General features: G+C 36.8%; 1 protein-coding gene, 1 long non-coding RNA gene and 2 pseudogenes across 12 annotated transcripts; 1 reads left to right on the forward strand and 3 right to left on the reverse strand.

Moving 5' to 3' along the window:
* Window positions 1-6523: 6523 nt before the first annotated feature.
* STXBP5L (syntaxin binding protein 5L) lies at window positions 6524-421812 on the reverse strand. Of its 11 annotated transcripts, none has more exons than XM_073231573.1 (30): window positions 421581-421812; window positions 420364-420550; window positions 332031-332128; window positions 305011-305092; window positions 301533-301633; window positions 263252-263386; window positions 258751-258814; window positions 231259-231342; window positions 226233-226356; window positions 195902-195980; window positions 174612-174766; window positions 169620-169692; window positions 166534-166681; window positions 165583-165650; window positions 142623-142663; window positions 138867-139084; window positions 136990-137162; window positions 133998-134123; window positions 107856-108007; window positions 105810-105941; window positions 89603-89668; window positions 83187-83279; window positions 76109-76159; window positions 53729-53899; window positions 51553-51792; window positions 25374-25734; window positions 20812-20977; window positions 18346-18457; window positions 15370-15590; window positions 6524-9619 (listed from the first exon to the last, which is right to left on the reverse strand). In XM_073231573.1, the coding sequence occupies exons 2-30, from the start codon at window positions 420541-420543 to the stop codon at window positions 9605-9607; spliced, it is 3729 nt and encodes a 1242-aa protein (XP_073087674.1). In that variant the 5' UTR covers window positions 420544-420550; window positions 421581-421812; the 3' UTR covers window positions 6524-9604. The 11 variants fall into 11 exon arrangements, with proteins under 11 accessions (XP_073087674.1, XP_036869069.2, XP_073087671.1 ...); XM_037013174.2 differs by lacking the exon at window positions 6524-9619 and adding an exon at window positions 10589-14802 and having other exon boundaries at window positions 105810-105881; XM_073231570.1 differs by lacking the exon at window positions 6524-9619 and adding an exon at window positions 10589-14802.
* LOC108407188 (actin-related protein 2/3 complex subunit 1A pseudogene) lies at window positions 71625-72655 on the reverse strand (annotated as a pseudogene).
* Window positions 421813-422182: 370 nt separating the features above from the next.
* LOC108391563 (non-selective voltage-gated ion channel VDAC3-like) lies at window positions 422183-426829 on the forward strand (annotated as a pseudogene).
* A 28709-nt stretch (window positions 426830-455538) lies between these two features.
* LOC140848158 (uncharacterized) lies at window positions 455539-517555 on the reverse strand. The gene is made up of 3 exons (XR_012128710.1): window positions 517395-517555; window positions 500815-500937; window positions 455539-456121 (listed from the first exon to the last, which is right to left on the reverse strand). It is a non-coding gene; the product is annotated as an uncharacterized lncRNA (long non-coding RNA).
* Window positions 517556-572507: the final 54952 nt, after the last annotated feature.

Here is a 572507-nt window from a genome sequence, read left to right on the forward strand (position 1 = left end):
TATTGTGTTGTTCAGTGCCTCTGTGTCCTTACGTATTTTTTATCTGGTGGATCTGTCCTTTGGGGTGAGTGGTGCATTGAAGTCTCCAGAATGAGTGCATTGCATTCTCTTTCTCCATTAATTCTGTTAGTATTTGTTTCACATATGTTGGTGCTCTTGCCTTGGGTGCATATATATTCATAATGGTTATATCCTCCTTTTGTGCGCACGCGCAACTAACCCTTTTATTATTATGTAATGTTCTTCTTTATCTCTTGTTTCTTTGTTTTGAAGTCTATTTTGTCTGGTACTAGTACTGCAACACCTGCTTTTTTTCTTCTTGTTGTTTGCGTGAAATATCTTTTTCCATCCCTTGACTTTTATTCTGTGCATGTCTCTCGGTTTGAGGTGAGTCTCTTGTAAGTAACATATAGATGGATCTTGCTTTTTTATCCATTCTATTACTCTGTGTGTTTTGATTGGTGCATTCAGTCCATTTACATTTAGGGTGATTATTGAAATATATGTACTTATTGCCATTGCAGGCTTTAGATTCATGGTTAGCAATGGTTCAAGGTTAGTTTCTTTAGTATCTTACTGTCTAACTTAACTCGCTTATTGAGCTGTTATAGACACTGTCTGATGATTCTTTATTTCTCTCCCTTCTTATTCCTCCTCCTCCTTTCTTTATAAGAAAGGATGTTTTATTCTGTGCTCTTTTGTGTTTCCTTTGACTGCTTTTGTGGGTAGTTGATTTTATTTTTTGCCTTTAGTTAGTATTTGGTTGGTCTGCTTTCTTTGCTGTGACTTTATTTTCTCTGGTGACTTTATTTTCTATTTAGTCTTAGGAGTGCCCCCATCTAGAGTAGTCCCTCTAAAATTCTCTGTAGAGGTGGTTTGTGGGAGGCAAATTCCCTCAACTTTTGCTTTTCTGGGAATTGTTTAATCCCTCCTTCATATTTAAATGATAATCATGCTGGATACAGTATTCTTGGTTCAAGTCCCTTCTGTTTCATTGCATTGAATATATCATGCCATTCTCTTCTGGCCTGTAAGGTTTCTGTTGAGAAGTCTAATGATAGCCTAATGGGTTTCCCTTTGTAGGTGACCTTTTTTCTCTCTCTGGCTGCCTTTAAAACTCTGTCCTTGTCCTTGATCTTTGCCATTTTAATTATGATGTGTCTTGGTGTTGTCCTCCTTGGGTCCCTTCTGTTGGGAGTTCTGTGTACTTCCGTGGTCTGAGTGACTATTTCCTCACCCAGTTTGGGGAAGTTTTCAGCAATTATTTCTTCAAATACACTTTCTATCCCTTTTTCTCTCTCTTCTTCTTCTGGTACCCCTATAAGGTGGATATTGTTCCTTTTAGATTGGTCACATAGTTCTCTTAATATTGTTTCATTTCTGGAGATCCTTTATCTCTTTCTGCATCAGCCTCTATGCATTCCTGTTCTCTGGTTTCTATTTCATCAATGGCCTCTTGCATCTCATCCATTCTGCTTTGAAATATTTCCAGAGAGTGTTTTATTTCTGTAGTCTCCCTCCCTACTTTGTCCATTAGCTCTTGCATTTTTATCTGCAACTCTATCAGCATTTTTATGACCTTTATTTTGAATTCTTTTTCGGGGAGATTGGTTAGGTCTATCTCTCCAAGCTCCTTCTCAGAGGTTGACTCTGTGATTTTGGTCTGTATCAAATTCTTCTGCCTTTACATGGCGATAGAGGTAGTTGTGAGGAGCTGGCACATGTGTCAGCTGGAAGAACATCCCTTCTTGCTAGTTTGTGGCTTTCCTCTCCTGGGAGGATTGCAATCCCTAGCAGCTTGTGATGGGCAGCTGTGCGCAGACGGGGTGTCTGATTTTTGCCCGGCTGCTGTGGAAGAAGCTCTTCCTGGTTGCTGTGGGCATGGCCTCTGCCACTATGGTGGAGCCACACCAGAGGGGTAATGCGCAGGAAGCTGTTTATTGCTATAAGGGGCCTCAGAGCTGCACTGCTGCCAGGGGTTAGGGTGCCCAGAGTTCCCCGGTATTCCCAGCTGCTGGGCTGAGTGTCCCGGGATGCTTCAGTCCAGCTGTGGGGTCTCTGTCCCTTTAAGACTTTCAAAAAGCACTCGCTTTTCTTTGTTCCAGGGGCGCCGGCTGTGGGGATCCACTCACAGGTTTTACTGTTTTGTTTTCCTAGTATCCAGCACCCCACGCATGCACTGTGTCTGTGCTCCTGGTGTGGATGGCTAGGGTTGGGTGTTCAGCAGTCCTGGGCTCCCTCTCCCTCTCTGCTCCGACTTCTCTCCTCCTGCAGGGACCTGGGGTGAGGGGTCCCGCCGGGCCGTGAGTTGGATCTTACCCCTTTCGTGAGGTTCTGGGTTCTCGCAGGTGTAGATGTAGCCTGGCTGTTGTCCTGTGTCTTCTGGTCTCTCTTTAGGGAGAGTTATATTTGTTGTATTTTCAAAAATATATATGGTTTTGGGAGGAGATTTCTGCTGCTCTACTCACGCCACCATCTTGGCTTCTCCTCTCCAGAGGCCTTCTTTACTCTTTCTTTTTCTTTCTTTTTTTTATTTTTGCTCCTCTGACTGGATAATTTAAAATATCCTATCTACCAGGTCATTCATTCATTCTTTGCATGGTTTAGTCTGCTGTTGAAGATCTCTATTAAATTCTTCAATTCAGTCACTGTATTTTTCAGCTCTACAATTTCTGGTTTTTTGATGGTTTATATTTCTGACTGAACTTCTAGTTTTGTTCATGCATTGTTTTCATAGTTTTCTTTTGTTGTCTGTGTGTTCTTGTAGTTGACTAAATTTCTCCTAGAGGATTTCTGAATTCTTTGTCTGATCTCCATTGCTTTAAGGTCAGTAATTGGAGCTTTGTTAATTTCCTTTGGTGGTCATGCCAGATTTTTTGTGATCATTGATTCTATACATTGGTCTCTGTGCATTTGAGTAAATGAATTCTTTTTCCAGACTTTACGGGTTTACTTTGGCAGAGACAGATATCCACCAGCTCAGTGTTCTGGATATGTCAGCTGGTAACATCCTTGGGCCAGTGAGACTTGCCATCAGGGTCTGTTTCTGGGCAAGGCCACTGCCCATACTTTGAGGTCGAAGTGGGGGGGTTGCTGCTGGTTGAGAATAGTTGGGCAGGACTTTTGGTTTGGTTTCATGGCTGCCTGGGTTCTCTGGTCAGGCTTCCTAGACAGTCGGAACTGGGTACTGTACTCAACAGTAGGCATGGCTGTGAATTAGCTTCCCTATTGTGACAGGGCAGCAGAATTGGCCCCAAGGCCTACTCGTTGTTTGGGGACCCGGATCAGGCTAAACTTCACACTAAATTGCCTTTCCAGATGGGCCACCAGTTTTTTCTGTGCAAATAGGGAAAGCCTCAGGCTGTACTCTTGTCAGTGCCACTGTAAGTAGGCTGTCGGATGGGCTGTATAATACATGGCTTGCTGTGTGCTCTGGTTGGGTCTCCTGGTCTGAAGACTGGTGGGAAGGTGAAGGCTATAAAGTAGTGGGTGGATCAGTAGTTATTTCCTTGCCCTGGATGGACAGGGACATTACAGGTTCCAAGACTGGTAAGTCTCTTGTTTGGGAATCAAATCAGACAGAACTGCATGCTAAGTTCCCTGGACAGACTGGGCCATTGGTCAGGTTCATCACTCAATTGCTGCTGTAAACAGCTCTATGGGGTGGGATTCTGAGATTCCCAGGAGCTCTGGTTTTATGATTAGCAGGGTTGGGAGCTGTATTCAGCAGTTCGTATGAATTAGCTTCCCTGCCCAGGTCCCAGGGATCACAAAGCAGGCCCCACAGCTGACAAGACTCTTGTTTGGGGAGCTAATCAAGCCAACCTGTGCACCAAACTCTCTGGTTAGATGGGTCACTGGTTTGTCTCTGCAGATGGGCAGAGCTGGGGGCCAGGGTCTCTGTTGTAGTGTCGCCGGGCCATTTCCTAGGTCCTCAGACCAGACTTCCTGGTTGAGTGGGGTCAGAAGTTACCCTGAGCAGTCAGTGAGGCTATGAATTAGCTCTCTGCCCAGGTGGAGTGACAGAACCAGCTGCAAGATTGGCAGTGTTCTTTGGGGTCTTGACTCAAACAGAACTGTCCCCAATTCCCTGCAGAACAGTGCCACTGGCTTTATTCTGAGGATGAACAGGTCTGCCTTCTGACTCTCCACTTGCGCATTGCTGGGCTATGCAGCTTTGAGGCATTCTGGGCAGGCTTTCTGCTGGTCAGGGCCAGGAGCTGCACTGAGCAATGGCTTGGGCTCTGATTCAGTTCCCCTGACCAGGGGGAAAGTGGTGGTGGGAGGCAGACTTGACTCCAAGTCTAGAAACGCTCTTCATTTGAGGCCCAACTCAGGCAGACCGGCACCCTGCTGCACTCCCTGGAGACTGCACAGTGTTTGGGTTCTGCAGATCAGTGAAGCTGCTGGTTGGGGCTATTTGGGTGCTGTAGGTCGGACCTCGGTCTGCAAGATCTGAGGGCTGGTTGTTGCAGGGCCCCGCTCGGTTCTCCATCACAGTTTGATTCCCAGTGGTCAGCTCTGCAGATTTCTGTGATGTGAGGCAAGACTGGAGTGGGACTCTCAAGAAGGGGCCCACAGTGCTGGGGGAGCTGAGTGTCCACCATGGGCTCTCTTTTCCCACTGGAGGAGCCGCAGGCTCAGGGAGGCCTCTCAGTGCTGTGCTGCGCCAGCCTGCGGGGGAGGCAGTGGGGTCAGTGTGTGGGGGCTTCTCGCCCTTACCTCGTGCTCTGTGGTGCCGGGGGTGCTTCAGTCTCACCCTCATTTTCTATGATTCTCTCAGTGGTGTCTTGTCCATGAATAGCTGTTCGTTCTTCTTGTAAGGGGGTGTGAAATTCGAACGGCCTGCTTTGCTATCTTAGTGACATCACTCCTCAATTTGTGTAGTTTTTAGCCAGTAAGTTTATAGAAATTTGGTATAGCAGTATTAGGAAATTCATATACATATCATGATGAGTTACCAATCATATCACTTCCTTCAAACTTTATCCATGATTGGTCACTGTCCATGTGTCATTCACGTTGTACATAGACAGGAAAGTGTGTAGCAGTGTTGGCTCATCTCCCAGTGTTAAATCCATGTTACATTTTACAAAAGTGGGTATTCAAAAGAGGAAATTGGATAATTAGGATGCAAGTGCATCAGGGAAATGAAAAATAACACTAGAAGTGAGATTCAAATTGAACATAGTTATAGAAGGAATAAGTGACTGTAAAAATAATGACACTGATGCCATTTGAGATACTCTAGATGTGCAACATGAAAAATTTAGGTGAAAAGAAAGCCTGGTGTTTCAAAAATAAGGGTGTAATGATATGTTATCCATTTGTAAAACTATTAGGTTAGATCCCTAGCCCCAAACTCCAGATGGATTAAAAGCTTGAATATAAAACTAGAGATATAAGAAAAGAGAGAAAAGAAGAGATATAAGATAATGTTTATTGTTTTATAGCTATAACAGCTTTTAAAACAAAGTTCAAAAGTCATAAAGCTAAGAGATTCTAAAATTTGACTGCATTAAAAGAAAAATTCCTCCGTATGAAAATGTGATCACATCAAGACACTGACAGTCTAGTTTTGGGGTCAGGGCATGATAAAGAACCCCAAAGGGATCCATAGTGTAGGTGAGGCTAAGTTAGCAAGTGAGAACCACAGGGTCCTTCCCCAAAAGAGAGCAAGCCACAAATTCACTAACTGCCCTTAAGCACAAATCAGTGAAAGGTGCTCAAGTGTCTAGAACAGACCAGCCACTATTACAGAGGGAATCATAGATGACACAGAGGCAAAGGACCAGTACCCCTCCTCTCTTGCCATGAGGTCATATAAGCCTTCTTCTTAATCCAGAAGCCAATCTTTCAAAAAGAAAGAGGGAGAGAGAATATCTGAATGGCCCTTAGGAAGACTCAAAATAAGGAAAAATCAGTTATAGAAAATAAATAAGCTATATTAATTCCCAGAGTTATAATAAAAAAATCAATGACAGACAAGTAACGTATAATAAAGGGACCGACTCCATCTTCCGGTGTTTGCTGACAAGTGTTCAGCCTCACTGTCTCTCTCCCTTTTCCCCATCTGGGTGAGCTGAGAAGAAAGCAGGAGGCTCCCTTCTTTCCCAAGCAAGCTCCTTCCTGTGAACCCACACCCCACCCCCTAAGCCCAGGAAGAGCCCCAAGCCGGTCTCTTTTTCTTGTTGTCTCAAGCCATTTTTGGACCAGTTTGGGAGCCACCCTGCTCTCTCCTGAAAATCTCTTTTGTAATAACCCTTTTTCATATCCTCTTAGGGTATGTGTGGTGTTAGCAGCCCCAACATCTAAACCAAATTTGGACAGAACTATTCAGAGAAAATAGTGAAAAATTATGAGCAGACAAGTCGCAGAAGAGTGAATAAGAGTGTCTATCTTAAAAAGTGTTCAGTTTCACTGAACAGAAAAATTCTAATAAAAACAGTAAGATGCCATTTTCACCTTTCACATTGTGAAAAAATAATATTACTGAAAATAGGCAAAGATGTAGGAAAAAAGTAATTCTTATATATTGGTGGAGAATGGTTTAATTGGCAATATCTATTTACATGGTTTAAACAAGCATGCCCTTTGACTCCATTCCATGGTATTTTCCCTACAGAAGCCCTTACAATACACAAAATACATGTGCAACAATGTTTACTGCAGTCTTGACAATAATATTAAGGGACTGGAAAATATCTACATGTTTCCTAGTAAAGGAATATAAATTATGCTTTATTGACACCATGGAATCATAAGTTAAAAGAATGAATGGTTTTTATAAGTACTGACATGGGAAGGTAGCAGACATAATAGGTACATGAACAAGCAAGTTGTAGCACAGAAAATTGTTTGGAAGGCAACACAATACACCCATAACTAGTATAGATAAATGTAGAAGATAACCAAGAGAAATTTTCACTTTTCTTGTCTAAATTTATTATTTGGTGTGATTATAAATATGCATTCATGTAGTATTTGTGTAATGAAAAGACATTTTTAAGAAGAATTCTAAATAACGGTTGGATTCCTATTCCAAACCAGTTCAGGAAACTAACCCATAAATCAGCTGTCTTGACAAGTAGATGGTAGAAAATGTCATTGAAATCCAAGTAATTTAACAAAATTTAAAATATATTTTTTATAATTTAATTTTGAAATATCTTCAAGCCCAAATAAAAGTTTCGAGAATAGTACAAAGAATCCCACTACCACACATAAGTTTTGTAAATTGCTCCAATTATGTCTTTTTTAGCAAAAAAATTCCACCTGAGACAAACAAGTTGCACCCAGTTGTCATGTCTCTCTAGTCTCCTTAAATCTGCAACACCCACCTTTCCTGGACTCTCATGACCTTGAACATCTTGAGTACAGGGCAGTTGTCTTACAGAATGTCTCTCAATCTGGTCGTACCCACTATTCCTCATAATTAGACCGGGTCATGCATGTTCGGCAGAACAGCCACAGAGTTCTCATTCCATGCTGGCGGGCGGCACGGTGTTGATTTGTTCCCTTACTGGTGATGGTGACTGTGATCACTTAAAATAATGTCTGCCAGGTTTCTTTAGCATAAAATTATATTTATTTTTTTTATGATTAATGAGTAATTTTTTGTGAAGGTACTTTGAGACTATGTAAATATTTTATTCCTCCATTGCACTTTAGTCACTAGTTTGAGCACCTACAGGTCTGTTGCCCATGTTATTACTATAACCAGTGATTGACAAATAGCAATTTAAAAATCCCATCCACATTTATTGGTTGACATTCTATTGTAAGTAAGAGGTTTCTCTTCTTCTAGTCTTTTCATCAGTGTGGACTTGGGAGTACCAATCTTATTCAATTACTATCATTACCTCTGATACTCAAATTATCCTTGATTTGACCTGTGTGGACCCTTCATGCTGGTTTCTGTGTCCCTCTGACACATCCCATCATTCTTTGAATACTTTATTTTCTGGCACAAAAACACATTCCAGCCTCGAACTCAGCTAGTTCTTCAAGGAGCCCCACTTGCTTTTCATGGAGAATAGTGTTTGGAAATCAAAATCCAAGCACTAGGTGTGCTTATTGCTCCTAGGCTATTGCTCCCAGTCCTTTCAGTGTTTGGAATTAGGAGATATATACAAATATATATATATACACACACTTTACAGTGTGTGTGTGTGTTATAACTCACACTGATGGTTCCAATTCTAATCCAAACTACTGGGTCTATTCTTACTTTCCCTTTTATTTGTACTACTCTTTTCCATCGTAAGAAACCTGGTTCCTGTGTCCTCAGTATATTCACTTGATGGCCCAGTCCTCAGTCTCCTGACCCACTGGGCTGCCTTCCTCCCTGCCCCAGTGCCTGCCTCGCGCAGGCCACCATTACCCCTGAGGGCTGGCCCGGCACCTCTCTCCAACTCTGCCCTCCTGTGGGCTGCCCTTCTTGCCCTGCTCCAGGGTGGGCCTTGCATGGGGCTGCCATCAGCTTGCTCAGGTTGGTTGGCTTTTAGACTGAATGGATGGATAAAAAGGAAAGGAAGAGGGAAGGGAGGAAGGAGGGCAGGAAGGAAAGAAGTCAAATCGTATTTTCAATACTGAATGCAGATATGTGAAGCCTGAGGATTCTAATTCGAGAAGAGTGAGGATGTAAATTGATTCTTTTGAGAAAGTTAGAAGGGAAGACTGAGCATTTGGATTTTGAAGAGTCTGTCTTTATATTTGTACTTTCAATCGAAAAACACCTTTTAGCCTATAGTTGGTTGGTTTTTACATTTTTATATGGAATAACAACTAGGCGGGAAGTTGTGGTTGGACATTTTTCCTGAGGTAATCAGAGAGCATTTGGAAGAATAAGATTACTTGACTAAGGTCACATTGTAGGGAAACATGAAGAAAGTGCCTGAAGAGGAATTAACTATGCAGACGAAAGCCAGGGGAGCAGGAGCAGCTCTCCGGGGGACTTTGGAGGCATTGGGTCAGTGAGTGTTCATTGTAACCACTGGGTGGCGGTATAAGCCCATAAATAAGGTGTGGCTGGTGAGCCGTTAAGTACAGCTTACTTGCTCTGTTTCTTCTTGCTGCCCTTTACCAAACTTAATTTTATTTCTTCACCAAAGATGAAATCAGTTAACATCCTCAAAAACTGTAAAACCTTCCAATAAGAAGTTACACATTTCCCTAATTTGATGGAAATTTTGAATGGCTGTTTCTATCCTTTTGGTTTAATAAACTCTAGTAAAATCCATGAGTTTGGGGAAACTTGTGTTTAGTTTTTTTTTTCTTCTTTAGTTCAGATAAACATGCTGTACATTGTTCCCCCACCTGCCTCCCTGCCTTTTAAAAACAGTTAAACTCTGCAAAACCGTGGGTTACAGTGTTACAACATGCAGGTCTTACCTCTGTCCAGATTTAATCTTAGCAAAACTCAGTAGTTGCATCATAACATAAGAGAGCATCTATGTACAAACATATACAATTTTATTGATATCTCTACAGACTACAAGAATTTTAAGTATTGTCACAATTGCTGAGTGCAACAGAAAAATAGTAATTTGTCATTTTCTGAAAAGATGCAAAAATTCTGAAGATGAAAGATACATCAATGATGTCATCTGTTTCTTTCCTAGAATAAAACATCACATAATTAAGTACTAAAAATTATCAGTTATTAGAGATTTTGATCCTGTGTACACTTGTCCATAACCACCATCTAGTTTATTTTCTGGCTTTGCATTTGAGAAGGGTGGGCCATTACCAGAGGGGAGCAGTATGAGAGGAGAGAACTCTTGAGTTATCTCACCGAGTGTTACTGCCTTGGCTAGGCAGACTTTTGGGAAGGTGAAAGCACTCTTTTAGGCACTGGAGGCCTGCTAGTAAGTTACAGACATTCTTCTCCTTTTAGGCACATGTCCAAGTAACTAAGAAATCCAAGTGGCCCTGTTCAAAAAGGAATAGTTGTTCTCACTTCTTGTTGCGATCAACTCCAATAAAATACACCTATAGCAAAACAGGTACATGGTACCCTTGTCTCCTCCAAAGAATGAACAATAAATTTGGATCCGATTTAGTGAATGATTGTTTTGAGAATTTATATTATCCAACTATTAAGAATTAGTTTTCTGCTTAGCTTTACATGCTGTTGAATTTCTTATATTTCTGGTGTCTTGTGATAGCACATGAATAAGACAATCAAAACCTAGATGTTTGAATTGGGATAACGGCCAAGTCACATGGGAGAAAAATCACGAAAGAATTGTTAAGAGTTAATGAGGCACTGGCTGGTCAAAAATTTGCACAGAAAAGTTGTTTTAAGTTGCACAGAATAATTATTAATCCAGCCAACACTGTAGCTGCTACAGCTTGCCTTTCCTGACGCTTTAGAAGTGGGACTGGACACCCACCAAGGCAGACGAACCTGTCTTCCAGGGGTTATCAACCTTGGCTGGACATTGGAACTACCTTGGGGGCTTTCCAAAATACTGACGTTAGGTTCCCACTCTGAGAGATGTTGAAATGATAGGGAATTTTAAAAGTTCCTTAGGTTCTTCTTGTGCAGTCTACATTATTAAATAAATGGAGGCAATCACCTGTGTCTCTGGTTGCTCATCAAAGCCTCTCGTACTTCACGCTGGCTCACATGTCTCTCCTCCCCCAACCTTCTGCACCAAATTACCACTTCTTCCTTTCTCAAGCCAGACCTTACCTAATTTGTATTACATCCTTTGTGGGAGTGGGAGGGGTGGAGGGGCAGGGGGAGGTTTGCTGCAAATGTATGCAGTGAGCTTGATACACAACAAACATGCTCCCTAGAATGGTGCAATCCAAATACATGACTGATTGGCAAGTATTTCTGGCAGGCAGGGCAGTGTGTTTGTGAAATAATACCCAGGCGGAAATTGGTTGGTGCTTCGGAAGACAGGTGAAGAGGCTGTGAAGGCTACCACCTTTTCTCCTGAGACAAAGAACAGGGCCCGACAGGAATGTCCGACTCCTTTTGGTACTGCCTCTCTGAACGGAAGTGGTCAAGTTACAATGTGTTCTCACAGGGATATAGTCTCAACACACATATAATTCTCCTGGGTTGCCCCCAATGATCCTAAACCAAGGAAAAGATCTGTAGCTTACTTTTCTAGACCTGCTTCATTTTCCCTATTGCCAAAAATTTTATAACCAAGAATCTCAAAAAGCTAACTCTTAATCTTTTTCAACCAACTTGAGGCATAATTGTTTTTTTCTTTCTCAAAGCCATGGTGATTCCTTATGCAGATTATAGACAGATGGTATCTCTAAAATTGGACACATAGGTCACATAAAAAGGGACTCCAACAGTAAATTTTTTCCTTTATAATTCCTTAAGATCTTTGAGGAATAGAGAGCTGGATTCTCATTTATTAACTTGAGAATCTCTCAAAGATTATATAAAAGATTCGAAGAATTGTCTTTATGACTAAATTATTGGAAAATACTTTATTCAGTTCTGTCACTGTCCTTCCACAGTTAGGCAGCAACCCTGATGACGGGGGTACTGAGTCTTACTGACCCAGGGTATTAAATAAATGCTAAACATCCTCTCCAGACTCCAAGGTTAGTGGATCATTTCATTGTAGTGAAAGAAGGGCTTATCTCTTGAGTGGGTCATAGGGAGATAAGGGCAACTCAGAGAGGCTAGTTTGCAAGCCTTACCTTCTGGTGCCACCTTAGCAGATACAATGTAATTGTGATGACAACTAAGGCCCAGTCATTTTCTCTATCATTGTCCAAGGTAGTAGGAGTATTTTTCTTATGTTCCAAGATAAAGGCAAAGATTTAGATAGTGGAGAAGAGAGATGTAAAGAATGACATTGATCAACAGTACTTCTTTTCCAAAGACAGTGGTGGTGGTGGTGATGGTGTGTGTATCTACACGTGCTAAGGTCAGTACAACAGAACAGAAATGTTCAAAGAGAAAAATTACACCCACATTAGATTCTTGTTATTGCTCTCTGAATTATAAAAATAATTTTGATACAGTAAAACCCCATTAATTTGTGTTCCACTAATCAGGAGTTTGTGGGATGACGTTACCTTTACAGTAAGAAAGGTTTTATAAAAATATTGAAAGACAATTTAGAATACTTAAAGGAACCCATTCTTTTCAAGCATTTCAGAAGCACCTGTTTACTTCCAATTGATATGCTAATTATAAACTTGATCTTTTCATTACAGCCAGAATTTTAATCTCAACGAAATGCTATCTTGTCCTTTCGGTTTTTTTCTTGGTATGCTTTAAAATATTCTGTAATTGTTGTTTTTCACTGGTTCATATAAGCTTACTCCAAAATAGTATTTTATTGCATGTGAACCACACATGTAATTTTGGGTATGATTTGTTTTAAGACACTGTGTACTTATGATATTTAATTTTATACAAGGCATTTATTACTTATTCACACTTAACCTGCCTTTAAGTGATGTATAACAGTGGCTCTCAACTGGGAGCACTTTGGCAACATCTAGAGACATTTCTGATACTCATACCTGGGGGTTGCTACCTGGCATCTGGTGGACAGAGGCCCGGGATGTCGCTAAACATCCCACGTGCACAGGATGGTCCCCATAACAAAGAATGTTCTGTTAATAGTGCCACTGTTAAGAAACCCTGGTAGAGAACAAATTAACTCTGACTTCAGAGATATTCATTGAATTTAATACCATTTTGGACTGAATTTCATCATTCCTAAAATAAACTACTATTTTGCTCTTTTAGGTTTTTTTTTAAATGTTGAAATGATAAGGTATCTGTTCAGAAAATCAGAAAACTGGGTCCTTGAAACTGATGGTACAAATAGTCTTCTGCAGTTTGTTATGAAGTTTTCTAAATTCTGGACTCAAATTTCCTTAATATTTTTGCTATATAATTTTATGTCTCATGTTTGCATTTCCAAGTCAGGTTCTGTTACCCCAACGCTGTTCACAGGAATCTGTACAGATTCATGGAAAGGCTATTCTGAGAAATCAGGAGAATTCAAGGACTCTGAGAAATGCTATCCTGGTATGCATTTTCTGACTCTTTCCATCATCTTTGCTTTTCTTAGAATTACTGAGAACATTTAAAGGAAGTGTCACTTCAAACAAATAAAAGTTAAATACAAAAAAATCCACAAACACTCCAATATTATTTTTGACTAAGTAATCTGGACTTTAGGAAAATAGTGAATTCTTAAGAAACACAAATATAAATATAGTAAGGCCTTGATTAATCAAAATACAATAAGCCAAATCTATTATTCTTTTGAAGACATTCTCTTTAAAGGAACAATGTATTACAGCATGGGTTCCGTATTCATTTCTTATGACTTTAGACTTCCAGAATCATGTTAAATAAGAGTGCATTATCTTTGTTTTACTTTGCCTTTAATAGTGCTCTGTTGAGTTATGATAGATAACTTTTATCATGTCAAAGATATTCTTTATTCCATTTAAAAGTTTTAGTAAGGAATAGGTGTTTGGTATCTATTAACATAATCCTATGGCTTATATTACCTAGTCTAATGAGTGGCAAAATTACTGATTTTGTATCACTAAACTCTCTCTATTTCTGCTGTCCATAATCGTGGCAAGCCAAGATAGCAAATACCACTAAATTTTATAAAGATTTTAGTAATAAGTATTGAACCAAAAAGTATTTTCTAATGAAAGCCCTTGTTAATCAGAAATGAAATAAATCAGAATCCCTTTCCCAAAACATTAACTGAGGTTTTACTGAATCATACTAAAGAGAATGACCAGTTTGGTCTGTGAGTGTCAGGCTGCAAGAGCACCTTTGGATTGAAGACCCCCCTGGGTTTAAACAGTAATATACTGTGTGATTGGCAGACAAGGACACAAATGGAGCATTAAAAATATGTCGCTCTAGAGACTGAAACCAGAGTGTGTGAAGTCAGTTCTCAAAGCTAACTGCACTGTCCCTATATAACTTCTCAGACCCATCATCAACTCCCCTGCAGAGTACAAGTCAGGCTGAAGGGATGCTTTGGGATCACCTAACTCTGCATGGTTTGTGACTAAAAATAGCAACTTGTTCTGAAGGTAAAAGAAATGGAAATGATTGTGTTAGGAATAATTTACTATACTGGCTATACTTGATTATGACTGAGAACTGTGAATGATGTATTATATAGAGAGAAGAACATTAGACTCTTGCCACAAGAATTCAATGATGTCCTAGAATAATGTGAACAAAACTCTGGTTTTCTATTCTTTTTCAGTTGGGTATGGCAAATGTAGTTGAAATGCACTGATATCTTCAAATGCAGATTTTTAAAAATTGTAAGGTGTGGCCCATTTACAAAAATAGTTAACCATAAATTTTTTTTCTTCTGTCACAACATGCTTTTTTTCTTTTCCTCTTAAGATGTTAATTTATCATGCAAAGATTTTTTTCATTAAGTGCATTAATCTGTTTGTTTGTACAGAATTTTTTTCAAATAAGAAGGACTCCCTGTAGTTCCTAAATGTAAATCCTTTGTAAACGACATGCCAAGATGATAGCTCTATTCCATATGGCAAAGACAAATTCAGCTATATCTTGGGATTTTAGCCAGGGTTCCAGTCTTTGGGTTGTACAGTGTCTCTCAAAAATCTCCCTTATGATAACTTCCGATGGACTGTAATGAAACATTTTGTAGAAGAAACTGTCTTCTAGCAGTTGAATAGTGACTCTGGGAATAAATTTGGTTTCCCTGAATAATGATTTCTCAAAGCAGTCACAGCTTCTTTAGGTGTTTAGAATTGGTACCATTTCTTGTCCTTGTATTTCAACATTAGCTGCAAAGAAAATATAATCACTATGAGATGTTAAAAAAATCTTTAAAAGTGCTAATCAAAGGAAGCTCACATTGAGCTAATCATGCATATCTAAATCTTGAAACTTATAAAATTCCCTTTATTTTGTGAAATTAAGTGCATATGAAAAAAAAAGCAAAAAAAACCCAATTAGTTAAGTTGTAAAGACTCAGCTTTTGGTAATGAATTGTAATGACTGACACTAAAAGGGATGTGTGGATCCCAGCTTCTACTGCCCCCTTACTTCTGGGGTATCACATAATCTACCTGAGCATCTTTTGCAGCTGATGCACAATATTGACCCAATGTATAAGAACCAATGAATAATTTTCCTTCAATTATTTCCTAAGGTAAAGAAATATCAACATATTGTAGTATTTTAAAAAACCCCTTTTCTCCCAAATACTGGGGGAATTACAACACTTGAGATCGGGGTTTCTTGACTGTCAGTTACTTACAGTAGCATCTCTGTTGAACCTTCTTATGCAGGACTCAAAAGTTTGAAATGATTACAGTATGGAAATGTTGGTATTATCTGAGACAGTTTACCTCGTGCGCATGTTTGGAAAACGCTTCGGCACTCGTCATCATGCCTGCGGTTTTCTCTTCCAGCTCTCCGAGCCTCTGGCCCCTCTCGTCCAGAGCCATCCGCGCGCGGGTCAGCTCTCCCATCACCCCTCCAGCAGCGCCTTTCATCCCTTCTATACCACCCGGTCCAGGAATGTGCTGCGCAAGGCTGCGGGATGCTTTTCCTGCTGAAGCTTCCCCAACTGGGGGTTCAAGACATTGCAGTTCAAAACATATTGTCAATAATTCAAATAATTATAGTCAAGTTTATCACCCATGTACTTAGGTTAAATTCTACTATCATAATTCTCATTCAGACACAGACATATTTGATCCTGCCACAAGTAGGTGTTTGGAGATGTTAGCACTTACCCAAGAAAGATAACTGAAAGAGACTATGAGAGGCATTCTTACTACATGCCTGTGGGTGTGCATGTGGGGGAAGTTTAACGGCATAATTGCATTTGACGTTGCTGAATTTGGGATGCCCCCGATAGATGTGACATCATATTTAACCCATATTAATGTCTGCCCCAATTTCAGACCTGATGATTTGTTTAAATTTCTGCCCAAGTCTTCATTCCAACCTTCTCTGTTCATCTTGCTATCAGCCTGTACAGGCCTCAATTGTTTTAAATCTCTCTTGCTCTGTGTATGTAATTCCTAGAGAATAGGATATATGCATGATGGACATTAATATACATATGTTGAAATTTTGTTACTTTATAAAAGACTAAAAATTTCCTCATCTCTTACAAGCTCAGTTTCATTTAATTTTAATGAAGTAAATATTTTAAAATTGGAAAACAGCTATCTTGATAGAAATTTAGTGAGCATTTCCAAGGATGTAACATTAGGAATGAAATTTAGATCTATTTTTTTTTTAATGAGAGCCTTATTGAGATATAGTTCACATACCATGAAGTTCACCCTTTTAAGTTGTACAATTCAGTGGATTTTAGTATATTCACAGAGTTGTGCAACAATCTAATTTTAGGACATTTTCATTATCCCAAAAAGAAGCTCTCCCCATAGCAGCCACTACCCTTCCCTCCTTGCCTCAGTGTCGGGCTTCTCCTCATCTACTTTCTGTCTCTACAGATTTGTCTGTTCTGGACATTTCATATAAATGGAACCTCACATTATGTGGCCTTTTATGTCTTCCTTCTTTACCTCAGCATATTTTCAGCGTTCATTCATGTTGTAGCACATATCAAACCTCATTTTTTTTCTTAGTAGAATCATCCAGTTTATTTTTATTTGTAGTCTGTCCTTTCAGGTTCATCACACTTTCAATATGCCTTTTGAATACTAACACTCAGAGCCTTTAAGTCACCACGTGTATTTTCTATCCATGGAAGAATGCTTAGAGAATCTTTCAGCTAAAGAAACTGTGTGCAGCTTAATTATTTTAGAATATCTTAAGAGCCATTTCTGTGTGAACACTTCCTATCTATCAAGCCCAGAACTAAATTGGGGAAGAGGCAAATGAGGTTTGACAGTCAAGTGAAAAATTATAGCACTTTCCCCTCCTGCACTGGGGAAAGGTGCGCTGTGTTGGGGGGAGGGAATGGGGAATTCTTTCTGTTGCAGATGCTTCTTTGTGTTATCAAGTTCCTTTGTTTTTTTTAATACACTGGGAAGTTCTTTGAATCTAAAGAAATTTTTCTGCCTCTCTTCCTTTACTGTATTTCTCTGGTTATATAAAAAATTTAAATTTAGAGGAATTTTGGAGAACATAATTTTTACGTTTCCATGGATCAAATAATAAATAAAGTAGGCTCTTCAAATTTACCTTCCTCTTCCTGTTTTGAAGCTAAGATGGAATTTTTGGAGAAGTCCACTCTTCATGCCTCTGACCTAGTCCTATCCAATCCATCTCCCACACTGCTCCAGAGTTTTCTATTGTTCTTATAGAATTGAATAGTGATTATGTGATGGTGCTGATGGTGGTGGTGGTGGTGGTGGTGGTGTGTGTGTGTGTGTGTGTGTATGTGTATGTGTGTTTGTGTGTGTGTGTAGGGGTAACTGTTGTGAAGGTGTGGTATGAGAATTTCTATGCTCTTATTACCCTTCTTTCCCTCGCCTTTGCTTCCCATTGTATTATTATTTGCTTTTTTATTAAAGTGTCCTTGATATGCAATCTTATGTTGGTTTCAAATATACAACACAGTGGTTGGTTCAACAGTTACCCATATTATTAAATCCTCACCCTCACTAGTGGTTACTATCAACATAGTAAAATGTTACAGAATCATTGCCTATATTCTCCATGCTGTACTGCCACCCCATGACCAGCTTACATTGTGACTGTGAATTATTGTGTCCCTTTATCCCCTTCACCCTCCTTGACCCCCACCCCAACCCTTAAACTTCATTTCTTTTCATGGGTTAATAATACTCTGTTGTATGGGACACTTAGATCTTTTGCATAGTTGAAAGTTCAGGGAAAAGGAGTTTTGATTTGCACGGCCAATGGATCTTCATTTCCCTCTAAAATGTTCCCTAGTATCTTTCTACTGCTTTTGGATTCATAAGAGTCTCACTGGGTAATTTTTAAAGTAATTTATTCTGTAGCATTGATAAATCTTGATTTATGAATAAAGATTCTTGTTTCCCAGCAGTGATGGAAGGCAGGCAGATTCAGAAAGACTTTTTTTCCAGAGTTTAGTAACTGAATGTCTTCGCCCTGACTTGCAGGTTATAATCTACCTGCAAATGATATATTTATTAGATTACTCATTATTTTATGAATTCCATGTACTATTTTTGTCAAACTATTTCCTATTATAAAGTGATCAATTTTATTCATGTTTGGTATAGCAATACTTTTCATGGTATAGAAGCAAAAAAACAACATAGTCTACAATTTGATATTATATACTACATTAAGTCACACACAGAGAGAAACAGGTTTTCTATTTTGTGATATAGTTTTATAATCAGGAGTTTACTCACAGAGCTCTTCTCTGTCAAACGTTTGTCCACTTCCACCAAACAGGCCCTTGAGAAAGCCTCTGTTTTGAGCCTCTGGTGTCTCTATGGGAGTAAACAAATCTCCGAGCATGTCCTATATCAAATTAAAAGAAAAAAGCAGTAGAGCAACTATAAATGAATAGGTCAAAAGATGTAACACACTGTAGTGTGTTAGAGCACATCGTGAAAAAAAGCCTGCTTTCCATGTATTTTCCTGCTGATTTTTGCTTTGCTCCCAGTTCTATCTCTGGCATTTCTTTCTGCACCTCCTTTTCCTTCCCTTTTCCAGTAACTGACATCCTAAAGTTTTCATTTTTCTGCCCTCTTCTCCTTTCTGTAATTAGAAAGCATGGAAAGCTAATATACTCACCTTAGGATTAATTTTCACCTGATCGGGGACTGCCAGTCTAGACTTCCGATGTTTTTTCCACTAACATAGACTCTTTCCTGAACCAACATGGACTGCCATACAATATAGGAAGCTTTTAGCAGTAGGCAGAGGAAGACTGGATTTATTTTCATATCAAGTACAAAATTATAAAATGGCTCAAGATAATTTAAATGGGTCAAAATAGCTCTGCATGGTAAGGTGCCATTGTTCACAGTAGTCGACATGCTTTAAATTGACTGGAGAAATATCTTCCTAGAAATACAGATGCTCAGGCTTTATTCCAGGCATACTAAAGCAGAATCTACATAGATGTGCTCTTGTTATATGTATTTTAAAGTTGTTCTCCAGGTCCTTCTAAAGCAGACCCAAAATTTGAGAACCACTGATAGGGAGGAAGCCAAAATTCAAGAGATCTGTGACCTGATATCAGTTTGTGAACTTGCAGCATGACTTTATCCTCATTGTCACCCCTCACTGCTGCTCTCCAGGCCTGTGTGCTTCCTCCTGAATTCCTTCTCTTTGGAAATGGCAGCACCATCTACTTGGTTCTCAAGCCAGAAACCCAGAAATAATCATTAATTCCTTCCTTTCCCTCACTGAGTATCTAATAACCTTCCTTCCAATGGATTACCCATTATAGCTGTTGAATCTGCTAACATTTCTCCACCGTCACTGGAGCTGCCTCGCTTAAAGCCATTGTCATTTTTGGCCTTAACTATTTAGAAAAAGCTTCCTAATTGTTCTCCCTACTTTCAGTCTTAATTCCTCAAAACCAGTTGCCATACTGCAGCCAGAATATTAGTTTTAATAAACAAACTTACTAAACCTTTCTAACAACCTTTACTATTGCTGGGATAAATGCTAGATTCCTTAAGGAGCTTGCAAGGTGCTCCAAAATCTACTCATCACTAACTCTCCAGCACCATCCCTCCACTCTTCTCACTTCCTAACTCTGTACTTGGTTCGCAGTTTCCTGAACCCCTGGGCTTTCCCAGGCCACTACTCTGTCGAGAGTATCATTACTTTTCCCAACCCCAGCCATTCACTCCAGTGTATAATACGGACTCTCCCCTTACAAGCCTTTTCTAACTAACCCCCTCCCTTCTGTTTCATCAACCCAAGTACCCTCTTCCATGTCCCCCAGCACTGCTGGCATGTACTTTGCAGAGTATTCTGCTTGTCTGTTTATGCCTCCACACCAGCAGGTAGGGTCTTGTATCTTTTTTTTTCATTGTATTCCTAGATAGCACCAGGCATATAGTATAAAATAAATACTTGCTAAATAACAATAATATTTTACAAGCTTACTATGTTCTGCACATTGCAGTCGGTGTTTTATATGAATTCTTATTTAATTCTCATAATGATGCTCCAAGGTAAAGCATACAGGTAGATTAAGTGGGAAAATTACAACTTAAATATTTTAGACTTTATACTCTTAGCCTCTATATTACAAAGAACAGGTTTTAATTTTCTAATTTATAAAATGAGGGTGTTGAACCAATTACTGATTAAGATCTCTTTTAAAATTTTGTGACCACTTTTACGTAACTAAGGTTAGATAGACATTTATATTTATTCTGCTTTGAGGCTCTACTGCTATGATCAAATACAAATGCCCAATTATAACCCACAGGATATGTATTTATTTTGTATGGCTCTTAAAATTAATTTTTCTTCAAAAAAAATCCATGAACTCCCTGAACCAAATGCAAAATTTTGTGTGTACGTACATATTTCCCAACCTTGGGGGGAGAGTTTATAATCTTTCAGAGGATTCTCCATAGGCAAAATAACAAACAACAAAATAAACAAAAAATTAACCATTAGTATTTAATGATCTTCACATTCTCCCCCTCTTTCTTATTTTTTCTGTGTTACCTAGAACCATAGTAGGTCTTGGTAGGATCACAATGATGAATATATACTTAAAGCACATTCTAGGGAAGGAGTATTTATTGTCTGGCCCAGTAATGGTTCAGTTTTTAGACAACTTTCTCATTCTTTCTCTTTTTACAACCATGTCCAACATTTTTTCATAAATCTGCCAGACCTACCTGTAGATTATCACACATCTCTTGGCTGTATGTTAATCGCTGAATTTCAGTAGGAGAGACGAGGTATAATGCTTGTCCTTCATTGGTAAAACAAAATGTCCTTGCTATCCTCATGTCTGTCAGTGGCAAATAATTAACATCCAACACTGGGCGTAGACTAGGTAAGCTGAATGGAAAAAAGCAAATCCACATTTCATATTCAAGTTGTTAAAAGCTTTTAATTTCTCTATAAAATTTACTGATCCTTTCATAAAAACAGTAATTTTTATACCACTACTTTGTGTTTTTTAATCATCTTGAAATCTCAGTGTTAATAAACTAGACTTTCACATAGAATATATACACAAAAAATCATGGACACAGTTCCTTCCCTTACACAATATAGATACTTAGCAGATACCCTTGAAGGGTGGTTTAAATGCAGTGGCCAGCCATTTCAGGATCCTTTTTGCAGCATTTCACAGTTTCCTACGATATGGTAATAGTCTGTGTTATGGCAGAAACACCACAGCTAGGAAGTGGTTGACTGCATACCTGAATGTTTGTCTCTTTTTAAGGCAGAACCCCTGAGTCCGAGGAGGTTATGCACTGATGGAGAGGTGAAGCAGGCCCAGTTCACTGTGCCTGGGAATGGAATGGATTTGACCCCCATTCTCTTATTCCCTTTATACAGAGGAAATGAAAATTACCTGTGACTTAGGGCACCTGCACCAAGGCATGATTAATAAATAAATACAGCCAGAGCTGTGAGGGAATGAGAATGAGTTATAAATAGTAGATCAGAATTTGCACAGCCAAATGAATACAATGCATCTCAAGTGTCTTACTGAATGGCTGGTATGCTTATCCTAATGTGGCCAGTGATTTTGCTTAAATATTCATAATGTCCCTCCGGGTATTGTCATTAAAGCTAGTATTATAAACTACTGAAGAAAACCAACCTTATTGTTTTTAAATCATACTTCTAATGCCAAAAGTGGAAAAATAAATTTATAACTAAATTTCAAGCTTTGAAATCATTCTACTGATTCTAGTGTGCACAATGATTTTAAATTATCATAAAACCAGCACCTTGAAAAAAATATTGATTTTTTTAATCAAAGGAGTTTGTGACTATAATTTAATCCCTAGAATTTTACTACATAAAATGGAACCTAAAATCTGTGCTATTGGAATAAGCCTTTCAAGAAGTCCTAGCACTGTGCTGTCCAGTGTGGTAGCCACCACCACATGTGGCTACAGAGCAGCTGGCATGTGGCTTATCTGAATTGAGATGTTCTTTAACTGTAAATTATATACTGGATTTCTAAGATTTAGTATATAAAATATAAAAAACATGTTATGGCATTTCAACTAATTAATCTTCTTAGGACATGAATCCAAAACAGGTAGACTTCCACAACAGATTCAGTTGAATTAATGGATAGTGTAAGGGAAGAGGTTCAATAGATTCTGATGAGCTACATAGTCTAGGTAGCTTAATACAAGTAAGCCAATAAACTAAAATAAAAGATGTAATTACTTTAGGTAACAAATGGAAAAGAATAAGTCAGTTGCTAATGGCTAGGAAACAAGTGCTACTAAAGCTGGAAAAAAAAAGTAGATTTTCTTCTGTGCAGGGATACTTTTATCAGGAAATAATGTCAGCTAACTAAAGATGGTTCTCACTAAAAATGGGTTTCACAGCCCAGTTTGAGAACTCTTATATAGATAATAAGCCTCTTATAGCTCTACTATTTTCTAGGTTACATTACCACATAAGCAATCATTAGCTACCATCAGAAAACTAGGGTTTGAGTTTTGACTTGGTATAATTAATTTCTGATAGGGTCTGGAAAGATCTGGCAAAGTACTTAGTATGGGAAAATGATCAACTTCAGGAGCATGCCAATAGTAGTATTCAGTTCCTCAAGCAAGCCACATATTATTTCCTAGTCATACCTTATATATTACTAAGATTATGTCAAAATCATTCCTATTTGATATCCTCAGGATCACATGAATGTCCACTAGGACATAATATTAAAGTAGGCATTATCATGTAAGGAGCTTTTACAAAGTGCAGATGAAGACAGATATCACAGCTCTCCAGTTGCTATGACTCCTGTTGCTCTTTTTGTTTTGTTTCGTTTTCTTTCTTTCTTGTTTTCCCTGTTGCTTTTTAAACTCTTTTCATTTCTCAAGAAATCTTCCTCTTCATAAATGTAGATGGTAGAACATATTCATTTAAATAGAAATTAATTTTCAGATATACACAACACCATTTGAGAAAACAAAACATAAAAATTTTTCAAAAGCAAGGCAAGCAATCATCATGAAGCTAAAATCTCAATTGTGACATATGTTTGTCTTTTAAAAGAAAAATTTTGAGCGACTAAATATAGTCTTAGGGATTGACTAGGTATTAAGCCTCATATCAGACTGGGAGACCAATATTTGACCTAATTCTAATTTGACCAAAGACCAAAATCTTTGACTTATCTGTTATATCTGACTCCCTCTTGATCATTGTCTTAGTGGTCTTCTAACCTTTGTTTTGATACTTTCCTATTCTTTTTTATTTCATGAAGTTATACTACTCTTGTCCTTTTCCTATCTCTAATAGTTTCTTCTCAATCTTCTTGGCTGGATTTTCTTGTCTGTTCCAATATGTAAACACAGAGTACCCCCAAGTTTTTGTCCCCAAATCATTCCTCCTCTCGTTTTATCCTATCCTCTTTATTCACTGAAATGACTTTTACTAATGCATTTACATAGACAACTTACAGAGCTTGATCTTCCACCTGTATTTTTCTAAGTTTTCAGACCTTAAATTACTTGCTAAACATCTGTAAGATGGCCTATAAGCACCTCAAATCCCTCAAAATTTTCCATTCTCAAACTTACTAGCCTTTCCAAATTCTCTTTTCGTATCTGCTAATGACATCACTGTCACCCAAATTCATAAAACTTTTTCCTAATTTTTAAGTTCTAATCCTGAGATTTAATGACCTCCATTACCTTTCACAACCAGTTTTTTTATTGTCAGCAAAGTTTCCCTCAGTTATCTCTCATATCTGTTTCCATCTTTCCTTCTATGTAGCTACCACTCCAAAAGCCTATCCCAAGCTGTCCAAGTGTATTTCCTAGTGAATAGCTAGAGCAGGTTAATTATCTGGTTTAAAAGCCCCATTTCCTATTAATTGATGTCAAACTCATTAGCCTGCCACAAAGGTTCTCAACAATTTGCCGTAACTTATTTCTCCAGTTTACTTTCCTCCCAACAACTCCTTTTTTATAACATATTTTTTCAACTATCTTATGACTTTGAACCCTGAGGACCTAGTTTGTGACCAGAAGATTCAATCCTGTATTTCATCTGTTGGAATACACATGTTCTTTGTGTTATAATTACTTACGTATCTGTGTATCTTCTAATTTTGACAGTAAGCTTCTCAAGGTTTTAGATTAGTTTTTAATAATTTTTATATCCTTTATAGGCCTAGTATAATACTTAACTGTCTTGGTGACTTTTGGAACTAGGTGAGGTATTAAAATGAATGACAGTGACTGCTACATATAATGTTTATTAAGTGCTGAATTCATAAAATTATTAGGTAATAATTTTGTGTCTCAGGAATTTTATTTCAGTTACAAATAATATAAAGAACTCTCTCAGCTGATACCTTATTATTAAGGTGGTCAAAGGGTACACACAAGATGAATAAATTCTGGGGATCTAATGTACAGCATGGTGACTATAGTTAACTATATCGTGTACTTGAAAGTTGCTAAGACAGTAGATCTTAAAAGTTTGCACCACACACACACACACACACACACACACGAGTGGCAACTATGTGAGGTGATAGATATGTAACATTATTGTGGTAGTCATTTTATAATAACAACATATACATATATCAAAATAATCATGTTGTACACCTTAAACTTACAATGTTGTATGTCAGTTATATCTCAGGAAAGCTGGAAAAAAATTAGGTGATGTCTTTCAGTATACTGTTCAGTGCTGGTGTCACTTTTCCTTAGACTCACAACCTCAGGCAAATTTAAACTTTTAATTAACATATGTAAAATGGAGGATGCAAATAATTCTTTTTTTCCTATGTCCTAGAGAAGCATAAGGATCACATTAAATTCCATATATAAAATTCTTGTGTGGCTATGAAACACCATGAAACTAACAGCTCATTTATTTTCTTTGTAGCTTATTCACCTTTCTATTTCCAGTGCCCGGCATAGCACCTGGGACATAACATATACTCCATAAATGTTTGTTGAATGTGTGAATGACTAGAAAATCACTCTTTCCTTACATCCCTTGGTGTTGATTAAAAAATATATTTCATTCTCAATGCAAAGCATTTTTAGCAAAAAAAAGCCTGCAAAAACAAAAAACCTAAACTGTCCTTAAATTGTTGAACAATAAACCATTCACAAACATAATGAAACAATGATCTAAGGTTGCTTCGTGAAAACATCTTGCATATTACACATACACTTTTTAGAATTGTACCTTGTTGGCACTGTTGTGATTGCCAGATAATAAAGAAGGCAAGTACCTCATCATCATGATATGCCCATTGGCACAAAAGCATGCCAAGCAGGCACTGTTACACATGACTACCACATCTGCTTGCAGTATAAAAGACGTCTCCGTGATGTTATGAACATAAAGGCAAGTCTGCGAAGGCAGCGAGAAGACTTTGGCTTGTTTTTCTGAGCAGACTATTGTATACTGATGATCTCCTATTTCTTGAGATGGAGAGGGGCAGTTCATGACCAGTTTCCTTCTCCAAGATTTTTCATTTTCATCTATGTTGTTTGGATCTCTCCAAATTTCGTATGGTGGTTGCATTAATCTGCCAGTTCGGTCCATACAGGAGAATGTTAGCACAGCTCCTTTCAATGAGAGGAATGTACCTGTAAAAACAAGTTCATATCACTGGTACATGAAATTCTAAAACAACTGTTATTCGTCTATGGGCAATAAGTGTTTTTTACATTATAATTTATATCTATACTGACATAACATTCAAGTAATATACATAAATCATCAATTGCAATAACTTGGAATCAGAGTATTAGGTCCAAATGGACCCTAAGATGCCAACCTGTCAAGTCCTCTCATTATAGTAATGAGAACAGAGGCCCAGAAAGGTGATGAGATGTGGGCAAAATCATGTGACATTTTAGTATTTCAACCTGGACTAGAACTCAGGTTAATTCCTAACCCAGTATTATTCCACTACACTATACAGTCCCCTTTACAAATCCTTTTTTAGAAATTTTAGAAAATTTAGAAAATTTATAATTTTTATTTATTGAAATAATTTCAATGAAAAAAAATCATGCCATCTGATTCCATTTACTTATTTCATAGGCTCATTTGCTAGGAAATTCCATTTTTCTTCTGAAATTGAACACTCAGAATAACTTTAATGAAATTTCAACATCTAGTGAGGCAGGCTTATGCATCTTTATACAGAAAAGATATTTACTCACCTGAATTCTCCAAGGTTGAATATCCATGCCAGATTAGTACCTATGGGTGATTTTTACCAATCCATGAAGAAGGATACCATAAACTTTAGGGGGGTCACTTGTGATGGAGTGACCTTTGCACATTTCCAGACTCCCCTAAGCAGTACACTGACAGCCCTTTCTTTCCTTTATCCTTGGACATCACATACGTAGAGTAAGAGGATTAACCCATGCTGATAGGTGTACATGTGACAGAGACTTGAAAAGGGAAGGGTGATATATAAAAATACATTCCATTTAGAAAGTACTTTATAATTTAAAGCACTTAATCAAATTCAAAATGACATGTTTAGATGATTTAACATCCCAGTTGTATTTTAAATCTATTTTAAAACTAAGAAGAGTAAATGACCTCAAGAATAACTGAAGAGGTTAGAAGGGCAGGATTTGGGTGCTTCAGCATGAAGGTCAAGGAATAAAAGAACAGTAATCCCAACATTGCATGAAGAAAAAATAATGTCAAATGCTATGATGAATAATTTAATTAGAGTTCATAAATGAATTCATTCATTAAATTCATTGATCCTTCTATGAGACTACATTTCCATAACTACCTGCAATGGGAAAACCTTTCTGAGTATAAATATCTTAGCACTCTCAATTTAGAGATAGCCCAAAGTAGGTTAAAAAGATAGGAAATCTACATTTACTTACACCTGATGCTTATAAATTGTCAGCATCAAAATGAGTTTCCTCAATAAGCTATCCTTCCCAAGAGAGCTGCTTTATTTTTTAATTTCTGGTAAAAAAAATGCTTTGATTATATTTTTTTCATTAGGTTTACACAGGGTTTAAATTTTCCCTGCAGTGTATTATTAATCTTTATAAATCTCTCTAATCTTCCTTAACTGAAAAAAAAAAAGTCCAGGAGGAGCCAAGATGGCGGTGTGAGTAGAGCAGTGGAAATCTCCTCCCAAAACCATATATATTTTTGAAAATACAACAAATACAAATATTCCTAAAAGAGAGACCAGAAGTTACAGGACAACAGCCAGGCTACATCTACACCTGCGAGAACCCAGGGCCTTGCGAAGAGGGTAAGATACAAGCCGCGGCCTGGCGGGACCTGAGTGCCCCTCACTGCAGCTCCTGGTGGGAGGAGAGGAGTTGGTGTGGGGAGGGAGAGGGAGCCCAGGACTGCTAAATACCCAGACCTAGCCATCCACACCAGAGCACAGATACACAGTGTGTGGTGTGCTGGATACTAGGGAAGTGGGACAGTAAAACCTGTGAGTGGGTCCCCACAGCAGGCACCCCTGGGACAAAGAAAAGCAAGCACTTTTCAAAAGACTTAAAGGGATAGGGGCCTCACAGCTGGATGGAAGCGTCCTGGTGCACTCAGCCCAGCAGTTGGGAATCCTGGGGAACTCTGGGTGCCCTAACCCCCTGAGCGACAGGGCAGCTTGGAGGCCCCTCAAGGTGATAAACAGCCTCCCACCCATTCCTCCTCTGGCACAGCTCCACCCTAGCAGAGCAGCAGCCTGAGGCCAGCCACAACCACAGCAGCTGCATGGAGCTTACTCCACAGTGGCCAGGCAAAAATCAGAGACCCTGTCTGTGCACAGCTGCCCAGTAAAAGCCACAAGGGGTTGCAGTTCTCCCAGGAAAGGAAGGCCACCAACTAGCAGAAAGGGATGTTTTCCCAGCTGACACACATTCCAACTCCCCACAACAAACCTCTATCGCAATGAAAAGGCAGAAGAATTTGATACAGACAAAAATCACACAGATATCCTCCCCTGAGAGGGAACCTGGGGAGACAGACCTAATCAATCTTCCTGAAAAAGAATTCAAAATAAAGGTCATAACCATACTGATGGAGCTGCAGAGAAAAATGCAGGAGCTAACAGACAAAGTAGGGAGGGAGACTACAGAAATAAAACAGTCTCTGGAAGGAGAGTGGATGAGATGTAAGAGGCCATTAATATAATAAAAACCAGAGAACAGGAATGCATAGAAGCTGACGTGGAGAGAGATAAAAGGATCTCCAGAAATGAAACAATATTAAGAGAACTGTGTGACCAATCTAAAGGGAACAATATCCACATTATAGGGGTACCAGAAGAAGAAGAGAGAGAAAAAAGGATAGAAAGTGTCTTTGAAGAAATAATTGCTGAAAACTTCCTCAAACTGGGAGAGGAAACAGTTGCTCAGACTACAGAAGCACACAGAACTCCCAACAGAAGGGACCCAAGGAGGACAACACCAAGACACATAATAATTAAAATGGCAAAGATCAAGGACAAGGACAGAGTTTTAAAGGCAGCCAGAGAGAGGAAAAAGGTCACCTACAAAGGGAAACCCATTAGGCTATCATTAGACTTCTCAACAGAAACCTTACAGGCCAGAAGAGAATGGCATGATATATTCAATGCAATGAAACAGAGGGACTTGAACCAAGGATACTGTATACAGCACGATTATCATTTAAATATGAAGGAGGGATTAAACAATTCCCAGACAACTGAAATTTGAGGGAATGTGCCTCCCACAAACCACCTCTACACGGTATTTTAGAGGAACTGCTCTAAATGGGACCAATCTTAAGACTAAACAGATGTCACCAGAGAAAATAAACTCACAGCAAAGAAATCAGACCAACCAAATACTAACTAAAGACAAAAAATAAAATCAACTACTCACAAAAGCAGTCAAAGGAAATACAAAAGAGCACAGAATAAAATACCCAACATATAAAGAATGGAGGAGGAGGAAAAAGAAGGGACAGAAATAAAGAAACATCAGGCAGTGTTTATAATAACTCAATAAGTGAGTTAAGTTAGACAGTAAGATAGTAAAGAAGCTAACCTTGAATCTTTGGTAACCACGAATCTAAAGCCTGCAATGGCAATAAGTGCATACCTATTGATAATCACCCTAAATGTAAATGGACTGAATGCACCAATCAAAAGACACAGAGTAATAGAATGGATAAAAAAGCAAGACACATCTTTATGCTGCTTACAAGAGACTCACTTCAAACCCAAGGACATGCACAGACTTAAAGTCAAGGGATGGAAAAAGATATTCCATGCAAACAACAGGGAGAAAAAAGCATGTTGCAATACTAGTAACAGGCAAAATAGACTTCAAAATAAAGAAAGTCACAAAAGATAAAGAAGGACATTACATAATGATAAAGGGGTCACACCAACAGGAGGATATAACCATTATAAATATATATGCACCCAATACAGGAGAACCAGCATATGTGAAGCAAATACTAACAGAATTAAAGGAGGAAATAGAATGCAATGCATTCACTCTGGGAGACTTCAACACACCACTCACTCCAAAGGACAGATCCACCAGACAGAAAATAAGTAAGAACACAGAGGCACTGAACAACACACTAGAACAGATGGACCTAATAGACATCTATAGAACTCTACATACAAAAGCAACAGGATACACATTCTTCTCAAGTGCACATGGAACATTCTCAAGAATAGACCACATACTAGGCCACAAAAAGAGCCTCAGTAAATTCCAAAAGATTGAAATCCTAACAACCAACTTTTCAGACCACAAAGGTATAAAACTAGAAATAAACTGTACAAAGAAAACAAAAAGGCTCACAAACACATGGAGGCTTAACAACACGCTCCTAAATAATCAATGGATCAATGACCAAATTAAAAGAGAGATCAAGCAATATATGAAAACAAATGACAGCAACAACACAAAGCCCCAACTTCTGTGGGATGCAGCGAAAGCAGTCTTAAGAGGAAAGTATATAGCAACCCAGGCATACTTAAAGAAGGAAGAACAATCCCAAATGAATAGTCTAAAGTCAAAATTATTGAAATTGGAAAAAGAAGAACAAATGAGGCCTAAAGTCAGCAGAAGGAGGGACATAATAAAGATCAGAGAAGAAATAAATAAAATTGAGAAGAATAAAACAATAGCAGAAATCAATGAAACCAAGAGCTGGTTCGTCAAGAAAATAAATAAAATAGATAAGCCTCTAGCCAGACTTATTAAGAGAAAAAGAGAATCAACACACATCAACAGAATCAGAAATGAGAAAGGAAAAATCACAATGGATCCCACAGAAATACAAATCTTTATTAGAGAATACTATGAAAACCTATATGCTAACCAACTGGAAAACCTAGAAGAAATGGACAACTTCCTAGAAAAATACAACCTTCCAAGACTGACCCAGAAAGAAACAGAAAATCTAAACACACCAATTACCAGCAACGAAATTGAAGTGGTAATCAAAAAACTACCCAAGAACAAAACCCCCGGGCCAGATGGATTTACCTCGGAATTTTATCAGACATACAGAGAAGACATAATACCAATTCTCTTTAAAGTTTTCCAAAAATAGAAGAGGAGGGAATATTCCCAAACTCATTCTATGAAGCCAACATCACCCTAATACCAAAACCAGGCAAAGATTCCACTAAAAAAGAAAATTACAGACCAATATCCCTAATGAACATACATGCAAATATACTGAACAAAATATTAGCAAACTGAATTCAAAAATACATCAAAAGGACCATACCATGACCAAGTGGGATTCATCTAAGGGATGCAAGGATAGTACAACATTCGAAAATCCATCAACATCATCCACCACATCAACAAAAAGAAGGACAAAAACCACATGACCAAGTGGGATACATCTAAGGGATGCAAGGATGGTACAACATTTGAAAATCCATCAACATCATCCACCACATCAACAAAAAGAAGGACAAAAACCACATGATCATCTCCATAGATGCTGAAACAGCATTCGACAAAAGTCAACATCCATTCATGATAAAAACTCTCAACAAAATGGGTATAGAGGGCAAGTACCTCAACATAATAAAGGCCATATATCATAAAGTACAGCCAACATCATACTGAACAGAGAGAAGCTGAAAGCTTTTCCTCTGAGATCGGGAGCAAGACAGGGATGCCCACTCTCCCCACTGTTATTCAACATAGTACTGGAGGTCCTAGCCACAGCAATTAGAAAAAACAAAGAAATATAAGGAATCCAGATTGGTAAAGAAGAAGTTAAACTGTCACTATTTGCAGATGACATGATATTGTACATAAAAAACCCTAAAGACTCCACTCCCAAACTGCTAGAACTAATATCGGAATTCAGCAAAGTTGCAGGATACAAAATTAATACACAGAAATCTGAGGCTTTCCTATACAGTAACAATGAACTAATAGAAAGAGAAATCAGGAAAACAATTCCATTCACCATTGTATCAAAAAGGATAAAATACCTAGGATAAACCTAACCAAGGAAGTGAAAGACCTATGCCCTGAAAACTACAGGGCACTCTGAAGTGAAATTGAAGAGGACACTAACAAATGGAAACTCATCCCATGCTCTTGGCTAGGAAGAATTAATATAGTCAAAATGGTCATCCTACCCAAAGCAATCCACAGATTCAATGCAATCCTTATCAAATTACCAACAGCATTCTTCAATGAACTGGAACAAATAGTTCAAAAATTCATATGGAAACCACAAAGACCCCGAATAGCCAAAGCAATCCTGACAAGGAAGAATAAATTGGGGGGGATCTCACTCCCCAACTTCAAGCTCTACTACAAAGCCACAGTAATCAAGACAATTTGGTATTGTCAGAAGAAGAGAGCCACAGACCAGTGGAACAGAATAGAGAGTCCAGACATTAACCCAAACATATATGGCCAATTAATATACGATAAAGGAGCCATGGACATACAATGGGGAAATGACAGTCTCTTCAACAGATGGTGCTGGCAAAATTGGACAGCTACATGTAAGGAATGAAACTGGACCATTGTCTAACCCCATACACAAAAGTAAATTCAAAATGCATCAAAGACCTGAATGTAAGTCATGAAATCATAAAACTCTTAGTAAAAAACATAGGCAAAAATCTCTTGGACATAAACACGAGTGACTTCTTCATGAGCATATCTCCTGGGCAAGGGAAACAAAAGCAAAAATGAATAAGTGGGACTATATCAAGCTGAAAAGCTTCTGTACAGCAAAGGACACCATCAATAGAACAAAAAGGCATCCTACAGTATGGGAGAATATATGCATAAGTGACATATCTGATAAAGGGTTGACATCCAAAATATATAAAGAACTCATGCACCTCAACAAACAAAAAGCAAATAATCCAATTAAAAAATGGGCAGAGGAGCTGAATAGACAGTTCTCCAAAGAAGAAATTCAGATGGCCAACAGACACATGAAAAGATGCTCCACATCGCTTGTCATCAGAGGAATGCAAATTAAAACCACAATGAGATATTATCTCACACCAGTAAGGATGGCTACTATCCAAAAGACAAACAACAACAAATGTTGGCGAGGTTGTGGAGAAAGGGGAACCCCCCTACACTGTTGGTGGGAATGTAAATTAGTTCAACCATTGTGGAAAGCAGTATGGAGGTTCCTCAAGATGCTCAAAATAGAAATACCATTTGACCCAGGAATTCCACTTCTAGGAATTTACCTGAAGAATGCAGCACTCCAGTTTGAAAAAGATAGATGCACCCCTATGTTTATCGCAGCACTATTTACAATAGCCAAGAAATTGAAGCAACCTAAGTGTCCCTCAGTAGACGAATGGATAAAGAAGATGTGGTACATATACACAATGGCATATTATTCAGCCATAAGAAGAAAACAACTCCTACCATTTGCAACAACATGGATGGAGCTAGAGGGTAAAATACGCTCAGTGAAGTAAGCCAGGTGGAGAAAGACAAGTACCAAATGATTTCACTCACATGTGCAGTATAAGAACAAAGAAAAACTGAAGGAACAAAACAGCAGCAGAATCACAAAACCTAAGAATGGACTAACAGTTATGAAAGGGAAAGGGACTGGGGAGGATGGGTGGGAAGGGAGGATTAACGATGGGGAAAAAGTAAGGGACATTATGATTAGCATGTATAATGTGGGGGAGGGTCATGGGTAAGGCTGTGCAACACAGAGAAGACAAGTAGTGACTCTACAGCATCTTACTATGCTGATGGACAGTGACTGTAATGGGGTAAGTGGGGGTGACTTGGTGAAGGGGTGAGTCTAGTAAACATAATGTTCTTCATGTAACTGTAGATTAATGATACCAAAAAGAAAAGTCCAAATTATAAGCTGCTACTATTTCAGTAATACACTTCATTAAAAAGTAACCTTAAACTTAAGGGCTTCTGTGATAAGACCTTAAACAATTCAATCTACAGTAAATTCACCACACAATTAATTAGGACTTTCCTCTTAAAGGAGATCTTACTGGCAAGACATGTATCTTACTCCAGCTTTCCAGATTGCCAGCCCTCCCCCTACAACTTTCATTCATTCAACCATTAAACATTTACTCAGGGCTTACTATGTGTACTAGGCTCTGCCTTAGGCACAGGGAACATAATACTGAATAAAACAGACAAAAATCCCTACTCCATAGAATTTATTTTCTGTGATAGAGATAAATAATAGAAGATATTAGATAGTAATAAGTACTAAGGAAAATAATACAGCAGAAAAGGGGATAGAAACTCTTGAAAAAGGGTATGATTAAATTTTAAGTAGAGCAGAAGGTGTTATGGACTAATGTGCCTCTTCCCTCCCCCAAATTCATATGTGGACATATTTGGAGACAGGGTCTCTCCAGAAATAAGATTAAATGAGGTCATAAGGGTAGGGCCCCGGTCTGACAGAATTAGTGTCCTTAGAAGAAGAGACACGAGAGGACTCTCTGTGGGGACACATAAGAAAGGCCACCTGAGCACACAATGAGAAGGCAGTGGTCTGTAACTCAAGGAAAGAGCTCTCACCAGATCCCTACACTGCTGTCATGCTGATTTGGGACTTCCCATCTCCAGAAGTGTAAGAAAATTAATTTCTGTTGTTTAAGGCACCCAGTCTGAGGTATTTTGTTATGGCAACCTAAGCAGAATAATTAATATAGAAATGAAGACTTCTATACATTACCGTGTGGGAATTAGGGCTCAGGAAACCAGCACAAATGCTGATATTCTAACTACTGTGATTATCCTTCATCTCTGCATCAGGAATCTCATGTCTTTTATCAGCATCCATGAAATTGGGAACCTAACTTAATTAGCTTGCAAATAAAGTAAAATCTCAAACTCTTTAGAGATCTTGACTTTCTAGAGCGATGAAGGGCAGACTCAGAAGAGATGAGATCAGTGATATAATATGGAGCCAGGAAGTAATAGGTCCTTATAGAACACAATAAAGACTTAGATTTTTATTTGGTATGAAATGGGAAGATTTTGAGAATAGAGTGATATGATCTAATTTTCATTAAATAGGATTACTCTTTCTGCTGGACATACCCTAAAAGGAGTCAAAGTGAGAAAAAGGGAGAACATTTAAGAAGTTAGTATAATAATCCAGGTGAGAAAGGGATAGAGGCTTGCTTGGATCAGGGGTAATAGTAGAGGTGGTAATAAATGCTAAGAATCTGAGGTATAAAGCTCAAGCCAATGGAATTTGCTAATAAATTTGATTTAGAGTGGAAAGAAACATGGCAGCCAAGGGTGATTTCAATGTTTTTGAACTGAGAAATTGGAAGGATAGAATTGCAAATTATTAGATGGGAGAAACATTGTGGGAAAAAGGAAAGGAATATCAAGAACTCAGTTTTGGACATATTAAGTTTGAGATGCTCATTAGACATCCAAATGGATATCAAATAAACTGGACATCTATGTCAGGATTTGGAAATAGGTCCAGACTATTAAAAATAAACACATGATCCATCACATTATAAATGGCATTTAAAGTCATGAGTTCTGGCTAATTTCATCTAGGGCTTGGATATAAATAGAAAACAGAAGAGCTTCAAGGAGCTGTTTTAAGTCCAGTGAAATGAGGATGCACCAGTAAAGAGGACTGAGAAAGAATGGCTAGAAAGGTAGGAAGAAAACTAGGTAAATATAGGTTTCTGGAATCTAAGTGAAGTGTTTTAAGATAGGGACTATGGTAAACCGTGTAATGTGTTGTTCATGTGTCAAATTAGATGTGGCCTGTGAGGACTGGCCACTGGATTTAGCAATGAGGTGGTAACCTGTAAGTTTTTATTCATTACTGTGGAAGAAACCTTGTAGAATATACTTGAGAGAGAGGGAGAATTGGAAATAGTGAATATAACACAAAGATTTCAAAAAATTTTGTAAAACAAAAAGAAGTAAAATGAGTCATTATAGGAGAGTAGATTCAAGAGAGGGTTTTTCTTTAAATGGGAGAAATAACAGCATGTTTGCATGCTGGTTAGTAGGAAGAGAAATATTTATCATAATTATACAACTATATATAATAATATAATTACATAAAGGAAACAAAAAATTTCTGGATTGACTTTCTTGAGTAGGTGAAAGGGAAGGGGTACAATCTAGTGTACAAGTGGAGAAGTTCACCTAGTTAGGAGCTTACACAGTTTAGTTAAGATAAAAGGGGAGAATACAGAGACTGTGGAGTTACAGGCAGATGGGTTGGTAGATGTGGTGGCAGCTGTTGAAGATTTTACCTGATTTTTTAGATTTCCTCTGAATGAGGACACATGGTCATTAGCTAAGATTGAGGACAGTGGCAGAGGTAATGGAGGTTTGAAGGGTGGAGAAAATATGCAAATGTTCAAGAGAGTAGAAGAGAGGACTAAGGAAAGAAATGTATGATTACTTGGCAGCACAGGAGCCTACTTGAGGTTACTGGTGATATTTTTCCAAATGAGACTGTTTAGTGTGGTTATTTTTCTATAGTCATTTTCAGCTACACAGCCACATTCAGCTACTACACAATCAGCATCACCTAGAAGCTGTTAAAATGCAAATCCTCAGACTCCACCCCAGACCAACAGAATTAGAAAATACAGGGGATAAAATTAAATTTAACCAGGATTGCAATGAAGCTGAATATGCATTGTGATTCATAATAAATGCTTATTTAGTATTTATCCCCATTTCTGGCACAGAGCTCCTTGGAATTTCCTCTGAATTTCCTAAGTGCGAAGAGCCACACAGGTGTCTTTTGTTGTATTAATAAAGTGACTTTTGGACCTCACTTAAGGATGGGGGCTGGTTTCCAGGGGAACCAACCTTGTGACTAGAGGACTGGCACTTTTAGCTCCACCCATTCGCTTCCAGGGAGGGGAAATGGGATGGAGATTCAATCACTACTGGCCAATGATTTAATCAATCACATCTATGTTATGAAAGCCTCCATAAAAACTCACGGCAGGGTTTCAGAGAGCTTCCCAGATGGTAAACAAGTGGAGGTATGGATGGAGTGACATTCCTGGAGAGGGCATGAAAGCTCCACATCTCTTCCCATGTACCTTCTCTATGAATCTCTTCAAGCTGGATGTTCATCTATATCCTTTTATAATAAACTGGTAAACAGTAAGTAACCAGTTTTCCAGAGTTCTGTGGACTGCCCTATCAAGTTAATTGAAACAGATGAGGGGGTTGTGGGAATCTCAGATTTATAACTAATGGGTCAGAAGCACAGCTGACAACCTAGACTTGTGAATGGCATCTGAAGTGGGCAGGGGACAGTCTTGTGGAACTGAGCCCAACCTGTGGGATCTGACACTGTTTCCAGGTAGTGTCAGAATTGAGTTAAAATTGAGGAACAACCAGCTGGTGTTACAGAGAATTGCTTGTTCTGGGGAAAAAATCTCTGGTGTCAGAAGTGTTTTGAGTGTGGTAGTGTGAAAGTAAAGGAGATGCACAGAAGAAAGAAGGACTGGGTTTTTGGCTATACAGAAGGGAAGAACTGTAGGTTTTTTCATCCCAGCATGTAAAGTTACAATCAGCATCAACAAGGAGCTTGTTCAAATGCAAATCCTCAGACTATCTCAGATCTACTTAACTGGAAACTCTGGGAATGAGACCTAATAATCTGTGTTGTAACAAACCCTCTCTGTGATTCTAATACAGACTAAAGTGGTAACTACTAGAATGGATAATCTCTAGCTACTTTCCTATGTAAAATCCATGTATCATTGATTAGAATTTGTTAAGACAACCAAGAAAATTAGTGTGGTAAGATTGCTTAAAGAGAAAGGGGTTTTCTTTGTGGAGAGATTTTTGATTATGGATTAAAATTTATAGTAGGTCTATTCAGACTTTCTATTTTTGTTATGATTTAGTGTTGGTAGGTTGTATGTTTTTAGGAATATGTCCATTTTTTCTAGGTTATCCAGTTTGTTGGTGTTAGAAAAAGCATAAAACCTAAATGTGATTTATTCCCACCAGGATGTTTAAACATTTCAACAGTAAGGTATTAACAAAGGGCCACATGGTGGAAAATATGCCAGGAAGTTGCACAGCCTGAGAGTGGGGGAATGGCAGAGAATTGATAAGGACCTGGCTATACCTATTTGAGAAGAGAAGTTTTAAACCTACCAATAAAATTAAGACAAATGTAAGAGAAAGCCTAATATGGATATAACTTGCTTAGGTAACCTCCAGGAAAGAATGTGAACCCTGTAGTACTCAGCCAATTAGAAACCAGGGGAGGGACTTGCATGCTAGGGAATAAATTACTTTCTCCAACTGCCCCAGGTGTGTCTGCTCATCATACACCCAATCTTGCAAGATAGTCATTAAAGCCTTGCTCTGCTGTTCTCTTTGTTTCGTGTCCATTTATTGAGTTTGGACCAGTGAGTGTGTTTCTCACAGTTGGCATATAATTTTTCATAGTAGTCTCATCTTTTTTATACCTGTGATATCAGTTGTAATGTCTCACTTCTGATTTTCTCATTTCTGACTCCTCTTTTCTTCTTAGCCTAGCTAAAGTTTGTTAACTTGGTTATCTTTTCAAAATTCTTAGTTTCACTGAAAAGCAGGCTAAGGACTTGCATACACATATCTCCAAAGAAACATACAGATGACCAACAAGGTTTGTAAGAAGATGTTCAGCATCACTAATCATCAGGGAAATGCAAATCAAACTATAATGAGATGTCATCTTCACCTGATAAGATAGCTATTATCAAAAAGGCAAAGGACAAGAAGTGTTTGTGAGGATGTAAAAAAAAGTAACCCTTGTACACTCTTGGTAGGAATGCAAAAATAGTGCAGCCCCTATGGAAAACAGTATGGAGGTTCCGCAAAAAATTAGAACTAGAACTACCATATAATCCAGTGATCTTACTTCTGAGTATATACCCAAAAGAACTGAATTCAGGATCTTTCTTTTTTTTTTTATTTTAATTTTGGTATCATTAATCTACAATTACATGAAGGACATTATTTTTACTAGGCTCCCCCCTTCACCAAGTCCCTCCACAAACCCCTTCAGTCACTGTCCATCAGCGTAGTAAGATGCTATAAAATCACTACTTGTCTTCTCTGTGCTGCACAGCCCTCCCCGTGTCCTGCACACTATACATGCTAATAGTAATTCCCCCTTTCTTTTGCCCCACCCTTATCTCTCCCTTCCCACCCATACACCCCAGGTTCCTTTCCCATTGGTAACTGTTAGTCCATTTTTGGGTTCTGTGATTCTGCTGCTGTTTTGTTCCTTCAGTTTTCCTTTGTTCATATACTCCACATATGAGTGAAATCATTTGGTGCTTGTCTTTCTCCGCCTGGCTTATTTCACTGAGCATAATACCCTATAGCTCCGTCCATGTTGTTGCAAAGGTAGGATCTGTTTTTTTCTTATGGCTGAGTAATATTCCATTGTGTATATGTACCACATCTTCTTTATCCATTCATCTACTGATGGACACTTAGGTTGCTTCCATATCTTGGCTATTGTAAATAGTGCAGCAATAAACATAGGGGTGCATCTGTCTTTTTCAAACTGGAGTGTGCTGCATTCTTAGGGTAAATTCCTAGAAGTGGAATTCCTGGGTCAAATGATATTTCTATTTTGAGCATTTTGAGGAATCTCCATACTGCTTTCCACAATGGTTGAACTAATTTACATTCCCACCAGCAGTGTAGGGGGGTTCCCCTTTCTCCACAACCTTGCCAACATTTGTTGTTGTTTGTCTTTTGGATAGTAGCCATCCTTACTGGTGTGAGATGATATCTCATTGTGGTTTTAATTTGCATTCCTCTGATGACAAGCGATGTGGAGCATCTTTTCATGTGTCTGTTGGCCATCTGAATTTCTTCTTTGGAGAACTGTCTATTCAGCTCCTCTGCCCATTTTTTAATTGGGTCATTTGCTTTTTGTTTGTTGAGGTGTGTGAGCTCTTTATATATTTTGGATGTCAACCCTTTATCGAATCTGTCATTTACGAATATATTCTCCGAAACTGTAGGATATCTTTTTGTTCTATTGATGGTGTCCTTTGCTGTACAGAAGCTTTTCAGCTTGATATAGTCCCATTTGTTCATTTTTGCATTTGTATCCCTTGCATGGGGAGATATGGTCAAGAAGAGGTCACTCATGTTTATGTCTAAGAGATTTTTGCCTATGTTTTTTTCTAAGAGTTTTATGGTTTCATGACTTACATTCAAGTCTTTGATCCATTTGTGTATGGGGTTAGACAGTGATCCAGTTTCATTCTCTTACATGTAGCTGTCCAGTTTTGCCAGCACCATCTGTTGAAGAGACTGTCATTCCCCATTGTATGTCCATGGCCCCTTTATCGAATATTAGTTGACCATATATGTTTGGGTTAATGTTTGGAGTCTCTATTCTGTTCCAGTGGTCTGTGGCTCTGTTCTTGTGCCAGTACCAAATTGTCTTGATTACTGTGGCTTTGTAGTAGAGCTTGAAGTTGGGGAGTGAGATCCCCCCCCCCCACTTTATTCTTTCTTCTCAGGATTGCTTTAGCTATTCGGGATCTTTGGTGTTTCCATATGAATTTTTGAACTATTTGTTCCAGTTCATTGAAGAATGCTGTTGGTAGTTTGATAGGGATTGCATCGAATCTGTATATTGCTTTGGGCAGGATGGCCATTTTGACTATATTAATTCTTCCTAGCCAGGAGCATGGGATGAGTTTCTATTTGTTAGTGACCTCTTTAATTTCTCTTAAGAGTGTCTTATAGTTTTTAGGGTATAGGTCTTTCACTTCCTTGGTTAGGTTTATTCCTAGGTATTTTATTCTTTTTCATGCTATTGCGAATGGAATTGTCTTCCTAATTTCTCTTTCTATTAGTTTATTGTTAATGTATAGGAAAGCCACAGATTTCTGTGTGTTAACTTTGTATCCTGCAACTCTGCTGAATTCCGGTATTAGCTCTAGCAGTTTTGGAGTGGAGTCTTTAGGGTTTTTTATGTACAATATCATGTCATCTGCAAATAGTGACAGTTTAACTTCTTCTTTACCAATCTGGATTCCTTGTATTTCTTTGTTTTGTCTGATTGCCATGGCTAGGACCTCCAGTACTATGTTAAATAACAGTGGGGAGAGTGGGCATCCCTATCTTGCTCCCGATCTCAGAGGAAAAGCTTTCAGCCTCTCGCTGTTCAGTATGATGTTGGCTGTGGGTTTATCTTATATGGCCTTTATTATGTTGAGGTACTTGCCCTCTATACCCATTTTGTTGAGGGTTTTTATCATGAATGGATGTTGAATTTTATCGAATGCTTTTTCAGCATCTATGGAGATGATCATGTGGTTTTTGTCTTTCTTTTTGTTGATGTGGTGGATGATGTTGATGGACTTTTGAATGTTGTACTATCCTTGCATCCCTGGGATGAATCCCACTTGGTCATGGTGTATGATCCTTTTGATGTATTTTTGAATTTGGTTTGCTAATATTTTGTCAAGTATTTTTGCATCTACGTTCATTAGGGATATTGCTCTGTAGTTTTCTTTTTTGGTGGGGTCTTTGCCTGGTTTTGGTATTAGGGTGATGTTGTCTTCATAGAATGAGTTTGGAAGTATTCCCTCCTCTTCTATTTTTTTGAAAACTTTAAGGAGAATGGGTATTATGTCTTCTCTTTATGTCTGATAAGATTCCGAGGTAAATCCATCTGGCCCGGGGGTTTTGTTCTTGGGTAGTTTTTTGATTACCACTTCAGTTTCGTTGCTGGTAATTGGTCTGTTTAGATTTTCTGTTTCTTTCTGGGTCAGTCTTGGAAGGTTGTATTTTTCTAGGAAGTTGTCCATTTCTCCTAGGTTTCCCAGCTTGTTAGCATATAGGTTTTCATAGTACTCTCTAATAATTCTTTGTATTTCTGTGGGGTCCGTCATGATTTTTCCTTTCTCGTTTCTTATTCTGTTGATTTGTGTTGACTCTCTTTTCCTCTTAATAAGTCTGGCTAGAGGCTTATCTATTTTATTTATTTTCTTGACGAACCAGCTCTTGGTTTCATTGATTTCTGCTATTGTTTTATTCTTCTCAATTTTATTTATTTCTTCTCTGATCTTTATTATGTCCCTCCTTCTGCTGACTTTAGGCCTCATTTGTTCTTCTTTTTCCAATTTCAATAATTTTGACTTTAGACTATTCATTTGGGATTGTTCTTCCTTCTTTAAGTATGCCTGGGTTGCTATATACTTTCCTCTTAAGACTGCTTTCGCTGCATCCCACAGAAGTTGGGGCTTTGTGTTGTTGCTGTCATTTGTTTTCGTATATTGCTTGATCTCTCTTTTAATTTGGTCATTGATCCATTGATTATTTAGGAGCATGTTGTTAAGCCTCCATGTGTTTGTGAGCCTTTTTGTTTTCTTTGTACAGTTTATTTCTAGTTTTATACCTTTGTGGTCTGAAAAGTTGGTTGTTAGGATTTCAATCTTTTGGAATTTACTGAGGCTCTTTTTGTGGCCTAGTATGTGGTCTATTCTTGAGAATGTTCCATGTGCACTTGAGAAGAATGTGTATCCTGTTGCTTTTGGGTGTAGAGTTCTATAGATGTCTATTAGGTCCATCTGTTCTAGTGTGTTGTTCAGTGCCTCTGTGTTCTTACTTATTTTCTGTCTGGTGGATCTGTCCTTTGGAGTGAGTGGTGTGTTGAAGTCTCCCAGAGTGAATGCATTGCATTCTATTTCCTCCTTTAATTCTGTTAGTATTTGCTTCACATATGCTGGTTCTCCTGTATTGGGTGCATATATATTTATAATGGTTATATCCTCCTGTTGGTGTGACCCCTTTATCATTATGTAATGTCCTTCTTTATCTTTTGTGACTTTATTTTGAAGTCTATTTTGCCTGTTACTAGTATTGCAACATGCTTTTTTCTCCCTGTTGTTTGCATGGAATATCTTTTTCCATCCCTTGACTTTAAGTCTGTGCATGTCTTTGGGTTTGAAGTGAGTCTCTTGTAAGCAGCATATGGATGGGTCTTGCTTTTTTATCCATTCTATTACTCTGTGTCTTTTAATTGGTGCATTCTGTCAATTTACATTTAGGGTGATTATTGAAAGGTATGTACTTATTGCTATTGCAAGCTTTAAGTTTGTGGTTACCAAAAGTTCAAGGTTAGCTTCTTTACTATCTTACTGTCTAACTTAACTCGCTTATTGAGCTATTATAAACATGGTCTGATGATTCTGTATTTCTCTCCCTTCTTATTCCTCCTCCTCCCTTCTTCATATGTTGGGTGTTTTGTTCTGTGCTCTTTTTAGGAACGCTCCCATCTAGAGCAGTCCCTGTAAGATACCCTGTAGAGGTGCTTTGTGGGATGCAAATTCCCTCAACTTTTGCTTGTCTGGGAATTGTTTGATCCCTCCTTCATATTTAAATGATAATCGTGCTAGAGACAGTAATCTTGGTTCCAGGCCCTTCTGTTTCATTGCATTAAGTATATCATGCCATTCTCTTCTGGCCTGTAGGGTTTCTTTTGAGAAGTCTGATGATAGCCTAATGGGTTTTCCTTTGTAGGTGACCTTTTTTTTTCTCTCTGGCTGCCTTTAATACTTTGTCCTTATCTTTGATCTTTGCTATTTTAATTATTATGTGTCTTGCTGTTGCTCTCCTTGGATCCCTTGTCATGGGAGTTCTGTGTAGCTCTGTGGTCTGAGAGGCCATTTTCTCCCCTAGTTTGGGGAAGTTTTAAGCAATTATTTCTTCAAAGACACTTTCTATCCCTTTTTCTCTCTCTTCTTCTTCTGGTACCCCTATAATACGAATATTGTTCTGTTTCGATTGGTCACTCAGCTCTCTTAGAATTCTTTCATTCCTGGAGATCCTTTAATCTCTCTCTGCATCAGCTTCTCTGTGTTCCTGTTCTCTGTTTTCTAGTCCATTAATGGTCTCTTGCATCTCGTCCATTCTGTTTTGAAGTCCTTCCAGAGCTTGTTTTATTTCTCTATTCTCCCTCCTTAGTTCTTGCATATTTCTCTGCAAGTCCATCAGCATGGTTATGACTTTTGTTTTGAATTCTTTTTCAGGAAAACTGGTTAAATCTATCAAATCTATCTCCCCAGGTTCCTTCTCAGGGAAGGATGTAGAAGATGTTGAAGCTGTCTGGGTTAGTCTTGTCTGGATCAAATTTTTTTGCCTTCTCATGTTGATAGGTGCAATGGTGAGCTATTAACTTTCTGTCAGCTGGGAGGGCCAAGGCTTTCCACTTGCTCCTGGTATTTCTTTACTGTGACAACTGCGACACCTAGTGGCTCGTGTTGGGCAATTGCGTGTAGACTGGGTCTCTGTATCTTGCCCGGCCGGTATTGAGGAAGCTCCCTTGCTGTGGGCGTGGCTAGCCTCAGGCTGCTGCTCTGCTATGGCGGGGCCCGGAGGGGTAATGGACGGGGGGGCTCTTTGACTGTTTACCTCTGTGAGGGGTCTCAGAGCTGTTGCACAGGGGGTTAGTGTGTCCGGAGTTCCCTGGAATTTGCAGCTGCTGGACTGTGACTCAGGATGCTTCCTTCCATCTGTGGCATCCCTCTCCCTTTAAGACTTTCAAAAAGCACTTGCTTTTCTTTGTCACAGGGGCACCAGCTTCGGGACCTGCTCAAAGATCTTGCTGCCTTGTTTCCCTAGTTTCCAGCACCCCATGCATGCACTGTGTCTGTGCTCTGGTGCGGATGGCTGGGGCTGTGTGTTTAGCAGTCCTGGGCTCCCTCTCCCTCCCCGCTCAGACTCCTCCTCCCGCCAGGAGCTGGGGTGAGGGGCACTTGGGTCCCGCCAGGCTGCGGCTTGTATCTTACCCCTTTCACCAGGCACTGGGTTCTCGCAGGTGTGGATGTAGTCTGGCTGTTGTCCTGTGTTTTCTGGTCTCTCTTTTAGGATTAGTTGTATTTGTTGTATTTTCAAAAATATATATATTTTTGGGAGGAGATTCCCACTGTCCTACTCATGCTGCCATCTTGGCTCTGCCTCCCCTGAATTCAGGATCTTAAAGAGACATTAGCACTCTGATGTACATTCACAATAAGCAAGATGTAGAAACAACTTAAATGTCCACCAACAGATGAATGGATTTTTTAAAATGTGGTTTATCCAATGGAATATTATTTGGCCTTAAAAAAGAAGGAAATGTTGTAATATATGACAATATGGATGAACCTTGAGGACATGGTACTAAGAGAAATAAGCCAGACACAGAAGGACAAATACTGCAGGATTCTACTTATATGAGATACCTGAAATAATCAAGTTCATGGAAGCAAAATATAGAATGGTGGTTGCCAGGGGCTTAGGGTAGGAGGAAAAGGGAAGCTGCTGATCAATAGGTATAAAATGTAAATTATGCAAGGTGAGATCTGTTGTAGGACATTGTGCCTATAGATAACAAGAATATATACTTAAGAAGCTGTTAAAAGGATAGATCTCATGTTACATATGCTTACCACTTTAAAATAAAAAATACAAGTGGAATTGACACTTACTAATAATATGTGGTTTATGTTTTTCATGTTATTTCACGTAATTCTCCTAACAACCACTTAGAGGAGGTCATCTTGGATGTTTTCTTATGATACTGAAGCTCACAAAAGTTAAATGACTGTCCCAAGTCACCAAAGTAGAAATTGGCAGAGTGGTAATCTAAACCCAGGGCTTTCTGAATCTAATATATTTTTTGTTTTAAATCTGTACTTGGGCTAATGAGTACTTGTGGAAAATTGTTCTTGCTCTTTGTCAAGGTTTCAAAAGATAGCACCTATTTTGGTATGTTAACAGTTGACAGTCCCTCAAAAAATAAGATTAGATTGCTGAGTAGATCTTTTTTCCTTTTTTTTCTGACCACATTTATGGAGAAAATACAAGCATATTTTCTGAATGACTAAAAGTTTAGAAGAAATAATTTAAGATATGTACCAGACTATGCTTTTGAAAATTCAGCCTTAATCAAGTCATAATGTCTAATCTCCTATTTGTTTGAAAAGAAATTTCCTTCATTCATAGTTCCATAGTTCAAGATTATCTCTTATATTTCAAGCTCTTCCTATGTGAAAAAGGTTTTGTTTTGTTTTTGATTTTATTAAATCTGAAAAAAAATATAAAATCACAAATACATCAAAGCTATATTCACAAGGATGGATATATATAATTGACAGTCTTTAACTTACTATACTATCTGCAGAACTATATATCTAGATCATTGGATTTGCACAAAGAAAGAATACATTTTTTCATTTTTCCATATAAGGGATACTATTCTGGCAAAAGTTTGAATTCATGCCAATAGCACATGATGAAAAGGTATGTGAGGTTTCATTCATATTTAATAATACCTGGAGAGAATTTTATTTTGCTTTTTTAATTCAATAGATTAAAGCTATCTAAAAATCTTAATAGCTTTCTATATGTGTTAGTCTATCTCTTAAGGGTTTAGACAGATCCGATACTCAACAGTTTCAGGTTGACGGTGTATATACTTCGGAGAAAATATAATTTCTAAACACACAATAAGACTAGTAATAACAATTGTAAACACCTAACAGCACTACTACCTATAAATGGGGAGTGTGTATGTTTATTTTTCTGTATTAGGCCATTATTATACATGTTCAGTCAAATATAACCATTATGTTTGATTGAACTATATTCTTATAGGTTTATTCTTATTGCAGTTTGTAAAAGATATAATGCATGAATTTCATAATATGTTTGAAATATATGTACCTTATATTGAATGGCCCTAACTAAATACTTTAATGAAATTTCTCATCAAGGTTTAGACTTAAAATTAAAAACTATGTTCTCATTTTAAGTAAATGATCTCCAGACAAAGCCTGTTAACTAGTTTCATATTATATCTGTGAGACAGCATATTAACCCATTTGCTTAATTTACTAGTTCTTCATTAGGGAGCTGGACTTTAAAGGAACTGACTACTGGCAAATAAGTCTGACATAAGCAATAGCTGGGGAAAGTCTGGGGTAGAGGTTCAGTCTAGGAGACATTTCTGTCATCAGACAAAGGACAACATAAGAATACTGGAAGAAAAGGAATGGAAAGGACAGGGGAGAAGATCATCTTTGGTATACTTTTGTATAGGTTTAATGTTGAATACATACATGTGAAACTAAATTTACATACTATATAATCTGAATTAGTAAATTAAAATCGTAATTTTAGTATACAAAGGGAGAAAATTTATAGAGAAAATACGAGGTAAACCTATTTACATGAATATTTATTTTACACTTTAAGTTTTTCTTTATCAGCCTTTCTTTAAGGCATCATGCATACCACCTCTACCTCCAACTCCTAAAACCACAAGCCCCAAGTCTAGACAGACTTGGGCTGATGAGTCCTTGTGAGCATTTGTACTTGCTCTTTGTCAAGGGTTAGAAAGATAGCACCTATGTTGGTATGTTAACAGTTGATAGTATTAATAATATTTAATGGGATTTAGTGATAACTTTTCCAATTCCTTACTTCCCAAGGTTTCATTAGTATAACCAGCTTGGATGATGTTTCTAATGTTGACTTTGGCTAGATTTATTAATTTGTATTTTCCCTCTTCCTATCTTACACCCAAACACTTAAGATGTATCAGACACTGTGCTGGAGGCAGAGCCAGATTTTTTGTGAAGCTAATGAAGCTTAAACTTCAGGATCCTTTACTAGCATTGGCTTCAAGGTCCAGGAAGGGACCATGAAAATGTGTTTATGTGTTTTTGCGTTTTTACTAGATTTGTGAAACTAAAATATTTTAACCACAATCAGTTAAAATTTCTTTTACTTTCCACTCTAACTTGCCTTCCGTTAGGTGACACTGTAGTAGATGGGCATTTCAGGAATCTGGACAAGGGGGAATTGAGATTGGGTGCATTTAGTTTGGGTTTAGTGAGATATATTTATGTGGTTCATGGTCACTACCAAATCCAGGTTATTGCTAGTCTTCCAGGTATAAGAATGGCTCTCAGGAAAACTACTACTACCTGATACAACTCAGCATAATTTTGATATGAAAGTGCAGAGCTGGAGATTATATTGCAAAGGCATATTATGTCAACCTTAGAAATATAAAGTAGAATAAGTAAGACTTGAAATCTGAACTGTATGGAGCCAAAAGCTAGTCCATAAATTCTTCCAAATCCTATAGCTCTTGCAAGAAACTAGACACAGGGTTCTGAAATTTTGACAAACAAACACAAAGGTTCATATGTCATTTACCAATGATAGATGATTGACAGGTAACAAAGAGAAATGGGAAGTGAGGAAATAAGACTGGCTGGACCAGGGAGCTGGTGCTAGGAATTAGCAAGAAATAAGATTACAGAGGCAGAATAGGGCTGAGCTTATAGAGATCATTGATTTCTAAGATATAGAGCTTGAAATTGCTTGTATGGGTAAGTGAAAGATATCAGAGAATATGGTGCATGGAAATTAGGTGATTAAAACAATACTGGAGTAAGTCCAGTACAGAGGTATTAAGTAAAAGGATCAGAAAAGAAGAAACTGAAGTGATGGAAGTCATTTAGGTAGTGTCATGGCACCATTAATAGAAATGGGAAGAGTGGCATGAAGAACCAGTTTGGGAGAAAAGAGAATGAGTTTGGAGACACTATAACCATGAGTTTAAATATTGAGTTTGATCATGAGGCATCAAATTAACTTTTTTTACAAAGCAACGTTAGGTATTTTATGTGGCAGAATTGATAATTACAGAATAATTTGTAGCTGGCAGCACAAAGTATTAAGTAGAAATGAAATATAATCTAAAATGAATCTCAAAAAATAGAAGGGTAGGAAACTTAGAGGTTAGGATATGTTCATACATAGATTGTGGTCACATGGTTTCATAGGTGTATACTTATCTCCAAACTCATCAAGGTGTATATATTAAATATGTACAGCTTTTATATGCCAACCATAACTCAGTCAAATGGTTTAAAAAAATGAGTCTAACAAATTTCTCACAGAATAATGTTGGAAAGTAAAATTCCTAGGGGCAGAAGTATGGAGGAAGAGAGGGGACCATGGAGGGGGAAACTTTGCTAATGGTAAAACTTCTGTTAACTTTCTTCTGATTTTGATTTTTTACAATTATGAAATTTAAGAGCCAGCACTTGAGAGGAAATAAGAAACATATTGCATCACAGTTTTTGTCCTGGAAAAAAAAATCTACTGATGTAGGACATCTTTTCCAACTCATTAACATGGTTTACAAGGCCCCCTCATCTTCTCCTGTCTGCTTCTCCAACCTCATCTAGCACCACCCTGTCCCTAGGATTTAGCTGTGTCAGGATTGTTTAACCTCTAGGTTTTTACTCATGCTGTTTAGAGTAAAATGTCAGCATCGTGCATGTCCCTCTCCCAAACCTGTCCAACTCCCACTTCTGGCATCTGCTTTGTTAGGGAGATTCTCTGCCAAATCTCCCTCCCATGCTGCAGCAATACTCTTTATTTCCCTTATTGTAATTTTCTGTTTACTTTTGTTCTTTAATACAAACATGTGGGAACAAAGACCACCGTATGTCCTGATGGCCATTTTATCCCCAGTGACTGATTCAATAGTAGTATGGGCTTGGGAGCATGTCACCCACTTCAGCACTGACAACAGAAGAGGGAAACCCCTCCAATTCCAAATCTTAAGGGGCCCCCATAATGTAGAGCAGTGCCAATAGGGTAGGGATGAGTGGAGCAGGGATGTGATGGAGAGTAGGTATTGGAAAGAAGGTGAGAAGTGGGAATCAAGAAGTGAGCTGTGTAGGAGGAAGGGCTAAGTTTTCTATTTTAAATTTGAATGGGCTTTTTGTCACCTCTATCTTTTCTTATGAAATTGCACCTTCCTTTTTTTCTTTTTATTGTCATAAATTACGGTTTCTAATTAGTCTTTCTCTCTTTCTATGGCTAATTATAAATCAGATCTGGACCCAGCCTCATAGTTTTCTCCTTTGTAGTTAACATCTTCCCCCTGCCACCCCAATTAACGGACTTTATTTTTAGAGCAGTTTTAGGTTTACAGAAAATTGAGCAGATAGTACAGTGTTCCCACATGCCTTCTTTGTCCTTTCCTCTCTTATTAACATTTGTGTGGTGCATTTGTTATAATTGCTATTGATTTTATTATTAACTAAAGTCTTGAAAGCATGGGAGAATACTGACAGAGAAACTTGGAGAAGATAGCTTCCTGTTATCTCTTTGAATAGATAAGGAAAAAATTTGCAAATATTTGCAAACCAGATGCCAAAATATTAAGTTAAATCTAAACTTGTTTTATATTTTGCCATCATTTTTAGTGTACATCTCTTTCTTAAGAATGGTAAAGAACTTTTCCATAATACTGAGAGATCTGTTAAATTAATTTCAGAGACTGTTTATTTCTATGCATGTGACATAGAAAACCACATTTGTTAGAATATCTATTAGAAAAGTGTCTTTCACTTATGGTTGTGAACTTGTTTTCATAGGAGTTTGACATTAGCTTTAACCTTGTGAGGAATGCCAGGTACGTATTAGGTGTCCAATATGTATAACAATTTACTGAGTTAAATAATGGATTGAATTAATACTTAATAATTCACTCTGACCTCACTAATCTGACTATAACTAACTCAACCAGCCTAAGAGAATTGTGCATCTTTCCTTAAAATTAGGAAAGCTATAAAAATATTTTCTCATTGTGAAATATGTTTACAATAAAAATAAAGTGATCCTAACGTTAACTTAAAAAATGCAGTGCATTTTGTGGGCTTGTGCCCCTCCTTCATATTTTGAATCCCTTAAACCCCAGTCAGTATCTCAGAAGGTGACTCAGTCTGAAATAAAGCCTTTAAAGAGGTGATTAAAGTGAGGCTGTAAGGGTGGGCCCTAATGGCAACTGACTAGTGTCTTTCTAATAAGAGGAGATGAGGATGCACAAGGAGACATGGGGGTACATGCACACAGGGGGACGGCCATTTGAGAACATGGCGAGAGGGCCATCTATAGGCGAAGGAGAGAGGCCTCAGAAGATATCAGACTGACCAATACCTTAGTCTTAGACTTTTAGCCTCCAGAAGTGAGAGAAAATAAATTTCTGTTGTTTAAGTCATGCACATACAAAACAAATACATTTATCTGAATTCACTACAGCAAGAGGAAAGCTGACCATTCCACCTATAGTAAGAAACAATCCATCTACATGAATTTAGCATACCAGTTAATAAAGAAAACACAACTCTATTTAACCTACCATATCATATATACGTATTCTTTTAAAACAATAATGTTTATCCTATATATTTAATGAAATTTTTTTTACTTAAAAACTACCTGAAAAACATTTCTTATTACTTATAGGAAAGAGATAGAAGTTATTGATAAGAACAAGTTTTAAAATATTCAAAGGAATAACTCCTCTCTTTCAGAAGAAAAAAAAGATAATTCAAGTAGAAGAGAATATAACATGCTTTAACAACAATACTCATAACTTGTGTCAAATTCTCTAGGCACTAGGATAAAAAGAAAAGAAATTGTGTGACTGCCTTTGAAACAAGATGGGAAGAGTATCACTTTAGAAAGCTACCTTAAATCAGACAGCTTCTAGCTTAATCTGAGTTCATCAAGGATGATGTAATAACATGGAACTTTGGCATGGAACTTTGGAGAAGTGCTTCAATTCATTAAATTTAAATTTTTATTTTTTGCATTAGGGTTTTCTTCAGTGCTTTTCAGAAACTTCCTTCCCAAGGCACTGTTTAGCTTGGCAGTTCCACAGTTTACCACCATAGAAATAATTTTACTATTTTTCTCTAAGAAATGGTAAGTTGTAATATGAAAAATATTGGGTCAGTATAAGATTATGAAATTGTCAGCAGTTCCTGTATTTGCTACGGATAAAAACAAATTAATATTCTTAAAATAAATCATATCTAAATTTGAAAAAGTAGCAATGAAAGAATAAATATAACTTCTTACCACTGGGCAACACCATGACTGGCTCTGTAAATCTTTGTTCATTTGCTGAAGGTAGGTTCAGGGAGATGATTAACACCATTCCCAGACTAGTTCCAACAAACAAACAAGGGGAGATAGTAGGGTCATTTTTCCGAGCAAAGGACTCCATGAAGTATAGTGCTGTAATTGCTTCTTTTGAATCTTTGTCAATACTGGAGATGCTGGAACTTCTAGAACGATTACAGGAATTTTCTCGGCTTTCTATGGAAATTTGAAAAACAAAAATTGTTAGTATATTTCTGCAACAGGTAAAATCAGACTTAGTATATAAAAAACAAAATTATGGGGGTGAGGTAGAATTTGATTCTTTTATAATTAGTCAAAATTCTCTAATCTGGAAAAAAATATTTCAAGAGTCAAGGGTACAAGAATTTCTGGTACTATTTTAATTATGTTTCTCTCATTTGTTGGAAGTATTCCTAATGATTTCTTGGCAATTCTCACTTACAATATTGTGGCTACTTACTTGAAGGGGTCACAAATGTTTTACGGTAAATACATTTCCCTAATACAATTTTTGGTTTGCTATATGTGGAGTAAATTACAGTTGTAAAAATTGAACCATTTACCAAGGCCGAAGAGAAATGTTATCTCCCTGACCTTGTTTCAGAAGCTGTCAACACTGAATCCAAATTCAGTTCTAACTTTGCAAGGGCCAAATCAAAAGCTGTAGACAATGCCATCCTATTGACAGTGATAATTTTTATGAGAGGGTTTCAGCCCACCTAAAGGAAACAGGATGGTTTCATGTTCTTCTCATCAACATTTACACATGTGCACACCCCAACAAACATAAACTTACCACCTCAGTTAAATAATATTATGAATGTTGTTTTGTTCTAATAATTGCTCCAGAGTACAAGTTTCTCATATTTTTCTCTACGTCTTTCACTCTCCTTTCCCTCTTGATAGGTACACGATAAGTACAAGTGTGACTCATTTTTATAAAAAGGGACTAAATATAAGTTCCTTAGACTATTCTTTTTCTAGAAAACAAAATACAATATTCCTAATTTCCCCTGTTTTATCCCTAAGCAAGTTTGTAAAAATGTTCATAATAGAATTTGGAGATGAGAGGGAGCTTGGATATAACTTACATACTTTACAGATTTGGAGACAGAGATATAGAGTTAAATAATTTTCCCAGAATCCAGCATAAGTTAGAGGCAGAAATGTCTAAAACTCAAAATTCCCAACTCTCAATCCAGTGATTAAGTGCTACTTCTTTTATAATCTTTAGATACTGCTTCTATTGTAATGTTCCTAGCTCATTGTTTCCAAAATTTTTCCATTCAGGGTTCATCAACATTCAAGGTAACTATCCACAGACACCCATGAGAGGCATATCATTATCTGGATGTCTATGGACCAGATTTAGTATGATGTAATATTAAAGTAACAAGTAAAAATTTTAAAATTTAAAAATTTTTGAAGAATACTATCAAATTTTTTTGAGGGGTGGTAGTTGGGGAATACTTTATAGTATAGACTTACCATAGGAAACCTTCCTAAGATTATTTTTTCCTATTTCTGTTCCCAAAATTCTTTATCAGAAAGAGCAGCAAAATGACAAGAGTCCCTCTCCCCCCACCCTCTAAAAATTTCTGTACTTCTCACTCTTTACTTCCTGCCCAGATGCTCATTCCATAAATAAGCAAATAATTCTCCTTTTTTTTCACAAAAAGATGAAAATGAAGATTACAAACTTAATAATTTAATATCTTGCCTTCTTCTTGGTCACATTCCCTTGACAGTTGAGGAAATTAAGATTGTAAGACACTAAATATGTACAAATAGAGACACTAAGAGGCTTACCATTGAGATGAAAAGAAATCTTGATTATTACTGGGAGTGTAGAGAACAGATTAAGGCATAGGTCTCCCCTTGCATAGTGGAGGTGGGAGCCTACCAACAAGCAGAGACATTCAGTTTTTAGAGATGAAGAAGGATGTGTAGTGAGAAAAGGATTTGGAGTCATGGCCACAGCCCAGTCAGGCTCTTAGTTACTTGCTGCCTAGAATTCACTAGTTTTTTAAATATCTTTTACATGTGTCCTCCATCCCTTGCTCTCCAGCTGTCATTATCATGGTATATCAGATGTTAATTGTATCCACAAAAATGTGTATGTTTAGTCTACCTTCTGTTGTAACTGGTAAAGAAATCTCCATGCAAGCAGCTGACTGTGCTTTTCGAAATGGTGGTCTTCCAGGACCCCAGCGATTTACTTTTGAAACATCAGCACTAGAAAGACGTTTTCCAGAACTGCAACTCTGAGAAGTTGGACTTGTGCAGTGTCCATTTATGTGATCTGTACAAAGAGGAAGAAGGTAGCATAAATATCATAATTAAATCTTAATATAAAGGTGTCTAAGTGTATACATTAAAAAATGAAGAATGAGAATTCCTTTTTTTAAAACCATAGATTGCTAAATCCTTGCTATTTTAAGCCTTAGTCCAAATTTCAGTAGTTAGCTGAAAAATTTAGTATTACATAAATTCATTTTTAAAATTTGAGTAGTTAACATAATTAAAAGTTTTTATCTCCATTACGTGTTCTACCATTTAATGGCAATACAAAATAGATTATAGTATCAGACTTTCTGTTGCATACTTTAAATATATACCTACTTATACAAGTTTGGAAGTATTTTAGGTGCTTGGAGTTTAAAATACAGAATGGAAGCATTTTACTGTGCAGTTGAGAATGGTACTTAGGAATATTGAGGCAGACTGCCTGGGCTCAAATTCCCAATTCTATCACTTACTAGTTGAGTTGTACAAATTACTGACATCTTCGTTCTTTAATTTCCTTTTTTTTTTGTCAATTGGGGATATTATCTACCTCATGGAGTTTTTGTGAACTTATACCAGAACACTTCCTGGTATAAGGTAAACTCTGAACAAAAATGATCATTTTTTCAGACTATTAAAACTGTTCATGTCTAAGACAAATAACACTACTTAGAGCTTCTGAATTTAAATTTGTTTTGATGTAACTTAGAAACTTAGAAATAATTGCACTAAAAATGTCTTATTTTTCTTAATGCTAACAAATAACATTTCAAACATCATCTCATAGTTCTTCAATATTCACAGTGCATTTTAAAATGTGCTTCTTTGGTCATTCAAAGGACAACAGAGTTAAATGGAGAAGAATAATGCCCATTGTCCATGTTGGACATGGGTAACTGGCACTCAGTGTCTACTCCATTATAGCCTTTTTGTATTGTAGAGCTGAGAACTTAAAATTATCTGTTTCCTGTATTCCACTATAGCTAGAGCAAGGATAAGAATTAGGTTTCACCATTTGAATGCATTAGTGTGTTTAAAAAAAAAAGTCAACATTTATTGAATACTTAAATGCTAAGCATGTCATATACATTACTCTTTTAATCTTTACAACAGCCCTGCAAGGTAGGTGCTTTATTATCCTGATTTTGCAGATAAGGAAACTGAAGCTCAGAAAAAAACATTCAGAAAATTGTCTAATATTACGTAGGCAGTGTTCATGAATGCAAGATTCTAATCCATATTTTCTCATTTAGTGTCTGTGTGCTTAAAAACTGGGCTAAAGGGCCAGCTAAAATATTTGAGAAGGGATAACAATTTTGCACACGTGTTTAGTAGAGTCTAGGGGAGGCTTTTGTAGTGCACCCTGTAATCCAAGTCTTCTGGAGCCAGTCATCTTATTTATTAACATAAATCTCAGAAATCAGATTTCCCAGAGGAAATACATAAATATTCCATGATGAGTTAGTCATGGGGAAGTTAAAGTCAAGAGCTCTGACCCACCATCACTATCGAATCTAGTTTTATAAATAGGACAAACACTGATGGTAACAGCTGGCACTAAGAAGGACTTAGAGTGAATTAGAAAATAGCAACTACTTTGGGGGTACAAATTACAAAGTAAGCCCCTCTGGGTACATCAGTTAGAAGTCCCTTCTGCAGACACTTTGTCTTGTTCTAGAGTTCACTGCTTGTCCTAGAGGAATGTGGTATGGATTGCAGCCCTCTTCAACCCCTTTAGTAACTCGGTATAAGAGTATATGGTAGAGCCTTGTGACCAGTGTATGTTAACTTAGCCAAGACTCTGGACTTGCTAAGCCAAAGCCCCTGCCTAGCTATTACCATCTTTCGGTGGCTGTTTCTTGTGAATATTGTTTCATTTCAGCTCATAACAGGGTGGTATCAATTATTATTCAACATGCTAGTCATTTTTTCCCTCCGTACCTACAGTAGGGCAAAATTTCCTCAGCTTCTCATGTTTGACTCACATATGGGCAGCCTAGAGTTTTTGGCTATATCATTCTGTTCTCAGTATGGTCAATTAACTTGAAGTTCTTATTTTTATGGTGAAAATATTTTAAATGTATGGAAATGAATTTGCTTTTTTAAAAACTTTCTTTTTATCATGATAATATTCAAGATAGATATTAATACAAAACATTAGAAAGAACTTTAGTCATAGCCCAAACACAGCCATTCTGGAAATTTATGATAAATAACACTAAATACACAAGAAAAAAACTTGATAAAATTGTTCACTATAGTTTTAATTTCTACAGGTAAAAATTGGAAACAAAGTATACAATTGAGCATAAAGTTTTTAGGTAAATTGTAGTATATATTACATAATAGAGTATTATAACCTTTAAAAATATTTCTGAAATGCCTGTAGAAACTTATAAAATGTATCTGATATGTTTTGTTAGCTCTGTTGCATAAAAACTCCAAAATGTTAATGAAGTAAAATAACAGTTATTATGCTCACAGGTTCTGGTTCTGTGTCAGAACTCAGGCTAAGGCAAGGTGGGGGTATTAATCCATGGTGTCTGGGGCATTAGTTGGGAATGCTTGAATGGCTAGGGGCTTAGAATTCTTTGGAGGCTTCTTTACTCACATGCTTGGGGTAGCAAAGGCTGAGCTTGGTTGAGACTGTCTTTGGTGGCTTTCTCAGGGGCCTTGGGCTTTCTCATAGCATGGTGACCTTTTTTTTCACACGTAGTGGCTCAGGGCTTCAAAAACCTGGCAAGTGATTTTGAAAATAGGATGGAAGCCATATTTCTACTGCTTCGGTATTATTGCTATGGAGACTGTTTTATTTTGAAAGCAATATTCCAATATCCAGTTACAAGCTTTTTGTATATCATGAGGGTAGGTGTCATAGCAGATTACTGATCCTGGTCTTGTAAACAAGTATGCTTTTGGTTCAACAACTGATTGGCAGTAGTCTTCTGATTCTCTAACAGTAGAAAAGTGTTGGTCCCCTGGTACGGCCTTATTTTGGAAGTTGTACCTATAGCTCAAACTTAGAGTTTAGTTCTCTAATCTTCCAATGATTTCATACGAACCTGGTTTCCTGTATTAAATCACTTTCTGTATAACATAACTACAATAGTTTGTTTCCTACAATTGTTCCCTGATTGGGTGCTTTAGCCCAGCTGTACTACTCTATGCCATGTAAAGAAAATTCAATATTCTAAAAAATTCAACCCTAAAACAATAAGCAGATTAAAGCAAAAAAGAAATTATTATTCATTATTTTACAGAAAGATTCCAAAATTTAACAAAAGTTACAAGTTCTTGTAAATTAGCTGATTCTCTGTACATTTAAATCATATTTGATTTAGCATATTTATTACATAAAGTAAGGTACAGCAGTAATTTACTGAAGATGACTTGAATCCAGTTGAAATTATTTTTAACATAGTCCTTGCCTAAGCATTCTAGAATGCAGATGTAATTAATTTAATATGTGGTAAACTAGTTAAACTTTATAAAGCACCATAGAATTCCTAAGGAAATGAAAATTAGTAGTATTATGCCTATGCCACAGAGAGTGCTTCTATGGTGAAATAAATGTAGAATATAATACTTGTTCTAATACTAGTTCATACTATATATAATACTAGTTCATAATACTAGTCAAACATTACATTTTAAAAACAATAAAAGTAAGTGAAATAAAAAGACTGCATTTAACCATATAAAATACAGGAAATATCAAATGGTTAAAATGTTTGAAAACCAGTATTACATTACCCTTGCTTACTTCTATAGTTAAGAGGGTAACTCTTTATCTCCCTTCCTTTGTAATCATTGGTTATGCAACCCTGGTAGAAGTTGGTTTGCTGATTGACTTGGTTGTTTGCTTGATTGTTTAGAAAAACAATTTATTAAAAGTTATCAGGCAGGTTCTCCCTGTGAGGTATTACTCTGAAGTTTTGCAACCAAAAACAATGCCCAACCACACCAGAGTTAAGGTTCTGTCAGAACCATTCTGACAGAATGATACCATGCTGTCGCTGGCTCAGCATTGCTGGTGCTGTGGCATAGATGTTAGGAACCGTGGTACTGCTGACCTGGTACAGCAGAAATCTCTACCATCATACTCACCAAAACTGAGGTTTATGTAACTTTTATTTTTATTTCCATGTTTTTGAATGTCAAACAAGGAGTAAGCTATATCATTTTTCTGTACATTTTGCCAATAATTCTGCAGTTTTTAAGCTCTTATTTTTATGGCATTCTTCTGAAAAATTTTAAGTTTTAAGACCTAGAGAGACTGAATTAGACTTCCTAGTGAAGTCAGATTAATTTTTATTCCCAGTTTTGATTTGATTCTTCTATAGAAAAATTTTCATGACTATGATTTTGTAGTCAAAGCTAAAATAACTGAATGAATACAGGTTTATATGCTCTGAGTTTGATGTTTATTTTCTAAAATCCAAAGTTTCTAAGAGCTACTTCCTCTTTATTTCTTAATAATTTCCTCAATTTGCTTTTTTCAAGTTTAATTTGTAATGCATACATTTAAGTGGAAGTTTAAAAATTATTTTACAGTCTTTGGGAAAATACTGTTACTGAAAACATTTTCATTCCTTAGCCTTTATCACTAATGAATAGAATTCTAAATTGCAATAACAATAATTATTTTTAAAATTTCAGCTTCATTGAGGTATAACTGACATTGTAAGATATTTAAAATGTTCATCATGGTGATGTGGCATACACATACATTGGGAAAGGATTCCCACCATCTAGTTAATTAATATACCTATCATAACACATATTTATTAATATTTTTGGTGAGAACATTTAAGTTCTACTCTTAGCAAATTTCAGTTATACTTAGTTATACTTATGTTTTACATTAGATTCTCAGAACTTATTCATCTTATAGCTGAAAGTTGGTACTTTTATAAATTTCTCCACGTTTGCCCTAGCTCCTGATAATCTCTTCTCTTTGTTTTTATGAGTATGATTTTTTTTTAGAGTCAACATATAAGTGCTACCACCCAGTATTTGTCTTTTGATGTCTGGCTTATTTCATTTTCCATAATGCCCTCAAGCTCCATCCATGTGGTTACAAATGGCAGGATTTCCACCTTTCTTCTTTCCAGTCAAATAATATTCCATATATATATCACATCTTCTTTATCCATTCATTCATCAATGGATACTTAAATTATTGCAACATCTTGGCTGAAATGAACATGTGAGTGCAGATTTCCCTTCAATATTGTTTTCATTTCCTTTGAATACATACCCAGAAGTGGGATTCCTGGATCATACAGTAGTTTATTTTTAATTTTTTGAGGAACCCCCATTTTGTTTTCCATAGTAGCTGCACCAATTTACATTCCTACCAACAAAGCACAAGGGTTACCTTTCCCTTTTCTCTACAACTTCACCAATGCTTGTTATTTCTTTTGGATGAACATGTATGAGGCGATATTACATTGTGGTTTTGATTGGCATTTCTTTGATGATTAGCAATGCTGAACACCTTTTCATGTATCTCTTGGCCGTTTGTATGTCTTCTTTGGAAACATATTCAGTTCTTATGTTCTTTAATCAGATTGGTTTTTTGCTATTGAGTTCTATGACTGTTTTATATTTCTTGGATGTTAACCTCATCTGATAATATGATTTGCAAATATTTTTTCCCATTCTGTAGGCTGCCTTAACATTTCGTTAATGGTTTCCTTTACTGTACAGAAGGCTTTTAGTTTGATGTAGTCCCATATCGTATTTTCCTTATTTATGCATATTTTTTCTATTGTTGCCTTTGTTTTTGGTGTCAAATCCAAAAAATTATTGCTAAGACCAATGTCAAGGAGCAATGCTCCATGTTTTCCACTAGAAATATGGTTTCAGATCTTAAACGTTCAAGTGTTTAATCCATTTTGAGTTGATTTTTGTGTATGGCATAAAATAGTGGTTCAGTATCATTTTTCCACATATGGCTGTCCAGTTTTCCCAGCATCATTTATTGAAGATACTGTAGTTCCCCTATTATATATTTTTGGCTCCTTTGCTGCAAATTTATTGACCAGATACACATGGGTTTATTTGTAGACTCTCTATTATGTTCCTTGATCTGTGTGTCTGTTTTTGTGTATAGTTTGAAATCAGAAAGTGTGATGCCTCTAGCTTTGTTCTTTTTTCTCAAGATTTTTTTGGCTATTTGAGGGCTTTTGTGGTTCCATACAAACTTTAGGATTATTTTTTCTATTTCTGTGAAAAATGGCAGTGGAATTTGGATAGGGATTGCATTGAATGCATAGATTGATTTCAGTAGGGTAATATGGGTATTTTTAACAGTATTAATTCTTCCAATCCATGAATATGGAATATCTTTCCATTTATACGTGTCTCTCATTAATGACTTATAGCTTTTAGTGTACAAATCTTTCCCCTACTTGGTTAAATTTATACCCAGCTATATTACTCTTTTGATGAAATGTTACATGTGATTATTTCCTTAATTTCTCTTATAATGTTATTAGTGTATAGAAATCCAACTGATTTTTGTATATTGATTTTTTATCATGCAACTTTGCTGAATTTGTTTAGTTTAACAGTTTTCTGATGTAGTCTTTAGGGTTTCTACATATAATACCATGCCATCTGCAAATACAGTTTTACTTCTTCTGATTTGGATACTTTTTCTTTTTCTTGCCTAATTTCTCTGGCTAGGACTTCTAGTACTATGTTGAATAAAAGTGGTGACTATAGGCATTCTTGTCTTGTCTTGTCCCTGATCTTGGAGGAAAAACTTTCAGTTTTTTACCACTGAGTATGACGTCAAGCTTTGGGCTTTTCATATATGGTCTTTATTAATACTGAGGCACATTCCCTCAATACCCACTTTGTTGTGAGTTTTTATCATTAAAAAAATAGATATTGAATTTTGTCAAATGCTTTTTTCTGCATCTCAAGATTCTTATTCTTCATTTTGTTAGTGGGATTATCACAGTGATTGATTTTCAGATGTTGAACCATCCTTTCATTCCTGGAATAAATATTACTTGATCATATAATCCTTAATGTATCGTTGACTTGGTTTGCTAATATTTTGTTGAACATTTTTGCATCTATGTTCATCAGAAATATTGGCCTGCAATTTTCTTTTGTTGTAGTTTCCTTGTCTGGTTTTGGTGTCAGTGTAATCCTGGCTTTGAAAAATGAATTTGGAAGTGTTTCTTCCTCTTCTATTTTTTGGAAGAGTTTGAGAAGAATCAGTATTAATTCTTTAAAAGTTTGGTAGAATTTATCAGTGAAGCCATCTGGTTCTAGGGTTTGCTTTGTTGGGAGATTTTTGATTACTGATTCAGTGTCCTCACTACTAATTGGTCTGTTCGGATTTTTTATTTCTTTGGATTCAGTCTTGGTAGGTTGTATTTTTCTAAGAATTTATCCACTTCTAGGTTATCAATATTTTGGCATATAACTATTCACAGTGGGCTCACGATCCTTTGTATTTCTGTGATATTAGCTGTAACATATCCTCTTTCAATTCTGAGTCCTCTTTTTTCTTGGTGAATCTGGCTAAAATTTTGTCTATTTTATCTTTTTAAAAAACCAGCTCTTATTTTCATTGATTTTTCTTTTTTTGTACTGTCTTTGTGGTCTCTTTCATTTACTTTTGCTCTGATCTTTGTTTCCTTCCTTCTACTAATCTTGGGCTTCATCTATCCTTTTTCTAGTTCCTTGAATGTAAAGTTAGATTGTTTGAGATCTTGTTTTTTAATATAGGCATTTATAGCTAAGAAATTCCCTCTTAGAACTACTTTTGCTGCATCCCATACGTTTTAGTGTGTTTTATTTACATTTTGCCTCAAGAGATCTTTAAATTTCTCTTTTAACTTCTTCTCTGACCCACTGGTTGTTCAGCAGCATGTTGTTTAATCTCCACGTATTTGTGAGTTTTCCATTTTTCATCTTGTAATTTATTTCTAGTTGCACATTGTTGTGGTCTGAAAAGGGGCATGATATTACTTCAGTCTTCTTAAATTTATTAAGGCTTGTTTTGTGTCCTAACATACAATCAATCCTGGAGAATGTTCCATGTGTACTTGAAATTATGTATTATGTTGCTTTTAGATGGAATGTTCTGTAAATGTCTACTTGTCCATCTGGTCAAATGTGTTGTCTAAGTCCAATGTTTCCTTATTGATTTTCTATCTGGATAATCTATCCATTGATGAAAGTGGGGTATCAAAGCCCCATAGTATTTGTATTGCCGTTTCTCCCTCTAGGTCTGTTAATATTTACTTTGTATATTTAGGTGCTCCTGTGTTGGGTGTGTAAATATTTACAAACATTATATCCTCCTGTTGGATTGACCCCTTTAACATTACATAATGGCCTTCTCTGTTTCTTTTGACAATTTTGACTTAAAATCTACTTTATCTAAGTGTAACTATCCCTGCTTTCTTTGTTCACAGTTTGCATGGAGTATTTTTTCCCATCCCTTCACTTTCAGTCTGATGTGTACCTAAACTGAAATCAGTCTGTTGTAGGCAGCATATAGTTGTGTCTTTTTAAAAAAATCAATTTAACCACTCTTTGTCTTCTGATTGGAGAATTTACTCAGTTTACATTTAAAGTAAATGTTGATAGGTATGACCTTATAGTCTTTTTAAGAATTTTCTGACTGTTTTGTAATTTTTTTTCCTTATTTTCTTGCTGTCTTTATTTTTTATTTTATGCTTAAATTTCTTTCTCTTTTATGTGTCTATTATAGCCATTTGCTTTGTGTTACCAGGCTTATCTAAAACTTCTATTTATTTAAGTTGCTTAAAATTTGCATTTTTTGATCATATAATATTGTATTCGTTTTAGATATACAAATATATTTGTAATAGTCTGTTTATAAGAACTTAAGTTCAAATGCTTTCTAAGGCCTACATTTTTACCCTTCCTTCCACAGCTTATGTTACAATTTACATGTTTTTATCTTGTGTAACTACCTTTTTTGTCTTTTAGCCATCATACTAGATTTATGTGATTTACCCACCTGCATTACACTAGATCATTCTGAATTTTACTGCATATTTACTTTTTCAAGTGAGATTTATGCTGTCCTATGTTTTCCTGTTACTAGTTATCACTTTTGTTTCAAATTAAAGAAGCTCCTTTAACAATTTTTATAAGGTCAGTATAGTAATGAACTCCTTCAGCATTTGCTTGTCTGGAAAACTATCTCTATTTCAATTCTAAAGGACAAATTTGCTGATAAAGTATTTATGGTTGAAAGTTTTTTTCTTTCAGCACTTTGAATATATCATGTTGCTGCTCTGTTCTGTTCTCGAATTTTCTGACAATTCTGCTGATAGTCATATGGGGATGCTTTTGTTCATAGAAGTTGGTTTCCTCATTGTTTTTAAGAGTCTTCTTGTTTTTAACTTTTCACAATTATGTGTCTTGGTATGGGTCTCTTTGGTTTTGTCTTATTTTGAACTTAGTAGGCTACTGGATCTGGATGTTTATTTCCTTCCCCAGGAAGTTGTCTAGCATTATTTCTTTTAGTTAAACTTTCTTCTCTTTTTCCCTCTCTTTTCCTTCTGGCATCCCTGTACTGTGAATATTGATTAACCTGTTATAGTCCCATGAGTCCCTTAAGTTTTCTTCACTCTTTTTCAATCTTTTTTTCTTTTTGCTTCTTTGATTGGATTAAATCCACTGTCCTGAGTTTACTGATCTTTTCTTCCACTTCGTCTAGTCTGTGGTCAAATCCCTCTATTAAAATTTTGAGCAGTTATTGTATCTTTCAGGTCTGTGACTTCTGTTTGGTATTTTGCTTTCTCTCTCATTGTTAAAATTCTCATTTTGTTCATACATTGTTCTCCTGAACTAGGTGGACATCCATTACCATTTTCAATATTGAGATATAATAACTGTATGGATAAAAGTCTTCTCACCCCATATGAACAAATATACCTTAACCTTGAAAAAAACTTTTATTGTTTGAAATACCTGTTGTATTTTACAGTGAGACAGTTCTTCAAAATATGATCTTCCTGTAAAACACTTGCAAATCAATAATAACTTTTTCTGAATATTTTGGGTCTGAACCTTCCTTTCACCATAAACTGTACTTACAGTATATCCTTTCTAAATCATATATGTGAAAATTTATAATAAATAATTTGAAACTATTCCTTTGGAGTGGAAAATCTCCTAATATATTGAATTAAAATTATTTGGTTAAGAAGATTAAGACTGAGTATTATATATATTATGACTATTGGTTATATTATGCAATGTTATGCAGTGTTTTTTTGGTGTGGTAGTTTATACCTCCAGTTTACTTTTTCTTTTTCAAATAAAAAATTTTGGCTTAATTCCTTCAGTCTAATCTCCCTATCGACAAAGAATGGTAACATTTTCTTTGAGTATCTCTCCAGAATTAGTCTAATCATTTTTTAAAAATAGAAGTGGAAATATATTTCACAGTATTTTATGCCTTCATTTTTTTTTCATCTCACACTGTATCTTGGAGACTATTTTTATATAGATCTACCTAATTGTTTTTAGTATATAATAATTATTTATATAGGGAGAAAGTTTCCACTTTAGGGCTATACAACAATTGACTTACTTTTTCCCTACTAATGGAAATTTGGCTTTCAGTCTTTTACTATTTCAAAACAAGTCTTATTGACAGTAGTTGTACTTCTTTGCACAATGTGTGATTATGTCTGTAAGGTGAATTCTCAGAACTGAAACTGGGCAAAAGAATATACATTTTAGATTTTTATTATAAAATGTTTCTCAAAAGTTTTAAATTTACATTCCCAGCAACAATATATAAGAACTTCAATACCCCTACATCTTTACCAATATTTTGCTTTATACAATTCTCTATTTATTTTTCTAATAGGAAAAAATTGTTTTAATATTAATTTCTTTAATAATAAGTGCTGGATGTCTTTATTTATCTTAAAGACTCAGATTTTTCTGTTAACTACCAGTACTTATCCTTTGTAAACTTTTATAGTGCACTGTTCTTTTTCTTGATTTTATGCATGAGTACTTTGCACATTATAGAAATTAGTCTTGCCTGTCAAATTTATTGCAAAACATCATTTGTCTTGTTTCCTCTATTGATTATTTTTGTGTAATCAAATTCATTAACCATTTGTTTTTTTCTTAATGGGTTGTAAGTTTTGTGCTACCTCTAGTAAAGCCTTCTTTGCTCCAATATTAGAAAAATATTTTCCCATGTTTTCTTCTAGTACCTTTATAGTTTCTCTTCATACATTTATATTTTTATCATCTAGGATTTATTTTGTTTTGAGATTATTTTTCAGATGCCTATTAATGGTTCTAATACCAATTATTGAATGATCTAACTTTACCCCATTCATTTTAAAGGCTACTTCTTTACAATTACAAAATTTCTGTATGCATTTGTGTCTATTTCTATATTTTCTATTTTGTTCCAGTGATTGAACTTTTCATACATCAATACCAAAAATGGTATAATTATTATTATAGATGTTTTAAACTATAATATTGTACTGTATTTTAGTATCTTTAGGGCTAGATCTCATAACTTTGTTTTTCAGAATTTTCTTGGCTATTCTTATGTTTACTTTTTCAGATGAATTTTTGAATCATCTTATTTATTCCTCTGAAAAATCTCTATTTTCAGTGGAATTATTTATTTTTAAAATATCAAATGTACATCAATTTCAAATCTTATATCCATGTTGTAGTATATGTCAGAATTTCAGAATTTCCTTCCTTTATAGGGCTGAAAAAATTCCAGTGCATGCATATACCACATTCTGCTTATCCATTCATCTATTGTTGGACACTTTGGTTGCTTCCACATTTTAGTTATTGTCAATAATGCTCCTATGAACGTTTGTGTATGAATATCTCTTTGAGACTATGCTTATTAGTACCTTTGTGTATATACCCATAAGTGGGCATGCTGGATCATATGATAATTCTATTTTTAATTTTTTGAGGATCCACTGTAATACTTCCCATAGCAGCTGTACCATTGCCCCTTCCCACCAACAATGCACAAGAGTTCCAATTTCTCGACATCCTTGACAACACTTATTATTATTATTTTTGATGCTATCCATCACCTATTTGGTATGAAGTGGTATCTCAATGTGGTTTTGAATTGCAGTTCCCTAATGATTAGTGATGTTGAATATCTTGTCACTTGCTTATTTGTTATTTGTATATCTTCTTTGGTGACACGTCTATGTAAATCTTCTGCCCATGTTTGAATCAAGCTGCTTGTTATGGAACTTTAGGAGTTCCCTGTATATTCTGGATTGTAGACCCTTATCAGACTTGATTTGCAAATATTTTCTTTTGTAGGCTGTCTTTTCACTTTCTTAATAACATCATTTGATGTGCAAAAGTTTTCATTTTGATGAAGTCCAATCTACCATTTTGTTGTTGTTTGCGTTTTAGTGTCATTATATAACAAATTATATAACCCACTGCCAAATTCAAGATCATGAAGTTTTTCCCATTTTCTTCTAAGAGTTTTCTAGTTTTAGCTCTTAAGGTATTGATCAATTTTTTGTATGTGGCTTGAGGTAATCGTCTGTTTCCTTACTTTTGCACATGGCTTTCCAGTTGTCTCAGTACCTTTTGTTGAAGAGACTATTTTGTTCCCCATTGAATGGTCCTGGTAACTTGTTGGAAATCAATAAATAATAGATGGGGTGGGGGGACTCTCAATCCGATTCCATTAGTCTATAGGTCTATCTTTTTGCCAGTACCACACTGTTTTGATTCTATAGTTATGTAGGAAGTTTTGAAATTGGAAAGTGAGAGTCTTCCTATGTTTTTCATCAATATAGTTATGACTAGTCTTGCTTTAGCATTTCTACATGAAATTTAGGATAAGTTTTTCCATTTTGCAAAAAGGGCTACTGGTATTTTGGTATATTGAATCTGTTAGATTGTTTTGGGTAGTATTGATATTTAAACAATTTAAGCCTTCCAATCTACGAACAGGTGATGTCTTCATTTGTTTCGATATTTAATTTATTTCAGCAGTGTTTTGTGGTTTTCAATGTAGAAGTCTTATACCTCCTTGGTTAAATTTATTTCTAGGTATTTTATTCTTTTGGAGAATTGTAAATGGAATTAAAAAATATTTTTTTCAAAAATTTCATTGCTGTCATATAAATACAACTGATTTTTGTGTATTTATCTGTACCCTGAAATTTTGATGAATTCATTAAATCTAGTTGTTTTGTGTATTTTTTTTTTTATAGGTAAGGTCATGCCATTTGTTAATAGTGATAGTTTACTTTTTCTTTTCCAATTTGGATGCCTTTTCTTTATCTTGTCTACTTTTTTGGCTAGAACTTCCAGTACAATATAGAATAGAAGGGGTGAAAATGGGCATCCATATCTTATTCTTCATTTTAAGAAAGTTTGCAGTCTTTCATCATTGAGGAGGATGTTGTCTGTGGGTTTTTCAGGAATGCCCTTTACCAGTTTGAGAAAATTCCCTTCCATTCTTAGTGTTATGAATGTTTTTATCATGAAAGAGTATTCAACTTTGTCAAATCCTTTCTCTTCATTGAGATAATAATGAGTAATTTTTCCCCTTCATTCTATTAGTGTGGTTTTTACATTTTTAATTCTGTTGAACTCCCCCTGCATTTCTGGGATAAATCCCACTTGGTCATGGTATTAATCCTTTTAATATGCTGTTGGTTTCTATTTTTAGTATTTTTGAGAATTTTTACATATATATATATATATTATGTATTTTTTATTTTGGTATCACTAATCTACAATTACATGAGGAACATTATGTTTACTAGACTCCCCCCACATACCCCATTACAGTCATTGTCTTACATGTATATGTTTAAGGGATGTTAGATTCTAATTTTATTTTCTTGTGGTGGTCTTTATCTTGCTTTGACATCAGGGTAATGCTGTTTCATAGAATGAGTTAGAAAGTGTTCCTCCTATTCTGTTTTTTGGATGGACTGATGTTCATTCTTTTTAAAATGTATGGTAGAGTTTATCAGTGAAGCTATCTCATCCTAGACTTCTGTCAGAAGATTTTAAGTATTGATTCAATTACTTTCAGTCTTGTTATAACTATGTTCAGATTTTCTCTTCTGAAGTCAGTTCTGGTAATTCATGTATTCTGAGGCATTTGCATATTTCATCTAGGTTTTCTAATGTTGGCATTCAATTGTTCATAGTATTCTGCTATAATCCTCTTCTATAAGGTTTATAGCAATGTCCCCACTTTCTGATTTTAATTATTTGCATTTTATTTTTCTTAGTCTTGGTGTTTGCCAATTTGTTTACCTTTTCAAAGAGCCAACTTTTGATTTTGTTGATTATTGTTTTTCTATTCTCTTTTTTATCTTCTATCTAATCTTTATTATTTCCTTCTGCTAGCTTTGGGCTTAATTTGGCCTTTTTTAGTCTGTTAAGGTATAGACTTAGGTTATTGATTTGAGATCTTTTTTCTTTTTAATGTGTGCATTTAGTTATAAATTTCCCCTTAGCTGTATCTTTCTGGTTAAGAGTCTGCTGTTTAATTTCAAAATTTTGTGCATCTTCCAGTTTTACTTCTGATTTCTAGTTTCATTCCATTGTGGTTAGACACAAAAATATGTGTAATTTTAACCTTTTCAAATTTATTGAGACTTGTGGCCTAAAATATGTTCTATCTTGTAGGATGTTTCATGCGGACTTGAGAAGAATATATATTCTACAACTGTGTGGTGTATTCTATGTCTGTTAAGGCTAATTGGCATGTAGTGTTATTCAAGTCCTCTACTTCTTTTTTGATCTCCTGCCTAGATTTTCTTTATTAAAATCAGGTTATTGAATTTTCCCACTATTATTGTAGAACTGTCTAATTCTTTCTTCAATTCTGTCAATATTTGCTTCATATATTTTGGGCTATGTTATGAGGTGCATATTTGTTACCAACTGTTACAGATTTTCACCAAACTGACCCTTTTATCAATGTCTAATGTCCTTGTCTTGTAACGGTTTTGACATAAAAGTTTACTTTCTCTGATATTAATATTGCTGCACAAGCTCTTTTGGTTGCTATTTGCATGGAATATCTTTTTTTCCATCCTTTTAATTTTAACCTATTTGTGACTTTTCATTTAAAATATCTCTTATAGACAACACATATTTGTATCATGTATTCTAAAAATATATTCTGCCAGTATCTTTTAATTGGTGAGTTTAATCCATTACATTTAAGTGACTACTGATAAGGAAGCATTTACTTCTATCATTTTCTATTTATTTTTGAAAAGTATCTTTTGTTATTCTTAAATCGATCCAATACTGACTTTTTGTTTTGATTTATGCTTTCCTAGTGTATCCTTTTCGTCTCTCTACATTTCCTTTTCTATATATTTTTTAGGTATTTTCTTACTGGTTACCTTGGTGATTATAATTAACATCCTACATGTATAACAACATTATGAATTAATACTAACAGCTTCAATTGCATACAAAACTTATACATTCCATCACCTCCTTATGTTGTCATTTTAATAGCTTTATACATTGCATGCCCATTAAGAAATATTTATAATTTTATACTATGTTTCTCAAATCATGTAGGAAACAAAAAGAATTATAAAACAAAAAATATAATACTGTGTTTATGTTTACCTATATAGTCACTTTTACTGGTGTTCTTTATATGGCTTCAAGTTATTGTCTAGTGTCCTTTGATTTCAGCCTGCAGTACTCCCTTTAGTATTTCTTTTAGGGAAGGCAATGAGTTCTATTTGCTTTTGTTTATTTGGGAATGTCTTAATTTTTCTTTCATTTTTGAAGGGAAGTTTTGCCAGATATAGAATTCTTTGTTGACAGTTTTTTTACCCCCAGCACTTTTAGTATGTCATCCCACTGTCTTCTGGCATCTATGCTTTCTGATGTGGATTGGCTATTAATCTCATTGAGGATCCCTTATATGTGAAGAGTCACTTCTCTCTGCTTTGAAGATCCTCTTTTTGTCTTTGTAAAGTTTGATTGTAATGTGTCCAGTGTGGGTCTCTGAGTTTATTATATTGGGAATTTGATGAATTTCTTGGATTATAGATTCATGTCTCTCCTCAAGTTTGGAAAGTTTTCAGCAACATTTCTTCAAATATTCTTTCTTTTTTCTGGTACTCCCATAATATTATGGTACACTTGATGGTGTCTCACAAGTTTCTTAGCGTCTATTCATTTTCCTTTGGCTCCTGAGTCAATAATTTAAATTGTATGATCTTCAAGTTGGTCAATTTCTTCTGCTGGTTCAAGTCTGATGTTTAATGTCTCATTTTTTCATTTTAGCTACTTAATTTTTAACTCCAGGAATTCTACTTAATTCCTTTTTATAATTTCTATTTCTTTATTGATGGTTTGTATTTGTTTTTCATTGTTACCCATGATTCTTAATTGGTTTTTTCATTTGTGGCTGTTTTAGCTTCAAAATTTATTTTTAAAAAAATCAAAGTTTTTTGTACTTTTTTTGAGGATCCTAAAAAGTATTATTTTAGAAGTCCTTGTTATTGTTTTAATGAAATTAATTTCATTTGGAAGGAATTGTAGTAAATTTTTTCTTATCTTCCTTAGTATTAGATTTCTTTATGTAGTCTGGAGTTTTTTCTCTGGCTCTTCTTCTTTGTTCTCTACTTTGGATAAATAATTTTGTAGTTGTGCTTCACTAGTTTCTAGGTTCCTAGTCTATAATATAATATCCATATTACTGGCAATATGAAAAAAATGTAGCTACTGATCTAGTAAGTCAGAAAGCAGGCCCAAGAATTCCTTGAGCATTTAAAATCTTCCAATTATGGTGAGGTGGTTTTGTTTTCTATTTTTTGTTATTAATATCTTATGTTATTAATTTGCGATTAAAGAATCTTGGTAGTATTTCACTTCTAAGTATTGAGGTTTTCTTTGTGGCTTTAGTATGGGTTCAAATTTTGTTAAACTTTCTATGGGTACTTGAAAATAACATTTTCAAGACATGAAGTTCAAAATATATGAAATAAATCTTTCATGTAAATTGTTTCTTTACTCCTCTGTGGTCCTTCTTGTTTTTAGTTTTGAGTTGTCATTAAATTATGTTAAAATCTGTCATTATTATTGCACTTCTGTTTACTTCTTACTGTTTCTTTTATTTCTTATAGTTTTTGATACATAAAAGTAAAATCCTACATTATTTGGCACACTTCATAAATAAATACAAGTGCTTTTCTAATTTAATGTATTATTCTTGAATTCAGCTATGATGTTAACACAATTTCTGGTTTTCTTTTATAGTAGTTATCTAATATGTCTGACTACTAACCTTTGAATTACTTTTGCTTGATGTTTCTCTTGTTGGATTTTGTTTTGTGATATATGCTGAAAGCCTTTTTCTTTGGTAAGCTATTCAATTTTTATATCTGACATGAGACATTTCATCTTAGCTCTGTCACTTGTCAAAAACACATTATTTTTACTTAATTTTCTAGGAAATAATTTACATACCACCCACATGCCCCCTTAAGTTAATGTGACAGTTTTCCATAATGAACTACTTAAAGAGAAGCTTTGGTCTGCAGCAGGAAAAAACTAAAAATTTTAAAAGACTACTGCTTTAAAAATTCAACACTTTCACTAATTATATTCAAACAAAACATACATATCATGCAAATGACAGTACTGCAGTCAGTTGTAGTTTGTCATACTAGATCACAGAGGTTTACTCAGCTTTATAATATTTAAAAGCCCTGGACAGAAGATTCTAAGGTCTTGAAATCCCAAATTGATATGGCTCCATTGATTCCCACAGGGTAAAATTTATGATAGTCTTGTTTGTCTACCTCATAAATGGGTACTTGAGTAATGCTATTCTAGTGCAGCATTGCCAAGATTCTGTCTTGTGGTCTGCAATTGTGACTTTCTTCTTCATTCTGTGGAGTGTTTCATGGCTAACATGTAATAATGGTTGCTGTTTTGGAACATCTAGTTTGTAGACTAAGGTCAAGCAGCATTGTCATCTTAGTTAAAGAGCACTGGGAAGCAGACATGGCCAGCAGCTACAATACGGTTTTTCTGAGACAAATGATACAATCAGGAGTGGCAGGAACTTTGTTTTCAGAATGAAACTTGAACACCGTTTGAAGCATCGGCAATGGATATGGTGCTGTCGTGTCTGACCCAGGCTGCATAGCTCTGGCCGAGAAGTTGACCCTGGGACCCAGCCACCTGTGCCACCAAACTCTGACATCAGCTAAGTACAATGCATCTTGCTCCTTCATGGTATACTCTTTGGCTTTTCATCTACTTCTTTAATGTATGCTTAAGTATTCTGCATTTGAAGTCATATGACCCTGATGCCAGGAGAGCATTGATGGAAGGCCAATCCAAACTGAGGACCATTGAATGAGCTGGCTTTTTAGTGTGTTTGCTTACCCACTTGTCATTTTCATACTTAAGTAACAAACAAATGAATTGTGCTTCATTATTCCCAGCAAATTTGTTCTCTAGTGGGAACCCCTTCACAAAAGTGAGAGGCTACATGATTAATTCTCAAGAGCAACAGGGTTAGCCTCCAGACACCATCTTTCTGACTTCTGCAAAGGACAATGTGGTCAAGTTTGAGAGCCCAGTAAATACCTGGGTGTGTCCATTGTACTCCCAAAGTTTATGAGGTTTCACCTAGGAGCTCCCATTCTTCTTTGTGGTTATTCATGATCTTTGTGGTTATTGTGGCTAAGGGCAATTTGAGTATGATCCCTGTTCTAGACATGACAAATGATTGTCTCTAGTAAAACTTGTTCAAGGGACAATGATTTTTGATTTTCAAAAGCTAGAAGGCTGGGATCAGGGCAGTCCTGACAGGCTCAGAGCAGAGAACTTGAAATCTCTGGTCTGCTGAAATGAACAGACTCTGTTCCATCCTGCCACTTCTATAATAGGTTGTATCTTCTTATATGTTTTCTAGAGCTACTTTCACTATATGGTCTGTATTTTATTGTTTTTTTATATGTATTGTATTTTGCCTCTTTTTTGATGTTTTGGGGTATTTTAACTTTTCTAGTGGTTACCTTGAAGATCTATTCTTAATTCTCTATTTTTGAATTGTTATCTATGCATAATACCAAATTAATTTCCCCTTATGAAAGTTAGATTAGTAGAACTTCTCTTCCTGTGTCTTTGCTCTCAATTCACCACCAATCTAGTTACAGTATTATCAACTCTTGTTGGCAACTTGAACTACCTCTCTAACCTAAATCTCTCAATTTTAAAATTACACTATTCTTTATTGTCATGGATTTTAAGTTTACATTCTGTTTTATAATCATATTTGCCTCTGTTGTTTAACTTCTACAGTTGAATAAATTAATCACTTCTTGTCCACTGTCCATGCCTTTCCAAGCATCATTTCATTGGCTGGAGATCATCCTGTAGATTTTTTAAAGGGCTCATGGGGGCCTATGTTTCATTTATAGTATCCTATGATACTTATATAATAATATATTCATAACAGTATGTGCCAGTCCCTGGATTATATACAGTATGTCTTGAATTCTATAAAATTAATTCATTTTTAGGTTTGTAATTCAAAATGTTATTAGAAAAACATATTCTTTGTTAAAAATGACAAACAATACAGTTTTATGCTAAATGTAAAAATGTTAGGTGTAAAGCAATTTCCTATGAATCTGGCATTTACTTTATGAAATGCTAACTACTTAAGGGTTCTAACTGCATAAATGTCCAACATATGAGGTTTTCTCTATGATTACTATTATTTAACTCTTACTGTTATACTGCTGCTCCAGTAAAGGATTATTGTAATCGAGTTACATTAGTATACAAAGCTTTCTAATTTGTCATTTTTCTTTTGTCTTCAATGAATAGCTCATACACATAGTCATTAATACCTTTATATAGGTGATCCCCCCTACACTCCAACCTCACATTTCTAATTGCACACTGAATGGTTAACATGGATGTCACTGTAGCAACTCAAACTCATTCTTTTCTCTCTAACCAGCTATTCTGAACACTATAAATTCATCCTTGATTCCTATTTCCTGTGCTGTATCAGCTCCACTCCCGCCAGTGTTCTAATCCTATCAGTTGTAATGTCTCCCATGGTGACTCCTTTTCATTTTCTTTGCTGTTATCCTACTTTAGGCCCTCACTTGGTCTCCTGCAATAGATTCTTAAACATTTTCCTCCTTTACTATTGGATTATACACTACCAGAAAATAATCTTCCTAAAGCATGTTACAAGCAACCCAGGGTATATTTTACACCAAGGTTTTATATTAGAAAACTTTATAGACATTTATCCAATTTCAGAAGCCTTATGACTTTTTCTCTGAAAATTTGTGGGAAACAACTTTTAAAAATGAAATTACATTTACAACATACTTAGACAAAGGATTTAGTGAAATTTTATTGTGAATGCTTTTAAGTGCAAAACATACTTTAAGTGAAGTGACAAGCACTTGATTATTTTCTTTCACATATATCTGAGTTTTCATAATTCATCTTTGCTTAAAGTGTGCATGAAAATAGAATGAAGCAATTGGGAGGAAGATAAACAGATACTCTGATGTATACTTCATTTAAATTTGTTTAAATTGTTTATTAATGTATTTATTTAAAAAATTCCACCTGCCTGACCTCTAGATTAGAATTATAATAAAAGCTTTCTTTGCTACTTCTAATAAATATAGAAGTGGGCTTGGATTTTTTTTATTTTTCCTTTTTGACATTCAAAGAAATTATATGAGAAACTCTGTGAATAAATATCAGTGTACAATTTTCTACAGAAAAGTGTTATTCTTTAAATAGGCTTCATTTGACATTTCACAGTACATGGTACACAAAATGATAGGTAGTTGTAACACTATAAGCTTTATAATGACGTACACTTAATTTAAATTAAATTTTGCTACTAGCTGTATGACATTTGACAAATCTGAATTTTTCAAAGTGTCAATTAATTTTTTTGTAAAATGGTAACAATATCACCTACCTTATCTCAGATAATATGTACAAAGCATACAGCATAGTATCTGACATATACTAGAAGGTCAATAAATAGAAATATAAAGTTTATTTTTCCTTTGTCAACTACACTGGTAAAATACTGTACTAATTAACTTTATAACAACTTCTTTAATATTGAACTAATAACAGCTAATGTTAGTGCTTTCACTATAAAAACACAAATTTATATAAGATTATGAATTTCACATAAGATTATATTAGATTTTAAGTGTGATTAAATATTTGTTATTTTTTTAGATACAAGGAGATGAGGTATGTGAATATGCCTCTTAAATTTGGGTACCATGATCTGGACCTAACTTCAAATATTTACCATTTATTAACAATATAACCTCAGTTTCTGCTTGGGATAGTAGGGTTGTGAGTTGGGGGCTCTGGGGCAGATTGGGAATAGTGACAACCTCAAAGAGTTGCTAAGAAAATCAAATAAAATAATGTATGGGAAACAGCTTTGTAGTCTCAATAATGCAAAGATTAATTATAGCACTTTTGTTACTTAACCATGATTTTAGTAGGATTTAATGGTGTAGCCTTAAATCAGAATAAAGGAGATGAAAATAAGAGTAATTCAGTTAAATTAAAGAACATGCTGAAACAAGCAGATAAAAGTTGTGAAAGAAAAATTTATGAAGGCCTATTTAATAAAGCCTATTTATTTCAGTTAGAATTATGAATAAACCTGTGACCACCACAAAAGATAAACTAAAAGTGAATCAAATTTTCTATAACTTCTCTAAAATAAAAGAATAGCCAGAGCTCCATTCTTTTATGTATCAGGCTTTTTAAAAAGTGGTATTAATTATAAATTATACTAATATACAAAATAGAGAAAATAATTTCAGAAAAACAATGTTCACTGATGTAATTAAAGCTGTGAAGGTTCCACCTGTGTGACTATTCAATGTTTAAAAACATTTTCATGATAAAAAGAAAACAAAACATTATATACCTTGCGATGTAATGATCTATAAAACATAATTTTGTAAAATGATTGTTAACAAATAAAATGTTGAATGCTGCCAACAGAACTGTATGGTGATTTTTAAGGAAGCCTTTTTTTGAAAGCCATCAAACACTTGTCTAGGAAACTTGTGTTATTCATGGACTGTTGGTAAAAATGTTCAGCCAAATGAATGTAAGAAAATTTAAAATTGTTGGCTTTTGCCTACCGTACCAAGATCAGCTTTAAGATCTGTTGGCAGACTTAACTTTCTTGATCCTTTAACTGAAACAACAGAAAAAGGAAAAAGGTAGTTGTTAATTATATAAAATTAAAGAGGAGTGTGGGGGAATAGTATGTCTCACAGTATAATTATTAAAATCCTGATGATCATTACATTTAGTGAGCATATATGGAAGCAGATATATTCAATATTACTTCATTGTCATTTAGTAATAAATATTTAATATGTAAACAGAAACATGAGAAAACCAACTGTTCTTACAGTAAATAAAGTTTATCTTTGCATGTTTTTTTTCACATGCAGTATGAGTGATTTATTTAATTCTGAAAGAAACAAAAATCAATTTCAGATAAATGTAATAGATAAAGGATTATTGTAACAAATGTATAAACTTAGATCATAAATAACAATGATAAGAGTAAAAACTGATGTACTCTCAACATTTTTTTGAAATAGAAAATTCTATTATAGAGGTGTATGGTGTAGTCAAGGAAACTATCAAACCTATGACAGATAAAATGACTTCAGCACTGAATACTACAATGTTAAAATTCAGTAAATAAGAAACTCTTAAATATAAAATATTTGAAAGTGAATTTAAATATCATAAACCAAACAATCAGAAAAATCTTTGTAAATCAAGAAAACTTCTACAGCTTATTGAAAAACTTTCCTCATTATTTATCTGTTAATACAAATTTTACACTGGGCATCTCATAAAATATTTAACTGGACTCCATGTTACAGAAAGATATATATTAGGGGAAATCACATTAGCAATCTTTCCTCTCTATTAAGACCTTATTAAAGGCTCAAAATGATACTACCAATGAATTTATAACTCTAATGAGTGATTTATTTTACAACTAGGAAAGTTATTTTAAAACAAAGATGAAGGATAATAAAGTACACAGAATATTTATTTTAAAATCAGAAAACATGGTTCACAAATTTCCAAATTGTTACCACCTAGTTATATGAGTGAAAAAATTTCCTTCATCAATTTTCAGCTTCTTCATATCTTCATATCAATCTTAATATCTTTCAAATAACATTCTTTATCCTTAATGTTTCAAGTGGAATATGACTGGGATACATTTTATGAAACTTAAATATAATATAAACCTAAATATATTTTTGTGTGTTATGAAATAGTACTTTTTATTTTTTCTCCAACCATTTAAAAACTAAAAACCCATTCTTAAGTCACAAGTCATACCAAAAGAGGTTGCAGGCTGTATTTAGCCTGTGGGCTGCATGTAGTTTGCTGTCTATAATATGTCCTGCTAAATTACTTAAAAAAGGAAACCTGAGTATTATCATTCTAATAGACGTAATAGCAGGCACTTATCTCTATGAAAAAATACATTATGAAATAATTCTATTAGGATCAAGGGGAAATCAATATATCAAATTATAGTAATTTGAGTTTAGAATTAGCATAAACAAAAGGGTATATCAAAATTTGGCAAACTAAATACATGTGATATTTATGCTTCAGAAGAGATTGCAATTAAAGTATATTTTATAAATTGATTCATAATCCATATGGGCTGAGGGAAAGGGGTGTTTGCTATTTGGAACAATCTTTCATTTAATTTTTAAATAGGAACTAGTTCTTTATAATGTAAAAATCTGTTTCACAATTTCTTTTTAATCGCTTCTGTTCTTAAATAGGGTATTTCAACATATACATGTAGTATTAATTACTTCAAAAATGGATTCAAAGATGCTTCAAAAAGAGGGCAAACAGTCCCTGCCTATTGGTCAATAAGCCTGGATGCGTATGGCAGGACACTGACCACAGTGTCAGATGTCCTCCTATTCCCTGCTATTCTTTCTGATGGAAAACTCACACCCTCTATTCTAGTATCTAACTTACTCTGGCTCTCAAGTCTCCACTTTTTGGGATTTCCCCTCCACTTTACCATCTGCCTTTTGGTTTCCTGTAGACTACTTTGTACCTAAAAACCGGGGGACCCCCTCACAGACCTCATCTTCAATTGTGTAAATGGTGGAGAGAAAGGGACTGATTAGATGCAGGATTAATTAGGTAACTAACAGTTATATTAATCACAGACCCTCTGTTAGTTATGCACAGAATGATCCTCTTACCTTGTCCGACTTGTAAATTCCTACTCATGCTTCAAGACAGCTCAAAAATCATCTGTTTCTGAAGGCAGCCTCAAACTTAAGGTTTATCTGGTGCCATTATCTTAATTTTCACAGCACCTTGTGCACACCTCCTTTATAACACTTAACAAATATTACTGTATTGGTTTTTTTTTGCTCTACTGCCCAGTAACATCCTGAAACTTTGAGTTCTCCAAAGATAGAGGCTGTATTCCCAATACCTAATAAAGTATTTGTATAGAGTAGGTGTGCAGTAAGTGCTTGCTGAAAGTATGTTGAAAAAAGCAGTAAGGTCAGAAGGTAAGGGTGAAGGATTACTCTGAAGAGGGCTAACCACACTGAGAAAGTATGTTCAAGTGTTAGAGGAATATCTTATACATCAATTTAGAAGGAATTTGGGTTGGAAGGTGAGAAAGGCAAGAGAGAATAAGAGGCATATAGTCTTGGAAATGTACAGAATGAAAACAGTATGTATTAATCTTTGCAAAGTGCTTCTGAGAATGCAGCTCTCTAAATTTCTAAATTTTTGCTGTTATCTAAGCTAAAGCACATATTCCTCTATCATTACATATCGTTAGCCAAAGAAAAATGGGAAAGAGAAACTTCTCACTACACACTGGCTTACTACAGTACACAGAAAAGAGAGACACAGAATCCTGGGCAGTAGAGTAAAAAAAACAATACAGTAAAATTTGTTAAGTGTTATAAAGGAGGTGTGCACAAGGTGCTGTGAAAAATAAGATAATGGCACCAGATAAACCTTAAGTTTGAGGCTGCCTTCAGAAAACGGTGATTTTTGAGCTGTCTTGAAGCATGAGTAGGAATTTACAAGTCGGACAAGGGAAGGACAAAAGAATCTTACAGGTCATCTAGTTCAATGTCCTACTCACTGCAAGTATTTATCCTACAACATTCTTGACATCCTACCTGTTTGAAAAACATGCAATTTGGGGTTGCTATAATTGCTACAAAATTTCCTTCTATTTTAGCTCAAACCATTTACTAATTTGTCCCAGTTCTAATTTTTGGTGTGAGAAAGAGTAGTTGGATTTTGCTGTCACATGCTAGATCTTAAAGCATCGGAAAAGACTTAGAAGCCACCTCTGGTACACTCACTGTGTCAGCAGGGATTTGTATTTTAAGAAGTGTTGCAAGTGATACTGACGCTGAGAGCTTGGTGGATTACATGTTGAGAAATAATGTTTTTGCATTTATGAACATTAACCAACCTACTTTCACCCTTCCACAAAAAGTAATTTCCTTAGATGCAGTTTATATTTTCCACATGAGACCCCATACTGTCCTTAGTTGTTAAATTATGTATAGAGATAGATATGTAGATATTACTTTGCTGAGGTTTTAAAGGCAATTATCATTAGTTATATATATCTTCATCATACTTTTTTGGTTCCTTTTTTAGAGTAATTAAAAAAATTATTTTCATCAGATCTTTGATCTTTCATTTTCTAATGAGAAATCGAAGGTGGTAATTACAAGGAGAGTAACACCCATATTAGAAGTGGTAGATGCCCTTTTTCTCCCTCTGTAAAGCTTCACAGACTTTGCTTTTCTCCAAGGGAGGTTTCCTTGAAGTAAAGCCCAGTGGCAAAGAACACAAGTGAGCTGGATTCAAATCATGACTCACTCATTTGCCAGTTGAGGGAACCTGGGATGGTAGTTACTTAATCTCAGGAGGATTGTTTCCCTTCATCTGCAAAATGGGGATAATAGTCCCTACTTCATAGTGATATTGTCAGCAATAATTAAGGGAATATATGTAAAGTATTTAGCATGGTGTGGTATATTAATAAGCATTCAATGTTAGCTACTATTTCATATTTAAACTTGGTAAGAAAAGATTGTCATTCTGTCGTAGTCTATGTCAAAAATGACTTATCTGGGCAACATGTCCTACTTAAAATCTAGTGCCTTAGGATTACAGCACACTTGATAAAGCCTCCAATTGTATATGGTACTAGTATTTGTTCTGCATTAATACTACCTAAGAGTCCACTGTCTTTTCAAGAGTGATATGACACACTTGATTCATAATGGGTATATTCTCTATAAAAGAATATTTAAGTCATGTTGTGCATCCTTACATAGAAGAGTATCTTTAATCCATTCCACCTTGACAAACTGCCTGTATTGGCTCGTGGACAGTAACACAGCAAATAAGTACCATAAGTATGGGGCAGGGAATATTGCTGTAGCAAATGTTAGACTTATAACAGTTTGATTTCTTATAATCCTAGTCTTATTAGATTTGGGGAAAATGGTCATGAAATTCATCTTGTTAATTTAAAATGTTGTGGCACACATTTTTAAAAATAAGAACAAAGGAAATAAAAATTATAACAGTATACAAAGAAGGTGAATTTTATTTATTCTATGTAAATTATATCTTAATAAATCTAAGTTAAAAAAAAACAAAATTCATAGTAAAGAATCCCCACAGATAGGATTAATCACTTACCTAATCACATCTATCACCTTCTGACTTACCTAGAATTGCTAGGGATGATGGCATAAGAGACCAAAGATGATGCAAATGAGTGAAAGGACTTGTTGATGGTAAAATACATATTAATATTTATCTATAAATTCAGACCTAAAGGTTGGGTAACCAAGCCCTATAATAGCACCATATTATGAACTTTTCAAGACTATTCATCTCCACTCTTTAATGCCTCCCAAATTCAGTTACAGTAATGAGGCAAGGTAGTCTGGTGGCTTACCATAGTTTATGCCAGAATGAGATCATATGCTCAGCCTTAAATATGTTTGTTCATAATTGCTTTTATAATAACCAGTACTATATATTACTGAGAATCTATATTCAGAATGCTAGCACATAGTTAAGGTTAAACTTGACTAGAGTTATAATGGTGGAAAGTGACAGTAAGATCAAATTTCTCTGACTTCATAGCTATGTTGTCCTTCCCACTAAGCAACACAGTCTTCCTAATACCACCTGTGTGGCCTAGATATCTTCTATAAAATAAATAAATCTAACACTAAATTAAAGTAAGCTGTTCAGATTTAAATGTTTGTAAAGCTTATTTATCTATTGATTAATTAGTAGATGGGTTGGAAGATAGTAATGAGTTTTTCTTGATCTTCCCTAATCCATAAAGTAAGATAAATAGGAAAAAACACATGGTATGTATATAGTTAAAAGACCACACACACACATTTTGGAGTGACCATGCCATGGGAGAGCCCTGAAGGGCCTGTATTCCTCTAATTTTGTTGCTATTCCCCACCCCATCCCCCTTCTTTTTCAGAATTGTCTATGATATAGTTAGGCAAAGGTGTATCTTTATTAGAATTTGCCCCAGCATAAAAATGTTTAATGTCATGACTCTTCTTTTTTTGCTATCTTAAAATGTATATCTACCTAGATGATGTTAATGAATCAGTGACTTCTTATTTGGTGTCACATGAACAAGTGTTAAATGAGTATGAAACTTGATTTCTGTTCTTATCTTGAATTATATACTCCCAGAGAGAAGTAGGTTCTCTGTTTTAAAACACTTTTTTTTTTTAATGCACATAATAGGCGGCCAAATAATTTGGGGTCAGAGGAACTTGAAGTCTAAAGATTTGGGTTGGTTCAGACTTTTACTAGCAGGGTAACCTTGGGCAAGTTACAGAATTACTTTCTTAGTTGTAATTTCTCCATACATATAAAATGAGAACAATACCAATTTTACAGGGTACTATGGGATTAAGTAAGACAACACACATGATAAATACTTTGTTTGCTTTAAAATACTATATCAATGTTGATTACAATTTTCAGCAAACAAGCTTAATAAATTCAAAATGTTGACTTTATGAAAAATAAAAAATTTTTTAAAACCAGTTTTTCCTGGAAATTAAATGGTGAACTACATTTTTGATGTTTCATGCAAAGTATATTTCTTAAGTTCTTAAAAATTTTTGTTTTTGTTAAAACATTGTCTCCTCATAACTAAGCATTTTCTCACTTTCTCAGGCTTGGGTGTCATATAATTTTAACTGTGATTATTTTTTGTAATTCTTATATTTCTTTTTCTCATTTTAATGAAAATCAAGGGGAAAACATAGACTTTACAACCACATGTAACTCAGTTGGAATCTAGGTCTACTTACTTATATACTATGAAGCTTCAGTTTTCTCCGAAAAAGGCATATCACAGGGGTGTTGTATTACATAAAAAAAGAAACTGCTGTCTGGAAAATTGTGAGTTACAGTTATCTTTAGGTTTCTTAGTTACTGACTTTATTTGGGGCCTAGAACATTGGTAATTCATGCTTCTTAAAGTTGCCAATATGGTCAAACCATTTGGTAATGAATGCCTAATTTAAGAAACTGTACAACTGGGGTTTGATTCTGATTTGGTTCCTATGAGCAGCATCAAATATTCAGTGACTGCATAAAATTTAGATTATAGGTCCTTTCTTTCTACTTATTATTTTTGAGACAGAGCATATCCCTTTGAGGTAATTCTTTGGTTGAAGTTTCCATGATCATCATAGTTGTGTGTCTGATTATAGAAAATATTAAATCATATTATAAATAAGTATGGAGGTTTCTTACAAAACCATCCTGCTTTTTGGCTCTTAAGTTTTTCCTAAATTCTCTGTTGCACCTACATATTATAGGCCTGATGAAATTATTCAGGCTTAGAGTGGAAAGACAACACTATCAAAATGATATGAGAAATTTCAAAGTCTTTCATAAAAGCCTTAGGAATTCTTGCTTTCTATCTCATCAAGTCAGTGTCCATGGTTTTAACCATTAGTCCAGGGAAATTTGTCTTCATTCACCATGAGAGTTCTGTGTTTTTAGCATAACAAATAAGAGTACAGCTTTTGAGACAAATTGTGAAGTTTAGAAAATTGTAGATATGAAAAACTTGTTTGTTCATAAAAGATTTTCACTTTCACCTGGCAAGTGATGTACTTGATTCCTCTGTCTCACAGCTGGTATTTCATTCCTATAAAAGGCTGGTGCTGCCTCAGGAGTTCTGGTAGCAAGTCCTAAAGGAAGGGAATAAAAAGCTATTGGCATAGAATTTCTTAGCCCAAGTGAACCAAGAATTTTCATCTTTGAGGTGAACTTCATAACTACTTGGAAGGGTCTCTATTTTGTGCCTTTGAGTATTTTGGTACTGCCCTAACAGAGGACAGTTTGGAGGGAAGAAGCTTTCTTTGTTGAGGGATGCAATGGAGTTCTAGGCATGTAAATTGCACAGAAGGAGCATTCTAACTAGGGTTTAAAATCTAGTTTTCATCCAGGTTTGAGAACAAAACTGGTTACTTCTTTGTATTTTGTAATGTTTGTCTCTATGATATTTTAATAAATATATCTTTACTAAGATACATAAATAAATATATTTTAACAAAGATATTTCTGTCACCCTAGCCTTCACTTGAAATGCTAGTATAATAAGTTCATTTTGTATTGTGCACTGTGAGAATCATGATGGATGGCTGTATGGGTAGCTAGCAATATTCCAACCTGATGCTAGCCTAGAAAAAGATGTTCATCTGAGCAAATGGTTTTGAAAGGCACAACTTTAAGGAGGAAAAATCAGAAGAATGTATACCTTGTGGGTAGACCTAACCCTATAGTTGAAAGCTTAGTGTTTGTCCAAAGAAGAGGGGGATTATTCCTTTAGGGGAGCAGAATTCTGTGTCAGGTAAGTGGAGGTAGGGCTGAATGTTGGCTCCTGTCCACCCTTGGGAGGTATGTTTATACAGTACACAAATTGCAAAATCTTACCTGTTGAGCAGAATAGGGTTACACAGCTTCAAGAAAAAACAACTAACAACTTGTGAAATTATGTTAATGTTGGTTTCTGCAGATAGACTATCAGTTCCATTTTGCAAGGAGTGTGTTTATTATGTTCAGTGGATAACATAATATCTGTCTAACTGTAGATACTGAAAATTATTTGTTGAATAGTTGGGTGAATGAATAAATAATATGGCATGATTGTATCATCCTAGAAGAAGAGAACATTAGCATTCTGGTTGCTTCACTGGAATTCTTTCAGCTTTCAATCCCTACTGTGATCCCCCTCATTATCCTCAAAGAAATATTTAATAGTCTGCAACTTCACTCTGTTTTACTTGTAGTGTATTGGGCTAAAAGGGATGTTGAGGTCCATATAGAAAAACAGAGTCATAAAATGACTATTTGTCTTTGGCTTCCTTAATTCCTGACTTTTCTTACTCAGACATTTGCGTCAGTGGTTGAGTCTGTTTTTAGCAGTCTGTAAAGATGTGAGGTTTAAAGTCCTAAAATAGATACTGCAAGGGAAAGCAACCACTGAAAAAAGAATACTAAAAACAGTTTTAGAGTCATAGTTATCAAGTGGTCCAGAGAGCAGAAGCATTAGCATTACAAGGGACCTTGCTAGAAATGAAAAATCTTAGACCCAAATCTAGACTTATAGAATCTGCAGCCCTCAGCAATCTGGGTTTTAATAAACTTTTCACACAATTCTGATACAGGTTTAAGTTTGAGAACCATTGCACTAAGATAAAAAAAAGAAATAAGGCAAAAATAGTGTTGGCTCTTAAATGCAATATAACATAAGAAAGGGGAGACATACCCAGCCACAAATATAATAACTGCCATTATTAACCAGACCTATATGACCTGTTTCTGAGAATGTAAATCAGGGAGACATTGGAGGCATAGCTCCTTTTCTAAATTTGTCAAGAGTTAGAATGTATTACAAATATTTTAGTTTCCCTTAATTACATATGTTGATTCTGTCATTCATAAGTTATCTAACATTTTAATTGTTTATATTTTCATTCTTTCCTACCTCTAGAGATAATAAGCTTCATGAGTTTTGTAAACTACTGTTAAAGTCTTAGAGATGCTTTTTTTTATACTTACATTTTAGTTTTATGATGTTGGGCTAAAAAGTCTATATTTACCCTATCTATACCTTTTCTGATAATCTAAGTTGGGTGCAGCAATTCCTACAATAGCAAGAGATTGCAGAATGTAGTTTATGTACATGTGTTGCTATAGTATTCTGGAAATAGCACTGGACACATTCTCTTTTGTGGGCTTAAAAAGACCCTTAGTACAACACAAATACCTATTTTTATTTTTCATGGCAAATGAATGGAATAAGGAAGTATTGATTATTACCAATATTCTTAAGATAAAATAAATTCTATTGGCACTCTTCCCAGAGGGTTAATTTCATATACTTTAACAAATATAGTATCTAATGATTACGAAGCTTTTAAAAGAAAAAAATCCCTCATTCCTCAATTATGATTATTTATGATTCGAAGTTGTCATTAAAAAAAGAGTGGGACATGCCCAGTAAAAACCTATCTCAAATAAGACACTGAAATGATAAATGAATCTTGTCACAGTCAATCATTTCTGTTCTAAGGAACATAATACAATACTAGCCAAAATCTTCCTGTTTTGAAGCAAGCTACTTGGTTGCATGCAAAGTCTTCTGAGTCTGCCTTGCAAAAAAAAAAAATGGTGGTGGTGTTTCCAGAAATGCTCTTATATCAGTAAAAAATAGATACATCATAGGCAGAGAGCTAAAAGCAACACGTCTACAAAAAAATATACAGCAACTGTCATAATTATGAAATATTGAAAGGCATTCAAGAGATTGGGAACAAGGAAAAGGTATCTGCTCATACCATATCTATTTAACATTGTATTGAAGGTGCTAGCTAATTTCTTTAGAAATAAGAAATAGAACTGTCACTTTAATGGGGGCATAATTGGATACATAGATAATCCAAAACAATTTACAAATTATTGGAATTAAACTTATCAAGTTTTCTGGATACAAGGCCAATATACAAAAATTACTTGTATTTTTATATTCTAGCCACAAACAATAAGAAAAAGAAATTGAAAAATTACAATATAAAAATATATCAGATACAAAGGAATAAATCTAATGAACAATGTGCAAGACCTCTAAAAAGAAAACTGAAAATATTACTGAAAGTAAAGAAGACACACAGAAATGGAGGTAGCAAATGGAAAATTCAATATTGTTGAATATGTTAGGTCTGTCCAACTGATCTAAGGATCCAATAAAATTGCAGTCACTATGCAAGCATATTTGTGTGCAAACTGAAAAATTATCTAAAAATTATATAGAAACACAAAAGACCTAGAATGGCTATATAAATTCTTGGAAAAGAACCACAAGAACAAAATTGTAGAACCTACATAACAGCAATACAATAAAGTTACATCAATTAAAAGAGTGTGGAATTGGATAAATGATAAACATACCAATGAAATAGAATATAAAGTTTAGAAACACAGGCACACATGGTTAAAGTACACTAATTTGTGGCAGAAGTACCACTTTAGTGGGGGAAATGATAGTTTTCCCATAAATGGTGCATATCAAATAGATACTTAAATGGAAGGAATGAACCTTGACTATTACTTCACATTATACACGGAAATATATTTGAAAGGGACCTTGAACTTAAGTTAGAAAAGTAAAACAATAAGACTTCTAGAAAACAGTATAGGTAAATAGCTTCTAGATGTTGGGGTGGACAAAGATTAAAAAAACCCCACTACCAATAAAAGAAAATATTGATACATTGAATTACATTAGCATTAAAACTTTTTGTTTATCAAAAGATCACCCTAAAGAGAGTGAAGCCACAGAAAGGGAAAAGATATTTTGAAATATACATCCAACAAAAGACTTCTATGTATGTACATACGTATGTATATATACACACAGAATTACTACATACCAAAAGGAAAGGTAACACACTAACAATGAGTAAAAGACTTGAACATCTTATAAAAGAGGATATTAAAATAGTCAATAAACATCAAAGTCTCATCAAAATCATTAAACATCAGAGTAATGCAATTTGATTTAATTCCACAATGAGATAGCACTATGTACATCCCAGAATGACTAAAACTGAAAAAAAAGTCAAACATTTGCAGTATGTAGAACAAATAGAATTTTCATACATTGTTGGTGGAAATAAACAATGTATAAAATTGTATAAATTATGTATAAAATTTAGGAAATTTGGTAATATTTCTGAAACTGAACATCTGCATACCCTATAAGCTAAAATTTGTACTCCCAGATACATGTACAACAGAAATGAGTTTATATTTCATTAAAAATTATACAAGATTGGTCATAATGACTTCTAATAGCTCCAAACTGAAAAATCAACTAAATGTTGAGCAATAATAAACTGTGTAAATAGAGATATATTCATATAATGGAATATTACAAAGCAATGAAACTCATTCAGCAACATAGATGAATATCACATATATAATGTTGAGCAAAATAAGCAAGAAACAAAAGAAAACAAAAAAAAATACTGCATGATTCCATTCATATGAGAGTCCAAAATCCACAAAACTAATCTGTGGTGATAGAAGTCTAAACAGTAGGTACCTTTTTGGAGGTTAGTGCATAAAGGGCATGAGGGAGGAACATTCTTCATCTTGAGCTGGGTGTTTACATGGTATATTGATTTGTAAAAGTAGTCTTGCTGAACTCTTAAGATTTATGCACTTTGAGGTTTATATATTACACCTCAGTTTTAAAGAGCTTACCCCAAAGAGGTTAAAGCCAAGGAACACAAAAAAATTCCACATTAAAAAAAGCAAGAGTTATAGTATTAATAAAAAAGATGGAATTCAGGTGAAGAACACAATATGAAATGAACAATGGTGATTAATGGTAAAGAATGCATTTTTTTGTGGATATAATTTTCAATATCTATATATGCTATTCTTTAAAAAAACAGATACAAGGAGAAATAGAAACACATTATTAGTATATTTTAATTCTCCGTCCTTGACAAGTCAAATAAGCAAAATATAAGGACACAAAAAACAACATAATTAATAAGGTAACACATAGATACCTATTGTTACAAATTTAGATTAACTAACTCGAGTCAAAGAAATATAAACAAATTGTTCTATATAGAAAATACTGTTAATGCATTCAGAGTTTATCAAAGGTATGATACATTAAATGCAGAGTTCAAAGGGAAATTTAGCTATATTATATAAATATGTAAGAAATACTAAATATAAATGAATTAAACATCTACCATGAAAAGTTGAGAAGTAAGTAATACAAATGAAAGCAGAGGTGGGAACAAATAAGGATTAGTTTAATTAGAAATTAGTAAGTTAAAAAAACAGTAAAACCTTTCTTTGGGTTTAAATAAATAATAAAATAGATTGTCAGCTAGCTTACTTAGAGAAAGATAAAATCTCAAACTTTGTATATATAACATTGCAAGGTGTTAGAAAATTTCCATAATGAAAATACTTTTCTTGAAGAGAAAGTACAAGTATACAAAATAAGTAATTAAAAAGGGTGAATGTTTTGACAGGGAAATTCTACCAAAACTTTAAAATGTAGAAATCGCAACATTTAAATTATTAGAAATCTCCTTAAAAGAAAAGATAAATGTCTGATTACAAAAAAACTGCTCTAAGGCAAGAGATACCACAAGCAAAGTTAAAAGTTAAACTGAGAAAAATATTTGAATCTGTCACAGAGGGATAATATTATGAAGAGGTAATACAAATTGATATGAAAAGGACAAACAGTCCTATAGAAAATGAGGCAATTATATGAATAGATGATTTACAGAAAAAAAATTTAAAGAGATCTTAAACATATGAAAATGTTTTCAAACTAGTGGTTACCAAAGGGGAGGGGTCAGAGAGGGCAGGTGGGGATGGAGGGAGAAGGGGATTGTGGGATATCATGATTGGTGCACATGGTGTCTGTGGGGTTATAGGAAAGACAGTATAGCTCAGAGAAGACAAATAGGGACTCTGACATCATACCACACTAATGGACAGTGACTGCAATGGGGCATAGGGGGGACTTGATAATAAGGGTGAATGCAATAACCACATTGTTTTTCTTGTGAAACTGTTATAAGACTGTACTAATACCTTAATTTAAAAAAGACAAAAAAAATCTCATTTATTGTAGTAACAAACATGTACACCACTAAAATAAAATCAGAGGTATATTTATACAAGGAAATTATAAAAATTTCTAAGAAGGTAACAAGCAAATAAAAAGTAAGTTAGAAAAAAAAGAAAATGTATTCAAAATCACTTATGTGAGAGGTAAATTGAAACTACATTGAAATATCCTTTTTACATAATAGACTCCCTCCACCAAAATTTGATAACCAGTTTTTGAATGTTATGTCTGGAAGGGGAGAAAATTGTTGCAAATAATTTCACATTATAAGAATGAAAATAAAGCAATAGATTACTGCAGTGAATTACCAGAAGTCTGAAAAATACCACTCATGGTTACCTGAAGTGGGAGACTTGCAACGTTCAAGTTCCAGGGGAGCTGGACTGTCATTTAGCTCAGTTAAACCTGAAAATGAAATGGCAAAAAAAAAAAAATGTGGTAAATTTTGCTCTTAGTAGATAATTTTTATTTCTTAATTCCTATTAAGTGTAAAAAGGTTTCTTTCCCTGTAAAAACCACTTTCCTGTGCTCATGTTATGACAATTATTCTGAAAGTTTAACAAGTGATACAGAAAAAAATGAGCAATAACTAAATACAAAGGATAATTGATAAATACCAAAGATAATTGAACGTGATGGTGGAAAACCCCTTTCATTTTTTTCACATGAAGCAGTCACTTTAATACATGACCTTGTTTCATCTGAGAATAGATCATTAATTATTCATTTGAATTGATTAATATAAATTAGAAGGGGTTCTTACAACCTAATTAAATCTTCCAAGATTTCTCAAGAGAAATGGTTATTGGCTTTTCAAAGGTCTTTAAGGAGATACTTTAAATTTTAAGTATTATACTTATCTATAAAAATTCAATATTGTGTAGTACATACTAAGTGATTTATTCAGTGGTATCAAATTCCCTCTTATAATAAATGCTATATTTTCTCTTATCTCTAATATTTCTTATTTTTCATTCTGTCACTTTTCTGACAAATACAAAGATGGGCACAGTAGATTAATAAACATTTTGTAATTCTCACTATCTGCCAGTCTGCATTTCTATGACATTCATAAAATATCCTTATGATATTCTTATCCTTGCATATTTTTTGTGAATCATTCATTGTTTCTACTTTAATGTAAATTCTCATACCCAGAAGTACTTTAGAGCTACTGTCAAGTACCAAAATTATCTTTGTTCATATTCCTTCCCACCACCCCCTTCCTTATGTAATTTGTACCAGTAAACTTAGGTGTTCAAATAATCAGAGTTTTAGGAAAGGTCTGTTGTAATACCCTAGCCCAAACTTTATATAGATAAGAAACTGTAAGTTCAAAGAATTTAAATTATTTTTTAAAGTTACAGAACTAAATGCCAAAGTTTGAATAGATTCTTTATATATTTTGTTTTTTTGTGTGTGTGGTTTCAAATTTCCATCTGGGGTTACTTTCTGTCACTCTGGAGAACTTCCTTTAGTAATTTCTTACAAGGTGGCTCTAAAAGTAATGAATTCTCTGTTATTGTTTATCTGAAAATATCTTTATTTCATCTTTGTTTTTTTGAAAGATAGCTTTGCTGGATGTAAGATTCTTGGTTGAGAGTTTTTTCTTTTGATCTCTTTGACTATGTCATCCTACTGCCTTCTGGCCTCCACTGTTTCTGATGAGCTGCTAATCCTATCAGAGTTCCCTTGCATATGTATGACAAGTCATTTTTCTCATACTGCTTTTCTCATTGTCTTTCAGCATTTTTACTATGATGTGTCTGGGTGTGGATATCTGCATTTATCCTATTGGAGTTACCTAAACTTCTTGGATGTGTACATTTTTTCATCAAATTTTAGAAAGTTTCAGTCATTACCTCTGAATATTTTTCTACTTTTTTCTGTTTCTTTCCTGTTTCTACAACTTCCATTATGGGCACGTTGGTGCATTTAAGATATCTCTCACTTCTCTAAGGGCTTGCTGAGTTTTAATTTTTTCTCTCTATTCTTCAGAATACAAACTTTATCAACCTACCTTCACATTTGCTAATTCTTATTTCTGCCAGTTGAAATTGACTGTTGTCTAGAATCTAGTAAATTTTTTTCACTTACTGTACTTTTCAACACCAGAATTTTCATTTGATTTTTTTTCTTGATCCCCTTCACCCATTTCATTCTGTTCCTTCACCTCTGCCTCTGGTAACCACCATCTGTGTATCTATGGGCTCATGTATTATTTATTTTTAGATTCCACATATAAATGATATCATATGGTATTTGTCTTTTTCAGACTTTTTCCTCAAGGTCTATCCATGTTGTTGCCAATGCCAAGATTTCATTCTTTTTTAATGGCTGAATAACATTCCTGTGTGTCTGTGTGTGAATCATATTTTCTTTATCCATTCATACATCGATGGACACTTACACTGTTTCCATCTCTTGGCTACTATAAATAATGCTTCAATAAACATGGGGGTGCTTATCTTTTTGAGCCACTCTTTTTGTTTTCTTTGAATACTTACCTAGAAGTGGGATCATTAGACCATAGGGTAATTCTATTTTTAATTTTTAAAAGAATTTCTATACTCTTTTCCATAGAGGCTGCACCAATTTTCATTTTCACCAAAAGTACACATGTGTTCCCTTTTCTCCACATCCTAACACTTGTATTTTTCATAAGAGCCATTCTAACAGGTATGAAGTGATATCTTCTTGTAGTTTTTATTTGTATTTCCCTAATGATTAGTGATGTTGAGCACCTTTTTATGCACTTGTTATCTGAATGTCCTCTTTGAAAAATGTCTGTTCAGATCCTCTGCCCTTGCACTTCCCTTGAACAATAAAAATTCTCATATTTAATTGGATTGGTTGGGTTTTTGCTATTGAGTTGTATGAGTTGTTCATATTTGTATAAGTTATATGAGTCTATTGAATTGTATGAGACTCATATTTTGGATACGCTTATCAGGTATATGATTTGCGCATATTTTCTCCCATTCAGTAGAATGTCTTTTCATTTTGCTGATGGCTTCCTTTGCTGTGTAGATGCTTTTTAGCCTGATATAGTCCTACTTGTTTCATTTTGCCTTTGCTGCCTTTGCCTTTATTGCCAAATCAAAAAATCATTGCCAAGACCCATGCCAAGGAGTTTGATGCCTATTTTTTCTTTTAGGATTTTTATGGTTTCAAGTGTTATATTCAACTCTTTAACCCATTTTGAGTTAATTATTGTGTATGTTGTAAGATATTCACGTTTGGTTTTAGTAACTTCGATCTCTTGGTTGATACTATATTTTCAATGAGACATTATCTTCATAGTTTTCCTTACTTCTTTCAGTATGATGTCTTTTAGTTCTTTAAATACATTTTTAATGGCTGCTATGAAGTCTTTGTTAAATCCAACATTGAGGCCCCTCTTTTTTCTATTCCTTGGGATTTTTTGCATTAGATTAGTGGTATTCCTTCCATAAATGTTTGATATAATTAATCAGTGAAGCCATCAAGGTCTGCAGATTTCTTTTGTGTGGGTAATTTTGATTTCAAAAAATTTTTTTAAGACTATTTATACTTTCCAGTGTGTTTGGTGTCAGTTTCTGTAATTTTTTCTTTAAATAAGTCTCTTAATTTCAGATATAGTATCAAGTTATAGGGATATAATTGTTTATTGTCTTACTTTGTTATGTTTAACATCTGTAGAATCCAAGCGATGCTCCCTTTTTCATTTCTGGTATTATTTATGTTTTTTCTTTCTTGATCAGTCTTCTAGGGTTTTAGGTATCTTAGTATTCTTTTTGAAGAATTACCTTGTGTTTTTGTTTATCTACTCTATTGTTTATCCTCTATTTTATTGATTTCCAATATTTATTTCCTTCCTTCTGTTTACTTTCAGTAGCATTGTTCTTTAATATTTAATATAGTTTAGATTATTGATTTGAGATTCCTTTTTACTTTTCTAATATAAGAACCTAATGTTCTAAATTTTCCTTTAAATACTGCTTTAACATCTCACAAATTTTGATGTTTTGTGTTTATACTTTCACTCAATTCAAAAATATTAAAAAATTTCCTTTGTGATTTCATTTTTAAGCCATAACTTTTTAAAGCTAAAAGTATTTCCAAATATTTGGGGACTTTAAGACATATATATTATTGATTTCTAACTTAATCTCTTTTGTGATAAGAGAATGTACTCTGATTTCAATCCATTATAACTTGTTCCATGACTCAGTCTGTATTTATGAATTTTCCATGTCTATTTAAAAAGTGCATATTTTCATTTGTATGGTGTGGGTGCTTGTTTATATCAGGCTAATTTGGTTAAGGGAATTGCTTAAGTTTTTTAAACCCTTACCAATTTTTGTCTATTCTGTCAGTTACTGAGGAGAAATGGTAAGTCCCCAGCTATGATTGAAGATTTGTCTATTTCCTTCTTTAGTTTTAACAATTTGCTTTATTTATTTTGAATATTTCTTATTAGGTGCATTCAAGTATAGGATTTTTATATCTTCCTGATAAAGTGATTCTTTTATAATTTGAATTGTCTCTCTATCTCCATGTCTTGAAGTCTCATAATATAGCTACCTCAGCTTCTTGGGTTAGTGTTTTGATGGAATTCTTTTTCCCTTCTTTTACTTTCAATTTATTTGTATGTTTTTATAAGTAAAGTACATTTCTTATAAACAGCATATAGTTGGGTCTTTTTTTTATCATGTCTCATAATCTCTACTATTATTTGGGATGAGGGATGAGGGATGTGTGTTCCATTTACTTTTTTTTTTTTTGAATTATAGAAGCCTTTTATTTATTTATTTATTTATTTTGAGAGGGCATCTCTCATATTTATTGATCAAATGGTTGTTAACAACAATAAAATTCTGTATAGGGGACTCAAAGCACAATCATTAATCAACCCCAAGCCTAATTCTCAACAGTCTCCAATCTTCTAAAGCATAACGAACAAGTTCTTACATGGTGAACAAGTTCTTACATAGTGAATACGTTCTTACATGGTGAACAGTGCAAGGGCAGTCATATCACAGAAACTTTCAGTTTTGATCATGCATCATGGACTATAAACAATCAAGTCAGATATGATTATTCATTTGATTTTTATAATACAACCATTGATTGAGTTTGGTTATGTCTATCATCTTTCTATTTGCTTTTAGTTGGCCCCTTTGTTCTTTTTTCCACTGTTCTTCTTTTCTGCCTTTTGAAAGAATCAAATATATTTCAGTATTCCATATTATCTTCCCTTTGGATATTTAACTACACTTGTTTAATTTTTTAGTGGTTGCTGCAGGGATTATACTGTGTATCTATAATTCATCACAATCTACCCTTTATTACTGCATCTTTTATGACAACAGAAACTTACAAAAGTATAATTCAGTTTACTTCCCTCCCATTCTTTATTACTATTGTCACATATTTTTCTTCTACATGTTATAAATTCCAGAGCACATTGTTGATTTTTAATTTAAAGACTAAATTAATACTTAAAGATTTCAAGAAAAAGTATTTATATTTACCCACATATTTATTATTCCCAGTATTCTTCATTCTTACTGTGTAACTAAATACCAATCTAATATTGTTTTTCTTCAGCCTTAAGAACTTTTACTATTTCTTGTAGTGTGGGTCTGCTGATGAAAAATTTATTTACCTTCATTTTAAGATATTTTTACTAGGTATAGAATTCAGGATTTATTATTATTTTTCTCTAGCACTTAAAATATGTCATTCTGTTGTCTCCAATTATTTTTAATGAGAAACTACTCATTCTATAATTGTGTGTGTATATTTATTCCTTTTAAGATATTCTCTTTGATGCTGGTTTTAGTAGTTTTGCTATTATGTTTTACATATGATTTCTTTGTAAGAAATTATTTTTCTAGTTTAGGGTTTTTAGAGTTTCAATTCCTCTCCTGAAATTCTCCAACATATTCACCCATTCTAATCCATCTTTTACTGTCAGTTCTTACAATAATTGTTTAGAAGTTCTTGTCTGCTAATTGCAGTTTGGGTCATTCATGAATCTGCTTATCCCCACCCCAAACACACACACACAATGTTCTGCTTCTTTGCATGTTTTCTAATTTTGGATAGTATGTTATGTATAAAAGTATATATACATATAGCTCCTTTTCTAAAATTTCCTTTGTCAGGTAGCTCAAGTGAAGTGCTGATCATTCAGGTTCTACAAAGTATTGACTTAGCTGGGGCTGGCCAATAGTTTTAATTAAATTGTTTCCCTTTGAAATTGGACAAAAAAATATCCTTGTTTCTCAGTCCAACACTCGAACTTTCACATTCCCTTCACTTAGGGGTTTATTCCTGATATTCTCAGTATTTGTACAGGGAGAGGGCTTCGGATAGTTTAATTCACCATGGATCAAATTCTATAGTAACTCCAGAATGTAAGCACCTTGAGACTGTATGAATTCTCTCTGCTTCCCAGTTCCACTTGCACTGCTACTTTCTCAGAAAAATTCTGGGATTAGTGAGGGTTAGATGGCAGGGAACTGCCAGACTGAGTAATTTATTTTTGTCTTTTGTGTTATTTCAGATTCCCATTCAGTAGGCTGGTTCAGGTGGTCATTAAACTGCACTGGACTTTCATATTCTTTGCAGTGTATCTATCTATGGATGGCCCATTCCTTCCCCACCTATGCCCAGGTCAGTTAATTACCCCAGGTATGGAAGTGGCTGCAGTTTTTTGCTCATCTATGAATGGCTCTTATCTCCATGACATTCAGTTAATCAAGCCTTCTCTGAATTCACCACTCCCAAAAGCCCCATACAAAAGTATAATTTTAATTTTGTCATTGTTATCATGATGGAAATTAATTATTGTTGTCATTATTGTCATTACCATGGGGATGAAGGACTTTTCATGTGTTTCAACATCCTATCTCAAAATGGAAAGTTCCTTCTTCACATATATTTTGTATCTTGGAAATGCTGTGAAAGCTGGATTGAAAACATGGAGAACCAAAGAAATGGAGGCCAGTTAAAATTGTTCAATCCATTACTGACACTAGTAGGTATCTATTAAATACTAAGGGTGCATGCCAAATATTGTGCTTTTTCTAGTAATATATTGAGCACTAAATAGTGATATTTCCCCAAGACTATATGGAGAAAGTTATGTCTGATATATGAACAAAGTAAGGCAAATTGACTGTTAAACCTGGAAAATGTCTAATATTCATAGAAAATATATAATAAATCCTGGTTGAGAAGAGATACAGAAATTTTATGGTATATGAACAATTGAATATTAGAAGACAGTACCCCCTTGGGTACAATGAACTATATCAACTTCTATTTTAAAATTTCTAGAAATATATACCTATAACATATCTTAGTTGATCATATAATTCAGATAGTAATTGAAGTAGCAACTGAATGTAAAATAAAGTATCACTATTCTTTAGGAGACTAATACCCAGTACATAAATGTCTTCATACATACAAGCACTTATACTTTTGGTGATTTTCTTGCCAAATTTCCATTTACTTTATCAAATACTCTGGTATGAATGTTTTCTAATTGGATTGACATTTTGACCAGGAAATTTTTTGTTGTTGGGTTGGTATATTGTAGTTTGTTTAGCAGTATCTCTGGCTTCCCAGTGGATGCCAGTAGAGCATCCGTCCCCACAACTGTCATAACCAAAAATATCTCCAGACATTGCCAAATGTCTTCTGAGGGACAAAATCATCCCTGGTTGAGAACCACTGCTTTATGTTATATTAGCCTGTTTTATTTGTTTGACTCACATTTTAGATTACTGTTTAGATTTCTAAACTCTAGAAAACATACATATATTAATATCTCCCATATTTTTTATTTCTTTGTATACTTTTCTAAACATGAAAAAGGGAATCTTATATTTTACCTGCTAATTACAGTTTGAAACAATTGCATTCAACATAAAGTTTTGGAGCAAGAAAATTTATGCTATAAAATGGGTATTGAAAAGAAAGGAAACCTATTAAGATATAGAACTGAAAATCAGATATAAAAACTACTTGTTTAATTTCTCAACCAGATCATATATTTTACAATTTATCCCTTTTATTCTGTAGCTTTCTCATTTTCTTTTATGTATGTATTACAATAGAGAAAGCCTCCTATAAAATAACAGTCTTTGTACATATTCTCTGATTCCCATCCCCTTTCACCTTAAGGATTTTGCTCCTTTATCCCCTCTGTCCCTTATCACCAAACTCTCTTTCTCTAGGGATCATTCCATATTCACATTAACTTTAAAATATGCTCTTTACCTAAAATGAAAGAAACTTCCTCCTAATACTTTATTCCAATACAGATACTGACCTATATTTCTGTGCTGCTTCATAAACAAACATCTTGAAAGTGTTATCTAATTGTGCTATTTCCTCACCTGTCACTCTTCAGTCTAATATAATTCTAGACTCTATCTGAAAAATTTCCAGTACTACTTTTTAAAGGGTCAGTAATAAACTTCACAGGGTAAGTAAGATGTACTAGTCACTTTTCTGAGTGTATTCTTATTCTATCTGTAGCATTTAACATGGCTGACCACTTCTTGAAATACTCCCCCATACTTTGACTTCTGCAACATTCTCATTTTTTTCTCTTCTCTTTGGCAAGTTATTTTTGCCAAATACTCCTCTTCCTTTGAAATTTAAATGTTAAAATTTTTAGCCACAATCCTTCTCTTTCCTCCTTCTGCTCCCCCTCACCTAAGTAAATTTATTTCCATACCATTATGTACTGTCTGTATGCCACGTAATCAAATTATAGCCTTGATATTCAGATTTGTTTATCTGTCTATTTGACATCATCATGAGGATAAATGGCAGCATACCAATAATTTAACATGTCTAAAACTGAAATTTTTATTGCCTGCTACTATGCCCTGCCCCAAACCTAGCTTCTTCATCTTTGTAAATAATACCATGACACAATCAGTACCTCAAGCTCAAATTTGGCATAACCTTTGATTCTCTGATCTCTTATTATGAATTAGTAGCTCTGTAAATGCTAATGATCTTTGGACAAATCCTCTTCTCTCCATCAATGTTGCTATCACCGTAATCAAAGCCACTTCATTTCCGGAGTGCAAAACTGGCCGCCTAACTGGTATACTGGCTTTCTATCTATTTTGTCCCCATCACATTTTCTTTATTCAGCAGTGTCAATATTTTTAAGACATATAAAGCTTATAATTCTCCTGCTTGAAATAAAAATGAATTTCTTATAATTGCTTCAGAAGCTTGTATGATCTTGTCCTTGCTAATCTAGACATCAAAATTGTAATACATTTTCCCTCTCAACCACAACATGCCCAGCTTCCTTGAACTTCTTTCTATTTCTAAGATAGTTGAGTCCTTTACCACCTTAGAACCTTCTTAAAAGATGTTTACTCTGCCTGGAATACACTGCTCCCTGCCCTTCAGAAGCCGGGTTTTTTTTTAAATAGCTTTATTGAGGTTTGACTGACATATTTATAAAGTATATAAATTGATAAATTTTGACATACATATACACCTGTGAAACCATCTCCACAGTCAAGATAACAAATTTACCCATCATGACCAAGTCTTTCTTTGTGTTTTTTTGAAACCTTCCCTTCCAGCCTTCCCCATAAGTGCCCTTTCCCATCCCAGGCAACCAATGATCTGCTTTTTGTCATTATGCATTAATTTTCATTTCCTAGATTTTTATATAAATGGAATCATTTAGTATGTACTCTTTTTTGTCTGGTTTCTTTTATTCAGTATACTTATTTTGAGATTCATTCATGTTGTGCCATTTATTAATAGCACATTTCTTTTTATTGCTCAGTAGTAAGCCATTGAATGGATATACCACTTTGTTTATCCATTTACCTATTGATGGCAGCTTTAGTTGTTTCAGTTTTTGACTATGAAAATGTTTCAGTGTTTGACTGCTACAAATGTTTTGTATGGTATATGCTTTCATTTGACTAGGGTAAATAACTAGGTGTAAAACAGCTAGATCATAGTATAAGTGTATGCTTAAATCTTTAAGAACCTGCCAAATGGTTGTATCATTGTATACATTCCCACTAGTAGTGGGGCAAAGTTCTGTTTCTTCCACATTCTTGTCAATATTTGGTATGATCAGTATTTCAGTCATGCTAATATATCTGTAATGATATCTCATTATAGTTTTAATTTTATTTCCTTAATGATGAATGTTGTTATCTTTTCATATGCTTATTTATTATCAGTATATATTCTTTTGTGAACTATCTATTCAAAACTTTTGCCCATATTTTTATTATGTTTGCTCTCTTATTATTGAGTTCTGAGAATTTAAAAAATATATTGTAGATACAGGTTCCCTATAAGATATGTACTTTGCAAGTGTTTTCTCCTAGTCTGTGGCTGACCTTTCATTCTCATAACTGTCTTTTGAAGGGCAAAAAATTTTACTTTTGAAGAAGTCCAATTTATCCACATGTTTTTTTATTGAGAATATTATTGGTATACTACCTAAAAACTGCCTAACCCAAGGTCACAAAAATCTTTTTTCCTAGATTTATGGTTTTATTTTAAGGCTTATGATCCACTGTAAGTTAGTTTTTAAAAATTTGGCACAAAGTATAAATCACAATTTTTTTATGCAAGGATATACAATATTTTTAAGAAACATTTATAGAAAGGACTATTATTTCTCTGCTTAACTGCCTTTGTCAAAAATCAGTAGACTGTATATGTGTGGGTGTATTTCTGAAGTCTCTTGAGTTCCATTAGTCTATTTGTCTTTGTACTAATAACAAACTGTCTCCATAACAGTCTTTTATAGTCTTGAAGTCAGATAGTGTTGGTTCCCAACACTGTTCTTTTTTTTGTTGTTGTTCTTTTTAAAAGTTGTTTTGGCTACTCTAAATCTTTCACATTTCTGTATGGACTTTAGAATCACTTTATCAATTTCTATTAAAAGTCTGCTGGATTTCTATTGGGATTGTGTCAAATTACAGATCAATTGGGAGACAACTGATATTTTAGTAATATCGAGTTTTTTGAAACATGAACATTCTAATTCTTCATTTTGTAAGGTATTTTTTAACTTCTCTAAGCAATATTTTCTAGTTTTCAATATGTGGTCTTTAACATCTGTCATCCAGTTTATGGCTAAGTGTTTCATATTTTTGCCATTATATATAGTATTTCTAAATTTCAATTTCATGTTGTTTTGTTGTTAGTAGATAGAAAAAAATTGATTTTTGTATATTGGTCTCATATCCTGCTTTTTGCTAAACTCACTAATTCTAGTACCATTTTGCAGATTTCATTAGATTTTCTTCACAGATGATCATGTTGTCTATGAAAAAAGGCAGTTTAACTTCTTTTCCAATCTTGATAACTTCTTTTTCTTTTCCTTACTACACTGGCTAGAATTTCCAGTGCAATGGTAAGCAGAAATGGATGTGAAGTATAAATTTCCTCTAGTCTGGCTGATAGGAATAGGCACTATTTCCTTTAGTCCTCTCAGCTGGTTCTTTACCTATTTCTGGTTACTTTTGTCATATGTATGTGTTGATTGGTACTTTGAGTAGGAAACTATAGATTTCTGGTATCCTTTGTGAACTGTAGCTGCTTTGGTTTCCCTGCTTTCTCAACTCAGAGAGCCAACTAGTTTCCTCCTGGATTTCCCCTCCTCTCTTTGCTGCAATCTAGAAACTTCCCTATGGTAGTAAATAAGTGTGGTTGTAAGGTTCACCTCTGTTGTTTCTCATCTGTCAGAGATTACTGTTTTTCACTGCCTAGCGTCCTGTGTCTTAAAAACCATTATTTCATGTATTATGCCTGTTTTTTTTGTTTGTTTCATGCATGTTAAATCTGGTTCCTGTTATTCTAACATGATCAGGAGTTTAAGTCTAAGGCTTTGTCTATTCCTTCTTTTCTGGCAAAGCTACACTTATATATTTCATCCTCAGATAGGTCCTTCCCTGATAACACTTTGAAAACTAGGTACACCTTTTCTGCCTTATCTCATTTTTCTCTTTCATAGCATTGCTACCTTTTTCAATTATAATAGTATATTTATGAATTTCTTTATGTTTTCTATTTAAATTGAGAAATGAGATAATTATTTTACTCATCACTTTATATCTAGTGCCTAGAAAAATATTTGACAAAAAGGATGCTTAATAAATATTCTTTGAATGAACTTTTCCATTTATTGTTTACCATAATTTTTGCTGGTTTTTGTTCCTTGAGGTATTCCGTCTTTTCCTATTCTTTCTTTGTTTCACTTCTCTTCCATTCTTGACTTTCTCCATTCATTTTTTAATATTTATTTCTCTCTCTTTTCTAGGTCTCTCTTATTCTTATCTTCCCTTTGTTTCCCCATTTTTCTGTTTCTGATTTGTGTTTATAGGCTCTGTTATCATTCCCCACACTGAAAAACCATGCAGTGAAAGAGGGAAAATATCTATAGATAGGCTTGTGGCTTCCCAAAGGATCCCCCATTGCATAACTAGAAATTGAATGCACAAATTTTTGACAATGCTCTATCTGAAGCCTACTTTTCAAACCTTCTTTGCTTGAAATCCAGAAATCACATCCATTTCTGCTTACCATTGCACTGGAAATTCTAGCCAGTGTAGTCAGGAAAGAAAAAGAAGTTATCAAGATTGGAAGTTAAACTGCTTGAAATAGTATACTATCAGTTTTTAACCAGCGAAATTTCTCTCATTATCACAAGGAGAAAGAGAACTAGGTGATGAGGAAGAGAACTGTATGCTAGCCCTAAGTCTTCCATATACTGGTTATGATTCTGGAAAAGGTACTTAACCTTTCTGTGGCTAGATTTCATCTTGTAATAATAATGTCTATTACTTATAGAAGTGTATTTACAAACAGTAATTCAGAAAAGTTATACAAGTCTCTAAGGGAAGTAGGGATGATGATTTTTACTTTAAAGATGAGAAAAAAGAAATTCAGAGCAGTTAAATTACTTGCTTTTTACTGCCAATATAATGAGTAGTTAATAAGTAGAAAAGGCAGAACTTGATATAAACCTTCTGACACTTATCTGCTGCTCTTTCCAAAGCATTTCACTGCTTCCACAAATCATAACATGTAAAATACAAAGGTTTCCTTTGAATTATGTTTTATTATTCTAAGATGTGAAAGATTTGCAGATGGAATGAAGATTTAGTGAAGGGAACTCCTTGGGACCTAATCTGTGTTACAAGGTGACCAGTGAAGGAACCCAGGAAAAGACTGGAATCGAGCTCTTTCTCTGGAAGGAACAGTATAAAGTTCAAATTAGAATGTGATGTCATTTAGTGAGAAAAATAATAAAAATAAAATACAGATTTCAGAGAGCAGCTTGTTCAGTCTCCCTAATTGTGAAAACTAATTTTAAATTGTTCCATTTTGAATACATTATCTCATTGATCATGGGTAAAAACTGAAAAAAAAAAGTAGTTTCTGATTATAGTTAATAGAATTGGTTTCTGATGCACTGAAAACTTTAAGAGACACTTAGAGACACTAACTAATATAGTGGAAAGCATATCAAGCACTTCATATATCACATCAGATAGGCCTAAATTTGGTTCTCACTAATTCTTTGTGACTTTGAGAAACTAATTCAATCTCTATCAACCTCAATTTTCTCATCTGTAGAGGAACCCACTAATAAACATCTATCTACCTCAAAGGGTTTTGACTATTAAATAATACAACATTGAGCCAAATTACTGAGTACAGTCCCTGAATAGAATAGAATACTCAATGAAGTGAGTTAATTTTCCTCAAATAGGGACAATAGAGATATGCTTTTCTAAAAACTAGCAAACAATTCATGAATAGTCCATACAATCTCTATTATAACAAAATGAAACTGTAGAAATGTAACCAGGTTATATGATCCAATAGTTAAAACAAAATTTTCATAAAAATTTTAAAAGCAAATTTCAGGATATACCTTCAAGTCATTAAAGAATCAGTCCCTTATCAAAATATATAATGTTAATTATCAAGAGACTTTGAGAGATCTGATTTCAAGTCCTAGGGCTTGTGTGAGCCCCAATGGAGCTGACATGTGGAGACATGGAGGATGGTCTTCTAAGGAATTGATATTACCTCTGTCTTGATACTTTAGATCTTTCTTAGAAGAAACTGTGGTTTCTTTTGCAAAATTCCAGTGAACTCAGTAACTACAGAAGCTATTTCTGCTCTCATTTGTCAGATTTGAAAAGTCCCCTGCCTGTTGATGTGAATGAAAAGCACCTGCTGTCATGTGAGTAAAAAGAGACTGATTCTTTAATGACTTGAAGGCATATTCTGGAATTTGCTTTGAAAAATTTTATGAAAATTTTGTTTTAAGTTTAACTAAGAGATCATATAACCTGGTTACATCCCGCTACCATCATCATTTACTTACTGAGCTCATGCTTGTGCTGGGTGTAGAGGTTATAAAGAATTCTAGGCATGGTCTTCAGGCTCTTGTCACACATTTGGAAAGGTAGAAGATATGCATAAAAATAAGTAAACATCCAAAGAAACCTAGGCTAAGTACTAACTAAATGATCTAGATGCTACCATATACAAGCCTGTACATTGTAAGCACTTAAAAAACAAGGGAAATGTCACAACAGGGCTCTAATGGCAGCAGGGAAGGCAACTATATAGGGAGTGAAATTTTAGCAGGGCATTTTCAGAAAGGGGATGATATGAGCAAATTATAACGGTAGTAAGATACATACACTTGGCTTAGGGCAAGTGTTTTTACAAATAGAAAATTCATTTGAAGATGTAGATAGGAATTATATTTGAGTATCCTGAATGACAGGGTTGACATGTTTGCTTTTTTATTCTGAATGCAATAAAATATTAATGAAAAAGTCAGAGGGAAATGAGCATGTCTCAGCTTCTTGAACCTTTATATTATGGTTGATACTATACAAGTCTGATTAAGGGCCTGCTTTTCCTTCTTATCCTCAGTATCCAATTTATCTTCTTAATATAAAAGTAGTACATGTTTATTATGGAGTATCATAAAATACATTAAAACTAAAAGAAAAAAAATTTTAAATCCACACTATCATGTTCCAGAAACTTTTATAGGTGGATGCATTCACAAACACACAAAATGTAGGGGAATTTCACCTTGAGAAGGCTAAACTGGGATTAAGAAGTCTGAGCATGTGTGTTAAACCAGAGACTATTTACAGTAAAGATTTTGGCTGAAATCCTTTATGTGGCAGGGAATGGGTGTGAAAGAACAGTATAGGGCAGAGGTCAGCAAATCTTTTATGTAAAAAACAAGGTAGGAAATCTTTCAGTTCTCATGGGCTATATGGTTTCTACTGCATCTACTCAGCTCTGCCATTGTAATGTGGAAGCAGCCACAAACAATATGTAAATACATGAGTGTTGCTGTGTTCCAATAAAACTATTCATGGGAACCGAAATTTCATATAATTTTCAGGTGTCTAGAAATATTACCTAATAGGTTTCTGTTTCAGGAGCAACAGAAGCCAACACAGATTCAGTGTTCTACTGAAAGGTACCAGGAGCAGAGGCAATAGGGAGCACCAAAGGAGGGGTGCTCTTTTGAGTAGAAAGATAGAGAATACTTATGAGCAAAAATAACTCCCAGAAAAATATTAAGGATTTCACAGGTTTTTATAAGTGATATGATTCCATTAGTATCTACAAGCTGGTGAAGTTAGGTCGAAAGAAATCCAAGATGAATGTCTCTCTGTGTGTGTGTGTGTGTGTGTGTGTGTGTATATGTATATTTTATACAAATATGAGTCCATCTTGTATGCATTAAGCAACCTTTTTTAACACAGTTAACATATGTAAACATCTTTTCACATCAATAAATATTCACTTGTAACTCCAATCATACCCTCACTTTCCTACTCTTTCTGCACCAGTTTTTAGAATTGTTAACTTTAACATCTTCAGATTTGCATTTGCTACCATGGTAGATATTAATATTATTGACTCTTTTACTTGTGGCCTAATCACCCAACTTCACAATGTTTGGTACCTAAAATCACTATGGTAATGTGTGTTTATATATTCTGTTTTAAAAAACATAAGAAATTAGGAATACTTAGCTACCTCTAAGAAATCTAATTATTTAGAAAAAGTAAATATCGTGACTCCGGTTACATTAACTTTATAATATGGCTAAAGGTACAAAACTACCAAAGTAAGAAAGCATTCAATTATTATTGATAGTGGTATATCAGGTATATTATTTACAAGGACACCATTGCTCTTCCTTCTTAAAACAAATGACAGTGACTCTTGGACTAACAGGATGTGGTCTATGGTTTGAATAAACACTGAAACAATGAATATGAGTAAATGGGTATATGACAACTATTTGAAATATTTGTATAATTTTTATTAAAATGATAAGGTTGCACTTCCATAACAAAACAAAAATTTGCATGCATGCTGAATGTGTTTTAAAAAACACATTACTGAGCACAGATGTGTTTAAACAGGATTTAATTCCAGCATTATAACTTAAAAAAGCTATTTGCCTAACCTTTGTAGAACTTACTCTGATAGGAAGTACGGATCCGTTTCGTTAAATCAGGATAAAAGTTAGACAGGCCACGCATGCAAAAGTTGTCTTTGGAACATGCCAGAACACCAGCATCAGCAGCAGGCAGAGGAAGGAGAGAAAAATAGTCTAAAGTGAAAGGAAGTGATATCATACCAGAATCTAGAACAGCCAAGATGAAGAAATAGCAGCAAGTTTAGGTAATCAAATTAGAGAGGAGATACTAAAAAAAAATCAATTACAAAGTAAGAGGTGATAGATGAATGATGAGAATGCTGTAGTAATTTTATTTAATCAAGTATCTTTTAAAATAGATGGCATATTTATCTAATATGCTTTTTACATAGCAGACTTTTTTGTCTTGTAAATAATACATACAAGTTACCTCATAAATATCAAAATGATTGTCTTTAATCTTCAGTATTTAAAAGAAAGCTTAGGGATTTTAGTCTTTAGTACTTTATTTTTATAACATAAGTATTCATTGTAGTCATTTTATATACTAAATATAAATGGAATTAACAATTTTATCACAGTTTTTCCTGATATAAAGTGATCAAAACTCTAAACTCTATTCATAAGTGTTGAGGCTCAACAAGTTTAAATGAAATTAAATAAAAGTTGTATTACATTTGTCAGACTATATAGTTTGTTACCCCACTGTGTATATCTAGCAAGTAACTTAGATGCTGTCATGGGATCCACAAATTTTCTGATTGAATTGATGCTTTCAGCATAAAAACAATCTCTTTTATTCCATAACATCTTGCTATTCTAGAGTCTATGAACTTTCAAAAATCAACCTTTTCTTTACCAATTATGAGGGACTCTTATGGTCCATGCATGTACAATTTCTCTTATTCTGCCTCCCTTTCAAAAGCCAGCAGTGGTAGAGGTATAACCTATAGAATTTGAAATTTTCAGCACTCCTGAAATATTGCTAAAGTTGAGATCCCTAACAAAAAAAATAAACTTGAGGTTCTGAAGGAAAACTCTTGTGCTCCTGAGAAGGATTTAAACTAGCAATTTGGGAAGGTCTGAGATTTACAAAAGAAAGACTAAGAAAGAGGAAAAATTTTAGTATATCAAGTAGTTTTTCATTAGTCCATTCTTTTATGACATTCAGATGTTAAATTTGGCACACCCACTATTTAGAAAATAACACTTGCCGTCTTGTACTTTATATTTTAAAATATTGTTTACATGGGTATATTTAGTAAAGGTTTCAGTATTGATTTTTTTTTAGAAAGTAGAAACTTTCAAATTACTGTCTGAAAAAACACATAATACTACAGATGTATTGCAAAACTTTGGCTTACCTAATTTTTCTTACCAATTTACCTATGTCAGTAGAGAGAAAATACACAAAATTTTGGCAATGTTTACAAAGTCAACTATTTTGATATATATTGAAATTTCACTAAAACTTAGGATAATTTGGCATATCAAATTTTGCCACTGTATAGAAAGTATTTCTGCTTACATCCCAATTAACCTATCATATTTATATTTATAGCAAAATAAATCAATTTGTTGCTCCTGTTAAGAAAAATGTCATATTTTGTATAACTTAAAAATGTGAATTAATAATTTTTACTGTCGTTGTAAAAAAAAACCTCTAAAAAAAGTCAGCATCCAACAAGGAAAGGTGACAGCTAAAATATGGAGTTAATTTAAAAACTTAAAAGTAGTGAATGACCTAAAATTATATTTTTAAAGGAGCCAGATATATTAGAATAAAATTATCCTATTTAACACAACCTTTGTAAGGACTTTTGTTTGATTTTCATAGCATTTTTTTTAACAGCTTCTTTTTTTTTTCTTAGGACTTTAAGAAACTTGAGATGCTTCCTAACTTTAATAGCAAATTGAAGTTTAAACACCTCTTTTACCCTTTCAAATAGTCTCACCATGGTTCTGCCAATTTTATTTAAGTGGTATTATAAATATGTTAACTTTATTATATTGCCAAGCATTTGAATAGCATCACAGAAGAAAAACATGAACTAATCAAGTTCATAACCATCTTGTTTTATCTCCTACCTGCAATGAACTGCTTGTTTTTTCGAGGAGACCGTGGTTGTCGTTGGTATAGGTCACTTGATCTATACAGGTCAATGGTCCCCATGCTTAACAGTACTGTCTTCTGTATAAAATCCACCACAGCCAACCCATTGCAGTTCCCAAATGCAACTCTGAGAGAAAAAAAATATGCAACTAGAATGTATCACAGCAATTATTATTTTTATATTTGATTTAAAAACAAGATTACTGGAAAGTAATGCCTTAGAGTTGGAGAGGCTAGGCAGTGATTAGTGTAAAGCGAGGACGGATATTGTGCCTTTACATAGAATAGGTCGACTGAATAATAGCCTGACCAATGCAAAAAACAGGAATAACTTGCAATCCCATTTTAACATCTAAGTAGTGACTATCCAATCTGCCTTTTAACTTGTTCATGTTTTCACAGAAGAACCATATAAAATCTTTTTGCTGTCCAATGGGGAAATAGGTTGAAATATTACACTTTAATAGCTACAGATGCTTAGGCATATGTAATTAGATGCCTTTTTCAAATAAAATTGTAACCATTAGGCTCAAAATTAGTTCTCTTGTTAAACAGAGTATATATTTAACATACAGTTGTACATAAAAATTTATATATCTAAATTTTTGACACCGCAATAAAAACAAATTCAATTTACAAAAATCTAAAAATTTTCACTCCTTTGTTCTTTATTTTGTTCCATTTATTAAAAGACAAAGACCATTTGATTAATTTCTTAATTAAATCTCCTAAGAAATTAAAACAGCTTTCCTAAGCAAGCATTTGGGCACTTTAGCCATTAGGCATACTAACTCTCTTTTTTCTCCTTTTACAACATGCCCTCTAGGCTGAACAATCGTAAATCTGTGCTTTTCGCTTCCCACACTAAATATACACTAGTTGTATGAATGCTGTTTTGCTGATTTTATATGAGTTTCATGTTGTTTTATTATTAGATTAAATCTGGTTGACAAATTATCTTCTTTTCTCAATCTATTTCTTTCCATTCTAGCACACAGCCTTCCTCACAAGTTAAAAGAAAAGTTGTATCATACTAGATGTTTTGCTATTTCACATAAATTTCTACATCTTCTGGTGAGAAAGGCACTGGAAACTTGAAAAAGTATTGTTATAAAAGTCAGAAGATCCTATCTGTATCATTTATAGATTATGTGACTTTGAGAAAAATCAAATGAATTTTTGCTGGGCCATAGTTTCTTTATAATGATAATTATAGTATTAGATTTATCTAGTTCACAGGCCTTTTATAAGCATCAGATCAGAAATTTATTATTAGAGTACTGTGAAAATTTTCTACATAAAAGTAGAATTAATCTTAACAAGTAATAAAATAATAAGTGAACTATTATACATATTACATATTTTAGCAAGTTAGTATCTCTAAACTTTTAATGCTAAAATATAGTTAATTATTTATACTTACAGATATAGAGTTCCCAAATGCAATACTGACAGGAAAAAAATAGGCAACTAATATATATGATACACCAAAATAATTATTTTTATCTGTGAATTAAAAATAAAAACTGAAAAGTTATACCTTAGATTAGGGAGGTCAGGAAGTGATTGCTGAAAAGTTAGTAAGGATACTGGATTTCATCTACCTTAAATAACTAGGAAACTGGACAAAATATATTAAACAGTTTTTATATATTGATCAACTGGCAATATAGGGTGAGATTAGAGAAGGATAATAATCAACATAAACTTTAGGTATTCTAGTTAAAAATAAGTGTTTTTGCTTAGTGAATGGGAAGATTTCCCAAGCTAGAGCACAGGAAATAAACTCAGAGATCAGTTGTCTCATTGAATTGAGGAGACAGAGATGAGAGTCTGATGCTCAAAAGCAGTTAGAAATCTGAGGCAAAATGCTAAAGAGATGAGAGCTACACAGAAAGTGCACAGAGATTTACAGAATGGTCCTCCTGAGATTTTGGCTAGGTACTGATCTGTGCATCCATGTGAGGAAAGAACCACTAAATGATAAAGCAGAACAATTCCCAAAGCCCATACAAGACTGAGAACATGTTACTGCTAGTCATACTGTTGAGATTTCCTTATTCATGGAAAAGCAGATATAGGTATCACTTCAGTAATGTGGACAAATTAGTCATAAAGGCTTTTCTGGACTCACCCTTAAAAGACTTAAAAACAATAATTTTAAGTAATATAGCTGCCTTCCAGAAAAATATCCAACACTATTGAAAGAATTCAACAAAATACCACCATAAATGTAAAGTCTACAATTTTCATTATATAAATGGGAGCAGGCATATAAAGAATCAGAAAAAACAAAACCAATAACCAGAGGAAAAAGATAAAAGAAATATGCCAAGAAATGAAACATGAGGAAATTAGCAGTCAAGGATGTTAAAAATGACTTAAAAATGTATCCCAGGTATTTAAGATTAAGGAAAACATGAATGTGATAAAGTGAGAAATGGAAGGTATAATAAAAATGCAAATAAAATTTCTAGAGACAAAAAAATATCTGAAATGAAAAATCACCTGAATATTAGACATTCAAGAAGAGAAATATAGTGAACTTGAATAAATAACAATAGAAAATTTTCAAAATCAAACCAGAGAGAAAAAACAAAACAAAACAAAACAAAACAATAAAGATCACTACCCCCGGTCAAAATTGAACAATCTAGAATAAATGTAATTGGAATTTCTAAAGGAAGGTCAGCAGGAATCATAATTGAAGAAATGAGAGCCAAAATAGCCAAATGATAGCCAAATTTGATGATAATAATAAACCTAGATATCCAAGAAATTAAAAGGATCCTAAGCAAAATACACCAAAGAAAAAATACAGTCATAATCACATTCCTGAAAATTAATGATAGAAATTGTTAAAAGCAGCCAGAGAAGAAAGATGTATTTCCTACATAGAACAAAGATAAGAATGATGAAATCTACTTATATCAGAAACTACACAAACCAAAAGACATTGGAATAACATCTTTAAAGTAACAAATGAAAATAATCTGTCCAAGTAAAATTCTACTACCCAGAATATATATCTTTCAAATAGTGTAATACAGATTTTTACATATGAATAAAATGTGAGGGAATTCATCACTAGGAGATGTATACTACAAGAAATAAGTCCTTCAATGTGGTACGCATACATAATGGAATATTATTCAGTTATAAGAGGAAAACAAATCCTACCATTTACAACAACATGGATGGAGCTAGACGGTATTATGCTCAGTGAAATAAGCCAGATGGAGAAAGACAAGTATCAAATGATTTCACTCATCTGTGGAGTATAAGAACAAAGAAAAACTGAAGGAACAAAGTAGCAGCCAACTCACAGAACCCAAGAATGGACTAACAGTTACCAAAGGGAAAGGGACTGGGGAGGATTGGTGGGAAGGGAGGGATAAGGGTGGGGAAAAAGAAAGGCGGCCTTATGATTAGCATGTATAATGTGGGGGGAGGGGCAAAGGGAGGGCTGTACAACACAGAGAAGACAAGTAGTGATTCTACAGCATCTTACTACGCTGATGGACAGTGACTGAAGGGGTTTGTGGAGGGACTTGGTGAAGGGGGGAGCCTAGTAAACATGTTCTTCATGTAATTGTAGATTAATGATAACAAAATGAATTAAAAAATAGTTCATTTCTGCCTTATAAACATATATTTACCATATGACCCAGTTATTCCACTCTTATTTACCTGAGAAAATGCAAAACTAATGTTACACAAAGAATTGTATCTGAATGTTAATAGCAGATTTACAGTCCAGAACTGGTAACAGCCCAAACTTCCATCAAATGGTGAACGGATAAACAGTTTTGAGTATTTACCTAATGGAATATTGTGAAAGAATGTAAAGGAACAAGCCAGAGAGATACATAACATGCATAAATCACAAAAGCATTATTCTAAGTAAAAGAAAACACACAATTTATGCTTCTATTCATATGAAATTGTAGAAATGCAAAATTACAGTGATAGTAAGCAAATCAGTGGTTCTGAGGGACCAAGGAATGAAGGGTGATAACTGAATATACAAAGGAACTTTGTGAGGTAATGGATGCTTTTAATGTCATTAGATTGTTTGCATATACAAATATGTCATGTTCATTTGTCAAAACTCATATTGCATACTTAAAATTGGTGAATTTTATTTAATATACATTATACCGCAATAAAGTATTTTTAATATTAATAGATATTTAGTTTAAAATACTACCAAAAAGAACCAGGAATCTAAAGCCTGCAATGGCAATAAGTACATACCTATTGTATGTATTTCTGTTGTATGTGGGGTTTGCTGCAGGCATACTGGTGGGTAGAGTTAGAACTTGGCCCTGCTGACTGAGATGCCCATTTGTAACTGCTACAGGTGCACTGATATGCATACTGGATGTCAGTGTGGTTGGTGGAAGGGCCCATTTGTGGCTTCTCTGGGTATTCTGGTACACAGGTCTAGCCCCAGTTTGGCTGGCTTCAAAGCTGGCTGTGACTATTTCAGGTACACTTGTGAGCAGGGCTGCCCCCTTCTTCCATGGCAGGAGCCCCTTTTTTGGGGAGGTTTCCCATTCAGGTTGAGGCTACCTGCCAGGTGGGGTGGTATGGGAGCCAGTTTTGTGGGATGCCATTCCTAGTTGAGACTACCTACTGGGTGTGGTGTTGCAGGAAGCAACTTGGAATGGTGCCTGCCATATGGAAAGGTTGAGCAGGATGGGTCCACAGGGAAATGCTGGGGTTGGGTGAGTGGTGTTAGCAAGGTACATGGAGATGATCAGTAATGGTACTAATCAGTGAGGGGCCTGCAAGGCAGAAAGAGTATGAAAAATGGTGTTCACCAAGTACTTCTTTTTTCAGAGAAAGTTCTTACAGATCCCTGTCCCTCTGGTACACACCCTAAAGTTCATCAATAAACCTCCTTCACATATGGTCTGGGCACTTTCAAGCTGCTGCCTCTGTACTGGGTCTTGGAGCAAGTGAGTTTGTACGTGGGTCCTTTAAGAGAGGAATCTTGGTTTCCTACAGCTCTCCTGCTCTCCTGGAGGTAAGCCCCACTGATTTTTCAAAGCCATATGTTAGGGGTTCATCTTTCCAGTATGCCTGTTGTGGGTCTTTAACCTCTTACTCCTCAGGGTATATTTCTACCTTTGTGATATTCCTCCCATTTTGGGTGATGGTACCAGTGGTAGAGTTTCTGACCAGTACTGTATTCCTGCTCCTCATACCCATCTTAATGTGGCTTTTTCTTTACATCTTCAGCTGTGGAAGAGGTCTTCTGCTACTCTTTATGTTCTCAGAGAAAGTTGTTTCTTATGCAGTTATAGTTTTGGTGTGTCCATGGGAGGACATGAGCTCAGAATCTTCCTACTCCACCATCATGATCTCTTGTACTCATATATAAATTATTTGTTAGATAAAACTAATCTATTATTGGTTTACTTTGTATTCAAGCAAATAAAATGGCAATAACTAACTATTTTTTAGTTATTATTTGACAGGATGTAATAAAGCACTGTTCTTCCTAGCCCTGAGATACTACACTATTTTGGTTGTTTCTTTACTTCCTAGATAAATAATCAATTTATTAAAAATTTCTCAAATTATTCTATTCTGAATATGTCCTGCATATCCTGCTCTGAGCCTAAAAAGATACATTTCATACATATTAATACAGTTAATATTATCAACATTTTATCATTTTACAGATAAGGAAATAGAGCACAGGAAGTTTAAGTAATTTTTCAAATACTAAACAGATAGAAAGAAGCAGAATTAAGATTTGAATACCAAAGAATTGCACTGTAGTGCCTGTGATCTTTAATTCTACACCAGATTGTCTCAGTAATCAAAAACATAACTGCCACTAAGCCTAACCATCAAAGCCCAATGCTGCTTTATTTTCTGGAAATTATGGCAGGAAAAAGAGCTGGTAATAAAAGAAGAGGTGACTCAACATAATTCCTTTTGTTTTTGGAATAAAAATAAAATATTCACATTATATTATATCATTAGATTCCTTTAAGACTTTTCTCACCCTCTTTTTTTCCATGCATTTTCTTCTTTCAGTTACCTTGTTACATTCTCTTAATTTATATATTTACTCTTCAAAATGATTTTCATACTGAGGAAAAGATGGTGGCATGAATAGGGTGGTGGAAATCTCCTCCCAAAACAATATATATTTTGAAAATACAACGAATACAACTATTCCTAAAAGAGTGACCAGAAGATACAGTACACCAGTCAGGCTACATCTGTGAGAACCCAACATTTCATGGAAAAGGGTAAGATACAAAGCCATGACCCGGTGGGACCTGAGTACACCTCAAACCCTGCTCACCAGTGGAAGGAAAAGAATCAGAGTGGGTAGGGAGTGGAAGCATGTTGGCAGCCGCGCCCATAAGATGGCGCTGGCCGGAAGGCCCAACACTGCCTAGTTTCAAAACACCTCACCCACTAAACCACATGCTAATTGCGCCTTGGCATAAGGACCAATGAGAATCACCAAGCTGTCATGCTAATAAGGCATGTGAAGCTACACCAACCAGATCAGAGCATGGGAGCTATATAAGCAGGCCTCTCCTTCCTCTCGGGGTCCGGCCCGACAGTCTATGTCACAAAAGAGCTGAAGAATAAAGCTTTCTGCAGAAGAATCCTGCTATTGTTGTGTGCTGTTCTTGCCGGCGAGAACGGGGCGCGCGACAAGTGGTGCCGAAACCCGGGAACCAGAACATCACCGGCACAGGGAGGACCCTTCAGACATCTGGAGAGGATTAAGAACTGCAGGTCAGAAGAAAGTCCGGAGAGGTAAGTTCCAAGAGGCCCCTGCTTTTTCGGGTGGTGGCTAATGGTTCTCTGTAGATAAAGAGGCACCATGGGGAATGCACCGTCATTAGTCACGGCACTGCAGACAGCTCTCAAGGAGCGAAACTTGAAGGTCTCCAGCAAGGTCTTAGGATCTTTTGTTAAGGAGATAGATCGTGTGGCCCCCTGGTTCATTTGTTCAGGGTCCCTCTCAATCCCGAGCTGGGACAAACTGGGGAAAGATCTTGATAGGGAGGAGGAGGAAGGTAGCCTGAGGGGAGGCACCAGGCCCCTCTGGAAACTGATTAGAGCTTGTCTGCAAGATGAGAGATGTGAAAAGGTAATAAAAGAAGGTCAGAGAGCATTGACAGATATCCAAGAGAGCATGTCAGAAAGGGAACGGGAAACAGAGAGCGCGCGCGGCCGAAAAGCCACAAAAACGAAAGTAAAGAGACCTCAGAGTGAGGGAGAAAGCCCGCCTAGGGCAAAAGCGAAAGAGCCCCGAGAAGCGAGTGACGATCGCCTCGGAGAAAATAGTAAATACCCCTGGAAAGAGCTGAGGGACCTCCAACTCTCCAATAGGGAATCTGAGGAGGAATTAACGTCCGCAGAGGAAGGGGAAGAAAATAAAACCGCAGAGTTTAGAAGAAAGGGAACCAGCATAGTCGAAAAGCGGCCCAAGGAAAAAGCGAAAGCAAGGTGTCCCCCGACACCTATGGCCCCGCCGCCTTACGGGAGTGGCGCACTTTCGTTCTGTCACCCAGATACTCTCCAGGCAATCAGACAAATGTTTCCTGTCTTTGAAGATGATGGCGTACGTTCCCATCAACCCTTGAGTCATAAACAAGTTAAGGACCTGGCGGAGTCTGTCCGAGCTTACGGGGTTAGTGCCAATTACACCATAGCACAAGTAGAGAGATTAACCGAAACAGCCATGACACCCGCAGACTGGCAATATGTAACGAAAGCGTGCCTAGCCAGTATGGGACAATATATAGAATGGAAGGCATTGTGGCATGACATCAGTATGTCCCAAGCACGCGCAAATGCAGCCGAGGGACCTCCCGTGGCTCATTGGACTTACGATATGTTGACAGGCCAGGGGCAGTGGGCGGCGAATCAGACAGCTTTCCCTGCGCAGCTTTACGCGCAAATAAACACATGCGCCGCTAAGGCGTGGAAAGCTCTTACAAATAAAGGATAAGTATCAGGGAATTTAACAAAGATCATCCAGGGGCCGACTGAACCATTTTCTGACTTTGTTGCTCGTATGATGGAGGCCGCAGGCAGGATATTTGGGGATCAGGAACAGGCCATGCCCCTAGTAGAACAGTTGGTGTTTGAGCAATGCACCAAGGAATGTAGGCAGGCTATTACGCCGTGGAAACAGAAGGGGTTGAGTGCCTGGCTGAAAGCCTGTCGAGAGATAGGAGGGCCGCTTACAAACGCGGGCCTGGCCGCAGCCATATTACAGAGCCACAAACAAGCCAGGAGCACTAATAAAAATATCAAATGCTTTCAATGCGGGAAATTAGGACATATAAAGAGAGAGTGTAGGAGCCCAGCTGCAGAACAAACAACCCAGAAGACCCCCGGATTGTGCCCTAAGTGTAAGAAAGGCAGGCATTGGGCCAATGAGTGCCGGTCTATTAAAGACATAGATGGGAAACCCTTAGAGTTGCCAAAAAACGCCCAGAGGGGCCCCCGTCACCAGGGCCCGCAAATATATGGGGCAGCCAGCACGCAAGTGTCCTTCGGGAGCAACCAGGCCCCCCGAGGAGAGCCACTCCGGGTTCCGCAGGATTGGACATCCGTGCCACCACCAGAATAGTGTTAACTCCACAGATGGGGGTCCAGCCCATCCCCTCAGACTTTAAGGGACCCCTACCACCCAACACTGTTGGGTTACTTCTGGGGCGCTCCTCTACCGCATTGAAAGGCCTGGTAGTTCATCCCGGAGTCATAGATCAAGATTATGAAGGACAGGTGAAAATCATGTGTTCAGCCCCCAGAGGAATCTATCCCATATCCCCGGGAGACCGTATTGCCCAACTGTTAGTATTACCTAGTTTGCATGCTCTATACCCCGCTGCTGGTGGGGAGAGAGGGGAGAAGGGCTTTGGTTCATCCAATTGGAACTCAGCATTTATAGTATTGGATTTAGCAGACAGACCAAAATTAACCCTTCAAATAGAGGGAAAGAGCTTTGAGGGAATCCTAGACACTGGAGCAGATAAAAGTATTATCTCTGCAACCTGGTGGCCCTCCAAGTGGCCTGTGACCCAATCCTCACATTCATTACAAGGTTTAGGATATGAGTCAAGCCCTTCAATTAGTGCCAAACCATTGAAATGGCGAGCCCCTGAAGGACAAGAGGGTACAGTCACCCCTTATGTACTCCCTCTACCGGTCAATTTATGGGGGAGGGATGTCATGAGAGACTTAGGCCTCAAACTCATTAATGAATACTCCACCCCCGCCCAAGGCATGATGATGGACATGGGATACATCCCTGGCAAGGGGCTGGGGAAACACCAACAGGGACACATAGAGCCCATCCTGCCCAAAGTAAAGAATGACCGTCACGGCCTGGGTTTTTCATAGGGGCCATTGAAGATGCCATGCCCATACCTTGGCTCACAGAGGAGGCCGTATGGGTTCCTCAGTGGCCCCTATCCTCTGAAAAATTAGAAGCAGCTCATTGCTTAGTGCAAGAGCAGCTCCAAGTGGGACACCTAGAACCCTCTGTGTCCCCATGGAACACACCCATATTTGTAATCAGGAAAAAGTCAGGATCATGGAGGTTGCTTCATGATCTGAGAGCAGTAAATGCTCAAATGAGAATGCTTGGACCCGTACAACGGGGACTGCCACTCCTCTCTGCCTTACCCAAAGAATGGAAAGTGCTCATAATAGATATTAAAGATTGTTTCTTTTCTATACCTCTAAGCTCCAAGGACAGGGAAAGATTTGCTTTTACTTTGCCAGCTATTAACCATGAACAACCCGATGCCAGATTTCAGTGGAAGGTCCTCCCTCAAGGAATGGCAAATAGCCCCACCATATGTCAACTGTATGTTCAGTGAGCGCTAGACCCAATTCGTAAGACCTATCCCACACTAAAGATCATCCATTACATGGATGACATCCTTCTTTGCTCCCCACAACCAGCAGAAATAGAAGAAGCATATATAGATCTCACTAGATCCCTAGAAAATTGGAGACTGAATATAGCAAGCGAGAAGGTCCAAAAATCTAGTGTTAGCAAATTCCTAGGAGCAACCATTTACACAGATGTAATTTGCCCCCAAAAGCTTGAGATAAGACATAATCAATTGCGAAATTTGAATGACTTCCAAAAACTCCTAGGGGATATTAATTGGTTGCGCCCATACTTAAAGATACCCACCACTGAATTGACTCCACTATTTAAAACCCTAGAAGGAGACCCACAACTAACGTCACCGCGCTCCCTCACACCTGAGGCATTACAAGCCATTCGCAAAGTAGAACAGGCTTTGATGACAGCACAATTAAATAGAGTGCAATCGAATGAATCCTTTGAGTTGTGTGTGCTTCCCACCCCGGAGCTGCCAACAGCAGTCTTATGGCAGCACGGCCCACTGATCTGGATCCATCCCCAAGCCTCTCAGGCTAGGACAATAGAGTACTATCCAGCAGCCGTGGCCAAACTTGCTTTGAGAGGAGTAAAAACCTCCATGACACATTTCGGAGAGGCTCCAGCTAAAATTATAACCCCTTACAGCGTAGAACAGATACAAGTATTATGTGCTATGAACGATGATTGGGCCATACTTGCTTACAGTTTCTCAGGAACCTTTGATAATCATTTCCCTAAACATCCCCTCATCAACTTCGCCAAAAATCATCTCCTAGTATTTCCTCGGGTCACTAGCCTAACCCCGCTGCCTCATGGAAAAACAGTTTACACGGACGGGTCTAAGACAGGCACAGGTGCCTATGTCCATGATGGCAAAGTTGTGACAAAAGGCTACACGCCTGACACTCCACAAATAGTGGAATGTCGCATAGTCTTAGAGGTCCTACAAATCTTTCCTGAACCTTTAAATATTGTGTCTGACTCCTGTTATGTAGTTAATGCAGTCAAATCTCTAGAAGTGGCCGGGCTAATTAAAGCGTCCAGCCCAGTAGCCACCTTATTCAAACAGATGCAATCAGCACTACTTCATAGGCAATCTCCTTTGTATATAACTCATATCAGAGCACATTCAGGCCTTCCCGGGCCTATGACCCAAGGCAACCACCTAGCAGACCTCGCAACCAGAAATATAGCTTTTCCCCTGCTAGACCCTATCACCGCAGCTTCAAAATTCCATGCACAATTTCATGTCACTGCCGAAACACTGCGCAAGCGGTTTAGCATAACCAGGGCCGAAGCTAGGAACATTGTCCTTAGCTGCCAACACTGCTGCAGCTTCCTTCCCACACCTCATGTTGGGATTAACCCCAGAGGTATTAGGCCTTTACAAGTTTGGCAAATGGATGTGACGCATATTTCGTCTTTTGGGAAACTGAAATATGTACATGTATCCGTGGATACTTGTTCAGGAGTCACCTTTGCCTCCCCATTGTCAGGAGAGAAAGCTTCCCATGTCATCCAGCACTGCCTTGAAGCTTGGAGCGCTTGGGGGTTACCACAGATTCTGAAAACAGACAATGGCCCAGCCTATACCTCTACAAAATTTGCTCAATTTTGTCATCACATGGGGATAAAACATATCACTGGCCTTCCCTACAACCCACAGGGTCAAGGGATTGTGGAACGCGCGAACCGCACGCTCAAATCCTATTTACTTAAACAAAAAGGGGGAATTGAAGATATACCCCCCACACCAAAAACTGCCATAGCCCTAGCACTTTTCACTATAAATTTTTTGAATCTGGATGCTCAGGGCCATACAGCAGCGGATCGCCATAATCAGTGGCCAAAAGACCCACAAGAACTAGTAAAATGGAAGGATGTGTTATCTAACCAATGGAAGGGCCCGGATCCAATCATAATCAGATCCAGGGGAGCTGTATGTGTTTTCCCCCAGGGTGAAGAAAACCCCTTCTGGATCCCGGAGCGCCTAACGAGGAAAGTCCTCAGCAAAGGAGATGACTTCCCTGTACCTCCTGACCCTGCTCCTGACACTGGAGGCCCCGACTCAGGGAGTATTGAGATGGGGAATCCTGTCTGCCTTTCCTAAACCTATGCCTGTCCGCTTCAATGCGGCTGTTTTTCCGCGCTTTTTCACTACCAATTCTAGTATGAATCTGCCCTATTTAGCTAAAGACACCCTAGTAGCCCCCCTGGGAGAAAACCGATCTTTCACGACCAATGGATCTATATGTTTCACTGTCCCACTAAACACGACTGAGGAGACCGGCAGGAAGAATACGTGCATCACATTAAGAAGAAAAACATACGGGTGGTTCTTCACAGATACCCGTAGAGTTCTCTGGATCAATGGCACTTTCCCTCAAAAACGTAATAGTACATACGGCCCGCCTCCCCAGCCCAGGTATGCCCCTCATTGTGTAGGTGAATACGAGGGAGAAAAGTGGCCCTGGACCGACTGTCAATCTGCTGTAACAGCGTGGGCCACAGAGAGACAGGAGTTCACCATTTCCCCAGATATGGAGGGACGGCCAGCCCGGGAAAGCTGGTGGGAGAGCGAAATACTCACAGGCCCGTTCCACCAGCAACCAAACAGGAATCCGTTCCATAAGTGGATGCTGTGCGGAATCAATGGCTCATGCACTGATATCTCCCCTTTTTCTGCCCTCCTGGGCGGGGAAGTAGGAGCTTCCAACTATTCCTACTGTGGCAATATTAGCCACCCAGTTACCCCTGCACCCAACAGTGAGGGGTCGTCGCCGGCTCCCCAGGTGACGTGGGAATGCGGGCTGTCATTCCAAAATTATGGCAAAGGCGAAGTGAACCTCACCCAAACACATCAGTCCCCATTTCCACCCTCTCCTGTATGCGTCTACCCCCCATTTCTGTTTATCTTATCCAACAGCAGCTTTGACTCCTGCTCTAATGAAACCTGCTTTCTGTCCCAGTGTTGGGATGCGCGTGACTTTACAAATGCTTTAGTTGTCCGCATCCCCCGTTGGGTCCCTGTTCCCGTAGACGCCCCTAACACCATGACTCTGTTTCGAGAAAGGCGCGATTTCGGCGTTACGGCCGCCTTAGTGCTCCTGATCTCCGCGACCACGGTCGCAGCCACCGCCGCTGGTATAGCTTTAGATACCTCCATCAAATCGGCCACAGAGCTCAATAACCTTGCGGCCTCAGTAGCTTCTGCCCTGGACCAACAGTCCACACTTGATGGCAAACTGAAAGGAGGGATAATAATCCTCAATCAACGCATAGATCTCATGGAGGAACAAATAGAGGTGCTCTGGCAAATGGCCCAATTGGGATGTGAGCGGAAATATCGCGCCCTCTGCATTACTAGCATTCAATATGATAATTTTACACAGGCAGCTAATCTGTCACGAGATCTGTCCCAATATCTTTCAGGAAATTGGTCCAAAGCCTTCGATGAGACACTAGAAGAGCTGCGGCGAGAAATAATCCACATCAACTCCACCTGTCTAGATATCTCCGTAGCGGAAGGACTCTCTTCGTGGTTCCTCAGAGCTCTCTCCCATGTCAAGGAGTGGGCGGGCATGGCTGGGATGGGCGTGTTCATGCTTGGAGGTCTCATGCTCCTGCTCTGGTTGTTATGCAGACTCCGCAATCAACATAAGAAGGACAAGGTGATCCTTGCTCAAGCCCTAATGGCAGTGGACGATGGCGCCTCTCCCCAAGTGTGGCTCAATATGCTTAAGAAGGAAGCTCGGCTTTAGCTTGAGGTAGCTCTTGCACCCTGAGCCCATGTGGCACTGCACCAGGCCCGAGTACCTCATTGCTTAATCACAGCTTTCTTTAAGAAGCTCATGGTGCAAGAGGGTTGAGAAAAAGGGTCCAAACCCTTTGTACCAAGCGGTCCCAACGCCAGCCAGAGGATGCGAGGCAAAGCACTGCAAGAGGTCTTGGACCCCTCTGAGAGGCATGCCTGACTGCATAGGGGTAGATGCCCAGAACCCCTCTCCAAAAAGGGGGCATCAAGAAGTATGATGGAGGTCAGGCCTCTGTCTCCGCCTCTGCTGGCAAGTTCCGCTTTAAGCTTCTATAAAACAAAAAAGGGGGAGATGTTGGCAGCCGCGCCCATAAGATGGCGCTGGCCGGAAGGCCCAACACTGCCTAGTTTCAAAACACCTCACCCACTAAACCACATGCTAATTGCGCCTTGGCATAAGGACCAATGAGAATCACCAAGCTGTCATGCTAATAAGGCATGTGAAGCTACACCAACCAGATCAGAGCATGGGAGCTATATAAGCAGGCCTCTCCTTCCTCTCGGGGTCTGGCCCGACAGTCTATGTCACAAAAGAGCTGAAGAATAAAGCTTTCTGCAGAAGAATCCTGCTATTGTTGTGTGCTGTTCTTGCCGGCGAGAACGGGGCGCGCGACAGAAGCACAGTACTGCTAAATAACCAGCCCTAGTAATCTGCCCCAGGAGCACAGACACACATTACATGGTGCTCTGGATATTAGAGGAGTGGAAAAGCAAAATCCAAGATTAAGACTGTGAACAGGTTCCCACAGCTGGCTGCCCTGGGAAAAAAGAAAGCCAGGCACTTTAAAAGTCTTAAAGGGAAAAGGGTTTAAGAGGTGGACAGAATTGTCCTGGCACACTCAGCCGAGTAGGCTGGGAATTTTAAGGAACTTTAGGCACCCTAACCCCTTGGTTGGCAACGTGGCTCTGAGGCCCATCATTGCGATAGGCACCTGCCATTCTTCCCAACTGGCCCCACCAGCAGTGCAAACAAACCATCTGACCCACCATAGATGCAGAATGGTCTGGGAGAAGTCCCGCCTACAGCAACCACACAGCTTAACACACAGGCTTCTCCATGGGCAGGGGTAACTGGCCCAGACCCAGAGGCTGCTCCCTGTGTGTGGTTGACCAGCACAGACAGTGGAGATGGGCACAGAGTCTAGAAGGCACGAAGGGGATCTATTCTCATGGCAGAATATGCGCTGCTCACCTGGGACCCGTGCCAGTGCCTTAGGACATCCTGAGGGCTGCCCTGCCCATGGCAGCATAGGGGATAAAACCAGAGGCTGCTCTCTGTGTGTGGTTGACTGGCAGACAGAGGAGATGAGTGCACAGTCTGGAAGGCACAAAGGGGCTCTGTGCTCATGGCAGAACATGCAAGTGCTTGCCTGCAATCCCTGACAGCACCCTAGGCCATCCCAAAGGCCACCCAGCCCACGGCAGCCTAGGTATTAACCAAGAGGCTGCTCCCTGTGTGTGGTTAACTTGCACAGACAGCAGAGATAGGCAAGGTGACTGGCAAGCAGGAAGAGAATTTGTTCTCCCAGCTGACATAGATGCCACTCACTGGTGACCACTACCATCGCCATGAAAAGGAAGAAGAACCTTGTTCAGACCAAAATCCCTCAAACACCAGAAATAGGGCTTGGTGAGACTGAAATCACCAATCTTCCTGAAAAAGAATTCAAAATAAAAGTCATGAACATGATGATGGAGCTGCAGAGATATTCAAGAGCTAAGGGATGAATTCAGGAGGGAAATAACAGAAATGAAACAAACAATGGAAGGATTTATGAGCAGACTGGATGAGATACTGTTAATGGAATACAAATCACAGAACAGGAATACAGAGAAGCTGAGGCAGAGAGAGAGAAAAGGATCTTTAGGAATGAAAGAATATTAAGAGAACTGTGTGACCAAGGCAAATGGAACAATATTCACATTATAGGGGTACTGGAAGAAGAAGAGAAAGAAAAAGGGACATAAAGTGTCTTTGAAGAAATAATTGCTGAAAACTTCCCCAATCTGGGGAAGGAAATAGTCTCTCAGACCATGGAAGTCCACAGACCTCCCAACACAAGAGACCCAAGGAGGACCACACCAAGACATATAATAATTAAAATGACAAAGATCAAAGACAAGGATAAAGTATAAAAAGCAGCCAGAGAGAGAAAAAATATCACCTACAAAGGAAAACCTATCAGGCTATCATCAGACATCAGAGCAGAAACCTTACAGGGAATGGCATGATTTGTTCAAAGCATTGAAACAGAAGGGCCTCAAACCAAGAATACTGTATCCAGCAAGATTATCATTTAAATTTGAAGGAGTTATTAAACAATTTCCAGATAAGCAAAAGTTGAGGGAATTTACCTCCCACAAAAAATCTCTACAATGTATTTTAAAGGAACTACTCTAGATGGAAGTATGCCTAAGGCTAAATAGCTGTTACCAGAGTAAATAAAACCACAGCAAAGAAAGTAGACCAGCCAAATACTAACTAAATGCAAAATAAAATCAGCTATCCACAAAATCAGTCAAGGGAAACACAATGACTACAGAATAAAACACCTAACATATAAAAAGTGGACAAGGAAGACAAAGAAAGGAGAGAAATAAAGAATCATCAGACTGTGTTTATTAAAGTGTAATAAGTGACTTAAATTAGATGGTTAGACAGTAAGGAAGCTATCCTTGAACCTTTGGTAACCACGAATCCATAGCCTGCAATGGCAATAAGCACATATCTATCGATATTCACCCTAAAGGTAAATGGACTGTATGCACCAATCAAAAGACACAGAGTAATAGAATGGATAAAAAAGCGAGACCCATCTATAGGCTGCTTACAGGAGACTCACCTCAAACCAAAAGACAGACTAAAAGTGAAAGGATGGAATATTTCATGCAAACAATAGGGAGAAAAAAGCCAGTGTGGCGGTCCTTGTATCACACAAAATAGACTTCAAAACAAAGAAAGTCTCAAGAGACAAAGAAGGACATTATATAATGATAAAGGGGTCAGTCCAACAAGAGGATATAACCATTATGAATATCTATGTACCCAATACAGGACCACTACATATGTGAAACAAATACTAACAGAAATAAAGGAGGAAATAGAATGCAATGCATTCATGTTAGACTTCAACACACCACTCACTCCAAAAGACAGATCAACCAGACAGAAAATAAGTAAGGACACAGAGGCACTGAACAACACATTAGAACAGATGGACCTGACAGACATCTACAGAACTCTCCACCCAAAAGCAGCAGGATACACATTCTTCTCAAGTGCACATGGAACATTTTCCAGAGTAGACCACACACACTAGGCCACAAAAAGAACATAAGTAAATTAAAAGATTGAAATTCTACCAACCAACTTCTCAGATCACAAAGGTATAAAACTAGAAATACATTGTACAAAGAAAACAAAAAGACTCACAAACACATGGAGGCTTAACAACATGCTCCTAAATTATCAATGGATGAATGACCAAATTAAAACAGAGATCAAGCAATATATGGAGACAAATGACAACAAAAGCACAATGCCTCAACTTCTGTGGGAGGCAGCAAAGGCAGTTCTAAGAGGAAAGTAAGTATATAGCAATCCAGGCCTACTTAAAGAAGGAAGAACAATCACAAATGAATAATCTAAATTCACAATTATTGAAACTGGAAAAAGCAGAACAAATGAGGCTGAAAGTCAGCAGAAGGAGGGACATAATAAAGAAGAGAGGTGAAACAAATAAAATTGGGAAGAAGAAAACAATAAAAAAAATTAATGAAACCAAGAGCTGGTTCTTGGAGAAAATAAACAAAACAGATAAACTCATAGCCTGACTTACTAAGAAAAAAAGAATCTACACACAATAACAAAATCAGAAATGAGAAAGGAAAAATCATTATGGACACCACAGAATACATGACTTATTAGAGAATACTATGAAAATCTATATGCTAACAAACAGGATAAACTAGAAGAAATGGACAAATTTCTAGAAAAATACAACCTTTCAAGACTGATCCAGGAAGAAACAGAAAATCTAAACAGACCAATAACCAGCAATGAAATTGAATCTGTAATAAAAAAAACTACCCAAGAACAAAACTTCCAGAGGAGATGGCTACACTGCTGAATTTTATCAGACATTTAGAGAAGACATAGTCCCCATTCTCCTTGAAGTTTTCCAAAAAGTAGAAGAGGAAGTAATACTTCCAAACTCATCCTATGAAGCCAGCATCATTCTAATACCAAAACCAGGCAAAGACATCACAAAAAAGAAAATTACAATCTAATATCGTTGATGAACATAGATGCAAAAATACTCAAAAAAATATTAGCAAACTGAATTCAAAAATACATCAAGAGGATCATACACCATGATCAAGTGGGATTCATCTCAGGGATGCAAGGATGGTACAACATTAGAAAATCCATCAACATCATCCACCACATCAACAAAAAGAAAGACAAAAACCACATAATCATCTCCATAGACACTGAAAAAGCATTCAACAAAATTCAACATCCATTCATGATAAAAACTCTCAACAAAATGGGCATAGAAGGCAAGTACTTCAACATAATAAAGGCCATATACAACAAACCCACAGCCAACATCATACATAATAGCGAAAAGCGGAAAGCTTTTCCCCTAAGATAAGGAACAAGACAGGGATGTCCACTCTCCCCACTGTTATTCAACATAGCTCTGGAGGTTCTAGCCATGGCAATCAGACAACACAAAGAAATAAAAGGGCATCCAGATTGGTAAGGAAGAAGCCAAACTGTCAATGTTTGCAGATGACATGATACTGTACATAAAAATCCCTAAAGAATCCACTCTAAAACTATTAGAACTAATATCTGAATTCAGCAGTTGTAGGATACAAAATTAATACAGAGAAATCTGTTGCATTCCTGTACACTAACGATGAACTAGCAGGAAGAGAAATCATGAAAACAATACCATTCACAATTGCATTAAAAACAATAAAATACCTAGGAATAAACGTAACCATGGAAGTGAAAGACCTATACTCTGAAAACTACAAGACACTCTTAAGAGAAATTAAAGAGGACACTAATAAATGGAAATTCATCCCATGTTCTTGGGTAGGAAGAATTGTTAGTCAAAACAGCCATCCTGCCTAAAGCAATCTACAGATTCAATGCAATTCCTATCAAAATACCAACAGCATTCTTCAATGAACTAGACCAAATAATTCTAAAATACATATGGAACCACAAAAGACACTGAATAGCCAAAGCAATCCTGAGAAGGAAAAATAAAACAGGAGGATCTTGTTTCCCAACTTCAAACTCTACTACAAAGCCACAGTAATGAAGACAATTTAGTACTGGCACCAGAACAGACCCACAGACCAGTGGAACAGAAAAGAGAGTCCAGATATTAATCTAAGCATATATGGTCAATTAATCTATGATAAAGGAGCCATAGATATACAATGGGGGAAATGACAGCCTCTTCAACAGCTGGTGTTGCCAAAACTGGACAGCTACCTGTAAGAGAATGAAACTGGATCATTGTCTAATGCCATACACGAAAATAAATTTGAAATGGATCAAAGACCTGAATTTAAGTCATGAAACTATAAAACTCTTAGAAGAAATCATAGGCAACACTCTCTACAAACACAAACAACTTCATGGACATATCTCCATGGTCTAGGGAAACAAAAGCAAAAATGAACAAGTGGGACTATATCAAACTAAAAAGCTTCTGTACAGCAAAGTACACCATCAGTAGAACAAAAAGGAATATATAGTATGGGAGAATATATTCATAAAAGACATATCTGATAAGTGGTTCACAACCAAAATATACAAAGAGCTCACATACCTCAACAAACAAAAAACAAATAATCCAATTAAAAAATGGGCAGAGGATCTGAACAGACACTTCTCCAAAGAAGAAATTCAGATGGCTAACAGGCACATGAAAAGATGCTCCACATCACTAATCATCAGACAAATGTAAATTAAAACCACAATGAGAATATCACCTCATACCAGTAAGGATCACCACCATCCAAAAGAAAAACAACAACAAATGTTGGTGAGGATGTGGAGAAAAGGGAACTCTCCTACACAGCACATCAGAATGTAAATTAGTTCCACCATTGTGGAAAGCAGCACGGAGGTTCCTTAAAAAACTCAAAATAGAAATACCATTTGACCCAGGAATTCCACTCCTAGGAATTTACCCTAAGAATGCATGAGCCCCGTTTGAAAAAGACATCTGCACCTCTATGTTTATCACAGCACTATTTACAACAGCCAAGAAATGGAAACAACTTAAGTGTCCATCAGTAGATGAATGGATAAAAAAGATGTTGTACATATACACAATGGAATATTATTCAGCCATAAGAAGAAAACAAATTCTACCATTTGCAACAACATGGATGGAGCTAGAGGGTCTTATGCTCAGTGAAATAAGCCAGCCAGAGAAAGACAAGTATCAAATGATTTCACTCATATGTGGAGTATAAGAACAAAGAAAAAACTGAAGGAACAAAACAGCAGCCGACTCACAGAACCCAAGAATGGACTAACAGTTACCAAAGGGAAAGGGACTAGGGAGGATGGATGGGAAGGGAGGGATAAGGGGAATAAGGGGAATTACAATTAGCACACACAATGTGTGTTGGGGGGGTGGTATGGCAAAGGCTGTATAGTACAGAGAAGACAAGTAGTGACTCTATAGCATCTTACTATGCTGATGGGCAGTGACTGTAATGGGGTATGTGGTGGGAACTTGATAGTGGGGGGAATCTAGTAACCACAGTGTTGTTCATCTAATTGTATGTTAATGATACCAAAATAAAAAAAATTAAAAAAATTTTTTCACCGAGTTGATATACAATATTATGTTCATTTTAGGTGTACAACACAATGATTTGACAATATAAATTATGAAATACTAAAAAAAAATAAACAACTTTCAAGTCACAGTATAGTACATACCTCCATCATTATATACCTTGACTAGAACATAAACTAAACAAGGGTACGAATTTTTCACCCTGAGTTCTAGGGAGTGATTATTTTAAAAGATCAAAGGTTTTCTAGCCAGTTTTGGTATCTGATGTGTCTCAACAACTCACACCCCAAATTCCCAGTTTTTGGAGGCACAGTGCTAATTTTTTTCTTGTTTATTTTTTTAAGTGTTAAAAATTTTAAAAATACATTTACTTTTAAAAATTCAAATAAATATAAAAAAGAAGACCCCTTTAATCAACCCACTGTATGTCAACCGTTTTCAGAGATCACTGCCATTAACAGTTTTGTTTATACCCTTCTTGCCCTCTTTCTACATTTTAACAAGCATGTATTTGTTCCATAACTTTCTTGTTTTCAAAATATGTCTAAGAGATATTCCCTTGTTTTCTTTTAACTATTGCATTGTATTCTATGGACATTTATATAGGTTCCAAATATTTTTCTATTACATATAGAAAATATTACAAGGAACATCCTTTCTATAAACTTTGTGCATAATGAGTCTCTAGAAGTTGTCAAAATTTCACTAAGATTAGAATTTCAGGGTCAAAATATATGCTTAGTTTTATTTTGTAAGATATATGTACATGAGAGAATCCATTTCATCATACTCTTGTTAACAGAAAAAAGTTATGAAATTGCCTATAGAATGTGCAGAAATTGCTATTCTGTTATTTTGTTTTTATTTTTCCTTGTTACTAGTGAAATTAAGAAGCTTTAAGCATGTCAGAATTAAGTTAACTTACCATTTGTATTTCTTCTGTGAATTGCCTGTTAATATTCATTGCTTATTTTCATTGGGTTATTTTTTTTATCAATTTCTAGAAACTTAAAAAATGTATTCTGGATGTTTATACATATTACAGATAAATGTGCATAGTGCAAATAATATCCTAACTTTTGACTTTTTAAACTTTATAATATACTTTGGTAATTGTTCAGTATAAATTCATAAGAAGCTATGAATGACTTCACAATATTTGCATGTAATCTGATTTCACTCAAATATTGAGTATATTTATGGGATAAATATCTGGAACTAAAATCACTCAGTTATTTGAAAAAGTTTATATTTTTTATTCAAGTATAATATACATAAATAAAAGTTCACATAATTGTATGCTTCAGTGAATTATCACAAAGTGAACTACTTCACATAACTACCATTACATCAATAAATAGTATATTACCAGCTGCTGTCTTATGTTCCACCCTATTATTACTCCCCCCTCCTACACCAAAATCTGACTACCTGTACCAAAAATCAGTTTTGCTTGTTCTTAATAGATGTTTGGCTTCATATATAATGTTGCATATAACTATTCACTGATTCTCACTGATGTAGAATTCAATTAATATGCTACAATTTATTGTCTACTCTGATGGAAATTTGATAGTTTTGGACCATTACAAATACAATACTGCCATTGCATATAATGCTCCTTTTGGCATACACGTGCTTGCATTCATTGGGTATGTATCTAGAAATGTATCTTTCTAGATATCTATGTATCTAGAAATGAAACTTTTCGGTTGCAGGGTTTGCATACATACACACATATGCTGAAATGGAGCTAACAAATTTATAAAGTAGATTCACCAATTTGCCCTCTTAGCAGCAGAGTATGGGAGTTCCTGCTACCCAGTATATTTGCAAACATTACCAACATTACTAATGGGGCTGGGTACCTTTCATAAGTATATGAAAATATGTCATTTAGATATCTTTTGTGACATGTTCAAATTTCTTCCATACTTTCTTTGCTTGATTTGTTGGTATTATTGATGATACATGAGATTCTTTATACTCTAGCTATGAGCCCATTGTCAGATACAATTAGTCCAAATATCTCTTTTCTGTCCTCACATTTCACTCTCTTAATGGTTCCTTTTCCCCCCAAGAAGGTCTTAATGTTTTCCTTTATAGTTAATAGTTTTTGAGTCCTTTGAAGTAATATTTCCTTAATGTGGTTGTTATGAAGATATTTCCTATAATGTCTTCTAAAATCTGTGTGTAGTGGGATAGAAGAGTCAAATTTCATTTTTGCTATATAATAATTCTATTGATTTTGTAGTATTTATTTGTATTATCTGTAGTAAAACCTGTCATTTCCCTCACTGTTCTGCTATATATGCCTGGATCTATTTCTTGGCTCTTTATTGTATTCATTGGTCTTTTTATCTATCTTGTGTCAGTAAATCACTGTCATGATTAATATAGCTTTATTTAATAGGACTTGTTTTCCAGTAGAGCAAGTCTTCTGTTTTTTCTTCAATACTGTCTTAGGTAATTGTGGTACTTTGCATTTCACTATAAATTTTAAAACCAGCTTTAAACAGCAAGAAAATCTGTTGAAATTTATATTAGTATTGTGGCAAATCTATAGATCAATTTGTGAAAAACTGACATCCTTATTATTGAATTTTCCATTCCATGATTTGGGTTCCTTAATTTATCTTAAATTTTATAGCTTTCTGTGTAGAGATCTTGAACACCTTTTATTAGATATATTCCTAGATATTTTATTTTAATTTTATTGTAAGTGGAATCTTTAATTTTACACAATTTTAGTTAACTATTTTTAAAGTATATAGAAATATATTTGTACATTGACTTCATATCAACAATCTTGTTAAAAACACAATTTCTAATTTTATTAATTTATCTGCTAAGCATTTAAATGTTCTACATACAAAATCATCATTTTTTTTTCTTTATAACTTTATTTTCCTTTGTTTATTGCCCTGGCTAGGTCCTCTAGTACAGTATGAACAGAAGTGATGACAGGAGCCATCTTTGTCTTGTTTTCATCTCAGAGGTAAAGCTTTCAATGTTTTACTGTAAAGTATGAATGATATCTGCTGCCATGTATGATATTAAGGAAATTTTCTTCTTGTTTTAGTTTTTTCTTTTAAAATCATGAATAGATTTTGAATTTTATCAAATTTTCTGCTTTTGCATCTCTGGGCTTACTCATATGGTTTTCTACTTTATTCTGTTAATGTGATGAATTATACTGATTCATTTCAAATTTTAAACAAACCTTGCATTCCTGTTGTAAACCAAATTTGGTTATGATACGTAATTTTTTAAATTGCTATATTGTTTATACTTTGGATGGGATTTTTGCACTTATGTTCATGCATGATATGGACTTAACAATTTTCACTTTTTATAATGGCTTTTTGAAGTTTTTGTATCAAGTTATGTTGGCCCATAATGAGATGAATATGATCTTTTATTTCATAATTCTCAGAAAGGTTTTGTGTAACACTGGTATTATATAGTTCTTAAAAGCTTGGTGGAATTTATACAGATAGTCACTTGAGCTGGGGTTTTCTGGGAGTTGAAGCTATCTGTGAGGCAGATGTTCAAGCTGTATTTCCCATACAAGATTCTTCAGAGGCTCTATGGTAACCATCACCCTCACAGTTACTTTACAGGGGAAATATGCTGAATTATTATAACAACCTTCAGCTTCTGAATTGGTGCTATATCTTCATATCCTCTTAAATTTAACATCCTTACCTTTATAGGTCAGTCTCTTGAGTAGGAAACCCTGAAAATGGTTTGAGTTCACCTTCTTGAATGGTAACTACTTGGACTAGAGAACAAGCATAGACTCTTGCCATATAAAATACTGAGATTATTGGCTGTCCCACATTCCCCTCCTCTCCTCCCTTCACCTATAGGCTGTTCCTGCCTGTTTTTCTATAAGGAATTATTCAGTCAAGGAGCTAATTCCCATAATCTATATTTTCATACATCCTCTACCCCTATAAAGCTCTAGGAATACAAGATAAGATTTCTTTTTTCAGATAGTTCTCCCTTTAAAATGGCTTCAAGTAGTTCTCTTGGAGCTTAACCAGACTTAGCTTAGAGGCAGACTGGGATATATAGAAATAAAGCCAAATATATTTTTTAAATGTATTATTTGATAAAAGATTATTCCAAATTTAGAGGGAAAAGATGAAATATTCAGGAAATAGTATTGGCATAACTCTTAATCATCATGAAAGAAATATAGTTTTCTCATTATTTCATACCTTGTATCTAAACAAATTTCAGATAGATTGGAGATTTAAAAATATTACAGAAACTGAATTTACTAGAATACTTTTTTATTATCTTGAAGTGAGGAAGGCTTTTATAAGTATGACATAAAATCCACAGCCATAAAAGAAAAACATAGACAAATTTTTAAAAATATATGCACAGAAAAAACCATCCCAAACAACATCATAAAGCAAACAAAAGCAGGGAAACTATCTGAAAATTACAACAGTTTTCACAAATCTATAAGAGGATGATTGACTGACAACTCTGCAGAAAAATGTGCAAAGAATCAACAAAAATGTCACAGAAAAGAGATTCAATTTCACTTAAGATATGAGAAAATGCCACTGATATTCTAATAACATGCTTCCTCTTAGAATGACAGGGATTAAAAGTCTGGTTATATACCAGTGTTAAAAAGGTTGTGAGCAATCAGGCATTCTCCAATATTGCTGGTGGGAGCATAATTTGGCATAATTTTTATGGAGGACTACAATTTAGGAATAAGGATTAATTAGAATTAAATAAGCTTTTAAAGGAGTACAGTCCAACTTTCAAAAATAGGAAGTCTGATTGGATCATATTCTGAGTCTTCTACTGCCTCTTAGTCTGTCACAGGAAATGTAATACTTTTTTGAGGATATTAACATCATTTAGAACCTCAAATTATCTCTACAATGCTCATAAATATGATGGTACATAATGTTCAATTTAAAGAATACTGAAATGAAAAATAAAAGCAGACCTAGGTTACGTGAAGATGATATACTGTAACCAAACACCATGACAAATCATAAACTGGATACCATATATGGAGTTATCACCTGAATACTTAAAGTAACTATATTAAAGATGTTTATGGAAGTACAAGATTGATAATTTAGGAAAATAACAGGATGCTTTAAGAAGAACCAAATGGAAGGTCTAGAAATGAAAAATAAACTGAAATTGAACTCCATGGGTGGATCTACCATCAGATTAGACACAGTTGAGAAAGAATTTGTGAACTCTAAAAGACAAGTTTGAAGAAAGTATCAAAAATGAAGCACGGGAGGAAGACGATAGATAATGTATAAATAAAATCTCCTAACAACAATTAAAACTGGGAATACTATGCTAAGTTTGACATCAAGAAAGAACAAATAACCAGTATATATTTAAACTTTATTTTTCTTATATCATTTTAAATCTAACAAAAATCTACGTAAAGGTTTCTTTCCATTTTTAGGACTTAAGTATTTTGAAAGAAACACCTAAATATATCAAACATTCGAAAAAAAGTATAAATTAGAAAGAACATTTAGGTACTTACATTCCATATGCTGAGCTCACAGCAAGACTGGTAATCTGTTGGGGAGGTTCACCATCCACCCACACCAACTGAATAACAAGTTCTGCTTGATACCCTGGAGGCATTCGTATTGGTCGTGTCTTAACACTAGAAAAAAAAAAGGAAAAGTTCTCCTATTATATACAGTTTAAACAAGTAGGTTCAGGCTTTTCTTCAGAATTTACATAGACTCTTCTTCCAGGAATATGTAACACTAGGCAGTTAAAGGTAGCTGGCAGGTAGACAGAATCTTCTAGCTTTCTCAGTACACACCAAGAAATTTGAGATTGCTTAGTTTTTCTTTAAGTAGCATTTAAGTTAGCCAGGCCCAAAACTTCAGCTGGTCTTCCTCACATCCTTAATTTTCTTTTGAGGATCATTTTTAAAATTATTTTTATTATTATCTTACATAATATTTGTTATATATATATATATGTTAAAATGCATAACAATAAAAAGAATGACCATTAATCTACCACCCAGTTTAATAGTTAAATATATCCCAAACCTGAATTCCTGCTCATTTCCTCTAAATTTGTTTCACTTGCAGCCTTCTCTATTATCCTTCCAATTATTCAGTTAAAAAACTTTAAAGTTATTCTTGACTAATATCCTTCTCCTACTTCACATTCGGTCAATTATCAAATGCTGCTGGTACTGCCTTCAACATATCCAGAATCTGACCACTTTTCACTTCTGTATTGCTACCATCCTAGTTACAGTTGACACAGGTTATTCTTTTAAATCTGAATTTCAAATAAACAATAAATAGGAGGGCTTTTTTGCTATAACTATGTACCATGCAATATTTGGGATATATTGATACTAAAAACTGTTCATTATCTGAAATTCAAATTTAAATGGGTATCCTGTATTTTTATTTGCTGAATCTGCCAGCCCTTAACATTATCTCTATTTAGGCGCAATAGCCTCCTTAGTGATCTCCTTGCTTCGACCCTTCTCTTCCATCCCCAAATCCTATTTTCAACATAGTCACCAAAGTAATCAATTTAAAATTTAAGTCTGAGTATATCACTTCTCTGTTCAAAACCTAATGACTCCACATGTAATTAGGAATAAAATCTAGGTTTCTTACAATAGCCTGTAATTGGTCCTTATTGCCTATCTGACTTCATCTACTACTATCCTCCCCAATGCCACCCACCTTGCTACCTTTGCTGCAGCTCACTAACTTCCTTATGTGCCAGGTACTTTAAGACCTTTGCTCTAGCAGTTCATTTTGCCTGGAATATTCTTTCACCAGGTGTTTTTCAGCTAACTCTCTCATGTACTTTTTGTTCAAATCTCATCCTCTTAATGGGACCTATGATGAGCACCCACTTTACACCCTAGGAAGCACAAAAGGAAAAAAAAAATTTGAATGATTGTCAGATTACCAAAAATGAAGAGTTGGTTGGTTGAAATACTTATCAGCTAGTATATATGGGAACCTAAATCCAGCAAATGAAAGTAATTTAGGGATGGATGGCAACATATAATTTAGCAAAGCATGGAATGCAATTCAGGAATCACTTGTAATATAATGTAATTCACAGAAAAATATACTTAGATCACTTAGTCTTTAGAGTTTATACACATAGTATAGGATTATACTGGTTTTTCCTTTTGATTCTGTTGATTATCCTTAACATTGTCTCTATTACTTTTCAAGTCAACTTAAGTGCTTCAACATTTTATATTGCTTAATCTCCACTACCAGATTTTTTAGATTTCATTTGTTGATTTTTCTCTCATATCCCTATCTTTTACATTTTAAAATTTTATAGAAAAATATTTAGGTCCCAGAATATTAAGGTCTGAAAATATTTTATAGAAAAACATATGGAGGATCCAGACTTTAATGATGGATCTTCTTAGTTAATAGACAAATCAATCTATAATGCTTTCTTGAGCTCTTTTGAACTTTTTGTTCTCTTTCTGGTTTTCATTTTAATAGAAGTCTATTAAATGAAGCAAAGGGATAATATGGGGAAGTTAAATATGTAAAATTATAACATTATGAAAGTTTTCATTTGCTAAAATTTTGTGATGATGTTTACTCTTTGTAGATTTCCCTCCCAGTATTCCCTGCTTATATTTCCTCTTTTTCACAAGAAAATTTTCTGGGAGAAAATTAATGATTATAAAAGTACAGCAACTGCTGATTGTATGGTAAACTGATTTTGCTCCTGAAATCTTATCTTTAAAATAAGTGTCTTCACTAGAAATGAAGAAACTTTTTGTCTAAAGTTCATTAAGTAGCAGATTCAGATATTTTCATATGAAGCTCAGAGGAATTCCTTGCATAGGCTTGATTCTCCAACCAGCTAATACTAGAAACATTTGATCTATGTAGAAACAGTAAGTAGTAATTTAAGGAAGCTTCATTCTTGTATACCCTATTATAAAAAACTAATTAAAAAGATAAATTTTACTATGAGCTTAAATTTAAATTTTGATTGTGATACTAAACTTTGTTTAGATATACCAAGAAAACATAGCTTATTACCAAACAGCATCAGTTGAAAAGAAAGAAATATTATGCATTATCCTGACAATGATGAGAGAAACCCTTTCTTTGTAAAACAGTCTCCTTGTAGTAGAAAGTAAATTTGGTTTTTTTTTTTTTATTCTAAGAAGGTTTAAGATAGTCCCCAAACATACTTTTTTCAGTTGGGAAATACCAAGGAAGTAGTTAAGTTGCTGCCCTGCCAAACTTTTTCCCATTCTACCATAGCCACGTTTTCTTTAGGGTCCTTCTGGGAAAGAAATATATTAATTAGTAATGAAGGATGACAATGATGTGCCCTTTCATCAAAGAAAAGACATGCCCTTTCATGAATATTCAAAGGGTATTCCTCACTGTAGATCATTTCACAACTTAATAATGGAGAAGAATGATTTTATTTGATGCAATATCAAAATTATGTAATTAATATGTAAAAATATTTTAAAATGTAGTAGCAATACCTACTTAAGACATGGAATACTGTCCTTTGTTATTCCTTCACTAGCCACAGTGTTAGTGCTCCCAGAAAGACTCCTTGAAGAAGGAAGCTGAGATGAGACATCTGGAAATGGAGGACTTGTTTCTGGTTCTGGAGTAATAATGTCTTCAACATCATACTGAAGTCGTACCTCTAATGACTTAAAAAAAAAGTCAAGTTTTAGTTGAAGTAATAATAATAATCACATTTAAAATACCTAGTAATTTTGGAGTAATTACACATTATTTTCTCAGATTAGTAAATTCAATTTCAATTTTAAGTAAAGTTGAGATACCCCAAACTTAAATAGTGAATAATATGGAATATTCACTGGTACACAAAAAGCATAAAATATTTTTTAATTCCTCAGAATTGTAATAAAAATCCTATCAGTGGAGATAAAGTTTGTATTTAATATTCCATAAGATAAAGGTATAAATTATAATTTCATACGCAATAAAAGGAGAAACTGGTCATGGTTATTCCAATGAAAGAAATTAAACTGAATGTGGATAGTTTGTGTGTTACACAGCACACAGCATACAAATCTTTATTTGTATAGGCTTTTTAGTTTAAAAAACCTTGATTCAATTATGAATTTGAAAATGTAACAATTTTCCAAAATAAATTTCATATTTTTATTTCATTAGCTTTGCTCTTATTTAATTTCATTAGCTTGGTTAGAATTGCTTAGTGAAAAAGTATATAATTTATGTTGGAATAAAAAGGTGATCCAAAAGCCCTGTTTAAAATTAAGTACTTTACAACTGCATTCAATGCTTAATTAAAATTGATTTTAAAACAAACATTTGCTTTAAAATGTACAAGTATTTTTGATGTTGCAAACTTACAAAAAATGTAATGGTTGATGAATATATAAATATTACAAAGTGACTCTCATAACTATCTTAAAACTACAAAAACCTCATGACAATAATGTTTACCAGTTATGGAGTGCTTACTCACCTAGACACTATATTAATGATGTTATAGAATCATCATAAGAACTCTATGAAATTGGTATTATTATTGTAGTTTGATTTTCTATTTTTCATTTTATTTACACAGGAAATTCTATGAGTGATGACATTGAGTCTTATGCAGTCTCTAATACTGACTAATGGAGCCTTGCAATTTCCTCAGTCACATAGGAATTCACTGGTAAAGCCAGAATAAAAACCTAGGCTTATCTGATTACAAAGCCTGGGATTTTAACTAAGATACTTTAAAAGGGCACTACTTAATTTTAGCTGTTGAAGTAAAATGAGTTATATATAAGTCTTTAGGAGATAGTCTTTATTTTCTGATAAAGTGGTTAAATGGACTGTGTAGAGAAGGCAGATTACAGGTGCCTTAATTTATATTTAATTTATCCTATGAGAGCATCTGTATTTCATTAGTTTAAAAATTAAGATTAGGTAAAGCAGATCCATAATTATTTCCATCATATAAAAAATGTTGCTATATAGAAAATCATAACAAATAATCTTACTATAGTTGATGAAGCATTTATGGTAATTGACAAGAAAAGACAAACTTAAATATTTAATGAAGATATACAATAAAACCTTCATTAATTTGACATTGATAAAACAGTCAATAACTGTATAAAATCTATAGACATAATCCATCCTATTTAATAATATTAAATTTTTATAGAGAACTGATTTTGTCATTTAAGCCAAACTAATTTTTAGTATGTTATACTAAGTAACAAGAAAAATGAAAAATTCTATGAACTGGACTGCTGGCCATATACTGCACCTTTGATGTCTTAAAACCATACTAAGCACTAGTATAAGTCTATTATAATTTATTTATTTTAATAACTCTACATGTGAAAGTTAAATTTTAAGTGACTTACCACTATTTCTGTTGTAATTTCATGCCTGCTGAATTTATAAATTATGACATATGCAGAGACTCCTGATACACAGAATATTCTGCTCTCTGGACACCAGTAAATCATCTGAATGGCATATGGATCTTCCTCTACAATTTCACATGTTTGTTTTCCTTCTCCTACTTTCTGTTTTTCAAACACTTTTGAAGTTTTAAGCTTGTACAGCATCTGCAGAGTTACTATAGGATATTGAAGCATAGTTATCTTCTAATTTGAACTTAATTCTTAGATGTTGTTGAAGCTTTTTCAATATATTTATTAAACCACAAAAGAAAAACCTAAGTAGACAAATTACATTTTAACTAATAAGCATTTAATGTCTTGCTATCATACCAGCAGTTTAGCTGGATGGAGTCTACATGGAAAAACATAAACATTTACTGAACATATACCATACTAAAGAATATGTAGGCCCTTTGTATGCATTGCTTAAGTGAGTCTCAGAAAAATCCCATATTTTTATCCTCATTTACTGATGAAAACCCTAGGCTCAAAAACTTTACAATGGAAATACTGAAACTAATTCTCTCCTAAGGGAGACCCCTCAAAAACACAAGCTTCCTCTTTGATTGCTAGATGAGATGTTGATGCTATTCTTACAAAGTTTTCTTCTCTCAGCAAATTTCTAGACACTTCCTCAGGTGAGAAACATTTGTAATTTATCGGCTGGTAATATTGAGAGTCCAATTATGTATAATTATTTTAGAATCTTTTCTGAGCAGCTCTATGTTAGGAAAAGGGCAGTTATAATTGTTTTTAAATTTCAAGTTTGTGAATTGTTTTCAGGAATATTTACTTGAGGGAATACTTTATCCATCTAGACCCTGATAATAACTCCCCTATTAAAAAGCTCTGATTCTACAAATGTAGAATGTAGAAAATGTAAAAATGTAGGAAAGATTCTACAAACTTTACTTGGGGAAAGTTCTAAAAATCTGGGAGTTCCTGCCAAAACACAGAATCTGAACCTAATCAAGAGAAATATCAGTTAAATACAAATTGAAGGACATTCTACAAAATAACTTGCCTGAGTTCCTCAAAGATGCCAATTTCATGAAATAAAGACTCAGGAATGATTCCATGTTAAAGAAAACTCAAATGATATAATTAAATGAGATAAATGATTAATGGGAAATTTGGCAAACCTGAGTAAGATCTGGAGGTTAGGTAATAGTATTGTATCACTATCAATCTTCTGATATTGATAACTATAATTTGATTATGTAAAAGAATGCCTTGTTTGTAGGAAATACACACGAGTATTTTACGGGCATGTAACGTTAGAGGAGCATTATGACTGCAATTTACTTTCAAATGGTTACAAAAAGTTATATGCATGTACATATTTATGTATAGATATATGTGTGTGTGTAAATACATAGAAGGGAGAGAGAAAGAATAAGGAGAGGGAGGAGTAAAAAAGATTCTTTTAGAAAGAATCTTTTCTGTGTGGCTCTATGTGAGGAAAGGGTCAGTTATAATTATAAAAAACTTTCCTTAAAAAAAGGACGGAGGGAGGGATGGAACGAATGTAGTATATGTTGATGTTTGGAAAATCTAGCTAAAGGCTTTGCAATACTTCATAGCACTTTTTTTTTTTTGCAATTTTTCTGTAAACCTGAAATTATGTTGAACTAATATAATTCTTTAAATGGGCAAGGCATTGTATTAGACATTATAGGCTTGTCAGGTCTGATGAGGTATTATTTCCATGATTATTTTATGTGACTAAGCAATGGTAAAATGATACTTGTGGCCACAGTTAAGGCCCCTACTTAGCTGATTTTGAGTTAATCAACATAGATTATCCTTAATGGGCCTGACATCATCAGATGAGCAGGCTAAAAGAGGGACTGAGGCCCTCCCTGAAGTTAGAGAAACATTTCCTTGCTGGCCTTGAAGAGAAAAGTCACTATGAGTTCAGAAGCTGTGAGAAAATGAATTTTGCCAAAAACCACATGAGCCTGGAAGAGAACTCAGACTCAGATGAAACTGCAGGCCTAGCCAACACATTGGCTGCAGTCTCAGAAGAACCTAAGCAAAGAAAACATCTCAGCTGTATCCAGATTCCTGGGACACAGAAATTCTGAGGTAATATATGGTATTTTTTAAAGCTATTAAATTGTTTATTAGTGATTAAAAACTAATACACATAATACATAAACTCAATCATTCAAATTCAGTATAACCTCACTTCCTGTACTGGACAGCATTCCATAAAATTGGCAAACCGATATTTCTTCAATGACATCTGTTAAATTGGAGCTGTGACCTTACAATCAATAATAGTAAAAATATTAAACATGCTGCAAACCTGTGCATATATTCTGAATGTGATAAAATATATTAATTTAAAAATTTCTTAGAATATTATCATACATGCTTATGGGTGTCATGTGCTTTAATCATTAGAGTGTTAAGTGTCCTCTCATGTTTTGGAAGCTAAGGAGTGACTTTGAGGTGGTAAGAAATAAGCAATGACATCACTATACAATTAATTGTGCTCCTGGAAAAACTCAAGATTTACATGAAAAGATTAACCAGAAGAAAATCTGTTGTCCTTTGAATTTCCCAAAGCAATTACTTCTTATTGTGAGGTAAGAAAGCAGGCTCAGAATTCATGGCTTGAAATCTTTAATCATTTTCCCTTGCTGATGGTTTGCTCCATTGCTGAAGGACTCTAGCTTGCAGGGTAAGAGTATCAATATTCAACCTTCTTTCCTCTGCTTTTCTGTTTATTAGTCCTCCTCAGAAGCCCTTTACTTCTACAGCTTCAAATATCACCTTTATATTTCTTCTTCTTAGTTTCCATTCTTGACTGTTCTCCCTACCTGCTAGACATTTTTACTTGGAATTTCCTGGTGTTACTATAGAATCCAAATCTCTACAACTCTCTCATACTCCTTATTTGCAAAAGTTACCTACATCTTGTTGGTTACTTATCCTCTGAAACCAGAGTCATTGCTGTTATTCTTCTTCTCATATTGCTGAGTAAAAAAATCTTAACTATTTTCCAAAAAACCCCATTAAATGTTATCCCATCAAAATATCCTTCCTGGATCTATCTGATTCAACTATATCCCCCATAGCTCTGATGACAAATGGAATTTGGGTTGTACTACATTTAAAGTTCTTACATTGTTTACCTTATAGTTTCCTTTAGCTATTATAGTGACTATAAGTTCTTTGAAGGTATGTATAGACATAATCGTCTTAAATTTATTTTTGCATGCCCTTCAATATTGAGCAGAGTACCTTATTTATTCCTTAAATTATATAGTTCTCAAGAATTTAAAAATAAAATCTGTATTTATCAAATAATTTCTTTTGACTCACACAGGGCTTGGTAGACAAGTAGGGAAAAAAGTGAATAGTGAGATAAAAGCACTTTTCTGAGACCACAGAGCTAGGAGGTGAAGGAAATTCCTTGAGTAGAGCTAATCTGACAAAGTTTGGTACTTATTCAATGTACTGTACCTTTTGCAAATATAATGGGATACTGACAAAGAATTATTTCAGGCCCGTTTATATTACAGAAGAAAAGTAGAGAGAGTAGTACTTTAAACTGATCTAATATAGGAAATGGACTTTTGTAACACATCCACATATGTAAGTTAAAAATATATCTGAAATGTTAACTGTCCAAAAAAAAGTGGTGAATGGCTCTGTGTATTAGCTAAGTGTTTTCTGTTATTGAAGGAGAAATTTTAAACTTACTTGCAGAAGCATCCCAAAACTTTATTGATCCATCAGCATGACTAGATGAGAAATAAATTAGCATTATAAAAGTACAATAATAATAATTATGCTAAATGTATAAAAACTTGAGTTATTAAAATGTGATCAACCATTCCATTGAAAACTAATGTATGTTAAGCCATTTCTAAGCTCAAACCCATAGTTTATTTTTAAACAATACACTAAAATCTAAATTTAAAAAGGAACAAAAGCAACATCCAAAGACAAGAAACAATAAATGCTGGTGAGGATGTGGAGAAAGGGGAAACCTCCTACACTGTATGTAAATTAGTTCAACCATTGTGGAAAGCAATATAGAGGTTCCTCCAAAAGCTAAAAGTAGAAATGCCATTTGACCCAGTAATTCCACTCCTAGGAATTTGCCCAAAGAAAACAAGATCCCAGATTCAAAAAGACATATGCGCCCCTATGTTTATCGCAGGACTATTTACAATAGCCAAGATATGGAAGCAACCTAAATGTCCATCAATAGATGAATGGATAAAGAAGAGGTGGTACAGATACACAGTGGAATATTATTAAGAAGAAAACAAACCCTACTATTTGCAACAACATGAATGGAGGTAGAGGGTATTATGCTCAATGAAATAAGCCAGGTAGAGAAAGACAGTACTAAATAATTTCACTCATTGTGTAATATAACAACAAAGAAAAACTGAAGGAACAAAACAGCAGCAGGCTCACAGAATACAAGAAGGGACTAGCAGTTACCAAAGGGAAGAGGTTTGGGAGGGTGGGTGGGGATGGAGGGAGAAGGGGATTAAGGGGCATTATGATTAGCACACATAATATAGGGGGGACACAGGGAAGGAAGTATAGCACAGAGAAGGTAAGTAGCGACTCTATATAGCATCTTACTATGCTGATGGATAGTGACTGTAATGGGGTATGTGGTGGGGACTTGATAATAGGGGGAATGTAGTAACCACAATGTTGCTCATATGAAACCTGAGCATAAGATTGTATATCAATGATACCTTAATAAAAAAATTTAAAAAAATTAAAAGGAACAAAAATTACTTAGAATTTACTGTAGGAAGTCTTTATGTAAATAGAGAGTAATGAAGACTGCTCTGTGGAAAATTGATATATTTTTATACAAAAGTCTTTACACTCAACAAAAAAGATACATGACTTGATTTTGATTACATTAAAGTAATTTGACATAATTATCATACTGAAATTAAAGTTAAGCTTTACAGTACAAGAAGTGAATCCTTAAACCTATCTAGAGTTATGTCATTATTTGGTAATACCATGTCAACTCCATAAGAACTCTATAGGAATATTTCCCAACACATTTTATGAGGTCAGTTTTATCCTGACACAAAAGCCAGGAAAAAAACTTTACAAGATAATTACAAACCATTATCCCTCAAACATAGGTGTAAAAATTGCCAACAAAATGTTAGCAAATCAAATCAAATAACATATTGAAAGGACAATACATCATGACTAAGTGGAGTTTATGCCAGGAATATAAGGCCAGTAAAACATTTAAAAAGTCAGTCACTATAATGTAATTCATCATATTGACAGAAGAAAAACTGTATGATCATCTCAATAACTGAAGAAAAAATCATTTGACAAAAACCCACCATCTACTCGTGAAAAAAAATCTTAAACTAGAAACAGAGGAAACTTCAACCTGATAAATGACATCTGGGAAGAACCTACAGATGTTGTCTACCATACATAATGGGGAAAGAGATTTCCCCCTGATACCACGAAGAGAGCAAAAAATGTTCACTTTCTCTCCATTCTTTTTTTTTAATTAAGTATCATTGACACACAATCTTATGAAGGTTTCACATGAACAACATTGTAGTTTCAACATTCACCACATTATCAAGTCCTCATCACCCCCCCCATTGCAGTCACTGTCGATGAGCAAAGTAAAATGCTATAGAGTCATTACTTGTCTTCTCTGTGCTGTACTGCCTTCTCCATGACTTACCTATATTGACTGCAAATTATAGTGCCCCTTAATCTCCTTCTTCTTCCATACCCATCCTCTCCATCCCCTCGCCTTTGGTAACCACTAGTAACTTCTCAGAGTCTGTGAGTCTGCTGCTGTTTTGTTCTTTCTGTTTTGCTTTGTTTTTAACTCCACAAATGAGTGAACTCATTTGGACTTGTCTTTCTCTGCCTGGCTATTTTACTGAGCATAATACCCTCTAGCTCCATTCATGTTGTTGCAAATGGTAAGATTCCTTTCTTTTCATGGCTGAATAATATTCCATTATGCATCTGTACCACCTCTTCTTTATCCATTGATCTATGGATGGACACTTTGATTGCTTCCATATCTTGGCTATTGTAAATAGTGCAGCAATAAACATAGGGGTGCAAGTGTCTTTTCAAATCAGGGATCTTGTTTTCTTTGGGTAAGTTCCTAGAAGTGGAATTACTGGGTCAAACGGTATTTCTATTTTTAGCTTTTTGAGGAACCTCCATATTGCTTTCCACAATGGTTGAACTAATTTACATTCCCACCAACAGAGTAGGAGGGTTCTCCTTTCTCTGCATCCTCGCCAGCATTTGTTGTTAACTTGTCTTTTGAATAGTGGCCATCCATTCTACCTGGCGTGAGGTGATATCTCATTGTGTTTTTCATTTGCATTTCCCTGATGATTAGTAATATGGAGCATATTTTCACGTGCCTGTTGGCCATATGAATTTCTTCTTTGGAGAAGTGTCTTGCTCAGATCCTTCACCCATTTTTTAATTGGGTTATTTGTTTTTAGGTGTTGAAGCATGTGAACTCTTTTATGTATTTTGGATGCTAACCCCTTACTGGGTAAGTTGTTTACAAATATATTCTACCATACTGTAGGATGACAATTTTTTCTGCTGATGGTGTCCTTTCCTGTATGGAAGCTTTTTAGTTAGCTGTAGTCCCACTTGTTCATTTTTTATTTTGTTTCCCTTGCCTGAGGAGATGTGCTATGGAAGAAGTTGCTCATATTTATATTCAAGAGATTTTTGCCTATGTTTTTTTCCGTGAGTTTTATGGTTTCATGACTTATATTCAGGCCTTTGATCTATTTCAAGTTTACTTTTGTGTATGGAATTAGACAATAATCCAGTTTCATTCTCTTACATGAAGCTGTCCAATTTTCCCAGTAACAGTGCTGAAGAGGCTATCTTTTCCCCATTGTATATCCATGGCTCCTTTATCATATATTAATTGGCCATATATGTGTGGGTTTATATCTGGGCTCTCTATTGTGTTCCATTGGACTATGGGTCTGTTTTTGTGACAGTACCAAATTGTTCTGATTACTGTGGCTTTGTAGTAGAGCTTGAAGTTAGGGAGTCTAATACCCCCAGCTTTGTTCTTCCTTTTCAGGGTTCCTTTGGCTTCTCAGGGTCTTTTGTGGTTCCATATGGATTTTAGTACTATTTGTTCAGTTCACTGAAGAATGCTGTTGGTATTTTGATAGGGATTGCATTGAATCTGTAGAGTGCTTTAGTCAGGGTGGTCATTTTGGCAATATTAATTCTTCCTATCCATGAGCATGGGATGTACTTCCATTTATTGGCGTCTTCTTTAATATCTCTCATGAGTGTCTTGTAGTTTTGAGAGTATAGGTTTTTTACCTCCTTGGTTAGGTTTATTCCTAGGTATTTTATTCTTTTTGATGCAACTGTACATGGAATTGTTTTTCTGATTTCTCTTTCTGATTTGTTTTTAGTATATAGGAATGCAACAGATTTCTGTGTTTTAGTTTTCTATCCTGCAACTTTGCTGAATTCAGTTATTAGTTCTAATAGATTTTTGGTGGTGCATTTAGGGTTTTCAATGTATAATATCATGTCATCTACAAACAGTGATAATTTAACTTCTTCCTTAGTAGTTTGGATGTCTGTTATTTCTTTGTGTTGTCTGCTTGCCATGGCTAGGACCTTCATTACTAAGTTGAATAAAAGTGGTGAGAGAGAGCATCCTTGTCTTTTTCCCAATCTTAGAGGAAAAGCTTTCAGCTTTTTGCTGTTAAGTATGATGTTGGCTGTGGGTTTGTCATGTATGGTCTTTATTATGTTGATGTATGTACCCTCTATACCCACTTTATTAAGAGTTTTTATCATGAATGGATGTTGAATTTTGTCAAATGCTTTTTTAGCATCTACTGAGATGATCATGTAATTTTTGTCCTTTTTGTTGATATGGTGTATGATGTTGACTGATTTTTGAATATTGTCACTCTCTCCATTCTTATTCAACATTAAATTGGAAGACAACTACTGTAACAGGGAAGAAAATGAAAAGGAATAAGGATTGAAAAGGAAGAAATAAATTTCTATTTGTGGATCACATTATTTGTTATATATGTAATCCCAAATAATCTACAAAAAGAAACCTAGAACCTATATATGAGTTTAACACAACTGTAAGATACAGTCAATATACAAAAATCAATTGTATTTCTCTGTAATAGCAATTAACATTTGGAAACTGAAATTATAAAACATTACCATTTATAATAGCAACAAAAACATCAAAGTCTTATATATCAACAATTTGTGCAAGATTATGCTGAAAACTACAAGATACTAAGTGAAATCAGAGAAGTAGATAATGGACAGATATAGTATATTCTTAAATTGTAAGACTTACTTGATGTCACTTCTCCTCAAATGATGTGTAGATTCAATGTCATCTCAATTGAAATATGCCAAAATGTTTTTTTGTAGAAACCAATATATTTATTCTAAAATTTATATGGAAAGGTAAAGGAACTAGAATACCCAAAGCAATTTTGAAAAATAAAAAAAAGTTTGAGGACCCAAATTATCTATCTTTAAATCTCATTCTAAAGAGACTGTGAAGTTACTGTATTGGTGAAGAAAAATAGACATATATATCAATAGAATATAGAGAGCCCCTAAATAGACATATATATAGTCACTTCATTTTTTCTTGAGGGTGGCAGTCACTGATTGAATGGTTTTATTTTGTTAACAGAGTTATGATACTCTTACCATAAAATTCACCCATTATAAATGTAGTTTAATAATCCTTAGTAAATTATATAGTTGTCCCACTGACAGCATAATCCAGTTTTAGAACATATAGAACACTCCAGAAAGTTATATAACACCAGTATGCAACCCTCTATCCCATCCCCAGTAGCCATCTCTCTGCCTATCTCAATTTCTTTTTTCTTCAAATTTTCATGTAAGTGTAACCCACACAGTATTTACTCTTTTGTGTCTATTTCTTTCATTTTGCATATTTTTGAAGATATGCAATATTTGGTCTGCAAAGAATATATAATATAGAGTTAATATATAGAATAGAAGTATATTGACATCCTGTGAACAATTCAACCAAAGAACATTAGTAACTTGTATCTACATATGTGTCCTTCTTCTTTTGTTAGCTGAGGTATAACTAACATACATTATATTAATTTCAGGTGTGCAACATGATGATTTGATATTTGCATATCTTGTGAAAAGATCACAATAAGTCTAGTTAACAGAGTTTATTCTTGCAACTTTAAAGATCTACTCTTTGTAATCTTCAAATGTGAAATATAGTATTATTCACTGTATTTACTATGCTGTACATTACATCCCCATGACTTACTTTAAAATTGGAAGTTTGTACTCTTTTACTCCCTTCACATATTTCTCCCACTTCCCACCCCTGTCTCTGGCAAACACCAATCTGTTCTATGTATCTATGAGCTCGGTTTTTTTGTTTTTTTGTTTCAAATTCCACATATACGTGAGATCATATGGTGTTTGCTTATTTCACTTAAAATAATGCCCTCTATGTCCACAGATTTTATTCTATTATATGGCTTAATAATATTCCATTGTATGTATGTACATGTGTGTGTATTGTGCTTTTGATTCCATCTCCCTACCTCCTTTGTTCCTAGAAGCAACCACTATCCTGAATATTTATTTATTTTATTCTCACATTATATATATATATATGTATAAACTATATATTATTTACTTTTGCTTCTTTTTAAAGCCTTATAATAATTATAACATGTATATAAATTTAAGGAACTTTGTTTTTAATATCATATTTATCAAATTCATATTGCTTATAGTTGTATTTCATTCTTCACTGACACACATATAATAGTCTGCTATGTGATTATACTACAATATGTGTTGGGCAATTGGGTTGTGTCTTTGTCTTTTCTCTTTCCTTTCCTTTTTATTACAGATAATACAGGTACAAAGTATCTTGTACATATCTTTTGTTCTTCATAAATGAGTGGAATTGGTGCATCTTACGGTATGAAATTCTTCAAATTTACAAGATAATGCCAAACTGTTACAAATTTACAATTTTACACCCCCATTTGCAGTATGAAAGAATTATAATTGATCCATATCCTTTTTAACACTTAATTACTGACAAGCTTCTAAATTTCCTGTTAATGTGTTAAATGTGAAATGGTATCATATTATGGTGCTAATTTGCATTTCCCTAATTAATGAGGTGAAGCCATGCAAGTTTTCTGTGAAAGGTCTGTTCAGGTCTTTTTCAATTGGATTTGTTGCCTTCTTCTTATTGAAATTATTTATATATTGTGCATACAGAATTTTGGTGGTTATATATGTTACAAATATCTTCTCCCAATTTATTTTATTAAATTTTTTAAAAAGGTATCTGTCCAACTACAATTTTTGTTTTGTCAATTTTTCTTTATATTTCTGTCGATTTTTGCTTTACATATTTTGAAGCCATATTACTGAGTACATACAAATTGAAAATTGTATCTTCCTTGTAAACTGGAAATATTCATTGTAATGAAGTGATCTACTTTATCTCTGGGAATATTTTGGCCATAAAGTGTTATTTTAATTTTTTCTGAAATCTTTATTTCTTCATATGACTTTAAATTGTTGTCTAGTATCCTTTCATTGAAACTGCAGGATTCCCTTTAGTATTTCCTGCAGGGCATGTCTAGTGGCAATAAAATCTGTCAGCTTTTGTTTCTCTACTGGATATATGATTCTTGGTTGACAGTTTTCTTCTTTTATCACTTTGAATTTATCTGCCCATTGCCTTCTGGCTTCCAATGTTGCTGATGAGAAATCTGCTATTATTGAGGATTCCTGGTATGTGATGAATCACTTCTCTAGCTGCTTTCAAGATTCTGTTTTACTTGCCTTTTGACAGTTTATTTGATTCTCAGTGTGGATATCTTTGAGTTCAGCATACCTGGGACTTTGTTGAGCTTTTCGGAGGCTTATAATCACATCTTTTCAAACTCAGGAAGTTCTTAGCCATTATTTCTTCAAGCAATCTCTCAACCCCTTTCTCTCTCTTTTTCCTCTATAACTTCGACAACACATATGTAGATTTGTTTATGGTATCCACAAGTCCCTCAAGCTGTTTACTATCTACTTCAGTCTTTTTTCTTTCTGTTCCTTGGATTCAATAATTTCCATTTTCCTATCATCAAGTGCACTGGCTCTTTCTTCTGATGGCTCATTTCTGCCTTTAGATTGCTCTAGTGAATTATTCACTCTAATTATTGTACACTTCAGTTCTAGAGTTTATTTTTTGGTTTACTTTTAGGTTTTCTATATGCTTATTGATATTTCCATTTTGTTCATATATCTTTTTATTGACCTCCTACATATCTTCTTTTAGTTTTTGAGCATCTTTCAGACTTTTTCTTAAGCCTTTGTTTAGTAGACCTGTTATTATAGTTGTTCAAGGATATATTTTGTTGGTTTATCTTTTTCCTTCAGGTCATACTTCCATTTTTCTTTGTATGCCTTGGTTTACCTGATCTTACTTTGGCTTCACCAAATATCTTTTTGTTAGTATTTTTTATAATCCATTTATCATGAATCTTTCTGACCCATATTATTGGAAAGGCATTATTAAACAGCATAGAGTTGAATTACTTTCAATACAAAATTCCAAATTTAATTTCAGTGGGAGCATTTCAATCCAAATATATTTAATGTAATTATTGATATATTGTTTCTATTATCGTATTTGGTTTTTCCCTCTCAATGTGAGTCCTTTTCTATTTGTTCTCACTTATTTTGAGCCTTTTCTTATAGTGGCAAATTTTACAGGACATAAAATTAACCCTTTTAAATAGTATCAAAGTCTACAACTAGTGGAATTTGTTACATTCGCGATGTTTTGCCTTAATGAAGTTCCAGAATAGTTCACTCCACAAGGAAACTCAATATACATTCCACATCATTCCCCCTGTTCTACTCTACCTTTATCACTAACCCACTTACTCTAAGGATTTTCTGGTTCTGAGATTTCATATAAGTGGAATCATTCAATATGTAGACTTTTATGTTTAACTTTTTTCTTTTACATAGTGTGTTTTCAAAGTTCTTTCATGTTACATAATGTATCAATGCCCCAAATTGTCTTTATGACACAACAGCATTCATTGTGTGGTTATATATTCTGTTTATCAATCAGTTGATGGACATTTGGATTGCTTCCACCCTTTGGCCACTGTGAATAGTTCGGCTGTGAACATTCATGTACAATGTTTTGTTTAAACACCTACTTGCAATTATTTTGGGTATATACCTAAAAATGGAAGTGCTGGGTCACATGGTAATTCTGTTTAGTTTTTTGAGGAACTTCCAAATCAGTTTCTACATCAGCCGAACCATTTCACATTCCTACCCACAATGTATATAGTTCCAATTTCTTCATATCTTTGTAAACACTTATTTTCCTTAACATTTTTCTTAGACATCTTGATTGGTATGAAATAGTACATATCATTGTGGTTTTGATTTTCATTTCCCCAGTGACTAATAATGTTGAACTTCTTTGGATATCTTTTTTTTTGAAAAAGTATATACAAGTCCTTTCCCCACTTAAAAAAAAGTTCTTGTTGTTGAGCTAAGAGTTCTTTATACATTCTGAATACTACACCTTATCAAATATATGACATGAAAAATTTTAAAGGATTATCTTTTCACCTGATGATAGAAGACTACCTTACCAAGTTTTTGTTGTTGTTATGCTTTTGTTGTAAAATCTAAGAAATCATTGCCACAATCAAGGTCATGAGAGATTACCCCTTTGTTTTCTTGAGTTTTATAGTTTTAGCTGTCAATTTAAGTCTTTAATCATATCTGAGTTAATTTTTGTATATGGTATGAGTTAGGAGGTCCAACTTTATTCTTTCTGCATGTGGATATCCAGTTTTCCCAGCACCATTTATTGATGAGATTATTTATCCCATTAAATAGTCACGGAACCTTGTAAAAAATCAATTAACTATAGATGTATGGTTTTATTTCTGGATTCCAAATTCTATTCCATTAAATTATATCTAATCTCATGTCAGTATCACTGTGCTTTGATTATTGGAGCTGTGTAGGAAGTTTTATAACTGAGAAGTGTCAGTCCTTCAACTTTGTTCTTTTTCAAGATTAATTTGACTATTTGGGTTTACTTGCAATTTCATATGAATTTTAGTATAACGTTTTCAATTTCTGCAAAAAGTCTTTTGGGATTTTGACAATGAATCTGTATACCACTGGGGATACTGCTATCTTATCAATATTAAGTCTTCCAATTCATGAACATGGATGTCTTTCCATTTATTTGTGTCTTTAATCTTTCAGCAATGTTTTGTACTTTCTAGTGTAGAAGCCTTTCATCTCCTTGGTTAAATTCATTTCTAAGTATTTTTTTGATACTATTATAAATGGAATTTCTTTCTTAATTTCCTTTGTGGATTGTTCACTGTAAGTATATAGGAACACACTAATATGTGTATGTATATATATATATATACACACATATGTGTATAAATATATATTTATATATATTCACTTACATATGTATAAAATCTATATAATACATAGATATAACCCTATCTATTTATCTGCAAATAGAAGTAATTTTACCCCTTCCTTTCCATCATGGATGCTATTTTTCTTTCCTCTCTCCTCTGGCTAGAATTTCCAGTATGTACAATGTGAAATAGAAGTAGCAAAAGTGAGACTCCTTGTCTTGTGCCTGATCTCAGAGGAAAAGCTTTCAGTCTTTTACCACTGTACATGATGTTAGCTGTGGGCTTTGCAAAAATGTTGTTTACCAGATTAAGGAAGTTTCATTCTACCTCTAGTTTTCTGAGTGTTGCTGGTGTGGTTTTAAATCATAAAAGGGGTATTTAATTTTGTTAAATGCTCTTTCTGTATGAGATGACCATGTTTTTTCTATTCATTCTATTGTGTGGGTATAACATTGATTTTTTTTTCAAGGTAGGAGAGCCAGGGCAGAGGCTTTTATTTAGAAATAAAGTGAGAGGACAGAGCTCATGGCTCATGCCAGAAGGGGACAAGAGAGCCCTACATTGATTTTTGTATGTTGAAACACTCATTTGTATTCCTAGGAAAATCCCACTTGAACATGAATTAAAAGCCTTTTAATACACCGCTGGATTCAGTTTGCTAGTAATTTGTGAGTATACTTGCACATAGACTTGTAAGTGATATTGTTGCATAGTTTTCTTTTGTTTTTCATGTCTTTGTCTGGCTTTCACATTAGGTAATAATGGCCCCATAGATGGATTAGGATGTGTTCCCTTCTATTTGTTGGAAAAGTTTGAGAAGCATTTGGTGTTAATTCTTTAAATGATTGGTAGAATTTATAATGAAGCTATCTGGTCCTGGTTTTTGATGGGCCATTTTGATTACTGATTCAATTTCTTGTTTTAAATTTGTTTAGATTATTTGTTTCTTCTGGAGTCAGTTTTAATAGTTCATGTATTTCTCAGAATTTACCAATTTCATCCAGATTATTTACATTTTTGGCATACAACTGTTCATAGCATTCTCATAATCTTTTTTTTTTTGGTAAGGTCAATAGCATTACATTCACTTTTAATTCTGATCGTACTAATTTTAGTCTTCTCTCATTTTTCCTGAGTCACTCTGGCTAAAGATTTTTCAATTCTATTGATCTTTGTGAAGAACTAATTTTTTATTTTCATTGAGTTTATTATTTCTCTATCTTCCGCTTATTTCTGTTGGATTTTTGTTTCTTACATCAGCTAGCTATAGTTTTTTTCCAGTTCCTTAAGGAGTTAAGGTGTTAATAATATATTATTGGGAACTTTCTTCTTCCTGTAATGTAGGCAGTTACAGCTATAATTTTCCTCTGAGCACTCTTTTTTTACTACATCTCATTACTTTTATTTTCCTTTTTATTCATTTCAAGGTGTTTTCTAATTTCCCTCATGATTTCTTTGGTCCATTGTTTTTTTAATAGTGTGTTGATTAATTTCCAATTATTTGAGATTGTTCTGGTTTTCTTTGTTATTAATTACTAGTTCCACTACACTTTGGTTGAGGGAGAAACTTTGCATTGCTTCAATATTTTTACATTTGTTTGTTTTGTTGCTTATCCTAGAGAATGTTACATGTGCATTTTCAGAAATATGTATGGTCTGCTGTTAGTGGGATGCATGGTCTATATATGTCTGTTAGGTCTAGTTGCTCAATTCCTTGCTTATACAGTGATCTTCTGTCTAGTTATATCCATTTTTGAAAGAGGAGTACTGAAGTCTCCAATTATTAGTATAAAACTATTTCATAACTCAGGTCTGCCAATTTTTGTTTAATATATTTTGGGGTTCTATTGTTATGTGTGTGTATGTGTTTAATTCTTATATATTCTTGATAAGTTGACCCTTTTATCAATATATAATTCATTCTTTGTCTCTTGTAACAATTTTAGACTTAAAGTTTATTTTGTCTAAAATTACTGTAGCCACTCCACCTCTCTTTAATTTACTATTTACAAGAATATATCTTTACCTCATCCTTTCATTTTCAACATATTTGTGTCTCTGTATCTAAAGTGTGGCTCCTATAGAAAGCACATAGTCAGATCATGTATTTTTATCCATTCTTCCAATTTATGCCCATTAATTGGAGAGTGTAATCCATTTAATCTAAGTACTGAAAAGGAAGAATGCTATTTTGCTATATGTCATGTCTTTTTTGTTGCTCAGTTCCTCCATTACTGCCTAATTTTGTGCTTAATTATATATACCATTTTGCTTCTTGTCTTGTTTCCTCTTCTGTACATATTTTAGTTATTTAATTAGTGGTAACTTGGTCATTAAAATTAGCCTCTTAAATTTATAACAATCTAGTTTTGGATTAATACTGAAACTCTGTTTATATAACTTAACCCCATTTATGTTGTTACTGTAGCAAATTATTTCTTTATACACTGTGCCCTTCATATATATTTATAATGACTTTTCATGCATTTTTTAAATCATAAGGAAAAAAAAGAGTTACAAGCCAAAAATAAAATAATATTGTCTTTTATATTTGCCTATGTACTTACCTTTACTGGTGTTCTTTATTTCTTCTAATACGGCTTTAAGTTATCAAATCTAGTCATTATAGCCTGAAGAACTATCGTCAGCATTTCTTATAAGCCAGGTCTACAAACAATGATTTTTTCCACTTTTGTTTATCTGAAAATGTTTTAACTTCTCTGTCAGTTTTGAAGAATAGTTTTGCTGGACATAGACTTCTTGGTTAACAGGTTTTATTTCATCATTTTAAATATGTCCTCTGCCTTTGTTCTCATGTTTTTGATGAGATAGTGACCATTAATCCCTTGTACTTAACAAGTTGCTTCTGTCTCACTGTCTTCAAGATCCTCTCTCTGGATCTGCTCTTTGCCTTTCAGCAGTTTGATCATAATGTGTTTCAGTGTGGATCTTTGAGTTTATCCTACTCAGATTTCACTAAAATTCTTAGAACTATAGGTAAATGTTTTTCATCAAATTGGGGGATTTTTCAGGAATTATGACCTCAAACATTTTCTTCTCTTTATCTCCTCTCCTATACATCCATATATTTATTTTGTTATACACGTAATAGTGATGGTATCAAACAGGTCTCTAAGGCTCTGTTAATTGTTTTTCTTTTTGCTCCTCACATACAATAATCTCTACTGACCTATCTTCAAATTCACTTCTTCTCCCTGCTCAAATTTAACATTGAATCCCTCTCGAGTTTTCCATATCTGTTATTGCACAATCAGCTCCAGATTTTCTATGTGTTTCTTTTTTATCATTTATCTTTATTAATTCTATTTGGTGAGACACTCACTCTCCTGATTACCTTTGGTTCTTTGCCCATGGTTTCTTAGCTTGGAGCATATTTAAGATAGTTGATTTAGTCTTTGTATAGTAACTACAATGTCTTGGCTTCCTCAGGGATAGCTTCAATTTTCTTTTCTTATCTCTCTGAATTGGCCCTAATTTCTTTTTTGTATACTTCGTATTTTTGTTCTTCTTGTGAAAACTGCACTTTTGACTATTATGATAAGGGAAATGTGAAAATTTGATTCTTTTCTTTCCCAGGTTTTTATGTTGATGCCCATATAGTAAGTTTTCCCTTGGCAACTTTGCTAAACTATTATTTTTAAGGTTGTATTCTTTGTTATATGTGGTTCCTGACACCTCTGCTCTATTAGCTTACTGGTCAGATAGTGATTTGACAGTGATGTCCTTATGCCTGTGGCCAAACAACGATTATGATGATGATGACAACCACCATCACCAATACCACACCTCTCCTGGACTTTGCAAGTTGACTTTCTGTTAGGGAACTGCTTCAGTCCATAGCCAGGTTATTCTCAACTTTGCCTTAGTCTTCACTCTGTGTTTTCATGCTGCCTAAAGTTCATTCCAAGGGGGAAGACTCAGGGCTTTTTAGGTATTCTCTAGCATGTGTCCAGCCCTGTTATGCATGTGGAGTTCTGGATTCCCCACATAGGTGAAAAGCTTTAAAAAGCCTTTATTCAATCTCCTTTTATAGCCTATTCCTTCCAAGAATACATGCTATCTATTGTTTTCCCCTACTGTTATTCCTTGTCCCATGGAAGCTTCAGCTAGAACATCTGTCTTTAAAAACTCAAAAAAAATGCCTCCCAGGAACTACTTCAGCTCTGGGAAAACTCTGAGTCAGGCAAAACAGAGGCAAGACCTTAAACTAATCCTTCAGGGAGCCACCAAACAGGTCAAAATGCAGGTCAAATACAATCACAAATCTTTGAGAATAAGGTCCATATATGTTATTCTCTCTGGCACCAGCAAGCAGTATAAAGAATGTAAGCTGCTATATTCATAGCCACCACTGAGGCAGGCAGAGGTAAATGGGTAAGTTAAAATACCACATGCTCTTACCAAAATTTGGCAATGCTTTTCCTTTTTTAATATTGGGATATAATTGCCATTTAACATTAGTTCCAGGATAGCATAATGATTTGATATTTGATATATTGTGAAATGACCACCACAATAAGTCCAGTTAACATCATCATCATACATAGTTACATACTTTTCTCTTATGAGAACTTTTAAGATCTATTATTTTAGCAACTTTCAAATATACAATGCAGTATTACTTATAGTTACCATGGCGTACATTGTATCCTTATGACTGATTTATTTTATAGCAACTTCTTTCTTCATCAAGCATTCTCTTGGTTGTTACACTTTTCCATTAGATTCTAAGCTCTTTTTTATTCTCTGAAGCCCCAAGGCATCCAGGTTCCACCAGTACTCTAACTCAGGTAAGACAGAGATTAGTCTTTTGGAAGTAGCCTGAAAAGAAGGAGCATTGGGTATACATTCTACTCCTTTATTTCATTTCATAAGAGAAGAAGCAAGTAGGGTTTTCCTCCTGAACACAAGCTATGCCAATGTGGGGAAATGGCTGACACAGCTGAAATGAAATGGCTGTTTTTACCCACTTCAATGTGGCTGTTCTTGGTTTTGAGCTTGCCTGCAGTACTAGCGCTTCCTAAGTAGCTTCTGAAGTTTCTTTTGTTTTTTATTTTGGTATCATTAATCTACAATTACATAAGGAACATTATGTTTACTAGGCTCCCCCTTCACCAAGTACCCCCTACAAACCCCATTACAGTCACTGTCTAACAGCGCAGTAAGATGCTGTAGAGTCACTACTTGTCTTCTCTGTGTTGCACAGCACTCCCCGTGCCTCCCCAACATTATACATGCTAAACGTAATGCCCCCTTTCATCCCCCCCCCACAGCCCCCTTATCCCTCCCTTCCCACTCATCCTCCCCATTCCCTTTCCTTTTGGTAACTGTTAGTGCATTCATGGGTTCTGTGATTCTGCTGCTGTTTTGTTCCTTCAGTTTTTTCTTTGTTTTTGTACTCCACATATGAGAGAAATCATTTGGTACTTGTCTTTCTCTGCCTGGCTTATTTCACTGAGCATAATACCCTCTAGCTCCATCCATGTTGTTGCAAATGGTAGGATTTGTTTTCTTCTTATGGCTGAATAATATTCCATTGTGTATATGTACCACATCTTCTTTATCCATTCATCTACTGATGGACACTTAGGTTGCTTCCATTTCTTGGCTATTGTAAATAGTGCTGCAATAAACAGAGGGGTGCATCTGTCTTTTTCAAACTGGGCTGCTGTATTCTTAGGATAAATTCCTAGAAGTGGAATTCCTGGGTCAAATGGTATTTATATTTTGAGCTTTTTGAGGAACCTCCATACTGGTTTCCACAATGGTTGAACTAATTTACATTCCCACCAACAGTGTAGGAGGGTTCCCCTTTCTCCACAACCTCACCAACATTTCTTGTTGTTTGTCTTTTGGATGGTGGTGATCCTTACTGGTGTGAGGTGATATCTCACTGTGGTTTTAATTTGCATTTCTCTGATGACTAATGGTGTGGAGCATCTTTTCATGTGTCTGTTGGCCATCTGAATTTCTTCATTGGAGAATTATCTGTTCAACTCCTCTTCCCATTTTTTAATTGGATTATTTGCTTTTTCTTTGTTGAGGTGTGTGAGCTCTTTATATATTTCAGATGTCAACCCTTTATTGGATCTGTCATTTACGAATATATTCTCCCATACAGTAGGATACCTTTTTGTTCTATTGATGGTATCCTTTGCTGTACAGAAGCTTTTTAGCTTGATATAGTCCCATTTGTTCATTTTTGCTTTTGCTTGCCTTGCCTGGGGAGACATGTTCATGAAGAAGTTGATGATGTTTATGTCCAAGAGATTTTTGCCTATGTTTTTTTCTAAGAGTTTTATGGTTTTATGACTTACATTCAGGTCTTTGATCTATTTTGTGTTTGGGGTTAGACAATGGGTTTAGACAGTGGTCCAGTTTCATTCTCTTTCATGTAGCTGTCCAGTTTTGCCAGCACCAACTGTTGAAGAGACAGTCATTTCCCATTGTATGTTCATGGCTCCTTTTTCGTATATTAATTGACCATATATGTTGGGTTAATGTCTGGAGTCTCTATTCTGTTCCACTGGTCTGTGGCTCTGTTCTGGTGCCAGTACCTAATTGTCTTGATTACTGTGACTTTGTAGTAGAGCTTGAAGTTGGGGAGTGAGAACCTCCCCCCCGACTTTATGCTTCTTTCTCAGGATTGCTTTCACTATTCGGGGTCTTTGGTGGTTCCATAAACTATTTTTCCAGTTCGTTGAAGAATGCTGTTGGTAGTTTGATAGGGATTGCATCAAATCTGTATATTGCTTTGAGCACGATGGCCATTTTGATGATATTAATTCTTCCTAGCCAAGAGCATGGCATGGGATGAGTTTCCATTTGTTAGTGTCCTCTTTAATTTCTCTTAAGAGTGTTTTGTAGTTTTCAGGGTACAAGTCTTTCACTTCCTTGGTTAGGTTTATTCCTAGGTATTTTATTCTTTTTGATGCTATTGTGAATGGAATTGTTTTCCTGATTTCTCTTTCTATTAGTTTATTGTTAGTGTATAGGAAAGCCACAGATTTCTGTGTGTTAATTTTGTATTCTGCAACTTTGCTGTATTCCAACATCAGTTCTAGTAGTTTTGGAGTGGAGTCTTTAGGGTTTTTTATGTACAATATCATGTCATCTGCAAATAGTGACAGTTTGACTTCTTCTTTACCCATCTGGATTCCTTGTAGTTCTTTGTTTTGTCTAATAGCCGTGTCTAGGAGTTTCTGAAGTTTTTATAAAGGTTTTTTGGAACATAAATTGCTGGATCACTGTCTCTTTAGGATAATGAGGTCTGGGGGGCTACCTATTCTGACATCTTGCTAATATCACATTCCGCTGATAATTTTACAGAATATTTTCCCATCTTTTTCTCTTGACCTGACTAGTTATCGTTGAAGTTAATATATCATATATAGCATAAACAGTTGACCTTTAAACAACACAAGTTTGAACTGCATGAGTCCATTTACATGCAAGTATTTTTTACTGTGAACTATGCATTTTATTTATTTTGTTCCTGTATGTGACCATTATTTAATTTATTTATTTTTATTATGGTGTCATTAATATACAATCACATGAGCAACAATTGTGATTACTAGATTCTTCCCATTATCAACTCCCCACCACATACCCCATTACAGTCACTGTGCATCTGCATAGTAAGATGCTATAGAGTCACTACTTGTCTTCTCTGTGCTATACTGCCCTCACCGTGCACACCCCTACTTAGTGTGCTAATTGTAATGTCCCTTAATCCCCTTATCCCTCCCTTCCCCCCAACAATCCCCAGCCCCTTTCCCTTTCATAACTGTTAGTCCATTCTTGAGTTCTGTGAGTCTGGTGTTGTTTTGTTCTTTCAGTTTTTGCTTTGTTGTTATACTCCACAGATGAGTGAAATCATTTGGTACTTGTCTTTCTCCACCTGGCTCATTTCACCGAGCATAATATCCTCTAGCTCCATCCATGTTGTTGCAAATGGTAGGATTTGTTTTCTTCTTATGGCTGAATAATATTCCATTGTGTATATGTACCACATCTTCTTTATCCATTCATCTACTGATGGACACTTAGGTTGCTTCCATTTCTTGGCTATTGTAAATAGTGCTGCGATAAACATAGGGGTGCATATGTCTTTTTGAATCTGGGATCCTGCATTCTCAGGGTAAATTCCTAGGAATGGAATTCCTGGGTCACATGGTGTTTCTATTTTTAGTTTTTTGAGGAGCCTCCATATTGCTTCCCAGAATGGTTGAACTAATTTACATTCCAATGTGCAGTGTAGGAGGGTTCCCCTTTTTCCACATCCTCGCCAGCATATGCTGTTGTTTGTCTTTTGGATGTTGGCCATCCTGACTGGTGTGAGGTGATATCTCATTGTGGTTTTAATTTGCATTAATCTGATGATTAGTGATGTGGAGCACTTTCATGTGCCTGTTGGCCACCTGAATGTCTTCTTCGGAGAAGTGTCTGTTCATATATTCTGCCTATTTTTGAATCTGATTATTTGCTTTTTGTTGGCTAAGGCTCATGAGCTCTTTACATATTTTGGATGTGAACCCTTTATCAGATATGTCATTTATGAATATATTCTCCTATACTGTAGGATGCCTTTTGTTCTACTTATGGTGTCCTTTCCTGTACAGAAGCTTTTTAGCTTCATGGAGTCCCATTTTTTTACTTTTGCTATTGTTTCTCTTGCCCGGAGAGATATGCTCATGAAAACCTTGATCATATTCATATTCAAGAGAGTTTTGTCCATGTTTTCTTCTAAGAGTTTAATGATTTCATGACTTACATTCAGGTCTTTGATCCATTTTGACTTTACTTTTGTGTATGGAGTTAGACAGTAATTCACTTTCATTCTCTTGCATGTAGTTGCCCAGTTTTACCAACACCAGCTATTAAAGGGGCTGTCATTTTCCCATTGTATATACATGGCTTCTTTATCATATATTAATTGACCATGTGTGCTTGGGTTAATGTCTGGACTCTGTATTCTGTTCAACTGGTCTATGGGTCTGTTATTGTGCCAGTACCGAAATGTCTTGATTACTGTGGCTTTGTAGTAGAGTTTGAAGTTGGGAAGCGTAACCCCTGCTGCTTTGTTTTTTCTTCTCAGGATTGCTTTGGCTATTCGGGATCCTTTGTGGTTCCATATAAATTTTAGAAGCATTTGTCTCAGTTTGTTGAAGAATGCTGTAGGTATTTTGCTGAGGATTGCATTGAATCTGTAGATTGCTTAAGGCAGGGTGGCCATTTTAACAATATTCTTCCTACCCAACAACATGGGATGAATTTCCATTTATTACTGTCCTCTTTAATTTCTCTGAAGAGTGTCTTTTAGTGTTCAGGGTATATCTTTCACTTCTTTGGTTAGGTTTATTCCTAGGTATTTTATTCTTTTTGATGCAATTGTGAATGGAATTGTTTTCCTGATTGTTCTTTCTGCTAGTTCATTGTTAGTCTATAGGAATGCAACAGATTTATGTGTATTAATTTTGTATCTTGCAACTTTGCTGAATTCAGATATTAGTTGTAGTAGTTTTGGAGTAGACTCTTAGGGTTTTTTTATGTACAGTATCATGTCACCTGCAAACAGTGACTTCTTCCTTACCAAACGGGATTCCTTTTATTTCTTTGTGTTATCTGATTGCACTGGCTAGGACCTTCAGTACTATGTTGAATATAGACAGGGAGAGTGGGCATCCTTGTCTTGTTCCCAGTCTTCTCACTGTTAGGTATGATGTTGACTGTGGATTTGTCATATATGGCCTTTATTATATTGAGGTACTTGCCCTCTATACCCATTTTGTTGAGAGTTTTATCATGAATGGATGTTGAATTTTGTCAAATGCTTTTTCAGCATCTATGGAGATGATTATGTGGTTTTTGTGGGTTTTTTTTTGATATAGTGAATGATGTTGATGGATTTTCGAATGTTGTACCATCCTTGCATTCCTGGGATGAATCCCACTCAATCATGATGCATGATCCTTGATGTTTTTTGAATTTTGTTTGGTAATATTTTTTTGAGTACTTTTTTTTTTTGAGGGCATCTCATATTTATTGATCAAATGGTTGTTAACAACAATAAAATTCTGTATAGGGGGGTCAATGCTCAATGCACAATCATTAATCCATCTCAAGCCTAATTCTCATCAGTCTCCAATCTTCTGAAGCATAACGAACAAGTTCTTACATGGTGAACGAATTCTTACATAGTGAATAAGTTCTTACATGGTGAACAGTTTTGTTGAGTACTTTTACATCTATGTTCATCGGCGATATTGGTCTGTAATTTTCTTTTTTGCTGGGCTGACTGTGTCAGGGCAATTTTTGTCCACCTGTTAAACTCTTGTCCCTTTAAGACTTTTAAAGCACCTACTTTTCTTTTGTCACAGGGCAGCCAGCTGTGAGAAGCCATTCATAGTCTTGTCTCAGACTTTCCTTTTCAGCTCCTCTAATATCCAGAGCACCATGCAATGTGTATCTGTGCTCCTCGAGCAGATTACTAGGGCTAGTTATTTAGCAGTCCTGTGCTTCCACTCCCTCCCCACTCTGATTTTTTTCCTCCCATTGGTGACCTCAGTTTGGGGGACTGCTCAGGTCCTTCTGGATCATGGCTTTTAACTTTACCCTTTTCTGTGAGAAGTTGACTTCTCACAGATGTAGACTGGCTGTTGTACTGTTACTTCTGGTCACTCTTTTAGGAATAGTTGTATTTGGTGTATTTTCAAAGTATATGTGGTTTTGGGAGGAGATTTCTGCCACAGTTCTTATGCTGCCATATTTTCCTCTGCCTGTGCATTTTATTTTACATAAATTATACCTCAATAAAGTCAACTAAGAAAATCCTACCAGGATGAGTGCAAATGTTTTTTAATGAATATATTTGAAAAATTTTTGGAGATGTGTGACAATTTGAAAACATTTCCTTTTTTCTAGCTTACTTTATTGTAAGGATATAGTAGTATATAATATATAATACAAGGGCCAACTCTAGTTGAGTCTTCTTTTTTAATCCACTCTGTCAATCTAGTCATTTGAATTGGTGTATTTAGATCATTTACATTTAATGTAGTCATTGATATGTTAGGACTTAAGTCTCATTTTCTTCCTTTTCTTTTTTTCCCATTTTTTTGTCATTTTTTTACTCCTGCTTTATTATGGATTATTTGAATACATTCATTTTGATGTGTTGATATTTTGGAATATTTCCTGTAAAGTTTTTTTTAATGGTTGCTTTAGGTATTATTTTGTCTATTCATAATTTGTCAGTCTGTTGATGTCAACATACTAACACTTCAAGCTAAGTATAAAAACCTTACCTCACTTTACATCACTTTATCCTCTCCCATTTATGTGTCTTAAATATTTCTTCTAAACATATGTAGAACAATATTAGACAATTATAGTTCTTCAACCACCAAACATTATTTTAAAAATTCAAGAGAGGCAAAGCCTATTGTATATACCCATGTTTCTGTTTACTGTGTTCTTCCTTCCTTCCAGATAATCCAAGTTTGTTTTTATCATTTGCTTTCAGTTTAGAAAACTTCCCATAGCCATTCTTTTAGAGTAGGTGTGATGTCAAATTCTCCTAGTTTCCCTCATCTGAAATGTTGATTTCCACCTCATTACTGGAAGTTGTTTTTGCTGAGTATAGGAATCTGGGTTAGCGGTTTTTTTACTTTAGCAGTTGTAAAAGATTAAAGTTTCCTTCTGGCTTACATGGTTTCTGAAGAGAAATCTGCCATCATTCAACATTTTTTACACTATCAAGTCAGGTGTCATCTTTCTTTTGCTGATTTCATGATTTTCTTCTTGGTGTTTAGTGTTCAGAAGTTAAACTATGATGTGTCTTCTGGATTCTTTTGGTTCACCCAGCTTCTGGATTCTATAGTTCATGTCTTTTGCCAAATCTAGGAACTGTTCAGCCATTATTTCCTTAAGTACTTTTTCAGCCCTGTTCTTTCTTCTCTCCTTCCTCACTGCACTTCCGCTGATACAAAAGGGGGCGGGTGTGTGGCTCCTCATTTCTGATGGGCAAGTGAGAATTCTGGCTTCCCTACATGATCTCTGACATCATAGGTAACAAGTTTCATTACCACACAGCATGGTTACAAGTCCAAGCTCCCTACTCACCCTTTGCTTAGTGTCAGAGACTGACACTCACCTAAATTGGCAAGTTAAGGCATGTTATACAGCCTATACAGCCCAATGAGGATGAAAGCCTAGGCTCTCCACTCAGCCTTTCTATTGTGGGTGGGGCAGTTTTTTTCTGTAGAGGTTACCTAGAGTAGAGACATTATTTTCTGAAAATTTTCTGTCCTGATAGCCTGCTCCTCTCTTCATCTTTTGGCTAGAGAGAACTAGCTTTTGTTGGCTAGTTTTTCTCTGTGCCCATTGGTAGTTCTAAATTGCCAGTTTCTTTAGATCCAACTTTAGGATATATGAGGCAAAATGAAAACCCAGGAAACTTAGTATGACCTCTTTCCATCTTTTCCAGTCATCTTAATTTTAACATATAGTATTCATATTTTTCATATGTACTTAGTGGGAAGTATATCTATTCCATATCTCATAAGCAGAACCCATCTTTTAATCTCATCTTTATCTGTTGCTATGTCTCTTTTTTCAGTCCTAATATTAGAACATGAAGTAGGTTGCTATAGGAAATCATGATAATTTTGGTGCTGTAAGTTTTGAAGTACACTTTAAGTAACCATCTGATGGTAATGTAATTCCTGGATTTCGCAGGAATCAAGAGACATTGGTAAGGGACTTTCTAAGCCTAATAATCTATGATTTTCATAGGAATTGTTCCTTGACTAATCATTCTTCCTTTGACTTCTTTTTTGCTCTTAATTTTTCTTCTAATTTTTCTTCCTTTGACTTCCTTTTGCTCTTATAATCTGCACTTAATTATTTTCGTTTTTAGTGTATGTTTTCAATGGTTTGACTCTATCTTCCATCAAAGTTACAATCTTTGGATAGAAGCCATGTCTTACATTTTTGCTTTTACTTAAATTCTAAGTCTGCTTCTACTTAAACTCTAAGCACAATTATAGGAAAGTGTAAAAATTTATTGAAGTTCTTTGTTGATGAATTGATAAACTCACAAATCACATCCCACTTACCCAGTAATAATAATTTCTGGATATGTTTGTGTTCCAAGGTTCCAAGCTCCTCCATTGATTGGCCACTCCTAAACAGATTGTTCAGGAAGAATTTATAAGTTTCTTTAAAAATTTGAATGACTTTGAAAATTCAGAAATTTAAAAAATATATTAAAAAATAGTAGCAAAAGGTTCACTTTAAATAAAAAGCTGTAAAGTAATAGATGAACTGTAGAACTATCTTAATTATTTCATTGAACAAACAATTCCAAATGCATAATGCCATCTCTTTTAAAAATACGGATTTTAACAAATATTACCAATCATATAAAAAAAGAAGTATTTTTAATCATACAAAAGCAGTGCAGCTACATTTGCCATATAGTCTACCATGTAACAGATTGTTATGTAAATTGTGTTCCCTGGACTTGTCCATCCCAAAAGCCCTGTGTAAATAATAGAAATCATAACAGGGGTCTATTAAAATTCTAAGTATTTTAATTCTGTAGTTAAATATTTTATTTCATTTTATTATACTTAATAAATGACTTGATAATTGTCTTATTAATATATGCTAGTTCAAATATAAATATATAAATACATAGGATAGATAATTATGTTAGTATGTATTTATAATACAGTTGGCTCTTGAACAACTATAGGTCCACTTATATGCAGATTTTTTCAGCAGGCTCCCAGTCAACAATAACTATTATAGTTAAGCTTTGGGAGAGTCAAGTTATATGTGGGTTTTTGCCTGCATGGAGGGGTCAGTGCCCCTAACCACTGTGTTGTTCAAGGGTCAATTGATTATATTCCTGTGGGCTTAAAGCTGTGCAGCATTTAGGAACTTTGAATTTCAGAAGTTAGGTCTTTTATAGACACCAGCTATGATGTCAAAAGAATTTGAGTCACATTATATGATCATGTGATATGAATATAACAAAACTTATTTTTAATTGTTACTTTTACCTTATTACTGTATCCTTGCTTTTTTTGCTTGACTCCTACAGAGTACAGTACTAGAATCAAATCTGGTGGGCAATCAGCAAAGTATGCTGTACACGTAACTGGAGATTCATGAATGTCCATGGGATATGGATTTTCAAAGATTGGAAAACTAATAGATAAAGACAAGATATTAGTGTCATTTTGCAATAATAAATGAAATAACTTATAAAACAAGCCCTAAAATCTTCTAAATAACTGTACATTTGACTTAACTGTTGTTTTTTAAGCATCACAATTCAACGATCATGTGAAAAAGAATACTCTTTCAAAAATATCTATAAAGTGTAATATGAATTATTGGTAGAATTTTACTTGAACAAATACATTTTCTTTCCTGTAATTCCAAAATTCCACAGTGACATAACTTTGCTAGTAGGGATAGAATGAATTGTGTTAAAATAAATATATATCAATTAGGTATTTTATGTAAAATTTTATCTTAATATTTATATAATATACTTACAAGTACAGTAAATTTGACATGTTTTTCCAAGGGACATAATATATAGGCATGTGGGGTTTTTTTTGCAGGGGTATTGAAAGATGTGTGTGCTGTGCATGATTGTACATAAAATGTTTAAGATAATTTCCTATGTAAACACAGTAGGAATGCAGACTTACAGATTAAGTAAATTTCATATCCTCAAGCTTGCTATAATTCTAAAAATGGGTAGCAGTACCAAATAAAGAATTCTTACAGACATCATATATTGTGCACTTCTTATATACCAGATGTTCTAAGCACTGTAGTAGAGGGAATTGACTACTGTTCTATGCTGCATCTTCTAGGACTGTGTGATCATATTATTTCTGATACACTTTGTTTTTGTGGTGGGGGAAGGAGGCTATTACAAATAATTTTCTTCCAACATTACTAGGAACTCTCCACAGAGTACAGTGTGTGTGTGTGTGTTGGCAGGGTTTCTCTTCCCTCCAAATGCCACAGACGGTATCCCAAATAAAATAGTAGTATATGCAAAATCAGGTGGAAAGTAGTAAGTTGTGTTTACTAAATGGCAAGTAGGTTAAACTGAATAGATCAGATGTTCCCTGTTTCAGAGTAGAAATCATCAACACTTCTGAGATTGAAGAATTAGAAGTAAAATAAATGCATCACCTTAAAGACCAGATCTACAACTTGGAATTTAATAATAGCAAGAAATTACAATGGTAGACTCCTGACAAAATGAACAATATTCATGAAAATTTTGGAGGAAAGCTATTTTAGTATGTTGGCAAAGGGCAGGGAAAATATAATTATAAAATTCATAATAACTAAACACGTACTAAAAGAATTTAGACATAGAAGTATAAACTGGCTTCTGTGGAAACATAAAACAAAGATATAAAATCCAAGAAACAAAGAATAGAAAATTTTGTAATACTAAGGCTTGGTTTAATGTACAGAATCAAATGGATAAGAAGAAAGGAAGCAAAAAAACAATTTGAAAAGAGAACAAAGCTGTAATTTTAACATTACGCATGTCTTAAAAAGTAACTATTTGGAGGGAAAGAGAGTAGACAATGAAATAGGAATGTCACATAGATTTTAAAACATGGTGCTGAAGATGGTAAAATGTTTGTTAGATAAAAGCTTACAAACAAAAAATTTACTTACTCATATAAGGTCATGAAAAACATAAAAATAAATGTGTAAGAATGGTAACTTTCATGTGTATTTACCACACATAAAAAAGGTTTAAAATGTAAGAATAAATGTATATACTGAATAGAGTGAGTGGTGAACCTTGGAGAATGTTAGACACAATTAGACAAGGTACAGAGAATCAACAAATATGGAATAGAAGAGTTAAGTAGCAATGAGATCAGAACAACTTTCAATAAAACCATTCTCATATATATAGAACTAATATGCTAGAATGCATATTATGTTGTAATATAGAAAACTTAGAGGAAGATGCAGAAATCCATACATGTACACAAAATTTAATCAAGTTTAATATTATTAACAGAACAACTAGGCAGAGTTCAGTTATGATGATTTATGGCCCAAATCCTGTATCCCTCTCAAAATATTGAAATATTATATGCCATTAAATTAGCTTTATATAAAGAAGAATTTTTGTTCTTACATTTATAAACTACATGGAAAGTAGAAATTGGACTATAATTCATTCAACAAAAATTTATGGAGAATCTATTCCATGTGGAGACTCCTCCTTCATGATGCCTACAGTCTAGCAGGGAAACAATAAATGGAAAACCTCATCTCTGTAAAATCTATGAAAAGGAGAAACATGGGAGGTAAGAGATTCCTTAATAGGCTATTTGACCAAATTATACAGATAGTGAAATACTTTTTTTAATGAGGAAATGATATCTGAGTTGAGAATCTTATAGATGTTAGTAAGGAGAAAAAAGAAAGGAAGATCAGTGGGTCTAGAGCATAGAATGAGGGAAAATCAGTTTCATGCCTACCATTTACAGTGAAAATGTGTAATAGAAAGACAGTCTTCTTTAATTTCAAGTCTACTTTTATTGTCCATGTAAAGGAGTTGAGAGCACTATTCTAACAGCAATATTTTATATTTTTTTCCTTTTCCCACAACATAATGAAAAAGAAAGTGAAAGAAGGCCTCCCTCTTCTCTGTCCTTGAGATCTTGCTCTTCTGTATTGTCTGCCCACAGTAATGGAATAATACTTTTATTATGTGTTATTTTCCTTTATTCAAAAAAATAGCAGATGGCCAAATAGTACACTGTACAAGTTCTCAAAACAATTGCTTTTGCTTAGGGAAACAGCATAAATGTTATCCATCTTGTGTGTCCTGAGTCTCCAAATACATTTTTCCAAAGATGTTTCCTTTAAAATGTTCTAAAATTTCCTCAGTGTGCCATAGATACTTCTGGTTTAGTTTTCATTATTGAGCAAGTTACATTTCTATAATTCTAGCAAAACAATATTCCACACAAAGAATATTTTCCATCTAAAGAATACTAAAACCAGTTATTTATAATGTCCTCCTGTATTTTAATTGTAATGAATAGAATTTTTAAAAGTATTAATTTGTGTATGGATAACTTACTTGTTTTGTGTCAGATCAACTACAATAAGATCTTTCTCCAGAAGTACTGCAACAGCATAGGGTTCTTGAAATTCTACAAGAAAGAAATAAAAAAATGGAAAAGTTTTCATATTTCATAATTTATAAAATCACCAAACTTGCATTTCCTTTATCTCCCTACAAATGTTACTTAAATGATTTGAGAAGACCAAAGTATGAGCCAAAGTAAGAAGTAACAAAAAGCACTTTAAAAAAACTATTTTTCAACCTTAGTGTTTAATACCATTGCTGGGAACAAGGAAAAATATGTGAAATTACATAATATAGAGTTAAATATATCTCACTAATCATGAGGTGGTGATAGTAGATTATTTGAAGAGAGTGAGTATATCACCTCCATCTCATAAACATTTATCTTATTATTTCATATCCTTCCATTTTGATCTTATTTCATGCCTACAAAGAGATTTACTAAGGAAATAATAGTTCTGCCTCTCTGGGCTATGATAGATATTCACCTTTGTACTAGAACAACACTTCTCATACTAAAAATTTACGTTCAATTCAATGTGATTCAACATGTAAGTAAAGATTGCCTTCTATGGTACTTAAGAGAATATACTTCAAAAAGCAGAAAGTCCAAGAATAATCTAGGATTTTCAAGTTCTTAAAGTTTAACCCTCCCTTCTGTCCTCTCTCCTCCTTCAATATGTTCCAGATACTGTTCCAAGAACGAAGGATATATGGAGAATAAGACTGACAAGGTCCTTGTTCTGATGGAGTTTACATCCTAGGGATGTATATAAAACAAATGACAAATCTAGGGATGTATATGAGCAAATAAATAATAATAATTCAGAAAGTAATGTGAACTATGAAAAAATATCAAGGATAATGATATAAGAAATAGCTTGTGGTTGGTGGGGGAGCATTAATTTAGTTACAGCAGTCAGGGAAGACATTGTTTTCCATCTATAATAAAGGACTAATAAAGGAAAGCCACACTTAAAGTGTTATTCTTAATGTAAGGTAAAAGTGTTTATGAGAACATTTTATATACATGATATTTTATTCTCAGTAGCTATTACTATTACTGTTTTTCTATTTATGAATAACTAGCTATTACTATTACTAAGGTATTACTGTTTTTCCATTTCATAGAGAAAACTGAGGTACAAAGAGGTTACAAGACTGGCATGAGATTACAAAGCTACTAACTGATAGAATTTTTAACAGAAATTTTGTTCAGTATTCAAGTCTCAGATAGGAAACTGGAAAAGATGGCCTTCACAGTCCTTCCAGTCCTCAGAAGCTATAGAACCTATTCACATTTATGTTTATAAGTCACATGCTATGAGAGAAAAATTAGGAACAAAAAAAAACAGAAGGAGCATGCCTTTGTTTGGGTGCATATCTATGTGACAATGTGCAGTCCTCACACCGTTTGCTCCTTAAACTGTTCTCAAAACAGAGATTTCCCCCTACTTCTCCCTATCGCCTAGAGCTGCTTTAAGTTTTTCAACATGGTTTTACTACTTCTGGGTTTGGGGTGTTTTTTTGTTTATTTGTTTGTTTGTTTGTTTGTTTTGCTTTGCTTTTCAAAAAAGTTTGAAGAACATTGGGACTCTACATTTGTTGAGAAGAATTGCTTTAAAAAAATAGTTGAGACATTGGCATGAATGAGCAAAATTAATAAATTATCATTTTAGGTAGTGACATCTGCTTTAGGTTATTGTTTCTTTTCAAATAAAAAAACTGGTAGCAAAAGTTTCATCTTTGTAGAAGTACTTAGTGTACTGTGGTAATTACTAAAAAAAGATTTTCTTAGGAGTTCATTTTAGATTCAACTCTGTGTCTATTATTTATTAAAAGTTTGACTTTGGTAAAATCAGTTAATTTCTTTAACCTTGGATTTCTTTACCCACTTACATGGCAAAATAAATAACTACCTTAGACTGTTACGAAGGTTAGATGTATATGAAGATGTTTAATGCAAAACCTGGCACATAGTAGGTATTCAACAGATGCCAATTGTATTACTTTGACATACAAGTACAATCTAAAAAATGCAACCTTTATTAGATTGACTGGTTTATTTTTGAGCAGGCAGTCTTTTAACCCTAGCCCCCAACACGATGAAAAGTTCTATCATAATTACTACTTCTGTGAACAGAAATGGCTTATTTACGATATTTGTAGAGAACCAAATACAGTCAAGTCTAGATGTGACACTGATAAACTTTAAGTATAGTTGGTCAGTTACTCTGGGCAATGCCCCCTAAGATAAGAGGCATTTGTGTTCTTTGGCAAACAAATTAAATAGTCAGATGTCATTAGCAATATTAAAAATTTTTAATAAATTAATTTTGTTTAACATATGCATAATATCACTATGTAGCTGTAAAGAAAATTGAAGTTCCATATTTACTAATACAGAATTGTAATTGAAATATTTTAAGTGAAAAAAGTATGATACAGAACAGCACGCAGATTATGCTGTCATTTGTACAAAAAAAGAATATACATACATGAATATGTGCCATATGTATAGACTTTCTGGAAGAATACATAAGAAACTTAGTAGTTGCCTCTCAAAGGGCAGTGAGAGAGTTTGCATTGTATACTGTTGTGTATTGTAGGGTTTATTTCTGGCATTTTCATGCATTATTGTTTAATTAGAAACAGTTAATACATTTGTATTTTACTGATAAACTATTTATCTTAGTCCCTGAGAGATAAAAAGTTCCATTCTCATTACCACTTCTCTGAAAAGTGAAGACTTATTACGTGTTTTGGAAGTGATTAGACTTGGTCACAGTATACTTATAATTTAACATTATTAGAAATTGTCCTAAAATCTCTACCAATGTGCAGAAATTTGTATGCAAACACATATATTTCCATTTCTATTACTAGCATGCACATTTTCTTTCTCTGTGGTCTTTACAGGCTTCTTTCTCTAATGTGCTAAGTTCAGCTTTGGTACTCTGTTTTTTCATCCTTTGTTCCTTTTTCATTCATTCTCATAGCTCCAAAGAACATCAATATTATGATGATTCATAAATAAATATTAAAGACCTTTTCCTTCTTTTTCTGCCAAATAACTCTACTGGCTCATAATGAGACTTACTTTTCCTCTCTCTCCAAGAATTGTTATTGCTGCATATGAAACCACTAATTTTAAAATTTGTTATCTTTGACTCATCTACAACATCATTCCTTAATTCAATTGTTGACCAAATTCAGTGGGTTTTCCTCTTTCCATTCCTACAGGCAGTACTCTGTTTCAGATCTTGACCATTTTAATGTACATAATCACAAAAGCTTCCCATCTACAACGTGGAATTTTATTAGATTTCAGTGTCCCCTCAAAGCCATGCACTCTTATTGGACAAACCTTACTAAAAACATTGCTTTCTTTCATCTTGGTATTTCCTCAAAATTCCTTTGTAGCTCTCTATTTCCAAATACCTATAGAAGACTTGCAATTTTTCTCTAAATTGATTTCACTCTAGCAAACCTCTCAAGTTCAAAACCTTTTAGTCAATATCCTTTTCAAAGCACAAGTCATTCTTCAAGGCCTATTTAATCCTACTTTTTCCATGAAGTTTTGCATGAATAGTTTAGTCATCACCTATCTGACTAGCCTATAAATTAGAACATTATTTAAATTCTGACCCATATAACTCATACTTAATTAAGCTGTATTTGTAAGCTTAAGTCATAATTATTTCCTTCATCTGACCAGATTTTGTGTGCTTTGACATCAGAGATCAATTTCATATTTCCTCTGTATTCTCAACGAGTCCTTATTGTACTGAGGCCATAAAAGCATACAATAAATATTTTTTAATTAACACAGACAATTTGTCCATAGCAACCTTGGAAATAAAATGCGACATTGATTGTTATTTCATATCAATTTATCCCATCATTTAAATATGAAACTAAAGACTTTAAAGCAATTAATACATTTGTAATAAAACACAATTCATGTATCTTCATAGTTTACAAAGTTTGTTCACTTTGGCCTTCCAATAATGTAGAGTCAATATTATTATTGACTTTTTAATATTATTGACTCCATATAACTCTGATGTGGAGTCATGGTTATTACTCTCTTTCTACAAATGATAATTCAAACTCATAAATGTAAAGTGATATACTGAAGGTCACATAGCTAATAAATGTCAGAGCTAAATCATAAACTCAAATATGTGTCTCCAAGTCCAGTGTTCTTTCCCACATATGTTCCCTCTTGAAACTGTAGTAACATATATACATACTATGTTGTTAAAATCATACACTCATATTTCACTTTTTGTTTTACCCTTCTCAATTTTTAATTTCATTATTAAAATATTTCATCATTATTAGATTCAATTATACAGTTTGCATATAAGTTTAGACCAGTTTTTATGTTTATAGAAGTCAGTTTTTTTATTTAGTGATGAAAAAAATAAGCATGTTTCCTCCCAAAGGCCCTTCTGATTATTTTTCTCAAAACTGAAATAAATCACTAACCACACATCAGCAATCCTAGAGTAATCTGAGGTGTGGCAGTTGCATCTGAAGCAAAGCCAGATGTGAAACATGCACTGCCAACAAAGTTACAGATCACTGATATCAGGTAGGTTCTTTAACTTTGATTGTTTTTGGAATGGATGGGTGGAGCTGGTCTAGGAGAGGCTATCAGCAGATCTCAGTTTCCCCAAGTGATTTCATCCTGGACCCCTATTGGACCCTCCCAGCTCAGCTTCCACCATCCTATCAAAGTTTAAAGCACTTACATGAAATTAGAACCTGAAACTCCAGCACTGTTGCACTACATCTGTCTTACTTCCAGTTTGTCAAGTAGGTACAGTTGCAGAACCTGTTCCAAAACCGGTAGCTCATACTGTTGCACAACAGTAGATGTTAGCTGTCAAAACTAATAATATTTAAGCTTAATTTTGTTAGGAACTTAATTCAAAAATGATTTTTCAACATTAATAATTTCACTTAAGTACTTACCATTTGGATAGGGTGTTTCACATAAAGTGAGAAATTCAACAATAGGATGATCCATTTCAAGCACTGTAATTGCTTTTCCATGCATGATGGTTAAACTAGGTCTTCTACAAGCTTTGTCATAGGACAGTCCACCAGAAAATACTATGAATGGTTCACTACATAGGAAAAAAAATGAATGAGCCTGAGAGTCCTTTAAGATAACACAATGTCATAGGACTGAGCCAATAAAAAGCATATTTGGTGGAGATTATATACAGTGTAATTTGACAGGAAGCAAAAGTCTGTCCTGGCCCAAAATATCTCACCTAATAATTTACTATTTTACTATTTCCATTTTTCTGGATGTACATTCTCATCATTAAAATTACTAATGAATCAGTCTAAAGGTGTCGCAGTAGGGGGAAAGGTCATGAGGTCAAAGGGAGATCACTCAAAGGATATCTTCACATATATTACTTGGTTACCAAACTGTAAATCACTGCCATTAGACTATTAGGCTATATTATTTTTACCATATGAACCAGTTGGCATGTGTAGGCCAAACTCCCTAAGAGATAAAAGAGGCAAATTTCAATATGAAGTGAAATGTAACAGTAGCAGGCCTACAATGGTAGAATGTAACAGGAAAATTCTATATAATGGAGTTTCTGCTGAAAAAGTGTGATTATAAAAAGCTGGAGAAAACTAATATGTAAGGGAAAATAAATGTGATCTCAATTTTACCTTGAGACTGCCAGTTTTATTTAGCTTATAAAGTTAACTTCACACATTTTTTTCACGTCTCATTAGTTGCAAGACACAATCAGTTTGTATGTATAGTATCAAACATTACCAGTGGAACATTTGCTAATCTTATGGTGGTCATCAAGGAACAACAAAAAAGTTTTATAAAAGTTTCCAATTTTAACTTACATACCTCAACACCCAAAAAGCAAATAACCCTATTAAAAAATGGGTGGAGGATCTGAACAGACACTTCTCCAAAGAAGAAATTCAGATGGCCAACAGGCTCATGAAAAGATGCTCCACATCAATAATTATCACAGAAATGCAAATTAAAACCACAATGAGATACAACCTCACACCAGTTAGGATGGCCAATATAGAAAAGACTAGGAACAACAAATGCTGGTGAGGATGCAGAGAAAGGGGAACCCTCCTACACTGCAGGTAGGAATGTAAAATAGTTCAACCATTGTGGAAAGTAGTATGGAGGTTTCTCAAAAAACTAAAAATAGAAATACCATTTGACCCAGGAGTTCCACTCCTAGGAATTTACCCTAAGAATGTGGCAGCCCAGTTTGAAAAAGACATATGAACCCCTATGTTTATTGCAGCACTATTTACAATAGCCAAGAAATGGAAGGAACTTAAGTGTCCATCAGTAGATGAATGGATAAAGAAGATGTGGTACATATACACAATGGAATATTATTTAGCCATAAGAAGAAAACAACAACTACCATTTGCAACAACATGGATGGAGCTAGAGGGTATTACGCTCAGTAAAATAAGCCAGTCAGAGAAAGACAAGTACCAGATGATTTCACTCCTCTGTGGAGCATAAGAACAAAGCAAAAACTGAAGGAACAAAATAGCAGCAGACTCACAGAACCCAAGAATGAACTAACAGTTGCCAAAGAGAAAAGGACTGGGGAGGGTGAGTGAGAAGGGAGGTAGAAGGGGAATAAGGGGCATTACGATTAGCACACATAACATAGAGGCATTGCATGGGGAAGGCAGTATAGCACAGAGAAGACAAGTAGTGACTCTATAGCATCTTACTGCACTGATGGACAGTGACTGTAATGGGGTATGTGGTGGGGACTTGATAATGGGGGGAATCTAGTAACCACAGTATTGCTCATGTGATTGTATATTAATGATACCAAAATAAAAGAAAAAAGTTTCCATTAAAATCTGCATATAAAATGTCTACGCTAATTACTTATTGTTTTGTCTTAATATTTTAACATAAATAGTTGAGTTGAAAGCTAACGAATGAAACATGCTGTAGTTTATTTTTCTTGTGTCCTGCATCAGTTGACGTGAGTTATTCTTACCCCAGTAATTAGATCCAGTAATTGGATGTAGTAAATAACTAACCCACTAATGGTAATATTAAGAAGCAAATTTATTTTTTCTGTAAAATATATTAATATATATAAAATTATTAAGAAGATTTCTCCAGATTTAAAAATCACTTCTAATGAAATGAGAGTATGGGTTTTTGCATGTTTGCTGACTTGTGTTGCCACAAAAGTCATGCCTTGGAGAAGATAGTATAATTTCATACATGTTAAGCTTAACTATATGTTCCAAGTACTATTAAAGGCAACATATACTTTTTTTTCCATGTAAAAATAGATGAATTTACTCTCATCTTCTAGTACTAATCCAAACATAGAATAAGAAGAAATTTACTTTCTTGTAAGCAAATTGAAAACATCTCCCTCCTAATATTGGGAGGAAGCAAAACCTTTCCTGCTTTTATTATGACTCTGTATCAGAAAACATTGGATCTGAAGTTAATTGTTGACATAGATGGACTTCTCTGCACACTACTGAATGACTGAATAAGAAGTTGTTTATGCAGAAAAATGTTCAGGGAACCACTCATAGATAATTGCATTAGACAGTTAATTACCACATTAAATCCCCATAAGTATTGTCCTAATTTTATTAATAAAGTTAAATAACAACTAAGCAGACAAACCCAAAAGAAAACTGAAATATCAGACTTCAAAGCCTATTCTCCTAAACAGTGGTCTATACTGCCTGTAGTATATGAGAAGTCTGAGATTAACACAGGTTAAATAATCTGTTCAGGGTCAAGGAGATAGGATATAGCAGACTCCAAAGTCCATGCTTTTTTATTTCTAGTCTAATGTTTCCTAAACTGTGGGACACAACTTAATAGGTGTTCTACAAAAATACAGGTTTAAAAAGAAATTTGTAAGTTGACAAATACTTGAAAGCCATATCTCCTTTTTGAAATTTTATAATTCATGACCTATACTAAAGATTCTGAGAATCTTTACAGTAAAGAAAACAATTTAATATAACCCAGAATTTCTCAAGTTTATTTGATTACAGATTCTTTTTTTTCTAGGAATGCAGTCAGTAAGATACCACAGTTATATAGTTACCGTAATTTGGTAAATGCTATACTACACTAAACTGCCTCTTTTAGTACTAAATACATTGTATCTTGTGATACTTATCAGATGGATTATTATAAAATAAATAAGTTATTGACAATGTCTTCATACATAAAACAATAATATAGAAATTGTTGATAACAACTTGGGTAAATCTCAAAGGCATTATGTTGAGTGAAAGAACATATGCTCAAAGGTTACATTAATATATAACTGCATTTATATGACTTTTCAAAGTGGCAAAACTACAGTGATGGAGAACAGATCAATGGTTGCCAGGGGTTAGGAGTGAGAAAAAGTATGATTATAAAGGATGGAATGAGAGAACTGGGGGGGGTGGTTTGGAAATGTTCTGTATTCTCAATGTGCTGGTGATTTCAGGAATTGATACATGTGTTAAAATTTGTAGAACTGTACATAAAAAAAGTGTTTTACTGTATAATTTGTAAGACAGATATAATCAAAAAGCATTCATTTTTTTCTCAATGGAGGCAACACAATTAAATAATAAACTATGTAACATAATATAATACATATTAAAATCACATTTCTTGAGTATTAATGATGTTCCAGGTATTGTGTAAAAAACTTGACATGCATTATTGTATTTAATCCTTGTGATATCCCTATGGGAGTACTATTATTATTCTCACCTAACAGATGGTATAGAGAGGTTTGAAGAATCTAACTACACATGAAGTCTACCAGCAGGTGGCCATGATAGGAATTAATGTACTTGCAGAAAATTGCAACAGAGAAACTGATAGTGCTAGTGGTAGCACATAGAGAGACCATTATTCCTTTTTTTGAAGAAGATAAAATTATTAAGCCTACAGGTCATTGTGATGAGAGTTCCAGTAAGCAAACTGGTGATGCGGAACCAATGATTCCTTAACAGAAAGGTTGTTCATCCCTATAAATGTAAAACAAGTATATGGACGGCTGGTCTCAGATAAAATTAAGCAGAAAACATACTCCTTACATTTGCTACCTGTGTACTCCTTTTAGAGGCCCTATTGTTTCAGAATATATGGTAGAGCTCTTCTTAAAGTTCCTATTCCTGCTACAGTAATTCTAATTGTTAACTTCACAGTTTCTACTGTGTAAATGATGGAGCAAAATATCACTATTTACCTCTACTTCCAGACTATGGCTCATTTTGCTGGACTAATACCTTTTCAGCACTCTTAACTTCAGTACTTCTCTGATTTTTAGTCTCCTTGTATTCTGAGCTGTGGAACCACTGCATGCAGATGTGACATTTTAAATATAGCAATAATCACAAATACAGACAGAAGTTACTAAAATGCACAGGAAGAGGGATGATAATAATTATGATCAATAATACATATAATTATTTCATATCAAAAATCAAAAGAATTCTATACAAGTTGGATTACCAATTACTAGAACAAATAATTAATTTAGGATTGGTTGAGTGATTTTAACAATAAGAAATATAGCTCTTATTACCACAATAACCTTTTATTAAAAAATCTGTGTGCCACTCATCAAATTACTACATTACAAACTTTATGTATGATTTCATTTAATCCTCATGAACATCACAGAGAGGTATTGTTGAGTGAAATCATTTGATACTTGCCTTTTTCCACCTGGCTTATTTTACTGAGTATAATACCCTCCAGCTCCATCCATGTTGTTGCAAATGGTTGAATTTGTTTTCTTCTTATGCTGAATAAGAATAATATTCCATTGTGTATATGTACCACATCTTCATTATCCATTCGTCTACTGATGGACAGTTAGGTTGCTTGCATATCTTGGCTATTGTAAATAGCGCTGCAATAAACATAGGGGTGTATATGTCTTTTGGAATAAAGGATGTTGTTTTCTTCCTGGGTCAAACACTATTTCTATTCTTAGTTTTTTTGAGGGACCTCCATACTGCTTCCCACAATGGTTGAACTAATTTACATTCCCACCAACAATGTAGGAGGGTTCTCCTTTCTCCACATCATACCTAGCATTTGTTCTTTCTTGTCTTTTGGATGTTGGCCATCCTAACTGGGATGAGGGTTTATCTCATTGTGGTTCTAATTTTTATTTCCCTGATAATTAGCAATGTGGAGCATCTTTTCATGTGCCTGTTGGCCATCCAAATTTCTTCTTTGGAGAAGTATCTGTTCAGATCATCTGCCCATTTCTTAATTGGGTTATTTGTTTTTTGGGTGTTGAGGCATGTGAGCTCTTTATGTATTTTGGATGTTAACCCTTTATCAGATATGTTGTTTACAAGTATATTCTTCCATACTGTAGGATGCCTTTCTGTTCTACGGATGGTGTCCTTTGTTGTACAGAAGGTTTTTAGTTTGATGTAGTCCCATTGGTTCATTTTTGCTTTTGTATCCCTTGCCCAATGAGATGTGTTCAGGAAAAAGTTGCTCATCTTTATGTTCAGGAGATTTTTGCCTATGTTTTCCTCAGAGTTTTATGGTTTCATGACTTACATTCAGGTCTTGATTCATTTTGAGGTCTTTGGTCCATACTTTTGTGTATGGAGTTAGATAATAATCTAGTTTCATTCTTTTACATGTAGCTGTCCAGTTTTGCCAACACCAGTTGTTGAAAAGGCTGTCATTTCCCCATTGAATATCCATGGCTCCTTTATCATATATTAATTGGCCATATATGTGTGGGTTTACATCTGGGCTCCCTATTCTGTTCCATCAATATATGGGTCTGTTCTTATGCCAGTACCAAATTGTCTTGTTTACGGTGGCTTTGTAGTAGAGCTTGAAGTCAGGGAACAAAATGCCCCCAGCTTTATTATTCCTTCTCAGGACAGCTTTGGCCATTCAGTGTCTTTTGTGGTTCCATATGAAATTTTGAACTATTTGTTCCAGATAGTTGAAGAATGATGTTGCTTTTTTAATAGAGATTGCATTGAATCTGTAGATTGTTTTAGGCAGGATGGCCATTTTGACAAAATTAATTCTTCCTATCTATGAGCACAGGATGTATTTCCATTTATTCATCTCTTCTTTAATTTCTCTTATGAGTGACTTGTAGTTTTCAGGGTATAGGTGTTTCACTTCCTTGGTTAATTCTTTTCCTAGGTATTTTATTCTTTTTTATTCAATTGTGAATGGAATTGTTTTCTTGATTTCTCTTTCTGCTACTTCATCAGTAGTATATAGGAATGCAACAGATTTCTATGCATGAATTTTGTATCCTGCAACTTTGCTGAATTCACATATTAGTTCTAGTAGTTTTGACATGGATTCTTTAGGGTTTTTAATGTACAATATCATGTCATCTACAAACAGTGACAGTTTAACTTGTTCCTTCCCTATCTGGATACCTTTTATTTCTTTGTGTTGTCTGATTGCTGTGGCCAAGACTTCCAGTACTATGTTGAATAAAAGTGGGGAGAATGGGCATTCTTGTCTTGTTCCCAGTCTTAGGGGAAAAGCTTTCAGCTTTTCACTGTTAAGTATGATGTTGGCTATGCGTTTTTCATAAATGGCCTTTACATGTTGAGGTACTTGCCCTCTATGCCCATTTGGTTGAGAGTTTTTATCATGAATGGATGTTCAATTCTGTGAAATGCCTTTTCAGCATTTAGTGAGATGATCATGTGACTTTTGTCATTCTTTGTTGATGTGGTGTATGATGTTAAACAATTTTCAAATATTGTACCATCTTTGCATCCCTGGAATAAATCCCATTTCATCATGATGAATGATTTTTTGATATATTCTTTAATATGGTTTGCTAATATTTTGTTGAGGATTTTCGCTTCTATGTTCATCAGGGATATTGTTCTATAATTTTTTTTGAGGTGTCTTTTTGTGATTTTGATATTAGAGTGATGCTGTTCTCATAGAATGAGATTAGAAATATTCCCTCCTCTTCTACTTTTTGGAAAACTTTAAGGAGGGATCGGTATTAGGTCTTCTCTAAATGTTTGATAAAATTCAGCAGTGAAGCTATCTGGTCCAGGGAATTTTTTCTTAGGTGATTTTCCAATTAATGATTCAGATCCATTGCTGGAAATTGGTCTGTTCAGATTTTCTGTTTCTTCCTGGGTCCATCTTGGAAGGTCACATTTTTCTAGAAAGTTGTCCATTCCTTCTAGATTATCCAATTTGTTAGCATATAATTTTTCATAGTATTCTCTAGTATTTCTTTGTATTTCTATGGTGTCTGTAGTGATTTTTCCTTTCTCATATCTGATTCTGTTTATGAGTGTAGACTCTTTTTTTTCTTGATAAATCTGGCTAGAAAGTATATCTATTTTTTTATTTTCTCAAAGAACTAGCTCCTGGTTTGATGATTCTTTCTATTGTTTCATTCTTCTCAATTTTACTTATTTTTTCTCTGATCTTTATTATGTCCCTCCTCTAACGACTTTTTGGCCTCATTTGTTCTTTTCCTAGTTTCATTAATTGTGAGTTTAAATTGTTCACTTGGGATTATTCTTTTTTCTTGAGGTAAGTGTGTATTGTAATATACTTCTCTTTTACAATGGCATTTGCTGCACCCCACAGATTTTGGAGTGTTGAGTTGATGTTTTCATTTCTTTCTGTATATTGCATCATCTATGTTTTTATTTGGCTATTGATCCACTGATTATTTAGGACCATGTTCTAAAGTCTCTGTGTGTTTTGGGGCTTTTTTTTTGTAAAATTCCTTTTTTCTTTTTTTTAAAATTCATTTTGTTATCATTAATCTACAATTACATGAAAAACATGTTTACTAGACTGTCCCCTTCACGAAGTTCCTCCCACAAACCCCATTACAGTCACTGTCCATCAGCGTAGTAAGATGCTGTAGAATCACTACTTGTGTTCTCTGTGTTGCACATCCCTCCCTATGCCCCCCCACATTATACATGCTAATCGTAAGGCCCCCTGTCATTTTACCCACCTTTATCCTTCCCATCCCACACATCCTCCCCAGTCCCTTTCCCTTTGGTAACTGTTAGTCCATTCTTGGGTTCTGTGTCTGCTGCTGTTTTGTTCCTTCAGTTTTTCTTTGTTCTTATACTCCACATATGAGTGAAATCATTTGGTACTTGTCTTTCTCCACCTGGCTTATTTCACTAAGCATAATACCCTGTAGCTCCATCCATGTTGTTGCAAATAGTAGGATTTGTTTTCTTCTTATGGCTGAATAATATTTCATTGTGTGTATGTACCACATATTTTTTATCCATTCATCTACTGAGGGACACTTAGGTTGCTTCCATTTCTTGACTATTGTAAATAGTGCTGCAATAAACATAGGGATGTATCCGTCTTTTTCAAAATGGGCTGCTGCATTCTTAGGGTAAATTCCTAGAAATGGAATTCCTGGGTCAAATGGTATTTATATTTTGAGCTTTCTGAGGAACCTCCATAGTGGTTTCCACAATGGTTGAACTAATTTACATTCCCACCAGCAGTGTAGGAGGTTTCCCCTTTCTCCACAACCTCGCCAACATTTGTTGTTTTTTGTCTTTTGGATGGTGGCGATCCTTACTGGTGTGAGGTGATATCTCACTGTGGTTTTAATTTGCATTTCTCTGATGACTAGCGATGTGGAGCATCTTTTCGTGTCTCTGTTGTCCATCTGAATTTCTCCTTTGGAGAACTGTCTATTCAGCTCCTCTGCCCATTTTTTAATTGGATTATTTGCTTTTTGTTTGTTGAGGTATATGAGCTCTTATATATTTCAGATGTCAACCCTTTATCAGATCTGTCATTTATGAATATATTCTCCCATACTGTAGGGCACCTTTTTGTTCTATTGATGGAGTCCTTTGCTGTACAGAAGATTTTCAGCTTCATATAGTCCCACTTGTTCATTTTGGCTTTTGTTTGCCTTGCCTGGGGAGATATTTTCATGAAGAAGCTGCTCATGTTTATGTCAAAGAGATTTTTGTCTATGTTTTTTTCTAAGAGTTTAATGGTTTTATGACTTACATGCAGGTCTTTGATCCATTTCGAATTTACTTTAGTGTATGGGGTTAGACAATGGTCCAGTTTCATTCTCTTACATGTAGCTATCCAGTTTTGCCAGCACCAACTGTTGAAGAGACAGTCATTTTCCCATTGTATATCCATGGCTCCTTTGTTGCATATAAATTGACCATATATGTTTGGGTTAATGTCTGGAGTCTCTATTCTGTTCTACTGGTCTGTGGGTATGTTCTGGTGCCAGTACCAAATTGTCTTGACTACTGTGGCTTTGTAGTAGAGCTTGAAGTTGGGGAGCGAGATTCTCCCTACTTTATTCTTCCTTCTCAGGATTGCTTTGGCTATTTGGGGTCTTTGTCGGTTCCATATGAATTTTTGAACGATTCATTGAAGAATGCTGTTGGTAATTTGATAGGGATTGCATCAAATCTGTATATTGCTTTGGGCAGGACGGCCATTTTGAGCATATTAATTCTTTCTAGCCAAGAGCATGGGATGAGTTTCCATTTGTTAGTGTCCTCTTTAATTTCTCTTAAGAGTGTCTTATAGTTTTCAGGGTATAGATTGTTCACTTCCTTGGTTAGGTTTATTCTTAGGTATTTTATTCTTTTTGATGCTATTGTGAATGGAATTGTTTTCCTGATTTCTCTTTCTATTAGTTCATTGTTAGTGTATAGGGAAGCCACAGATTTCTGTGTGTTAATTTTGTATCCTGCAACTTTGCTGAATTCCAATATTAGTTCTAGTAGTTTTGGAGTGGAGTTTTTAGGGTTTTTTATGTACAATATCATGTCATCTGCAAATAGTGACAGTTTGACTTCTTCTTTTCCAATCTGGATGCCTTGTATTTCTTTGTTTTGTCTAATTGTCATGGCTAGGACCTCTAGTACTATGCTGAATAACAGTGGGGAGAGTGGGCATCCCTGTCTTGTTCCCGATCTCAGAGGAAAAGCTTTCAGCTTCTCACTGTTCAGTATGATGTTGGCTGTGAGTTTATCATATATGGCCTTTATTATGTTGAGGTATTTGCCCTCTATACCCATTTTGTTGAGAGTTTTTATCATGAATGGATGTTGAATTTTGTCAAATCCTTTTTCAGAATCTACGGAGATAATCATGTGGTTTTTGTCCTTCTTTTTGATGATGTGGTAGATGATGTTGATGGATTTTCAAATGTTGTACCATCCTTGCATCCCTGAGATGAATCCTACTTGATCATGGTGTATGATCTTCTTGATGTATTTTTGAATTCAGTTTGCTAACATTTTGTTGAGTATTTCTGCATCTATGTTCATCAGGGCTATTGGTCTGTAATTTTCTTTTTTTTTGTGGGGTCTTTGCCTGGTTTTGGTATTAGAGTGATGCTGGTTTCATAGAATGAGTTTGGAAGTCTTCCCTCCTCTTCTATTTTTTGCAAAACTTTAAGGAGAATAGGTATTAATTTTTCTCTGTATGTCTGATAAAAATTCAGTGGCGAATCCATCTGGCCCGGGTGCTTTGTTCTTGGGTAGTTTTTTGATTATCAATTCAATTTCTTTGCTGGTAATTGGTCTGTTTAGATTTTGTGTTTCTTCCTTGGTCAGTTTTGGAAGTTGTATTTTCTAGTAAGTTATCCATTTCTTCTAGGGTTTCCAGCTTGTTAGCATATAGATTTTCACAGTATTCTCTAATAACTTTTTGTATTTCTATAGGGTCTGTCGAGAGTTTTCCTTTCTCATTTCTGATTCTGTTGATGTGTGCAGATTCTCTTTTTCTCTTAATAAGTCTGGCTAAGGGTTTATCTATTTTGTTTATTTTCTCAAACAACCAGCTCTTGGTTTTATTGATTGTTTCCATTGTTTTTTTTATGAGAATCAAATTGTGTTTAATATATGAAAAGAGGAAGAAAGGTCCCTTACAGAAGAAAAAGCTCATGTAGGGGCCTGAGGTGACACACACACAGCCTGGGGAGCTGGGGACAGAGGTGTAAGATGAGGCTGGCAAGCTGTGCAAGGGCTGGACTGCAAAGGACCTTCTAGGCTATTCAGTCATTTGGCCTTTATCCTAAGATCAATGGGAAACCACGGAAGAGTTTAAACCAGAGCAGAGAATGGTAGAAGCAGATTTTCACTGTGACTAAAAGGAAAGCCCTCAGGCTACAGTGTGGACAATGAGAAGAAAGACGTCAGGAAAGATTTGCAAAGACCAGTTTGAAGGACTGGAAAGCAGCTGAGTTGTGGATTCAGTAGCTGATGAGGACAATGAGCTGAAGATCCCTCGGATAGTGGCAGTGGAAGTGGCGAGATGACTTCAAGAGCTTGTTAGTAGGTGAAACTGACAAGCCTTGATGACAGGTTGGGTACATGGGGAGAGGCAAAAGGGTGTCCTGAGTCTTTCTCAGTGAGGTCCTGCAACAGGTACTTGGAAGCTCTCAAGACCATGAGAAAAGTCTTCAAACAATGTCACTCTACTGCTCTGAATGCTAGCCATATGAGGGCTGGTATTTCACTTTCTCTTTTTCTACCAATGTATTTCAAATATCCAAAAGAGCACCTGCCTCACAGCAGGTGCTCAAAAAATAAAACTTGCAGAATCTCAGCTATTTATGTTCCTTTCTGTTTCCATACATATCTCTGCAGCTGAAGGGACTTCCTTGGGTGTACTTACAATCTGAAGACACTTTCTGCAAAATAGCCTGTCTCAAAATGTGCGTGAATGCCTCTGGCTGCTCCGTGGAAATGCCTCATTGTCTCAGATTGGAGGAGGCATATAGACCTCCTCTGAGTACTTCTCAGGGTAGCCACCTGGCCCACAATAACCCCCATCCTCCAGGGCATATTATCTATCCTGAGCCATTGCTGACTCCTGAGGGGCAAACAGCAGGCTCAGATGGGCTCAATACAATTCCCTCTTCCAGGAATTTGAAATTTGGGAAAGAGACATAAAAACTGACAATGGCTGGAACTGAGTCCCTTTAGTAGCAGTTTGCACAGAAGACTTTTGAAGTCATTTGCAAGTGCCCAAAGCAGGTGGTTCAAGCCGTCTTTCAATTATAAGCTATGACATTGGTTTCCAATAAGTTGTTTCTGGCTTATGCTAGCAAAATTTTGTTTTGTTTCTCCCTGAAATCAGGATGGAAAAATTTTAGACACAACACATGGTAAGTGAGGAGTGTCTGAAAGGAAGCCCTTGTCACTCTCTTCTTCCTGTTGCTTGCAATCAACTAGCCTTTTGACTTCAGATATCTTGCTGGGGTTTTGCTCTCTGCCTGTTTATTCCCCAGTATCTGTGGGGTTGTATAGGGACTGTCTTGCTAGGATTGCACATGCTGTGAGCAGTTTCCAGAGCGCTTCTGTAGACTGACTTTGGGAGCCACCGTGCTCAGGCTATGGTTTGTCGGTTCATGCAGAGGGAATGCGTCTGTATTGTCCAAATGCCAGGTGGCAAGATTGGCCCTGAACCCAAAGCCCTAACAATAGAGTGATGATTTGATGCTTTGCTCAAGTCCTGTTTGCCTCTTTTTGCATTTAATTCCCATAAACTCATTGACACGAGTCGCATCGCCTCCCCCAGAGACCACCCGTCACGTGAGAGCCTTGGTACCAGATGTAGACAAGGAGGCTGGAATGAGCTCCAAGGGCTGACACCCATCAATGCGTGTGGGGATTATTTTAGGAGGAGACACAAGCCAGATATTTATCAGCTAATAATTGCTGGGGCTGGTAGCCCCCCCACATCAGGAGAGCCATCATCTCAGACATGCAGCTCTGATGGCTGCTCGTCCTGGCTCTGACCCCAGGGCAGACAGAAGCCAGCACCCCAGCCAGCGGCCAGGGAGCTCCTGCAGGGGAGTTCTGGTGTGGCCAGCCTGTGAAGGGGTCAGATGCATGAAACAACACCCCATACTTGTGGGGTGGAAGAGGAAGGGAGGGAATGGGAAAAAGACACCATCTTGGACAAGTCGGCTTAGGGTGGAAGACCACAGAGTCCCCCAAGCCATTTATAGATGCATCAAGCCAAAAAAGTTCTTGATAGACTGGGGAAGGTGGTGAAACTGGGCCCTAGGATGCGCTGCCTGAGAAAGGGGCCGGTCCCCACGATTACGTTCTTTCCTGTCCCTTCCTAGAGTGGTCCAAATTGTAGGAGAAAGAAAGTCTTGCTCCATGGAACAAGCAGGATAGTGGACCGAGGGTGAGGCTGAATGGAGGCAGAATCCAGTCTGTGGACAGTAGGTGTTGGGAGAGCTTTACCTTCCCTACCCCTTCCCCTGTCATCCATTCGTCCAACCAGACCCTCACCATCCCCTTCTCCACACTGAAGACCCCTAGTTTTCACCTTCATCAGTGAATAGCTGGTGACTTGAGCTGGCTGGCAAGTCCACTAATGCCAGGAATTCCACCATCCCTTGCTCAACAAGGGAGCTGGAGGCAGGAAGCAAAGGGATCCACATGCTCGGGCAGCCCTCCCTGCACCACCTGGAAATGCTGGCACCCCCCCGAAGGGCTGCCTATCCAACAGCCAAGAAAATCTCAAAAGCTGTGGCTTCAGGCTACAAACAAGGCAGGAGATCTGGCTCTTCTCCCTCTGTCACCCTGCTGAAATGCCCACCCGTGGCCTTGGACCCACCCAAGCCAAGTGGTGACCCTGACTTTCCCCTAGAGCCCTTCCCCTTCCCATGGCCCCTCCGCCCAGCAGGAGGGACCCACTGACCAGGAGCTCTTTCCATTGTTTTTTTCTTCTGAATTTTTAAAATTTCTTCTCTGATCTTTATTATGTCCCTCCTTCTGCTGGCTTTAGGCCTCACTTGTTCTTCTTTTTCCATTTCGATAATTGTGACATTAGACTATTCATTTGGGATTGTTCTTCCTTCTTTAAATATGCCTGGATTGCTATATACTTCCCTCTTAAGACTGTTTTTGCTGCATCCCACAGAAGTTGGGCCTTTGTATTGTTGTTGTCATTTGTTTCCATATATTGATTGATCTCTATTTTAATTTGGTTGTTGATCCATTGATTATTTAGGAGCATATTTTTAAGCCTCCATGTGTTTGTGGGCCTTTTTTCTTTCTTTGTACAATTTAGTTCTAGTTTTAAACCTTTGCAGTCTGAAAAGCTGGTTGGTAGAATTTCAATATTTTTTAATCTACTGAGGCTCTTTTTGTAGCCTAGTATTTGGTCTATTCTGGAGAATGTTCCATGTGCACTTGAGAAGAATGTGTATCCTGTTGCTTTTGGATGTAGGGTTCTATAGATGTCTATTAGGTCCAGCTGTTCTAGTGTGTTGTTCAGTGCCTCTGTGCCTTTACTTATTTTCTGTCTTGTGGATCTGTCCTTTGGAGTGAATGGTGTGTTGAATTCTCCTAAAATGAATGCATTGCATCTTATTTTGTCCTATAATTCTGTTAGTATTTGTTTCACATATGCTGGTGCTCCTGTGTTGGGTGCATATATATTTATAATGGTTATATCCTCTTGTTGGACTGAGCCCTTCATCATTATGTAATATCCTTCTTTATCTCTTGTTACTTTCTTTGTTTTCAAGTCTATTTTGTCTGATAGTAGTACTGCAACACCTGCTTTTTTCTTCCTGTTGTTTGCATGAAATATCTTTTTACATCCCTTGACTTTTAGTCTGTGCATGTCTTTGGGTTTGAGGTGAGTCTCTCGTAAGCAGCATATAGACGGATCTTGTTTTTTTATTCATTCACTGACTCTATGTCTTTTGATTGGTGCATTCAGTCCATTTCCATTTAGGGTAAAAGGTATGTACTTATTGTCATTGCGGCTTTAGATTCGTGATTACCAAAGGTTCAAGGTTAATTTCCTTACTATCTAAGGGTCTAACTTAACTCACTTAGTATGCTGTTACAATCTAAAGGTTCTTTTCTGTTTCTCCTCCTTTTTCTTCCTCCTCCATTCTTTATATATTAGGTATCAGATTATGTACTTTTTGTCTATGCCTTGATTGCCTTTGGTGATAGTTAATTTAATTTTGCATTTGCTTCATAATTAGCTATTCTAATTTCTTTACTGTGGTTTTATTACCTCTGGTGACAGCTATTCAACCTTAGGAATACTTGCATCTATAGCAGTCCCTCCAAAATAGATTGTAGAGATGGTTTGTGGGAGTTAAATTCTCTCAGCTTTTGCTTATCTGGAAATTGTTTAATCCCTCCTTCAAATTTAAATGATAATCCTGCTGGATAAAGTAATCTTGTTTACAGGCACTTCTGCTTCATGGCATTAAATACATCATGCCACTTCCTTCTGGCCTGTAAGGTTTCTGCTGAGAAGTCTGATGTTAGCCTGATGGGCTTTCCTCTGTATGTGATCTTATTTCTGTCTCTGGCTGCTTTTAACAGACTGTCCTTATCCTTGAACTTTTCCATTTTAATTATTATGTGTCTTGGTGTTGTCTTCCTTGGGTCCCTTGTGTTATGAGATCTGTGGATTTCCATGGCCTGAGAGACTATCTCCTTCCCCAGATTGGGGAAGTTTTCAGCAACTACCTCTTTAAAGACACTTTCTATCCCTTTCTCTCTCTCTTCTTCTTCTGGTATCCCTATAATGCGAATATTGTTCCGTTTGGATTGGTAACACAGTTCTTTCAATATTCTTTCATTCTTAGAGATCCTTTTCTCTCTCTGTGCCTCAGTTCTTTATATTCCTCTTTTCTAGTTTCTATTTCATTTATCATCTCCACCGTATCAAACCTGCTTTTAATACCCTTGATCATGCTCTTCAGTGATTGGATCTCTGACCTGAATTCATTCCTGAGTTCTTGGATGTCTTTCCATACCTCCATTAGCATGTTGATGATTTTTATTTTGATCTCCCTTTCAGGAAGAGTCACGAGGTCCATATCATTTAAATCTTTCTCTGGAGTTGAATTAAAATTTTACCCTGGACCAGGTTTCTTTGGCATTTCATATTTGTATATGGCGCCCTCTAGTGTCCAGAAGCTCTATTCTGGAGCTGCTCAGCCCCTGAAGCAATGTTGGGGGTTGCAGGGGAGCAGTATTGGTGCCTCGGGGGAGGAAAGAGCTGTTTCCTGCTTACCAGCTGCTGTGCCTGCCTCCACTGCTTGAACCAGTGGGCCGAGCACACAGATATAAGCTTTTGTCCCAGAGCAGCCGAATATGGATCCCTGCTTTCCACAAGCAGATGGAATCCCAGTCTCCCCAGGAACTCTGCCTGTCCCGGCTTTCCAACCCCGTAATCAGAAGAGTATGATGAAAGCACCATGAAATGTAGGTTTGTGCTCCCAGCGCAGATCTCCGGAGTTAGGTATTCAACAGTCCCAAGCCTTCCACTCCCTCCCTGCTCAGTTTCTCTTCCTCCCACCAGTGAGCTGAGATGGGGTGGGGGAAGGGCTCTGGTCCTGCCAAGCCACAGCTCTGGTATGTTACCCCATTTGGTGAGGTCTGCTCTTTTCTCCAGGTGTATGCAGTCTGCCGCCATCCTCTTTCCTGTTGCTCTCTCAGGATTAGTTGCGCCAACTTATTTTCTAATTGTATTCAGTTTTAGGAGGAAGCCTCTGTCTCTCCTCTCATGCTGCCATCTTTAATCCCACTTGTGTATGTTTTTAAAAAGCCTCTCAGGTGAGTCTATTGGATAGCCAGAGTTGACAAACCCTAGGCTTCTGTGGTTTCCCAGTACCTGCCAGTCCCTTCCTGGCCTTGGCCCAGTTTGTTTTCTGTTCTGGCTTAGCAGGCTTTGTCTTCTCTCCCTAGTGGGTGAGCTCTCTTTGTATAATTTATATCTTTTTTCATACCTTTATCACAGAGAAGCTGGTTGGTACAATTTCAATCTTTCTGGATTTACTGAAGCTGCTTTTTGTGTTCTAGTATGTGATCTATTCTGGAAAATGTTCCATGTGCACTTGAGAAGAATTGTGTATCCTGTTGCTTTTGGGTGGAGTGTTCTGTAGTTGTATGTTAGGTCCATCTTTTCAAGTGTGTTGTTCAGTGCTTCTGTCTCCTTACTTATTTTCTGTCTGGTTGATCTGTCCTTTGGAGTGAATGGTGTGTTAAATTCTCCTAAAATGAATGCATTGCATTGTATTTTCATCTTTACTTCTGGTAGTATTTGTTGCACATATTTGGGTGCTCGTATGTTGGATGCATAGATATTTATAATGGTTATATTCTCTTATTGGACTGACCCCTTGATCATTATGTAATGTCCTTCTTTGTCTCTTGTTACTTTCTTTGTTTTGAGGTCTATTTTGCCTGATATGAGTACTGCAACTCCTTTTTTCTCCCTATTATTTGCATGAAATATCTTTTTCCATACCTTAACTTTAAGTCTGTGTATGTCTTTGTGTTTGAAGTGAGTGTCTTGTAGGCAGCATATAGATGCATCATTTTTTTAACCATTCTGTAACTCTTTGTCTTTTGACTGGTACATTCAGTCCATTTACATTTAGAGCAATTATCAATAGGTATGTACTTATTGCCTTTGAAGGCTTTAGATTCATGGTTAACAAAGGTTCAAGGATAATTTCTTTGCTACCTAAGAGTCTACCTTAACTCACTTATTAAGCTAATTCAAACACAATCTAAAGGTTTTTTTTCTCCCCTCTTTTTCTTCTTCCTCCACTCTCTATATATTAGGTGTCATACTCTGTATTCTTTGTGTATGCCTTGACTGATTTTGTGGGTAGTTGATTTAGTTTTGCATTTCCATAGTAATTATTTGGTGTATTTCTTTTACTGTGGTTTTATTTTCTTTACTGACAGCTATTTAGCCTTAGGAGCACTTCCATCTAGAGCAGTCCATTTAAAATACACTGTAGAGACGGTTTGTGGGAGGTAAATTCCCTCAACTTTTGCTTATCTGGAAATTGTTTAATTCTCATCAAATTTAAGTGATAATCTTGCTGGGTAGAGTATTCTTGTTTCAAGGCCCATCTGTTTCATTGCATTATATGTATCATGCCACTCCCTTCTGGCCTGCAAGGTTTCTAATGGGAAGTCTGATGATAGCCTGATGGGTTTTCCTTTGTGTGTGTTCTTTTTTCTCTCTGGCTGCTTTTAATACTCTCTCCTTGTCCTTGATCTTTGACATTTAATTATTATATATCTCAGTGTTATCTTCATAGGGTGATTTGCGTTTTGAGATGTATTGACTTTCATGGCCTGAGAGATTATTTCCTTCCACAGATTTGGGAAGATTTCATCAATTATTTCCTCAAAGAGACTTTTCATCCCTTTTTTTCTCTCTTCTTCTTATGGCACCCCTATAATGTGAATATTGTTACATTTGGATTGATAGCATAGTTCTCTTATTATTCTCATTCTTAGAAATCCTTTTTTCTCTGTGCATTTGCTTCTTTGTAGTCCTGTTCTCTAATTTGTATTTCATTTACTGTCTCCTCTACCTCATCTAATTTGCCTTTTAATCCCTCCATTGTACGTTTCATTTCAGTTACTGTATTTTTCACTTTCTATCTCTTTATTGAAGTCCTCCCTAAGATCTTGAATATATTTATGTAGCTCTGTGAGCATGTTTATGATTTTTATTTGAAATCTTTATTGAGGAGATTGTTGATTTCAGTTTCACTTAGCCTTCTTTAGGATGTTTGAGGGATTTTGATTTGTGTCAGGTTCCTTTGCTTTTTAAAATTTATAATGATTGCTATGGAATAATAACTTTGTGTAGGCAGCATCCTCTAGTGCCCAGAAGCTCTACTCTCTGAAGCTGGAGCAATGGTGGAGGTTTCAGGGGAATGGTACTTGTGCCTGCCAGGGGGTATAAGATCTTTCCTGCTTCCTGGCTGCAGTACCTGCCTTCATTGCCAGGGCCAGTGGGCCGAGCTTGCAGGGAGGAACCTCTGCATTATGCCCTTGTAGCTTCCATAGGTGTCACCACCCTCAAGGTGGCCTGGTGTGCTGGTGAGGGCAGCAGGTTTGCAAACTGGTGCTGGCTGTGAGGAAGGAGTGGCAGGCTGCATATCACAGTGGAGGGCCTCAGTGCTGTGTTGCCAGCCAGGGGGATGGAGCATCTGAAGCTCTTGAAATTTCCCAACCTGCTGGGCTGAGTGTGCTGGGATGGTTTTGTCCACCTGTCCTTTCTCCTAAGTAGCAAGCTCTGTGTAATCCTTGTCCCTTTAGCACCCCACTCACTGTTGGGAACTCTTTCAAAGTGATCCCTTTCTTTTGTCCTGGATCAACCAGTTGTGGATACCTGTTCTCCACATGCATCTGGAATCTCAGGCTCTCCAAGTAATCCACCTGTCTTTGTTTTCCAACCCCACTAATCTCCAGAGCACCATGTAATGTGCATTCATGCTCCCAGAGCACAGGGGTCAGTGTTTAGCAGTCTTGGCTTGTACTCTGTTTCTCTTCCTCTCACCTGTGAGCTGTGGTGGCAGGAGGGCCTGGGTCCTTCCAGATTGAGGCTTTGCTATTTTACACTTTCCTTGAGGTTTTGTCTTTTCCCCAGATGTAGGCCATCTACTGCAGTCTTCTTTCTCATCACTCTTTCAGGATTAGTTGTATTTGCTGTATTTTCATGTTATTTGTTTTTTAGGGAGGAGGAAGGGAATTCTTTGGAAAGAATTTCACTGATCCCTTTCTTCACTGTTTTCCTCCCCATTTCCTCTAGTCTGTGTTATGCATCCTTCTGTTGTGCTCTCATATGATATTTCTACAAAAGTTGTAAGGAAACCACTAGTACATGGCCTTACTTCTGCTAAGAGACCATAACATATTCAAAATCAGGCTGTATTCTTTTTTCATTTTGGTATACCAAGGTGTACAGTGTCCAGTATGTAGTAATAACAAATATTGTATTAATTGAATTAAACTGAATATTGTTGAGCACCTCATAGAAATACATTTTTTAAAAGCCTCTGAAGAAATAAAAAAGATGTCATAAAGTCTACAGATCATGTACTTTTATCATAGAAAAACCTCTCATCCTTCCAGGAATCTACTACAAATTCACAAATTTGGGTTTCAAATTTCTTAGTCTAAAGAAAACAGAAGATTGGATAATAGTGGATAAGCACAGTAGAAATGGTAAAAAGTACTGGTAGCCCAAAACTGAAGGAGCAAGAAAATCTTGTAAAAACAAATATGGAAGTGAAAGAAAATAAACTTCTACAGGCTGCTAGGAATAGTTGCACCTCAATAGTCCCTGAAGTGCTACACTGTATTACAACTCATGCAAATAATATTGAACCTGAAAACTCAAGCAAAGTTTAAATTCTAAATACAGTTTTAAAAAAGAAAAGAATATATATAAAATGTTTCCACTCATAATAATTAAATTATTAATTCAATTTTTAAATTATTTAGGTTATAACAGTACAAAACTGTGGTTATTTTTACTAGTTATGCTCTATCTAGTTTGTATGCATATAAACTACCATATATGTGTTTATGTAAAACATATATACAAATATGTATCACATATGTGATAATTTATATATATAAAAACTGGTTAAAACTGACCATAATTTTATACTATTAAACATTTAAAAGTGCAGGCATGAGCGAACATTAAATGTACCTATGATGCCAGGAAAACATTCTGGTGTGAGTATTTAAGTAATATAAAGTAGAATTATCTAATTTGAAGTAAAAATTAAGATTTAGGTAATATTCATAATTATGTAATTCTGGATGAGAAAATCCCCACCAGTAATTATTGGTAAGTAAAAAGAACATTGTTGATGTAAAGGATTTGGCTGCCATATACACAACACAAATTTTCATTAAATCCTATTTTTGTTTAGTTTTCTGTATTTTAAAATTTAGTATTTTATTACACCAATATACATAAGCATTTATCTCTCCAATGAACTGTAATATTTACAACTTCAGAATGTAAGGACCCTAAAGTACAGAGACCTGGTGTATTAATTCTTTCATCTATAACAGTAATAGGCAGCTTTTGCTTAACAATGCTGAATTATTGCTACTTGTTTAATAAGTTAATAACTTTAATAAATTAATAAGTTCTACATTATTAAATTTAATGTATTAATACCCATCTGAATATTCACAGAATTTCCAAAAATTAAGTTTCTGTTTGTAATATTCATAATAACATGGATATGCCTATAAATAATAAGAAATCTACATTATCAATGGAGAGGATTCAACCAGTTAATATAGTTATAATTATTTAAAACTTTAAACAACACATAAACATTAAGGTTATCTGCTGTGTCTGTTTCTTACATATTTTTCCATAATATCCAAATAAAAACGCATACCTGTTTCTACAGGTCTTGTATTCTACTTTAAGAATTGGTTTACAAGATTCAGATTTTCTTCCTTCCCTTTGACTTTTTCCTAGAGAAAAAAAAGTATTTTATTAAATGTAATTTGAATTCTACTCACCCAAGACTAAAGGAATATTTTAAAAAATGTAATTAGGACCATAAGTCGGGGAAAGAAGGGAAAGGGGAAACCTTCTTCCATGTACACACCAAGGAAGCAACTATAGCAAATACAACTAACCCTGAAAATGACCTGAAGACTGCAGAACCATCTACACCTGGTGAAGAAGAGAAGACCCACACAGAGAAGGGTAAAGTGGCATACCCCCTATGGATGGATTGATTGGGATCTATGCCATTCTTCCATTGCAGCCCACAAGGGAGAGGGAGAAGACAGATCAGAAAGGGGATAAACAAGCAGGAATCCTGCACACCTGACCCTGGAGATCTGCTCTCGGAACACTAATCCACATTGCACTGGGTTTTGGTGACAGGCAGGGCAGGACAAAGGAGAGCAGGAGCACTCTAGGAGGCTGAGATGGTGGAGAGGTATGCTCTAGTTGGCCCACTGGGACCCAACAAAGAGGTGGCAGTTTGAAAAATTTACCAGCAAATAGAAGTGTGCCTGAGGGCCAGGGATCAGAGGGAGCTCTCCCTGGCAGAGAAAGGGCATGTACACGATGCTTCCCAAAGCCAACCCTCAGCTCAGATGGTTAGTGCTTGAAGGAGGCAGCCCCAAACACACCAACCCTATCACAGGCAGCTCAGCCCCACAGCATGTTTCCCAGTATACCCACCTACCAGCCCAGCAAAGTAAGCCCAGGAGAGGTCATATTTTGTTGCCTGAAGATGGAGGGAGACTTTGATGCCAGGCAGGCAGAGGGAGGATTTCCCAGCATCACTCTAATACCCAAATCAGACAGAAGCACTATAAAAAAAGGAAACCATAGACCAACATTCCTGATGGAACACAAATGCAAAAATCCTCAACAAAATATTAGCAAAGTGAATTAAATAATACATCAAAATGATCATCCATCATGACCAAGTGGGTCTGATTCCAGTGATGCAAACATAGTACAATATTTGTAAATCATTCAGTGTGATTCACCACATTAACAAAAGAAAGGATAAAAATCCTATGATCATCTCCATAGATGCTGAAAAAGCATTGAGCAAAATTCAACATCCATTCATGATAAAAACTCTAAAAAAATGTGTATAGAGGGAAGGTACCTCAACATAACAAAGATCGTATATGACAAACCTACAGCTAATATAATACTCAAAGGCAAAAAGCTTAAAGTTTTTATTCCAAAGTCAGGAACAAGACAAGGATGTCTTACCACTTTTATTCAATATAGTACTGGAGGTCCTAGCCATGGCAATAAGACAACACAAAGATAAAAGGCATCAAAATTCATAAGAAAGAAGTAAGCTCATTATTTGCAGATGACATGATATTATATATAGAAAACCCTAAAGATTCCACCAAAAAGCCATTACAACTAATAACTGGATTCTTCAAAGTTGCAAGCTACAAAATCAATATATGGCAATCTGTTCCATTCCTATATATATACTAACAATGAACTAGTAAAAAGAGAAATCAGGAAAACAATTTCATTTACAATTGCATCCAAAAGAAAAAAAATACCTAGGAATAAACCAACCAAGGAGGTGAAAGACCTATACTCTGAAAGCTAAGGCACTGAAATGAGAAATTAAGAAGATACAAATAAATGGAAATAGATCCATAGATAAGAATTCATATGGTCATAGATATGAATTCATATGGTCAAAATGGCCATCCTGCCTAAAACAATCTACAGATTCAATGCAATCCTATTAAAAAACCAACAGCTATCTTCAACAAACTAGAACACACAATTCAAAAATTCATCTGGAACAACAGAAGACCCTGAATACCAAAGCAATCCTGACAAGGAAGAATAAAGCTGGGGGATTATGCTCCCTGACTTCAAGATCTACAGAAAGCCACAGTAATCAAGAAAATTTGTTACTGGCATAAAAACAGACCCATATATTGATGGAACAGAATAGAGAGCCCAGATATAAACCCACACATATATGGCCAATTAATATACAATAAAGGATCCATGGGTATACAATAAGGAAGTGACAACCTCTTCAACAACTGTTGTTGGCAAAACTGGACAGCTACATGCTAGAGAATGAAACTGGATTATTGTCTAATTCCATATACAAAAGTAAACTACAAATGGATCAAAGACCTGAATGTAACTCATGAAACCATAAAACTCTTTGAAGAAAACATAGGCAAAAAATCTCTTGAATATAAACATGAGCAACTTTTTCCTGAACACATCTCCATGGGCAAGGGATACAAAAGCAAAAATGAACAAATGGGACAACATCAAACTAAAAACCTTCTGTACAGCAAAGGACACCATCAGTAGAACAGAGCCATCCTACAGTATGGGAGAATATATTTGTAAACAACATATCTGATAAGGGGTTAACATCCAAAATACATAAAGAGCACACATGCCTCAACACCTAAAAAGCAAATGGGCAGAGGATCCGGACACTTCTCCAAAGAAGAAATTTGGATGACCAACAGGCACATGAAAAGATGCTCTACATTGCTAATTATCAGGGAAATGCAAATTAGAACCACAATGAGATATCCCCTCACACCAGTTAGGACGGCTAACATCCAAACGATAAGCAATAACAAATGTTGGGAATGATGTGGAGAAAGAGGAACCCTTCTACACTGTTGGTGGGAATGTAAATTAGTTCAACCATTGTGGAAAGCAGTATGGTGGTTCCTCAAGAAACTAAAAATAGAAATACCATTTGACCCAGGAATTCCACTCTTAGAAACTTACCCTAAGAAAGGAAATAAGATCACAGATTCAAAAAGACATATGTACTCCTACTTATCACAGCAGTATTTACAATAGCCTAAGAGCAACCTAAGAGTCCATCAGCAGATGAATGGATAAAGAAGATAATGGTACATACACACAATGGAATACTATTCAGCCATAGGAAGAAAACAAATCCTGCCATTTGCAACAACATGGATGGAGCTAGAGGGTATTATGCTCAGTGAAATAAGCCAACAGTAAAAAGACAAGTACCAAATGATTTCACTCATTTGTGGAGTATAAAAAAGCAAAACTGAAGGAACAAAACAGCAGCAGACTCACAGACTCCAAGAAGGTACTAGTGGTTATCAAAGGGAAGAGGTAAGCAAGGGTGGGTGGGGAGGGAGGGAGAATGGGACTAAGGGCCATTATAATTATTACACATAATGTAGGTGGGTCATGGGGAAGGCAGAACAGCACAGGGAAGACAAGTAATGACTCTATAGCATCTTAATATGCTGGTGAACCATGAATGCAATGGAGTGTGTGTGGAGGGGGATTTGATAATATGGGTGAATGTAGTAAGCACAATGTTGCTCATGTGAAACTTCATAGGACTGTATATCAGTGATATAATAATTTAAAAAAAGAATCTGTGATGCATATAAATAATGCAATATTCACCATAAAAAGTAAATAAATCTTGCTCCTTGAGATAATATGAATGCACTTAGAGGGTTTTATCCTAAGTGAAATGAGTCATTGAAAGATAAATACCATATGTGGAATCTTACAAAAAAATGAACAAATAAAACAGGAATAGGCATATAAACACCTGAAAGTTATGGCTGGTTATCTTGGGTTTTGGAGGTAAAATACATGAAGGATAAAGAGGTACAAACCTCAAACGATAAAACAATTTAGTCACAGGGATGAAAGTATACCATAGGGAATATAGTTCATTATTTGTAATATCTTTGTATGGTGACAGATGGTAACTGCACTTATGGTAAGCATTTCAATGTATGTATTTGATGAATCACTAAGTTATTCATCTGAAACCAATATAATATTGTATATAAACTGTATTTCAATAGAAAGAAATAAAAAAAGAAAAAGTTGAATGGTGATTAACAGGAGCTTGTGACTAGAGAGAATAGGGAGGTAGTCTTAATGAATATGGGGTTTCAGTGCGGGAAACTGAAAGTTTGGATATGGTTTCACAACAGTATGAGTGTACTTAATGCTACTGAACTGTACACTTAAATGCTGTAAGTGGTAAATTTTTGGTTATGTATATTTTTCCACAGTGAGAAAAAAATATCCCAAACTGAGATAATTTGATGATGAAACACAAATAATGGCTTATCTTCAGAGAGAGAGAAAGAGTAAGTCAGTTCTGTGTATACTGGTATGGAACAATGAATATTTAAAAGAGAAGAGTAAAGGCAGGAAAATGTAGATAACATGCTACCATTAGATAAATTATAGAATGTGCACATGCCTCTAGAAGAGCCAAGATGGAGGCATGATAGGAATAGGGCAGTGGAGTAGGGCAGTGGAAATCTCCTCAAAAAAACCATATATACTTTTGAAAATACAATGAATACAAATACAACTATTCCTAAAAGAGAGACAAGTGGATACACTACACCAGCCAGGCTACATCTACATCTGTGAGAACTCGGCATCTAATGAAGGGGATAAGATACAAGCTATGGCCTGGTAGGACCCAAGTGTTCCCCCCACCCCAGCTTCCCAGTGGGAGGAAAGGAGTTGGAGTGGCCCAGGACTGCTAAATAACCAACTCTAGTAATCCGCACCGGGGGTACAAACACACACTGAATGGGGTGCTGGATATTAGAGAAATGGAAAAGTAAAATCTACGACTGGGTCCCTGCAGCTGGCTCCCCTGGGTCAAAGGAAAAGCAAGTGCTTTTTGAAATTCTTAAAGGGACAGAGGCCTCACAGCTGGATGGAAGCATCCTGGCACACTCAACCCAGCAGGCTGGGAATACTGAAGACCATTGGGCGCCCCAGCCCCCTGGTGGCAATGCACCCCTGAAGGCCCTCACAGTGATAGGCAGCCTGCCAATTGTTCTCCAGGCCAGCGTGGCCCTGACACAGTGGCTAAGAAGCTGGAGAGCGGCCGCGCATGCCTGCGGTGGCTGAACACCCAGAGAGTGGCAGCGCATGCCTGCAGTGGCAGAGCAGCCAGAGAGAGGACATGCCTGCTCAGAAAGGAAGAGCAGTAGGAATGCGGCCGCACCCACCAGAGCCTGCCAGGACCTCCTCCCAATGTGCAGCTGCCCAGCCCAGACCCAGAGGCCACTGACGGCATGCAGCTGCCTGGCACAGGCAGAGGATATTGGGGCATGGTACAAAGGGGCGCCATTCTCCCAGGAAGGCTCTGGGTTATCCTGATGGTGACCTCGCCCACAGCAGCTCAGGGGATAATCCAGAGGCTGCTCCAGGTGTATGGGTAACTAACACAGGCAGCAGAGAAGAGCAAGGTGACCAACAAGCAGGAAAGGACTTCATTCTCCCAGCTGACACATGCGCTACCTGCCTACAGCTAACTCTATCACCATGAAAAGGCAGAAGAATTTGGTCCAGTCCAGAATTACTCACAAACCTCCAAGAGACAAACAGGGGAGATAGATTTAACCAATCTTCCTGAAAAGGAATTCAAAATAAAGGTTGTAACAATGCTGATGGACCTGCAGAGAAATATGCAAGAGTTAAAGGATCAAGTTGGGAGGGACAATACAGAAATAAAACAATCTCTGGAAGGACTTAAGGACACACTGGATAAGGTGTAAGAGGCTGGCAATGGAATAGAAATCAGAGAACAGGAACACAGAGAAGCTGAAGCAGAGAGAGATAAAAGGATTTCCAGAAATGAAAGAATATTAAGAGAACTGTGTGACCAATCCAAACAGAACAATATTTGTATTATACAAGTACCAGAAGAAGAAGAGAGAGAAAAAGGGACAGAAAGTGTCTTTGAAGAAATAATTGCTGAAAACTACCCCAAAATGGGGGAGGAAATAGTCTCAGACCATGGAGGCCCACAGAACTCCCAACATAAGGGAGCCAAAGAGGACAACACCAAGACATATAATAATTAAAATGGCAAAGATCAAAGACAGGATAGAATATTAGAGGCAGCCAGAGAGAGAAAAAAGTTCACCTACAAAGGAAAACCCATCAGGTGATCATCAGACTTCTCAACAGAAACCTTACAGGTGAGAAGAGAATGGCATGATATATTTAATGCTATGAAACAGAAGGGTCTTGAAGCAAGAATACTGTATACAGCACAATTATCATTCAAATATGAAGGAGGGATTAAACAATTCCCAGACAAGCAAAAGTTGAGGGAATTTGCCTCCCACAAACCACCTCTACAGGATATTTTAAAGGGACTGCACTAGATGGATGCCTAAGACTAAATAGAAGTCAACAGAGAAAATAAAATCACACCAAAGAAAGCAGACCAACCAAATACTAACTAAAGGCATAAAATAAAATCAACTACTCAGAAAAGCTGTCAAAGGAAACACAAAAGAACAGAATAAAACACCCAACATATAAAGAATGGAGGAGGAGGAATAAGAAAGGAGACAAATAAAGAATTATCAGACTGTGTTTATAATAGCTTAATAAGATAAATAAGTTAGATGATTAGATATTAAAGAAGCTACCCATTGAGCTTTGGTAACCACAAATCTAAAGCCTGCAATGGCAATAAGTACATATCTTTCAATAATCACCCTAAATGTAAATGGAATGAATGCACAAATCAAAAGACACAGAGTAATAGAATGGATAAAAAAGCAAGACCCATCTATATATTGCTTACAAGAGACTCACTTCAAACCCAAATACATGTACAGACTAAAAGTCAAGGGATGGAAAAAGATATTTCATACAAACAATGGGGAGAAAAAAGCAGGTGTTGCAGTATTACTATAGGACAAAATAGACTTCAAAACAAATAAAGTAACAAGAGATAAGTAAGGATATTGCATAATGATAAAGGGGTCTGTCCAACAAGAGGATATAACCATTATAAATATATATGCACCCAATACAGGAGCACCAACATATGTGAATTAAAGGAGGAAATAGAATGCAATGCATTCATTTTGGGAGACTTCAACACACAACTCACTCCAAAGGACAGATCCACCAGACAGAAAATAAGTAAGGACACAGATGCACTGAACAAAACACTAGAATGGATGGACCTAATAGACATCTACAGAACTCTACACCCAAAAGCAGCAGGATACACATTCTTCTCAAGTGCACATGAAACATTCTCCAGAATAGACCACATACTAGGCCACAAAAAGAGCCTCAGTAAATTCAAACAGATTGAAATTCTACCAACCAACTTCTCAGACCACAAAGGCATAAAGCTAGAAATAAACTGTACAAAGAAAACAAAAAGGCTCACAAACACATGGAGGCTTAACAACATGCTCCTAAATAATCAATGGATCAATGACCAAATTAAAATAGAGATCAAGCAATATATAGAGACAAAAGAAAACAACAGCACAAATTTCCAACTTCTGTTGCACGCAGTGAAGGCAGTTCTAAGAGGAAAGTTTATAGCAATCCAGGCCTTTTTAAAGAAGGAAGAACAATCCCAAATGAATAGTCAAAAGTCACAGTTATTGAAACTGGAAAAAGAAGAACAAATGAGGGCCATAATAGGAGGGACATAATAAAGATCAGAGAAGAAATAAATAAAATTGAGAATACAACAATGTAAACAATCAATGAAACCAAGAGCTGGTTGTTTGTGAAAATAAACAAAATAGATAAACCCTTAGCCAGACTTATGAAGAGAAAAAGAGAATCTGTACACATCAACAGAATCAGAAATGAGAAAGGAAAAATCACGACACACTCCACAGGAATACAAAAAATCATTAGAGAATACTATGAAAATCTATATGCTAACAAGCTGAAAAACCTAGAGGAAATGGACAACTTACTAGAAAAATACAACTTCCAATGCTGACCAAGGAAGAAACACAAAATCTAAACAGATCAATTACCAGCAAAGAAATTGAATTGGTTTTCAAAAAACTACCCAAGAACAAAACACCCAGGCCAGATGGATTCACCACTGAATTTTATCAGACATACAGAGAAGAATTAATACCTATTTTCCTTAAATTTTTGAAAACATAGAAGAGGAGGGAATACTTCCAAACTCATCACTCCAATATCAAAACCAGGCAAAGAGCCTACAAAAAAAAGAAAATTACAGACCAATAGCCCTGATGAATATAGATGTGGAAATACTCAACAAAATATTAGCAAACTGCATTCAAAAATACAAGAAGATCATACACCATGACCAAGTAGGATTCATCTCAGGGATGCAAGGATGGTACAACATTTGAAAATCCATCAACATCATCCAACACATCATCAAAAAGAAGGACAAAAACCACATAATCATCTACACAGATGCTGAAAAAGCATTCGACAAAATTCAGCATCCATGAATCATAAAAACTTCAACAAAATAGGCATAGAGGGCAAGAACCTCAACATAATAAAGGCCATATATGACAAACTCACAGCCAACATCATACTTAACAGCGAGAAGCTGAAAGTTTTTCCTCTAAGATCGGGTAAAAGACATGGATGCCCACTCTCTCCACTGTTGTTCAACATGGTACTGGAGGTACTGTCAACGGCAATCAGACAAAACAAAGAAATACAAGGCATCCAGATTCGTAAAGAAGAAGTCAAACTGTCACTATTTGCAGATGACATGATATTGTACAGAAAAAGCCCTAAAAACTCTACTCCAAAACTAATAGAACTAATAACGGAATTCAGCAAAGTAGCGGGATACAAAATTAATTCACAGAAATCTGTTGCTTTCATATACACTAACAATGAACTAATAGAAAGAGAAATCAGGAAAACAATTCCATTCACAAATGAATCAAAAACAATAAAATACCTAGGAATAAACCTAACCAAGGAAGTGAAAGGCCTATACCCTGAAAACTACAAGACACTCTTAAGGCAAATTAAGGAGGACACTAACAAATGGAAACTCATCCCATTCTCTTGGCTAGGAAGAATTAATATTGTCAAAATGGCCATCCTGCCTAAAGCAATCTGCAGATTCAATGCATGCCTATCAAAATACCAACAGCATTCTTCAATGAACTGGAACATAATAATTCTAAAATTCATATGGAACCAAAAAAACCTGAATAGACAAAGCAATCCTGAGAAGGAAGAATAAACCAGGGCAGAATCTCACTTCCCAACTTCAAGCTCTACTACAGAGCCACAGTAATCAAGACAATTTGGTACTGGCACAAGAACAGACCCATAGACCAGTGGAACAGAAGAGAGAGTCCAGATATTGACCCAAACATATATCCTCAATTAATATATGATAAAGGAGCCATGGACATACAATGGGGAAACAAAAGCCTCTTCAAAAGCTGGTTTTGGCAAAACTGGACAGCTACATGTAAGAGAATGAAACTGGATCACTGTCTAACACTATACACAAAATGTAAACTTGAAATGCATCAAAGATCAGAATATAAGTCATGAACCCATGAAACTCTTAGAAGAAAACATAGGCAAAAATCTCTTGGACATAAACATGAGCAACTTCTTCATGAACACATCTCCCTGGGCAAGGGAAACAAAAGCAAAAATGAACAAGTGGAACTACATCCAACTGAAAAGCTGATGTAAAGGAAAGGTCACCACCAATAGAACTAAAATGCATCCTACAGTATGGGAGAATATATTCATAAATGACAGATCCGAAAAACAGTTGACATCCAAAATATATAAAGAGCTCACGTACCTCAATAAACAAAAAGCAAATAATCCAATTAAAAAATGGTCAGAGGATCTGAACAGACAGTTCTCCAAAGGAGAAATTTAGATGGCCAACAGACACATGAAAAGATGCTCCACATCACTAGTCATCAGAAATGCAAATTAAAACCTCAATGAGATATCACCTCACACCAGTAAGGATCACCACCATCCAAAAGACAAAGAACAACAAATGTTGGCAAGGATGTGGAGAAAGGGAAACCCTCCTACACTGCTGGTGGGAATGTAAATTAGTTCAACCATTGTGGAAAGCAGTAATGAGGTTCCTCAAAAAATTCAGAATAGAAATACCATTTAACTCAAGAATTCCACTCCTAGGAACTTACCATAAGAATGCAGCATCCCGGAGGTGTTAGGGGGTGGAGCCAAGATGGCAGCATGAGTAGGACAGTGGGAATCTCCTCCCTAAAACATATATATATTTGAAAATACAACAAATACAACTATCCCTAAAAGACACACCAGAAGATACAGGACAACAGCCAGACCACATCCACACCTGTGAGAACCCAGCACCTGGCAAAGGGGGTAAGATACAAGCCCCGGCCAGGTGGGACCCGAGTGCACCTCACTCCAGCTCCCCGCAGGAGGAGAGGAGTCAGAGCCAGGAGGGAGAGGGAGCCCAGGACTGCTAAATAGCCAGCCCTAGCCATCTGCACCCAGGCGTGGGGTGCTGGATACCAGGGAAACAGGACAGTAATAACTGTGAGAGGGTCCCCGCAGTCGGCACCCCTGGGACAAAGAAAAGCAAGAGCTTTTTGAATGTCTTAAAGGGACAGGGACCCCACAGCAGAACGGAAGCATCCAGGGACACTTAGTCCAGCAGCTGGGGATCCTGGGGAACTCCGGGCACACCAACCCCCTGGGCAGCAGCTCTGAGACCCCTCATGGTGATAAACAGCCTCTCCGTGCCATCTGTTCCCACTCCAGCGTCTCGACATAGCAGAGCAGAAGGCTGAGGCTGGCCACGCCCACAGCAAGGGAGCTTCCTCCATAGAGGCTGGGCAAGAAACAGACCCAGTCTACGTGCAATTGTGCAACACAAGTGGCTAGGAGTCACTGTTGTCCCAGTAAAGAAAGGCCAGGAGCAAGTGGAAAAGGTCTTGGCTCTTCCAGCTGACAGATGAGTCAATAGCATACCACTGCATCTATCAACATGAAAAGGCAAAAAAATTTGATTCAGACCAGGCTAACCCAGACAGCTTTGACATCCTCTCCTGAGAAGGAATCTGGGGAGGGAGATTTAACTGATCTTCCTGAAAAAGAATTCAAAACAAAAGTCTTGCAGAGAAATACACAAGAACTAAGGAGGAAGAATACAGAAATAAAACAATCTCTGGAAAGACTTCAAAGCAGAATGGACGAGATGCTAGAGACCATTAATGGACTAGAAAACAGAGAACAGGAATGCAGAGAAGCTAATGCAGAGAGAGATAAAAGGATCTCCAGGAATGAAACAATATTAAGAGAACTCTGTGACCAATCCAAAAGGAACAATATTCATATCATAGGAGTACCAGAAGAAGAAGAAGAGAGAAAAAGGGATAGAAAGTATCTTTGAAGAAATAATTGCTGAAAACTTCCCCAAACTGAGGGACGAAATAGGCTCTCAGACCATGGAGGCCCACAGAACATCCAACACAAGGGACTCAAGTAGGACAACACCAAGACATGTAATAATTAAAATGGCAAAGATCAAGGACAAGGACAGAGTATTAAAGGCAGCCAGAGAGAAAAAAAAGGTCACCTACAAAGGAAAACCCATCAGGCTATCATCAGACTTCTCAACAGAAACCTTACAGGCCAGAAGAGAATGGCATGATATATTTAATGCACTGAAACAGAAGGGCCTTGAACCAAAAATACTATATCCAGCACGATTATCATTCAAATATGAGGGAGAGGTTAAACAATTCCCAGACAAGCAAAAGTTGAGGGAATTTACCTCCCACAAAGCACGTCTTCAGGGTATCTCAGAGGGACTGCTCTAGATGGGAACACACCTAAAAAGAGCACAGAACAAAACACCCAACATATGAAGAAGGGAGGAGGAGGAATAAGAAGGGAGAGAAATAAAGAATCATCAGACAGTGTTTATAACAGCACAATAAGCGAGTTAAGTGAGACAGTAAGATAGTAAAGAAGCTAACCTTGAACCTTTGGTAACCACAAACTTAAAGCCTGGAATGGCAATAAGTACATACCTTTCAATAATTACCCTATATGTAAATGGACTGAATGCACCAATCAAAAGACACAGAGTAATAGAATGGATAAAAAAGCAAGACCCATCTATATGCTGCTTACAAGAGACTCACCTCAAACCCAAAGACATGCACAGATTAAAAGTCAAGGGATGGAAAAAGATATTTCATGCAAACAATACGGAGAAAAAAGCAGGTGCTGCAATACTAGTATCAGATGAAATACACTTGAAAACAAAGAAAGTAACAAGAGATAAAGAAGGACATTACATAATGATAAAGGGCTCAGTGCAACAAGAGGATATAACCACTATAAATATGTATGAACCCAACACAGGAGCACCAACATATGTGAAACAAATACTAACAGAATTAAAGGAGGAAATAGAATGCAATGCATTCATTTTGGGAGACTTCAACACACCACTCACTCCAAAGGACAGATCCACCAGTCAGAAAACTAGTAAGGACACAGAGGCACTGAACAACACGCTAGAACAGATGGACCTAATAGACATCTATAGAACCCTACATCCAAAAGCAACAGGATACACATTCTTCTCAAGTGCACATGGAACATTCTCCAGAATAGACCACATACTAGGCCACAAAAAGAGCCTCAGTAAATTCCAACAAAAGATTGAAATCCTACCAACCAACTTTTCAGACCACAAAGGTACAAAACTAGAAATAAATTGTACAAAGAAAGTAAAAATGCTCACAAACACATGGAGGCTTAAAAACATGCTCCTAAATAATCAATGAATCAATGACCAAATTAAAATGGATATCCAGCTATATACGGAAATAAATGACAACAACAATACAAAGTCCCAACTACTGTGGGACACAACAAAAGCAGTCTTAAGAGGAAAGTATATAGCAATCCAGGCATATTTAAAGAAGGAAGAACAATCCCAAATGAATAGTCTAAAGTCACAATTATCGAAATTGGAAAAAGGAGAACAAATGAGGCCTAAGGTTAGCAGGAGGAGGGACATAATAAAGGTTAGAGAAGTAATAAATAATATTGAGAAGAATAAAACAATAGAAAAAATCAATGAAACCATGAGTTGGTTCTTTGAGAGAATAAACAAAATAAATAAGCCTCTAGCCAGACTTATTAAGAGAAAAGGAGAATGAACACACATTAACAGAATCAGAAATGAGAAAGGAAAAATCACTATGAACCCCAAGAAATACAAAGAATTATTAGACACTACTATGAAAACCTATATGCTAACAAGCTGGAAAACCTAGGAGAAATGGACAACTTCCTAGAAAAATACAACCTTCCAAGATTGACCCAGAAAGAAACAGAAAATCTAAACAGACCAATTACCAGCAATGAAATTGAAGCGGTAATCAAAAACTACCCAAGAACAAAACCCCCGGGCCAGATGGATTTACCTCGGAATTTTATCAGACATACAGAGAAGACATAATACCCATTCTCTTTAAAGTTTTCAAAAAAATAGAAGAGGAGGGAATACTTCCAAACTCATTCTATGAAGCCAACATCACCCTAATACCAAAACCAGGCAAAGACCCCACCAAAAAAGAAAACTACAGACCAATATCCCTGATGAATGTAGATGCAAAAATACTAAAAAAATATTAGCAAACAGAATTCAAAAATACACCATGACCAAGTGGGATTCACCCCAGGGATGCAAGGATGGTACAACATTCGAAAATCCATCAACATCACCCACCAAATAAACAAAAAGAAGGACCAAAACCACATGATCATCTCCAAAGATGCTGAAAAAGCATTTGACAAAATTCAACATCCACTCATGATAAAAACTCTCAACAAAATGGGCATAGAGGGAAAGTACCTCAACATAATAAAGGCCATATATGATAAACCCACAGCCAACATTATACTCAGCAGCGAGAAGCTGAAAGCTTTCCTCTGAGATTGGGAACAAGACAGGGATGCCCACTCTCCCCACTGTTATTCAACATAGTACTGGAGGTCCTAGCCCTGGCAATTAGACAAAAAACAAAGAAATGCAAGGAATCCAGATTACTAAGAAGAAGTTAAATTGTCACTATTTGCAGATGACATGATATTGCACATAAAAAACCCTAAAGACTCCACTCCAAAATTACTAGAACTAATACCAGAATTCAGAAAAATAGCAGGATACAAAATTAACCCACAGAAATTTGTGGCTTTCCTATACACTAACAATGAACTAATACAAAGTGAAATCAGGAAAACAATTCCATTCACAATAGCATCAAATAGAATAAAATACCTAGGAGTAAACCTAACCAAGGAAGTGAAAGACCTATACCCTGAAAACTGTAAGACACTCTTAAGAGAAATTAAAGAGGTCACTAACAAATGGAAACTCATCCCATGCTCCTGGCTAGGAAGAATTAATATTGTCAAAATGGCCATCCTGCCCAAAACAATATACAAATTTGATGCAACCTCTATCAAATTACCAACGGCATTCTTCAATGAACTGGAACAAATAGTTCAAAAATTCATATGGAAACACCAAAGACCCCGAATAGCGAAAGCTCTACTACAAAGCCACAGTAATCAAGACAATTTGGTACTGGCACAAGAACAAAGCCACAGACCAATGGAACAGAATAGAGACTCCAAACATTAACCCAAACATATATGGTCAACTAATATTCAGTAAAGGAGCCATGGACATACAATGGGGAAATGACAGTCTCTTCAACAGACGGTGCTGGCAAAACTGGACAGCTACATGTAAGAGAATGAAACTGGATCTAACCCCATACACAAATGGATCAAAGACTTGAATGTAAGTCATGAAACCATAAAACTCTTAGAAAAAAACATAGGCAAAATTCTCTTAGACATAAACATGAGTGACCTCTTCTTGAACATATCTCCCCAGGCAAGGGAAACAAACGCAAAAGTGAACAAATGGGACTATATCAAGCCGAAAAGCTTCTGTACAGCAAAGGACACTATGAATAGAACAAAAAGGTATCCTACAGTATGGGAGAACATATTCATAAATGACAGATCCGATAAAGGGTTGACATCCAAAATATATAAAGAGGTCACGCACCTCAACAAACAAAAAGCAAATAATCCAATTAAAAAATGGGCAGAGGAGCTGAATAGACAGTTCTCTAAAGAAGAAATTCAGATGGCCAACAGACACATGAAAAGATGCTCCACATCGCTTCTCATCAGAGAAATGCAAATTAAAACCACAAGATATCACCTCACACCAGTAAGGATGGCTACTATCCAAAAGACAAATAACAACAAATGTTGGTGAGGTTGTGGAGAAAGGGGAACCCTCCTACACTGCTGGTAGGGATGTAAATTAGTTCAACCATTGTGGAAAGCAGTATGGAGGTTCCTCAAAATGCTCAAAATAGAAATACCATTTGAACTAGGAATTCCACTTCTAGGAATTTACACGAAGAACGCAGCACTCAAGTTTGAAAAAGACAGATGCACCCCTATGTTTATTGCAGCTCTATTTACAATAGCCAAGATATGGAAGCAACCTAAGTGTCCATCAGTAGATGAATGGATAAAGAAGATGTGGTACATATACACAATGGAATATTACTCAGCCATAAGAAACAAACAGATCCTACCATTTGCAACAACATGGACGGAGCTAGAGGGTATTATGCTCAGTGAAATAAGCCAGGTGGAGAAAGACAAGTACCAAATGATTTCACTCATATGTGGAGTATAAGAACAAAGGAAAACTGAAGGAACAAAACAGCAGCAGAATCACAGAACCCAAAAATGGACTAATAGTTACCAAAGGGAAAGGGACTGGAGTGTCTGGGTGGGAAGGGAGAGATAAGGGTGGGGCAAAAGAAAGGGGGCATTACTATTAGTATGTATAGTGTGCAGGGCATGGGGAGGGCTGTGCAGCACAGAGAAGTAGTGATTTTACAGCATCTTACTACGCTGATGGACAGTGACTGAAGGGGTTTGTGGTGGGACTTGGTGAAGGGGGGAGCATAGTAAACATAATGTCTTTCATGTAATTGTAGATTAATGATACCAAAATTAAAAAATTCACTGCTTAATGGGAGTTAATAACAGAAAAAAAATGGATGCAGCATCCCAGTTTGAAAAAGATATATGCACCGCTGTTTATCGCAGCACTATTTACAATAGCAAAGAAATGGAAGCAACCTGTGTCCATCAGTAGATGAATGGATAAAGAAGATGTGGTACATATACATAATGGAATATCATTCAGCCATAAGAAGTAAACAAAGCCTATCATTTATAACAACGTGGATGGAGGTAGAGGGTATTATGCTCAGTGAAATAAGCCAGCCAGAGAAAGACAAGTATCAAATGATTTCACTCATCTGTGGAGTATAAGAACAAAGAGAAACCTGAAGGAGCAAAACAGCAGTAGATTCACAGGACCCAAGAATGGATTAACAGTTACCAAAAGGAAACAGACTGGGGAGAATGGGTGGGAAGGGAGGTAGCAGGAGGGGGATAAAAAGAAAGGGGGCATTATAATTAGCATGTATAATGTGGGGTGGGGTCACAGGGAGGGCTGTACAACACAGAGAAGAGAAGTGGAGATTCTATAACATCTTACTTCACTGATGGACAGTTACTATCACAGGATATGTGGGGGAAACTTGGTGTTGGGGGTGGTCTAGTAAACATAATGTTCCTCATGTCTTTGTAGATTAATGATACCAAAAAAATTGATTGATGAAAAAAATAGGATGTATAAAGGTAATTATAATTTTCAACTCTTTCTAAACTTTTAAATATATCATTTCTTTTTCAAGTCAAATTACATTGAATAGTAATTTTCACCAAAATGTTAAATAACCATCACAATTGTTGACACTTCTGTCCTGCTTCTGAACAACAATGTCACTATTAAGCATTTGATGGGATTTTATTTAAGATCATGTATGTAGATGTGTGTGTGTGTGCGTGCACATGCATGTGTCTGTTTTCAGCTGAGGGCATTGTATTGAAGAATATATATTTGAAACCATTACAATTTACTGTTAAAGAAAATCAGTGTCTGTAGCATTAATGAAAATCAGCTTAAAAATGTCAATGTCATTAGAGTGTTCATCTCAAATGAAATAGGTATTACACTAACCTTATTGGCTGTGGCCACCCTGCCTTTTGTCCCACCATTGTTCAATAAAGGGAAGAAAAGGAAAATTCTCATTATGAATAAAAAGATGAAATCTCAGCAGAGAATAGATATAAAAAAGTACCAAATGGAAAAAAGTTACTGAAATAAAAGATAACTTATGGGCTCAATAGCTTTATGAAGTTTACAGAGGAAAAGGTTAGTTAAACTGATGATACATCAATAGGAATTACTGAACTTGGGATTCAGTGTAAAAATGATTAACAGAAAAAAAAAGAGGCTCAGAGACATCAGAATACCAAAAATTCTACCAGACAGGTAACTAGAGTCCCAGAAAGAGAGAATATAGAGAGACAATGGAACAGAAAAACATATTTAAAGGAAAAAAAGGCTGATGTTTTCACAAATGTTGTGCAAAATATAAATCTCTAAACTTAAGAAGCTTAATAACTCAGTAGAACCCTAAACTGAATAAACTTGAAGAAAACAATCTTAGACATATCATAGTTAAATCACTGAAAATAAAAGATACAAAATAAATTTGAAAGCAACCAGAGAAAAATTACACATTATATAAAGAGGAACAAAGCTTCAAAAAGCAGAAGGCAGTGGAAAAATATTTTAATGTGTTCAGTACCTTAAAAACAACACACACACACAGAGTCAACACAGAGATCTACATTCCGTACAGATTTCATTTTATAATGAATAAAAAAAGGAATTTTCAGATAAATAAAAGCTAAGTGATTTCATTTCCCATCCAAGGAACTGCTAAATTATGTTCTTGTATCTTTGGGAACAAATTAGAGACATCAAAAATCATAAATAAGAGAAAAGAGAAAATACAAAAGTATGTTTTCCTTCAAATTTAAAAAAATAGTTAAGATCTCTTAAAGCAAAAATTATAACAAGTTATTTAAACATAATATATAACTATTTCATAAAATGCAGTGAAGATAAATACATAGATGCAGTTGTAAAATTTCCATATTTTATGTGATGTGTTACACTGTTAACTCTAATAGACTATGAAAAGTTAAGGAAGTATATTGTAATCCCTAGAGCAACTGATTTAAAAATTATGTGAAAAATGCCTACATAAAAATGAAAATGGAATTCTAAAAAGAGTTTCAAGTAATGCAAGAAGCAAAAAGAGGACAGAAAAGGAAAGACAAAATATAGGACTAACAGAAAACATAAACTGGTATACCTAAATCCATCTCATAAGTATTACATTTAGTAATAATGGACTAAATAGTCCAACTCTATGACATAAAACTGAACAAAAAAGCAAGACTCAATTATATGAGACATAATGGAAGGCTAATAATAATGTATCAAAATACATGAAACAAAAAGAGGATACAATTAAAGTGAAAAATAGACAATTCTATATTCATTAGGAGATTTTAATACACTCTCAGAAATTGATAGCACTAATCAAATATCAGTAAAATCATTGATCTTATTAACACTATCAACCACCTTGTTATATTCAATATTTAAAATATATAAAGCAGAAATGAACAGAAGTACAAGGAAAAATCCATCATAATGGAGATTTTTAACTTAACATCTCTCAGAATCAAAAAATATAAAACAGTAAAAATCAGGGGAGGAGGCTGAGAAAAAGATGCCAGAGTTGGAAGGCAAGGCAGAAACCTCCTCCCCAAAACACATAAAACATGAAAATACAGCAAATACAACTAAACCTGAAAAAGACCTGAAGACTGCAGAACAGACTACCTATATATGGGGAAGAAGAGAAAACCTCACAGAAAAGGGTAAAGTTGCAAAGCTGATGGAGTGGGATCTCCCCCTACCCCAGTCCAGATGTGGGAGAAAGATGAATGGAGCAGGGAGGGGATAAGTGCCCAGAACTGAGGAAGACCTGGTTCTGGAGATCTGCTCCAGGAGCACAATCCCACATACATGGTGTTCTGGTGATTAGTAAGGCTGGACAACAAAGACAAGCAGAACACTTGGGGAGGCTGAGATTTCAGCCTCTTGTGGAGAACAGGTATGCACCATTCCCCTGAGACAAAAGCAAAATGGGAGTTTGAAAGACTTCCCAGTGTGGGAGGGGTACTTGAGGGGTGAGTGTTGGATGGAGCTCTTTTATCAGGAGGAAAGGCAGGTGGATGATACCTCTCCAGCCAGCTCTTGGCCCCAGATAAGGAACTCTTAGGAGCCCCAGACACTCCATCCCCCTTGGTAGCAATGGCTGCCCCAAGACTCCTCCCTGCACACTGCAGCCTGTTGACAGCCGGCAGACAACCCACTTGGCCCAGCTGTAGTGTCAGACTTTGCTGCAGGGTAGGCAGAGAGGGACCCTCCCAGCTTTATAAGCTCCATTTCAGCCCAACCCCAGAGGTGCCTGCAGGAGCCAGTGCCAAGCCATCCCTTCCTCCCTGTGGGTGCCAGGTCCTGCGTGAAAGTCCTAGACAGTACAACACATAGGCCCACCCATGCCATCAACCCTGCAGCCCCCAACATTGCTTCAGGCTAGATAAAGGACATCCCTGTCCACAGCAACTCCAGCAGACTTCTGTGATGATCACAAATGTGTGCCCAAAGCAAATTGCCTTCCTAGAATTAGACCACTACAAGCCAGATAGAAAGGCAGTGCTGTGCACTTTACACCAATAGCTTGGACTCTTGCACTGTAAAGTAAAGAGTCCTGGGCTTCTGGGCACTAAAGGGCATCTACATCATGAAGCTATTATTTCATAGGAAGAAACATAAACCCTGAAGAAGTGTGGAGGCAGAGGAGTATGTTCTAAACAAAACTACAAGATAAAATACCAGAAAGAGGACTGAATGAAACAAATCACTAATGTTCTTGATAAAGATTTCAAAGTAAAAGTCATAAAAATTCTCACAGATCTATAGAAAAATATTCAAGATCCCAGGGAGGACTTCAGAAAAAATACAGAAGACTTTCAAATAAGCCACTCAGAGCTGAAGAATACAGTATTTTGTATGAAACATGCAATGGAGGGATTTAATAGCAGATTATCACAGGTTGAAGAAGCTATAAATGATATGGAATTTAGGGATCAGGAAAGATATGACAGCAGAAGCAGAGAGAAAAGAGGATCTCTAGGAATGAAAGAATAATAAAAGAGCTGAGTGACCAATCCAAATGGAACAATACTTGTATAATAGGGGTACCAGAAGGAGAAGAAGGAGACAAAGGGATAGAAAATCTCTTTGAGGAAATAATTGTTGAAAACTTCCCCAATATGGGGAAGGAAATAGGCACTAAGGTCATGAAAGCTCAGAGAGCCCCTAACAAAAGGAACCCCCAGACAACTGTACTCTAGACATATAATAATTAAAATTGCAAAGATCAAGGATAAGGGGAGAGTATTGAAAGCAGCTAGAGAGAGAAAAAAGATTATATATAAAGGAATTTCTCTCAGGCTATCAGCAGACTTCTCAGCACAAACCTTATAGGCCAGAAGGATGTATTGTAGTATGATTTATTTAATGTAATGACACAGAAGGACCTCCAACCAAGAATCCTCTAAGTGGCAAGAGTATCATTTAAATTTGAAGGAGGGATTAAACAATTTTCAGATACACAAAAGTTGAAAGATTTCACCACAACTAAGCCAGCCCACAGGATATGTTAAAGGAACTGCTATAGATGACAATGTTCCTAAGGCTAAACAGCTATCACCAGTGAAAATAAACCCACAGTAAAGGTAATAGAACAAGTAATTACCAAACAAGTATGAAATTAAATTAAAACAAAAGAAGAAAAATCAACTATACACAATATCAGTCAAGGTATTCACAAAAAGTGCAGATTATGACATCTAATACATAAAGTGTGACGGAGTAAGAAGAAGAAGAAAAAAGTACCTTTAGATTGTGTTTCAAATAGATGCACACAAAAAGAAAGATGCAGAAAGGAAAGAAGGGAGGGAGGGAGGAAGGAAGGAAAATCCAATCACAACACTAAAGAATTACAAGAGAAGAGTATAAGAGAGGAAAAAAGGAACAGAGAGTAGATATAAAAACAACCAGAATATAATAAAATTGCAATAACTATATATCAATCAATAATCATCTTAAATGTAAATGTACTGAATGCACCAATCAAAAGACATAGAGTGGCAGAATAAATTTTAAAAAGACCCATTTATATGCTATAAATATACAGGAGATTCTTTTCAGACCTAAGACATACACAGATTTAAAGTGAAGGAATAGAAAAAGATATTTCATGCAAACAAATAATAGGGAGAAAAAAGCAGGAATAGCAGGATTTGTATCAGAGAAAATAGATTTCAAAACAAAGAAAGTAAAAAGAGACAAAGAAAGAAATTACATTAATGATAAAGGGGTCAATCCGACAAGAGAATATTACCATTATAAATATCTATGTACCCAATACAGGCATACATACATACGTAAAATGAATATACTGCAATGCATTCATTTAAGGAGATTTTAACACACAACTCACATCAATAGACAAGAAGTCCTGAGGAAACTTTTGGGAGTGAAGGATATGTTCACTATCTTTACTGAAGTGATGATTTCACAAATGTATATGCATATCAAAATTTATCAAACTATATTTTATATATGCTCTAAAATACATCAATTATATCTCAATAAAACTGTTAAAATATATTTTTTGAAATGGAGCAATGAAAAAAATTAGCAAATATTTAAACAGTACACAGTAAAAAACACAATTTAAAGTTGTCCCTCTGTGTAAGAGCTCAGAAATGCACATTCTGCTCAGGCACACTTGAAATTTTATGCAATTAGTTATGAATTTCTGACCATAAGCAAATCTCAGTGAACTTGATAGATCTACTATCATGCCACATTCTCTGACTATAACTAGAAATCTGTAATACAAAACTTAGAAATTGCAAAACACATGTCTAAATAATTCACAGGTCAAAGGAGAAGTATAATAGGAATTAGAAAATACCTTAGCTGAATATTAATGAAAATTACATATTATTAACAAAATTAACTTTAAAATTTAAGGGATATAGTGAAAGTGTTACTTAGAGAAAATTTTTATTTTAGGAAATCAAAATAGCTGAAACAAAAGGGTACAAAATGAACCTGAAGAATGTAGATAGATATGACAATTGTTTAACTATGTTATGGTGAGGCAGCAGGAATTTAGTCTGATCTATATACTATAAGAGACACAGGTGGAGCAAAAAAAGATGGCAGCATGAGAAGTGAGGCAGAAATCTCCTCCCCAAACCACATATAATATGAAAACACAGCAAATACAAATATTCATAAAAGATGACAAGAAATAAGATTGCACCAGCAAGTCTACATCTGGGAAAAGAGAGCAGAAAATCTACCTCATGGAAAAGGGTCAAGTAACAAAGCTACAACCTGGAATCCCCCCACCCCTGCTTACCAGCTGGAGGAAGAGAAACAGAGTGGGGAGGGAGTAGAAGTCCAGGACCGCTAAATACCCAGGGTTAGAAATCTACTCTGGGAGCACAAACCCACATTGCATGGTGCTCTGGAGATCAGAGGGGTTAAAAAGCAAAGTCATAGACAGATTACAGCTACTTGTAGAGAAAATGTTTTCACAATTGGCTGCTCTGGGATAAAAGAAAGGTGGGCACTTTGAAAGACTTCCTAACAGTGAGAGGGCTGCTAATCGGTCAAGGGTTGCACACAGCTTGCTCCTCAGGAGAAGGAACAGGTGGATAAAATCGTCCTGATACACTCAGCCTGGCAGGTTGGGAACTTTCAGAAGCTTCACGCGCTCCATCCCCCTGGCTGGCAAAGCAGCCCCAAGGCCCCCCACTGCGATAAGCAGCCTGCCACTCCCTCCTCCCTTCCAGCACCTACAGGCAAACTTGCAGTTCATGCCATTGTGCCAAGCCAGCTGTAGGACAGGCCCACCTACAGCAAGTACAGCAGCTTAAAGCAGAGGCTGCTCCTTGCACACAGCTAACTGGCCCTGACAGGGAAGGCAGGCATTGTGGCTGGGAAGCAGGAAAGGGCACTGTCCTCCTGGTAGGCAGCAGCTCTGTTTGCCTGTGGAACCTGCCATCATTCCATGTCAGCAGGAGGGTAGCTCCACCTACAGCAGCTTGGGGCCTTAACGCAGAGGCTGCTCCCTGAGTGTGGCTCAATGGACCTGATCGTGGAGGCTGGCTCTATTGCCAGAAAGCAGGAAAGAGCTCGCTCTTTAGGGTAGGCACAGGCACTGCATGCCAGTGACCACTACAATCACTCCAGATGCTGGGCAGCTCAGAAGAGCAGAGCTTCTGGGCACTAGAGGGTGCCACCTACACAAACCTAATATTTTTCATTAGCCAACAGGATTATGAAAAGGCAGAAGAACCTTGATCAATCCAAAATCCCTCAAACACCAGAAATAGGGCTCAGTGAAATTTAAATAACCAATCTTCCTGAAAAAGAATTCAAAATGAAACTCATAAGCATGCTAATGGAGCTACAGAAAATATGCAAGAGGTAAGGGATGAATTCAGGAGGGAGATAGACACCTTGAAAAATACAGTTGCTGAAATGAAACATTCAATGGAGGAATTTAAAAGTAGATTAGATGAGGTAGAGAAGATGGTAAATGGAATAGAAATTAGAGAACAGGAATACAAAGAAGCCTAGGCAGAGAAAGAAAACAGGATCTCTAGGAATGAAAGAATATTAAGAGAACTGTGTGACCAATTCAAAAGGAACAATACCCGCATTACAGGGGTACCAGAAGAAGAAGAAGAGAGAAAAAGAGATAGAAAGTGTCTTTGAAGAAATAATTGCTGAAAATTTCCCCCATCTGGGGAAGGAAATAGTCTCTCAGGCCATGGAAGTCCACATATCTCGGAACACAAGGGATCCAAGGAAGAAAACACTGAGACATATAATAATTAAAATGGCAAAGATCACGGGCAAGGACAGAATATTAAAAGCAGCCAGAAAGAGGAATAAGATCACATACAAAGGAAAACCCAACAGGCTATCATCAGACTTCTCAGCAGAAATCTTACAGGTCAGAAGGGAGTGGCATGATATATTTAATGTAATGAAGCAGAAGGGCATCCAACAATACCAAGAATACTCCACTCAGCAAGATTATCATTTAAATTTGAAGGGATTAAACAATTTATAGATAAGCAAAAGTTGAGGGAATTTACCTCCCACAAACCATTTCTACAGTGTATTTTAAAGGGATTGCTCAAGATGGAAGCACTCCTAAGTCTAAATAGCTGTCACCAGAGAAAATAAAGTCACAGTAAAGAAGTAGACCAATACTGACCAAATGCAAAATTAAAACAGCTAACCACAAAGCCAGTCAAGGGATACACATAGAGTATAGAATATAACACCTAACATATAAAGAGAGGAGGAGGAAGAAAAAGAAGGGAGAAAAAGTAGAATCTTCAGATTGAATTTATAATAGCATTATAAGGAGTTAAGTTAGATTGTTAGATAGTAAAGAAGCTTCCCCTGAACCTTTGGTAACCATGAATCCAAAGCCTGCAATGGCAATAAGTATGTATCTATCAATAATTACCCTAAATTTAAATTGACTGAATACACCAATCAAAAGACATAGAGTTACAGAATGGATAAGGAAGACCCATCTATATATGCTGCCTACAAGAAACTCACTTCAAATCCGAAGACATACACAGACTAAAAGTGAAGGGATGGAAAAAGATATTTCATGCAAATAATAGGGAGAAAAAAGCAGGAATTGCAATATTTGTATCGGATAAAATAGACTTCAAAACAAAGAAAGTAACAAGAGACAAAGAAGGACATTACATAGTGATGAAGGGGTCAGTCCAACAAGAGGATATTATCATTATAAATATCTATGCATTGAACATAGGAGCACCCAAATATGTGCAACAAATACTACCAGAATTAAAGGGGAAAAAAGAAGGCAATGCATTCATTTTAAGAGAATTCAACACACCACTCACTCCAAAGGACGTATCAACAAGACGGAAAATAAGTAAGGAGACAGAGGCACTGAACCACACATTAGAACAGGATCTAACAGACATCTACAGAACACTCCATCCAAAAGCAACAGGATACACATGCTCCTCAAGTGCACATGGAACATTTTCCAGAATACGTCACATACTAGGCCACAAAAAGAGTCTCAGTAAATTCAAAAAGATTGAAATTGTACCAGCCAGCTTCTCAGATTGCAAAGGTATGAAACTACAAATAAATTGTGCAAAGAAAACAAAAAGCCCACAAACACGTAGAGGCTTAAAGACATGCTCCTAAATAATCAATAGATCAATGACCAAATTAAAAAAGAAATGAGCCTACACATGGAGACAAATGAAAATTATAGCACAATACCCCAACTTTTGTGGGATGCAGCGAAGCCACTTCTAGGAGGAAAGTATATAGCAATTCAGGCCTATTTAAAGAAGGAAGTACAATCCCAAGTGAACAGTGCAAATTCACAATTAATGAAACTGGGAAAAGAAGAACAAATGAGGTCCAAAATCATTTGAAGGAGAGACATAAAATAGATCAGAGAAGAAATAAATAAAATTGAGAAGAATAAAACAATAGAAAGAATTAATGACACCAAGAGCTAGTTCTTTCAGAAAATAAAGAAAACAGATAAACCCCAAGCCAGACTTACCAAGAAAAAGAATTTACACACATAAACAGAATCATAAATAAGAAAGGAAAAATCACTATGGACACAAAAGAAATACAAAGAAATATTAGAGAATACTATGAAAAATTATATGCTAACAAACTAAATAACCTAGAAGAAATGGACAACTTTCTAGAAAAATACAACCTTCCAAGGCTGGCCCAGGAAGAAGCAGAAAATCTGAACAAAGCAATTAACAGCAATGAAATTGAATCAGTAATCAGAAAAATACCCAAGAGCAAAACCCCCAGGCCAAATGGCTACACCGCTGAAATTTATCAGACATTTAGAGTAGACATAATACCCATTATCATTAAAGCTTTCCAAAGAGTATAAGAGGAGAGAATACTTCCAAACTCATTCTATGAAGCCAACATTACTCTAATACCCAAACTAGGAAAAGACACCATAAAAAAGAAAATTACAGATCAATATCCTTGATGAACATAGATGCAAAAATCTGCAGCAAAATATTAGGAAACTGAATTCAAAAATACATCAAAAAGATCATCCATCATGATCAAGTGGGATTTATTCTGGGGATGCAAGGATGGTAGAACATTTGAAATCCATCAACAACAAGAAGGACAAAAACCACATGATCATCTCCATAGATGCTAAAAAAGCATTCAACAAAATTCAACACCCATTCATGATAAAAACTTTCAACTCAATGGGTATAGAGGAAAAGTACCTCAACATAACAAGGGCCATATACGACACACAGTCAACATCATACTTAACAGTGAAAAACTGAAAGCTTTTCTTCTAAGACTGGGAACAAGACAAGGATGTCCCTTCTCTTCATTTTTATTCTACATAGTACTGGAGCTCCTAGCCATGGCAATCAGACAACACAAAGAAAGAAAAGGCAGCCAGATAGGCAAGGAACAAGTTAAACTGTCACTCTTTGCAGATGACATGATATTATACATTAAATATCCTAAAGAATTCACTCCAAAACTACTAGAAGTAGTACTTATTTCAGCAAGTTGCATGATACAAAATTAATACACAGAAATCTGTTGCATTCCTACATACTAATGATGAACTAGCAGAAGAGAAATCAGGAAAAACAATTCCATTCACATTGCATCAAAAAGAATAAAATACCTAGGAATAAACCTAGCAAAGTGAAAGAACTATACCATTAAAACTACAAGACACTCGAGAGAAATCAAAGACACCAATAAATGGAAATACATCCCATGCTTATGGGTAGGAAGAATTAATATTGTCAAAATGGCCATCCTGACCAAAGTAATCTACAGATTCAATGCAATACCTATTAAAATATCAACAGCATTCTTCAGTGAACTAGAATAGTTCTAAAATTCATATGGAACAACAAAAGACAAAGCAATCCTTAGAAGGAAGAATAAAGCTGTGGGGAGTGCGCTCCCCAACTTCAGGCTCTACTACAAAGTCACAGTAATCAAGACTTCTTCGTACTGGCACAAGAACAGAGCCATAGATCAATGGAATAGAATATGGAGTCCAGATATAAACCTACACATACATGGCCAATTAATACATGATAAAGGAGCTATGGACATACAATGGAGAAAGGACAGCCTCTTCAACAACTGGTGTTGGCAAAACTGGACAGCTATATGTAAGAGAATGAAAATGGATTATTAATTCCATATACAAAAGTAAACTTGAAATGGATCAAAGACCTGAATGTAAGTCATGAAACCATAAAACTTTTAGAAGAAAACATAGGCAAAAATCTCTTGAATATAAACATGAGCAAATTTTTCATCAACATACCTTCTCAGGCAAGGGAAACAAAAGCAAAAATGAACAAATGGGACTACATCAAAATAAAAAGCTTCTATACAGCAAAGGATATCATCAGTAGAACAAAAAGGCATCCTACAGTATGGGAGAATATATTCATAAATGACATATCCAATAAGAGGTTAACATCCAAAATACATAACGAGCTCACATGCCTCAACACCCAAACAGCAAATAACCCGATTAAAAAATGGGCAGAGGATATTAACAGACAATTCTCCAAAGAATTTCAGATGGCCAACAGGCACATGAAAAGCTACTCCACATCACTAATTATTCAGAGAAATAGAAATTAGAACCACAGTGAAATATAACCTTACACCAGTTAGGATGGCGAACATCCAAAAGAGAAACAACAACAAATGCTGACAAAGATGTGGAGAAAGGGGAATCCTCCTACACTGTTGGTGAGAATGTAAATTAGTTCAATCATTGTGGAAAGCAATACGGAGGTTCCTCAAAAAACTCAAAATAGAAATACCATTTGACCCAGGAATTCCACTACCAGAAATTCATGCAAAGCAAGCAAGATCACAGATTCAAAAAGACATATGCACCCCTATGTTTATCACAGCACTATTTATAATAGCCAAGATATGGAAGCAACCTAAGTGTCCATCAGTAGATAAATGGATAAAGAAGGTGAAGTACACATACACAATGTAATATTATTCAGCATAAGAAGAAAACAAATCCTACCATTTGCAACAACATTGATGGAGCTAGAGGGTATTATGCTCAGTGAAATAAGCCAGATGGAGAAAGACAAGTACCAAATGATTTCACTCATATGTGGAGTATAAGAACAAAAGAAAACTGAAGGAACAAAACAGCAGCAGAAGCACAGAACCCAAGAATGGACTAACAATTACCAAAGGGAAAGGGACTGGGGAGGACGGGTGGGAAGGGAGGGATAAGGGCGAGAAAAAAGAAAGGGGGCATTACGATTAACATGTATAGTGTGGAGGGGGCACGGGGAGGGCTGTGCAACACAGAGAAGACAAGTAGTGATTTTACAGCATCATACTATGTTGATGGACAGTGACGGTGAATGGGTATGTGGGGGGGACTTGGTGAAGGGGGGAGCCTAGTGAACATAATGTCCTTCATGTAATTGTAGATTAATGATACCAAAATAAAACTAATAAAAAAAAAGAGAAAACAAATCCTACCATTTGCAACAACATTGATGGAGCTGTAAGATATTATGCTCAGGGAAATAAGCCAGGCTGAGAAAGAGAAGTACCAAATGATTTCACTCATCTGTGGAGTACAACAACAAAGCAAAAATTAAAGGAACAAAACAGCAGCAGACTCACAGAACCCAAGAATAGACTAACAGTTACCAATGGGAAAGGGACTGCGGAGGGTGGGTGGGAATGGTGGGATAAGGGGATTAAGGGATATTAAGATTAGCACACATAATTTAGGTGGGGCATGGGGAAGGCAGTATAGCACAGAGAAGACAAGTAGTGACTCTATAGCATCTTACTATGCTGATGGGATAGTGACTGTAATGGGGTATGTGGTGGGGACCTGATAACAGGAATGTAGTAACCACAATGTTGCTCATGTGAAACCTGAGCATAAGATTGTAAATCAGTGATACCTTAATAAAAAAAAAAGAGAGAGAGAGAGACACAGATACCGAGGTTTCCAACAGCCTATGAAAAGAATTTCACCACTTCCAACAGGAAAACAGAATTACAGTAAACAATGAAAATTGATAAAATAAATATGAATATGGCAAATATAATGAAGTATCAAATATCCAATCAAGCAAAGGATCTGAAGGAAGTAAACAGAAAACTTATGAAGAAATATATTACACACTTGCAAATAAAAGGTATAGGCTTCTACAATGGCAATCCTTAAAGCATCTCAGAGTATCTAAATGTAAAATAATCTCTAGGTAAAACTGCTAGGTTAAATTTTGAAATAATTTAATCATTTGCAGATGCAGCATGCAACTGTGGTACCAAAAAATGGCAGATCAACAGATGGAATAATTCCATCTGATGATTTATGGGTCCCCCATTAAAAAAAATACCACTTTTTTCTAAATATGACACTATGATAAATGCTCAGAAACTATAAAATAGAATATGTTTGATTAACTGATAGTTTTTGACCTGTATTCTTATGAACAACTAAGTGAGCTAAATGTGGAACTAAGATCATCACCAATATGGTCATCTGAATGAAAGATATTCAAACATTTGAACTTTTTATGCTGTCCAGTTAGGTAGACAAGTCCAATGTAAACCCTAAGTATCTTCTTTTGATTAGGAAGATAAGATAAATACAGGCTATGATAAAAACCACAGTACTCATAATTTAGTAGATCAAACAGCAGAAATAGAAATAAATGGGAGATTCTAGAAAGCAGACTGTAAAGCAATATGGAAATTAGGTCTGAAAGTCAGATCTATATAGTGCCATTCTCTCACTTGGTCCTCAGTCCTTAAAACGGGCCAAATTCCTATATTACCTTCTGTGCTTTAGATACAGAAACCATCCATTATTGAATTTTTGGTTGGGAAGGTCTCTATGTAAGTATCACTTATAAAGTAGGAAAGATAGATAGGAAGAAGGAAAAGTACAGAAAGCTTGGGGCATACTGTGCGGATCTGAAGATGTTATAAATAGGTATTTAGAATCAGAAGTTATGTTCTAGTACTTTTTTCTACCAAATGCCAAACACACTGATACCATTTCTCCTATTTCAAGTCAAGGCAGCATATCTCCAGAGCTTATTTCTTTTGAGAGCATACATCCTACCATGTGGAATTGTGGTCTGGAAAGGGCGACTTGGACTTTTCAGGTTCCATAAAGTCAAGCTACCATCTGAATGGCTGCACATGAATTGTTTGCCTTCATGATGCCAGTCAATTGAGTGAATAGCCTAATGAGACAACAGTTAAAAACAAGTAGAGGGGGGAAAAAGTCAATATGTCATATTTTATTTATTCCAAAAGAAAAACATTCTGACATAAAGTTATTATGGCAATAACAGTTAAGAAATGTATAATTTTTCTGACCCAGATTATTCTATCTTTGGCTTCAATTCTGTATAAAATTATAAAAAGCTACAGAAACTCATCTCTGGAGAATAAGAAAAGTTAAGTAAATTTGTAATATCATTAGATCCAAGAACTTTTTGTTGTGAATTATATGTCCTCCCTGCATCCTATAATGCTTCTTTGAAAAGGAATTCATATAGAAGTAAAAGCAAGCTTATAAGAAGATAATTTCTGATAAGGGAGAGGCCTAATTCCACTTAAAGTAGACAATTTAAAAAATAATTTACATAAGTGCTACCATCTGAGGGCTCACCTTGTGCCAGACCCCATGGTAAACACTTTTTTACATTATTTCATTTAATCCTATAAAACAAGTAGTATTTTTCCAAATTACACATGGTGAAATGGGCCTAAGAAAATGGAAATTCTTGCTCATGTCATAACTCAAAGCCAAGATCTAAGTACAAAACCCATATTCTCAATCACTGTACCATACTGCCTCTAAATTATACTATTTAAATTGACTTAAAGCAGGTGAAGTTTAAAATATTTTTTATATTTACAGGTTCACTCTGTAGATGTGAATTAAAGAAAAGAAAAACACAATTATTCCATTTTCCTGAATTGTTTTATTCCCATAGTAGCACAGTGTCTTACATAAAATAGGTACTCATTAAAATATCTATTGAATGACTAAGTAATGTCATCACATAGTTTCAGTCTTGGTATTCTTTCTAAGTTAATAAAGTATATCCATATATATACAACTTGGGTAATGTGCTAAGCAAAATGAGAGAAGCTCTAGTAGACATAAAAGCGGAATAGATGTATGTAACGTGATTCTTTCCTTAAAGGGATTTAAAAATCTACAAGATAGAGAATACTAATATAAATAAGTATAAGTAATACTTGTCATTTGGAACTTGTAACATTAAATTATATATGTGTGTGTATTTTAACCTGTTATATATATACTGAATTAAGATGTTTAGAATTTCCAAACAATAAGTATTATTATAGTTACAGATAATTGATGACTAGGGTAATCATTAGGCATATCAAAAAAAAAACATAATATGATCTGTACCTCAAGATAAATAAGATTTGCTTAAGTGAAAAAGATAAATGAAAAACCCTGGACTTATGTTTTCTCTCACCCTGGTCTTCATTACTAGGCAGGGAAGACTTCTTTTTGCCATGGTTCAGTAGAGGCATGAAGAGGGAAAAAACACTCTGTCTTCTCTGCTTATTTCTTCTCATTTTTGTATGTAGGTGGCTCAAGGGAAATGTCACTTTTTGCCTCTTCTACATGTTAACTTGGATGAGCCTCAGTCAACTTAAAGTTCTCTCAGACTGCTTGGCTGCAAATAATGGGGGCAGAGAAGGCATCCCCAGCTCTAACCCTTCTTCCTATCCCACTGATTTTTCTACCTGGTGGAGAAGATAGATGTAAAAATAACAGGTACAACACGAAACCAAAGTGAATAATGTAAGAGAAGTACATTTGTTGTACAAAAGAGTAGACATACAAAATGAACTTCTTATTAGAGAAGAGGATGTCAAATATTGCATTATTGAGGAGCTGGCATTTGAACTGACAATGGATAAGTATTTCATTTTCATTTATTGATTATAGCCTTCTCCTTTCTTTAAAAAGAACCTTAAGGGTTTATTGAGAAACCAAATATAATACAACTAATTCAAAAAGAATTTTGAAAGATAAAAAACACAATATGGAAGATAAAACACTAGCCAGTTTGGTCAACTCAGTGGCTGTGATTTACTTTGAAAACTGAAAACAAAAAAGAAAAAGGAAACCCAAAAAGCTGGATTACAGTCTGAAAAAGGGAAAAATAGCAGCTACTCAAGGAATTAAAACGTTATCCTCACGTGAAACTCTGAGGAATTTCTCTGTGAGAGATTACTTAAGAAATATTGATGTAATTAAACAAAAATTCACAGTTAATGTGGAAGTAGACTTCATTTATTTATTTCTAAAAAATGACCTTGGATTTATAAAACAAAACTGCCAAATGATCAATGGCTATTCATCAAGAAGCCAGTTAGTTCAAATAGCTTTACAGTGACTAAAAAATTAATTGGACTTTGATATACAGAAGAGGAAAGAAGGGAATTCATGATAAGGAATTAGAGCAAAGGCTTGGAGGTAGGAAATAAATGGTATGTTTAGGAGATAGTGAGTAGTATGTCCGACATGTGAGGAATGTACAGAAGAATGCAGTACATTAAACTAAAGGAAAAAGCACCATGGCCTTAAATCTCATGTCAAGGAATAAAGAATTTGTACTGTTGACCATTAAGAGCCATTCAAAGGTTCTGAGAGAATTACATGATCTTACTGTGTCTTAAATGATTATCTTATTAGTGAAAGTTCTACTGAAAGGTAAGATATCAGAGTAAATCTGATTAGTTAAAAGGCCATTATAGTCTTCCAGGAAAAAGATAACAACCTAAACTAGCACACTGAATGTGGGAATGAAAAAAGAAGAAATAAATGAGAAATAATATCAAAACAAAATCAAGACTACAAAATCAAGAAATAATATGAAAACAAAATCAAGATATATGAAAAAGAAGAAAGGGCCAAATATGACTTTGATAATTCTAAACTGAAATAACTTATTAAAACTTAAAAACTGAAAAAGAGAACATAGAAAGAAATTTAGGTCTTTAAATATAAATTCAGTGCCAATGGGATATTTATATGGAATTATCTAACAGAGTGTTAGATATTTTGATCTCGAGTTTAGGAGAAAGGTAATAAGGGCTAGAGATATATAGATTTTAAATTTATTAGCATAAAGGTAGTATTTGAAATAATGAGAGATATGAACATAAATGTAAATTGAAAGAGAAACATAGAATCTTCAGTATAATTTTAAGGAAAGAATCAAAGATGGAAAGGGAGGGGTGAAAAATGAGCTAGAAAGATACAGATAAGGGAAGAAACCATTTTAAGAAAGAGGCTGATGTAAAGGTATAGCTTTAGTGAGGAACTTAAAAGACTACAAAGGAGGTCACCATCTATTTGAGGAGATAATTGTTGGTTTATGAGAAATCTCTTCAGATAAGTATTATGAATTATTTCTAAATATGAGAAGTAAAGTGCTGAAGAAAAATTTTAAAGTTTGGCAGTAAAATTAGTATATAGCTATTGCTATTAAAATGATAGGACATATAATCATGCATTAAAGTAAACATGATTTATATTTACAGAGATGTGCATATATATATGTTTCATATAAATCAATAGTTAAAGTGATTTCTAGGAACGAAGTACATATAGTACTCTACTGACTTACTTAAATATTATAATCCTTATTGAAACATTTCATTGCAAAATTAGTTTTTCTTACGTTTTAAGGTTAGAAACCTTCCTCCCACACTTTTTAAGGCCACAGGAAAACTAGCCAATTCTGCATTTTCCTCTGGGTATTCCTTTTTAGCTGGTCTACTCTAGTTCCAACTGGCAAAATACCCAGATGGTATTTGGACTCTTATCTAACTGTTGATCTCCAAAAAGGAAGCAGTCTCCATCCTCATCTTTATATTTTGTGTATTTAACAAAAGGAATATCATAGCTTAACTCCCTAGGGTCTTCTTTCCTTATGATTCAAGATGCCCTGGAAGTTGATCATGAACCGGATAATTGAATAACATCACTACCAGAGTATTTTTCACCAATTATGACCAAATTACCTAGCTGTTATATTATTTACTTCTGAACTCTGTCACTATGTCAACTATCTTGTATATAACATAAAATCTTAGTTCGACAGAACCACTAACGTACAACTTGAGGTAGGGGAATGGAAGTATGGGATAGCTGAAGGGTTAAGTTTGTAAGCACTAAAATTTTTAAATTTAACTGTTATGAGGGGATCATAGGGAGCACACAAAGGAGTATTCTAAAAGAAATGTGTGTGTGTGTGTATTTTAAAATTTCTTTTTCAATTTACCTCATATTGTCTTAAATTCTATGGTACTCTTCCCATATAAGCGTGAATGAAACCAGACAGCAATTTTTGACCTATATTTTCTTCCTACCTCTCTCTACCCTACCATTTAAAAACCTTAATTGAGAGCATAGATGATCACCTTTATTTCCACAGCTATAAGAGGTAATCCTCTTTCTTACCTTTCCCCAGCCTCTCTTCACATTAACTTCCTCTGAGTGGGAAAATAATAAATGGACTATAATCAATCTTAGGACAACCAAAATATCAGTTCTGAGACTATTCCTGATAAACTGAAGTTTATTGCTTTCTCTAAATGAAAACCTAATCAAGTTCCAACTATGTGCAATAAAACATACTTCAAGATTTTATTGATTCTTAGTATTAGAATTATAAAAATCTCTTCAAGAAGGCAAGTTTAGAAGATAAGGCCTTTCAAACTGACCATTTAAACTTTCTGCACAGAAAATAATTTTCTAAGGAAGGTACAGTGTCTCTTTAGAGATCTTAAGAACAATGAGGCAAGACATATCCATGGAACCTAAAGGAAGAAAAAGGATAGATAACAGGTACTAACATGTAAAATGATGCCAAAAAGGCCCCAAATAGTCAGTCAAGGCAGAATTTCCACTCAGAAGAGCACCCCAGAATTGGAACATGTGCAAATACCAACAGGTAGTGTGAGGCATTGGGTCAGAACTGGGCAGTTTTCTGATGATAAAAAATTGGTAATTTTCCAAATTTAAAAGGAAAAACCAGGCATATAGTCACAAAACTCTTTCAAATATTTCAGTTGAAAACACTTACCTCATCATAATAAACTCTCAGTTCTGCTCTTTTACATTTCAAGTCCCAGAATACTACAGTTCCATTTTCATAACCTATTAGTAGCTGGAAAAAAGAACAATCATTTTTGTAATTCTAACATTAACCTGCTTTAAATAAAGTTTAATGTTGATACAATAAAGTCATACTATAATATACAACTTTGTTCAGAGTAACAGTTTTTCCAGAATCTGAACATAGGTTTCCTACTTTTAAAAAACTTGGCAAATAAACTCCACCCCAATATAAACACTTACAAATGAAATCTGCCCTATTCCAAAGAGAAATTGAGGAAACGTGTAAACTTATATGACACAATAAATAAGAAAATTGAAACCAAAGAAAAATGGGATAAGAAATGAAGATGATATAAAGAACGAAATGGTATAAGTTTAATAACCATGTATATGCCATTCAGTTCTATGCACTTGAAAAGTGTGACCATAAATTTGGCTTCAAATTTCTTTTCTTTTTTTTTTCTTTTGGTATCATTAATCTACAAGTACATGAGCAACATTATGGTTACTAGACCTCCCTCATCATCAATTCCCTACCACATACCCCACTACAGCCACTGTCCATCAGTGTAGTAAGATGCTACAGATTCACTACTTGTATTCTCTGTGTTGTACAGCCCTCCTCGTACCCCCACACACATTATGTCTGCTCTTTGTAATGCCCCTTTCCTCCCCTTGTCCCCCACTTTGCACCCACCCTCCCCAGTCCCTTTCCCTTTGGTAACTGTTAGTTCATTTTTCGGTTCTGTGAGTCTGCTGCTGTTTTATTCCTTCAGTTTTTTTCTTTGTTCTTATACTTCACATATGAGTGAAATCATTTGATACTTGTCTTTTTCCGCCTGACTTATTTCATTGAGCATAATACCCTCTAGCTCCATCCATGTTGTGACAAATGGTAGGATTTGTTTTCTTCTTATGGCTGAATAATACTCCATTGTGTATATGTACCACATCTTCTTTATCCATTCATCTACTGATGGACACTTAGGTTGCTTCCATTTCTTGGCTACTGAAAATAATGCTGCAATAAACATAGGGGTACACATGTCTTTTTCAAACTGGGCTGCTGCATTCTTAGGGTAAATTCCTAGAAGTGGAATTCCTGGGTCAAATGGTATTTCTATTTTGAGTTTTTTGAGGAAGCTCCATATTGCTTTCCACAATGGTTGAACTAATTTACATTCCCACCAGCAGTGTAGGAGGGTTCCCCTTTCTCTGCATACTCGCCAAAATGTGTTGTTATTTGTCTTTTAGATGTTGGCCATGTAACTGATATAAGGTAATATCTTATTGTGGTTTTAATTTGCATTTCTGTGATGACTAGCAGTGTGGAGCATCTTTTCATGTGTCTGTTGGCCATCTGAATTTCTTTGGAGAAGTGTCTGTTCAGATCCTCTGCCAATTTTTTAATTGGATTATTGATTTTTGTTTGTTGAGGTGCGTGAGCTCTTCATATATTTTGGATGTCAATCCTTTATCGGATATGTCGTTTATGAATATATTCTCCAATACCATAGGATGTCTTTCTGTTCTATTGATGATGTTCTTTGCTGTACAGAAGCTTTTCAGCTTGAAATAGACCCACCTGTTTATTTTTGCTTTTGTTTCCCTTGCCCGGGGAGATATGTTCATGAAGAAGCCGATCATGTTTATGTCCATGAGATTTTTGACTATGTTTTCTTCTAAGAGTTTCATGGGTTCATGACTTACATTCAGGTCTTTGATCCATTTTGAATTTACTTTTGTGTTTGGGGTTAGACAATGATCCAGTTTCATTCTCTTACATGTAGCTGTCCAGTTTTGCCAACACCAGTTGTTGAAGAAGCTGTCATTTCCCCATTGTATATCCATGGCTCCTTTATCGTATATTAGGTTGTCCATATATGTTTGGGTTAATATCTGGACTCTCTATTCTGTTCCACTGGTCTGTGGGTCTGTTCTTGTGCCAGTACCAAATTGTCTTGATTACTGTGGCTTTGTAGTAGAGCTTGAAGTTGGGAAGCAAGATACTGCCTGCTTTATTCTTCCTTCTCAGGATTGCTGTATCTATTCGGGGTCTTATGTGGTTCCATATGAATTGTAGACCTATTTGTTCCAGTTTTTTTGAGGAATGATTTTGGTATTTTGATAGAAATTGCATTGAATCTGCAGATTGCTTTAGGCAGGATGGCCATTTTGACAATATTAATTCTTCCTAGCCAAGAGCATGGGTTAAATTTCCATTTGTTAGTGTCTTCCTTAATTTCTCTCAGGAGTGTCTTATAGTTTTCAGGGTATAGGTCTTTCATTTCCTTGGTTAGGTTTATTCCTAGGTATTTTATTCTTTTTGATACAATTGTGAACGGAACTGTTTTCTTGATTTCTCTTTCTGTTAGCTCATCGTTAGTGCATAGGACAGTAACAGATTTCTGTGTATTACTTTTGTATCCTGGAACTTTGCCGAATTCAGATATTAGTTCTAGTAGTTTTGGAGTGGAGTCTTTAGGGTTTTTTATGTACAATATCATGTCATCTGCAAATAGTGACAGTTTGATTTCTTCTTTACCTATCTGGATGCTTTGTATTTATTTGTTTGTCTGATTGCTGTGGCTAGGACCTCCAGTACTATGTTGAATAACAGTGGGGAGAGTGGGCATCCCTGTCTTGTTCCCAATCTTAGGTGAAAAGCTTTCAGCTTCTCGCTGTTAAGTATGATGTTGTCTGTGGGTTTGTCATATATAGCCTTTGTTATGTTGAGGTACTTGCCCTCTATACCCATTTTGTTAAGAGTTTTTATCATGAATGGATGTTGAATTTTGTTGAATGCTCTTTCAGCATCTATGGTGATGATCATGTGGTTTTTGTCCTTCTTTTTGTTGATGTGGTGGATGATGTTGATGGATTTTTGAATGTTGTACCATCCTTGCATCCCTGGGATTAATCCCACTTGATCATGGCATATGATCCTCTTGATGTATTTTTGAAGTCGGTTTGCTAATATTTTGTTGAGTATTTTTGCATCTATGTTCATCAGGGCTATTGGTCTGTAATTTTCTTTTTTGGTGGGGTCTTTGCCTGGTTTTGGTATTAGGCTTCACATTTCTTTATATCAAATCCTATTTTTGTCTGATTATATCAGCCTTGGTGATTTATGAACCCTTAGAAGCTCACAAAGTTATTCTAGACATTCACATCATTAAAAATAGTTGATATTTGTTTATAAATCAGTAAATAAGACAAGTAAAATTTATGTTCTTCATTTTAAAACAAATATGTGAGAACAGAATGATTATTAGATCATGTTCAAGATTCATTCATTCAGCTAAAAATTGCTAGCCATGCTGATAGTTTTACTACAATATGATTCTGAGTTATTATTTTTAGTTACATTTTGTTAAATTTAGTCTATCATTGGCTTAAAAAACAAGGATAAAAATAGGCCAATGTTCAAATAATAATTAATAATAACACTAATAATAATAATAATTTCCCATGAATTTGCCTCACAATGATTTTCTTGAAATCCTTAAGTAGTATTCCTCTGATGAAAATTCTTATATAGCACATAAAGATGTTTCAATAATTCCAAAAAACCAATGGCCAAAAAACATAAAATATAGTAGTGGTTATAAGTTATTCTTATATAACATTCTGATATCTAATCATTTACCTCAGCATTTCCTAACAGAACACAAAAAAATAACAAAAATAAACCACCTAGTAGTTTTAACAGGAAATTTTAAAATTTCAAAATCTAGATCATGAAAGCAATGTATACTTATTTTTGAAGCGATAACATATATTTAAATGTTTATCCTGAACCACACACAATGAATTTTAAAATGGATTATACAAAATAATTGAGCTTCTTAAGTGGGCATATGTAGAGATTGGTGGGATGAAGAGGCTGCAGAAGGGCTGAATTGGCTGAGAAGCAGTGTCTCTGAGCAGAAGTGAGTGGATGGGGTCTAGGCCTTCCTCCAGAACAGAGGGTAGTAATGCAGAAGGTGGGTGATTTGGGGATTTCTGCTTGTGTCCCCATCTTGGGAGCAGTGTCTGGAAGCTCTGAAAGGCACTCAATGCAATGTTGTAGTTAAGAGTAATGCTGTGGTTAAGTGTGCAGGCCCTGGAGTAGGCAACTTGGGTTCCTATTCTGGCAGCCTAGCTTAAGAGTCATGTGGTCTTGGGCAAGTTGCTTAACCACTAGGTATCTTAATTTCCTCATCTGTCTAGTGAGGGTTAATAATAGACCTTAACTGCACAGCATCATTATAAGAATTAAAGAAATACATATATGTATTAAAGCAGAGCCTCAGACACACACACACACACACACACACACACACACACACACACACACACACAAATTGAGCTTCTTTATATACAAAATTGAAATAAAGTAAATGGCATGACTTGCTAAATCTAAAAGGTCAAAATTAAGTGTAACCTGTAAAGAATATTTATTAAAAGTTATACAAAGTCATATATACTTTACTAGGATGCGTTTTAATTTCAACCTTTTTTACATGCCAGAGAAAGTGATGAACCATTAAATGAATTCCTACCTATAGAATGTATGAGAAAAAATTTCTATAGAGTGTATGGAAAGGAGTTTTCAAGTTTTTAAATCTAAAAAGTTTGGAAAAAGTTTCTGACTTCAAAAAATGAATAATATAACCTTTCAAAATTTAAGCCCCAAGTTGTAATGAAATAACATTTTAGAATGTTATATTTTTTCATAAAACATCTGATAGTTCTTTTGTTTATAAAATTACTAGCAATAACCTCAGTAAATCACAAAATACAAACCTCAAAATGCCATAAATTATGGAGCTAACAAGATTATAATATAGTAAGAATGAAAAGATATTAGAATCACTTAGAGAAACGAGAAAGAGAAAACCAACTCCTGACATCTAGGAGACATCAGTCAAGGCCACTCTGTAACCATGATGAGACAAAAAAAAGTTCACTCTGCAATCACTTGTGACTATACCAAAACATGAACACTGTTTAAGCCACAAACATATTTTATATATATATTATATGTGTAATTTTATATAGTTACATATCTTTAAATAATTATATGTGTACTTAAAATTTTTTAAATATATTTCTCACAACAGAATGTAAGTACCATAAAGGCAAAAAAAGTAGGGTGACTTCGCTACTGTATCATGAAGACCTGAAACAGTATCTGAAGAAAACAAGTATCTTATAAATACATTAAATTAATTATTAAATATCAAAGACTCAAAAGCACAGATACTATGCTCCCTAAAATCTGTGGAATAAAATCATAGATACTATGCTCCCTAAAAACCATAAAATAAAATTAGAAGTCATTGACAGAAATATTTTGGAAACTAAAAAATATACTTCTAAGTCATTATCATCAAAGAAGACCATAATTTCTGTTCCTTGTATACACTGTTGTTATTTTTACCTTAAGTATAGAGGCTAAATATGGGAGAAATGTAGAGACAAATAAAAGCTTTGGGTAATGTTTTCTTCCAGGAAGGATGTTTCATTTTTTGTCATGCAATTAGACTAAGGCACATCAACTTCACCAGAAAAAGGATTCAGATAATGTTAAAAAGGGTGTAGGTCATTTAAAGGCTGGTATATTTCCAGTTCAACCTTATTTGTAGGGTGTATCCCTTTGGGGCCATACTGAAAGCTTGGAGTCATTACCAGACAGGTTCATTTTGGGCTTGCCCTGAAGTCCTTTTTTTATCTCTATTACCCTCTTACCCCATGAAACTGAAGAAAACTTTGCTTAGCTTCTCAGCTAATAACTTTGTTTAGTTACTCAATAATAGCCATTCTTTTAAAATAGGTAAGTACCCAGAGAAGAAATGCAGTGCAAAATATTTGGTGGGTCACTCCCCTGGGTTTCTTTCTCTGGGACCTAGGGTCTACAAATCTTCACTGACTTGGTAACTCTCTGGTGCCTTCAGATTTTCAAAAATATTTTGCTTAGATTTTGTACTTTTCCCAGTGTAAGGGCTTAGGGCTTATCTGCAATAAGGTAGTCTGACATTATCAAAAGTGGGAATACTGCGGATGTTAAACTTTATTCAAAGACATTTTCAGCATCAATAGAGATGATTGTAAATTTTTTTTGTAGATCTGCTAACAACATAAAGTATATTGATGGATTTTCTCATAGTATCTATCCCTGCATTCCAGGAATAAAATACAACTTGTCAGTGTTGTTTCTGAATATGCTGTTGGAATCTACTGATATTTTATTTAAGACTTTTCCATTGATACTGATAATGTTCACTATATCCATCCATGTTTTTCTTTTTGTGCAACCTTTATCAAGATTAGTTGTCGCTCAAATAAAAGCAATTAATATATTTTCCTTTTTTAAAACTAAACTCAGACAGGGATTGGTAAACTTATTTTGCAAAGGGCCAGACAGTGGATACTTCAAGCTTTTAGACAACACAGTCTGCCCAACAACAACAAAAACCCTTATTTAAATTAACAGAAGGCAGGGAGCCAGGATGGCGGCGTGAGTAGAGCAGTGGAACTCTCCTCCCAAAACCAAATAGAATTATGAAAATATAATAAAGACAACTCTTCCTAAAATAGAGACCAGAGGACATAGGACAACATCCAGACCACATCCACACCTGCGAGAACCCAGCACCTCACGAAGGAGGTAAGATACGAGCCCCGGCCCGGCGGGACCCGAGCAACCCTCCGCCCGGCTCCGGGCGGGTGGAAAGAAAATGGAGCGGTTTTTTTTTCTTTTTTGGCTAATGCTTTATGGAAGCCTTAAAGGGACAGGGACCCTAATACCAGGGAAACAGGGCAGTAAGACCGGTGAGCAGGCACCTGAGACCGGCGCCTGAGGACAAAGAATATCGCGCATTTTTCCCTTTTTTTTTTTGCAACTGCTTTTTGGAAGCCTTAAAGGGATAGGGACCCCAATACTAGGGAAACAGGGCAGCAAGACCGCTGAGCAGGTGCCTGAGACCAACGCCTGAGGACAAAGAAAATCGCGTGTTTTTCCCTTTTATTTTGGTGAGTGATTTTTGGAAGCCTTAAAGGGACAGGGACCCCAATACTAGGGAAACAGGGCAGCAAGACCGGTGAGCAGGTGCCTGAGACTGGCGCCTGAGAACAAAGAAAATCGCGCGTTTTTCCCTTTTTTTTTTTGGCAAGTGCTTTTTGGAAGCCTAAAAGGGACAGGGACCCCAATACTAGGGTAACAGGGCAGCAAGACTAGTGAGCGGGTGCCTGAGACTGGCGCCTGAGGACAAAGAATATCATGCGTTTTTCCCTTTTTTTTTTGGCGAATGCTTTTTGGAAGCCTTAAAGGGACAGGGACCCCAATACTAGGGAAACAGGGCAGCAAGACCGGTGAGCAGGTGCCAGAGACCGGTGCCTGAGGACAAAGAAAATCACGCATTTTTCCCCTTTTTTTTGGCGAGTGCTTTTTGGAAGCCTTAAGGGGACAGGGACCCCAATACTAGGGAAACAGGGAAGCAAGACCTGTGAGCAGGTGCCTGAGACCAGTGCCTGAGGACAAACAATATCGCGCATTTCTCCTTTTTCTTATTTTTCTTTTTTTGGCGGTGTTTTTTGGAAGCCTTAAAGGGACAGCTACCCCAATAACAGGGAAACAAGGCAGCAAGACCGGTGAGCAGGTGCCTGAGATTGGCGCCTGAGGACAAAGAAAATTGCGCGTATTTTCCTTTTTTTTTTTTTGGAAGTCTTAAAGGGGCAAGACAAGACACTTAGCCCAGAGGCAGGGAATCTGGGGATCTCTGGGCACTCTAACCCCCTGGGCAACAGGGAGCACAGAGGCCCATTACGGAGATAAATAGCCTCCCGGCCGCTCCCCCTCCAATGGGGCTCCACCATTTTGGAGGAGCAGCCCCAGCCAGGCCATGCCCACGGCAACAGCGGAGATAAACTCCATAGCAACCGGGCAGGTAGCAGAAGCCCTGTCTGTGCACAGCTGCCAAGCATAAGACACTAGAGGTTGCTATTCTCCCAGGAGAGGAAGGCCACAAACCAACAAGAAGGAAAGCTCTTCCAGCTGTCACTCGTACCAGCTCTGCAAACTATCCCTATCACCATGAAAAGGCAAAACTACAGGCAGACAAAGATCACAGAGACAATACCTGAGAAGGAGACAGACCTAACCAGTCCCCCTGAAAAAGAATTCAAAATAAAAATTATGAACATGCTGACAGAGATGCAGAGAAAAATGCAAGAGCAATGGGAGGAGATGCAGAGAAAAATGCAAGAGCAATGGGATGAAGTCCGGAGGGAGATCACAGATGTCAGGAAGGAGATCACAGAAGTGAAACAATCCCTGGAAGGATTTATAAGCAGAACGGATAAGAGGCAAGAGGCCATTGAAGGAATAGAAACCAGAGAACAGGAACGTATAGAAGCTGACATAGAGAGAGATAAAAGAATCTCCAGGAACGAAACAACACAAACAATTATGTGACCAATCCAAAAGGAATAATATTCGTATTATAGGGGTGCCAGAAGAAGAAGAAAGAGGAAAAGGGATGCAAAGTCTCTTTGAATAAATAATTGCTGAAAAGTTCCCCAAACTGGGGGAGGAAATAATCGAACAGACCATGGAAATTCACAGAACCCCCAACAGAAAAGATCCAAGGAGGACAACACCAAGACACATAATAATTAAAATGGTAAGGATCAAGGACAAGGAAAGAGTTTTAAAGGCAGCTAGAGAGAAAAAGGTCACCTATAAAGGAAAACCCATCAGGCTAACATCAGACTTCTCAACAGAAACCCTACAGGCCAGAAGAGAATGGCATAATATATTTAATGCAATGAAACAGAAGGGCCTTGAAGCAAGGACACTGTATCCAGCACGACTATCATTTAAATATGATGGCGGGATTAAACAATTCCCAGACATGCAAAAGCTGAGGGAATTTGCTTCCCACAAACCACCTCTACAGGGCATCTTACAGGGACTGCTCTAGATGGGAGCACTCCTAAAAAGAGCACAGAAAAAAACATACAACATATGAAGAATGGAGGAGGAGGAATAAGAAGGGAGAGAAGAAAAGAATCTCCACACAGTGTATATAACAGCTCAATAAGAGAGCTAAGTTAGGCAGTAAGACATTAAAGAAGCTAACCTTGAACCTTTGGTAACCACGAATCTAAAGCCTGCAATGGCAATAAGTACATATCTCTCAATAGTCACCCTAAATGTAAATGGAATTAATGCACCAATCAAAAGACACAGAGTAATAGAATGGATAAAAAAGCAAGACCCATCAATATGCTGCTTACAAGAAACTCACCTCAAACCTGAAGACAAGGACAGACTAAAAGTTAAAGGATGGAAAAACATATTTCAGGCAAACAACAGTGAGAAGAAAGCAGGGGTTGCAGTACTAATATCAGACAAAATAGACTTCAAAATAAAGAAACTAACAAGAGAGAAAGAAGGACATTACATAATGATAAAGGGCTCAGTCCAACAAGAGGATATAACCATTCTAAATATATATGCACCCAACACAGGAGCACCAGCATTTGTGAAACAAATACTAACAGAATTAAAGGAGGAATTAGAATGCAATGCATTCATTTTCGGAGACTTCAACACATCACTCATCCCAAAGGATAGATCCACCAGGCAAAAAATAAGTAAGAACACACAGGCATTGAACAACACACTAAAACAGATGGACCTAATAGACATCTATAGAACTCTACATCCAAAAGCAACAGGATATACATTCTTCTCAAGTGCACATGGAACATTCTCCAGAATAGACCACATACTAGCTCACAAATAGAGCCTCAGTAAATTCCAAAATATTGAAATTCTACCAACCAATTTTTCAGACCACAAAGGTATAAAACTAAAAATAAATTCTACAAAGAAAACAAAAAGGCTCACAAACACATGGAGGCTTAACAACATGCTTCTAAATAATCAATGGATCAATGAACATATCAAAATAGAGATCAAGGAATATATAGAAACAAATGACAACAACAACACAAAGCCCCAACTTCTGTGGGATGCAGCGAAAGCAGTCTTAAGAGGAAAGTATATAGCGATCCAGGCACACTTGAAGAAGGAAGAACAATCCCAAATGAATAGTCTGACATCACAACTATCAAAACTGGAAAAAGAACAAATGAGGCCTAAAGTCAGCAGAAGGAGGGACATAAAAAAGATCAGAGAAGAAATAAAAATTGAGAAGAATAAAACAATAGAAAAAATCAACAAAACCAAGCGCTGGTTCTTTGAGAAAATAAACGAAATAGATAAGCCTCTAGCCAAACTTATTAAGAGAAAAAGAGAAGCAACACAAATCAACAGAATCAGAAATGAGACAGGAATAATCACGACAGACCCCACAGAAATACAAAGAATTATTAAAGACTACTATGAAAACCTATATGCCAACAAGCTGGAAAATCCAGAAGAAATGGACAACTTCCTAGAAAAATACAACCTCCCAAGACTGACTAAGGAAGAAACACAAAAGTTAAACAAACCAATTATGAGCAAAGAAATTGAAATGGTAATCAAAAAACTATCCAAGAACAAACCCCGGGGCTGGACGGATTTACCTCAGAATTTTATCAGACACACAGAGAAGACATAATACCCATTCTCCTTAAAGTGTTCCAAAAAAACAGAAGAGGAGGGAATACTCCCAAACTCATTCTATGAAGCCAACATCACCCTAATACCAAAACCAGGCAAAGACCCCACCAAAAAAGAAAATTACAGACCAATATCCCTGATGAATGTAGATGCAAAAATACTCAATAAAATATTAGCAAACAGAATTCAAGAGTATATCAAAAGGATCATACACCATGACCAAGTGGGATTCATTCCAGGGATGCAAGGAGGGTACAACATTCGAAAATCCATCAACATCATCCACCACATCAACAAAAAGAAAGACAAAAACCACATGATCATCTCCATAGATGCTGAAAAAGCATTTGACAAAATTCAACATCCATTCATGATAAAAACTCTCAGCAAAATGGGAATAGAGGGCAAGTACCTCAACATAATAAAGGCCATATATGATAAACCCACAGCCAGCATTATACTGAACAGCGAGAAGCTGAAAGCATTTCCTCAGAGATCGGGAACCAGACAGGCATGCCCACTCTCCCCACTGTTATTTAACATAGTACTGGAGGTCCTAGCCACGGCAATCAGACAAAACAAAGAAATATAAGGAATCCAGATTGGTAAAGAAGAAGTTAAACTGTCACTATTTGCAGATGATATAATACTGTACATAAAAAACCCTAAAGACTCCACTCCAAAACTACTAGAACTGATATCGGAATACAGCAAAGTTGCAGGATACAAAATTAACACACAGAAATCTGTAGCTTTCCTATACACTAACAATGAATCAATAGAAAGATAAATCAGGAAAACAATTCCATTCACCATTGCATCAAAAAGAATAAAATACCTAGGAATAAAACTAACCAAAGAAGTGAAAGACTTATACTCTGAAAACTACAAGTCACTCCTAAGAGAAATTAAAGGGGACACTAACAAATGGAAACTCAACCCCTGCTCATGGCTAGGAAGAATTAATATCGTCAAAATGGCCATCCTGCCTAAAGCAATATATAGATTTGATGCAATCCCTATCAAATTCCCAGCAACATTCTTCAATGAATTGGAACAAATAATTCAAAAATTCATATGGAAACACCAAAGACCCTGAATAGCCAAAGCAATCCTGAGAAAGAAGAATAAAGTAGGGGGGATCTCACTCCCCATCTTCAAGCTCTACTACAAAGCCATAGTAATCAAGACAATTCGGTACTGGCACAAGAACAGAGCCACAGACCAGTGGAACAGATTAGAGACTCCAGAAATCAATACAAACATATATGGTCAATTAATATTTGATAAAGGAGCCATGGACATACAATGGCAAAATGACAGTCTCTTCAACAGATGGTGCTGGCAAAACTGGACAGCTACATGTAGGAGAATGAAACTGCACCATTGTCTAACCCAATATACAAAGGTAAACTCAAAATGGATCAAAGACCTGAATTTAAGTCATGAAACCATTAAACTCTTGGAAAAAAACATAGGCAAAAACCTCTTAGACATAAACTTGAGTGACCTCTTCTTGAACATATATCCCCGGGCAAGGAAAACAACAGCAAAAATGAGCAAGTGGGACTACATTAAGCTGAAAAGCTTCTGTACAGCAAAAGACACCATCAATAGAACAAAAAGGAACCCTACAGTATGGGAGAATATATTTGAAAATGACAGATCCGATAAAGGCTTGACGTCCAGAATATATAACGAGCTCACACGCCTCAACATACAAAAAACAAATAACCCAATTAAAAAATGGGCAGAGGAACTGAACAGACAGTTCTCTAAAAAAGAAATACAGATGGCCAACAGACACATGAAAAGATGCTCCACATCGCTAATTATCAGAGAAATGCAAATTAAAGCTACAATGAGGTATCACCTCACATCAGTAAGGATAGCTGCCATCCAAAAGACAAACAACAACAAATGTTGGCGAGGCTGTGGAGAAAGGGGAACCCTCCTACACTGCTGGTGGGAATGTAAATTAGTTCAACCATTGTGGAAAGCAGTATGGAGGTTCATCAAAATGCTCAAAACAGACTTACCATTTGACCCAGGAATTCCACTCCTAGGAATTTACCCTAAGAACGCAGCAATCAAGTTTGAGAAAGACAGATGCACCCCTATGTTTATTGCAGCACTATTTACAATAGCCAAGAATTGGAAGCAACCTAAATGTCCATCGGTAGATGAGTGGATAAAGAAGATGTGGTACATATACACAATGGAATACTACTCAGCCATAAGAAGAGGAAAAATCCTACCATTTGCAGCAACATGGATGGAGCTGGAGAGTATTATGCTCAGTGAAATAAGCCACGTGGAGAAAGAAAAATACCAAATGATTTCACTCATCTGAGGAGTACAGGAACAAAGGAAAAACTGAAGGAACAAAACAGCAGCAGAATTACAGAACCCAAAAATGGACTAACAGGTACCAAAGGGAAAGGAACTGGGGAGGATGGGTGGGCAGGGGGAGATAAGTGGGGGAAGAAGAAGGGGGGTATTAAGATTAGCATGCATGGGGGGGAGGAAGAAAGGGGAGGGAGGGCTCTACAACACAGAAAGGACAAGTAGTGATTCTACATTTTGCTATGTGGATGGACAGTGACCGTAATGTGGTTTTTAGGGGGGACCTGATATAGGGGAGAGCATAGTAAACATAGTATTCTTCATGTAAGTGTAGATTAAAGATTTAAAAAAAGAAAGAAAGAAAGAAAAAAGGGATTACTCCTTGATAGGATAAAACAATTGGTAAATCAAAGATTCACGCATGCTTTAAATATTCTTAATGTTGATCACTTAAAGGGCATCAGATGATCAGCTATGGAGGTACTCTTTTCTGATATTATTCCTTTCTCTTAATAAATAAATAAATAAATAAATTTTTAAAAAAAGCAGTTCCTGTGTGCTGACATCCAATGAGTTCTACACAGTGGTATAGAGGGCATGTTAAAGTGTGGGCAAAGGGTCTGTTTGTTTCTATGCAGAAGATCAAGGCCTAGCTTGGCTACCCAGAAAATGAACTAAGATACGGTATGAGGAGGAGCTTCCGGCATCAGCACTCTCTGGAGGACTCATGCCGGGGGATGATCATCAAAAAGCCTCCACAGGGATCCGGGCGATGCTGCGGTTGTGGCTGCGTCCATCCCACCATTTCCTGGACTTGCCATTGGAATGAGGAGGGAGATGTCTAGGCTGGCATGTGCATACAGTGAGACAACGAATTTGACCAGATCTGTACTGTTGGAACTCAATCAGGAGTTGGGAGGGGTGCAAGTTGTAGCGCTCCAAAATCCTACGACTATAGACTATCTACGGTTAAAAGAACATATGGGATGTGAACAGATCCCAGAAACGGGTTGATTTAATTTGTCTGATTTCTCTCAGACTGTTTAAGTACAGTTGGACAATATCCAGCATATCATAGACTAATTTTCACAAATGCCTAGGGTGCCTAAATGGTTTTCTTGGCCTCACTGGAGATGGCTGGTAATTATAGATTTGCTTTGTTTATGTCACCGTATTCCTATTATGTTTATATGTGTGTGCAAGTTAGTTAGTAGTTTAAAACCTATGCATACTTAAGGTACTCTACAAGAAGATATGTCAAAGAAATAATCAATCCTCCCATGTTTTCTTCCATATGTTAACTCTATAGCTTTTCTTCTTCCTTCCTACTTACAACCCTTAAATAGAATTCGTGCCTCATATCAAATTTACCGAGTATCATAACTCCTCCAGGTGGTAAAGATACCTCAAGACAAGTGCTGGGCATAGAAGCCACAGGGCATAAATCTGCAAAGAAGTAAAAACCTAACCTTTTCAAACAATATGGCTTCTCTCTCACTTACCAACTTTACATTTCCCTGTATGGCCCCGGAAGATGACTGGTTAGCCAGAGACGGGTGAGATTCCTCAAGGGAGGAACAACCTAAGACAGGCGCAGTTGCAGGGGGGCCATCAGGTGAGAAATTGGGGAACAACAGTGGTGAAGCTTAGAACCTCACCCCCACCCTGTGTTGAGAGAAAGCTTCTGCATCCATGGATGTTTTATTGCCCTTGTCTAGCTCGGATTAGCACATAGTCTACAGGCACACACCTAATCATCTACAATTGCTCTCTTACAACACTAAACTATGTTTTCTACCTTTATCTTGCATCTACCTACCACTTCAGCAGTTTATTAAAAAATAAAAATAATAATAATAACAAAGGGAGAAATGTGGGATCCACATATAAATCAAGTATAAAAATCAAACGAATATTCATATTTGACCTGATTGTTTATAGTTCATAATGCGTGATCAGAACCGAAAGTTTCTGTGATGAATGCCCTTGTACTGTTCACCATGTAAGAACTTATTCACTATGTAAGAATTCGTTCACTATGTAAGAACTTGTTCGTTATGCTTCAGAAGATTGGAGACTGACGAAAACTAGGCTTGAGATGGATTAATGATTGTGCATTGAGCATTGACCCCCCTATACAGAATTTTATTGTTGTGAACAACCATTTGATCAATAAATATGAGAGATGCCCTCTCCAATAAAAAAAAAAATTAACAGAAGGCAAGCCAGAATTGTCCCACTAGGTATAGTGGTAGTCCCTGCTATAGAATACGTTATGCAGCACTGGGATTACATAGTATTTAAAAATTTAGTAAAATTTCCTATAAAATCTGGTATTGGGTCTGGTACTTTTATAAGGGAATAATTAAACAACTTTCTCATTTTCTTAAACTTTCTGCTTCTATTGGCAAATTTATTTCTCTAGGATATTACCCATTTTACCTAAGATTTTATATTAATCTGCTTACGGTTGTGTGAAATAATTTGGGTATTTTTTAATTCCTTACCTTTAATATGCCTCCCCTTGTTTTGTGTCATTTTGTTTTGTGTCCCTATTTTTCTTGATTAGGTCAGATAGTCATTTCCCTTACCCATTTGTATCACTCAATAAATATGATAACATTAAATTTATGCTGGACAGCTCAGGTTACATAGTCCCATGGGTAGGTGTTCAGTCTCTACAAGGGCCCATTAGCACGCCAAGAGTGGCTGTGAAAATGCAGTGTAGCACAGTGTTGTGACTCTCTTACTGGGCTTTCTAATAGAACATTATTATTTACCATATACATTAAACACCATCAGATCTATTAGGTTATAGGCACCAAGTGGTAGGGTAACTTGTAAAGCAGCTTGGGCTTAGTAAAGAGCACCCAACCTTTTTTCCTCTAGACTCCACTCAAAACTGGCAAACCTTTGGATAGCCTTAAAAAAATGATTTGGAACAGTGATTTCAAGGGCACTATATGTTATTATCCAAATCCAAAAAGGTGCATCAAGTGATATGACGCTGTCTTAGTAAGGAGAAATACAAAACTTATGTTTTTCCTTAGAGGAGATGCCCCTGCACGCCCCAGACCATTAGACCCTCAAAATCATTACATATAAATCAAGGTCCTAGATCTTTGTAAGACTTTTTTCCTACCCTCTGACACATGATTCTTATAAGCTATATAAGTACTTGTCATTTCTGCTCATCAGTTCTGATTATTATTATATACAGTAAAGAAAGTGAACTAGAATCCTTTCTAAAGATTATCAAGACAGTAAAGTTTCCTGAGGGATATATTACAACAGAGAGCAGGAAAAATAACATATTCTTGGGGAGAGATTGTGAAGTTATACTGCTTTCCCTTTCTATAAAAGCAAGCTGCTTTTGATCCCCTCTACTGCTGGATATTGAGATAGAGTTCACTGAATCAATCATTGTTTATCAAGGACATAGGCTATGCTGATCTGCACCTGTAAGGCAGCTATGATTGGAGCTATCACTTGGTTAATTTTACAGTCTACTAACACCAAACATGATCCATCTTGTTTTTTTTGCAGAACCCAGATACTGGAATTCAACAAAGGTGTATCAGTGACCACTACCATTGCATCATTCAAGTCTAATTATGCTAACCTCTGCATAGAAAGGGTCTTACTTTTGTTTACAATCTTGGCAGGGAGAGACAGTCTCAGGAGTTTCCATTTGTTCCCTCCAACTGTCGTGGCTCTAATTCCAATGTCAAGAAACCAATACAAGAATTAAGCCAGCTTCTAAGCATTATATGTACAAACTATACAATAACTTGGGGAGTCTGCATACCCATTGGACCTACTATGAGACACACTTGAATCAAAACTTCATTTATCACCTGGTTAGCTAGTTCCATATACCATGACTCTAACTGGAGGACCACAATTGCTTTTTGGATCTCTTGGTGTCAGTGTCTACTCTGAACATATAGCTAACTACTGAAAAGGTAAGCAGTTTTGGTTTTGGATTTTTGGCCTAAAAAAGATCCTGCAAATGATCACAGTTGCTTCTATAATTATGACATGTACTTATTATGGAGACATTTCAGAGTCCTTTCTCAGGGTCCCTAGATCTGTGAGCTGCCATACTAGGAAATCTGTTGAGGTACTGTTATTTTTATTTTGGTGGTCAATGTCAAGAGATGATTTTTTCTGACTATGCAAATCAACATCTCCATCAGCTACACACCTAATTTTGCCCCTAGCAACAACATGATATATTAGCTACTATCATAGATACCTGTGTTGCCATCCAGTTGCTGTTTGTTATGATAATTATGTTCATATTGCTAGATGGTTAAATATTGACTCCTGGCCTCTAACAATACATATTTAATTCCCATAGATATATGGAGGCTGGTTCTCTGCCACCATCTTCTATTGTAAACAAAAGCCAAAAAGGACCATCCCTACCAAACTTCTCAAATATGCTGATACATCTTTCCAGAACATTTCTTGCTAGGTGCAGATAGTGCTCTTAGGAGCCTCCTAGAGAATACAGTCATGAAGTGAGTTGCCAGAACAAATACAAAATATCCATTTTAACATTATTATCTTCCATCTTCTGAACTTGTCATCAATACTACACCAAAAGTCTCTAGCATATCTACTTTATTTAACATATACCTCTGAAGAGTCAAGGCTTCAAGGAGCCATCCCAGCCAGTAATCAGGATCAGAGTCAGGTATCCTTAAAGCACTAAATCTCAAATCATGATTGGATGACCCCATGTAAATAAATTCTCCTCTATGTAGCTCACGAAGTTCAAACTCTTAAAAATACTCTTACAAACTTGGCGACTGATAGTATTAGCCAGGTCCTGTATTCCTTTGGGAGATATTCTAATTTTATATTTATGTGGTCTGTTTCTTCTTAGAGGAAGACTTTATGCTTCCATATTAGGCTGTGCTGAAACCTGAGACCTGATTCTGGTTATTGGCCCAGAGGTAATGATATTGAAGGTTGGTTTTGTGGGGATAAACATCAACAGGCAAGAAGACTACCTCAGGTAGGACCATTACACATTCTCCTACAAAGGGGAAACTGTTATCTGGAAATGGTGAAAGAAGTACTTCTGCTGCCCCAAGGTTTCAAAGAAATTAGAGGGGGTAGAGTTTACAATATTCTCAGGCTTATCTACATAAATTTCCACATCCCAGGTATAGTGGTTGAATAATGTCCCCCAAATTCATGTCCACACAGAAGCTCAGAATGTGTCATCTGGTCTTGGAAGATATGATTAAGAATTTGGGGAGAAAATTATGCTAGATTTAGGGTGGGCCCTAAAACCAATGAGTGGTGTCCTTATAAAAGAAGAAGACAGACACAGAGTGTGGATAAAGTGAAGGTTCCTATGGCCAGGATCCTCACCTGAAACTGAACTACTTGATGATGTAACTGGTCTGCTGCTGGCTACTGCTTCCACACCTGGAGGCAATAAGCTATTATTTACTGAGTCACTATATAAAGAGCTCTTCCCAGTGCTCTAGGTGGAGGCAGAGATGGAGGAGGATTACAGACCTGCAGACTGTTGGATGCAGACATAATTCTAGTGCTCAACCTATTGCAGGGAGAACAAGTCAGGTAATAAACCCTTTCACCCCAAGAATGTTCCATTGTCATTCCCTGGCCTCATTGAATCCATAGTGAACTTGCCTGGGACTGAAACCCACTGGAAAGACACAGAGACACAGAGAAGGCAGCCATGTGAATACAAAAAACGATTGGAGTTATGCTGCCACAAATCAAGGAACATCAGGAGCCATCAGAAGCTAGAATACCGAAGGAAGGTGTGGATAAAGTGAATGTTCCTATGGCCAGGATTCTCACTTGGCCTTGGTCAGCTAGCTCACTACACTCATGTGGGCAATACATAATTACTGACTCTATGAAAAGAACTCCACTTGGTGTTCTGGGTGACAGGATGGCAAGACTGTTACACAGCTGCAGGGAAGCAGAGGCTGGAGTGGTGGCAGCACCGAGGACAGAGACTGAGACGGCTGTGGGGATAGAGAGGCCCAGAGGGAGAGACCGGCTTGCTGCATGCAGACTTGCTCTGAGTGGATGGGATTCTAGTAATTGACCTGCAACTGTGGAAATAAATTTAGATATAAATACTTTCACCCCAAGAACATTCCACTGTTATTTTTCAGTCTCATTAAATCCATAGTTAACTTGCACGGGGCTGAAACCCATTGGCCAGACAATTGGCAATAGTCAGCAGGATTCACTGTTGACCAAGGAAAATAACGGGCTGCCCTCATGGGAGTAATGTTTCAGCAGGCTGAGCCCATGGATGGGGAGACATTCGAGTGTCCCCCCAGTGGACATGGGGTCCAATGTGGCTTGCCTCCTAGAGGACTGGGCTCCACCCCAAGACTGTGAATGGGTGGAGGCAACACCTGAGGCAGTAAAGTTGGCCCTCAACAAAATAGGGAATTTCTCAGAGAAACAGAGTGCCCGTGAGGCCACAGGAATGGTGGGGAGTTTTCTTCTCACAATATTGAGAAAGACCATAAGAAACAAAGATGCTGCCCTGCAGGCAGCATGAGAATGTGAGCTGTGAGGTGCCGTTGAGGAGGTAAAAAATTTGTTGGTAACTGAAATGGCGTCACTACGAGGTGCTGTGGAAATGGTAAAGGATGTCATGGTAGCCCAAGTGGAAGCAGCACAAGAAGCAGCAGCACGAGAGTGCAGGTGGCCAGGTGCCATGGGCAGATGAAGAATGTACTGGAGCCATTAGCCTCAGAAATGGAGGAGCAGAGGTTTGAAAAACAGGTGGGGGTGGAAACCCTGCCAGTGCTGGAGGCATCAGCCTCTCCTTGGCTGAAAGCCCACCTGGTCGAAAGCTGGTGGAAATCTCAGGTTTGAGAGTATTATAATTTGTTGTAATTTTTATTATTTGTATATTGCATTGTATGTTATTATGGAATTTGGTTATACTGTTCCAGCTTCCTTGCACAGGGACCATTGCAGAGGAGTGAGGGCACATAACTGAGAGGCAAGAATCCTGGAGGGATGGAGTGTGTATAAAGTGAAGGTTCCTATAGCCAGGATTCTAACCTGGCCCTGGTCAGTTAGCTCACTACACACATGTGAGCAATACATTGTTATTGACTTTATATAAAGAGCTCTGCCCAGTGCTCTGGGTGACATGGTGGCATGGATGCAAGGCTACAGGAGAGCAGAGGTGAGAATGGAATGGTGGCAGCACTGAGGACAGAAACTGAGATAGCTGAGTGGGTAGACAGGCCAGGAGGCAGAGCCTGGCTTGCTGCAGACTCTCTCTGAGTGGATGGGATTGTAGTAATTGACCTGCCACCATGGGAATAAAGTTAGGTATAACCCTTTCACCCCAAGGATGTTCCATTGTCGTTCCTTGGTCTCACTGAATCCATAGTGAACTTGCCCAGTCTGAGTGGACAGGATTCTAGTGATTGACCTGCAACTGTGGAAATAAAGTTAGGTATAAATACTTTCACCCCAAGAACATTCCACTGTCATTTTTCAGTCTCATTAAATCCATAGTTAACTTGCTAGGGGCTGAAACCCATTGGCAAGACAGATGAATTCTGGGGGATTTGAAAAGAAGCATAGCTGTGGACTGACAATGTAAAAGTCAGTGTGGCAAGACAATGTAAAGTCTGTTTAGTAAATATTTTAGACTTTGCAGGTGTCAGTTCTTGTGCTACAGCAGGATATAAAGGCCTGCACAGCTTTGTAGTAAGAAAGCAGCCACAGATAATATGTATCTTGCCAATAGGTTTCAGCCCCAGACAAGTTCACTATTGATTCAATGAGACCAAGGAACAATAATGGAACATCCTTGGGGTTGAAAGGGTTATACCTAACTTTATTCCCATGGTGGCAGGTCAATTACTACAATCCCTTCTACTCAGAGAGAGTCTGTAGCAAGCCAGGCTCTGCCTCTAGGCCTCTCTACCAACGCAGCTGTCTCAGTCTCTGTCCTCGGTGTTGCCACCACTCTAGTCTCATCTCTGCTCTCCTGCAGCCTTGCATCTGTGCCACCGTGATACCCAGAGCACTGGGTGGAGCTCTTTAAGAGTCAATAACAACATTCCCCACATGTGTGTAGTGAGCTAGCCAATGAGGGCCAGGTGAAAATCCTGGTCATAGGAACCTTCACTTTACATACATTCCATCCCTCCAGGATTCTCACCTCTCAATCTATGTGCCCTCAATCCTCTGCAATGGTCCCCGTGTGAGGAAGCTGGAATAACCCTCAAGCTTGAGGAGATCCATTGCCACCAAGTGGTCATCCTAGCTGTACTCAAATCAGTTCTACTCAAATGCATTAACTAAAAGAACCATAGGTAGGCCTTACAATACTCACCTTCTCCAGCCTCTCCAGCAGAAAGTCTTGCAGACAAACAGGCCAATATTGTTGCTTTGTCTCTGGCTTCTGCTTCATCCTCAGTGGACGTGACTGCTGCTCTGGTTTCAGTTGTTGTCATAGCTCCAGTAAGATTCTATTTGACTTTGCATCCAGTTTCTTTCTGTCTGCTCCTGCCTTTATCAAATCAACCCACATTTAGGTCCTCGTGACCTTCATGGGGCCCTTTAAATTCTTCCTTTGAGAAGCAGACTGTATTTCCTTTCATGCTTTCATTGCTTGAGTCTGAGGACATAAGCAGAGCATGGAGTGCTCCACGACTTGGGGAGGGGGCTGCACCTCTCTTGGAAGAACCTGCAGTTGCTGAGTCTTTATTTTCCTTCCAGCTTTCTACCACCCTTCAACCAGGTGGGGTTTGAACCGAGGAGTGGCTGATGCCTCCCAGCACCGGCAGGGCATCTACCTCCAACCTGTTTGTCAAACCTCCACTCCTCCATTTCTGGGGCTGAGGGCCCCACTATATCCTTTACCTGCCCCATGGCACCTGGCAGCCTGCACCCTCATGCTGCTGTTCTTGTGCCGCTACTTCTCCTGCCTCTGCTCCTTCTCATGCTTCCTCTCAGGCTACCACAACATCCTTTACCATTTCCACAGCACCTCATAGTGACGCCATTTCAGTCACCAACAAATTTTTTACCTCCTCAACAGCACTGTACAGCTCACATTCTCGTGCTGCCTCTTCTTGTGCTTCCTGCAGGAGGACATCTTTCTCCCTAATGACTTTTCTCAATATTGTGAGAAGAAAATTCCTCACCATTCCTGTGGTCTCATGGACACTCTGTTTCTCTGAGAAATTCCCTATTTTGCTGAGGGCCAACTTTACTGCCTCAGGTGTTGCCTCCACCCCTTCGCAGTCTTGGGGTGGAGCCCAGTCCTCTAGGAGGCAAGCCACATTGGACCCCATGTCCACTGGGGGGACACAGTCTGCTGAAACATTACTCCCATGAGGGCAGCCTGTTCTTTTCCTTGGTCAACAGTGAATCCTGCTGACTATCATCAATTGTCTTGCCAGTCGGTTTCAGCCCTGGACTAGTTCACTATGGATTCAAAGAAAGACAATGGGATGCTCTTGGGGTGAAAGGGTTATATCCAACGGTGGCAGGTCAATCACTAGAATCCCATCCACTCAGAGCAAGTCTGCATGCAGCAAGCCGGGCTCTGCCTCTGGGTCTCTACCCACGCAGCTGTCTCAGTCTCTGTCCTTGGTGCTGCCATCACTCCAGTCTCTGCTCTCCTGCAGCCTTGTAGCCTTGCCATCATGTCACCCAGAGCACTGGGCGGAGCTCTTTATATAGAGTCAGTAACAACATATTGCCCACACATGTGTAGTGAGCTAGCTGACAAGGGCCAGGTGAGAATCCTGACAGTAGAAACTTTTACTTTATCCACAAACATTAATGGATAAGCATGTTTCATGGCTCATTTTACAAAAACAGGCAGTATGCCAGATTTGTCTCATGGGCTGTAGTTTCCAATCCCTGATATAGACGAATTCTGGTAACTATTGTATTAGTTTTGTAGAAAACAGCAAGACTTAAGTGGTAATGTTTCATTGAGAAGTTCAATCTCATGGTTGCAATAATAAAGGAAAGTGAAGTAAAGCAAAGAAGTAAAATTCATTATCACACAAACCTCTATTCCATGTGGAGAAGCAGAAGAGACAATCACTTAGCAGGTGTATGTGCTTGGCCTTGCAGGATGTTGCTAACTATTTGGAAAAACCATGATTCAGAGTAGTCCAACCATGAGGAGAAAGGGAGGGAGAATTTATTTCTTGTGTCTTGTCTAATGTTGGCCAAGGTTTTCCCCATGAGAACTTAACACTCCCTCACTTCAGAGTTGTGTCATTTGACCCCATTAGCAGCAGTTAAGGGAGCCAAATTTCATGCCTCATAGTATGGTACATTATCTGAAGCCAGAATTAAAGGAACAATCCGGAGACTCAGCATAGCCAGTAAACCTAAAGTAGTAGTACTGCATGAAGGGTGACTGACCATGCCAAAACTGAGGTGAAGCAAGCAGCCAAGAGTCTGGAAGACAAGCAAGGCTGAGGAAATCTGAGGAGATGCAGACAATTCTATGACCAATATAGGCATCTCTCAGTTCAAGATCACCTTCTTCTATATGATAGACTTATGTGCAGTTCCTTTAGTAAATGGTATCTTAGGGAGAGAGTGGTCTATTTTCCAATTTCATGATACTATCTTGTTCCAGCAGGAAATGTAACAGTAATTTGTTCATTTTTTTCACTTCACCAGCAAGCCTCCATAGAAGCTTTCCCCTTCCAAGTTGTATTTATGCCAGAAATGCAAAAATTTTTTTAATTAGAAAAGCTACTAACATATTTCAAAAAATTAACAAATTAAGGAATAATCATCTTGCAATGCAAGTACCTGACAATTAGCTTTTTTGGTTATAAAGTCAGTACCTGACACTAAGTTTTTGATAGCTGGGACATCTTTTTCAAAGACATCCACCTCAAATAAATACATTGTCAGCTATGATATCCATTTCAAATAAATACATTATCAGCCTGCCCCACTGTCTTGCCTGAGGGTTTCAGCCCTGGGCAAGTACACTATGGACTTGGTGAGATCAAGAAATGACAACAGAATGTTCTTGGGGTAAATACCCAGCTTTATTCTTATGACCATAGGACCATTTCCCCATGAGAAGTTAACACTCCCTCACTTCTGAGTTGTGTCATTTGACCCCATTAGCAGCAGTTAAGGAAGCCAAATCTCATGCCTTATAGTATGGCACACAAGAAATAAATTCTCCCTCCCTTTCTCCTCATGGTTGGACTACTCTGAATCATGGTTTTTCCAAATAGTTAGCAACATCCTGCAAGGCCAAGCACATACACCTGCTAAGTGATTGTCTCTTCTGCTTCTCCACATGGAATAGAGGTTTGTGTGATAATGAATTTTACTTCTTTGCTTTACTTCACTTTCCTTTATTATTGCAACCATGAGATTGCAAACACTAGAATCATGTCTGTATCCAGAAGTCTGCAGGTCCGTAATCCACCTCCATCTCTGCCTCTGCCCAGAGCACTGGGCAGAGCTCTTTATATAGTGACTCAGTCAATAACAGCTCATTGCTGATGAGTGTGGGAGCATACATCATCAAGCCGTTTAGGGTCAGATGAAGATCCTGACTATAAGAACTTCCATTCTTTCATTCTCCCCACACCCACCCATGAAGTTCCTTTTGTTTTAGAAAACTCTGGTTAACTTAGGTAATTGATCTCCTGCTTTTTCCTTTCCACACTTTAATTAACACTCTTATGTTTTAAATTCACCAATAAAGAGTAAACCTGAGAAACCTCAGGCACTCCACCCTCAAATCCAATAAAAGCAAAACCCCAGGTCAATTCTCTCTCTCATTCTCTCTTTACCCATGCCCTTACTGTGTGGCCCTGGGTATGCCATGTACCCTCTAGGAGTTGTGACTGATAAATCTTGTCTTTCAAAGCTCTCTAATGGTTGTTGCTGAGGTACATCCTGCAATCATAAGAACCCCAAGGGCCATACACCTACAACAATGATCCAAAAGGGGAAATGTCTGTGGGGGCTCATCTCAGGCCAAGCTAAGTGCCCCTAGGCATTTCTAGATGACAGCATCTCTGTCAACAGTCTGAGATGGGGAAAAACACATCTCGATTCATATAGAAAAGCATTCAATAAAATTCAACACCATTCATGATTTAAAACACTAGGAATACTGGAAATAGATTGAAACTTTTTAACTTCAGAAATGCAATCAACCAACACCTATAGCAAATATTTAACATGGATCTTGGAGGCATTTCCTTTGCAGTTGGGAAATAAAAGAAAGTTCCCATTAAAGCCATTTGTATTCAACACCGCACTGGGTTCCTATCCCACAAAACAAATGTACATGTAAAAGCTATAAATATTAAAAGGGAGGAAACAAAATTTTTCTAGAGTTACTATGCTTTATACATAGAATATATATAGATAACCTAAGGAGAGCAATTAAAAACAAAACATTCAGTGAAACAATGAATACAAAATAATAAAAACCAATATTTAATACACTAACAATCCACTATGAGATACTTTTAAGAAAGTTAATTCACAAGAAAAATAAAATCTACAAGATATACAGAATTAAGCTAACAAAAGATACATAAGAATTTTATGGAAAAAGTTATAAAGCTATATAGAAAAACATAGAAGAGAGCCAAAGCAAATATATCATGTTTTCATATGGGAAAACCCATATCTTAATGATGTAAATTCTCTGTAATCAATATGTCCAAATTACAAACAAAATCCTAAAAAAGGTTTATATAGAGCTTGATAAGCTGATCCTAAAATTTATGTAGTAAAATCAATGGTCAAAAAAAGCTAGATTGGGGGAAGAGGGGAGGACATACCAGATATTAAAATATTTTGTGAAGTTATTATTTAAATTTTTATTATTATTTAATAATAATAATTATTTAATTTATTTATTTAACATTATTTAATGATTTAATATTTTAATATTTAATAAAATAATAATTTATTATTATTTAATTTTTATTATTTTGCCAATTTGATTGGGAAAAAATGGTATAGTGTACTTCCCTAGTGATTACTGGTGAAGCTGTTTCCTCCTCACTGCCAGACCCTGCTCTCTAGATTAAGAGGCAACCACACCTTCAACTCTTACAAACATCTTTTCTAGTAGACTTACTTTCATATATCTAACTATGTTTATATTGCCATTTATTGATTAGATATTATCTATTGATTTCATATTATGAAAGATGGGGATTTAGTACCAGTTCATGATTTGCCTGCTATGTACATAGCAAATATTGTCTCCCACTTTGTTGCCTCTTACCATGATTGTCTTGTTACACTATATTCCTTAAAGTTTTCAGTTTTTATGTTTTTCCTAAGGATGTTCCTACTCCACAGTAACAACCTGTTTCTTGCAGCTGCTTCTGAGTTGTGATTTTTAACATTTATGTATTTTCTCCATATGGAATTCATTTCTGTGAATGGTATGAAATAGAGGTCTTACTATTTTTTCAAAATGGATGTTGTCATCCAACACCATTTTTCCAATAGTTTTTCATGTCCTAAAACATCTTTTTAAAATATACAAAATTCCCCCAAATGCATGAACCAATTCTGTAACATCCATTTAGAGCTACTGGTCTTCAGTATCCCCCTGTAACAATAACACAATGTATTTCTTTCTAAAAAATGTTTTAATTATTTTCTTTTTCTTATGAATTTTAGAATCAGTTTATAAAGTCTTTAAAAATAAGTAAATTCTGATGATACCACATTGCTATTACAGTGTTTATGGATCAATTTGAAGAAGTACAATGATCTTTCTACTACCATCAGATAGACTTGTCTTTCAAGTTCAATATTTATTAGACTAATTCAGTTTCAATCATTTAAAAATAAATAAATAATCAAATGTGTACTAAATAATTTTTTCAAGTGTTTTCTAAGGTACTTGGCAAAAACTGTATACTTGAAGAGACAATATTTATAATAAAAGTGATGCTTTAGACCTTTTCATTTATCAGCCTTGTTTGCTCATCATCAAAGGAAAATTATAATAATCAAGATGAATAAGGATTATTTCTGTAATCTGAGAATATTTTCTCTATTATTATCTATTTATAAAATCAAGATTGACCAACTTACAATTATTTAATATGTCATTTATCATTACCAAAACTGAATAGCAGAGACCAATGTTAATGCTATTGATAAGTGTATTGTTAAGTTCAAGTATAGAATATTTTTAAATTAAAGTTGTTTCACAAGTTACATGCCTTCCTCAAAATTCTAGAATTAAATATCAACTTTAGCTCTAGGTGTAACTAAAGATTTAATTTGGGATCATTATTAGTATGAATAATTCACTCATTTATTTGCTCATTCATTCATTCAACGTATTTTAATTTTAGATTACATTTAATGCTATGAATTGTGATAGATGTTAGCTTTAAAATAATAGTAAGAAACCCTTTCATTCAAGAATGAGGAAAATAAATGCAAGAATAATGGTATTGTAATACTCACTTTCCCTTCATCTCTTGGGCTATCACTTAAGTGTACAACTGGACCTGGATGAGTCTTTGTGGATCTGTTAAATCAATTCGAAACAATAATTAAAAAATAAATATTAAAATACCTTACCATTAAAACTGAAACAAAGAAATTAAGATTATACTGAATACACTCCCAATATTCTGGGGTCTACCTTTGATTCATTTGAGTTTTGGGTTTTTTTAAAGATTACTTTTCTTTCTTACTAACGCTATTAAAGTAGGTATGCTTTTTGTTTTAAATCAGATTTAAGAATACAGATCCACATAACAGTGGGATCCTTAATTATCTTATATTTTTGCTGCCATATCTTTGTTTCTGAAAATTTGAACATAAACTTTTACTTACATAGACAAAAGAAAACTCATACATCCAAAAGGCTGACACTGTAAACCTGTTTCAACCAAATTGCAAAGTATACAACTGATTTAAAATTTTCTTTGACATGAAATCTCTGATTTTGCTCCTAAAGAAGTGTACAATGGCTCCTTTGATTTACAGATAATAGCCAGCTTACAGAAAACTGACAAACTGGAGTAACCTAGTTTGCTTGTGATGTCTCATTTATCTGGTTGTCTAGAGTAATCAATTAACAGATAATTATGAGTCTAAGAGCATATTGTTAAAGGGACCTGTGCTCTGCCAATCTAACTTTGTTTATTCTACTCTGATATCTGGCATGTGTCTTTTACATTGCCTACTTAAATATATATTATTGAATATGACTTTATCACAAATATGATATAACCTGAAATGACCATAGATTTATTGTTACTCATTTTTTCACAGCCTTTCTTCAATGCTCTAATTGTGCCAGATTAATCCTATTATGATATTGACATAGCTATAATTTATTTTGTAAACACTCATGAAAACCATCAAAGATTCTGCACAAAACAATAAAGATTATTTAAATTTTAAAAACTCTTTGGAATCAGAGAAAAAATGATGAACTAACTCCAGGTTTCCCAGATACAGACTCCCTAGTGTGACTCAGAGGAATAAATATTTATTTATCACATATTTTGTTAGTGTTTTTATCCTAAATTTTCTCATCTAAAATTTGAAGATAGTAGTACTGACCCTACTGAGTAATTGTGAGCATTAGAATATACACATAGCACCTAATATAATGCCAAAATATAGTAAGTACTTAAAGTACATATTGTGATTGTTGTAAACCATTGGAATAACTGGAAATCAGAGTTACTATTTGCATTCTGGAATGATATGCAGAAAGTAAAGAAACTAAACAGGGCGTCATGAAAAGTTTACAGAGCCTTTTGCAGTTCTTCCATTTTTATGTGTAATATATTACTTACACATAAATGCAATGCTTTTTTAATAGTATAAATGCCTCTGATATGGGACAATGTCCTTCAGTTATCCTTTGTGGATTAATAATATCCAACAAACCACAAATCCCTGTCTCTTAGGTTTAACCTAGTTCCTGGCCTTAGAAAAAGTCCAAACTTCTCAAATTGGCTTAAAAGGCTTTTCATATTATATACACTGATTATTTCCTCAGCTTTATCTCTTGCCATCCTCTTCCCCAGCTATTCCAACCAACTAAACTCTTTAACATTTCTGTGCATGGAACAGAAACTCTCACACTGCATCCTTTAAACCTTCTTTTCCCTCCTCCTGGACCACCTTCACACCATCCCCAATTCCTTACTCGTCTAACTGAAACTCATCCTTCAGATCTCAGTATAGATGTAAATTCTTTCACAGATACTCTCTGAGACACCATGTCTATATTAGGCGTTCCTCTTACGGAATTGTCACATTTTCTTTCTAGTATATTACATAATTACCTTTTTAGTTAATCTTATTTTCTTAGACTGAAAGCCCAGAGAGGACAGCAGCTATGTCTTCTCAGTTCACAGGTGTTTCCAGTATCTAGCACATCATAATACTCAATTAAGATGTGGATGATTGTTAAATACATGCCTTATGATTTAATTCTGAATTTCATGTTCAAATTATAAGCAGATGTAGAAAAAACAGGTTACATTTTTTTAAAAGCTAAGGTTGCACTGTAGAAACAGCTATTTCTGTGCTCTAACTTGGAATATATTTTCCCATAAAAAATTTTTAAATGTCAGTTTAGTTCTATTCTGACTATTTTATGAGGTGTTCTACAAACATCACTGTTTCTATGGAAAATGTGTTCAATTAATATATACACCTGGGAACACAAATGATTAATAATTATGGAAATTGTCTATAATTACAAATGGGAGACAACTAAAAAGTGAAGCTGAAATATCACAAACATTGAATGAAAAGTATTTCAAGTAAGGACTTAAAATAGAAATAATCTCACATATCTCTTGAAAACAATTCTTCATTTGTCATACTTAGAAAATGTATTGTTAAAATTTGTATCTAAAAATCTATTAATGAAATGACTATTTTTAATTAAATGAATATCTTATTGTTGCATACACTTGACACATTAACAGGAAGTAACCTGCATTTTGTAATGTATCTCAAAAAGCACAGGGCAATTAAAAGACAGCTTTTGGACAGTGGAAGTTGGCATTTAAAATGATATCTACCATGGAAAACACTTCTGGAAATCTAGTCTAAGTAAACCAAGAAACAGAAGGTGATGTTGTATACTAATAATTCCTTAAGGATATTTCAAGGACATTTTCAGAGGCATGTACAACTCTATAAAAGATCAGATTTGTATAAATCATAGATTCTATTCTGATGTGGAATCACATGTGTAAGACCATACTATGAAAAATACAAGTTCCTTATTTTCTTTCATTTCTTCTAAGTTTAACCTACTTTATAATTTTTAACTCTTCTTTAGTCTGAAATCATAGACTATATAAATACACATAGGTCATACTAGTTCAGGTATTATTTATTAATTTGAACTATGAAAAGGATTTGTTAAGTAAATGAATATGGAAAGAACAGTACAAGAGTGGTGAAATATTTTATTTGTTTAGACAATAAACTCCTCTTAATTACTCTAGCAGCATTCAACTGAACAGAAATGATGTATCTATTACTATTTATACTACTAATAAATTTGTACAAAAGCTCTATAATTCCATCTCTCAAGTTTACTTGTGTTTTTAATAAATATCCTAGAACAATATTCTGAAAAGAAGCATTAAGTTCAGCCCAGATTATATAAAGGGGAAAATCTTTTCTAAATAGCTAAAACAGTAAATAACTTTTTTGGAGAGCATAGGTTGTCCAAAGGATAAATGTTTCTAAAAATACACAGACAGAATGTTAAAATATATACCAATAATAGAAATGATTATACCAATATTTATAAATAAAGCTCTAAGTCAGTATGAGTGTGAAACTATTTATCATACTAATTCTTCAATAATGTCGTTAGTCATTTAGTAGCCACTTTGTGGAAAGCACCAAAAGACGCCAACTATAAAGAAAAGGAAAAGAGCACTGAACAAAGATTCTGTCCTGGAGCAGTTCTTAGCCTAATGAGGGAGAAGAATTATGATTAATAAAAGACCCATTGAGACATAATACAAAAGGACTATTGTAACAAGAATATAACTAGCAACAGCTTTTCCTATCAAGCAATATACATGGACATTGAAATGCTGGTAATAGGGAAGAGTAAGTTTATTATAAGACCTGAGTCAAGCTTCATGAAAATAAGCTGTTTTACTCAGAGTTTTAGAGAAGAAAATTATGTAACTTGGAATATGTATATGAGAGAAAAAATGAGCCAGCCTTCAGTCAAATATATCTTCTTATTAAAGACCTAATAGGTACACAGCATAAATACTTAGTACAGAAAAATTGTTGTTTTGGTTAACACATTGACCAGGATAATTGTTTTTGTATGTGATACAAAAAGATGGTTTGAAATTCCATGAAGTTTCACATTTGGGGAATTTCACATTTTACATATGCAGAAACTTATATATCAGTGCCAAAGTCGAAGTGGTAATAACCACCAACCACATACCCAAATAGTTACATACATCACAACATGAAAGATATTGATAAATTGATTCTCCTTGGAACCCAGAATAATATGGTAATGAGGCAAATGAAAAAGCTACCAGTATTAAAAAGTATGTGAACTGACCATGATTATTTTTACATAAAACTAAATATGGTCATAATCCACTTGCTCTTCCTACTAGAAGTGGCTACGCTACAGTTGGCTATAAAGAAATGAGAACTTCATGCAGAACTTTTTGAATGAGCCTTACAATTTACCATTAAATTTTACATACATAACCTTTAATTATTTAGAGTATTTGGAAAGGCTAAAATCAGAATATGTTAAACCTATAATGTCTGTTTTTAAAAAGCCTTCATGGTTTTAAATTATTTCAGTTGAACTTTTCACTCAAGTTAATCATAAATAGCTATATATGCTTCTGATAATTCTTCAGCTTGATATATTTTATAAACCAATTGAAATACTTAAGCCAAATAAAATGATATTCAAGGTCACACTTACAGTTCAATTGCCTTGTTCCACATGATAACATATCCAGAAAGAATGAAAGATTCAATATTTACAATATGTGTATTTCCTCTTTCTGTTCCAACATAGAGCCATTTACTCTGGAAAGGTAGATGACAGTAAGTAATTCTGAAAGAAAGAAAATTACAATTAAAATATCTAATTTTGTGTCTAGTCAGCATTCTATTTTCCTTATACTTATTATGTAGTGATAGCTATAAAACAATAAAATTTACTATATACTCAGGTAGTGTTTAGTTATTAGTAAAGGTTATAGGAAAAACAACAATAGTATATTATGAAAATAATAACCACTGTTAAATAAGTGTTGAACATGGGCATTAATATTTATTTCTAATTCTCTAAACAGCACTACAAGACAGATATATATATCTCTGTTTTAAAAAGAGGAAATTGAGGCCAGAATTTTTATTTTTTACTTGTCTAAGACTGAGCATTAATAAGTAGCAAAACTGGGATTCAAATCCATTCCTGTTTGGTTGCAAAATTACCATCTTTCTATATTGTTTGCCTTTCTTTGTAATATTTACTTCAAATAGAAATTAGGTACATATGAAACATAAATTTCAGAGTTTGCATCTATGTCTATATTAGATAATAATTTATTTACTTTTTATTCAGATATTTGGCGTCTAAGCAGTAAAAAAAAACAAAAGGTCAGAGGTCCACTGCACTACCTCAATTTTTTGTTCTGCCTTTAATTTTATAATGGGCTTTCTAACCAACTCTGAGGACTTGTTCTATACCCAGAGCAACCATGAGTTTTGTACAGGAAATCTGGGAATTTACCAGAGTCTTCTATCACAACATATCACTCTTTCTAGTTTGGTCTTTCAATGTTCTTTAATCACTCTTAAAAAGACAACAGTAATAAATTCACAGTCATCCCTTACAAGAACTATTTCCTAGAATTTATTTAGAAAAGGAGCTGCTAAATTTTTAGAAGAGCAGGACAGAATTCTGATGCCAGGCAGATAGATTATTATGGGGGAAAAAGAAGGAATATGAATGGTAAATTCCCAACAAAATTCCATCTTGTACCTCTTTATATAAGAATGAGCATCCAGTCTGTTAAATGTATATATCTATTTATTCAATAGTGTGATTTATTGAACAATATGAATAAACTTCATCTGTTAAAAGTACTCTGCTGAAAGCACCTTACACAGTACATCCAAATAATTAAGAAACCCTGCTATTACATATGCACTTACCAGTTAATTGACAATCTAATTAAAGTGTAACACATAATATTGGCCAGTTCTGATTAAAACTCAAAGTATGGATTTGCTATGGACAAGATATATTAAATAATGTTCCATAGGAAATAATTCGATGGTCATGTTTCTAGGCAATGAAGAATCAATTTTAAAGTCAATTTAAGTAGAAAGAGGAAATTCATTTTATAGACTTGAATTACAGGGAGAGTAAAAAAAACACTAGTTCCATATAAGTAGACACACACATGGGAGTTTGGGTAGAAAAAGAACAAACTTCAATATTACATAAGGAGGGGCATGATTACACTTGTGCTGTGTATAATAATAAGGGACTAATCAATACTCTTATAGAACTTATTTCATTTAATAGTTACACTTTCATTTGCAATTTATTTCTACCACCATCACCTGCAAGATGAAAGATTTTCCATAATTTTGAACCTTGGAAAAATAATTTTGTTTCTATACCCTAAGAATATTCATGATCATTCTTCTATAGGAAACCGGCTAAGACTTTGTTAGTCTTCCATCCATTCATTAATTTATTCAAACTTCACTGAATAATTCTTTAGAAATGCACTGCCCCTGTTTATAACACTCTTACTCTTTTCCCTTCAAAAAGCATACCATCTAATAAAAGAGATAAGAAAAGTAGACGAAAAAAGAAAAGATTTGTTCATTGCTTGCTATACAGAGTTCAAAAGAGGGAGGTATTAACTCCAGTAAGGGAGGGAAATCAAGGAAAGTTAAAGAGGAAACGTTGCCACTTGTGACAACATGGATGGAACTAGTGGTTATTTTGCAAGTGAAATAAGCCACGCAAAGACAAATACCGTATAGTCTCTTTTATATGTGGAATCTAAAAACAAAGCAAAACAAAACAGCAGTAGACTCACAGACACTGAGAAGTGACTGGTGGTTACTTACCATGGAGGAGGGGTTGGAGTGGGTGGGTAAAATAAATGGAGGGAATAAAGAAGCACAAAATCTCAATCATAATATAGATTGGGGATGAAAGTATAACATTGAGATTATAGTCAATAATTCTGAAACATCTTTCTATGTTGACAGATAGTAACTACACTAGTTGGGGTGAGCAGTTAACAATGTAGATAACTGTCAAATCACTGTATATACTTAAAACCAATATAATACACTGTATCAACTATACTTTAATTAAAAAAATTTTTAAATACAAATTAGATATAAATAAAGCTACAACTAGAATTCAAATTAATGGAATTAATTTATGTGACTTTTTTTACTGAAATAAAATAACCTCACAATATGGATATGGTTCTAACAAATTCTTTTGAATATGGTTTGTCTCTACTTATTCTGTGCTTCTTTTTCACCACTTGCCTCTATGTGAACAGCTTTGAAGTCTGTTCCATAGTACATCATCACATAATTTCATAGTCATTTGTCATGAATACGAAATATACATGCATAGTCCACTTCTATTATTTTATCAACCCAAATTAAAATTATACTACATGGTGCCAAAACAACCAAAAATGCAAATTTAATTCACAAATTGGACCTGTGTGGCAGTATTTTTGCACAAAATGACTTACTCAAATCATTGAGAATCTTTCAATTTGTCTGATTATAAAAATAAAAATATTACAATCAGAAATTACTGTAGAAAATTCACAACCTGAAGACTACATCCACAGATCTTAGTTTGAGAAATACTATCAATACACAAGCTAAAAGTATGTTTTTAAGAAGTAAATAGTTTAAAATTACAGAAATTATGCTGTATGAAATAGAGTGGGAGATTTCAACTTGAAACTTTTTGTCTCCTAAGCTCTAACATAGTTCAACTTTAACCTATTCTTAAAATCTGGATTCCAGGTGAAACCTCTATTACCAGGCATAATGACTCTGTCTTCATTCCTTTCTACAATATTTGTGATTATGCTTCACAACCAGGTTACATTCAGAATCAGGTGTATATGATACTGCATATTAAAAATACAAATGCCAGAGATGATGACTCAGTAGTTCTGAAGTAATACCTAGCAATACTGTTTTAAAATTATTTCTGGATGGTTTTGATGCAGAAACAGTTAAGATCCACCAAATTATAGCAATGATTTTTAATATTTGGTATAAATAAACATGTCTTTAAAATACATATTCCCACATTCCAGTTACAAAAACTGTGACTGCATGGACCTGGATGGATACATGACTGATATTTTCACAAGTATTCTTGCTTTCAAAATGAAGTAGACCAGCAGCATAGGTGTCACCTGGAAGCCTAATAGAAATTCAGAATCTCAGGCCCTACCCCAGAATCAGAAACTGCATTTTATGAAGAACCTTGAAGTTACTAACATACACATTAAAGTTTAGGAGCACTTCTCTAGGTGAGTCTGATATAGATAATCTATGCCCTACATTTTAAGAAACATCACTTTGTAGATGAACAACTGCTGCATACTTACCCTTCAATAATATAGGATAAGTACCTATATTATTTAGTAGTAGGAATAAAGCCTTGTGGCTATGTATCCCTCCAAAACAATTAATGATTATAATAATGATTACAATAAGAACTACAATAGCCAGGAAAAGGAACAGTGAGCTTCCAAAACAAAATGAGTGAAGACAAAACAGTTCCTACAACTCCTGATGCATGATCAATAACAAAATGAGTAAAGACAAAACAGTTCCTACAACTCGTGACTGCCCTCACATGGTTTTGTTGACTTAAGATTCCCTTAGCATCTTAAATCAAAGACTGATATTTGGGAGTTTTAGTGGAAAAACTCAAATCAGATAAAAGAAAAAGTGAAGAATTTAAATTTCCTAAAGTAAAACAACCAGATAATTTTGGACAACCTCTGCCTAGCTAGAACTTTCATAAAAGAGACAAAATTAAACAGGTGAGTAAAAACTTAGTAGAATTTCCATGATCTTAATGGGCTATTCATCAACTAATCAGAGAGTAAAAAACTCACTACATTTTGTTGTCTGTAATTATTTTGAAAACTATCAGACATAAGTCAAATTTAAAAAATAAGTCCCATTGGGAGTAACATGATGATTTCAACAAATAAAATTCTCAGAAGCCTATTCTCATTATCCTAAAGCAAAAGAAATAATATTTTCCACTTTCATTTAAATCCATGGAATAACTCAAATTTCTGATTCAAAGAACTAAGTTAGTGGAGGTCATATGGGGAGCAGGAAGGAGGCACTGTTCTCTCAGTCAGGATGATAAAAGTAGAGGTATAATAGGGAGCCATAATCTCATCACACTCGGCAGTAACAAAGTGACTCTCCCTATCTCAGGTGTTAGTGAAGGCCAGCTGGGAAACCTGAACTACTACTCCCACCTATTTTTTTTTTGATGAAATTTTTTTAGTTTTAAACAATCAAGATTTAAGTGCCTTAAATTATGAACATTATTTGTGCACTGATAAATAGCTGAAGTACAAATTAATAAGTTATGCTGATAATTAGGTTGCCTCCGTTTCTTCATCTCCAAAATTGATACATTAATTCCAACTTCACAGGGATACTATAATAATGTGTGCATGGCATTTAGCATGATGCCTGGCTGTGGGATTGATGGGATTAATACATAAATCCAGTAATATAGAAATCAAATGTATAAATGCATATGACCTGATTCTTTCTCCTACAACTCCTGATGCATGATCAATAACAAAATGAGTAAAGACAAAACAGTTCCTACAACTCGTGACTGCCCTCACGTGGTTTCGGTGTCCTTGAGAAGCATCACCCTAGGGCTGGACTCAAAGTCAGATAATGATTGTGTGTTGATCATGTGTTGAACCCCCTACTCAAAATTATCTGGATGTTTGGGTTCGTTTGCTCAATAAATATGAGGAGTGCCTTTTCAGCATTACTCTTGCGCTGTTACGCCTTGAATCCCCTGGCTGGCTCTTTCAGATTTTCGATGTCTCATCGCATCTCCTCGCTTATCTGCAGAACAGAGGCAGGGAGGGGACCGACACCTGGCACATTATCAGCTCTCTGTGAATGGTAGCTACGCTTTCCAGAAGACAGATGATATAGTTGTTGATTCTTTTTCTTTTTTTGGTATCATTAATATACAATCACATGGTCAACATTGTGGTTACTAGATTCCTCCCATTACCAAGTCCCCACCACATACCCCATTACAGTCACTGTCCATCAGCATAGTAAGGTGATATAGAGTCATTATTTGTCTTCTATGTGCTATACTGCCCTCACTGTGCCCACCCCTACATTAAGTGTGCTAATCTTAATGTCCCTTAATCCCCTTATCCCACCCTTCACCCCACCCTCCCCAGTCCCTTTCCCTTTGGTAACTGTTAGTCCATTCTTGGGTTCTGTGAGTCTGCTGCTGTTTTGTTCCTTCAGTTTTTTTCTTTGTTCTTATACTCCACAGATGAGTGAAATCATTTGATACTTGTCTTTCTCAGCCTGGCTTATTTCACTGAGCATAATACCCTCTAGCTCCATCTATGTTGCTGCAAATGGTAGGATTTGTTTTCTTTTTATGGCTGAATAATACTCCATTGTGTATATGTACCACATTTTTCTTATCCATTCATCCACTGATGGACACTTAGGTTGCTTCCATTTCTTGGCTATTGTAAATAGTGCTGTGATAAACATAGGGGTGCATATGTCTTTTTGAATCTGGGATCCTGCATTCTTAGGGTAAATTCCTAGGAGTAGGTCAAATGGTATTTCTATTTTTAGTATTTTGAGGAACCTCCACACTGCTTTTCACAATGGTTGAACTAGTTTACATTTCCACCAGCAGTGTAGGAGGGTTCCCCTTTCTTGACATCCTCACCAGCATTTGTTGTTCTTAGTCTTTTTGATGTTGGCCATCCTAACTGGTGTGAGGTGATATCTCATTGTGGTTTTAATTTGCATTTCCCCAATAATTAGTGATGTGGTGCATCTTTTCATGTGCCTGTTGGGCATATGAATTTCTTCTTTGGAGAATTGTCTGTTCATTAGGTCCACCCATTTTTTTAATCGGGTTATTTGCTTCGGTGTCAAGGTGTGTAAGTTCTTTATATATTTTGGATGTTAACCTCTTTTCAGATATGTCATTTCCAAATCTATTCTCCCATACTATAGGATGCCCTTTGTTCTGTTGATGGTGTTCTTTGTTGTACAGAAGCTTTTAAGCTTCATGTAGTACTACTTGCTCATTTTTGCTTTTGTTTCCCTTGTCCAAGTAGATGTGTTCAGAAAAAAGTTACTCATGTTTATATTCAAGAGATTTTACCCTATGTTATCTTCTAAGAGTATTATGGTTTCATGACTACATTCAGGTGTTTCATCCATTTTGAGTTTACTTTTGTGTGTGGGGTTAGACAATAATCCAGTTTCATTATCTAACATGCAGCTGTCCAGTTGGCCAACAACAGTTGTTGAAAAGACTGTCATCTCCCCATTGTATGTTCATGGATTCTTCATCATATATTAATTGACCATATAAGGTTCAGTTTATATCTGGGCTCTCTAGTTTGTTCCATTGGTCTATGGGTCTGTTTTTGTGCCAGTACCAAATTGTCTTGATTACTGTGACTTTGTAGTAGAGCTTGAAGTTGGGGAGCATAATACTGCAGCTCTATTCTGCCTTCTCATGATTGCTTTGGGTATTTGAGGTCTTTTGTGGTTCCATATGAATTTTAGAACTATTTGCTCTAGTTCATTGAAGAATGCTGTTGGTATTTTAATAGGGACTGCATTGAATCTGTAGATTGCATTAGGCAGGATGGCCATTTTGACAATATTAAATCTTATTATCCATGAGTACAGGATTTATTTCCATTGGTATCCTCTTTGATTTCTCTCATGACTGTCTTTTAGTTTTCAGGGTATAGGTCTTTCACTTCCTTGATTAGATTTATTACTAGGTATTTTGGGTTTTTTTATGCAATTGTGAGTAGAATTGTTTTCCTGATTTCTCTTTCTGCTGGTTCACCATTTGCGTATAAGAATGCAACAGATTTTCTGTGTATTAATTTTTTATCCTGCAACTTTGAATTCAGTATTAGATCAAGTTGTTTTGGAGTGGATTATTTAGTTTTTATATACAATATCATGTCACCTGTAAACAGGGACAGTTTAACTTCCACTTTACCAATCCAGATGCCTTTTATTTCCTTTCTATTTTTAAAAAATATTTTATTAAGGTATTATTGATATACACTCTTATGAAGGTTTCACATGAAAAAACAATGTGGTTACTATATTTACCCATATTATCAAGTCCCCACCCATATCCCAATGCAGTCACTGTCCATCAGTGTAGTAAGATGCCACAGACTCACTATTTGCCTTCTCTGTGCTACACTGTGTTCCCCGTGATCCCTCACACCATGTGTACCAAACATAATACCTCTCAATCCCCTTCTCCCTCCCTCCCCAACCACCCTTCCACACCCCTCCCATTTTGTAACCACTAGTCCCTTCTTGGAGTGTCTGAGTCTGCTGCTATTTTTTTTTCCTTCAGTTTTGCTTTGTTTTTCTACTCCATAAATGAGGGAAATCTTTTGGCACTTGTCTTTCTCTGCCTGGCTTATTTCACAGAGCATAATATCCTCCAGCTTCATCCATGTTGTTGCAAATCATAGGATTTCTTTCTTATGGCTGAATAGTATTCCATTGTGTATATGTACCACCTCTTCTTTATCCATTCATCCACTGATGGATACTTAGGTTGCTTCCATATCTTGGCTATTATAAAAAGTGCTGTGATAAACATAGGGGTGCATATGTCTTTTTGAATCTGAGAAGTTGTATTCTTTATGTAAATTCCAAGGAGTGGGATTCCTGGGTCAAATGGTATTTCTATTTTTAGTTTTCTGAGGAACCTTCATATTGCATTCCACAATGGTTGAACTAGCTTACATTCCCACCAGCAGTGTAGGAGGGTTCCCCTTTCTGTATCCTTGCCAGCATTTGTTGTTCTTAGTCTTTTGAATGGTGGCCATCCTTACTGGTGTGAGGTGATATCTCATTGTGGTTTTAATTTGCATTTCCCCAATGATCAGTGATGTGGAGCATCTTTTCATGTTTCTGTTGGCCATTTTAATTGCTTCTTTGGAGAACTGTCTGTTCATATCCTCTGCCTGATTGGGTTATTTGCTTTTTGGGTGTTGAGGCATGAAAGTTCTTTATATATTTTGGATGTTAACCCCTTGTCGGACATGTCATTTCCAAATCTATTCTCCTATTCTGTAGGGTGCCTTTTTGTTCTGTTGATGGTGTCCTTTGCTGTACAGAAACTTTTTAGTTTGATGTAGTTCCATGAGTTCATTTTTGCTTTTGTTTCCCTTGCTTGAGGAGATGTGTTCAGGAAGAGGTTGCTCATGCTTATATTCAGGAGATTTTTTCCTGTGTTGTCTCCTAAGAGTTTTATGGGTTCATGACTTATATTCAGGTCTTTGATCCATTTCGAGTTTACTTTTGTGCATGGGGCTAAACAATAATCCAGTTTCATTCTCTTGCATGTAGCTGTCCAGTTTTGTCAACACCAGCTGTTGGAAGAGGCTGTCATTTCCCCATTGTATATCCATGGCTCCTATATCATATATTAATTGACCATATAAGGTTGGGTTTATATCAGGGCTCTCCGGTATGTTCCATTGGTCTATGGGTCTGTTCTTGTGCTAGAACCAAATTGTCTTGATTACTGTGGCTGGGTAGAGGAGCTTAAAATTGGGGAGCATAATACCACAGCATTATTCTTCCTTCTCAGGATTGCTTTGGCTATTTGGGGTCTTTTGTGGTCCAATATGAATTTTAGAATGATTTTAGTTTGTCAAAGAATGCTGTTGGTATTTTGATAGGCATTGCATTGAATCTGTAGATTGCTTTAAGGAGGAAAGCCATTTTGACAATATTAATTTTTCCTATCCATGAGCACGAGATGTGTTTCCATTTATTGGTATCTTCTTTAATTTCTCTCATGAGTGTATTTTAGTTTTCAGAGTATAGGTCTTTCACTTACTTGGTTAGGCTTATTCCTAGGTATTTTATTCTTTTTGATGCAATTGTGAATGGAATTGTTTTCCTGATTTGTCTTTCTGCTAGTTCACTGTTAGTATATAGCAATGCCACAGATTTCTGTGTATTAATTTTGTATCCTGCAACTTTGCTGAATTCAGATATAAGATCTAGTAGTTTTAGAGTGGATTCTTTAGGGTTTCTTATGCATAATATCATGTCATCTGCAAAGAGGGACAGTTTAACTTCTTCCTTGCCAATCTGGATTCCTTTTATTTCTTTGTTTTGTCTGATTGCCATGGCTAGGACCTCCAGTACTATGTTGAATAGAAGTGTGGAGATTGAGCATCCTTGTCTTGTTCCCGATCTTAAAGGAAAAGCTTACAGCTTCTCACTATTAAGTATAATGTTGGCTGTGGGTTTGTCTTATATGGCCTTTATTATGTTGAGGTACTTGCCCTCTATATCTATTTTGTTGAGAGTTTTTATCATGAATGGGTGTTGAATTTTGTCAAACACTTTTTCAGCATCTATGGAGATGATCATGTGGTTTTTGTCCTTCTTTTCTTTTGAGGTCATAGATGATGTTGGTGGATTTTCAAATATTGTACCATCCTTGCATCCCTGGAATAAACCCATTTCACCATGATGAATAATCTTTTTGATGTATTTTTGAATTCGGTTTCCTAATATTCTGTTGCAGATTTTTGCATCTATGTTCATCAGGGATATTCATAATAATCTTTTTTTGTGGTGTCTTTGCCTGGTTTTAGTATTAGAGTGATGCTGGCCTCATAGAATGAGTTTGCAAATATTCCCTCCTCTTCAACGTTTTGGAAAACTTTAAGGAGGATGGATATTAGGTCCTCACTAAATGTTTGACAAAATTCAGTGGTGAAGCCATCAGGTCCAGGGATTTTATTCTAAGGCAGATTTTTAATTACAAATTCCATTTCGTTGCTGGTAATTGATCTGTTCAGATTTTCTGTTTCTTCCTGGATCAGCCTTGGAAGGTTGTATTTTTCTAGAAAGTTGTCCATTTTTTTCTAGGTTATTCAGTTTGTTAGTGTATAATTTTTCACAGTATTCTCTAATAAGTCTTTGTATTTTGGTGGTGGTGTAGTGATTTTTTCTTTCTCATTTCTGATTCTGTTTATGTGTGTAGTCTCTCTTTTTTTCTTCATAAATCTAGGGAGGGGTTTATCTATTTTGTTGTTTTTCTCAAAGAACCAGCTCTTGCTTTCATTGATTCTTTTTATGTTTTATTATTCTTGATTTTATTTCTTGTCTCGTCTTTATTATACCCCTCCTTCTGATGACTTAGGGCCTCATTTGTTCATCTTTTTCTAGTTTTGTTAATTGTGAATTTAGACTGTTTATATGCAATTGTTATTCTTTCCTGATGTAGGCCTCTATTGCAATATATTTCCCTCTTAGTACAGTCTTCACTGCCTCCCACAGATTTTTGTGGTGCTGAATTATTGTTGTCATTTTTCTCCATATGCAGCTTGAACTGGTTTTATTTGGTCATTGATCCAATGATTATTTAGGAGCATGTTGTTAAGCATCCATGTGTTTGTGGGATTTTTGTTTCCTTTGCATATTTCTAATTTCATACATTTGAGTTCTGAGAAGCTGGATGGTACAATTTCAATCCTTTTCAATTTTGAAGGGAGGCTCATTTTGTGGCCTAGTATATGATCTATTCTTGAAAATGTTCCATGTGCACTTGAGAAGAATGTGTATACTGCTGCTTTTGGGTGAAGTGTTCTGCAGATGTCTGTTTGGTCCATTTGTTCTAATGTATTGTTCAGTGCTTTACTTATTTTCTGTCTGGTTGATCTGCCTTTGAAGTGAGTGGTGTGTTGAAGTCTCCTAAAATGAATGCATTTCCTTCTATTTCCCCCTTTAATTCTGTATTTATTTCACATATGTAGGTGCTCCTGTGTTGGGTGTCTAAATATTTATAATGGTTATATCCTCTTGTTAGACTGACCCCTTTATCATTATATAATGTCCTTCTTTGTTTCTTATTACTTTCTTTGTTTTGAAGTCTATTTTGTCTGATACACGTACTGCAATACCTGCTTTTTCCTCTCTATTATTTGTATCAAATATCTTTTTCCATCCCTTCACTTTTTGTCTTTGTATATCTTGGAGTTTGAAGTGCATCTCTTGTAGGCAGCATATAGACGGGCCTTGTTTCTTTAGCCATCAGTGACTCTATGTCTTTTGATTGGTGCATTCAGACCATTTATATTTAAGGTAATTATTGATAGATATGTACTTATTGCCATTGGAGGCTTTAGATTCATGGTTACCAAAGGTTCAAGGGCAGCTTCTTTACTCTCTAAGAGTCTAATTTAACTCACTTAGTATGCTAATAAAAACACAATTTAAAGGTTCTATTTTTCCTCCTTTTTCTTCCTCCTACATTCTTTATATATTAGGTATCACATTCTGTACTCTTTCTCTATCCCTTGAGTTACTTTGGGGTAGTCAATTTTATTTTTCATCTGCTTAGTAACTAATTGTTCTACTTTCTTTACTGTGGTTTTATTTCCTCTGCTGACAGCTATTTATACTTAGGAACACTTCCATCTATAGCAGTCCCTCCAAAATACACTGTAGAGATGGTTTCTGGGAGGTAAATTTTTGTTTATATGGAAATTGTTTTAGCTCTCCTTCAAATTTAAATAGTATTTCTGGTTAGATTATTCTTGGTTCGAGGCCCTTCTGTTTCATTTCATTAAATATATCATGCCACTCTCTTCTGACCTGTAAGGTTTCTGCTGTGAAGTCTGGTGATAGACTGATGGGTTTTCTTCTGTAGGTGATCTTTTTTCTCTCTTTGGCTGCTTTTAGTAGTCTGTCCTCATCCTTGATCTCTGCCATTTTAATTATATGTCTTGGTGTTGTCTTCCTTGGGTCTCTTGTGTTGGGAGATATGTGCACCTCCATGGCCTGAGAGACTATCACCTTCCCCAAGTTGAGGTAGTTTTCTGCTGTTACCTCCTCAAAGTCATTTTCTATCCCTTTTTTATCTTTGTTCTTCCTCTGATACCCCTATAATGGGAATATTGTTCGTTTTGGATTGGTCACACAGTTCTCTCAATATTCTTTCATTCCTAGAGATCCTTTTTCTCTCTTTACCTCTGCTTTTGTATTCTTCTTATCTAATTTCTACTCCATTTACCATCTCCTCTACTACATCTAATCTGCTTTTAAATCCCTCCATTTTATGTTTCATTTCAAATGTTGTATTCTTTAATAATTTAACCTCAGTCCTGAATTCCTCCTGAGTTCTTCAATATTTTTCTATACCTTCATGACCATGTTTGTGATTTTTATTTTGAAATCTCTTTCAGGAAGATTGATGGGTTCAGTTTCACTTGGCCCTTTTTCTGGTGTTTCTGGGATTTTGGTTTGAACTAGGTTTCTTTGATGCTTCATGTTTGTATGTGGTGCCCTCTAGTGCCCAGACGGTCTACTCTCTGGAGCTGCTTAGCCTTTGAAGTGATGTCTATGGTCACAGAGGTGTGGTGCTGGTGCCTGGGGGGAGGAAAGAGCTCTTTTCTGCTTCCCAAATGCTGTGCCTGTCTCCAGTGCCAGAGACAGATAAACACACAGGTGTAAGCCTCTATGGTTTGCGTTTGTGGCTGCCATAGGTGGGGCCTCTCTCTGGCTGGCCTGATGCCAGGGCAGAGGCTGTCAATTTGCAAGGCAGTGCTGGCCTTTTGGGAGGAATACACAGCAGGTTGCGTATCATGGTGGGGGGCCTCAGAGCTGCATAGCCAGCCAGGGGGATGGAGTGCCTGAAGCTTCTGTAAGTTCCCAACCTGCTGGGTAGAGTGGACCTGGACAATTTTGTCCACCTGTCCTTTCTCCTGAGCAGCAAGCTCTGTGCAATCCTTGCCCCTTTGGCAGCCTTCTCACTGTTAGGAAGTCTCTGAGACTGTCCACCTTTCTTTTGTCCCAGAGCAGCCAGATATGGATCCCTAATTTCATAAGTGGCTGGAATCTCAGTCTCTCCAAGTATTCTGCCTGTCTTAGCTTTCCAACCCCACTAATCTCCAGAGCACCATGCAATGTAGGTTCATGCTCCCAAAACAGATCTCCAGGGCTAGGTGTTCAGCAGTTCTAGGCCTCCATCCCCTTCCTAATCCATTTCTCTTCCTCCTTCTGATGAGCTGGGGTGGAAGAAGGGCTTGGGACACACCGGATCATGGCTTTGGTACATTACTCTGTTCCATGAGGTCTGTTCTTTTCTCCAGGTCTATGCAGTCTGGCACAGCCTTCTTTCCATTGCTCTTTCAGGATTAGTTGTATTAACTATTGTCGTATTATATGTGGCTTGGGGAGGAGGCCTCTGTCTCACCTCTCACAGCACCATCTTTAATCTTCTCAGCAAGTAGTTCTAATATTTGCTTTATATATATTTAGGTGCTTTTATTTTGAGTATATAAACATTTACAAATGCTATATCCTCTTGTTTGGTTGATCACTTTATCATTATGTAGTGCTTTTCTCTGAATTTTATTAGTCTTTGTTTTAAAGTCTATTTTGTGTGATATAAGTATAGCTACCCAAGTTTTGCATGGAAAATCTTGTTCTATCACTTAATTTTGTATGTGTTTTTAGCTCTGAAGTGAGTCTCCTGTAGGCAATATACGAATGAGACTTGTTCTTTTATCCATTCAGGCTCCCTATGTCCTTTGGTTAGACAAATTTAGTATCCTTACATTTACAGTAATTATTAACGGGCATGTACTTAGTCATTTTGTTAATTGTTTTGCGATTGCTCTTGTAGTTCCTCTATGTTCCTTTCTTCTCTTATTCTTCTCCCTTGTGGCATGGTGAATTTCTGGAGTGTTAAGGTTAGATTCCTTTCTTATCTTTTGTGTACTACTATAGTTTTTGCTTTGTGTTATCATGATGTTCACCTATAACTGTATCAGTGTATTTTAAGTTGGTAGCAATTTAAATTTGATTGCATTCTAACAATTCTACATTTTTATTCCTCTCACATTTTTTTAACTTGTCTTTTTATTTTGTGTATCCCTTAACCATTGTTCTTATAATTAATTTTACTACTTTTGTCCTTTAACCTTCATAGTAGCTTTATACATGGTTAATCCACTAACCTTTTTATATTTTTACCTTTATCAGTGAGATTTTTACTTTCATGTTTTCTTGTCACTAGTGTTTTTCATTTCAGCAGAAATTAGATCCTTCAACATTTCTTGTCAGACTGGTTTGATGGTGATGGACTCCTTTGGTTTTTGCTTGTCTGATAAACTTTTTATATCTCCTTTAACTCTGAATGAAAACCTTGCTAGGTAGTTTTCTAGGTAGGAAGCTCCTTCCTTTTAGCACTTTGTATATATCATGCCACTCTCTTCTGACCTGCAGAGTTTCTGGGGAAAAATCAGCTGATAGTCATAAGGGGTTTTTTTTGTACATAAGAAGTTGCTTTTATCTCGCTGCTTTTAAGATTCTCACTTTATCTTTAACATTTGACATTTTAATTATAATATATCTTAGGGTAGATCTCACTGAGTTCATCTTATTTTGAACTCTTTGCTCTTCCTGGACCTGGATTTGTTTCATTCCCCAGGTTGGGAAAGTTTTCAAGTAAGTTTCCTGCCCCTTTCTCTCATTTTCCCTTCTAAGACTTCCATAGTGTGAATGTTTTTCTACATGACATTGTCCCATAGGTCTCTTAAGCTATCTTCACTTTTTAAATTCTTTTTTTCTTTCTGTTGCTCTATTTGGGTGAGTTCCACTGCCCTACCTTCCATGTTGCTGATTTATTCAACTTCATCTAGTCTGCTATCAACTTCTAGTGTATTTCCCAGTTCAGTTGTGACTTCTGTTTAGTACTTTATTATATTTTCTCTCTCTGCTGAAGTTCTCATTTTGTTCATTCTTCTCCTGAGTTTGGTGAGCATCTTTACCACTACTTTGAACTCCTTTTCTCATAGAATATTTATGTTTCATTAAGGTGTTTGAGGTCATCTTTCCCTTTCATTTGGAACATATTCCTCTGTTTCCTTATTATATTTGACTCTCTGTGTTTCTTTCTTTGTATTGGGTGAAATACCTACCTCTCCCAGTCTTGGGGAGGTGAGCCTTATCATTCAAACTTGTCATAGCTCTTAGTTGTCTCTCAAACCTTTTTGATTGTCTGAGTAGCCTAGATAGGTTGAGAGTGTTACAGGACCCATCAATATATCAAAGGGAGTGCTCTCAGCCAGAACCTAGATTCAGACTGAGTGGAAAACAGATCCTCATGTTTAAAGTATGCTAATATATACAGTCCTGTGGGACTGTGAACATAGATCCTGATGACCATCAGAGCAAAATATCTGGAGGTGTCCCCTGGGCAACAGTTGCAAGAATTAGTGCTTCAGGTGAGTACATAAGCTCCTTTCTAGGAAACTCTGGAAAGTTGTGGTAAGGCCTAGGGAGGATGCACAGATGGTGTCCTCCTGCCCACATTGCTGACAGCACCTCTGTAACACTTAGATGTGTAGCAAATCTCGTCTGTACCTCAGGTAGGTACTCCTGAACAATTAAATTGGCTCTTTTCACAAGCAGGTGGGGGTGGTATGTTTCAGTATGCTGTCAGTGTAGTGTTTGACATGTACTATCCTGTGCAGAAATATCCTTCACATATAATACAGGGATCTCTCAAACCCTGACTTCGGTTCTCATCTGGAGAACCTGTGTCCATGTGTAAGTTCCTTGGAAGGAGTATCTCAGACTCCCAAAGCCCCCAGGTTCCCTGGATGTAAGCCTAATTGATTCTAAAACCAGGCATTTTCTGGGCCTCATCTCTCTTGTGCAAGTCCTGAGGATTGGGGTGCCCCATGTGGAGTACAAACCCCTGGATTCTCAGGAAGAGGCTCTAAGCCCACGAGATCCCTCCCTACTGTGTGCTGTCACACCAGAGGTGGGGTTTTTGGGGAAACCATATCTCTGCTTCTCTTAACCATCTCAACGTGGCTCTTTTATCCATTTCATGGAAAAAGCTGGTTAGCCAGTTTTTAGTTCTTTTTTAGTGGGAATCATTGTATATTTAGTTGTAGATCTGGTGTGCCATGGAAGAATGTGAGTTCAGGATCTTCCAATGCCAGCATCTTAAACCACGTCTGTCCCACTTGTTTATTTCAGTTTTTGTTGTCTGTGCTTTTGGTGACTTTTCCAAAAAATCATTGCATAGACCAATGTTGACCTTTTCCCCTATGTTTCTTCTCGCAGTTTTACAGTTTAGGGTCTTACATTTAAATCTTTGATTCATATAAAGTTAATTTTTGTGAGTGGTGTAAGATAGTGGTCCAATTTCATTCTTTTGCATGTGGATACCTAGTTTTCCCAATACCATTTACTGAAGAGACTGTCCTTTCCCCATTTGTGTTCTTGGTACCCTTTTCAAAAATTTCTTGACCATATATGTGGTGGTTTATGTTTGGGCTCTATATTCTGTCCTGTTCTATATTTGCCTGTTTTTATGCCAATACCATACTGTTTTAATTACTGTAGTTTTGTAATATAGCTTGAGACCAGATATTGCGATGCCTCCAGCTTTGTTATTTCTCAGAATTGCTTTGGATCCTCAGGGTCTTATGTGGTTCCAAACAAGTTTTAAAGATAGCTTTTTTTTCTATTTCATGAAAAACATCACTCAAATTTTGATGGGAATTTGTAGATCACTTTGGGTAGTGTGAACATTTGAGCAATATGAATTCTTCCAATCCAAGAACATGGGATAATTTTCCATTTATTTATGTCCTCTTCAATCTCTTGCATGACTTAGAGCTTTCAGCACATAGGTATTTCACCTCCTGGGTTAAATTTATTCCTAAATATTTTATTTTCTTTGATGCTATTAAAATATATGAATATATTATAAATGCTATTTATTAATATGATGTATATATACTTATTTGCATTTTTAAGCCATTTTTGCATTCCATGGATATATCCCACTTGATCACGGGGAAAGATTCTTTTAATATGCTGTTGAATTCCATTTGCTAATATTTTAATGAGGACTTTTTCATCTTTATTCAACAGGGATATTGGTCTGTATATTTCTTTTTTTTGTAATGCCTTAATTGGGCATTGGTACCAGGGTAATGTTGGCTTGATAAAATGAGTTGGGGAGGGTTACTTCCTCTTCAATTTTTGGAAATGTTTGAGGAATGGGGTTAATTCTTTAAATATTTGTTAGCATTCACCAGCAAAACCATCTGGACCTCAGATTTTCCATGTTGGGAGGTTCTGACTACTGATTCAACTACTTAGTCATTATTGATCTGTTTAGATTTTCTATTTCTTTGAATTAATCTTGACAGGTCATATGTTTCTAGGAATACAGGCATTTCTTCTATATTATCCAGTTTGCTGGCATACACTTATTTTTAGTAGTCTCTCACAATCCTTTGTATTTCTGTGGAATCAGTCATGTCTCCTCTTTCATTACTGATTTTGAGTCCTCTCTCTTCTTTTCTTAGTTAATCTAGCTAAATGTCTATATTTTTAAAGTACCAACTCTTTTTGACTGATATTTTCTGTTGCTTTTCTTGCCTCTACTTCATTTATTTCTATTGTGATCTTTGTTATTTCCTTTCAGCTGCTTACTTGGGGGTTAATTTGTTCTTTTCTAGTTCCTTCAGGTATAAAGTGAGGTTGTTGAGGTCTTTCTTGTTTCTTAATATAGGTGTTTATCTCTATAAACTTATCTCTTCGAACTGCTTTTGCAACCTCCCACAGGTTTTGATATATTGTGCTTCCCTTTTCATTTGTTTCAAGGTATTTCTTGATTTCTCTGTTGCTTTCTTCTTTGCCCCATTGATTATTCAAGATCATATAGTTTAATCTCCACATATTTGTGCATTTTTCAGCTTTCCTCCTGCTACTTATTTTTAGTTTCTTACCATTGTGGTAAGAAAAGATATGCAGGATGATTTAAATCTTAAATATTCTAAAACACGCTTGTAACCTATCATTTGACTATCTGGGAGTATGTTCCATGTGCACATGAGAAGAATGTGTATTCTGTTGCTGTTAGATGGAAATTTTTGTGTATTAGGCCCACTTGGTCTAAATTGTCATTCAAGTCTATTATATGCTCATTGATTTTTAACACTTATGTTATACAGTAAAAGCAGTACTTACAGTGAATTTTATAGTCTAAATACTTTAGAAAATAACAGATCTAAAATTAATAATCTAATATTACACCTTAGGAAATCAAAGAAAGAAGAGTAATATAAGCCTAAAACAAGGAGAATAAAAGAAATAGTAAAAATTAGAGCAATTAAAAAATAACAAGAAATCAATACAGAATATAAAGGAAACCAAAATGTGGTTCTTTGAAAAAAATTAATAAAACTGATGAACTCCAGCCAGACTAATCAAGAGCAAAAGAGAGAAAACATAAATTGCCAATATCAGAAGCAAGCGAGGATCATCACACTAAACCCATGGACATTAAAAAGATCAGTAAGGTATACTATGAAAAATTCTATGCCCCTAAAGTTTGATAACCTAGATGACATGGACCAGTTCCTTAAAGGACACAAACTACTAAAATTCACACAAAGAAAAATAGGTAATCTGAATAGGCCTATACCTATTAATGAAATTGAATCAATAATTAATAAGCTTCCTACAAAAGAAAGCAACAGACCCAGATGTGTTCATTAGTAAATTCTACTAAACATTTAAGGGAAAAAATTTAACAATTGTCTGCATTCTCTTCCAGAAAATAAAAGTAGAGGAAATACTTCCTAACTCATTCTATGAGGCTAGTCAAAACCAGACAAGATATTATAAGAAAACTACAATCCAAAAGTCTTATCAGCATAAATGTAAAAATCCTCAGTATCAACAAATCAAATCCAAAATGTATAAAAGAATCTGCATTACAATCCAGTGACATTTATTTTTTCTCTCCCCTCCCTCTCTCATCTCCTTATTCTGCATTATGTTGCCTATTCTAGGCCTTTTGCCTTTCCATATAAACTTCAAAATCATTCTGTCAACAAAATACCTTCTCTGCTTTTGAATCTTTCTGAGCACTGAATCTACATATGTAATTGGGAATAATGGACATACTAGCAAAATGAAAACTTGTAACCTGTCAACATGGGATATCCTTCCATTTGATATTGATATTTTATCAGACTTTTGAAGTTTTCTGCATATAGATCTTGTACATAAGTTGTTATGTATTTCATTATTTGGGGTGCTATCATAGATAGTATTGTGTTTTTATATACAAATTCCAATTGTCTGTCTCTCATAAATAAAAAAGCAATTGTCTTTTTCTTGAACCCTTACTATAATTGTTTATTAAATTAGGAGGTTGTTTTGGTTGTTTTTGTCAGTTCTTTGGATTTTCTACATAGACAATCATGTCTTTTGTGAACATAAACAGTTTTGTTTCTCCCTTCCTTATCTATATCTTTTATTTGTTTTTAATGGTCATATTTTCTTTGCTAGGTGTTCAATACAATGTTGTACAATAATGGTGAGAGGGGACATCCTTGCCTTGGAGAAGCATCTACTTCTCACCATTAAGCATGATTAAGTAGGATTTTTGTAGATTTTTTTAATGAAGTTGAAGTTTTTATTTCTAGTTTACTGACAGTTTTAATCATGAATGAGTGTTGGCTTTTTCAAATGGATTTCCTGCATCTATTGATATGATTTTCTTTAGACTTACATGATTGATTATATTAATTGATTTGGAAATACTGACTTAGCCTTGCATACCTAGAATAATAAGGGAGGGGAATTTATTCTTGCATACTTAGAATAATGAGGTAGGGAAGGAGAGGGGTGTAAGGAATGGAGAGAAAGACAAAATAATGACAAAGCTGGAGAACTTACACTAATTAATTTCAAGACTTACATCAAAGTAACTATAACCTATAAAGCACTGAACTGAAAAAGAACAGAAACATACCTCAGTGGAATAGACTAGAGCCCAGAAAGAGAACACACAAACATAATGAGCTGATTTTTAACAAAGGAGCAGAAGCAATTCATTGGAGAAAGGATACTCTTTTTAACAGAGGGTACTTAATTTGATATCCATTATGCAAATAAAATAAATCAACATAGCCTTTACATCTTTCACAAAATCAAAATGGATAATAAACTTTAACATAAATTGCAAACTTACGAATGTTCTAGAAAGAAACAGGAAAAACCTACATGGCCTTGGGTTTGACAATGAATGTTAAGATATAAATTCAAAAATCAAAAGCATGAAATAAAATGTAAAATAAGTTTCAATCCTTGAAATAAAAAATGGTAAGTTGTACTTAACTAAAATTATAAATGTCTACTCTACAAAACTCATTGTTAGGAGAATTAAAAAACAAGCCACAGATTGGGCAAAATATATGCTGAATACATATCTGATAATGATCTGGTACAATTCTAAAATATACAAAGTTAAAACTCAATAAGAAAACAACCAACTAATTTTAAAGTGGGCAAAAGATTTGAGCAGACATATCACCAAATCAGAATGCAGACGAGAAATAAGCAATGAAGAGATGCTCAACATCCTCTGTCATTACGGAATTGGAAATAACAATAATGAAATGCCCCTACATACCTATTAGAATGACTAAAATCCAAAACCCAAATAATACCAAACGCTGGCAAGGATGTGGAGCAACAATAACTCCCATTCATTTCTGGTGGGAATGCAAAATGGTTAAGCCACTTTGGAAGACACTTTGGCAGATTCTTATGAAGCTAAACATATCACACACCGATTGTTAGGTATTTTCCCAGTGAACAAAGAAATATGTATGCAGATTTTCATACCAGCTCTATTTATAATCAGTAAAAATTGGAATCAACCAATATGTCGTGTAACAGGTGAAGGATAAACAAACTGAAACAACCTTGATATTAGTACACAATGAAATATTATTCAGCAATAAACATAAATGAGCTATCAAGTGACTAAAGGACATGAACAAAACTTAAATGCATATTGCTTAGTGAATAGTGAAATGAGCCTGTCTGAAAAGTACAATTAGATGACATTCTGGAAAAGGCAAACTACAGAGGAAATAATATTATCAGTGATTGTAAGATGCTTGGGGGAAATGGCAAGAGGACTGAATAGGTAAAACAGGATTTTTAGGGTGGTAAAACCTCTTTACAGAACTGTATGGTGAACACATATTATGCATTTGTCAAAACCAACACAGGTTTGCAGCACAATGAATGAAACTTAACCTGTGAAAATATTTTCAAAAATTAAAAATAATTAAAACTTTTAAAAAATAATTGTTTTTAGAGTTCAGAAGATCCCAGGAAGGGATGCTCACTGGTTGCACCCCTGGGCATTCATCCCAGAGAAGTAAAAACTTATGGTCAGACAAAACACATACCCGAATATGTCCTTCAATGGATAGATGGTTAGATAAACTGTGGGGGAGAAATAGGTGAAGGTGGTCAAAGGGCAGAAATTCCAGTTACAAGAAAGAAAAGTTCCGAAATTTTAATGTACCACATGATCACTATAGTTAATACTGTACTGTATACTTAAATATTAGTTGCCAATTCAATAGATCTTAAAAGTTCTCACACACAAAAAAATGATAACTATGTAAGGTGACAGATGTATTAGCAGGACCAAGTAGGGAGCTAATCTTCTACCCAAATATGCCACCCATCAGCAATAGGTTGGTGATGCTCTGATTCTCCTGAGGTAAGGCCAAGTAGGGAATTGATCTTGCATCCTCTACTTGATGAGAAAAGGCAGTGTTGTAATTCCCATTTCGGTGTCAGTAGCATCCAATAGATGCTGATTCTTCACCCACACCCAATAGTAGGAACACTGAATGAAGTGGTGCCAGGTAAGCTAATAAGCAATCTCTTTTCCACACCCCTATGAGCCAGTACCAGCAGGGAGCTGAGCTGCTGAGCTTCCACACCCACTCAATAACAAAATATTACTTAATAAAGAAGTGCCCAAAGGCACTAGTTGGCATGCCACTTTTCCCCTAAAGTCAGTGGTATCAAGTAGGAGCTGAAAATCAACCCTCACTTCATCAGATAAAATTGTCACTATTGCCGAAGATGTTATATATATACATATATATATGTATATATATAAAATACACATTCACACATATATATGTGTGTGATAAAATTGCATATAACTAGGCATGCTAAACTATGCACATGTACAAATGAGTGCCTGTAAGGATGGTGAAATTTGAATCTGTGGATTGTACAATGTCAGTCTCTTAGTTGATATTACATTATAGTTATATAAGATACTGTTATTGGGGAAAACTACATGTCAGAAACACAGAACCTCTTGGTACTACTTTTGAAGCTTCCCGCAAATATACAATCTTTCAAAATAGAAAGTTTTCTAGAAAGTGTAGTAACAAAAACTGAGAGAATTCATCCTGACAAACCTGCAATAAAATAAACAATAAGAAATGCTCTTCAGGCAGAAGGAAATGAATCCAAACAGAATTAAGGAAGAATAAAGATCTAAAGAAAGAATACATATATATATATTGGTAAGAAAATATTAATATAAATGGAATACTGACACATTAAACTATATTGGTAATGCACTATATTTTATATACATATATATTATACATATGTGCATGCTTTATATGTATGTTAAAGTGCATATAGAAATAAAACACAGAGGCAGAGCCAAGATGGCAGCATGAGTAGAGCAGCAGAAATCTCCTCCCAAAATCACATTTATTTATGAAAATATAACAAAGAAAACTCTTCCTAAAATAGAGACCAGAGGACACAGGACAACATCCAGACCACATCCACACCTGCGAGAACCTAGCGCCTCGCGAAGGGGGTAAGATACAAGCCCTGAACGCCCCTCCCCCCAGCTCCCAGCGGGAGGAGAGGAGTCAGCAGGGAGGGAGAGGGAGCTCAGGACTGCTGAACACCGAGTGCCAGGATTCCGGACCAGAGCGCAGACACAGTGCCTGTGTGGGGTCCTGGATACTAGGGAAACAGGGTGGCAGGACTGATGAGCGGGTGCCTGAGGCTGACGCCGGAGAACAAACAAATGGGACCGGCTTTTTTTCTCTTTTTTTTGGCAAGTGCTTTTTGGAAGCCTTAAAGGGACAGGGACCCCAATACTAGGGAAACAGGGCAGCAAGACCAGTGAGCAGGTGCCTGAGACCTGCACCTGAGGACAAAGAAAATCGCGTGTTTTTTTTTTCTTTTCTTTTTGCTACTGTTGTTTTGGTTTGGAGAGTGCTTTTTGGAAGTCTTAAAGGGGCAGGACAGGACACTTAGCCAAGAGGCAGGGAATCTGGGAATCTCTGGGCACTCTAATTCCCTGGGCAGCAGGGAGCACAGAGGCCCCATACAGAGATAAATAGCCTCCCGGCTGCTCCCCCTCCAATGGGGCTCCACCATTTTGGAGGAGCAGCCTGAGCCAGGCCACGCCCATAGCAACAGTGGAGATAAACTCCACAGCAACTGGGCAGGAAGCAGAAGCCCTGTCTGCACACAGCTGCCAAGCACAAGCCACTAGAGGTCGCTATTCTCCCAGGAGAGGAAGGCCACAAACCAACAAGAAGGAAAGCTCTTCCAGCTGTCACTCATACCAGTTCTGCAAACTATCTCTATCACCATGAAAAGGCAAAACTACAGGCAGACAAAGATCACAGAGACAACACCTGAGAAGGAGACAGACCTAACCAGTCTTCCTGAAAAAGAATTCAAAATAAAAATCATGAACATGCTGACGGAGAAGCAGAGAAAAATGCAAGAGCAATGGGATGAAGTCTGGAAGGAGATCACAGATGCCAGGAAGGAGATTACAGAAGTGAAACAAACCCTGGAAGGATTTATAAGCAGAATGGATAAGATGCAAGAGGCCATTGAAGGAACAGAAACCAGAGAACAGGAACATATAGAAGCTGACATAAAAAGAGATAAAAGGATCTCCAGGAATAAAACAATACTAAGACAACTGTGTGACCAATCCAAAAGGAACAATATCTGTATTATAGGAGTACCAGGAGCAAAAGAGAGAGAAAAAGGGATAGAAAGTTGCTTTGAAGAAATAATTGCTGAAAACTTCCCCAAACTGCAGGAGGAAAAAATCGAACAAACCACGGAAATACACGGAACCCCCAACAGAAAGGATCCAAGGAGGACAACACCAAGACACATAATAATTAAAATGGCAAGGATCAAGGACAAGGAAAGAGTTTTAAAGGCAGCTAGAGAGAAAAAGGTCACCTATAAAGGAAAACCCATCAGGCTAACATCAGACTTCTTGACAGAAACCCTACAGGCCAGAAGAGAATGGCATGATATATTTAATGCAATGAAACAGAACAGCCTTGAACCAAGGATACTGTATCCAGCACGACTATCATTTAAATATGATGGCGGGATTAAACAATTCCCAGACATGCAAAAGCTGAGGGAATTTGCTTCCCACAAACCACCTCTACAGGGCATCTTACAGGGACTGCTCTAGATGGGAGCACTCCTAGAAAGAGTACAGAACAAAACACACAAGATATGAAGAGTGGAGGAGGAGGAATAAGTGGGGAGAGAAGAAAAGAATCTCCAGACAGTGTATATAACAGCTCAATAAGAGAGCTAAGTTAGGCAGTAAGATACTAAAGAGACTAACCTTGAAACTTTGATAACCACGAATCTAAAGCCTGCAATGGCAATAAGTACATATCTCTCAATAGTCACCCTAAATGTAAATGGACTTAATGCACCAATCAAAAGACACAGAGTAACAGAATGGATAAAAAAGCAAGACCCATCTATATGCTGCTTACAAGAAACTCACCTCAAACCTAAAGACATGTACAGATTAAAAGTCAAAGGATGGAAAAACACATTTCAGGTAAACAAGAGCAAGAATAAAGCAGGGGTTGCAGTACTAATATCAGACAAAATAGACTTCAAAACAAAGAAAGTAACAAGAGAGAAAGAAGGACACTACATAATGATAAAGGGCTCAGTCCAACAAGAGGATATAACCATTCTAAATATATATGCACCCAACACAGGAGCACCAGCATATGTGAAACAAATACTAACAGAACTAAAGGAGGAATTAGAATGCAATGCATTCATTTTAGGAGACTTCAACACACCACTCATCCCAAAGGATAGACCCACCGGGCAGAAAATAAGTAAGGACACAGAAGCACTGAACAACACAGTAGAGCAGATGGACCTAATAGACATCTATATAACTCTACATCCAAAATCAACAGGATATACATTATTCTCAAGTGCACATGGAACATTCTCCAGAATAGACCACATACTAGCTCACAAAAAGAGCCTCAGTAAATTCCAAAATATTGAAATTCTACCAACCAACTTTTCAGACCACAAAGGTATAAAACTAGAAATAAATTCTACAAAGAAAACAAAAAGGCTCACAAGCACATGGAGGCTTAACAACATGCTTCTAAATAATCAATGGATCAATGAACATATCAAAATAGAGATCAAAGAATATATAGAAACAAATGACAACAACAACACAAAGCCCCAACTTCTGTGGGATGCAGCGAAAGCAGTCTTAAGAGGAAAGTATATAGCGATCCAGGCACACTTGAAGAAGGAAGAACAATCCCAAATGAATAGTCTGACATCACAATTATTGAAACTGGAAAAAGAAGAACAAATGAGGCCTAAAGTCAGCAGAAGGAGGGACATAATAAACATCAGAGAAGAAATAAACAAAATTGAGAAGAATAAAACAATAGCAAAAACCAACGAAACCATGAGCTGGTTCTTTGAGAAAATAAACAAAATAGATAAGCCTGTAGCCAAACTTATTAAGAGAAAAAGAGAATCAACACAAATCAACAGAATCAGAAATGAGACAGGAATAATCACGACAGACCCCACAGAAATACAAAGAATTATTAAAGACTACTATGAAAACCTATATGCCAACAAGCTGGAAAATCTAGAAGAAATGGACAACTTCCTAGAAAAATACAACCTCCCAAGACTGACTAAGGAAGAAACACAAAAGTTAAACAAACCAATTATGAGCAAAGAAATTGAAACGGTAATCAAAAAACTATCCAAGAACAAACCCGGGGCTGGACGGATTTACCTCGGAATTTTATCAGACACACAGAGAAGACATAATACCCATTCTCCTTAAAGTGTTCCAAAAAACAGAAGAGGAGGGAATACTCCCAAACTCATTCTATGAAGCCAACATCACCCTAATACCAAAACGAGGCAAAGACCCCACCAAAAAAGAAAATTACAGACCAATATCCCTGATGAATGTAGATGCAAAAATACTCAATAAAATATTAGCAAACAGAATTCAAGAGTATATCAAAAGGATCATACACCATGACCAAGTGGGATTCATTCCAGGGATGCAAGGAGGGTACAACATTCGAAAATCCATCAACATCATCCACCACATCAACAAAAAGAAAGACAAAAACCACATGATCATCTCCATAGATGCTGAAAAAGCATTTGACAAAATTCAACATCCATTCATGATAAAAACTCTCAGCAAAATGGGAATAGAGGGCAAGTACCTCAACATAATAAAGGCCATATATGATAAACCCACAGCCAGCATTATACTGAACAGCGAGAAGCTGAAAGCATTTCCTCAGAGATCGGGAACCAGACAGGCATGCCCACTCTCCCCACTGTTATTTAACATAGTACTGGAGGTCCTAGCCACGGCAATCAGACAAAACAAAGAAATATAAGGAATCCATATTGGTAAAGAAGAAGTTAAACTGTCACTATTTGCAGATGATATGATACTGTACATAAAAAACTCTAAAGACTCCACTCCAAAACAACTAGAACTGATATCGGAATTCAGCAAAGTTGAATGATACAAAATTAACACACAGAAATCTGTAGCTTTCCTATACACTAACAATGAACCAATAGAAACAGAAATCAGGAAAACAATTCCATTCACAATTGCATCAAAAAGAATAAAATACCTAGGAATAAACCTAAGCAAAGAAGTGAAAGACCTATACCCTGAAAACTACAAGTGACTCTTAAAAGAAATTAAAGGGGACACTAACAAATGGAATCTCATCCCATGCTCATAGCTAGGAAGAATTAATATCATCAAAATGGCCATCCTGCCCAAAGCAATATACAGATTTGATGCAATCCCTATCAAATTACCAGCAACATTCTTCAATGAACTGGAACAAATAGTTCCACCTCACACCTCACACCAGTAAGGATGGCTGCCATCCAAAAGACAAACAACAACAAATGTTGGTGAGGCTGTGGAGAAAGGGGAACCCTCCCACACTGCTGGTGGGAATGTAAATTAGTTCAACCATTGTGGAAAGCAGTATGGAGGTTCATCAAAATGCTCAAAACAGACCTACCATTTGACCCAGGAATTCCACTCCTAGGAATTTACCCTAAGAATGCAGCAATTAAGTTTGAGAAAGACAGATGCACCCCTATGTTTATCGCAGCACTATTTACAATAGCCAAGAATTGGAAGCAACCTAAATGTCCATCGGTAGATGAATGGATAAAGAAGATGTGGTACATATACACAATGGAATACTACTCAGCCATAAGAAGAGCGAAAATCCTACCATTTGCAGCAACATGGATGGAGCTGGAGGGTATTATGCTCAGTGAAATAAGCCAAGCGGAGAAAGAGAAATACCAAATGATTTCACTCATCTGAGGAGTATAAGAACAAAGGAAAAACTGAAGGAACAAAACAGCAGTGGAATTACAGAACCCAAAAATGGACTAATAGGTACCAAAGAGAAAGGGACTGGGGAGGATGGGTGGGCAGGGGGGGATAAGGATGGGGGAAGAAGAAAGGGGGTATTAAGATTAGCATGCATAGGGGGGAGGGAGAAAGGGAGGGCTGTAAAACCCAGAGAGGAAAAGTAGTGATTCTACAACATTTTGCTATGCTGATGGACAGTGACTGTAATGTGGTTTATGGGGGAGACCTGGTAAAGGGGAGAGCCTAGTAAACATAGTATTCTTCATGTAAGTGTAGATTAAAGATTAAAGAAGAAAGAAACAAAAAAGGAAGGAAGGAAGGAAGGAAGGAAGGAAGGAAGGAAGGAAGGAAGGAAGGAAGGAAGGAAGGAAGGAAGGAAGAAAGAAAGAAAGAAAGAAAGAAAGAAAGAAAGAAAGAAAGAAAGAAAGAAAGAAAGAAAGAAAGAAAGAAAGAAAGAAAGAAAGAAAGAAAGAAAGAAAGAAAGAAAAGGGGGATTACTCCTTGATAGGATAAAACTAATGGGAAATCAAAGATTAATGCATGCTTTAAATATCCTTAATTTTGATCACTTAAAGGGTGTCAGATGATCAGCTATGGAGGTACACTTTTCTGATAATATTCCTTTCTCTTAATAAAAAAAAAGCACTTCCTGTGTGGTGACCTCCAATGAGTTCTACACAATGGTATAAAGGGCATATCAAAGTGTGGGCAAAGGGTCTGTTTGTGTTTATACAGAAGATCAAAGCCTAATTTGGCTACCCAGAAAATGAACTAAGATACGATATGAAGAAGAACTTCCAACATCAGCACTCTCTGGAAGACTTATACCAGAAGATGATCATCAAAAAACCTCAACAAAGATCCAGGCACTGCTACAGCTGTAGCTGCATCCATCCCACCATTTCCTGGACTTGCCATTGGAATGAAGAAGGAGATATCTAAGCTGGCCTGTGCATACAGTGAGACAACGAATTTGACCAGATCTGTACTGTTGGAACTCCACCAAGAATTAGGAGAAGTGCAAGTTGTAGCACTCCAAAATCTTACGACTACAGACTATCTACAGTTAAAAGAACATATGGGATGTGAACAGTTCCCAGAAATGGGTTGCTTTAATTTGTCTGATTTCTCTCAGACTGTTCAAGTACAGTTGGACAATATCCATCATATCATAGACAAATTTTCACAAATGCCTAGGGTGCCTAACTGGTTTTCTTGGCTTCACTGGAGATGGCTGGTAATTATAGATCTGCTTTGTTTATGTAACTGTATTCCTATTATGTTAATAGATGTGCGCAATTTAGTTAGTAGTTTAAAACCTATACATGGTTAAGTTACTCTACAAGAAGATATGTCAAAGAAATAATCAATCCTCCCATGTTTTCTTCCATCTGCTACCTCTATACCTTTTCTTCTTCCTTCCTAATTACAACCCTTAAATAGAATTCGTGCCTCATATCGAATTTACCGAGTATCATAATTCCTCCAAGTGGTAAAGATACCTCAAGACAAATGCTGGGCATAGAAGCCACAGGGCATAAATCTGCAAAGAAGTAAAAACCTAACCTTTTCAAACAATATGGCTTCTCTCTCACTTACCAACTTTACATCTCCCTGTATGGCCCCGGAAGATGACTGGTTAGCCAGAGATGGGTAAGATTCCTCAAGGGAGGAACAACCTAAGACAGGCACAGTCACAGGGGGGCCATCAGGTGAGAAATTGGGGATCAACAGAGGTGAGGCTTAGGACCTCACCCCCCTGTTTTGAGAGAAATCTTCTGCATCCGTGGATGTTTTATTGCCCTTGTCTAGCTCGGATTAGCACATAGTCTACAGGCACACACCTGATCATCTACAATTGCTCTCTTACAACACTAAACTATGTTTTCTACTTTTATCTTGCATCTACCTACCACTTCAGCAGTGTATTAAAAATAAAAATAATAATAATAATAAAGGGAGAAATGTGGGATCCACATATAAAGCAAGTATAAAAATCAAACGAATATTCATATTTGACCTGATTGTTTATAGTTCATAATGCGTGATCAAAACTGAAAGTTTCTGTAATGACTGCCCTTGTACTGTTCACCATGTAAGAACTTATTCACTATGTAAGAATTCATTCACCATGTAAGAACTTGTTCGTTATGCTTCAGAAGATTGGAGACTGACGAGAATTAGGCTTGAGATGGATTAATGATTGTGCATTGAGCATTGACTCCCCTATACAGAATTTTATTGTTGTGAACAACCATTTGATCAATAAATATGAGAGATGCCCTCTCAAAAATAAATAAATAAATAAACACATAACATCAAAAATACAAAAGGCAAGGGGTATGGTAAACTGAAGTGAAGTTTAAGTCACTGCCATTATCTAAGTGGTAAAATACTGTTCTAGACTGAAATAAGTAAAGGTTCCATGTCAAAATCTCTACGGTAATCCCTTAATAAAGAGTGAGAAAAATTCATATTAACTTCATATAGGGAAAACTGGGTAACAAAAAGCTGAAGTCAAAAGAAAGCAAGAAAAATTAAAAAGGAACAAAAATTAGAGTGAAATAAGAAACATCAGATAGTATACATAAACCTAGACATATCAGCAGATTATATTAAATGTGAATACACTAAGTACAAGACCAGGAATTGTCAGACTGATTTTTTAAATTATACACTTACAAACAAGAACATAGAAAAGTTAACAGTAAAACAGTGGGAAAATATACACCATAGAAACACTAACCAAAGAAAGGCGGTATAGCTAACAAGTATCAAAGATGTATATTTTAAGATAATGATATTTCATAATGATAAAGGGATAAATATAAACAGAAGACAGGACAATTCCAAATCTGTGTGCACCCACCAATTTAGCTTTAAAACATGTTAGTTTTAAAAACAGAAATAGTCACATCTATAATCACAGTTGGAGTTTTTAATACTCATCACCTAATACCAGACAGAACAAATACAAACACAAATCAGTAATAATTTAAATATCCAAAGCACACAATCAAGAAACCTGGTCTAATTTACATATACAGAACATGAATCCAGCAACAGATGAATAAAAATTTAGTCTGTGTACATTTACCAAAGTTGTCCATATTCTGTATCATGAAACAAGTCAACAAATGCCAACAGAACTGAAATCATATAGGCTATGATCTCTCTACAGAGCATTCTATTATTTACTAACAATAAAGAAGATAAATAGAAAATCTCCAACTGCTTGGATATTAAGTCATTCCTAAATAACACAAATTCAGAAAAGGAATCAGAGAAATTATAAAAGATTTTAATTTCACATTAATGAAGATAAGATAAAATCTATGACATGTAGCTAAACTCATTTTATTTAGAGGAAAAGTTATTGGCTTAAATTTATATGTTAGAAAAGAAGAAATATTAAATCAATTACATAGATTTGCATCTCAAGAATCAAGTTAAAAGACAATCAAACCAAAGTAAAAAAAAAAAGAGTAGAAATCAAAGAACTAGAACAGCATATGTACAATTAAGGAAATTAACAAATCTATCAAGAGGATTAATCTATCAAAATGACAAAAGAAATCCCTAGAAGATTGGTCAAGAAAACAGAAGACTATTTTCCAAATCACCAATATCAGGAATGGAAAACAGAAAATTACTACAGACACTACTGTTATGGCTTAATAATTTGAAAGTTTTGATAAATAGGATAAATTTCTTCAAAAACACAACTTACCAAAACTGACTTGAGAAAGAACAGAGTATCTGAATATTCTTGTGCCTATTAAGGAAACTGAATATGCCATTTGAAAATCTTCCCACAGAGAAAACCCTAAGCACAGATTGCTTTACTGATGAATTAGTTCAAATTTTAAGAAAAAAATACCAATCTTTCACAAATACTTATATAAAAAAGAGGAAACATTCCTGCATTTATTTTATAAAGTCAGAATAACTATGACATAAGAACCCGACAGGGAATTCAAAAGAAAGGAAATTTACAAACTCTCTATTACCAAAATACAGAAAATTCAGCAAATATAATATTAACATATATAATGCTAATATATCAAAAAAGTGTACTTATTCTTTAAATAAGGGAAAATAAGGGTAATGTAACAGTCAAAGATCAATTGATGTCATCTACCACACTGATGTAAAAAAAGAGAAAATCATTATCACCTCAACAGATACGTAAGAACTATGTGATAAAATTCAACACCCAATCATGATTTTAAAGTATATATGCTTATAACAAATTAGAAGCAAAAGAAACTTCCTTAATCTAATAAAGAATAACTACAAAAAAGGAATCCTACATCAAAAATATATTTGGAGGTGGAATAATCAAAATATTATTTTTTTCTACCAAAGACTTTCATGTTTAATGTAGAAGGTCTTTTTTTTAATTATAGCTGACATACAATATTAGTTTCATATGTACAATGTAGTGATTCAACAATTAGATGCATTATGAAATGTTCACCATAAGTGCAGTTAACATCTGTCACCAAAGTCATTACATTATTTTATATTATATATAAAACTATGACTATATTCCATATGCTGTACTTTTGATCCCTGTGGCTAATTTATTTAACAATTGGAAGTTTCTACCTTTTAATTCCCTTCACCTATTTTACCTGTCTCCCCATTCACCTCCCCTCTGGGAATCACCAGTTTGTTTTGTGTATTTATGAGTCTGTTTCTGATTTTGGTTTTATGTGTAATTTTGTTTGTAATTATTCCAATTATAAAATCAATAAATAGTGCAGATGAAAAGTACAGAGGGAACATAGACAATAATACTGCAATAATTTTGTATGGTGACAGAAGGTAAGTACACTTACTGTGGCAAGCATTTCATAATATATATTATTGCTGAATTATCTGTTATTATTACTGAATCACCTATATATTATTTTGAATACCTAAAACTAATATTGTACATCAACCATAATTTTAAAAAATATTTTCTACATCAAACATGAAAATCTTGGTAGGAAAAAGTAAGTGTTGATAGGTATGTACTTATTAGTCTTTTGTTAATTATTTTTTGGCTGTTTTTGCAGTTATTTACAATTCCTTTCTTCTCTTGCTGTCTTCCCTTGATATCTAATAATTTTTTTTGTGTCATGCTTCGATTCTTCTCATTTTTTGTGTATCTATTACTGGCTTTTGGTTTGTGATTACCATGAGGTTCATATATAACATCCAAAGTATATAGCATTTTATATTAAGTTGATGGTCACTTAAGTTTGAATATTCTAAAAGCACTACATTTTTACTGCTCCCCTCAATGTTTTATGTATATGATGTCATATTTTATATCATTTTATTTTGTGCATCTCTTAAGTAATTTCTGTAGATATAATTGATTTTAGTACTTTTGTCTTTTAACCTTTATACCAGTTTTGTAAGTGATGAATTTATTATACAAATGCTTTAACCAGTGAATGTTTTTTTCATAACTTTCTTACTTCTAGTTATAGACTTTTCTTTTCCATTTAAAGAAGTCCCATTAACATTTCTTGTAAGACTGGTTTAGTGGTGATAAACTCCTTTAACTTTTGTTTGAAAGGAAAAGTATTTCTTTCAATTCTGAATGATAACCTTGTCAGGCAACATATTCTTGGTTGTAGCTGTTGTCCTTTCTACACTTTGAATTTATCGAGTCACTCCCTTCTGGCCTACAAAGTTTCTGCTGAAAAACCAGTTAATACCCATATGATGTTTCCCTTGTACATAAGTTGTTGCTTTTTTCTTGCTGCTTTTAAGATTATCTATCTTTAGTTTTTGCCATTTTAATTATTAGTTGTCTTGGTATGAAACTCCTTGGTTTCACCTTATTTGGGGCTCTCTGTGCTTCCTGGACCTGGATGTCTGCTTTATCACCCCAGGTTAGAGAAGTTTTCAGCTATTTCTTAAATCAGTTTTCCATTCCTTTCTCTCTTCTCCTTCTAGGATCCTATAATGTGTGTTAGTATGCTTGACGTTGTTCCAGAGGTTCTTTAACCTATCCTCATTATTTAAAATTCTTCTTAATTTTGTTCTTCAGCTTGGGTGCTTTCCACTACTCTGATTCCAGGTCACTGATCTGTTCTTTTGCACCTTCTAATCTTCTGTTGGTTCCCATTAGTGTATTTTTCATTTCAGTTACTGTATTCTTCAGCTCTGAACAGTTTTTTATATTTTCTATCTCTGTTGAAGTTCCCACTGAGTTCATCCACTCTTTTCTCAAGTCTGGTGCTTATGTTTATGGCCATTACTTTGAATTGTTTATCAGGTAGGTTGCTTATCTCTGTTTTATTTAGTTATTGTTCTGAGGTTTTATCTTGTTCTTTCATTTGAAATATATTCCTCTGTTTTCTCATTTTGTCCAACTCTTCGTGTCTGTTTCTATATATCAGATAGGTCAGTTACATCCCCTCATCCTAAAGTAGTGGCCTTATGTAGGAGGCATACTGTGAGACCCAGTAGCACAATCCCACCTGGTCACCAGAACCAGGTGTTCCAGGGGTGTCCCTGTCATGATTGGGCATGTGCCCTCCTGTCATGATTGGGCCATAACTGCTATGGGCATGCTGGTGGCTGGGGATGTTAGCAATGACTGTCTGCAACTACTGCAGGCTCACTATTGGACAGGTCTGCTTAATATGGCTTACTGAGAGACCCGGTTGTAGCTGCTTTGACTGTGCTGATAGTAGGGCTGGTCTCCAGCCCAGCTGGCTGTAAGTGCTGCAGGACTCTGGTGAGCAGACCTGGCCCTTGGCATGCTGAAAGACCTGGCTGTAGCTGTGCCAACTTGCTGGTGGGTGTGCTTTGCTCCTGGTGCAGATGACTGAGAAGCTAGGCTGTAACTGCTGTAGGTGTGTTGGTGGGTGGGACTGGTTCCCCTACTCCCTGGGGCAGAAATTGCTTTGGAGAGGTGCTGGTTCCAGCTGGGGCTACCCATCAGGTGTAGCAGGGTGCTGGTTGCTTTGCAAGGATGCTAGTCTCAACCTAGGCTGCCTGCTGGATATGGTGGGGTGGGAGCTGCTTTGGAGGAGTGCCTGCTGGATCAAGAACGTTAAGTGGAGTGGGTCTCCAGGAGAACACCTGGAGGGCAGGGCAAGCAGTCCTAGCAAGGTAGATAGAGAGTGTCAGAACTGGCTCCAGCCAGCTAGTGAAGGAGGGCAAGAAAAATGGCACCTGCCAACACTTCCATTCCTGGAGAAAGTTCCTGTAGATCCCTGCCCCCCTGGCACATGCCCTAAAATCAGTCAATAAATCTCTTTCATGTGTAACCCAGACACTTCACAAACTGCTGCTTCTGTGCTGGGTCTTAGACTGAGTGATATATATAGCTCTCTTGCCCTTTAAGAGCAGAGTCTTATTTTCCTATAGCCCTCTGGCTATCATGGAGTTAAGACCTGCTGATTCTCAAAATCAGATGTTAAGGGGGTTCATCCTCCTTGTGCATGTCTCCAGGATGGGGGGTACCCGATGTGGTGCTTGATCCCTTTGCTCCTCTGGGAGGACCTCCACCTCTCTCTCTTCTGAGTTCCCATGCTGAGGGTGGAAGCTTGGTTTTTGACCATGTCATTGCTCCTCCTACCCTTCCTGATGTGGCCTTCTCTTTATGTCTTTAGCTATAGAAGATCTATTCTGCCAGTTTTCAGGTCATTTTCAGAGTGAGTTGCATGTCTATGGGAGGTGGTAAGCTCAGGATCCTCCTATTCCTCCATCTTCCCCCACTCTCCCCAGCAATAAAATATTTTAAATTTGAGTTATAAAGTGTATCCTCAAAAGCCAACTCTGATGGATCAAGTTTGCTAGAGATTTCACAAATTATAGTGTTATTAATAAAATATGCCTTCCCTGATGTTTAGCTAAAATTCCTTACTATGCCGATGATATTGATTAGAATAACACCACAAACAGAAAAAAAAGACTGACATATAAGTAAAAATAATTTAAATTATATATCATAGCCTTCATATTGAATTTTATTTGAAAACCATATAAAACAACTCTGCTTTCCCCATAATTACAATTTATGATCAGTGCTATTAATCAGGGCTATTAATATAAAAATGTGAGTCTTTCACTATTTATTTTTCAGATAGTGCATCATAGAAATCAAAACCGTTTCTCTTCCATATTTAGGTTCAACAATCAGATTTGAAAGGAATCCAAGATTTACCCATCAGAAGCAACTGGAATATCTAAACCTATAGCTCAACAATCTAACACTAGTTGCTGCTTTCAAAGATTGTAATACCAAGAGCTGAAGGTACCCTAATTTAAAGAACAACCTAAGATGTATAGCATAAACTATATATATGGCATAAACATAAAGATATATAGAAATTTACATAGTTAAATGGCTAATTTAGAAAGATTTAGAGTTTCAAAAGATGTCTGATTAAATTCTCCTTTATAGATCTAAATTTCCCACTCACCACACATTTAAAGATATTTTTCCTCTCCATGATTATTCTCTAATTCAAGATAATTAATTTATCTTTCTCAAAAAGATAAGTATCACTTTTTTGTAAGCATTCAAATAGGCAATGACTGCAAAACTCTTATGATTTGAACTTGTCCAAAATCTGTTAGCTTTCTCTTTTATGTTGCTACCAGTTAAATCTACCTCAATTTGGGTCATAAGATTATAACTGCAAATCATCACCATCAATCATTTTTTTACCACCCAAAAGGCTATAAAAGGAGCCAAAACATTTCTTTCAACATTCCAATTATGAGGGGAAAAAATCCTATTCTGTCCATCTACACAAAAGCATAGGGCCAGATCTACTCAAACAATTGAAAGAAACAGGAAAAAAAAAACCTTATTAAGTAGAGGACATAAAATAAGTATATCAATACCTGAATAGGTAATTTTTTTAGTGGTAAAGAAACAGGAATAGCGTAACAGCTTCTTTCTGATCTTTAAATTTTTCAGTATCCTGAAATTTCTGCTACATTACTTATTTTTAAATGTTGGATAAAGTAACCAAAATCTAGATATGAAGAAGTCCTATTTAGTTTTAACCAGTATCTAAAATATAAATTCCCTCATCTCAAAAAATACTGGATATAATAAAAATTTCCACTGATGCTGAATCCTAAAATACAGTGGATATAATATGCATGAATACTATTCAGAATATTGAGAGTTAATGATTTAAGTAATATAGTATTCATATGAAAAGTAAAAGAAAAAGCTTCAAGTTGAAAAAAGAAGAATGTCCACATGGCTGCCATCCTTTTTTCTCATCACATCTACAAAAACAGGTTTATTTCATTATGCTCTGCTTATACAGTGATGATGCCTTATGAACTACTACTATTCAAAATTAAATGAACCCTATCTTGAGTATTATTCACCTATCAATGTGAAAAGTACAGGCTAATCTGTAAATTTATCTCAGAGGTTTCTTTTTCTTTCATTAAGATCAAAATTTCCTGTGTTAGTCCTTCCCATTCACTGCAAAGAGATGATTGTTTCTGAAATAATGAACAAATATCAGATTATGCTATAATTAAATTAAAGAGACATATAATAAATTAGGAATTTTACTTCATCTCAAGGCAGATTATCAGTTAAGTGGATATGTGTTATATTCTAGTCTAGTTGAATTCAACATTAGAAACATTAAAACTTGGTACGTTTGTTACAAATAAAATCTAATAACTTTTCACATATCTATTCATATAATTTTCTCTTTCTGATTATTAACATTTCACTCTAAAATTGGGAAATCTGAAGTCTGATCAAATTATCATCTTTGAAAACATTAATCTTGGATGTGTACTGTTCCTTAACAGTTCCAACATTTTTGGGTATCTAAAACTTTTGTCTCGGTACTTTTTTTAAACATAAGAAATATTTAAGCAAAAGTGAAAGTTTAGGAAGTAACTGCCATGATCAAAAGGTTTACAAGTACATTTAGTATTTACTTGACTTCTACATTTTAGGTCTGGATTTCAGCAGGCCGGTCTAGGGAAAAGAACACATCACTGCTTAAAGTGCTGGTTGATAGTAAGGAGAACAAGAATATCAGGGCTTACCCATTGAATGACTGAATCTATACCAATTATACGTTTTCTATGAAAATAAACTATTATAAAAGCAAACATAAGCATCAAATTATTTCTAGGTATTAAAGTTATAAAAAAGTTTTTCAAAAGTTAACTTGAAACTTGCCCAAGAAATGATTTTCTTATACATTAAGAAATTGTTTAACTCATATATTCTTACCGTTCTCGGTTAAATTTAAGAGAATGAAGAATAGCTGGCCTTTTTTGTCTAAGGTTCCACAGATGAAGTGTATCATCTGAACTTGCACTAACCAAAGCACCCTGGAACCAAAAGAAGACAGAGTGAGTGATATACCTAATTTAGGGTTTCATTGTGAAGCAAAATTGACAAGCCAATCTACTGGATTGTGCACTGCTTGAATAATTATTTATATGTACATAACCTGGAAATAAAAGGTAAGACAGCCTTCAATCAGGAAGGCTAAGAAAACTAAATGGAAGAAACAAGTGAACTACTGCATATGGATTGGTCAGAATAGATTGGTCAGGATAACTAGAACAAAGAGGATACATTTACCAATAGAAAGGATAACTATTGTTAAGTATCATTATGATTTTTTGTATTTTCTTTGGAAATAATTAAGTTTTAAATGTTTTGTTCCTACTATTTACACATGTACTTTATAGCTTTACAGAGAAGCAAATACCCAATCCAGTTTTTAAATTGCAATCTGGTCATATAAAAATTTACCACTTATAAGAATATTCTATATAGTTGGAAAGTATATATTCTTCCTAAAAAAGTGTATTTTGGATAATTTTATTTGTTTTTATTTTATAGTTCAAGAAGCTTCATTTATGTAAAAAGAAAACATCCATAATAAAATATTTCTCCAAGTAGCATTCACTGTAACTACAAAAATACTACTAAGATTCTCTTTATATAAAACCTCTAAATACAAATGAGTACTATTTCAAGTACAGTAGCATGTTTTCTCCCTCTTAATATAGCAGATACCATATAGGCAGGTACCTAGTTGTCACATATGACATTATGTATGTATGCTTAAACTATTTATTACACTCAGACAAGATCACCATTTTTAAATTATGTCAGAACTTCCAATCATTATGAGTTTTCCAGCTAAAAATGTCAATGCTTGCTCTACAACTGATCTTAGAGGTACTCTAGAGTATTGAATGAATTCTGTAAAAGTGATATTGCAGAATCATAGTGGTCCTGAGATATCTAGGTTTGTTTTTATATTTTCCAAAGCACTCTGTTACAAGCAACCTTTCATAGTTTACAACATCACAGATAAGAAAATTATTATCCCATTTAGATGCTAGGAGGGACTAAATTAAAATTACTAGAATTTATTTCTTCTTTAGGAATTAAGAGAAGAAGATATTCTAAATTCCTTTCTATAACAATTCCTAAGACAAAAATGCTCCTATGATGGTTCTTTTCATATTATGTATATATAATTTTAGTCTCAAAGAATACCTTTTGAAAAACCAATCATAATAAGAGATTACATTTGTTAAAAATGCCTTAAATGTGTATAATTTGCTCATTTTACATAAACATATTTATATAAACATAAATGTTCAAAGAGGTATACTTTGATATATGCATTTTAACATTAACTCATATATAATTACATTCCATGCAATAAATTAACCCTATATATGCCTTGAGGATTTTTGTGTTTGCTTGTTTTATTTGTAAACTGTTTCCATATTTTTCACATATACAAACTGGAAAATTATTAGGATTGCTTAGAAGGGCTTGATAAGCTAAATAATTTTTCTTTGAGATATAAGATACTGATCTTATTTCTCAGAAAAGTAGAAATTCACTTGGGATAGGGTGAGGATAGAACATGATATATGAAATTAATAAAACATTCTTTACAGTAAATAGTTACATGCTATACAAAATATATAACATGCCAAATGCAATGGAATTAAAATAAAGCACCATATGTTTAATAGTATCTTAGTGTAATAGCTTAATAAATCTAGGGAAAAAGTCAGTAAATTATTTCTATGATAAAACTAGGAGGTGACTTATCATTGGAGGGAAATAAACAAGACCACTGAGCCTAACTGCACTGATAGAGATATAAAAGTAAGCCATACCACCAGGCTGTCTAGAGCTCATTTACAAAAGCAAAGTGAAACTGTAAGAAGCACTAATGAAGATCTGTGAAAAGATTAAAAAGTGTGAATAAAATATACCAGTCATGAGGTCAGAAACTTGGAAATTTGTAACAAGGTACAGAAACTGAGTGGAGTTGGATCAAGGTAAATAGTTCAAGTAAGACAGTGTAAACACTGAAAGGATGTTGAAGGCGTGTTTTTATTTATTCTTAGCACAGAGGCGAACTTAGGAACTTGAAAACAATTCTCAGGATTGGACTCAGAGAAAATGACCTGGAAATAATTTATGTCTGTCAGTACACATCCATGCAGAGGCAAAAGCCTGAGATTTCTCAACTAGGAACTAAAGAGTAACATTGAGGCTTCAAAAGGTTGTCATTCTAGATACTAATAACTAGTTATTACAATAAAATATATTTTAAAAATATTTTCCATTTTCATCCTTATCTCCCTCTGCTATTTGGTACTCCACAGGAAGTATGTCTACAAGATGATAATACGGGAGGTTTGTCAACAAGGATAATCTCACAATCTCATGAGAAAGATTTTGAGCCAAGAGAAGTAAAAAGTGAACATGTGCCAACATCACAAATGTTTTATGCCTCAAGTATCTCTGATACAAAGTTCTAGGAAGCATTTTACCCATGTTCTTAAATTCTCAGAGATATATACACAAATATATGAAGATACTGAATAAACGATCATCATTCATGCCATAAGAAAACAACTAGGGGTAACTCTTTTTTTTCCTCAAAGCACTGAGTTTAATCTGGAGGTCCTGAACTGGATATGGTAAAAACACTTAAAGCACTTTTGTCCTGACTAGCTCACTTAACATAAAAGAGCTCTAGAAGACTCAAGGATTCTCTGTAAAAAACAGGAGTCAAGAAGGCCTTAAGCAGCCTTTAACTGATGGAAGACATAGAACCTTTCTGAGCTTAATAAATACACACTTTATCTTTAGAGAGTTCCTCATCACCACAGGTCTATAAAAATAGGGATAGGTAGGAAGCCAATTGTCATAATAACTATGGATACACAAATAAATACAAATGTATACATATGGAGATATATACAGATAACAGAGCACATAAGTAAATAACAAAAAAGATTATTTCATGGAAGATAAAGACAAACCATGAAGTTAGTGTTGGATTATAAAATTTAAATTGGTGTATAGATGAAAAGTTTAATGGTCAGCAAAGCAATCAAAGGATTTTAGTAATTTTTAAAATTTTAAATCACTAAACATTTAAATATTAAGTAATTAATCTATAAATTATGCTACACAATCACAATAACAGGATCTTCTGGTGCATACAAACTCTTTCCTTTAAAATTTAATAAACTGACAAATACAGTAGAGTCTTTTATGAGAAATGGAAAATGTGACCATGAGTAATATTGCATACATATATATATATATATATATCTTTAAGCATTTAGAAACATAACATAAAAAATATTACCTAAACTAATACAGTTTGTGTGTGTGTGTGTTTGTGCGTGTTAGATAGTCAAGAAATCCTTACCTCATTGATCAAGAATTGAAGCTGCAGGACAGCCGCACCACTTTCATGTTGGCAATAACAATCAACACCAGGTCTTCCAAGTCTAATATAATCCAAGTCAAGGATTCTAACATTATAATTAGCATCAATATTAATGAGTAAAGAATAAACTAAATTACTTAGCAACTGATGTTATGCTTTTTAGTTATCCTTATTTTTGTAAATAATTGAAAAACAGTCTTAGTTGATGCAAATCATTTTATACAGCACAAGACATTAGGAAAACACCAAATAAGACTTCCCTCACATGTATCCCCTCCTCAAAAACAATCATTTGGCATCCATGCACAGACAAAAGTACCTTCATGGGAGCTCAGGATCCAAGTAGGAGACTGTGATACCCTACTACAGCCGAAGAATGAAGAGAGCCATTTTGAGAAGGCAGTTTCACACCCAGGTTGCACCCTGGTGGACTGTGGCATCAGCTACAGAAAGAAAAAGAGCTCTGTACCCATGATAACTCAGATATAGACCATTTGCTTTTGGGTCTCACCAGCATATGTCATATGTCAACGGACCGAGAGGAGTCACACCCACCCATGGGTTAGTAATACACATAAAAACCTCAGTTCTTTCTGTGGACCTGGAAGTGGCCTTTGAACAAGCTCCAGACCTTCTGGGCTGCAGTGCAGGAGCTCTTGAAGGTAAATCATCAAATTCAGTCAGACTATAGATTTTGAAATGGCCCTGTAACTGGGCTCCAGCCTATCTAGCCACAGTCCAGAAACAATCTTGCTGGTACAGAAACCACTTAAAAGACACTCTAATCTGCAACCCTGGAGATCCTGAAAAGGCCCTATATTCAGCTCAAGGCCCCTCACAGCCAGTCTAACATCATTTCTGCTGGCTTAGAGAACAGGCAGGACACACTCCTTTGAGCATCTGAAGATCCTGGAAGGGTCCTATATGTGGCTACACCTTCCTCACAGCTACAATCTGCCAGTACTACTGACGGTCCAGTCCCAGGAGGAGACACTCCTATGTGTGCCTCAGGAGATCCTGAAAGGGCTCTATACTCTACTCTAGGTCCCTTCCACTTGCAGTCCATAAGCAGGCCTTCTGGAATGGAGACCAGGGAGGAGACACACCTTTATGTGACTCCAGAGATCCTGGGGTCCTATTATACATGGCTCCAGCCTCCTCACACCCATGGTCATCCAGCAGTTCTGAGGGTCTAGGATCTCATTGGGAAACCTGCCTGGCTGCAACTCTGGAGTCTCTGAAAGGAACTATATTTAATTACAGCCCCTCCTATCCACAGTCTGTGAACAATCCTGCTACCACAGGGACCTAGAAAGAAACACTCTTACCTGTACCCCAGGAGACCATATAAGGGCCCTATATTTGACACCAGCCCCTCTAGCCATGGTCAAGGACCAATCTAGAAGATCGAGTGACTGAAGGGAGACACACCCAGCAGTCTACAGAGCCAGGTCTGTGAACTTCAATCTTAGCTATGGAAACTGAAACAGTCCTGAGGCTCATTTCCAGCCCCTCTCAGCCACAGTCTCAGGTCAGTCCTGCACACCCAAGGACATACCTCTTTCCTTTAAAATTTAATAAACTGACAAATACAGTAGAGTCTTTTATGAGAAATGGAAAATGCGACTATGAATAATATTGCATACATGTATATATTTTTAAGTATTTAGAAACATTACATAAAAAATATTACCTCAACTAATATAGTTTGTGTGTGTGTATGTGTGTGTGTGTGTGTGTGTGTGTGTGTGTGTGTGTGTGTGTGTGTGTGTATTGTGTGTGTGAGATAGATAGTCAAGAAATCCTTACCTCATTGATCAAAAATTGGAGCTGCAGGACAGCCGCACCTGGACATCCAATGACCAGGCAGCAGTCCTCCCAGGGATCTGGTGAGGGCCACATCTGTCATTTATCTGGTTATAGGCCTCCTGTCTAAGGACTCATATGAGAAGAATAAATAGACCTTTGTCCCAGAGTCACCCTACTGAACAAGGGGCTAGAGGCAGTTGCTCCCACCCAGGGATCAGAAGAGATCCAAACCAGTATAAGACCTGGTAACAAGCCCACCGCAGACTCCACAGCAGATCCAGTAACAGCCTCACAACTGGTTACAACTTAGCACAACTGAAATTCTGGAGGTAATCCTACCAGCCCAGGGAGCAGAGAGGGGATGGTCTTTATTTTCTGAAATTATTCTGTAAATATTCAAAGAGGTGTTTCTCCTATAAGTGCACAAACACCAATGCAACGTTAAATCAGGTAAATATGATGCCACAAAAGGAAACTAAAGAGCTCTGGTAACTAACCTCAAAAGAATGGAGATCTTTGAGTTGCCTGAAAAAGAATTCAAAATAATCACCTTAAAGAAATTGAATGAGAGGGCAGAGCAAAAGATGGTGGCATGAGTAGGACAGTGGGGATCTCCTCCCAAAAACATAAACATTTTTGAAAATACAGCAAATACAACTATCCCTAAAAGAAAGATCAGAAGACACAGGACAACAGCCAGAATACACCCACACCTGTGAGAACCCAGTGCCTGGTGAACGGGGTAAGATACTAGCTGCAGCCTGGTGGGACCCGAGGCCCCTCACCCCAGCTCCCAGTGGGAGGAGAGGACTTGGAGTGGGGAGGGAGAGGGAACCCAGGCCTGCTAAACACCCAGCCCTAGCCATCCGCACCAGAGTGCAGACACACAGTACATGCATGGGGTGCTGGAAACTAGGGAAGCAGGACACTAAGACCTGTGGGCGGGTCCCGCAGCCAGCACCTCTGGGACAAAGAAAAGAGAGTGCTTTTTGAAAGTCTTAAAGGGACAGGGACCCCACAACTGGACGGAAGCGTCCTGGGTCACAGTACAGCAGCTGGAAATTCCAGGGAACTCTGGGCGCACTAAACCCCTGGGCAACAGCTCCGAGACCCCTCACAGAGGTAAAAATCCAAACAGCCCCCCGTCCATTACCCCTCCAGAGCCCCATCATAGCAGAGCAGCAGCATGAGGCTGGCCATGCACACAGCAAGGGAGCTTCCTCCAGAGCAGCCGGGCAAGATACAGAGACCCAGTCTACATGCAATTGCCCAACATGAGCCACTAAGGGTCACAGTTGTTCCAGTAAAGAAAGGCCAGGAGCAAGTGTAAAAAGGCTAGGCCCTCCCAGCTGACAGACACATCAAAAGCATACCACTGCACCTATCAACATGAAAAGGCAAAAAAAAATTTGATCCAGACAAGACTAACCCAGACAGCTTCGACATCTTCTACCTCTTCCCATGAGAAGGAGCCTGAGGAGATAGATTTAACCAGTCTTCCTGAAAAAGAGTTCAAAACAAAACTCATAACCATGCTGATGGACTTGCAGAGAAATATGTAAGAACTAAGGATGGAGAATACAGAAATAAAACAATCTCTGAAAGGACTTCAAAACAGAATGGACGAGATTCAAGAGACCATGAATGGACTAGAAAACAGAGAACAGGAATGCAGAGAAGCTGATGCAGAGAGATATAAAAGGATCTCCAGGAATGAAACAATACTAAGAGAACTGTGTGACCAATCCAAACGGAACAATATTCGCATCATAGGAGTACCAGAAGAAGAAGAAAAAGAAAAAGGGATAGAAAGTGTCTTTGAAGAAATAATTGCTGAAAACTTCCCCAAACTAGGGGAGGAAATGGCCTCTCAGACCACAGAAACACACAGAACTCCCATGAAAAGGGACCCAAGGAGGGCAACACCAAGACACATAATAATTAAAATGGCAAAGATCAAAGACAAGGACAGAGTATTAAAGGCAGCCAGAGAGGGAAAAAAGGTCACCTACAAAGGAAAACCATCAGGGTATCATCAGACTTCTCAAGAGAAACCTTACAGGCCAGAAGAGAATGGCATGACATACTTAATGCACTGAAACAGAAGGGCCTCGAACCAAGAATACTGTATCAAGCACGATTATCATTTAAATATGAAGGAGGGATTAAACAAAACCCAGACAAGCAAAAGTTGAGGGAATTTGCCTCCCACAAACCACCTCTACAGGGCATCTTACAGAAACTACTCTAGATGGGAGCACTCCTAAAAAGAGCACAGAAAAAAACACCCAACATATGAAGAATGGAGGAGGAGGAATAAGAAGGGAGAGAAATAAAGAATGACCAGACCATGTTGATAATAGCTTAATAAACGAGTTAAGTTAGACAGTAAGATAGTAAAGAAGCTAACCTTGAACATTTGGTAACCACAAACTTGAAGCCTGCAATGGCAATAAGTACTTACCTTTCAATAATCACCCTAAATGTAAATGGACTGAATGCACCAATCAAAAGACACAGAGTAATAGAGTGGATAAAAAAGAAAGACCCATCCATATGCTGCTTAGAAGAGATTCACCTAAAACCCAAAGACATGCACAGACTTAAAGTCAAGGGATGGAAAAAGATATTTCATATAAACAACAGAGAGAAAAAAGCAGGAGTTGCAATACTAGTATGAGACAAAATAGACTTCAAAATAAAGAAAGTAACAAGAGATAAAGAAGGACATTACATAATGATAAAGGGCTCAGTCCAACAAGAGGATATAACCATTATAAATATATATGCACACAATACAGGAGCACCAACATATGTGAAACAAATACTAACAGAACTAAAGGAGGAAATAGACTGCAATGCATTCATTTTCAGAGACTTCAACACACCACTCACTCCAAAGGACAGACCCACCAGACAGAAAATAAGTAAGGACACACAGGCACTGAACAACACACTAGAACAAATGGACCTAATAGACATCTTTAGAACTCTACATCCAAAAGCAACAGGATACACATGCTTCTCAAGTGCACATGGAACATTCTCCAGAATAGACCATATACAAGGCCACAAAAACAGCCTCAGTAAATTCCAAAAGACTGAAATCCTGCCAACCAACTTTTCAGACCACAAAGGCATAAAACTAGAAATAAATTGTACAAAGAAAGGAAAAGGGCTCACAAACACATGGAGGCTTAACAACATGCTCCTAAATAATCAATGGATCAATGACCAAATTAAAATGGAGATCCAGCAATATATACAAACAAATGAGAACAACAACACAAAGCCCCAACTACTGTGGGATACAGCAAAAGCAGTCTTAGGAGGAAAGTATATAGCAATCCAGGCATATTTAAAGTAGGAAGAACAATCCCAAATGAATGGTCTAATGTCACAATTATCGAAATTGGAAAAAGAAGAACAATTGAGGCCTAAGATCAGCAGAAGAAGGGACATAATAAAGATCAGAGAAGAAATAAATAAAATTGAGAAGAATAAAACAATAGCAAAAATCAAAGAAACCAAGACCTGGTTCTTCGAGAAAATAAACAAAATAGGTAAGTCTCTAGCCAGACTTATTAAGAGGAAAAGAGAGTCAACACACATCATCAGAATCAGAAACAAGAAAGGATAAATCACGACGGACCCCACAGAAATACAAAGAATTATTAGAGAGTACTATGAAAACCTATATGCTAACAAGGTGGGAAACCTAGGAGAAATGGACAACTTCCTAGGAAAATACAACCTTCCAAGACAGACCCAGAAAGAAACAGAACATCTAAACAGACCAATTACCAGCAACGAAATTGATGCGGTAAACAAAAAACTACCAAAGAACAAAACTCCTGGGCCAGATGGATTTACCTTGGAATTTTATCAGACATACAGAGAAGACATAATACCCATTCTCCTTAAAGTTTTCCAAAATATAAAAGAGGAGAGAATACTCCCAAACTCATTCTATGAAGCCAACATCACCCTAATACCAAAACCAGGCAAAGACCCCACTAAAAAAGAAAACTACAGACCAATAACCCTAATGAATGTACATGCAAAAATACTCAAAAAAATATTAGTGAACTGAATTCAAAAATACATCAAAAGGATCATACACCATGACCAAGTGGGATTCATCCCAGGGATGCAAGGAGGGTACAACATTTTAAAAGCCATCAACACCATCCACCACATCAACAAAAAGAAAGACAAAAACCACATGATCATCTCCACAGACGCTGAAAAAGCATTTGACAAAATTCAACATCCATTCATGATAAAAACTCACAACAAAATGGGTATAGAAGGCAAGTACCTCAACATAATAAAGGCCATATATGATAAACCCACAGGCAACATCATATTGATGAGCGAGAGGCTGAAAGCTTTTCCTCTGCGATAGGGAACAAGACAGGGATGCCCACTCTCCCCACTGTTATTCAACATAGTACTGAAGGCCCTAGCCATGGCAATTAGACAAAACAAAGAAATACAAGGCATCCAGATTGGTAAAGAAGAAGTTAAACTGTCACTATTTGCAGATGACATGATATTGTACATAAAAAACCCTAAAAACTCCACTCCAAAACTACTAGAACTAATATAGGAATTCAACAAAGTTGCAGGATACAAAATTAACACACAGAAATCTGTGGCTTTCCTATACACTAACAATGAACTAATATAAAGAGAAATCAGGAAAACAATTCCATTAACAATAGCATCAAAAAGAATAAAATACCTAGGAATAAACCTAACCAAGGAAGTAAAAGACCAATAATACCCTGAAAACTACAAGACATTCTTAAGAGAAATTAAAGAGGTAACTAACAAATGGAAACTCATCCCATGCTCCTGGCTAGGAAGAATTAACATCGTCAAAATGGCCATCCTGCCCAAAGCAATATACAGATTCGATGTAATCCCTATCAAATTACCAACAGCATTCTTCAATGAACTGGAACAAATAGTTCAAAAATTCATATGGAACTGACAGAGACCCCGAATAGCCAAAGCAATCCTGAGAAGGAAGAATAAAGTGGGGGGGATCTCACTCCCCAACTTCAAGCTCTACTACAAAGCTACAGTAATCAAGACAATTTGGTACTGGCACAAGAACAGAGACACAGACCAATGGAACAGAATAGAGACTCCAAACATTAACCCAAACATATATGGTCAACTAATACTCGATAAAGGGGCCATGGACAAACAATGGGGGAAATGACGGTCTCTTCAACAGATGGTGCTGGCAAAACTGGACAGCTACATGTAAGAGAATGAAACTGTATCATTGTCTACCCCATACACAAAAGTAAATTCGAAATGGATCAAAGACTTGAATGTAAGTCATGAAACCATAAAACTCTTAGAAAAAAACATAGGCAAAAATCTCATGGACATAAACATGAGTGACCTCTTCTTGAACATATCTCCCCGGGCAAGGGAAGCAAAAGCAAAAATGAGCAAATGGGACTATATCAAGCTGAAAAGCTTCTGTACAGCAAAGGACACCATCAATAGAACAAAAAGGTATCCTACAGTATGGGAGAATATATTCATAAATGACAGATCCAATAAAGGATTGACATCCAAAATATATCAAGAGCTCACCCACCTCAACAAACAAAAAGCAAATAATCCAATTAAAAAATGGGCAGAGGAGCTGAATAGACAGTTCTCTAAAGAAGAAATCCAGATGGCCAACAGGCACATGAAAAGATGCTCCACATCGCTTGTCATCAGAAAAATGCAAATTAAAACCACAATGAGATATCACCTCTTACCAGTAAGGATCACCATCATTGAAAAGACAAACAACAACAAATGTTGGCGAGGTTGTGGAGAAAGGGGAACCCTCCTACACTGCTGGTGGGAATGTAAATTAGTTCAACCATTGTGGAAAGCAGTATGCAGGGTCCTCAGAATGCTCAAAATAGAAATACCATTTGACCCAGGAATTCCACTTCTAGGAATTTACCCTAAGAATGCAGCACTCCAGTTTGAAAAAGACAGATGCACCCCTATGTTTATCGCTGCACTATTTACAATAGCCAAGATATGGAAGCAACCTAAATGTCCATCAGTAGATGAATGGATAAAGAAGATGTGGTACATATACACAATGGAATATTACGCAGCCATAAGAAAAAGACAGATCCTACCATTTGCAACAACATGGATGGAGATAGAGGGTATTATTATGCTCAGTGAAATAAGCCAGGTGGAGAAAGACAAGTACCAAATGATTTCACTCATATGTGGAGTATAAGAACAAAGGAAAACTGAAGGAACAAAACAGGAGCAGAATCACAGAACCCAAGAATGGACTAACAGTTACCAAAGGGAAAGGGACTGGGGAGGATGAGTGGGAAGGGAGGGATAAGGGCGGGGAAAAAGAAAGAGCGCATTACAATTAGCATGTATAGTGCATGGGGGACACGGGGAGGGCTGTGCAACACAGAGAAGAGAAGTAGTGATTTTACAGCATCTTACTACACAGATGGACAGTCACTGTGAAGGGGTATGTGGGGGGGACTTGGTGAGGGGGGGGAGCCTAGTAAACATAATGTCCTTCATGTAATTGTAGATTAATGATACCAAAAAAGAAATCTCCTTAGTATGTAAAGCCACAAATAAATTCATTGAAATCCCTATCAAAACTCCAGTGGCATTTTTTTTACAGATATAGGAATAAAACAATCCTAAAATTTTTATGGAACATTAAAAGAATGTGAATACCTAAAGTAATCCTAAGAAAGAAAATGAAACTGGAAGCATCATACTCCCTGATTTCAAACTGTATCAGAAATCTATAGTAACCAAAACAATATGATACTGGCATAAAAAAAAGACACATACTAATGAAACAGAATCCAGAACCACAAAATAAAGCCATATATATATATATATATATAGTCAATTAATATTTGACAAGGGAGCCTTGAGTACACAGTGAAGAAAGAATAGTCCCCTTCAGCGAAAGGTGTCAGTGTTTCCTACATAGAGAAATGGATATTCACATGCAAAGGAATAAAATTGGGCCACTTTTACCACTCAGAAAAGTTAACTAAAGGTGTATTAAAACTTAAATTTAAGACTTGAAGCCATATAAATCCTAGAATAAAGGTAGGGAGAAACTCCCTCATATTGGTCTTGCCAATGAATTTTTGTATGATACCAAAAGTAGAAGCAACACAAGCAAGCAAAAATAAGCAAGTGGGGCTGCATCAAAATAAAACGCTTTTATACAGCAATAGAAACATCAAAAGAATGAAGCACGGAATGAAAGAAATTACTTGTAAACTCTATCAGATAAGAAGAGGTTCATATCCAAAACATACAAGGAATACATTCAATGCAATAGCAAAAAAAAAAGAAAAGGAAAGGAAAAGAAAGAAGAGAAAAGAGAAATGAAATTAGGCAGAGGACCTGAATAGACATTTTTTTTCTAAAGATATAAATGGCCAATAGATACAGGAAAAGATGCTCAACATCACTAAACATCAGGGAAATGAATCTAAAACATAATGAGACCCACCTGTTAGAATGGCTGTAATTAAAAAGTCAACAGATGGAGTGGTCTATGACAGAAGCATAGGATGACCCTGAACTCACCTCCCACTACAGACACTGAATCTACACCTATATAGAGAATAATTCCTCCTGAATGAGAACTGAGAGCTGACTGAACATCTGCACAACAAACAGAGAGGCCACATAGAGAATGGCAGCAGAGATGGAGAAACTGAAATGACAGGAACCCCACCTGACACTAGGAGGTTCATCAGGGAGAGATATCACTGAGGGACCTGCATACAGATTCAACCAAGCCAGGGCAAAGAAAAAAAACATGGTTTAAAGGGCAACTAGAATATAGGTTAAAGAAGCCCACTTACAAACCCTATAACATAAGCTAAATGATAGGGGAACTTCTGAAAATCTCTCGGGATCAGAGGTGTTAACAAGTGCCATTGTTTACATTCTACCTCTAACTTCACAGCACAAATTGTAGTAGGATGCAGCAGCCCTAGGAGGTCTGCTGCCTCAGTGAGCCCCAGGTCCCTAACCCACACCAGCTCCAACTGACTCCCAATGTGCTCCCTGACCAGAACACCCAAGAGGCACCCATCCCATTTGAACTTTCTCTTCAGCTCTCACCAGGATGCCCCCAGTGCAGCACTTCCTAGGACCCTCCAGGACCACTTCTGCTGCAGCTCCAGAAAACTCACCAGGTTGCCACTTGTCTTGCACCCATTGCAGCTCCAGCCATGTTGCCAGGAGACCCTCCATAAAACACCTACCTTAGTTCCAACAGTCCTGCCTGGGAACCCCATGCATGGAGCATCTCAAGGCCCTTGGCCTGTTCTACTTCAGCTCCAGCCACCCTGACAGGGTACCCCTTATACAGAGTGCCCCAGAATGGGCACGCTGTGCCTGCCATAGCTCCAGCAGTCGTAGCAGTACATACCAAGCATGAAGTGCCCCAGAACCCTAACCCATACCCCCGCAGCTTCAGGCATAAGGCCAGGGAATCCCCTGTGTGAATACCCCCAGAAATCCATGGCCCATGCTTGCCACAACTCCAGCAGTCTCACCAGGGTACCCCATGATCAAAGTGCCCCAGGGCCCCAGGCAAACACCTGTCCCAGCTCCAGGTGTGGAATGACCTTAAAACCTTAGGCAGCACCTGTTTCAGGCCCAGCTGACAAATCAGGATGTCCTCTGAACAAGCACCTTAGGATCCCTCTGCCACAGCTGTCCTGCCAAAGTGGCCCAAATGTCAAGTGTCCAGGGATCCCCAGACTGTGCCAACTACACCTCCACCAGCCAACTAAAGTCATCAGGCAAATGTAGTTGGTACAGGGGATGCTACACCACAAAGCCACTCCTTCAAGACTGGGAGACATAGCTGTTTTGTTTAATTCACAGAAATAATGATGGAAAGCCAAACAAATGAGAAGAGAAAGGAATAGATTCCAAACTAAAGAATAAAACAAAACCTCAGAAAAAGAACTAAAGGAAACAACATTAAGCAGTGTACCTGATAAATAGTTCAAAGTAATGGTTATTAAGATCCATTGAGTGAATGAACTCAGTGAGAACATTAACAAAGAAATAAAAAATATTAAAAAGTACCAATCAGAGTTAAAGAATACAATAATTTAAATGAAAAATACACTGAAGAGAACCAACAACAGATTAAAGGGTACAGAAAAATGGATCAGCAATCTGCAATCTGGAACACAGGGTAATAGAAAGTATCCAAGCAGAACAGGGAAAAAAAGAATTTTAAATAATGAGAATAAGTTAAGGAACCTCTGGAATAATACCAAGCATAGTAACATTCACATTATAGGGGTCCTGAAAGAAGAGAGACAGGCAAAGAAAACTTACTTGAATAAATAATATATGAAATTTCCCTAACCTGGGAAATAAAACAGACATCCAAGTCCAGGAAGCACAGAGAGACCCAAACAAGATGAAACCAAAGAGGTCCACACTAAAACACATAGTACGTGAAATGTCAGAAGTTAAGGGAAAAGAAAGAATCTTAAAGGTAGCAAGACAAAAAGCAAGTTCCATAAAGGTACTGGTTGATTTTTCAGCAAAAACATTTCAGGCTAGAAGGAAGTTGCATGATATATTCAAAGTGCTGAAAAGAAAAAACCTACAACAAAGGATAAGCTACCTGACAGGGTTATCATTCAGAATTGAAGGAGAAATAAAGAGATACTCAGATAAACAAAAGTTAAGTTCATTACCACTAAAATGGCCTTATAAGAAATGTTAAAGTAATGTCTTTAAGTGGATAAGAAAGGCTTAGCTAGATGTAACAAAATCATGAAAGAATAACTTTCACTGGTAAACAACTATATAGTAAAGATAGTAGAATAATCATTTAAAAGCTAGTATGAAGTTTTAAAAAAGTGGCAAAATTAAATATCTAAAAAATTAAGGTATTCACATACTAAAAAATATAGTCATCAAACACATAAAATTTGGAGGAGGTGTAAAAACTGAGTGCTTTTAGAATGTGTTCTAACTTGTGACTATCAACTGAATACAAAATGCTATAAAATTTAGATGTTATATATGAACCTCATGGTAACCAAAACAAAAACCTATAATAGAAACACAAAAAATAAGAGAAAGGAATCCAAGCGTAACTATAAAAAAAGCCATCATCTGTGAGGGAAGAAGAAAAAAACAATACCAACAACAACAAAAAATAATTAACAAAATGCCAATAAGTATATGCCTATCAATAATTACCTCAAATGTAAATGGAATAAATGCTCCAATCAAAAGACACTGAATGGATAAAAAAAGACACACATCAGACATAAGGACATACAAAGTGAAAGTGAAGGGACGGAAAAAGAAAGTACTTGGTATTGAGGTAGCAAACTTATATCATACAAAATAGAGTGTAAAATAAAGACAGTAAGAAAATAAAAAGAAGGACAATACATAAAGAATCAGTCAAGAAATTATAACAATTATAAATATTACATCCACCCAAAAAGGAACACCTAAATATATAAAGCAAATTCACACATAAAGGAAGAAATTAAGAGTAATACAATAAAAGTAGGAGACTTAAATACACGACTTACATCAAAGAATAGCTCATCCAGGCAAAAAATAAATAAGGAAATGGTGGCCTTGAAAGGCACATTAGGCAGATGGGCTTAACAGATATATACAGAATATTCCATCCCCAAACAGCAGAATACACATTTTTTTCAAGTACACACAAAAATGTCTCCTGGATAGATCACATGTTAGGCTATAGACAAGTCTCAATCAATTTAAAAAGACTGAAATTATGTAAATAATTCTGGACTACTACAGTATGAAACTAGGAATCAATTATAAGACAAAACAGGAAAACACAAACAACACATGGATACTAACCATGCTACTAAATAATTCATGGGTCAATGAAGGAAAAAAAAGGAAATCAAAATTATTTGTTAACTAATGAAAAAAGGAACATCAAAATTTAAAATCAAAGGTAGACAGCAAAAGCAGTTATGGGATGGAAGTTTAGAGTGATACAGTTCAACCTTTGCAAAAACACAAAACTCAAACAATCTAACCTTACACATAAAGGAGCTAGAAAAGAAGAAAAGCAAAACCCAAATTAGTAGGAGGAAGGAAATAACAAAGATCATGTAGAAATAAATAAAATACAAAAAACAATATATAAGATCAATGAAACTAAATCTGATTCACTGAAAAGATGAACAAAATTGAAAAAAGTTTAGCTGAATTCATGAAGAAATAAGACCCAAATATATAATATTGGAAATGAAAGAGAAGTTACAGTGAACACTGCAGAAATGGAAATGATATGACATTACTGTAAGAAATTACATGCCAACACATTGGTCAGCAGAGAAGAAATGGATAAATTCCTAGAAATATCCAGTCTTCCAAGACTCATAGGAAAGAAATAGTGTTTGAACAGAATTACTATTGCTAGTAATAAAATAGAATCAATCATCAAAATATTCCCAACGAACATATGGGAAGGAAAAGGATAGTGATATGAGAGGAGAGGTGGAAACCTCCTCCCAAAACCATATATAACATGAAAATACAGCAAATACAACTAATCCTGGAACAACCTGAAGACTGCAACAGACTACCTATATCTTGGGAAAAGAGAAGACCTCACAGAAAAGGGTAAAGTAGCAAAGCCTTGATCCAGCAGGACCCAAGTTTTACTCCCACCCCAGCTTACAGGCAGGAAAAAGAGAAAGGGAGCAGGGAGGGAGTAGAAGCCCAGGACTGCCAAACACCAACCCCTGGACATCTGCTCCAAGAGCATGAACCCACATTACATGGTGCTCTGGAGATCAGAGAGGTTGGAGAATAAAGACAAGCAGAATACTTGGAGATCCTGAGATTCCAGCCACTTGTGGAGAAGTGGTACCCACAACTGGCTGCTCCAGTACAAAAGGCAGGCAGGCACTTTGAAAAACTTCCCAGCAGTGAGCGGGTGCTAAAAGGACAAGGATTACACAGAACTCACTGCTCAGGAGAAAGGACAGGTGGACAAAATAATCCTGGCATACTCAGCCCAGCAGGTTGGGAGCTTTAAGGAACTTCAGGTGCCCTAACCCTCTGGGTGGCAATCAGCTTCAAAGCACCTCACGGTGAAAAGCAGCCTGCAATTCATTCCCCCCACTGGCACTGCAAGCAAACCGGCTGACACACCATTGCTGCAGAAGAGCCAGGGAGCAGCCAGGCCCACAGCAACCACACAGAGGCTTCTCCCTGCACATGGCTAACCAGCCCAGACTCAGAGGCTGCCCCCTGTGCTCAGTTGACTGGCACAGAGAGCAGAGAATGGCATGGAGTCTGGAAGGCACAAAGAGGCTTTGTTCTTGTGGCAAACATGCACTGCTCACCTGCAAACCCCACTAGTGCCCTAGGCCATCCTGAGGGCTGCCCCACCCACAGTGGCTCAGGATATTAACCCAGAGGCTGCCCCCTGCACACAGTTGACCACCACAGACAGAGAAAACCTGCACAGAGTCCAGGAAGCATGTAGGGGCTCTGTTCACATGGCAAACACATGCTGCTTGCCTGCAACTACTGCCAGTGCCCTGGCTATCCTGAGGGCCACCCACCCACAGTAGCTCAGGGGATTAACCCAGAGGCTGCTCCCTGTGTGCAGTTGCCCGGCACAGGCAGCAGAGATAGTTTCAGAGTTTGGAAATCATGAAGGGGTGCTGTTCTCATGGGAGAAGACACACTGCTCACCTGTGACCCCCACCAGTGCCCTAGGCCATCCCAAGGGCCACCCCACCCATAGCAGCTCAGAGGATTAACCCAGAGCATGCTCCCTGTGTGTATCTGACCAGCACAGGCAGTGGAGAAGGGCAAGGCAACCAGCAAAGAGGAAGGGACTTTGTTCTCCAAGCTGACACATGTGCCACTGACCAGAGACCACTTTCATCACCATGAAAGGGCACAAGAACGTTTTACATTTTTCAGTCCAATATCCCTCAAACACCAGAGAGAGAGCCTGGTGAGACCAAAATCATCAATCTTCCTGAAAAAGAATTCAAAATAAAAGCATAAATATGTTGATGAAGCTCCAGAAACTATGTAAGAGCTAAGGGATGAATTCCAGAGGGAGATAACAGAAATGAAACAAACAATTGAAGGATTTAAAAGCAGACTGGATGAGGTGCAAGAGTGTTAATGGAATGGAAATCAGAAAACAGGAATACAGAGAAGCTGAGGCAGAGAGAGCTAAAAGGATCTCTTGGAATGAAAGAATATTAAGAGAACCGTGTGACCAATCCAAATGGAACAATATCTGCATTATAGGGATACCAGAAGAAGAAGAGAGAGAAAAAGGGATAGAACTGTCTTTGAAGAAATAATTGCTAAAAACTTCCCCAATCTGAGGAAGGAAATAGTCTCTCAGACTATGGAAGTCCACATACCTCCCAAAACAAGGGTCCCAAGGAGGACAATACCAAGACATATAATAATTTAAATGGCAAAGATCAAAGACAAGGACAGGGTATGAGAAGCCGCCAGAGAGAGAAAAAAGATTACCTACAAAGGAAAATCCATCCGGCTGTCATCAGACTTCTCAGCAGAAACCTTACAGGCCAGAAGGGAATGGCATGATATATTCAATGCAATGAAACAGAAGGGCCTTGAACCAAGAATACTGTATCCAGTAAGATTATCATTTAAATGTGAAGGAGGGATTAAACAATTTCCAAATAAGCAAAAGTTGATGGAAGTTACCTCCCACAAACCATCTCTACAGTGTATTTTAAAAGTACTGCTCTAGATGGAAGTGCTCCTAAGGCTAACTTGATGTTACCAGAGAAAATAAAACCACAGCAAAGAAAGCAGACAAACCAAATACTAACTAAATGCAAAATAAAATCAGCTATCCACAAAATCCATCAAGAGAAACACAACATAGTACAGAATAAAACACCTAACATATAAACAGTGGAGGAGGAAGAAAAAGAAGGGGGAGAAAAAAAGAATCATCAGACTGTGTTTATAATAGCATAATAAGTGAGTTAAAGTTAGATGGTTAGATAGTAAAGAAACTACTTTTGAACCTTTGGTAACCACGAATCCAAAGCCTGCAGTGGCAATAAGTACATATCTATCGATAATCACCCTAAATGTAAATGGACTGAATGCACCAATCAAAAGACACAGAGTAATAGACTAAATAAAAAAGCAAGACCCATCCACATGCTGCCTACAAGAGACTCACCTCTAACCCAAAGACATACACAGACTAAAAGTCAAGGGTTGGAAAAGATATTTCATGCAAACAATAGGGAGTAAAAAGGAGGTGTGGTAGTACTTGTATCAGACAAAATAGCCTTGAAAACAAAGAAAGTAACAAGAGACAAAGAAGAACATTATATAATGATAAAGGAGTCAGTCCAAAAGAGAACTTAACCATTATAAATATCTATGCACCCATCACAGGAGCACCTACATATGTGAGACAAATGCCAACAAAATTAAAGGAGGAAATAGAATGCAATGCGTTCATTCTAGGAGACTTCAACACACCACTCACTCCAAAGGAAGATCAACCAGACTGAAAATAAAGGACACAGAGGCACTTAACAACACACTAGAACAGATGGACCTAACAGACATTTATAGAACTCTACACCCAAAAGCAGCAGGATACACATTCTTCTCAAGTGCACATGGAACAATTTCCAGAATAGATCACATAATAGGCCACAAAAAGAGCTTCAGTAAATTCAGAAAGGCTGAAATTGTATCGACCAGCTTCTCAGACCACAAAGATATGAAACCAGAAATAAATTATGTAAACAAGGAAGCCAAAAAAAACATGAAGGCTTAACAACATGCTCCTAAATAATCAATGACCATATCAAAACAGAGATCAATCAATATATGGAGACATATAAAAACAACAACTCAACACCCCAAAGCCAGTGGGATGTAGTGAAGGTAGTTCTAAGAGGAAAGTATATTGCAGTACATTACCTCAAGAAAGAAGAACAATCCCAAATGAACAGTCTAACCTCACAATTAATGAAACTAGAGAAAGAACAAATGAGGCCCAAAGTCAACAGAAGAAGAGACATAATAAAGATCAGAGCAGAAATGAATAAAATTGAGAAGAAAAAAACAATAGAATCAATGAAACCAGGAGCTGGTTCTTTGAGGGCATAAGCAAAATAGATAAACCCCTAGCCAGACTTACCAAGGAAAAAAAGAGAGTGTACACACATAAACATAATCACAAATTGTAGAGGAAAAATCATTACAGATACCACAGAAATACAAAGAACTACTAGAGAATACTATGAAAAATTATATGCTAACAAATTGGATAATCTAGAAAAAATGGACTTTCTAGAAAAATACAACCTTCCAAGACTGACCAGGAAGAAACAGAAAATCTGAACAGACCAATTACCAGCAATGAGATTGAATTGGTAATCAAAAAGCTACCTAAGAACAAAACCCCTGGACTTGATGGCTTCACCACTGTATTTTACCAGACATTTAGAGAAGACCTAATACTCATCCCTCCTTAAAGTTTTCCAAAAAGTAGAAAAGGAGGGAATACTTCTAAACTCATTGTCTGAGGCCAGCATCATTCTAATACCAAAATGAGACAAAGACACCACAATAAAAGAAAACTACAGACAAATATATTACTGATGAAGACAGATGCAAAAATCCTCACCAAAATATTACAAACTGAATTCAAAAATATATCAAAAAGATCATGATGATCAAGTGGGTTTTATTCCAAGGATGCAAGCATGGTACAGTATTAGAAAATCCATCAACATCATTCAACACATCAACAAAGAGAAGGACAAAAATCACATGATCATCTAACTAGATGCTGAAAAGGCCTTTAACAAAATTCAACATACATTAATGATAAAAACTCTTTAAAAAGTGGGTATCAAGGGAACATATCTAAACATAATAAAGCCATATATGACAAACCCACAGTTAACATCATACTCAATGGTTCAAAGTTGAAAATTTTCCTCTAAGATCAGGAAAAGGTTAAGGATGTTCATCCCACCACTTATACTCAACAAAGTACAGCTATCAGGCAAGAAAAAGAAATAAAAATCATCCAAATTAGTAAGGAAGAGGTAAAATTGTCTGTATTTGCAATTGACAAGATGCCATATATAGAAAAGCCCTAAAGACTACACCAAAAATTATTGTACCTAATAAATTAATTCAGTAAAGTTGAGGATACCAAATGAATATACTATATTCATTTCTATATACTAATAATGAAATAGCAGAAAGGGAAATAAAATAATCCATCCCCTTTATAAATGCATCAAAAAGAATAAAATACCTGGGTATAAATTTAAGCAAGGAGCTGAAAAAGTTGTACATAGAAATCTATTAGATATTGATTAAAGAAATGGAGGATAACATAAACAAATTGTGGCTACAATGAAGGTTCTTGTGGCCAGGATACTCACCTGGCCCTGGCTGGCTAGCTCACTACACATGTGTGGGCAATACATTGTTATTGACTCTATATAAAGAGCTCCTCCCAGTGCTCTAGGTGACACGGTGGCATGGCTGCAAGGCTGCAGGAGAGCACAGCAGAGGCTGGAGTGGTGGCAGCACCAAGGACAGAGGCCCAGGGGATGGCAGTGCAGGCAGAGAAGCCCAGAGGACATCTGTGTGGGTAGAGAGGCCCAGAGGCAGAGACTGGCTTGCTGCATGCAGACTTGATCTGAGTGAACAAGATTTTAGTGATTGTCCTTCTACCACAGAAATAAAGTTGGTTATAACCCTTTCACCCCAAGAATGTTCTACTGTCATTTCCTTGGTCACATTGAATCCATAGTGAACTTGCCTGGTACTGAAACCCACTGGCAAGACAAAATGTATAGATATTCCATGCTCATACATAGGAAGCAGTAACATTGTTAAAATGCCTATACCACCCAAAGCAATCTACAGATTCAATGCAATCCTTATCATAATACCAATGTCATTTTTCACAAAACTAGAGTAAATATTTCTATGGAACCATAAGAGACTCTGAATAGCCAAAGTAATCTTGAGAAAAAAAATTAAGTTGGAATTATCACACTCCCTGATCTTTAATTATACAACTAAGCTATAGTAATCAAACAGTATGGTACTGGCACAAAATAGACACATAAATCAGTGGAATATAACTGAGAGTTCAGAAATAAAGCCACACTTATATGGTTAATTACTATACAGCAAAGGAGGCAAGAACAGACAATGGGGAAAAGATAGTCTTTTCAATAAATGATGTTGGAAAAACTGGACAGCTGCATCCAAAAGAATGAAACTGAACCATGGTCTTACACCATATACAAAAATAAATTCAAAATGGAATAAAGACCTAAATATAAGACCTAAAGCAATGAGATTCCTAGAAGAAATCATAGACAGTAAACTCTTGAACATCATTAGTAATTTTTTTTGGATATGTCCCCTCAGGCAAGGGAAACAAAAGCAAAAATAAGAGCAAGTACATAAAACTAAAAAGCTTCTACAGAGCAAAGGAAACCATCAACAAAATGAAAAGGCAATCTTCCTAATAGAACATATTTGCAAATAATTAAATATATTCCATAAGGGGTTAATATCTCAAATATATAAAGGACTCATACAACTGAAAACCAAAAAGAAAAGAAATAAAATCCAATTAAAACATAGGCTGAGAACCTGAATAGAAATCTTTCCAAAAAAGACATGCAGATGTTCAACATACAATATAATATCATATATCAGCTCTACTTCAATGGAAAAAGAATACTAAAAAAAAGCCTTCAAGAGAAAGCTTTTCTACCAGCAAAAGTCCTGAGAAGAGGTTGGCCTAAAAACAAAGTTTGGCATTCCCACTCTATTCTAGCTAAACAACAATGAAAAAAACTCCTCTTCCCCACTCCATGGAGCTCATCAGGGCTAACTTGGGAACTCATCTTCTACCCCTTCCTACACCCACCCTGCAGAGAGTACACTACAATTCCACCAGCAGGTAGTGTTTAAGGGCATAAGCCAAGGAGATAATCATCCATCCCTTGCCTGGCAGCAACAGGCAGGACTCTGTTTCATGAGCAGGCAGTATCCTTGCAGTATATAGGAGGCTTATCTTACATCTCCAGACCACTGGATGAAGGTGGCAGCAATCCATCCTGATGGGGTAATACTGGTGAGTCTGAATGAGCATCTGATCTCCTATCTCCTTTCCAACATAAGAAAGAGATGTTCTAATTCTCCAACCAAGCTAACATCAGTGGAGTTCACAGCAAGATTTAATGAGGTAGTACAATGGGGAACTAGTTATTGTTAGGCTTCACACACACCCTCCATGTCATCAGGTGATCATTAGGAAGCTGGATCTCCACAACCACCTTACAGCAACAAAACTAAGCAAGGTGAACAAAACATGGAGAGTCAGCACCCATATTGTGTCAACAGATGTTAGTAGGATCTGAGCTTCTACTCACATTAATGAGGCAGAACAAGGTGATACAAGGAGAGATGGTTGATACTATGCTTCCTGCTTTTCCTGTTCTCACTGGGGCACAATAGGAAGATGAACTTTCACCTCATCCATCTGAAATGAAGTAGTGTGAATCAGTACCCACTTTCTCTGGGAGTGTGTGTGCTGACAGAGCCCACCAGGAAATTGAACATATGCTCCCATCTGGCCCTGAAGTTGCACTTCAACAGGGGGACTTCCTGATTTAAAAAAAGGTTAATACCATTCAGAGTTTTCTAATAGAATATTAACAATATCCAGGCTACACTTGAAAATCACTCATCATATTGAAGACCAAAATAATGACATTTGAATGAGAAAAGATAATCAATACATACCAAGATGAATAAGATGTTGTAATCATCTGAGAAAAGTTCTCAACTGCCATCACAAAAACCCTTCAATAAGTAACTGAAGTTTCCTGAAAGAAATCAAAATTCTTAAAAAGAACTCTAATCACAGAACTGAAAAATACAATAACAAATATAAAAATGGACAGGCTCAGTAGAAGAGTGGAGATGAGAGAGGATAAAATCAGTAAAATTCAAAAGAGAGCAATAGGATTTACCCAATCTGAACAACAGAGGGAAAAGAGACTAGGGGAAAAACACAATGAAAAAAGTCTCAGGGATCTACAGGGCAATAACAAAAGAACTACCATTTATATAACTGGAGTCCCAGAAGGAGAAAAGAAATATAGTGAAACTAAGAACAAGTAATAATGGCTGAAAACTTCCCAAATTTGATGAAATACATAAGCCTACAGATGCAAAAAGCAAGTAAGATAAACCCAGAGAAATTCAGGCCAGAGAACATCATAATTAAGCTTCTGAAAAAACAAAGAAAAAAGCTCTTAAAAGCAGCCAGAGAAGAAGCTTTACAAATGAATATGAATTTCAAGGATAGATTTCTTATATGAAACTGTAGAAGCCAGAAGGAAGTGGTACATTTTTCAAGTAATGAAAGAAAAAAATTGTCAACTCTGTAGTTTATATATAGCAAAAATATCCTTCAGTAATAAAGGAGAAATAAATACATTCTCAGATGAGGAAAAACTAAGACAATTTATCTCTAGTAAAGCTACCCTTAAAAAATATCTAAAGGAAATTCTCTAACCAGAGGAAATGATGAAAAACCTCAAATCAACAACAGTATTTTCATCTTAAAGACCATGGAAATAGAAGGCCTGGCATTTCAGAAAGGAAATAACATAAGAATGGGTAAAAATTTGGGTAAATACAATAAGATTATCTTACTTCCTATGAGTTTCTTAAATCATATTCAATGGTAGAAGCAAAAATTACAGCATCATTTGATGTGTTGCTCAAGGAAATATACATAGGAGATACTTAAGATAATTATACTTTAAAAGCAGAGAGGGTAAGAGGACTTAAATGGGAGTAACATTTCTGTTTCCCTTGAAGAGAAAACATGTTGATATGGTAGACTATTTATGTATGTCTACTGTAATATCTAGAGTAACCACTAAGAAAACTCAAACATCATAATAAAAATGATACAAATAAATCATCTGAACATTTAAAATGTTCAAATATCCTGCAAGAAGGTAAGAAAAGATAAAAAGGACCAAGAAACAAAGGGAACAAATAGATAACAAATGAAATAAAATGGCAGACATAAGCCCTAACATACAAATAAGTATTTTATTGTAAATGACCTTAATATACCAATTATAGGTAGATTGACAGAATAGATTGACAATCAATATACAATATACAAAATACAATATACAATATCAAAATCAATACACAAAAATTGCATTACTATCTACTAATAAACTATCAGAAAGTGAAATTAAGAAGCAATAAGATTTATGATTGCATCAAAATGTATAAAATACATAGGAATAAATTTAACCAAGGAACTGAAAGACCTAGACACTGAAAACTATAAGACATTTATTAAAGAAATTAAAGAAGACCTAAATAAATAGAAAGATATTCCATGCTCATGGATTAGAATTACTATTAAAATGGCCATATTATCCAAAGCAATCTACAAATTCAATGCAATCTCTGTAATAAATTCCAATGGCATTCCAAATCCCATACGTAGAAAAATCCTAAAATTTGTGTGGAACCACAAGACCCCAAATACCAAAATCAATCTTGAGAAAGAAAAATAAAGCTAAAGGTATCACACTTCCTGGTTTCAAACTATATTACAAAGCAATAGTAATCAAAACAGTATGACTGCCATAAAAACAGACATCTAAAACCAAAGGAATGGAATCAAGAGCCCAAAAATAAAGCCATGCATGTATGATTAACTAATATTTAACAAGGGAACTAAAAATACTCAATGGAGAAAAGACAGCTTCTTCAATAAATGGTGCTGGGAAAATGGGACAACCAACTCCAAAAGACTGAACCTGGACCACTATATTATACCTTACACAAAAATTAATGCAAAATGGATCAAAGATGTGAATGTTTAAGACCTGAAACCATAAAACTCCTAGAAAAAAAGCATAGGCAGTAAAATCCTAGACATCCATGTTGGCAATGATTTTTGTGATTTAACCCCAAAAACAAAAATAAACAAGCAGGAATACATCAAACAAAAAGGCTTCTGTAGTGAAGAAAGCAATCAACAAAATAAAGACAACTTATCAAATGGGAGAAGATATTTACAAATGATATATCTGATAAGAGGTTAATATCCAAAATATATAAAGAACTCATACAACACAATAGCAAAAAATCAAACAACATGATTTAAAAATGGGAAGAGGATATAGACATTTTTCCAAAGACATACAGATGCCAACAGGTACATGAATATGTGCTGAACATCACTAATTATCAGCGGAATGCAAACCAAAACCACAATGAGGTATCACTTCACACACCTGTTAGAATGGCTATTAACAAAAAGACAAGAAATAACATGTGTTAGTGAGGATATGGAGAATAGGGAACCCAAGCACATTGTTGGTGGAATTGTAAATGGTACAGCCACTATGGAAAACAGTACAGAGGGTCCCCCCAAAATTAAAATATAACTACCATATAATCCAGCAATTCCACTTCTGGGTATTTATCTGAAGGAAAACACTAACTTAAAAAGACATCTGCACCCCCACATTCACTGCAGCATTATTTACAGTAATTAAGATGGGAGCAATGTAAATGTCCATTAATGGATGAATGGATAAAGAAAATGTGCTACATATGTATATATACACACACACACACACATATATATATATATATATATATATATATATACATACACACACAACAGAATATTATTCAGCCTCCAAAAAGTCAATTTTGCCATTGTGATAACATAGATGAACATTGTAGGCATTATACTGAGAGAAAATAAGTCAGAGGAAGACAAATACTGTATGGTCTCACATATATGTGGAATCTAAGAATGAACAAACAAACTCCAAAACACTGAATTCACAGGTACAGAGAACATCCTGTTGGTTGCTGGAGGTAGGGGTATGGGCAGGCAGAATTGGTGGAGATGGTCAAAAGTTCAAACTTCCAGTTATAAAATAAATAAGATCTGAGGATGTAATGTACACCATGGTAACTATAGTTAATAATAGTGTACTGTATATTTGAAAGTTACTAAAAGAGTACATCTTAAAATTCTCATCACAGAAAAAAATTTTTATAACTATGCAATGATGCATGTTAACTAGACTTCTTGTGGTGATCATTTCCCAATATATACAAATACTGAAAAATTATGTTGCACATCTGAAATTAATATGTCATCTATCAATTATACCTCAATAAAAAAATCATCCAACACAATAATGTTGCTTCAAATAAAATGATACAGTTAAATTTAAAGTAAAAGAATGGAAAAATAGATATACCATGCAAACATTAATTTTTTAAAAAAGGAGTTGCTATATTTATTATCAGATAGAGCAGATTTCAAAGCAATGAAAATTACTGAAGACAAGTAAAGATACTACATAATGATTAATCCAGCAGGAAAACAGAACAACCCTGAGTGTCTGCATGCAAAACTACAGAGCTTCAAAATAGAGAAATCAAAAATTAATAGAGCTGCAAAGTGAGATAAATATATACAAAATAAGCACTGGCAATCCTAATATACTCCACTACTAGGATTTGATAGAATTTTCAGACAAAAATAAGCAAAAATGTAGAACACAACAACACAATCAACCAACAATAACTAGTTGACAAATATAGAACACTCTATCCAACCAGAAAAGAATGCACATGTTTTTTCATAGCCCACAGAACATTCATCAAGACAGACCATATCTTAGGCCTCAGAACAAACTTTTAACAATTTTAAAACAATTGAAATCATGCAGTGTTTTCTGGCCACAGCGGAACCATACTGGAAATCAATAACTAGAAAGACAACTAGAAAAATTCCAACCATTTGCCAATCAATTAAGACACTTTTAAGTAATTCATGGTTCAAAGGAAAAGTCTCTAAGGCAATTTTAAAACTGTTTATAACTCAATTAAAATTAAAACATACATACCAAAATTTGTGGGATCCAATTAAAGCAGTGCTGTCTGGAGAATTAAAAATGCTAAATGCACACCTTAAAAAGAGAAATGGTATCATACCAATAATGTAAATTCCTACTTCAAGAAACTAGAAAAAAAAGAGCAAAATAAGATCAAATAAAATCAAAGGATGGAAATAAAGGTAAGCCAAAAACACCTGAAAACAAGAAAATGGAGAATGTCAATTAAACAAAAAGCTAGTACCTCAAAAACAATCAATAAAATTCATAAAACCACTAGTAAGACTGATTACAAACTACCAAAATTTAACTAAGATAAAACAGAAAACCAAAATAGTCTCATAACTACTAAATAAATTGAATTTTAATATAAAATATCTCATAAAATTATCTCCAGGCACAGGTACTTTCACTAGAGAATTCCACCAATATCAGTAGAGGTACTATCAACAGAGAATTCTTTGGAAGAATTAACACCAATTATATACAGTCTCTTCCAGAAACAGAAGAAGAGGGAACTTCTCTACTCATTTTATGAAGTTAGTATTATCTCAATACTAAAACCAGACAGACAATACAAATAAAAAATTAAACCAAAACAGAACCTGTACTTAAATGTAGAACTATACAATTTTTAGAAAATAATAAAATGCAGGATTAGGCAGGGTTCTAACAGGTGACACAAAAAGCAAATTCTATAAAGGAAAAGTGATAAATTGGACTTTGAACAATCCTATTTAAGGTGAAAAGACAAAGACTAGAAGAAAATAACTGCAAAGTGTGTATCTGACAAAGGACTAGAATCTACAATATATAAGAATTCCACAATGAGGTATAACTGCAAAATTAGAATGGTTAAAATAAAAAAAAAGAAATGCTAGTAATTATGTGGATTTAATCACATTGCTGGTGGGAACATAAAATGTTATAACTACTCTGGAAAATACTTTGGGATCTTCATATATAACTAAACATACAACTAAAATACCACCGGCTTCCCCCAAAACTGCATTCCTGGGCACTTATACAAGAAAAATGAAAACTTACATTCACACAAAACATATGCACAAATGTTCATAGCTGGTTGAATCATAATAACAAAAAACTGGAAACCCAGATGTTCTTTAGTAAGTGACTGGTTAAACAAACTGGTATATCTAAATCACAGAATATTACTCAACAATAAAAAAGAACTATTGATATATATGACATCTTGGTTGAATCTTCAGAGAATTGTGCTGAGTGAAAAAAGTCAGTCCCAAAGGGTTACAGATTGTATGATCCCATTTACGTAACATTCGTAAGGTGGAAAAATCACTGAAATGAACAGATTAGTTATGGTTAGGAGTCAGGGATAGGGATAAGAGAATTGAAGGGACAGGGTGTGGCTATAAAAGGGCAACATGAGTAATCCTGGTGGTGATAAAAAATGCTCTGTACCTTGGGAGTGTACCAATGTCAATATTATGTTTGTGATAGTACACTATAGTTTTATACAGTGTTACTACTGGAAGAAGGTGAATGAGGAGTACATGGGATTTCTCTGTATTATTTCTTACAAATACAATCAAATCTACAATTATCTCAAAATAAAAAGTTTAATTAAAAAATGTGATAACACTATAACATGATTTGGGAGAAAATTTGTACCACTACAGGAATATATTAGGAAAGAAGAAAGTTCTCAAACAAATTACTTCAGTTTCCACCTTAAAAAAACTAAAAAAAGATCAAATTAAACCCAAAGTTAAGCAGAAAAAGGGGGGATCAAAGCAGGAATTAATGAAATAGAAGATAGCAAAACAGCATAGAAAAGCAACGAAAATCAAAATTGGTTCTTGTGAAAATCAATACAATTAATAAGTATTGTTCTAGCCAGACTGATCAGCAAAAAAAGCAAAGATATAAATTACCAGTAATAGGAATTTAAAAACGGGCACCAATACTTATCTTACACACATTAAAAACATGCCAGTAAATTTGACAGTGTGGGCTTTCACAATTATTACTCACTTCTAAAAAAGCAATAAACTTTATTTATTCATAAATATTTCACCTACCTGAATACCTAAGGAAATGTATTTTGTGTTAATATAGCAAAGATGAACCAAAAATTAAGGATACATTCGTATAGCACCTGTCCTCGTCCCAATAGCCAAGATTTTCTGAACTGGATCAAAGGCTAATGCTGTAGGCTGGTGAGGAAAACCATGCCGAACTGTCTGAAAGAGAACAAAAAGTAAAAATAATCATCAAGGAAATAAAAATTAAAATCACAAAAAGATACTATTCCCCAACCACCAGAATAAATAATTTTTAATTTAAAAGAACTACCACCAAGTGATGTTGGTAGGAGTGTAAAATCACATAGCCACTTTGGAAAAATGTCTTAAGTTTCTTATAAAACTAACATATATGCCCTATGACCTACAAATTCTACTCCTGGGTATATAACAAAGAAAAGGAAGACATACCCACACAATATTTTGTATAAGTATGCTCCTAAAGTGTAAAATACTTTATACATAACAACCTAAAAACAACCCAGGTGTCCAACAAGAGAGTCAAAAAACGAAACTGTGGTATTCTCATACAATAGAATACTACTCAATAATTTAAAAACTACTGACAGATGCAACAACACAGATGATTCTCAAAAACATGCTAAGAAAAGCAATACACAAAAGAGTGCACATGGTATATTTATATTAAATTTTGACCAAAACTAAAATAAAGGTGTAAAATATGAACTAGTTGACTTGATGAGAACTAGATGGAAAGAGGTATTCAAGGAGCTTCATGAAGATAATATTCTATATTTTGATGGAGGTTTAGATTACACAGGTATTTACATTAGTCAAAATGTATCAAATAGTATAATAAAAGTTTTTATTTCTCTGTAAGTTGTACCTAAAAAATTTTTTGAACTGTTATAGACAAATATTGAACTCTAGCTCCTGATATGCATACTGAGGTTTTCAGAGGTAAAGTGTACTGACAACAGCAACTTATTTCAAAATGCATTCAAAGAATTAATAAGGATAGATGGATGAATAGAAACATGGTAAAATAAATAAAGCAGAATGATAATTGTCAAATCTAGATGGTGAGTATTTGTGTGTGCATGTATGTGTGTGTTCATCCCATATCCACGAACTGAGAACATACATACAGGTGAATTCACAGTAATCTTTAAACTCTGTATAGTTGAACCTTTCATAGTAAAACAATAGGAAAAAAGAGAAAAATATAAAAAGCTCATAATATCATAAAAGAGATAAAACAACATGTAACCAAGGAATATGCAATATTAGACTGGAATGTCAATATGAAATGTCCTATAACATTTTAAGGAAATAGAGGACCCACATCTTTGTAGGTCAGCTTGTTGAGATACTTAAGTTATCTTACCAGATATTTAGTGCTCCAAGAACTATTTTTTAATGGAAACACTTTTATACTAAAATATATTTGTAAATATTCAAAGATGAAGATAAACTACACCTTGTAGTTCATCTAAAACTCTTATTCCCCAGAGAAAATACCAAGTTCACTGTATAATCTTATTTTTTTAATTTAATTTTCTTTATTTTTATTAACATATCATTGATATACAATTTTACTGTGGTTTTATTTTCCACTGGTTACAGCTATTTAGCCTTAGGAACACTTCCAAGTAGAGCAGTCCCTTTAAAATACACTGTAGAGATGGTTTGCAGGAGATAAATTCCCTTAACTTTTGCTTATCTTGGAATTGTTTAATCCCTCATTCAAATTTAAATGATAAACTTGCTGGGTAGAGTATTCTTGGTTTGAGGCCCTTTTGTTTCATTGCATTAAATATATCATGCCACTACCTTCTGCCCTTTCAGGTTTCTGTTGAGAAGTCTGATGATAGCCTGATGGATTTTCCTTTGTAGGTGATCTTTTTTCTCTCCCTGCTCTTAAAAGTCTGTCCTTATCCTTGATCTTTGCCATTTTAATTACTATATATGTCTTGGTGTTGTCTTCCTTGGGCCCCTTGTGTGGGAGATCTGTGCACCTCCATGACCTGAGAGACTATCTCCTTCCTCAGACTGGGCAAGTTTTCAGCAATTATTTCCTCAAAGACACTTTCTATCCCTTTTTCTCTTTCTTCTTCTTCTGGTACCCCTATAATATGAATATTGTTCCATTTGGATTGGTCACATGGTTCTCTCAATATTCTTTCATTCCTAGAGATCCCTTTTGCTCTCTGTGCCTCAGCTTCTTTGTATTCCTTTTATCTAATTTCTATTCCATTTACTGTCTCTTATACTATATCTAATCTGCTTTAAAATTCCTCCATTGTATTTTTCATTTCAAATACTGAATTTCTTAGTGATTGAATCTCTGTCCTAAATTTGTCCCTGAGTTCTTGAATATTTTTCTGTACCTCCATGAGCATGTTTATAATTTTTATTTTGAAATCTCTTTCAGGAAGATTGATGAGTTTTCACTTTTCCCTTTTTCTGGAGTTTGTTGAGATTTTGGTTTGAACCAAGTTCCTTTGATGTTCATATTTGTATGTGATACCCTCTAGTGCCCAGAAGCTATACTCTCTGGAGCTGCTCAACCCTGGAGCAATGTCCAGGATTGCAGAGAGCAGTGCCTGTGCCTGCGGGGAGGAAAGAGCTGTTTCCTGCTTCCTGGCTGCTGTGCCTGTCTCCACTGTCAGAACCAGTGGGCCGAGTGTACAGGTATAAGCTCTGTGCTTTGGGTTAGTAGCTGCCATAGATGGGGCCTCCCTCTGGCTGGCCTGACACCAGTGCAGGGAATGCTGGTTTGTGTGCTGGTGCGGGCTGGCTAGGAGGAAGGCACAGAAAGCTGTGTATCACAGTAGGGGGGGCCTCAGAGCTGCATAGCCAGCCAGGGGGATGGAGCACCTGAAGCTCCTGAAAGTTCTCAACCTGCTGGGCAGAGTGCGCCTGGACAATTTTATCCACCTATCCTTTCTCCGAAACAGCAAGCTCTGTGCAATCCTTGCCCCTTTAGCAGCCCTCTCACTGTTAGGAAGTCTCTGAGACTGCCCACCTTTCTTTTGTCCCAGAGCAGCCAGATATGGATCCCTGTTTTCCACGAGCAGCTGGAATCTCAGTCTCTCCAAGTATTACACCTGTCTTAGCTTTCCAACCCCACTAATCTCCAGACCACCATGCAATATAGGTTGGTGCTCCCAGAGAAGATCTCCTCGGCTGAGTGTTCAGTAGTCCTAGGCTTCCACCCCCTCCCTGCTCCACTTCTCTTCCTTCCACCGGTGAGCTGGGGTTGGGGAAGGGCTTGGGTCCCACCAGATCATGGTCTTGGTACATTACCCTGTTCCATGAGGTCTGCTCTTTTCTCCAGGTGTATGCAGTCTGGCGCAGCCTTCTTTCCTGTTGCCCTTTTAGAATTAGTTGTATTAACTCTATTTTCATATTGTATGTGGTTGGGGAAGGAGGTCTCTGTCTCACCTCTTATGCCACCATCTTTAATCCTACATTGTCTCATTTTCTTTTAAAGCATATATGAACATATATGCATATTACCTAATACATAACCAAATCTGTAATCCTTTTTGTCAGATTAATGTAAAAACATCAATTATATTCTATATAGTAGAAATTCACTATCCAAAAATGAAATTAAGCTAACGATTTCATTTATAATAGCATCCAAAGGAATAAAATAGGAATAAAATGAACAAAAGAAGTACAAAAGATGTGCTAAAAATGCAAAACACTGTTGAAAAAATTAGAGAAGACCTAAATAAAAGGAAAGGCATCTCACATCCACAGATGAAAAGGATTAATATCATTAAGGTGACAATACTCCCTAAATTGATCTTCAAAAAGAATACAATCCCTATCAAAACCCCAGCTGGTTTTTTTGCAGAAATTGACAAGTTGCTCCTAAGATTCATATGGATATTCAAGAGACCCAGAATATCCAAATGATCTTGAAAAAGAGCAAAGTTGGAGGACTCACATTTTCTGTTTTTAAAACTTATGCAAATCTATAGTAACTGAGAAAATGAGGTACTGGCATAAGCATAGACATATAGATCAATGGAACAGAAATGAGATTGCAGAACGAAATCCTCACATTTTCAATCAGTTGATTTTTGACATGGGTGCCAAAACAATTCAATAAGGAAAGAACAGTCTCAACAAATAGTGCTACAACAACTGTACATGCACATGAACTGGACCCTTTACTTAAGCTACATACAAAAATTAACTCAAAATGGATTACAGATATAAATTTAAGAGCCAAAACTATATAAATCTTAGAATAAAACACAGGCTCAAATCTTAATGATTTAGAATTAGGCAATGGTTTCTTAAATATGACCCCAAAAGCTATAGGCAACAAAATTAAAAATAGATAAACTGAACTTTGTGAGAATCAAAAAAACATTTTGCTGTAAAGGATATTATCAAGGAAGTAAAAACACAACCCACAGAATGGGAGAAAATGTTTGCAAATCAAATATCTGATATCTGGATAACTTATATCCAGAATACATAAAGAACTCTTACAACTGAAAAAAAAAGATAAATAGCTAAATTTAAAAATGGGCAAAGGATCTGGATGGACATTTATCCAAAGAATACATACAAATGACCAATAAGGACATGAAGAAATGCTCAATGTTACTAGCCATTAGGGAAATGCAAATCTTATCCATGGTGAGATACAGCTACATACCCACTAGGATGACTATAAGAAAAAACACAGTAACATATGTTGACAAAGAAGTGGAGAAATTCGAACTCTAGTATATTGTTGGTGGGAATGTAAAATCATGTATTCTCTTTGGAAAATAGCTTAGCAGTTCCTCAAAATGTGAAATACAGAGTTACCTACAACCCAGTGATTTCACTCCTGGGTATAACCAAGAGGAATTAAGAAGAAATCCACACAAAACTACTGTATGAATGATCATAGCAGCACTATTCATAATAGCCAAAAAGTAGAAACAACCCCAATATCCAGCAACTGATGAATAATAGATAAATGAAGTGTGGTACATCCATGTAATGGCATACTGTTTATCAAAAAAAGAATGAAATATTGAAACATGCAACAACAAGGATGTACCTTGAAAATGTTATGCTAACTAAAAAGAGCTAGTCACATATTACAGGATTCTATTTGTATGGAATGTACCATATAGGAAAATCTGTAGAGACAGAATTATATTACTGGTTACCTAGGGTGGGGAACAGGGTTTCTGGATAATAGGAACTGATTAATAATGGGTACAGGTTGTTTTCTGAAGTGATGCAATGCTCTAAGATTGATTATGATGGTTGTTTCACAACCCTGTGAATATTCTGAAAACCACTGAAATGTACACTTTAAATGAGTGAATTGTATGGTAGGTTTTGTGCATTTATTTTGTGCATCTACTAGCAAGATATGTCCTAAGACATCAAGAAAGCCCAACATGTTATTTTTTAGGTCTGAGAAAGCTCAACAATTTTTCTATATAAATTATGGTGATTGCTTGAGAGGTGGAGCCAACATGGTGGCATGAGTAGGACAAATTTCTTAATTTGAAATAAAAGAATATTGTTCTCTTCAGGAATATCAAATATTCTGATACTGTATCATCAAAGTATGCAATAAGAAGTTAGGATCAGTTGGGATACCTGGCTGATTTCAAATGAATGAAGACTATAAACTAGATTGACATAGATGCATTAAGGGAAAAAAAGGAAGCAAAAGAAAAATATAGGAGAACAGAGTCTGAAGACAACTATGTCGAGGTAAAAAATTCTCAGTTTCAGAGTCAGAAAGGGTTGTTGAAATACTGTAGCTTATGCTCAGTTGGTGAAGTAAGATAATGGTAGCAAAGCTGATAATCAACAAATAAAATGAGATTATTAAATATCTAATTTTTCTTAATGTTATTTTGCTTCTCTGGTTTTCTTTTGTTTTACTCTCTATTGGTCTGCTTAGGCTGCTGGAACAAAATACCATAGACATTTATTTCTTACAGTTCTTGAGCCTGAGAAGTCAACATCAAGTTACCAACCAATTCAGTTCCTGGTAAAAATCCTTCCCCTTGCTTGCAGATAGCCACCTTCCTGCTGTGTCTTCACCTGATAGGGAAAGAGGGATCCCTCTCTTTCTTCCTCTTCTTCTAAAGCCACTTTTATAGTCCTTATTACCCCATATAAACATAATTAACTCCCAAAGGCTCCATCTCCAAATGACATTATATTAGGGGTTAGGCTTTCAACATATGAATTTGGGGCAACACTACTCTCCCTTCAAAATATTACAAGGGATAAGATAAAGTACCAACTGTATTAATGATTATACAAATTTCTCTAGATATTTGAAGTAAAGGAGATACAATAGAGAGAACTGGTTACAAGTATGTGGAAGGGCTAGTCATATTACTCTGAATTAAAGAAGGTGCTACCACCCATGAGACAGAAGACACAAACCTGAACTTGTTGCTGACACTACTAGAGGCTCTAGGAGAAGCAAAATGGCTTTTACATCTTTCCTGTCTTGGAATCTGGCACAAAAGCCTCCCATTGACAGAGTCTAAACAGAACCCAGCTATCAAGGAATTCTGAATAGTTTAGTTTTAATTTTAATTTCCTCAGAATATTAATTAGAACACATATGAACCAGTGTGGAGATGAGCAGTACTAGACAAAGCAGAATTCACATTACACCTGGTTGACTGGGCTTAATACTGTCACAATATTTCAAAACAGTCTCAAAACCACCTGTGACAGATTGCCTCTTGCTCCCCAATATGGCCTTTCCCCTTTTGCTATAGCAATAAAATTTGGAGCTCAGCACAAAGCAATCTAGTTCACGGTATCTTTCCCAGCCTCCATGCAGGCTAGATTAGATTCTGAACAAAGGATTAAACAGAAATAAAATAAAACCTTAAAAGTAAAGACAAATACTACTTACTTTTCTCACCTTCCTACTGAGTGGAAAATGGATCACTGAGAAAAGCTAGATCATCCAGCTTAGAACATGATATGGAAGCCATATGTAAAGGACAGCAGAGCAACAAGATAAAAAAGATCTTCTTGGGTTCTAGATACCATAAAGCTAATCAATCCTGGGTTGCTTAAGCTTGGACAGATTTCATGAAAGAGAAATTTCTACATTGTTTAAGGCATAGTCACGGCCTGTCATAACATCCTATCTGGCATCCTAATACTCAACCCAACCATTCATTTATAAAAAGAAGTAAGTATTAGACCATAATTTACAAAGAATGTTCCCTAGTATTATCTACCATTAGCCTGAAAAAAGAAAGAAAAAATATGGCTTTTGATTCTATAGTACTGGGACTACAGCTTGCTACCATATTTGTGATTCATGCCTCTGTTTATTATTTCTATATATTATTGATTATATGCCAAAACTATCATCATATAACCTGAGCATAAAACGCCTAGAATCATGTACCAGGTCTCACCTCATAACATGAATGTAATGATTGAAAACTACCAGATATAGGTATCCTCTGCTTTTAGAAAGTTCTCATTATGCCACTTTCCTCTTACCAAAGACCTACATTATTACCTGTCTTCACTAACTGACAGAAATCCAAAGTGGACTTTTTGCTTTGACAAAGAAAGGCAAAAAAAGCAAAAATAGCATTCAGTACTTGTTTGCAGCCAGCAATTGTAGAGGCAGTCTGTACCCCAAGCAATGAGAGTGACCTACCAAGCTCCTTCCCCAGGAACTACACTCAGCATCTCAGTATCAAGTTGCTTTAAGCTTTGAACTGTGTCTGTGAGCATCTGTGTTTTATATCTCTATTTATTTTGTGCATCTACTAGCAAGATATGTCCTAAGACATCAAGAAAGCCCAACATGTTATTTTTTAGGTCTGAGAAAGCTCAACAATTTTTCTATATAAATTATGGTGATTGCTTGAGAGGTGGAGCCAACATGGTGGCATGAGTAGGACAGTGGAAATCTCCTCCCAAAAACATATATTTTTGAAAATACAACAAATACAACTAATCCTAAAAGAGAGACCAGAAGACACAGGACAACAGCCAGACTACATCCACACCTGCGAGAACCCAGCACCTGGTGAAAGGAGTTAGATACAAGCCCCGGCCCGGCGGGACCAGAGCACACTTCACCCCAGCTCCCGGCGGGAGGAAAGGAGTCAGAGCAGGAGGGAGAGGGAGCCCACGATTGCTAAACACCCAGCCCCAGCCATCCACACCAGAGCGCAGACACAGTGCATGCGTGGGGTCCTGGATGCTAGGGAAACAGGGCAGCAGGACCGGTGAGTGGGTCCCGAAGCTGAAGCCCCTGTGACAAAGAAAAGCGAGTGCTTTTTGAAAGTCTTAAAGGGACAGGGATGCAACAGCTGGATGTAAACAACACAGGTCACAGTCCAGTAGCTGGAAATTAAAGGGAAAACTGGGTGCACTAACCCCCTGGGAAACAGCTCTGAGACCCCTCACGGAGGTAAACAGCCAAACAGAACAGCCCCCTGTCCATTACCCCTCCAGGGCGTGGTGAAAGCAGAGAAGCAGCCTAAGGCTGGCCACGCCCTCAGAAAGGGAGCTTCCCCCATACCAGCCGGGCAAGACATGAAGACCCAGTCTACACGCAATTACCCAACAAAAGCCGCTAGGGGTCGTAGTTGTCCCAGTAAAGAAAGGCCAGTAGCAAGTGGAAAGTTTGGTCCTCCAGTTGACAGTCAATAGCACCTATCAAAATGAAAAGGCAAAAAAATATGATCCAGACAAGACTAACCCAGACAGCTTCGACATCTACTACATCTTCCCCTGAGAAGGAACCTGGGGAGATAGATTTAACCAGTCTTCCTGAAAAGAGCTCAAAACAAAAGTCATAACCATCCTGATGGACTTGCAGAGAAATATGCAAGAACTAAGGAAGGAGAATACAGAAATAAAACAAGTTCTGGAAGGACTTCAAAACAGAATGGATGAGATGCAAGAGACCATTAATGGACTAGAAAACAGAGAACAGGAATGCAGAGAAGCTCATGCAGAGAGAGATAAAAGGATCTCCAGGAATGAAAGAATTCTAAGAGAGCTCAGTGACCAACTGAAATGGAACAATATCTGCATTATAGGGGTACCAGAAGAAGAAGAGAAAGAAAAAGGGATAGAAAGTGTCTTTGAAGAAATAATTGCTGAAAACTTCCCCAAACTAGGGGAGGAAATGGCCTCTCAGACCACAGAGGTACACAGAACCCCCATGACAAGGGATCCAAGGAGGGCAACACCAAGACACATAATAATTAAAATGGCAAAGATCAAAGACAAGGACAAAGTATTAAAGGCAGCCAGAGAGAAAAAAAAGGTTACCTACAAAGGAAAACCCATCAGGCTATCATCAGACTTCTCAACAGAAACCCTACAGGCCAGAAGAGAATGGCATGATATACTTAATGCAATGAAACTGAAGGGCCTCAAACCAAGACTACTGTATCCAGCACGATTATCATTTAAATATGAAGGTGGGATTAAACAATTCCAAGACAAGCAAAAGTTGAGGGAATTTGCCTCCCACAAACCACCTCTACAGGGCATCCTACAGGGACTGCTCTAGATTGGAGCACTCCTAAAAAGAGCACAGAACAAAACACCCAACATATGAAGAAGGGAGGAGGAGGAATAAGAAGGGAGAGAAATAAAGAATCATCAGACCGTATTTATAATAGCTCAATAAGCGAGGAAATTTAGACAGTAAGATAGTAAAGAAGCTAACCCTGAACCTTTGGTAATCACAAACTTAAAGCCTGCAATAGCAATAAGTACATACCTTGCAATAATCACCCTAAATGTAAATGGACTGAATACACCAATCAAAAGACACAGAGTAACAGAATGGATAAAAAAGCAAGATCCAGCCATATGCTGCTTATAAGAGACTCACCTTAAACCCAAAGACATGCACAAGGGATGGAAAAACATATTTCATGCAAACAACAGAGAGAAAAAAGCAGGTGTTGCAATTCTAGTACCAGAAAAAACAGAATTCAAAATAAAGAAAGTAACAAAAGATAAAGAAGGACATTACATAATGATAAAAGGCTCAATCCAACAAGAGGATATAACCATTATAAATATACATGCACACAATACAGGAGCACCAACATATCTGAAACAAATATTAACAGAACTAAAGGAGGAAATAGAATGCAATGCATTCATTCTGGGAGACTTCAACACACCACTCACTCCAAAGGACAGATCCACCAGACAGAAAATAAGTAAGGACACAGAGGCACTGAACAACACACTAGAACAAATGGACCTAATAGACATCTACAGAACTCTACATCCAAAAGCAACAGGATATACAATCTTCTCAAGTGCACATGGAACATTCTCCAGAATAGACCACATACTAGCCCACAAAAAGAGCCTCAGTAAATTCCAAAAGATTGAAATCCTACCAACCAACTTTTCAGACCACAAAGGCATAAAACTATAAATAAATTGTACAAAGAAAGCAAAAAGGCTCATAAACACATGGAGGCTTAACAACACGCTCCTAAATAATCAATGGATCCACGACCAAATTAAAATGGAGATCCAGCAATATATGGAAACAAACGACAACAACAACACAAAGCCCCAACTACTGTGGGATAGAGCAAAAGCAGTCTTAAGAGGAAAGTATTAAGCAATCCAGGCATATTTAAAGAAGGAAGAACAATCACAAATGAATGGTCTAATGTCACAATTATCGAAATTGGAAAAAGAAGAACAAATGAGGCTTAAGGTCAGCAGAAGGAGGGACATAATAAAGATCAGAGAAGAAATAACTAAAATTGAGAAAAATAAAATAATAGCAAAAATCAAAGAAACCAAGAGCTGGTTCTTCGAGAAAATAAACAAAATAGATAAACCTCTAGCCAGACTTATTAAGAGGAAAAGAGAATCAACACAAATCAACAGAATCAAAAACGAGAAAGGAAAAATCACGACGGACCCCACAGAAATACAAAGAATTATTAGAGCACTTTGAAAACCTATATGCTAACAAGTTGGGAAATGTAGGAGAAAGGGACAACTTCCTAGAGAAATACAACCTTCCAAGACTGACCCAGAAAGAAACAGAAAATCTAAACAGACCAATTACCAGCAACGAAATTGAAGCGGTAATCAAAAAACTACCCAAGAACAAAACCCCCGGGCCAGATGGATTCACCTCAGAATTTTATCAGACATACAGGGAAAACATAATACCCATTCTCCTTAAAGTTTTCCAAAAAATAGAAGAGGAGGGAATACTCCCAAACACATTCTATGAAGCCAACATCACCCTAATACCAAAACCAGGAAAATACCCCACCAAGAAAGAAAACTACAGACCAATATCCCTGATGAACGTAGATGCAAAAATTCTCAACAAGATATTAGCAAACCGAATTCAAAAATACATCAAAAGGATGGTACACCATGACCAAGTGGGATTCATCCCAGGGATGCAAGGATGGTACAATATTCGAAAATCCATCATCATCCACCACATCAACAAAAAGAAAGACAAAAACCACATGATCATCTCCATAGATGCTGAAAAAGCATTTGACAAAATTCAACATCCATTCATGATAAAAACTCTCAGCAAAATGGGTATAGAGGGCAAGTACCACAACATAAAAAGGCCATTTATGATAAGCCCACAGCCAACATTATACTGAATGGCGAGAAGCTGAAAGCTTTTCCTCTGAGATCAGGAACTAGACAGGGATGCCCACTCTCCCCACTGTTATTTCACATAGTTAATATGTTAAATATTACTTATATTTAACATTAAATATGTTAAATATTAGGAGGTCCTAGCCACGGCAATCAGACAAAACAAAGAAATACAAGGAATCCAGACTGGAAAAGAAGAAGTTAAACTGTCACTATTTACATATGATATGATATTGTACATAAAAAACCCTAAAGACTCCACTCCAAAACTACTAGAACTGATATCGGAATACAAAAGTTGCAGAATACAAAATTAAAACACAGAAATTGGTGTATTTCCTACACACTAACAATGAACCAACAGAAAGAGAAATCAGGAAAACAACTCCATTCACAATTGCATCAAAAAGAATAAAATACTTAGGAATAAACCTAACCAAAGAAGTGAAAGACTTATACTCTGAAAACTACAAGTCACTCTTAAGAGAAATTAAAGGGGACACTAACAAATGGCAACTCATCCCATGCTAGTGGCTAGGAAGAATTAATATCATCAAAATGGCCATCCTGCCCAAAGCAACATACAGATTTGATGCAATCCCTATCAAACTAACAGCAACATTCTTCAATGAACTAGAACAAATAATTCAAAAATTCATATGGAATCACCAAAGATCCCGAATAGCCAAAGCAATCCTGAGAAAGAAGAATAAAGTATGGGGGATCTCACACCCCAACTTCAAGCCCTACTATAAAGTCATAGTAATCAAGACAATTTGGTACTGGCACAGGAACACAGCCACAGACCAGTGGAACAGAATAGAGACTCCAGACATTAACCCAAACATATATGGTCAATTTACATGCAATAAAGGAGCCATGGACACACAATGGCGAAATGACAGTTTCTTCAACAGATGGTGCTGGCAAAACTGGACAGCTACATGTAGGAGAATGAAACTGGACCATTGTCTAACCCCATATACAAAAGTAAACTCAAAATGAATCAAAGACCTGAATGTTAAGTCATGAAACCATTAAACTCTTGAAAATAATCATAGGCAAAAACCTCTTAGACATAAACATGAGTGACCTCTTCTTGAGCATATCTCCCCGGACAAGAAAAACAACAGCAAAAATGAACAAGTGGGACTATATCAAGCTGAAAAGCTTCTGTATAGCAAAAGACACCATCAATAGAACAAAAAGGAACCCTACAGTATGGGAGAATATATTCGTAAATGACAGATCCAATAAAGGCTTGACGTCCAAAATATATAAAGAGCTCACACACCTCAACAAACAAAAAACAAATAACCCAATTAAAAAATGGGCAGAGGAACTGAACAGACAGTTCTCCAAAAAAGAAATACAGATGGCCAACAGACACATGAAAAGATGCTCCACATCGCTAATTGTCAGAGAAATGCAAATTAAAACTACAATGAGGTATCACACCAGTAAGGATGGCTGCCATCCAAAGGACAAACAACAACAAATGTTGGCGAGGCTGTGGAGAAAGGGGAACCCTCCTACACTGCTGGTGGGAATGTAAATTAGTTCAACTATTGTGGAAAGCAGTATGGAGGTTTCTCAAAATGCTCAAAATAGACTTACCATTTGACCCAGGAATACCACTCCTAGGACTTTACCCTAAGAACACAGCACTCAAGTTTCAAAAAGACAGATGCACCCCTATATTTATTGCAGCTCTATTTACAATAGCCAAGAATTGGAAGCAACCTAAATGTCCATCGATAGATGAATGGATAAAGAAGATGTGGTACATATACACAATGGAATACTACTCAGCCATAAGAAGAGGGCAAACCCTACCCTTTGCAGCAACATGGATGGAGCTGGAGGGTATTATGCTCAGTGAAATAAGCCAGGCAGAGAAAGAGAAACACCAAATGATTTCACTCATCTGTGGAGTATAAGAACAAAGGAAAAAGTGAAGGAACAAAACAGCAGTGGAATCACAGAACCCAAGAATGGACTAACAGGTACTAAAGGGAAAGGGACTGGGGACGATGGGTGGGTAGGGAGGGATAAGGGGGGTGAAGAAGAAGGGGGGTATTAAGATTAGCATGCGTAAGGAGGGGGAGAAAGGTGAGGGCTGTACAACACAGAGAAGACAAGTAGTGATTCTACAACATTTTGCTATGCTGATGGACAGTGACTGTGAAGGGGTTTATGGGGGAGACCTGGTATAGGGGAGAGCCTAGTAAACATAATATTCTTCATGTAACTGTAGATTAATGATAACAAAAAAAAAGAAAGAAAAGGGGGATTACTCCCTGATAGGATAAAACTAACTGTAAATCAACGATTAATGCATGATTTAAATATCCTTAATTTTGATCACTTAAAGGGTGTCAGATAATCGGCTATGGAGGTACATTTTTCTGATATTCCTTTCTCTTAAAAAAAAAAAGCAGTTCCTGTGTGGTGACCTCCAATGAGTTCTACACAATGGTATAAAGGGCATATCAAAGTGTGGGCTAAGAGTCTGTTTGTGTTTATACAGAGGATCAAAACCTAATTTGGCTACCCAGAAAATGAACTAAGATACGATATGAAGAAGAACTTCCAACATCAGCACTCTCTGGAAGACTCATACCAGAAGATGATCATCAAAAAACCTCAACAAAGATCCAGGCGATGCTGCAGTTGCAGCTGCATTCATCCCACTGGTTCCTGGACTTGCCATTGGAATGAAGGAGATATCTAAGCTGGCCTGTGCATACAGTAAAACAACAAATTTGACTGGATCTATACTGTTGGAACTCCACCAAGAATTAGGAGAAGTGCAAGTTGTAGCGCTCCAAAATCTTACGACTACAGACAATCTACGGTTAAAAGAACATATGGGATGTGAACAGTTCCCAGAAATGGGTTGCTTTAATTTGTCTGATTTCTCTCAGACTGTTCAAGTACAGTTGGACAATATCCATCATATCATAGACAAATTTTCACAAATGCCTAGGGTGCCTAACTGGTTTTCTTGGTTTCACTGGAGATGGCTGGTAATTATAGATCTGCTTTGTTTATGTAACTGTATTCCTATTATGTTAATAGATGTGTGCAATTTAGTTAGTAGTTTAAAACCTATACATGTTTAAGTTACTCTACAAGAAGATATGTCAAAGAAATAGTCAATCCCCCCATGTTTTTTTCCATCTGCTACCTCTATACCTTTTCTTCTTCCTTCTAATTACAACCCTTAAATAGAATTTGTGCCTCATATTGAATTTACCAAGTATTATAATTCCTCCAAGTGGTAAAGATACCTCAAGACAAATGCTGGGCATAGAAGCCACAGGGCATAAATCTGCAAAGAAGTAAAAACCTAACCTTTTCAAACAATATGGCTTCTCTCTCACTTACCAACTTTACATCTCCCTGTATGGCCCCAGAAGATGACTGGTTAGCCAGAGACAGGTAAGATTCCTCATGGGAGGAACAACCTAAGACAGGCACAGTCGCAGGGGGGCCATCAGGTGAGAAATTGGGGATCAACAGAGGTGAGGCTTAGGACCTCACCCCCCCTGTTTTGAGAGAAATCTTCTGTATCCATAGTTGTTTTATTGCCCTTGTCTAGCTCGGATTAACACATAATCTACATGCACACACCTGGTCATCTACAATTGCTCTCTTACAACACTAAACTATGTTTTCCACCTTTATCTTGCATCTACCTACCACTTCAGCATTTTATTAAAAATAAAAATAATAATAATAATAAAGGGAGAAATGTGGGATCCACATATAAATCAAGTATAAAAATCAAACGAATATTCATATTTGACCTGATTGTTTATAGTTCATAATGCGTGATCAAAACCAAAAGTTTCTGTGATGACTGCCCTTGTACTGTTCACCATGTAAGAACTTATTCACTATGTAAGAATTCGTCACCATTTAAGAACTCGTTCGTTATGCTTCAGAAGATTGGAGACTGATGAGAATTAGGCTTGAGATGGATTAATGATTGTGCATTGAGCATTGACTCCCCTACACAGAATTTTATTGTTGTTAACAACCATTTGATCAATAAATATGAGAGATGTCCTCTCAAAAAAAATGCTTAAGATGGTACATTTTGTGTTCTGTGTATTTTAACAACAATAAAAATATTTTACTGAAAAAAAATTATGGTGATTGCTTCTTCACTTTATGCCATTCCTGCTTATAAAATGTTTCATAGGAATGATCTACTTTCAGATAGTGGGAGAAACCTTATAGAAAGGTTATTATAGAAAAAAATTACACAGATTACAGTGTTGTGCAGTAAAATTCTTTTAAATAAAAATATTTTAAAATTCCTCATTACAGAAGATTTCCCTGTACACATTTATGATTACATTATATATGTTTTTTCTGATGTACGTTCACTTGCTTGGTTGGGTCTAAATAGTGTTACACTCTAAGGAAAGGGTGAGTGGGGCAAATCATTCCTGATCTTGAATCCAGAAATTGAAAATTAACTACAGTCTCAACATTCATTCATTAAGTCATAAAGTAAAATAATTTGAAATGAAATACTTGGATTACTCTCCTGTAGAAAAGGACATTCGTATGGATACAATGTGTTTTGGTAAGCAAAACCTAATTATTACTGTAACTGTGAAGCAACTCCCACTAATGGAAAATCCCTTAATATCAATGACATTTATTTCCAATAACAGCCAAATTGCTTGTACTCTTGAGTTTTTAGAGCTATGTATGTATGTCTATAGCTCTTTCCTAAATCTTGTCATCTTGGATCACTGAAAGTAATAATGCATAATTTCCACCTCTCTTGGATGAAAAGACTGAGTAAGAGGATTATGAAAGGTACATGATACCATGGAGTAGCATAACGGTAACAAAAATAGTAAGTTCCTATAGAACTCCATCACATTGTGATAAAAAAGTAAGACTGCTCGATATGCACATGTATGGCACAGTGCCTGTTCATGCAAATGCCATTGGCAGTTGAGGTATTGGTACCAGTTTTTCAGTAAGTCTTTTAAGTCTTTTGAAAGAATGAGAAAACTATCATGTTCAAATACCTAAAAGGCAGTTCATACTAAAATTAAAGAAGAATAAAGAACTAATGCCTCCCCCCATTTGTGTAGAATTTTGAAGTAGATACAAAGAACTGGAATGTATATTAACATATTAGTATTTTTAAACCTTCTTAATTTTTTTTTCATTTTAGTCTTACTTTCATCACATTCAATCATGCACATATTTTAACAAGAAAGATAATTCTATAGGAAATAATATGAAAATTAGAAATAATCTGTCCCCTTATTTCTCCCATTTCCTACTTTCCAGAGACAACCACTTTTCAATCTTTCTGGTATTTACCTAATCTGTCTCAAATAATTATATTGCTTACTATATTGCTATATTGCTATATTGCTACTTACTGACTTTTCCAAGAAAAAGATTCTTTTTCACCCATTCCCTAATTACATATGCAAGCACTTTTAACATATCCCCGTCTTCCCAATAAATCATAATAGTCAGTGTTAACACTATTATTAATGCTCCCTTATTTTGCCTCACAAATCTTTTTATTCTCTGAGGTAAAAAATTTTGGGTTTCATTTCTTTAGCTTTTTATGTGCTTCTCACTAACTCAATCCCAACCTTCCTCCAATTGCTCAAATCATCCTTGACTTTGTTAAACACATCAGGAACATATATTTGGAGAGATGAAGGAGGGAGGACAGAGACAGAAGGAAAGAGAGAAAGAAAGGGAGGGACTATTTATGTAAAATTGAAACAATCCCTTGTGACAAAAAAGAAAATATGTTATCACCTGCATCCAGGGACAGAAAGAAGGATGGGCTGCTATCAAGAGTCACAAGTGATGAAAATGTTCTGTGTTTAGATTGTGGTAGTGATTTTACAGGAAACTCATCATAGCACAGTATATATATAATTTCAGATGTTTTAAGCATTATAAAGTAAACACTTGTGAATAAGGGTAGAAAATAGTAAATAAGATTGTAGTAAATCAAACCCAATAAGGAATCCTAACAATGATAAACCATGATCAAATAAAGTGTATTCCAGAAATCTAAGAATAGATATTAAATACATTTACTTCCTATTTCATTTGTTACTAACATATTTCACCCCTTTTACCTTCCTGAAATTAAATTTTAAGTTTTCCATGACTCAGTCTTAAAAGTGGTCTATTTTTTGAACTGCTTAGAAAATAAACTTCGATAAGATACGGATACAAAAAAGCAGATAATATTTATCATATAAATGTTTTTATGAATGTTATTTCAAAAAAGAAGTCTGTACTTTACAGATTGCTCCTACCTTTTGTTTCTAAGGAATGTGTAATTCTAATTGGTTGTTTAACTTAATAATGTGTTCCCAGTGATAATATTTACATTGATATAGTATTTTCAGAAAAACACTAAATATATGTGAATTTCCTTTATAAAGCCAGACCACTGGTACTTTTTCTTTTTCTCTCATACAAATGGAAGAGAAAATAAAATTTTATGTCTCTGTTGGGTTTAGACAGAGTTTGCCTAATGTTCAAAGTAACACAAAGACAGTCGATATCAAGACTATGTATTTACATTCATCAAATCAACAAATTAAGGGAGGAATAAAGATGGCACATGAGAAGTAAGACGGAAATCTCCTCCCAAAATCATACATATTTTGAAAATACAGCAAACACAACTATTCCTAAAAGAGTGACCTGAAGTAAGAGAGCACCAGCCAGGCTACCTCTGGGAGAAGTGAACATCTCACAGGAAAGGGTAAAGTAAAAAACCCATGGCATGCACATAAACTCACTATCCCCACCATTGCAGCAGACCAGCCAGAGGGCAGCCCTGCCTACAGCAACTACACAGCTTAATGCAGAGGCTTCTCCCTGCATGCAGCTAAATGGCCCTGACAGTGGAGGAAGGTACAAGGGCCAGGAAGCATGAAAGGGCTTTGCCCTCCCTGGAAATAATCATGTAGCTCAGCTGTGACACACCCACCATTGCCTAGAAAAGCAGGAGGGCCACCCCACCCACAGGAGCTTAGGGGTTACCCAGAGGCTGCTCCCTGCACATGACTGACTGGCCCTGTCAGCAGAAAAAGGAACTGTGACCTGGAAACATGATGGAACTTTGTGCTCCCAGCAGACATCTGCGCCAGTCGCCTGAAACCCCCACCATTGCTCCAGGGCTATAGAAAGGCAGAAGAACCCTGTTCAATCCAAAATCACTCAAACACCAGAAAGAGGGCTCAGTGAGACTGAAATCCCAATCTTCCTGAAAAATAATTCAAAATAAAAGCCATAACATGCAAATGGAGCTACAGAAAAATATTCAAGAATGAAGGGACGAATTCAGGAGGGAGACAGACGCCTTTAAAAATACAGTAAAAAATGAAACACATCTTGAGATTCAAGATGGCAGCATGAGAAGTGAGACAGGGAATTCCCAAAACCATAGATAGTGTGAAAATATAGTTAATACAACTAACCCTAAAACAGCAACAGGAAAGAAGGCTGCACCAGACTGAATAAAGACCTAATGAACAGAGCAGACCTCACAAAACAGGGTAATGTACCAAAGCCTTGATCTGGTGGGACCCAGGCCCTTACCCCACCCCAGCTCACTGGCAGGAAGAAGAGAAATGGAGCAGGGAGGGAGTGAAAGCCTGGCGATCTGTTTTGCAAGCAGAAACCTACATTGTGTGGTGCTCTGGAGGATGGGGAGCTAGGAAACGCAGAGTACTTACAAGACAGATTCTGGCCATTTGTAGAGGATGGAGATCCACATCCAGCCATGCTGGGACAAGGGAAAGGCAGGTGGTCTGAGAGGCTTCCTAGCAGTGAGAGGGCTGCTGAAGGGGCGGGGTTTGCATGGAGCTTGCTGTGCGGGAGAAGGGATAGAGGGACAAGGTTGTCTGGGTATGCTATGCCCAGCAGATTGGGAACTTTGAGGAGCTCAGGCACTCCATTCCCCTGGGTGGTTACTCGGCTATGAGGCCCCCCACTGTGATACACAGCCTGCCAACTCTTCCTCCTGGCCTGACAGCACCAGCTTGCAAACTTGCAGTCACTGCGCTGGTGTCAGGCCAGTCAGACGGAGGCCCCCCCTACAAGAGGAAGAGATGCAAAGCACAGAGGTTTACATCTGTGTGCTCGGCCCACTGGTTCTGAAACAGGAGACAGGCAGGGCAGTCAGGAAACAGGTCTTTTCTTCCCCAAGGCACCAGCTCAGCTCCCCTCTGACCCCCAACATCACTCTAGGGTCTGAGAAGCTCCAGAGACCAGAGCTTCTAGGCACTAGAGGGCACCACACAGAAACATGAAACATTAAAACAACATGGTTCAGACCAAAATCTCACAAACCCCAGAAAAAGGGACAAATGAAACTGAACTCACCAATCTTCTTGAGAGTTCAAAATAAAAATCATAAACATGCTTATGGAGGTACAGAAAAATATTCAAGAACTCAGGAACAAACTTAAGATGGAGATTCAATCATTAAGAAATTCCATATCTGAAATGAAACATGCAATGGAGAGACTTAAAAGCAGATTAGATGTAGTAGAAGAGACAATAAATGGAATAGAAATTAGAGAAGAGGAAAACAAAAAAGCTTAGGCACAGAGAGCAAAAAGTATCTCTAAGAATGAAAGAATATTGAGAAAACTGTGTGACCAATCAAAATGGAACAATATTCACATAATAGAGGGACCAGAAAAAGAAGAGAGATAAAAATGGATATAAGGTGTCATTGAGGAGGTAATGCTGAAAAATTCCACAATCTGGAGAAGGAGATAGTTTCTCAAGCCATGGAGATGCACAGATAAAACAACACAAGGAACCCAACGAAGACAAAATCAAGACATATAATAATTAAAATAGCAAAGATCAAGGATAAAGACAGACATGTAAAAGCAGCTAGAGAGAGAAAAAAGATCACATACAAAGGAAAATCAATCATGCTATCATCAGATTTTTCATCAGAAACCTAATAGGCCAGAAGGGAATGGCATGATATATTTAATGCAATGAGGGGCCTTGAACCAAGAATACTCTACCTGGCAAAGTTATCATTTAAATTTGAAGGAGGTATTAAACAATTTTCAGACAAGAAAAAGCTGAGAGAATTTACCTTCTACAAACCACCTCTACAGTGCATTTTGGAGGGACTCCTGTAGATGGAAGTATTCCTAAGGCTAAAAAGATGGCCTCAAAGGGATAGAAAAATAGTACAGAATATGATTCATAACATACAGAGAATGGATGAGAAAGAAAAAGGAGGAAAAAATATTTTTATATTGTGTTTGTAGTAGCATATGAAGTGAGTTAAATTACACTGTTAGATAATAAGGGAATTACCCCTGAACCTTTGGTAACCACAAATCTAAACCCTGTAATGGCAATAAGTACAGACCTATCAATAATCACCCTAAATGTAAATGGTCTGAATGACCAATCAAAAGATGCAGAGTCACTAAATGGATTAAAAAACAAGTCATATCTATATGCTGCCTACAAGAGACTCACTACAAACCTAAAGACATACACAGACTGAAAGTAAAGGCATGGAAAAAGATATTTCATGCAACTAATAGGGAGAAAAAAGCAGGAATTGCAGTACTTGTATCAGACAAAATAGACTTCAAAACAAAGAAAGTAACAAGAGACAAAGAAGGACATTACATAGTGATAAAGGGGTCAGTCCAACAAGAGGATATAACTATTATAAATATCTATGAAGCGAACACAGGATCACCTACATATGTAAAACAAATACTAACAGAATTAAAGGGGGAAATAGAATGCAATGCATTTATTTTAGGACACTTCAACACACCACTCACTCCAAAGGACAGATCAACCAGACAGAAAATATATAAAGAGACACAGGCACTGAATAACGTATTAGAACAGATGAACCTAACAGACATCTACAAAAGACTCCATCCAAAAGGAAAAGGATACACATTCTTCACAAGTGTACATGGAATATTTTTAAAAATAGATCATGTACTAGGCCATAGAAAGAACCTCAGTAAATTCAAAAAGACTGAAATTCTACCAACCAGCTTCTCATATCACAAAGGTATGAAACTAGAAATAAAATACTCGAAGAAAATGAAAAAACCCACAAATGCATGGAGGCTTAATAAAATGCTCCTAAATAATCAAAGGACCAGTGATCAAAGAAAAACAGAGATCAAGCAATATATGGAGACAAATGAGAACACTAATTCAACACCACTAAATCTGTGGGAATGCAGCAAAGGCCTTGCTAAGAGGGAAATATACTGAAATGCAGGCCTATCTCAGGAAAGAAGAACAATCCCAAATGAATGGTCTAAATTCACAATTAATGAAACTAGAAAAGGAAGAACAAATAAGGCCCAAAGTCAGTAGAAAGAGGGATATAATAAAGATCAGAGAAGAAATAAATAAAATTGAGAAGAATAAAACAATAGAAAGAATCAATGAAAGCAGGAGCTGGTTCTTTGAGAAAATAAACAAAATAGATGAACACCTAACCAGACTTATCAAGAAAAAAAGAGAATCTACACACATAAACAGAATCAGAAATAGAAAATAAAAGACTACAGACAGCAAAGATAAAAAGAATTATGAGAGAATACTATGAAAAATTATATGGTAACAAACTGGATTACCTAGAAGAAATGAATTGTCTAGAAAAATACAAACTTCCAAGGCTATCCCACGAAGAAACAGAAAATCTGAACAGACCAATTACCAGCAAGGAAATTGAACTGGTGATCAAAAAACTGGATAAGAACAAAACTCCTGGACCAGATGGTTCCACTACTGAATTTTATCAAACATTTATTGAAGACCAAATACCCATCCTCCTTAAAGTTTTCCAAAAAGTAGAAGAGGAGAAAATAATCCCAAACTCATTCTATGAAGCCAGCATCACTCTAATGCCAAAACCAGGCAAAGACACCACACACAAAAAAGAAAACTACAGACCAACATCCCTGATGAATATATATGCAATACTCAACAAAATATTAGCAAACTGAATTCAAAAATACATCAAAAGGATCATCCATCATGATCAAGTGGGATTCATCCTGGGATGCAAGGATGGTACAACATTCAAAAATCCATCAACATTATCCACAACATCAAAAAAAGGACAAAAACCACATGATCATCTCCATAGATGCTGAAAAAGCATTTGACAAAATTCAACATCCATTCATGATAAAAACTCTCAACAAAATGGGTACAGAGGGCAAGTACCTCAACATAATAAAGGCCATATATGACAGACCCACAGTCAACATCATACCTAACAGCAAGAAGCAGAACCCTTTTCCTTTAAGATCAGAAACAAGACAAGGATGCCCACTCTCCCCACTTTTATTCAACATAGTTCTGCAGGTCCTAGCCATGGCAATTGACAACACAAAGAAATAAAAGGCATCCAGATGGGTAAGAAAGAAGTCAAACTGTCCCTGTTTGCAGATGATATGATATTGTACATAAAAAAACACTAAAGAATCCACTCCAAAACTACTAGATCTAATATCTGAATTAAGTAAAGTTGTGGGATACAAAATTAATACAGAGAAATATCTTGCATACCTGTACACTAACGAGGAACAAGCAGAAAGAGAAATCAGGAAAACAATTCCACTTACAATTGCATGAAAAAGAATAAAATACCTAGGAATAAACCTAACTGAGAAAGTGACTTACACTCTGAAAACTACATGACACTCATGCGAGAAATTAAAGAAGATACCAATAAGTGGAAACATATCTTGTGCTCATGGATAGGAAGAATTAATATTGTCAAAATGGCCATCCTGTCTAAAGCAATCCACAGATTCAATGCAATCCCTATCAAAATACCAACAGCATTCTCCAATGAACTGGACAAATAGTATTAAAATGTGTATAGAACCACAAAAGACTGCAAATAGCCAAAGCAATTCTGAGAAGGAAGAATAAGGCAGGGGGAATTTTGCTGCCTGACTTCAAGCTCTACTACAAAGCCACAGTAATCAAGACAATTTGGTACTGGCACAAGAACAGACCCATAGACCAATGGAAGAGACTAGAGAGTTCAGATATAAACCCAAGCATACATGGTCAATTAATACACAGTAAAGGAGCCATGATATATACAATGGGGAAATGACAGCCTCTCCAACAGTTGGTGTTGGCAAAAATAGACAGCTACATGTGAGATAATGAAACTGGATTATTGTCTAACCCCACACACAAAACTAAACTCAAAATGGATCAAAGACCTCAATGAAAGCCATGAAACCATAAAACTCTTAGAAAAAAACATAGGCAAAAATTTCTTGGACATAAACATGATCAACTTCTTCATGAACATATCTCCCCAGGCAAGGGAAACAAAAGCAAAAATGAACGAGTGGGACTGTATCAAACTAAAAATCTTCTGTACAGCAAAGGACACCATCAGTAGAACTAAAAGGCATCCTACAGTATGGGAGAATAGATTAATAAATGACATATCCGATAAGGGGTACTTGCCCTGATAATTCCTAAGCATTTTCCAGGATTAATGAAAGACTTGAATCTTACAGATACAGAAGTACAGTATTTCCCAAGAAGGATAAGATATGGAGACAAAGATCTTAAAAAGCAAGTAGAGACAAATACAGTTACAAAGAAACCACAATTAGACTTTTGTGTAGCAACAATTTACTTCTAGTGACAGTGGAATAATATCATCAAAAGCTAAAAGAAAATAATTATCAGCCTAGCTGCCTATCCAACTGATATTTTTCAAGAATGAAGGCCAGTTTAGAGATGACATGATTTTATATGTATAAAAATCCTTAAGATTACACAAACACACACACCGTGTTAGCAGGATAAAAAATCAAAACACAGAAATCAGTTCTGTTTCTATATACTAAACATGAACATCTGAAAAGGAAGTTACAAAAAAATTAACTTACAATATCATCAAAAGAAATTTTTTAAAAACCTTAAAGAAACCCACTGCAAAACTACTAGAACTAATATCTGAATTTAGCAAAGCTGCAGGATACAAAATTAATACACACAAATTTGTTGCATTCCTATACACTAATGATGAACTAGTAGAAAGAGAAATCAGGAAAACAATTCCATTCACAATTGCATCAAACAGAATAAAATACTTAGGAATAAACCTAACCAAGGAAGTGAAAGGCCTATACCCTGAAAACTACAAGACTCTGTTAAGAGAAATTAAAGAGGACACTAATAAATGGAAATACATCCCAAGCTCTTTAGTAGGAACAATTAATATTGTCAAAATGGCCATCCTGCCTAAAGCAATCTACAGAGTCAATGCAATCCCTATCAAAATTCAGACAGCATTCTTCAACAAACTAGAACAAATAGTTCTAAAATTCATATGGAACCACAAAAGACTCTGAATAGCCAAAGCAATCCTGTGAAGGAAGAATAAAGCATGTGGGATTACGCTCTCCAACTTCAAGCTCTACTCTAAGCCACAGTATTCAAGACATTTGGTACTTGTACAAGAACAGACCCATATATCAATGGAACAGTTTAGAGAGCCCAGATATGAACCCATGCATATACGGCCAATTAACATATGATAAAGGAGTCATGGACATACAATGGGGAAATGACAGCCTCTTCAACAACTGGACAGCTACATTTAAGAAAATGAAACTGGATTACTGCCTAACTGCATACATAAAAGTAAACTCAAAATGGATCAAAGACCTGAATATAAGTCATGAAACCATAAAACTCTTAGAAGAAAACATAGGCAAAACTCTCTTAAATATAAACATGAGCAAGTTTTTCATGAACACATCACTTCAGGCAAGGGAAACAAAAGCAAAAATGAACAAGTGGGACTATATCAAGCTAAAAAGCTTCAGTACAGCAAAGGACACCATCAGTAGAACAAAAAGGCATCCTACAGTATGGGAGAATATATTCACAAATGCATATCTGATAAGAGGTTGACATCCAAAATATATAAAGAGCTCACATGCCTCAACAAGCAAAAAGCAAATAATCCACTTAAAAAATGGGCATAGAAGCTGACCAGACACTTCTCCAAAGAAGAAATTCAGATGACCAACAGGCATATGAAAAGATGCTCCACATCATTAATCATCAGAGAAATGCAAATTAAAAGCACAATCAGATATCACCTCACACCAGTTAGGATGGCCAACATCCAAAAGACAAACAACAACAAATTCTGGTGAGGATGTGGAGAAAGGGGAACCCTCCGACACTGATGGTGGGAGTGTAAATTAGTTCAACCATTGTGGGAAGCAGTATGGAGTTTCCTCAAAAAAACTAAAAATAGAAATACCATTTCACCCAGGAATTTCTCTCCTAGGAATTTACCCTAAGAATGCAGTTTCCCAGTCTCAAAAAGACATATGCACCCCTATGTTTATAGCAGCACTATTTACAATAGCCAAGAAATGGAAGCAACCTTTTTGTCCATCTATAGATGAATGGATAAAGAAGTGGTACATATACACGATGGAATATTATTCAGCCATTAGAAGAAAACAAATCCTACCATTTGCAACAACATGGATGGAGCTAGAGGGTATTATACTCAATGAAATAAGCCAGGTGGAAAAAGGAAAGTACCAAATGATTTCACTTATCTGTGGAGTATAACAACAAAGCAAAAACTGATGGATCAAAATAGTAGCAGACTCACAGAACCGAAGAATGGACTAACAGTTACTAAAGGGAAAAGGACTGGGGAGCATGGGTGGGAAGGGAGGGATAAGGGGATTAAAGGACATTATGATTAGCACACATACCCCAAGGAAGTATAGCACACAGAGAAGACAAGTAGTGACTCTATGTCATCTTACTATGCTGATGGACAGGGACTGTAATGAGGTATGGAGTGGGGACTTGATAATAGGGGGAATGTAGTAACCACAATGTTGCTCATATTAAACCTGGGCATAAGATGGTATATCAATGATACCTTTAAAAAAAATTTTTTTAAATCAACAAATTTAAAAATGAAACCTTATGATTATAACAATAGGTTCTGGAAAGGCATTTAAGAGAATTCAGCAGTCAATCCAAGTAAACATCTTATGTAAAATAGGACTAAAGAAAAACTAGTTAAAAATTATAAATATTAATAACAAACATGATATTAAACTATAAAAAGCTATACTCATTCCCATAAAAATAAGGAAGAAGGCATAAATGCTTATTATTACCATTACTATTCAGCTTTGTTTTATAGATTTAAGCTAATTCTGTAAGACAAGAAATGGAAATAATATACATAAGTACAGGAAAGTAAGAAAAAAAATAGTTTACTAAGGTTTTTTAGAAATAAAGGAATGTGGCAAGTTGTCTAGACGAAAGTTAAGTAAAAAAGTTACAAAATCAATAACTTTTCTCATATTTTGTTATTAATTTGAGGTCTGTTGAATTTGTTAAAAGTCCAAAAACAACTGTTTTATTCAGTAAGACTGAATAATATATTTTATAACATATAAAATGGTTAGGGCAACAAAGCATTTTTCACTACACTGGAATTTAACCTGATTAGTAACAGGAATATATTCATACATATCATTGTTTGTTTAATGCCACAGAAGTTACAACACAACTGTTAGAATTCTATTAGAAATATACAGCTGCTGTAATTAGTTTGTATTATTGCTATGACAACAAAATCCCATCAGAATTTAGTATTCAAGAAGCAATCGTTTGTTTATATACCTCAAACTTTTTCATTATTCTGTGATCCTAGTTGCTAAAAACATCTCTTTTCAAAGTATGTACAAAAATGTAAAGTGATAAACAAATGAGGTTCTACTTATTAGTATTTCTCAAAATAAGATATTCTCCTACCTATCTTTCAGATTCCAGGTCATAGCCTTACTCATACATGAAATACTTGCTGAAATTATAAGCCAACACCAACTCTCACCCTTTTCCCTCTGAGCATCTTTGTGATTACTGTAATCACAGGCAACTGAATTACTTAATGCTAAGGCATTAGAACAGAACTAATACTCAGAATTGGATATTATTTTTAATATATATTTAATTGAGGATATGTTATAGATACTAATACATCACTAAATCTAATGTAAAACTAGGTTATTCTTAACTACATATTGTGTTTCTTCCTACCATATTGTATTATAAACCACTTAAAGTCAGAGATTCTATTGTTTCAAACTTAAAAGCCTTATAAGAATTCAAAAAACAATTGGCTTTTATCACAAGTTTTACACATACTATAACTTTGATTCTATAGTTCACCCAGTTAATCTTACAAAAAAACCTAGGGCTCATAATTTAGATGATGCATGTAAATACGTTTTATAAATTGAGCACACTATGTAAATATGTTTATAGTACTTAAACTTAACAGAAAAGCATTGTTTCAAAACATGAGAATTAAATTCAAAAGAAATGCATTTACCTTCTCTAATACTATCTCATTATTTCTCATATTATCACCTTCTCTCACAGTATCATATAAATATGTTAAAAAGGATGCCAGATAGAATACATGAGGGCAAATTCTCACTACTGGAAAGTATACAGATAAACATACAAATATGTTGTGGCAGAAATTACATGAATACTAGCACACTAATAACAGGAACTAATTATGAGTATACCTGAATGGGTAGCAATTCTATCAAATTTATTTTTCATTCAAGGACACCGAATAGTTTCTAATGTGGCCAGATTATTCCTTCAAGAGCATGTATACTTTTTTTTCACCCTCAGGACTAATCTTTATCTTTTTCAGGTGATTTTATCACCTGGCTTATATATTTCCTCTCTTCCGGGAACCCTATTAACAACCTTGTCTTCAGCCTCCTTGCTTCAATCTATCAAATACCTTGAGTACATCATTCTTGCCCTCTTTCAACTGACGATCATCACATCATAAGCCTCAAATGAACACAGGTTCATCAACATGCACTTCTAGACCTCTTTCAAGAACTCAAATTTGGCATTCTCTCTATTCACATACAGTATCTTTCCCATCATTGATTTCATTCCATCTTTTTTACCATCCTAGTCCTCCCACCCAAATGCTTTTGTTTGGCAGAAAGATAGACAAGATGAGATGGGGAGGCAGCAGGGTTCTAAAGTACAGTGTGGGCCCTGAAAAGGACAAAGTCTTACTGAGGCTTCAGGAATGTAGAAAAAAAAATCCCAGGGTGCTTGAGATTAAAACAACATATGAATGTATTCCCCATCTGGACTGGTCGTATAGAACAGCTCTTGCTCATAGTCATGTAGGCCCATTAGTTTACAATAGGGTATCCAGGAAACCTTCACAGAGATACTTTAAAACTAGCATTCTGGCTGAATCTATAGAAAACACCCACTGCAGCAAGCATAAAACCCTAGACACAGAGACCCCAAGTGGCAACCTTGCCCCTCCCTGCACCTGTGGGGAGTTCCATACTTTTTCTGAATAAAACTCTCTCTGTAACTGAATAAAACTCTTTCTGTAAATCTCCTACCTTGCTCGTTCACAAAGTTCATTATTCGACTCTGCAAACAAGAACCCCAGCATCATTTGTGGGGGCTTGTCCAGGATCACTTCAGAGGTATCGGCACCCGAGCTTTCCTCTTTCACTCTCCTTACACAAGGAAGCCATCTATGGCACACAACATAGGGAGCTTGTCAGCCATTTAAATGGGACTGGCCCAGCTGCCGATCTCAAGTCTTGAGCTACCAGTTCCCCTGTGTCTCCCTCAGTGGATCCCCCTTCTCCCTTGGGAGCTGCGAAAGTCAACTGAGTTGAGGCCAAGATTCCCTTTCATAGGCTATCCTTGGATACAAGGGACTGAAGAGAGCTGTGGGCAACTGTGAGAGTCTAGGCTGAGGCTACACTTCAGCAGCTTCTCAAAGGTTCCACATGTCTGGAATCAGACCCTGACTGGCCAATCAGGTATCCATGAAGAGTATGTTTCTCTGTCTGACTTTCAGCCTACTTCTTCAGGCTGCCCTGGCCTTTGAATGAGGCAGAGGCTGTCCTTACTTCCTTTACATGCTATTCCTCTAACTCCATCAATTTCACGAAACCCAATGCTCACCGCTGCAAGGTAAGAGATCTACACTTTGCTCTTATTCCTAATTTAATATTGCACTTTTTACCTCATAAAGATGTGTCTGGGCACCCGTTAGCCACTTAAAATATGACTAGTGCAGGCTACCAGTCTCAAGTCTCAGGTGAAGTTTCCCCATGTCTGCTGCCCCTTGATCCCCCACCTCCGGATGGGAATGTCAAGGAGTGGCTGAGCCGACTTCTTACTTTCCTATCCTATCTGTGGACTCCAAGGGCTGACCAGACTAGCAGACAGTGGTCCTTGGATCTCGGCTCTGGCCGACTGAACTGATGGTGCTGGGTGAACCTCCGGCTAGGCTGCTGCCCATGTGAAATTTGTCTCACAGAACAGATTTCCTACAGTGGGTGACTGGCAGGATAATTCCCAGGCAGTGGCAGAACCTGGTGTTTAAGAGTATAGACACCCTCCCTGCCCATAACTGTCCATGGCAACCTCTGTATGAATTCTATCTCTGGTCTTGGAAACAGTTCCCCTGTTCCTCATTCAAAACAGTCCCCTTGGGACTGTGCCACTTTCTCCTATGTAGTGTGAATGAGGTTTGTGAGGTAGACCTCATATTCAGGCCCTTTACCTGGCTTCAGGACCTTACACAGGCTACACATTAAATCCTCCTAGATAGGGCAGGCATAGGACTTGAGACACCTTGCCCCTTCCATACTCTAGAGGACTTTTCTGGTCTCATTGAGCTGGCCTGTGACCAAGCTGAAACCCAAGCCCAACATGTAAATGGCCCACAGTTTCTAGTTGAAATATGTGTGAGGAAAGTTTTTGTGCTCTGTGTCAGGGAAATATATCACCGACTCTGTGCCTTCACATTTTTGGCAGAAGCACATAGAGACAGGAGGCAGCCCATAATCACAATATCCAGATTTCGAGGTCCCTCTCCCACAAACCTCACCTTCCTGCAGGACCTCTAAAGGAGGGTGATTCCAGTCTCATGGCAGGAAACCCTTCTCAAAATTATAGGTCCAGAACCTTATAAGCATTGTTCTTGGAATCTTAATGGTCAGTTTGAACTATGGCTATGGTTCTATCATGCTAACCTCTCTTCCTTGGAGGCAGTCGTCCTTAGGCTGCGGCATTTCCTTTTATGCAACCCCATAGAAGCGGAACAGGCTTGTGACTCTTACCAACTACTGCCTTGGCAGTGAGAGGTCACACAGTCCCTGCACTTAATTCTCTTGGATCGAAGAGGCAGGGGCCTCTCAAGGGATGATCTTACCCTATGGTTGACAGAGTTCCCTGAAATTCAAAGGGCATTAGCCCCAACAAATTTCAGGGTGAGGAAAGACAAATCTTCCTTTTCCCTGTTGAGTTATGCATGAGGAGACTATTTGAACGGTGCGCTAAGAAGATCAGTCACATACTCCATGTGCGAGTGTACTATGTTAAAGCCTATGCAGAGGTAACTAGGGTCTGGATCAGAACTCCCAGGAGGAGCAAAGGAAGAGCATGCTAGTGAGGCCCCACTAGATCCAGAGCTTTAAAGCAACCCTTGCTTAGTGGGAAGGGCAAGAGGTAAATCAAAGCATGGGCCATGCTGGTAAGGAGTGATTAAGTCCAGTAACCCTGAGAGGGGTGAATTATCACTGTTCACTAAACCTTCCATCTGTAGTCTGTAGGGGAATGTCCCGGTACAAAGCCTCAGGTCAGGTGCTGAACACCTGTTCCTGTTTTTCTTTTCCATATGGGAGATTCCTCTTCAAGTTTAAAGCCAGACACTCTGGCATGCATTCTGAAGAACTGGGAGCAATTTGATCCCCAGACCCTGAAAAAGAAGTGCCTTATCTTCTTCTGCAGACAGGCCTGGACTCAATACAAACTCTCTGATGGAAAGGCTTGGTCCCTGAGGGAAGTATTCAATATAATAAGGTCATGTAGCTAGATTTATTTTGCCAAAAGGAAGGGAAATGGTCAGAAGTCCCATACATACAGGTCTTCTTTGCCCTTCGGGAAAACAAAAAAATATGCCAAAAGTGTGAATTAATTCCTGACCCTACTCCAAATACTAACTCTTCCCCATCAGCCCCACCATGCCCACCTTATCTAAGTCCAGGCTCACTTGCAGAGAACTAAAAAGTCAGAATACAAAAGAAAACCCACCCAAAGCATTGTTGGGCCAATCACCCTGCCAGGCTTCCCAGGACCCTGCCTTACTGTCCTTACAAGAAGAAGCCAATGGAGAGTGGGGACCAGTTCGGGTCCATGTTCCTTTCTCTCTCCAAGACTAGAGGAAATTTAAACAGGACCTGGGTAAGTTTCCAGATGACCCAGACAAGTACACAGAAGTCTTCCAAGGACTTATCTTGACATTTGAGCTGGCCTGGAAAGATGTTATGCTTACGTAATTTGGCATATCAAATCCTTAACCAATTTTACTCTAAAGGCCTTAAATGATACTATCCAAGGAATTGCTCTCCCCACATGCCTTGGCTTTTCTGTGTGCGTTTGGGAAAAGACATGCATACCAAGAGGAATGAGTGTATAACCAGAATTGTCAATCAAATGACATCACCCTATCAATCAAAGAGGCACCTCCAGGCTAGGACATGATAAATAGACCCTCCCCTAAAAGAGTGGGCATTTGTCTACCTTGACTCTGGCCCACTCCTCCCTTGGAGCATATTCAAATAAAACTTTTCCTGTGCTTTGCTATTGCGTATCTGCCTTTCAATTCTTTGTTTCAGTGGGGACAAGAGCAGAGAAGAAACTTGACTTGTAACACTCCTACTTATCTGAAACCTTTATTTTCTTTCTGGCTACATTAGCGTCTATTCCTGACTTATTTAGCATCTCAACACATTTCAGCTTAATTCTGTATCATGCTTGAAAGAAATACATCTTTTTTTGGATCTATTTTATGTCCATATAGCTATTGAATTTCTGTGAACTTACAGACCTTTTCTCATTGATATATAATAAAAATGGAAATTAGTAGTCATAAAAAATAATTCGTCCCTGGAGTAAAATAAAAATCACTTTTAAAATAAAATAAAATGCAAAATCTTGTGAGGTGAAATTATAGATAGGATGGCATGGAAGAATATTGTGCTAGGAGTCAGGAGACCTAGTTCAGGTCCAATCTCTGTCACCAACTATGTAACCTGGACGCATTACCTAAACTCTCAGCTTCTTCATCAGTAAACTACAGAGAATGAACTAATTTTAAGGTCCTTTCTAATTCCACTGTACTCCTACAGGCACTAGAGACCATGGCAGACTTTGAGACACAGGATAAGACAGATAGGTAGTTCTCTTTTTCTCACTAAGAATGTATTCCTTAAAAGAAAAAAAAACAGTGAGCTTATATTTAGTGTTATGTTCCCTAATTCAGAAGGACTGATTATGTAACTACTTATGGTGTTAGACTATTAAAAGTGATGGCTATTTATTTGGTTTGATTCCTTTGACAGACTTGCATTTCAAACAGTCTACTGAGATATCTATGGTACTATTGTTATTTTTGTAAGTATAAATAGACTTTAAGTATTTGAGTGCCACCTTTCCTCCTCAGATGGCACCCACTTAACTCTCCAATAATAGGGAAGGTGGACATTTTGAATCTCCATTACAAATAAAATAAGATCTGAATTTACAATCTACTTGCAGAGCAAGCATTTTGCTCCCTACTAAAGTAGTAATGCAGAGCTGATATCTTTTTTTCCTCAGCCTATTTACTATCAGTTACAAAGAACTTAAAAATGACAGATTCCTTGTGCTACCTTAGAAATCAACATTGAAGACTACATGCCCCCAAGGCTACAGTAAACATTTGTTTACTATGTATAAGGTGCATTGAAAAAGTTCACATGGATTATCTCATTTAATTTTCATTTATTTCTATAGCCCCATGAGATAGGTGATATCATTATAGCTGAAGAAATTGAGGCTTAGTAAGGTTAATCAACTTGTTAAAGGGCACCAAGCCAGTGAATATAGCTGATTGATAGCTTTGAAAATAAGGGCCATACAGACTCCAAGAAGGGACTAGCAGTTGTCAAAGGGGAGGGGTGTAGAAGGGAAGGTGGGGAGGGAGGAAGAGGGGATTGAGGGGTATTATGTTTGGTACACATTGTATGAGGGGTCAAGGGGAGGACAGTGCAGCACAGAGAAGGCAAAAAGTGAATCTGTGGCATTTTACTACACTGATGGACAGTGACTGCAATGAGGTGTGGGTGGAAACTTGATAACATGGGTGAATGTAGTAACCATATTGTTTTCTCATGTGAAATCTTCATAAAAGTGTGTATCAATAATACCTTAATAAAAAGAAAAAAGAAAAAAAAAAGAAAAGAAAGGCCATGTAGCATATCAGTATTCTAATCTTTTCTCAGGATGAAAGAATATAACTTTCTGATTTATATAATATGAATTTAGAACCAGACCCAGAAATGGCTTTCAAAGTACTTTAAGAAATAGGATCAACCTTCAATGTGGGGCAGAATTAGGATCAATCATTTAGTTAGAGCAACCACAAAGATAATAACCAAACATTCTTCTGCTCCTTACTTCATTAAGTGGTGATCAAATGATCATTATACTTCATGTTTCAATCAAGAAAATCATAATTTTATACCAAAAAAGGAGGAGCAGTGGTCATCTCTGATCTTTTGAGTCATAGGGTATGTAAAAAATGGCAATACAGGAGAAGGAGAAGCCAAGATGGTGGCGTAAGTAGGGCAGCAGAAATCTACTCCCAAAACCATATATATTTTTGAAAATACAACTATTCCTAAAAGAGAGTCCAGTGGATACAGTACAACAGCCAGGCTACATCTACATCTGCGAAAACACAGCACCTCAAGAAGGGGGTAAGATACAAGCCATGGCCAGGGGGACCTGAGAGCTCTCTCTACCCCAGCTCCATGGGGGGAGGAAAGGAGTCAGAGAGGGGAGGTAGTGAAAGCCCAGGACTCCTAAACAACCAGCTCTAGTAATCCACACCAGGAGCACAGACACACACTGCATGGTGTGCTGGATATTAGAGAAACGGAAAAGTAAAATACGTGAGCAGGTCCCTGCAACCAACTCCCCTGGGACAAAAGAAAAGCGAATGCTTTTTGAAAGTCTTATAGAGAGAGGGACCTCACAGCAAGATGGAAGTGCCCTGGCACACTCAGCCCAGCAGCTGGAAATCCTGGGGGAACTCCAGACGCCCTAACCCCCTGGTCAGCAGTGCAGCTCTGAAACTCCTCACGTTGATAAGCAGCCTGCCAGTCATTCCCCTGGCCAGCGTGGCCCCTGATACAGTGGCACAGCAGACAGAGAGCAGCCACGTGAGCTGGCGGCAGTGGAGGAGCAGCCCAGGAGAGACCAAGCGCAACCGTGGCAGCATAGTAGCAGCCGGGGAGTTGCTGCACATGCCCGTGGCAGCAGTCAAGCAGCCGGGGATTGGCCATGCGTGCCCGTGGCAGCAGCGGTGGGGCAGCCCGGCAGCGGCCGCACCCCCAGCAGCTGTCCAGAATCTCCTCCTGGCATGCAGCTGCCCAAGCCAGACCCAAAGGCTGCTGCAGGCTCACAGCTGCCTGGCACAGGCAGAAGAAACCAGGGCAAGGAGCAAAGGGGTGCCACTCTCACAGGACAGCACATGCGGCCTGGCTGCCACTCCATGCAGGGCTCTGGGCTACCCTGATGGTGACTCCGCCCACAGCAGCTTAGGGGATTAATCTGGAGGCTGCTCCAGGAGTGCAGGTAACCAACACAGGCAGCGGAGAAGAGCAACGTGACCAGAAAACAGGAAAGGACTTTGTTCTCCAAGCTGACACATGCGCTACCTGCCTACAGCTACCTCTATCACCATGAAAAGGTGGAAGAATTTGGTCCAGTCCAGAATTACCCAGACAACCCCCGAGAGAGGGCCTGGGGAGATAGATTTAAGCAATCTTCCTGAAAAAGAATTCAAAATAAAGGTCATAACCATGCTGATGAACATGCAGAGAAATATGCAAGAGCTAAAATAGAAAGTAAGGAGGGAGAATACAGAAATAAAACAATCTCTGGTAGGACTTATGAGCAGACTGGATGAGGTGCAAGAGGCCATTAATGGTATAGAAATCAGAGAACAAGAATACAGAGAAGCTGAGGCAGAAAGAGATAAAAGGATCTCCAGGAATGAAAGAATATTAAGAGAACTGTGTGACCAATCCAAACAGAACAATATTCGCATCATAGAAGTACCAGAAGAAGAAGAGAGAAAAAAAGGGATAGAAAGTGTCTTTGAAGAAATAATTGTTGAAAACTTCCCCAAACTAAGGGAGGAAATAGGCTCTCAGACCATGGAGGCCCACAGAACATCCAACACAAGGGACTCAAGTAGGACAACACCAAGACATGTAATAATTAAAATGGCAAAGATCAAGAACAAGGACAGAGTATTAAAGGCAGCCAGAGAGAGAAAAAAGGTCACCTACAAAGGAAAACCTATCAGGCAATCATCAGACTTCTCAACAGAAACCTTACAGGCCAGAAGAGAATGGCATGATATATTTAATGAAATGAAAACAGAAGGGCCTTGAACCAAGAATACTGTATCCAGCACGATTATCATTCAAATATGAGGGAGAGGTTAAAAAATTCCCAGACAAGCAAAAGTTGAGGGAATTTGCCTCCCACAAACCAACTCTACAGGATATTTTAAAGGAACTGCTCTAGATGGAAACACTCCTAAGGCTAAATAGATGTCAACAGAGAAAATAAAATCACATCAAAGAAAGCAGACCAACCAAATACTAACTAAAGGCAAAAAAAAATCAACTACTTACAAAAGCAGTCAAAGGAAACACAAAAGAGTACAGAATAAAACACCTAAAATATAAAGAATGTAGGAGGAGGAATAAGAAGGGAGAGAAATAAAGAATCATTCGACTGTGTTATAATAGCTTAAAAAGAGAATTAAGTCAGATGGCTAGACAGTAAAGAAACCAAAGGTTACCCTTGAACCTTTGGTAAACACGAATCTAAAGCCTGCAATGTCAATAAGTACATATCTTTCAATAATCACCCTAAATGTAAATGGACTGAATGCACCAATCAAAAGACAAAGAGTAACAGAATGGATAAAAAAGTAAGACCCATCTACATGCTCCTTAAAAGAGACTCACCTCAAACCCAAAGACATACAAAGACTAAAAGTCAAGGGATGGAAAAAGAGATTTAATGCAAAAATAGGGAGAAAAAAGCAGGTGTGGCAGTACATGTATCACACAAAATAGACTTCAAAACAAAGAAAGCAATGAGACAAAGAAGGACATTACATAATGATAAAGGGCTCAGTCCAACAAGAGGATAAAACCATTATAAATATATATGCACCCAATACAAGAGCACCAACATATGTGAAACAACTACTAACAGAATTAAAAGAGGAAATAGAATGTAATGCATTCATTCTAGGAGACATCAACACACCACTCACTCCAAAGGACAGATCCACCAGACAGAAAATAAGTAAGGACACAGAGGCACTGAACAACACACTAGAACAGACAGACTTAACAGTCATCTACAGACCTCTTTAACCAAAAGCAGCAGGATACAAATGCTCCTCAAGTGCACATATTCCAGAACATTTTCGAGAACATACCACATACTAGGCCACAAAAAGAGCCTCAGTAAATTCAAAAAGATTGAAATTCTACCAACCAACTTCTCAGACAACAAAGACAGAAAACTACAAATAAATTGTACAAAGAAAACAAAAAGGCTCATAAACACATGGAGGCTTAACAGCATGCTCCTAAATAATCAATGGATCAATGACCAAATTAAAACAGAGGTCAAGCAATATATGGAGACAAATGATGACAGCATAAAGCCCCAACTTCTGTGGGACACAGTGAAGGCAGTTGTAAGAGGAAAGTATATAGCAATCAAGGCCTATTTAAAGAAGGAAGAACAATCCCAAATGAATAGTCTAAAGTCACAATTATTGAAATTGGAAAAAGAATAAATGAGGCCCAAAGTCAGCAGAAGGAGGGACATAATGAAGCTCAGAGAAGAAATAAATAAAATTGAGAATAAAACAATAGGAAAAAATCAATGAAACCAAGAGCTGGTTCTTTGAAAAAATAAACAAAATAGATAAGCCCCTAGTCAGACTTAATAGGAAAAGAAGAATCTACACACATCGACAGAATCACTAATGAGAAAGGAAAAATTATGACAGAACCCACAGAAATACAAAACATTATTAGAGAACAGTATGAAAATCTATATGCTAATAAGGTGGAAAACCTATGAAAAGTGGACAACTTCCTAGAAAAATACAACCTTCCAAGGCAGACAAAGGAAGAAACAGAAAATCTAAACAGACCAATTACCAGCAAAGAAATTGAATTGGTAATCAAAAAACTACCCAAGAACAAAACCCCTGGACCAGACGGATTCACGACTGAACTTTATCAGACATATAAGAGAAGAGTTAATACCCATTCTCCTTAAAGTATTTCCAAAAAATAGGAGAGGAGAGAATACTTCCAAACTCATACTATGAAGCCAACATCACTCTAATACCAAAACCACAAAAAAAAAAACTACAGACCAATATCCCTGATAAACATAGATGCAAAAATACTCAACAAAATATTAGCAAACAGAATTCAAAAACACATCAAGAGGATCATATACCATGATCAAGTGGGATTCATCCCAGGGATGCAAGGATGGTACAACATTCGAAAATCCATCAACATCATTCACCACCACAACAAAAAGAAGGACAAAAACCACATGATCATTTCCATAGATGCTGAAAAAGCATTTGATAAAATTCAACATCCATTCATGATAAAAACTCTCAACAAAATGGGCAAAGAGGGCAAGTACCTCAACATAATAAAGGTCATATATGACAAACCCACAGCCAACATCATACTTAACAGCAAGAAGCAGAAAGCTTTTCCTCTAAGATTGGGAACAATACAGGGATGCCCACTCTCCCCACTGTTATTCAACATAGTGCTGGGGTCCTCGCCACGGCAATCAGGCAAAACAAAGAAATACAAGGCATCCAGATTGGTAAAGAAGATGTCAACTGTCACTGTTTGAGATAATATAATATTGTACATAAAAAACCCTAAAGACATCATTCCAAAACTACTAGAACTAATATCTGAAGTCAGCAAAGCTGCAGGATACAAAATTAATACACACAGATCTGTTCCATTCCTATACACTAATAATGAGCTAACAGAAAGAGAAATCAGGAAAACAATTTCATTCACAATTGCATCAAAAAAGAATAAAATACCTATGAATAAACCTAACCAAGAAAGTGAAAGACCTATAGCCTGAAAACTACAAGACACTCTTAAGAGAAATTGAAGAGGACACTAACAAATGGAAACTCACCCCATGCTCCTGGCTTGGAAGAATTAATATTGTCAAAATGGCCATCCTGCCTAAAGCAATCTACAGATTCAACACAATGCCTATCAAAATACCAACAGCATTCTTCAATGAACTGTAACAAATAGTTTTAAAATTCATATGGAAACACCAAAGACCCCGAATAGTCAAAGAAATCCTGAGAAGGAAGAATAAAGCAGGCTGGATCTTGCTTCCGAACTTCAAACTCTACTACAAAGCCACAGTAATCAAGACAATATGGTACTGGCACAAGATCAGACCCACAGACCAGTGGAACAGAATAGAGATTCCAGATATTAACCCAAACATATATGGTCAATTAATGTATGATAAAGGAGCCATGGACATACAATGGGGAAATGACAGCCTCTTCAACAGCTGGTGTTGGCAAAACTGGACATCTACATGTAAGAGAATGAAACTGGATCACTGTCTAATCCCATACACAAAACTAAACTCAAAATGGATCAAAGACCTGAATGTAAGTCATGAAACCATAAAACTCTTAGAAGAAAACGTAGGCAGAAATCTCTTGGACATAAACATGAGCAACTTCTTCATGAACGTATCTTTCCAGGTAAGGGAAACAAAAGCAAAAATGAACAACTGGGACTACATAAACTGAAAAGCTTCTGTACAGCAAAGGACACCACCAATAGAACAAAAAGGCATCCCACAGTATGGGAGAATATATTCACAAATGACAGATCCAATAAAGGGTTGACATCCAAAATACATAAAGAGCTCATGCACCTCAACAAACATAAAGCAAATAATACAATGAAAAAATGGTCAGAGGATCTGAAGAGACAGTTCTCCAAAGAAGAAATTCACGTGGCCAAGAGATACATGAAAAGATGCTCCACATCACTAGTCATCAGAGAAATGCAAATTAAAACCACAATGAGATATCACCTCACACCAGTAAGGATCACCACCAACCAAAAGACAAACAACAACAAATGTTGGCAAGGTTGTGGAGAAAGGGGAACCCTCCTACATTGCTGGTGGGAATGTAAATTAGTTCAACCATTGTGGAAAGCAGTAAGGGGATTCCTCAAAAAAGCTCAAAATAGAAATACATTTGACCCAGGAATTCTACTCCTAGGAATTTACCCTAACAATGCAGCAGCCCAGTTTGAAAAAAGACATATGCACCCCTATGTTTATCACAGCACTATTTACAATAGCCAAGAAATGGAAGCAACCTAAGTGTCCCTCAGTAGATGAATGGATAAAGAAATATGGTACATATACACAAGGGAATATTATTCATATTCAGCCATAAGAAGAAAACAAATCCTACCATTTGCAACAACATGGATGGAGCTAGAGGCTATTATGCTCAGTGAAATAAGCCAGCCCAAGTAAGACAAGTATCAAATGATTTCACTCATCTGTGGAGTATAAGAACAAAGAATAAACTGAAGGAGCAAAACATCAGCAGACTCACAGAACCCAAGAATGGACTAACAGTTACCAAAGGGAAAGGGACTGTGGAGGATGGGTGGTAAGGAAGGGATAAGGGGGGGAAATGGGGGGCATTACAATTAGCGTGCATAACTTGGGTAGGAGGACACGGAGAAGGCTGTACAGCACAGAGAGGACAAGTAGTGATTCTACAGCATCTTACTATGCTGATGGACAGTGACTGCAATGGGGTATGTGGGGGGAACTTGTTGATGGGGGGAGTCTAGTAAACATAATGTTCCTCATGTAATTGTAGATTAATGATACCAAAATAAAATGAATTAATTAAAATAAATTAAAAATAAAAAAACATTGGGGAAAAATCCCTGGATTTAAAAAGAAAATGTCATTACAGACCAGCAAAATACTTTTTACCTCCTACTTTCCAGGGCCATTCCAGAATAATCTTTGTCATGTTAGGTTAAGAAGAAACAGATCCATGAGTTCTTTACAGTTCTAAGGCTTTATAACTCAAGGTACTTGTAAAAATCAAAAGTGTTAATTTATTAATTTTCCTGGAATATGTAAAAACAGTTCATTTTACAAATACAGGGAATGAAAAAGCAAGAGCATTGGAAAACTATGGTGGCTTATAATACTGTGAAAATGGGAACTTGTGATAAAGAATTGGAGAACAAGGTCCATGCTCACAGGGGAAAGAGATTTGGAAGCAATTACTAAAGGAAAAAATTATAAGCTACTGACCCTACTATGCTCTATCAGAGTCACTTCTGTCAAGTTGCGTTGGTACTAGGTCTCAATTGTAGCTAGCAGAACCCATAAGGTAGAAGCTGATGGATACTTGAGGGAGCAGAATGTGAGCTATCTGTTATGACTCTTATAGTTCTACTCAACAAAGGAGAATTCCAAGAGAAATGTAAATATCTTCTGGCCCCTTATAACCTGAAAATTCCCATTATTTTAGTCTGCTCCCCAAAATTCAATTCTCAGAAGGACAATTTTTTTTTATACCATAGTATCAAAAACTCAAAAAACAAGTACCTGGGAAAGAACACTTGGGAGAGACATATAAATTAATACATTGAATAAATACCTTTTCACAATAGAACTATCATAATGAGTACCAGTGTTTTTACTCGTAAAGGGGGAAGGAATGCCAATGTAAGACCTGGGGAAAAGGTAAGAGGAAGAAGACTGGAAGTGAAAAACAATCTCATCTACTGAAATAGAAGCTATGAGTGGAGGTACTTTTCATGTTGGAAACACAAATCCCAAAGGTAATACTTAAATTTTATAATCCTGATCCTTTGGGTCATAGTGGCAGCAAGCTATAGAAAGAAACCTCAAGAAAGCCTTTAGTGCACAGATCTTTTGCTTCCTTGTTTAACTTTATTCCTGAGTATTTTATTCTTTTTGTAGCTATTGTAACTGGGTTTATAAATTACTGTATTTGTTTTAATAGTTTTTTAGTAGTCTTCAGTGTTATCTATATATAAGATCATATCATCTGCAAATAGACAATTTACTTCTTTCTTTCCAAGTTGGATGTCTTTAATTTCTCTTTTCTTACCTGTGTAGCTAGGATTTCCAGTGCTATGCTGAATAGACATGGTGAGAATGAGTACACTTGTCTTATTCTAACCTTAGAGGAAAAATTTTCAGCTTTTCACTAGTGAATATGGTGGTAGCTGTGAGCTTGTCATATATAGTTTTTATTATGTTAAGGTAAATTCTTTCTATACCTAATTTGTTGAGAGGTTTTATCATAAAAGAACATTGAATTTTGTCAAATGGCTTTTCTGTATCTTTTGAAATGATCATATGAGTTTTATCCTTCATTTTGTTAAAAGGATGTATCACATTTACCGTTTTGTGTATGTTGACCATCCTTGCATCCCAGGGATAAATCAGACTTGATCATGGTATATAATCCTTTTAATGTATTGTCAAATTCACTTTCTGTTGAGGATTTTTGTATCTATGTTCACCAGGGATACTGGTTTTTAATTTTCTTAAAACATTGATGAAAGAAATCAAACAAGGCACAAATAAATAGAAGGATGTCATGTGTTCATGGATTAGAAGAATTAATATTGGTAAAATGTCCATTCTACACAAAGCAATACATAGATTCAGGGCAATTCCCCATCAAAACTCCAGTGGCAATTTTTCTCAGAAATCGGAAAAACAATCCTAAAATTCATATGGAATGACCAAAAAAAAAACCAAATAGCCAAAGCAATCTTAGAAAGAATAAAGTTGGAGGCCTCATACTTCCTGACTTCAAACTATACTACAAGGCTGCAGTAATCAAGACAGTATGGTACTGACATAAAAACAGACATAGATCAATGAAACAGAATAAAGAGACCAGAAATAATTCCATGCATACACAACTAATTTATGACAAAGGTGCCAAGAATATTCAATGAGGAAAGAATAGCCGCTTCAATAAATGGGTACTAGGAAAACTGGATAGCCACATGCAAAAGAATGAAACTGTACCCTTATCTTACACCATAAACAAAAAATCAACTCTAAATGCATTAAAGACTTAAACATAAGACCTGAAACCATAAAACTCCTAGAAGAAAACATATGGTCTTGATATTGGTCTTAGCAATGATTTTTTGGAATTGACACCAAAAGCACAGGCAACAAAAACAAAAATAAACAAGTGGGACTACATCAAACTAAGAAGCCTCTGTACTGCAAAGGAAACTATCAACAAAATAAAAAGGCAACCTATGAAATGGGAGAATATATTTTCAAACTTTCTTCTGATAAGGGGTTAGTATACAAAATATATGAGGAACTCATACAGCTCAATAGCAAAAAAACAAATAACCCAGCTAAAAAAATGGGCGAAGGACATAAATAGACATTTTTTTCCCTAACAAGACATTCAAATGACCAACAAGTATATGAAATGATGCTCAATATCACTAATCATCAGAGAAATGGAAATCAAGACAATGATGAACCATTCAAAGAAAACAAAAGTAAAAATTTATATCAAGTTCAAAAATATGCATATTTCCCCAAAATACAAATTTAGGTTTTCCAATCTCTCTCCTAAAGCCTTTGTAGGCTGACTGAGTTTGCCCACCAAGTTCTCTCGTTATTTCTAGCTCATAAAAACCAGTGGAGTTCATTCACCAAATATTCAGAATCTTAATTCCTAACTCTTCAATTCTTTTTGTTTTGTTAAGGAGACCAGAAGAACACTATCTAGATTTCCTCTAGGAACCAATTCCCAATATAAAAACCAAACAATAATTAAGTAAGTTGTTTGCAAAGTAATTATCAGTTGTTAGGAAGCAGAGAAAGGAAAGCTGTGCTGTTTTACTTTTTCACAGTAAAACTGGCAATAATAGCTTTCAACTTACTTTCCTTCTTTTCACTTAACTTTAAAAATCTCCAATTGCATTTCAAATGCCATTTACTTGAACCACTGACTAAAGCAAACAGCATATTTGATTCAAATATTTAAAAACTAAGTATCTAGTTAATTTTCTCAAATTAAAAAATTTTCTCCGGTGAAATATGGTTATCTTCTACTCTAGACAATGACATATGGTATGTACGGAGCAGACATTTTATCAGTGATGAGGTAAGTACCCCATCACACCACTCTTAATTTGAAATGAAAAAAGTAATTTGTACTATCAACAGAATTTGAAATTTTTATTTTTAAAAATTAAAACAAAAAGTTATTCCAAAATTAAGTTACCAAATACAAAAATGGCAAAACTATAGCTTTACGGAGCAGCTTAAGGCAAAAAGACATATAAAAGCACTGTTCAAATAATAATTAGCATTAAAGAGATTAACATTAAAAAAGGACATTGATGGGATATGGAATAAATTTGTTATATTCAATTAAACATTATGAGGCGTTCATTAAAATAGAGTTCTAACTATATCTCTAGGTCAAGAACATAGAAGAAAAGTTATTTTGCTTTAGAAAATCTAGCAAAAATATAACAATAGTTAAACTGATTTTACTTTAATGTTATCTTAATAATGTACTCAATGTCTTCAAGCTTGACTTCTACTTGCAAAAGTCATACATTTGATTTGATTATCTATAAATTCCCTTATAGGTCTATGATCCTGTGATGATTTCTAATTATTTCCAAGGGGTTCAATGGCTTTCCCAAGATTTGGAAGTCCTTATTCTGCATCCCAGTTGTATAGCCAAGTAGAACAGTCCTCAATTCAGTTTATGTATTCAAATATTCAATAATGTTTACACAAGGAGGTTACTTAATTATGGGGCAAATATACTAAATCATCATTTCCCAAAGTATATTCTTTAGAACACTAGTTTCATAGAATATTAAGTGGTGTTAAATCAAAAAGGTCATATAACTACCCACATAAATTATAGTTTGAAAATAGGTCACAAAGTTTGACACTGGTTTTATCAATTTGGAAAATGCTCAAACACAGATAAATAGCTTTCTATACCACAGGACTTTTTATATCTTTTAGCACATAAAAAAAGAAATTTAAATCTCCAAGATAGAAAGATAGATTACCAGTAAGTTTACCTTACTGATTAGTCCAAAAGATATTTTAGTCCTTACTTTATGTGATCCCTCAGGCTGGCCTTGAAGTTTGCTACTCAAAACATTTGAAAAGAAATGAAACAATATAGAGTTTGAAAAAAAAGACTATGATGAGGGAATTTTAACCATCCAATTTTTTGTTCATGTATTGGGAGTACAAAAAATGTAGTATAGAATACCATTTATAAGAAGAATGGTCAACAGATACATGAAAAAATGCTCAACACCACTAATTATCAGGGAAATGAGAATCAAAACCACAACATCATCTCACACCTGTCAGATGGCTAATATCAAAAAGACAAGAAATAACAAATGTTGGCAAGGATGTAGAGAGAAAGGAACCCTCATATCCTGTTGGTGGGATTGTAAATTGGTGCAGCTACTATGGAAAGGAATAAAAAAAACTAAAACCAGAAATACCATACAACTGAGGCATTTTACTTCTAGGAATTTACTCAAAAAAAAACAAAATCACAACTTCAACAAGATATATGTTCTTATGTTTATTGACACATTATTTACAATACCCAAGATATGGAAGCAACCTATGTTCATGGACAGATAATGGATAAAGATGTGGTACATAAATACAATGGAATATTATTCATAGTGAAGAATGAAATCTTGCCATTTGTGACAATAGGGATGGACCCAGAGGATATTATGCTAAGTGAAATAAGACAGAGAAAGACAAATACTCTATGATTTCACTTTTATGTGGAATCTAAAAAACAAAACAGAAACAGACTCATAAACACAGGGAATAAACAGACTGGTGGTTGACATAGGGGAGGGGTTAGGCAGATGTGTGAAATAGGCAAAGGAGGTAAAGTACAAATTTTCAATCATAAAATAAATTACTCATGGAAATGAAAGTACAGCAGGGGAATATAGTTAATGATATTGTTAATATCTTTGCATGATGACAGATGGTAACTATATTGTGGTGAACATTTAATAATATATATAATTGTCACATCACTGTTGTATACCTGAAACCAATATTATATTGTATATCAACTATATTTCAATAAAAAAAGAAAAAAGATGAATAGGAAAGTCTTTGTATAAAAAGATTAATGATGGGCACTGAAACCAGTAAAAAAAGAGAAATTTTAATAGTTATTAAATTCAATTATTTAAACTTAGTTTAACTTAAATAAACCAGCTCTATAATAATGCAAAAATCAAGGGCTGTTTCTAAATTGCAGATAGCTCTTACAAAATTAACAACATTTGACACTATATCAATAAAAAGGTTATACAGGAGGAAGAGTATTCAATAAAAATATGCTAAATTTCACATCCCAAAATGAAGTTGCAAAGTAAGCAAAAAACAGACCCAAAAGATTCTATTTCACATTTAACTCTGACAATTAGATAAGTAGGAATTAAAGAATGGTTTTGAAAAATCTAAGTTATCACCAATGAATCAAATATATATATATATATACAGACATACAAACACACATATATTCTTCAACACTGAAAAAAGCAATGGAAATATAATCTGTATAGCAAATATTTTTTTTAAAAGATTAAAAGAATCAAAAATGAATATTTACAAAAGCCCAAATAGTGTATGAGTCCATTTGTATTGAATGTATTAACAGAAAATAGATTATTATTGGTTTGCTAGGGTGAAGGGTGTGAAGAGAGGATTGGAAGATGACAGCTATCTTTTGGGGATAATGAAAATGTTCTACAATTGATTGTAATGACTAATACACACTCCATGAATATACTAAAAGCCATTGAATTGTACATTTAAAATAGATAGCTGTGAATGACATCTCAATAAAGCTTTTAAAAGCACATAAAATAAAATTCAAAACATAAAAGAAAAACCATATCATTTATAACAATAAATATAAATGAGAGGTTTCAACCCTAAACTACTAATTTAAAATATACATCTCCTTTGACTAAGTAATTCCATTTCTAGTAATGTACATGTAGAAATGGCTTATTTATATATATACAGGCCATTTATTACAACATGTAATAGTAAAAATTCCTTTTAAAATTAAAATACCCATCTATAGAGGACTTGTAGAATAAGTTATGGCACAGCCATACACCTGAATACTATGCAACTCATAGAAAGAGTAAGGTAGAGCTGTACGGAATGATGGATAGGATATATTGTCAAGGTAAAAAAGAAAAGTGCAGAAGTATATAAAATATGCCATAATTTGTGCTATAAGATGAACATATATTTACATGTATATGCAAAAACAATTAGTAGAATGATACATGAAAGATTGATTACATTGGTGACCTCCAAGGAGAGGAATTGTTAGACATTTTACCTAAGCATATATTAACAAGAGAAAGATACTCAATTTGTGTTAAAAAAATAAAATCTAACTATAACATTTGAACAAGATTAACATCTAGAACAAACCCAAAAAACCTAGTAAAAATGAGCAAAATATCAGGTTAAAGCAATGCAAATAAAAGGAAAATTGAAGTCACACTCAGTCACAATCAGAATTCAAGGCAAAAAGCACTAAATGAGACAGAAAATATTTTATACACCTAAAAGGTATACTTCACAATGGAGATATATATTATAACACTTGGGCACAACTATCACTGTACTGAAATATAAAAGATAAATTAATAAAAAGAAGAAGAAAATTGGACAACAACAAGTTGTGTGGAATTATATATCTCTGTTATTAACTAATCTGGTAGGCCAAAAACAAATGCAACTGGTAAGATTTACAAACATACTATGAACTTTGTCCATCCTAAATAGAAAATATTTTCTAGTGCTCCTTTCCAATGTTATTGGAACATTTTTAATGATTCATCACATACACACTCTCAAAAAGAAAAATCTCACTCAAAGAGTAGATATTACAGAGACACATTAGTAAAGGGCAAAAATTTTAAAAATTTAAATGGTTAAGTATCAGTTCCACAAACTAGTTATTTTAAAGGGCCAGTAAAAAAGAAAAGCCTTTAGAAAAGTTAAGATAGAGAAAATATAAACACAAAATGTCAAACTGACAAATATAGCCATATTTATTTACAAAAGCATTTTTACTATAAAACTTTTTTATATTCCTCTGAAAATATAAATTTAAAAAATTTCATTAAGAGAAAAGCAATATCCCAAATGGAATGGTTACCATAGAATGTTTGTTTCAAAAAAGCTCCCTCAAAAATATTGATCCCTCCTCAAGACTACTTCTCAAAACTTTAAGGAACTAGGTATTTTCAGATAGAAAAACACAGAGATTAAACTCAAATTAAAATACCTGACATAGAATACACACACACACACACACACACTTAAGACAGACATGCAAAATTACACATCAATTCCATTTACAGATATAAAGGATTTGTCCCAAGGAAAATATGTGAAAAGTAATTGTAGTAGTATATTTTTTTAAGTATGACATGACTAAGTTTATTCCAGAAGTACAAACTGGCATAATCTCTTAGAACAGCTCTCCAATAAACCTAGGGATCTCTCTATCCTAACCTGATTTCAGTAAGTTTATTGAAACTGTTATGAAATAAATATGGCAAAATACTAGCTTTGTTCAAGACAATATTAAACAAAAAAATATATTGTAAGAAGAGTTTCTATTCAAAACAAAATAAATAAAATTCTAGGATGAAACCTAGCAGGAAATGTGCCACCTTTGACACATTAAACTAAATTAATTTAAATGTATTACTATAAAAAATAATAAATATTACGAATTGTTTTTAGCACATTCATGTAGATTAAGGTAGGCTTTAAAGCCTTTTTACTTAACATAGTAGACAAAGTGTTATGACAGCTTTTTATATGACACAGTAAACAAAGTATTAATATCTTTACTATATAAAATGTTCTTATATACAATAGGAAAGAGCCAAATAGCATTAAGTAATCAAAAAACAACATCTAATTCAGTATAGAAGAAATGCAAGTGAGCAAAAAGTATTTTTATGTGGAAAATTCACTACTAAACAATGAAACACAAAACAACCTTGAGTTACCAAATCTTGTCAATTGTATGATCAGAGATGTTTAAAATAATGGCAATTTCAAGGCTGTTCAAAGGTAAAAGGAAACAAGTGTTCCTTTAGGCTTCTTTCTTCTACATATTTATTAATGTATAACTGATAAATAAATATAAACTTATAATAAGAATACAAACTTTTACAACTTTTTCAGTGGAACAATTTGATTATACATATAAAAAGCTTAAAAATATGCTTACTCTTCAATTATGAACTTGTTCTAGAAATTTATACTAAGTAAAAATTCTGAATATATAGAGATGGCACAAGATATTTATTGTAGTATTTCATGAAAGTAAAATATTAGAAATAATTGTTTAAATAAACTAGAATAAATAAATTCTAGGAAACCATTCAATACATATAAAAATAAATACATAATTTGACAAAGGAGGGGTTCATGACAGATTAAGAAGGAAAATCTTACAAATAAGAATATACAGACCCTATTCTTATATAAAAAATTTTTATATGTGTTCATGAGCAAAGAAAAACATCTGTAAATAAATACTACAAAACATTAATGGTGATAATATCTGGGTAAAATAATGGGTTTTTAAATTTTTTGCTATGTATTCCTTGTAGAAAAACTAGAAAATACAGATAGTACTTACAAAAAAAAAGAATAAAAGGAAAAGATTTCTGGATACATTTTAGATACTTAAGATTTCATGAATGTAAAATAACTCACAGTGAAACTTAACATAATTGGAAAAGTTAAACTTATACCCTTACTAATATGTTTCAAAATAAGATTTAAAGATTTAAACTCAGTAAATTACAAACCATTAAGTTATTTACTATTATTATGATTTTGAAACTCTTTTCTAATTATATAAATTAAGCCCAGTGTACACTTCAGTTTTGAAATTTGTTGTTTATAAAAAGATACTAAAGTTCTAATTTGTAGTCTGGCATACAGAAGATTTAAAGTCATCACTTCTGTCTATGCAAAAAGAAAAAGACTCAACAAACTGATAATCAGCAATTTAAGATACTTCAAAGAAATGAGGTCACAGGGCAAAACCTGGCCCCCAAAACTGGAGAGGCAGAGGCAAATTTAGAGTCACAACTACTGGAGCGGAAGTCCAAGAGCAGAAACATCCACATATTAACCACTACAAAAGTAGGAAAACCTACACTGCAAATGACAAATTGCTGGAAGTTCTGAGGACAAGTGTGACAGTAAAAAAATTCAAGGTAGGTCCCCATACTTTTGTGAGTTTTTCCTTCCTGAAGTTCTACCAGATTCTCACAGTGAAGACTTCAGAAAATCCCTTCTGCTTCTGGCAAGGAGAGGAAAAATGCAGCTATTTAGAAATATGCCCAGAGCATTCTGTTCTTCTTAATAAGTACTACCTTCAAGAAAAAATACTTGACCAGAGCCTGATGCACTGAAGAAAGAGAAATATTCAACTCTACTTCACTTCAGCCTTCAAAGTGGAGGAAGGGAAATACCAACTCTGGCCTTTGTATATCACCTAAGGCGGGGGTGGGAAACTGAGAAGCACCTTTGTAAATCGCAGCATATGGGCAGAGGCTGACTAAAAGACTGAGTCTACAATAGAACTATAACACTTCCCTTCCTCCACACCTTACCACAATATCAATAAGGTTCCTCTATAATAACAAGATAAATCAACTGAAAGAACTGCACACCTGAAACTCTACTGAAGTAGGAGTCTCTAGGGAAACCTAAAGACAACAGCAGAGACAAAAAAAAAACACCCAAGGAAATTTTAGCTTCTGGCACCTACAACTACAACAAATAGAAAACAAAGCATAATTCCTAGCCACACTATATGCCTATTTACCTCAGTTCCTTTTACCCTTTACACTATGTATGGTTCTCAACAAAAAATTACAAGGCTTACTTAAAGTCAAAAGACAGTTTGAAGAGACATTCATTTTAGGAGACTTTACCACACTACTCGCATCAATAGATCAATCAGACAGAAAATAAATAAGGAAACAGAGGCACTGAACAATACATTAGGTAAAATGAACATAACACATATCTACAGAACCTCCACCCAAAAGCACCAGGATATACATTTTTCTCAAGCAGAATGTTCTCCAGAATAGATCATATATGAGGCCACAAGAAGAGCCTCAAATAAATAAATTTAAAAAATTGAAATTGTGTTGAGCAGCTTCTTAGACCACAATGGTATGAAACTAGAAATAAATTACACAAAGAAAACAAAAAGCCTACAAACACATGGAGGCTAAACAACATGCTTCTAAATAATCAATGGATCAATGAACAAATTAAAACAGAAATCAAGCAATACATGGAGACAAATGAAAATGAAAACACAAAAGCCCAAACTCTGTGAGATGCAGAAAAGGCAGTTCTAAGAGGAAGGTACACAGCATTACAGGCTTATTTCAAGAAACAAGAACAATTCCAAATAAACAGTCTAAACTCACAATTAAAGAAACTAGAAAAAGAAGAACAAATGAAGTCCAAAGTCAGTAGAAGGAAAGACATAGTAAAAATCAGAGGAGAAATTAATAAAATAGAGAAGAATAAAACAATAGAAAAAAATCAGTGAAACCAGGAGCTAGTTCTTTGATAAAATAAACAAAATAGATAAACGCCTATCCAGACTTACTAAGAGAAAAAGAGAATGTATACACATAAATAGAATCAGAAATTGAGGAATAATCACTACAGATAACACAAAAATACAAAGAATTATTAGAGAATACTATGAAAAATTATATGCCAATAAATTGAACAGCCTAGAAGAAATGGAAAACTTTCTAGAAAAATAAAAACTTCCCAGACTGACCCAGAAAGAAACAAAAAATCTGAACAGACAAATTACCACCAATGATACTGAATTGATAATTAAAAAACTCCCAAAAAACAAAAATCCAGGTCTCTAGATGGCTTCACAACTTAATTCTACCAAACATTTAAAGAAGAGCTAGTACCAATCCTCCTTTAAGTATTCCAAAAAGTAGAATAGTAGGGAATACTTCCAAACTCATTCTATTAGGCCAGCATCCCTCTAATACCAAAACCAGAAAAAGACACCTCAAAGAAAGAAAATTACAGACCAATACCTTGATGAACATAGATGCAAAAATACTCAACAAAATATAGCAAACCAAATCCAAAAATACAACAAAAACATCATCCATCATGACCAAGTAGGTTTTACTCCAGGGATGCAAAGATGGTACAATATTCATAAATCAATCAATATCATACATCACATTAACAAAAAAAGTATAAAAATCACGTGATCATCTAAATACCAGTTTAAAAAGCATTTGACAAAATTCAACATCAATTCATGATAAAAACTCTCAACAAAATGGGTATAGAAAGCAAGTACCTCAACATAATAAAGGCCATACACAACAAACCCATAGCCAACAACATACTTAACAGCAAAAAACTGGATGCTTTTCCTTTAAGATCAGGAACAAGATGAGGATGCCCATTCTCCCCACTTTTACTGAACATAGTGTTGGAGGTCCTAGCCATGGCAATCAGACAACACAAAGAGATAAAAGGCATCCAAATTGGTAAGGAAGAAGTTAAACTGTCACTATTTGCAGACGATATGATTTTATACATAGAAAACCCTAAGGAATCCACCAAAAAATCTACTGGAATTAATAACTGAATTCAGCAAAGTTGCAGGATAGGAAGTTAATATACAGAAATATGTTGCATTCCCATATACTAACAATGAACTAGCAGAAAGGGAAATCAGGAAATTTTGATGTATTTACAATTCCATCAAAAAATGAAATACCTAGGAATAAACCTAAGCAAGGAGGTTAAAGACCTCTATACTCTGGAAACTATAAGACACTCATGAGATAAATTAAAGAAGACACCAATAAGTGGAAATCTATCCTGTACTCATGGATAAGAGAAATTATTATTGTCAAAATGGCCATACTGCCTAAGGCAATGTACATATTTAATGCAATCCATATAAACCAACAGTTTTTATCAATGAACTAGAGCAAATAATCCTAAAATTTATTTGGACCACAAAAAACCCTAAATAGCCAAAGCAATCCAGAGAAAGAACAAAACTGGTGGGATGGGGATTTCTCAAGATGGCGGCATGAGTAGGGAGGCAGAAATCTCCTCCCAAAACCATATATATTTTGAAAATACAGCAAATACAACTATTTTGAAAAGAGAGACCAGAAGATACAGTACAACAGCCAGGCTACATCTACATCTGTGAGAACTCAGCATCTCACAAAAAGGGTAAGATACAAAGCTGTGACCTGGCAGGATCAAGCACACCCACCACCATAGCTCAATGACAGGAGGGAAAGAATCAGAGTTGGGAGGTAGTGGAAGTACAGGACTGCTAAATAATCAGCCCTAGTAATCTGCACTGGGAGCACAGACACACACTGCATGGTGTACTGGATTTTAGAGAAACAGAAAAGTAAAATCTGAGAATGAGACTGCAAACAGGTCCCCACAGCTGGTTGCCCTGGGACAAAAGAAAAGCAGATGCATTAAAAGTCTTAAAGGAACAAGGGTTTAACAGGTGGACAAAATTGTCCTGGCACACTCAGCCTAGCAGGCTGGGAATTTTAAGGAACTTCATATTCCCTAAACCCCTGGGAGGCAACACAGCTCCAAAGCCACTCACGGTGAGAAGCAGCCTGCCATTCATTCCCCCCTACAGGCACTGCAAGCAAACTGGCTGACCTGCCATTGCTATGGACAAGCCTGGGAACAGCCCTGCCCACAGCAATCACACAGAGTTTTCCCCAAGTGTGCAGCTAACAAGGCCAGACCCAGAGGATACCCCCTGTGTGCACCTGCCTGGCACAAGCAGAGGAAGCCAGCATAAAGTCCAGAAGGCATGAAGGGGTGCTGTTCTCAGAGGAGACTGCTTGCCTGTGACACGCACCAGTGCCCTAGGCTAACCCAAGTGGCACCTGACACACAGCAGCTCAGAGGATTAAACCAGAGACAGCTCCCTCTGTGTCGTTAACCAGCACAGGCAGCAGAGAAGGGCACGGTGACCAGTAAGCAGGGAGGGACTTTGTTCTCCCAGCTGACACAAGTGCCACTTGCTAGCGATCACTTCTATTGCAATGAAAAAGCAGAAAAACCTGGTCCAGTCCAAAATCACTAAAACGCCAGAGAGAGGGCCTGGTGAGACCAATATAACTAATCTTTCTGAAAAATAACTCAAAATAAAAGTCATGACCATGCTGATGGACCTGAAGAGAAATAGGCAAGAGCTAAGGGATGAATTCCAGAGGAAGATAACAGAAATGAAACAATCAATGGACGGACTTAAGAGCAGACTGGATGAGGTACAAGAGACTGTTAATGGAATAGAAATCAGAGAACAGGAATACAAAGAAGCTGAGGCAGAGAGGGATAAAAGGATCTCTAGGAATGAAAGAATATTAAGAGAACTGTGTGACCAATCCAAATAGAACAATATTTGCATTATAGGGGTACCAGAAGAAGAAGAGAGAGAAAAAGGGATAGAAAGTGTCTTTGAAGAAATAATTGCTGAAAACTTCCCCAAGATGGGGAACGAAATACTCTCTCAGACCATCGAGGCCCACAGATCTCCCAACACAAAGGACCCAAGAAGGACAACACCAAGACATACAATAATTAAAATGGCAAATATCAAAGACAAGGACAGGGTATTAAAAGCAGCCAGAGAGAGAAAAAAGATCATCTACAAAGGAAAACCCATCAGGCTACCATAAGGATTCTGAACAGAAACCTTACAGGCCAGAAGAGAATAGCATGATATATTTAATGCAATGAAACAGAAGGGCCTTGAACCAAGAATACTGTTATCCAGCAAGATTATCATTTAAATTTGAAGGAGGGACTAAACAATTTCCAGATAGGCAAAAGTTGAGGGAATTTACCTCCCACAAACCACCTCTACAGTGTTATTTAAAGGGACTGCTCTAGAAGGAAGTAGTCCTAAGGCTAAACAGATGTCCCTGGGGAAAATAAAATCACAGCAAAGAAAGCAGACCAACCAAATACTAACTAAAGGCAAAAAGTAAATTCAGCTATCCACAAAACAGTATGGAATGAAACACCTAACATATAAAGAGTGGAGGAGGAAGAAAAAGAAGGGAGAGAAATAAAGAATCATCAGACTGTGTTTGTAATAGTATAATAACTGAGTTAAAGTTAGATGGTTAGGTAGTAAAGAAACTACCATTGAACCTTTGGGAAACACAAATCCAAAGCCTGCAATAGCAATAAGTACGTAACTATTGATGATGACCATAAATGTAAATGGACTGAATATACCAATAAAAAAACACAGAGTAATAGAATGGATAATAAAGCAAAACACATCTATATGTGGCTTACAAGAGACTCACCTCAAACCAAAAGACATACACAGACTAAAAGTCAAGGGATGGAAAAAGAGATTTCATGCAAATAATAGTGAAAAAAAAGCAAGTGTGGTAGTACTTGTACCACACGAAATAGACTTCAAAACAAAGAAAGTAACAAGAGATAAAGAAGGACATTACAAAAATGATAAAGGGGTCAGTCCAACAAGAGGATATAACCATTGTAAATATCTATGCACCCAACACAGGATGACGTATATATTTGAAACAAATACTAACAGAATTAAAGGAGGAAATAGAGTGCAATGCATTCATTTTAGAAGACTTCAACACACCACTCACTCCAAAGGATAGACCCACGAGACAGAAAATAAGTAAGGACACACAGGCACTGAACAACACACTAGAACAAATGGACCTAATAGACATCTATAGAACTCTACATCCAACCAGACAGATCATTGAAATTGGAAAAAGAAGAACAAATGAGGCCCAAAGTCAGCAGAAGGAGGGACATAATAAAGATCAGACAAGAAATAGATAAAATTGAGAATAAAACAATAGAAAAATATTAGCAAACCGAATTCAAAAATTCATCAAGAGGATCATATACCATGATCAAGTGGGATTCATCTCAGGGATGCAAGGATAATACAACATTAGAAAATTCATCAACATCATCCACCACATCAACAAAAAGGACAAAAACCACATAATGATCTCCATAGATGCTGAAAAAGCATTTGACAAAATTCAACACCCATTCATGATAAAAACTCTCAACAAAATGGGTACAGGGCAAGTACCTCAAAATAATAAAGGCCATATAGGACAAATCCACAGCCAACATCATACTTACCAGTGAGAAGCTGAAAGCTTTTCACCTAAGATTGGGAACAAGACAGAGATGCCCACTCTCCCCACAGTTATTCAACATAGTACTGGAGGTCCTAGCCATGGCAATCAGACAACACAAAGAAATAAAAGGCATCCAGATTGGTAAGGGAGAAGTGAAACTGTCACTATTTTCAGATGAAATGATATTGTACATAAAAAAAACCTAAAGAATCCACTCCGAAACTACTAGACCTAAAATGAATTGTGCAACTTCAACAAAGTTGCATGATACAAAATTTACACACATAAATCTGTTGCATTCCTATACATTAATGATGACCAAGCAGAAAGAGAAATTAGGAAAACAATTCCATTCACAACTACTTCAAAAAGAATAAAATACCTAGGAAAAACCTAACCAAGGAGGTGAAAGACCTATACCCTGAAAACTACAAGACACTCTCAAGGGAAATAAAAAAAGGACATTAACAAATGGAAATTCATCCCAGGCTCCTGGCTAGGAAGAATTAATATTGTCAAAATGGCCATCCTGCCTAAAGCAATCTATAGATTCAATGCAATGCCTATCAAAATACCAACAACATTCTTTAATGAACTGGAACAAATAGTTCAAAAATTCATATGAAACCACATAAGACCCCAAATTGCCAAAGCAATCCTGAGAAGGAAGAATAAAGCAAGGGGGATCTTGCTTCCCAACTTCAAGCTCTATTACATAGCCACAGTAATCAAGACAATTTGTTACTGGCACAAGAACAGACCCATAGACCAATGGAAGAGACTAGAGAGTCCAGATATTAACCCAAACATGTGTGGTCAATTAATATATGATAAAGGAGCCATGGACATACAATGGGGAAATGACAGCCTCTTCAATAGCTGGTGTCGGCAAAACTGGACAGCTACATGTAAGAGTGAAACTGGATTACTGTTTAACCCCATATACAAAAGTAAATTTGAAATGGATCAAAGACCTGAATGTAAGTCATGAAACCATAAAACTCTTAGAAAAAAATATAGGCAAAAATCTCTTGGACCTAAACATGAGCAACTTCTTCATCAAAGTATCTCCATGGGCAAGGGAAACAAAAGCAAAAATGAACAAGGGACTACATCAAGCTGAAAAGCTTCTGTTCAGCAAAGGACATCATCAATAAAACAAAAAGGCATCCTACAGTATGGGAGAATATATTCATAAATGACATCTCTGATAAAGGGTTGACATCCAAAATATATAAAGAGCTTATGCATCTCAACAAACAAAAAGCAGATAATCCAATTAAAAAATAGGTAGAAGATTTGAACAGACATGTGCTCCAACAGGCACGTGAAAAGATGCTCCACATCACTAATCATCAGAGAAATGCAAATTAAAACCACAATGAGATATCACCTCACACCAGTTAGGATGGCCAACATCCAAGAGACAAAGAACAACAAATGTTGGCAGGGATGTGGAGAAAGGAGAACCTTCCTACACTGTTTGTGGGAATGTAAATTCATTCAACCATTGTGAAAAGTAGTATGGAGGTTCCTCAAAAATTCAAAATAGAAATACCATTTGACCCAGGAATTCCACTTCTAGGAATTTACTCTAAGAATGCAGGAGCTCAGTTTCGAAAAGACATATGCACCCCTATGTTTATCACAGCACTATTTACAATAGCCAAGAAATGGAAGCAACCTAAGTGTCCATCAGTGGATGAATGGATAAGAAAAATGTGGTACATATACACAATGGAGTATTATTCAGCCATAAGAAGAAAACAAATCTACCATTTGCAGCAACATAGATGGAGCTAGAGGGTATTATGCTCAGTGAAATAAGCCAGCCTGAGAAAGACAAGTATCAAATGATTTCACTCATCTGTGGAGTATAAGAACAAAGGAAAAAATTGAAGGAACAAAACAGCAGCAGACTCACAGAACCCAAGAACTGACTAACAGTTGCCAAAGGGAAAGAGACTGGGGAGGATGGATTTAAGGAAGGGATAAGGGGGGGAGGGGCATTACAATTAGCACGCATAATGTAGGGTGGGGTTCAGGGAAGGCAGTACAACACAGAGAAGACAAGTAGTGATTCTATAGCATCTTACTACACTGATGGACAGTGACTGTAATGGGGTATGTGGTGGGGACCTGACAATGGGGGGAGTCTAATAACCATAATGTTGTTCATGTAGTTGTACATTAATGATACCAAAATTAGAAAAATAAAAAACTGGGGGAATTATGCCTCTTGACATCAAGCTCTAGTACAAAGCCACAGTAATCAAAATAGTTTGGTACTGGCACAAAAACAGACCCATAGATCAATGGAGCAAAACAGACAACCCAGATATAAATGCACACATATATGGTCAATTAATATATGACAAAAGAGCCATGGGAAAAAGACAGCCTCTTCAACAACTGATGCTGGGAAAACTGGACAGCTACATGTAAGAGAATGACACTGGATTATTGTCTAACTCCATACACAAAAGTAAAGTCAAAAGGAATTAAAGACCTGAATGTCAGTCATGAAACTGTAAAACTCTTAGAATAAAACATAGGCAAAAATCTCTTGACTATAAGCATGAATAGTTTTTTCCTAGACACATCTCCTCGGGCAAGGGAAACAAAATAAAAAACAAACAAATGGAACTACATCAAACTAAAAAGCTGCTGTAGAGCAAAGGACACCATCAGCAGAACAAAAAGGCACCCTACAGTATGGGAGAACATATTCATAATAACTCATGTGATAAGGGGTTAACATCCAAAATATATAAAGAACTCATATACCTCAATACCCAAAACACAAATAAACCAATTAAAAAATTGGTGTAGGGTCTCAACCAATGCTTCTCCAAAGAAGAAATTCAGATGGTGAACAGGCACATGAGAAGATGCTGCATATCACTAATAATCAAATAAATGCAAATTAAAACCTCACACTGTCAGAATAGCCACTATCCAAAATATAAGGAACAACAAATGCTGGCGAGGAGTGGAGAAATAGGCAACCTCCTACACTGTGGGAATGTAAATTGGTACAACCGCTGTGGAAAGCAGTATGGAGGTTCCTCAAAAAAGTAAAAACAGAAATACCATTTGACCCAGTAATTCCACTCCTAAGTTTACCTGAAGAAAGCAAAATCCTCGATTCGAAAAGATACATATATATATATACACCCCTGTGTTTATCACCACACTATTTGCAATAGCCAAGATATGGAAGCAATGTAAGTGTCCATCAGTAGATGAGTGGATAAAGAAGACATGGTACATATACACAATGGAATATTATTCAGTCATAAAAAGAAAAGAAATCCTGCCATTTCCAACAACATGGGTAGATCTAGAGAGTATTATGCTCAGTAAGTAAGCCAGGCAGAGAAAGACAAATACCATATGATTTCATTTATTTGTGAAATATAAAAACAAAGCAGATGGAAGGAACAAAACAAGAAGTGACTATGGTTACCAAGGGGGAGGGTTTGGGATGGGTGCATGGGGGAGGAGGATACAAGGGCACAATAATTCACAATTATAATATAAGTTAATCGCAAAGACTGTTGAACCACTGTGATGTACATTTGAAACCAGCATAAGATTGTATATTAATGACACTTTATTTGAAAGAAAAAGGATAGTTTGAGGAGACAAAAAGCATCAGAACCAGCTTCAGATACAAGACAGACTCTGGAACTATCAGCCTGAGAATTTAAAACCACTATGATTAATATGCTAAGGGCTCTAATGGAAAAAATAGATAAAATGCAAGTACAGGTGGGCAGTGTAAGCATAAAGATAGAAACTTTAGAAATCAAAAGAAAATGCTAAAAATATGAAACACTATGATGGGAAAGGAAGAATGTTTTTGATGGGCTCATCTATAAACTGGACACAGCTGAGAAAAGAATGAGTGAGTTTGAAGAAATGTTAGTAGAGACTTCCAAAACTGAAATGCAAAGGAAAAAAAAAAAGAATGAAGAAACCAGATGAGAATACCCAAGACTTGTGGAGTAAATACAAAACATGTAACACATGTAATGGGAATATCAGAAAGAAAAGAGAGAAAGGAAAAGAAGAAGCATTTGAAGCAATAATGACTGAAAATCTCCCCAAATTAATGATATACACCAAATCACAGTTCTAGGAAAGTCATAGAATTCCAAGCATGATGAATATCAAGAAATATACAGACAATCCTATCAACTGAAACTAGAGAATCAAAGACCAAGAGAAAACACTTGATAGAAGCCAGAGAAACAAAACATTACCTACACAGTTTCAAGGATAAGAATTATATCACATTTCTCTTTAGAAAACATGTAAACAGTAAGAGTGGAGTGAAATATTTAAAATGTTTAAACAAAAAACACACCAACCTAGAATTCCACATCCACTGAAAATATTCTTCAAAAGCAAAGTTGAAATAAAAATTTTCTCAAATAAAAATGGGGGAATTTGTCACCTTTGTAAACCAGCCTTGCAAGAAATGTTAAAAAATTCTTTAGAAAGAATTAAAATGATATACATCAGAAACTTAAATCTACATAAAGAATTGTGTTAGAGAAGGAATAGAGGTAAAACAAAATCCTTTATTTTTCTTATTCTTAATTGATCTAACAGAATAGAAACCCTGATTAAGTGTTAATCAGTAGTGACAACATATTTGGTGATTGTAACCTACAGATAAATGAAATGAATGACAGCAATGCTTATAAAGGACAGGGTGGAGAAACTTGGAATAATCTGTGATAAGGTACTTGTACTACTCATGATAGAGTATTTATTTAAAAGAGGACTTGGATTAGTTGTAAATGTATACTGTAAACTCAAGGACTACCACTAAAACAATAGTATAAAAACAAGTATAATTGACAAGCTAAGAGGAGAGAAAATTGAATCAGATAAAATGCTCAGTTAAAACCAGAAAAAGAGATGACAGAAAAACAAAAAGACAAAGCAACAAACAGAAAATGGTAACAAATATGGTAGATGTTAATCCTATACACATATATATAAAATATATATAAAATGTTTAAAACATCTATATTTATAAATAACTATTTTAAACATCAATTGATTAAATACAATTAAAAGAAATGTAGATAACGTTTATATGCTGTCCACAAGAAACCCACTTTAACTGAAAAGACACAAGATCAACTAACAATAAAGGAATAGAGGGATTCTAGGAAGATGACAGAATAGGAGGTCACTGTGAACTCCTCCCATGTACACACTGAGGCAGCAACTACATGTAATACAACTCACTCTGAAAACAAACTGAAGGCAGAACTGACCCTCCACAGCTAATGATAAAGAAAGGGCCACATTGAGAAGGGTAAAGGGGACACAGCCATGATCTATCAGGATCTAAACCCTTCCCCCACTGCAACCCATAAGCAAGAGGAAGTGAGGTATGCGGCAGGGAGGGCTTAAGTACCTGCACCTTGCATGCCTAGCCCTGGGGATGTATCTTGGAAAAATAAGCTCCCATAACATCTGACTTTAAAAATCAGTGGGGCTTAATTATAGAAGCTTTGAAAACTTAGCAAGGCTTAATGCCAGGAGAGCCAGAAAGCTGTGTGGAGGCTGAGGGCCAACATGCTGTGTTAATCAGTCTGAGACAGAAGCAGCAGGTTGGAAGGAAGGAAGTTCATTGATTAACCTTGAGACATGTGCTACAGGGATAGGGATCTGTAGGAGCTTTCTATCGGGGAAGAGGGGCTGGTGGATAACGTTTTCTTGCCCTTCCTCAACCTATCTATAGAAGGAGCCAATTCTGACACTCTCTACTGTGCCAGCACTGCTCAGTCTGCCCTAACATTCCCCTGCATATTTGCCATGCCCAACACACCCAGCCTGGCAGGGTTCCCTCCAAAATGCCTACCACCTGGGGAGGGAAGGAGCTTGCCCCACCCACCAGAATGCTCACACTAGCCTCCTGGGCCATCCTGACAGCCAGGCTGAGGGATGGCATCACCCACCAGCATGCCAGCTGGGGCTGGGGCTGAACCTTTCAGCAAGCCACACCCAGAGTGAGCCTTGAAACTATAACAACCACAGTAATCACACAGGTCACCACTGACAGCCAGGCTGAAGGAGCAAGCAGCCAAGCCTTTCAGCCAGCAGCATCTGGAGTGAGCCTTGCAAACCAGCACAGCCATGGTAGTCATTCTGGTCATTGCAGAAGGCCAGCATTGACCAACAGCACATACCCAGTAGTCATAGCTCAGCCACACAGGATGGTACCCAGAACCCACTCAAGGGACACCCTGGAGTGCTTAGTTCTTGTGACCAGGCGAGACTACATTTCTGGGCACCACAGGATGCCTACTACATGAGGCTACTGCTTTCAAGAACAGGAGACACAACTGATCTAATACATAGAAGAAAAAAAAACACAGAAAAGCTGGGCAAAATGAGGAGGCAGTGAAATAGGTTCCAAACAAAATAGCAAGACAAAATGCCAGAAGAATTGCTAAATTAAATGAAATGCCAACCTGATAAAGAGGTCAAAGTAATTGTCATAAAGATATTCACAGGACTGGTGAGAATAGTAAATGAACTTAGGGAGGTTTTCAACAAAGAGATATAAAACATAAAAAAGTACGAGTCAGAGATAAAGAATATACTACCTGAAATGGAAAATACACTAGAGCAAATCAACAGATTAGAGACACAGAAAAATGTATCAACCATCTAGAAAACAGAGTAGTGAAACCACAAAACTACAACAGAAAGAAAAAGGAATTAGGAAAAAATGAGAGAGAGGGAGCCAAGATGGCGGCGTGAGTAGAGCAGCAGAAATCTACTCCCAAAACCACACATATCTATAAAAATATAACAAAGACAACTCTTCCTAGAATAAAGACCAGAGGACACAGGACAACATCCAGACCACATCCACACCTGTGAGAACCCAGCGCCTCACAAAGGGGGTAAGATACAAACCCTGCCCAGCGGGTCCCGAGTGCCCCTCCCCCCAGCTCCTGGCACGAGGAGAGGACTCAGAATGGGAGGGAGAAGAAGCCCAGGGCTGCTGAACACCCAGCCCCAGCCATCCGGACCAGAGCGCAGACACAGTGCATGTGTGGGGCCCTGGATACTAGGCAAACAGGGCAGCAAGAACGGTGAGTGGGTACCGGAGGCCGGCGCCACAGGACAAAAAAAAAGCGAGCAGCCATCTTTTTGTTGTTGTTGTTATTGTTGTTGTTGTTGTTTTGCTGTGGTGAGTGCTTTTTGGGGGACAGGGACCCCAATACTAGGGATACAGCGCAGCAAGACCGGCCAGTGGATATTGGAGACAGGCGCCGGAGAACAAAAGAAAAGCGAGCGGCCACCATTTTTTGTTGTTGTTGTGGTGGTGGTTGTTGTTTTGTTTTGGCGAGTGCTTTCGGGAAGTCTTAAAGGGATAGGGACCCCAATACTAGGGAAACAGGGCAGCAAGACCGGTGAGCGGGTGCCGAAGGCTGGCGCCGGAGAATAAAGAAACATGAGCGGCAATTTCTTTTTTTTTTTCTTTTTTTTTTGTGGTCTTTGTTTTCCTTTGGCGGGGGACTTTTGGAAGTCTTAAAGGGGCAGTGCGAGACACTTAGTCCAGAGGTAGGGAATCCGGAGATCTCTGGGAACTCTAATCCCCTGGGCTGCAGGGAGCACAGAGGCCCCTTACAGAGATAAATAGTCTCTGGCTGCTCCCCCTCCAATGCAACTCCACCACTTTGCAGCAGCAGCCCGTGCCAGGACATGGCCACAGAAACAGCGGAGATAAACTCCATAGCAGCCAGGCAGGGAGCAGAAGCCCTGTCTGCATGCAGCTACCCAGCACAAGCCACTAGAGGTCGCTCTTCTCCCAGGAGAGGAAGGCCACAAACCAACAAGAAGGGAAGTTCTTCCAGTCGTCACTAGTCCCAGCTCTGCAAACTATTCCTATCACCATGAAAAGACAAAATTACAGGCAAACGAAGACCACAGAGACACCAGAGAAGGAGACAGACCTAACCAGTCTTCCTGACAAAGAATTCAAAGTAAAAATCATAAACATGCTGACAGAGATGCAGAGAAATACGCAAGAGAAATGGGATGAAGTCCGGAGGGAGATCACAGATGCCACAAAGGAGATTACACAAATGAAAAAACTCTGGAAGGATTTATAAGCAGAATGGATAAGATGCAAGAGGCAATTGATGGAATAGAAATCAGAGAACAGGAACGCATAGAAGCTGACTCAGAGAGAGATAAAAGGATATCCAGGAATGAAACAATATTAAGAGAAATTTGTGACCAATCCAAAAGGAACAATATCCACATTATAGGGGTACCAGAAAAAGAAGAGAGAGGAAAAGGGATGGAAAGTATCTTGGAAGAAACAATTGCTGAAAACTCCCCAAACTGGGGGAGGAAATAATCGAACAGACCATGGAAATACACAGAACCCCCAACAGAAAGGATCCAAGGAGGACAACACCAAGACACATAATAATTAAAATGGCAAAGATCAAGGACAAGGAAAGAGTTTTAAAGGCAGCTAGAGAGAAAAAGGTCAACTATAAAGGAAAACTCATCAGGCTAACATCAGACTTCTCGACAGAAACCTTACAGGCCAGAAGAGAATGGCATGATATATTTAATGCAATGAAACAGAAGGGCCTTGAACCAAGGATACTGTATCCAGCACGAGTATCATTTAAATATGATGGTGGGATTAAACAATTCCCAGACAAGCAAAAGCTGAGGGAATTTGCTTGCCACAAACCACCTCTACAGGGCATCTTACAGGTACTACTCTAGATGGGAGCACTCCTAGAAAGAGCACAGAACAAAACACCCAACATATGAAGAATGGAGAAGGAGGAATAAGAAGGGAGAGAAGAAAAGAATCTCCAGACAGTGTGTATAACAGCTCAATAAGCGAGCTAAGTTAGGTGGTAAGATACTAGAGAGGCTAACATTGAACCTTTGGTAACCACGAATTTAAAGCCTGCAATTGCAATAAGTACATATCTTTCAATAGTCACCCTAAATGTAAATGGACTTAATGCACCAATCAAAAGACACAGAGTAACAGAATGGATAAAAAAGCAAGACCCATCTATATGCTGCTTACAAGAAACTCACCTCAAACCTAAAGACATGTACAGATTAAAAGTCAAAGGATGGAAAAACACATTTCAGGTAAACAAGAGCAAGAATAAAGCAGGGGTTGCAGTACTAATATCAGACAAAATAGACTTCAAAACAAAGAAAGTAACAAGAGAGAAAGAAGGACACTACATAATGATAAAGGGCTCAGTCCAACAAGAGGATATAACCATTCTAAATATATATGCACCCAACACAGGAGCACCAGCATATGTGAAACAAATACTAACAGAACTAAAGGGGGAAATAGACTGCAATGCATTCATTTTAGGAGACTTCAACACACCACTCACCCCAAAGGATAGATCCACCGGGCAGAAAATAAGTAAGGACACAGAGGCACTGAACAACACACTAGAACAGATGCACCTAATAGTCATCTATAGAACTCTACACCCAAAAGCAACAGGATATACATTCTTCTCAAGTGCACATGGAACATTCTCCAGAATAGACCACATACTAGCCCACAAAAAGAGCCTCAGAAAAATTCAAAATATTGAAATCCTACCAACCAATTTTTCAGAACACAAAGGTATAAAAGTAGAAATAAATACTACAGAAAAAACAAAAAGGCTCACAAACACATGGTGGCTTAACAAAATGCTCCTAAATAATCAATGGATCAATGAACAGATCAAAATAGAGATCAAGGAATATATAGAAACAAATAGCAACAACAACACAAAGCCCCAACTTCTGTGGGACGCAGCGAAAGCAGTCCTAAGAAGAAAGTATACAGTGATACAGGCACACTTGAAGAAGGAAGAACAATCCCAAATGAATAGTCTGACATCACAATTATCGAAATTGGTAAAAGAAGAACAAATGAGGCCTAAAGTCAGCAGAAGGACGGACATAATAAAGATCAGAGAAGAAATAAACAAAATTGAGAAGAATAAAACAATAGCAAAAATCAATGAAACCAAGAGCTGGTTCTTTGAGAAAATAAACAAAATAGATAAACCTCTAGCCAAACTTATTAAGAGAAAAAGAGAATCAACATAAATCAACAGAATCAGAAATGAGAATGGAAAAATCACAACAGACTCCACAGAAATACAAAGAATTATTAAAGACTACTATGAAAACCTATATGCCAACAAGCTGGAAAACCTAGAAGAAATGGACAACTTCCTAGAAAAATACAACCTTCCAAGACTGACCAAGGAAGAAACACAAAAGTTAAACAAACCAATTATGAGCAAAGAAATTGAAACGGTAATCAAAAAACTACCCAAGAACAAAGCACCCAGGCCAGACGGATTTACCTCGGAATTCTATCAGACACACAGAGAAGACATAATACCCATTCTCCTTAAACTTTTCCAAAAAATAGAAGAGGAGGAAATACTCCCAAACTCATTCTATGAAGAAAACATCACCCTAATACCAAAACCAGGAAAAGACCGCACAGAAAAAGAAAATTACAGACCAATATGCCTGAGGAATGTAGATGCAAAACTACTTAATAAAATATTAGCAAACTGAATTCAAAAGTATATCAAAAGGATCATACACCATGACCAAGTGGGATTCATCCCAGGGATGCAAGGATGGTACAACATTCAAAAATACATCAACATCATCCACCACATCACCAAAAAGAAAGACAAAACCCACATGATAATCTCCATAGATGCTGAAAAAGCATTTGACAAAATTCAACATCCATTCATGATAAAAACTTTCAGAAAAATGGGAATAGAGGGCAAGTACCTCAACATAATAAAGGCCATATATCATAAACCCACAGCCAACACTATGCTGAACAGCAGGAAGCTGAAAGCTTTTCCTCTGAGATCAAGAACTAGACAGGGATGCCCACTCTCCCCACTGTTATTTAACATAGTACTGGAGGTCCTAGCCACGGCCATTAGACAAAACAAAGAAATACAAGGAATCCAGGTTGGTAAAGAAGAAGTTAAACTGTCACTATTTGCAGATGACATGATATTGTACATAAAAAACCCTAAAGACTCCACCCCAAAACTACTAGAACTGATACCAGAATACGGCAAAGTTGCAGGATACAAAATCAACATACAGAAATCTGTAGCTTTCCTATACACTAACAATGAACCAATAGAAAGAGAAATCAGGCAAACAATTCCATTCACAATTGGATCAAAAAGAATAAAATGCCTAGGAATAAATCTAACCAAAGAACTCACTCTTAAGAGAAATGAAAGGGGACACTTACAAATGGAAACTCATCCCATGCTCGTGGCTAGGAAGAATCAATATCGTCAAAATGGCCATCCTGCCCAAAGTAATATGCAGATTTGATGCAATCCCTTTCAAATTACCAGCAAAATTCTTCAATGAACTGGAACAAATAATTCAAAAATTCATATGGAAACACCAAAGACCCCGAATAGCCAAAGCAATCCTGAGAAAAGAATAAAGTAGGGGGGATCTCACTCCCCAACTTCAAGCTCTACTATAAAGCCATAGTAATCAAGACAATTTGGTACTGGCACAAGAACAGAGCCACAGACCAATGGAACAGACTAGAGACTCCAGACATTAATCCAAACATATATGGTCAATTAATATTTGATAAAGGAGCCATGGACACACAATGGCGAAATGACAGTCTCTTCAACAGATGGTGCTGGCAAAACTGGACAGCTACATGTAGGAGAATGAAACTGGACCATTGTCTAACCCCATATACAAAAACAAATTCAAAATGGTTCAAAAACCAGAATGTAAGTCATGAAACCATTAAACTTGTGGAAAAAAACATAGGCAAAAACCTCTTAGACATAAACATGAGTGACCTTTTCTTGAACATATCTCCCCGGGGAAGGAAAACAACAGCAAAAATGAACAAGTGGGACTATATTAAGCTGAAAAGCTTCTGTACAGCAAAAGACACGATCAATAGAACAAAAAGGAACCCTACAGTATGGGAGAATATATTTGTAAATGACAGATCTGATAAAGGCTTGACGTTCAAAATATATAAAGAGCTCACACACCTCAACAAACAAAAATCCAATAATCCAATTAAAAAATGGGCAGAGGAACTGAACAGACAGTTCTCCAAAAAAGAAATACAGATGGCCAACAGACACATGAAAAGATGCTCCACATTGCTAATTATCAGAGAAATGCAAAATAAAACTGCAATGAGGTATCACCTCACACCAGTAAGGATGGCTGCCATCCAAAGGACAAACAACAACAAATGTTGGTGAGGCTGTGGAGAAAGGGGAACCCTCCTACACTCTGGTGAGAATGTAAATTAGTTCAACCATTGTGGAAAGCAGTAAGGAGGTTCCTCAAAATGCTCAAAATAGACTTACCATTTGACCCAGGAATACCACTCCTAGGAATTTACCCTAAGAATGCAGCACTCAAGTTTGAAAAAGACAGATGCACCCCTATGTTTATCGCAGCACTATTTACAATAGCCAAGAATTGGAAGCAACCTAAGTGTCCATCGGTAGATGAATGGATAAAGAAGATGTGGTACATACACACAATGGAATACTACTCAGCCATAAGAAGAGGACAAATCCTGCCATTTGCAGCAACATGGATGGAGCTGGAGGGTATTATGCTCAGTGAAATAAGCCAAGCAGAGAAAGAGAAATACCAAGTGATTTCACTCATCTGTGGAGTATAAGAACAAAGGAAAAACTGAAGGAACAAAACAGCAGCGGAATCACAGAACCCAAGAATGGACTAACAGGTACCAAAGGGAAAGGGACTGGGGAGGATGTGTGGATAGGGAGGGATAAGGGGGGGGAAGAAAAAGGGGGTATTAAGATTAGCATGCATGGGGGGATGGGAGAAGGGGGAGGGCTGTACAACACAGAGAAGACAAGTAGTGATTCTACAACATTTTGCTATGCTGATGGACAGTGACTGTGAAGGGGTTTATGGGGGAGACCTGGTATAGGGGAGAGCCTAGTAAACATAATATTCTTCATGTAACTGTAGATTAATGATAACAAAAAAAAAGAAAGAAAAGGGGGATTACTCCCTGATAGGATAAAACTAACTGTAAATCAACGATTAATGCATGATTTAAATATCCTTAATTTTGATCACTTAAAGGGTGTCAGATGATCGGCTATGGAGGTACACTTTTCTGATATTCCTTTCTCTTAAAAAAAAAAAAGCAGTTCCTGTGTGGTGACCTCCAATGAGTTCTACACAATGGTATAAAGGGCATATCAAAATGTGGGCAAAGGGTCTGTTTGTGTTTATACAGAGGATCAAAGCCTAATTTGGCTACCCAGAAAATGAACTAAGATACGATATGAAGAAGAACTTCCAACATCAGCACTCTCTGGAAGACTCATACCAGAAGATGATCATCAAAAAACCTCAACAAAGATCCAGGCGATGCTGCAGTTGCAGCTACATTCATCTCACTGGTTCCTGGACTTTCCATTGGAATGAAGAAGGAGATATCTAAGCTGGCCTGTGCATACAGTAAAACAACAAATTTGACTGGATCTATGCCGTCAGAACTCAGCCAAGAATTAGGAGAAGTGCAAGTTGTAGCGCTCCAAAATCTTACAACTACAGACAATCTACGGTTAAAAGAACATATGGGATGTGAACAGTTCCCAGAAATGGGTTGCTTTAATTTGTCTGATTTCTCTCAGACTGTTCAAGTACAGTTGGACAATATCCATCATATCATAGACAAATTTTCACAAATGCCTAAGGTGCCTAACTGGTTTTCTTGGCTTCACTGGAGATGGCTGGTAATTATAGATCTGCTTTGTTTATGTAACTGTATTCCTATTATGTTAATAGATGTGCGCAATTTAGTTAGTAGTTTAAAACCTATACATGCTTAAGTTACTCTATAAGAAGATATGTCAAAGAAATAATAAATCTTCCCATGTTTTCTTCCACCTGATACTTCTATAGCTTTTCTTCTTCCTTCCTAATTACAACCCTTAAATAGAATTCGTGCCTCATATCAAATTCACTGAGTATCATAATTCCTCCAAGTGGTAAAGATACCTCAAGACAAGTGCTGGGCATAGAAGCCACAGGACATAAATCTGCAAAGAAGTAAAAACCTAACCTTTTCAAACAATATTGCCTCTCTCTCACTTACCAACTTTACATTTCCCTGTATGGCCCCGGAAGACGACTGGTTAGCCAGAGACCGGTAAGATTCCTCAAGGGAGGAACAACCTAAGACAGGCACAGTCGCAGGGGGGCCATCAGGTGAGAAACTGGGGATCAAAAGAGGTGAGGCTTAGGACCTCACCCCCCCTGTTTTGAGAGAAATCTTCTGCATCCATGGATGTTTTATTGCCCTTGTCTAGCTCGGATTAACACATCGTCTACAGGCACACACCTGATCATCTACATTTGCTCTCTTACAACACTAAGCTATGTTTTCTACCTTTATCTTGCATCTACCTACCACTTCAGCATTTTATTTAAAAAATAATAATAATAATAATAAAGGGAGAAATGTGGGATCCACATATAAATCAAGTATAAAAATCAAACGAATATTCATATTTGACCTGATTGTTTATAGTTCGTAATGCGTGATCGAAACCAAGAGTTTCTGTGATGACTGCCCTTGTACTGTTCACCATGTAAGAACTTATTCACTATGTAAAAAAATATATATATATATATGATTAGTCACATATGTACCTGACGTGCATAGTTTTAACTCCATGTGTGTTTTATAGGAATTGCTTTTTAAAAAGATATTTTAAGCTTATGTATTTTACCAATTAAAGACAATACATTTTTAAAGGAAAAGAAAAAAAAATGAGAGCATGGAATGGGATCTCTGTGACAACTTTAAGTGAAACAGCATTCACATAATAGAAGTCCCAGAAAGAGAAGGAGAAAGGGGCAGAAAACTGATTTGAAAAAAAAAGAATAGCTGAAAACTTGCCTAACGTGGGAAGAAAAGAGATATCCAGGTCCAGGAAGCACAGAGAGCCCCTTGTTTGACTACAAAAATAGTAGTCAAGTGATGCACACACCAAAAAAAATGTAAATTATGATATTGTATACATAAAATGTGGCAGATGAACTAAAAAAATAATACTTCAGAATGTATTCATACTTAGGCAACCACAAATATAATAGAGACTGCTATATAAATATAGGATGCTACATATCAGCCTCATAATAACCACAAATCAAAAACCTATAAGACACACCAAACCTAAAGAGAAAGGATCTAAGCATAACACCAAAGAAAGTCTCAAATCACAACGGAAGAGAGCAAGAGAAAAAGAAAGGAACAGAGAAGAAAGAGAAAACTACAAAGACAACCAGAAAACAAACAACAAATAGCAATAAGTACATAACTATCAATAATTACTTTAAATGTAAATAGCCCAAATCTCCAATCAAAAGACATATAGTGGCTAAATCGGTAAAAAAAACAAGATCTATCTATATGCCACCTACAAGAGACTCACTTTAGACCTAAAGACAAAAACAGACTGGAAGTGAAGGGATGGAAAAAGACATTTATGCAAACAGAGGTGAAAAAAAGCTGGAGTAACTACTTATATAAAAAAATAGACTCAAAATAAAGAATGCAACAAGAAACCACGAAGGCATTACATAATGATAGGGGATCTATCGGACAAGAAGTTATAACACTTGTAAATATCTATGCACCCAACATACAAGCACCTAAATATATAAAACAAATATTAACAGACACAAAGGGAGAAATTGACAGAAATACAATAACAGGGGATGTTAACAGCCCAATTACATGACTGGATAGATCATCCAGACAGGATATCAATAAGGAAACAAGAGTTTTGAATGACACATTAGACCAGATGGTCTTAACATTAATATAAAGAACATCCAAAGTCAGCAGAATCTACATCTTCTCAAGTGCATGTGACATTTTTCAGGATAGATTGCATGTTAGGCCACAGAACAAGCCTCAATAAATTTAAGAAGGCTGAAATGCTATTAAACATCTCTTCCAAACATAATGCTATAAAACTAGAAATCAATCACAAGAAGAAAACTGGGGGGAAAAAAACAAACATATGAAGGCTAAACAATATGTTACTAAACAACCAATGGTCAATGAAGAATTAAAAGAAGAAATCAAAAAATAATAAATGAAAACATACACAATGGTTCAAAATCTTTGGGATAACACAAAAACAGTTCTAAGAGGGAAGTTCACAGTGATACACACCTACCTCAAGAAACAAAAATTTCAAACATACAATCTAATCTTATTCCTAAAGGAACTAGAACAAGAAGAAAAAACAAAGTCTGAAATTAGTAGTAGGAGGAATATAATAAATATTAGAATAGAAACAATGAAATAGAGACTAAGAAAACAATAGAAAAAATTAATTGAATTGGTTCTTTAAAAAGATAAACAAAACTGATAAACCTGTAATCAGACTCATTGGGGAAAAAAAGGAGAACTCAAACAATACCAGAAATGAAAGAAAAGTTACAGCTGACAACACAGAAATACAAAGGATTATAAAAGAATTCCACCAAAAATTATATGCCAACAAATTGGACAACCTAGAGAAAATAGATAAATTCTTAGAAACATGCAATCTTCTAAGAAAGAAATAGAAAATCTGAAAAGGTCAATTACTAAGAAATCTTCTGCATCCGTGGATGTTTTATTGCCCTTGTCTAGCTCGGATTAACACATAGTCTACAGGCACACACCTGATCATCTACATTTGCTCTCTTACAACACTAAACTATGTTTTCTACCTTTATCTTGCATCTACCTACCACTTTAGCACTTTATTAAAAATAAAAATAATAATAATAATAAAGGGAGAAATGTGGGATCCACATATAAATCAATTATAAAAATCAAATATTCATATTTGACCTGATTGTTTATAGTTCATAATGCGTGATCAAAACTGAAAGTTTCTGTGATGACTGCCCTTGTACTGTTCACCATGTAAGAACTTATTCATTATGCTTCAGAAGATTGGAGACTGACGAGAATTAGGCTTGAGATGGATTAATGATTGCACATTGAGCATTGACTACCCTATACAGAATTTTATTGTTGTCAACAACCATTTGATCAATAAATATGAGAGATGCCCTCTCAAAAAAAAAAAATTGCCAAATAACAAGAGTCCACAACTCATGGCTTCACAGGTAAATTCTACCAAACATTTACAGAAGAGTTAATATCTATCATTCTAAAATTTCAAAAAAATAAAAAATAAAAAGGAAGGAATGATTCCAAATTCATTCTATGAAACAAGCATTACCCTGATGCCAAAACCAGACAATGACACTATAAAAAAATTACAGACCAATATCCTCAATGAACATAGATTCAAAAATCCTCAATGAAATACTAGCAAACTGAATTAAAAAATATATTAAAAGGATTATTCACCATGATCAGGTGGGATTCACTCCAGAGATGCAAGGATAGCTCAACATCCGCAAATCAATCAAGGAAATACACCACATCAAAAGGAAGGATAAAAACCATGTGAACATTTTAAACAATGCAAGAAAAGCATTTGACAAAATTCAAAACCCATTCATGATAAAAACTCAACAAAATGGGTATAGAAGGAACATACCTAAACATAACAAAGATCATATATGACAACAGATAGCTAACATCATACTCAATGGTGAAAAGCTTTCAGTTTCTCCAACTAGATGAGGATGCCCACTTTTACCACTCATTCAACACAGGAAGTCATAGCCACAACAATTGGACAAGTTTAAAAAGAAATAAAAAGCATCCAAACTGGTAAGGAAGAAATAAAACTGTCACTACTTGCAGATGATACCATATATAGAAAACCCTAAAGACTCCAGCAAAAAACTGTTGGAACAAATAAATGAATTCAGTAAAGTTTCAGGATACAAAATCAATATGCAGAAATCTTGCATTCTTACATATTGAAAATGAACTATCAGGAAGAGAAATTGAAAAAATCCTATTTACAACTGCATCAAAAAGAATAAAATACCTAGGAGTAAATTTGAGATAAAAAAAAGCCTATACTCTAAGAACTGTAAGACATTGATAAAAGAAGCTGAAGATGACATAAATGGAAAGAAACACTGTGCTCAAGGATTGGAAGAATTAATAATTTAAAATGCCCTACCCAAAGCAATCTGCAGATTCCATGCAATCCCTTTCAAAATACCAATGGCCTTTTTTACAGAATGAGAGCAAATAATCCTAAAATTGTATGGAACCACAAAAGATTCTAAACAACCAAAGCAATCCTGAGAAAGAAGAACAGAGTTGAGGTATTGCACTCCCTGATTTCAAACTGTATTACTCAGCTCTAATAATCAAAACAGTATGGTACTGTCACAAAAACTGACACATAGATCAGTGTAACAGAATAGAGAGTCCAGAAATAAACCCAAGCTTATATGGTCAATTAATCTATGATAAAGGAGACAAAAATATACAATATGTAAAAAGATATGGTCTTGTTTACATATACAATGTGTAAAAGATACTCTCTTCAATAAATGGTGTTGAGGAAACTGGACAGCTACATGCAAGAGAATGAAATTGGATTACTCTCTAATACCATATGCAAAAGTACACTCAAAATGGATTAAAGACCCTAAAGACAAGACGTGAAACCATAAAATTCTTAAAAGAAAATATAGGCAAAAATCTTTTGAACATAAGTATGAGTAATTTTTTTCTGGGTATGTATCCCCAGGAAAGGGAAACAAAAGCAAAAATAAACAAGTTGGACTACATTAAAGTAAAAAGCTGCTGCACAGCAAAGGAAACTATCAAGAAAATGAAAAGACAACCTACTGAATGAGAGGATATATTTGCAAATGATATATCTGATAAGGGGTTGATATCTGTATAAAGAATTCATACACCTCTACACCAAAAGAACAAATAATCCAATTAAAACATGGGTAGAGAAATTGAATAGACATTTTCCCAAAGAAGACATATAGATATCCAACAATAAATATTCTTCTCAAGCTCACATAGAACATTCACCAAGATAAACCACATTCTGGATACATTTTAACAAATTGAAAAGAATTGAAACCATATAAAGTATGCTATAAAACCACACTGAAATTAAACTAGAAATTAGTAAGAGAAAGATAGTTAGAAAACCCTACACACTTGGAGGACAAACAAAAAATCACTTCTAAGTATGGGCCAAAGAAGAAATCTTAAAAGAAGTTAAAAAGATACTGAAGAGAAATTTTAAACTACTTCAAGACAATTTGGTGCCAATAAACTATTCTTAATTTGGGAACAGAGACAGAATATTATTTGGCAAGAACTGAGACAGCAAAAAGAAAGACTGAACTGAAAGAGAGAAGATGAAAAACCTAAGGAAAGAAATCATGAAAAAAAGGAAAGAAAAACAGCTCATCAGAACTAACCTAGGCAGAGAGGGAAAAAAGGGGTTCAGAAAAAAATCTCCAAAACAATCAGAAAAGAAGGAAGTATTTTGGTGGTTTCAGCAACTACCATTCCTTTAAAATAATCCTTTCACTGGATTAAGGGGATTAAGAAAAGTATGGCCAATAGGCTTGCTACTGAGTTAGCTTTGCTGCTGGGCCCCCAAATATCTGACCACTGGTACCTCAGGATCAACCTGAGTAATGGATTCTTGTCCAGTATCACAGTTCCTCCTGGTAACCACTCTTACCACTGTCTCCCAGGTTCTATAGCTTTCATCTTGAATCTTAATCTCTGCCTATATTTGATCACACTAAAGCAAGCAAATACAGTCTTTAGACAATCTGCCTTCTGTGGCTATGCCCTATGCACCTGCTTACCCGAATCTCCACCAGACTCAATAAGGTTGTGGGTGTGATTCCTTCAACAGCCTAGGCATCCTACCACCAAACAAAATGCTCTTCTTAAAATATGTATTTACTAAGGATATTATTTTACTGCACATAATTTTCTTTAGTCAAATTACCTATGCTTGCCAGTATAGGAGTGACTAAAAAGGAAGGGTTAGAAAAATAGAAATGACATTTAGTAATGTATATAATTATTGAGTTACTACATGGTACATCTGAAATCAATGTAATATTGTACACCAACTACATTCCAATAAAAATAAATAAGAACTTTTAAAAAAGAAACGAAAAATAGAAATGAGACTACTCAAGCATTGTAAAATATCTGCAGTGATACAAGTCAGATAATAACTTCTGGAACCTAGTTAAAGTAACTGATTAAGTTGACATTACACAGTTCAGGTAAAAAAATCAGTATTATTGGCAGCTTACTCACTCAGACTAATACACACACAACTTAACTTCCTACAGAATTCCTGAAAAATAGTTTTATTTCTATGAACAGTTTTATATTCGGAAACTAATTTTATTTTTACAGTAAATGAAGTTATGTATACTCACCTAGCTACAAAAAAATACTGAATTGATTTGCTGGGTCAAAGTCTCAGAAAAACAACAATTACTTAAAATCTTCTATTCACCTGCTAGAGTTAAAAATGCCTGCTAGAGAATATTATATGGAGGAAATAAAATCTGCAGTATTTTCTCAAAGTGGAGAGGAAAAGAAAATGTGAATAAATGGAGAAATAGCGCAAATAAAGAGCACAAGAAATTTTTAGACTTTTTCAGGATAGTTGTTTTCAAGTATACTATTTCAAGTATATAATTATACTAAGAGTTGTTGTCCAACAAATTCAAACCAACCAACATGGATTGTTGGCTGTCAATCATATTGAAAAATTACTCTTATCTAGATATTGAACCAGGCTTGCTTAGCAACATATTGTGGGCAAGTTCAGCCACAAAAGCTATGTTAAAAGTAATAAATTGCTAAAAGAGAAAAAAAGCAGCTTCTAACAGCTATCAGCTGGAGCTTGCCTAGCACTAACAAGCCATGGTGTTCTGTTGAATATGAACAATTTCACAGAAAACTAACATCAACAAGGCCATTCTATGACTATAATGGAGCAAGACAAAAACAAAATCACTGCAGAATAATGTCTGAGTATTGATAAATATAAATACATTGTGCGAACCACACTGATTGTGTTCCTTCATTCAGCTAACATACACAACTACCTACATAAAAATTCTTAGCATACCAAATAATAGAACTGTCCCTCACTTTCTGACAACACTCAATTCATGCTTCTTTGAACTTTCCTAAAATCACCTAATACAAGCCCAAATCCTGTAACAAGCCCGTCCTAACACCCATTTACTGACATGTTTCACAGTTCCTTATGGAATGCAATCTCCCTTGTTGTAATAAACCCAGCTTTGCTTGATTACCTGTGTGCAGTCTTTGGTTGATAGGCACAGATACTGCATTTCTGTTAAAATATTCTAAAACCCAGTCTACACGTTATTTGGGCCAGTCTTTATCCTGAAAATCAAGTTAGTATGATAGTGGCACAAGAACAGAAAGATGGAAGAATACTATTATGCCAGATACAAAAGTTCATAACAAAAGATTATTTCAACCAGCGGAAAAAGGAAGATTCAGTTAATAAGTGGTATGATAAAACTGATTGGCTATTTGGAGGAAAAATCATTATAGAGTCATACTAAAATAAATACCAAAACAAATTGTGGTTGGATAAAAAGTTAAAATTTAAAAGATCAAAGCACCAAAAATTAAAAGAAAAAAGGAATGAATATTTAATTCAAATTCTTAATTTTAGAAGTTTCCTTCCATAAGAGATAAAAAGGAAGGGATCAATAGATTTAACTATACAAAAAATATAAAATGTTTAATATATATATAAAATGAAAGACATGAAGAAGGAAAATGTGCATTGAGTCCCCTATACAGAATTTTATTGTTGTTAACAATCATTTGATCAATAAATATGAGAGATGTCCTCTCAAAAAAATAAATAAATAAATAAATAAACTCCAAGAGAACAGAAAAAAAAGAACTAGGGAATATTTTTATAAAAATAGACAAAAAATAAAATTATTTAATATATAAAAGTGGTAGAAAATTACTAAAAACCAATAAATTATCGGTAAATTATATGAAAACAACTCATGAAAGAAGCTCAACTAGTTAACAAATATGTGGGGAAATAATTGAGATCACTAATAATCAAAATATAAATTTAAATAACTATAATTTCTATTTTTTATCTACTGAATTAGAAAAAATATATTAAAATATCTAAAGCTAGTGAAGAGTCTATAATCCAAATATTTTACCTCTAGAAATCTAGTCTGGGGTCTGGGGAAATAATACTAAATATGTTTAAGGTTTAATGCTCACAGATATTCATAAAGCATTACTAAAAGAATGTAGAAAACTGAAACAACCTGAATTTTCAAGAATAAGGGAAGGGTACTGTGGGGAAAATGGAGTTCTTATGGCCAGTATCCTCACCTGACCCAAAACTACTTGATGATATAATTGGCCTACTGTTAGGCTAATGCTTCCACACCCATCAGTAGTGACCTATTACTGACTGAGTAAAGAGCACTGGGCAGAGGCAGAGGCAGAGACAGAGGTGGATTATGGACTTTCAGACTGCTGGATGCAGACATGATTCTCGTGCTCAACCTACCATCAGGTATAAACCCTTTTACCTCAAGAACGTTCCATTGTCATTTCTCGGTCCCACCAAATCCAGAGCAGACTTGCCCAGGGCTGAAACCCTCAAGCAAGACAGGTGCATCCACAAGATGGACTGTTCCAAAGCCATTAAACTTATGCAAGGAAAATTCATTACAACATGACAAAAATGTTTGTGTTCTAATGTAAGGCAAAAAACTAAGATGTAAATTCTATATAAGATCCATTTATTACATAATAAAACATAATATCCATAATATAACTGAGACTGAACATAACAAAACAATATACAATGGTCAGATGAGATATGACAACAGAACTCTGGCCCACAAACTCTGCAGCAACCAGCTCAGGAAACCAAAGCACAATCCTTGCAGTGACCATTCCAGGAAGCCAAACCACAACCTCTGCAGCAATCAGCTCAGAACAGTAGGACTTGTTCACTGACTGCAGGTTCCCTAATTTTTGCAGCCTCCTCCCCTACACTTCAAACTCAGTACCAAAGGAAGAAAGCCAAATATGATTCCCAAACCAATCATATGGGATGCCTGACTTACAGTCAGTCTGCCTTAGTTTCTCATGCCAACAATCTCCAATAAGAGCATACCTGAAGCCTACCCTTTTTTTTCTACATAAAGCTTTCCCTAATACCCTTCTTCCCTTTGAATCCCTGCCAAATGTAAGCAATGGTGGCTGACTCCCTTGCAATAGCAATCTGAATAAATACCCTCTGTTGTTGTTAGGTGATCATTTATTTCCACATAACAAAAAACTAAATATAAAAAGTACTGACATGAAATGCACCAAAAAATCACTAATTATTATCTGTATCTGAATATTCAAAGATAATCTGGGAATATTTTTCTGTCTACCCTGCTGTGTTTTCTGTGATGAGCATGTCCATATTTATAATGGAATTTAATTTTTCAATAAAAATATTTAATGTACTACTCAGCAGTAAAAAAGCAACAAATTGTGGATACATTCAACAATATAGACATATCACAAAAACATTATGTTGCATGAAAGAAGACATGCACACATGCACACACACATATACACACACACTACATAGTGTATGATTCTATTTCTATGAAGCCCAAAAATAGGCAAAACTAAGCTGGAAATCTGCTGCCTTTGGAAAAGGGTGAAGTGGGAATTAACTGGAAAAAGGCAAGAAGGCATTTTAAGAAAATCTGTATCATATTTTGACTGTTGGCTACACAGGTATATATAATAGTCAAAACCTTTTGAACTGAGTACTTAAAATCTATGAATTTCATATGTGTGTTTTATTTTTCCTTTCCTGTTCTTTCCTATTTTTCTTTCAGCTGTCAACTCCTAGGTGGTCAGCTCTTAGCACCTTATCCTCTCAATATTTATCTTTTGCTACAAGCTTTTTAAACTTATACCTCTTCTTAGAATAAGAGTGTGGCATTGTGAAAAATGTTAAAATAAATTTAAAATTTTTATGGTAAATGTGTAATCCTGCTTATAGGAAGACAGAAATTAGTTATCAGGGAACAAAAAAGCATGAGGATTATATTGAGCAGATGAAGATTAAACACTTTTCAATACTTTCAAGAAGAAATTGATAAAACAAAAGAGAAACCATAATTTAAGGAGTATTTTGACATATTAGTAGTCCCCAAAAGAGTATGACTTGTTAGGGGAATGAAAGTATGGCAAAAGAAATAAGTATTAGGTTCTTTAAGTTTAGAAGAGCTTTTGGACAAGAGAATATAAATAGAAATTAAGTTAAACAAAGGACAAAGACCGCAAAAACATTATAAAGTGAGTGATTCAAAAGTAGTAGAAATACAAGGTAAACAGAAGGGAAGGGGTAAGGGAGCAAAGAATTTAAGCCATTTAAAAAAGGAAAAGAGAGACAGTTTCATAAAAGTTACAAAAAATTAATTAAAGTACATGACACAAATCATTAATCACATAAAAATAAGTGTTCATTTAGTGTGTGTTGACCTTACAAACTCATCCAAAAATATGATGGCACAATTAAAAAGCACCTAGTATAGATATGTATAAAATAGATCTTCAATAAACAATAAATACATAATAAATAAATGAATTCACCCAATACCTATGCTAGATAGTATGGCCAAAACACAAGAGTACTGAATATTATCTCAAATGGTAAAGGAATTTGGTTAACATAGAATTGGAAAAAACAAAGAAAGATCCAGGCATAAACCATCAGAAGAAGGAAGACAATCAGAATAAGGAAACTTCTGAATTATGTAGGCAACCAGTAAAAACAGTGCACAGATTGTTTATAAATGGAACTCTCAATAAATTCAAGTATGCTCCTCATCAGTATTTTGATCTTCCTCTCACTGCCCTCCAATTGAGTTTTTCAAGTATGTTTAGCCTGTTAACCTGAGTCTTGGATATTGTATAACTCAGAAGAAATCTAAGTTAGAGATAAAATAGACTTGACCAACACACTTCCAGGTTTTTCCTATATAATTTTAAGTACTGTATAATGAGTTCTCAAGTGTTTTATTTTTTCACCTGTCTTAAATACTAAAAAGAAGAGGTATGTGAAATTGGATCCTATCCTATCCCTCTAATTACTTCATAAATAAAAATTAACACCATGAATGCAACTTAAAGCATCTACTCCATGCTTATTCACTTTGACATATTCTATGTCTTCTATATTTTCTTCTTTTATAATATTCTAAGTGAACTATACCCTACAGCAGCATTACAAAGTAGGAATAGCTCAGGTTGACTTTAAAATATTCTTTTTTCTATTCCTTAAAATTGTAACTCCTTTTCCATTTCTAGAAAACAACTTTTAAAAGTCTACTTTTCATTTTGTGGCACACTGAACAACCCACCCACTTCTTCATACATAATCTTACAATTCATAAAGAAATCAGAGTTTTGTTTTCAACAACACACAAAAGCACAGGATAACCAATCTTTAAAAACAAAAAAAAACTCTGTGATTTTATACAAATTGAATTACAGGTGACTTCAAATTAGTTGCAAATGAAATGTGGACCAAACCAAAATAAATCAATTTACAAAAAAGATACTATGGGAACACAGTGAGATATAACCTAATACCAGTTAGGATGGCCATTACCCAAAAGATAAGAAATAACAAATGCTGGTCAGGATGCAACCGTTGTGGATAGCAATATGGAGGTGCCGCCAAAAAATTAAAAATCAAAATACCATTTGACCCAGTAATTCCACTCCTAGGAATTTACCCAAAGAAAACAAGATCCCTGATTCAAAAAGACATATGCACCCCTATGCTTATCACTGCACTATTTAAAGTAGCTAAGTTATGGAAGCAACCTAAGTGTCCATCAACAGATGACTGGACATATACACAATGGAATATTATTCAGCCATAAAAAGAAAAGAAATCCTTCCATTTGCAACATCTTGGATGGATCTAAAGGGTATCACCCTCAGTGAAATAAGCCAGGCTGAGAAAGACAAATACCATATTTCCCTTATTTGTGGAGTATAAAAACAAAGCAGAACAGAAGGAACAAAATAAAATAGCATTAGACTCACAAACACCAAGAAGTGACTAGTAGTTACCAAGGGGGAGGGGCTGGGAAAGATGGAGGAAGGCCAAGGGGATTAAAGAGCACAATAACTCACAATCACAATGTAAGTTGGTCACAGGGATGGTAGTACAGCACCGAGAATAAAGTTAATGATTCTGTAACATCTTACTACTTTGATAGATAGTGACTGCACTAAAGGGGGTTAGGATTTAATAATATGGGTAACTGTTGAACTTTTAGAACTGTAATGTGGAAACCAATACAATCATTCTATCATTAAAAGTATGGAACTTAACTATGGAACTTAACCCTATGATTTTCACAGGCATGTCTTCAAGTGAAGGAAGAAGGGATCTACAGAAAGGCACTAAAATTCCAGAAATAAGAATTTGGCTTAATCACTAATAATAATCCTACAGATAAACGGACTTGGAAATTATGTAAAATTTGAAATTGGTTCTATATTGAGACAAACACAAAGTCTGACAACATTGTTTAAGAACAGAGAACTACCATACTAAATGAGAACAACAAAGCAGTTTTCTAACAATATATTAGCACCAAAAAACCTTTTCTGAGAATATGTGATTGTTCTCTGTGGTAACTTAAAATATTTATAAACATACCTCCTAAAAATCTATAATCCCTTATTTGAAACTGCACTGTACCCTTATGCTCTTATGACAAGCAAAGTAAAGAGTCTAGAATAATAACCTGGCTTTGGTCTATGGTTCTTTAAAAAATGTGTTTATTTCAATTCCTTTTGGCTCTTAGATTTGTTGTTAATATCCCAGTTCTAACAAGGTAGCTTAATTCTTCTGGTTTGCCTCCATTACTGTCCTTAAAGATGCCAATCCTGTATTGTCCATTTTTGCAACAGGAGAAGCAAGCCATCATCAAATGCGTAATCCTTTGTTATAATAAGTTATCTTGCAATGTTAATTGTATCACCTTTTATTCTACCAGCTTACAAGTATAGAATGAGACAAATCCACAGATCTCAAGGAATCTTTTACTGAATGAAAATTGCAGAAATGTAGAACTATGATCATGGTCTTGTGCCAGTTTCTGTTACAAAACCTCCCAAGCAAATGATGTGAAATTAGAAGGATGTGGAGACAATGGAAAACCTGAAGAAGTAAGGGATATATAGGCACTTTATTTCCTTCAGCTTTCCAGGGTCCTGAAAAGTCCATCTCTCCAGTCTATAACTATGTTTCTGATTTTATGACTACTTGTCTGGGAAGATCTGACATTATGTCTGGTATGAGTGCCATGATTACAAATGTTTCCCTGCAGAAGTTGCACAAGTTATCTACAAGCTGGTTTGACACCATGACCATTCATAAAAACAGCTTACAAGTGTTGATAAATATTGAGTTGGATAATTTAAGTTTACTCAAAACTTCAGGAATTATGCCATCTGGTGCTGGTGATATATTTTTGTCTATTTTGTTAATTAGTTCTAGAACATCCCATGTGTTTGTCATTGTCTATTTAATACTTCTGAATTGTTCCCCTAAAAAGATCACTTGGAAACCTAAGGACTCCAATTATATTCTCTGGTCTCAAATGTTTTATCAGTATAATAAAAATATTAACATTTTTCTTGCTTACCTTAGAGGACCATTAAGAAGGTCCAATGGAATATCTTACAGATGAAGCTAATTTTATTTTAACCAACTTGCTAGATTAACAAAAGCTCTTGCCTTTGTAAAACATAGATTGATCCTAATGGTTCACTGAATGCTTGAAATAAACTCTCTCAAGACACAATACTAGCTCTCCCACTTTCAGCCTAATTAGGTGTAGATTGTCAGATGATATGTATATATCATCTAGAAGAACCTGGCACTTAGTTTGCTTTAAAAGCATGTAAGTTCTTATTCTACTTTAAATAAATTAAAACTGAAAATTGTGCACAATGAATTTATGATCATTTATAGAAGAAAAGTCCACACAAAAGTCTAATCATAAAACCAATACTCAACAAAAAAAATCTTGGTCATTCATCAAGTGAATTGTAAATTGATGTATATGTTTTTAGTTACAATAAAATGTTTAAGACACATCATTATTAATTCTTTTCTGCTTTAAAACCTTTTCAGTTAATCAACCAACAATGTATATACTCCTTCATTCATAAAGTATATCAAGTTCCTACTAAATGGTTCTCAAGACTGCCTGTGCATCAGAATCTCCTTTGAGACCTTTTTAAAAAGGCCTAGGCTCCATCCCTGGAGACTTTGATTCTCTAAGACTAAGGTGAAGTTAGAAATCTCTCTTTTAGACAGAGTTCAGAACCATTGGCCTGCTAGGTAGTGATAAGGAAATGATAAGGAAAGAAAATACATTTGTCTCTTTAAGAGTTCACAGTATTACAGTGATAGAAAAAAATTTTTAATCATTATAAGGTGCTAAATTCACACTATAGGTAAATGCCAGGTGCTATACAAAAACAGATACAAGAAAAAAAATTAACTTTGTCTGGGAAAGGTAGATGAGATGAGGAAGGCACTGATCAGAGCTAGTTTCTGAAGGATGGTGTTTGAATTGTGAGGTGAATAGTAACTGGGAATTCTCTGATTATATTAAACCTGGAAGAGGGATTATAGTCAGGAGCAATAGACTAAGAAAAGGCTTTGAAATATGAGAAAATATGGTGTTGTCAAGGAATGCAACATGCTTAGGGAAATCAAGGAAATGAGGATGGAAAGGCAAACAGGAAAACTTTTTGAAGGCAACTATACACAGACCAAGTTAAGCAGTTCAGAGTTTATTGTATAGAGCAGTAGTTTCCAATTGTGTTTCTTAGAATTTAAGTTCAGAAAAGGCTTCTATTTCACAAATATTTGAACATGGGCATTCAAATGCTACATAATGAACTTCAGAGAGATTGCACTAAACCAATGCATTGACCTGTTTTTTGCTGAACTTGAACGAAAATTTCTTCTAACATTTCTATTTTCAAACTTGTTATATATCATTGATGATCACGGTTGTAGCTTTATACTTTTACTAAAGGCTAGCAAATGTCCCATGACCTACCTTTCAATAATACTATAAAACAAAAACCATATATAAAAAAGTTTATTCATTGTTTGGCTGTATATTTTTTTTAATGTATGCCAATGAAGTGCTATATTTATTTGTTTTAACAGATGTTACTTACTGGGGTTTCACACAAGACTTGTTTGTAGAGCATCACTGCTCTAGAGAAACCAACATATAATTTTTAGCAGGGAAATGCATAATTGGCACTATAATTCAAAAATAGCTGTTATTATAACAAAATGGAGTAGGGTAAAGCAAGAGGTGAGACAATCAGGAAGAATTCAAGAGACCAAGAAAATATGATAGAATGAACAAGTACGGGAGGTTGTGAAAAGGAATAAATTTCAAAAACACTAAGGAAATAGAACAGATAAGATCTGACGAGTAATCAGCCAAGAGAGAAGCATGGTTTTCAAAAGAGCAGATTTGAGATTAATACTTTAATTTTGGCCATGTTGAAAAGACAGAAGTACCCAGAAGGTCCAGTTGCTTAGTACTCTTAATAGAATGTTTTTGCACATTTAATCAGTGAGTCGAACCGCAGTCCCCATTTTAGAAACAGTTCTAATCTTGGAATTTCCTTAATTCATTTTTGTATATTTTATTACACTCCAGGTAACCTAAAGTACTACACATAACCACCTTTTAAAATTAATTATATTGTTATCCAAAGATGCCATAGTACTTTCCCCATTTAGTAAGATTTTAACATTACTAGTATTTAACTTTTATGGCTATCTAGTCTTATAATTTCTTCAAAAATTGTTATCTATATTATTATAACTCACTGGTTATAGTCATTCCACCAAGAATAAGATGATTTTAAGACCTTAACAGTAATATAAATGTACATTTTATCTCCTTCTCCAACTTACACATTGCCTTCACCTGTCTTGTTTGACCTCCCCAATAACTCTTTTACATAAGAAAGGAAGAAATACTACCATATTATAAATGTGAAAATAAAGGCTTAAGGCAGATATATGGCTCAGAAGTGGTTTTAAATAAAATACACATTTTCTGAATCCTAGGCCAAGTGCCCTTCCTACCATACCATGTCTTTGAAGTACTACATATTTAACTTCTGCCACTTCACATGATTATCTTCTTTGAATAAATAAAAAGATGACTATATATCCCATTTCCCCCTACTGCCTTCACCCATTTCCCCTGAAATTTTTTATTTAAAAACTTCTCTACCAGTTTTATAACCTCAACAGCCCAATGCCATTCTGTTTCCGAAGCCTATACTAATTTTACACCTATTAAAACCCTGCAGCATCACATTCATGAACTGAGAGAATTTAGAATTTTTTTCAGAATCTCCGAATGGAAATGGTAATTCATCAAAGATTAGAGAATGAGAGCATAATTCCCCAACCTAACAGTTCAAATTTGGCTTCCAGAACTCTTTTACATATTTGCCTTCTGACCACTACTAAACTTCTCCCTAATCTGACAAAGTATCTATTATTTCAAATTGAGGAAAAATTGTATATAATTTTGTATTATATAGAAACCTCACAGACTAGGAATATCTATAGACTTAAGGTTTTTATAAGAACCCTATTGGAATATAAACTTGAGGCAATAATTAAAACTTAGCTCATTATACATAACTTCCTCACTGCAAAAACAATTTTAATAATTGCAAAAAAATTTTTAAGTACCAAAAATGTCTGTGATTTCAAAAATTTAGCATTTCTTCTTATGTATTCAAACACATTTATAAAACTATATTCATTTGTATCACAGCAGCTTTTTTATTAATTATGGCAGGTCAAAAGCACATTCCTAGGCTGTCCCCCCAAAAAGGACAATAATATTATAAATAAACTTTTCAGAAAATACAATATCTCTGTATAGTAACGTAATGTTTTTTTATAAATTCTCATCTCTCCTCATTAGAAACTTTCTTTAGCTTATTCATTAGAAGTTAAACATCAAAGTATAATTATCTAAAAATATTAAACCAGAACCTAGGTTATTTTTTAGTTCCTACAAGTATTACAAGTTCTTACAAGTTTTAAGCCTATGGCATTTGTTTATTTCTTAAGAGTTTAAGAATCTGGAGAATTTTTTAGAATTTTAAACGAATTTAAAACAAAGCATTTAGATCTTTTTAAATGGATATATTCATCTAGCTATTTACTTAATTCTAGCAACATCTTAATAGCTTTAATCATTTTATACTGAACAGCAAAATAACAATTGGTTTCTCTGACAACACGAAATTAACCAGAATGAGGATTTTTCTCCTTCCATTTACTACTTATAAATAAGCATTAACTTAAAGATTGTGTCCATTATTGAGCCTTAACACTATCTTGCAAATTCTACCTTTTATGTTTGCTTATTTCCCCTTTAAACTACCATTGCTTTTTAAATTGATGCCTGGAATATGTTTATTAATTCAAACTGACCTATCCACAAAGCTCTGGGCATCAGACTCTCTGATAGTGGCTACTCAAGAATTTCGTGTGTGTGTGTGTGTGTGTGTGTGTGTCAGACTCTCTGATAGTGGCTACTCAACAATTTCGTGCGTGCGTGCGTGCGTGCGTGTGTGCGTGTGTGTGTGTTTATTAATTCAAACTGACCTATCCACAAAGCTCTTGGCATCAGACTCTCTGATAGTGGCTACTCAACAATTTCGTGTGTGTGTGTGTCTTTTTTTTTTTCCTCACAGCAGTAAATAAAGAACTAATAGGTTGTAAAGCCTTAAGCCAATTCAAAACTTACCTTGCAAATATGGAAATACTCTGAAGTCAGGGTCTCCTGAATCTCCTCTCTGAGAAGCCCTGCAGTCCCTCCTGGATGCACGGAACCACTACCAGCGCCGCCACCACTGTTACTGCCACTGCCGCTAGGGGAGGAGGCAGTTAAGCCATCCAAAACTTTTCGGAAATTAAACTTCTTCATTTTAAAACTGTTGAGAAATTCAAAGGAAAGGGTGATTAACACATGGAATTATGTCTGGGTAAAAGTGTTTATTTTCATTAGTCAAGGCTGTAGCCAGTCCCCATTTTATGAACACTGGCTCATAAAATGACTAAAAAAAAAACAAGAAGAAACAAATGTCAGGCTTCATTTGTCAAATTTTAATTCTGAAAAGCATATCCCTCAAAAAATAAGACACAACTCCAAAAGCAACAGTATTTCCTCTTCATACATCAAATTTTCAAAAGCTTTACCCCCAGCTGTAGCTACGCTTTATCAGCACTGGGGTAAAAATAAAAGGCAGTGTCATCATCGTCATTAGCATTATATCATCATTATTATACAATCAAACCAGAGTCCAACAGACCCAAACTGTCTCTCTCCTAAGGGCGGGCTTTCCTTCAAAAGGTTCAGCTCAGAAAATTGTATTTTCAGAAAAACGATGTTGCGGGGGGTGGAGGGGGTATTTACTCTTGCCACCACCTTCTAGGCTCTCACCCGTCATCTTCAACGCTCCCTTTTTCCCAGTAGGAAATGATGGGGAGGCCTTTTTCAATCCCCTACCCCAACAGCCCGGACCCCAAAGCATCTGAGGGAGCCGACGGAGGGGCGGCCGCGACCACCGCTGCCTGCACTTCTCCCTCCGCTCCCTGTCGTCCCCGCATCTCCGGCCCCCTCCCTCCTCACCTCCTCCACCTACCCGCCGCCCCGCGCTGCCCGCAGCCGCCGCCGCGCTCGCCCGCCCGTCCGCTCTCCCCGCAGCCCCGCGGAGGCTCTTAGGGGACATGAGGCAGTGGCGGCGATGGCTGCGGCCCGAGTCGCGACTTAGCCTGCTGGAAGCGCAGAGCCGTCGCTCCCGCGGTTCCTCCTCGAACCAAGCGCCTAGGCGAGGGGTTCTCGCCCGCCGGAGAGCGAACACACAAACCCCCTCACACAAGACACTGGCGCGCTCAGCCGGCGCACACACAAACCCGCTCTCACAGACACTGGCGCGCGGGCGCTCGCGCAGACACACATACAGGTGTGAGGGAGCCGCTGCTGGACGGCGGCGGCGGCGTCCCAGAGGGATGACTCTGGCTCCCGACTTAGGCACCTTTCTCAGCCTCCACTAGCCGCCTGCCAGCTTGGGAAGCTGAGGGTGCGGAGGGAGGCGGGCTCGCAGGCTTCAGTCCTGCCCGGCTCGGGCCGCTTCCCCAGTCCCTCAGGTCGCGGCGCGCGGCGCTCTCCGAGGTCCTAACCGACCAGGCAGGCTCCACCGCAGGCTCCGCCCTCCCGCCGTGGGAGGCAAGCCCCACCTCCAAACCGCCCCCCGCTTGTCCCGCCCCCTCCACCCGGCCGCGCGGGGCCAGTTGAAAAGGGCGGAGAGCTCGGGGACGTCAAAGGGCGGGAGTAGCCTCGGCTCCAATCCTAGGCTCCATAGGACCAAGTTCCGCGGTCGCGAGGCGCGGAAGAAATTTGGGGATAGGCCGAAGGAAAGGCCAATGGAAGAGGGAGGGGAGAATTTAGAAAGGTAGGTGAAGTATTTGATTGACAGGGGTTTTGGCCAGTATGCTGGGGGGGCCGTGCTTTGGGGGCTGTAATTGGCGCTACCTGTTGAAGGACGCAAGTGTGAATCAATAGGATGCCTGCAAGCGAGCGATCTTGGACGCCTCAAGTCCAAGGCTGCAAGATTTCCCTAGGTCTGACTGCGGGCAATTTTGTGAACGGGGCAGGTGTTTTGCAGTCTATGACTTCTGTGAGCTTCTTCCCCATTGTCCAGGTGCATCTATTGGATTTCTCTCACTTGCCCTGCTACTTGCATGATTGTTTAACCGTCACGTCTGCCGGAAGGAATTGTATCTCAGCAGTTTGGGAATATAAAGCCTTCCAGATCCCTAAGAATTAATTGCTCACCTTGTTCCCTCTAACACGAATAAGCACTCCTTCCCCCCATTTTCACTTTAGGAAAACATTTCTCTCAGTAAACTGTGTCAAGAATATATTTTAAGCTTTTATATGAGTCACAATAATCGTTTTGAAAGATGCACTATTCAGTACGGGAATTTTTTTTTTTTTAACAACATCAGGATAAGATTAGGTTCTGAGCCTTTAAATTGCTACTGAACTGGGGAAAATTTGGAATTCGGTCCCTTCGTCTGTGAAAATGAACGGCAGCTCAGGGGACCATAGCTAGCTGTAGACTTCAATCTGGGCCATACAACACAGCTCATTAGTAATCATCCCAAATACTCTCACATTTAGAGATCTGGTATGACCTCTTCTTTTTCCTTTATTTTTCTTTTCTTAATTGTTTTGTTTGTTTTTGTTTTTTGGTGGAGGAAGGGGATGGAGGATGGTGGAGGGATGAAAGGGGACACCTGAAAGAGAAATGCCTTACGCAAGGTCACATGGCAAAGAAATGGCAGAGATGGAATAGAGCCCAGTTTTTCGTATAATCAGTTCAATGCTCACCCTCTCCTTTTGAACTTGTCAGTATTTAATGTCTGTTTAACTCCTTCGAGACCTCCAAAAGACCCCCAATACTGCTTGGTAGTGTCTCATTGCCCCACCTAGTCAGTTAACACTCTTGAAGGCAGGCACAGAATTGTGTATTCCTCTTGTTTAGCACCTGGCACAATAGTTCACATATAAGAGGCACTTAAAGAGTTTTAAACAGTTCGTTTATTAATGGTTATTGGTAAAAAATTTATGAGATGGTACCCAATTACATCCTGCTTGGGTGGCATAAGAATTGGGTGGAAATAAATGCTATGGTTGATGGAAACTAGATCTTAGTAGGGTTCTAAATTCTCTACCGGATTCCTAACATATGTATCTACTCTCTTTTTTTGTCTTTAGGCTCTTTTTCCATTTTCTTCTTTTTTTCTTCTTTTCTTCCTGGCTCATTTCACCTCCAAGTGTGGGTGCCTATTAAGGCTAAAGAGTTTGCTTTTCTCTTTTTATGTCTGGCTTTACTTTTTTTTTAAGGTGCAAGTTGTGGAGGGGTGTTGCTCTCACTCATTGAGAAGTAGGAATTTCTGCCTAAAATAGTGGAATCAGATGCCCTCCTTCTCTTCATCAGAAAGTCTATCGGCAGTGCCTTAATTTTCAAATAAATGAAAACAAGCCCATGATAAGTGATGCTTTGGTCTTTTGATGAAAGTAAAGAAAGAAGATATCCTACTTCAGCAAAGTGAGATGTAACATTTGACAAGAAAACCTCTTAAACCACCCATCAGTAACATTGTGCTATCTAAGCAAATTAGGTGGTTTTGTTCTAAAAATTGGGGGAGAACTGAGAATAAGAAAGGACACAAAATGATCTGACAAAAGACTCTGCCTGAGGTCCCCAGAGGAAATTTATTGGCCTACTTGAGTTAAGAAAGAGGGGCAGAGTGGATACCCCTTCAGATGGGACACAAACAGGAATGGGTAGTGGAAGAAAAGCTAAGTCAGAATATATGTGTTCCCAAACAAATATTAGAAGCCAAATATATACATATATGATTGGAATGCTGAGATTGTGGACTCTTTGGGACTATTTTAGATATCTTTCTTCCTCCACTGTAGATAGCACAGTGCCATATACATTGTAACTGCCCAATAAATATTAATTTGAATTAATGACAGCAAATAAAAATCTTAACAAAATTGCAGTCTCATAGAGAGAAACTGTGGACATAGGCTATTGTGATGACTATTCACAAGCTGTGAGCAAAGGATAGAAATGAGCAAGAGACAGAGTGTATTATGTATGTGAGGAGAGAGCATAAACAAGTATAACCTAAAAATCTTACTAGGTAATAGAAAGTACAGTGAAATGTCTATGAAAGCAAATTCCATCCTTTATAAATTAAAGAAAAATACAACATTATTCTATAAACAATCTGATAAAGGGAATAAAACCAGACCATGAAATGTACCTTATAAATAATGCAAGGAACTTAAGAGTTGGTTCAGATAATAATAATGGAGAGCTTTGTTCATTCAACTGCAAACTAGAATACCTCATGGAGAGGAATTTCTGATAATCCTTATCTTCCTAAGATGAGAGTCTGAAGAACTTCAAGAAAGAAAAATAGTCTAAGCATGGTCCCTGGAGCAAAATCATCAAATCATTTAAACAAATGTAATACAGTGGAGGAATTTTTAGGGTATATGTTTAAAATATATTACAATTCACTTCCAGGGTTTGTGATCTTGGATTGAAGCCAACAAAAAAGCTAAAGAAGCTGCTTTTCCACACCCAAAATATAGTTAAATAATTGTATAAATTATATACATGTGTGGCACTTCACACAGAGATTTGCTATACTGACTAGGCTTGGAGAAGACTAAGCCAAACTGACAAAACACATGTAAATGTTCCATCACATAAAAAGATAGTAAGTTCTACCAATTATTTAGCACCTATATGCCATAAACAATACTACGAAATTCACAAACATCTCTTCTAGTTATTTATTATAACTATGAAAAAGGTGTTATCCCCATCTTACTGGTGAGAAGTTTGACACTCAGAAACATTTGAGAAATTCCCCCAAGGTCATTTAGATGGATAAGCCAGTCTTCAAATTCGAGATTTTCTAACTTCTAAGATCATGCTATTAATCATTGCCTTATTACAATTAGACTAGTAGGAACTGGCATAGGAAAAAGGTACGGGGATCAATTCTTCTGAAATAGTGAATATTTGTATATAGTTTGCCAGGGACATAATTACAAAAAACCACAGACTGGGTGGCTTAAACAACAGAAACTAATTTTTCTCACAGTTCTGGAGACTAGCAGTCCAAGACCAAAGTGTCAGCCAGTTTGGTTTCTTCTGAGGCTTCTCTCCTTGACTTGCATATGACTTCTTTTTGACTCTGTCTTCACATGGTCTTTCCCCTGTGTGTGCACATCCCTGGTGTTTCCTGTATCCAAATTTTCTCTTATAAGGACATCAGTCAGACTGGATTAAGGCCTGCCCTAATGGCCTCATTTTAACTTAATCACCTCTTTAAAACCCTAACTCCAAAAACAGCTACATTCTGAGATAATAAGGGCTCCAAACTGTAAATCTGGGGATACACAACTCAGCCAAGGACAATATGATGACCAAATTCAACATTAAGAAGAGCATCTACCATGAGCTGAAACTGTATAACCAGTTTTATATTAAGTTTATCATTTAATCCTCACAACAATCATGTATGGTAACTTTTGATAACTCCATTTTACAGGTGATAAAACAGAAGGAAAGATGTATGAAGATGCCCAAGATCATACATCTAGAATATTAGGAAATGAAATTTGGACTCATATAAATCATATCAGATAATATCACAAATCCTTTCCTCATGTTAGCTTTCTTTTGAGAATAAAAAAAATTCCATTATGTAGGTATTTGATATTAGAAAAGAAACTTACAAAATTTAAATATTAGGATAAAATAGAGAGATATATGTAACACACTGACTTACTGTGACCTAGGCTGCCAAGGATGTCTTCAACAAGGAATATGGGTTTCACATGGTCAAAATAGATCTGAGAACCAAGTCTCATAGTCTCATAGTGGAGTAATATTTTCTACTTCTGGTCAGGTCTACACTGAAACAGGGAAAGCATCAAGCAATGTAGAGACCAAATATAAGGTCTGTAACTATGGACTTATCTTCACCCAAAAATGGAACACAGACAATACTGTTGGAGGAGAAATCTGTTTGGAGACCAAGTAGACTGAAGGGTTGAAACTGACTCTTGAAACCATATTTGTACCAAACACAGGAAAAAAGAGAGGGAAATTGAAGGCCTCCGATAAATGAGAGTGTTTCAATCTTGGCAAATAATGTTGATATTGATTTTCTCGACCAACCATCTATGGCTGGACTGTGTTATCTTTTGAAGGTTGGCTTGCTGGCTTTCAGATGAGTTTTGACATAGCCAAATCCAAACTATTCCAGAATAATTTTTCCCTGGGTTGCAAGGTTGCAGACTTCCAGCTCTACACTCATGTGAATGATAACACTGAATCTGAAGGATCTATCTACCAGAAGGTTAATGAGAAGACTGAAACATCAATAAACCTTCATGGCTGGCTGGCAGTAATATCCATTCTGGCATCAGTACTAAACACAAGCTGGACTGTAGAACTTTTCTATCTGCTAAAGTAAACAATGCCAGCCTGATTGGACTGGGTTATACTTAGACCCTTCCACCAGGAGTCAAACTAATCCTATCAGCTTTAATAGGAAAAAGCTTCAATGCAGGAGATAACAAGGTTGGAATGAAGCTTAATTGGTTTTGAGTAAAGCATCGGATTTGTTCCTGGAGGTGAAGAGAAATGAATCTTTATGATTTGGCCTTAAAATTCTTCTGTGACACACACCTCCGCATCACAGGAAGGACCAGACTTCGAACCCAACTAGTGGCTCTCAGCCTCAGAACCCAGCCCTGCTGATCCACAGGACTGGTGCCACCACTGGACCATTGCACAGATTCAGCCAAAAAGCTCCATCAACAAACACCAAGGAGGATCATGGGAAAATGGCGGCATGAGTAGTTCAGTGGAAATCTCCTCCCAAAAACATATATATTTATGAAAATACAATAAATACAACTATTCCTAAAACAGACACCAGTGGATACAGTACTACAGCCAGGATACATCTACATCTGCCAGAACTCAACATCACACGAAGTGGGTAAGATACAAGCTGTGGCCAGGCAGGACCCGAACGCTCCCCCACCCCAGAACCCAGCGGGAAGAAAGGAGTCAAAACGGGGAGGGAGTGAAAGCCCAGGATTGCTAAACAACCAGTTCTAGAAATCCACACCCGGAGCGCAGACACAAGGTGCACGGGGTGCTGGATATTAGAGAAATGGAAAAGCAAAACCTGCAGGCAGGTCCCTGCAACCGGCGCCCCTGAGACAAAAGAAAAGTGAGTGCTTTTTGCAAGTCTTAAAGAGACAGGGACCCCACAGCTGGACAAAGTCGTCCCAGCACACTTAGCCAGCAACAGGGAATCCTGGGGAACTTTAGGTGCCCTAACCCCGTGGGTGGCAGCGCAGCTCTGAAGCCCTTCATGGCACTAAGCAGCCTGCCAGTCATTCCCCCAACTGGCATGGACCCCAACACACCAGCCCAGTAGTGGGAGAGTGGCAATGCACGCTGGGGGCGGCGGTGCCAGAAGGGACCGGGAGAGGATCGCGTGCACCGGCAGCACCAGAGGGGACCGGGAGCAGCTCCTGCAAGCCCGCCACGGTGGCGACGGAGCAGCCTGGGAGCAGACCATGCACATCAGCAGCAGTGGCACCAGAGGAGCCCAGGAGAGGTCCGTGCAAGCCTGCAGCAGCAGCAACTGAGCAGCCTGGGAGCAGCCCATGCGTGCCAGCAGCAGCGGCACCAGAGGGGCACGGGAAAGGCCCGCACGCACCTGCACCAGTGCCAGAGGGAGCAGCCGTGCTCCCAGCAGCTGACCAGAATCCCAGCCCAAAGCACAGCCACCCTGGCCAGACCTAAATGCCACTGCTGGCTCACAGCTGCCGAGCAGGGGTGCCGCTATCGCGGAGGAATGCACCTGGTGTGCCTGCCACTCCCCGCAGGGCTCTGCGCTGCTCTGATGGAGACCCCACACATAGCAGCTAAGTGAATAACCCGGTGGCTGCTCCAGGAGTGTGGGTAACTGACACAGGCAGCGGAGAAGGGCAAGGCATCCAGCAAGCAGGAAAGGACTTTCTTCTCCCAGCTGACACACCCACAATCTGCCTACAGACACTGCTATCACCATGAAAAGGCAGAAAAATTTAGTCCAGTCTAAAATAGTTCAGACAACCCCTGAGAGAGGATCTGCAGAGACAGACATAACCAGTCCTCTTAAAAAGAATTCAAAATAAAAATCATAAACATGCTGACAGAGCTGCAGAGAAATATACAAGAGCTAAGGGATGACGACATCCAGAGGGAGATTACAGAAATAAACAATCTCTGGAAGGATTTATAAGCAGAATGGATAAGAAGCAAGAGGCCATTGATGGAATAGAAATCAGAGAACAGGAACACATAGAATCTGACTCAGAGAGAGATAAAAGGATCTCCAGGAATGAAACAATATTAAGAAAACTGTGTGACCAATCTCAAAGGAACAATATCCACATTGTAGGGGTACCAGAAAAAGGGATAGAAAGTGTCTTTGAAGGAGTGATTGCTGAGAACTTCCCCAAACTGGGGGAGGAAATAGTTGCTCAGACTATGGAAGCACACAGAACTCCCGAGAGAAGGGACCCAAAGAGGACAACACCAAGACACATAATAATTAAAATGGCAAAGATCAAGGACAAGGACAGAGTATTAAAGGCAGCCAGAGAAAGAAAAAAGGTCACCTACAAAGGAAAACCGATCAGGCTATCATCAGACTTCTCAACAGAAACCTTACAGGCCAGAAGAGAATGGCATGATATATTTAATGCAATGAAACAGAAGGGCATTGAACCATGGATACTGTATCTAGTGCGATTATCATTTAAATATAAAGGAGGGATTAAACAAAAGTTGAGGGAATTTACCTCCCACAAACCACCTCTACAGGGTATTTTAGAGGGACTGCTCTAGATAGGAGCACTCCTAAAAAGAGCACAGAACAAAACACCTAACATATAAAGAATGGAGGAGGAAGAATAAGAAGGGAGAGAAATAATCATCAGACTGTGTTTATAATAGCTCAATAAGCGAGTTAAGTTAGACAGTAAGGTAGTAAACAACCTAACCTTAAACCTTTGGTAACCATGAATCTAAAGCCTGCAATGGCAATAAGTACATATCTTTCAATAATCACCCTAAATGAATGCAACAATCAAAAGACAGAGAGAAATAGAATTGATTAAAAATCAAGACCCATCTATATGCTGCTTACAAGAGAGTTGGCTCAAACCCAAAGACATGCACAGAATAAAAGTGAAGGGTTGGAGAAAGATATTTCATGCAAACAACAGGGAGAAAAAAGCAGGTGTTGCAGTACTAGTATCAGACAAAATAGACTTCAAAACAAAGAAAGTAACAAGAGATAAAGAAGGACATTACATAATGATAAAGGGCTCAGTCCAACAAGAGGACATAACCATTATAAATATACATGCACCCAACACAGGAGCACCAGCATATGTGAAACAAAACTAAGAGAACTAAAAGGGGAAATAGACTGTAATGCATTCATTTTAGGAGACTTCAACACACCACTCACCCCAAAGGATAGATCCACCGGGCAGAAAATAACTAAGGACACAGAGGCACTGAACAACACACTAGAACAAATGGACCTAATAGACATCTATAGAACTCTACATCCAAAAGCAACAGGATACACATTCTTCTCAAGTGCACATGGAACATTCTCCAAAATAGACCATATACTAGCCCATAAAAAGAGCCTCAGTAAATTCCAAAAGATTGAAATCCCACCAACCAACTTTTCAGACCACAAAGGTATAAAACTAGAAATAAATTGTACAAAGAAAGCAAAAAGGTTCACAAACACATGGAGGCTTAACAACATGCTCCTAAATGATCAATGGATCAACGACCAAAGTAAAATGGAGATCCAGCAATATATGGAAACAAATGACAACAATACAAAGTTGGGGAGGCAGCAAAAGCAGTATTAAGAGGGAACTATATAGCAATCCAGGCCTATTTAAAGAAGGAAGAACAATTCCAAATGAATAGTCTAATATCACAATTATTGAAATTGGAAAAAGGAGAACAAATGAGGCCTAAAGTCAGCAGAAGGAGGGACATAATAAAAATCAATGAAATAAATAAAATTGAGAAGAATAAAACAATAGCAAAAATCAATGAAACCAACAGCTGGTTCTTTGAGAAAATAAACAAAATAGATAAACCCTCAGCCAGACTTATTAAGAGAAAAAGAGAGTCAACACACATCAACAGAATCAGAAATGAGAAAGGAAAAAATCACGACGGACCCCACAAAAATACAAAGAATTATTAGAGAGTACTATGAAAACCTATATGCTAACAAGCTGGGAAACCTAGGAGAAATGGACAACTTCCTAGAAAAGTACAATCTTCCAAGACTGACCCATAAAGAAACAGAAAATCTAAACAGAGCAATTACCAGCAACGAAATTGAAGCAGTAATCAAAACCCTCGGGCCAGATGGATTTACATGGGAATTTTATCAGACACACAGAGAAGAAATAATACCCATTCTCCTTAAAGTTTTCCAAAAAATAGAAGAGGAGGGAATACTCCCAAACTCATTCTATGAAGCCAACATCACCCTAATACCAAAACCAGGCAAAGACCCCACCAAAAAAGAAAACTACAGACCAATATGCCTGATGAATGTAGATACAAAAATACTCAACAAAATATTAGTGAACAGATTTCAAAAACACATCAAAAGGATCATACACCATGATCAAGTGGGATTCATCCCAGGGATGCAATGATGGTACAACATTCGAATTTCCATCAACATCATCCACCACATCAACAAAAAGAAGGACAAAAACCACATGATCATCTCCATAGATGCTGAAAAAGCATTCAACAAAATTCAACATCAATTCATGATAAAAACTCTCAACAAAATGGGCATAGAGGGAAAGTACCTCAACATAATAAAGGCCATCTATGATAAACCCACAGCTAGCATCATACTGGACAGCGAGAGGCTGAAAGCTTTTCCTCTGAGATCGGGAACAAGACAGAGATGCCCACTCTCCCTACTGTTATTCAACATAGTACTGGAGGTCCTAGCCATGGTAATTAGACAAAACAAAGAAATATAAGGAATCCAGATTGGTAAAGAAGAAGTCAAACTGTCACTATTTGCAGATGACATGATATTATACATAAAAATCCCAAAAGCTCCACTCTAAAACTACTAGAACTAATATCGGAATTCAGCAAAGTTGCAGGATACAAAAGTAACACACAGAAATCTGTGGCTTTCCTATACACAAACAATGAACCAATAGAAAGAGAAATCAGGAATACAGTTCCATTCACAATAGCATCAAAAAGAATAAAATACCAGGAATAAACCTAACCAAAGAAGTGAAAGACCTATACCCTGGAAACTACAAGACACTCTTAAGAGAAATTAAGGGGGACACTAACAAATGGAAACTCATCCCATGCTCCTGGCTAGGAAGAATTAATATTGTTAAAATTGCCATCCTGCCTAAAGCAATCTACAGAGTCAATCCCTATCAAAATACCAACAGCATTCTTCAATGAACTAGAACAAATAGTTCTAAAATTCATATGGATCCACAAAAGACCCCAAATAGACAAAGCAATACTGAGAAGGAAGAATAAAATGGAGGGGATCTCACTCCCCAACTTCAAGCTCTAATACAAAGCCACAGTAATCAAGACAATTTGGTACTGGCACAAGAACAGAACCATACACCAGTGGAACAGGATAGAGACTCCAAACATTAACCCAAACATATATGATAAAGGATCCATGGACATACAATGGGGAAATGACAGTCTCTTCAACAGATGGTGCTGGCAAAACTGGACAGCTACATGCAAGAGAATGAAATTGGATCACTGTCTAACCCCATACACAAAAATAAATTCTAAATGGATCAAAGACCTGAATATAAGTCATGAAACCATAAAACTCTTAGAAAAAAATATAGGCAAAAATCTCATGGACATAAACATGAGTGACTTCTTCATGAACATATCTCCCAGGCAAGGGAATCAAAAGCAAAAATAAACAAGTGGGACTATAGCAAGCTATAAAGCTTCTGTACAGCAAAGGACACCATCAATAGAACAAAAAGGTATCCTACAGTATGGGAGAATATATTCATAAATGACATACCTGATAAAGGGTTGACATCCAAAATATATAAAGAGCTCACACACCTCAACAAACAAAAAGCAAATAATTCAATTAAAAAAATGGGCAGAGGAGCTGAATAGACAGTTCTCTAAAGAAGAAATTCAGATGACCAACAGACACATGAAAAGATGCTCCACATCGCTTGTCATAAGAGAAATGCAAATTAAAACCACAATGAGATATCACCTCATACCAGTAAGGATCGCCATCATCCAAAATACAAACAACAACAAATGTTGGCAAGGTTGCGGAGAAAGGGGTACCCTCCTACACTGCTGGTGGGAATGCAAATTAGTTCAACCATTGTGGAAAGCAGTATGGAGGTTCCTCCAAAAGCTCAAAATAGAAATACCATTTGACCCAGGAATTCCACTTCTAGGAATTTACCCTAAGAATGCAGCACTATTAAGTTTGAAAAAGACAGATGCATCCCTATGTTTATCGCTGCACTATTTACAATAGCCAAGAAATGGAAGCAATCTAAATGTCCATCAGTAGATGAATGGATAAAGAAGATGTGGTACATATACACAATGGAATATTACTCAGCCATAAGAAAAAAACAGATCCTACCATTTGCAACGACATGGATGAAGCTAGAGGGTATTATGCTCAGTGAAATAAGCCAGGCAGAGAAAGACAAGTACCAAATGATTTCACTCATATGTGGAGTATAAGAACAAAAGAAAACTGAAGGAACGAAACAGCAGCAGAATCACAGAACCCAAGAATGGACTAACAGTTACCAAAGGGAAAGGGACTGGGGAGGGTGGGTGGGAAGGGAGGGTTAAGGATGGGGAAAAAGAAAGAGGGCATTAGGATTAGCATGTATAGTGGTGGTGGTGGGGCACGGGGAGGGCTGTGCAACACAGAGAAGACAAGTAGTGATTTTACAGTATCTTACTATGCAGATGGACAGTGACTGTGAAGGGGTATGTGGGGGGGACTTGGTGAAGGGGGGAGCCTAGTAAACATAATGTTTTTCATGTAATTGTAGATTAATGATACCAAAATAAAAAATATATATTAATAATATATTGACACTTGTTAAAAAAATTCTTCTATGAAATTTCAAAAGTATGAACCTCTTATTTTTCCAAAGAATTGTAATCCACACCACAGTGAAGTCTAGTGATTGCAAGTCCATCCTAAGGGAGCTACTTAAAGGCATACCTGGAAGTTGTCATGTTTGTGCCTCATTTCAATTGAGTTCCCCAGTGTTATTTTTAAAATGTTCCTCAGAGACAATGCAGTGTCATGTTATAAAGGAAACGACCTGATCCTCCAGTTTGTACATCATGTCCTGCATGTTCCACACCACTTTTTCATGACCTTTTAATATACTGATCTCTATGCTATAGTTGAATCTCTGGCTTTGCATTTGAGTAGAATAAAATAAACCCACCACACTTGGAATGTTAAAAAAAAAAAAAGAATAGGATACTCCTTAGGAGATACTCCTGGGAAGTATCTCCTAAGGAGTTTGGATACTAGAACTAAAAAGACGTTTTGGAATAGGAGGGAGTAAGTACAAGAAGCAGAGAACTTTTGAGATGGCATGCACTCATGGTAGGTTCTTACCTTACCAAGAAATCTCAGTGTAATTTGAAATAATAGTTAGAGTCCCAGGATAGCACCCCACTAAAATGGAAGAAAAGTAGTTATTCAGTAACTAATTAGACATAGCAAGGCAGTACTATATTGCTCAGAGAGGCTGTAGTTTCAGTGAATATCAGAACAGCTGGAAGGAGATTTTGGGTGGAAGCCATTTTATTATATGGCCTGACAGGCAATTATTTTCATTCATAAGTGTGAATATTTCTTATCTGCTTGCTCTAAGGCACTGGATATTGGACTGAACAACCTAATTTCTGACTCCTCAATCAGGTTATCACACCGTTCTTTATTATTTGTTTGTCTATGAATTAGAATTTCATCAAGAAAACATGGTTGAAAAAGAGGCTACATCTATGTCCTTTCTGACAAAATATTCAAGAGGATTAGAAATTATCTTTCCTTCTGAAATGTTCATCTGACTTTTTTCTGATGGAATTATACATCCTTCAGGAGGGGTACTGGTTGATAATTGCCAGATTTCTGTCATATGGCAAGAAATAGCAACTAGCATTAAAATCTCATATTCAGCCTACTCCAAGCCCACGAAAGGAGAAACCACAGGCTTAATTAAATAATGTTGTAGCTTTCATGGATTTCAGATAAACAGTCAGGGGTCATTAGGATAGACCAAAAACATACAAAATATATCACACAATCAATTACAAAATTGCACAGAGAACTCAAGCCTTCTAGAGCAAAACTCAAATATTTGCTATTAAACATGTAATTTAAATCAGCTCTTTGTGCATCTTTTAAAATAGATTATTATATATCCATCCATCTCATTGGGATGTGGTAAGAGAAAGGGATTTGAGGTTGGGACAGGACTAAGTTTTCTAGCTGGAGCACGAATGAGCTCTTTCAGCTTCAGAGCCTCAATTTTCCTTTCCATTTATATAGACTTATAAGGAACAAATGAGATTACATATGTAAAAATGATTTATAGAATGCAAACCACTATATAAATATATTGCCAGTATTTTCACTACTCTTTTGCTGTAGTAAGAAAGTTTATAGGAATTGACTTTAGAGTTGAAATAATTTTCCCATTATTATTAATATAAAAAGGGTCCCTTGCATCTGCGGATTGACTGTTGCTGAAATTGAAGGAGAGGAAGAGGATTTGGGCTCCATGATCTTTAAGGTTCTTTCCAATCCAAAATTGTCTCTATATAATTTGTTTAGTCAAAGTTCACTGCATTCTCTTCCTAAATACTACAGAGTCTTGTTGAAAAGTTAATTAAAAGGGCATCTGTGTAGGAACTAGCCAACGGAAATGAACTGCAGCCTGCAATAGACAAAAGACAGGAATCTTAAAAAGTATCTGTTACCAATTAGGAATTCCTGGATATTTTTAATTAATATTTCTATTTACAATGCACAAGTATATCTGATTATAGAAGCAAGGTGTCCTTCTTATAGAAACTTTAGAAAATCTAGACATGTATTTCTAGTCCTTTTCAGGATATTTTTAAAAAATTGGTCCCAATATACATGATTTTGACTCCTATTTTTTTTTAAACTAAATATTTTGTTCTGAGATTTCTGCATTTCATTAAATATTCTTCAAATATCCTATTTCAAATGTGAATATTATATTCAATCATGGATATTTATACAATGTAGTTACTCATTTCCATATTCATGGATATTTTACTTCTAATTTTACACTATATAAATAACAATAAAAATCTTTTACATTAAATCCTTTGCAAAGTTTCAGACATTTTTTTCATAAATGTGCCTTGCACATTAGAAGTTTGCATGTTAATTCCTCAGACAGGAACTGCTCAATCAGATTTTTTTAGGAGATATTCCTATGTCACAATAATATGTCTTCTTACTTAGTTCTAAATTTTATTTTTAAAAGTTTGCAACAATTAATTCCCTTATTTAGAGTTTAGGTCCCTGCAGAGAACTCATGTTACAATGAAATTTTTTATAAAGTGATATACCATACTACCTACATTGACTTATTTGTTTAGATGTGAAAAAGATTCAGAGAGCATTTTTTAAAAATTTGAATTGTCAAGATGGCGGCGTGAGTAGAGCAGTGGAAATCTCCTCCCAAAAACACATAGAGCTATGAAAATATAACAAAGAAAAATCTTCCTAAAATAGAGACCACAGGACACAGGACAACATCCAGACCACATCCACACCTGCAAGAACCCAGCGCCTTGTGAAGGGGGTAAGATACAAGCCCCAGCCCGGCGGGACCCGAGCGCCCCTCCCCCCGGCTCCCGGCGGGTGGAGAGAAACCGGAGCGGTTTTTTTTTTGGCGAGCGCTTTTTGGAAGCCTTAGAGGGACGGGCCCCCGTTGCTGGGGAGGCAGGGTGGCGGGACCGGTGAGGAGGTGCCTGGGAACGGCGCCGGAGGACAAAGAATATCCCGCGTTTCTCCCTGTGAGACCTGGGGGCGGGTGCCTGAGACCGGTGCCTGAGGACGGAGGAGGTCGCGCGTTTTTCCCCTTTTTTTTTTTTTTTTCTCTTTTGGGCGAGCGCTTTTTGGAAGCCTTGAAGGGACGGGGACCCCAGTGCTAGGGAGGCACGGTGGCGGGACTGGTGAGCGGGTGGCTGGGACCGGCGCCTGAGGACAAAGAATATCCCCCGTTTTTCCCTGCGGGACCGGTGGGCGGGTGCCTGAGACCGGCACTTGAGGACAGAGGAAATTGCGCGTTTTTCCCCTTTTTTTTTTCTCTTTTCTGCGAGTGCTTTTTGGAAGCCTAAAAGGGACAGGGACCCCAGTGCTAGGGAGGCAGGGCGGCGGGACTGGTGAGCGGGTGCCTGGGACCGGCACCTGAGGACAAAGAATATCCCGCATTTTTCCCTGTGGGACCGGTGGGTGGGTGCCTGAGACCAGCACCTGAGGACGGAAGAAATCGCGCGTTTTTCCCCTTTTTTTTCTCTCTTTTTGCCGAGTGCTTTTTGGAAGCCTTGAAGGGACAGGGACCCCGGTGCTAGGGAGGCAGGGCGGCGGGACTGGTGAGCGGGTGCGTGGGACCAGTGCCTGAGGACAAAGAATATTGAGCGTTCCTTCCCTGCGGGACCGGTGGGTGGGTGCTTTTTGGAAGCCTTGAAAGGACAGGGACCCTGGTGCTAGGGAGACAGGGCAGCAGGACCAGTGAGCGGGTGCCTGTGACCGGCACCTGAGGACAAAAAAAAAAAAAAAAAAAAAAAAAAAAACAATCGCTTGTTTTTTCCTTTTTTTTCCTTTTTTTTTTTTCTCTTTCTTTCGGTTCCCTCTCTCATTGTTGCTGTTGTTGTTTTGGTTTGGAGAGTGCTTTTTGGAAATCTTAAAGGGGCAGGACAGGTCACTTAGACCAGAAGCAGGGAATCTGGGGATCTCTGGGCACTCTAACCCCCTGGGCAGCAGGGAGCACAGAGGCCCCTTACGGAGATAAATAGTCTCCTGGCTGCTCCCCCTCCAACGGGGCTCCACCATTTTGGAGGAACAGCCCCAGCCAGGCCAAGCCCACAGCAACAGCGGAGATAAACCCCAAAGCAACTGGGCAGGAAGCAGAAGCCCTGTCTGCGCACAGCTGCCCAGCACAAGCCACTAGAGGTCGCTATTCTCCCAGAAAAAGGCTACAAACCAACAAGAAGGGAAGCTCTTCCAGCGGTCACTTGTACCAGCTCTGCAAACTATCTCTATCACCATGAAAAGGCAAAACTACAGGAAGACAAAGATCACAGAGACAACACCTGAGAAGGAGACAGACCTAACTAGTCCTCCTGAAAAAGAATTCAAAATAAAAATCATGAACATGCTGACAGAGATGCAGAAAAAAATGCAAGAGCAATGGGATGAGATGCAGAGAAAAATGCAAGAGCAGTGGGATGAGATGCAGAGAAAAATGCAAGAGCAGTGGGATGAAGTCCGGAAGGAGATCACAGATGTCAGGAAAGAGATCACAGAAGTGAAACAATCCCTGGAAGGATTTATAAGCAGAATGGATAAGATGCAAGAGGCCATTGAAGGAATAGAAGCCAGAGAACAGGAACGTATAGAAGCTGACAGAGAGAGAGATAAAAGGATCTCCAGGAATGAAACAACACTAAGAGAAATATGTGACCAATACAAAAGGAAAAACATTAGTATTATAGGGATACCAGAAGAGGAAGAAAGAGGAAAAGGGATAGAAAGTGTCTTTGAAGAAATAATTGCTGAAAACTTCCCCAAACTGGGGGAGGAAATAATCGAACAGACCATGGAATTATACAGAACCCCCAACAGAAAGGATCCAAGGAGGACAACACCAAGACACATAATAATTAAAATGGCAAGGATCAAGGACAAGGAAAGAGTTTTAAAGGCAGCTAGAGAGAAAAAGGTCACCTATAAAGGAAAACCAATCAGGCTAACATCAGACTTCTCAACAGAAACCCTACAGGCCAGAAGAGAATGGCATGATATACTTAATGCAATGAAACAGAAGGGCCTTGAACCAAGGATACTGTATCCAGCACGACTATCATTTAAATATGATGGTGGGATCAAACAATTCCCAGACAAGCAAAAGCTGAGGGAATTTGCTTCCCACAAACCACCTCTACAGGGCATCCTACAGGGACTGCTCTAGATGGGAGCATCCCTAAAAAGAGCACAGAACAAAACACACAACATATGAAGAATGGAGGAGGAGGAATAAGAAGGGAGAGAAGAAAAGACTCTCCAGACAGTGTATATAACAGCTCAATAAGCGAGCTAAGTTAGGCAGTAAGATACTAAAGAAGCTAACCTTGAACCTTTGGTAACCACGAATCTAAAGCCTGCAATGGCAATAAGTACATATCTTTCAATAGTCACCCTAAATGTAAATGGACTTAATGCACCAATCAAAAGACATAGAGTAATAGAATGGATAAAAAAGCAAGACCCATCTATATGCTGCTTACAAGAAACTCACCTTAAACCCAAAGATAAGCATAGACTAAAAGTCAAGGGATGGAAAAACATATTTCAGGCAAACAACAGTGAGAAGAAAGCAGGGGTTGCAGTACTAATATCAGAGAAAATAGACTTCAAAACAAAGAAAGTAACAAGAGATAAAGAAGGCCACTACATAATGATAAAGGGCTTAGTCCAACAAGAGGATATAACCATTCTAAATATATATGCACCCAATACAGGAGCACCAGCATATGTGAAGCAAATACTAACAGAACTAAAGAGGGAAATAGACTGCAATGCATTCATTGTAGGAGACTTCAACACACCACTCACCCCAAAGGATAGATCCACCGGGCAGAAAATAAGTAAAGACACACAGGCACTGAACAACACACTAGAACAGATGGACCTAATAGACATCTATAGAACTTTACATCCAAAAGCAACAGAATATACATTCTTCTCAAGTGCACATGGAACATTCTCCAGAATAGACCACATACTAGCTCACAAAAAGAGCCTCAGTAAATTCCACAATATTGAAATTCTACCAACCAATTTTTCAGACCACAAAGGTATGAAAGTAGAAATAAATTCTACAAAGAAAACAAAAAGGCTCACAAACACATGGAGGCTTAACAACATGCTACTAAATAATCAATGGATCAATGAACAAATCAAAATAGAGATCAAGGAATATATAGAAACAAATGACAACAACACTAAGCCCCAACTTCTGTGGGATGCAGCGAAAGCAGTCTTAAGAGGAAAGTATATAGCAATCCAGGCACACTTGAAGAAGGAAGAACAATCCCAAATGAATAGTCTAACATCACAATTATTAAAACTGGAAAAAGAAGAACAAATGAGGCCTAAAGTCAGCAGAAGGAGGGACATAATAAAGATCAGAGAAGAAATAAACAAAATTGAGAAGAATAAAACAATAGCAAAAATCAACGAAACCAAGAGCTGGTTCTTTGAGAAAATAAACAAAATAGATAAGCCTCTAGCCCAACTTATTAAGAGAAAAAGAGAGTCAACACAAATCAACATAATCAGAAATGAGAACGGAAAAATCACGACAGACTCCACAGAAATACCAAGAATTATTAAAGACTACTATGAAAACCTATATGCCAACAAGCTGGAAAACCTAGAAGAAATGGACAACTTCCTAGAAAAATACAACCTCCCAAGACTGACCAAGGAAGAAACACAAAAGTTAAACAAACCAATTACAAGCAAAGAAATTGAAACAGTAATCAAAAAACTACCCAAGAACAAAACCCCGGGGCCGGACGGATTTACCTCGGAATTTTATCAGACACACAGAGAAGACATAATACCCATTCTCCTTAAAGTGTTCCACAAAATAGAAGAAGAGGGAATACTCCCAAACTCATTCTATGAAGCCAACATCACCCTAATACCAAAACCAGGAAAAGACCCCACCAAAAAAGAAAATTACAGACCAATATCCCTGATGAATGTAGATGCAAAAATACTCAATAAAATATTAGCAAACAGAATTCAACAGTATATCAAAAGGATCATACACCATGACCAAGTGGGGTTCATCCCAGGGATGCAAGGATGGTACAACATTCGAAAATCCATCAACATCATCCACCACATCAACAAAAAGAAAGACAAAAACCACATGATCATCTCCATAGATGCTGAAAAAGCATTTGACAAAATTCAACATCCATTCATGATAAAAACTCTCAGCAAAATGGGAATAGAGGGCAAGTACCTCAACATAATAAAGGCCATCTATGATAAACCCACAGCCAGCATTATACTGAACAGCGAGAAGCTGAAAGCATTTCCACTGAGATCGGGAACCAGACAGGGATGCCCACTCTCCCCACTGTTATTTAACATAGTACTGGAGGTCCTAGCCACGGCAATCAGACAAAACAAAGAAATACAAGGAATCCAGATTGGTAAAGAAGAAGTTAAACTGTCACTATTTGCAGATGATATGATACTGTACATAAAAAACCCTAAAGACTCCACTCCAAAACTACTAGAACTGATATCGGAATACAGCAAAGTTGCAGGATACAAAATCAACACACAGAAATCTGTAGCTTTCCTATACACTAACAACGAATCAATAGAAAGAGAAATCAGGAAAACAATTCCATTCACCATTGCATCAAAAAGAATAAAATACCTAGGAATAAACCTAACCAAGGAAGTGAAAGACTTATACTCTGAAAACTACAAGTCACTCTTAAGAGAAATTAAAGGGGACACTAATAAATGGAAACTCATCCCATGCTCATGGCTAGGAAGAATTAATATCGTCAAAATGGCCATCCAGCCGAAAGCAATATACAAATTTGATGCAATCCCTCTCAAATTACCAGCAACATTCTTCAATGAATTGGAACGAATAATTCAAAAATTCATATGGAAACACCAAAGACCCCGAATAGCCAAAGCAATCCTGAAAAAGAAGAATAAAGTAGGGGGGATCTCACTCCCCAACTTCAAGCTCTACTACAAAGCCATAGTAATCAAGACAACTTGGTACTGGCACAAGAACAGAGCCACAGACCAGTGGAACAGATTAGAGACCCCAGAAATTAACCCAAACATATATGGTCAATTAATATTTGATAAAGGAGCCATGGACATACAATGGCAAAATGACAGTCTCTTCAACAGATGGTGCTGGCAAAACTGGACAGCTACATGTAGGAGAATGAAACTGGACCATTGTCTAACCCCATATACAAAGGTAAACTCAAAATGGATCAAAGACCTGAATGTAAGTCACGAAACCATTAAACTCTTGGAAAAAAACATAGGCAAAAACCTCTTAGACATAAACATGAGTGATCTCTTCTTGAACATATCTCCCCGGGCAAGGAAAACAACAGCAAAAATGAGCAAGTGGGACTACATTAAGCTGAAAAGCTTCTGTACAGCGAAAGACATCATCAACAGAACAAAAAGGAACCCTACAGTATGGGAGAATATATTTGAAAATGACAGATCGGATAAAGGCTTGACGTCCAGAATATATAAAGAGCTCACACGCCTCAACAAACAAAAAACAAATAACCCAATTAAAAAATGGGCAGAGGAACTGAACAGACAGTTCTCCAAAAAAGAAATACAGATGGCCAAGAGACACATGAAAAGATGCTCCACATCGCTAATTATCAGAGAAATGCAAATTAAAACTACAATGAGGTATCACCTCACACCAGTAAGGATAGCTGCCATCCAAAAGACAAACAACAACAAATGTTGGCGAGGCTGTGGAGAAAGGGGAACCCTCCTACACTGCTGGTGGGAATGTAAATTAGTTCAACCATTGTGGAAAGCAGTATGGAGGTGCATCAAAATGCTCAAAACAGACCTACCATTTGACCCAGGAATTCCACTCCTAGGAATTTACCCTAAGAACGCAGCAATCAAGTTTGAGAAAGACAGATGCACTCCTATGTTTATCGCAGCACTATTTACAATAGCCAAGAATTGGAAGCAACCTAAATGTCCATCTGTAGATGAATGGATAAAGAAGATGTGGTACATATACACAATGGAATACTACTCAGCCATAAGAAGTGGAAAAATCCAACCATTTGCAGCAACATGGATGGAGCTGGAGAGTATTATGCTCAGTGAAATAAGCCAAGCAGAGAAAGAGAAATACCAAATGATTTCACTCATCTGAGGAGTATAGGAACAAAGGAAAAACTGAAGGAACAAAACAGCAGCAGAATTACAGAACCCAAAAATGGACTAACAGGTACCAAAGGGAAAGGAACTGGGGAGGATGGGTGGGCAGGGAGGGATAAGGGGGGGGAAGAAGAAGGGGGGTATTAAGATTAGCATGCATGGGGGGGAGGGAGAAAGGGGAGGGTGGGCTGCACAACACAGAGAGGACAAGTAGTGACTCTACCACATTTTGCTAAGCTGATGGACAGTAACCGTAATGGGGTTGTTAGGGGGGACCTGATATAGGGGAGAGCATAGTAAACATAGTATTCTTCATGTAAGGGTAGATTAAAAATTTAAAAAAAAAAAAAAAAAGAAAGAAAGAAAGAAAGAAAAGGGGATTACTCGTTAACAGGATAAAACTATTGGTAAATCAAAGATCAACGCATGCTTTAAATATCCTTAATGTTGATCACTTAAAGGGTGTCAGATGATCAGCTATGGAGGTACTCTTTTCTGATAATATTCCTTTCTCTTAATTAAAAAAAAAAAAAAAAAAAAGCAGTTACTGTGTGCTGACCTCCAATGAGTTCTGCACAGTGGTATAGAGGGCATGTCAAAGTGTGGGCAAAGGGTCTGTTTGTTTCTACGCAGAAGATCAAGGCCTAGCTTGGATACCCAGAAAATGAACTAAGATACGATATGAGGAGGAGCTTCCGGCATCAGCACTCTCTGGAGGACTCGTGCCGGGGGATGATCATCAAAAAGCCTCCCCAGGGATCCGGACGATGCTGCGGTTGTGGCTGCATCCAGCCCACCGTCTCCTGGACTTGCCATAAGAAGGAGGAGGGAGATGTCTAGGCTGGCATGTGCATACAGTGAGACAACGAATTTGACTGGATCTGTACTGTTGGAACTCAACCAGGAGTTGGGAGGGGTGCAAGTTGTAGCACCCCAAAATCTCATGACTATAGACTATCTATGGTTAAAAGAACATATGGGATGTGAACAGATCCCAGAAATGGGCTGCTTTAATTTGTCTGATGGTTCAAGTACAGTTGGAAAATATCCATCATATTATAGATAAATTTTCACAAATGCCTAGGGTGCCTAAATGGTTTTCTTGGCTTCACTGGAGATGGCTGGTAATTATAGATTTGCTTTGTTTATGTCACCGTATTCCTATTATGTTAATATGTGTGTGCAAATTAGTTAGTAGTTTAAAACCTATACATACTTAAGGTACTATACAAGAAGATATGTCAAAGAAATAATCAATCCTCCCAAGTTTCCTTCATATGCTACATCTATAGCTTTTCTTCTTCCTTCCTAATTACAAACCTTAAATAGAATTCGTGCCTCATATCGAATTTACCGAGTATCATAATTCCTCCAGGTGGTAAAGATACCTCGAGACAAGTGCTGGGCATAGAAGCCAGAGGGCATAAATCTGCAAAGAAGTAAAAAGCTAACCTTTGCAAACAATATGGCTTCTCTCTCACTTACCAACTTTACATTTCCCTGTATGGCCCCGGAAGATGACTGGTTAGCCAGAGACAGGTAAGATTCCTCAAGGGAGGAACAACCTAAGACAGGCACAGTCGCAGGGGGGCCATCAGGTGAGAATTTGGGGATCAACAGAGGTGAGGCTCAGAACCTCACCCCCCCTGCTTTGAGAGAAATCTTCTGCATCCGTGGATGTCTTGCTGCCCTTGTCTAGCCTGGATTAATACTTAGTCCATAGGCACACACCTGATCATCTGATCATCTACATTTGCCTTCTTACAGCACTAAACTATGTTTTCTACCTTTATCTTGCATCTACCTACCACTTCAGCATTTTATTAAAAATAAAAATAATAATAATAATAGGAGAAATGTGGGATCAACATATAAATCAAGTACAAAAATCAAATGAATATTCATATTTGACCTGATGGTTTATAGGTCATATTGCATGATCAAAACCGAAAGTTTCTGTGATGAATGCCCTTGTACTGTTCACCATGTAAGAATTTATTCACTCTGTAAGAATTCGTTCACCATGTAAGAACTTGTTCGTTATGCTTCAGAAGATTGGAGACTGACGAGAATTAGGCTTGAGATGGATTAATGATTGTACATTGAGCATTGACCCCCCTATACTGAATTTTATTGTTGTTAACAACCATTTGATCAATAAATATGAGAGATGCCCTCTCAAAAAAAAAAAAAAATGTACAGTTCAATGGTTTTTAATATGTTCAAAGCAGTATAATCATCACCACAATCAATTTTGGAATATTTTCATCACCCCAAGGAGGAACCTGGTACCCTTTTTACCCCAGCCCTAGATACCATTAAGCTACTTTCTGTCTCTATAGATTTGCCAAATCTGGACATTTCATATAAATGGAATCATACAGCAGATGGTCCTTTGTGACTGGCTTCTTTCACTCAGTATAATGTTTCATGGGTCATCCATGTTGCAGCATGCATCAGTATTTCCCTCCTTTTCATTATCAAATAATATTCCATTATATGGCTAGCTCACAGTTTATTTTTCAATATATCAGTTGATGGACATTTCAAATGAGTGTTTCACTTTTTGGTTATTCTGGGTAATGCTGTGATGTGCACTGTGGCCCAGACAATCACTGACCTGGTTCCTATCACTTTAGGTTAATACTGCCTTTTCTAGAATTTCATATAAATAAAATCACATAGCATGTAATTTTTTTGTGTCCAGCATTGTTCACTGAGATTATACAGCTTTGTTCACTGAGAAAAAAAAAAAAAAAAAAAAAAATAGAGGTGTTCTATGGAGGGTGCTGTTCATTGGGAAAGGGCGTGAGGGAGCCTTCTGGGTGCTGGAATGTTTTATATCTTTATCTTGATGGTGGCTCTAGGATTATATATTTATGAAAAAATTCATCAAGGTGTATACTTAAATATAGTCAATAATGTAATGACTTTGATGGCAGATGCTAAACACATTTATCATGATGCGCGTTTTGTAATGTATGTAATTGTCAAATAGCTGTGTTGTACACCTGAAACTAATATATCAACTATACTTTCACTTAAAAAAATCTTGTCCACTAGCATAGTTGCAAAAATCCCAAATATAAAGGAATCAAATACAATTTGGTGATCAACATGGATTTTACCACAGGAGTGGTTCACCATGGAAATCTTACTTATGTAATTCAACACTATGTAATCATCTCAATATGTACCCAAAAAAATTAAATAAAATTCAACATCCATAAAAAAAAAAAAAAAAAAAAAAAAAAAAAAAAAAATTTGAATTGGTAAGCATAATCAAACAGAGGAGAAAAACATGACAAGGTAAAACATAAAGCTCCTAATTTTACTTTGGAGGAAGAAAATATAAAAGCTTCATAGAACTTTAGCATTAGAAAGAAACTTCGTAATTCACGTTTGATTTTTTTTTTTTGAGAGGGCATCTCTCATATTTATTGATCATATGGTTGTTAACAACAATAAAATTCTGTATAGGGGACTCAATGCACAATCATTAATCAATCCCAAGCCTATTCTCAACAGTCTCCAATCTTCTGAAGCATAATGAACAAGTTTTTACATGGTGAACAAGTTTTTACATGGTGAACAAGTTCTTACATAGTGAATAAGTTTTTACATGGTGAACAGTGCAAGGGCAGTCATCACAGAAACTTTCAGTATTGATCACGCATCATGAACTATAAACAATCAGATCAATTATGATTATTCGTTTGATTTTTATACTTGATTTATATGTGAATCCCATATTTCTCCCTTATTATTATTATTATTATTTTTTTTAATAACATGCTGAAGTGGTAGGTAGATGCAAGATAGAGGCAGAAAACATAGCGTAGTGCTATAAGAGGGCAAATGTAGATGATCAGGTGTGTGCCTATAGACTAAGTATTAATCCAAGCTAGACAAGGGCAAAAAACATCCACGGATACAGAAGATTTCTCTCAAAACAGTGGGGTGAGGTTCTAAGCCTCACCTCTGTTGACCCCCAATTTCTCACCTGATGGCCCCCCTGCGATTGTGCCTGTCTTAGGTTGTTCCTCCCTTGAAGAATCTTACCCGTCTCTGGCTAACCAGTCATTTTCTGGGGCCATACAGGGAAATGTAAAGTTGGCATGTGAGAGAGAAGCAATATTGTTTGAAAAGGTTAGCTTTTTACTTTTTTGCAGATTTATGCCCTGTGGCTTCTATGCCCAGCATTTGTCTTGAGGTATCTTTACCACTTGGAAGAATTATGATACTCGGTAATTTCAATATGAGGCACGAATTCTACTTCAGGGTTGTAATTATGAAGGAAGAAGAGAAGCTATAGAAGTATCAGATGGAAGAAAACATGGGGAGATTGATTATTTCTTTGACATATCTTCTTGTAGTGTAACATAAGCGTGTATAGGTTTTAAATTAGTAATTAAATTGTGTGCACACATTAACATAATAGGAATACAGCTACATAACCAAAGCAGACCTACAATTACCAGCCATATCCAGTGAAACCAAGAAAACCAGTTAGGCACCCTAGGCATTTGTGAAAACTTATCAATGATATGATGGATATTGTCTAACTGAATTTGAATATTTTGAGAAAAATCAGACAAATTAAAACCACACATTCCTGGGAACTGTTCACATCCCATATGTTCTTTTAACAGTAGATAGTCTATAGTCAAAAGATTTTGGAGCACTGCAACTTGCACTTCTCCTAATTCTTGGTTGAGTTCCGACGGCATAGATCCAGTCAAATTTGTTGTTTTACTGTATGCACAGGCCAGCTTAGATATCTCCTTCTTCATTCCAATGGAAAGTCCAGGAACCAGTGGGATGAAAGCAGCTACAACTGCAACAGTGCCAGGATCTCTGTTGAAGTTTCTTGATGATCATCTTCTGGAATGACTCTTTCAGAGAATGTTGATGTTGGAAGTTCTTCTTCATATCATATCTTAATTCGTTTTCTGGGTAGCCAAATTAGGCTTTGATCCTCTGTATAAACACAAACAAACCCATTGCCCACACATTGATATGCCCTTTATACCATAGTGAAGAACTTATTGGAGATCACCACACAGGAACTGCTTTTTTTTTTTAAGAGAAAGGAATATTATCAGAAAAATGTACTTCCATAGCTGATCATCTGACACCCTTTAAATGATCAAAACTAAGGATATTTAAAGCATGCATTAATAGGTGATTTGCAGTTAGTTTTATCCTATCAGGGAGTAATCCCCCTTTTTTTGTTATCATTAATCTACAATGACATGAAGAACATTATGTTTCCTAGGCTCTCCCCTATACCAGGTCCCCCCCACAAACCCCCTTACAGTCACTGTCCATCAGCATAGCAAAATGTTGTATAATCACTACTTGTCTTCTCTGTGTTGTACAGCCCTCCCCTTTCTCCCACCCCCCCATTATGCATGCTAATCATAATAGCTCCTTTCTTCTTCCCCCCCTTATCCCTCCCTACCCACGCATCCTCCCCAGTCCCTTTCCCTTTGGTACTTGTTAGTCCATTCTTGGGTTCTCTGATTCTGATGCTGTTTTGTTCCTTCAGTTTTTCCTTTGTTCTTATACTCCACAGATGAGAGAAATCATTTGGTATTTCTCTTTCTCCGCTTGGCTTATTTCACTGAGCATAATACCCTCTAGCTCCATCCATGTTGTTGCAAATGCTAGGATCTGTTTTCTTTTTATGGCTGAATTATATTCCATTGTGTATATGTACCACATCTTCTTTATCCATTCCTCTACTGATGGACATTTAGATTGCTTCCAATTCTTGGCTATTGTAAATAGTGCATGGATAAACATAGGGATGCATCTGTCTTTTTCAAACTTGAGTGCTGCATTCTTAGGGTAAATTCCTAGGAGTGGAATTCCCAGGTCAAGTAGTAAGTCTATTTTGAGCGTTTTGAGGAACCTCCATACTGTTTTCCACAATGGTTGAACTAATTCACATTCCCACCAGCAGTGTAGGAGGGTTCCCCTTTCTCCACAACCTCGCGAACATGTGTTGTTGTTTGTCTTTTGGATGGTAGCCTTCCTAACTGGTGTGAGGTGACACCTCATTGTGGTTTTAATTTGCATTTCTCTGATATTTAGCAATATGGAGCATCTTTTCATGTGTCTGTTGGCCATCTGAATTTCTTCTTTAGAGAACTGTCTATTCAGCTCCTCTGCCCATTTTTTAATTGAATTATTTGCTTTTTGTTTGTTGAGGTGTGTGAGCTCTTTATATATTTTGGATGTCAAGCCTTTATCACATCTGTCATTTACAAGTATATTCTCCCATACTGTAGGGTTCCTTTTTGTTCTATTGATGGTGTCTTTTGCTGTGCAGAAGCTTTTTAGCTTGATATAGTCCCACTTGTTCATTTTTGCTGTTGTTTCCTTGCATGGGGAAATATTCTCAAGAGGTCACTCATATTTATGTCTAAGAGGTTTTTGCCTATGTTTTTTTTTTAAGAGTTTTATGGTTTCATGACTTACGTTCAGGTCTATGATCCATTTTGAATTTACTTTTGTGTATGGGGTTAGACAATGGTCCAGTTTCATTCTCCTACATGTAGCTGTCCAGTTTTGCCACACCATCTCTTGAAGATACTGTCAGTTCGCCATTGTATGTCCATGGCTCCTTTATCAAATATTAATTGACCATATATGTTTGGGTTCATATCTGGAGTCTCTAATGTGTTTCACTGATCTGTGACTCTGTTCTTGTACCAGTACCAAATTGTCTTGATTACTATGGCTTTGTAGTAGAGCTTGAAGTTGAGGAGTGAGATCCCCCCTACTTTATTCTTCTTTCTCAGGATAGCTTTGGCTATTCGGGGTCTTTGTTGGTTCCATATGAATTTTGGAACTATTTGTTCCAGTTCGTTGAAGAATGTTGCTGGTAATTTGATAGGGATTACATCAAATCTGTATATTGCTTTGGGCAGGATGGCCATTTTGACGATGTTAATTCTTCCTAGCCACGAGCATGGGATGAGTTTCCATTTGTTAGTGTCCCCTTTAATTTCTCCTAAGAGTGACTTGTAGTTTTCAGGATATAGGTCTTTCACTTCTTTGGTTAGGTTTATTCCTAGGTAGTTTATTCTTTTTGATGCAATTATGAATGGAATTGTTTTCCTGATTTCTCATTCTATTGGTTCATTGTTAGTGTATAGGAAAGCCACAGATTTCTGTGTGTTAATTTTGTATCCTGCAACTTTGCTGAATTCCGATATCAGGTCTAGCAGTTGGAGTGGAGTCTTTAGGGTTTTTTATGTACAATATCATGTCATCTGCAAATAGTGACAGTTTAACTTCTTCTTTACCAATATGGATTTCTGTATTACTTTGCTTTGTCTGATTGCCATGGCTAGGACCTCCAGTACTATGTTAAATAACAGTGGGGAGAGTGGGCATCCGTGTCTTGTTCCCGATCTCAGAGGAAACGCTTTCAGCTTCTCGCTGTTCAGTATGATGTTGGCTGTGGGTTTATCATAGATGGCCTTTATTATGTTGAGGTACTTGCCCTCTATACCCATTTTGCTGAGAGTTTTTATCATGAATGGATGTTGAATTTTGTCAAATGCTTTTTCAGCGTCTATGGAGATTATCATGTGGTTTTTGTCTTTCTTTTTGTTGATATGGTGAATGATGTTGATGGATTTTCGAATGTTGTACCATCCTTGCATCCCTGGGATGAATCCCACTTGGTAATGGTGTATGATCCTTTTGATGTATTTTTTAATTCGGTTTGCTAATATTTTATTGAGTATTTTTCTATCTACATTCATCAGGGATATTGGTCTGTAATTTTCTTTTTTGGTGGGGTGTTTGCCTGGTTTTGGTATTAGGGTGATGTTGGCTTCATAGAATGAGTTTGGGAGTATTCCCTCCTCTTCTATTTTTTGGAAAACTTTAAGGAGAATGGGTATTATGTCTTCTCTGTGTGTCTGATAAAATTACGAGGTAAATCCATCCGGCCCGGGTGCTTTGTTCTTGGGTAGTTTTTTGATTACCGTTTCAATTTCTTTGCTCGTAATTGGTTTGTTTAACTTTTGTGTTTCTTCCTTGGTCAGTCTTGGAAGGTTGTATTTTTCTAGGAAGTTGTCCATTTCTTATAGGTTTTCCAGCTTGTTGGCATATAGGTTTTCATAGTAGTCTTTAATAATTCTTGGTATTTCTGTGGAGTCTGTCGTGATTTTTCCGTTCTCATTTCTGATTCTGTTGATTTGTGTTGATTCTCTTTTTCTCTTAATAAGTTTGGCTACAGGCTTATCTATTTTGTTTATTTTCTCAAAGAACCAGCTCTTTGTTTGATTGATTTTTGCTATTGTTTTATTATTCTCAATTTTGTTTATTTCTTCTCTGATCTTTATTATGTCCCTCCTTCTGCTGACTTTAGGCCTCATTTGTTCTTCTTTTTCCAGTTTCGATAATTGTGATGTTAGACTATTCATTTGGGATTATTCTTCCTTCTTCAAGTGTGGCTGGCTCGCTATATACTTTCCTCTTAGGACTGCTTTTGCTGCGTCCCACAGAAGTTGGGGCTTTGTGTTGTTGTTGTCCTTTGTTTCTATTTATTCCTTGATCTCTATTTTAAATTGTTCGTTGATCCATTGATTATTCAGGAGCATGTTGTTAAGCCTCCACGTGTTTGTGTGCCTTTTTTTTTTCTTTGTAGAATTTATTTCTAGTTTTATACCTTTGTGGTCTGAAAAGTTGGTTGGTAGAATTTCAATATTTTGGAATTTACTGAGGCTCTTTTTGTGGGCTAGTACGTGGTCTATTCTGGAGAATGTTCCATGTGCACTTGAGAAGAATGTATATCCTGTTGCTTTTGGATATAGATTCTATAGATGTTCTATAGATGTCTATAGAGTTCTATAGATGTCTATTAGGTCCATCTGCTCTACTGTGTTGTTCAGTGCTTCTGTGTCCTTACTTATTTGCTGCCCAGTGGATCTATTCTTTGGGGTGAATGGCGCGTTGAAGTCTCCTAAAATGAATGCATTGCAGTCTATTTCCCCCTTTAGTTCTGTTAGTATTTGTTTCACATATGCTGGTGCTCCTGTGTTGGGTGCATATATATTTAGAATGGTTATATCCTCTTGTTGGACTGAGCCCTTTATCATTATGTAGTGTCCTTCTTTCTCTCTTGTTACTTTCTTTGTTTTGAAGTCTATTTTGTCTGATACTAGTACTGCAACCCCTGCTTTCTTCTTGCTGTTGTTTTCCTGAAATATGTTTTTCCATCCCTTGACTTTTAGTCTGTGCATGTCTTTGGGTTTGAGGTGAGTTTCTTGTAAGCAGCATATAGATGGGTCTTGCTTTTTTATACATTCTATTACTCTGTGTCTTTTGATTGGTGCATTAAGTCCATTTACATTTAGGGTGACTATTGAAAGATATGTACTTATTGCCTTTGCAGGCTTTAGATTCGTATTTACCAAAGGTTCAAGGTTAGCCTCTTTAGTATCTTACTGCCTAACTTAGCTCGCTTATCGAGCTGTTATACACACTGTCTGGAGATTCTTTTCTTCTCTCCCTTCTTATTCCTCCTTCTCCATTCTTCATATGTTGGGTGTACTGTTCTGTGTTCTTTTTAGGAGTGCTCTCATCTAGAGCAGTCCCTGTAAGATGCCCTGTAGAGGTGGTTTGTGGGAGGCAAATTCCCTCAACTTTTGCTTCTCTGGGAATTGTTTAACCCCTCCATCATATTTAAATGATATTTGTGCTGGATACAGTATCCTTGGTTCAAGGCCCTTCTGTTTCATTGCATTAAATATATCATGCCATTCTCTTCTGGCCTGTAAGATTTCTGTTGAGAAGTCTGATGATAGCCTGATGGGTTTTCTTTTATAGGTGACCTTTTTCTCTCTAGCTGCCTTTAAAACTCTTTCCTTGTCCTTGATCTTTACCATTTTAATTATTATATGTCTTGTTGTTGTCCTCCTTGGGTCCTTTCTGTTGGGAGTTCTGTGTATTTCCTTGGTCTTTTCGATTATTTCCTCCCCCAGTTTGGGGAAGTTTTCAGCAATTATTTCTTCAAAGACACTTTCTATCCCTTTTTCTCTCTTCTTCTTCTTCTGGTACCCCTATAATATGGATATTCTTCCTTTTGAATTGGTCACACAGTTCTCTTAATATTGTTTCATTCCTGGAGATCCTTTTATCTTTCTCTATGTCAGCTTCTATGCATTTCTGTTCTCTGGTTTCTATTCCTTCAATGGCCTCTTGCATCTTTTCCATTCTGCTCATAAATCCTTCCAGAGGTTGTTTCACTTCTGTAATCTCTTTCTGGGTATCTGTAATCTCCCTCCAGACTTCATCCCTTAGTTCTTGTATATTTCTCTGCATGTCTGTCAGCATGTTTATGATTTTTATTTTGAATTCTTTTTTAGGAAGACTAGTTAGGTCTGTCTCCTTCTCTGGTGTTGTCTCTGTTATCTTTGTCTGCCTGTAATTTTGCCTTTTTATGGTGATAGAGATAGTTTGCAGAGCTGGCATGAGTGATGGTTGGAAGAACTTTCCTTCTTGTTGGTTTGTGGCCTTCCTCTCCTGGGAGAACAGCGACCTCTAGTGACTTGTGCTGGGCAGCTGTGTGCAGACAGGGCTTCTGATTCCTGCCCGGCTCCTATGGAGTTTAATCTCTGCTGTTGCTGTGGGTGTGGCTTGCCTCTGGCTGCTGCTCCGATATGGTGGAGCCACATTGGAGGGGGAGCATCCGGGAGGCTATTTATCTCTGTGAGGGGCCTCCACGCTCCCTGCTGCCCAGGGTTTAGAGTGTCCAGATATCCCCAGATTCCCTGCTGCCGGACTAAGTGTCCCACTACACTTCCGTCTGGTTTTGGGGTCCCTATCCCTTTAAGACTTCCAAAAAGCACTCACAAAAAAAAAAGCCACTTGCTTTTCTTTGTTCCTGGGCACCAGCCTCAGGGACCCATTCATAGGTCTTGCTGTCCTGTTTCTCTAGTTTCCAGCACCCCACACATGCACTGTGTCTGCGCTCTGGTCCAGATGGCTGGGGCTGGGTGTTTAGCAGTCCTGGGCTCCCTCTCCCTCCCTGCTCTGACTCCTCTCCTCCTGCCGGGAGGTGGGGGGAGGGGCGCTCGGGTCCCGCCGGGCTGGGGCTTCTATCTTACCCCCTTTGCGAGGCACTGGGTTTTCACAGGTGTGGATGTGGTCCGGATGTTGTCCTGTGTCCTCTGGTCTCTATTCTAGGAAGAGTTGTCTTTGTTATATTTTCATAAATATATGTGGTTTTGGGAGGAGATTTCTGCTGCTCTACTCACGCCGCCATCTTGGCTCTTCGGACACTTGTTTGATTTTTAAATTAGTAAGTAATACCACAAACCTCTATTCAATTATATTAACAAATTAAAATCAGAATTTCGTCATGTGTTATTGTTACTTGAGAAAATAAGCATGGGGAGACTTTAAAGTGTAGAGAAAGAAAAATAGACCTATAGAAGTGGTACAATTTCAGAAGAAAGTAATAAAATCTTAAAAGAATATTTAAGACTTAACAGCAGGTTGGGTTTTTGCCACTATAGACTAAAGAGAGATGTGAACCCTTGGAATGTACAGTACAAATTGAAGCTGAGAGCAAGATTCAGACCACAGGCCAAAGATTCTTTGACTGTTCTAGATGATAAAAACTACAAAGGGTTGACAAGCCCTTCTTGGATTTGGAATATGAAGACAAGTAGAAATGGCTCCTCTGATACCTAGCCTCTCTGGTTTTCTGAAGCTTTGATTTACCATGACTGGTAATTATTGCACCAGTTTAAGTAGGGATACCCATTTTTTTCATAATGGTAATCACAAAATTTAATACTGCCATTATTGAATTTATGTCTTCTAACGGCAAACGGTTAAGATGTTAAGATTTTGTAAATGTTCATATTAATTATTAGCTGTGCTAAAATTGGCACACTAGAATTTTAAAGAGTAAGCCAGGATTCTGGCATGACTTTGCTCTACCATAAACAAAAGTTCCAAAACAGAGTCAGGAGAGTAGGAAGACGAGTTACTTCTTGCCTGCCCAATTGCCAGACTCTAAGTCAAGAGAAAATCCTTTAAGTGGTCCTCTCTGACTATGCAGGATAAGCTTTTCATCTCAATCAGCTCTTTGCCTAGCTTGGGCTAACAAAACATTTTTATTGGTCTCTTAACCTTTGCAAAGCTAAGGAACATTACAGGAAAATTTTCAGGAACAGCCAGAGTGATTTATGGCTTCTTCTACCTCTCCTCAGTTAGAAAAACAAATTTTATTTCTCTGCCTCATACCTTCCTCCCGATTATTCCCACTCTGTATTGTCCTTAGCTGTAATCTTTCTTCAGTGCAAGTATTACTTTATTTTGTTAGTTTTTCAAGTGTGTCTGTGTCTGATGTGCTTTGATTATGGAGACCAAGTTTTGGACAGTTTCTATTTAAAATATTCTGTACCATTGTTCTTGTAAATCATCAAATCATCTCAAAAACCATCCTGTTCCTCAATAAATACCACTGTTTTCCATGCTGGTGTTTTTCAGTTTGAATGGCAAAACCTTTGGGAGAGGAAGATACACAATAGTATATTTTTAAGAGCAGGAACTCTGATTTCAGCCAGACCTGAGTCTGCTACTTATTCAGTGTATTGACCTTGGACAAGTTATTTAACTTCTCTGTGTTTCAGTTTTCTTATCTATAAAAAGAAGATAAAATTACCCACCTCATAGGATGGTTGTGAAGATTAAGTGAGAGAATTCATGCTGGCGCATTACGTTGCCAGGCACATAAGAAATTCTATGCATATGTTAGTTATTGTTGCTTTTCAGCACCATAAATCTCATATAACTATTGGTGATTATTAAAGAATCATAAAAAAAAAATTTAGTTTTACCACTAAAGTAGAAACCTTAACATGAAAACTACTAAAGTGTTGTTTGTTATGATATGGATCTTGGGAAGTAGTTGGCTGTGTATTTGTAGGTTATTAGTTAACTAGTCCTTTATAAAATAAATGTCTGTAGAAACTATAAGCTTGACTGGGTTCAGTTGGGGAGGCCCAGAATGGTAGATCTTGGAAAATAGGCAATTAACTTAGGCATAGTATCTGTTTAATGGTAAATCTTGGAAAATAAGCAATTAACTTAGTTATGTTATCTGTTTAATGAATCCTGTGTCCTTAGGTTATATCTTAATCACCACTTGCTTGCCAAATGGGACAAAGGAAAATGTATCTATAAATTAAAGATGGTTGAAAATGTTTGAAGATTTTCAACATGGAAACATTCTTCCAAACAGAAAGAAAATGCGTAAACTCAGTCTCTCTCTGTCCAAACTGTAGGATGGAGAGTTTTTGCTGTTGTTTGCTTGCTTGTTCTTCATTGTCCTATTGTGTTTTATGTTCTTGGTTTTTTTGTCATTAACAACTTTTGGAAATTGGAATAACCATTGGCAATCATTAGTTACTGTAAAATCTTTCCTGATAATCCATGTGAGGTACTCAGAGACTTGCCAAGAAATGCTGGGGAAAAAAATGAAAAAAATAAACAATTGTTAAGTAAGCTGAGTTCTTTAAACAAGTGTGAGGAGAATAATGTACCATCATTACAACAGCAGATGATGAAAATGACAATGCAAATATTGTATTAACCAATATATGTCTTGACTGAATTTTTAAATTTCTCTTCATATGATTGTACACTTTTTAATGAGATTATTCATTATATGCATAATCAAATGTGATTTAAATTTTATACCACTGTAACACTTTTGATATAAATTCACTTACAAATAAGAAAAACTAGACTTTTGTAAGAATATGTGCCCTTAATATTATATATTTAATGTTATCATATTTATAATTCATCAATTCTTGCAGAGATTTCCACAGTCCAAGAAAAAATGAGATCTGAATGAATCAAGGGTAGTAGTTTCAAAAGCGTATGTTCCCAAGGATGTGAGACACACAGGCGATGAGGAAAGAGCCTTATTCTCCTTATGCATACCAGACTTAATGAAGGCCTTAGCCTTCAGTAGTATAGGATGAAAAAAGAGGAAATAATAAGAATAGATATGAGTCAGTTTTATAACCTGTAAAATGGCTTACAAACATCTATTTTTGTCTACTTTTTCATAGTTATATCCTGAGCACTCACAGTGGTGTCTGGAACATGGCAGGTGGTTCAATCACTACTTGCTGAGTGAATGAATACTAGGACATGATATTCATGCTTCATGTTTGAATTTCAGGTCTGAATTTAAAGATGCATTTAAGCCTTAAATTAGATTAAATTCTTCACCTGCTCAACAAATATGTATTACATGCCTATTTTATGCTCCATAGAATGCAAGATGTTATAGGGAACACAAAAGAAAGAAAGAGTAATGCTAACTTGGAAAGCTGATAATAACTGAGTATGAGGTGGGAGTGACAGACATATAAACAAATAATCATAGAACATTGTTATGAGAGTGATGTGAATGGTATAAGCATAGCCCTGTGGTCCACTGAAAGAATCACTAATGATTTATTTCAGGTGCCTCTATGAAGAAGTGGAGAATGAATTGAAAAGGTTGGCTTTAGCTTCTCTTGAACTTTTCCAGACTTAGCTTTCTCAGCACAGCTGTATGCTGATTTTCCTTCCACTTCTTTAAGGTCTCATTTGCCTCCTTCACTGGGTCATCTTCCTTTTCCCAACCCCTAAGGATTTAAGGAGCAATTGGAATATGAGCAAAAATTGATAGTTATCTTAAATTACTATTTCAAGAAGTTTGGTAGTAAAGGAAAAGGAGAAAGCAGAGAAAATGAAAAAGTGAAATGAGAGGCACTGGAAGGGATAGGAATGAATAATATTTGGGGGCAGAGAAATAAAACCAGAGAACAAACTATTAAAGATTCAACAGTAAAATCAGATAACCAATAAAACAAGGTCATAGTTTGCAACAACTATTTCAGAGCCTTCCTTTTCCTCCTATTGAAATTTCTCTCCAGTTGAAACCCCAGCTGATGGCTTTGCCCTGAATAGGGAAAATGTAAATCACTAAAATGAGAATGTCCTAGGCCCTCTTATCATCAAATTTTCAAGATAATAATATCAGGAGGCACTCAAGATGGTGGCATGAGTAGGGTGGTGGAAATCTCCTCCCCAAACCATATATATTTTTGAAAATACAGCAAATAAAACTATCATAAAAGAGACACCAGAAGATACAGTACAACATCCAGCTACATCTACATCTGCAAGAACTCAGCATCTCACAAAAAGGGTAAGACACAAAGCTGTGACCTGATGGGACCCAAGCACTTCCCCCACCCCAGCTCACCAGCAGAAGGAAAAGAATCAGAGTTGGGAGGGAGTGGAAGTACAGGACTGCTAAGCAACCAGCCCTAGTAATCTGCACTGGGAGCACAGACACAAATCGCACAGTGGACTGGATATTAGAGAAACAAAAAAGTAAAATTCAAGATGGAGACTGTGAGCAGGTCCCCACAGTGGGTTCCCCTGGGACAAAAGAAAAGCTGGTGCTTTAAAAGTCTTAAAGGGACAAGAGTTTAACAGGTGGACAAAATTGTCCCAACACACTCAGCCCAGCAGGCTGGGAATCTTAAGGAACTTCAGGCACCCTAACCCCCTGGGTAGCAACGCAGCTCCAAAGCCCCTCACGGCAATAAGCAGCCTGCGATTCATTCCCCTTGGCTGACACTGCAAACACACTAGCTGACCCACCACTGCTGTGGAGCAGCTGGAGAGCATCCCTGCCCACAGCAACCACACAGAGTTCTCCCCCAGCACACAGCTAACCAGGACAGACCCAGAGGCAACCCCCAGTGTGCAGCTGCCCAACACAGACAGAGGAAGCCATTGCAAGGTCTGGAAGGCATGAAGGGGCACTGTTTTCACAGGACAATACACCCAGCACATCTGCAAACCCCTGCAGTGTGCTAGGCTATCCATAGGGCCACCCCACCCATGGCAGTTTAGGAGATTAACCCAGAGACTGTTCCCTGTGTGCATGTAACCAGCACAGGCAGAGGAAAAGGGCAAGGTGACCAGCAAGCAGGAAGGGACTTTGTTCTCCCAGCTGACACACATACCACCTGCCAGCAATCACTTCTATCACCATGAAAAGGTGGAAGAACTTGGTCCAGTCAAAAATCACTCAAACAACCCCAGAGAGAGGGCCTGGCTAGATAGATATAACCAATCTTCCTGAAAAAGAATTCAAAGTAAAAGTCATAACTGTGCTGATGGACCTGCAGAGAAATATGCAAGAGCTAAGGGATGACGTCCGGAGGGAACAAAAATGAAACAATCAATAGAAGGACTTAAGAGCAGGCTGGATGAGGTGCAAGAGACTGTTAATGGAATAGAAATCAGAGAACAGGAATACAGAGAAGCTGAGGCAGAGAGAGCTAAAAGGATCTCTAGGAATGAAAGAATATTAAGAGAACTGTGTGATCGATCCAAATGGAACAATATTCACATTATAGGGGTACCAGAAGAAGAAGAGAGAGAAAAAGGGTAGAAAGGGTCTTTGAAGAAATAATAGGTGAAAACTTCCCCAAGCTAGGGAAGGAAATACCCTCTCAGATCATGGAAGCCCACAGACCTCCCAACACAAGGGACCCAAGTAGGACAACACCAAGACATATAATAATTCAAATGGCAAAGATCAAAGACAAGGACAGGGTATTAAAGGCAGCCAGAGAGAGAAAAATGGTCACCTACAAAGGAAAACGCACCAGGCGATCATAAGATTTTTCAACAGAAACCTTACAGGCCAGAAGAGAATGGCATGATATATTTAATGCAATGAAACAGAAGGGCCTTGAACCAAGAATACTGTATCCAGCAAGATTATCATTTAAATTTGAAGGAGGGATTAAACAATTTCCAGACAATCAAAAGGTGAGGGAATTTGCCTCCTACAAACCACCTCTACAGGGTATTTTAAAGGGACTGCTCTAGATGAAATACCCCTAAGGCTAAATAAAATCACAGCAAAGAAAGCAGATCAACCAAATACTACCAAAAGGCAAAAAAAAATAAAATTAACTATCCACAAAAGCAGTCAAAGGAAATACAAAAGAGTACAGAATAAAATACCTAACATATAAAGAGTAGGGGAAGAAGAATAAGAAGGGAGAGAAATAAAGAATAATCAGACAGCATTTATAATAGCATAATAAGTGAGTTATAATTAGATGGTTAGATAGTAAAGAAGCTACCCTTGAACCTTTGGTAACCACTACTCTAAAGTCTGCAATGGCAATAAGTACATATCTTTCAATAATCACCCTAAATGTAAATGGACTGAGTGCACCAATCAAAAGACACAGAGTAACAGAATGGATAAAAAAGCAAAATCCATCTATATGCTGCTTACAAGAGACTCACATCAAACCCAAAGACATACACAGACTCAAAGTGAAGGGATGGAAAAAGAGATTTCATGCAAACAATAGGGAGAAAAAAGCAGGTGTGGCGGTACTTGTATCACACAAAAGAGACTTCAAAACAAAGAAAGTAACAAGAGACAAAGAAGGACATTACATAATGAAAAGAGGTCAGTCCAACAAGAGGATATAACCATTATAAATATATATGCACACAACACAGGAGCACCGACATATGTGAAACAAATACTAAAAGAATTAAAGTAGGAAATAGAATGCGATGCATTCATTTTAGAAGACTTCAACACACCACTCACTCCAAAGGACAGATCCACCAGACAAAAAATAAGTCAGGATACAGAGGCACTGAACAACACACTAGAACAAATGGACCTAATAGATACATACAGAACTCTACACCCAAAAGCAGTAGGATACACATTCTTCTCTAGTGCACATGGAACATTTTCCAGAATAGACCACATGCTAGGCCACAAAAAGAGCCTCAGTAAATAAAAAACATTGAAACTCTACCAACCAACTTCTCAGACAACAAAGGCATAAGACTAGAAATAAATTGTACGAAGAAAACAAAAAGACTCACAAAGGCATGGAGGCTTAACAACATGCTCCTAAATACACAATGGATCAATGACCAAATTAAAACAGAGATCAAGCATTATATGGAGACAAATGACAATAATAGCACAATGTCCCAACTTCTGTGGGACGCAGCAAAGGAAGTTCTAAGAGAAAAGTATATTGCAATCAAGGTCTATTTAAAGAAGGAAGAACAATCCCAAATGAATAGTCTAAAGTCACAATTATTGAAATGGGAAAAAGAAGAACAAATGAGACCCAAAGTCAGCAGAAGGAAGGACATAATAAAGATCAGAGAATAAATAAATAAAATTGAGGAGATTAAAACAATAGAAAAAATCAATGAAACCAAGAGCTGGTTCTTTGATAAAATAAACAAAATATATAAAGCCTTAGCCAGATTTATTAAGATAAAAATAGAATCTACACACATAAATAGAATCAGAAATGAGAAAGGAAAAATCACAACAGACACCACAGAAATACAAAGAATTATTAGAGAATAGTATGCAAATCTATATGCTAACAAGCTAGAAAACCTAGAAGAAATGGATAACTTTCCCTAAAAATATGACATTCCAAGACTGACCAAGGAAGAAACAGAAAATCTAAACAGACCAATTACCAGCAACAAAATAGAATCAGTAATCAAAAAACCCACCAAGAACAAAACCCCTGAACCAGATGGATTCAATGCCGAATTTTCTCAGACATATAGAGAAGACATAATACCCATTCTCCTTAAAGTTTTCCAAAAAATAGAAGAAGAGGGTACTTCCAAACGCATTCTATGAAGCCAGCATCACTCTAATACCAGGCAAAGACACCATAAAAAAAGAAAATTACAGACCAATTTTCCTGATAAACATAGATGCAAAAATACTCAACAAATTATTAGCAAACCAAATTCAAAAACACATCAAGAGGATCATATACACCATGATCAAGTGGGATTGATCTCAGGGATGCAAGGATGGTACAACATTCAAAAATCCATCAACATCATCCCCCACATCAACAAAAAGAAGGACAAAAACTACTTGATCATCTCCATGCTGAAAAAGCATTCAACAAAATACAACATCCATTCATGATAAAAACTCTCAGCAAAATGAGTATACAGGACAAGTACCTCAACATAATAAAGGCCATATAAGAGAAAATGACAAACCCACAGCCAACATCATACTTAACAGTGAGAAGCTGAAAGCTTTTCACCTAAGATCAGGAACACAGAGATGTGCACTCTCCCCACTGTTATTCAACATAGTACTGGAGGACCTAGCCATGGCAAGCAGACAAAACAAAGAAATAAAAGGCATCCAGAATGATAAAGAAGTCAAACTGTCACTGTTTGCAGATAACATGATATTGTACATAAAAAATCCTAAGGACTCCACTCCAAAACTACTATAACTAGTATCTGAATTCAGAAAAGTTGCAGGTTACAAAATTCACATACAGAAATATGTTGCTTTCCTATACATTAACAATGAACTAGCAGAAAGAGAAATCAGGAAAACAAATCCATTTACAATTGCATCAAAAAGAATAAAATACCTAGGTATAAACCTAACCAAGGAAATGAAAGACCTATAGCCTGAAAACTGTAAGACACTCTTAAGAGAAATTAAGGGGGATACTAACAAATGGAAACTCATCCCATGCTCCTGGCTAGGAAGAATTAATATTGTCAAAATTGCCATCCTGCCTAAAGTAATCTACAGAGTAAATCCCTATCAAAATACCAACAGCATTCTTCAATGAACTGGAACAAATAGTTCTAAAATTCATATGGATCCACAAAAGACCCCAAATAGACAAAGCAATCCTGAGAAGGAAGAATAAAGCAGGGGGCATCTCGCTTCCCAACTTCAAGCTCTACTACAAAGCCACAGTAATAAAGACAATTTGGTACTGACACAAGAACAGACCCACAGACTAGTGGAACAGAATAGAGTCCAGATATTAATCCAAACATATATGGTCAATTAATATACTATAGAGGAGCCATGGATATACAATGGGGAAATGACAGCCTCTTCAACAGCTGGTGTTGGCAAAACTGGACAGCTACATGCAAGAGAATGAAACTGGATCATTGTCTAACCCCATACACAAAAGTAAATTTGAAATGGATCAAAGACCTGAATGTAAGTCATAAAACCATAAAACTCTTAGGAAAAAACATAGGCAAAAATCTCTTGGACCTAAACATGAGCAACTTCTTCATGAACGTATCTCCCTGGGCAAGGGAAACAAAAGCAAAAAACGCACAAGTCGGACTATATCAAGCTGAAAGCTTCTGTACAGCAAAGGACATCATCAATAGAACAAAAAGGCATCCTACAGTATGGGAGAATATATTCATAAATGACATATCCAACAAAGGGTTGACATCCAAAATATATAAAGAGCTCATGCACCTCAACAAACAAAAAGCAAATAATCCAATTAAAAAATGGGCAGAGGATCTAAACAGACAGTTCTCCAAAGAAGAAATTCAGATGACTAACAGGCACATGAAAAGATACTCCACATCACTAAAAATCAGAGATATGCGAATTAAAACCACAATGAGATATCACCTCACATCAGTTAGGATGGCCAACATCCAAAAGACAAACAACAACAAATGCTGATGAGGATGTGGAAAAAGGGGAACCCTCTTACACTGCTGGTGGGAATGTAAATTAGTTCAAGCATTGTAGAAAGCACTATGGAGGTTCCTCAAAAAACTCAAAATAGAATATCATTTGACCCAGGAATTCCACTCCTAGGAATTTACCCTAAGAATGCAGAAGCCCAGTTGGAAAAAGACATGTGTACCCCTATGTTTATCTCAGCACTATTTACAATAGCCAAGAAATGGAAGCAACCTAAGTGTCCATCAGTAGATGAATGGATAAAGAAAATGTGGTACATATACACAATGGAATATTGTTCAACCACAAGAAGAAAACAAATCCTACCATTTGCAATAACATGGATGGAGCTAGAAGGTATTTTGCTCAGTGAAATAAGCCAGGTGGAGAAAGACAAGTGTCAAATAATTTCACTCATCTGTGGAGTATCAGAACAAAGCAAAAACTGAAGTAACAAAACAGCAGCAGACTCACAGCACCCAAGAATGGATTAACAGTTACAAAGGGAAAGGGACTGGGGAGGATGGGTGGGAAGGGAGAGATAAGGAGAAAAGGGGGCAGAGAAAATGTGGAGGGGAGGTGCCACAGGGAAGGCAGTACAACACAGAGAAGACAAGTAGTGGCTCTATAGCATCTTACTATGCTGATGGATAGTGACTGTAATGGAGTTTGTGGTGAGGACTTCATAATAGGCGGAGTCTAGTGGCCATAATGTTGCTTATGTAATTGTAGATTAATGATATCAAAAAAAAAGATAATAATATTAGCACACATCCCTTCCTTCCCACTCTCACCCCACCTCTTTGGCAAGTGAAGAGGGATTTCTCCAACAGGCCCCACCTCCCAGCTTGTTCTCACATCCTCCCTTTAACCACACTCTCCTACTTCAAGAAAACTTCATAGAAGTCTTTCTCTTTGTCAGTATGACAATAAGAATCCCTGGGAACCTCTCACCTTCTATCCATGCAAAATTATGATAATTTACCATGATTCTCTAAGCAATGGTTGATTTGGGAGGCAAAAATATCCATGAGAAGTCCTACACAGTTGTAAGTGAATATAAGATATACATTCTCCAGTATAAACAGTTAGGAGATACAGTGAAGGAAAATTTTCTGCCTTTTGCCACATGACAAGTAAGAAGGAAAGGCTTAGAAGAATCCTACCCAGCAGAATTATAATAGACTTTATTTAGGTTCATTAAGAATAACAAGTTCCTCAGCATATTATTTTTTAAATAATTTAAACTTCTTTAAAAATTCCAATTTAATACTATATGAACTGCTTTAGTTTGCATGGTGTTACAATTTTCAGATAAAAATAAACAGAAGCCCAATATTCTTTTCGCTTTGGCATTTAGACTTTTAGTATGATTTTTTTTAAAGCAGGCTTCCCTTCTGGGTGTAAGGAGAACTTCTAGCTGTAAGAGTCAATCAGAGAGGGTATTTGTGAGTAGGAGTTGTGAAAAATTGCCAACTTGACCTTGAAAATAATGAAAAATAACTGAGACTAGTCTCAATGAGCATTTATTTCCCATGTGCTGCAGGTTCACATTTTTAATTTAGTTTAAATTTCTGTCCCCTACCAACTACTCACAAATATTCATGTACACGATTAACATCATAATGTATATTAACAAGCCTTCACAGCTGGTTAAGAAGCTTCTTCTATCAGGCTAATAATATCACTTTAACTCAATGATGCTGTGCATAATACAGTCTAATAAAATTGTGTCATGTGCACTAAAAAGCAGTCAGAATAAAATAGTTCACTCACCCAACGAGGTAACAGCTAGGAATACAGCTATACTAGTAATATCCTGATTTATGTATCTCAGTGGAATTTGTGTCCTTGTATATATTTCTTTGATTCCACATATGCGCATGCAGTGGGTAGATATAAAATGAAAGAATCTCAGAGTTGTGAAAGAGAACAAAAGGTCATCTACTGCAACGAACTGTTTAATATTTATCTCAACAACATTTGTTCCAGGTGGTCATCCAGCATGTATCTGAAACCCTCTCTTTATCTCCCATCATCTCACCCTTACCAATTCCCAGAAATGGCAAGAAGGAGTAAAGTATCTTTAGAAAAGAGGTTTTCAACCTTGGCTGCATAATGGAAAATATGTGGAAGACTTTAAAAATCTCCATGCTGAGGCTCAGACCCGATTAACTAAGTCAGAATCTCCGGGGTTGAGGCCCAGAAATCAGAATTTTAAAAGATGTTTCAAGTGATACCAAATGCAACCAAAGTTGAGAATCACTTCTCTGGAGGCAATAACATACTGAAGATAATAAAATTGTTTTTATAGGAAGCCAAAATTGGTCACTCTGAATCTTTGACTTATTGGTCTGAAAGAAATTTTCTTGGGAATTCTCTGATGAATCTAAGGAAAAGATTCTCTACTGCTTGCTAGATGAAAAAGTAAATAATAGGTTATTTTTATAAAGCACGACTGAAAGGTTCAGAACTATGAGTAACAGACATCATATATAACTACCGTTTTTTTTCCCTTGCCCTTAAAGGAATATCTCTTTCTTTAAATTTTTACACATTTGAGCAGAAGAGAAACCCTTGTCTTAAGAGGATTAGATGAAAAAAGTTTCATGTAGAGTCTGGCTCTATGTACAGGATCTTGTTGCTGCTTCTCTACCCAGGAGATGTCTGCCCGTCTCTTTCTCATGTGAGATATGATAACAACCAAGTAAATAATTTCTTTTAGGATGCTAAATGATGGGCTTCCTCTATACTCTAGCAGAGTTACTGTGAAGCAACAATCATGCAAAAATCAGGACATAATGACTATAAAACATTAAAACTAAAATATCCTGAGATATTGTTCCCTTCCTTTTTTGTTATATATAGATAAATAATATCTTAGGAACTAAATGGTCTAAGTCTACAGTATCATGTTCTCCTAGTGGTTGATATCAAGTCTATTCACTCTAAGAGAAAGAAAGTGTTAGGCAGGAAGCCAGAAATAAACGGGAGGAGAGGTGGGGGTGACCACAGAGAAGTTGAGACTAGCGCGTTGAGACTACAGATAGATTCCACCAATGAGAAAATCCCTAGCAGTAGGAGTAAAATCACAGACATTCCACAAGCTAGAGTCCAACTGGGCATGCTGCTGGGGTGTCCTAAAGTGACCTTTCTTCATTATACAGTCATTAAAATAAATCTGCGTGTTGACAGGCTGGCAAAGATGTAAGCTAATTTCTACTGTGCATGCTCTTTCCCAGAATCCTCTCTGATAGCCCACCAAGTGAGGCAAAACTGCAATACAAATTTATTTTAATGAGAATTTTAAAGCATGACTAGTCTGAGGGACCATTAAATGGGTGATAATCCACTAGTGCTGGATGGTACACTACCAGAACTTTATAGTCTCAGGACTGAGCAATTAAAAGAATGGAGTTGCCATTAACTGGTCAGGGGAAAACTCAGGAAGGAGAAAGGTTTGGATGGACATAGTTTTGGACCTGTTAATATTTTGGTACACGTTAGTTGGTAGTTGTATATTTAAGTTAGTTATTCAAGGGAGAGGTCTGAACTATAAATATTATAAAGATAAACATTTGTTAGTCACCACCATGTAGATGATATTTAAAGTATGATTTTGGATAGGACTACCAAAGAAATGACTATAGCTAGAAAAGAGAAGAAGCACAAAGATTGAGCCCTAGTGCATCTGATATAAAGAAATAATAACTAGGAAAGAAAATGGAAAAGTAGCAGTCAATGAGGTAGTTGAAAAACCAATAAAGTGTGTTCCGTATGCCAAGTGAAGGGAGGGTGTGTTCAACTGTGTCAAATACTGCTGAAAGTCTAATAAGAAGAGGACTTGAGGTTGAAAATGATATTGACAGGAGTGGTTGCTCTGTATGACAAGAGCAAAGGCTTATTTAGAGCAGATTGAAGAAAGAATGGAAATAGAAGATTGAGGACTGAGTACACAAATACATTTTTCCTTGGGTCTTGGTGCAAAGGGAAGAAGAGAATTGTCATGTAGTATATAGAAAAGAAAGTGAGGTCAAGCGCAGGGTGATTTTTTTTTTTGAAGATAGAAACAAAAGGTGTTTGATTACTATTAGGAAAAATTCATTAGGAGGAAATCAAATGTGTGAGAGGTGGGGAGAATAGTTGGATGATATCCTTGAGTGGAAGAGAAGGGAAAATATCTAATACACAAGTTGAGGGATTGGCCTTACCTAGAGGCAATAGCATTTATCCTTAATAAAGGGGAAAAGCAAAGCATATGGTCCCAGATGCCTTAGGGTGGATAGAAAAAGTGGTGTTGCTTTTGAAAGGTCTTTAAGTGTTGCTTCTATTTTCTCAGGAAAAGAGGAAGAAAGATTATAAACTAAGAATGGGGATGAGGGAGGAGATGTGAAGTGTTTAAGGGGAAAGGATAAGGAATGAAATAATTATCTAAGTCTAGCAGAGTGGGTGTATAATTGCTAGGCAGCATTAAGAGCTCTCTTAAGGTTAATGGTCATGAACATAAAATGAGACCAGTCAGCATGGTTGTGTTTTTGTTTAGTCATGTCAACTAAACAAGTACAGGCATGCAAGAGGCCTAATATTGGGTTTAACCAGGATTGAAGTCAAGTGAGAACAACATAGTGAAAAAGTGGAAAGAGGCTAAGAGTGTAGACAGGTAGTTAATATAATGACTGACTACAGAATTCAAGCTGAATAACAAAGGAAGTGAATACATGAGCAATGAGATAGTGACAAGGAAGTAGGATAGATACTTTATTGATCCTGGTGCGTTCAAAGGATTGTTGGAATTGAGATAAGGGAAGAAATGAACTAGAACAATTAGAGGAAGTGTTAGTATGGAAAGCTTGAAATTGAAATCAGGCAGGGGTTTCAGTTACTGACAAACACAAGGTTCTAAGCTAAGACCTACAGAGTGGCTGAGAAGAGATAAGGTTAAACTGAAAAATCAAGCAATTAGAAGGATCATCCATGTGTAAAAAGAAATCATAAGAATCAAGACAGCTATATTATTGGAGAGAGTGACAGAAATAAGGACAATCTTCTGGGAGTCAGTACATGGCTGCCAGCAGGCAGGATAGTGGGTAGAATAGACATCTAATGACAAAAGAGCCAAATCTTGGGAGGGAGATGGTTTAGAGGTGGTTTCGGATATTTCTTCTTCTTGCAGCATACTTGTTTTCATCTAGTTTATCATTGATATATTTGTTTAACACATATTCTACATTTTTATTTGTGATTTGGTTGAAATTACAGAACAAAATAAGTCAAAGTCTCTGAACCATGCCACTTGAAACCTCTCTCGAGGTTGATATAGATCCATTAATAAACATCTAATTAATTATGCTATGGTTTAAACATCTCATTATTTTGGCCATCCATATGGATGTCCAGTATTGTGAAACATATCATCTTTACTGAAATTTTGATATTTTATATCAATTGCAATGTTTTTCAGACTAGCAACATATGCTGCTCCTAGAAGTTCACAGATTCATTCTCAGAGACTCTCAAGTTCCATATTAAAATTATTCTAATGTCCTTTAATTTTAATAAAAATATCTTAAAAATTGATATAGACATATTCGATATCTTTAGATGACCTCTTTATAGTTGAGGACTACCACATTTCTGTTCCTGGATCTACATTTATCCTCACATTGTTACCAAGAAGTACTACTTTGTTAGCCAAAAAAAAGCAGAGGATGCCTTAATACTTAGATGATGCATACCCACAAAAAAGCAGGCCAAATGACATCATCATGTCCTCTATAAGTGATGATTTTTCAGTGTTTCAAATAAAGAAAAGACGTGGGTGACCTGAATCATCATCACATGGCATATGGTAGAATTGGAAGATCAAACCCATGAAATCCATATTACGTTTACATTGCTAACAGTGATTTTAGTTCATCTCAACAATATTAACTGTCATGTGAAATCAATGGGATGAATTTAAATTGTATTGGTTCTGTAGCTTTATTAGCATTCATGTTGGATGATCTTGGTATGTAATTTTATGTTTATTTAGTTATTAAAGTAAGAATAGTTTTGATAGATTCTATCCTCTTTCCTCTCTATGGGGTTTAATTATTATTCAGGTTGGAGAAATACCAGTCTTTTCCATTTTTCTTATATTTCTAATCTAATGACTCTAATTTTAAATGTGAGAGAGTAAAATATCCAATATGTCCTGTCCTTTACGACTCCATGCTAGCAACCAGAAAACGACCCATTTTTCCACATCTTCCAAAGTCACTTTTGTATTAGTAACATCTCCTCCCAATCTCAATAACTTAAAATAACAAAAGTTTATATTTACCTCATACAACAAATCTCATTCAGATCAGCAGAGATTCTCTCCTTAACATAGGCACTCAGATTACCCATGCCAATAGACATCGTCTGGACGTAAGTGTCCCCAGTCACCAGAACAGTGGCAAACTGTACACTGGCTTTTTAAAGTTGCCTCTAGAAATGCTACAATTATTTCTAAACACATTTCATTGGCCAGAAAACTTACATGGCTGTCCCTTCAAAGGGGAGTAAGGAAGAATAGTCCTACCACATAAGTGGTAAGGGAATTGGAAAGATTTAGTGGGCATTACAAATGACTGCCCATATACCTAGAATCTTCCAAGACGAATACCATATTCACCAGTTTAGAATCAACACTGTGTCAGTTATAGGTCAATAGAAATTGAGTCTAGGTAATTTAAGCAATAAGAAGGAATTCATTAAAAAAACTAAAAAGAGAAGATTAAATACCTATGGTTAGAAATGTAAAAAAACAGAGCAGTTCTGGGTGTCTCAGTAATAACAAAAATGAATGTGGCCTTTTCATGGTGTCCCCATTGGGGTGAAGAAAACCACTCAAATTCAGTCTTTCTGATGCGCATCCAGTGGGTGGGAATTGATTGGCTATATTAAGTCATATGCTCAGCCCCTGGCAAGGGGACATCCAGCATACTAATATCTCATTCCAGTGGGGAAAGAGGTAATTTCCCAAAAGAAAAATCAGTGTTGTCGTGAAAAGAAGTAAGGACATAGGAAAGCCAAAATGCAACCTTTTTTCCCTTCTGACAATTTCAACTTCATTAAGGTATCTTCTGGCATCTTTTCTGTTCTTAATTCCTTAAGAGTTTCTTGTTGTTTTCAGGACCATGGGTTGGGAGACTGACTAGAGAGAGATCCTGTCTGCCTGTAATTATCTTTCCTATTCGCACACCACATAGTTGAAATTGTCCACCATTTTAGACATTATTTTATGTAGTCGTCATCTTCAGGAGGGATTTAACACCAAACAATCATCACTAAAACAATTCATGGATCAATTTGTGAGAATAATGACCATAATTCATCAGAGCTAGGCCATATGGGAAAGAAATAAAGGACCATGAGGACATGCATCCTGGGAAATAATAATTTAAGGAGTGTGGGGTGGCTCTAGAGAGAGTCCCTGGGCGGTCTCAAGTATACTAGTATTATGATTGGGAAAAGGAGCCACAGACAAACATTTCTACAGTAAGAGTGTGAACACAAAATGCTTTTTCTCATTCCACACTTGCTGCATCTGACCTTTGAAATTTGGCTAGTATTGAGTTCTTCATGAGTACCACCTGTTTTTCCTACTTTGGAGAATCAGTTATAAATAAAATGAGTTATTAATATTTGGCATTGCAGCTCTGAACACTGAATAGAAAGTTTTACTGACTATTCTGCCGAGTCCTTGAAGACAGATGGACCAAGCATGTGTGCATCATTTCAAAAGGCAGCAGTTTGCAATGGAGGGCCAAAATCTCATTCTGTCCACCCCACCCCCACACACACTGCTTCTGCAGGCTGAGCTGTCTGGATAATCAGAGAGATTTCTGCACATATCAGAAAAATACAATAGCACAAGTCTGGGGTGGGTTTGCATTATATTCAGTTACTTTATCTTTTAAAAGAGACTGATGTCAAAGAGTCTCTAGATAGTCTTATAGAGCACTTTAAAGTGAACAAAATTCTCACAGTAAAATCTCTCATGGGTCGTAAATTAAGCAATCTGGGTGCTACATTTACTCTCTCAGGCCTTAAATAACTGCCCCTTTGCAGAATGGCCCAAATGCAGAAACAAATACAAACCTAACGAAATGAGTTCCCATGCCAGTTTGCTAATAAATTGCCACTTCAGTTCCCTAAATGAATTCCTAGTGGCCTGAAAGAGTGGACATAGATTCTGAACTCTTGTCAAACATTTCAAAAGTAACTTGGAGGCTGGTAGAAAAATTGATAAATTATTTAGATTTTAAAAGATTGAGATGAAATAAAGAAAACATTAGTCATTATATTCATTCCTTAGGCTGCAAAGTTACAGTCAATTCTAAGGGGCAATGTGGGACACAATGATCCTATATTTTAAGGACTCACTCAAAGAATGGACTTCAAAATGCATTATATACAATCAATACTACTGGTTATGATATAGAAATACATTATATACAGTGCTCCTGGCTGCAGTAGAGTAGATTAAGGCAGCTATTTGCTATAGGCTAATTTGGGGGAACAGATACACCTTTGCGGGGTCACTACAGAGACTAGATCTAAACCTAAGTATGTCATTCCCCTGATTAAAATAGTCTTATGGTTCCATTGATCTTAGAATGAAGTCTAAAATTTGTGACATGGCCTATAACATCCTGCCTGATCTAGCCCTTGCCAACCACTCCAGCCTTAGCTCATGCTAAGCCACACTGCAGCCACACTGGCTTCCTTTGAGTTCCTCCAATACCCCAAGCTCCTCCTCCTCCTTGAGTCAGGTTTCTTGCAGATAATGGCCCCTTTTAAAAATGACACTTCTCCATTTGTTTAAGTACTAACTCCTACACATTTGTCAGGCCCCAGATTAGCCTTCCTTAGTCTTCTAACTCCCAGAGGAGGCCAGGTCTCCTTATTACACTCCTTTTTTGAATAAATACATATAATCAAAGGTAATGAAGCCAGGATGTTTATAAATTGATGATGAGCAACCATTTATAACAGTGATGGAGCAAAGACATTTCCAAATTCAGAAACAGGTTGTTTCCAAAATCTCATTCATACACAGATTTTTTTTTTAATTTGAGAATATGTTTTCTCAAACATATCTGGAGTCTCAGGCAAATTCATAAAGATTGGTCCACCCAAAAACATACTTATGTATGGTACTCTCAGGACTATTTCAACTACATTTAGCCAGAGTTTATAAGATTATTTATATAGGGAAAGAGATTTTGAATTATACATAAAGAATACATTTATCCTGTGGCAGCGGCTTTCCCTTGACACTCCCACTCCCAGAACAGAGGCCCTAGGAAAGAAGAGGTGGGAAGAGCAGGACTGCTGTAGGAGCAGAGCCTAGGTTGATATGGCTAAACACCCACACCTCTATACCTCACTTCTCATATGACAGAACCTGAGGTCACATGAGAACAAATAGCGGGGGTATTATATATGGGAAGAGCAGTGTGTGGAAAAGGGTTGTGAGTAATACTGAGAAAATATTGCAAAGGTAAAAGTTGTTTCTTAATCAGATGTGCTTGTATCAGGGAGTACTTGTCCTCATGTCTACTAGCTAAGACACACTCTTATCAAAATAATAACTAGAAGATTTTTCTTCAGCATGAAGCCAGAGAGAAAGTATTTGAATAATTTATGCAAAACCCAAAAGATTTATACCTGCTCTATCCAGAGAACACCTTGCTAGCAGCTGGAACTCTTCTGCATATCTGCCAGACACACAGAGCCTTTTTTCCTTGGATGCCGCCTTTTTTTTTCCACTTTCCTTCTCTTCCTTTCTCATGTTCCCTATTAGCTTTAGTCATTACAGCCTTGCCTCTCAATATAATTTCCAAGGTTAGAGCTTATCCTTCATCATCACATTTTAGATTGGCTTCCTGATGAGATGTTAGGAAAGCAGACACTTTACCCTCACCAGAAACACTTTATAAATCATATTTAAAGTAGTTCTCTTCTGTGAAATTATTTGTAAATAATGCTAACTACTGTGTGTTGATTCCCAGACCTCACTCCTAAATTTAAAGCTCCAGCTTACATTAAGAGTGTTTTGATATTTTTTTTCTCTTCCTCTATTTCTCTTGTCTCATTTTCCACTCATTGCCTCAGATACATGTTAAAACTACATTCGAATCTAGACAAGAGAAAAGGCTGTTGGTTATGGGGTGAGTGGGAGGGGTAAAGGTTGGAAGCGGGCATAACCAGATACATTTTTGTAGAAGAGGACCACAGAGGCAGCAATATGATTGATAAGGGAACAAGAGGAACAAGGGACTTCTTTTAAAGTTGTAATAGTGAAATGAGCACAGTTTTTCCTAAGCTCCTGCGTTTACCTAAGGGTGGCTTCAGCATGCATGTGGCCCCTTTGATCTTTCTGTTTCACCACTTTTGAGAGTACTGCTATGTTTCTCTACCATGAGGAACATTGGCAGTCCAAGTACAATTATAAATGGCAACTGACATTGGTCTTAATCTCAGGGGGAAAAAGGACTGATAGGAATAGGGTAAAATGCAGGATGCCTCAACTAAAAGAGGAAGATGTTACTGGATTCAAGTGGAGTATCCTCATTTAGGAATGTGGACCCTGTGTTATCTGTCTTTTCAATTTTTCAAAAGGAGTCAGAAATCCAGACTTTTTTTGTGAGCTCTCCCAATTTTTTTTCAGTATTGGCTCAAACTAATGATTTTTTACGACTTTATAAGACAGAATGGCATCTTTTTTTCAGGAGACATTGACATCCGTTCTATCTCAACTGACTCATTTGATGAGAACAAGAAGTCCACATGCCAATGCAAATGAAAAAGGGGGAAGAGGTTTAGGAAGAGGAGAGGAATGGGGAAGATGCTCTGTAATGTATAAAGATAATGAGTACTGATGCTTTATTTTTTACCAAAATATATATATTCCACCAAACTGAGTTCTTGAGGTGTCAAAAACATGTATGATGGTGAAAAACTTATAATTTAAAAAAGAAATGCTATAACCTTTAAAATAGGAGATGGAGAAGGCATATTGGGACATAGAAATATGATGTCTCATAATATCTGTTCTTAAAAGTAATTGATATTGTTTAGTAGCAAAAATACAAAGAAATGCCCTGTATGATAAGCAACTAAATTCAAGATACTGAATATCTGAAGTGCAAACTAGCAAGGGTACCAAAGGGCTTTAATTGTATTGCTAGTGTTTTATTTCTTAAGATGGGTGGTGGGTATGTGAATGTTCATTATAAATTGTTACACAATTTTACAATGTCTTAACTATTTCATAATGAGCACATTTTAAACAAGTAAATGGTAGGCCTTTGTCAGACCTATGAATGGTTTTTTTGCCAAACAATGACATTTTCTTTTCAAGGGCAAGAAGGCAAAAAGATCTTACTTTTCTTCCCTGACCATCTGTGAGTTGTTGAAAAACACACCCGAGGTTGGCAGGAACATTGAGGGGTTACCACATTGAGGGGTTGCTAGCTGATAGAACACCATGACTCCAGCAATAGACACCAAATTTCTGTTTGCTCTCTGAACCCAGCTAGAGATGTTTATAAAATAACAATGCTTATAAGTCAGCTGTGATTTCTAGTAGGAAGTAATTAAAAGAGATTAGTAATTCCTGAGTAATAACCAGGTATTACACTGGACATATGAATTGCATCATCACCATCATCATAGTAATTAACATTCATATAGCATTTAACAATATACAAAAAGACTTCAAATACATTATCTTATCTCAGCTTAGCAAAAGCCCTGGAAGGAACAGAGGAAAAGTGATATTTCATTCATAGAGAAAACTGAGTATCAGAGTGATTTACCCAAGGTCAGTGAGCTATTAAGTGTCAGAGCACTGACCTACTGACCTCACACCCAGGTTTTCTGATTCTAAACATTTACTCTTTCTTAATATGTTCTGGGTCAGCTCAGTGGTTGAGTTTGTACAACTTCTAATACTGAGAGGCATTTGATGAGGGGGTTTCGGGATTCCAACCCTCAAAAAGTTATTAATTAATCAAACATCCCTAATCCCCATAGTAGGTTGAAAGGGATCTATGACCATGAGTTTATGAAAACTCTTTCTGGACAATTATCTGCCAATGTCTTATCTTCTCTAATTCCACAGTTTGAGTCTACCTACCTGGCTTGGACCAGGGGTTTGGCCATTTCCCAGACTTAATAACCAATCTCTTCTTAATCATGGATAATTGTTTAAAAAATCTCACACGTAAGAATAATATCTCAGAATTCGAACATTATCTGTCTGACTGCTAGTCCCATCTAATATAGTACTTATGTTCTTGTAACTATAAAGCTTTTTTTTTTTACATATAATTTATTTTCATGTTTTGATTTTATATCCTGGCAACATATTTCTAATTTGTGGTGGCTTTTGGTATTTGATTCTCAAGGGTTTTCCAGTCATACAAGATATCATCTATGAACGGTCATAATTTACATCATTCTTTCCAGTTTTTTACCTAATTTTTTTCTCTCATACAGTTGAATGGTGTAATACCTCCAGTGAAATGGTAATTAGCAGTGGTGACAGTGGGTGATCTTGTCATGTTCCTAACAAGCAAGGGAGCCTCAATGAAGACTCTTTAAATTGCTGCCAGTGTGATGATGTCTGCCCTAGCATCTTAGAGGTACATACCCACTCCTCACTGAGGGAGAGAACATACGTTTTCCAGCTTTGTGAGATGTTATTGATATATAACATATGTAAGTTTCATGTATATAACATGATGATTTGACACACAAATACGAGTTTTAAATGTACCTATTGTCCACGAAGTGATTGCCACAATAAGTTTGGTTAACATCTCATCCTCACATTATTACAACTTTTTTTTGGGGGGGTGGTAAAACACACAAAAAAATCTACTCTTTTAACTTTCAAGGATATACTATAGTACTGTGAGTTATAGTCACCATGCTGTACATTAGATCCCCAGAATTTATCCACTTAGAGCTGGAACTTTGTATCCTTTGACCAACATCTCCCATTTCCCCTATTCCCTAGCCCGCGATGAGTACCTTTTTACTATTTCAAGAGTTCAGCTTTTTAGATTCCATATATGAGAACATAGTATTTGTTTTTCTCTATTTCATATACATATTTATTTAGAACATAATGCCCTCAAGTTCCATCCATGTCACAAATGGAAGGATTTCCTTCTTCTTCATGGTGGAGTAATATTCCATTGTATGTATATACCACTGATCCATTAGTACACACTTAGGTTGTTTCCATACCTTGGCTACTCTGAATAATCCTGCAGTGAACATGGGGGTGCAGATAGTGATTTCAATTTCTTCAGATATACTCAGAAATGAGATTTCTGGATTATATGGTAGTTTTATTTTTGATCTTTTGAGGATCCTCTGTGCTGTTTTCCAATTTACACTTCCATCAACAGGGCACAAGCATTCCCTTTTCTCCATATCCTCATTAACAATTTTTTCTCTTATCTTTTTTATGATAACCATTCTAACAGGTGTGACATGATGTATCTCACTGTGATTTTGATTTGAATTTTCCTGATTATTTATAATGTTGAGTGCCTTTTCATTGGTCATTTGTATGTCTTCCTTGGAAAATGTCTATGCAAGTCCTCTGTTCATTTTTTGATCAGATTGTTTTCTTGCTATTCAGATGTATGAGTTCCTTATATATTTTGGATATTAACCCTTATCAGATAGATGGTTTGCAAGTATTTTGTTGTATCCCATAGGATGCCCTTTCATTTTGCTGAATGTTTCTTTTGCTGTACAGAAGTTTTTAGTTTGATATAGTTCCACTTGTTTATTTTTGCATTTGTTGCTTATGCTTGTGGTGTCATATCGAAAAAAATTGTTGCCAAGACCAGTGCTAAGGAGTGCCTATATTATCTTCCCTATATTATCTTCTAGTAGTTTTACAGTTTGGGGTCTAGACTTAAGTTTTTAATCCATTTTGAGTTAATCGTTGTGTGTGGCATAAAATCCGGTTCTAATTTCATTTGGCCAACCTGTGAGAGGAAGGCATGCATTGGACTCTGGTGTGAGTTTTAAATATGTTTCAATATGTTTTTCTTCTTCTTTCTATGGATTGGTCAAGTTTTTGAATGTTTCTGAAAATCTGACTACTGAAGACTAAAACAAATAGGGGCTTATTTTTTTCATATTACAGATAGCCTAGAAATAAGTATTTATCTCTGTTGGTATTAATGCAGCTGCTCATCTATCATCTAGGCTCTTCTATTTTTCTGCTCTGTCACCCAAAGTGCATTGGATTTTATCTTCATTCTTATTGCCTCATGGTAGGAAAATGGCTTCTGAAGCTTTAGACTCCACATCTGCATTAAAAGTAGGAAAATGGGAGTGGGAAGTGGGCAGGAATGAGGGGATAACTGCCAGCAGTATATGTCCCTTTCAATAGGAAAAACATTTCCTGAGGAACTCTATCAGCATATTTCACTTTAAATCTCATTGGTGAGAACTGGATGACATGGCCACCCTGAATTGCAAGAAAGACTCAGAAAAAAAAGGGAAGTTGTCATAATTGGCTTACCAATCATGCTTCACCATCTGAGACCAAGCATAAACAAAATGAGGCTTCTGTTAGCAAGAAAAAATGACAGGAATGGGTTTAGAGAAGAGAACTAATGGTTTGCCTTAAATATCTGATCTGAAATCATGTTTACTACATTCCTTTAGCAAACATGTGAGTTAAAATCTAGTCATTTCATACAGGTTAAAGAAATATAGAACCATAATAAACTATGGATGCCACTTTCTCCTTACTCTTTCTTATCTATGGCACACTTAATTTTGGTGAAAATTATTTGTATAACTTCTATTAGTTGAGGGAGATCCATGGAATCTGAAAACCTTAAGTTTTCTTCACTCCAAGGATATTGTAGTTTGTGATCTCCCCAATCCCTGCCAACCCCTTCCCTTTCCCTCTCTGAAAATTCATTCATACTTTCATTTCTAGAATCATTTCTATAACCACTGTTAATTAAGAGAGAGCCTGGTGATCATTTAATTAACAAAAAAATCCTGGCTAAAGGTAGAGATCCAGCTTATTTTAAAGCTGTAGAGAAGTTCCTTTTCTTGACAACATTTTTCTCATAACTAGATAACTATTACTTTGTGGTCTTGTAACAAAGTGTTCCAACCATTATCAGACATGTCAACTGCCACTTTGAACAGGTTTGAAATGTCGGGATCTCTAAAAACTGATAAGAAAAATCAGAACCTATTTCAGCTTTTCAAATGCTTCTTGATGTTCCAGGTGACAGATACCCTTATCCTGGTTTTCTCTTCTAAGTAAAATGAAAAAGCAGACCGGGCAGAGTGCCAAAATGAGGCACTTTGTATTAACATTCTTGTTTCCAACATGCTGATTTGGTGGTCTTTTAAGTTGTTTGCTTGCATGGATACAGGAATTTTCCGGTTTTTCATATTCCTCTCTGTTCTATAAAGGAATTAAATGTACTTTCCAAATTTAATCCTATGTGTTTAGCCTCAGAAAGCTCAGTTGAATTTTCTATGCTTCAATAAAAAGTACATTAATTTAACATTCAACAGGTATTTTGGGTTTGATTATGCATGTGTAATAGACACTAATAAAAACTGCAAATACAATAGTAAGAAAATGGTCTCTGCCATAACTGAGCACACAGTAGTGAAGACAGATATGTTAGTTAAAGAAGGCTGCCCAGAGAAACTTAAAATTAAGCCAAGACCTTGTGTTGCTTAAGGAAAGTATTGTTAGCTCCTGAAATAGAACAACTCCAATTTCTCAGCAGCTTAACATGCTAGTAATTTACTTCTTGCTCATGTTACAATCAAATGAAAGTCCTAGGTACCTTCAACTTACACCTCTGTCCTCCTCAGATTTCTCTGAATCCTTTCCAGTTAGATGGTGGAAGGAGAAATAAAGCAAGATTTGCTAGTGGCAGGATGTTGTGGACCAGGCCTGAGAGTGGCACATTACTTCTATCACAATTTTTTTAGTTACACAATCACACTAATTGATAGCGGGGCTAGGAAATGTAGTCTAGCCATGTGCCAAGAAATGGAGAGGAAGAGGTGGATACTAGTGAGCACAAGTACTGCCTCCCCAAAGCTGAAGGGCCAGTTGCAATTTGCTATGAACATTGAAGGGAGAGTGGAGTGGGAGAGGGGTAATGAAGAATGTTACAGTCAGAGAGGACATATAGTAGAAGACCCAGAGGTGAGAGAACATGGCATGTGGGAGCTGAAAGGTGTCCAGTGGGGCTGGAATATGGAAATGAAATTGGTAAAGTGAATGATGGGCAGGTCATAAACATCTTTAAAGACCATTTTAAGGAATAGGGCTTTATCCCAAGAAAACTGGGCTCCTTTAAACCAGGGAATTTTAACCAGGGAAGTAAAATGATCTGGTTGGATATTTAGAAAAACCATAATTTCTGTAGTAGGGAAAAGAAATTGGAAGAAATGAGGCAGAGCAAGGGAGGCCAATTAAGAAGCAATTTCAGTAATCTTCTGTCATAGATGATGAACTCTAAACTATGATAAGAGCACTAAAAGACTTGGGGGGAAAATGTGGATTGATTTGGGAGTTATTTAGGAGGCAGAATTGAAATAATGTGATTTCTGATTAGATGTGAATTGCATGTAGCATCAACCTGTAATGTTTCAGATATTTCTCTGTATTTTAGCTAGTATACTTTTAGGTACTTTCATCTATGCAAGCTAGAAAAAAATACTCTTAGTTCCCATAATACCACATTTATCAGCTTTGGAATGATGTTAGGGTGTTCCCAACTCAAAGAACAAGATATCACACCAATGTAGCACCTTTAGAATTATAAATGCAATTGGGGACTTCACTTCTCATCCAAAGCCACTTATGGGAAATAATTACATAAATCAGTAACTGGGATAAATTAGGAAGTTCCCAATTGACTCTGGGCATTTGATGTCTAATTTTTTCATTTCATAGACTTCTAAAACTTCCAGGATTGCCCAAATTGAAACAATTTTCTGCTTCATCACAAATCAGGTCATGCTTCGGTTTGGAGTGAATGTTTAGTTTTGTCACTGGCTGAAGAAATCAGGGACATCTTTGTCAGACAAGAAGAGGTGCCAGTAACCCTGCTGAGCAAAAGCCTTTCTAGCATATTTTAGGACATATTTGTTTAGCAGAATCCAAGACTGTGTTCTGGGACCTACCACCTGAAGACATTCTGTTTTTGCAAAATCAAATCACAAGGATACTGCTTGCCAGGACTCACACTGTTGTCCACCTGGTCAGGCCTGACCACTTTAAGAACTGAGAATAGCAGATAGAAGGCCCTAGCTGACAATGTGAAAATTAGGCTGTGCCTATACACTCATCTTTAGAAGTAACTGTCCCATGGTGTGTCCCCTACTCTGCTCCTGATTAGTGAACCTAAGTGATGTCATACTGTTTCTGGCTCTATTTCTTCATTCCTTTCTTCCCTTGACATACCCAGCAGCTTCTTACTTCCTCATAAATCTCACTTCCTTGTATATCACATGTGTTCTGGTGCCATATTCTGACCTTCAACCCATCTGAACCTGGCATCTGGCTTCTCCCCAGGAGGAAGAAATGTGTTTCTTCCAGGTGTTCCACTTCCATCCTGGAACTTCACCCACCCTTTGGAGAGCCTCTGCCTTACAATTGCTGTTCTGGCCTCACCCCAGCATCACGATTGCTCTCTGCAACTGGAATTATCCATTGATCCCATCTGTCCCTCCAAGGGTGATACCGCTTGCTTCCCCCTCCTGTAAAATGTGATCTTAAGGCTGACTCTATATTTCTCAGCTTTGAATTTGGGATTTAAGAAATTTGCAGCAGCAGGAATTGACTAATGATGTTTATTCCCATTTCTTAATAAAAGTCTATTATTTATGTTCTTTGGTTCTTAGAATTAAAAATACATTTGAGTGTCAAAATACATTTAAAGTTGGTTTTACCCATTATTTAATTGACAAATAGCTAACAAAACTGCACTATTTGGTTCAGATGCAATGATTGCTAAACACCATGGTTTTAAAATATTCTGGAATTTGTAGTTAAACTCAGAAAGTTCTACTTTAGATGGTTTGCTCCTGCTTGTCTGAGTACATTAAGATCATCAATGACTATTTCTCTTTCTTAACGTTTTTTTAAACTCTCAAAGGAAATTACGACTTTGCCCTATCAAATTCTATTAAAAGGTTTTAGTGTCACGTTAGCATTCTTTCTTCCCTTGTTTTTTAAAACAGAACAAAAATTTTTTAAATAGGTTTTAAATAAGCTACTGTTTGCCATGAGTAGTTTTTAGATGTTTTATAATTTATATGTTTCTAGAAACTTTTTGGTGGCTTTCAACTTCATGATGTGATGACATGATGAAGCAGATTTAAGCCATGCATTGCAGAGTCCTTTAAAGGAAAATGAATGTATGCATGTGATCTCCCAAACTGTTTTCAAGTTTCTTACATTATTACTTAACAGAGAGAAAATACCTTTCTATTCTCTGTCTCTGAAGAACACATATTTCACAATTAACAATTAATATTTCAAAAGGTACAGTTGTCCTCTTCAACTTAAGGGGTGTCTCCCCCACACAAAATCATTAGATATATTTTTGACAGTTTATGATTCTTTATTCCTGAATATCCATCCACTCATCGATGTAAGTACTATGAGACACAATGCCTCACTGATTCTTCAAGATCCCTTTATCTGTTTATATGTTGATGACAAAATGAGCTTGATTAAAAATAATGTGGTAGAAAAATGAAACAGGAGTCTTAAGAATTTAAAATGCTCTAATAATAGCTATCACTTATTGGGTACCTAATATAAACAATACATTATGCTAGGTGCATTTAAAGATATTATTACTAATCCTCATAGTATGCCTTATTATATTCATTTTATAGATAATGGAATGGTAATTGAATCTCAGAAAGTTTAAGTGACTTATCTAAAGTCTTCATTTACAAAGTGGCAAGACCAGAATTTATAGTCAAATCTTGCTCACAGTCAATGCCTGTGAAAACTCTAATGCATTACACCATGCTTCATATATTGTATGTTCATTCTAAGCTGTAAAGTGGTGGTAGAATGGGTTAATTGGGGTAAACCTAGGACTAGGGGAACAGAATTTTCAGAATCATCCAAAGACTGGTGCCTATGCATACAGGCATGTCCAGAAGTTTCCAATTCCTGGGTACATTAATTTCCTATTGCTGCCATAATTACCACAAATTTAGTACTTTAAAACAATTCAGATTTATTATTTTACAGCTCTATACTTCAGAAGAGGGCCTTACTGGGCTAAAATTAATTTTTCATCTGGGCTGTGTTGCTTTCTGGAGGCTCTAGGAGAGAATTCATTTCCTTGCCTTTTCCAATTTTAGAGGCCACCTGTATTCCTTGGCTCGTAGCCCCCTTCCACCATTTCTAAAGCAACGACAAAGCATCTCTTTGACCCTGTTTCCATAATCCCGTTTCTTTCTCTGACCATCTTCTTTGACCTCCTCTTCTATGTCTAAAGACTCTGATTATATTGGATAACCAGTATAACTCAACAACCCAGTATAATCTCCCTATTTTAAGGTCAGCTGATTAACAACCTGAATTCCACCTGTAACTTCAATTCCTCTTTGCCATGAAACAACATATTCACAGGTTCCAGGGATTAGGATTTGTATACCTTTGGTGTGTGTGGAGGGGTGTTATTTGCCCTACTCCACAGAGCTAGGCATAATGAAAGATAAATTCCATGGTAGTGGTAGACCTAGGACATTAACGTCCTAGGGAGAGAGGAAGAAGATCGTGAGTACAGTTGGGTGAAGTTCAAATAGAATTCAACATGTCTACCAAAGAATTGGTAGAATAGGCAATCAAAGAGGAGTCATGTGCATGCCACAGGCAGAAATCAAGCAGGACAGCATTTAGAAATTAGGACAAGACTTAGTAAGCTGATACAGGTTGCACTGTGTTCCCCCCAACAAAATTCATAGGTTGATGTCCTAACCCTCCAGTATCTCAGAATGTGGTCATACTTGGAAACAGAACTGTTGCAGATGTAATCAGTTAAGATGAGGTCATACTAGAGTAGGGTGGCCCCTTCATCCAAAATGACTTGGGTCCTTATAAAAAGAATACTACGTGAAGAGACAGACACAGGAAGAACACCATGTGAACATGAAGGCAGACATTGGGGCAATGCCTTAAACTAAGCAACACCAGAGATTGCCAGGAACTCACCAGAAAGTAGGAGACAAACCCGGAACACATTGTTTCTCGGAGCTCTCAGAAGGAACCAACTCTGCTGTCTTGCCAATGGGTTTCAGCCCCGGGCAAGTTCACGATGGATTCAATGTGACCAAAGAAATTTGACAGCAGAACATTCTTTGGGGTAAAAAGGTTATACCCAACTTTATTTAGAGGCAGGTAGCAGGTCAGTCACTAGAATCCCATTCACCCAGAGCAAGTCTGCATGCAGCAAGCTGGTCTCTGCCTCTGGGCCCCTCTGTCCACACAGCCATCCTCTGGGTCTCTCTGCCTGCACAGCCGTCCTCTGGCCCTCTGTCCTCGGTGCTGCCACCACTCCAGCCTCTGCTCTGCTCTCCTGCAGCCTTGCAGCCCTGCCACAGTGTCGTGCCCAGAGCACTGGGTGGAGCTCTTTATATAGAGTCAACAGCCATGTATTGTCCACAGGTGTACAGTGAGCTAGTCAACTAGGGCCAGGTGAGAATCCTGGCCACAGGAACTCTCATTTTATCCAGACTGCTAACACTTTATCTTGAACTTCTAGTCTGCAGAACTGTGAAACAATAAACTTCTATTGTTAAGCCACCTAGTTTGGGGTTCTTTGTCACAGAAGCCCTAGGAAAGTAATACAGAAGCTTCAGAGAACAGAGAAACATGAGATTTGGAGAAACTGGAAAGAAGCTCCGTCAATTATGTAATAAGGAGGTAAGAAATGAGCCCATTAGGAACAGCTGGGACAAACATCAGGGTCAGAGAGGGGCCATCAACATATCTGATTTGATCTCAAATCAGTGAGTTGGGTAAGACTTATTCCAAGACCTGGGAGGAAGCAAAGCCTCCAGGTGGACTTGCAAAGGAGCAGCCACTACGTTAGTGGCTGCTAACCCAGGGGAACATGGGGACAAGAAACCAGTCAAGTGCACTATCAGTACGCAGCACAGCCCTGTGACAAATGCATTCTTCCTACAAGTGCTTGGTGAACGTATTTATTGATTCTCTGTGGTCACCCATTTACAAATGAAGGTCACTGAAATGTTTTTGTATATATTCACTTGTTTCAAATATTTGGTTACTCGAGGAAGTTAACTGGGTACCTCTCTCTATTCACTTTGCAGGAGTAGTAACACAACTCATAGTGATAAAATAGTGAGAAAAGCAACTTGTCTCTCTTATTTATGGTTCTTCCTCCCTTATATCTATGAAAGATTCTTTTGAAACAAACTACAGTACACCACTTATATATAAAATGTGCATGGTCATTGCGGTAGCATTGGGATTGTACATTTTATTGAATAGTATTTTTTAACCTTTTCCGCTAAAGTTACATTCTTAGAATTATACATGCAAGAAATTGATTTTGCCATTCTGCTGTAGGAGAAATAAGGAAAAATGTAAACAATTGGTTAATTTTCACATAAATGCCAACCTACAGCATGTACCAATATAGGGATGGCTAAATGTAAACAAACCTCAGTTCTACAGCTGCACTTCTTCGCCAAAGTCAGGCAGGTGATTATACAAAAACACCAGATAAATAAACCTTAATGTAACAATTTATATAGGCTAGGAAAACATGCTTATGTTGTTAAAATACAGTCTAGTGTTCTCATTCCTGTATATTTGAACTCCTAGTTGTCAATGATGATCTTTCAACTCCATCAAGGATCAGAAAATGCATATTCCAATTACTATAACTATTTATTCTCCTCTTTGTCTTTCTCTTTTTTTCTCTCTTTCTCAATTGTATTTGAAGAATTAGAGCAATATGTTTCTTGATTCCAGTCTCTAAGGGAGTGGATGTTTGTGGCAATCACTGTTTAACTTCAGGCTTCAAGGCCTAATCAGCAGAACAGGGAAACTCCCCAGCTTTTAAATTCGAAGTCTACAAAAAAAAAGGCCTTAATTCTTTCCTTTGTTCAGCTTGGAAAAATGAAAAGATATCCTGAAATTTATTTCACTTCTGCATTTGAAAGCTATGCACTATTGCTTATCACCTGACATTGTACAGAGTTTTATATAAAAAGTACTCCTTTTGAATTTGGGAAGTGCAAAGACCAGATATCAATCGAGAAAAGCCTCATTCTAAACATTTTTTAAACAGTTTTAGAATCAACATATTTTATAATTTTGTATTTATTAGACAACTATTAATTTTCCCTCTTACCACTTCTTTACCTTGCCTCAATTGTCCCACAAATCACATAAAGATTCCCTCTCTTAAAGGGAAAATAATGAAGAAAATTAAAAGACTACAGTCCTCTAACATTTTACCCAAGGAAGGGGGATCTCCATGCAGAGTCAACTGACCCCATCACCCCAACTCTGTCTTCTAGAGATTTACCTTTCCATTCACACAAGCATTTTGAATTCTCAGGGGTGCTCTAACCCAAATAGGACCAAATGTCTTTCCTTGATTCCCTCAGGCATGAGTTAGGTAGGATAGAACTTTCAACACAACTCTATTAAATAGGGAGGGAAGAAGAAAAAGGGAAACAAGCACAGTGCAAAAGCATAAAAGCAATGCAGTTTACAAAGCATAGGTTTCAAATAGTCATGCAGCCAGCTTACTTTCTGTCCTATTCCGTCTGTGTTCACTCTTTGAAGACACATACTTAGCCTCAAAGCCCTCTCTTAATGACCCCCACCAAAAGGTCAGTTTAACCCTCTGTCGTTAGACTAAGCTAGACTGTGTGCTTTCTGCCTGTCATTGTTCCAGTTCCAGTCTGAGAAAGTTTCCTTGTTCTTGATTACAACAACCGGCAGTAATCTCAGCTTTCAGATGAGATCCCAATTCCTTACATACCAAGGTATGGTTAAAAGTGTAGTCATATTTTATGAGACACCATGTAAATTTAAGGTTTAAAAACAAATTACCTTCCATAACATGGACTTGTTCCTTTACACTACTCTTTGTTTGTTACCACCTGAGGTAATAAACAGAATGTTGAATTTGGAGTTAGGAACCTCAAGCTGGATTTGCAAATTCATCAATGTCACCCCCACCTGCCTCATCATAGTGTTCTACCAAAAAGATGACATATCAAACCAGTTTTACACCTACAAAATGTTAAACAAATGCAAGTTGTTAGCATTACTGTTGTCTGTAATTTTATTATCTGTTTTTATTATCATATTTTATTGTCTGTTTATTTTAACCAAAATAAAGTTCATTGTTAGCACGGCATCACTATGAAAGAAACAATAGTTCACAACCAAAATAGTAATTATGGTGATAATAATAATTAAAAAGCAATTTAAATCTTTATAGAGGTCTCTCAGAAATACCAATTTTATCCTAACCAGCAGCAAAAGTTCTTAAAATTTTCTTTCTCCTTTTATCTCTATATACCTTTCACCTCCCTCAATTCTCCAGACCACTTTCGAAATTCAGAATATATCTCTTCCCTAAACCAGCCCATTCTGGCTCTGACCCCACTTTCCTTTAGCTTTCTGGGCCTGTTGTCTTTCCGATGACCTTCTCTCAACCCTGTACAGCAAGCCTTCCTACCTGGGTCCCTCTTCCTCAATGCCCACACTGCTCTGTACAAAAAAGACCCATAAACTCAGATGGTGAATACACAATTCTCCTTATAGAACAAACGAAAAGAAGCTCTGGTTACTTGCAAGTTATTTTTTTCCTGTCACAATAAATCGTATGTTTATTACTATCACCTCTTGCCAAATTTAAAATGAAGCATATTTTCTAGAGTCTCCTCCAGAGCACTGAGGAAGTGTCATGTGGCTCTCCATCAGCCCATTGGCATCATTCCATCTGCATTTTCTATTTACTTTGACCAATTGTTCTTCCAGCTCTTCAGAACTTTTGTGTAATGTTTGGTAGATACTTTATTTATTGTTTGTTTTTAAATAAAATTTTATTTAGTAGCTTGTTTAGATCACTTGTTTGCATCATGTTTTAAATGCTGTCTAAAGTGAGATCACAAATACACAGCCTCCTCACTGCCACCTCTCCTTCCCATGTTTCTGAGGGACATAACTATTGGTTCCTGCACGTGTTTCTCCACTGAGCTCAGATTAGAATCCTTCTCAGCACAGAACTCTACACCAGTGGCTTTCAAATGCTGGTGTGCATCGGAGTCACCTGGAGGACTTATGAAAATCGAGATTACCTCAGAGTCTCTGATGCAGTACGTCTAGGGTGAGGACAAAGAATGTGCATTTGTTACAGTTGCCAGGTGGTGCTAATGTTGCTGAGTGGGAGTCCACACTCTGAGAAACAGTTTCAGTCAATTACATAACCACAGTTGATTAATAAGATGGAACCTATTTGCTATCCCCCGCTAGGATTCCTTATCTCCATGGGTCTTCAGAAAATAGACAATATTCATCCAGAACAGATGAGAACCCTTAACAGTTTATATTACTGGTGTTCTACAAAAGCTCTCCTCACTTGTGGTTTCTCCTTCCAGATGCTTCCACTCAGTATCATGTTTTCTCTATTACAAAATCCTTTGTCTTGGACTTAGTTCCTGCTTTTTGGTCCATGCCTTTGGACCTAAGGCTGTTGACTATCATGTTGATTTCCAATTTCACCTTTTATCGGAAGAAGCAAGTGAAGGGCTTCCTGCTTACCTTAGAAGATAATTTGGGCAGGAATCATAGGATTTTCTAATGGCAGAGTATCGTACTAACAGGTCCCATATTGACCAAGAAAAGTTTTGCTGGACTTTGCTTTTGTCCTATCAAGCATTTCATGTGGAAAATAAAATGAATGGTTAAAACCTAGAAAATGAAAGGTATTATTCTTGGGTGGAGGAAGGAGATGAGAGGGAAAAGGGAATACTGAAGAAGCAATTAATGCCTTCTCTACAATAAACTACAAATATAGTAGAGCGGTTTTAAAATTGCTCTCAAGCACAGCTATGCCTTGAGGTATACCCACCCACACAGATATATGTACACCACGACTGACTTTTAAAAAAAAAAAAGAAAGCTACGTCCAACATATAGTTAAAAACACAGGGAGACTTAATGAGTACCTACTTTGTGCCAGACTGCTAAACAGACACAGTTCAAGTGGAGACCAGACATAAATGACAACTGACCTGTTAAACTGATGTAAGTATCTACTGAATACAATTCAATAATCACCCAGTAGTTATCATTCAGTGTACCTGGATGGCCAAATCTCACATACAGTGTAATGTAGAGATGACTCAACATTCAACAAATATTTATGAAGTACTGAGTTGGCAAACATCAGTGTACAAGACAAAAAAACCCTGCCTTTGCGGAGCTTATATTCTAACTGGACAATACAGACAATAAGAAGTGTAATAAACAAGTAAGCAAACAGTAGGTTGTATTAGAAGAAGATAAGTGCAATGGAGTTAAGAAAACCAATAGAGCAGGATGTAGAACTCTTGGGGTTGAGAGAGAGCTACAGTTCTGAATAGGTTAGTGGTAGACCTCACTGAGAGTGCAGTATTTGAGCCAAGATTTCAAAGGGGATCTCCGGCACTGGTAACTTCCTTAGATAACATCTACCTTCATTGCCTTTTGTATGCCTAGCTAAATTGACTGATGGCATCAGCGAATCTCCGCTGATACAGAATGCATCTTGGTTCACCATGGATCTTTGGACAGGAAGGCTGATTTAAACCTTTACAAGCTCCAGGAAGAAATAGCTCTGGTGTTTGTCTAAGTGAAGCACTTATTGCTTTGCCATCCATACCTTTATATTTTCAAACTACTGTTTCTTCAAACTGTTGACTTTTACTGGTTTGATATATTCTTTTGCATTTTATTATTATAAATTATAGCAAGAGTTAAAGTTAACTGGGTATCAAGCTCAGTATTAAGTACTCAATATACATTATCATTTAATTCTCACAACAATCCATGAGGTAGGAAATGTTTTTACTTCCATTTTACAGATGAGAATACTAAGGTTTAGGGAAATTAAAAAACTTACTCAAAAATCGCACAGATGGTAAGTGCTAAAGTCAGGATTCAAATCTGTCTGATTCCAGAGTCATTTTAGCCTCTGTTTAGTAACTAATTTTCATACTGAATTAAATGTTTTTCTCAAAAGAAACTTTGAAATGTATGGCAAAACTTAACTAATTCAATAGTTTTTTGAAAGACATTGCTTTAACCATCTAAAGTGGGTAATTCACATTCACAAAAAATGTGGCATTTGTTCTTAGAATGCAATGATTGATCCAGTATTGTAGTTTTCCAAATATTATTTAGCAATAGAATCTTTACTAAATAAAATCTTACAATAGAAGACTGAATCAGTCACAGTCCTAACAAAATCCAAACACAGATGGAAAACTCAAAAAGGGTGAGTTAAGAGGATTTAATGAGGGAGCTATTCACCAAAGTCTGGGTGGGGTAAAGGGAAACCAGCAAGGGAAGGTGAAAGAATCACATGGCTAGCCACAGTGGGTTGGCATGGACATCCCTAGGCCTGAAGGGGCAAGAGAGATGGCAGAGTGGATACCAGAACGTGGCAAGAACTGCAGCTGGGGAAGGGGCCACCAGATAGGAGCTGTGGATATTGCCAAACCACAGCCTAGAAGGGAAGGAGTTAGGGGAATAAGTATCATTTGTTGCTCCTCCCAATAGCTGAGCCCAGTGGAAAGCAGAGGGCAAGGAAGCACAAATGATGCAGTCCATAAAAGTTAGCTTCCTGGGGGCAAAGAGCAAGATGGGGAATGGCAGAGAATTGGTTTAAACAGGCAAACAGAGCTTATCCAGCACACAACCAAATATGCAAAACTCATAAAACAGAGTTTTCTTTTGCTGAATTGGGGTGTGGGGATTTCAGAGTCTGCCAGCTTGCCTTTCTCTACACTCGCTCACTGTCACCACAGTGATCTCTGGGACATCTTTCTCAAACCCTAGTGCTCTGGTCTAGCCCTCATGTGATAAATATCTCAGTCACAATCACCCACATGTCTGTGTGCTTTGCAAAAGTACAATATGCATGTGGATAAGATAACCTAGACTTACCACAGAACGATGAGAGGCCCCAGACATGTCCTTGTAGGTTCAGAGTCCTAGGCTCTGGAAAGAACAGTGTGATTGCACACATGATCATACCGAGGGGCCCTTGAATCTGGGAACCTGAGGGCTGAATGAAATGTCTGTAGGATGTATAAGCCTACTGATGACCCTTACTTAATCCCTAGACAGGCTTTGGGTTTGTAGGGAAGGGGCTTCCTTTGAGCAGCCTCATGCATTATGAAGTAGAACCCTCCCAAAGGGATTCACAATTACATTTCATTGTCCATTAGGTTAGAAAGAGGACTTAATATCCAAATACAGTGAAATGTGTAGTTATTCACAAGGACAAATATAAGGAGATAAAGGAGAGAGGTTGTTGGGAAGAGAGTTAAGTAGACAAGACAACTGATTAATCAGAAAAGTGACCACAGAGCTCCCATCACTAACAAAATGCAAAATAGAATGCTGTTATTGGCAGCTAAGACACAGTACCCTCCAAATGTGCTCTGAAGTCTGAATCACAGCCGGGCCTCCTCAGCGGGGGCTGTGACAGGTCCGCCAGTCATTGGGCAGAGCTGCTGAGCACAGCCTCTGCTGCTGTGCAAAGCGGTCTGCTTCGGGAAGCCAAAAGGAGGATGGCGACGGTGGAGGGTGTAGAGGTGTCGGCACACAGGAGCCAGACAGCCAGATATTCTGTCACTGGTGCTGCCACTTAAATCCCTTAGTTCACCGGAGAGAGGGTTTTGGGGGGAAGAAGGGTGTGTTTTTAATCACAGTAGCTAGAGTGGCCTTCACAGGGAACAAAAAAATAAGCTGAGCAGAGGAGAAAGGCCCAGCTGTTCTTTGCCTTCTGAGGAGCCTCCAAGTCTCTTATTTTATGTTGTGTTGGTGCGTGGCCCTGCCAGAGCGTGGGTTACCTCTGTGACAGGTGCAGGTGGAGAGTAAGGCGGTATGAGATACAGCCTGTGCCTCCCCTACACTGCCTCCATGCTACTGCCCCTGGACCCTCACTGCATGTCTCTTCTCTGGGCTAGTGAGCGTGATATTACTAATATAAAATATTGGTCACACATAAGATAGAATCAAATCATTTTATATACATTATCACATTAAGTCTCAAAGCAATAGTATGAACTAGTTCTGTTATTACTATGTGTCTATTCAGTGGGGAAATTAGGACTTGCAGAGGCCAGAAAACTCAGTAAATAATGGCAGGCTGGAGTTTGAGCTCCAGTGGCCTGACTTCAGTACTTGTGCACTTAACCATCCTGACCTTACATGGTTACTGCTTCGCTGCTTCTGTTCTGTGAGCCAGCCTGGCCTCCATGTTTCTGACCCTGAACTGATGACTTAATTTTGATTTCCAATCATTTCCTCTGTCATAGGTGCTGAGAAGGGAGGGTCAGATCCTCTTCACCTGGCTTTTCTCTTCTCCTACTGAAAGTCAGTTGGATAGCCATTCTGAGTGACAGCCAGTCCTGGGTCAGTAAGTATGGAAACATCCAGATCTCTCCCTCAGAAGGGCCCACCTCATCAGCCTAGAATCCCATTTTCACATCCTAATCTTGAATGCAGAACCCTGCCTAGAAATGTCCCACTGTATCTAGAAAGCCTCCCTCTGGGGAAGTTAGGGTTCCTACGGACAGGTTCCTCACTGAACTTAAACCACCTGATGATGTAACTGGCCTGTTGCTAGCCTACCACTTCCACACCTTCAGGCAATAAGCTGTTATTGCACTATATAGAGAGCTCGGCCCAGTGCTCTGAGCAGAAGCAGAGACACGAGTGCTTGACCTACCACTGGAGAACAAGCCGGGTAATAAACACTTTCACCCAAAGAACGTTTGCTGTCATTTTCTTTGGTCACATTGAATCCATAGCAAACTTGCCCAGGGCTGAAACCCATTGGCAAGACAGTTGGCATAGTTGGCAGGATTCATTGTTGACCAAGGAAAAAAGACAGGCTGCCCTTATGGGAGGCATGCTTTAGCGGGCTGCGCCTATGAATGGGGTGACAGTGGACTGTCCCCCAATGGGTATGTGGTCCAAGGTGGCTTGCCTCCTAGAGGACTGGGCCCCACCCCAGGACTGGATGCAAGTGGAGGTGTTACCTGAGGCAGTACAGATAGCCCTTGGTATAGTAAGTAGGTCTTTTGAGAGACACGGTGCCTGTGAGGCACTGAGGACTGTGGGTTGGCTGCTTCTCACAGTATTAAAAAATCTACAGAGGAGAAGGACATGCTCCTGAAAAATACCCAAGAAATGGTGGCACAAGAACATAAGCTGCAAACTTCTGTGGATGCCCTGAAGAAGGAAATGGCATTGATGTGAGAGGAGGCAACACGAGAACACTGGCAGTGAGATGCTGTTGAAGAGGTAAAAGATTCCTTACAGAATGAGATGGCAGTGCTGCGAGGTGCTCTGAAGGAGGAAAAGGACATCAAGGAAAAAGACGAATTCCTGAGGGAAGCACAGGCAGAGGTGGCACAAGAATGCCAGCTGCAAAGCATAGAGGTGAAGGTAAGAGAGCATCTGAAGACTGAGCTAGCATTATTGCAAGGCACGGTAGAAAAGATAAAGGTTGTAGCAGAGGAGGCACTCGGAGGAGGGGAATGAAATGTGCCATCAGCCCCAGAAATGGAGGAGCTGGGGAAGGATGAAGGGGTGGTGCCGGAGGCACTGGCGCCTCCTCTACTGAAAGCACACCCAGTGGTTGTAAAGAAAATAAAGACCCAGCAGCTGAAAGTTCCCCAAGGAGAAGAGCAGCCCCCTCCCCAGGTTGTGGAGCACTCTATGGTCCGCCCCTACACTGAGGCTGAGCTGGTGGATTTGGGCTCCTGGTTTAGGCAGAAGCCCTCAGAGTCAATATCAGCTTGGCTCCTGCATCTGTCAGACTTAGAGGTGGATGGAATTGTACTGTCAGGATCAGAGATGGGTAAGCTGTCTTCCCTGACAGTGCAGCCTGCCTTGAGGCAGCAATTACAAAATACACATCAGACTCCAGGGAGTCACTCCCTCCTCGATTGACTTATGGCTGCACTTAGTGCTGTGTGGCCCAATCCAGGTGATCTGCCATCCTCTCCTGTTAGGTGGCAGATGTATGCTGAGGTCCAACAGGTGTTACGAGAGATAGGCATAAGAAGTTCCATCTATAGTCCAGAGAATTATGGCCCAGATGAAGAGATTTTTCACTACTGGGATGAGAAATACTGTGCTTCAAATGGCTCCCACCTCCCTCTTTGGATCTCTAGTGGCCATTCTTTCCCCTCATTTAGAGCATCCCATAAGCTAGGTGACATGTACAGTAGCAGACTTAGGAGAGGCTGAAGCAATGAGAACATAGAAAGAAATAAGGTCTGCTACTCACAAGAAGAATTTAAGGGCCCCGTGAAGGTTACAGGGACCCAGATGTGGGCAGGAACAAATGGAAGGAAATTAGATGGGAAGTCAAATAGGATCTTACTAGAGCTTTGGCAACAACTGAAACCAGAGCAGCAGTTCCACCCATGGGCAGCCCCCAAAATGGAGGGCCATAGCTTTCCATCCTAAGACTGAGACAATATGGATGGAAGATGGTGAGGGGAAGAGCAGCCAATGGGCAGAGTTGCAGGCCATGTGGCTTGTGATCAGCCAGGAGGCCTCCCCTATAGTTGTCTGCACTGATAGCTGGGCTGTCTCTCAGGGCTTGACCCTGTGGCTACCAACCTGGTACCATGTCAGCTGGCTGGTTGGTTACTGACCCCTTTGGGGGTAAGAATTGTGGCAAGACTTATGGGCCTGTGGTCAGACTAAAATAATTACAGTATACCATGTGACAGGTCATTTTCCACTGGCATCCCCAGGAAATGATGAAGCAGATAAATTGGCCCAGATGTGTTGGTTAGAAGGAAAGACTTCCTCTGATGTAGCCCAATGGTTACACCAGTGTTTGTTGCATGCAGGGCAAAAGACAATGTGGGCTGTAGCTCATCAGTGGGGCTTGCCTTTGACCTTTGAAGAAGTTAGCAGAGCCTGGCAGGAGTGTGTTATGTGCTCCAAAAGGGACTTACACCGAGTTCCACAGCAACATGGGACAATAGTTAAGGGGCCTATACCCCTCGTCAGGTGGCAGATAGACTATATCGGACCTCTACCTGTGTCAGAAGGATATCAGTATGCTATGACTTGTGTGGACACAGCTACTGGACTTCTGATTGCTTTTCCTACCCATTGTGCAGACCAGCAGATGCCAAAAGAGGCCTGGAGCATCTCTTTGCCACCTATGGCCAACCACAGGTAATTGAGAGTGATCAGGGCACCCATTCTACTGGACATACACTGCAAAAATGGGTGTGACAGCTGGGAATCAAATGAAAGTTTCATGTGCCATACAATCTTACCGCAGCAGGCATGATAGAGAGGCACAATGGCTTGTCAAAATCCAGACTAAAGTCAGATAGCAATAGTCTGCGGGGATGGTCAGTCAGCTTATGGACCACGCAATGGCATTTCAACAAGAGACCCTGAAAGGGAGCCCTGAGCCCCGTAGACATGTTAACACACATGGCTGCCTGCCCTATACAACTGCAAGTACAAACCAAGAAAGAATCACTGAAGCCGAGTTTCGGCCACCAGAATAATACTTTGCTGTCAGCAACAACTGCACTGAATGCTGGAGACTCCACTGAGTGGACGTGGCCTTGGACCTTTCAACACATGAACCAATGATGACTGGCTCTCCTGGCACCTTGGGGATAAGGCCTGGAAGCTGGCCTCCTGTGTATTCCTGGAATAACAGCAGAGTGGCCCCCAAAGGTCACAGTATTATATCCTGAATGGTCAGAAGGCAGGAGCATCTTACTGGGGAGTTTTATTTTGTCATTATGGCCAGTGCATGCATCTCCAGTAGCACTATATATAGACCCTTCAGTAACCCCCATGGGGAAAGGAGTAAAGTATGGTATACTAGACCTGGAAGGGACCCCCCTTCCTGCTACATTCCTATCACAGGACCACTCTCTTGCATGCATCCTACCTGATGGACAAGATTTGCCTATGTTGGTCTCATTAAAACATGTGTCTTATTGCCTCTAAAGTCTTTGTGGATTGGGAACTTCCTCTGGCTTGAGGATTACTATAATTTTTGTTACCTGTATCAAAATCTTGTTGTATCTTAATTTTTGTTATTATCTCTAAGTTGTTAGCCTCTCCTGTTGTTGTGGAATCTGGTTACAGCGCTCCAGCTTTCTTGCACAGGGACCATTGCGGAAGATTGAAAACATGTAGATTGTAAGGCAAGAATCCTGGAGGGGTGGAGTGTGAGGAAGTTGGGGTTCCTATGGCCAGGATCCTCACTGAACTTAAACCACCTGATGATGTAACTGGCCTGTTGCTAGGCTACTGCTTCCACACCTTTAGGCAATAAGCTATTATTGTGCTTTATAGAGAGCTCGGCCCAGTGCTCTGGGCAGAGGCAGAGACGCTAGTGCTCGACCTACCACTGGGAAAACAAGCTGGGTAGTAAACCCTTTCACCCCAAAGAACGTTTGCTGTCATTTTCTTTGGTCACATTGAATCCATAGTAAACTTGCCCAGGGCTGAAACCCACTGGCAAGACACTCCCCAAACACTCTTATAAGGAAGAGGAAGCTGGGTCATTAGTCTGAATTTATAGAAGTGTCCATAGAAAGCAATGTTCCTGTGGCAAAAGCGAACCAGGGAGAAGAGGGAAATGAATCACACCCCAAAATCACCTCATCAGCTATTTTCAGAGAATTAAGAAGGATTTAAATACCCATACAGGAATTTAATTCTAATTCAGAAAGCAACTAAAATTTTCCTTGATTTAATTAATGCATGCGTTTAGATAAGGCCTTTTAATTGCTGTAGAAAATGAAAAATTTTGGCATCTATTAAGAGTTCTTAAAAAAATTAGTATTCATGTGTACATTTTAGTATTATAGGAATAGATCTTACATTGTTTACTTTCTATGTATATCATGGGACTTCACGCTTCAATTCGTATCCTCTGACTTCTTTTCTAAGTAACGCACTATCCATTATTCTGGTATATTTGGCATACACAAATACTCATACATATGTATTCACTCATATATAAATGAAAATATTATTTTAGAAAGCTTCAAAAAAATGTTTACATGGATCATGGAAGCAGCTACTTTACCACTTTTGTTTTCCTTTTCCTACTCTGCCCCCTCTATATGGTACAGACTTTGTTACCTGCTCTAAAGAATAAAAGGATGTGAGAAGCTACATACATTTTGGGGTATATCAGTGGTTATGGTTTTAGTCTCCAAAGCTGAATCTCAGCTTTAGAATTAATTTTATTCTTTGTATTAGGGCACATCTGGGTTGCAGAGAAGAGAAATCTACTTAAAATAGCTCAAGAAAGGGAAATATGGGGGTTATTATAAGGATACAGATCTCCTTTAAACCTAGAGGACTCAGAACCAAATCAAGAAACCTCAGCAATAGCCATACTTAGTTTTCAACCTAGGATTCTACCATAAACATTATTCAACCACCAATGCCCTCAGCTTCTAGGCTTCGTGGTTGGTGGATGGGTACAGTTCTGATTGGTCAGCTTGGCATATGCTTTGGTTCTCTTTGAGTTGGTAACTATTTCTGTGCTTTGAGGTTGAATGGATGGGGTAGAAGAGAAGTGACAAATAACCCATTTCTAATATATTCATTCAAGGAGATCTAAACTGGATAAAAAATTATCTTTATTCAAAATTTTTGTAAGCTTCCTATTATTTGTTCAGACCCTAGGTCTCTATGGGGAATTTCTAGGATGTTCTTACATTAATGTTCAGTCACACATAGTGTGTTAAAGTATCTGTTCTCTGGACCCTAAACCGTTAAGCTCTAGGGCATCTAGTCATGAAAAATAATATGTAATAGCAGTATTCAAGTTACCAATGGATTGTGTCCTAAGAGTTTATTGGTTGTATTAGTTCATTAGGGCTGCCATGACAAAGCACCACAGACGGGGGGCCTTTGCACAGTTATGGAGGCCAGAAGTCTGAGATGAAGGTGTTGGCAGAGTTGCTTTCTTATGGTCCTTCTTTGCTTGCAAATGGCCACATGGCTTCCCTCCATGTGTCAGTGTCCTAATGTCCTCTTCTCACAAGGACACCAGTCATATTGGGTTAGGGCCGACCCTTAGAGCCCATTTAAATATAGTTACCTTTTTAAAGACCACATCTCCTAACATAATCACATTTTATTTTAAAATACTGGGGATTAGGACTTCAGTATATGACTTTGGGGTGGCAGATAGCTCCACAATACAGCCCGTAACACTTGGTAAGTCTGCTATTTGGAACTAGAAATAGACACCTTTTCCCTTCTCTCTCCTGGAAGTAGTCTCCTATTCGGTATCCCCGTGTTGCTGCGCTATGATAAATCTGCCAGAAAGCCACCAGATTGATCCTTTTCTAAACCAGTTAATCCTCTCCTAAATGAAAAATCTAATTTTGTCATTTCCTGCTGGAGGATCCCCTAGCTCCACAACACCTTAGTATAGTCGAAATGCCCTATAGCATACATAGCTTTCACAATAAACTCCAGCCACTCTTCTACCCCATGGATGCAATGCCTGGACCACTCCCTGGTTAGTATGTTGAGAAATGTCTGCATTATACCTTTTATGTTCTTATTTATTCTGCGTGTTGAAACAAATTTCATGGTACTTTAAAGATGGAGATGATTCCACATTATTGATTTCTACCGTGAGTCTCTTGTATATCTATTTCAATTACATTATGAGTCAAACAGGATTTTGAACTAGTCTAGGAACCTAATCTATTGTTTATGATTAGTTTAATAAATATTTGTGAAGCACCTACCATATGTCGAGCACTTTCAACATTTATTACATAAAGATGAAAAGTGAAGTCACCTATTTCAGAAAGTTTACAGTCTAACAGGAAGAGAAGACAGGCAGGTAAACAAACAACAATAATACAGTGTGATGAGAACAGGAATAGAAATATGCATGCAGTACTCTAGGAATACAAGGCAAATTAATTTTACCTGAGGCAGCCAGGGAAAACTGCAGGGAGGAGAGTTGATATTTGAGCAGGAAACTTGATAAGAGGAAGAAAGGAATTTCAGGCACAGGACAGCAAAAGCCAATTTAGACATCTACCAGGATCTCAGCTGACCCTGAACCATTATCCTTTCTCTCTCTGAAGATCTGAGGTTAAGGGTGGAGTAAACTTTTCTTTTGAAGTTTTGAAACCAAAAGCATCTAATCATATCCCCTCTTCTCTAGACAATGACTGTTGAGTTCAGACTCCAGAGACTCCTAGCCATCTGCCTGTCCTATTCTAAGGTAATTTCCCTTCTAAAGGAGTCTGAAAGTGATTCCAAGATGCTTTATGGTACCTCTCTTTCTAGAGAAAAAACAAAACAAAACTGAATCTCTGGAAATTTCCCTGGTAACATACGATTTCTCTTCAGAACATTGGTTCTCATCGTGACTGCTAGATTTATGTAGGCAGATTTTAAAGATTCCAGTGACCAGGCAGCACCCTGGGACAATTAAATCAGAATTTCTGAGAATAGGACCCAAGGATCAGTATTTTTTTTTGGTATCATTAATCTACAATTACATGAAGAACATTATGTTTACTAGGCTCCCCCCTTCACCAAGTCCCCCTCCACAAACCCCATTACAGTCACTGTCCATCAGAGTAAGTAAGATGCTGTAGTCACTAATTGTCTTCTCTGTGTCGCACAGCCCTCCCCCTGCCCCACCCCCACATTATACATGCTAATCGTAAAAGCATCAGTATTTTTAAAGCTCCCCTGGTGATATCAATGTAGGACCAAGGTTGAATATCACTGATTCAGAATATATATTTCTGTGCTTAATATAGATGTTTAAATCATAACTCTCAAGCTTCTCTGGCAAGATTGGGATTACTTGTTGGTTCAGAGGTGAAATGAACAGACATTGCTTTTATTCATACCCAAAGTAAAATTTGTTTCTTCCTATTTTGGTTTACCTCGGTCAGATAGTCTCTCTGGTTTCTCTGAATGTTTCCCTCTTTGATGAGTGTATCTTTCTCTCAGGCTCACAGCCTTAGGTAAGGAGACAAGTTTTGGTCAAGTGGGTGCAAGAGAAAGGTCTGCAGCCTATCCTATTTCTGGTTCGTTGCTTCTGTAGCTAGGAGGTCCCCTTAGTTTAAGGATGGAGACTCCTGTGTCTTCACCCCACCCGAGGGTATTTGGAACTAAATCTCTGCAGTTTCCTCTTCATGTCTCACCTGGTCTCGGGTTCTGACTCACATCAGAATCAAGGCAGAACTTCCATTGTCTAATCCTGCTGGTGAGGGAGGGGCTGAGAGTACTGGGGAGGTCCTGACCCCAGAAGAGAAGGGAAGAACTTCAGGTTGGGAAAAGATGGACAATCAACTCTCATCCTGATATATGAGGGCTGATCTATGCCCTTCTTTCTCTCTGATTTGATAAGAGGGATTGGGAGAAGGCAGAGCGCAAGTGGGGCTGGGCAGAGGAGAGAAGAGTAAGCTAATCAGCTAGCTCACCAGAAAGTCAGCAGCAGAGTGACCAAGGGAGGAAATCAGAGCCCCAGCAATCATGTTGACAATGACAGGAAAATGAAGCCCAGATCAGGCGAGTGTACTGATTCTGCAGTCCATTGAGTCAGAAAGAACTGATTTCTCATCAAATTAACCAGCTAATGCCTGTGGATAAGCATCCCACACAAGTGTTGGCTCTAGCCAGGCTGCTCATTTGTCAGCATTGAAGTGACATCATGTAAATTCACAGGCAGATGCCAAACTTTATGAAAACTCATGATTCACTCAGTGTCTGTTGGGCAAACACAGCTGACTGGATGACCTTTGAGGCCCCTCTGGCTTTTTAATTCCAAGATTCTGTGATTCCAGGTGAATACCATAAACCTGTCATGTCCCCAAAAATGCCGTCAGAGCATTTCCAAGGAGGTTGTTTCCAGGTGCCAGTGTGTTTTATGCAAAAATGAGGGGCTTGCCATGCCAAGAGGTAATTTCCAACAGGAATGGCAGCCTCTGTGTGTGCAATCTGCCTAGGCAGTCCTCTAAACAGTATATAAACCCAGGGCCAGTATCTCTCATCAGTCCCTATATAGGCAATGAAATTTTTTTCTGGAAGTAATCTGACTCTTCTTTTTTTCCTTGTTGTCCATACATAGTATTCTCTTAGGATCATACTATATAGAGGGCATACCCACCTCCCATTGCTGTTAGCAATCTGTCCACCCTTCTGCGGCTTTCTAAACTTACTTGATCAAAGGCACCATGGGGGTCTTGGTCTTTACTTGGGATCCCTCCAGGTAGTAAGCACTGTGCCAGTTCCTTCTGGACTGAGAACTAGAGTCAGCAGAGAACTCAGCAGAAATCGGGACTCTGCAAGATTGGAAACAGACCATGTGTTCCCCCCATGTGCATAACAGGTCCCTGTTCTCATGCTGAGGTAGCAGCTGCACCACGACACCCTATCCCCACCAGACCCTTGCCACATTCTCTTTTTAATCACTTTCTCTGGCTGTTCTTCCTGCCAACAAGAATTGATAATGATTTCACAGATAATGCTCTTCTCATCATGGTGTAGCATAAACAGTGAAATTACAATAAAAAGGATAAACAGAAAAACAATTCTTTGCATGTGAAAATTGGGGGAAAGACTTAAAATAGTTCACTTCTAATCATGAGTTGGAAGTACCAGTAGAGAGTTTGCATTATAGTCATTTAATAAATAATTTAAAAATATTCTACTTCATGAATTTCTCATAGTAAAATCTCTAATAATAAGAACCCAACTACTGAAACTAGGTTCACTTGAGGAGGCTTTCTATCATTCTATGTTTTTAGAAGGAGACAATTTATAAGAAAAATGTTAGGAATCAAGGTTTTAATATTTTAAAGTAACTTTAAAGCATATCCTGAAGTCCATAATGAATTTGTACAATCTTATAAACCTCTTTTGTGTATTTCACCTCCAATAATAGATGATGGACAGTCAGAGAGATTTACTTAATCCTCAAACTTTGCAAGAAACATATCTTCTCTGGCAATTCTATGTCTGCAAATTATCCAGAGTTGTGAATCAATAACCTGAGCTCAAAATGGGAACACATATCCATTACCTTTGCCACACCTGTGGATAGGGCACATCGCCTGATGAGAAATATAGGTTCAGTGAGAGAACTCAAAGAATTCAGGGAGTTTTTGAGCCAGAAAAAACAGACATCATATAAATTCACATGTCTGTGAATTTGCTCTGTGAGGGGTTGAGAAGGCCAGTTAGGCTAGTTCCTAGAAAATAACATAATCAGACACCCAGAGTCCATATAGCCATGGTGAGGCTGGAATTTGAGAGGGAAAGTAGAAAAAATACGAATTTGCACCATGACTTCAGACCAAAGTGTATTCACTTTGGAATAAGGAAACTTGAGACTCAGATAAGTTTTTGGTATCTTTACTAGAACCCTCAGGACCTGTATATATTCTGTATGTTAAAAAGTAGATGATTGTAAAGGTTCTTATACTCATTCTTACTTTTTTTCTCATTCCGTTAAATTACAGAGTCACCTTTATCCATTTTTTTAAATTTATTTTTACTATTTTGTATAATGTAACTTCTTCTTCACTAATAGCCTATGATTTTGGACTTTATCTCCCTCCCCTACTTTGTTCGCTAATGACTGATTACATTTACTAAGATAGAAAAGAAGACTATCATGTTAAGAATCATGTGTTGGGTATTTTTCCTAACTAAATTAGCAAGAAAAGTCAATTTCACAGAACTGTTATATATTAATGTGTAATAATCATAGAGAATAGTAAAGGTGCCTGAAGATTGGAAATGAATAACTTTTTCCTAGTTAACAAGAAGTAGCAAAGTAAATGAGAGAATAGCTCTCTCTATGACTAGGAACTATAGACAAATGAGTATAAATTGCAAACAGATTTATTTACAATGGTTTATAAGCTCATAGATAAAAGAGCAGTATCAGAACCCAGAATGGGATAAAAAAAAATCATTTCCCTTAATTGAGATTAGAGGTCTGATAAACAAAAGGAATTCTAAAGATAAATTAATGATTTTAGTAATACTCTTAGAATGTCATAGATAAGATGATTTGGTGTGAGATATGATGGTTTAGATAGTGGGTTGAATTTTCTTTAGAATGCATCACTCTCTCCAACTAAACTGTAAGCTCAATGACAAAAAAGAGCATTTTTTATATTTCTTTGTATCTCTGGTGCTTAATTCAATGCCTGAAAATACTAAATACCCAATCTATTTTTCCTGAATTCATAGGCACTTAAATAAGTCTATCAAAATGAACTGCATAATAGATGCAGGCCAACCACCAAAGTATCCTTAAATGGTATATTTTTTTATTGAAGTTTACTTGGTATACAATATTATATTGGTTTCAAGTATACAATTTAGTGATTCAAGTTATACACATCATTAAATCCTCAACCCAGCGAGTGTAGTTACTATCTGTCAATATAGAAAGATGTTACAGAACTATTGACTATATTCTTTATGTTTTACTTTCATCCCAATGACTAATTTATATCATGATTGAGATACTTTATCCCTTTCAGCTATTTTGTCCACTCACCCTAACCCTTCCCCCATGGTAACCAGCAGTCACTTCTCAGTGTCTATGAGTTTATTACTATTTTGTTCATTAAATGGCATATTTTAAATACTCGGTGCATGACTGTTACCCTCTTCAATGTCTAAGTAGCAATAATAAATAACATTTTAAAGGCAAGGGGTCTAGTCCATAAGAATCAAACAACTAATAAGCAGAAAGAGGACAGTGGCCCTATATCTCATAATGCCTAACAAAATACTGCATACAGAATAGAGGTTCAATAGCTATTAACTTATAAAAAATTAATCATGCCATTCTCAAGCTTTAACATCTGTGGTGGTTGGGATAACTAGATTTCCATATTTGGTTCTTCACCTCATACCATGCAAAAAATAACTAAAAATGGATCAAAAACCTGCATGTGAGAACTAAAACTATAAAACTCTTAGAAGAAAACAAAGGTGTGACTTCATGACCTTGGATTACAGAATAGTTTCTTAGATATGGCACTAAAATCATGAACAACAAAAGAAAAAAAAGATTAAAGTGGATCATCAAAATTTTTAAACTTCTTTACTTCAGTGGACATCATCAAGGAAGTGAAAGGACAACCCACAGAATGGGAGAAAATACTTTTAAATCGTATAGCTGATAAATGACTTTCACCTAGAGTCCAAGAAAACTATTACAACTCAATAATAAAAGGAAAAATAACCCAATTTTAAAATGGGCAAAGGATTTGAATATACATTTCTCCAAAGAGTTATACAAATGGCCAATAAGCACATGAAAATATGCTTAACATTACTGGCCATCAAGAAAGTGCCAAACAAAGCCACAAGGAGTTACCTCTTTATAGCACCAGAATGACTGTAAATTAAAAAAAAAAAAAACAGACAATGAGAAATATTGGTGCTGGTATAGAGAAGTTGGAATCCTTAAAAACTACTGGTGGGAATATAAAATGGGGCAGCCACTTTGGAAAACAGTTTGACACGTCATCAGTTAAACATAGAGTTACCATGTGATCTAGCAATTCCACTCCTAGGTATGTATCCAAGAGAAGTGAAACATGTTCACATAAACCCTTGTACGTGAATATTTATGACAGCATTATTTACAATAGCCAAAAAGTAAAAATAGCCCAAATATCCATCAACAGATGAATGGATAAATAATATCCATCAAAAAGAATATTTGCCAGCAATAAAAAGAACTGAAGAACTGACATGTGCAACAACATTGATGAACATTGAAAACATTCTGGTAAGTGAAAGAAGTCAGTCACAAAGGACTATATATTGCATGATTCTATTTATAGAAAATGTCCAGAATAGGCAGGTCTACCAAAATAGAAAGTGGATTAGTGATTTCCTAGGTCTGGGGATGAGGAAAGGTAATGGCTAAAGGGAGAAGAGTTTCTTCAGGGGTAGTGAAAATGTTCTAAAATTATGGTGATGGATACACAACTCTGTGAACATACTAAAAGTCATTGCACTGTACACTTTAAATGGATGTTTGATTGGTGGATTACATCTCACTAAAGCCGTTTTAAAAGAAAACCTATGGTGGGGTTTCTGCTTGTGGTGATGTAGAGATACAATACCCAGACTCCCCTTCAAGGAAGAACTTGGTGCCCATTTGAGAGGAGCACAGACAGCAGATGGCCTATGGTTTTCAGCTCCTTCAGGGTCAGCCTCAGCTTCAGAAAGGTGCCTTGCCAAGGCCAGACCCTTCCCAGGACATCCCACCTGGAGGAAGGATGATTCTGAGTAGCACCGCTCATATAAAATTCTTTAATGGGCTGGCTGAGGCCTTGTCAGACGTGCATGATGATTTGACTTGACCCTCTGCTCAATTCTACTTCCTTCTCCTTCCTTTCACAAGTATTGATCTCTAACCTTGAACCCCAAACTATCTGAGCATCTGCTTCCAAGGAACCCAACCTGTGACAATGTTAAATGCAGCAGATGAGGCATTCACATATTTCCCATATCTCAGAAACCCAACCAAAATGAAAGTAAAGTAATTTTGCTTTTCTTTTTTTAATGCATTAGGTCAAGAGAACAAGAAAAGAAACACAGTGAGTGAAGGAATAATAGTTGTCTTAGCAGAAGGGAAGAAGCAACAAAAATATGTGTAAAATAGGATAACAATGAGAAGTTGGGTGATTTCTTAGAATCTCTGACAGGCTCAGGGCTTGGAAGTGCCTGGAGACAGATAAAGAACAAAGTTGATAACAGGGCTGTTACTTTGAAATCAATATGCTAAATGGTCACAGCTCTCAGGTCTCCTCCTTCATATCCTTACATAAAACTAAAAATTTGTTTCCTGGAGAAATGGAATGGGGGGACTCTGAACTAGAGGATGCTAGGGTCAGTAGAAGAGGAGTGAGAGTTGGAGCTGAAAACAGGGAAAATAAATGAAAGTCTGATTTGAGTAGGAAGGCTGTTCCTCTTCAATCTACTTCCTCCTGCAAACTCTCTTTCACAAAGACCAGGGCATTGGCCCCAAACAATAGATGGGGGACTTTTCTCTGTAAAAATATAATGACTCCAGAGAAAACATAACTACACAATACTGGCATTTGGGGGTCCTCAATGAAAAAGCTATCTGGCTGCCCTATCACCCTTCACTGCCCTCACACACAGCTTCCAGTTTTGTAGTTCTTCATTCTTACATGTGAATGGTCGGGCAAGGATTATCAGACATTTGAAGAAAATCTTCAATATGAAAAACAGACCAAAACAAGCAGGAAAAAAAAGACAAGAAACATAGAAGAAAAATTTGAAAAGCAAAATACTCATAATTTAATATATGGGGCCAAAGATAAGCTATTGCATTTATGAAGTAAAAATAGGGAGGAAAGAACAATTCGAGGCTAAGAGAGAACTTTTGGTAATAAAAATTTGATAGAAATAAAAATGCAATAGGTTTAGAAGACAAAGATATGGAAAGATCTAAAATATATGACAATGAGATGGATGACAGAAGGAAAAGGATAAGAAAAAGACTCAGGCATCAAGGCTCATAGAAAATAATAGTATAAGAGAGAAATAAAATTCTGAAAAATTACAAGTCACAGAAAAGGCTGCAAGTTATTGGAGTTTTCAATATCAACACTGGAAGCTGTTGAACAATTACCTATAAAAGTCTAAGGGAAAATTTAACCTTAAATTCAATACTAAGTCAAATTTTCAATCAATTATAAAAATATACTTTTAGGCATGTAAAGACTCAAAAGTGAACCTTCCATGTATCCTTTATTAGGATGCTTCTGGGAAATGTGCTCCACTAAAAGCAAAAACATAAACTGAGAAATAAGAAGACAGAGAATTCAGGGAACACAAATTCTAACACAGGAGAGCAAAGAAGGATGACAGAAGATTGGAGCAGGACACAAGGGCAGAGACAGGTTCTCAAGGACTTAATAAATATATCAATAAAAGAAGTGATAGGTTATCTGATGCATTTGACCATATGGAAATGGTATTGTGAACTTATGGAGCATTTAGAAAGAATTAGCAAAAGGTGTATAGAAAACAAAGTCATTAAAGAATGGAGACAATTTCATGTTCTAAAAAAAAACAAAAAATTATATAAGAAGGAAACATAATCAAGGGTACATTACCTCACTAGGCAGGCAACAGTATTCATATCATCATAATGTAAATATTGAATATTAATTTACTCCCAAAAGTTACACAAATGTTGAGAGGATGGGTTGGAGAAGGTATATTTTTAAAAATCATCATCTACAAAAGCAAGATATCAATAGATGATGTTTAAAAAGTATAAAACAATAAATCACAGTCTGAGCATAAAATTTTGAAATATAGAAAATGGAAGAGTATGAAGAAAACTAAAATAAATGGACGTGGGTGCCTCTGAGGAACAGAACCTGGACATGGAGAGGGAGAAGTGGACAGGGAACTTTTTGTATGCCTTATAATGGACTTTTTAAACTATTTTCATATATTACTCTGACAAAAATAAAATTTAATTGAAAAACAAAACCCTCAAAGATTTCCAACTTCCCTACAGAGTCAATCTAAATGACTTATTATTCAAATTAGGAAAAGGGCGAGAGCATGAACCGCAGATTCAGGCAGATCTGTCACTTAATGGCTATATGAGTTTGGTTAACCTTTTTAACCCTTTCATTATGTCATTAAAACATGATAGATAACACTTTCTCAGAGGATTGCTATGAAACTAAGATGGATACAGTGATACCTAATAGAGAGCTCAGCATATAGCTGCGACTTGGTAAATCTTAGCCATTGTTATTATTAGTCTGACTTTTAGAAACCTCCATCCTTCTCTTCCAATCTCCATTTTCTTGTCTCAACAGCCTAACACACTTACCTTTTGCTTCAACAAAATCTCCATTCTCCATACTTGTTACAGGCTTTGTAAAAACCTGTAATTCCAACTGGAAATATTCTCTTAAATCTTTTCTCTAAAGTTCTACATGCATCATTTCCTTTGAAATTCACTTTTTCACAGTGTATCTCCAGGACTTCTAAATATGAGGAACTCCGGTTATGTGGCAATCTCATCTGAGGGGAGTGACTAGGGGTCTTATCTTAAAGCTGAGATTGGATAGAAAACCTGCTTTGTTTTGTTTAACCTGGTTTACATGTTTATTTGGGGTAGTTTGGGAATGGTGCCAATGCAGATTGTTGGGTCTAAGCACACCTCAATCATCAACAGACATTCTTATCTTTCCTCCTGAAAGTTACCCTGTTTACCCCAACTGATTCCTTCACAAAGAATTTATGTGATTTTCCTTTTTGTACCAACGTATATAATATTGGGCCTATTTAAAGGTTGCTTTTCCTAGGTTATTTCATCCTTTACCTTCCAAACCAATCGAGATGGTCCTTGAGGGCAGGTATAGCTTTCTATTTGTATACTCCCATGACACCTGATACATACCTACTCAAGAAATCCTTTATGAGTGTGTCATGTGCTTTTTAATGATTCATACATTGACGTAGCCCATCATGGAGAGGAGTAAAAACAGGAATTTAGGCATCTCCTCAGAATAAATCAATTGTCAAAAGTCCAAGTGGCTGTGAACGGGTATGTAGGGGGGACTTGGTGAAGGGGGGAGCCTAGTAAACATAATGTTCTTCATGTAATTGTAGATTAATGGTACCAAAATAAAAAATTTAAAAAAAGTCCATGGGAATACATAGTGGGTCCTTCAAAAAAGAAAAATATGTCTGGGAGAGTAGGAAGGAGAGAACTGGGGCAGGTACAGGGAGGGCAGGGATTTGGCTGGAGGTACTGTGTGAATGGGAGAAAGAAATTGTAATGAGCACTGTGGGTAAGCTCTCCTTCAAGTGAAGCTCAGGTACTGGAATGTGCTAGAGCTGGCAACATCACATCGCTATTATTATTTAGCTCCTTCAAATGTGCCCATCACTGAGCCCCGAGGCACATGTACAGAAACAAACACATGTTTCAATATTTACTCTCTAGGGACTGAATCCATGGGGGTACAGTTGTCGATCCTCCCACAGCAATCAGGCACATGCTTGACTAAACAGATGGCCTTGCCAGAATTTTTTCACTTGGGTAGGAGGGTGGAGGCTTGTACAGCCAGAATTTTTAATTCAGTATGTCTTCCTGAATATATTCTCTGAGGAGTCCACCTCAGAATTGTGGTGTGGAATGGGGAGGACCATTGATGGGGGTGTGAGACAAGGGACAGCAACCCTGGTATATCATTAAAACACTCACACACACACACACACACACACACACACACACACACACACACACAGAACTTAGAGGTCAAAAGTCAAGTTTTAAGTGTGTTTCTCATCATTAAATTGTTATAAGACTGTGCAAAAAATTCTCTTTACCTCCCTTAGTCTCATGTTTAGTCTCAGTTTCTTCATAATGGGAATAATAATGTTTCTCCAGCTTACTTCTCATACTTTCATAAGAATTAAGCAAGTTTAATTCGTGTTAAAATACCTTTTAAACTATAAGAGGGTATGTCTTGTGCCATGATATCTTAGAGTGTAAGACAACTCTTTTAAACCTTGTTTTTTCCCAAAGAAGAAAAATAAGTGCTTTCCTATTTTGTAAAAAACTTACTTGCATAATAAAATATTTACTACCAAATATTCTTTAAATTTCCACAATTATTCAAGATTAAGGAGGAGAAAATTAGTTTTAAAAATTCAAAATGATGTTCTGAATGCTTTTCAAAAGGAAATAGAATTTGGATGAAATGTTATGTAAGAATTTTATTCCTAACAACAAAGCAAAACTGAAGGAACAAAACAGCACCAGACTCACAGACTCCAAGAAGGTAAGGGGTATTATGATTAGCACACACAATGTAGGGGGGTCATGGGGAAGGCAGACTAGCACAAAGAAGACAAGTAGTGACTTTATAGCACTTACTAGGCTGATGGACAGTGACTGCAATGGAGTGTGTGGGGGGGGACTTGATAATATGGGTGAATGTTGTAACCACAATGTTGCTCATGTGAAGCCTTCATAAGACTGTATATGATACCTTAATAAAAAATGTTATTCCTACTCAGTATTCCCATAACTAGACTCTTTAAAGTAGTACAAGGACTATATGCAAACATTTTCACCAACGTAATTATTTTTAAATCACCTGCCATTTGAACACAGAAATGAGAATGATTGAATAAAAACAGATAAAGAAAGACTGAGTGATATCAGGCAAGAGCAGGAAACAGATTACGGAAGAAAAGATGGAAGGCAGAAGAAAATATCCTTGTAGGAACAAATTTTTTTTTAAAGAAGAAGCTTTTGGGGGACATTTATTCTGCAATCTGTACTCATAGTTCTGTGATAATTACATCTAAAATTTTAAAAGTGAAGATAGTTTAATCCTTTTTGGTGCTCTGAAACTGAACTGAAACCATATTCTTAAAAATAATAAATGATAACATGTATCTCATATTCCCAGGGATCCCACAGCTGGGTTGGTCTGAGCTCTAGGTACCAACTTCTGTGTAACTGTGAATGAGCTATTTCACTTTTGCCTCCTCATCTACAGAAGTGAAGAACTGGCACCTGGTGATCTTTGGATCTTCTACCTGACTTCAAGCCATGGGGCTTCTTTTGACTTTTGAGAATTTGTTTTCCAGCTTATTGGAAAACATAAACAATGCTTATGTTAATGTTACATTTTTGGATAGAAAATGGATCATCTAGATATTCCTGAAAGTTTGTTGTTCTATAGACAAAAGAGCCAGTTGGGCTTTTTCATTTAGAAGTTATATGAAGACACCCAGGAACAGATAAAAGCCAGTACATCCTATGTATCAATGATACCTGAGATCAAACTGACTCTTATCTTTTTCCTCTGTGGCTAAACTCCCTGGCCCTAGCCAGATCTCATTTCAGCCACCCAAGGGTCTTGTCACAAAGTAATTTTTAGTTTCATCTCATGTAGGCCACTGAAATTTTTGAGAATAAAAGTAATTCACTAGATAACTACTGTTTAAAATAGAGAAAAGGTGAAAATTGATCATGGTATTGAAAGAACAAGTAAGTTTACTGTTATTGCTTATATTAAGGTATACATGGAGAACTTTCTGGTTTAAACATGATTTAAAAACTACAATCTAAAGTTTTTTATCAAGTCTATTTCCCAAAATGGCCATTAAATAGTTAAATGACAAGAAAATAAGTGAAAATTTCAAAAAGCAGTGTGTGGGTGGAAAGCCTGATGAAGATGTTGACTCCCTTCCCTTCTTTTCATCCTTTCCTGCCCTTCTCTTCTCCTTTCTCCCTTCGGCCATGTCTTGCTGATGAAGCCCTAGGACTGTGTATAACCTGGCTGCTCTGCGGTGCTCTGCGGACAGGCTGAGGGAACAGGGCAGCTGTGCATGGGTCAAGATGAAATTTTATCTTTTCTCTCTTTCAAATGGTATTTATGTTAGTGAATTGCCTTCATTCTCAAAAGTTTAAGAAGCTCAAGTCACCAGAAGGGAGTGTTAAGAGCTTACACTAGGTAATGAGACTTTTCTTGTTTTGGTTTTTCTCTTTTTTTTATCTTTCTTACCTTCCTTCCTTTAAAATTAAAAATAAAACAAAACTTTGATTCTCACTCTTCATTTGGGCTTATCCATATGAATCACAGTTATGTTGCCCTTTTATATTTTCAAGGTATCAACCAAAAAGTAGAGAGAAAGAGAATAACTATTTGATTTTGGAGGAAAAAGGGAATCCTTAGTTCCAAAAGAGAATGGTCTTTTAAAAAATTAATGTCAAATATATACCTATAGAAAAGTGCATATATCATAAACATACAGCTTGAAGAATTTTCACAAACTCAATATGGCCATTTAACCAATATGCAAATCAAGAAACAGAATATTAACAGCTTTCGAGAAACTCTAAGCCCCAATTCCCTTTCTAGTCCTACCTTCTTCTTCAAGTATAACTACTATCCTGATTTCTAACAGCATAGAGTTGCCTGTATTCATATTTTATATCACTTGAATTCATATCATCTATATTCTGTGTGTCTGTTTCTTTTGCTCAATATTACATTTGTGAGGTTTTCATATTGTTGTGAACAGTTTGAGATCTTAATTCTCCATGGCAAGATAGTATTCCATTGTGTGAATATATACAACTTATTTTTCTTTTCTATTTTTGCTGGACATTTGGGTAGTTTCCAGTTTGAGGCTCTTATAAATAGTCTTTCTATATACATTCAAGTACACATTTTTTTGTGAATACATGTATGCCTTTCTATTGGATCTGTCCTGGGAGTGGAACTGCTAAGTCACATGGTATGTACATATTTGGTTTTATTTGTACCAAGCACTTTTGGAATTCTAATGGTTTCATACTCCAGGGAAACAACTTTTTTTTTTTTTTTGCTGTGCACACAAAGAATGATTTTTCCTCTTCCTCCTCTCTTATACTTACTCTTATCTACATTCTTTCATATATGTGTTATTCCCTTACATGAAGCTTATTTGCTCTCCCTAAGTTTAATAAAGTTGAACAGTCTAAGCCTAAAGGAGCTGTATTCTGAGAACAGAGACTGAGAATGTTGTATAAATAAGAACCTTCACTATGCTCCTATTTTCCTTTTTCACAATCATGATAGAAAATTAATTTTCTCTAATGCTGTATTCAGGGAGCTCTAACCATATATTTATTCTCTAAATCATTATTCTCTAAAATCATGCAGACTTCCATTCCCTAATCATACCAGGCTGTACTCTTCTCCATTCACTCACCTCTTGATTTACCCAGAGACCTCACATTTATTTTTTTAACTGTACTGAAAGAAAAATAAAAATCAGTAGGCAATAATCTTTCCAGTCATATACAGAAGCTACAGCATAACAAATTAAGGGCAGAGACAAAGGAATAATTTTTCAAGGGACAGACTAAGAGAACATAAATGCTTTATAGCAGTTTTTCAAACCATATGACCTAGGAGGTCCATTAATCCTTTGTTAATCCAATGATCAGTCATGTTTGATGGTCTCAGGGGGGATTTCAGCACAACTAGGTCAAGGGACCAACCATGCTTGATTGCTGATTGAAACCTATTTGGGATTTCTGGAATTATAGAACTCCACATGATACTATAGGCTTCCTATTCAGTCTATTTCACTTCAAAGCTTTGGGCCTCCACCATCATCAAGAAGCCTTAAGGATTTTTGGTTGAATTAATGCTGGCATATTTGTCCTCTGCTAAGATTGATCCAATTCATGCTGCATCCATTCACCAAGTATTTACTTAACATTTACAATACAGCATGCTGATTTATATATTTATTTGATAAATTCATATTTAAGAATATGGACTAATCAGATATGTTTTCTGTGTTCTTGTAGAATTAATAGCCTAGTGAATAAACAAATAAATTAGAGATAAATAAATATACAAGCACAACTTGTATGTAGGCTGAAAAAAAATAAACAGAATAAAGTATCCAAGCATAATGAAACAAGAAGGTAGAAACTTCTTAGATAGGACATCAGGGTCTCTGGAAGGTAATGCTTAAGCTAAGACATAAATAATGAGAGAGAACCAGCCATGTAAAAAGCAGTGGGGGGACGTGTTAGAGGGGAACAACATAAGGAAAGGGGCCAGTGTAGTTGAGGAATAGTGGTCAACTACATTAAAGAAATGAATATCCCCTCTCAATTTATTTTGTATTTATAATACAAAGTTTGGATTTTCCAACTCTTTCAAAAGGTAGCAAGGACAGTCAATTTGTTAATAGTAAATCTTGTACAAATGTGAGAGATGGCCCTAATTGCTCTAAGCTAAATATTGCTGTTTGGCACTAGATCTGTAGATTAGAACTGGAAAATGGGGGTAGAGAACTCAGGCAGCTGACAAAGGCATAATGCGTATACACCTGAGGTCCAAAGTACTTGTCCAAAAGGAGCCAGAACTTCAGTCAAGAGAAACAAAATCAAGTAATATTGGCAAGGTCAGTGCTCTAAAACATCTAAAAGATTACTGTCAAACCAACAGGCTTTCCAGTTACCTGCTTCCCTGGAGGAAGCAAAATAGTGAGTTGGACAGATTAGCACAGACTCAGAACTGGAAGTAGGAGGTCTGAGTCAGAATATACAAGTGAGAGAGAGGGTCAGCAGCAGATGTGCCAGATGTTGGGGAGCAACCAAGCAGGGAGATCACAAAACCAGAAAAGCAGGGAGAAACCAAAAGCTAACAGGTATGAGGCATCCAGAAGAAAGTAGAACTTGGATAACACCGGGAAGGGATTTTAGGCATCCATTTTACCATCCCAGAGGAGGACAGCTGCAGATGCAAAACAGGGAGCAGGATCTTGAGAACTTTAATCTCTGTAACTTCGTTATGTTTATAATTTTTACTATAAACATAGTAAAGAACTTAAAAAAAAGAATTAGAAGAAACACCCTTAAAACCAGTAGGAGCTGTGGACCTCAAGAGGCTGGGAAAATGGGGAGCTAAAGAATCTGTCCCACACTGTAGCCAAATCAGGGGGAAAAACAGGGAAACAGATCTCCAAGGGTGGCAATAGCTGCAGAAAGAAAAGCAGAACACAAGGGGCTGCTGTGGAAAACTCGGGGCAGAGCAGGAGAAGACCTGTGGGAGGTTCCCTGACACGTGGTAACCAGACATGAGGTTGAGTCCACTTGGACCCATGCTGAGTCCGCTCAGAGGCCCAGTTGGAAGCTCAGGGATCCAGGAATGCAGGTAAGAGGAAGGTAATTGGGCCAGGCAGAGGCCGTGGTGACCACCATCTCATCTTCAGATAAAAAGGCTTACCTAGAACTGAGCTAGGGTAGACTCCCAGGAATAAAGTCCTCAGATCCTTACTATTTAGAGTGTAATCCATGGACCAGAAGCACTGGCTTCACCTGGGACACTGTTATAAATTGAGAATCTCAGGCTCCAGCCCAGACCTACTAAATTAAAATCTGCAGTTTAACATGATCTCCAGGTGATTCCTATTAATTTAAAGTTTGGAAAGTGCTAATCTAGGACATCCCTGGAGAATCCAAATCCATTACAGACATAAAGAGAGGAAGGAGGAAAGGGTTAATCTGTGGAACTGGAGGCAGATGTTAAATTGCAGTTTGAACCAAGGTTGGACTCAGGAAAACCTGAGTGTAGAAAGGCAGCACTACTGCAGATTGCAGGATGGCACCTCTTGTGAAAGAACAGATTCCTTTCCTTGGCCAGCAAAGCAAGCAAGAATAAAAAGGAAAAAAAAAATCAAAATCAGGCAGCTCTAAAGACCCTGTCAGGAGAGAGTCCCAAAGGCAATGGTAGGCCTAGAGGTGGATGACTGGGAGATTATAGCCATGAAGAGCCAGAGATTAAATTGATGAGGGACTCTGTTACAAGAAAAAGAAGAAAAATAGAGATGAAGAGACCAATGGAGGTAAATGGCAGCATTTCATCAGAGGAAACCAGCCCACTCACACCAAGAGATTTCCAATTATGCAGAACAAAAGGATTTGTTTGCTTTTCTTTGTTCTTCTGAACAAACAGCAGTCCAGTGGAATGTTTCAACTCTTGATCATTCCAATTTTTAATGATTTTTCCCTTTTCCTGAGTGGCTCCTAATATCTCCCCATCAACTCATCATTCATTAAAATCACTCAATTAAAATCAGAGTCAAGAGTCACTTGCTACTTTCCTAGATTAAACCTACCATACTGATGACCATCTTAATTTTCATTTTCATGTATATATATAATTATTTTATATATTAATGTTGTGGAACTAATACCTGTGGAAGGCATCAGTTCATAAAAGCAAATTATAAACAAATTGCATGGAAGTCAGGGGTCCAGTAGGGATATCTGACTTCTGTTTGTCCAGCCTCACATCCTACTAGGCTTTATTTCACATTTTGTGTTCCAGTGATACTGAAGTACATCTAGATCCAGAACTTTCCATTCATGCTGCTATTTAAAAGAGATGCCATGTGGTAGCTGAGAAAAAAATTAGGTGACACTTAAGGGGTCCTAAACTATTTTGGAGGCTTTTGAAAGGCCTGGATTTTCTGCTGAGCAGGTTGGGGACAGAGCTAGAGATTTGGTTTCATGATGAATTTTGTTCCCTGAATTTTGCCTTCAAGCGAGGATGACTAATAAGTTAGGTTTCATTGGTAATTACATTTTTGTAATTATTTATTTGGATGAGTACTAAGTGGTCATCTTTTTACCTCTGTGTCTATGGCACTCAGCACTGTTTTTGACACATGGAGAAGGTACTCAGGACATCTCTTAGATAAACAAATAAATGAAAGAATTGCCTTGGCTCAGACGCTTGCACAGGCTTCCTATAAAGTCAGAGGTTGGTCTCCAATTTGGTCCAAAGCCAAAAAACAAACAAACAAATAGAAAGTCATTCCTGGAGTAAAGAAGCAATCAGGCCGAGAGGAGGGAAGATTCAGAAATTAGGCCTGACTTCTCAATGTTAGTCCTAAATTTCCAAATGCTTCCAGAGGTAGCTATTTTAATGATACTAAAACTTAACAGACACCTGGAATTGTCATTTACTTTTCTAGGAGTTCCCCTTCCCCACCTACATAGTCACAAAAGAAAGTATTACCCTACCCTCTCTTACCTAAGGTGATTGATCCATCAGTAAGCAATCGACTCATGAGTATTTTACATTTTTATTGAGGCAATGAGTCTTCAGACCAATGGAAAAAGGTTATATTCCCTTCAATTAGAATTTTATTTGATGCCCAGCAAGACAATAGTAGTCATTTTGAATAACTCACCAATGGTGATGTTGGTTTAAATAGAACGGCTAGTTTACAAAACTTTGATATCTTTGGTGCACTAAAAAAAATTCCAATTCATTCCTATCCACACAACTCTCTGGTTTAAGAGTTATAATTCAAAAAGATATATGCACCCCTATGTTTATCAGGGTACTATTTACAATAGCCACAATATGGAAGCAACCTAAGTGTCCATCAATAGATGAATGGATAAAGATGTGGTACATATACACAATGGAATATTATTCAACCATAAAAAAGAAAGAAATCTTACTATTTTTAACAACATGGATGAACCTAAAGGGTATTATGCTAAGTGAAATAAGCCAGGTGGATAAAGACAAATACCATATGATTACATTTATTGTGGAATCTAAAACAAAACAAAACAAATGAACAAAATAGCAGAAGATTCAAAGACACTGCAAAGTACTGTTGGTTAAAATGGGGAAGGAGAAAAATTCTCAATCATAATATAAGTTGGTCACAGGGATGGTGGTACAGCATGGAGAATATAGCCAATGATAATATAACATCTTTCTATGTTGACAGATAGTACTGTACTAGGCGAGTGAGGATTTAAAATATGAGTAACTGTAGAACCACTGTCTTATATATTTAAAACCAATATATGATTGTATATCAATGATACTTCAATTTTAAAAGAAGGGGAAAAAATAATAATAATAAACAAATAAAAAGAACAGCTAGAAGAGTTTTTGGGACCTGAACAAGATTTACTCTCTATTGAACTCAAAGAATAGTGCTCTGTATAAAAGAGCCCAAACTGAACTGTTCATAACGGGATGAGCAGGTGGCTTCAAATACATTAGCTGAGATAATTCAAGTAATCTGGATACCTAGGAATCATTTTGTTTTCAATAAATTCTGTCTTTTCCTCTTCCCTGATATTCTGTGGTGAGAGGCTCGTATCTGGTTTTTAATTAATGACTTTCCCATAATCCCACATCTTTACCTCTTCTCTTCCATGTTCTTCAGTGGAACCTGGTTTCTCCTTTGGTTTCTTATTGGAATATATATTTTAGCAGTGCCATGGATTATACATTCTGATACTGCCAGTTCAGGAGCACATCTATATTTAGTAAGGTGAGGTGAAAGAAAAATCATTGGTAGTTACCTTGATAAATGAGAAAATAAAATATGAAATTCAATAAAGAAAATTCAAAGTAGATGATTTATAGACAGAGGCACAAAAACATAAATGCAAGTTAAGGAACAATACTGCAACTGTGCAGAGCTTTGCAGCTAATACAATGATATGCTGGAGGGAATAAAAAGAGGGATGAATTGCATTCAAACTTTTCATATACTTGAAAAATTTTAAGAGACTAGTGCTCATCAGTTGTTCTCCATGGACCCCTAAAAACTGGCTCAGAATAAAGAATATTGTTTTTGGTTGTATATCAGCAAGGGGTTCTTTACTGTCTATCAGAAGGATGAAATACTGAAATGGGCTCCTAAGGGAGATTGTGGAAACTCTAGTCATTCAGTAAGTATTTCTTGCAATCTCTGGGGAATCATCATGAAGTGAACAGAAAATTCCCTGAGCTGGAGGATTTAGTTCTTTGCCTGGCTCTAGAATACTTGCAAAAATGTGATTCAGAATTCTAGAAAATGAATTGTTTGGGGTTGTATGTTGAACTGGTCCCATGCTAAACACTGACTTTCTAAAAAACAACAAAATGAAAAAAAAAATCCTCCAAGAGGTACCTGTATTTTCTAAAGGGCTTTCTCCTGATTTTAAGTTTGATTCTCAAAGGTTTGTTCATCTCCATGACTAGCCCGGTTCAGAGAAATGGTTCCTGTTTTATACCAGCATTGCCCTTATTTACCACTATGACAGCTAACATTTTCTATCATTAAGTTCAGAAAGAAGATTAAAGATAGAAATAATTCACTCTAATTAGCATAACAACCAACTCAAAACAGCCTGTCTTATCGTTTCTAAAACATGCCCTTGTGAACCTATGTGCTATTCCAGAACCTAAAATTCTTTTTCCTGCTCTATCCCTCCCACATTGTATCTTAATAGTAGCCCTAATGTCTCCTTAATTCTAGAAATGTGAATCCTGTGATTGAATTCTTTGACCCAGAAGCCACAGGGGTAAAACGTCTGAGAAATGCCAGCAGAAAGACATTCACAAAATGAGAAATGACATATCTAACAAGGCAAGACTGGTATTTACTTGAATAACAAAATCCCCATTTCAAGTTCCAGATATGGGCTGCCCAACAAACATATAATATGAATGACATATATAATTTAAAATTTTCTAGTAGCTACATCAAAAAACATATAAACAAGCAGAATGTATTTTAAAATATATTTTAATCCATTATGCACAGATTATTTCAACATGCAATCAGTATAAAAATGTAAATGAGATATTTTACATTGAAATTTGCTTTGTATGTCACACAGACTATTTTGGACTAGCCACATTTCGAGAGCTCCATAGCCACAGATAGCTAGCTAGTGGCTATTATATTGGACAGAGAAGTTCTAGATCATCTATCTAACTTCAGCTGTGAGGAAAAAGAGCAAAGCAAGGAAAGGTTGAGCTATTTCTGTGGTGTTTGCCAGCGCTTCTCTAAATCTTTTCCCTCTTACCACATAGGAAAACATGCTTTGAAAGGGCATTGGACAGGGTATCGTTGTCAAATCTTTGCTTAAACGGCTCTTTCTCAGTCCTATCCAATCACTCTATATAAAATTGCAATTCCTCCCTATCCCACACTCCTGATGTCCCTTACATTGCGCTCTTTATTCCATAGTACTACAACAATATAATATACCATATTATTTATTTATTATTATGCTATTTATTTTCTGTCTTCCTCCTCTATAGCATGTAAGAGAGGAGAAGGATAGGACTATGTGTCTATTTAGGTCATCAAGTTAACCCAAGTTACTGGACCATTGCCTGGTATATAGTAGGTCCTCTAACAATAGCTAATGAATGTTGGAGGAATGAGCAGAACTCTAAAACTTGGAATTTTACAGATGAGGACTTTGGAGCCCAGAGAAGTAAACTGACTTGCCAAGGTCAAATGAGCTGGTCAATGTCAGAGCTATTCTAAGACCCAAGTTTTTGAACCACTCATCTCAAGCGTTTTATACCATTCCATGTGTAAAAAGAAAGAAAGGCAGAAAAGTGATTCAGTTATTAGATATGAAATGCAAATTATGGTATTGATAGTGCAACGATTGATAGTGTGTTAGATTATGAGATCCTAATGGGCACAGACTTTATCTTTTTCAGCTTTGAACCTTCCTCCTCTCCCCCCACAATTGCAAGAATATTTTACACACTGTAGGGGTGCTGAATTAATAAAAAAATGAATAGTCAATGGTGTTTGGTTTGTGGTATAATGTATGGTTTTCTTTTACTGGGAAGACAATGGAAAAAAATTGCTATTTCCACCAAAGAAGATTATTAGCTTTTCATCATGGCTTGGAGAGTTGGGAATGAGGTTGACCTATCTTCTGCTACGATTAGCAACTAGACCCTGGAGCTGAAAAAACACTAAAATCTAGGAGAAGAAGATTTCAGAGACAGATTTTTACGAATGTCTAGTTTCTAATTCTCCTGAAAGTTCTGTCAGGGCCATAAGTGTTACTAGTTTAAATCAAATTTGATGTATATGTTTCTAAAAATCTGGCTTTTCAAACTGAAATCAGTGTGGTGTTGATAAATAATGTGACTAACTAAATGAGCAACAAAAACAGCCCATTGTATGTACCTGTAATAAAACTCAGCTATCACCATGATGTGATTATATTCACAAGATTTTTATGTAATAAAATATAACCTCTCTTTCAATAATATTCACAACATCCTTTATGCTTTGATACCCCTAGGAGAATGGAAAGAGACATGTGTTACCTTCCTTCATTAGAACAGGAAATAGAGATGGAGAAAGACATCTGTTGGTTATTCATCAAGGTAGCAGCCAAATCACAAATCCAGACCTCTGCACTCTAAGGACATCTATGAAAGACTTTGGAAAAGAGTCCAGTAACCTTTGATATCCTTTTGAACTAAAGGTCATGTCCTCATTTAAAAGCAGTACCAGTCAGGACCCTGAGAAGTTCTATTTGCATAGGAAACCCACAATCAAAAGTTTACAGAAACATACTATTGGCATCCTAGTAGCTTGCTCAGCTTGAACATATGCTATCTGATCCTTTTTTAGCATCATAAAAAAATCAGTGCTGGAACTTTGGGTGCAGCTTAAAGTACAAGCATAGGACAACTAGGAGCAATCTCTTGTGATTGAATTTCAGTAGGAATGGAGAATTTCAGTAACTTTGAAACAAATTGTGTTCATCTAATATCATTTTTTTAAATTTCAAGTTTTCTTTAAGGAGCTACAGATTAATAAGCTATTAAAAATGATCATATTTTGCATATTAATTTGTCTGGATATGTTAACATGTATCCATTTGACATGGCTGAGGTCCAATACAAAGGAGACGGTCTTCAGAAGCTAATATTGCCCTGGACCAGTAGTATTTTATTGTCAGGCAGGTGCTATACAAATGCAATCTCAGTTTCCATCTATGGATTCCATCTGATATTAATCTGATTCTGAAACATGCAATTGTAGCTAAGGAAAGAAGGCACTGTCCTGAGGATCAGAATATGTTTAAATTCCACTCAATCACTTGCTGTACAACCTCAGGAGAACCATTCAACTTCTCTGAGCCCTAGATTTTCCATCCAAAAAAAACAAAAGGTAAAAATTCTAGATGAAGGGAGCCTTACAAACAGAAACTTGAAAGTAAAAATGACAAAAGCCCCTGGATGTGACTAGGACAAAGACTGCATATTGAGAAGAGTAAAATAAGGTGGCATGGATAGAGTCAGATCTGTAGGGCTAGAATAAAGATGGGAATTAACATAGTGGGACACTGGCAATGAGAGTAACAGGACAAAAGGTTGTGTAGAAGACTGGTCAAGGGTGGTGGCAGAATGCCTCCAAGAGCAAAGTGCCTGGAATCTGGAGGGCCCCAGAAGTGAGTTGCAATAATTCGTATGCGAGGTGAGGAGGTCTGAAGTAGCACTGTGGTAGAGTGAATAGAGAGAAGAAAATCATTATGGTTTGGTGAGTCTCTCTCTCACATATGAAGGAGGAAAAGGATGAATCAGGGATAGCTGCAATTTTAAGCCTGCATGATGGCAAAGATGATGATGTAATACACAGAGAAAGAACACAGGAGGGAAAAGAAAAGGTTTCCAGATATTGAATTAGAGGGTAGTAATGGCAAGTTATCCATGGGGAAGGATTGATGGAGATTTTGATGTGTGTAGACCTGGTGATATGGATATGTCCAGATTAAGTACGATAGTGATAGTTGAAGCCACTGGAACTGAGCTCCCCTAGAGAGTATAACTCCAGAGAGAGCATACCTCAGGATTCAGGATGGAACATTAGAGAATTAAGGTGATAATATATGTAAAGTATTTAGCACGGTGGCTGGCATATAGTAAAAGATCAATAATTAATAAATGCAGCTTTTACTATAGTTAAGAATACATATATATATATAAACAATAAAGTAGACAAGAAGCTTCCAAAGGAAAGAGGCATGCATAGTGAACTATAGGTGATTAGGGAGTGTAGTCTCCATAGAGAGTCAGGCCTCAGGGTGAGACTGCCGCACCGGGATTCCTGAAGCTCATCTTCCACAAAACTCCTTAGCAAATATAGGAGAAAACTGCATATTAATAGCTTTGTTGGTAAATTGAATTCCTGAGAGGCATATTAATTGATCATTCAAGCACTAGCTGGGAGTGATATAAAATACAACCCACAGATCTATCTTTTGTCTTTAAGCCAGAATTTGGGAGAGTTTACCATTACTCTTCTCCTAGTCCAGGATCAGCTTTGGGACTATAAAGTGTGAGCTGAACTATTGCTGCTTGGCTTGAGTCCTTGGGCAGTTAGCATCAACTGGAACAGAGATGTCCACCCTTGTAGTATCCACACACTTCATGGCCACTTGACCTCAGCCCTATATATCCAGACAGCTCTCCGATCAAGCAGCCCTAACATGAGGCCTCTTAAATACCATAGTACCCATGATATCCATATAGACTAATTCATCCATTTGTTAACATATACTGAACATCTACTCTGATCCAGGTGCAATGTCACTCATATTTTTTAAAAAAAGTTTCTGAAAAAAGAGCAAGTCAATGAATAGATAGTGGAAGGGAGAGAAAATAATTAGTAAGGGCTAAAGAGATACAGGGTGTTAGTAAAATGCCACAAAGCATTTAACTCTTCATCTGTCTTCATAAGCTCTCTCCACTTCAGAGCACAGAAGACAATTGGATGTGTAGGCTACTCAATCCTAATTTCTGAATTCAAGAAGAAATTAATGGCTCCAAAACAAGAAGAGTTTTTTCACTTTTCCTACATCAATCCAGCATGAGCACAAGTATATCTCTGTTAATGCTGGAGGGCGGGGAGAAAAAGGGAGAAAGAATATGATTATTGCCAGAACCAGCTCAACAGACAGGAACAGAAAAGAATTTTACTGGCAGAAATTAGAAATTGTTCTTTCTCACTCCACCAACACATAAGTAATAAACGCAGAACTACCTTCTGCTGCCTTTATAAGCTGTGTTTCAAAAATGATACCTCAAAGGATACAAGTAGAATCTGCCATGCAATAAAACTGTACCACCCCACCTAGCACACCTGAAACTATTTTAAAAATATTTCATTTTTACTCATGATACTTTTGATATAGACCCAATAGTCTAAGCTCATTCGTAAATGGGCTAAAACTTTTTGGCTATAGGCCTTTGCAAACACACCAGAACAGATTGAAAAGTGCATGATGCAATCTTTAGAATGAATAAAAACTGTCACACACACACACGTTTACGTGACAGTTTCTTGCATGAGCATGTAATGTTTCAGAGGGCACTAGATATGTGTAATGAGATGTTAAGGTGACAGTTGTTTGCCTTTGGCCACAGCCCCTAGGATAATGAGTGCCAACCACTCCCTCCAAAGTGAAGTGCTCAAACCCCTAAGCAAGACTTGCTGTTTTTGTGACCGTTAGTTGATTACCGATCCCCTGCCTAGAAAAATAGGCTTGGAGATGCTGAGAGAGTTTTTGGAGATTGAGAAAAGGATTTCTTTTGATTGAGTTTTGTGCAGTTTTCCATTCCCCCTTATGCCTACCTTACACCAACATGGAAAACTATATTGCATGTCAATCCCAGTGAGAAGGGTGTCAAGGCAGCACACCTGAGTTCAATATGTGTTTTCAGGTCAGTCATGACAAATCTAAAGACTTAGAGACTGCCTGAAGTAACCTGAGGCAGCAAAATAGAGCCCTGAGGCTGGTAGTTAACTACATCCCTGCTGACAGCAGAGCTAAGGTGCTTGTTTGCTATGAGTCACATATGGGCAATGCAGGAGGCTGCTGACCTGGAACTGGTTAGAATAGTGCCCAGCAGGGTGTCTGTGAGTGACAAGACAACTTTAAACAGAAAGAAGCATGGAAATATCAATGGACAAAGATGTTGTGGGGAGGTACAGAGAGGGTTTGTCAAAGCCAGGGGAAGGGGATACAGCTGAGTACCACCAGGGGGATTGCTGAGAAGGCCACAAAAGCATAACTGGAAGTTTGCTTGCATCTCTGCCCCAGCCAGAGAAAATTAAGACCAGTACGGTGGTTCTAGTTAGACGTTTGCTGTCCCACACCTTTCTTGCCTCCCTACACTTCAAAATTAGAGTTGGAGTGAGCCTAGTGAGTGGGGCAGAAGAAAAGGAAACAGCCCTCACACACTTGCACAGCAAGCTTCCAGCTGAAGCAGATCTAAGTTGGAGGAAAGAAGATGAAACTGAATGAAGTTCAGGTATTTTATTATTACACTGGACTAGACATTTTAATTACTGAACTAAGACTCTCTGAAGAAATCAAGTTACCAGAGAAGACAAGATTTTATTTAATAATTGTGAGCATATAAACTGAGTTCTGCCTATGATTTTATTTGGGAGCAGAGGAACGTGTAACTGCAGAGTGCAGGCAGTGAAGGGCAAGTACAAACTTGTTTTCTGATTGCACCATACTTTCTCCTTAATGTCATAGACATAGGGTCTGCTGAAAGGATGGACCCTAAGAGAGATATGATTTGCCTCCCGTGGCTCAACTTCACTCCCAGTTTCTGGCCTTAGTTGATTAGACAAGAGGGTATCTGACCAAAGTCAGCCAAACAATAGCCAGAGACCTGTGATATGCCCTTGGGTAAAGAGGAAAGTAAGGGCAATTAGTTTCTTTGGCATGGGAATATAAGAAAAAGAAGAGAGTCAATACCATGGAAGTTGAAACTAAAATATCATTCATTCAACAAATATTTAGTGAGAGCACTACTGTGTTATAACAAAGCATAGGAAATATAAAGTTCCTGTTCTCAAGAATCTTACAGTCTAGTGAAGAAGCAGACAAAAAGCAGTTCAAAATTAGATAATAGATTATTATTATTGCCATGAAAGAGGTAAACAGAATATTTGGCTAAAGAATAGCAAAGGGAAAGACCTACTCTAGATAGGATGGTCCGGGAAAGACTTGCTGAGATGTGATATTTAAACTGGGACCTGAACAATGATATAGATTCAGACTTGTGAAGGGAAAGAGTGTTCCAAACATAGAAAAAAGCAAATACAAAGACCCTGAAGAAGGAAATTGCTTGGCACATTCCCAGAACAGACAGACAGCCAGGGCAAATGGATCAGAGTGAGCAAGAGGGAAAATGAGCTCAGAGAGGAAAACAGGTGCCAGATCATGCTGAGACTGGGAGGCCGTGGTGAGTACAAAGTGACCTAGTAATGACACATAGTTGAGAGCAATGTGGACTATGTGAAATCTATCTTTAAAGAAGAGCAGAGACTAAACAGTAACTATGAGCTGTCTAGTAAAAATTACAGCTAATGATGATTGAGTTATTTCATGCCTGCCAATGTACCACATTAGAAGTCAGAAAACTTTTCCTATAAAAGTTAGATAGTAAATATTTGAGGCTTTGTGGGCCATAGAGTCTTGGTCAACTACTCAACTTTGCTGTGTTAGTGCAAAAGCAGCCATAGACAATATGTAATGAATCAGCATGGCTGTGTATCAGTAAAACTTTGTGGATACTGAAATTTGAATTTCATATAATTTTCATGAATCAGAAAATATGCTTTTAATTTTAAGACCATTAAAAAATGTAAAAAGCATTCTTAGTTTATGGGCCTTAAAAACACAAGAGCAAACAGGACAGGCCCACAAGGCATAGTTTGCAAACCACTATTCTATACACTTTACTTGTGACTAATTCATAGAATACTCTCAACAAGTGTATGAAGAAGGTACTATTAACATACTTCATGGAAAAGGAAATTGAGGGAAAAGTTCTCATAGCTAGGAATTATCACAACCAAGCAAATATGGTTCCAGATTACATGTTGATTTTGCAATCCTGTCTCATGCTCATAAATAATTCAAATTTAACATATTCAGGAGAAGTATTTCTGGGATAGTGGAGGAAATATTCATTCCTTTATAAAAGTAAGGAAAACACTAGCAAAACATAGCCAAAATAAACTTTCATAGAATTCTGGAAATTAACCAATGACTTACAACAACCTGAGAGGCATTTATTCAAGAAAAATAGTCAAATCTTGGTCAGAACAGTGAGTTTTGTGGTGTTTTTAACTTGCCTTATTCCCATCCCCCTCTTACCAGCTTCTTAGTAGCCTTGAAAATTAACAGCCTTACAAATACAATAGCTATGAAATTCAGCAGCCTAGAAGCCTAGGAGACAAAATCCCATATCAGAAAGTTATCATTATTTGATTTGTTTCGCAGCTCCCTGGGAACCCCAACTCACAAGGCTTTATTTGATCTGGCTCAGAGTTCATTTAGTACATACAGCCTTTTCCTGGGGGCCTTTGTCAAAAACAGTGGTAATTGTCTAATGTCACAACTGGCCCAAGAGGAAATAATTGTTGGAGCAAATAAGAGGCTAACCAAAAGCTTAAAAAGAAAAATCAGAGAATTGGATATCCACAGGGGGCTTTGTAAAGCTTCTGTAAATCTAGATAGCTACACACCGGCAATGCTGTGTGAATGCCCAGGAAAGACCTGAGAAGGCCCTAATCTCTTAACTCTGACTCACACTGAGGATCTACACAAGCAGGAAGTGAAGGATAAGGCAGAGTTTGAGCTGCTCAGGAGTTGAAGGTGTGCTCCAACAGAACATACAGCCCATCAACAAAATTTAGTTGACATACTGGTTCAAAGCATTTAAGAAAACCACTGCAATCATTAGCTGGCCACTAAGGTAACCAAGCAAAGACTTCAGTAATGGAGCATAACAAAGAATAAAGAATTTACAGAATGAGTTCAAGAAAGTAACTAAACAAATCAGAAGCAACAACAAGGGCAAAATCAGCAAACCCTGGGAAAAAGGGGGAAAGCTGATGTCCAGAGCTGCCACTTTGTATTATTTAAAGCTCTAGCTATCAAAAAAAAATTAAGATACATGCCAAGAAGCAAAAAAATAGTCAATAGAAACTGTCCCTGAGGAAGACCAGACATGAGACTTTTTAAACAAAGACTTTATGTCAGCTATTACAAAGATGTTCAAAGAACTAAAGGAAACCTGGCCTAAAGAACTAAAGGAAAATATGAAAGCAATGCCCTATTAAAAAGAGCATATCAAGAAATAGAAATTATAATTTTAAAAAACTAATATAAATTCTAGAGTTAAAAAGTATGGTAATTGAAATGAATATTTACTGCTGTGGCTCAACAGCACATGTGAGGTGGTAGAAGAGAAAAAAATCAATGAGCTTGAGGATAGGTCCGTTTATAGAAGAGGAAGAACATAGAATGAACTAAATTAGCAGAATGTCAGAAACCTGTGAGAGACCATCAAGCATATCAATGTAGGAATAATAAAAGTCACAGGAGGAAAGACAGAAATAGGGGCAGAAATAGTATTTAAAAATTTGATGAGAAACATTAATAAACACATCCAAAAAATTAAAAAACTTGAAGTAGGATAACTTAAAAGAGCACCGAAACACATCATAATCAAACCATCAGACAACAAAGACAAGGAAACTGAAATCAGTAAGACAAGCAACTCATTATGTACAAGAGAGCAGCAATAAGATTAACAGCTGATTTGTTCTCAGAAATTGCGGTGGACAGAAGACAATGATTTTATGTATTCAGTGCTAAAAGAAAACTGGTCAACCAGAACTGTGGAGGAAAAAAGATGGTGGCATGAGAAGTGATGCAGAAATCTCCCTAAACCACATATATTTTCAAAATATAGCAAATACAACTATTCCTAAAAGAGTGACCAGAAGTAAGAGTGCACCACCCAGTCTACATATGGGAGAAGTGAACATCTCACAGAAAACAATAAAGTAAAAAAGATGCGACCTGGCGGGACCCAAACACTCACCCCAACCCAGCTTACTGGTGGGAGGAAGAGAGTCAGAGCAGGGAGGGAGTGGAAGCACAGGACTGCTAAATACCCAGCCCTAGTAATCTGCTTGGAAGCACAGACCCACATTGCATGGTGATCTGGAGATAAGAGGGGCTGAAAACTGAAGTCAGAGACTAAGACTGAAGACTTTCCCACAACCAGCAGCCATGGGACAAAAGAAAAGAAGGTGCTTTGAAAGACTTCTCAACAGTGAGAGGGCTGACAAAGGTGCAAGGGTTTAGGAGAAGGAGCAGGTGAACAAGATGGTCCTGGCACACACAGCCCAGCAGGTTGGTTACTTTCAGGAGATTTAGAGGCTCCATACCCCTGGTTGGCAACACAGCCCCCAAGGTCCCTCACCGTGATAAGCAGCCTGCTGCTTCTTCCTCCCCACCGGCAACTGTGCACAAACCCACTGTCCCAAAATAAAACTCATAAGCATGCTAATGGGGCTACAGTAAAATATTCAACAGCTAAGGGATGAACTCAGGAGGGAGACAGACACCTTAAAAATATAGTAACTGAAATGGAACACATACAATGGAGGGATTTAAAATCAGATTAGATGAGGGAGAGGAGACAGTAAATGGAATAGAAATTAGAGAACAGGAATACAAAGAAGCTGAGGCAGAGAGAAAAAAGGATCTCTAGGAATGAAAGAATACTAAGAGAACTGTGTGACCAATCTAAATGGAACAATAGTTGCATGATAGGGGTACCAGAAGAAGCAGAGAGAGAAAAAGGGATAGAAAGTATCTTTAAACAAATAATTGCTGAAAACTTCCCCAATCTGGGAAAGGAAATAGTTGCTCAGGCCATGGAAGTGAATAGATCTCCCAACACAAAGGACCCGAGGAAGACAACACCAAGACATATAATAATTAAAATGGCAAAGATCAAGGACAAGGACAGAGTATTAAAAGCAGCCAGAGAGAGAAAAAAGATCACCTACAAAGGAAAACACATCAGGCTATCAGCAAACTGCTCAGCAGAAGCCTTACAGGTTAGAAGGGAGTGTCATGATATATTCAATGCAATGAAACAGAAAGGCCTCAAATCAAGAATACTCTACCCAGAAAGATTATCATTTATTTGAAGGAGGGATTAAACAATTTCTAAATAAGCAAAAGTTGAGGGAATGTACCTCCGACCAACCATCTCTACAGTGCATTTTAAAGGGACTACTCTAGATGGAAGTGTTCCGAAGGCTAAATAGCTGTCATAAAACCACAGAAAATTATGTAGACCAATTAAACACTAACCAAATGCTAAATTAAATCAGCTATGCACAAAGTCAGTCAAGGGATACACAAAGATTACAGAATATGACACCTAACATATAAAGAGAGGAGGAGGAAGAAAAAGAAGGGACAGAGAAAAAAGGAATCTTAAGATTGTCTTTATAATAGTGTAATAAGTGAGTTAAGATAGACTGCTAGAGAGTAAAGAAGCTGCCTTTCAAACTTTGGTAACCAGAAATCCAAAGCCTGCAATGGTAATAAGTACATAGCTATTGAAAATCACCCTAACTGTAAATGGGCTGAATGCAACAATCAAAAGACATAGAGATACAGAATGTAAAAAAAATCAATACCCAACTATATACTACCTACAAGAAACTCACTTCAAACCCAAAGACATACACAGACTAAAAGTGAAGGGATGGAAAAAGATACTTCATGCAAACAATAGGGAGAAAAAAGCAGGAGTTGCAATACTTGTATCAGATAAAATCAACTTCAAAACAAATAAAGTAACAAGAGACAAAGAAGGACATTATATAAGGATAAAGGGGTCACTTCAATAAGAAGATATAACCATTATAAATATCTATGTACCCAACATAGGAGCATCCAAATATGCACAACAAATACTAACAGAATTCAAGAGGGAAACAGAATGCAGTGCTTTCATTTTAGGAGGCTTTGACACACCACTCACTCCAAAGGACAGATCAACCAGACAAAAAATAAGTAAGGAGACAGAGCCACTGCACAAAACATTAGAACAGACAGACCTAACGGACATCTACAAAGCATTCCACCCAAAAGCAGCAGGATACACATTCTTCTCAAGTGCACATGGGACATTTTCCAGAATAGATCAAATACTAGACCACAAAAAGAGCCTCAGCAAACTCAAAAAGATTGAAATTGTACCAGCCAACTTCTTAGATCACAAAGGTATGAAACTAAATACATTGTACAAAGAAAACAAAAAGGCTCACAAACCCAGGGAGGCTTAACAACATGCTTCTAAATAATCAATGGATTAGTGAACAAATTAAAACAGAGATCAAGGAATATATAGAGACAAATGAAAACAATAGCTCTACACCCCAACTTCTGTGGGACACAGTGAAGGCAGATCTAAGAGAAAAGTATATAGCAATTCAGGCTGATTTAAAGAAGGAAGAATGATCCCAAATGAACAGTCTAACTTCACAATTATTGAAACTGGAAAAAAAAGAACAAATGAGGCCCAAAGTCAGTGAAAGAAGGGACACAATAAAGATCATAGCAGAAATAAATAAAATTGAGAAGAATAAAACTATAGAAAGAATTAATGAGAACAAGAGCTGATTCTTTGAGAAAATAAACAAAATAGATAAACCCCTAGCCAAATTCATTAAGAAAAAAAGAGAATTGACACAAATAAATAGAATCAGAGATGAGAAAGGAAAAATCACTATGGACACTAATGAAATACAAAGAACTATTAGAGAATACTATGAAAAATTATATGGTAACAAACTGGATAACCTAGAAGAAATGGACAACTTTCTAGAAAAATACAACCTTCCAAGACTGATTCAGAAAGAAACAGAAAATCTGAACAGACCAATTACCAGCAATGAAATTGAATTGGTAATCAAAAAACTACCTAAGAACAAAATACTGGAACAGAAGGCTTCACCACTGAATTTTACCAGACATTTAGAGAGACATAATATCCATTCTCCTTAAAGTTTTCCAAAAAATAGAATAGGAGGGAATACTTTCAAACTCATTGTATTAAGCCAGCATTACTCTAATACCAAAACCAGGCAAAGACACCACAAAAAAGGAAACTACAGACCAATGTCCCTGTTGAACATAGATGCAAAAATACTCAACAAAATATTAATAAACCGAACTCAAAAATACATCAAGAGGATCATACATCATGATCAAGTGGGATTCACCCCAGGGATGCAAGGATGGTACAACATTTGAAAATCCATCACATCATCCACTACATCAATAAAAAGAACAAAAATCACATGATCATCTCCATAGATGTTGAAAAGCATTTGACAAAATTCAACACCCATTCATGAAAAAAACTCTCAACAAAATGGGTATACGGGGCAAGTACATCAACATAATAAAGGCCATATACAACAAACCCATAGCCAACATCATACTTAACAGTGAAAAGCTAAAAGCTTTTCCTCTAAGATAGGGAACAAGACAAGGATGCCAACTCTCCCCACTTTTACTCAACATAGTACTAGAGGTCCTAGCCATGGCAATCGGATAACACAAAGAAATAAAAGGCATCTAGATTGGTAAGGAAGAAGTCAAACTGTCACTGTTTTCAGATGGCATGATATTGTACATAAAAAACCATAAAGAATCCACTCTATAAGTACTAGAACTAATATCTGAATTCAGCAGAGTTGCAGGATACAAAATTAATACACAGAAATCTGTTGCTTTCCTATACATTAATGATGGACTAGCAGAAAGAGAAATCAAGAAAATAATTCCATTCACAACTGCATCAAAAAGAATAAAATACCTAGGAATAAACCTGACCAAGGAAGTGAAAGACCTATACCCCCAAAATTACAAGACACTCTTAAGTTGAATTTAGGAGAATTTGAAGAGGGCACTAATACATGGAAATGCATCCATGTTCTTGGGTAGGAAGAATTAATATTGTCAAAATGGCCATCCTGCCTAAAGCAATTTACAGATTCAATGCAGTCCCTATCAGAATACTGACAGCATTCTTCAATGAACTAGAACAAATAGTTCTAAAATTCATATGGAACTACAAAAGATGCCAAATAGTTATAGCAATCCTGAGAAGGAAGAATAAAGTTGGGGGGATTATGCTCCCCAACTTCAGGCTCTACTACAAAGCCACAATAATCAAGACAATTTGGTACTGGCACAATAACTGACCCAAAGATCAATGGAACACAATAGAGAGCCCAGATATAAACCCACGCACATATGGCCAATTAGTAATATGATAAAGGAGCCATGGACATACAATGGGGAAATGACAGCCTCTTCAACAGCTGGTGTTGGCAAAATTGGACAGCTACATGTAAGAGAATGAAACTGGAGTATTGCCTAACTCCATACACAAAAGTAAACTTGATATGGATCAAAGACCTGAATGTAAGTCATGAAACCATAAAACTCTTAGAAGAAAACATAGGCAAAACTCTCTTGAATATACACATGACCAACTTCTTCATTAACATATCTCCTGGGCAAGGGAAACAAAACCAAAAATTAACAAGTGGACTACATCCAAAGAAATAGCTTCTGTACAGCAAAGAACACCATCAGTAGAACAAAAAGGCATCCTACAGTATGGGAGAATATATTCATAAATGATATATCCAATAAGGGATTGATATCCAAAATATATAAAGAGCTCATGCATCTCAACAACAAGAAGCAAATAACCTGATTAAAAAATGGGCAGAGGAGCTGAACAGACACTTCTCCAAAGAAGAAATTCAGATGACCAACAGGCACATGAAAAGATGCTCCATGTCGCTAATCATCAGAGAAATGCAAATGAAAACCACAATGAGATATCACCCCACACAAGTTAGGATAGCCAACATCCAAAAGACAAACAACAACAAATGCTGTGGAGAAAGGAGTACCCTCCTACACTGCTGGTAGGAATGTAAATTAGTTCAAGCATTGTGGAAAGCAATATGGAGGTTCCTCAAAATCTAAAACTAGAAATCCCATTTGACCCAGCAATTCCACCCCTAGGAATTTACCCTAAGAAAACAGGATCCCAGATTCAAAAATACATATGCACCCCTATGTTTATCGCAGCACTATTTACAATAGCCAAGAAATGGAAGCAACCTGAGTGTCCATCAGTAGTTGAATTGATAAAGAAGGTCTGGTACATATGCAGAATGGAATATTGTTCAGCCATAAAAAGAAGACAAATCCTATCGTTTGCAACAACATGGATGGAGCTAAAGGGTATTATGCTCAGTGAAATAAGCCAGTCAGAGAAAGACAAGTACCAAATGATTTCTGTGGAGTATAACAACAAAGCAAAACCTGAAGAAACAAAACAGCAGCAGACTCACAGAAACCAAGAATGGAATGGACTAACAGTTACCAAAGGGAAAGGGACTGGTGAGGATGGGTGGGAAGGGAGGGATAAGGAGATTAAGGGACATTATGATTTGCACATTTTATATAGGCAGGGCACAGGGAAGGAAGTATAGCACAGAGAAGACAAGTAATGACTCTATAGCATCTTATTACACTGATGGACAGTGACTGTAACAGGGTATGTGGTGGGGATTTGATAATAGGGGGGAATGTAGTAACCACAATGTTGCTTATGTGAAACCTGAACATAAGATTGTATAGCAATGATACCTTAATTTAAAAATAAAAGAAAAAAGAAAAAGAAAACCAGTCAACCAAGAATTTTATATCCAGCAAAATTTTCTTTCACAATTAAGACATTCCCAGATAAACAAAAACAGATAATGTATCACTAACAGATTTGTCCTATAAGAAATACTAAAGAGAGAGCTTTGGGCTAAAATGTAAAAGACAGCATTAATGTATTTTTAAATTACAACTCTTTTCTCTCTGATTTAAAGGACAACTTCATAAAGCAATAATTATAAAACAGTGTTGGTAAGCTTATAATGACTAAAGATATAGGCATACCTCATTTTTATTGCACCTTTTTTCACTGCATTTCAGAGATACTGCATTTTCTACAGATTTAAGATTTGAGGCAAGCCTGTGTCAAGAAAGTCTATTGGCACCATTTTTCCAACAGCATTTGCTTACTTTCTGTTTCTGTGTCATATTTTGTTCATTCTCATAGTATTTCAAACTTTTTTCATTAGTATTTTATTTGTTATAGTGATCTATGATTAGTGGTTATGACTTGCTGAAAGCTCAGATGGATGAATCACTTAACATTTTTTAGACAATAAAGTATTTTTTAATTAAGGCATGTACATGACATTTTTAGACATAATGCTACTGCACACTTAATAGTTTATAGCATAGTGTAAACATAACTTTTATACACACTAGGAAACAAAAAGTTCATTTGATTTGCTATATTGTTATATTTGTTTTATTGTGGTGGTCTGTAACTGAGCCCACAATATCTTGGAGGTATGCCTGTGTAAATCACAAGACTGTAACAGAATAAAGACAGGAGAGGGGACAGAGTTATATTGCAGCAAGGTTTTGTGCACTGTTGAAATTTAGTTAGTGTCAGTCTGTACTAGATTGTTATAAATTATGATTTTAATTGTATTCCCTAGGGAAACCATCAAGAAAATAAAATATACAGCAAAAGAAATAACACAAGAATTAAAGTGGCACACTAGAAAATTTTAACACAAAAGAAGGCAATAATGGAGTAGTAGAGGAATTAAAAATGTATAAGACATATAAAAACAATAAAATGGAAGACATAAATCCTACTTTTTCTGTAATACATTGCAGTCAAAAGGCAGAGATTGGCAGAATTGATTAAAAACACACACAATCCAACTATATGCTGTCTAAAAGAGATACATTAAGATTTAAAAATTTGTTTAAAATACAAAGTGTAAAACAATATACCATGCAAACTATAACTAAAAGAGAGCTAAAATGTTAATAACATTTTTGGACTATTTTGACTTTAAGACAATTGTTACTAGAGACAAAGAAAAATATTTTGTAATGATAAGGTCAATCTATTAGGATAATAAGTATAAAAATAAATGCACATAAAAATAGTGCCCCAAAATATATGAACACAAAAGCAGAATTTACAGGAAAAGTAATAGTTGGAGACTTAACTATTCAATAGCTACAGAATTCAATACCCCACTTGCAATACTGGATAAAACACCTAGTCAGAAGTTAAACAAGGAAATAAAGACTTGAACAACACTATAAACCAAGTAGACCTAACAGATGTTTATGTAACACTCCACCCAACAACAGCAGAAAAATATTTTTCATAAGTGCACAAGGAACATTCTCTAGGGTAAACCATATGTTAGCTCATACAAAGAAGGCTTAATACATTTTTAAAAAACTAATAACATATAAACTATGCCCTCCAGTTATAATGAAATAAAATTAGAAATCAACAATAGGAGGAAATTTGAGAAATTCACAAATATGTAGAAATTAAACAATACACTCATAACCATTAAATCAAAGAAGAAATCACAAGACATAAGAAGTACTTTGAGATGAATAAAAATAAAAATGTACCAAAACTTATGGGATGCAGCTAAAGTGGACCTTAGAGTAAAATTTATAGCAGTAACTGTATGTAGTAAAAAAGGTAGGAATGAGATCACTAAGATAGCAATGTAGGAGGCTCCTGAATTTCACTCCTCCCATGGATGCGCGAAATATACAGCAACACATGGAGGACCAATTGCCTCTAAGAGAAATCGAGAAACTAGATGAATGACTCCTCCACATCAGGTGACTGAGAATATACCCACATCAAAACATATAGGAAAGGCTGAGACAAACTCTTGCCATAAATTGGCACAGTGCCTTATATTTGGGAGGGAACCCCCAATTCTCATATTTCCCCTGAAAAGTGACAACTTTGGGCCACACATATAATGCTCTGACTTTTAAAGCTACCACCCAGAGTTTGGGCCCCCAAATCATCTAGCTCTGAGAGCCACTAGGACTTGTACTCATGAGTCCCACTGGACTATAGCAAACAGAAGCAGCTGTTATACAGGTATATGCTCACTCCCTGAAGCCATATGTCCTGGTCTCAGCACACAGGGAACAGACAAAAATGCCCATTTCTCAGTTTTTCTCTGGAAGGAATTTGACTGCATACTTCACTAGCTGCTAAGTGAAGCCTAAGAGTACAGCCTCTAATAAGTCAGCATCTAGATGTTGACTGGCATCTCCCCAGAGCCTGAAAAAGCCAGTGGGACTTCCCTCTCCTCTCTCTGGTTTACTCTTGTAAAAGCATGACACCAAATCTTGCTGGAAGGAGCTTGTCCCCACATCTTGCACCCCAATTGTTTTAGCTACACAGACCCTCAAATCACCTAGTTCTGACAACCAATGCTTGCATTCATGAGTCCCACAGAACTACAGAAAACAAAGAGGCAATTTTTAAACAGGTCTATGAGCATTCTCTGCAGTTACAGACCCAGACTCAGCACAGAGAGCACGGGCAAAAACACCCATCACCATCTCCCTAGAAGAGATTTACTATATATTTTACCAGTTGCTGCCTGAGGGTCTGGATTTTAATCAGCCTGAATGTCAGAGATGACTCAGATTGTCCTGGGAGCCCAAAATATCTGGTGGGCTTCTAGATGCTTATCCTACATTCTCCCTCTGGCTAACTCAACAATAGAACCAAGTCTCCAGCTTCTCCATGGAAGGAGCTTGCCCACATACCTAGCATCTGAACTTCTGCATCCTCCACCCAAGGGATGGGCCTTCAAATCACCTAGCTGTGATAGCTAATGGGACTTGGTGGTCTGCACCAGAACCGTATTACACAAAAAGAGTTTTCAAATAAGTGCACAAGTGCTTTTCCCCCAGTCCCAGGCTCAGCACAGAGGGAAAAAGCAAAAATGCCCATCTCTCAATTTTCCCTGAAAGGATTTTGACTGCATAGTTCACCAGATGCTGCCTGAAATTCTGGCTTCTAATCAGCCTGCATGTGGAGGCTGACTGGGATCCTTCCAGGAACCTAAGTAAGCATGTCCCCTGCTACCTCCCCATGGTTCACCCCAAAAGTAAAAAACAAGCTCTCCAGCTTCTCCATGGAAGAAGCTTATCCACATACCTCGGACCCCTACTTTCATATTTGCCACCAAGGGACTACTCCCAAACAACCTAGCTCTGGGAGCTCATAGATCTCAGCAGCCACAAATCCCCTGGAGTCACACAGAACAAAGAGGTAACTCTAATTGGGCACACAAGCACTCCCAACAACTATTCCCTCTAGCTCAGCACACTGAGTAGCAAAAAAACTCTTCTCTTGATTTCTCCATCATAGTGGCTAGACTGCATATTTAACGTCCTGACTTTTCCAGCCACTGCCTGAAGGTCAGGCTTCCAATTAGTCTGCATCATGGAGCTGAAGGAGCAGGCAATTAGTAACCCTCTGGGAGTTTGAGTAGACCTAAATAGGAGCATTTCTCATGCCATTGGGCTGACAGCCCCTGGTATAACCTCAACTACTAGGAGTCACTAAATACATGGATGGCAGTTTGGACAAAGGTTTGATAGGCAACCAGGAATTCAGGCTTGGCTGATTGATGAGCCTGATTAACCTCCTACAAGGCTAGTCTGTCAAGACCAGGAGAAGTTTCTGTTTTATCGAGTGTGGGAAAACAGAAAGTCAAGGAAAATGAAGCTTCTGAATAGCAAATGAAACCATCAACAGAATGAAAAGGCAGTTTACTGAGAGGGAGAAAATATTTGCAAATCATATATCTGGTATGGGGCTAATATAAAAATATATAAAGAACTCATACAAGTAAATTACATAAAAACCCCATCTGATTAAAAAGTGGGCAGAAAATCTGGACATTTTTCTAAAGAACACATACAGATGGTCAACAGACACATGAAAAGATGCTGTATATCATTAGTCATCAGGAAAATGCAAATCAAAACCACCTGAGATATCCGCTCACAGCCATTAGAACAGGTATTATCCAAAAGATCAGAAATACCAAGTGCTGGTTAGGATATGGAGAAAAGGAAACCTTTGTGCACTATTGGTGGGAATCTCAGTAGTGTAAATTGCTGCAGCCACTTTGGCAATCAGGTTCCTAGAAAAGTTAAAAATAAAACTATCATATAATCCAGCAAGTCCACCTCTGGAATTCCACCCCCATGTTCATTGCAGCATTATATACAATTTCCAAGACATGGAAACACCTGAAGTGTCCATCAGTGAATGAATGGATAAAGAAATTGTGGTGTGTGTGTATATGTATATATATACGTTATTCAGTCACAAAAAAAAAGAGTGAAATCTTGCCATTTGCAATAACATGGATGGACCTTGAGGGCATTATGCTAAGTGAATAAGTTAGACAAACATCATATGATCTCTCTTATATGTGAAATCTAAAGAAATACACACACATACCCCCAAGCTCATAGACAGAGAGAACAGGTTGGTAGTTGCCAGAGGTAAGGGGTAGAGGTGAGAAAAGTGGGTGGGTTGTGTTTCTTTAGTTTAAATAAAATGAATTTAAAAAGAAATGCTGTTGAGAATTAAGAGATACCTTCAGAGATTAAAATAAACTCATCAATAAATTTTACCATATCAAAATCTTAATATCCCCCCTACTTATAATTACTCTTCCCCAAATGTTTCCCTCCACAGGAAATGACACTATGCAGTTTCTCAGACCAAAAGAATTGTAAAACTTTGATTTCCTTTTTCTCCCCTCAGATTCCATACCCACTGCACAAGCAAACTCTTCAAATGTATCCCAGTCCATCCACGTCCACCTCCTCAGCAGTTGCATGCTGGTCCACGCGGTCCTCACCCCTCTTCGGGATAACCATACTAGCGTCCTGACAGGCTCCTCTGCTTTCACTCTTACTTCCCCTACATTCTTGGCTCCACACAACAGACAGAATCACACTTCTAAATTGTGAATCATACCGTGACTGTTTTTACCGTGCCCTACAAGGGCCCTCCATAATCTGGCCACTGGACACCTCTCTGACCTTTTGCCATCTATGAATTTTCCCATTCTCAGCACTCCAGCCACAGCTGATTTCTGTGTTGATTCCCTAACATAAACATAGTCTCACTGGAGGGCTTTTGCACTTGCTGTTTCCTCTTCAGAAACAACCTTCCCTCCTGGCTCCCCCTCTCAACTCACTCAGGTCTGCCCTCCCACGTTACCTCCTCAGAGAGGCTTTCTCTGACCATTCAAAAACAGCACCCTGCTACTCGCAGTCTTTTTACCCTGATTTATTTGTCTCCACAGCATGTATTGCTACTTGATGTTACACATTCCTCATCCTTTTATTGCCTGTCTCTTCCCATTCAAGTTGGAGCTCCATGATTTTGTGTTTTGTTCACTGCTACATTCTTGGTGCCTAGAGCAGTACCCAGCACATGGTAAGTGATCAATAAATATTTGGTAAGTAAATGAAGAGACAGCCAATCGGGAGAGCAAAAAGTAAGTCGCAGAGACAAGTGTATTCACAGAAGCCAAATATCTCTGCGAGAACTGAGAAAGTAGCCAGTCTCCGGAACAGCTTCGGCTACTATGAGGTTTCCAGGCTGTTATAGTCCAAGTGTATCCACCCCTCTTCCTCTGTTCGTCTCTGTTCCTTGTAACCAAAAGAACTTAACTAAACCTGAAGTTGCTACCAGGGATGGAGGGTCAAGGTACAGGCCCAAAGGGAGTTGGGCGCGGCTCTGGCCTGTCAGCAGGGTGAGGAGGGGAGCACCGCCCCACCCTAGTAGAAGGTATAAGTGCAGGGTTTGAAAAGCTAAAGCTGGAAAGATAAGCTGTGGGCTGGGACACCTTGGGCACCTGAAAGGCAGATTTTTCAGGAACTTTATGACCCCTGCCTTGGAGCTTTTCTGAGGAATGAAAGTAAAGAAGAGTGGTTCATTATTTTTCCTTCCCTTAAGTAAAACGCAACAGGAAAGGCGATCTTTGTTTCCGGGCTTCCTAGCTAGTGGCAGATAGATAAGAACAGGGCCAGTGTGTAACACTTCTGCCTCTGTTCTCCGGCGGGGAGCACCCACACCACGTGCAGAGAAAGAAAAGACACATTATACTGCCTGGTGCTGGAGCACCAGGCCCAACTGGACGGCTCGGCGAGGCCTGTCCGCTTGGGACAGTAGGGTGAGAACGCAGGCAGTGTGACTGGTGACTGAGGACAAGCTCCTCTCCAGAGAATCAGGAGCCGTCAGCTGACACCTGTGGGATTCCCTGCTCCTGTCATACCTCCTACCAGCCACACGAAGCTGGCCTTAGCTCGCAAGCTTGCAGGAGAGGAAACAGGCATTGCTGCAGATTGCAAGCCCATAGTGTAGGTAGGCAGCGGTGAACTGTAAAAGGTGTACGCCCGTGGCTTTTCTGAGAGGTACTGCTCTGTTCAAGCACCCTGATGGTATCGATTTAACCTGCTTATAGAACATAACCTTTGCCTTGTTGTTTTAACAATTGCTGAGAGAAGAGGGCAGGCTCCAGATCCTAGGATTACTTACTGTACTAGTAAATGTTTCTCAGTTGCTTCTATTATTTGAATTCATAAGAAGCAATAAGGTTATCAAGGGGGAGGGTTTTGAGTAGCAGGTAGGAGGAACGGGATAAAGGGGCACAATAATTTGCAATCACAATATAAGTTGGTCATGGGGATGGTATAGCACAGAGAATAATACAGTTAATGATTCTGTAACATCTTACAACATTGATAGTGACTACACTAGAAGGGGTGAGGATTTAATAATATGGGTAACTGTTGAACCACTGTGTTGTGTAATTGAAACCAACATAAAATTGTATATCAATGATACCTGAATTAAAAAAGAAAAAATGAAGCAATGAAAGTTTACAAGCTATTGTGCAAACTTACAATGTATTCAAATAGACACCTGTGCTCTCCTCTGCTACATTTAGTGATCATAAATATTCAACAGTTTAAATCTTAAAATGACCAGAGTCTTTTTTAAGTAGTCATTTTAAGGATACAATGAAGCTCATCTCATCTTTGTTTCAAAAACTTTTCCTTATTTGCAATTTAAAAGCACCTGAACGTATTCATTAGAATTAAGTATGACTTTAGGTAACAGTGACTTAGACAAGGTAGTTCATTTCTCTATCTGGTAAAAGTAAGGTAGCCCAGGTTAGTATAAAAACCCACAATCCTCAGGTGTTAATGCTCCTTCCAGCTCACTGTTCTGACATTGTGATGACAAAGTCCTTGTCATTAGGGCCCAAGAGGATAGCTCAAGTTCAGTCATCACCTCCTTTCCAGGTAGCATAATGGAGAAAGGGATATGGAAGAGGCAAGAAGAAGACACTCACCAGCTGCCTTTTAAAATGCTTCCCTAGAAGGTGCTGCACAGCAGTTCTGTTTATTTCACATTAGCTAGAATTTCATCACCTGGTCACACTCAGTTACAAGAAGACTGGGAAATGTCTATATTCTGAGTGGCTAGATGCCTAGATAAATATTGGGGTTTATATTACTAAGGAAAGAGAAGAATAAATATTGAGATTAACGACTAGCAATCTATGCCCTACTTTAGGATGAGTTCTGGAAATTCTGTTCCAGAGCAGCTTAGCCACAGTGGTTGCTAAGGATGAGAAGATTAATCCATGTAGCTATTAAGATATACCTGGCTAGAGTTAGAACACTTAGGTGGAAATTTCAGTTAGAAAGTAGGGATAGATTATTTTGATGTTAAATGTAAAAAGGAAATTATTGATTAGGAAATATAAATGGAGGTTGGAAAGGAGTGTTATGCTCTTAATGGATACCTCATTACCCTTCTTGTCACAGAAGAGGGAGGGCAGCAGGGTTGAAAGTCATGTTAGACTGATGGTTGAAAGCAGGAATCAACCATCTGGGACCCTAGGATCAAATCCAGCTCATTGTGTAAATAAAGTTTTAGGAGAACATAGCCACATTCATCATTTACATATTGCCTATGGTTGCTTTTCATGCTATAACAGCAGCATTGCTTAGTTGCAACAGAGACTAGGTGGCCTGCAAACCTGAAAATATGTGCTTTTGGGGCCTTTACAGAAAAAAGTTCACTGACTTCTGGTTAACACACCTGAGTGAGGTGGTCCAACCTCTGACTTTAATACTTGCTATGTTCTTAAAGCAATTCACATATAAATATAACAGTGGATTATAAATATGAACTGAGCTGTGATCAATGGATACAATAGCTGCATATTATTGAGGAAGGGACAATATTGCTTTTCTTAAATAATGTGTTGGTATTTGCCTTGGAGAAGTTCTTGTTTCTTATTGTTTGTTGGGTTCTCTCTAGAGTCTGTGTTCTCTTATTGCTGTAAGACCCTTTGTATGACTCTTGGAGCAGGTGAATGTGGACCTTAGCTCTATTAGATAATGGTAATATCCCTAAGGAGTCATCACACATTTTGTTGCTGCTATTGTTTTAATGCAAAATGGAGAGATTTAATTAATTTTCTTACGCTAATAAATTTACTTGTTCAAAGAAGCAAAACACCAATACACAGAGCATAGGAAAACAGAAAACCATCCTTCAAATTCTAGATCAAATGTGACCTCCTCCATGCGGGTTTCCATGATCTGCTAGCTGGAATTAGTCGCAGCCTCTCTGTCTTCCGTAGCATTCAGCTTGTACCTCAATTGAATCTGTCATATTATGCCTTATTTGGAGACTGTGAACAAATCTGTCTCCTCCCCTAGAATGTGAACTCCTTAGTGGTATATTTTCATTTTGTTAGCTTATGAAGACCCAGTGCCCCACATAATACCTGACACCAAGTAGGAAGGAGTTCAATAAATATTGGTTGAGTTGAAATGTGAAAAGGGCAGACTGACTGTTAGCTTCCACCATGTCTTTTCTCTTTCTTCTCCATTTCAGAGGTTGTCAGATCTTCCTTCAGTCTTTATTGTTCTGGCCATTGTATTTTCTCTCCCTTTCTTTTCTCAGTCTATTGACTCATTTATGAATCTACATAAACTATATGTGTGTAAAAATGTGTTTTTCACACTGAAAAATACAGTTTTCTTCTATCTCTAGCATCTCTCACTCTGTGATATTTTGCTTCTCTGGATGCCTCTTTTCCATCCCAAAATTACACCCACCTTTGTGCCCTCCACCAAGCAGAGAAGCAGGAGCAATAGAGAGAGAAGGGGGCTTTATTCTCCTATATTCACCACCTCCCTTCCTCTTATCCATCGATCCAAAGTCCTTGGAACTGTCTTGGCAAGAATTGACTCTGGTCAGAAGTGCAGCAGCTTCCCTGCCCTGAATTTTCAGCCTATAGTAGAGGAAGCATCTCTTCTTACCCCTACTCTATCAAAACATGGCCTTAGCTACAAGGACATGGGATTCCTATATTTTAAAAACAAACTTATGGAAAAATTGATCATGGTGAAAATGGGAACCACAAGATCAGATGCTCCCATGATGCCCTTTACAGGCCATGCAGTGGCTCTGTCTTTACTAGCAAGAGCCCCATGACAGGGGTCAAAGAATGGGTTCATCCCTGGCTCCAGCCCTGTGTCAGGGGCCTGTTTGCCTTTTACCAGGGCTGCTGCCAGGGCTGTATCTAGTGCTCAGGCTTCCTAGGCACCCACCAGATGCCACTGCCAGGCTGAAAGGAAAGAATTGGTTTCAGTTTCCAACTTGAGAATGTCCTCACTGCTCTGACCTTGAATAGGGCTATTTCACTTTCTTGCCAATCCTTGGGACATAGCCAGAATTTTGCTCTCAGCACTGTTTTGATGCATTTGCCCAGGATTTTTTTTCTTCATTTTTTCTCTGTGGCTTTTAATCTTGACTGGCCCTGTGCCCTGACCCTCTCCAAAGCCAGTGGGGCCTCCTTGCCAACCAGAAAAATGATGGGCACTAAGAGAGTTGTGGTACTGGCTTTTGGCAAGCTGCAAGGCACCTGGCTCTCTCCCAGGACTACCTGGTCTGTCTTTCCTAGTCTGAGAATCCCTTTGACACTCGTAAACAGAGAGAGACTGGTTCTAATATTGAGGTGGTGTGACCTTTAGGAGGACCTGTTTAAGCATCTTTTTTTTAATTTTTAAGATGAAGATAACCCTGGAAAGGCACAAAAATTCAGAGATTGTCAATGTCAGAGCAGTGGCTAAAGCTCCTTGGAAGAAAGCAGTGATTGCTTTAGGCTAGAACTATTAAATATTTGAGAAAATAGTGCAGGAGAACTCAGATTTGGTCAGACTTTCCAACAACATGATCCCAGGGAGATTTTGTAACTCTGTAGTCAAGCATTTACACTTCCCTTTCCAGTGAGTGTATCTTATTTTCAGAAATCAGGCTTACTCAGTGGGGGATCACGGGGAGAACAGTGTATCACAGAGAGGGGACATAGTGGATCTCTGGCAACTTGCTGCACTGATGGACAGTGCCTGCATTGGGGTATGGGTGGGGACTTGATAATATGGGTAAATGTAGTAACCACATTGTTTTTCATGTGAAACCTTCATAAGAGTGTATATCAATCATACCTTAATAAAATAAATAAATAAATAAATAAATAGATGAACCAATGAATGAATAAATAAATAAATAAATAGGTAAAAAGAAGTCAGGCTTACCCAAGAAATACTGATTCTTACCCAGTACTGCTATTCTATTACCTCCCATTAATCCCCATGGTCCTTTCTTCACCCCCTGGACCGCATCCCATCAGAAGGGGGGATGACACTCTGAAGCAGTTTAGCCTTACTGCTAGGAGGCATATGAAGAGCCTGTTCCTTCCGAAGGCTGGAAGCCAGGCAGGGAGAAACATGTGATCTGGTTCCAGGTCTACCTTGGCTACTTGGGCAAGCTGCTTTCCCTGTCCAGTTTCAATTTCTTCCCCCTACAAAATGAATAGGCTAAATCATTCTCTAAGGTTCTTTCTAGGCCCTATTGCAATCATAATTCATTCTTAGCTGCATTAAGTGCATTGCAACTCTGAAGGCAAGAGGAAAATTGATTGGCTCTCAGATGCCCTGCTTTCTTGTTGAGCACAAGTGGAAACTCTACAGAAGACACTGTTATATAGTATCTTCTGTAGGAGGAGAGTTGTGACCGAAGAAAGCTGTTTTCCACAGTCCTGCTGAGGATCTGTAGAGTGGGCTCACACTCCTTACTGGTGTCTATGAAGGCAGCAGAAGCCATCTTCTTTAAACATCATCTCTGCCCTCCATTGCCCATCCAGTTTACTATACTTTTATGTGCCAGGCCCTATTAGAAATACAAAAATTAATTAGGTAAGATCCCCTTTCAAATCAAACTCACAACATCTGGTGGACACAAGGACCCAGCAAGGTAAAAACCCAAGGGTCCTTTCTGAAGAGTCATTTTGATCCTCTTTTTTGCCTGCTCAGGAAGGGAATTACAGGTTCAGAAGATCTTTGATATCAGACACATCTGGATTCAAATTTGGGCAAGTTATTTCTGTCATTCAGTTTCCTCAACTTCAAAATGGCAAAATGATAAGAACTCGGTGGATTAATGAGATAATGCCATCGATAGTTTTTGAGGGCTTTTATTTATTTTAGAAGATAACTAAGGATATCATTTCGACTGTAGAAATGGCCCATCCCCTCATGAATTTTTCAGTGTGGTGCAAACATTAATTAGATATTACCCAAATAAATATATAAGCTTAGTGATAAGTGCTATGTGTCATTCAGGTCCTCCAGGGAATAGATGTGAAGATAGAATTAGAAGCATAGAGATTTATTGGGGTTAATGCCTGAGAAACATTAGGACAAAGGCAGCAAAATTAAGCAGGAAGAGCCTCAGACTGTAATGCGTATCTGTCAAAGGCTCGGCCAGTTCAAGAGGAACTTAGGAACAGAGATTGGCCATTAGAGGAATCCCACATAAGACAGAAATGACCAGGCACCAGGACTATCCACTATGTCCAGTCATTAGTTTGAAGCTGCCCTGAAAGAATATGGCCTTTGCTAGAAAAGGCACTTTTAAAAGAAGACATTCAGCCAACTGAACTCTTTGCAACTGAGAAGCAAATTCTGGAAGGGAGATGTACTTGGTGTACCTCTATGACCATCCATGCTCTGCAGGAAACTATGAGAAATTAGTGTAGAACCTGACATAGGCTTCCTTGACAAAATGTTAAATGGAGATGTAAAGGCCAAGGAAGTGTTAACCAGACCAAGAGATGCCTGCAGGAATCATCCAGAATAAGAAGGAGCATCTGTGAAGCACTGAGTCAGGAGAGGGCAGGGCTGTGTTAAGGGACCAGAAAAGAACAAGACTTAAAGCTGAAGAGGATGAAGTCAGATCTGGCAGGACCTACTAGGCCATGTTAAGGATTAGGTCTTTATCATAAGAGCAAAGAGAAGTTGGAGAAGGATTTTCAGAAGAATAGGGGAGGAGTCAGTAACAAGGTCAGATTTGCATTTTTTAAAAAATAACTGTGACTTGTTTGTTTTTTCAGTGTCAAAATGTGTGAGTTCTTTATATGACTGGGGTATTAGCCCCTTATTGGATAGATCATTTGCAAATATATGCTTCCACAGAGTAGGCTGCCTTTATGTTTGTTGATGGTTTCCTTTGCTGTGCAGAACTTTTAAGTTTGATGTAGTCCCACTTGTTTATTTTTGCTTATTTCTTTTGCCTGGGGAAACGTATGCAGAAAAATTTAATGCTGATGTTCAAGAGTTTACAACCTATATTTTCCTGTAGGAGTTAAAAAATGGGCAGAGGACCTAAATAGACATTTTTCAAAAGAAGACATGCAGATGGCCAATAGGCACATGAAAATATGCTCAACATCACTAATCATCAGGGAAATACAAATCCAAATCACAATGAGGTATCATCTCACACCAGTTAGAATGGCCACCATCCAAAAGACAAGAAATAATAAGTGTTGGTGAGGATGTAGAGAAAAGGGAACCCTCTTACACTGTTGGTTGTAATGTAAATTGGTGCAGCCATTATGGAAAGCAGTAGAGAGGTTTCTTAAAAAAACTAAAAACAGAAATACCATACAACTCAGTAATTCCACTTCTGGGAATTTACCCAAAGAAAATAAAATCCCTGATTTGAAAAGATATGTGCACCCCATGTTTATTGCTGAATTATTTACAATAGCCAAAATATGGAAGCAACCTAAGGGCCTATCAACATATGAATAGATGTCATACCTATATAAATGGACATAAAAAAGAAAGAAGTCTTGCCATTTGCAACAAGGATGGACCTAGAGGGTATTATGTTAAGTGAAATAAGTCAGGCAGAGAAAGACAAATACCAAATGATTTATCTTAATGTGGAATCTAAAAAACAAAACAAATGAACAAAACAAAAATAGACTCAGAGAAGAGAGTGGTAGTTGCCATTGGAGAGAGGAGTTGGCGGGGTGGCTGAAATAGGTGAAGGGGATAAAGATGCACAAAATTCCAATTATAACATAAATTAGTCACAGGATGAAAGCACAGCCTAGGGAATATAGTCAATATTGTAATATCTTTATATGTTCACAGTTGGTAACTGCATTTATTGTGGTAAGCATTTAATAATGTAGGTAACAGTTGAATCACTATGTTGTATGCCTGAAACCAATTGTATATCAACTACACTTCAATTTTAAAAATAAAATAATTGTGGCTGCTATGCTGAGGAAAGAACTAGCAGAACAAGAAGAAATGCAGGAAGACCATTTAGGAGGTTCTCACACAATATCTCATACATAGCAAGTCCTCCAAAAAGAAGACCAGTAATCATCATTATTAATAATTATAAGTCTGATTATAGAACCTTATTCTTGTTTCCTGCATCAGATCTAGACACTTGCATTTGCTTTAAGACCCCTACCTATTACCTACAATCTGGTCTTCAGTTATCATAAACTATACTGTTCAATAACCTCACATTTCATTGCTCTGTTTTAGACATTCTGCTTCATTATTACAATGTTACTATTCCCTGAATACAACTTACAGATTTTTGCTCCAAACCACAGTTCATGCCCTTATGAATGCCCAACCCCACTATCTGCCAAAAATTATTTTCCTCTCTTCCCAAACTCTGTTCAAGTTTTCCCAGCCCACTCCACCTTGCCTGATATACCCACCATCCCATCGTCCTTCTGGCACTTACAGGGCTTTCTATAAGGCTCTGGTATGTATTGCAATGTGCTCTTGTCCTGTTATTGTCATCTCTGCTGAACTCCTAGAAATTAAGGACTTTAGGAGGTTAATAGGCACTTAGAAAATGAGAATGTAGTAGAACAGCTTATCTTTCCAAGAAGCTTAGTATTTAAAAAATTTTTTTAAATAAAGGAATAGTTGGAAATGGTCAATGTAGGTTGCTTAGGATGGAGAACAGGAGTAAATGGGAAATCAACACTGCTAGAAAAGGAAAAATAAATGTGACAGGCCAGGAAAAAAAATAGCTAATAATAATAGGAACTGAAATGCATTGAGCATTTACCTTGTACCACTCATTATTCTAAGAACATTATCTCAATTTAATTCTCACAACGATTCTACAGAGTATGATCCTTGCCCCCACTTTGTAATGTTGAATGATGAGTATCACCCAGGCCCCTGAGCTCTAAAGAGAAAGAAAACTTTCTTTGGCAGCTAGTTATTGAGTCTTAGTTGTGCCCTGTGGTGAGGAGGGGAGGGGGTCACTGGAAAAGTTGATGGAAGCCCACGGCTGCAGAAGAGGAATTGGACTCCCAGAGGAAAGGCCAAGGAGTGGGAAGCAGAGGGAGGGGATGCAGGTCAGAAGGAAGAAGGATTTGGAAAGGAGAGAAATGTAAAAGACGTTTCAAGGAAGTTTCACATATCCCTTCTCCACCTCCTTAAGAAACTTCGGTGGAGACCACACTGCCCTTCAGAATTTCCTGCCTTGGGTTTTCTTTAGTTTCCAATAATGTGCTCCGTCTGGCCTTGATGAGAGCTGGATAGCCCAGCTCCTTCCGGCTTACCTGGAGGGAAGGTCTCCAAGGCCTTCAGAGGAGTTGAATTATGGAAATTAACCTTAGACTCTCTCTCTCTGGATCTGGGGGGTGAGACCAGGGAACAAGGATGGGAAGGGTAGTCTCTAAGTCACAGTGAAGAGAGATTTTGAAAGAACAGTTTCATGGAAAGACATCAGTGCCATGTGCTGAAAAAGAAAGCAGAGACTTGGAGCAGAAAAATCCCCAAATTTATCAAAACAATCCTTAAGGCTTAGGGAGACCATGGGTGTCTTGAGGCCACAGTGAAAGTGAAAGCCTGCATTTCCAACGCACTGGGGCTAACTCCGCATTGTTTGGCTGCCTCCTCCTTAGTACTCTGCTCATTGACTTCCCCACCCACCCAGAAAACAGACTTAGCTCTTTATCCTCAAGTTGCTCATGGCAGGAAGAATGAGCACAGCTTTGCTCGAGGAAGAGCTATTATAACTAAATAATTGTAATTAGTGTGATAGTGCAGGGAGAGAAGTTCCATTCGTTTTGTAGAATTCAGGGCCATATTTGCATTTGAAAAACAATCTCATTAGAGCAGAATATTAGATTATAAGCTATTTTTCCAGAAAAATAGTTTAGAAGAACCACAACAATCTCTTGCATGTGTGCAGGCACACACACACATATAGATGCACACCCTTAATTTTCCAATTAAAAGTACATACATACTTTTTCAATTACAAAGCATTCAGAAAGTAAGGTAAACTGATTACTAGATGTTCTTAAATTTAAGAGGGAAAGACTTGTGAAGATTTAAAGAGCAGGGGACTAGGAGTTTGGAGGAACAGACATTAGGAGCAGCTATGACAAGGTTAAGAGAATTGTGGGATTAGTGCTATTTAAAAATAATTGCGTTAAAAATCTTTCCAAGGGAATTAGTCTGTTTCACTGACTTAGGTGATTCTAAAAGTATTTCCTTTTTTCAGGAATTTTAATTGGGTAGCTACAATCAGACACACATGGAGATCCCCTCTTACTGCTAGAATTGCAGTTGGCATGTTCAATTTGTCAACAGGGCAGGGTGAATCCCCCATTCCAGAGGGGTTCCACATGGCTACCACGCAGCTACAATAGTGCAGATGGTTTCCTTGACTTTATGTTCCTCTTCCAAGTCTTCTTACTTTTGGCTAAACCTCTTCACCTATTTGGCTACTTATTTCTATTCCCTCTTACCTCACAAAATATTTCAGTATTCTTTCTTGAGTCAACAATCATAGAAAATAAAACTAGGTTTGCAAAGAATTTTACTGATAATCTTGTCCTTTTCTTTCATATCGATAGGTATGAAAACCAGGACAAAACAGATTCATTTCCCCACTGGTTCAAGGCCGGAGTGGTGAAAGACCTAGACCCCAAGCCTCCTGACAGGCCTCCTACTGCGCTATGTCCCTTCAGTAACTTCCCTGAGGCAGCTCCTCCTCCAATGCTCCCTCCTGGGGGCCCTTGCCAGCTCATCATGGCTGAGATTGAGGGCAATCTCATATGTCCTGGGTTGTTTCCTAAACACATTCTGTGGCCTATTGGCCTACTTTGCACATTGGGCATATGTCTCACTTTAAGTAGGCTGGCCCAAATGCCACCAGCAGTCTTAAAATAGGATAAAGGAACTCAATAGAAAAATCCTCTATTTTTTTAAAAGAAACTTTAAAATAAAACAAATGCATAACAGAAAACTAGAAAAGCCATGATCCCATCACTCCCACCACTGTTATCATTATGATATACTTCATCCAGGCCATTGTCCTAGGCGTCCCTTTTAAACATCGTTTTTCTGTCCATAACCTGACTTAGCTCAAAGTGTTGGAATAACCTGTCTAGATGCTGTTTTGCTCTTCCTTGGAATCACTGAAAAGACACCCAAAGACCACCACTACATCTACAGCCTTACCCAACACATAATTGGGAGTTGGAAATAATTTTTCTGTCATTCTATTTTTGGGCAGGAAGTTGTGGCAGAACTGCTAATTGCCTACTTAACATCCAGAATTCCCTTTTACCTTAGGATAATTCCAATTTTATGTAGAGCAACTCAGTGCCAAGCTTTATAACTATATTTCTGCAGGCTCTCTTTCCATTAGAACTGGTCAAAAGGAACAGATTTGGCAAAAAGATGCAAGCAGAAATTAGGTTGGAATATTGCAGGGAATGCTCTATAAAGGGGACTGGCTGCTTTGGCTGATAAGTGTATGTTTGCTCTTTCCCCTTCCTCTTTCCTCTTACCTGTATGGTAGATGTGATGGCTGGAGCTCCAGAAACCAATTGTGACCAGGAGGCACTCTTGAAGACAGAAACTTGAAGCTGCAAACTAAAGATGTTGGCATCTGAAAGAATAAGGCCGGGACATCAATGACACTGTGATACTGCCACCCAGCTCTGGACTACCGACTTCCCAGCTTCATATTATTAGAGAGAAAAGTATATATCCATCTTGTTTAAGCTACACTTTCATCTGATTTTTTTGTTACTTAAAGTTAAATTACTAACTGATACAGGAGTCAAACAACCCTGAAGTGCTTTCAGAGAGAGTTTCCCCTTGAATGCCTTCTTTGCATGCCCTGGCGGTTCATCTAAGTCTGGATCTTTGATTAGGGTTTTACAGTCCTCTCTATGAACCTCTGCCTCCAGCTCTGGTGCCTTGGGAAGGCCAGAGCCTCACTCCTTGGACTCTTTGGACCAGACTCTCTGTACTCCCTAGGCTGGGCTCTCTTCCCCATACCTTTGTTTTATTTCTAGTTATGTTCCCTGAAAGGACCTGGCTTTGCCTAAGAAGCTGCTGTTCCTGCTAAACCTCCCTCCTCACTCCCATTCCCTCTTCAACTTAGTTTGTGCATCTACTGCGGGCTATCCTGGACAACTTCCTACTAAATGCTTAATAGAAGATTTATATGTAATATTTCTTTGTACAACATTGTCTCACCTGAGGGGGATTGCCCTCCAGGCAAGTTCACTCCGGATTTGATGAAACCAAAGAACAGAACATTGGTGGTAAAACGGTTTATACCAAGGTTTATCCCCACTGTGGCAGGTTGAGTGCTGGAATCATGTCTGCCTCTGGAAGGTCTGCAATCCATCTCCATCTCTGCCTTCAGGCAGAGCACTGGGCAGAGCCCTTTATATAGTAACACCGACAATAATGTCTCACTATCAAATGGGTGTGTAAGTGTTAGCCTATGCAGTAGGCCAATTACATCAAGTAGATTAGAGTCAGTTGAAGATCCTGGCCATAGGAACTCCCATTTTCCCTACAAACATCCTCTAAGATGTGCTCAAATTTTATCTAAAATATCTAGATTTATTTTTTCCCTTCCTAACAATCTCTGTCAAATTGAGGGACTAGTTCCCTCATAGTTCCAGCAAGGGGTAATCATGGCTGATTTGACCCAGCTGAAAATCTTTACATAGGTGGCTAATGAAGAAGCTTCAAAGGTGCTATGAAATTTTTTCCCAAAGGTTAGCCATAGACATAGAGAAACCCTTGGAGAGAAATCATATGGCCCTGGTCAGCTTCCTCACTACACACGTGTGGGCAATACATTGTTACTGACTCTGTATAAACAGCTCTGCCCAGTGCTTTGGCTGCATGGCTGCAGGAGAGCAGAGGCTGGAGTGCTGGCAGTGCTGAAGACAGAGACTGAGACAGCTGCGTGGGCAGAGAGCCCAGAGGCAGAGACCGACTTTCTGCATGCAGACTTGCTCTGAGTGGATGGGACTGTAGTTATTGACTTGCCACTGTGGGAATAAAGTTAGATATATCCCCAAGCTTTCATCCCAAGAATGTTCCACTGTCATTTTTTCGGTCTCACTGAATCCATAGTGAAGTTGTCTGGGGCTGAAACCCATTGGCAAGACAGCCCTTACTCCATGTTATTATTTTTACCCCTTAATCTTTCCCATAGAGTTCTGATCTGCAACACACAAGATCTTCAATCTTCAGGTTCCCAATTTATTAATGGATAAGTGATAACTTTCAAGCCAATCTAAAATACCCAACTTGCAAATAGAAATAAGCAATAAAAAGTAAATTATTAAATAGTAACACTGGCACCTGGATTTTAGTGGTAAGTACAATTCTTCCCTAGGCTATCACTCAGCAACATTGGCGTGTGATTATAAGTTACTTTGGTCAGTTATTTTCTCCTTGGATTTTGGTGGCTATCCTTAACGCAACCCTCAGGGAAGCAATCATCCTCATCCAGATTCCCTAATAAAACATTCACAGGACTATTGACTAATGTGATTTAAGTTGGCTCATGTGTGCACCCACTTCTCTAAAAGCCTGGCCTGAGATAAGGAAACACAGAAGGGACCTCCTCAGCTGCCCCTGGGAGGAATGGGTCAGAGAAGAATGACTTCGAGGAGGTGGAGGGCTAGATAGATGGCTCTTTGCACAAGTGTCTCAAAGTGGGCTCTCAGAGGCCCATCATTACCCTCAGCAAACTGGAGAACTGGTATAAAAGACATCACAGAAGTACTCCATTCTGACAGGGGCAGTTCTAAAACTTGGGGCCCTCAAGGGCTTCCTTTTCTGCCTTTGATAGGGATTGTTTAGAAGATCTAAGCCAAAGATTAAATCATTTTGCTTCTAGGAAATTTCATTTGCCTTCCTGTATTATGCAGAACAATTCTGCACACACATCTACCCTAAGTTCCATCTCCAAATTTTATTCCTACCACCCATTATGACCTGGCAAACAAAGAACATTCTAGCTACCAGGACCCCTACTCGGAATTGTAAACAATAAAAAAACTATTTTTTCTTACACATAGATAAAAGACAAAATGAAAAGAGCTCAAAATCAGTTCCAGTGGTACAATTATGGGTGAGTTTTTTTCTTCTTTCTACTTTCAGTTTTCCCATGTTTTCTTTGACTATAATAAATATTAAAGAATGCTAACATTTCTTAAGCTCTGATTCTGGGCCAGGCACTCTGTGAAGTACATTACATATTTGATCTCACTTACTCCTCTTTACAAATCTGTGTAAGATTTGTTTATGTATAAGGAAACTAAAGAAATTAAGTAGCTTAGTAGTGAGTAGCCTGCATCTAAATCCAGGTCATCTGACATTAAAGTCAGGACTCTTAGCTACTACATGATTATTTTTATAATGGAAAAAGTATACATTTAGAAAAAAATTATGAGATGTTAAAACTGGAAACTTTAGTTGTGAATTTATCAAAAGGAATTGCTGGTTCTAAAAATGAGAGGGTACATGATTTGGTAGTACGTTTAGTATGGTGGTTAAGAGCCTCCCATCATTCTAGCTCTGTGACCCTGAGCAAGTTATGTAACTTCTCCATGCCATATTTTCTCCATCTATAAAATGAGATAATAGCACCTATCACAGGACTGTTATAAAGATTAAATGAATTATATTATATAAAATATTTAAACACTTTCTGGCATATGATAAGTGCTAGGAAAGTATTGTTGTTTTGTTATTTATTATTATTTATTCCAAGAGATTTTGAAGCCAGGCTTGTGTTCTCCTGAAAAAAAAGTTGGGCTATAATTCTCCTAAGCTATTGTATCAAAGATCTTAAGAATAAGACCACCTGCCTTTCCTAGTAGGATGGCTGTAAGACACAGGGTGTTAGGGGCCTGGAGATCAATCTCAGGGCTGAATGGATGTATCTTCCAGAGAGAAGCCCTGGTATCATTTTAACTGCACAATCAAGCCTCAGAGCAGAAACTTCCTGTTCATCTTTCTTTTCCCTTTGTGTAATATATGTAATTATTATTAAAACTGCCATAGTATCAAAGGTTTTTTTAAAGCAGGGAAAAAGTTTCTAGGAATTACCAAATTAAACTCAAATAAAAAGTACAATATTTGGAATAATAAAAATATTCATGCAGCAGAAACAATAATTGCCTAATATATGTTCAAAAGCAAAATGAGTCTTTCTGCTATTAAGCAAATGGATTAATACAAAAGCTTGAGTTTCACCACAGGAAGAATGCCTTAACGGCTCGGGTTTTCCGAAGTGGTGGTCTCTGCTCAGAAAGTCACAGGCCTTGAAACCTCAGGCCTGGTCCTCCAGCTGAAGTCAGTGGCTCCCAAGTCAAGGCCCAAGAAAAAATATGAAATATCAGGTAAAATCAGGGAAATGAATCCAACTGGGGAAAAACAGAGACAATGGTGGCACCTTTGGTCTAGAGAATATAAATCAAACAAATAACTCACTTCTCACCTCACCTCTGCCCTGTGTAAACATCTCCACCAAGGCAGCCTAGGCCACAGCACTTCTAGACTCTGGGGGTCCCCTCTCTCTAAGAAAATGGCTCAGCTGTTGGACAGCTTTTAGGCTGACCTGAAATCTGCCTTCTTCTACTCCCTGGTCTAGCTCTACATCTTGACAGGGAGGAACAAATTTATTGTGCCTGTCACAAAAGAGACTGAAATATTTGCAGACAATGATCTGGTGTTCCTTTGGTTAACTTTCTTCTCCAGGCTAAATGTGGCCATTTCTGTCAACTGTCTTGATTTTCTCTTTCAGTATCCTATTTGCCTTGCTCTAGTTGGTCAATATCCCCCAAGAATTGTGGTACCTGCCACGGAACTCAGTACTTCAGTGTGGTCTGACCACAGCCCACTGCAGAACCGAGGCCACCTGTAACCTCCACATCATTTCCCTTCATGCAAAGATCAGGTTGATTTTCTTTTTCAGCAGACACATCATGGTGTTGGCAAATATTCGACCTGTGGTGAATTAAAGTTCCCAGCTTTCTCACATGAAGAAACACCATCCAGGTAATCACCTCTATCCTGAATAGCTGGTTTTTACTTTTTCCCCTAAATAAAGAATTCTGCAGTTTTTTTCTGATACATTCCTTCTTACTGAATTAGGCAAGACACTCCAGACAATTTTGAATTCTGATCAGTTCTCTGGCTATACTTCCCAGCTTTGTGTCACTTGCAGGTTTAGTAAAAATGCCGTAAATTATTGATGCATTGCAAAAGTAAAGCAAACTCTGACATTATTGAAAGTGTGGGCTTGGGTACACGACGCAACAACTTCCAAATTAACTTGAGCAATTTATAGACAACCTTTTCAATTCTTTCCAACCCACCTGCATGACATGTAATGCGAGGCACACAAAGAAAGAGAGGCCTCTGTAGCGTGGGCAGTGAGCAAGGAAGAAAGCAGAAGGAAGGAGTGACACCACCTGTACCTTCCTGCTTCCTCCGTCTTCTCTTGGTCCCAGGATTGGTCACTTCTGTAGTAAGATCCAGGTATTACCCCTTGGGGATGGATGAGGCTGATAGGCTCCTCATAGACCAAAGCTCAGCCTAGCCACCCACCTTCCCCGGCAGGAAGATCAGAGGCAGTGGGTTGGTATCAAGGCATCATTTGAACAGGATGGATGTCCAGTGCAGCAGCCCCCGTCTGTACAAAATCAGCCCTTTGACGGTTGTCCATCTTCCTGACAGCAGCTGTCCCTTCCTCCCTGTTCCCTTCACCTCCACAGGGTCAGTACCAGACAGCAAAGGAGTTTTTCTCTCATTGATTTATTTCCTCCTACTTATATCCAGCCAGAGGAATCAGAGCCTAACTTTTATAACCTTAATGTTAGGAAAACAAAGTTTATTTAATAAAACTAATGAATAGAAACAATTTTATGGCAGGGAAGAGGGTGTCTAGGAATCTAGTGTCTCTGATAGAATTGAAATGAAACATACTCTCTGAGCCTGAGCATATTCAGTCTGACTTTTATAGCTCCCCTCCCAAAGGGAGATAATCATAACATTAGTCCTTAGGAAATTCCCTTACAGTGGCTGATATGAGCTCCTTTATCTCATATTCTAAGCTCAGATCATCTCAGATGTCCTTGTCAGTCATGAGTAGGAGCCATGGAACAAGAGAGTACAGGTAGGACACCACTCGGGAACTGGTCATAGGATCAAGCCTGGATTTCAGTACTGGCTTCTCTACCTACCACCGTGTGATCCTGGGGAAATTATTTCGCTCTGTGTTCCTCAGAGTTGGATAAATAAAAACAGAGTTGATGTGATAAGAATTAATCAGAAGTTTATAAACTAGTTACTACAGTCCCTGGCATCTATAAAGTGCTCAAGAAGTGTTAGTTAATTTTTAAATGTTTTTTTAATATGTATGTTCAGCTTTCTTTTTTCTAGTATTCAACTGCTATGCTTTGATCTAAAACAATTAAGAAATATGGTAACGGTTGTCACCAGGTTAGTAGGTTAGAGATCTAATCTGACCTGTCTTTGCTCAGAAGAAGAAATCAAGGCTCAGGAAGGACAGTTTCCCAGGGCACACTGTGAGTGAATGGCAGACAGGTTTGTAAACCAGGTATCCTGACTCCCTTACTTCCATTCCTGTTCCCAATTATAGCCTTTCTTTTTTTTCCAGAAAGTTATCAGAATTAGCTATATAACCAAGTGTGATGTAGATGCTAGTATATGTGTGTGTGTGTATGTGTGTATTCTTTTACATGGATTCCCTTACATATTTGTGTGTCAATCATTCCATACATAGAAATTTTAAATATTATCTATAAGTACACATGTATAGCACAATGAATCTTATGCTCAAAACTCCCACTTTAAAACCCCCCACTTACTAAGCAGCATGAAATCATGGAAAGAACACAGAATTTGGAACTGAGTGGGTTTGGATTCAACTCCCAATTCTACCAATTTGCTTGCATGACCTTTATCAAGTTATTTAATCCCATGAGCCTCAATTTATTTATCTGGAAAGTATGGAAATTAACCCTTGCCAGTGGTTTTTGTGGTGCATAGGGCACAAGTGTGGGGCACAATGCCTGGTATATTGAGATGCCCATCATACACTGGCATCTCCTTAGATGATTCTCACTGGATTCCCCTGAATTGGGTGTTGTGTAGGAAGCAAGTCACTGCCAGGTGCTAGTGAGATAGTAACCATGTCTGAGAGAAAAGACTGATCTATTTTCTTTGCCATGCATGGGATAGGGACATGGTACCTGGAGTCTCCCTGAAGGCCACTTGTGACCATAAGGTTGTTTCTTAGAGGACATTAGCTCAGGAAGTATGCCAAGACCCACGGTTACTTACCACAGGGGATTGTCTCTAGATTGTTCAATGTTAGGCTTTGGTTTTATTGGCTGGCCTAGAGCTGTCTATGCACCAGAATCGTATATCCTGATCCTCACAGTCTATGATCACCTAAAAAGAGCTTCTGCTTTTGGCTTTTGAAGTGTTGATTGCCACAACCTTCTCTTAGTAAGCTTCGTTATTATGCATTATAAATATTTATGACAGGCAGGAAGGAAGGAAGGTAGGTTGGCTCAAGGATGCAACAGTGATTGGCCCTTGAGAACTAGGAATAATGTTTTGTTCTGTGAGTTAATCTATATAATCAATCCATAATGGGTCAGATCAAAATATGCAAAGTCATCTTAAAGCAACAGTATACATTCTTAGCCAGGTAAGACTTCTATATCAGTGGTTCCCCGACCCAGCTAATGATCAGAGACACTTGGGATCCCTGTAAACATTCAGACTCTAAACCCTTCCACAGACCCAATCAATTAGAATTTCTAGTAGAGCCAAAAAAGTCTTTATTTCTTCATAAATCCTCCAGGTGCGTTTGTGGCAACCAGCACCACCCTGGCCAGCAGACTGCTTTGGGAAGCATAGGTCCACTGCACAGGTCTGAAAAGGATTAACCCATATAAAGAGCAATGTATAGGTCATAATAGGCTTGGTCAGCAAAGGGAATGTGGGGAAAAGGGCCCACTTGGCACCCTTTGGCCCATGTAAGCAGAAGTCTGGAATTGGGTCCCCTGCCAGAGTGCCAGAAACATTTAGACCATCTGGAGGGTAGATTGCTGGTGAGGAGCTAGGAGAGCCAGATGAGCAAAGCCTGATGTTATCGAACATCTGGATCATCTAACTCTGCATGTCAAAGTTCCACGTTCACTGAGCAACCTTCTGATGATCTCTCTTCCCTTGAAACTGGCCTACAGGGAGAAAAGGGGCAGTTCAGGCCAAATGTTTCCCACTGTAAATTAATAAACTGGCATTCTGGTTATATATCAGTCTCTTGTGTGTTAGGTATGAGTCAGCATCCCTGAGTCTGATCACTCGGTGGCCCTGCTGAGATCAAGTTTCTGATGTTACAAAGCTGAGGGCCTGACCCTGGACCCAAGTGAATTCATCAGTTAAAGGGTCCCATTAAGGCCCCAGGAAGCCAGCCAATTAGCCTCTCCTGGGAAAGGGAGGTGAGAAGGGTCTCATTTCCCAGGGAAACACACTGTGGAAGACTTTCTTGGTAATACATGTGCAGTACTGGGTACATGAACTTGGGAGGAGGGGGTTAGGTTCTTATAACAACAGTCATTTCAGTTCTTAAAGGACTTTCAGATACGTTAGCATATCCAACACTTACACAAACCTTAGAGGTAAGTCAAGAATTTATTTTTATTATTATTGGTACTATTATTATTGCAGAGATGAGGAATCTGACACATAATCACTTACCTCAGATCCAAAGTAAATGACACAGCTGGGACCAGAATCCAGATCTTTTGACTCTTACACATTATTATTCTCACTTCTTCTCTCACTGAAAAAATATGCTAAACAAAACCCTAAAGAAGCAATAGAAAGACCTGAATGGGATAGAGTGAGACTTGTTTACCTATGTGTACAGGGGCTGGGTTAAGGATAGAAATATGGAAGGACAAGTTAACAGCAGAGCAGAAGAGAAATGATAATAAGAAAGCATATCAGTTTTTTTTCTCAGCCATGAAAACTGAGGAATGATTCAACTTAATTGAAAATATTATTTATTGAGCACCTATTGTATACAAGGCCTTGTGTGCTGTGTTACCAAGAGGAGCAGAGCTTAGGAAAGAACATTTTTTTAAACATGTATTTTGGTGTGGTGAAGAATGAACCCCAAATCTTTCTCCTTCTTTAAAGATAGCATTGAAGAGTGCAGTCCACACCCAGGGTATTTAAGGGGAGGTGGGAAAGGGAGATAGTGGTAGTTGGGAAGCAGACTATGATTAGGACTCTGGCAGCCAAGACCATTTGGAAATGTGGGTTTGATGACATCTCCTCAGGGATGGATGTTTATGCAAAATCCTTCCTGGGTAACTAAAAATGGATGCAGCTTTCCCAACACTTTTCCATCACTGTATTTTATCTTAGGTCTTTAAGTCCTTAATGACCTCACCAGTGACAGGTGCCCAAATAAATCTGTCTTACAAAATGCTTTTTGTATTTGTATGAAAACAAAATCTAGATTCCAGAGGTGCAGGAATTATGAAAGAGGCAAGTTCCTGGGCTCCTCTGTCCTGCTCTGATATGCATTACAGCCTGCTTCACAGCTGGGACAAGGGGCTCCAGCCAGACCTCTGTTAATTAGCCCACAGACACTGCCCTGGGCTTGCTTCAGTGCTCATGTTTTGCTGACTGGTTGATCCACTTTTCTCTTTATAAATCTGTACATTCTGGGTGGCAAAGGGAGAGAGAGCTGCCTGTTCCCCACAAGATCAGTTCATGTCTGGCTGGATCAGCCTCCCACCTCTCTGGCTGATTCATCAGGCTCAGTCTATTCAAACAGATGGGACTTCTATTTAGGTATTTTAATAGCATGTATTTAAGATATCCTATTGAGTCTGATCTGACAGAGGTTTGAAGAAGTGTTGATATGCTGGGAAGCAAGGCTCACTAGACAAATAACTTCTTCCCAAACCAGATAATTTGAATTAATTCAATGAAGTACTTAACTAAGAACCTACTGTGCACCAGTGTGTACCCAACATTGAGTTAAGAGAGCCAGAAAAGAAACAGGATGCTTGGCAGACAAGCCCTTGGAAGCTTGTTTCGGTGGGGAGAAATAGTGCATGGATGGGTGTCTTTGTGCTTTCACAAACATCTTGGACTGCCCGATAAGTGCGAGGGGTTCAAGAAGTAAGCAGCTCATTGGGCAGGATAGTGGCCACAGCACCTCCTTGTATCAAGCCTACATTAAACATTTCAAGGGAAAATGGCTCTCTATTGTCTCATAATGAGAAAAAATTTTTAAAGATCTAACATTTATTGAACACCTAAATTGAACATATTGAATATTCTTCAATACACTATGTTGCTTCTTGACACCATGCTGTTGCTTGTTATTGCGCTAACTTTAAGTGATAGCCATTGTCCCACTCTATGCTTATCCACATCTGATCTTTTTTTAGATCAAAGTTGACCTCCTTCAAAAGCCTATCACTCCCAACCTTCAGGCAATAATATTAACTTTTCTTCACAGTCTTACTGTTAGTAACATGCCTTTGGGAACTTCAGTTTAGTACCTAACAGCTTATACTGTCTTGCACTGGTCTCTAATCTTTCAAGTTTGTAAGACTTGGATAGTCAGTGATACTGTCAGCTCTTTAAAGGTAAAGCTCAATTTATATTTGTTCAGTTAATCAGTATTTGTTGAGCACCTACTTTGCAACGAAACACCATTGTTGGAGAAACAAATATAAATAAGAAAGATTCCTGCTCTCAAGGAGCTCACACATATATCTGCTACTCTGAAATGGAATCAGAATCTTTCTGGAAAGTATTTAGCATAGTGCCAGACACATGGTAAGTCTTCTATAAATGTGTGCTATTATTAGTTACTATTTCTCTGAGATTGGATGGGAGAGTGGGAAGTAGAGATAAGAACTGAGAATGGAAGTTATGACTAGGTTGCTTTTGGAGGTGTGTAACAGAAAACCCAGTTCTGATGGCTTAGACACTAGAAGGATTTATTGGCTTTCCTAGCTGAGAAAGACCAGAGGGGGGGGGAAGGTTGCTAATGATTCAGTTAAGGTGTTGGCTTCATTTCTTTGTGATTCTTTTGGTACTACTTTCCCTGTGTGTTGGCTTTATCCCAGGCTGGTAGCAAGATGACTGTAGTAATTCCAGGCCTTCATTTACACATAATCCAGAGGAAGACAGGTTTCATCTCTTACAGTGAGAAATCATCTCTTGAAAGTGAGGAATCTTCTTACTTCAAGGCCCCAGCAAATCTCCCCACTCATTTCAGTGTACCAAGTGAGTCACAAGCCTTTTTCTCAACCTATTCCTTGACCAAAAAAGGAATGCCATGGACAGCTTGGCTTAGTCTAGGTTCCTGACCCAGACTGGTAAGAGGATTAGATTACAGTATCAGTTAAAATGGCCTGCTTATACTGAAATAACAGCCAACTCCCAAATCTCAGTGGCTTAATACAGCAAAAATTCATTTCTTGCTCTCACTCCACGCTAGCGGAGGTGGGCAGGGGGAGCTCTACCCTTATAGTCACTCTGGGATCCAGGATAATGGAGGCTTCATCTTGACCCACTGCAGCAGGAGGGAGGAGACATGGTGAATCCTACACTGGCTTTTAAGGCTTCTGGCTGGAAATGACATATATCACCTCTATTCATATTTTATTGGCCAAAGCAAGTCACATGGCCATACCAAACTTCAATAAGCTAGAAAATACAACCCTATCATGTACCTAGGAGAATTAGTATTTGTGAATAGTGTTGGCTCAATCAGTACAAACTGTATGAATGACTACGGAGTTGGCTTCTCTTGAAGCACACGTACTTCCCTGGGAAGGGGATCCCTTAGCAAAAAATCAGGTACTGCTAGGAATGGAGCAATGGATTCTGAGTAGGTAACCAACAGTGTTAATTATAGAAGTTATATGAGGGCAACCTGATCTCAAACATCAAAGAAATGGAGAAAGCAAGACAATGAACAGACTGGCAATGGTCAAGGAGAGAGGCAACCACTGTAGGAGTGAGGCCACTTGGAGATGTCCACAGCAGGAAGGGCCCAGATGAGAAGAGGCAGCACGGCCAGCATTAGTATCTTTGCTCTGCAGTGCCAGCCCAGGCATAGGAGCATATGAAGCTGGTCAAGAAGACATGCAGGATGACAGATGACATGAGAGGCTTTGTGGGAGGGCTTGGGCTGTCAAAAAAGTTGGAGAGTCAAAGAAGCCAAGGGGTTCTCAAACGGGCAAAGGGGCCAAAGTTGTAATATGACCCAGAACCAGTCATATTCTCAAACTAGGTTAAGTCCTTGAGAATAACCTGTAACAAAGACTTGTAGCAGGTGATACAGATGAAATGAAATTCATGTGATGGAAAGTGGAGGGAAGCCAATCTGAAGAGACACTGAAACATGTACAAGGACTTCTGTCCTACTGAGCCTACAAGTGTTAGAGAAAGAAGGTCTCCAGGGGAGAGGAGAGTGTGCATTTACGTTAGCCCCATGTCTCTGCCCAGGGGAGGCAGCACAATGTAACAGAAAGAACTCTTCTAGATCAGCAGTCAGCAAACTTAGGTTTGAGGCCCAGCAGTGACTATAAATATGATATGGGCAAATCGTCATAAACTTCTTTCAACTTGTTTCCTCAGCTGCAGAAAGAAGGTAATGATCCCCCCTTTACCTTCCTCAGAGCTTTATCTGATGGTCAAATGAGATAGGAAAGCCTCTTGGGAGACTACAAAGCCCTAGATAAGTGTATGGTATGTACGGGATTCTAACACTGATGTGGGTTAGGAAGAAGAGTTGAAGAAATTTAGAATAGAGGTGAATGCTGCCTCCAACTGAATAGAGCCCAGAGGGAAGGACGAGTGAAGATAAAGTGAAGATATCAGTGAGATGATAAGCATTGCTTAAGTCAAAACTTTTAATTGCAAGAAATAGAAACCCAACTCCATTTGGCCTAAGAATAAAATAAAATGTATTGTCTCACATAATAGAAATAATTGCAAGGGTATAATGGCTTCAAGTGTGGCAGGACTCAGGTGTTCAAATGTTATGGTTGGAAATCTGTCTCTACATCTCTAGTGTCTGCCTGCTCTGTGTTGGCTTCATTTTCAGGCAAGTTCTCCTCAAATGGTGACAAAGATTGTTCCCAGCAGCTACCAGTTATGCTCTACCAGTTTGCTAACACTAGGAGGAAAAGAGAGCGATTTTTTCTCATTTCAACAAAAACCCTGAGGAACTCCCATTGTCTGGCCCAATCATACACTCCTCTCTGAGTCAGTCACTATAACTGGCATCAGCCTCAGCTGCATCACATGGACGGAGAACTGGGGAAGAATGCAAACTGAGGGGAGCAAATGAAAACCATCCTGTCCACCCCAGAAGTAGGCTAAGAGGCTTGCTCCAGAAGTCATGATTGTGGAGAAGAGGACATAGAACAAAGGAGGGAAGAGTATCAAAGGAAGATTCGAGGCAGAGGGAGAGTAGCACTTATTGGAGAAAGGCAAGTTTAAAAAGACTTACCCAGTGCACTTCAAGGGATGGTGCTGAAGCACAGAGATCTGTCATTCAAAACACAGTGAGGACATGAGGACATACTCCCAGTGGCCTGAGGCGCTCTTTGAGAATTGGTAGCTTAGGAGGCAAAAGCAGCCACTGTCACAGACCTTCAGGTAGTTCTTTGCTTGGCAGGTGTTTTGTCCCTAACTGTTGGGGGCAAGGAGGGGGGAAAAGACTGTGTCAGTCTTAAAGGAGCTAGACTAATACAGAAGACAAAGTCTCAGTGGGAAAAGCAGCTAAGAAATTATCACTAAATTTACTAGAAGTTACAGCCTATCAAAGACATGTGAAATGCGACTGTCAGACACAGTGTGGTATGTCCTCTCCACCCACCGACTAAACATGAAGGTCCACCTGTCTTGCCTTTTCTCCGCCCCACTACATACACATTATACCTGCACTCAGGCACTTAACAGCAGGAAAGATTCTCTTGGAACATGGTCAGAATCATTCTTTGGACATCCCTGGTAGGTCACTGCCCCGAAATGAAAAGCTGCCAGCCTCCTGTTTTTGAAGCCGGTGGAAAAGGGCTGATTAAAGCTGACTTCATACTGAGAAAATACTTGTGAGAGTCAATTTAGTTCTGGATCCATCCTCTGTATCTTAGCAACTGCCATCACCACCCCCCGATACTGGCACACTTCCAAGCATGTTCAAACAGAGGGCCTCACCTCATCTTAACCAAATGAAGACGTTAGCCAACTTCTGGCCCTGAACTTAAAGGACTAATGATGTGAGAATAGGAGCACAGAGATTACAGTACCAGGTTCGGGCCCTGGAAGGCCAGGGTAAGTCCCTGTCGTGACTTAGAGTCTGACTCCCAGGAATAAAGGGAACTCAGGGAAGCTAATTCTTCAGAAAAGAAAATTCAGCATTCCTGAATTCTTACATCATATGTATGTCTCCTACTACTCTACCCTCTGTAGCTGTTGCCAGGAAAGGCTCTCTGGTCACAAACTCTAGTTCCGGTGTTCTCTTGACTCTCACATCCAAAACAGACATCTTGGTTACAAGGCCATATCTACTCCCCAGTGAATGAAGATAATTATTGTACTCAGTGCTAGGAGAGGTATTACTTTAAAAATAACACATAAACGTAGAATTATCATATGACCCAGCAATTCCACTCCTAGGTAAATATCATCCAAAATTTAAGACAGGCATTCAAATACCTGTACACAAATGTTCACAGCAACATTATTGACAATAGCCAAAATGTGGAAATAATCTAAATGTCCATCAACAGATTATGGCATGTACATACAATGGAATACTATTCAGCCATAAAAAGGAATGAAGTACTGGTACATGCTATGATATGAATGAACCTTGAAAACATGCCAAGTCAAAGAAGCCAGATACAAAAGGTCACAAATTGTGTGATTCCATTTATAAGAAATATCAAGAATAGGTAAATCCAGAGAAAGAAAGAATATTTGTTGTTGCCAAGGGCTGGGGGTAGGGGACAATGGGAGCAACTGCTTAATGCATGCTGGGTTTTCTTTTGGGGTGAAAATGTTTTGGAACTGGATTGAGATGGTAGTTGCATGATATTGTGAATGGACTAAATGTCACTGAATTGTTGACCTTAAAATGGTTAATTTTGTCATGTGAATTTCACAATTAAAAAATCTGCTCCCTGCCCCACCCAAAAGGGCAGAGGATAATTAGCTGGCATTGATATTTACCCCCTTACTCCTTCCCTTCTCTCTACCTGAAGGTATAGGTGGATCAGCTATTATGTGACCACGAAGCAACAAACATTTGCCAGACATGGCTGAGCATGAAGATAAAAGGAAGCTGGGTCTTTGATATCATGAAAGAAACCATGATATCATCAATATTATTATAAGACAAAAATCCCTAGTTGAAGAAATAGCACAATCTGCTCTTCACAAATTTCCTCTTCAAAGAATGACCTTAACCTAGCCTAAGTGAACAAACTCACACATGAGCCTTGGGTTAGGTGTATTTGTTAGATGTACTTTTGGTCAGGTGGTTTCACCAGCTGCTGGGAAAATGCCCTTCGCTATGCAGACCAGCACTCACCATGGGTAAGCATTCCCAACAGCAAGACAGGTAACACAAAATAGCACCGCAAACTTGTATTTAGGTATACAAGTAATGGCAGAAACTGAAAATAAAAATATTTTAATATAAAGGTCATAGTTCACTCTGGACCTGATAAACATAATTGCTTATTCTTTCACTATGTATTGATGACTACTTACTGTGTGCCAGGCATTGAGTTGGAATACTATAGTGAGTGAAAAAGATAAAGCTCTGCCCTGGTGGAGCTTACATTCTAGTGAGGGGGAGATACAGACCACAAACAAACACACTAGCAGTTTCACACACATCCTGCACTTACATATTAACTTAAATATTAACATCCTGCATAGAGACAACACATTAGCTTCCCACTCACCCTGATTTGGCCAAGCTCTTAGCTCCTCTATCTCTGGCACGACCTCACAGGGTACTCAGGCCTCTCAGTCACCCAGGGGTCACACCGCTTTCCACATGACAACATCGGTCTCCACAGTCAAAAAGTCTTATTTCCCTACCATGCTTGCTGAGTTATGCCTACATTTCATTCTATTTTAGGAAAAAAACAAACACATAAAACTCACCCAAACCACTACCACCCCTAAAAAGGGAAAAATTAGACCAGAAGCAAAATCCATTACTGTTCCCAAGAACAGAGAGCCTACAGACAAAAGAAAGCCTACCTTTATGGTATAAGGTTGGAGAGGAGAGGAGGGTGGGCACAGCATTCAGTTCAAAACCTTGTGTATGAGGAAAAATGCAAATCATCACTTAGTACAATACATGTAACTCTAGCACCTGAAGGAAATGCCCTAGGCCAGTGCTGTCCAATAGAAATACAATGCAAGCTACAAATATGAGCCATATATGCAATTTTAAATGGCCATATAAAAACAATAGGAATGTGAAATTATTTTTAATGGTGTATTTCCTCTCACCAACATGACATGACTACAGTATTACCTATTCAACACAAAATCAATATAAAAATTATTCATATTTTACATTCTTTATTCCCATACCAAGTCTTTAAAAATTGGTATTTTATAACATTCCCATTTGGACTAGATAGATTTCAAATACTCAATAGCCACAGGTGGCTCGTGGCCTAGGCAAAGTACTCACAAAATTCTTTTTTCCATGAACACTAAAATTAATGGCTCCCTGGCACAGAAACTTCTAGTTGTCTCTCGCTGTGCCCAAGAAGCTATATTAGGCACCCTCTACTGTTAGTCCTGGAGACCATGGTATGCAAGGTACCATGAGCCACAAGTGAACAGACTCAAGAGAATATACTTATCTTTGCAATTCTAACAAGAACAAAATTGTCAGCCTTGGGAAAAAGGCTAAAATTCCCCTAGGGCCAATTCATCTGTCTATCCATCCATCCAATTATTGAGAGCCTACTATGTGCCAGAATTAATTCTACATGCTAACGATCAGCCTCAGGGAACTCATAGTCTTCTAGGGGACAGGTAGACATAAATAAATAAGAAATAACTAAGTTAATTTCAAACAGCAATTTTGTTATGAAGAAAATAAAACCAGAAAAAATGATGATGAACAGGAGAGATTAGTTTTGATAGGGCAGACAGAGGAGGTATCTCTGAAGTGGCATTTAAGACTGAGAATGATATAACGGACAAGAGCAGAGAAAATTGAACAAAAATTGGCAAACATACCGAAATTTTTCCTGCCTTAGGTCTTTTCCTTAACTGTATTCTCTGGATAAAACATTCTTCTCTAGAGAATACAGTTAGAGAAAAGACCTAAGGCAGGAAAAATTTTGGTATGTTTGCCAATCAGAGAGAAGTCAATGTGGTTATAGAGAAGTTCACAAGGAGTAGAATAGTAGATGTAATCATAAAGATACCAGGGGCCAGACCACTCAGGGCCTAAAGAAAAGGGTAAGGGGTTCAGATGTTATTCTAAGAAAAAAAAAATCAATGAAGGGTTCTAAGAGGGTGGGTGAGGTCATTTGATTGACATTTTTAGAAAATCCCTGTTGTGGGGGAATGGCCAAAAGTGCTGTGTGTGTGTTTATGCGTGTGTCGGGGTGGGAGGGAGTATTTCAGGGTAGATGTTGGGAGACCTGTTGGGAGGCTGTTGCAGTTGACAAGGTGAGAGCTGATGTAGCCTGGAGTGGGCTGGTAGTGGTGGAAGTAATGAGAAGTCAGATTTGGAATATATGTTCAATTTATCAGCAAGGTCTGTTGGCTCTATCTTCAAAATTAGATTCTATAAATTAGATTATACTTTGGGTCTGACAGGACTTACTGATGAATTGGATGTCATATGAAGAAAGAATGGCTAACTATTAAACTTTTGGCTTGAGCATGTACATGAAATGGTGGTACCATTTACTGAGATGAGTTGCTGAAAAATCAACCCCTCTTCCTCTATGTCCAATCTTGGTAAATGGAACCACCATCCAGTCAGAAACCTGAGCTTCACCCCAGGCATTGCCCTATCCAAAAAGCCACCAAATATGTAGGCTATACTTCCCCAAAGTTTCTCAAATCTGTCTCCTCCTTTCCATCACCACTGACTTGGACAGTTCTTTACACCTAATTACTCAATATAACCATTGAAATGGCTTTAATAATCTCTAGGTTTAAACTCCAATCGAACATCAATACTACAAATTGTTCCCCTGCATAAAATTCTCCAACAATCTTTTTGGAGAACAATTTGGCATTATCTATCAACCTAACATGGACAGGTCATTTGATTGGCTTTTTTATGATTCTATCCTATAGAAATACTCAAGAAAATGAATATGAAAGGATTTTTACAGTTAAGAACTGGACATTACCTAAATGCCATTCAATAAGGGAATTGTTACATAAAATATTATGTAACTATATTATAAAATTTCATTCAGTCCTTATTTTTAAAATGAAGTAGATCTAAATATCCTGATGTGGAAAGATCTCTAAGACACTTCAAAAGAAAATGGCAATGTGTACGTGGTTGTATTTATTTGAAAAGCATTGCAGTAAACCTGTGGATATATGTGTATATGTGTGGGTAGGGGTATATGTATATATACATACACACACACATATATTTCTTTTTGGATACATTTTAAAATAATTAATGCATTTATATAACAATAAATATAACTGAATAGCTATCCTGTATGCCCTAACATGTTTCAAGGCACTTTAGGACCTGGCACCAGCCTTTTTTCCAGACTGATTTCTCAGGCTTATTTACATTAGGTGGGCGATAATGCACTTTTGTGATGGGAAACATGGGGTGAGCGTTGAAACTGGGTCATGTACTAGGCCTATATGCTTTGCAACTGGAAAGACATCTTCTAGAACCCAGAAGGACACGAAGCTCTTTCTGAAGAAAAGCTGAAGTACTTGTTCCTTCCCTTGACAGAACGCCAGGATCAGTTCATTCCTTTAGCTCTTCAAAGAAAGAAGTAAAATTTCATGACTTCCTTTCTCAATCCATCTGGCTTTACATGTTTTAAGAGTACCTGTACTTACCTTGTCCAGTTTATTTTGCTTCTTTTATAACAAAAAAAGCCAAAAGAATAGACAGTAAATTTACCATAGTTCCAGTTCTTTTTGAAAATCTTACTCATTTCCCCAAGAGATGTTTAGATTTTTTAAGGAAAAACCGAATGATAGTATCCCAGCTCTGCTAGAGATAAATGTGATGTGAAACAGCTTTGGTGTAAATAAAATCCTAAACAAATAGAAGGTGGAATTATACCAATTTCTAAATTCTAAAGACTTTTATATTTGTTTTTTTTAATTATCATTTTTTAGTTACTTTTATTAAATGCAGGCATAAAGAGAACAAGAAGATCCATATGTAAGTTTTTCTATTGTGGTCCTGGCTGGGAATCTAGCCATAGAGCCAACTGGTAGAAAAGAAAATGAACTGCTCTTCCCAATCTTGTTCCCATTCAGTGTCCAACTCTCTTAAAACAATACCAAAACAAGTTACGAAATATTCAGTTATTTCTTCCTCAGTCATTCAGGTGATTAGAAATGAAGTACTTTGGCAAGACAGGAATAGAGAAACTGAATTCCCGATTGTTTATGCTGTGATTTGCTACATTTGAAATACTAAACCTGCCACCCACACTAGTTCCTCAATTAAAATACCCTTCACCTGGTTTGAACTGCTGTAGCCCATCAGAAGACTTTTTTAGAAATTATTTGGCCTCATTTTAAAATATATTACCTACCATTTACCGCCAAAAAACATCACAGATAAAGGAACCATTGGTGCTCCTAGCATAATCCCTTCATTATTGACAGCTGAGAAACTGGCTCAGAAAGACTGTAACAGATAACAGTGTCACAGCACAAGTCTAGTTAACTGGAGCAGAGATGAGAACCTGCCTAGTCTCTTGACTTCCAGGCTTTGCCAAATTGGATATTTTCTTTTTATCATTTAAATGTACTACTCTTTTAAGTATTGTGGGGGGGGAGGGGGAAGGGGTATCTAAGTAAGAAAAAGGCTTTAAGTGTAGATAGAATTAAAGAAGTTTTCCACTAGATACATGGTTCTGGATCACATTGGGCCAGGGTTGTTTATCCATCACCTTACTTTTGGCAAAGCATAATGAGTAATTTTTAGTGCAGTGGGAAAAGAAAAAAAGTTCCTTTTAAAGCCACAATTAACCTCTCATGCTGACTGCTGGAGGTGGGAAAATGGCTCCTTGGTTAGGGAAACATCTTGATAGGTCACTTTAGATAGTGATAAGAGGTTTCAAGGCACTACTTAGAATAGTAATAAAATATAGAATTAAGTTTTTTTCTCTAACACATTTATAAGTATCCAAGGCCCTTGGAAAGAAAGGGGTGATGAAGAGAAGAAAAAAGGAAGCTGACATTTTAGCAAGATTTGAAGATAGGACTCTAAGTGGGATAAAACATGAGAGAATGGCAAACACTCTTAAAGAATAAGTATGTATACAATCCACTCACACTCCTTGACTATGTGATACTGAGACAAAAACCCCTCTCATGTCCTGCACCTTACTGTAACAACTTCAGCGAAGATCTGCTACAGACTTATGTTGGTGACACAGTGGGAGTCACACACTGTGGGAGACACTGTGGTACAGAGGACAGGTAGAGAAGCCAGGAAGTAGGGAGGCAGAGCAGGAGATAAACCACCAACCACTTCCGTAATGCATCCCGCCACTTGCCCAACCCCTCAAAAAAGAAAGTGATACTGGAAGTATTCCAGGTATTAGATAAAAATGTTCTCTTTAAATCTTAAAGGACAGTGGAAAGATTGGGCCACTCGGGCAATTGACATTTTAGTTAGAACAACAGAGCCAACCTCACTCAGAGACAATGAGTTCCTGGCCATCCCTTATTATATACACTGTGGATGGTAACAACTCCAGCCATTGTGAGGTCCTATACTTAACATGTTAAGGGTATCTTTTCCTATCAATGTTTTCTTTTTAATGGCTATATGACTTCATGGGAAAATAATTTAACTAATTCCTTTTAATGTATGTTTTGTTTATCTATGTCTCTATCCTATTTCAAACACTGCCACAATGAATACACTTACTCATACTGTTGTCTTCACCTGTGTTTTTCCATAAGTCAAATTCTATACTTACACACACACACACATGCACACACACACACACACAATGTTTCAAAGAGAAAGGATGGGTTGATAGCATCGAATACTGAAGAGCAGCCAAAGAGAGTGAGGAATAAAGGGCTGTTCAGTTGGACAATTAGGATTGGAGAAAGCTGTTTCAATATATTAATAGGACAAAGTCCAGACCCCAAGCGAAAGATGGAAGAAATATGTAACTAGTTCCATTCCCTTAAGTGATAGATGAATGGATAAAGAAGATAAGATACATATAGGCAATGGACTATTACTCAGCCAAAAAAAAGAATGAAATCTTGCCATTTGCAACAACAGGGATGGACCTAGAGGGTATTATGCTGAGTCAGAAAGAGAAAGACAAATACCATATGATCTCACTTACATGTGCAATATCAAAACAAAAAAGCACAAACAAACAAAGCAGAAACAGACTCATAAACACAGAGAACAGACCGGTGGTTGCCATAGGGGAGGAATAGGGAGGATAAAATAGGTGAAAGGGATAAAGAGGTACAAAATTCCAATTACAAAATAAATTAGTTATGGGGATGAAAGTATAGCATAGGGAATATAGTCAATAATATTGCAGTATCTTCGTATGTTGATAGAATTACACTTATCATGTTGAGCATTTAGTA

The sequence above is a fragment of the Manis javanica genome, chromosome 3 (genome assembly GCF_040802235.1).
Source record: "Manis javanica isolate MJ-LG chromosome 3, MJ_LKY, whole genome shotgun sequence".
Taxonomy (NCBI): Eukaryota; Metazoa; Chordata; class Mammalia; order Pholidota; family Manidae; genus Manis; species Manis javanica.

Coding starts and splice junctions, on each gene's coding strand:
- STXBP5L (XM_073231570.1), bottom strand. CDS start 420,543: ATGAAGAAGTTTAATTTCCGAAAAGTTTTGGATGGCTTAACTGCCTCC. Junction 305,093..332,030: donor AGGACAGGTGCTATACGAAT/GTATCCTTAATT, acceptor GGATTATATTAG/ACTTGGAAGACCTGGTGTTG. Junction 137,163..138,866: donor AAATTACAACAGAAATAGTG/GTAAGTCACTTA, acceptor TTTTTTTTTAAG/TCATTAGAGGTACGACTTCA.